Raw genomic sequence first — 576,716 nt, 5'->3', positions numbered from 1 at the left:
TCTTCTTTCCATGCTGCTCCCTGTCTTCTTCCCACAGTGCTTATCATTATAGAGTTTGAACTTTTCTGCAGAATTTCCACTTGCTTCCCTGGACAGGCTGGGTGAGAGCTGCTGGAAGTCCTGTCTCTGGGGCAGATAGGAAGGCATCTCAGCCAAATGCTGGCCTCAAGACATGACTTTCTGGGGCTTTCTGGTCTTGCTCCCATCTCCTTGATTAATTCTGACACATCTAAAACCTGCTCCAGGGCCAGAACCTCAGTTCTAGCTTAGCTGCGTGCAGATGGGGTGTTTATTGGAAGAAGTGTGCTGTTCGTACAATCCCAGCCTGCGGAAGGGGGAGGGCAGCAATGAAGGCTTGAAACACCCTCTACTCAGAACAATTCCCAGCCTCACTGGGCTCCCAGGCCTGTCCTGGAGGGACAGAGAGGAAAGAACCAGAGTGAGTCACGGACAACTCAGAGGTAAAGACTGGGGTATTAGCAGAACAGATATTTGGGAAGTGCCTGACATAAGGGTCAGGACACTCAGGAGGCTAGGTCCTGCTATCTAGGCCCTAGGCTCCCAGAGAGGCACTGGTGCCCACCCAGGGCATGGGGCTCTGGGTGCTACTAGCCTGAAGAAACCCCATGAGGTTGCAATAGTTAAAGTGAGGCCTACATGGGATGGAAGGTAGAATTGACATGCCCAGGTGGTGGCAGTATCCTTCAAGGTTCACTCTTTGTTTTTTGTTTTTTGTTTTCTTAAGACTAAATCTTTCCCTTTTTCTCAACCGATGACCCGCAGCTTCACCTGTCTCAGCTTGGCTTTTTGAACCATTGTCTTGTCACTGACATCCATCAGTATTTTTCCAAGCTGGCCTCCACACCACTACGGCCTCCACTTCCCCCTGTCATTCATTTCTGGATGTTGTCCTCTTCATATGACTTTAGTAGTCGCCCCCCTTCCCCTCAGCCCATGATGAGAGTCCAACATCCTTCTTCTGACAAGACACACCATGAGCAGGCCATAGCTTACTTCTCCCTAATCTCCAAAGCCTCTTCATTAACCTACCATTTCCTCATTCTTTTTTTTTTTTTAAACTTTTTTTTTTAACGTTATTTATTTTTGAGACAGAGAGAGAGCATGAACAGGGAGGGTCAGAGAGAGAGGGAGACACAGAATGGGAAGCAGGCTCCAGGCTCTGAGCCATCAGCCCAGAGCCCGATGCGGGGCTCGAACTCACGGACCGTGAGATTGTGACCTGAGCCGAAGTCGGACGCTCAACCGACGGAGCCACCCAGGCGCCCCCCATTTCCTCATTCTTGATGGGCAGAGGCTCAACCAGAGCTATGGATAGAGATAAAGGCCAGTCTGGCCCTCCAGGAGCTGAGTGTGCTAGGAGAGACACAGACCACACACTTCCTAATTAGAGTCTCCCAGAAGCAGACCCTGAAACAAGGATTTGAGTCAAGTAGTTTATTTGAGATGTGCTTCCAGGAAATACCAGTACTGGAACAGGAACATGGAACAGGGAATAGAGGGTGGCCAATGAATGCCCTAACAAGACATCTATCACTATGGGCAACTAGGATTTAATTCTACTGGGGATTCTCTGGGGGCCAACATAAGACACCCACTCAGTTATTTTACCAAAGAGTGAGGGAGCTAAGTATGTATTGGTTGAGAACTGTTTTCAGGGAGTGTTAATACCCCCATACTTCCTGCCTGCTACACAGAGAACAAAGCAACTGGTAACCAGATAAACCCTGGAGGAAAATAAGTGTGAGTGCTGTTGGTTTGCAGTTGAACCAGAATGCACCAAAATGGAAAGAGCAAGAAGGTAAGGGAAACAACAGCATCAATGGCACAGTACAATGTACTATAAAGTTTGTTTAAAGGAATCAGAGGTCAGGAATGGCTCTTGTAGGAGTTAAATTGAGGTAGATTTTGAAGGTTGGGTAAGGTTTGAAAACCAGAAACAAGGAGAGGCCTTCAAGGAAAGGGGAACAGCAAGAGTAAGTTTGTGGAAATGAAGCCATAGGAACAGTGGAGTCTTAGAAGAGCCACGGGCTGAGAAAATTTGTTAGGTGATGTACAAACTATGGAAGTTATGGGAAAGCCAGAGAATACATGAATGGAAACTGATGTGGTACTGTCTACAATAGGACCAAGGCAGGGTTTAGGAGAAATATGATGAGTAGAGGTACAGGTATGTTGAATTTGGGTTCTCTATGAGTCATCCAAGTGGAAATGTCTGGTTGGTGGTTGCACATATGGGCCTGAGCTGGAGTGAGGAGCCTGACCTAGAATTGGAAATTCAAGAATCACCTGCTTACAAATGGAAGTCAAAGCCATGGGATTGGGGAGACTATCATAAAAAGAAGGGAATAAAAGAAGGGTCAAACAGAATAAATATGAGGAAATTTGGGAAAATACATACACTTTGGAAATGGAAAAAAGGAAGAGATGCAAAGCAGAGAAAAATGAAGAATCGGCAGAACTTAAGCTAAAGGGGGAAGTACTTTAACAAGGAGTCGAGGAATAAAATGTTCTGCCAAAGACAAGGTGGACAAGGGCTATAGATGCAGCATTGGAGACCAAAGCAGAAGTGTTCTTGGGGTACAATAGGAGGGGAAGCCTGACAGTAAAGAGTCCTGAATAGGGTCATGGTCCACCAATCTTCCAAAACCCTCTGTTTTGTGATTAAGTTGAGAATTTGGGCATTAACTGAAGGGAAGCACAGATAATGGAAGGCATTTTTTTAAATATGGAAGGCGGTAGCATTTTATTATACATTAAATAGTATAATAAACATTTTAGCATTTATTATAATATCAATATAAATACTATTCTAATATATAACAATACATTTTAATATTATATAATATTTTATATTATATATATTTTATATATATTATATATTTTATATATATTATAATATTTTATATATGTATGTATATATACACATATGTATATATACATACATATATATAATGAGAGAAAGCCTGGACTGTGGCATCTATTAAATTTAGGCTTATGGCCTATCTATAAAACTTACTAGCTGTGTGACTTTGAAAAAATTACTTAACTTCTCTGAGGCTTTGATTTCTTATACATAAAAATGAGGATAATACTCATCTTAAAGATTGCTCTGGGAATTAAATGAGATAATGCTCATACAGTGTTCAGCAGAAAGCCTAAATTATCTTCAAAAACATTGTTTCTCTCTATTTGTTTCTTTTTCCACTATGTGAAAGACATTGGTTGGGTTGCCACCAAGATAAGAGGTTATATTATGGGTTTCATACCCATAGAGGTTTCTAAAACTCAGAAACTGAGAAGCTTGGGTTTTAATGCATAACTGGAAACAAGAGAGCAAACATAGCCCCTGAAAGTTAGGAAGTTGGAATTTATCAACCTTCATGATGCCAGGACCTTGGGATATATCCTTATTGCAAAAATAGAATAGAATAATATTCAACTACCTGCTTTCTGTCTATGATCTAGATGTGGAAAAAAATTAAGCTCTGAGAAAATTTAACTATTCAACTGCTCTCATGCAAGTTTGGGCTTCATGTTTGCATTCTTTGTAAGACCTTCATAAAAAGAAGGCATCCCTGGCATATCCCTAGGATGTCTGACAGAAGCAAATACAAAAATTCTGAAGAACAAATACTCAGATTTCACTAGATGCCTATAAAGAAACCTTCTGAAGAGAAAACTCAGAAGGAAAAAATCTGTCATGAGCAAGAGTTAATAAGCAAAACAAGTAGTTGGATTATACTCCTAAGAATTCAGATAATAGAATTATCAGATATGTAGTGTGAAATAAACTGTTTAATTTCAAAGACAAAAATTAAATATATGATGAAAGAACAAAATGCTCCCTAAAAAAGATGAGATGAATTTGAAACAGAACTAAGTAGAACTTCTAAAAATGAAAATATAATCATCAAAATGAAAAACACAGTGGATGGGCATATGAAACACAGCTGAAAAGAGGATCAGTAAACTGGAAGACATTTCTGAATTGCAGTACCCAAAAATTGCAGGACATAAAGCAACACAGATGGGAAATATAAATGAGAGTTGAAGAAATATGGAAGATAGAATAAGAAAATATAACATGTTTCTAATCAAAGTTTCTGAATGGGAGAACAGAGAGCTAAAAAGAGGCTATATTTGAAGATAATGGCTAAGAACTTTCCAAGTTCTTGATGAAAGAACTCATATTCAAGAAATAACCACTTCAGGGGCACCTGGGTGGCTCAGTCGGTTAAGCTTTTGACTTCGGCTCAGGTCATGATCTCACGGCTTGTGAGTTCAAGCCCCATATTGGGCTTTGTGTTGACATCTGGGAGCCTGGAGCCTGCTTCGGATTCTGTGTCTCCCTCTCTCTCTCTCTGACCCTCCCCCACTCACGCTCTGTCTCTCTATCTCAAAAATACATAAACATTAAAAAAAAGTTTTTTTAAAATAACCACTTCAAACAGGAGATATAAAAATAAATCCATTATCTAGACATAGCACAGTGAAATTGCAGAACCCAAAAGATAATAAGGAGATATTAAAAGTAGCCAGAGAAAAAAGACAGATTACTCACAAAGCATCAACATTTAAATAGTCAGCAGACTTTCATCAGGAACACCAGAAGTCATTTGACAAGTGGAGCATCTTCAAAGTAATAAAAACCCTACAATTCATTCAGTGTCAACTACAATTCCACACCCAGTTATGATATAATTTAAAAATGAAAATTAAATATTTTCATAAATGAAGAGGGAGTATACTATAGGAGAGTGCATTTTAAGAGGAAAGAAATTGTACCTAGAGGTTAGCAATGGGATGGGAGAAACTATAATGAGCGAAGCAACTGATCAACATGTAGGTAAATCTAAACAAGGATTGAATCTACAAAACAATAATTATTGTGATGGTTAACTTTGGGGTATTACATAAGTGGGAATGAAATATTGGAAAATAACATGTTAATAAGAGTTAGGGAGTGTTTGGTCTTTGTACTGTGTAGAAAAGAGTTGGGGCATCTGGGTGACCCAGTTAAACATCCGACTCTTGATTTTGGCTCAGGTCATGATCTCCTGGTTCATGAGTTTGAGCCCCACATCGGGCTCTGCACTGACAGTGCGGAGCCTGCTTGGGATTCTCTCTGTCCCTCCACTGTTCCCTGTGTCTATCTCTCTCAAAATAAATACATAAACTTAAAAAAACAGAAAAGAGTATATAGGTGGAGTAACTTTAGACATTGTCACATAGTAACGTAAAGAAAATGTGAGTCCTGTAAAACAGAAATAAATATGTATCTTCCAAATAAGATAAATGTGTATCTACCAAATTTGGGCTGTCAACCTTTAGGCTTCTCTCATAGAGGAAAGTAAAGAGTCTTTTTGTTTAAGGCATTTAAGTTGGATTTCTAGTAAGGACTGTCAAATCTAATATTAACTGAAATAATTATTCAATAATATTTCTTCACCAGCATACCATAAGATCCAATCTGGAAGGAACAATTTCTATTTGTCCCTTCCTATACTTCACAACTTGGTGCAGTGCTCGTACAAATTGGATTCGTGTAAAGAAGAGAGGGAAGTTAGAAGAAAAAGAAGGAACAAGAAGACAGGGAGGGGAAAAGGTGGTGGATCAGCATATCTGGATCACCATAATCAAAGAATGTTTATTAATGAAATCAGTGTCAGCCTGAAGAAGGATTTTAGTGTTCAAAATCCTGTCTTCCTCAATATTTTCATCAATAATTTGGATTAATAATGACTGGATACTAATTTGACAGGTGCTGCAACTACTAACAGGATTAACTAATGCATTAGGCGGTAGAATCAGGACCAAAATTCTTGACTGACTGTGCTGGGAAGAACAAAGCTCCTCTAACCAAAAAATGTTAGATGCTATTCCCTGGAACCCATGAATATGTCACCTTACATGGCAAAAAAGGATGTTGCAGGTGTCATTACATTAAATACCTAGAGAAGGAGAGACTGCTCTGGATTATCTGGGTGGGCGCGATGTAATCACAGGAATCCTTTGAAGAATTGGAGAAGGGGATGTGATGACAGAGGTAGAGTCAGAGAGAGGTTTGAAGATGGTATGTTGCTGGCTTTAAAGATGGGGGAAAGGATCATGAGCCAGGGAATGTGGGAAACCTCTAGAAGCTGGAAAAGACACGAAACATTATTTTCTCCTAGAGCCTCCGGTGTAATGCAGTCCTCCTACACTTTGATTTGAGTCCAGTGAAACCCATTTTAGACTTCTGACCCCCAGAATTATAAGATAAGAAATTGTTCTAAGCCACCAAGATTGTGATAATTTGTTATAGCAGGAATAGAAAACTAATCAATTCGCTAAAATTATAAGATAGTTTAACAAAATATTTAAAAATATAGACTTAATACAAACTTTTATATTGAGGTCAAAGAAAACAACCAAATTCAGACTGCCACGATACAGGAGACTACTTTATAATGTGTAAAGGGCTGGGGCACCCGTGTGGCTCAGTTGGTTGAGGGTCCGACTCTCGATTTCGACTCAGATCATGATTTCACGGGTTTGTGAGTTTGAGCCTCGAGTCAGGCTCCACACTGACAGTGCGGAGCCTGTTTAGGATTCTCTCTCTCTCCCTCTCTTTGCCACTCCCCCACTCTTTCTCTCTCAAAGTAAATAAATAAACTTAAAAAGCATTTATTAAGTAAAAAATTTTAAGGTAACACCGACAATAATAATAAATACTATTATATAAAAAGAGAATATACAGAAAAGTCAGAAAATGAATGTTTCTCCATGTGTGTTAGATGTGCCATTGGTTGGCCATCCATATGCTTTAATGGAAGAAGCAAAGGCATTGCTAAGTTTTACCTGGTGATTTGCAATTGGACTACATAATACAATGGGCAAAGCCTAAAAAGTTATTAGCAGGATGAACATTACTCATGACTTAAGCAAATTGCAATAACCTCACACACTTCATTGTTTATGACATTAATACACATCACCTAATATCATTGGCAAAATTACTCTTCCAAATTCTGTTTAAACAGATTTTGTTAAACCTGTGTGCAAAGAGATTGGTTTACAAGCTATGCTTCTAAGCAAGGTTTATGTAGTGAAATTCAAAATAAAATGTCCTTAACTCTTAAAAAAATACATATATACATAAATAAACTTAAAAAATAATCATTATAGGGGCGCCTGGGTGGCTCGGTCGGTTAAGCGTCCGACTTCGGCTCAGGTCATGATCTCACAGTCCGTGAGTTCAAGCCCCACGTCGGGCTCTGTGCTGACAGCTCAGAGCCTGGAGCCTGCTTCGGATTCTGTGTCTCCCTCTCTCTCTGCCCCTCCCCTGTTCATGCTCCGTCTCTCTCTGTCTCAAAAGTAAATAAATGTTAAAAAATAAATAAATAATAAATAATCATTATAATGCGTAAAGGGCCTACAAATTTTAATTGACTACAACCTCAGGAGGAAAGTTGAAAAAACACACAAAAAATGTGCAGTTTGGAATGTCATGTCATCATTGAGAACGGTCCTGCTGGCTCCACATCATCACTGATGCACAGTGATCAGTGGTGGGCTCATCACTTTAAAAAATAATGATGACAAACAGAAAGAACTACTGGATGGGGAGGATCTAGAGAACATGTTTTAAAAGACAAAAAAAAAAAAAAACTAGGTATGAAAATTTTATCAAAATAAGAGAAAAATCTAAGTTATATGATTTTCGTACAGTATGATATTTATTCTCTGTAGTTCCTAAGGGTAAGATTCAAACCACAGAGCTCCGAGAGGATCTTTTCTAATTCCAAACAAAAAAGAAATCTTTCACCCTCCAAGTGATCCTGAGATAGGATAGATTTCTTTCAGAGTATTCTGTGATTTCCGCTCCTGGATGTATCTGAACATAGCCTGGACATGTGGTTAAGGTAGCTTCCAGCCCTCGAAGATTGTGCCCCTTCAATGGGAAGTGACTTGGGTAGGAGTCATGGAAAGAACAAAGAGGACTCTACTTTCTCGCCCAGACCTTTGACCTCTATCCAAGCCACAACTGCAGAAAGAAGCCTGAATAGTTAGAATTTTGCCTCCATCTTGGAAAACCCAAAATCCTACTAATGAAGAATCTCAGTCCTCTCCCGGCAATTCATCCCCACTCCGCACTCAAAATTCTCCTCACGAAATAACAACACAACCAAATAAAATATTCAATTATATCAACAGTGTTTCTGACAATCAATAAAGCTTTCAAATGGAGAAAACATAGTATTTTCCAGGCTCTTTTGCTAGTTCTCAGGAAAAAAAAAAATGAAGCACCAAAATGATAAGTTCATTCATCATACAGCCTAGCTCTTCCTGATCATTTAGAAGGAAGTTTCCCATGTCCCCATCCCTTGAGCACTCTGCATCCATTCCCTAGGGAACCCCAGGACTGTGGGGCAGGACTGGGGGAAAACTCCTTTCCCAAGTGACCTTAAGGATGGCTCAGAGCTCTGCCTTCCTCTTGCCAAGCCTCAGCTTTAACATCTGCATGAAGAGGGATCAGATTAGGGGCACAGACTGATTAAAGGGCAGATAGTTCAAGCAGGATTAGGATCTATTTCAGGTTCCAGGGAGCAGGGGGGTTCAGGAGGGAGTGGGGGATAGAACAGAAAACATATCCTTACTGGAATGAACTTAGAGCCACAGATTAGTAGTTTTAGTGCTACACATGGCATCCCCCACTACTGCCAACTTTAAGGGAATTTCCATCTCCCCGTTGCCCCTCGGTTCACCCTCCACCCCTGCCCAGTCCCCAGGATGGGTGGGAAGGGAACTATGGAAATTCCCTTTTCAGGAACATGGGGGTGACCTAGAGAGCAAGGGCTGGTGGAAACAAAGGGAATATTAAAAACTGAGAAGGACCCCTTGGCTTCCTGCCCCCCACTTTCATCCTTAGCCAGGAAATCATCTGAGAAGAGAAGGGACTCACCAGACTCATCTGCAGGTGCTGTATTTTCCCAAGGCCTCCAGCCCACCCTCCTCCAATCCCCCAGCCAGCCCATCCCACTGGGGACTAAGAAGGCCCAGCCGACAGCTGGGTTGTGCAATCAGCAGCCCAGATGTGGCTGGGACTCTGGCTTGTAGCAGCTGCCTCTGTCATCACCCAGGGCCTATGGCCTTCATTTCACCCTCGAGCTGTATTCTAGCAACATTCCTGTCCCCATCCCAGACAGGCCGCACCCCAGCCACCATCCTCCTCCGGCAGAGAAGACTTGGCGGCCGAGAGTCACAGGCTCAGCTCAGCCATACTGTGCCGTGCTACCAGTGGGAGGCCTTGCCTTCCCTGGGCCTCAATAGATATTGTTGGTTTAAGCCCTAAGTCCTCTACTGAATTTCCTCCTCATTCCTCAACACTTTGAGTTTAGTGATGCATTTATTGGCTCCCTGCGGGAACTGGATAAAATATAAAACCGTTTTTATTGCCCTTGGGTATTCTAACCAGGGCAAGGTCACATCCCATTCTGCAGCTACCATGACCACTGTTCTCATGAAACTTTGGGTGTGGTCAATCATCAGGCAATGCCATTGATTCTTGGTTTCAGAATTGGCAGTCAATCAGACTTAAAACAATTTCAGCCTACTTTTTGCTTCACCCAGGACTGCCTGGCTTGGAGAAGATGCACCGTAGTTATTTGCTACATGGAAAGATAAAACAAAGATTCACAGGGAGAATTGCCCGTGGTCGTGCAGCAAACCAGTGACAAACACAGGGATAAAGCCCAGGTGTTAAGCCTTGTAATCGGAATCTTTCCCCCGTTCCATACTCTCTGGCTTCATCATGGTGATGACAGTAACAGTGGTAGTGATGATGAAGGTGGTGGTGGTGATGATGGTGGTGATGATGGCAGTCAAAATGACGATGTGGTGCTAATGACAATGATAATAATAAAATGACAATAATAAAAGATGGCTAAGGTGGTTACAGCAGCGACGGTGGTGATGCTGGTGGAAGTGTGGTGATGATGACCACAATGATGGTAATAATGCCTTGATGTGATCACGAAGACAGAGCCCCCTTCTCTCAAAGAATTCTCTTTAGGAATGCATGGCTTATTCCAATAATTTCGGCTCTACTCCTTAACTTTGGAATGATTCAGTATCTGAGACCTGACCCTAATATTTCTTCAGCAGCAGAAATCAAACCTCGAGAGGCAGCCATGAACATGTACTGCTCAGAACTCCTGTTTTGATGAGCATGTGAAAAGACAGCTCCAGCTGTTACCCTGCTGGATCTACCACAGTGTTTGTGCTGAGGCCATGCTTCCCAGGGGCTGCTGCAGCCAATGATGGAGCCCAGCAGGGGCACTAATGCTGGTCCATTCCTGGAGATGCAGGACTTTTCGTCCAGCTGACTGTCGTAAGGGACTCCCCACGAGACCCCTTGTTCTGGCTGAGACTTTGCTGTACCTGCACTACAGTCTCAGACCCTTCCTCCCGTGCTCCTACCTTCCTCCCATCCTTCACAGGGGGGAGATCTGCACTGCCATATGAAGGCTCATCTCACCTTCTCTAATCCCTTTCTTTTATTATTCACAGGCACCGCCCCAATAAATCTCTTTCATGCCCACTCCTGTCTTCCAAGCTTCACAGAAGACCCAAACTCCTAAACCTGAATGATCAAACTGGGTAATACTATTGTGGTACAGATAAAATAATAGATAAAGTACTTTTAAAATGAGATTCGTTTTCTTCTCTGACTTACAAACTGTCTCTAAGGACGATTCTGGGCTGGAATGTATTGTATGCTTTGAGTCAGGAATTAAAGTTCCCCTTTGGAAGATTAAATCCTTGCTAGGGACTTGAAATGGAGCAGAGAGATGGGAGGAAGGCAGGGGGGAAGCCCAGGACAAAGACCTTGAGACAGGATGAGCTTGCTATGTTCCTGGGACGGGGAGTTGCCCTCAGTGAGTGGAGTGGAGGAAAAGAGAAGCTAAAGCTGAACACGAGAAGGGGGAGAGGTGGGGAGCGGGAAACCAAGGAGAGGACCTGAGATTTGATGAGACAAGAAAAGAGGTGACACAGAAGATTCTCAATGGGGCAGGAAGTGGTGTTGTAGAGCAGCAGGGTAAGAGGCCACCTGAGGCTGCTGGGCTCATCCAACCAAGCACCGAAGAGAGCAGAGATTGAAGTGGTAGGTGTAGCATCCGTGCAAAAGACACATTGAGAAAGAACGAATCTGTCATGTCATCTCACTGGATTGGAGCGTTAGAGAGGAAGCGAGGGGTCCAAGGGGCTTCCAGTCTGGAGAGCAGAGACAGGTACCTCTAACAGGAACAAGCTGTTTGAACAGAGCGAGTATCATGAGTTGGTTTTGGTCCTGTTTTTTCCAGTCGTCATGTCTACCAGGGACTTGACAATGCGGGTCTGGAAGGCAAAGAAGCAAACGAGCTCTCCTCCAAGGGTGACGGAGGGTGTGCTATAGAGGCTGCAACAGAGCAAGTGGTTCTCGGGAAGCAGCCACGGTGGCGGCTGCGGGCAAGGCTGCAGCTGAGCCAGCGACAGAGGGCGAGTGAGCAGGGAGGCAGGAAGCTACAAAGGGCAGAGTCGCCTATAACCAGGGGAGTCCTGAAAGCTGGATCTGATACCCCATGTCCCTCCTTAGCCTCCCAGCCTGACGGCTGCCCATACTGGCCCTGAGGGGAAGTGGGCACAGGCGTCTGGGGGTTCCTCACAACCGCAGAGGGGCACGCCAGAACAGAGGGGTGACATTCTGGCAGAGCTTGGAACTGCGGAGCCTGCCACGGGGGCGGCCTCCCACAGGCTGCTCCTGTGGTCCAGTGGACACGTCGCTCTCCTGGGGTCAGCGCCGGGGCGGCAGCAGCCTCATGTGAGGTGGTGCTGCTGGCATCTGCTTCCCTGGAACAGGGACTAGGAAAACAGATGACCTCAGGCTGAAAGCTCTCAGGATCATTGCTCAGAAGAGGGCGGAAAAGACGAGGCTAAAAATACATACAGACCCAAATTCTCTACCTCTCCAGAAAAATTCCAGGCAGAATGTCCTACAAATGTGTCTGACGCAGGCCCCTGCCATCGGCTGTTCCCACACCAGCCTTTTCCTCACACTCTTCTCTGGCTTGCACACCTGCCCTCCACCCAGGCCTGGCTTCTGTCCATCCCTGTGCAGGCTGGGCTTATTCCTACCTCACGCCTCTGCCTCTGTCCTCCCCTCCACCTCGGGCACCACTTTCCTCTGCCCACCCTTGGAAGAGAGCTTACCCCCAAATTGTCTGGGACTCATTTCCCAGATCCCCTGGAACCTTCTCCAGGGAGCCTCCCAGGCCACTTCCCACTTCCTAGTTCCTGGACCAAGAATCTGAACCACACAACTCACTATCAGATGGCCTGCCTTTCCCTCCACTTCTGAAGATTAGACTGACCTCTTTATAGCCATAATAAAATCTTCCTAATAGAGGCAGGGAGAGGAGGGCTTCTGCATCTTTTCCTTCTATATCCAAAAGCACCCAGTCTAAAATTAAGCACATAGCAAGTGCTTAATAAATGTTTGTAATCAATCGAATAAGTAGAAAGGCTTTGTCCATTTGAATATACTTAGCTCTTAGTGATAGGAATAACAGGCTGGGGAGGAAACTTGGAGGGTATATAGAATAGGGGAGGGATGGGAGCTTTATCCCACTGTGTGTGTGTGTGCGCGCGCGCACACGTGTGCACGCGTGTGCACACGAGCATACACCAGCCCTTGTGTATGACATGCATGGGAGACTCTGTACTAAACTAAAGGAAAGAGCTAGAATGTTTGAGATTACTGAGTAACTTCTGGGGTTCTCAAGACAGCCCTGGACATCCTGAAGAGCCAGTGCCCCTATGTTTTATGCTGAACAACCTAATTTCTGCCCTGAGCTTCCTCACTTTGGCTGGAGACCCAGGAGCTCTGCTGGCAGGACTTGAGAGCAGAGGCTTTGGTTCATTTGCTGCTATGGTGACACTGCTTTTTTTCTTTGGTGCTGGGGGTGAGGATACATGGGTCTGTGTCTAATGGCTGGTCCATGTTTTACAACTGCCTTTCTCTTCGTACCCTCTCCTTCCTACTGCCTCTGTCCAACTGCCTCCTCCTAATCCGGGTATCTTTGAACCACAGAAGCCCTGAGCCTAGTATAAAATCTGACCCTCAGTAAGTGCCCCCAAAGATGCGGGTGGATGGAAGAAAGGAAGGGAGAGAAGGAGGGAGGACGGGAGAAGAAAATTCATTTTCAGATCTAAAACTTCTGGCAGAAGGATAGTAAAGTTTAAAAAAAAAGGAATAAAATATATCTACTTTCTGTAGCACAGCTACACAATCCGCACAGTGCCTCAAAAGGACATTGACTGATGGCAGTTTTAACAAAGTGACTGTAGATTACAGTCAAAACAGTAAGCATTATGATATGCATAGGAAGACCCAAGATTCAAACCCCCACAGTTCAGGTTGACACACAGAGGGGGGATGCCCGCTCCAGCTTCTCTCCAACCTAGAGAATGTCAGGGGGAGCAATCTGGGACCTTGATCTCATATCCCTTTTATCTGCCCCTTTCTAGAAGAGCTGCCCATCTGGTCAGGGCTGGACACTCCCCTCTGGCCAGGTTTCACAAAGGGTGGCCTTACTCAGGTACCACTCTCTTCTCTCCTTCACGTCCTGGGACTGTTTTCCTAGGCAGGCCCGGCCAGCCTCCTGCCTACTCTCATTTCCTATGCTATAACCTGGCTCCCGGGGGCAAAAGCAGTCATGTCCTTCACAGCTTGCCTGTGGCTGGGTACACAAGGCATTCCCAGCTTATAGAGGGCCAGGGGAGTGGACACAAAGTCTGCCACACAGGGCCAACACACCGAGACACAGACTTGGAAACAGGAAGTTCCTGCTGGACTTCCAGGCGAGGCTCCTTCCCAGCCTAGCATATCAGAGCAGCCCCGCCTGAGGAGACACTGGGCACTCGTACAGTGATTAGGAAGCCACTACTTTGTTTGCCTTTTGGATCTTATCCTTATGTTGAAGACTCCTTTGGCAGGAAGGAAGGGAGGTGAGCTGTAGAATCCAGTCTCCAAACCTCCCTGGAACCCCTAGCTAGGAGTCAGCACAAGAGCAACTCAGCAAAGACACTAAAGATATCATTCTCAAGGTCACACTTTCACCATGTTCTGGCTCCACAAAGTTCTGCCCACAGGCAGTGTGATAATGTGAAGAAAACAGGCTGGGAGAGAGGAGACTTGAGACTTCATCCTGGCTCAGCCACCAGGGGAATCCCTCCTCCTCCCTTGGTCTCCTCGAAGGAGGAATGAGAAGATGGGTCTAGAAGACCCCAGAGGCCCTCACAGCCTCTCATGTTAAGCATCTTCATGGGCGGAATTTGGTTTGATGCCTGTAGCCTTGTGTGCAGGAACTTAATGGCAGAGTGCTGAGGTTAGGAGAGAAAACTCGCATGTGGGAACCAACTAGAGACAAATGCTAGGCAGTTTGATTGAATGCCTGGGTGAGTGGATCAGACCGGCAGTGCCTGGCTTGCGGGCTGGAACTCTTGCAAAGGAGCTGTACATCCATATGCCCTACAAGCATCGACCGAAGGCTGAATAAATAATACAACTTGCACGTGTATGTGTGACTATTTTTCAAATCATCAATGCTGCTGTCATGAATGAAACACAGATTCACTAGAAAGTGGCCCTGCACGCAGACTGCCTTTCAGTTACTATTCCTCTTCTCAAACAGCAGACCTTATAACGGCAACTACTATTTACAGTGAAATAAAACCATAGCTGGGCTCTCCTTTAAAATACTCAAAGGAAGAAAGGTGGGGGCGGGGGAGGGGACAAAACCAGGGTGAATGTTAATAATTATTGAAACTGGATGAAGAGTACATGGGGAGCTATTACACTGTTGTCTCTACTTTTGTATGTTTGAAATTTTCCATAATAATTTGTTTAAAACAAAAAGTGTAAGGGTGCCTGGGTGGCTCAGTTGGTTGAGCGTCCAACTTCGGCTCCTCAGGTCATGATCTCGCAGTTTGTGAGTTCGAGCCCCGCATCAGGCTCTGTGCTGAGGGCTTGTAGCCTGGAGCCTGCTTTGGATTCTGTGTCTCCTTCTCTCTCTTCCCATCCCCCACTTGTGCTCTGTCTCTCTCTGTCTCTCAAAAATAAATAAATAAATGTAAAAAATTTTTTCAAATAAAAAAACTGTAAATGCTCTTATGTGCTCATTCATGGAATCTTTTGACATTAAAGAAGGCGTTCTTTGTGGACAGCTGTTACATTGTTAAGGTGGAGAAAGCAGTTATGAAATCATATGTAGGTATGACTTTTCTTTAAAAAATGTGTGTGTGTGTGTGTGTGTGTGTGTGTATGTGTCTGTTTTTTGAAAGCCTTCCTTTCAGACCCTCATGAAGATGTGATTGGCAGTTACCTCTCGGTTAAAGGAATGGAGTGATTTTTATTTATTTTTATTTTTTTATTTGTGTTTCCAATGAACCTACTCTCCTTTTGTTATCAGCCCCAAACTCCGTACTAAGTGCCTTTAGATTCGAAAAGTCTGGGAGGCGCCGGTTTAGACACTCGCGTGCCGGAAGAGCCAGGGTTTCAGGGGTGCGGGCCTCGGGAAGCGGTCGTGGCGGACCGCCTTGCCCTGGGTCCTAAGGATGGGCAGGATTTAGAAATCCTGAGGCGGGTGGGAGGGCGTTCCAGGCAACACAAAAATAAGTACTTCCTGTCTTGAAACAGTGGCCTTCCCAGAGTAGGGGTGAGACCGGAGGCCAGGGGCCTGAGGGGGGCATGGAGCAGGGATGGAGGGGATGGGTGGGGCATGGCCTTGAACGGCCGTGGGGTTCTGGGAAAAGAGGAGCCTGAATGTCTAGCTAAAAATTGTCCTGGGTATGTGTGTGAGTGTGCACGCGCGTATTAACTGTGGCATTCGGAACAAGGCATAATTGGAAAAACATGACCGATGCTGAGCCACACGCATTTGGGGACATGTGGCTCCGGTTCTGGGATTATTTGTCATTCCTCATTTCAGGAAAGCAGGAAGACAAACGATGAAGCGTCGAACTCAACGAAGACTCAGATGTCACGGAGGAGTCAACGTGGGGCCAGGACCACAGTCTATCAGCAACCACCTCTTGGGGCTGCTACCGCCCCAAGACCAGCCCCCACCCCGGGGCTGTCCGTGTGCTCAGTGCCAGCTGCCAGTCAGGACCCGGGGCCCTCAGCGATCCAAGCTTTCGCACGCTGGGAGAGGGAACACTGGCACCTTCCCAAGGGTTTGCCGGAAGGGAGCTGGAGGGGCAGCGGGATGGAGAGAAAGAGGCTGCATTTCAGGCAAACTGGAGACAATCCGGGAAACTCCCAGAAACCCCGGCACAAACTGCAGAGATTGCCTGGGTGATCCACAGAGGCCTACATGACCTCACGAAGGCCCAGAGGACACTGGCTTCCAAAAGCAGGGGATGTTGATGGCAGGCATCTCTGCACCCCCATGTCCTTACTGGCAATGACGCTGCAGCATCGGGGTGAGGGCAGGGGCTCAGGTCAGACCTCTAGGGGACCTGGAGACAGCGGAAGAAGACCTTACAGCATTGAAGGGCTAGGCTGGACAGGTAGACTCGTGCTGGTCTGGCTTGCAAGAACCCCACCATTCACACCCCCCTTGAGCAAGGGGACTTGCTAACTAGCACACCGGACTTGCTAACTGCTTCTCTAAGTTAACCTTCGCTCACTCAGGCCTAGGAAACTTAACGGGTAGAACTCTGGCATTTTAGGACTGGATGCAACGCTACCCAACCTTGCTCTGACCTTTGTGAGAACAATGAACATGATGCCTTGCTCTGAGTAGGGGCTCAATGACTATCAGGTCCATTTACTGTTCCCATCCCAACCCTTCACCTCAGGAGGTGGGCCCAGGTGGCCCCCTTCACCAAGAATGCAACAGCTTCCTCCTTGCTCTTACAGCCGAGTCACTTTCCTCCTTCACTCCACCAAAATAAGGTTGGGCTTTTTCAAAATGTTTACTAGGAAACCAAGAAACAAACAAAGCAAAACTGAAGGCAAGTGATGGAGGTTGAGGAACTATTACAGAATTCCAGAATTCATCAACAATCTTAGGTCAAAGAACCCAACCCAAATCCCCCAAGATTTTTTTTTCTGGAGAAGTGCTTCTTATTTCTTATTCTTATTCTATTATTCTAATCCTCATTCTTATGATATATTTTGCTAATGTTTTGGAACACATGCCATGTGCCAAGCACTTTCTGATGTGATCATGTATCATTTTATAAGGCGTAGAGAGGTTCAGTAATGCCATGGCCATTGCTCCTCTATGGCAGGGGTGGGAGCTGAAACCAGGCTGCCTGACCTCAGAATTTGTGTGGTGATCACTCTCTACCTTGCCTCTCTTTGGCCACATGTTCACATCCTAACTTTTAACCCAAGGCATCTAACATGAGGGAGCCAAGCCAAGGGGCGCACGTGAAGCTTAGAGCCTATTTCTGGCCAGGGGCTCCTCACACTGGCCATGAAAGTTTGCAACCTCTCAAGGAGACAAATGAATGGGACCGCCAAGCATTTCCTTAAGTTTGTTTCCTTATGGACTTCAGGTGCACAAAGTTATAGTGACACCAATTCTAGTTCATGGCACATTAGCATCATGGTTACTACGTGGCCCTCCTTTATTTGTTATTTATATCTTTGTTAATTTGTAAGAAACTGAACATCCACGGACCACCACCCACAACATTACAGATAACTTACAACTACCTATATTCCTCTCCCATCCTGTCCCCCAACCCTATTTTCTCAGAGTAACTCTGCTGAATGTTTACCATTCTCTTACTTTTTTAAAAAATGTAGTTTTATGTAGTTTTATCAGATGTATATGTATGTTTAAATACTTTCCGTGTTTTCAAACTTGGGGGATAATGGCTTAGCACTAGCAATTTTCTGAGATATCTTTTTTTTCACTCAAAATTATGCTACTGATTCATCCATGTTATGCAGGTCCTTTCTTTGTTTGCCTTTGATCCTGTCAATAAAAACAAATAGATTTACCAAGATTTTTTTTATTACCTTTGCTTCTAATATATCTTGCAGCATTGCTTGAATTAGTTCTTGTTTTAAAAGATACTTCAAAAAGTCTTTAATGTGGGCCTTTTGTGGCCAGTGACTCGAGGCCTTGTATCATGAAGAATATTATTATGCATTCACGTGACAATTAGGTTAGATATAAAAGTCTTTGTTCCAAGTTGTTCCTTCAAGATTTGAAACATATTCTTCAGTTGTCTTTTTGTATCTGGTGTTTCTGTTCAGAAGTCTGATGTTGGTATGACTCTTATTCCTTTGTAACTGGCCGCTTCTTTCTCTATAGAGACGTTTAAAATGTTCTTTTTGTCTGTGATAATATTAAAATTTGCTACAGTATATCTAGGAGTGAGTATATCTAGGAGTGATAATTCTTCTATTATCAATCCTTTTTATCTGAGATTATTTTTAACCCATGGAAATATATCTCTATTATTCATCAAATATATTCTTCTTCCTACATGTCTTTAACTTCTGCTGGATCTCTTATTATCTGCATGTAAGCACTTGTATGGCCATCCTCTGTATTCCCTAAATAGATTTTCTATCTCTTTATCCTTTCCCACAACTTTCTGGGAGACTTCCTCAATCTGATCTTCCAATTCACTGAGTTGTTCTTTAGCTGTATTCATCCCACTATTCAATCTATCCTGTTCTTTATCTCAACTATTATGTTTTTCTTATCTAACGTTTCCAGTTGCTGCTCTCTAAGATTTTTCTGTTGTTGTTTCATAGTACCTATTTTGTGCCTTATTTCCTTAAATGCTTTTAGTTTAAGTTTTTAATCTATTTTTCTAAAAATTCTGCTTCAGAGCAAATGTGTTATCCAATTGTGGTTTTCCTAGTGAGGTGGTAGCACTCCCTCAGGAATTTAGTTATTTTGACACATATGCTGTTGGGGCCTCAGCTACTCTCTGAGAATATGGTGAAAAGTGAAGGCCACACCCTAGTCATAAGGCAGACAGCCCCAGGCACCTGTTTGTCATCATACTACAAAGCAACTCCTCAGATCAGAAGGAGATGGTCTCTCTAGAGGTCATCCTCCAGCCTGAGGTGGGAGAGGGAAGACTGGAATGCAGATCTGAGTCAGTCCCAACATGTTTTCCCCAACTGCCCCCTGAAGAGGGGTCTGTGCACCTCCCTGACACTATCCCCATGGTCACTTACCCACATTCCTGAGCCATTACCTCCAAAATCTGTAACAAGAGGCACACATTGTTTGTCCAAATGTGATATAGGGGAAAGACAAAGACTAAATCTTTGTCATCATCAGCCACCCTCCATCTTGGCCTTTGTCACACCCAACACATCAGTTCAAATCAGCCTTCAGATTTCCTAGATAATTCTAGCTTTGGGTTTTGTGTGTGTGTGTGTGTGTGTGTGTTTGTGTGTGTGTGTGTGCAGTGTTGGGTATGGTTGGGGTTTTATTTACTAGATTCTGTATTTCTTTCTATAGATTTTCTAGGGCTGGTTCTTGGGAAGGGGGCCATAGTGTCCATGAATATTTGCACCTTGGTAGGAACAAGAAACACTAATTTTTGCCTATTTTTTGTGTAGACTCTCATCATTTTCTATATACACATCCTTGAAAAGCAGATTATCTCTGGTTTGTTAGTTTTCATATATATTTATATTATATAATTGTGGCAAGAATATATAACGTGAGTTCTACTTAATTTTTTAAGTATACACTATAGTATTGCTAACTATAAGCACTATATTATACAGAAAATCTCTAGAACTTATTCATCTTGCATAACAGAAATAGACAAGTGGGACTACGTCAAACTTAAAAGCACAAAGCAAAAGCCAACTGCAATCTTACTATCCTGAGATTTGTCCTGTTAACAGTTCAATGTGGATAGATCCTGCCATGACTTCCAAGAAGGTTGTAAGGATTGTATATGCCAGCTAGGTGTTTGAGATTCCTATTTCCTGAGATCTACTACTAATCCTGGATAATACTGATCTTTAAAAAGTTTGCCAAACTAATGGTGAAAAAAAATGTGAGTCCTTTAATTTGTAGTCCCAGATCTGCAGAATGGTTGGGCACCATTTCATATGTTAATTAGCTGTTGGCCCTTCTGTAAAATGTTCATTCTTACCATTTGCCCAGTCTGCTTTTAGTTGCTTTTTTTCTTATTGATTTGTAGACTTTCTTTTTTTTTTTTTTTAAGTTTATTTATTTTGAGAGAGAGAGAGTGTGTGAGCATGTGTCAGGGAGGGGCAGAGAGAGAGGCAGAGAGAGAGAATTCCAAGAGCCTAACACAAGGCTCAAACCCACGAACCATGAGATCATGACCTGAGCCAAAATCAAGAGCCAGGTGCTCAACTCCTTGAGCCACCCAGGCGCCCCAAGAATTTCTTTGTATATTATTAATATTAATCCTATATTATTAATATTAATACACACACTTTAAATATTTTCTCCTGTAAAGCAGCGGGAAGGTGATTTTCATTTAACTGTGTTTGTCTTTGAAAATACAGATATTTAAAATTTTTATGTAGTTGGATCTTTCAATATTAAGACTTCTGAGTTTTGTGTATTGCCTAGGAAGATCTTTCCCATTCCACAATTAGAAGATGAAAAAATAAAAACTCCAAAGGATCTAAATAAACATTTCTCCAGAGTATATATGCCAACTGGACAATAAACACACGAAAAGATGCTCAATATCATTAACCATGAGGGAAATGCAAATCAAAACCACAATGAGATTTCACATCATATCCACTAAAATGGCTATAATCAAAAAGACAAACAATAACAAGCAGAGAAATTTGAACCTTAATACAACTGCTGGTGGGAATACAAAATGTTGTAACCACTTTGGAAAACAGTCTGGCAGTTCCTCAAAATATGAAACATAGAATGACCAGATGATCCAGCAATTCCACTCCTAGGTAAATACATACCTAAGAGAAATGAAAACACACGTCCATTCAAAAACTTGTACAAAATGTTCATAATAGTGTCATTCTTAATAACCAAAAAGTGGAAACTACCAAATGTCCATCAACCAAAGAATGAATGAATGAATGAATGAATAAAATGGTATACCCTTACAATGAAATATTATTTTGCAATATAAAGGAATAGAGTACTGACACATTTTACAACATTGGTGAGTTTGCAAAACAAGCTAAGTAAAAGAAGCCACTACCAAAAGATTATAAAATACATGATTCCATTTATATAAAATGACCAGAATAGGCATATCCATAGAGACAGAAAGTATACAAGTGGTTGCCTAGGGCTGGAGAGGTGTTGTGATGGTTGTACGACTCTGAGAATATACTAAAAACCATTGAATTGTATGTACATTTTAAATGGGTGAATTGCATGATATGTGAATTATATCTCAATAAAGCTGTTATTTTTTTTTTTCATCTGCCCTAAGTGAATAGGAAATGTATTTGCTCTGACAATGTAAAGTCTAGGACAAAGACTAACATCAGGAGGACATGGTTTTTCTCCATTTTTATCCTTGACCTTCTGATGTATAAAATTCAATCTCAGGCTTTTTGTGGTCAGTACATGGCCATCACCAAATAGCCCAGGAGAATGGAGTGTTTTGACTGGCTGCACTAGGGTTGCGTGCTTGACTACTGTTACTAAGGAAGGAGCTCCAACCAGATAACACAGACTAAAAGTGGATGAATAAGTAGATCCTCACATGAAGCTTATAAGCTTTTTCAATGAGAAGAAAAGGCAACAGATACTGGAGAGGTGATAGATTTTCAGTATAGAGATAATCTAACCATCTGAAAATAATGATTTTTTTCCTCTTCATTTCCAATATTTATGCTATTCAATTTTTCTTTTCTTATTGCATAATCTAGGTTGTCCAAAACTATGTTAAAAAATTATAGCAATAGTATTACCTGACTTTAATGGGAATGCCTCTAGTATTTTGACATTCTGAACAAAATGATTTGGATAAAGTTTGACACTCTTTACCAAGAAAGAAAAATACCCTTCATTTAATTAAAAATGAATGTTGAATTTTATTAAATGTCTATGGCTATGATTATGCATTTTTTCTTTTACTTGTGTAATGAATTAGATGAATAAATTTCTTAACATTAGACAGTTTCTGTATGTCTATGAGTTGCTTTTATAACTGGAAGGGTCGATAAACAGAGAGATATCTTACAAAAAGTAAGAAGTAAGTTGTGGTATTTTTCTATGTCAGGGGACCTCCTAGTTAAGGGAGAAATTTTTACTGAGTCCCTGTGGAGGGCATATATGAGCCATGATTCAAGGATATAGAAAAATAATCTGGTAGCCTGCTCTGTTTTCAGGCCATTTTTAGGCTTTTGCCCTTCCTGGACCCAAAGCACTGACAGTGGTAGAACCATGGAAGAGACAGGCACTCAGAATAGCCCAATCCACCAACTACTCCTTCCACATGGGCCCTGTTAGGGATGGTCATGGGAGTAAACAGGGTGGGTAAACAGGATCAAGATCTGATAGACAGGAAGAGGTATTCAGAAGACAGATGAAGACACTGATGCAGAGAGCCAGTGACTTGCCTACTGTTACACAGATTTTGAGCTCAAGCAGTCTACCTCGCATATCTGAGCTCTTAGCTTCACCACTATATTTCCCTGGAGGCTGATCTCTACTGCTCATAACCAGGCTATAAATATGTTGGAATTGAAAGTTCAGGAAAATAAAGCACCTATTTCCTTGTTCCTGGATCTACATCTGAGACCTCTTCTGGATCACAGAGCCCTTTTCACCAGGGTTAGCTGCCTGGTCTCCTCTAATACGGCTGCCGAAAAGGTTCTCAAAGAATATTTGGTTTTCCCACACCACCCACATTTTTCTAAACAGGGAGAGTTTTTAGCAAAAGGAAAAATTTATGGAAATCCCAGCCGGACTCAGGCTGAGAAAGAATTGACCCCATCACAATGCTCATGCAACTAACAGTGCTTATGTTTAGAAACACCAGAATGGACATCAAAATGAATAGAATCCTCAGAGACCCTCGGGGCTTTGGTAATTCCTGAAAAGTCTGACTTACCTTAGATATGGTGAAGGGAAAGCAGAAAAATGTAGGACAAAATTCAGGAATAGCTAAAGACAGTGTTGGGGCTAGCCAGTTCTTCCTAACAGGGAAGAGTATTGATTTCATAGGTCCACATAAGGAAAAATGCCATTCATTCATGTTTTTGATGAATAATTCCCTAGCTCCTTCTGTGTGCAAGGCAGCTGACCAGCTGCTGGTGAACACAGTAGACATAGCCTGCTTCAATACAGCTTAGAGTCTAATGAAAAAGAAAGTCAACGAGAAAATAAATTTCAAATCCTACTACAAGGGAAAGGAAGAGTGTGCTATGGAAGAGGAGTAGAATGGGTACACACACAGAAGTGTCATGGGTGAGAAGAAGCCATCTTAGTGAAGAAGAAAGGAGGCCACCACATGGATGAAATCTTGGCAGTAGGAAAGGGCTTGACTTATTCAAGGACCTAGAAGACAAATGCAGTAGGAGCATCATGTTCTGGGGTAGACTCATGTGAGATGACATTGAACAAGTATCAGGGCCAAATCATGCAGATCCTCTTTGATCATGTTAAGGATGTTATATTACGGGTTGTATTCCAAGTAAGATGTGAAATGCATTAGGCAGGTCAATACAGAATTCGATTAAACTTCCTTTTTGTTTTAAATTGCTCTAACTTCTGTGTAAAATGGGTAGGAAAGGGCAGCAAAGGAAATAGAGAAACTAGTTAAAGGGAAATTTCCAGATGACAAATCACAGAAACTTGGGCCATACTGGTGTCAGTGGAAATGGAGAGAAGCAAGTGGACTAGAGATATATGTTGGAGGGAGAATCAAGAGAACTTAATGATAAAGATGATGTAGGAAATAAAGAAGCATGGAGAAGCCATAAATACTCCCTGGTCTCTAGACAGAGCAACTTGCTGGATAGTGATGCCATCTTAAGATAGGAAAGCCTGGGGGAGGGGTGAGTTTTGAAAAGGTAAATCAAGAACTCTAATTCAGAGCACGTAGAATTTAAATATCTACATTTCAAACTCTCTTTTCTTTTGGACCACACACTGGGCCTTACCCCTGGCAAACCCTAGTCTGATGGAAGTGGTGTGGGTGCTAGCAGCCAACCACCAAGGACTCTAACACAGGAGCACCCTGAAAGATCTCATCACCAACTCTTTGCCCAGCCCCACAACGACTGTTCTCCAACCACCCCATTGGGTCCAAGTACCCCTCCCCCATTTCTCCATCTGGACAGGAGGATGGAGTTGACCCTGGGAGTGACTCTCAGTCTCTACTGGGAAACTGGCTCCCAGCAACCTCCTCCCCCTGCGTCAATCCTCTTCCCCTAAATGCTTCCCAGCTTCCCATATGGTCTCCAGATACCCCGCACCCTCTCCCCTGGGTGCAATCATCATTCCTAGGGTCAGTTCAACCCCTTGGATCCCTCAATCTAGGGAGAGTCATGAGTCCAGCTGTCATCACCCACCTCCCTGGGAACTGAGAAGGGCAGAGAGCCAGGCCAGCAGGCAGAGCACATCTGTATCTTCTTGCTAGAGTCCAGCTCTGTTGGTTAATCTATGGAAGATCCCAGCTGAAAAGTCTACCAAAAAATGCAGAAATCACTAGTTTGAGCCTTTTGCCCACACACGCCCCCTCCCCATCATCATTTATGTCCTGTTCATCATCCCAGACCTAGCTCAAAAGTCGCCTCATCTGGGAAGACTTCCTAATTCCCAGGAAGATACAGTCACTCCCTCTCCCCTACTTCCTTGACCAGACCACAATGGCAGGCCTGACTGAACTGTCCTGTTATGCACAACATAATGTAAAAGTCTGATTCCTTGTCTCTCTTTTCAGTTATGTACATGCTATCTAATATGGTTCATATTGGTCACATGTGGCTATTCAATTTAAATTAATTACAATTAAATTGAATAAAAATTCAGTTCCTCAGCTATCCTAGCCACATTTTAGGTGCTCAAGAGCCACATGTGACCAGTGACTCCCAGATGAGACATCACAGAGAGCATTGCCGTCATCACAGAAAATTCTATTGAACAGTGCTGCATTAGACTAAGGACTCCCTGAGGACCAAACTATGTCTTACTCATCTTTGCACCCCTGCATAGTATCTAGAACATAGGAGATGCTAAATATATATGGATTGAGTGAGTGGGTGAGAGAAAAAATTCTGGACACCACATGTCAAGAGGAATATAGATGGCCTGTATGAAGTATGTTTCAAAAACAGGAACCAGGAACTATGTAGGGAAAAGACAGAGAAGACAATTCAGCAAGGGCACGTCAGCCTTTCCAAGTCCTGAGACTAGAATGCTGTTGCCAATGCCCTTCAATAGCACCATTATATTGGCGCACAACTGCATAGGACTGCTTGTTCCTATCAGCCTCTCCTCTGCAACACCTCTTTCCACCTCTCTACCAATTCATGAGCTCTACTATCTTTGCAATCCCCTGAGAAGGCTCTCCTGACCAACCTCCACTTGCCCCACTCTCCACAGTCTGCTGAGCACACTCAGCACTGTTTCAAAGAGCTCCATTTGGCCACTGAAGTCACTGCCTATTTTATGTTCCAGTGCATATGCCTCATATCGATGGCTATTCTCTGTATCAGGTTGATCATCAGACTCCCAAGTGTGTCAGACCTGGCCTGTAAGACCTGGGCTTTCTGGGGGGCAAGAACTGTATTTTAATGATCAAGACAGGTAGTAACTCCCTAAAGACTAGTGTTTGTTCTCTCATCAGGCAAAGGACTTATAAAGGACCTTGAGATCTGATCTTGTGGGAACAATTAATCCAGTGTTGTCCACACAGCAGACAAAAAGCAGGTACTTAATGGAGCTCAAGGTGACACTGTTTCTCTTATACAACCTCAAGTGAGCTTTATACAAAAGTTTCTCCTCAGGGCAAGTGGCTGGCCCCTGGGCAAAGTGAGGGACACCGGACTGAATCTTGAGGATTTGACGAAGCGGAATCTCTCCTCCTCCATTGCTCTGTGCTTTCCTATATCAGCTCCTATTTCAGCACCTTGAGCCCTATAGCCTTTTGTTTTCTGAGAATTCATGGGAGATTAACTGGACAGTCCTGTGGCTCTGGCTTGGCTCTTTAAGGGTTCCTCATTGACCTTAGAGCGATCCCTGTATTCACTACTTCACAGAAACACACTTGCCTCATAAAAGGCTCTCTGGCCCTGGGCCCATTTCTCTGTGGCCCCTGGGGTTGTCTGGAGTTTGTGCACAAGGAAAGTGGTGGTAAAGCTCTGCTCTATCCTTGGAGACAGTTCAACTTCTTCCCCTATACCTTTCTCAACAACAGGCCCATGGCCCAGATGGCAGCCCCATCAATGCCAAGGTTATGGATGGTCATATAGTATTTAGAATATCTTTATTCATTCACTTTGTCCTTCCACTGGGCTCTAAATATTAGCCCCTTTGACCCAAACACTATCCCTTAAAGAAAACAGCAGCTGTTCTCTGTGCCATAAAAGAGTGTCTGGTCCTCAGCAGCTCATCTTTGGAACCTAAAGGGTGGACATATACTGTGCCTCATGCACAATCCCTTCTCATTGGTTCTGTGTGACAATCCTCCTATTAGAGAGAAGGCTCTTACAGTCATGATTTTAGAGGTTCAGCACAGTCCAGGAAAGTGCACTATTGCTATGAGGAGTCTTGTTCGTGCACTGTTTTGTGTGAGGTATTAGGAAAGTGTTCTGATCCTCAAATCTGTATTTTCCCATTAGATGAATCTCTTTGGGTTGAGACTTGCCTTCCTCAAGCCTTTCTTTTTAAATAATGGTATCCCTGTCTCTCCTGAGGGGCTCCTGGGGTTGGGCCCACAGAAGCTCTGTGCATGCCGAATGATTCTATGACTGCTCCTCAAAAAGGCAGTGGGAGCAAGTGACCTTCCTAAAGCCATCCCCTGTGCTCATCTTTCCTCGGCTGACACATCTGAGAGCAGAGGCCGTCTTTCCCATGTTCAGGGCAAAGGAGGGGAAGAGCTGGAAGTCATCAGGGTGTTGTTTTTGCCAGTGGAGCCCTTGAAGTGGAGACAGGAGAAAAACAAACAAACTCATGTCATCTCCCCAGGGCCCTGGAAGAGGTCCCTTTCACAGCCAGGAATGTGACAGGGAGTGAAGTCAGCCAGGAGTCTGCCTGCATGCAGAGGGAGGGATGCAGCAGCACGGCTGAGGTTTGGAGGCAAAGAGCAGAGAGAAGGGGCCAGAGCTGGGGGCATCCACCACCACTGCATCCCCAGAGAAGGGCAAAGACCCACCACAGAATGCTGTACCCCAAGCCTGGGAGGGCTCCATGACACAGAAAGATGGCGCATCTCAGTGGAGTCACTTAGAGTCTTCTAGAGGAATCCAGCCAGTGTTCTCTAGAGGCTAGGTTTGTGGCATAGATGTGGCAATAGTCACACAGATAGGCCACTGATTGGCCAGGAAGATCATAATTAGGAAGAAAAAGAGGGTCAGAAGTAAGTATAGAGGGAGCAAAGATGGTCCCAAGGAGGAGACAAGGTGCTAGGGAGGGGAACCAGCCTCAGGCTGAGAAGCAGAGCCAAGAGAGATGAAGTGGCCAAGGGTCAAGGTTATGCTGAGTTTGCCTAGCACTCTGGCACACCGGAAGGCCTCCGCTAGGCCAAAGCTGGACACATGTGCCACACTGCTGTTCTTTCAAGAACCTTAACGAGGAGTTGCTGGCATGTCCCACCCTCACCTCTCTTCCATGGGGCAGGCCACCAGGGAGCCCTGGTCCCCAGTCTCCATTCTCAGCTCACCCTAACTCTTAGGAACCAGGGGAAAGGGAGTCAGAAGAAGACATGGGATCTCCTTACACATTCTCCTTCCTCCTCCAAAGTGTGCATTTAGGGTCGCTCATACAAGAGCCACCGCCTTGAGACTACAGGGCTTGGGCCCCACCTGCTCTCCTTTTCATTCTACATCTAAGGGGGTCTAAGGTATGTTCCACTCTGGGCTCCTGCTCTGGGTCCCAGCTCTGTGAGGAAACCAACCAGGCCAATTCTTCTAGAAGCTCACTGTGAATGATCAGGGACTCAATATGCCCATTTGCAAAATGGAGACAAATCCCGACCCCTCACCTCACTGGCAGTGGGGGGTTGACACAAAACCCTAGTTGCCAGAGCACCCAGGAAGCAAACTAAAGCATCTGAAGTATTCCAGGAGAAAGGCCCCTCTTTGGGGTCTTCTGTTAAAACTGCTGAATCTATCACAGCCTGATCTCAGCCTATCAGAGCTACCTGGTTCAACTTTCCTGTGTGCAGGTTGGGAAGGGCGAGGACCACATAGAAGAAAGGACAGTCTGCGCTCCAGGGAGAGCCACCGGCTCAGCACACACCCCCAGATGGGCCAGCGGAAGGAGGGGCATGAGGAGAGTGGGCTGGCCTTCTGGCAACCTTGATCTTGTACCTGCAGTCTGATAAATACCTTGTACCTGAGACTCAGGATCTGCTCAAACCCATCCCCCAAGTCTGAATCTCCACCTTGAGATCCTCTTAGCACTATTTTGAAGCCAAGACCTAGGCCTTGCTCTTGTGTCTCCTTCCAGAAGCCAGAGCCCCTTCCCTGCTCCCAGATTTCCAACCCCTTCCACCCACTGCTCCTCCAGACTGCCTAGGTTCTCACTAGAGATCAGGTGCGTTCAGGGTGGTATGACCGTAGACTCTGGGTTCTCACTAGAATGTAAACCCTGTTCAGGTAGGGATCTTGGTGTTTCTTGTTTACTGATGTATCCCATGTCCCTCAAGCAGTGCTGGCACAGGGAGACACCCAATATTTGTTGACTGAATGTGCAAAGCCTTAAACCCACTACAAAAGGATTGGTGAGAAAATGGAGCCCATGAGTTAATGGGAAAGAGACAAGGGAAGGCACTGTAGGATGGACATCTGCTGTCTCACCTCCTTTGTCCCTCACCCAGAGTGTGCCCCCTCCCTAAAATGAATCAGACCATCACTCAGAGGACCACTTTTCTCCACCAGCCCGAGTCCTGCAGCTCTCCATTGCCTGGTAGGCTCCTGCAGCCCCTCCTCTCCTGCTGGGTGCCAGTGTCACCACAGCCTTGGGGGTGGCCCCCCAATCCTTCAGGCTATAGGCTCCCTAGCCATATGGAGCTCACCAGTCTCCATCAGGTGGCTCCATCATCCCAGACTGGGGTGTGGATGCTCAGAGCTTACCCCTGTGCCAGAGGCCCACAGGGGTGAGGAGTCCCAGCTGGACACAGCTCTTAAAACCTAATGACTATTGTAGAGGGATTGAGTTTCTCTAGCCTCCCTCAAATGTGAATCCCCAGCTCCACTGCCCTGCCTCTTTTTCCCCATCCTTAGCACCTCTTTCCCCAGGGGCCAGACCTAAGGCCACTTCCTGCTGCCAGGACCCAGAGAACAGGGAGGCTGCTATCTCTTATCCCCAGACTCCAGACCCCAGGAAGGGCCAGAACCTTGTATTCCTCTGCTGCATTCCAGAGGGAGTGACAGGGAGGCCACCAAGGTGGTCTGGGCTCCCAGGAACAGCCTGGCTCCTTCCCCACCCACCACACTCAGCCCTTCCGTCACCTCTCAAGCTTTCTGGCTCTAAGTTGCCTTCAGGAATCTTGGCCCACATCTCCACACCCTCTCCTCCCACTTCCTCCAAGGCTTCCTCACCCTCTCCCTCCCTGTCAGGGCCCTGAGCCTGTTATCCTGTATCTGGTGCTCCCTTTCTCCTGCTTCCCATCCACACCCAGGCTGTCTTTTAGTAAGGGTTCTGCCCTAGCCTGATTCAAGGAGGGTATCCATTTCGCTTTATCAAGTGGAATTGCTGATATGTATTTGTCTAATAATATGAAAAGAGATTTTCTTCTTCTCTTGGCTGTAAGGTACATCCTACTACTTTGAAATTCCGAGTATGCCTAATCATCTTTTAAAATGCAAAACAATCTTTGGGGCACCTGGGTGGCTCAGTCAGTTATTACCCATCCAACTCCAGCTCAGGTCATGATCTCGCAGTTCGCAAGTTCGAGCCTCATGTCAGCTGTGCTGACAGCTCGGAGCCTGGAGCCTGCTTTGGATTCTGTGTCTCCCTCTTTCTCTGCCCCTCCCCGGCTTGCACTCTGTCTCTCTCTTTCAAAAATAAATAAGCATTTTAAAAAATTAAAATGTAAAACATTCTTCAGAAAAATGAGGGGTGCTTTCCTTGTGGAATGCTCTTATCTTGATGACCTGAATTTCAAGGGACTTTTATATATTCATATGTTCAAAAGTCACAGCTCTCCTGTTTGCTCATTATTGAATGTGCTGTAAATGAAGGCTTTGCAATCAAAGCAAAGTTTGCCCAAATCTGAGGAAAATAAAGTCTATGGGTCTCTCCCCTGACCCTCACCTGGGTCCCCACCTGCTCTCTGAGTCTCTCTAAGTGTGGATGGCACTTCTTTCATACTTACCTCATCTCTGGGGCCCACTGGGTCCTGAAACTCCATGTGTTGCGTTATGGCCTGTCTGTCTGGCTGTATCCGGGTCTCTGGTGGGACAGGTACAAAGAATGGCCTCAACTGGTTGAAAGAAGAGTCCCAAGCAGATGTTGGCTCCAGAACGGCCAGCCTAGCCCTGGATGCCCTCCACTCCCCTCCTCACCTGCATAGGATGACTGTGGACTCAAGAGAGGAAGCCCCAAAGCTCCTGGGGGGTGTGAAGGGCACAGTGGAGGAACCTAAAGTTCCTGTGGCAGGAACACTGGGTAGGGTGATCCCAGAGGTGGCCAGAGTCCCAACCACCTCACTTCTTGCCTCTGCTCTTTCCCTCCTCTTTCCCCAACTGCCCCAAAATATATCTATTATGGATTTGTTTGAATAATAATTTTTTTAAATGCAAACTCTTCTGCAAAGTCTAGGCCCTTCTTTCCCTTCCCCATATTAACCTTCTATCTCTACCCCCCTGACCTGTACAGAACTTTATTAAACTACACAAAGATGGGGCATCTCCACTGCTGTTTTTCACTATAGTGAAAAACCGCCTTTTATTTCTCTACCGTTCCTTCATTTGCCAAATACTGAGCAAGACCCTTCCATGTGCAAAGTGCCGGGCACTTCCTGCTTCTGTCTTCTTTCTCCATTTTAAAAGTTAGAGAGGGAGGGAGCCAAACCATAAGAGATTAAAAACTGAGAATAAACTGAGGGTTGATGGGGGATGGGAGGGAGGGGAAAGTGGGTGATGGGCACTGAGGAGGGCACCTGTTGGGATGAGCACTGGGTGTTGTATGGAAACCAGTTTGACAATAAATTTCATATTAAAAAAATAAAAATAAATTAAAAAATAAAAATGAAAGAATTAAAAAATAAAAAATAATATATGGTTATAAAGTAGAGTTAGGGATCCCAGCCAAAGATAAAGTCTGAGCAAGGATAAAGCTGGTCCATCCCAGGCCTGGAGCATGGAACTTGCGGTAGAGTGGAGACTAGATCCCCAGAAGCCTCTTTGAGTAGGAATTCCGGGGGACACCTGCCTCTCCACTGCCGCGGCCTTGCTAATGAAGCCACCGCCAACCAGCCTACCACCTCCCTGCCCCCAGTCCACTTCCACTTGGCAGCTGGGGAGATTTTTCAGAACACAGACCAGATCAACACCCTCCTTGATATATTGGAGAGAGCTCAAAAGACACTGTCCCAATCCTTCTTGTAACTGGCCAAAGCCTGCATGCCTTATTGGAGCAACAGGGATAGAACAAACCTCAGTTGGAGATGATACTCTAAGCACATTTAGACCAGATTTCCCACTAGCTTGGACAATACCTTTGTGGGATTGGGAAAAGATGTTCCTTCTTCTGGGAGGATGCAGCCCAATAGCAGGGCACAGGCTTTGATGAGTAGAGTCTGGCCTGGCTACATTTCAGCTCCAATTCAGCCCTTGGGCAAGTACCTTTTTATAGGATATGCCTTCATTAAGACCCTGGTACAGAAAGGAGCTAATTTTCAAGCTAGCTAAAGACACTAACCCATGTTCTGAAACTCTGCAACTTTCTTAAGACCCAGTTGGGGCTCAAGAAGTTGTGTCTTCTCTTCCCCCATATGGCCTTTGAAGCACCTCTCAGAGTTTTATTTCCTACTCTGGCTCTGCAGACATCTCAAGGTCTTCCACAGGCTCTGGGCACTTCCCCCCACCCTTAGCTCCTCCAAATCAATGATACACCTTCCCCTACTCTCTCCCCATTTCTGCCGACACCTGTCTTAGGTCAGAATCATGTTTGAGGAGGGGGCTTTGCCATGGGGACAAGGCATCCCCAGCACAGCATACTCCACTGGGTTCCCATCTATGCCTCTGTGTTTAGTGACTGCAGGTGGGTAGATGGAGGGGATCCCATTCGGCCAGGGGAAACATGGGTGTGCATTCCCAGAGCAGGGTCCTAGGAACAAGCCGAGAAGCTAGAACTGCATTCAACAGACCAGCAGGAGGGCCCACATAGAGTGATGAAACCACCACAGTATTTCCAGTCTTCAGCAAGGTCTGGATGACCGGTCAGGGAGCAGCTGCACTGCAGCTGGGACAGCTCTGGCCCACCCTGTCCTCCCCATGTCTGACCTTCACATGGCCCCAAAGATCACACTGTCCCCCAAGCCAGCAGTCTGTCGTCAGCATCTTATTTCACTGTATCCCCATCCTCTGGCTCACAGTGCACTGCACAGCTCATACTCCAGCATGACTGGGGCAGAGCTATGTCAGTGTGGGCTCCTCCCAACTCAGGTGGCAGATGATAAGCATTCCAAGCCCCATCAGGACTGAGCCTTTGGCCGCTTGGGGCCTTCTCCACACATGGCCACAGCAACCCAGTCTGGCTATACAAGGCTGTGGGTATTCTCGTTGTCCATGCCTCTCTCTCTACCTGCTGGGCTCTTTGCAGGGCAGAGGACCATGCTCTTGGAGCTCCTGGAGACTCAAATCTATGGCTTCTGGTGTAAGGTGATGTGAGATCTGTCTTCTCTTCCCTCCACCAGCCGACCAGCCTTTTGTGTGCCCTGAATGGTTTTTCTCTCATTCTGCCTTCAAAGAGGCAGCCGGTGCTGACAGTCAAGGTCCCTCATTCTTTTAACACTCTGATCCAGGCTCTAGTTCATCAATTATTACCAAAAAAGGAACTGAAGCCAGGGATTCTAATCTTCCAGCTCACAGAATTATTTTCTCAGAAAACCCCTCTTCCCTTAGGAGCTAGGTTTTGGTGTTGAGTTACAATGGGAAGAAAAAATCCAGGCCACGGGGCTTCCTCACCATAAAGATCTGGGCACAGATCTCTGGGCTTGAGACATCAACTTAATTGAAGTCAAAACCATCATGTTCCTCACCATGATCACCACCACCATCACTATGGTCATGACAACCATTGTCACCTTTGCCACCATCCAATAAACATTACCTCTCCTATCATCATCCACATCTTTGTCACCTTATCCATTGTTTTCACCATGATTATCATTGCCATCATGGACAGACATTGTTACCACCACCACCACCAGCACAGTCACCCCCAGCAGTCATTACTGTCATTCTTAACATCTCCACCACAAGCACTGCCACCATCATACTCACTTTCACAAACATCATCAACTTCTATATCACTACCCTCACCACTAGTTTTATCCTCAACACCACAATTACATGCTCACCATCACCATTACTATCACTAACAATCCCACAACCGTCAACACCATCACCAGTGTCAACACCCATGACCACCACCCAGCATCACTATTCATCCCATCATCACATTCCTCTTCACATGAATGAATCCTAGTGAATTAGTGAATGGAATCTAGTAGTGGATTCTATGAAATTCAGCTCTATTCAGAAAACCTTTACTGAACACAATCTATGGGTTCAACACACAATGAATTGTTGAGGTTGAATTAGTTGGCTTTTGCTGCATAATGATCAACCCCCTAAAATTAGTGGCTTAAAATAATAACCATTTAATTATCTAGCACATGATTCTTGGGTCAGGTGGAAAGTTACTCTAGTCTAGGCTGCCTGAGCTGACCTTCATTAGGTTTCCTTGTGTGTCTACAGTCGGCTGACAGGTCAGCTAATAACTGGATGAACAAGGATGGCCTCACTCATATCTGATGGGGTACCTCAGTTCTCCTTCTCGTGGCTCCTCATCCTCCAGCAGGCCAGCTCAGGCTCATTCACACAGTGGTCTCAGGGTTCTAAGTTCAGCAAGAGGGCAAGCCTCCATTCACAAGGGTGCTTGCCAAACCTCTACGAGTATCATGTTTGCTAATGGCCCAGTGTCTAAAGTAAGTCACCACCAGCTCAGCACAGATTCAAGAGGTGGGGACACAGACTTGACTTCCTGATGGGAAAATCTACAATGTCACATCGCAAGGGCATGGATTTAAGAAGAATTTATGGTCTTTTTATAATTTACCACATGGCTGAGCACAGAAAAAAAAGAGAAGACTTCTTCTTTAAAACTAACAGCAAACACTGCCTAAGAGGGCTCTAATTTAATGTGACTTTATATCCAGAGGAATGTCCTTGGAGTAGGCAAGAGTAACTGGAGTGACTGGAGTAACTTCCCACACAGAGCTCAGTCTATTCAACTTCCTTCTAACTGGCCTATTTCAACTTCCATGAAATCTTCAACATACCAGTTTGGCCTTTTCTATCCCAGATTTCCTTCTGCCCTGACTTTCCCTGATCTCTAAGGACCCTGGCTCTTTGCAGGGACCCCTTCCCATCCTCCTCTTCTAAGGACTCTCTTCATTTCCACTGGACACATGTGAATCTTCTCAGATGCTCTCAGACCCTCAGACACTTACTCCTCTTCAGCTGCCACCACAGTCAACTGACTCCTTCCATGCTTGCTCGGTCTTGCCATCTGAGGTTGACCAGCTACCTTGTTCCTTAGGCACTTTTAGACTTGGAAGAAGCATCAGTATGCACAAGGCAAGATCTGACTTTGTAAGCAGCTGCTGAAGGGGCTGAGTGATACAGTCAGGAAGTTCAGATTAGTCAGCTCTCTATGAGATGGATTTTGACAGAGAATATAGAAGAGAGCTTCAGATAAAATTATCTCCCCTTTCCCCTTCTGATGTGCACTGTTCTGAGGCACACTTTTTCTGCATAACATGTGGAGAGGTGTCCTGCCTGGCTGATGGGAAGCAAATACATCTTGATAAGCTGTGTCTTTCTGCAACTTGGTCAAGAAGAGTTGGCCAGTGCAATAATGTATCATCTTACATTGTTCTCTGTCCCTTACTGCTTCACTTTTACTTTGCCTTACCCTTGCTGTCTCAAATAAAGCATTAGCACTTAAGCCTTGCCTCAGGCTCTATTTTCTAGAAAACCCAAACAAAGATATCACTTTAAAGGAGTTCACTGCTAGGAATGTCTTCAGAGGAAGCCAAGGACATCAGGGGGCTATGCCTTTTAGCAACAGAAGGCTCTAGAATTGATAGAGGTTTGTGGTATTACTGAGAGTAGAGGTGGTAGGACATTCTTTCCCCTCAAAAAATCCAGTAGTCCATTTCCAGGATGCCAGGAAACATGAGGGTCCAAGAATACCCTGTTGTTCCAGCTCACTGGGTAAACAACCTCTTTTTTATTTTTAATTTTTTTTTCCTTTTGCTCTGTCACAGTGCTCAGACACAGATCCAAAGATTCTTAGTTGTGCAAGTATTAGAACTATTGTCTGATGCTGGTGCCTCTGCTTTATTTTTTTTTTTTTTAATTTCTTTATTTTGAGGAGGGGAGGGGCAGAGAGAGGGAGAGAAATGAATCCCAAGGAGACTCTGCCCCATCAGCACAGAGCCCAACCTGAGGCTAGAACCCACGAACCGCAAGATCATGACCTGAGCCAAAACTGAGAGCCAGGCGCTTAACTGACTGAGCTACCCGGGTGCCCCCAGTGTCTCTGCTTTATATCTGAGCCAATGAGCATGAAATTTCCCGAGTCAAAGGATCACCTAGAAGCTCCTTAATGACTCCCTTGTCAGGTTAGGGTTTCCCAAGGGCAAGAAATATGTGATCCTCATAAAATCTAGTCCAAGATGATTTAGATGTGTTATGAGAACACAGCCTCAGCCATGGGGCCGAGGCAAACACTGTCTGCTTCTCTCTCTCACGTCCACAAGGTTCCTTCCACAAGCTGTGCTCTTCTTCACAGGGTCCAGCTGTCAGTAGAGAACTCACCATTGTCCTCCCCTCAACTTTCTCTGCCAGAGATGGAGGCACATACATAGAAATTGTAGCCCCACTTGTCTTTCTGTATGTGTTCATGAAACTCGATGTCCAAACTTCCAACACAGCTGGGAGACAGGAAAATGCTCACAAGTAACCCCTCAAAGGAATTTATACAATTGGAAAACATTTTCATCTGTAGAAATTTAAGCCTCCCGCCCCACTCCAATTACTTTGAATTTGGGTTTCCCAAAAGTCCCAGCAAACAAGAGACAGGCCATACAATGCTCTAGTCTTAGTATTTCAGAACTGAGACTGAGTGCACGCATCCCTCTCCAGGCCTAGGAGGGGCAGGAGGGGCAGGAGATCACTTACCCCTAGCATCCAGCTTAGAAGTGCATCAATTCCAAACCTGTCTCCTGATTAGCCCTCCTACCTTTAAAGATACCCAAGCCTAAAAGAGAAGCAGAGAAAATGTTCCTGGTTGCCCATTTCTACCAGTGGCCCCTCCATTTTTTCAGGATGTCTCCTTGCACTCACCCAAGCCCTTCTGGCCACAGTTCAAGCTTGTTTCTACCTGCCAGTTCATGGTGAAACTTGGAGCCCTGCCACCATGCTTCATTTGTTGGCTCAGGCTTGCAGGGCACAAGGTTTAGCTGACTCCTTGGAGCTCAAGTTAACACTGAGTTGTACTTAACGCTGAAAAGTCAAGAGCACTGGACAGGTGAGGCAAGGTTCTGCCTTCTACCCTGCTTGGCATGTTGTCACCAGGCCCCGGCCCTCGGTGGCCAGTAATCTCAAGGGCAACTGCTAGGGTGTGGCTTGGGCTGCTGAGACCCATCCTCAGCACAGCACAGCACAGCGGCTGGGGCTATCCCTAAGGTCATGCGGCACCTCTGGAGGGGCAACCTTTGTTTTCTTGAGTCCACTGTGAGGAGACAGTCCATCTCCCAATGATATTAAGTCCTAAAATACAGTGCTCTGGCCATGGTGGGGCTCTGCAATGCCCCTTCATGTTGAAAACCCCTTGGATCTGATTGGCTTGGGATTGAGGGCAGGCATGAGGATTCTTTCACTTGAGGCCTCAGTTCCCTTTTCCAGACTAATGACTACCTTCAATATGCAGCAAGCAAGACATACAAAGACTGTCTTTGGAAGCAAGGCAGCAGGGGGATGGGGAAGGGAAGGACCATCTGATGAGCCTTTAGTTTGTATGTTATTTAAGATACTATTCAGAATGGCCCAGAGAGTGTGGGCAGCCCTGGCCATCCCAATTTAGTCTCAGGTGGACTGAGACAAAACTCATATCTTTTCCCTCTTTCTGGAAAGAATAAGGGAAGGAGAGAAGGAAGGCTCTGGCATCAGGCGTCCCAGTTCAGTGGCAGCCGTGGGGGTTCTCCGGGCACCACCCCAACTCTCACCCTGCCAGGTGGCTGCTTTATAGCTGTGAATAACATGATATCCATCTCCAAGCAGATTAAACGGTAAGAGAAACTGATGATCTCTTACTCTAAGAAGGTTCATCAGGACTCCTGCTCCATGTTTCTGCAATGCACTTGGTCTCCTGTCTCAGCTTCACCCCCAGAGCAGTATGCCCAGAGGAAGGCAAAGGACCTGTCTTCCTGGATCTCTCTCTTGCGGGGGGGTGGGGGGGGGATCATTTCCTGTGAGCCCCCAACAGTCTTCCATCGTATCTCATTCTTGCATCAGTGACAGGCAAGAGGAAAGGATTATCATGATAGCTACATTAGAGCAACGTCCTGGGACTCAGGTCCCATGAGCACTATAGGTTTTCTCAAAGTGGCTGCAGCAAAACCCCCCAGGAACATCTGCTCTGAGCCTCAGCCTGCACCAAGCAGTGTTGTGGGGAGACAAAGGAAGGGTCCCCACAACCCTGCCCAGGGGCTCACGGTACAAGGATGTAAGACAAGAATGTCATAGAGGAGTAACTACCTAGGCAAAGCCCCGACTTGTTCCTTCTCCTGCTTCAGTCATCATGCTCTCTGGAGCAGGACAACGAGGGCCCTTGGAGAAGGTGAGGCCTTGACCGGGCCTCCTAGAAGCCATTTCACTGGGGCCCAGAGCAGAGGCAGGACTGGGCTGGACACTCAGGGCACAATGTGGAACTGAGCAGGGAGACAGAAGACGTGGGGGACATAAGATTAGGAGGGAGCGGGGAGGCAAATCTGGAAGGAGGGGAGGCTGCAGTTTGGACTTGACCTCATAGCCAAAGAAATTTAGCGATGCTCATCTCAGCCCTGTGTCTGAGCAGGTATCTCCTCTCATCCAAATAATACATATCCATAAAAGATTTTCCCTGTGAGGACCTGGGGGAAGCCAAAGGCCAGTACAGGAGAAGGGAGCAGCTAGGAGGCTGGAGATGGCCTTGGCAGATGGCAAAGGAGCAAGACTTCACCCGTTTCCTCCATAGACCCCCAGGAAAGTCCTGGCAGGGGAGAGGCACCAGCACCCCTACACATTCCCTCAGGTCCAAACTCCAGTGGAGAGAGGAAAACTAGGGAGAGTGTGCCCCCCACTGGTCAGCAAAGACAGGACCCACTGCTAATGCAGGGCCCAGGCCGGCTCCCCCAGAGGCAGCCTCCAGGCCATTTGCCTTCCTGGCCCTGGGGAGGGGCCGTGGGCCTCTCCCTCTCTGGATCCTGATCTCTCACTGCTGCTGCCCAGGCTTTGCTCTCATGGTCAGAGAGCCCTTGGCAGAGGCCTCAGTGTGCATGCTCAAAAGGGGGTATCTCGAAGGCTCTCTCCCTCCCCTGATGTTAAGATTGGCAAGTTTCCAAGGATGGCAGGGTCAAGAAGTTGGTCCTCCAGAGGGCAGGAGTTAGGAAAGCTCTAAATAGTGTTCTGAGGAAGGGATCCCAGCTGGGTGGGAGGGAGCATAGTCCCAAGGACTTCCTAGCCCAGACAGCTCCAAACGTGGGGCAAACACTCAGGTCTCCTCCAGCCCAAGTGGGACCTGGGCTCCCTTCACAACTCTGCTAAGCCTCACATAGGAGAGACTGGCAGCCAAGGTTTTCCGGCCTCTGGATTTCCTTCACTCAGGTGTTCAGGCTTATAAGGGACCGTAGGAGCTGAATGAGTTAATTTCTTTCTCATTTACAGGAGAAATCATGCCTTTTATAAAGGTTTCCCCAGACATTCCTAGTCATAATGACATCCCCTACCACCTTCTTTTTCTTCCTTGCCTAAGCCCCTCCTGTTGTAGTTAAACCTCTGGGACAGAGTGATGAACTGGGCCAAAGGCCACAGAGGAAGAAAACATGGTTCCCATCTTTGAGGGCCCCCCGTCTGAGTGTTTCTGTCCTAAAGAGCCCCACAGCTTCTGGGAGAGACAGGCTATGCCTTCCTCAAAGGAAAAGGCCTGCAGCAGACAAATAATACAAAGTAGAGCAGAAATCATAAACACATTTTATTTCTAAATAATTTTAAAACCACTGGCATTGTAGCAAATTGGAATATATTTCCAGAATCGACTCAAAGAGTTTTTTTTTTTTTTTTACAGCAACATATGAAAAACGTCATTTAAATATCCACCAGCAGCTGCACCACATGTTGGGCTCTTAGGAAAACACTTTCTTTCCTTTCATGAAAGTCCCTTGATTAATGTTCCACTTTTCTTTGACACTTTTTCCATAGTTTGGAAAAAAAAAATCAAAGCCTGCACCATTATCTGGAAGAAAATTAAACTGATAAGATTTAATGTCTGCTATATTCTACAGTGGTAGGCAGAAAAATATCATTTAGGCCTGGGGCCAGATGCAAATGAACATTAAACGGAGGGTACATCCCTGCCTGAGGCTTTTGGGAGGGGTGAGGCTGGGGCAGATGGCGGAGCAGAAAGGGCCCCAACCGGACAGCAGTGGGGAGGGGCTGGTGGGAAGGTTTGCAGGGCCCTCTGGAGGGAAGGCAGAGCAGGACTGAGCAGAGGTGATTTTCCCCAACTGCAGAGTCCCAGCGAGGGGAGGGGGCAGCCACAGGAAGGCCAGCAATGCCCACCTGCTGTGGGGCCTCTGGAGAAGCAGAGATTTTGTGAATGGGGACACCTGAGAAGGCAGCAGTCTGTCCGGGTCAGAGGAGAGAGAAGGAGTGGGAAGGAGGGAGGGGAAAGCAGCGAGAGGAGAAACTGTGCCAATAGAAGGCTAGGCAGATGGAGTAAGGGGAAATCACAGCGTGTCTGGCACAGCAGCTGATGCCATAATTTAAAGGTCAACTCAGTGGAAAAGGAAGGGAAAAGGGGGAGGGGGTGGTGCTGAAATGGCAGCCCGACACTCCCCTTCCTGTGCAGCCCTACTTGGCCTTTTCTCTTGACCTGATGTCCTCTGCATTCTGGGGTCCCCCTCTCCCTCTCCACACCATCCCCCTCCCCTGGCATGGGCTCTGGAGGCTGCAGACCCAGCTCTGGCCCCCCTTTGATACCTCACCAGAGTAGAAGCGACTTAAGCTCCCAGAACATTAGTTTCTTCATTCATAAAATGGGGATGGTAACACCTAATCTCCCTGGCTTATTGTAAAAGTTAAATTGTATAAGGGCATAAATGCTGGAAAAACTCACTAAAAAGTTGCAAATTTTTCTGGGCTTCTCTAAAGGAAGTGGCTTGAATTTGCCTTTGAGGAAAAAAGTGTCCCTTTGTTCTGGGAAGACCACCATTTGGGTAAATAAAAACTAGTAGCCATCATTGGCCCTAAGGCACCCCCCTGTCCTTGGAGATAACTGGTCGCCCTTAGACTGAAGGGCTGGGAGGATGACATTGGCTCACTTCCTGCTTTCCTGATGTCTTTACCTAGTTGGTTTTGTAAATCGGTGTATCTTTTAGCAGAATCCACCTCCCCACCATCTCCAACTCAGCTGGCTGGGTTTCTTTTTAAGGAGGAATGTTACTGTTCTCTGCATGGATTTGGGCTGCCTGGTGCCTATAAATTATGGCAAGTTCTTGGGAAGCTATGGAGGTTTTTCTTGGAATGGTTTTTTGCCAGAGGGCTGGAGAGGAAACCCCATGGGCTACAGGAAAGACTTACAGGCGTGGGTTTCAGCTCAGGCTGGGGGAGCTGTCTAAAGTAACTGGACAGGCCCACAGACTTCCTACTGTGGTGCTATTAAATGATACAAAGCCCAAACTGGATCGATATGGAGTTATTCCAGGCAAGGGCCGGGAGACAAGCCCACACTGCCTGTTGTCTTTGGTGTGACAGAGTGCTGGGCAGTCTCGAGGCATTCTTGTGTTCCTGGGCCTGAAGATGCTGGGGCAGCTCCAGATGCTGAGCTAGAGTGCCCTAGTCACATGGAATTGGCCCAACAGCTGACTGGAGCCCCACTGGCCCCTCACTTCCCTTCCATTATCCCCAGCCGTTCAGTGATTCTGATTTAAAAGTTTTAGCTCAGCCTCTTCTTATATGGTAGAGGTTTTCCTGCTCGCCTACCAAGGCAATGGCTTTGAAAGGCTTCAACTAGAGAGTCGATGGATGTGGTCACAGTGGTGTGGCTGGTGATGGGGAAGATGGAGGGTCCTCCTTCAGAGACCCCATCACCGGAGCTGCAGGCAGGCAGCCAAGTTCCAAGCCAAGATACTATGGGAGTGAACCCTTCTCCTGGTCTCTCAGATGTGATAAAGTCCTCCTCTCCTTTGGACTGACAGTGACCAGGACATTTCAGCCTAGAGCAGATTTGCTCCTAGGCTGAGCTGTCCAGATAGATGGTGGAAGGGGCCCTGGCCTGATGGCAGGCAAGGATAGAATTGCTTCACTTCCTGGCTTTCCTCTGTCTTTCCCTGTCCAAGGTCCCTTCTCCTTCCTAGCAATGACTGCTGCTCTCTGCTAAAAGCTGGGGGCCGTTGAGCACGGAGATCTCAGGTTCACCCTGAAGACACGGGAGGGGAGGGTAAGAATGTTCAGGAAGAGATGCTCAAGGTGGGTCACTGCAGGGAGATGAGGATGGGCCTTGACCTAGACCTTGTCCCTGGTGCCCACCTTATGCCTGGCCGGCTGCAAGGAAACTCTAACTCAAGGGCCTTTGCCAGCCACAGGGCCGGCACAAGGAAGTCCCTGCAAAGGGAAGACACTCCCGTTGTCCACTTGAGGGCTGCAAAGAACCTTGGGGAGGGCGGCACACCTTCACAGTAACCACCAGGGGGCTCTAGGGGATGCTATGGGAGCTGCCGCTAGAGGAGAGGCTTCAGTGACCTCTGGCCTGGCCTGTAGCCCCAGAGCAGATGACAGAACTTAAAATCAACCAGCAGATGGTGAGCTCCCTGTCTCCACAGGTACGTGATGAAGGTTGATGGAGTTGTCCTCCAACAGGGGAATCTCTTTCTCATGCAAAGGGTTGACATGGGTCCACCCTTCTCCAAGATCCTGTTGATGTGGCCCGGGGCAAACCGACACTGTGTTCCCATTAGCTGACCTGCACACACAGTACTCTGCCACCAGCCATCCAGGGGACAGTGAAGGCTAAAACCAACCAAGACCCTGAAAGACAAACGCAAGTTTCATCCAGAGTCTCAATCTAGCCAAATGTAGTTGTTGGCAATTCCTTGCAGATAATTAAGGAGACAGCTCACATTTGCCTAAAATAACTAAAGAACCGAAGGAATAAAACCATTAGTTCCAGGGCCAAGGAGGCCTGTAGGTTATGATGTGTCAACTGGCCATTGCCCTGAGGGCAGGGGCAGCCTTTTCCCCTTTGGGAGAGAGGCTTCTCCAGGGCAGGGTCTCTGTCCCCGGCTGGACCCCACCCACCTCATTGGCCAGGAAATGCTCTGGCACCGTTTGAGAGCCCTGCTGGCTGGGGCTCCTGAGAGGGGTCACGGCTGTGAACACTGCACCCCTATGGTGGCCCAGGTGAAGGACAGCCCACACCAGCCCCCAGCTCTCAGCAGCATCTGGTCCTCTCTGTGCAGCCTGACCCTAGGGCCACGACAGAACGTTATCCCACCCAGGGTGTCTGGCACCCAGCGTGGCTACCAGCTCTTCTCTGGTCAGCATTTCCAAGAGCTAGATGCTTCCAGAACACAAGCCTCCTCTCCAACCTCTGTTTCCTTCCCAGAGCCGTCTCCCCAGCTCCCTGGGGTCCCCAATGCTAACTGAAGCTGCCTCTCTGTGCCACTCTCTGTTTGACTCCTTCCAGCTGCTTGGACCACGCCTCAGCCTGGGTTATACCGTGTGCCAGGCCTGCTCTGGGCACTGGGGACGAAGAAGTGGGCTGCTGTCCATGGACTTCTCATTCAGGCTGATGACAGCCTCAAGAATCCTCTTGGGGCTTTGCTTTCCAGAGACCTGTCCTAGGTCACAGACCCTGGCAGAGTCCAAAGACTATGGCTGAGTGCTGGCTGTTGGGGCAAGGAGGGACAGTGAAAAGCAAGCTTGTCTGGAACAGGGCTGTCAGACTGCTTAGAGTGTCGGCCAGGAAGCTGGGAAGCGGAGTGAGAAGGAAGAGGATGCACCAGCTGCCAGGCTGGGCTCTGGGCTGTCTCTCGAAGTCTAGTTGGGTTCAGAGAGGAGGCATTTTGATCAAACTCGTGCTGAACTAAGCGAGCCTCACATCTGGGCTCTAGCCCACAACCCAGCGCTCACTCACTCACGTACTCATGCACCCAATCCTCAGTTTCCTCCTCTGAAAAGTGTAAGGATGTCCCCTCCCCTTGTCCTCTTATAGGAATGTAGTGCGGGTCACAGGAGACCTAAAAGCCATTATGAGTGTAAAAGATGTTCTTCTCCAGCTCACACTTACATGCCTTCGGGACAGGGAGCTCACCACCTCTCAGGTGAAAGCTGAGTGCGTTGAGTGAGTGCCATCACTGAGCAGCTCACCCAAAGTGCACCGGGAAACCAGAGAAAGAAGGACTGATAGAGCTCATGGCTTCACTCGGAGACATGATTCCATTAAAATCAAGACCAGGAGTGGACAAAGGACAGACCCCAGAAAGCCAGAAGGTGATCCTCTCTGCCTTTGGAGACTTCCCTGAACAATGTTCTCAGACCTGCCCAAACACCTCCCTGGCCTTGACCTGCTTTACCCTGTCCAGTGGCATCTGCACATATGCTCAGCTCTGGGGCCCCATCACTCACTCTGAAACCACACATCTGAAAAGCTGAATGGATTCTGCGTGGTGAGCAATGGCTGTGCATCCTCCACCCCATCTCAGAAGACAAACCCCTGAGAGTTTGAGGAAGAGCCCTCTGGGAGCGCGGGCATTTGGGGCAGCCCAGGGGACTAGGATGAGAAGCAGGCGGCAAAGGCAGGCAGCTGGTTCAGACCCGTGGCAGGAAGTCCCAACCAAGATTCATCCTGGAAAAATGCAACTAATGCTGCACAGCTGGGGCCACTAATCAGAAACACAGGCCCAGAGGTGGCAGCAGGGACAGGCCCAGAGGGCAGGGCCGACAGCGAGGTGATAATTGGCAGCAAACTCTAGGTCCGTCTCCCCACCCTCTCCGGCTGGCTGCCGCTTGGAGACTACAGTCTGAAAGGGGCAGCTCTCCCCTGCCCTGTCCGCCTGGAGGGGGATGCACAACTCATTCGTGGCCCAAATATCAGCTTAAACAATAGCTGAAGCCTTGGCCTGGTCTCCAGAGGCTGGAGCCAGGAGTGTTGACCTTCACCTCTGGAGTCCCCTTCCCAGGTGAAAGCCCTTCCCAAACCCTTGGGGCCCGAGTCCCTTCTCCCCGCACAGACTGGCATCAGGAGAAGTTCTGAGATGAGCCTTTCAGCCCTCAGTGGGCTCCCTCTCCAACTGGACACAGGCTCTGTTCCCTGGGAAAGGTATGAATAGGGAGGACTCCGGGGGTGATGTTATATATGGGCAGAGAGGTGAAGGATTGGGCTGGGCCACAACCCCTGAGAGTGCCATGTCTTTTTTTTTCCTTTTAATTTTTATTTAAATTTGAGTTAGTTAACATACAGTGTAATATTGGTTTCAGGAACAGAACTCAGTGATGCACCACTTATATACAACACCCAGTGCTCATCACCAGAAGTGCCATCCTTAATCCCCGTCGCCCATCTAGCCCATCCCCTACCCACCTCTCTCCAACCACCCTCAGTTTATTCTCTATAGTTAAGACTCTCTTATGGTTTCTTTCCCTCTGAGAGTACCATTTCACTGAGCTCATGAAGCACTTATTAAGCTCCTGCTGTTAGCTGCATGCCAGCACTGGCTTCTAAGGTAAATGTTTGCATTCTGTGTCCTCAAGAGGCTCACAGTCTAATTGGAGAGAAACAAGGAAAGAGATGTCAGCAGAGGTCAGGGCAGTGACAGGACAGTCTCTGAGCACAGAGGGGTAGAGAGAGGCACTGCCCATGAATAGGATACAGGGGCTGCCCACTGGGATCCTCCAGAACCCACCCCTCCAGGGTGCTCTACTGGATCTCATCCCCCCTCTACCCCTTCCCCAAGCTTTCCTCTACCCTCAGCTATATTGGGCTCTAGGTGAGCCCCCAGGGCTACAGAGATGGCTGGCCATCCCTGGGAAGATGGAGAGCCTTCTGCGGGGGAGAAGAAACCAGGTCCTGCAGACCTCACACCTCACACCTCCCTCACTCCAGCCCAGACAAATCTTCTGCTGCAGCCCTGGGTCATGGAGCCCCTGGGGGGTTTGCCCAGGTGACAGCAGAGTCCCCCTATCCTCAGGATGAGCCTCAGGCCCTTCAACTTTTCTTAGGCTGTCACTAGCTTGCATTTGCTGGCAGCTCCTCCTGTGGGTAGGACCCTTTCTTTCACTACTCAAACCTTTTCAAGAGGCATCCTGAGGAGGCAGAAGTCCTCTGAGCCTCCTGAACACCCTGATGAAGGCAGAAGGCCGGCAGCAACCTGCCCCTCCCCAACCTTTTCACAAGCCCTACTCCCCTCCCCTGTCAACCCACGCTGTGCCTACAGAATTGACTCTGAAGTGTCAGACTTGGTGTCCAGCTTCCCCTCACAAGTTAAAGAAAGCATGGGAGGAGTGAGGCAGGGGTCTTTGGTGGAGGTTTGAGAAATGGAAGCAGGGATGGGAGGAAAGAAGGGGGATCCAGAGGCCATACTGTGAGGAAGGGGGGTTGGGCATGGCCTCCGGAAGCTGAATGGAAGAAGCAGGGGTCAGAGGTGTGGGAGTAGGAGAGGCTAGGAGGAACCCAACGGCAGTGGCTGGAGCTGGGAGCTGCCGTGTTGGAGGTTTCCTTACTGCCTGACTATTTGCCATGGAATTTCCCGGCCTAATAAAGAAGAATTTAAATAGACCACAAGTTGCTTAATGTTGACTGTATAAATAATCCAAATCCCCAGCTCCCTTTGTTCCACAGGCTATTTGTGTCAAGAAAGAAAGGGGGTGGGGAGGGAATCCAACAGAAGTCACCGCCCCAGATCGCAGGGTTTGGGGACTCTCTGTTCTCCTCCATCAGGGCCCCAGGGAACAGGGGTTGAGGCCTGGGAGGGGGAGATTTGGGTTTCCCGGCCAAGCCTTCTGTTTGTGAGCGTGCACACACAGGCACGTAATCCCCACACAGACACACACATACACGTACACGTGCACATGTACACACGCAGCACATTACCCCCATGCTCACTCATGAGTATACGTACACACATACGCATACGCCTGCCCACTCAGGCAGACTCTAGTCCACATGGGAAAATATGAGCACGTGTGCACACCCAGATACACACAGTGAGGTTCAGCCAGAGGCACCAGGTTCTGTCATGGGTCAGGTCCAGTCATTGCCCTGACCATTCTGCTGCTCAGCAACCCTAGGGCACATGGCTCAGAATAGGGGCCCTTGAGAATCCAGTTGGGTATGTGGCAGAGTAGCTTTGATCATACTGAGTCACCTCCAAAGAAGGTTCCTGTTGAAAACCAAGCATGAGCACCACGTTCAGAGTCCTCCAGACCCCACTGCTAGCCAGTGACTAAGGACTCCATCCCCTCTGCCCGCACATGTCCAGTCCTGCTATGTCCGCCTATGCTAAGACCTCAGAGGAGGTGGGGGAGACACAGACATCTTTCAAGGTCAAAACCTGCGCCAGCCTGGAAGTTTCTAAGCCCTTAGTGATAGGCATGTCAGTAGGAGAGCAACTGGTACCACTCATTCTGCAGTACCCAAGAGAAAGAAGAAGGAAGAGGGAGATAGGGAGGGGGGTGCAGTTAGGGCAGGGGAAGGCAGGGACGGAGAGACGCAACAGGGTACCATGGGACTAACTTTTGGCTGCTTCTGCCTGGGGTCCATTCTGACTTCTCCATCCCTGTGCAGACCAGACTTATATACTTTAGATTTCATTCTCGAAGGTGCTCCTGAGCACACTTGCACACACATCACATGGAGCAGGGAAGAACGGGGTCGTAGGGGCTATGGGGAGGTGGAGGGGGTGCCTGGCCTCACGCTTATTTTCAGGTTGGTAATCCCTGTCCTAGTCCTAATTCTGCCTGCTCCCCAAGCCCCAGATTTATCTTAGCCACAACTAAAGCATGCTCCCCACCCACCTGACTGCCCACAGGGGTGCAGCTCAGACTGGAACAGTAACTGCCATTCTGTGTCCAACCCGATTCTGCAAGGCCACATGTCCTAAGAAACCAGTGTCAGGGACTGGCTGAAGCCCAAGACCAGGATATAGGAACTTTGTGGGGGTGAGATCAGGGCTCCTACCCCAGGAACCACAATTTAGTCCCATGCTAAGAATTAGAGAGTGGAAAAACCACCCCAGATAACCCAGAATATATCAACAGGAAGGAATAAAGAATAGAAGAACCTCAAAAAATAAGGCTGTTGAGTACAGAGGAAGAAAAGCCCCCTGGGATAGAACTATCAGGAATGTTCATTCACAAATTCATCCATCCAGTCATCAAATACTCATTGAGTACCTACTACATGCGAGCACTGTGCTAGACCCTGTGTTTGTGGAATTACGTGTGTGTGTGCATGTGTGTGTGCATGGATCTGGATTTAGGAATGACTCCCCCCGCCCACCTCCGCCACACACACACCCACCACAAATAAACACAGACTAGAGCAAGATCCCAGAGCCACCCTCAGTCTCAGCCCCAATCCCAATCCCACCTTCCAGGACCAGCAGGGTTTGTAACTACTTCCCCTGAACCAGCATTGGCCCCTGACTTCACAGGAAAGTCATAGGAGTCCCTACACCTTTGCAGCCTCGACAGACTATTCTTAGGTCCATTAAGCCCTATAACCATTTTGCATAATACCCACTTGCCTTATTTCTATAAAGCCCCCAGCCCAGTGCTCCCCGATCCCCTTTTTGGGGGCTCCAGGAATGGAAAGGCAGGTTCTGCCAGTGTTTCCCTTTCTGGGATGGCTGGGAACTTGAGGTCTGAGGCTGCCAGCAGATGGTGTGCATCTTCCAGGCTGCCTGGGAGATGGACGGGAAGGGAAGCGGGGCTGTCCACACGCTCAGAATCTCTGGGCTGTCACCAGGTCCCCTTGATCCTCCTTCCAAGAAAGAAGGGGGAAAAAACATGTCTTTCCGGGCCCTAATCCTCTCCACATGGGCGGGCACCATGAAGAGCCAGGGCCCTGCTGCAGGCATGCAGGCTGGCAGGGGCAATTGTCACTCTACCCAAGGACCCCTCCCCCTGACCTGCAGCTCTGTGACTGCAGAAGCTTCTGCCTGCCCTGCCTTCCTTCCAGAGTCCCCACACTGCCCACCTCCTACCCTCGGCCTGGCTTGCGCCTGGCATCCCCTTGCATACTTCTGCCAAAGGGAAACTGAGGCAGCACCAGCTGACAGGCGCCTGGGTGGAAGAAGCCAGGCAAGAAGTGGTTTGCCCTAAGCTGAGGCAGCCCCCTGAACCTGAAGCCCTCCCAAGAGCATCACAGGCGAAGGCGCCTAGGAAAACTTCCCTGGTGAGTATGGGACCCTTACAAATCTATGTAGTGCATCAAGAGGGGCTCACTCGCTCACTTGCACCCCTGGACACTCAGAGCAGAACTCCAGGTGGCCCTCCTCTCAGTGGTGGATGACCCCTGGAGCTCCTTCCCTGAGGGGGCTCAGGTCTGGTGGAAACAAGAGCAGAAGAATGGAAGACCTCTCAGAATGGAGCCTTGAAGGTCAGTAGGGGAGTTAGGGGGTCCCTCTAAGGAAGGTCTGTGTAGGAAGACTCTCCTCTAAGCCAACTCTGAATCCTTCCCAGCTGGGAGCCAGTGAAAGACCAGTTTGCATGGCCAATGTTGCAGCTTTCTTGCTCCAGCAAGATAGATCTTCTGCCTTCGCCATAGGCTGCAGGCTCTGAGTCTTGGCTCTTGCCATTGATCTGGGTCACATGGGCCCTGGCCCCCCACGGCTGGGTGTTAGTGACCTCTGGAAGCCAGCATGACAAGCATAGGCATGCAAAAACAGCGGATATGAGCCATACCCACAGTTGCATCTCTTGGCAGCCCCACAGTGGGAAAAGGCCCACATCTCTCCACATCTCTGCTGTTCTAGCTCACTTGGGGCCTATCATGGATGCCCCACAAGCAGGACAACACAGCCTGGACCCTGAGGGCAGGGAGGAGCTGCCAGGAGACCAGAAGGCCAGGAGGGCCGGCGCTGCTTTGATCTCGGGTGTCAAAGGCCAGGAAATGCAAGGAGGAGTACTTGCTGCCTGGTGTCCCTAGCAGGCACAGGCCCAAACCACTCCTGCTCTCCTGTGGCTAGCCTGGGTCCTAGCTGACTGGCCAAGGGCCCCAGGCAGGGGGTGGAAAGGCCACCCCCCACCCCACCCCTCCACCCCCACCACCAGTCCCCAACCAATTCAATGGCAACTCTTTGAATAAGAGCTAATTCTGCTGATGTGGCATCTTCCTTTTATATCCCCCACGCTGTTTGTGTCTAGTTCCCCTCCAACCCCAACCCCACCCCCCACCCCGGCTGCCCCCCTGACTTTGATTGCCCCAGACATTTGCATGAAAACAGCAACTTTGTGCTCTGGGCTCCATCTGCTCCTGCTTATTTCTCACTTGGAGCTGCAATCCTTGGTCACACATGCCCCCTCCCCACACACTCACCCTCTTCTACGCAGCCTACCCCCAGTGTCAGGGACTGTGGGATTTCTGGTCCCTCAGGCAGGCTAGTGAGGCCTGAGACAGTGGCCTCCTATCCGGGCTCCCACTCACCTTCTGGGGGTCACAGACACAGTGGAACTGGAAAGCTCTGGAGCCTTAAGACCAGACTTCCCTCCTGGACAAGCCCCCACCCCCACCCACCCCATGCCTCTTTCAGTCCCAGAGGAATCTCCCCAACAACCCTGGGAAGAATTCAGGGAGTCCAGGAGGGCCTTCCAGACATCAGCAGCTTCTTGAGTGAGGAGGCTGGGTATATACATCCCAGGATCTCTCTCCTTGAAAGGCCTTGGCCCTCAGGCCCAGCATCCAGGAGTCACAAGCTTGACTAAACGCCATCTTGTGTTGCTTATAGGAATTAAAATGGACAGTACAAAGAAAACCATATTGTTAAATATATGAATAAAAATAGATAAGCCTCTCACAGGGTACTTATTACATGCCAGGCAGTAATGTAAGGATTTTACAAATATTACCCCATTTTTACAAATATGGCCTCACCTATCTTAGATAGATGCTGTTATATAGAGATATAATCCTCTCTATACAAGTGGGGAACTGAGGTACAGACAAGTTAAGGAACTTGTCGTGGCTCACACAGCTGGTAAGAGTGACAGAGCCTGCCCTCCTCCATATTCAAAAAACAGTCAGTGCCCAATCAACCCTCTGAATCTCTGCCCATGCTTTGCTCTAGAAGGTTCTTTTTGCTCTTCCTTCCTATCCTTCAAAGACCATTTCCAACTTCCTCAGGAAGCCTACGTGCTCTTGTGTCCATTTTGAAGATGAAGAAACTGAGACCCAGCAGTCACAGACTTTACGTTGAGATCTTACAGGGACTGGGATGCCTTCTAAAACTGAACTCCGGTTATCTAAAAGTGAGAAAACCTTTTTGTTGAGAGATTTTTCATTCCCAGTTGCCCCAAATCAGAAGCCCTCAGAGGCCAAGTGAGCAGGTCAGGAACTGGATTAACCAGTCAGTGTGCAGGGTAGGCAGCCAGGGCCCTCAGAGTAGGGGTCAGCACTGGTGGGCCCCAATTCCTTCCTCTGAAGACTATACCCCCCCTCCCCCAGCCAGACGTCAGTCCTACCCACCCCCCCAAGGTTTCTACTTTTGGCTTCTGCCAGCTTCTGCCCCCAGGCAGCACATTGGCCATGCCAGAGCCCACATCAAGCCAGCAAACCAGAACTTGAGGGCTCTCTCTGGGCCTGTGCTGTCAGATGGGGGAGACAAGCACAGCCACATGGGCGTCGGGGGAGGACAACAGACCCCGGACTGGAGTGGAGGGAACCCGGAGTCTACTTCCGTCTCTGTATTGGAGCAAGTCATTTCACCTTTCTGGGCCTCAGTTTTCCATTATGTAAAATAAAAAAGGAGGGCTCATCAACCCCTAAAATACTCTTCCAACCCATACTGGATGAAAAAAAGAGAACAACTGCAAACAGACCAACCCACCTGGAATGGAAGTGAGAGAACACACACACAAAGGCCACATGTGTGTGTTCACAAAGGGGGTGCAGGAGTTCCTGGAGTGAGGAGAGGTGGCTCTGGAGGGCTTCCTGGGGGAAGCGAGCTGTGCACCCATATCTTGTATGAGGGGACAGAAACCAGCTCCGCAATATGTAACTAGCCTGGCTGAGCAGAGCCTGGGGAGCAGGTGAGGGCCTGGTGCACCGAGAGAGGCAGGGGAGGGGGCCACCAGCCCCACAGGAAGCCCCAGCTTGTTGTTGGGTAACTGCTCCTCCTGTTTTCTGGGAACAAGCTATTTGGAGAAGAGGGGGAGGGAGACCTTAAAGGCTTCCAGATGGGGGGCCCTTCTGTCCAGGCCTGCTGCTGTGCCGCCACAAAGTCTGTACAGCGCTTTCTAAGAATCTCAGCAAATGTGAGCGGCGTGGTTCTGGGACCGCCTTCTAAGCTATTCCCCTGCCTCTGTGATTCCCACCATCCCAGAGCTAATGGGGGCCACATCCTATTCCTTACCATTACTCTCTCTTGCTAAAAGGCTGCAGAGACAGAGTTGGGTCTCATCTCTGTTGCTCTCTTCCGCCCCCACCCCAAGATGGTCTTTCAGTGTCTTGGAATCCTGGCAACCCCTCTACCCACTTTGTGGGGTCTGTTTGCCCTGAAAGCAGGGGGCCGGAGAAAAGAGGCATCTCCCCAAGTGTGGGAAGGCCACTGGAAGTTTGAGACAGAAGACAGAACAGAACAGCCCCAGGATGGTTGTGGAGAGGAGGGGCAGGGGCTGGGGTGAGGGGGAGCAGAAAGGCGCAGGGATTAGGGTCGCTGAGAGCAGTGCCCACCCGCCACTCCCCCGGCAGTCTCTCTTGTGTGTGCAGCCAGGACTTGCTGTGCGGTGGGCTCCCACTCTTCTCCTGTGGTACCCTGGGGTCATTCTTGTGCTCAGAGACCTCCCTCTTTCCTCTCTCTTCCCCTCTGACCATCTTGGCCTTGATTCTGACTCCTGGCCAATCCCCACCATCAATTACTCCCTGAGGTGGGGTGTTAGGGACATGCAGCCCCATCTTGGAGCAGCTGGCCTCATCTGGGCTGCTCAGGACAGAGCCTTGGAGGGATCACAGAAGGCTTGGGGCATAGACATTGGTGTTAGGGCTCAGTCCCGCAGAGTCCCTAACCCCCTCTGTACCTGTTTGGGATTTGTTCACTGGCCTTCTGGTAGTGGGATGGGGTGGGGTGGCACAGGGTGGAGAGGGGGGCTAAGCAGTAAAAGGAGACTTTGAGAGGAGGGCTCCACACCTGGGCCTCCAGGTCCTACCCCGGGAGAGGGAAGAAGGGAGCCCCCAGGCCTGGCTATGGCAATGGGCTGGAAAAATGCATCCCAATCCCGTCGGGACTCTGGATTTCAGAAGGAGCAGCAGGTTTCCCCCAAAGCTTACTGCTCCCCACACTGTTGCGACACAAGCCTGTGATGAGAAGGCATTTTTATGAATCAATCAGAAACATATGAAGTACACAACATAAGAATGAGGGACAGAAGAGCAGGGACCGGGAAGAGGGTAGACATGCAGAGCCAGAGGTATCCTATCAGGGCAGAGCAGCTCCCTGACTCGGTCTTCAGCTAGCCCTAGACCCAGCTGGGGCCACTGGGTCCCAACCATGGGCCTTTCCTTAGAAGACTGAATAGAGTCTAAGGTCAAGGAGGGCAAGGCTTGCTGGCCCTGCCGTGACCCTACCTTGCCCTGAGAGCCTACAGAGATCTGAGCCTTAGCTCTAGGGTCCTACCTTGAATAAAAAGGAACATGAGGGATGGGCTCAGTAGGCACCCACCATTGGACAGGGCCTGTCAAAAGTTGTCCAGAGAAGCCATCCCTGAATGAACGAGTGATGCTCTCAGGCACAATAGAGGATGGACTGATGTTGGGGGTGTGGGGCAGGGGAGCTCATAGGGAGTAGAAGAACCTGGCTGCTCCATAGGCCTCCTCCAGGCCTTGGCCCTTCCCAACAGATGATTCATGTTCAGATAGGGGCTGGTCATGGCTGGCACCACCTTGAGGCAGAAGGAACTAGAGGGGGCCCTGGTGTGTATGCTCCTAGCCTCTACCCCCAATCTGTCTTGCAAGACCTGCCTGGGCCATTCCACAGGTAGCACCTACTCCCCCAACCTCTCCCTATTCTGTAGAGGGGCCTCCTGGTGAGCCCCCACCAGATGGTCCTTCCCTCAAGGGCAGGCCTTTGCTCCCTCTGCTGCTCCCACCACTGTGGAACCTTCCTGAGAGGTGTCCTCTGGCCTCCTAGTGCTGGCCCTTTTCCAGTGCTCTCCCACTGTCCTCACCCGTGCAGCTCCTGGCCCCTCAGCCTCGAATCTGCTCACTGTCCCTCACTCAACATCTGACTCCTTGGCCTACTTCTAGCTAAATCCCTCCTAGGCCAAACCCCCACTGTGCCACTGCCTTCTACTGTGCCACAGACAGGTCCCTGTCCCTCCGTTGCCTCAGTTTCCCCTTCTCCAACAAGAGTTGGGACAGCAGAAACTCCCAGTCCCAGCAGGCCCCATGATTCTGTGAGTTCCATCGCAGGCAATTTGAGGGGCAAATGTATGCAGATGAATATGCAAATGGGCATCTCCAGGATTTATGGGTGGCCTTAATTCCAAGGGGAGGATGTTGGACAGGTGGGGGGGCATTTCAATGAGGCGGCCTCAGTCTGGCTGGGCCCACTAAATCCTGGCCAGTGTCAGCGCCGTAAAGCACTGTGATGAAGGGCAGGCGGCCCGCGGAGGCTACGGTGATTTACAGCCGCTGGAGCCTCCTCCCGCGGCCGGGCAGGCAAGCGCCACGGGACAGGGACGGGGCAGGATTTATGTTGCTCGCTTCCCCACCCCGGAGGCGGCGGCAGGCAGTCTGGAGAGCGGGAGATCGGAGCGCCCAGGAAGGTGACTTTCACCTTCAGAGGCGGCACTTGGCTGGCAGAGAAGGGATGGCCGAAGGGGGCAGGAGAGGAGAGCACGGAGGGGCATTTACAGCCTGACCCCTGCCTGGCCCCTAGCCACAGTGGTCTCCTCCAGGCGGCCTTCCTGCACTAACGCTGCCCCCTCACCCCAACCCACTGCCCCCGACTGCCACTTCCCCCTGGGGCCCAACTTTCCAGGGCATGGCAAGGTTCAGCCCTGAAAGACTGGAGGCAAGTGGGGTCTAGCGAGTTTCCTTGGCTGAACACAGCTCTCCTTAAGCCTAACCTCACTCACTCTCTTATGCTGGGAAGAGAAATGACAGTCCACTCTGATCTATTTTAGGTAGCCAAAAAAAAAAAGGAAGTTGATCTCCCTCAACTTCACCTTCCTGAAAGGTGCTTGCGTGTTCTCTCCTTTCTGATCCCCCCTTGTCTCCAGCACATAAATGCCCTGGGGTGGGGCACTTGGGGCTGCAGGCTCCCCTACACACAGAATTCAACTCCTGAGGTCGCTGGTAAGCTGAATTTTGAAAAGGTAACAGTGTTTCTCCAGTGACTCACCAGAATCTCTCAGAAATGACCGATGTGTCACTCAACCAGGGAGCCCTACTGTGTGCAGGTGCTAAGGCATGAGAGACAGAAGCCTCAGAAGCAAAATTCTCCTCGTTGTCAGGGCTGCCCAGCCCCTAGCTCTGAGGGCCTCTGCCTCCTGGCCTACCCCAGCTTCCCCATAAACTAACTTTATGTGTCCTGTTCTCATAATTAAAGGAACCAGGCCAAAAGTCCTCAGGTAAAGAAAGGCTCCTTTTGAGGATGTAAACACATAAATCAAAAGGCCTGGTTCCATTGCATTGTTCATCTATTGGGCTGACTGTTTTGAGCTGGGGCTGTCTCCCTCAAGTTCATTTTAGGTAAATGTGTCCCGGCCTACCGTCCGTTTGGGCCGAGCAAGCAGAGCAAGCCTTCCCTGACCAAAGGCTTCACCTCAGAAACCCAGCAACGTTTCAGACCATGCTGGAGTCCTACAATTTTGTCTCTAGCCCCTCAGGACTTCTCTGCTCTGGCCATATTTCCTGAGGCGCCCGAATATTTTGTGCCTCTCTTATCTCTCCCCAAACAAAGACCAGACCCAGTTATCGTAAATGCTGTTGTCTCAAGCACGTCTTTGTGATACTGAATTATTCCCAAGAACAAGAGTATGAATGCAAGCAGGGTTCTCTGAGTCCATACAGATGCCAAACTCCAAAGACATTTCTTCCAGTGGGATTTGACCTGAAGATTTGTGCTTAAGGTCTCAGAGACTCAAGGTGCTGGTGGTGGTGGGTAGGGAAGTCACCAGAATGAGTGAGAGGGCTGCAGGGAGGAGGTGAACACACACAAGTTCCCACTGACAAATACATTCACTCTTACTCTCACCTTCAGGGTCCTTTTGTGAGAATTTGTGGGACAAATGCTAATAACTGTGCAATTTGTGTGCTGCCAAAGCCTCCCTGTCTAGGGAACAACAGCATCAAAATGCAGTTCCCAGCACCCTGGCCCAGGCCTGAATCACCCCAGAAAAAGGGGCACTTTTACCTTAATTCATGCGAAGACACCATATAGACAAACAGCATCCATGGTGCCAGGCACTGTGAAAGTATGTTTACTTCATTTAATCTCAACAAAGGTAGATGTGATATCCCTGTTTTACAGGCGAAGAACTGGAAGATGGCAAGGGTCAAGTACTTTGCCAAGCTCACAGGGCTGATAAGCAACGGCAGTGAGATTGAAACAGCATGATGCATTCCCAAACCCAACTTCTTCCTTCTTGGTTCACTCCCTGCCTGCACCCTCAGCTCCAGCTCTGTCCCTTTACTCTGGCTGCTGCAACCCACCAGACCTCAGCCCTAATCGAAGATTAACAATACCAAGTGTTGGCAAATGGGCGGTTGGAGGGAACGTAAAATGGGACAAGTACTTTGGAAAACTATTTGTGAGTCCGTTCCCAAATTAAACATACACCAACTATATGATTCAGCCATTCCACTCCAAGACATATACCCAAGAGAAATGAAATAATATGTCTATATAAAGACGTGTGCATGAATGTGGCTGGGCAGAAAGGAAGGGAGGGGCATACAGGGGCAGGAGGGGGCTGGAGAGATAGGCCCACTCCTGGGCTGCCTTACTTCACTCCATTCCTCCTCAATCCAAGTCAAAAGCTCTTGGGGTCCTAAGCCAACATTGTCGGGGCCAATGTGAGTGAAGGGGGAAGCCACCTGAGGTCTGGGAAGTGCTCAGAGGGCCTGCTGGTGACTGTGCCCCAGCTCTGGGCCTTCTGTTGGGAGTGGAGCAGGGTCCCTGCCAGTGGGAAGGGCTGGGCTGGCATGAGGGGTGAGGATGGGAGAGAGGGTGGAGTGGCGCAGGCCTAAGTGGAGAGTAGCAAAACCAAGAATGAGGCAGACGGAGAAATTAAGGCCAACCGGGCTTAAAAGCTCACAAAGTGCCTATTAGCCAAAGGGCTGCAGTATGGCAGCTCTGTGGGAGCCCAAAATTCACCTGTGCCACTGAGATGAGATGCTTATTAAGGGCTCCAGCTGGGTAAGAAACCCAGGCTGGCTGGATTTGCCCCTTGGATGGGTAGCACCAACTTCTAGGCTGAAAGTTATAGGGAACTGATGCTGGGTGGGCAGGCAAGAGTCTGACTCCCTTCCCAACTAGGCTACGCCCCACCACCCCAACTTCTACCCCATGCTGGCTCTGAACCCGAAGACTGGAGAACACAGGAAGCCCCTTCCCCTGCTGGCAACGAAAGTCTGTAGGTCCCACTCTGGTAGCTGGGAGTGGGCAGAGCTGAAGTACCCTCAGGAGCCCCTGGAGGTGGCCCCCTCCTCACCCCCCCTCCTTCTGCCCATGCCCCTGGTTCCCTACTTCTATGTCTGCTCTCTGCTGGGATGGAAGCCTCACGTCTTCTGCCCCCCAGCACTCTGCCCTGGTTGCCCTTGGCAGCAGCCAGGGTGGAAGACCAGGCTGTCCATAGCCCCAAGGGAAAAGACAGTGCCACGGGCTAGTTCCACGCATCCTCAAAATGGCATTAGCTCAACTGGGGGAGATTGGAAGCAGGGAGGGCACACTGATTCCCTTCCCTGAGGCTGATGTTCACGATCAGTTTGGAGTTACATCTGTCACTTGAAGCATTAAAGTGCCTTCCAAAGTCAATCAGGATCACTTACCTTTCCCACCTACCATTTTGGACAACTTAGGTCAGCAAGGGGAGTCCAGTATCTCCTGGCTTGGCTGCCCTGCCAGGGGAGCACAGAGGAGCAGGACTCCTTGCTGTGGCCGGGACACTGCCCTGACCCCACCCCTGCCCACCCCAACTTGAAGCTAATCTCTCTCATTCTGTGCTAGGACTCCTATGCCACTCACCACACTTCCCACGTGAAAGTACACAGTTCTCAGGTCCAGTTTACGGGGTTTTGTCCCTTGTTTTCAAAAGCAATTTCTCTCTTTGTCCCAAATGTCACTTCCACTGCCCAGTTCAGGCCTGCACACCTTCTGATCAGAGCTCTCACAGTCCCCCCACTCCCCCGCCCAGCTGAGGTCGGCCTGCTTTCCCCCACCCCCCAACTCCTCCCTCCCACCAGTACAGCTGCTCAGGAGAACCATCCACCTACTATGTGTCTGGGACCACAGGAACTGGAGGCAAGGACAGGTCTGTCTTCCGGTGCAGAAGATGGATATGAACCAACTAGTGCAGCAGAGTTATCCTACAGTGCAGGGCATGCCCCAGGGGCAGTCTGGGTCCCAGAGTCATGGAGCACATCTGGGAGACTGCATTTATGGAGTACTGGAAGAGGACTAGAGCTCTGCTAGAAAACAGTGGTGTTCTCAGTAGTAAACAGCCTGTGCAAAGGCTCAGAGGCTGGTTATCAAGGTCTTCTGTGCCCTGATCACACTTACTTATTGTGCTGGTCAAGCTCTTATGTCTGTATGTGACAAAAAGACCACCTCAGACTGACTTAGACAACAAAAGGAATGTGTTGACTTTTAACCCAAACTCAACAGATTGAGCCAGAGAAGCTCGACCCAGCAGCTTAACGGACATCACCAGAGTTTCGGTTTCTCTCTGTGTCTTTCTTCTAATATTACCTTCACAAGGTGACCCTCCAGCACCTTCCAAATCTCCCTTTCTATGTAACAGTGACAGGCCTCCCGATGCCACCCTTCTCTATGCCAAAAACATACACACCTTCCCTTCCCTTTTCTTCCCTTTTCTTCCCTTCCCTTTCTTGCTGGGGCTTTACTCACTCAGAATTACAAATCTTTCCTTGAAGCTCATTGGCTAGGACTTGGTCAAATCTCCATCTCTGAACCAATCAGTGAGATGCAGAGAATATGATTCTCTCATCGGCTCAGGCCAAGTCATCGCTCCACCCACCCTTGACTGTATAGATGAAGCGTGGGCACAAAGAACCTGGTAGCCAGGAGTACCAAGATGGACACAGGGCTGGAGAAGGCACCTGTCCTATGCATGACTGTAGGCTGAGAGGGTCATCTGGGGTTTGCTTCAAACCAAGTAACAAGTCTTGAAAAGGGAGACTGGGAGAAAATGGTGGGCCCCCAACTTCTCCCTACTTTCCTTTCTCCTGATTTATCTATTCCATATTAGTTGAGCTGGAAAGAGAGTGTTAGCTCTCAGCAGTGCAATTTTCATCCCTATATCATCCCTATATGGAACAATCATGTGTGTGTGGGTGGGTGGAGGAGAGAGGGAAAGTGGGAGAGGGGGAGAAAGAGAGGAGAGGGAAGCAGAGCTAAAGGGAGAGAGGACTGTAGGTATATAGTCTCCAAATCTGCATTGCTGGTGTCATCTTTCTTTGGAATACAGGGAAGTGTGGGGATTGAAAACCCTTACTTCCAAATACGAAACAGTCATAGCCAAGAAAAAAAGTACACAGAAAATGTGACGCTGACCTTGAACCCAATGAATGTGGCTCTCTCTGGGAGGCTGAGGCACCTTCTGTGGTTCCATGGCCAATGTGCACCTGGAAAGGAATGGGGCTGTGACTTTGGGCACCTGTTTTGCCCGGGGCAAGGCCAGCCCTTCTCCCCCAAGGAAGCTACAGCCCCAGCCTCTGGCATTTCCTGGGACAGCCCGAGGTGGGTGGGATAGTCTGCAAGGGTCTCAAGCCTTCAGTTCCACAAATCATCCTGTTTTAATGCAAATGGCAATTGCCAAGAGTACAGCATGTTTTCCTGTGTCAGCAGCTCAGTGACTAATGTCCCAAGATAAATGGCTTTGCTTTGCCTTGTTTAGAGTGATTCTGTAATCTTTCCCTCCTTTCTGCTGAGGGGACTCCCCAGATCCTTCCCAAGTGCACTCCAGGGCTAAGGAAGCCTGGGCATCAGGGCCACCAGCTGTGCTGGGGTCATTCCATGTGCAGTGAGAGGCAGGAGCAGGTGAGAACCTGGGCTGAACAAGTCTGGAGCTGACTGGCCATCAGTCCTCAGCAAATGACTGGGGAAGAGCTGAGAACAAGCTCTACATTCAGGCCAGTGTGGAGCTCGGGTTGGAGGGAGGATCCAGAGCACCCAGGACTACGGGGGAGAAATTTGGGTCCTGGGATAGAGACACAGAAGAATGGGCAAGTAGGACAAGGGAGAGGTCCAATGCCATCTTGTGCCACGTGGGTATTCCTAAACAGCCAGAGATGGGGAACGGTTATTTTTATTAGTTTACTTTTTGACCAGTGAAGATTTAGGATTTGGGGAATCTTGGTCCTAGCACCTACTGTCTGTGGCATCTTGGGTGGTACTGTTCTCATTTTACAGATGAGGAAATGGAGGCTTACAGTAGCTAAGCAATTTGCCCAAAGTTCCACACGTAGCTCATGGCAGCCTTCAAACCTAAACCAGGACAGTCTAGCTTCAAAGTCAATGGTGTTGAATGAAGCAGCAATTGGGAGAATAGATCTCCCCAGGTACCTGGTGACTTCTGACCACCCACCTGAAACCCCAGCTCCTCACCCTTCCAGAAATGCATCCTTGCTTAACCATAGTGCAAATGTTGTGGTTTATATTTCCACCCTTCTGCCTTCTGAACACATTTCCCAGTCCCCTTGTGGATGGTGGACCATGTGATGTGCATGACTTTCAGGCCGGAGCATTTCACTGTCAGTGTCAAGCCCTCCAGAGCTCTCCCTTTGTCACAGCAGCAGGCACTATTCTGAATTGCTGCTCCATCAGCTGGGTCCCACATAAGGACATCATGGACAGGACCCCAACCAACTCACAGTGGACAATGGAACATGAGTGAGAAATTAGTCTTTACTGCTCCAAACCACTGGGATTTGAGGTGTGTTACTGCAATTAAACTTATCCCCTCCAGACTGATAGTCTCCCCTGTCTGGGAGGAGGGAGCAGATGAATTCTTGTAGATGTACACAGCCGTGTTCAGCAGAGAGGAAAGACAGGAAACCCATTTCCATCAGCCACACCATCCTGTTTCAGAGAGGCCAAGTGGGACAGAGAGAAATGAGCATCGGGGGGAAGCAAGGATTCCAAGAGCCCCGAGCCAGAGAGCTTTCAGACTGCAGGGTCACCTGGCCTCTCTGAGGTCAGGACGGCAGGGTCAGGGAAGTCTATTTCACACAACCCAGATCCAGATGGCTGGAGCCCGGAGCTGTCTAGGCCTCATGCAAGAGAAGGAGCTGAGGTGCCCCTGCACCAAGCATCACCAGGACCTCTCAAAGTAGTGGATGGGAACAGATTCCGTTGGGCATCTTTGAAGACAGGTCCAGGGCACTGGTGCCCAGTTACCTGAGTGCAGACTCCCTTCTCCAGGCAAACCTTGTGGGCGGTTGACAGGGTCCTTCGTGGGTATGAGCCCTGGAACACAGACTGCTGCAGCAGGGACCGGGCTGCAGCACAGGGGAAGCAGTCTCCTGGAAGTGGGTCTGAGCCCAGTGGAGAGTGTGGGCACTAACCCTTCCCTTGGGTTGTCTTCCCCTCCTTTGGCATAAGTTTGCCCATCTCCCATTTCTGAAAGACAGCTACAGGGGAAGCATGTAGACTATAAATTAGCCCCTTTGGATCTGGTGGTTCTGAAGCTGCATTTGAATTGGGAGAGACCCTGGAAGCTGATGCTTACAGGGGATACCTGTAGAAGAGGGAGGGGACGGTGTAGACTTTCCCATAAGCGGCAGCTGCCTGACTGGTGTGATAGAGGGGTGCTTCAGGCCATAAGTGACCTCCAAATATCTTTCCACCACTTCCCTCTTTCCCTGTGGTCAGGGCTAGCCTTTACTCACTCTTTACCTGACATCTCTTGCCTCCCAGTTCCTCAAAACTACCTCCCCGCCTCCCAAATATGCCTGAAAGATCTCATCAGCCTTCTTTCGCAATGTGCTGAGTTCCTTCCAGAAGACTTTGGAAGGGCTCTGCTGCTTTCTGGAGAGGTGGTGAATAGTGGAGCCCCTCTCCCCCAGCCATGACTGGCAATCTGGAAACTGCCTTGGAAGCAAACACTGATAATACAACTGCCTCTTATTGTATCCTCAGCAGAAATGTGCACAGTCAACAGCCCAGCCTTTGAGATGAGACGAATCTGGGTTTCTTCCTAACTCTGCCATGTGCCAGATGTGTGAACTCAAGCCAGGGCTTCAATTCTGTCAGCCTCAGTGTCTTCATCTGTGAAATGGTGATAACATTAGTCCCCACACTATGATAGCACTCATACAAGGGTACAACAGGCTGAAAGAAGACACAGCCCTTAGCACAGGATCTGTCTGACATGAAGCACATATATGTGCTTAATAAATGATATTTAGGACTAGTGTGCTCTCCTGGGTGGGCAAGAAGCAGAGAGGCTCTTACAAGTCTCAACAAGAAAGCAGTGAGTTTGCCCGACTCAAAAAGGCAGGAAGAGGGCTGGGGAACCGTGCAAGGGGCCCAGGCAACAATACCCTAGAAGCATGATCAGCAGCAGCACCCAAATACTCAGCACCCTGATGCCAGAGCCCACAGACAGAGAGGAGGCTCCAGAGCCCAGAAGTTCCCCCAACCAGCAGGTCTAGAGCCAGCCCAGCACTACCTCAGGCAAATGTCTGAACCCATTTGTTCAGTGTCCAGAACAGTTCAGAAACCATCTCTGGGAAAAAGCTCCTCATTAGCCTTACCTCTATCCACCTGTGTCACAGCGATTTTGTTTCTGCTATTGCATTGTTGTGTTGCCTTTTTTGAGCTTCAAACTGCTTGTGGGTATTTCGGAAGAAGCCCATGTTGGGCTTGCTATCCAGGCCAGTGAGATTGGGAGCAGGGGCAGTAAGAATGGCCAGGTCCCATTCAAGAGCCCAGAGAGAACTGAAAAGGCACAGGAGAAACCAAAAAGATGTGGCTTTAGGGATGCTTGAAGAGGATACGGTGCCTCCTTCCTCAATCTCCCCAGAGGGGAATTTTACCCAAAAGTGTTCCAACATACATCAGTCATTCAGCTGCAGTCTAATTTGTGTATAAATAATTAATATGGGACTCTCAGGTCAAGAGGCCAACCTCCCACCTCCATCTCAACATACAGAAATGTCAGATGTGTTTGTTAATTTAATATATATGTATATAAGCATGTTGTAGAGAATAAAGAAAGGAAGATATTCACAGGCATATAATGGAGAAGGAAAGCAAAGTGATAAGCAGAAACTGAAGGGCAGCTAAGAGTTGGAACAGAGATGAGTCACTGGTGATAGGGACACTGTGCCAGGACAGGTTCCTGTGTGAAGCCAGCGAGCCATGAGCTTACAGCTGGCCCACCAGGCAAGTCTGGATTGACTCTGCCCACGTCACGCAGGCGTCTGGACACACGCAGTTTATCTCAGGCCAGAAATAGACATGCAGCCCAAGAAAGAAACTAAGCCCATGTCCCTGTGTAGATATAAAGTTCAGAACTATTCCATCTACATGGAAAAACATGTAGACAAAGTTGTTCATATGATACCTTGTCCACAACTCCAAACCCCATGGAGCTGGAGCTAAGGCAACCACAAAATCACCCTGTAGGGAAGGGCATTTGACAGAACACCACCGTGAGAGATGAACTCTGAGAGTTCAACAAGATTATCCATCAATAGGATAGAAGTGGAATGTGTAACTGACAGGCACGGACAGAAAAAAATGAACAAAAAAACCTGATTCAACAGAAAGTAGGAATGGAGGGGAAGTAAAGAAGCAAAGTAAAGCATGGTAAATAGGAACAAAAATGATATTGCAGAAGTAATTTCAAATATATTGATACTCATGATAAATGAATTTGAATGGGTGAAACCTTTATTAAAAGACAAAATTTTGGGGCACCTGGGTGGCTCAGTTGGGTGAGCATCAGACTTCAGCTCAGGTCATGATCTTGTGGTTTGTGGGCTCGAGCCCCACATCAGGCTCTGTGCTGACAGTTCGGAGCCTGGAACCTGCTTCAGATTCTATGTCTCCCTCTCTGCCCCTCCCTCCTCTCTCTCTCTCTCTCTCAAAAAATGAATAAACATTTAAAAATATTAAAAGACAAAATTTTGTAATGCTTTTCCCTTTAATTCATATATATGCTACTTATGAGATAAATATCTAGAATTAAGACAGAGGGTTGGCAATAAAGATGTGCAACAGCACACACACACATACACACACACACACACACACACACAAATGCTAACCAAAAGGGGACTGGTGAAATATTAATTAGTAGAAGAAAACCTTGCATGGAAATGACAACCATTTCCCAGTCTTAAAAAGAAGTATCCATTAAAATGGTGTAATAATAATGCCTTCCATACAACTAACAATACAAACTCAAAACATGTAATTGGCAGTATTGAAAGGAGAAGGTAACAAATTCATAGTCAGAATGCACCACTCTCAGAAATGAATAGATCATGCAGTCAAAAATTGCTCCCATTATAAAATATTTCAATGTAAGTATTTGAACAATAAAATTATAGATTTGCTGTAATAGAACCATACAGTACTTTGCATCCAATAAGTAGAAAACACATATCATTCAAGCATACATGGGTCATTTGAAATACTTGATCTGAACTGCATGTTAAAGCTGGTCTCATCTAATCGCAAACACTCAAAACGAAACAGACCACATGTTCTGCCACACAATAAAAACCCCAAATAAATCATCAAAAGAGGATACCCCCAAAGCCCATATATTTGGAAACAAACAAGCAAAATAATCCCACTGCCAAATAATGTATAAGTTAAAGAGGAAATCATTAAAACAAATTTTGAACATGTTAGAACTAAAACCAAGGAAAGTTGAAAATAAGACTGAGGATTCACCTCAAGAAGCTGAGAATAGAATAATGGAGCAAATGAAGAAGAGGAAGAAGGAGAAGGAGAAGGAGAAGGAGAAGAAGAAGAAGAAGAAGAAGAAGAAGAAGAAGAAGAAGGAGGAAGAGGAGGAGGAGGAGGAAGAGGAGGAGGAAGAGGGGGAGGAGGAGAAGGAGAAGAAGAAGGAAGAGGAGGAGAAGGAGGAGGGGGAGGGGGAGAAGGAGAAGGAAAAAAGGAATAATAAAGATGAAAGCCAAAAATAATAAAATAAAAATAAATAACAAAAATAGAAAGGAACAATGAAATAAAAAGTGGTTGTTTGGGAGAAAGAAAACCCTCTAATATGGCTGAGAAAAAACATAATATGTTATACTAATATTATTATATTATTATAATACAATCAAGCAAACATAACTATTGATATAGTAGTGTTATTTGGGGGGGGGCTTCTGGTAGCTGCTTCTGTGTTAATCATGCCTTTCTATTTTTTATATTTCATGATACTTTGATAGCTGAGGCTCTGCTGTCCCAGAGACACTGCCCATCCCAGGGGGAGCCAGTTCCTAGAGATAGGAAGACTCACCTATAAGCACCTTTCAGGATCAAACCAACAATCCTGAGCCATACTCAACCATGTCCTTTAACCACCCCAGGGCCAACCACAGGACAATTAGGCACAGCCTTTTTGCCCCAGATTCTGCTGAAACTATTCAAACTAGCCACTCCAAAGCCTGCTTACTCTGCCCATTCCTTCTTATAGAAACCACAATGAAGTTTCTTGCCCATGCTTTCCTCTCACGCTCTCTGCCTCCTGACTGACCCTGGTGCTTCCCCACATGGCCCTGTGTGGTGTGGCATGCCCCTTCCTCTTGGGAACGTGAGTCACAAATTATCCTTTCAATGCTAGTCATGTCCTGATCTGTGCCCCTCCATACCAGAATAACAACAAAGCCTACATTTTAAAACAACTTCCCCATCACCATTCCAGAAGGAGAAAGAGGAAAAGACGCATCAGGTGGGAAATGTGAGAGATGAACATTATCTTTAATCTTATAGGTAGAAGGTCCCACGGATGACCAAATGAGAGAGGAACCACGCTTAAATATTGCCTGGTGAAGTTTTAGGATGTCGGAGATGAAATTTAAAATCTTTTAAGTATTTGAAGGGGAAAAGTTTACGTGTCAGGGCAAAGAGGATTGAATCAGAATCAATCTTCTCCTTTACAGCCCTAAATACACAAAGAAATATGATAATCATATAATAATATCTACAAAGCTCCAAGGGGGAAAAGACCACATTCAAGACAAGAAAGCTACGATTCATTTGTGAGGTCAAGTAAAAGACAGTTTTCAAACATTTAAGCATTCAGATGTATACTACACACCCAAACATGCGGAACAATTTGCTCCAAGTAATGTTCCAGCTAAGCAAGAAACAAATAGGAAAATTAGCAGAACTCAAGGTTATGAAAACTCAACATTAGCATTGTTGATGTCCAAATGAAATGTCCAAAACATCCAAACTAATGACTGAAAGAGAAGGTACATAAATGTCCAAAATACTTACTGCAAGAGAAAGTATACATACATGAAGAAATAAATTCATAATACCAATCTTAATTTTGTGTATCAAGAAAAAGGGGAGGGAGAAGTAGGGAGGAAATTTTAAAAGCATGAAACCATCATATACAGGGGAAATAAATATATATTTTCTTTTGAGGTTGGTAAAGCAATAGTACATACATGGGGTGTGTGTGTGCATGCACATGTCTGAAGGAACCAGGAGGAGGCTAGAAATGAAAAGTGTAACTTTCAAGAAACTTGCAAAGCCAACCTGAGAAAATGGCAAAAGGAAAAAGGAAAACAAGGAAGCATAAAGAGGAGAAAGTATTATCATATGAGACATGTGATTAAAAACCTTGACTCCAGAGCCTCAGGACTAAAATAACACTGAGAACTCCATTCTGGGGGTGCCCCCATCTCTCATGGCTGGGTCTACTTTCTCTTCTCCCATTTGCAGTAATCCACTCCCTCTGGTTTCCAGTCTACCTATAGGAAGATGGCCACGGAGCAGGCAGCAACCAAGTGTGTATCCCCTTAGACCCAAAGAGCAAGAAAGCTGAGTGAAAATCCTTATCCCATTCCCACTACCCAGGGAGGATTCTGATGGGCCCAGGGTGCATCAGATGCCTATCTCTGGAGCAAACAAGTGTGGCCAGGGACAGAGTCTTACAGAACTCCCCCAAAAGCGGCCCACCTTCCAGGAAAAGGATGGACAATCTACTAGGTGCCCATTACCTAAGGAAAAGCAAAAAGAAAGCAATATTCATATCAGACAATGCAGAATTCACAGCAAAAAAGCACCTCACTACCTTAAAGGGGGAAAAGGGTTATCCTATATTGGTAAATTGTAGAAACAAAGGAGAATGTAAGAACCATGAATCTGTGTGCACTGAATATTGCATTAAACGTACAAAGTCAAAAAGGTTAAAAATTAAGGAGTAACTGAACAAAACCACAGTGATAATGGAAGGATTAATATACCTTACTATTTCTGAGAGACGAAGTAGACAGAAATTTCATGAGAATACAGGAGAGTTCAAACCTATTATTAAAATTTTGATTTAATAGATCTATATCAAAATGTGTTCTCTAGAAACAGAAAATATGTATTCATTTTAAATGGCCAAAGAATAGTTACAAATTCAATCATATGTTAGGCCACAAAGAAAATCTCATTAAAAATATCAAAAGTAGAAATAGTACTATGCACAAATTCAAACCACAATGCAACAAAAGTAGAAGTTAATAACAAAAGAGAAACAAAGAAACAAAATGAAGCCACTCTGGAGAGTAGGGAAACTTGTCTTAATAGCCAGAGAGTCAAAGAGAAAATCAAAACCACAATTAATGATTGTTTATGAAACAATGAGGAGCTATAGCAAAGAGAAAACACAAAGCTCTAAAGAATAGAATGGCTCTTTATATAGTTTTGTTTTTCTCATTAAACAGAAGAAATCAAATGAAACAAGCCTTCAAGTCAAAAGCTTACAAGTAAAAAGCAAAAAAGTGAAGCTATGAAAAGCTAAAGAACTTGAAGATAATAAGAAGGTGATAATTTAAAAATAATAAAAACTATAGATCTGAGAAATTTAAGAGCTGGATCTTTGAAAAGACCATAATTAAGATAACAATAGTGACTGTTCATGGGGCATTCAACTAACGGCCAAGTATTGTGCTAACCACTTTAACATTCACACATTCATTTCAGGATGGCCCCATGTGATAGGAAGTACAGATATCTCCATTTCAAAGTCCAAAAAACTGAGGTCTTGGGAGTTAAATGTGTGCCCCAGATCTGTCCATGCCCAGAGCCAATGCTCTTAGTCATTGCACAATTTTTCTAGTGGGACAAATCAAGGAGAAGACATGGAGACTCACAATGCAATGGAGAAGAAAGGCATACAACCACTACAGAAGAGAATTTAAAATTAGGGGAAAATACTACACACAACCTGATATTACGGTAACTGTTTTTTCTCTCCCCTCTTTTTTTTTTTTTTTTTTATTGACAAGTTTATTTGACACAATTGGGATCATATGCCTCCTGCAGTTGGGTCTCCTTTCTTTTTCTCTTTCTATGTAGAAATAATTTCAAACTTAAAGGTTGCAAGAACAGTACAGAGAACTCTTTCCCCTAAGCCATTTCAGAATAATTTGCCCATGGGATGCTCCTGCACCCCCCAATACTTGAGTGCGTATTTCCTTAAATTAAGGGCATCCTCCCACATCATCTCAATCTCATCAAAACCTGGACAACAATATGGATTCACTTCTACCATCCAATCTACAGACCCCATTCAAGTTTTACCAACTGTCTCCACAATCTCCATAAATAAACAGGTTCAACCCAGAATCACATGTTGCATTTAGTTGTTATTTCTCTTCAATCTGGAATGATATCTCAGTCTTTTCTTTACTCTTGTTAAAAAGGAAACAATATGCCCAATACGGAGTCATTTGCACACAGCCACCCCCCCCACCCCCAACCCCCACCCCGCCATGACACCAAACTGAGACTTACAGTGTCAACTTACTCTGGGGAATGTGACATTTTAACAGTCAATGTGAAATTTCCCGATCAGCACTAGTGAGGCCATCTGCAGGACAAAGACCATATCATCCCTCTACCCACCACCCCAATCCCACCTCCAAAAATAGATGTCCTGGCTTGGAACAGCCCTTCCTTCTATTTTGCCAATAACTTCTTTGCCCTGCCCTCCTGACTATAAAATCCTTCCATTTTGTACATCTCCTCAGAGCATTTCTCTACTTGCTAGACGACATGCTACTCAATCCATGAATCACTTAATAAAGCCAATTAGCTCTTCAAATTTACTCATTGAATTCTTATTCTTTGACACTTCTTAACCTTGATACATTTGAAGATGCAGGCCAGCTATTTTGTTGAATGGCCCTCAGCTTGGATTTGTTTGGTATTTCCTCATGTTACATATTTTGAACAAGAACATCATACGCTATGGGTCACATGATTTCAATTTGACCTTGATTACTGAATTAAGGGAGTGTCTTCTACTGTTAAGTGACTCTTTTTCCAAAGCCCTTTGTAATCAATAATTACTTTATGGGAAAGTTTTCTGAGACTATGTAAGTAGTTTCTCAACTACCCTTGTAATATCCACTGATGTTTCTTGGCTGAAATCACTTATTACTACTATGAAGGTTGCCAAATGGTGATTTTCATATTCCATCATCCCTTCTATGTGAGTTGACATTCTACTTTTAAGGAAAGGTTTTTCTCTCCTCTCCACTAATATATTTACTTATTTATTTCATCACTGCGGACTCCCAGATTCCTATTTCATTTAATTGTAAAAATCTGTTACTATTCTCTTGTAGTTTGTCAAATTATCCCAGATTTGGCTAGTAGTGCCCCTTCAATCTGATCTCTATGTCCTCTTGACCTGTACTCATTATTCTTTGAGCGCTTTTTTACTTTCTGGAACAACAGGATGTTCTAGGCTCATCTTGTACTCTTTCTTCCCCAGTCCTGGAATCCTCCACTTCTTTAAAAGTCCTCAGTGGAGAAAGGTGCTTTAAAAACACAGATCTGGACAGTAGGTGAGTTCACTGCTATTAAGGTTTCTCAGAGCACAGAGGTGAAAAATACCCATCCGTATCTATCTGTCAATCATCTATCTATCTATCTATCTATCTATCTATCTATCTACTTACCTATCATCATCCATTTGTGGTAGGCAGCCCCAGGATTGCCCCTAAATTATCCTCACCTCCTGGTATTCAAATTCTTAGTAATCCTCTTCTCTCTAAAGTGAGGTGGACAGTGACTCACTTCTAACAGAATATGACAAAAGTTCCAGTTTCAGTTTAGGTTTATGTCACATTCCAGCTCAGGTTACAAGAAGACTGTGACTTCTCTCTGTCTTACCCACTCGGAAGGAAGCCAGCTGCCAGGCTGTGAGCTGCCCAATGGAGAGGTCCACATAGCAAGGGACTGAGGGCACTTCCAGCCAAGAGCCAGCGAGGAAGTGACCCTGCCAACAACCACATGAGTGAGACTGGAAGCGGGTCCTTCTCTAATAGAGCCTTCAGGCGAGACTACAACCCTAGCTGACAGCTTGATGGCAGTCTTGTGAGTCCTTGAGTCAGAGGCACTCAGCTGAGTTACTCCTAGATTCCTGATGCACAGAAATTATGAGATAATCAATATCTCTTGTTTTTTAAGGCACTAAGTTTGGGGTTACTTTATTACACAGCAATAGAAAACTAAGTACACACACACACACACACACACACACACACAAGACATGCATTTATTGCTAGATCTCTGCTTTATATTAAAAACCATGAGTTCACCCAGACCTCTAATTCCAATTCAACACCATAGGATCCACTCTACTTCTCGTCTTTTCCGTAACTGTAACACACTTCTCAGAGAGCGAGGATTTGGCTCTCATTATTCTTAATATGCTTACTTATTGGATTGCACCCCCGCCATGACAAGTTTCCTCTCCCTGCTACCACCACCCCCTGCAGGCTTCCTCCTCAGCCTGCTAGAAGCCTCACACCCCAAGTTAGAGCCATGGGCACTACCCACCCTGTGTGGACCCCTACCTTGTCCAGGCCCACCCAGTGACTCCTGGCATTTAAGAAGGGAGGAATGGAAAAGGGCAAGGAGGCTGGGAAGAAGGCAGTTTAGAATACCAGCACTGATTCCAAAAATATAGAAAAAGGACACTGAAATAAGCTTGAAACAAATTGAGAAACCCTTAGAGATGTACCCATCAAACGGTGTTAGGCCCAGAAGTATTTCAGACTCTCAGGAAATAGATCATTACTGCACTATATAAACTCTTCCAAGACCAGAGAACAATATAGGAAATACTTCAAGTCATTTTACAAATCTTGCAAAAACTCTGATATCAAACCTGAATAAAGAGATAAAAACTTGACATAAGTCAATAAACTGAATTCAGCAATACATTTCAAGAGTAATGCATGACCAAGCAGATTTAACTGCAGGAATGCAGTGGTGGGTCAAAATTAGGAAATCTTTTCACTTTAAATGAGTAGCTATAAGGACGTAGAGAGAGATCACAGCTGACATCAAATAGAGTTTTTAAAAATTTGGTCTTTTCCAAGACATATTAGGTAGAACTTTTTTGGTTGCAAGTAAAGAATCCAAGTCAAGTTTATTCACATAGGGCTATCTCATGGAAGTCAATAAATCAGAACTAAAAAAGAGTAAATGTTGGAAAGGAAAAAGCAAAACTTTTTCAATTCTTTTCGTTGAGAATAAATACTCTAAAAGCAATAACTTTCCCATAAATCAACAATATCCAGCTTGAAATGCCAATAGGGAAAAATTCCATTTACAATATCAATAAAGGTACCTAAAGTACCATGCAATCTAAATGGGATTGTTTTTAAAATTTGACAAAACAATTCTAAAATTGAGGTAAAAGACTTAATGGAAGCCAGGAAAAGCTTGAGATGTTGCCTCCTAGACACTAAAAACTTAACATCTGTCAAGTGCTTACACCATACTTAGCACTGAGCTAAGAGTTTCACATGCATTGTGGATCTCTGCTCCTTCCAAAAACTCAGTGAGGCACAATTACGTGCTCCTGTAAGATGTTAACAAAGTTTGCCATTGCTACAGAAGTACTAAATGTCAGGAGTCTGTACTTGAACCCTGGACTCATTACTTCAGAGCTTAAAGTGTAACCACTATGCTAATTAAATATATTACAAAGCTAGAGAAATTAAAACAACCTGGTGCTGACAGAGAATTCAATTGAACAAACAAATTTTTAAAAACATGTATGCCTAAGGACGCCTGGGTGGCTCAGTCAGTTAAGCATCCGACTTTGGCTCAGGTCATGATCTCACGATTCATGGGCTTGAGCCCTGCATCAGGCTCTGCACTGACAGTTCAGACCGTGGAGATGCTTCAGATTCTATGTCTCCCTCCCTCTCTGCTCCACTGCATCTTTCTCTCTCTGTCTCTGTCTCTCTCTCAACAATAAAAACATTAAAAAATTTTTAATATGTATACCTATATTATTCCCATCTAAGAATCAAATTACAGATTTACTTTTTCTTATACTTTATTTCTTCCATGTTTTATTATGATGAAGAGTATAAGGAAGAATTTATTTTATCACTTTTTTCAAAAAAAGAGCTATTGGTTATATTTATCAATTCTACTCTTTTTCTTTGTGTAACTCATTGCTTTCTTTATTACTCTTTCCCTCCTTATTTCCTTTCGTTTCTTTTTCTTTCTTTCTTTTTTTAGTTTCTTGCATTGAATGCTTAATTTTTTAGTGTAATAATGAGGCACTTCAAGCCCGTTTATTTTTCCAAATGAACTTTGCATTCTCTTTAAGTTGGGAAAACTTTCCATGAGATGTTTATCAGAATTTTATTAAAGGTATAAAATAATTTGTGGTACAATGACATTTTTATGTATTGAATCTTCCCAACAAGGAGCATGTCCTTCCATTTATTCAAGACTTTTCTTCTTTCAGTAACATTATATAGTTTTATTTCTATGGGTTCTGCACAGTTTTCAATAGTTCATTCCAGGGAAATCTTTTTTGTTTTCTTAACTAGCTATTGCTATTTTATAAGAAAGCTTTTGACTTCATTAACTGAGGTCATTTTGTGACCGGTTCCCTTATGAACTCTCTTCTCCTGTTCCCTAGGGTGTTCAAGGTAGAAAAAAATTATTATATGCAAATTTTGATAATTTCATTTCCTATTTCTTAGTTTCTTCTTTCAGTTTCCTGAATAATTGTATTAGCTAAAACTTCTAGAACAATATCAACTAATAATGGTTATGGTGAGATCTTTGTCTGGCTTACTAATGTAAATGCCTGTTTAATTTTTTAAATTACACTTTTTATTTTGAGGTAATTGTAGATTTACATGCAGTTGTAAGTCAAAAAGAGACCTCATTTATCCTTTACCAGGCTTCCTTCAAGGTCATATTTTGCAAAACTGTTGTTACAACCAGAATACTAACATTGATTCAATTCATCCATCTTATTTAGATTTTCCCAGTTCTACTTGTATTTTGTGTGTGTGTGTGTGTGTGTGTGTGTGTGTCTGTGTGTGTTTTAATTCTGTAGAATTTTATCATACATGTAAGTTCTTATATCTGCTTCCATAGTAAATAAATGTCAGTTCCACCATCACAGGGAACCTTTGTGTTGCTCTTTTATAGATGCTCCTGCTCCCACTCCCTAACCCCAACCCCCCACTAGTCTGCTAATCATACTAATTTTGTCATTTCAGGAAAGCTATATAAATGGAATCATACACGATGCAACCTTTTGAGATTGGCTTTTTTTCACCTTAATTTCACCATAATTCTCTGGCAATTCATACAAGTCATTGCATGTAATGTATCAATAGTTGGTTCTGTTTATTGTTGAGTGGTATTCCATGGTATTATATACCACTGTTGCTTTAACCATTCACCTGTTGAAGAACATCTGGTTTGGTTCCAATTTGGGGCTATGGTGAATAAAGAAGCCAATAATGTTGAACATCTTTTCAGGTGCTTGTCTGCCATCTTTATATTCTCTATGTGAAATACCTGTTCATGTCTTTTCTCCATTTTCCAACTGGACTTTTTTTTTTACTATTAAGTTTTGAGAGTTCTTTACATATTCTAGATACCAGTCATTTTCTCCCAGTCTGTGGTTTATATTACCCCCTTCATATGAACCCTCACAGGGAAAAAGCTTTTAACTTTGATGAAGTCCTATTTATCTTTTTTGCATGTGTGCGTTGATCATAGTTTGATGTCAACTTTAAGAACTCTTTGCCTAGATCCAGACCCCAAGATTCTCTATTTTTTCTCTAAAAGTTTTATAGTTTTTTGTTTTACATTTAGGTTCATGATAAAGCATTGGACAAAATCCAATACCCACTCATGATAAAAACGCTCAGCAAATTAGGAATAGAATTATGTCAACTTGATATAGAGCATCTATTAAAAAAACCTACAGATAACATCAGACTTAATGATAAAAAACTGAATGCTTTTTCCTACAATCAGGAACAGGCAAGAATATCTGCTGTCTTTTCTGTCTGCTTTTATTCAGCATAGTACTGGAAATCCTAGCCCCTGTAATTAGACAAGAAAAAGGAATATAGTTTAAAAATAAAACTATCAGGGGCACCTGGGTGGCTCAGTTGGTTGAGTGTCTGACTTTGGCTTAGGTCATGATCTCGCAGTTCATGAGTTTGAGCCCCGCATTGGGCTCTGTGCTGACAGCTAAGAGCCTGGAGCTTGCTTCAGATTCTGTGTCCCCCTCTCTCTCTGCCTCACCCTGCTTGTGTTCTGTCTCTGTCTTTCAAAAATGAATAAACACAATAAATAAATAAATAAATAAAACCTTGGCACAAAAACAGACACTCAGATCAATGGAACAGAATAGAGAACCCAGAAATGGACCCACAAACCTATGGCCAACTAATCTTTGACAAAGCAGGAAAGAATATCCAATGGAATAAAGACAGTCTCTTCAGCAAGTGGTGCTGGGAAAACTGGACAGTGACATGCAGAAGAATGATCCTGGACCATTTTCTTACACCACACACAAAAATAAACTCAAAATGGATGAAAGACCTAAATGTAAGACAGGAAGCAATCAAAACTCTCGAGGAGAAAGTAGGCAAAAACCTCTTTGATCTTGGCCGCAGAAACTTCTTACTCAACATGTCTCCAAAGGCAAGGGAAACAAAAGCAAAAATGAACTATTGGGACCTCATCAAAATAAAAAGCTTCTGCATAGCAAAGGAAACAATCAGCAAAACTAAACGGCAACCAATGGAAGGGAAGCAAGGATAGAATGGGAGAAGATATTTGCAAATGACATATCAGATAAAGGGTTAGTGTCTAAAATCTATAAAGAACTTATCAAACTCAACACCCAAAAAAATAAATAATCCAATGAAGAAATGGGCAACAGACATGAATAGACACTTCTCCAAAGACATCCAGATGGCAAACTGACACATGAAAAAATGTTCCACATCACTCATCATCAGGGAAATACAAATCAAAACTACAATGGGATACCACCTCACACCCGTCAGAATGGCTAACATTAACAACTCAGGCAACAATAGATGTTGGTGAGGATGCGGAGAGATAGGATCTCTTTTGCACTGCTGGTGGGAATGCAGCCACCCTGGAAAACAGTATGGAGGTTCCTCGAAAAATTAAAAATAGAACTACCCTACAACCCAGCAATGGCACTACTAGGCATTTATCCAAGGGATACAGGTGTGCTGTTTCAAAGGGATACATGCACCCCAATGTTTATAGCAGCACTATCAACAATAGCCTAAGTATGGAAAGAGCCCAAATGTCTATCGATGGATGAATGGCTAAAGAAGAGGTGGTATGTGTATATATATATACATATATATATATGTATATATATATGTGTATATACATATATACATATACATATACATACACACACACACACACACACACACACACACAATGGAGTGTTACTCAGCAATCAAAAAGAATGAAATTTTGCCATTTGCAACTACGGAGGACTTCAACATAGATGAACATAAGGGAAGGGAAGCAAAAATAATATAAAAACAGGGAAGGTGACAAAACAGAAGAGACTCAAATATGGAGAACAAACTGAGGGTTACAGGAGGGGTTGCAGGAGGGTGGATGGGCTAAATGGGTAAGGGGCATTAAGGAATCTACTCCTGAAATCATTGTTGCTCTATATGATAACTAATTTGGATGTAAATGTAAAAAATAAAATTTAAATTAAAAAAAAAGAAATAAAACTATCTTTGGGGCACCTGGATGGTTCAGTTGGTTAAGCATTAGACTTCAACTCATGTTCTCATGGTCCATGAGTTCAAGCCCTGCCTTGGGCTCTGTGCTGACAGCTCAGAGCCTGGAGCCTGCTTTGGATTCCGTGTCTCCCTCTTTCTCTACCCCTCCCCCACTCGCATTTTTTCTCTCTCTCTCTTCCTCTCTCTCTCTCTCTCTCAAAAATAAATAAACATTAAAAAAATTTAAAGAAATAAAACTATCTTTGCAGATGACATGAATGTTTATATAGAAAATCACATGGAATCTATAAAAAAAACCTGTAATATCTGAGTTTAGTAAGATTATAGGATACAGAGTTAACACAAATTAATTGCATGTCAATATACTAACAATGAACATATGGAAACTGAAATGTGAAACATGATACCACTTACAATAACCCCAAAGAAAATTAAATACTTAGATATACATATACCCATACATGTACAGGATCTATATGCTAAAATTTACAAAATGTGGACAACAGAAATCAAAGAAAATCTAAATAAATGTAAACACATACTATGTTTCTTGATTAGATGGCTCAACATAATAAGTATTTCAGCCCTATTAAAACTGATTTACAGATTTAATACAATTCCTGTCAAAATCCCAGCAAGATTTTTTTGTATATCTAGACAAGCTTATTCTGAAGTTTGTGTGGAAGGCAGGGGCCCTAGAATAGCTAAAACAATCTTGAGAAAGCAGAATGAAGTGTGAGAATCACTCACTCAGTTTTGGGCTAAACATCTTCAAGTAATTCTTTAAAAAAAAATGTGGATCACGGACTCTTACCCACAAAACCAAAAAAAAAAAAAAAAGGAAACACTGTTATCCTTTCTTTGGCAGTTAGTGTTGCAGGTGGTATGAAGTCATCCTGACTTGCAGGTAATCTAATTTTTCACTTCTTGATTCCTATATAATATTTTTTCTTATTAAATATAATTATTTCCATGATATGTCCAGATGAGATCTCTTTTTATTATTTTGCCTAAAAATAGTGAAACACTTCTGGACACATACTTGGATTCCCTTTTGACTTCTAAGAAGAAAAAAAAAATTGTTTTGACTGATCATTGCCTCTTCCAGTTATCCTGGTTTTCCTCCCACAGCAACACCTGTTAGTCTGTTCTTACCCTTGTACAAGTCAGGGATCTTAATTCCAAGCAACCCAAACTAACTCTGGCTGTGTTAGTAGTGAAAGAATTTATTAAACAGACATTGGGAATCTCACAAAAATATTTTAAAAAACAAACAAACAAAACAAAACAGCAACAACAAAAACAAGACCCAGGCTCAAAATGGGCAGCATAGAATGAGGCAGCAGAAATGAGAACGACAATCATGCTGCACCACAGAACATACCCAACAAGGACTCCAAGGTGCTACCACTAAACCCTGGAGCTGCTCACACCACTACCACTGTGGTACTGGACCCTGGACACTGCAGCTTGTGCTGAGGTTTCTGCTGTCCTGAACCCAGTGCCACCAGTCTCCATGCAAATTCTCCTTAGTCCTTTCATCTTTGTGCTACAAGCTTCCTGTTCGAAGTCCCAGATGCATGTGCCTGACTGGCTGACACACAGGTCACATGCTCATACCTCAGCAATCTCCCCAAGAAAATGGAATTCTGGCCTTTTCAGATTATATGTGTGAGACAGTTCTCCCACCAAGACACCTAGCGCGAGAAATTCTACAAGCATAGAAAGGAACTTCTGTTAGGATCTTGCTTCTTTGTCCTCTCTCATTCATTTTCATCTCTATATCCATTCATGCCTTCTGGGACAACCTCTCAAATTTGTTGTCCACATCATGATTCCAATTTTCCATAGTGTCAATTCTGCTCCTCACCTCCTTTAGTGTGGATTTTTTTTTTAAGTTTCTTTTCCATCCTTCCTTTGAACTTACAACTCCTGAGTAGATTGATTGCAAAAATAATTCCTCCAATAATTCTTGTCAATAATTCCTCCTAAACCTCCTTGTGCATGCATCCCCTCCCATTAAGAGGTATTATTTCCCTCCCCTTTAATCTGGGCTTGTCTTATAACCTGATTTAACCAATAGCATTGCAGCAGAAGGGATATTCTAGGACTTCCAATCCTCAGTCTTAATGTTTATTTATTTTTGAAAGAGAGAGAGACAGAGAGAGCATGAGCAGGGGAGGGGCAGAGAGAGAGGGAGACACAGAATCCCAAGCAGGCTCCAGGATCTGAGCCGTCAGCACAGAGCCCGAGGCAAGGCTCCAACTCATGGACTGTGAGATCATGAGCCGAAGTCTTAAGCCGATGCTTAACCAACAGAACCACCCAGGTGCCCCTCCAATACTCAATCTTAAGAGGGTTGGCAGCTTCCATTTTCTCACTTTAGGGATCCTGCTGCCATATAAATAAACTCAAACCATATGCAAGGGGGTGGGGAGAGGTCCCACAATTCTCTAGCCACCAGGTGCCAGATATGAAAAGTGAAGTTATCTTGAACATTCCAGCTCCAGCCACTTCCCCACTAAATGCTACCACCTCATGGGGCAGACCCCACCCCAGAATTGATCAACTCACTCTGCTCTAATTCCTTCCCACAGAATGGTGAAAAACAAAATGGTATGATTTAGGTCACTAGGTTTTAGCATAGTTCATTTGACACATTCCAACATCGTACCTAGTTCTCTTTAAGTATCACTTTAGCATCTTTTCATTTCTTCTTATTTCATCTTGGTCTTCTTTCTCCTTATGATTCTCTTTAGCTGTTCAGAGGCCACATTTTTTTTCTTGCAACTTAGTGAGGATTCCAAGCAATTTTCTAAAATTGAATTCGTGTTACTCTCTGCACATCTGAGTCATCAAGATAAAGTTTCCTTCTCATTTCCACAGTTCATCTTTTTTTAATAGATCAAGTTGAGTGGTTTCCCTTTTTATTCATTTTCAAAACAAAAGAGATGTATCAAGTTTCCATTGTAGCATCAAACAAAAGTATACATTTCCCATAGTGCCCCAGTGTTTAATTGGAATCAATTGAATCCCCTTCTCATATCTATAGGAGTAGGGCTTTTGAGGGCTCTGTATTTTACAGAGACGTCAGCCCAACTCCTAAGATCTGGTGCCCAGGCTTTCTTCTAATAAGCTACTGCCGTGCTTTGATAGAGATTTGCCCCACCCCTTACTTTGTGGCTTCCTAGAACTTTGAAACTATGATTCCCAGCATGCTTTGCTCCCTGGTCTAGGTCACCCTATATCGCTGTGCTGTTTTACAGCAGTTTGTGTCTCCAAATGAATTTAGAAATGTTAGTAGGAAGGCACTAACCCAGTACTGGGACAGTTTCATAGTTGTTTAATTAGTTTGGTATCAGAGTGTCTTAGGGCAACCAGAGGAGGAGAAAAGAAATGTTCTGCTTTATATTAAATGGAACATGAGTGTACCATTTGTTTCTGCTTTTGTGATACAGCTTTATCAGTATTGTGTTTAGTAAGAATTCCTTTTATAATCTGATAATATGTTGTTCATCAGCCTTGGTTTTCAGTGATGTTACACATATTCATCTCTCTCTAAGTTTTTCTAAGACTCATAGAGGGAAAGTCATATGGGCCACATCATGGGCTGCAAACCCGCCTCCATTAAAATCCTTAGCAGTCAAGAGCTAGTGTCTGACAGAGGTCCACATTACATCTGCTGGAGAAATTGCATGAGGGGAAGAAATTCTAGGAAGACATTGTGCACAAGGATTTTTAATCCCATTTTCTCAAAAGATGCAGGTAGACTGTGAAGGAAAGCATTAGGAAGGAAATGTCCTAGGTTAGGGAGAGGAGAAAGCTTGATGAAAAAGGTTTTTTAGCTACAGTCAGGATATTGTATCAAAAAATTATGAATCATCATAATAGACACTTTTCTAAAGAAGACATCCAGATGGCCAACAGGCACATGAAAAGATGCTCAACATCATTCCCTATCAGGGAAATACAAATCAAAACCACACTGAGATAACACCTCACACCGGTCAGAGTGGCTAAAATGAACAAATCAGGAGACTATAGATGCTGGAAAGGATGTGGAAAAACGGGAACCCTCTTGCACTGTTGGTGGGAATGTAAACTGGTGCAGCCATTCTGGAAAACAGTGTGGAGGTTCCTCAAAAAATTAAAAATAGATCTATCCTATGACCCAGCAGTAGCACTGCTAGGAATTTACCCAAGGGATACGGGAGTGCTGATGCATAGGGGCACTTGTACCCCAATGTTTATAGCAGCACTTTCAACAATAGCCAAATTATGGAAAGAGCCTAAATGTTCATCAACTGATGACTGGATAAGGAAGTTGTGGTTTATTTATACAATGGAATACTACTTGGCAATGAGAAAGAATGAAATATGGCCTTTTGTAGCAACGTGGATGGAACTGGAGAGTATTATGCTAAGTGAAATAAGTCAGGCAGAGAAAGACAGATAGCATGTGTTTTCACTCTTATGTGGATCCTGAGAAACTTAACAGGAGACCAGGAGGGAGGGGAAGGGGAGGGAAAGTTACAGAGAGGGAAGGGGGCAAACCATAAGAGACTCTTAAATACTGAGAACAAACTGATGGGCATTGAGGAGGGCACCTGTTGGGATGAACACTGGGTGTTGTATGGAAACCAACTTGACAATAAATTATATATATAAAAAAATTATGAATCATCATAGTGCCAAAGTTTAGCCTTGACCTATATCAGAGTAAAGATCTTGAATGCTACATTTTGAAAGTTGGAGTCAATATCAGTAGTTATATTTGGGCCAGTAAATTTCCAAACCATAGAATTTCCTGAATCTAAATGCAGAGAGAGTAGATAGAGGTAAGGAGCTGGCTAATATAAGGCACCAAAGAAAAATCTTCAGATTGAATCATGCAGTGTAGCTCTAAGCTCTCTCCTCCCACTATTCTAGTTATCTACTGCTACATAACAACCGCTCCAAAATTTAGTTGCTTAAGACAATGAGCATTTTATGGCTTATAATTCTTTAGGTGGACTGCCCCCAGCTAGATAGTTCCCCCATATCAGAATTAAAGATCATGGGTCTCCAGACTGAACTTCGATTTTGTTTTTAAATACATGCCAAGACCCATTGTCATGATTTTTAAAATACCAGGGGTAAATATCTAAAAGCTTTTAAAAAGCAAAAATAGGTCAAGCAAAGGGCTGAGACTAAGAATGGAGGTGGGCTTTTCAACAGCAACACTAGTAGCTAGAAATTTTTTTCACCCTACAGTTCCCCACCTATATTCAATCTAGTTTGTGAGTGAAGTAAAGGCATTTCAGACATGCAGAATCTCCTAACATTTATATCTGCTATACTATCCCTCAAGAAGCTATTGGAGGGTGTGCACCACCAAAGCAAGGGAGTAAATCAAGAAAGAGACAGACATGTCATGGAGTCAAAGCAACCAAGAATAAACGTAAGACAAGGGCAAAGGGCAAAGGCAATGCCAGAATGGTAGAGAGAGGAAGGGGCGGGATAAGGCTGTGCCACCACCAGAGAGAGAAGTGAGTCCAGATTGAGCAACGGATCTCAGAGTGCACGAAGACATGACCCCAGGGGAGAGAAAATGAAGATGGCCAATTATCTGGTGGGCTTGATCAATCAGAAAATTGCTTTGAGAGGTATTTTACAGAGCTATCAAATGGTGGGAAATTACTTAATCAGATGTTCAAAGAAAATAAAATGAATGAAAAGCTGAGGCAATTATTAACTCCAAAAAAAGCTCAGAGTTGTACAAGAAATGAGATACAATTAGACTATACCATTTGTGTCAACAGTGACCAAAATTTATACCCGTAATGATGAAAACTCTGAAAACGATTTTAACAAGAATCTAGGTATAATGATATTAGGAGAAGAGAGGATGTAGAAGAGTGTGTATAAGTGAGTTTATATTTTCATTTATCATAATAGAAAGTCAATAATGTCTGAAGTTAATGGATAAAGAGAAAGCAATGCATTCATTTTAGTTAGAAATATAGATATAAAGGCACCTGGGTGGCTCAGTCAGTTGAGCTTCTGACTCTTGATTTCTGCTCAGGTAATGATCCCAAGGTGGGATCAAGCCCTGCATTGGGCTCTGAGTTGAGCGTGGAGCCTGCTTAAGATCCTCTCTCTCCACTTCCCACCCCTGCTCGTGCTCCCTATAATTGAAAGAAAGAAAGAAAGAAAGAAAGAAAGAAAGAAAGAAAGAAAGAAAGAAAGAAATACAGATATAAATCCCAAAAGAAACACGAAAATAGTTTAAAAGGCTTCCTTCTGAGCAGTAGGATGGGAGCGGAGTACAGTCTTGGGAGGTCTCAACAGGGCTTCCTGCTATGCATCTAAATAACCTGCTCCTTACTCCATGCCCTCTTCCCTTTCCCAGCCAGGCACCCCCTATTATAGCTCCTTGCAACCCATTTCCACTCTGGCATAAATCCCCTTCCTTATTTACCGTCTCTCCCAACCCAGGTTCAGACACTGCCCAAACAGCCTTTACTTTTTACTCTCTGTTTGCCCTTGTAAGTCTTTGAGACAAGCATATTTTGTTGTCTACAGGTTCCAGGAGAAAATGCAGATGAGAGACTACGAGAAACTGAGGATCTGGGACTAGTAAGGTCAGAGGAAAGGTTTTTCAGCCTAAAGCTCAGAAAGCAAGTGGACAGTTACATTTGTGAAGCTGAAGAGAGTGTTATTCTAGCATGGATAACCATGCTTACCAATTTCTCCTCCTTCCCAAACTCATCCTTCAGGCCTCCCCTCCTCCATGAAGACCCCCTCAACTCCTAATCTGCAGGAACATCTCCTTTTTAGGACACTGGTACCTTCAGACTTGACTGAACACAGCCCGTCAAATCTCTAGGTGTTTGTCCAGTCAGCCTTGGAAAAGATAGCACCATGCTACCATGTCTCCTCTATTTATTTAGATCACAGCAGTGAGCAGTGAAGGCATTTACAAGCCTTCAGCAGAGACTGAATATATTGACTTGCTTGACTCAGCTTAGCAAATGCCCAGAGTCTGCTCACATGTCCTTCTCTTCCATACTGAACAATGAACTGGGACAGAGGTCAGTGCCTGGCTTTTCATATCTGTGTTTTTACGTAGGTGTCAGTAAATGTTTACTGAATGAATTAATTAATGAATTTAATGATTGTGTATTTTATAGGATGGTTCCTTCCCTCATTAGGTGATGTTAGCGTAGCAAAGCTGGGTTAAAGTATATTAAGGTAGTGATTCTCGAGGTGCTAGCACTGAGCCAGAGGCATCAGCATCACTTGTTAGAAATGCAAATTCCTGGACCTCACTCTGGACCTCCTAAATTAGCAGCACTGGGGGCAGGGCCCAGAAATCTGTGTTTGATAAACCCTACAGGTGATTCTGATGCAGGCCCAAGTTTGAGGAGCACTGCACTAATGGCTCCTCTCACGCCCGAGGCTATGCCTTGCCTTGCATTTTTCACACAGAGATCTTAGTGAGTGAGATGGAGTAAACCACAGCCAGAAGTAAGACTAGCAGAGGCTCAGTCTGGATTTTACTAATGGAGAACCCCACTGCCTGATACCAGGGCTTTAGGCAGATCATTTGTTCTAAAGAAATGTGATCTGATATTTTAAAGTCCTGTTAAGAATTGCCTCAGGCAGAAAGCCTGGGCTTCAGCTACAGTAAAATGTGTCCAGATTAGACAAGAGGAAAAGTGCTGGACCAGAGTAACCAAAGAAAGACCTAGAGTGTCACCCCTAAGATGCAGGAAATGGACAAGGTGACTTGCAGCATCCTTCCACAGCACACTGACAAGCAGGGCTCAGGTGCCTGTTTGGAACTGCCTGGCACCCTGAGCACTTTGCCCTTCTTCCCCCACCCCTTCCCTCTGTCCTCATCTTCCAAGGCAGAGCCAGAGCCAGCTCCAGGGGCAGATTTACGGCTCTTCTCCATGAATAATGCAGCAGCCCAGCTCTCCAGGAAGAAGCTTCTGGGGAGCCCGTAAATCATTGCAGACACTGTGCCAACCTGCTTAATCAGTTGTCCCCAGGGCACCTCAGCGAGGGAAGGAGGGCACCCTGGCCGCACTCAGTGCTCCATGAATAAGGAAGGTCCTAGGCTACAGCAGCTGACCCCTCCATGCTAGCCTCACAGCCCCTACATTGTGGCCCCATGGAGGACAGACTCCTCTAGAAGGAATAGTCGAAGGACATAGAGGGGAGAGGAGACATAGTCCTTGATCCAGAAGCTCCAGCACAAACATAAACACATACACACGCACGCACGCGCGCGCACGCGTGCTTCTGTTCCAGGACTCTGGGCCACAGCATGAAGGTTATGCAGGTCATGCATTCATTGCGTAAGGGCCCAACAGGAGGGATACACAGAAGGCCAGCCCAGCCATTGCCCACCGAGCCCTGCACTCTGGCTCAGGGCTGTGCTCTGAAACCTTCTTCTGATTGTTCAAAGGTGTGGTCTTTGCTCACAGCTGTGGTGCTGGACACGTATCTGGGTTCTCTCTTCCTTCCTAGCCCCACTTCCTCTAGTTCACGGCACTGATCTTGCCTCCTCCTAGAACCCCAGTCTCTCTCCAGGTGCATCCCCTACACCTTGCCCATAGCCTGAGGCCCTGTCCCCTACGACCAACCATTTCTTGGTGCCGATTTTTCAGTGCTATCTAGCTTGCATTCCCCATCTCTAAGCTACTAGGAAAGCCCATAGCTGGCATGTACGCATTACTGTGGTTCACAGATGCACAGAACTGCAACATGACTTTCCTGAGACAGCCTGAAGCAAGGTTATCCCCAAATTCCCTGATGCACAGGCCAGGGCAGGCCCTTGCTGTGAGTAATCAGACAGCACATGATCCTCAACCCATAGCAGAGTGTTTGAGTTTCCTCCAGTTTTTGTATTCCAAAAACTGCACGTTTCCCACCAAGACCCCTCAGGCAAGCCTTAACCATAGTCTAGCAGAAAGACCTTCTCAAATTAAGGATGATTCTCAACCCACTGGAACTCTGATTCATACATCTACTAATGATTCTTATTCTCCACTGGAAAGGAAGATATTGCTCATAATAAAAGGGTATGTTTGGGGAGGGGTATGCACAGGGGAGCAGGCATCTGAAAATAGGGTCAAGAATTTTAGAAATGTACGAAGTTCCCGAACCATGTCTCCTATCACATGACCCATCTGGTGTCTCCGGAAATCCCACATGGAAAATTGGACCAAAACAGGGAGACACAGCTTCCCCAGGGAGGCGGGAAGGCTGGAAGTCGGCGAACCGAGCCTCCCTGGGAATGGTGGTGCCCTTAGACTTGCGGTTTAATGAATGAGCCAGGTCACTAGCTCTGGGAAGAGCCCCTGAGGCCCAAGAGGTCATAAGGGCAGCCCGCCCTGGCCACAGCAGCCCACTTCCTGCCTTGGCCACCCTCCTTTCCCCAGCCATACCGCTAACTCCAAGTGTTACATGACTCAGCACCCAGAGCCACCGACCACTGAGTTCATCAGCACCCCTGGAGAGGCCGAGGCAACCAGAAGTCCCCAAGTTCACCAAAACCCACAGGCTCCACGTGAAATGATCTCCCTCTTCTGGTGGAGAAAATGCAGCTCCTGCCCTTAGGGGGTGCCTGTCCTGTCAACACACCATTGGCCACCACAGCCAGGCACTCAGCAGATACTCATTGCATAACAACAGCAGACCAAGACTCCACAAAGGAGCCAGGCCTGTGGTCCTTTCTCTGGCTATGAGTCAGACAATCATGTAGTCATTCAACACATGCAGCTGAGGCCTACTGTGTGCCAGGCACTGGTAGTGCATGGTATGCAAATCTAAATAATTAGGGCTAAAACAAACAAACAAACAAGTAAATAATTAGGGCTAATTAGGAGGGCATTGCTGGGCCCCAGTCCTCTTCCAAGGGCTGGAGATGTGTCAGCCCTTGTAAGCCTAAAGGCAGCCTTTCATATCATCCTTATTTTACTGGAAACTGGGGCACAGAGAGGTTAAGTGATTTGCCTAAGGCCACATAGCAAAGTGACAGGACGGGTTTTAAACCCAGACCACCTGGCTCCTGGTAACATCACTCTAGAACCTAAGGTAGGTGATGCTGAGAGCTCCAGGAAGCACCCTACCTCACTCCTCCACTACATAGCTCATGATCTATGAGAGAGCTGGGCAACGAACCAAATAATTGGAATACTGAGCCCCTCTAGCTAAAAATGCTAGCTCTAAACCTGCACCCAAATTGAGAGTCAAAGTGGGATTTTGCCAGGGCAGCAGGGCCTTCCCCAAAAGGGAGCAGTCTGAGGGAAATCTCAGAGGAGGAAGAGCTTAGCATTTCTGAAGAATGACAAGATACACTCTGCAACCGTAGTGCATGACCAGGTGAGCCATGAGGTTGGTGAGGCAGCCTGAGGCTGGGTCTGAGGAGCCTTCCATGCCAGGCTGGGGCATGTAGGCTGTGTCTCATGGGCACGAGGGAGCCACTGAAGGTTTCAAGCAGGGTGGTGACATAAGCCTCTGTTCAGCAAAAGGCCCTGGCACAGGGGTCAGGGAGCCATCTGTGGCCAGCCTGAGGCTAAGGACCTAGTGGCTGGTTCCCCCAGGGCCTGGCCTGGCCTCTGCCTGCCCTGGGCCTGGGGCGGGGCTGGGGGAGCCGGCCGGCTGTCTCCAGATGATTAAGGAGCTGGCAGCAGCTCTTTGGTCCAGGGAGGCTCCAGCCAGCAAAGCACAGTCTTCCCTCTTTCCCTTTTGGCACCGGGTGGGCCTATTGATGTTTATCAGCCCGTGTTTATTATTCTTAACGCTGTTCAGGATGTTCCTCCCAGCTGGGGAGGGTGAGGCAGGCCAGCAGGGAGAGCATGGGGCCGGGACCTTGGCCTCACTGCCACCCAGGGTGTGTGTCAGAGCTGGAAGACTCACAGCTCAGCCAACTTAGCTGCCTCATTGACAGATAAAGAAGTTGAGGCCAGAGACCAGGAGAGATTTGCCCAAGATCACAAGCAAATTAGATGCAGATTATCTGCAAAGAGAACTGAGCTTGAATTCAGACCTCTTAGTCCCTGCAGCCCCCAGATTGGGGTTTTGTTCAGCAAATGCTAGTCATGTGCTTGCTATCTGAAGGGGCTCTGGAAGAGTGAGTGGGAATTATGCAGGGCATGAAGGCTGAGATGGGGTTAGGAAGTTGGTAGGAAGAATGCTCTGAGCAGAGAAAACAGCTTGGGCAAGCTACAGATGATTCCAGAGCTGTGAGACCTGGAACGTGGGGGCAAAGGCTGGGGGTGGGCAATGACAGAAACCAACAGTACCGACTTCTCCCCAGGCTGGAGAGGTCCCCAGGAGGCCTCCTGCACACTGGCAGTATGGCCAGCTCCCTTCCTCTGCCCAGATAAAACTTAGGCTCATTCCTGCTGCCTCCAGTCCCATTAGAACCACACCTCTCTGTCTTCATTCCCCTACACATGCAGCTGATTTGGATTGGGGTCAGGAGGAAAGCTGGGAATTCAGCTCTCCCTGCACATTGAGAGACTTTGTGTCTCTCCAGAGACAGTTGATGGAGTGAGGGAGGGTGTTCGCTTGAAAGGAGAGCTGGCTCAGAGGGTCACAGGGGAAGCTTGCTGGAAGGGAGGTAATGTCGCCCCAGAACCTAAGGCAGGTGAGGCTAAGGGTTCCAGCCCAGGGCACCAGCCTCAATGGCCCCTCTTAGGCTGAATCTAACACCCCCTCCCTTCCCATCCACCTGCTACAGGGCTGCAAGGCATGGTGTTACTCCAGCCCCAGTGCTAATCAGGATCTCAAGAGAAAAGGGTATCCTTTTTTTTTAATGTTTATTTATTTTTGAGTGGGGAGGAGGGGCAGAGAGAGAGGGGAACAGAGGATCTGCAGCAGGCTCTGCACTGACAGCGGAGAATCTGATGCGAGGCTCAAACGCACCAACCATGAGATCATGACCTGAGCTGAAGTCAGACACTTAATCAACTGAGCCACCCAGGCGCCCCTGAGAAGAGGGCATCTTTTGTATCCTTCTGGCCCCTGTCCTTCCTCTTCTCCAAGGCCATCTCTGCCCTGAAACTTCCCAGAGTTTATCCCCCTCCAGAGAGCCCTCCCCAAGTGAGGACACTTGGGTGGTAAAGACTCAAGACTCAAGCCCAGGAGTTGCCGTGTGTTTATTCACACTTGTTTCCCTTGTTTGTGGCCGGTGGCTGGGTGTTTCCTCCCCAGCTGGCGAGTGCCCAGTGGCCCCACTAGGATGAATGGGCCTATAGTAAGTCCACACCAGGCTCTTCTCAGCCCTTTCTGAGCCTGCCAGACACGGGAACAGGATCAGGAAGGCATTTTGATGGCCTTTGCCTTAAATCTGTCCCAAGAACTTGATTCTAAGACCTGAGACCCAAATCCATTGTCTTCAAGGCTGAAGTCTTATTGTGCCCAACCACCAGGTGCTTGATGGGAGGCATAAGAGAAACAAGCAAAACTGGAAACCAGCAAGGCAGACAAGAAATGTGGGAAGGGCCTAGGAGGCTGTGGAGCCATTGGCCAGCCCAGGGGCCTCAGGACTTGAGGAAGAGGGCAGTGGCAAGATGAGAATGCTGAGTCAACTACCCAGCTACCCAGGGCAGTGGGTTCACCAATAACCTCTGGGGTTCCAGAGCCGCTCCTCCCACTAGTGCTGAAGACTGTGGACCAAATCTTTGCCTCCAAGGAATTCATCTGTATGGTGAAGGCATTGGTTGATCCAGAAGATTCCTACGAGGATTTCTAGACCTGACAGTTGGGATTCCTTTTTGCTTTAATGCTCATGCTCTGATTGCAGTGTTCATGGAAACACAATAGACGAATGCATTTCCAAACACAATAGCCCAAAACCAGGGCCCTGGAAACCCACAATAATAAATACTCATGCCCCTCATGTGGTGTCTGAAATGGCCAGTTAGCTCAGGGTAGAGGAGTGGAGTCTCCCTAATAGCCAAGGTAGCCAAGATCAAACAGCCAACCCATGTATGGAGCTTCTGTTAGTCATCTGTGCTCAAGGCCAGTTGTTAGTTAAGGCCCTTGGCTTTGCAGGCCAGAAGGCGGCAACGAAAATAGGGCACAGTTCAGAGTGGGGAAGCAGACTCAGCACACATTCCTGTGTGTGCCAAGGGCTGTCATAAAGGCAGGGTTGATTCACCACTCCATTCATCTCTTTGGCCATTCATCGTTCACTCCTTGAGCTCTCCCTGGCTGAAGTTGCATGACAGGGTTTGTGTGGACACAGAGGATTAGGTAAGACAGTCTCTGCCTAGGGGGTGCATGGCCAGGCTGGGGGCATGGATGGGTAGCAGCAGTTAAGGGCCACCAAGATTCAGGAGGCCGAGGTTGGTGTGTACCTGGCCGAGGTGGCCCTAGGGGAGCAGGATGCAGAAGGAGGAGCTGACCCTGGGCTGTGGTGAGTGAGTAGGTGTCAGGCAGGGGAACAAGACAGAAGTCAGACAACTTCAATGGTGCAGCCCCACCAGGCCTGGAAGCCACATGAAAGGGAGTGGACTTTAGCCAGAATATAGTAGGAGGCACAGAAGGGTTGGAAATGCAGCTTGCTCAGACCTGTGCCATCAGGTGAGGGATGGTGATGTCCTGAGCAGGTGCAGGAAGGGGGGGAAGCAGAGTAGTATCCTAAACACCCAGTTTTCTGGTCTGAGCAACAAGGGAGGTAGTGTTGAAAACACAGGAGGAGTTTGAGCGAAGATGGCAAGTTCAGCTTTCCCTGAATCACACACGCCTGTATTTTCTTTAAGCAGTGAAGATTTCATTGATAGTCTGTAAGTGATTTATTGTTCCTCCCTGTGTACATCCATTATCCTCTGGATTCTTAGTCCTACATACCCAGAGACAGAGAGAGGTGCGGAGACAGGAAGAAACCCCCAGAGTGTGTTCCAGAGAGAAGCAAACCTTTCCTTTTCTTTCCTTTTGCCCTAAGACCATGCCTCTCACAAACATGAGCCAGTTCCTCTGTCCACACAGTGCCTGCACCTACTCCCACCTTTTTCTGACAGCGGGCCTGGAAGCCTTTTGAAATGGAGGCCCCGTGAGAAACCATAACTTGCCAGAGGTCACACTTCAGGCAGTAAATGTTTCCTGATGCTCACAACGTGGTGGCCACCAAGGCATGCAGTTCTGCCTCCTTTTGTGGCTGTCAGAAGACACCTAACAGGGCCTGGGACATGGCAAAGACCTGCCTTGATCCATGGGACTGCGTGGCCAAGGGATACCTCTGGTGGATGCATCAAGGGTCTCCAGCCCAGATGAAAGGTTGAGAATATGAAAAAAAAAAAATGTCAGGTCTGAATTCCTGTGGAAGTGCCTCCTGACCTTCTCTAACGTGGTGTGGTTTGACTTTTCCGGAAACCAAGCCCCCCGACTAATGGTTATACTCTCTTTTCTAATAAATACGTGGCCCCGGGCCCGGCTCCCTTCTCTGCTTTGTCATGAGGGACCCGTTATTTATGACTTAGGGATGAGTCACAGGCTTTGGCAAGGAACTCACAGCTCTGGGCCCAGTGTATTTTTCCACTCAGTAGCAAGTGAAGGAGGATGGACGCTTGTAAATTCTCCTGTTGAAATGACTGTGTAGGTATCTTCACAGGGATGCTCTTCCTAGCTCAGCTGTAAATCTTCTCTCTGTTGGACATTTCTGGTAGTCTTTGGCTGCTGCCCAGGAGAGCGGGTGGGGGCTCTATGGACTCTGGACTCAGCCCCCACCCCCAGCTCCCAGGCCACACAAACAACTACATGCCTCACAAAAGTGCCACGTATTCTGTGGGGACTTTTCCAAGGCACCTTGGGCACAGCGAGTTGATGGAAATGAAGGTGTCAGAACAGTAAGTCCCAGAGAAGATAGGGTGGTGCATGAGACACATGGGCAGCATGGCATAGGGCTTCCAGGGCTCCCCATCACCCCCAGATCTCAGTGTGCATTCCTTAGCTGGGAACTCCTGACTTTCTGTGTGTGGGCTGACCCTCACCCATACCAGGTGTGGACTGCCCTGGACACTTTGCACTCACTCCTAGCCTCCTGCTTTGTTCCAGCTCTTCTCCCTCCCTCCAAACCCCCATCCTCAAAGCCCCTTCTCAAGCACTATGCTATTAGTAATCAGACTATGTTGTGGATGATTTTTTACTTCCTATTTACCCATCTTACTTGCCCAAATAGATTTTGAGCTCCTGAACAGAAGGTCTCATGTCTCTTTACATCACTTACATGATAGCCAAGCACTTGATTTGGGGGGCAGGTAGGAAAGGTGTCAAGAACTGTAAAAGGAGCTGAGGTTTGCACCCTTCTTGCAAGCTAGAAAGCTTACCTGCCACAATTTCCCAGATGCTGGCAGAAGACATGAGACTCCTGGGTCAGAGTCAAAGGACTTATTACTCACAGTGATAACAGTCTGGAGCATCAGCATTTGCACAGCCCAGGGAGCCCTAATTTCTACAGGGTTAGGCAAAGAGGGCCAGGTGATACCTGCACTCACTGTGGGTTGTATTACAGAAGACCTCTGAGCTTAGAGAGTCTGAATCTTTTATAATAGGCAATAAGTATGCCTCAAATTTGATCTAGAAATAGACATTCTCTTTACTGTTCTGGACACAGACAAAGCTGCGAATCAAGAACAAAGGGAGCCTGTGTCTGTGCTGGCAAGATGTGCAGAAAAATGAGATGCATGGAGCATTGTCTTACAACAGGGGCTCAATGGATTTTTTTTTTAATTCCTCTCATAATGACTGTATCTGGCATTGTCCAAAACTCTGTCATAGTGTACCAGCTTAGAGAACCCCAACTCCAAATTGCACATCAGAGCAGTCTTGGTGAGGTTGAGGGCAAGAGTGGGGGATGTACCTCATTTGTAAAAGCATTATTGCAGCAGGCCATAGTCTTCAGTGTCACCTCTACAGACTGAAGACTGCCTGTTACACACCTGTGTCTGCCTGTGCACAGGACAAGCCAGAGTTGATGGAGGCTTAGCGCTCCTGGAGGCAGTCCTCAGTCAAAGAAGGGGAGATGGTACATAGATACCTCAGCTTCCTTCCCCTTGCCTGGAATGACTCAGTGAGATTGTGCCCCAGTTTCCCACACCAATAGCTACTCAATAGCACTCCCTTTACTGGCTTCTTCCCTTCCCTTTCTCACTTTTGTACTCCTTCAGTGCTTTCTTAGATCGCTTCCCTATTTGCATTCAAATCTTTGTCTTAGTACTACTTCTAGGGGATCCCAGCCTTAGACACCTAATTGATATCATAATGCTGTATGTTTGAAAAATGAAATATGGCAGGGTGCCTGGGTGGCTCAGTCAGTTAAACATCCAACTTCAGCTCAGGTCATGATCTTGCAGTTTGTGAGTTCGAGCCCCATGTCCGGCTTGGGGCCGACAGCTCGGTGCCTAGAGCCTGCTTTGGATTCTGTGTCTCCCTCTCTCTCTGCCCCTCCCCTGCTCATGCTCTGTGTGTGTGCCTCTCTCTCAAAAATAAATAAATATTAAAAAAAACAAAAAAAATGAAAATGAAAAGTGAAAAAATGAAATATGTATTGTCCTCACAATACGAGGTATAGAAAATAGCTTACCACAATGTGCTTAAGTCATGGAGATATGCAAAAGATAGTAATGATTCTTTCCAAAAGAAGGGCAGATCAGTGGAGGACAGGGAGGGAAATAATGGGATTAAAGGGGCTAAGATATCCTAATGTAGACCCTGTGCCAGCTCCTGAGAACACAGCAGCTGAAACTGTCTCCACAAGTACAAAAGGGAGACATGTAAGGACCATTGACCAAGGGGACATTGGCCTGCAGTCTTCCCTTTTGTGGAACTCTCCCCTTATGTTCCAACTCAAAGTCTACCCCCTTCTTAGCCCAGACTCTTCCATTACAGGAATCTCAATCACACACAGACAGAGATGAGTATCTGAGAATAGCTATGAATGGGATCCCTGCAGCATTGACTTCACAATAAGCTTCAAAGTCATAAGTGAAAGAATAGCCAAGAAGGGGAATGAGGTGGGAGTCAAGAGCTTCAGAACCACTTGGGGAGCTTATCCAAACTACACACCTAGCAGGTTGGAGACATCCCAAGAGTGGGATGAATGTCTCCAATTCAGCTACATCCCTGCATAATTTACATTCTGCCCAGAACCACTCTGCCAGGTTTCCTCCTCAGCACCTACACTTGAAATTCTCCCCTCCAACCATTCAGCAAGCAAATAAAAGCATATTAGGAAATGACTAGAATTAATTAGCACTTATCATTTTGCTCACTATCATTATTATCTCTTGAATTCTTTATATTTTTCAAAGCTTTATCGCATTGACTATATGTCATCTGAGTTTCTTTCCATCCACCCCAGTAGATAATTAAGAAAATATCTTATCCTGATTTTACAGATAGTGAAACTTTGGATTAGAAAAAGAAGCTTGATGGAAATTCTCCTGCTTTACAGATGAAGAAACTGAGGCTCAGAAAGAGTGGCTTGCCTAAGATCACACAGCACATTAGTGTCACAGAGAGTAGGAGGAGCATCTTGTTATGATACTCTAGTGGCTATCACCAGTTGGATTTTAAAATCTGCCAGGTTCTGTATGCTGCGTACATTCAGCTCATGGTCTTCATTAATCTTCATTACAGCCCTTCCAGGTAGGTGCCATCATTATCCCCATTTAATGTATGAGGACATCAAGGCTCAGTGTAGTGAGTGCTCTGCCCCAGGAGGAGGGCCGATCCTGGCTGGGTGGGCATGGATGTGTGCGGGGTTAGGCTTCATGGCCTGCCAGCTCCCTCCAGGCATGAGCTCAATCAGATCTGACAGCCAGATGTCTGGGCTGTGACGTCAGGGCTTAGGGCAAGGGGCTGGGGGGCAGCCAAGCTCTGGTTGGTAGCCCCCACCCAGACAGCTCCCCATGTGCTGGGCCACATGAGAGCCAGAGTGAAAGAGTATGTCTATTCCTCCCTGCTGAAAACACCCTGCTGATGGGCCTGGGGCTGGTCTTTGTACTAAAACCAGCCCAGTATTTATGGGTTCCTGGTTGGAGTGGGCCCTTGAAGAGTGCTGGACTCAGTCCCTGCAGCTCCAGTTCCAGTGTAGACAGCAGCACCAGAAAGGGCCAGTGACTGCCCATCCCAGTAGCGCCCAGCTGAGCAGAGGACAGTGCCTCCCCTCCCCCATCAAAGCCTCCTCTGTTCAGCCACAACCATTTGACTATTGCTCCTTCTACAGATCTGCCCCATGGTCTCTTCCCAGGGAGACATCTTGCTCCCCTCCCAAGCATAGCCCATGGCTCAGAATGTACACCCAGGCTGACCTTACCACTTCACTTCAGGAACAGTTTGGTGTGAGTGCCAGGCAAAGTCTTGGGTCGCTGGCAATGAAACTCTGCTGTTGTGTCCCTTTCCCCCAGCCCTGACACTGTCCTTCAGCAGCGGCCCTTGAAGCCTTCTCAGTATCCAGATGTGTGGTGTCCTACAGCCTGGCTGATGTCCAGCCACACTGCAGCGGCATTAATGGACCGTGTAGGCATGGAGGCTTCTGCTGGAGAAGACTGGAGGTCAGTTTACTTAACTCAATTACAAACAAAAGCAATAATTAGCCTGGGTGAGGAAGGGAAGGGGAAAGGAATAAATTAAGCCCAGGCTGAAGAAACACCTGTGGAAAGGACTCCTCAGCCCAGGGGAACAGCGGCTGCAGTAAACAAACCACGAGTGACCTTGGCTCACAGACTATTAATTTGCTGATTGTTGATGGGTTTACACAGCCTAAAATGGGAGGAAAGCCATGGTCAGGCAGCAGCCCAGTCACCCTGTGTGGGAGCATTTAGTCACTGAATTAGCAAAGATGAACGAGCCCTGGTGTAGGGCTGTAGGCCTGAGAGGGGATGCTACCATATTGGGGGACAAGGGGGCAGCAATGGGGGCTGTGCCCTCTACAAACTCAGAGACAGACTGGGGGTGCGGTCACATTTGCACTCCGATAGCTACAATACTAAGCAGAACCAAACTAGTATATGTATTACTTAGGACTCTTGGTTGCAACTTGAACCAGATTAGGAAAAATGATGGATATTATTTACTCAGAGAATCCAACGAATTCATGGCAAGAGCAGGAATCCTTCAAGCTCCTCCAGATGTGTGTGTGTGCATGTGCCTCTCTCTCTTTATATATATATATACATACACATGTATATACATATACATATATACACATATGTGTGTGTATATGTGTGTGTGTGTGTATATATATATATATATATATATATATATCCATGCCATCCATGCCTTTTTATGTGTTAGCTTCCTTCTCTCACTGCACAATGGCTTCGATCACACAAAGAAGACATAGCCTCTAATAGCTTCTGAGTTTTACATCATACTACTTCTTTCTCAGTTTTTAGAAAACATATCAGGGAATGACTCTGAGTGGCCTGGATTGAGTGAGGTGGTTGGTCTTAAACCAATGAGCTAGAACTAGAAAGGTAAGGAGCTACGATTGACCCAGTTTGGGGAAGTCTCAACAGTGACCACAAAGGCAGGGCTGCCAAACACCAAGGTAGTCCCCTCCTTTCAACCACGTGATGATGGGGACAGCAGAGAAAGGAGAAAACTACATATATAAGGAGGGGTGAGAGATGTTAATAGCATAGCTGGACACTGCACTCTATTGACAGTAACAATACAGAACTATAATGGCAGCATGAGCAGCAGAAATCCAGAGCAAAGAATATGTGACTGAGTTGGGCAGACCAAATAAGGTAACCCACTAGTGAGTTTTAAAGGATGAGTATGTGTTCAACAAGTGAAGAAAGGGGGAAAGGCCCTTCAGGTTGGGAGAAGCAAGTGACAAAAGATACAGGAGCCTAAGAACATGTGGGTATGACAAGAAATGGTGTGTCTTGGGATGCCTGGGTGGCTCAGTCAGTGAAGCATCCAACTTCAGCTCAGGTCATGATTTCATGGCTCATGGGTTTGAGCCCCACGTCTAGCTCTGTGCTGACAGCTCAGAGCCTGGAGCCTGCTTCCAATTCTGTGTCTCCCCCTCTCCCTGCCCCTCCCCTGCTCACTTGTTCTCTCTCTCTCTCTCTCTCTCTCTCTCTCTCTCTCTCTCTCTCTCTCCCTCCCTCAAAAATAAATAAACATTAAAAAAAATTTTAAAGTCTGTGCTAAGAAATGGTGCGTCTGGGTGATGGAGTGAAAGGTAAGCTTGAAAAACCTTATGGTCCCATCATCCAAGTCCTTCACATTTTTTGAGCTAGGGTGACACGATCATTTGTTCATTCAACAAACACTTTCTGGATGCTTGTTATTTTCCAGGCCTTGTGCCTGATGCTGGATCCAGGGAGAAGGAAAGTATATGCCCTCAGAGAGCCCCTGGGCAGGTGAGAGAGGGATACAGAAATGGATCATTACAGTTCTGCTCTGACCAGACAGAGGCTGTGTCATAGAGGCCAGGGGTTAGAGTTACATCTCAGAGCTCCCAAAAGGCATGGGAGTGGGTGAGAAGGGGCTTCCCAGTGGGGTAGACACTTAGGCCATGTCCTGAGGGCTGAGTAGGTATCTGTCAAGTTGGGCAGATGGACAGAAAGTGATGGGTGAGAAACACAGGCCGAGAAACAGGATATGCACTTTTCAGAGCTCATGAAGCCACCTGAATGGCAAAGCATGAATAGGAAGAAGCAGAATAGGGAATGGAGTGGGGTGTGCTCTATAGACACTGGGGAGCCATGGAAGTTGTATAAGCAGGGGGCACACATTTTAGACAGTCTGGCTGCTCTGTACACCTGGGGAGGCAGCTGCACAGGGGACAGCTAGCAGGCGGCTGCAAGGCCAGGAGGGAAGTACAGATACCTGGACCGAGGCAGGGAGATGGTGAGGAAGGGATGGCTCTGAGGGAGCTTGATGGATGGACTGCATGGGAACTCATGGAGAACCTGGGGTGGGAGGGGTGGTACCACACACAGAAGCTAAGGCCCCACGGGGAAAAGGGAATTTGGGAAGAAAATAATGAGTTAGGTTTGGGGGCATATTGATTTTGAGGTGTTAGTGGGACCTCCAAAAAAAATTACCCAGTTGTGGGGTGGAAGTGTGGGTATAGAACCAGGAGGTACGTCTGTGCTAAGATGCAGAGTTGCGAATGCCTTACTTCAGAAAGGTGGGGTTTGAATCTGTGGGTGCATTAAGTCCCCCATGGAGAACACATAGAGAAGAGAGCAGGCCAGAAAAGGGAACACCAACATTTAAGGGGCAAAATATTAGCAAGGAGCAATCAGAGGTAGTTGTCCACCAACATCTGTTCTCTCCTTCTTACATGGCAATGGAATTTCTGCCTGGCTAGAGATCACAGTCCCCAGCTAGGTGTGGCCATATGCTACATTCTGGCCAGTGGGACACGAGCTGAAGTGACACTGCAGCTTTTGAGTCTTGCTTCTAAAGGAAAGTTGTGTGGCATTCCCCTTCCTCATCTCCCTTTTCCCACGTGTGACAGGATCAGGAGCAGCCATCCAGGACCAGGACACGGAAGTGGCATATGGAAGATAGCAGAACAAAGAGAAGGAGCCAGGCCTTCACACCATCAAACCAACCAGCCATGCACTCAGCCTTCCTGAGAGAGAAATGAATTTCCATCTTGCTTAAGCCACTGTATTTTGGGATCATTTGGCCCAGAGGGTAGCAGAAAGGCCAAGGAGGAGGATGGTCAGTGTAACTGGCTACCAGAGAGGTCAGAGGAACAAGGTCAGAGAAGGTCACTGATGACTGCAGAGAGCACAGACTCAGCAGGCTGGGGGCAGGCTGTGTCTGAGGGGAGCAGGCTGAGCTGAGAATGGAAGTTGCATAGAGAAGCAAGTGTAGACAGCTTCAAGAAGACAGGCTGAGGGTGGGAGCAGAGAGACAGGCTGTGGGCCAGATTACCAGCAGTGTGTAGACAGTGATAACAGGCGTGCAGTGCTAGTAGATATGGGGGAGTGACCAAAAGGATATAGGGAAGCCCTATAGTTGTGGGAATACTCTTGAGTCCCAGGCTATAGCATGGTGGCCAGAATGGGTATTGGAGGTGTAGTTACTGGACAGGGCCATCTCAGTCCACAGGCCCATAAAACACCCCATGATCATGAAGGAGACCAGGAGAATGGAAAGAATTGCAAAGGCAACATGGGGTGAGGTGGGAGGATCAATGACTTGGACTAGATAGGAGGCAGGTTTGGACAGGGATTGGAGTAAAGTGTTTCATGACAGGTTTGGGAAGGATAAGCAAAGTTTCCACAAAGTCTATCATCAGCGTGCATGGACAGATCCAGGGGCAGCCCACAACTGCTTCTCTCAGGTAGCTTTCATGGAGCCATAATTGTCTGCTGTTGGGGACACTGACTCTGTCCAAGCTGATGTCTGCTGGGCAAGAAGAACCAAGGACTAGGGGGCAGACTGGGGACCTGATGAGGGAAGGAGGAAGGCAGAAAGGAAAGCTAGGTCAAGAGAAAGAAGGAGGATCCCATCTCTTGATCCTGGGCTTTCCATCTCTGGAACAGGAAGAGTGGGGACTGGAAAGGTCTGGGTCAGGAGGAGCCAAGTAGACGACTGGGGACAAGCTGGGCCTGAGGCTCCCCTAGAGAGTAGCGGGGAGACAGAGGGTCGAGGGTTCTGGTTCTCATGTCGCCAGGGCTGAGGGGAGCATGGCTGGAATGCACTACAAGCCAGCGTCCATCCCCCGGGGCAGCCAGTGGGGAATCTCCAGCCCTGAAGTCATCGCCACCCGAGGAGCCTGGACCCCGCCATGGAAAAAGGGTCCCGCAGGGGCGCCTGGCGCCGGCCAGTAAGGATGAGCTCATAGCTGTTTGCCGCCTCTTCCCCTCTTTTCCAGGCATCTCAGATTTCTAGATGTCAGGAGCATCTGACAGACAGGAGCAGAGGACAAGAAGGGGGATGGGATACAGACCCAAGGTAGGATGTAGGGTGCCAGTGGTATTCCCCTCCACCCCAACACTGCTCCTTCTTCCCTTGCTTCATCCTAGGCCATATCGAGGGGTGTTACCTTCCCTACTCACTTCCCATTTTAAGGCACCAAGGAAGTTCCGAAAACAAGGCTCCTAAGAAAATGTATCTGTGTCACCTGGAGAGGTGGCACTGCTATCCTCTCCCATCAGCCCACACTACTTATCATATACTTGCTTTGGAAATGAGGGTCTTGAACCCAAAGGGAATAGCAGACAGAGTAGAGGAAGCATTCAGGTTGGCAGGAGCATGGTGAGGCTGGGGACATCTGGTAGGAGGCAAGGAGCTGCCACACAGCAGTCAGAGCACTGTGCTCAGAGTCTGAGCATAGGGCCAGCCCCAGCTCCCGCTCTACCACTTCTAGCTGTGTGACCCTGGGGAAGCCACTTTCTGTGTCCTTCAGTTTCCCCTATGTAAAATGGAAATGCCACCTGACCTCAGAGTGTTTTGAGGATCAACAGAAAGCACAGAACTTGACTTTGAAAGCTTACAGCTCTTTGCACTCAAGGGGAGCACATTACTGATGCAAATAAAGTGTACTTTACTTTATGACTGCTACATTATACAACCGCAGGGGCCACCATTCACATTGCAGCCTTTTAGAATGGAGCACTTCCATGATGTGAATGCTGCTCTTGGGAGTGGTGCAGACCTGCAGACTTAACCCTATAGCTGGGCAACTGGCTTCCCAGAAGTTTCCCTGCACAGAGAGTGGGGCTACCTTAGTCATCTGACCATTGGGTGGCTCCCTGGGAGCCAGGTCCCTGCAGAACAGTACTGCATAGGAGATTCTAATCTAAATGAGAACATGCTGCTTCCCAGGGGGAAGCCAGCCATTGCGTCTCACAAAGTCAGGAGAAGATCAGACAGACTGCAGTTAATGAGACAGTCAATGAGACTGCAGATGAGACAGTGACACCCAGGCCAGGTCTGGCACCGGGAAGACTGGATCAGACATCTCTGGAGGACTACCCAGAACCCCTGTGAGGTAATCAACTATAAAGACTGGATTTCCTGTCTATACAGGGGACATCAGACTGTCAGGGTTATTACCATTGTCAATCACAGCAATGGCCTTGGAGGTTGAACACTCAGGCGTGACCCCTCTTTAGGTTATTGTCTCCACTGTGGGAGCCTGAGGGATAGGGGGATGTGCACTCAGGGGCAGCCAATCCCATAGCTGCACAGCTCTCCCTAGCATCTAGAACTAGAGGCCTCTTGGTGGTAAGTGTCATTTCATTTGCAGGGAGAATTTTCTAAGGGAAGAGAGGGAAGGAAATGAGCAATGAGCTACCAGTTATTGAGTCCTTGATCTGTGCTAGGCACTTTACCTATGTGCTCAGCACATAGTAGGTGATCACTAAATAAGGTGCTGAATGAATGCATGAATGGGTGAATAGTAGGGGGAAAAAAACCAAAGTCAACTAACACCCTAACTAACTGCAGTGATTCTTCCCCCTACAGAGCGATATAATGTATTTCTTTCCTTCCTTCCTTCCTTCCTTCCTTCCTTCCTTCCTTCCTTCCTTCCTCCCTCCCTCCCTCTCTCCCTTCCCTCCTTCCTTTCCTTCTTTTGTTCTCTCTCTTTCTTTTTTTAATTTGAGAGAGAGAGAGAGAGAGAGAGAGAGAGCAAGTGGGGGGGAGGGACAGAGGGAGAAAGAGAATCTTGAGCAGGCTCCATGCTTAGCGCAGACCCTGGTGCAGGGCTCAAACCCACAACCCTGGGATCATGACCTGAGCCAAAATTAAGAGTCAGACACTCAACCGACTGAGCCACCCAAGGGCCCCTAATGCCTCTTCTAAGTAAACACCTTTGTGTGAAGCAAAGTGCCTTGAAGAACCATATGGTTTGCAAAGCCGGCCTCAAGGAAAAGCGATGGGAGGCTAAGGGAAATCATTTTCTCATCATAGGAAAACGAGAATTTGACAGTTTCCAGAGAGAGCACAAGGTACAGGAAAGGGTGCAGGGAATGGGGAGAGGGGTGGAGCTTGGCAGTACGGTAGCCAGGCTGGGCCTTCAGAGAAATATGGCCAAGAAGAATGAGCAGCAGAGGTGAGGGTGGACTTTTCAGAACAGCAAGGCCCAGAGATCACTCTTTAAGCTCCCACCTAGACTGCACTTACAGGGATCCAACTTCTAAGACATTCCCCCCAGAGTGTAAATAAAAGCTGCCACATACGTGTCCCTGGTACTTAGGAATATGAAGAAATTTGTGGGGGTGAGGTGTCCATCAAACAAAACTGAGGACCATCAAGGTGCTGAGAAAGGTATGGAGACGGGGACTGACACAAGAATAAGCCTTTGCTTATATGCTCTTGTTCACAGTTCTGTGTGAGTTCGGTGGTCAATACTTCTAGCCTTCAGAATTCTGGAAATGAAACAGGCTACCTCATCCATGGAGAATGCTCCACCCCTAAACAGAGTTCTTAGAAATGAGTCTCAAGCCCTAGGCTGGGGATTAAACCATACCAGACCCCTTCCAATCTTGACAGTCCATGATTATGTTAAAATGGTCAAAGAAATCCTTCCATTCATTGAGCCAACATCTGCCACCCTATCTCATACTGGAAAGCTTTGGCCTTCATTCACTTTCAAGTCCTTTAAAGATCTGAAAAGAGCTGTTATGAAGAGAATATTTGCTGCCCTCCAAAACTTCATCTCTCCTGATTTGGGCAAACATCTGGACCATACCTCCCAGCCTCCCTTGCAGTTATGTGCAACCACATAACTAGTTATGTCCAATGATACTTTATAGCAGAAGCAATGTGCACCATTTCCTGGCCTGACCCATAAACTTCTCCTATGCCCCCACTCCTAGTTCTTCCCCATCCTGCTGACCAGGATGTTTACACCCAGAGAATTGGAAGCCATGTGTTGTAGATGGCAGAGTTATCACCAATGGGTTTCCTGGTGCAAAGAGAATTAATGTACAAGAGAGTGATACGCATGAAGCATTCCCCAAGCTTATTTGGCTATGTAGCATTTTATCTGTGGTTTATGTTGCAAAATATCTCAGCATGGCTTTCAAATCCCTCCATGCCATGGCTCTAGCTGGCCTTTCCATCCTTATATTCTGCTGCTTCTGTCTATCAATCGTGTGCTCCAAACAAACTTTCCTAGAATCTGTTGGATTTCTGGGAAGCCAGAAATACCCAGGGATATGAGGAACAATGGCAAGCAGGTTTATGAACTTTGCCATAACTTGTCCTGCCTCTAGCTCTGGTATCTCCTGCCTCTAAATTGTTTTCTCCTTTCCATGAGCTCCTCCACACTGACCAAGTCTTTCTTTCATGACCATAGCAGCCTTCCATGGTACCTACATTGTCCCTACTCTTCCTGTACCCTATGAGCAAATGGTGCCTGTCACAGTCATTGAAGAGTATACAAATATTCCAGTTCTTCTCTTTCTAGGCACCTGAGAAGATTGCACTTCCTTGCCTCTTTGGAAAGTAGTCTTGTTTCAGCCAATAAAATGTAGGCAGAGACAATATGTGTCACTTCTGAGCAATGCACCTAGAATGTGAGTACAAAAGTCTGTTGTTGAAAGCTACAGAAATTTTGGAGTCCATAACCTAGCCCAAGCTGACCAGTACAGAAACAATGCATGATTCATCACATTCTCTCCTAACTGCCACAGTGACACTAAAAGCACACAGAACTGTTGGACCCTCCATCAGCACAGCCCATGGGTTACTATGAGAGCAGAACCACCTTTTAACATATAGTATGAGAATTAAACTTTCACTATATAAACTTCCAAAGATGTGGGGGCTATTTGTTACCCCAGCATAACCCAGCCTATTCAAACACTTGTCTTTAGATGCTCTACATATGTATCTGTCTTATGATTTTGATTGACATTCTCATATTTATAATATTCTGTTTGTCATTGCTAAATCCAGTATCATTGCTCCCATTGTCAATACCACCATCTTACTATCATGAAATCCACCATCTTGGCCATAGTCACTCCAGCATCCCCACCACTGTCAAATCCATCATCACCGCCAACATTCCCACCATTATCACCACTATCACTTCCACCTTCATTGCTCTAATTACCAATGCCATCCACATTACTATCACTTCCGCTTGTCTGATTCCCATTACTGCCATCAACCCCACTAATACCATGTTTCTCATCATGCCACTGTCACCACCATATCACCTCTACTATCATTGCTAATACCCCCTTCTCTAACATCTCCATCTTCACAGCCGCTATCACCTCTATCATCATGAATAGTCGCCTTCATCATCCCGCTAGAATTATTTGCACCATTACTTCCAATACCATCGTCAACATCACTTCCCCTATCGCTAGCCCCATCACTGCATCTATCACTTCTCTAGTCACTCCCTCTGTTATGCTTATTATAAATCCCCATTGTCATGCCTCTTCCTCATCTCTATCAGCGCCATCATCACACTGTCACCTCCAGCTTCACTGCTATCATCACTGTTGGTTTCTAGAAGATACTCACAGCTCTCCCCTCCCTCATTGCTCTACATTCAAGGAGGAGCACTGCAATAGTTACTCAGGTCTAAGAATATCTTATAGTGCACTGTGTTAGTTAAGGAGATAGAGTGCCAGACTGAACATCTAGCCCACATGGGTGCAGTATGAGGGCTAGGGCTTGCTCCCCCAGGGAGAAGGCCCAATCATCTCTCCTTATTTTTGGCTTGAACTTTTTCTCCCCATTCCTCTCTCATTCTTCCATGTGGCAGCCACATGGTCCTGGAAAGGCTTGAGAAATCAGAGTAAATGCAAGATGTTTCTGTGTTTCTTGCTCTCCCTTTTGTGGCTTTCTGGTGAATGTGGACACATCCAAGACTTGGGTTTGGACCTAGAGGCAGTAGATGGAACAGGTCTTTCAGCTGATTTTGGTTCTGAGCCATTTGGACTGACTTATTCGGTCAAGAAGTTCTCCACATAATCTAGCATGGCTCACTAGAGTTCTCATTTTTATATTCTATTTAAATCTTTATTTTTTTAATCAAAGTAATACATGTACATATTTTTGAAAGTAAAATGTTCTACAAGGTTTATAATGAAAACCATAAGACTTCTCCAATCCTGCTCACTTTTGAGTCCTCCTTTCCTGAGGCAAGCACTTTGAATTGTTTTAACTCTTTCCTCTAGGATTTATTTCCATATTTCTATATGACATGGTAATACTGATATTTCTTATATTTTTCAGTATTAGGTTTTATCTATTGACCATCTACTTATGGAAGATGAATATTCAGCTTTCTTACACCATCTCTCTTTCTCTCTCTAACACACACACACACACACACACACACACAATATTGCTATTTGTTACAGTATTATTCAGGATTTGCATTACTATCACTATATAACTATCACAATTAAACTACTTTTCCTTTCTTATACAGCTGTTTGTTTTCTCTTGGAAATAATAATTATCTTGATTTGCGATTTGCTTAATTTTCCATGTATCATTTGCTAATTTATCTCCAAGGTTTCTGTCAGTTTCATTTTCTTCTTGGAGACCTCCCTCCTGGAGTCCTACATCCTCATGGCTAACATGGACTGACCATTCTCTACATATTTTATATGACTGTCATCCTGACACTTTCCTTCATCATTTTCAAACTTCCCTTTGTCTCTATCCTGATCATGGGATCTTTTGTCTCCTTCTTCTCCCTTGGTTTACTGCCCAATTAAGGTGGATAACATTCCCCAAGATCCTCCTGGAAAATTCTGTGTAGGAGGTAAATTTGTAAGACCATTCGTGTCCAAAGGTATCTTTATTTTTATTGCTGTGCTCAATTACTAGTTTGTCTGGATATAGAGCTCTGTGGAAATCACTTCCCTCAGGATTTAGACACATCGTTCATTTTCTTCTACCTTACATGGTAGTTGTAGAGATCTGTGATACAATTCTAATTCACAATAATTTGTAAATAAACTTCTTTCCCCTCTCTGAAAACTTTTAAAGTTTTGGGTGACTTTGGGGTGAGTTGTTTTTGTTTTTAAATTCAGTTTGCCATATACTCATAGAAAAAAATTGATCTGTAAATTTATGTTCTGTAGTTCTAGGAAATTTTCCTCCTTTTTAAATTTCTCTCTAGGACCAAATTTTTAGATGCTGCTCTTAGACTGACCATCTAACTTTTTCTGTCAATTTCCATTTCTTTGGTCTACTTTTGGGGACTTTGTCCTGACTTTATGTTATATTCCAACTCTTCTTTTGATTTTTTTAATGGAATAAGGATGTTATATTTGTATGTCCAAGGACTTCCTTTCTTCTGCTCCTTTTTGAAAAAATCACCTCTAGTTCTCATTAAAAGAAGGCATAACCTTCTTTTATCATTTTAAAAATGTTAATCATAGTTTCTGTGCTTTTCTTCTTCACTGTTTTTTTTTATATATTCCCTTTTCCTCTTCGTTGGGTTTGGATGTCTGCCTTTCATGTTGAAGGCCCTCCTCAAATATCAAGTAATTCTTAGCTGTCCATTCATATTGATATGTGAAGCACTGCAGTTCTGATTGGAAGTGGTGGAAGGAGAAGAGAGAAAGTTGTTGACATGTGGGCCTTACCAAAGGGTAATTGAGTGGGACTTGCAGATTCACAGGGAGACCAAATATCAAAACCGGTAGGTCTTTTCTCTGGGGAAAATCAGTTACCCTGGGAGACTTTCCTCCAATATCTTGCCTATGTGGTGTTAACCTGGCTTACACTTTTCTGGGGACTGATGAGGAAGAGAGCTGAGAGCCTCATCTTTCAGGGAACAGGTTTACCTTTAATCCGTAATTTTAGAATGGCTCCTCTCTCCTCCCGTGGCTGTGCCTGGTGCTCCTACATCCAGAACTTTTCAGGCTCAACATCTCAGAGCATAAATCTTCTGTCTTCTACCAGCATGGAAGGGGATGATTACCTGGATGCATAGGGTAGAGGAATGAATCTGGAATGGGGAGGTTCTTACTGCTTTTTTTTTTTTTAACTTGTAACCAATCCTCCCATTTTCCACCCTCATTCTGAACCTCTGCCTTTGGAAGTAACTGATGCCTCCAATTCCCAGACTTTTCTGGGAATCTGTGGCTAAAAATGTTTTGCTACCTATTGGTTCTTGCCATCTACCCCCACAACCTTGTGGGCTTGAGTTTCAGTTTTCTGTGGTCTGCTAAGTCAGGTACCACACATCCATACACTTTCTGATTCCCAAATTCTTGATTTCTCTTGTCTGCTGCTATTCCCTCTCCCATTCTCTCTTTCCCTGTGGGTTTATGCCTTTCTTTTTTAAAAAAGCCCATTAATGCCATGTTAGTGGGGCTTCTGGAAATAGCCAAGATAAACATGTGTATTCAATCAGCAATGATTAAGAAGTCTAATGTTTTCTATTGCAGTTTAGGGCCAGTGTAACAGTTAATCATAAAGCATTCTTCCACCTTGCTTTGCCTGCCCCCTCTGTGCCTTTCTCCTTGAGTGGATAACTGTTGAAGGTAATCCTGATCACAGAGCACCATATCTCACCATGACTCCAAATCAAATGAAACAATCATCCCAAACCACACAAACATCATCACCTCTAACATAGGCTTTATAACCACCATCACCATCACTATTAGCCTCATCCCTGGCATTTTCCTCACATTTACTTCATTGTAGCCTATACTACCGTCTCCACCACTACACTCATAATCACCTTAACAACATTCTCCATTACCTACTCCATAGCATCCATCACCACTGTAATTTCTGACACCATCTCCACTCCCTCCGCCATCATCTCATCATGACTACCATCAACTCCACTGTCACCGCTGCCATAATTTTCCCCAAAACTTCTACCATCTTCTCCAACATTATCACCTGTAGAATATTTTTAACTATATATTGAATATATTCTTCCAGATGAATTGTAATAGTGATTTTCAGTAATGTGGGGGAAGGAGTGATTTCTACCTTAGAACACACAGCATCCTTCTTTTGACAAAGAGAGGGGTAGAAAAGAACCTAGTGGTTTCTCCAGCTTAAACCACCTACATGGGAAGAGGGAGGGGGAGAGGGAACATTCATAGAGCCCTTTCTAGGTAATAGGCATCCTACTAGGCACATTAGTTAGCATATTTTCTCCAGTAAGAATCATTGCTCCAGTTTTACAAGGAGGAAACTGAGATTCCCAGATGCTAAATAACATACTCAAGGCCACACAATTAATAAGTGGTGGAGCCAAGATTCCAACCCTGTGTGACTTCAAAGTCCATATTCTTTCCATTACACTATGCTGGCAAGAAATCTCAGGAGCTTGGTTTAAGCACAATGGGTTATGACTCTGAGCAAAGAGAGCCATAGTCATGGTCCCTGATCCCAGGGAGACCTGATCTGATGAAGCAGAAAGAAGTCTCTCTCTCAAAAAGACTATTATCTGATGAAGAAGTTTCAATCCCAGACTCACAAAGTCTATGCCCTGTCTGAAGGCCTCACTCAAACAGTTCTTCACAGTGCCCAAGGCTGCCACCTCTCCCTGACCTTGAGTTCCCAGAGGGAGAGGGAGGGAGTGTGGACATCCAGTCCTGGGAATGCCTGGGGTTGAGAGAGCTGAGTTATTTTGGGATTGTTTACATTTGGAATCTTCCTGATCTTTGGTCCCAGAAAAACACCCACATGTTGGAAACTCTTCGGAGTTATTCACTGTTGGGGTTTTTCTTCATCTCCTTCAGCTTTTTCTTCTTCTTGGATGGAAAAAAAATCTGCTAGTGATTAGTCACAACCTGTGAGGCTCAGCTTTTGACAGCCCCACTGAGAAGAGAGAGACAAAGAGGCTCAGAGAGAGGCCCATGGGCAGATGCTGCTGGGAAGGAAATGTGGTTCACAGCATTGACCTCCCGGGATGAGGGATGGTCCATTTGCCTCTCTCTGCCAAGGGACAATCACTCCCCAGACCATGATTGTTCCATTCCAAGCCTTCATCCCAATTTCACTGGGGAGCACAGGCCAGAGCATGCATTAGAAAGGGCCCAGGGGGTCAGGACCTGGGCAAGAAGGCTGAAAGAGAGGAAGAAGAAGCAGGTGCCAGGCACAAAGGATGCCCGCCTCTTAGGCTCCCTCTGGCCACATTCTCCAACACAACCCAGAATGCCCCATTTCAGATGGAAGTATAAACTGACAATTCCATACCTCCTTGGACAGCCATTTGATCTCTGACAGGTTTTAATACATCTTAGGGCTCCTGGAAATCCCAGGGTGTGAGAGGGCCTTCTGCTTTTTTGCAAGAAGGTCGGGTGGGGCTGAGCACTGTCCACAGAGGCCAGGACAAAGGGAGATTGTTTGAGCTGAAGAATTAAGGCCTGGAAGTCAGATCTGGATCCAATTTTAAAATCTAAGGATTGTGAAACATGATGGGGAGGGGGTAATAAAGGGAATTTGGGAAATCTCCCTTGGTGTAGGTCTTTTTAAAGAGGTTTCAAGGCAACAAAGGGAAAATCAATTAATACAATAAGCAATAATACGGCAAGATGGCTTAATGTCAGGGGAATGGCAGAGCCAACCCTAAGGTGTACGGGACCCCAGGAAATTTGTTTTTTGCCAGGCTTCTGTCTACATAAACAATTTGAGTCATTCAAAGTCAGCATGTCAGCACCATTCTGAAAGCCCAGTCTCGTGTGATCCCACATAAAAAATACTTCGCCAGCCAGGGGAGCAATCCACTTGCCAGACTGCCTGCCTGGAATTGAGTGTGGCTATGAGGCCTCAGGATGGCTACATAGGTATGAGTCTTATTGCCTCTTGGAGCATCTGGCCGACCTCACACATGGGATAAAAGGTTGGAGGGCACTTGAAAGAGGATAAAGAGGGAATGGGGCTCACATACATCTCAGTCCAAGCTCAAAGTGACCCACTCAGAGGGCACTGCCAGCCTTGGTCAGTTCTAAACACAGAAGGGGACCTCAAATACCTCAAGAAAAGGACTGCAAGGCATAGGGCCCTTCATGCCCAAGCCTTAGGACGGTATAGGGACTGAAGGCAGTAACCTCTCAGCAGGGCACCTCCTAACTCTACAGTAAGGAGTGCTAAGGGGCAGACAGCAACACCTGGTTTTTATTCTTAGCTTTGACTTTTACTGGCTGTGTGACCTTTACTGGCTCTGTTCCTCTCTGCACCTCTGGTTCCTCATTCAGTGTCACAATGCCTACCTCAAAGAGCTGTTGTGAAGAGTAACAGCCCAGTGCTCTGGTCCTTTCTCTGCCTGGGTGGACTTGCCCACGGGCAGTATGGTCCAGGTCTAGAATCTTGCCCCTTGCCTTCCAGGGTCTCCAGGCTGGGGGTGTGCTAGCCAATACCACTTCTCCTTGCCTCCAATGCTGGTCCTGGGGTCAGAGTTCTGCTTCTCTGGAGGGGTCTCTAAGGCCAGGCCCTCTGGGGGAGGGCAGAGGGCCAATCCAAAACAGGCAATTGAGGCCAGCAGGGTTCAAGAGACAAGCCTGACAGCAGGGGGAGGAAGGTCCACTCTGGGTCACCTAAGTGAGATTCTAGAGGATGTCATACCTTTAGAAATGCTGCCTTCTTGGACTGAAGGGGACAAAGAGGATGAAATAAGAGAAGGAAGTATGACAATGAAACCAAAGACTGAAGAGACAAAGCCATGAGCCAAGGAAAAGGACAGCATTCATCTTGGAAGAGGGAAGGAAACTGATTCTTGCCTGTGGGGGCAATTGGGCAAGAGGTTGAGGAAGTTGCTGGGCTGGGAGTCATCCTGACCTTGTCACAGAAAAAGGAGGTGGCAGCTAAGCCCTCAAAGAAAACTATTCAAGCCTCCCTCTTGATTCAGCCCTAGATGTGACTGAATCTTGGTGGCTTCCCAGTACAAGTCTACATTCTCATCCACGAAGCAGCCAGAAACTGGGGGCCAGGTGGAGAGTGAGGGCCAGGACTTGAATAAGCCAAGCATGCCCCCCCAACTCCCTTTTTATCTCCTGATTACCCACCGCCCCCACCCCAATACTGCATGTAGGGGCCTCCTGGAAAATTCTTTCTGATGTCATCTCTGCTCTTGACTGTGGAACTGGACTTAGATGCCCTAGGGTTCTCAGCACGGTCAAGCCAAGCTAGAACAGTCCCCAGAAGTAAAGGCAAAGGAAGCTCTTAGCAACGACCCAGCAAGGGCTCCATAGAAACCTGTCATGAAGACACTCCATGTGGTTGCCATCCCCAGCACTCTATCCTGGCAGGTGGCTAGCCTAGCCATCCGCCCCCTCTCTTCACATTGCAGGGCTCTCTAAATCAGCCTGGGAGGCAGCCCCCTGGCCCAACCTCCACCTCCATTTGGAAATACCTCATTCCTCTACCTATGGCTACTTAAAAAAAAAATGTACTCTGCCAAAGAATTTTGTTTTCTCACTTGGAAATTTAAATGAAAGTCTTACCAAGATATAAAAAATCAATTCCATTTATAGTGGACATTCAATAACTCCAGAATGAGAGCTGAAGCTGCAGGTGCAATGTCAGACCTGCCAATGCAGCCCAACCTGGTAACAAAATATGGGACAGGGACTGGCCCCACCCTAAGAGGAGAAAGAGTTAAGTGCCTTCTGGGTCCAGAAACCTAGAATTGAGGGAGAAGGGGTCTCCGGGGCCTTAGTGGGGAGAAGTGGGGGAAAGTACTAAGAAAGCAGAGTAGATGGGGATGCCTGGATGGCTCAGTCGGTTGAGCGTCTGACTTTGGCTCAGGTTCGTGATCTCACAGTTCATGAGTTCCAGCCTCATGTCAGGCTCTCACTGCTGTCAGCCTGTCAGCACAGAGCCTGCTTCTGATCCTCTGCGCCCCGCCCCCCTCTCTGCCCCTCCCCCACTGCCACGCTCCCTCTCAAAAAATAAATAAAACGTTTTTAAAAATTAAAAAAAGAAAGAAAGAAAGAAAGAAAACAAGCAAACAAGCAGGGCAGACTAAAGAACTGCACCTGAGGGGAAGATTGAGGCCCAAAGCATGGGGACCACAGTCCAGGAGGCTGGCCCCACTCAGGCCAACCAATGCCCTTCTGCTCTAGATATCATTACCATTTACCATAACAATATCCCTTTAGATCTTTCTCATAACTAACATCTCCAGGGAGGGATGTTGTGCATTATTTCTGTCATTCTACAGATGGAAAAGCTGAGGTAAAGCGACGACATTTGTATTCTTTCCTTGCTGATACCCTTCTTCATAGGCAGGAGCCCGATGAGGAAGCCAGGGAGCAGCATGGAGCCACTGATCCTGGCCCTGCATTTTGATAGAGCCCTGTTCCTGTTTCTCATCTCCCTGTGTGGGGTGAAGAGGAGACAAAGCTGCCCCAACCAGGTCATAGACGATAGCTCTCAACAGGACAGGAGGGGGCACTGGTCACCAGGAAGTAGCCTAACCTTCTTGACCAGGTGCCCTCACCCACACTCACCAGTCTAACTGCCTGGACCAGGGCCTCTGGCTGGGACGGGTTGTGCGAGAGAACCGGCCTCTCGAGAATCAACCCTCACTCTGTCAGAGAAAGATTTAGCCTCATCTCAAATACCTGTGCTCAAATGTGCCAACTCCATTCTGCTTAGGCCACTCTGTGATGGAACTGAGACTGGGCCCAGCCTCCACCATCAGACTGGGAGCTCCCTAAAGACAAATTCTGGATCTTTCTCCCCTCCACTTTTACATGTTTAGTCCCAAGACTATTTCTTGCTTATTCTTTGCTTGTTAATACCCTATCACCCCTGCAAAAAAATGCATTTGATGGTTGATACTTTCCCCTCCCAGATACCCACCTGTCTAACTTGGATTTCCCTTCATAGACTGACAGAGATCCATGCTATGTGTTTGCCATTCGACGAGTGGGTCTGAGTGTCCTCATTTCCCAGACGGAGAAAGCAAGTCTCAAAAGGTTGGGTGACTAGCCTGTCAGGACGCAGTCAGTCCTGGACCTCTGGCCTTCCAGCCTGCAGTCCTTTCCCCAGACAACCTCACCATAGCCTCCTGGTGTTCACCCCAAGTAAAATCCAGGAGCCGGCACAGGAACTGGGACAAAGAGGAGGAGGACACTGGGGCCGAGGCCTTGACCCCAAGTTCCTATTTATAATCCTTGTTCCGGAGACGGCCACTTAAACACACATTCCTGATAACTGAATAATCTTTGGCACCAAGCAAAAAATAGCCTGTGGCCCAGACCACAATTGCACAGCTGGAGCGGGGTGAGCAGGGGCGACACAGGGCCCCAATGGTGCGGGACAGGCTTCTGAGGGGGGAGAGGGGTGGCAGGCGGGGCTGGGGTTGGGACAAGTGAGTGGAACTGCAAATATAGCAGTTAAATATAGCCTTGCCGACCTGGACATGGTGCCAGCCTCCTCTACAGAGAACGTTTCCCAAATCGGCTTGGGTCTCCTTTTCCCAAAGGAAATGAGAGCTAGAGACTTGAAGGGAGGAGCAGGAGGGATCTTGTTGGCGATGGAGCCCAAGGCTCTGGAGCAGTTTCCAAACAAACTGCAAACCAAGAAAAGTAGCTCTGCTGGCATCTTCGGGAACTGCCAGTCTGATGGTAGAGGCATGGCTGTGCCCTGAGGCAGATAACAGAGGACATCTCATTCCCCAAACCAGCTGATCAAGACCCCATGCATCTTCCAATTCCAGGAGGACTGATGCTGAGGCCTCTTCTCCAAGAAAGCTCAGGCCAACGCAGAAATGTAAGTGAGAGACATGGAAAATTGTGGAGTCCAGAATCCTGAGGGATCTCTGAAGCAAGCAGGAGGGGCCTGACCCAGGCAAGGGCCCCAGAGAAAGCAGCCACGGCCCCTCCCTCCCTCACCTAGCCAGCCCCAGAATGAGCCAAGGTGCTGCTTGAGCTAACACTCTTGACAAACTTTGCTCTGCTCTTAACTGTTTCCTCTCAGGACCCTTCAGCTGCTCCTTTGGGGCACAAGCTCAGTTCTGAGTTCTAAATTTTGGAAAGTCTGTGTGCCCCTTCTTCAGTAATGACTAAGACACATGACTGCAGGCCTCAGGCTCTCCTGCTTACGTGGAGGCATCCCCTGTATTCTGAGGCCATTCTAGGCAGGGCTCACTCACAGTTGGGGAGAAGTGTCCTCACTTATCTGCTCACCATAAGCCATCTGAAGAAGTCTCACTCCAGCTTCTGCTGCCACTGTCCCTTGAGAACCCCCTCCATGCCCAGGTGTCTCCAAGCTCTCAAGGTTGCCACGCCTACGGAATGTCAAAGTACTGCTTTCTGTCCCATCCTCCCTGGGCGAGGGTCTGATTCATCATTTCTCATGAAGAAATGAAGAGAACAACATCCTCATCACCATTACTGTGCTTATGGGTCCTGAAGCATCACCGCCTGGGCCCAAACTTCCACAATGTCCAGTGGTTTCTCTCTATTGAGAGTATGATCCACACTTAGCACATTGTGCTTGCCCTTTCTTCAACAGCCTTCCAAGAGGAAGGTGTGGTCTTTTGAGAAGCAATGCCCCACTCCCCACTTGAGAAGGTGAGATGCCCAGGCCTCCCTCATTGTCCCTGACAGCCAGGGCCAGGTACTCAGCACAGCTCAGCAAGGAGCATGCCAAGAGCCACCCCTCAGCCTTCCCAGGCTATGGCTGTCAGTGGTTCTGCAATGTTGCAGGGGAAGGGGCCAGGCCACGCAGGTCCGGCGCCAACAACTCTGGGGTCCCAGCATAGTGACCCTGGCCCTTCATTCCACAAAGATGCCCCAAGAGCCACCATGTGCCAGGCGGTATGCCAGTTACTGAGAGCAGCAGAGGGAACAAGAGCCAGGAGTCGCCCTGGCAGCTGCTCACAACCAGGTGTGCCAAGAGCACTGATGGAGAGCAGCAGGAAGCCTAGCCAATGGCAGATAGGGATTGGGAAGGCCTCTGGAGGTCAGGGAGGAAGAGGAGGTGAAGGACTCTAGACAGTGAGCCTGTGTGTAAAAGGCCCTGAGGAGGGGAAAGGAGGCCACTTGAGGATGTGGAAGAAGGGCAATCTGGTGCTCAGAATGCAAGGGGAGAGAGAGGAGATTAGAAGGCAGGGTGAGATTAGAAGAGGGAGTGGGGGCCAGATCATGCCCTGGGGCCAGACTCTTTCTGAGAGCAACAAGAAGCCCCACAAGGGTTTTAAGCAGGGGCTGAGCTGATCTATTTATAGGTGAGAAGGATCCTTTGGGCACAGTATGGAGAGTAGGCCAGAAGGGCCTAGACAGAATGTGGGCAGACCAGTTAGGAAGCACTTGCAGATGTCCAGATGAGCAATGACGGTCACCTGAACTCAGGTAACAGAAGGAGGAGGTAGAGAGAGATAAGCAGTCCAGAGACGTATTTAAGAAATGGAAGCCATAAGGCATGGTGAATACTTGACGTGAGTAGGAGAGACAGAGAGAAGTAAAACATTCCCTCATTCAATCATTCATTCAACAGCAATGCCACGAGTTTCTAACACACGTGAAGTTCTTTGCTAGGCATTGGAGATACAGTAGTGAGCAAGACAATAAAGTCTCCTTGGAGATTTACATTCCAGTGACATGGGGACAATGTAAAATAAACACGTAAACAAATGCGAGATCATTTTAGGTAGTGATAAGTGCTATGAAGATAATAAAAAAAAAAAAAGGATAAATAATAAAGAGGGATTCAGGGAAAGGGCTTACCTTAGGTAGGGTGTTCTTTGAAGCCATTTCCAGAGGAGAGGATTGAAATGCCAAGGCTCAGAGTGGGGATGAGCTTGCAGTCTTTGAGCACAGAAGGAAGACTGAGGTGACCAGGGTGTAGTTTGAGAAGCTTGGGGAAAAGGAGATTAGAGGATTAGGCACATGCACATGTTCAATATGCACACACACACGCACATACACACACACACACACACACACATGCACAGGCACACACATGCCTCCCAGGATTGTGCAGAGTTGACTTGATACAGCACAGATTTGGGGAGAAGATAAAGAAAGGAAGAAAAGAAGGAAGAGAGAAGACAGAGAAGACATGAAAACCCATCACTGGGAGGTCATAAAACAAACACCGGCTCTCCACCGGAACCACCAACCAAATTTGCGTCACTGTGAAATTTTATGTAACTGGGATCATACTTTTAGTCTGTTTTATTTTTCACTATTATATTATAACTTTATAATCCAATGAAATGTGTTTACATAAGATATCAAAGACCTAAGGGTATATGCCATGGAGTTCCATACCAAAGAAAAGCTGAAGTAGCTGTGTTAATGTCAGACAAAAGAGATCTTAAGAAAAAGGCATTGCTATAGATAAGGTGATTCATTCACAATCATAACAGATTTAGTTCATCAGAAAGGCATAACTAGTTGAAATTCTATGCACCTAATAACAGAGCCTCAGAAATATGAATCCAAAAATTACCAGTACTTCAAAAAAAAAAACTGACAAATCCACAATCACAGTGGGAGATTTTAACACATTCTGTTAGTAATTGACACACTAAAAAGAAAAGAAAATATCAGGGCACAGAAATTTTGAAAAACAGGATTAACAAACTTTGCTTAATGCACATATGTAGGAAACAGGACTCAACAAGTGCAGAAGATACATTTTTTGTTTGAATACACTTCGAAGATTTCTATAAACAGACCTTATACTTGGTTCCAGGGTCAATCTCAACAAATGTAAAAGAATGAAATCATTGAACATGCTCCCTAATCCCAGTGCAATTAAACAAGAAAAGTGTAACAAAAAAAGATAACAGAAAAATCCCCTTATGTTTGGAAATCAGGAAACACATCTCTATATAACCCAAGTGTCAAAAATAAATCATCTGGAAACTAGGAAATATCTTAAACTCTCCAATAGTGAAAATATTATATAGAAAAGTTTGTGATGTAACCAAAACAGGAAGAGGGAAATTTACTGTATTAGATATATTTCAAAAGGCTGAAAAATAATGAGCTAAGTTAGAACAACACCAAAACAAACCCAGAAGATAATAAAAAGGAAATATCAAAAGTAAGAGCAGAGGGGCGTCTGGGTGGCTGGGTCCCTTAAGCCTCTGAGACTCTTGATTTCAGATCAGGCCATGATCTCACGTGGGGCTCCCTGCTGAGCTTGGAGCCTGCTTGGGATTCCCACCCCGACCCCCCTGCCCCTCCACCACTCATGTGTGTGTGCACCCTTTGTCTTCTCTCTCTAAAAATAAATAAATAAACATTAAAAAAAAGTGAGAGAAGAAAATGACGAAATAGAAAACAAACATATAATAGAGAGGTTCAACAGAGAAAAATTGAGTCCTTGAAAGAACTAATACAATTGACAAACCACTAATGAGAATGCCTGAGAGAAAGAGAGACAGAGAGACAAAATGAGAGAAGACCAGGCTAACCAACATCAGGATGAGAAAGTGGACGCCTCTGCAGACGCTACAAAGATTTGGAAGGACAAGAGACTGTGCTACAAAACAAAATGTATGAGAATAAAGTTGGATGCTGCTGTGGTGTCAAGCCAAATAAGAACCAAAATGACCTGTGGGGGCAGCAACCGCAGTGGTAGCCAGCCGCCTGTCTGCCCTCCCCCAGCCAGCTGTCCTCCTGGCCCCAGCCAGCCTGTTCCAGGTGGAAGCTTTTGCCTCTCTAGTCCTCAGAAGCTGAAGGGTCTCTGTGAACTTGACACAGACTTGAATCAACTCAATTTACCCAAGCCGGAGTATAAACCACACGCCCATTTGTTCTTCTGCAGCAGGGACTATCCCTTCCTAGTGCCTAGAATGCACCCTCCACTCCAGGATACCCTTTCCCAAGGTCAGGATGTGGAACGGAATAGCAGAGTAGTTAAGTACATAAGGTCAGGAGCCAGGCTGCCTGGGTTCAAATCCTAGCCCTATATTTTAACTTAAGCTCTCTGTGCTTAAATTTTCTCACTACAAATTTGGGATAATAGATTATTGTGAAGATTTGATGAACTAATACACGTAAAGAGGTTAAAACAGTGTCTGGCCTACATTAAACAGTCAATAAATATTCATCATAACAACTGCTACTACCTGAGAAGACAAAGTCTTACCCAGAAGATGCTTGGTGAATGTGGAACTCAAAAGGAGCTGTGGATTGGTTTGGAAGGAAATTTTGCTTTGCTCTAGGGAAGCCCAATAAAACATCTCAACTCTACAAGTGGACCCTCCTCTATTTTCTGAGCCTCTCTTCCCTGAACATGGCTGGAAAGCAGCAAGCTATTGTTTCCCTGATCTTTTTAATTCTGATCTCACCATTCCAACCCACCCGATCTCTTGTAAATGAGCTGAGCATCAATGAGTTAGGTCACAGTTGCTGTAGCTGTGAAATCAAAGGAGTTTCTTAATGCCCTGTACCTCAATTTCACATAAGTTTCACAAAATCATCTACATGGCTGGGTTGTTGTCCCTGTTATCTATTCCTGCGTAACACCACTTCAACCTTAATGGCTTAAAACAGGGGTCAGCAAACTATGGGCCCACTTTGTGGTTTTGTGCAGCTCACAGGCTTAGGATGGTCTCTTAGGTTTTTAAAGAGTTGCAAAATATATCAAAAGAATACTATTTCGTGACATGTTTAAATTATATGAAATTCAAACTTCAGTGTACATGAAGTTTTATTGGAACACAGCCACACCCGTCCATTTATGTGTTGCCTGTGACTCCTTTTGTGGGAAAACAGAGTTGAATAGTTGCAACAGAGACCTAAAGGCCCACAGAGCCCAAAATATTTACTATCTTGTCCTTTACAGAGGAAGTTTTCTAGTCTCTGGCTGAAAATATCAACTGTCATTTATTTCCCTCACAAATCTGCAATTTGAGCAGCACTCGGTAGGGATGGATTATCTCTGCTCCTTTCAGTGTCATATGAGGTGGCTCAAGACTGGGAGTGAGTCACCCAGGGGAGGAAACTGTCTGAAGCCCCGCTCACTCACCTGTCTGGTGGTGGGTGGCAGCTTACAGCTGGGACCTCTGCTGGAACCGTTGGTCAGGTCACCTATGCGTGACCTCTCCGTGTGGCTGTCTGGCTCCCTCACTGCATGGTTCCAAAAGCAATGTCCCAAAGGTGCCTTTTCTCTTGGGCAGAGGAACAGCGTTGCAGAGGGTCACTGGTTGTTTCAGGGGATGAAGAATGGGCCTGGAAGGGATGAGGGTTGTCACCCAGCCATGCTGAAGGCCCACACACAGTCACGCACATCTGAAGAGCCCTCACCATGGGCCACGTTCCATGCCAAAGCCTGGCCTCCAGATGCCAAGCTCCGGTCAGGGCCACATCTGCCATGGTTCCCATAGGACCCCCCAGACTGCAGCCATGTGCAAGAGTCCTGTCAGTTGTGAGCTCAGGCCTTCCAGTTATAGGGACACATGGCCTGGCAGATCGGCTGCTCCCCAATGCCAGGCCTCAGCAAGGTATTCAGAACTCAGAGTTGCAAATGTCAAGACATTGTATGTGTCTCCATTGGATGAGGGACTGGGCAACCTTTCATCATTTAGGGCTTTGCAAGATCACAGTCTCATCCACATCAGTTACACTGTAGATAAACTGCTTCCCAGTCACACTCAGCCCTAATTCTGGTCACATCAGTGTGACCTCAGACTGACCACAACCGTGGCCACAGACCAACCCTGACTCAGACTGATTCCAACCCTAGCCAAGACCAACCTCTGACACTGGCCACAAAGCTGACCCTGTCCAAAGACTAATCCTGACCCTAGCTACAAAATTGACCCTGACCCTGAACCACAGACTGACCTCTGACCTTGGAATAGGGTTAGAGGAATGCACCAAACCATAGCACAGCCTCATGGGCCCAAAGGTGCACCAGTCTAGCTACACTTGAGTGACAGCCATGTGGGCCAGGAGCAAGAGGATCCGTCCTGAGCAAACCCAGGGCTACCTGCAGCAAACGGGTCCTGAGTGACTGCTCCCAGGCAAGGTGACTCAGAAGCACCTTCCAGAACATTTGAAAGGGCCAAGTAGTTGCCAAATACACCAGCTTTGCTTGGCCTCTGGACCTTTGCCCTGGAGTTCCCACCACCAAACAGGTTTTCTACACTTTTGCTAACTCTAATCCTGCTACATCCAGTGCCACCTGCCCGAGGAGGCTGGTCCTAATGGTCCACTTAGGTTTTCAAAGGTCTTTGCCCCGCATGATCCTGATAGGAAGTGTCCTCTAAGAGGGTCACTGAAGAATTTTTCTTTCCAACTTTTTAACTCAACACTAGAGACAGCACCTTCCACTTGTTTCCCCCAACACAATTCAATAGAGACCACTCTGCCATTATTTAAACACAATTTCACTATCTTCTTGTGTACCTTGTTGCCAGGGAGAAGTCTGGTGCCAATCTGATCGGGGTTTCCTTTTGTAGGTAATCTGTTCTCTTTCTTCCAATGAGTCAGGAGGAAAAGGCTAAGGGGCAGAAGGGGCAAAGAGTTCATCCCGTGGGACAATGGGGGTGTGGACAATGGGGTGGAGCCTGTTTGAGGGTGCCTTGGTCATGCTACCCCCCCCCCCGCCTCAACTACTGCACCTGTGCTCCAAGAACCACCTGCTCCTTCTTCTCCCGTATTCCTGAGCCTTGACTCCTTAAGAACTAGGGTGCTCTCCATTCACAGCTTCTACTCTCAGAGCTCTGCATTTCCGCTCTGTCATGGCAGAGGGCCAGTCCTCATTCCTGCAGGGCTGGCCAGGGGACACTGCACACACATGTGAGTATCTGCTATGCATATTTGTCTCCAAGCATGTGTGTATGAATGTGTGTGACTGTGTGTTTGTACATGTGCACATTTATGTGTGTACATATATATAGACACGGATGAGTGAGTACGTGTGAGGTACCTAGATGTAAGTGTGCCTGTGTTCAGTACGTGTGTGGGTGTGCGTGGATTATGTGGATATTGTGAATGTGTTATATATGGGATGTATCTACATGTGTGTTTGAGAATATGTTGGTCTTCCATCCCCAACCAGCAGTGTGCTTCTTGGGGGAGGCACCCTGCAGTGCCCCTCACCTGTGTTTCCTGCAAAGTCCTTGGACTGGATATGGCAAATTCCCAGCAAAGCTTCAGGGCGTGGGTCCAGTGGGACTGCATCCCAGGCCTCCCGAGTCTGTGGCCAGTAGCCCTGATAGAGCCAGAAACCTGTCAGCAATTCAGTGCCTATGGGTGGCCTGGAAGGAATAAGGCTACCAGGAGCCTTTGGGGGTGGGCTTTTGCCTCAAAATTGTTACCCCAACACCAAGTCCAAGTTCACGGGACAGTTGTTGCCAGCATATAGCACCTGCCACTAATGCTGCTCTTCTCCCCCCAAATCCTGCTCCCAGGCCCCGAATCCCAAGCCTGTCAGCAGGAAAAGCACTAGCTCCTGCTTTCCCACTCCACCACTAACTCCCAGATCCACCTGCCGCACTCCACATTCCATACGCACCCTTACAGAGAACGGGAAGAAGGAGACTGTGTGTCTTCCATCCCCAGGAAGTTCACATTTTCCACAGCCAGGATTCTGAGCAGGCCCGAGGGGGAAAACCAAAGAGCACCCTGAGAAAAGATCCCGCGCTTCAAGGTAAAACTTCAACCTCCATCTCAGCTCTGTCTGCCACCCATGAACCAAATCTGAGGTTTCAGAAACCTCTCCAGGTTCTGCTGCACCCTATAGCTGGGAAAGATTATTAGAGAGTGAATCACTTCATCTGTCTCTCAAGGCCTATCAGGAGTTTAGGAGCCCAGCACACAGGTTCACACTCTGACACACACTACCCTTCTGACCAGGTGGAGAGAGAAGCAGAAAGTGAAGCGTCCTGAGAAGAACGTGAGGCGCCATGGGAGGGGCGTGAGGCATCCTGGGAGGGGCGTGAGGCATCCTGGGAGGGGCATGAGGCACCCTGGGAGGGGCGTGAGGCATCCTGGGAGGGGCGTGAGGCATTCTGAGAGGAGGCTGTGATTTGGTTACATCCCAGCTGAACTGCTTATTAGCTTTAGGACCTCCGGCAAAGTTTTCTTTAGTTCAGCCTCCTTATATATGGTGACAAGTTAAAATCCAAATTGGAACACTCATAAGAGTGACGCTATTAATAATTGTACCCAGACAACAGGTATGAATCCCAACCATTCCAGGCAAATGGGGACATGTGATCACCCTACGACCTGCGATCACCCTGTGTCACCTACAGTAGTGATAATGAGGAGCAGGAGGGAAGAATTCCAAAGGGAAGAGCCCCTGCTAGATTTGCAGGCATTCCATCTGGCCACCAGCCAGGGGCTGAAGGTGAAGGGAGGGAGAAGGCAGTGGGAGGTCCCACCGCCTGGCAGCCCTTGTGCTCGGGGCCTCTTGCCCTGTCCCCGCCCCACTCACCTCCACATGCCCCGATTCTCCGACTGGAAGGCTGCGCTGATGCCTTTAGCAGCAGCCCAGGTTTATCTCCAGGGGAGTGCTAGGTTCAAAGATCAGATAAATTTTCTGGCAGACGTGGGACTGGTGGCCGACTGCCAGAGGTAGGAATGGCCCTGCTGGCGCGGGGTCAGCTGGGTTATTTTGACTCCTCGACATGGGGTGAGGGGCCTTGGGAAGGAGAAGTCTATAGTGTACAGGGAGAGAGACTCCTGTCTCTGATGAGCTGGACTTGGCTTTGCCTTCCAGCTTGGAATAGGAGAGGGAGAAGGAGGAACTGGGGCAAGGAGCTGGAAAAGGAAGGGGGAGAGGGAGTTGGGAAAAAGAAACCTGGAGAAGGACCTATTTTAAAAGTCACTCATTTGGTTCCAGCTCTCCCCCACCACACCCCAAAGCTCAGGCATCGGGCCATAGGGTGTGGTGACAAGGTGTGTGTGGTCTGTGACAGGAAACCCTTAGGCATCCAGGGTGGCTGGGGAGAGGCCAGGTAGGGAGGGGCTGGGCAGAGCCAAGCATAGGTCACCACAGCCTGTCCCCTGTCTCATCACCCTGAGAGTCCCTAGACCAGTGTCTTCAAACTTTTGATAGTGACACACTTTTTATGTATGCTGCAACCTAGAACACATAAAGATTCCCCCAAAATATTTGCCCTTATTAAGTCAATGCATCCTATATTTTCAATTCCACTTTTCAATTCCATTTTAAAATGCTGATTGTAAGTCAGGGCATTGTTTTCACAATCTACTATGGGTCATGACCTATGATTCTGAAAACCACTGCTCCAAACTAGTACTTTTCAAACTTTAATGACCCTACTTGTAAATTACCTGGGAGCTTGCCAAATGCAGATTCTGATTCAATTCGTCTGCAACCTGAGACTCTGCATTTCTAATAAGCTCCCAGGTGATATAATGTTGATCCTAAGATCCGGAGTAAGAGGCCCTGGATCACAACTTCCTGATCAGCACCAATTCTAGCAAAGGGTTTGGGGATCATGTATGCAAGATGAAAGGGGAAGGGGAAGGGTACCCACACTAAGGGTTGCCCACCACTCAGCAGCCTCCAGGCAAAGCTGCAACTGAAATGTAGCAAAGACATGATGGCATAGGATAGCAATGAACTGCCCTCCAGGGGCCCAGGCTGTCTGTACTGCTCTGATAGAGGAGCCAAGGGAGAGTACAGCTGCCAGTCAGCATTACCTAGGCCTTACAGGAAGGAAGGAAGGAAGGAAGGAAGGAAGGAAGGAAGGAAGGAAGGAAGGAAAGAAAAGGGAGGGAGGGAGGGAGGAAGGAAGGAAGGGCTGGAGGGAGGGAGGAAGGAAGGAAGGAAGGAAGGAAGAAGGGAGTGGGGGGAAGAAAAGAAAAGAAATTGTAGGGGCGCCTGGGTGGCTCAGTCAGTTAAGCCTCCAACTTCGGCTCAGGTCATGATCTCATGGTTCATGAGTTTGAGTCCTGCATCAGACTGTGCTGACAGCTCAGAGCCTGGAGCCTGCTTCGGATTCTGAGTCTCTCTCTCTCTCTCTCTCTCTCTCAAAAATAAACATTAGAAAAAAATTCTTAAAAAAAAAAGAAATTGTAGGTTTGGGGACCTCACTCAGCAATCTAGCAGGCAAGGTTGACAATGTCAAATTGGGATTACTCATCAGAAATCCAGCAGTAACCAAGAAGAGCTGCCTTGTTAATGTTCTATTATCTGGGTGCAACAGTAATGCTGACCTTGCCCATAGATACTTAGGTTAAAAAAGCTATGCAGCAATTGATTAGGGCAGTGGGTCCCAAATAGAGCTCTGCAAAACACTATCTCAAGAAGATCAACGAAAAATGAGTTCCAAGGTCAAATGTTTTTGGGAAACACAGCATGTTATCTCCTCCAGCCCAACTTAGAGTATCCTTGTTTACAGTGGAAGGCAATGATAAGACCTGCAGTCAAGAGCCCTGTTTAATGTGCTTGAATTCATCCTTTCTCACACAACCATGGAACTCTTATTCTCTTTAACCTATTGGTATGGACTGAACTGTGTCCCTTCAAAATTCCTATGGTGAAGCCTCCAATATGACTGTATTTGGAGATAGGGCCTTTAAGTACATAATTAAGGCTAAATGAAGTCATGAGAGTAGGGCCCTGATCCGATAGGATGGATGTTTTTATAAGCAGAGGAAGAGACACCAGAGCTCTCTCTTTCTCTCCATGTGCTTTCCCAGAGGAAAGGCCATGTGAGGACACAGTGAGAAGGCAGCCATCTGCAAGCCAGGAAGAGAGGTCTCACCAAAAACCAACCCTGACATCACCTTGATCTTGGACTTCTAGCCTCCAGAACTGTGAGAACATTTTGTGTTGTTGTTAGTACTCTGTATGGCAGTCCAAACAGACTAATATATCTATAAGCATACCATGGAATTTGCTTCAGGAAATCAGGATTAGATTTGTACTTTTCATGCTGTTGATCTTCTAGGAGACTTATAAGTTCATGTAGACAAGAGAGGGACTGTGATCACCATTTTGAAGTTAGGAAATGAAAGTCCACAAGCATAAAGTGAGTGGCCCAAAGTCACATAGCTGGGCAGAACTGGGTACATGGAATTCAAACTCACTGTGACTGACTCAGAAAACAAGTCCCCCACTGTCCAGCAGCTGTAGTCTACTGAGCATGGTATGATATTCCCACTCACAATAGATCATGGGCTGTCTCCCTAAACACAGACAATGTAGTAAGAAAAATTGATGTTGATCAAAGGTTTCCTGGAAAAGATGATTTTATAAGGGGTCACACAGCAGTCATATTGGAAATAGCCAAAATCAAAACTAGTAAGACCAGTTCATGGCATGAAGTTAAGTACTAGGCTGAGGACCAAATATGATCCTGGCTGGCAATAGAGAGCCAATGTAGGTTCTTGAGCAGCAGGGCATGACATCGTCTGAGTCAGTCTAGGTGTGTGGGATGGCTGGGAAGGAACCTGGATGTGGGAGGCCCAGGGGCCAGACCAGCAGTAGAGTGATGCTGCAGAGGTGGAATATAGAAGGAGTAGGGAGTTAACTTCAACATTCTCCCTGCTGAATGTCTTGCCTAGCATGGGGATATAGGGTCCTGGGGGCTGGATGGATTTTCCAGGGTTTGCCATGTAGAGCTGGTTCTGGAAGCCAGCTCTTCCCAGCCTCCTGCAGGGGAAACTGACAATGAGAGGTAGAGGGTGGACGGAAAAACTATTTAAGGTACTAACCACACATGCACGTGTGCACACACACACATGCACACACACACACACACACACCATGGATGGCTGTTGGGCAGGGAGGCTCTCTTTCTGCTCCCCTTCTTTGTTCCCCACATGTAAGTGAACCCTAGCTCACTGCTTTCATTTCCATGTTTCCTCCCAGACTAACTGGTTCAGCCCAGAATTGTCACCACATGAGGGAGGGCACCTGGCTGGGGCACCAACCAGGGTACCAGCTGGCTGCCCAAAATATGGTCAATTGACCCTTCAGGACAATGACTCTGAGGTCTGGGGGGTTGTAGGACTCTTCGGTTGCCTTGGAGGACAGAGGAGTGCTGGGGGCCAGACATCCCACATTAGTCCCTCACCATCATTCCCATCGAAACTGGACCTGAACCGACTCAGCTCCACTTTTACCTGCTTTAATAAATTGGGGCCCTTAGGGCACCTGAGTGGCTCAGTAGGTTGAGCATCTGACCTCAGCCCAGGTCATGATCTCATGGTTCATGAGTTTGAGCCCTGCATCAGGCTCTGCATTGACAGTGTGGAACCTGCTTCAGATTCTCTATCTCCCTCTTTCTGCCCCTCCCCTGCTGCATGCGATCTCTCTCTCTCCCTCTGTCTCTCTCTCTCTCAAATAAAAAACATTAAAACAAACAAACAACCAGGGGCCCTCATACATTCATTCAATAGAAGGGATCTACATCTTAAAAGAACAAGGTGCTGAGCTGTGGCTGATGCCAGGCAGGGATCACAATGGTGACAGAGGAAACATGGGGAAGCTCTGCAACTCTACTTAATGCTCAAGCCAGTTCTAAGAACTAAGGATGGTTCTCCAATTTTACACTATGGAAACCGAGGCTGGAAGACATGAATTAGGTCTTCTGCCCCTGACCACACAGCCAGAGTCTCCCGTCTTCCCTGGGGCGGCAGCAATTCCAGCAGCAACTGGTTACCGAAGGGAGTCTTAAATAGAACCACCACTGCTCCACTCACGGAACATTCTAGAGAGGCAGCAGGACATGAAGACTGAGAACAAGAGAAGTAGGTGTTAGAATCCTGTCGCCACAGTGCCTTATAAGCTGTGCAAACTTGAGCAAGCTGTTCAACTGCTCTGGTTCTCATCTGTTAAATGGAGATAAATAGTACCTAGTTCACAAGGTAAATGTGAGATGAAGTACATACATATTTGCAAAGCTCTTACAACGGGGCCTGACTCCTCATAAGTGCTGTGTAAGTAAATATTAAATGAATTCACTCGTGTGATTCTGTGTGGTTGGTGCCCACAGTTAGTGCAAATCAGCAGGCTGGGTGGGGGATTTGCTACCAGGGCCAATCTGAGTTCAAGCCTGGGTCATTTTCCATGACTTGGATGTGACCCTCTTTCTGCCACTCATTGAGTGATGATTTGGGCTGGCAAATCTTGCAGGAAAACTGGCTGAGATCAAAGCCCAGTTCCCCACAGCCCCCTCTCTGAGCTATCTGCTCCTCATGCACCCTTCTGGGCCACAACACACATGCAGAAGGCGAACTCTCTGGGCCCAAACAATTCTCTCAAGGGGGGCTCTCAGGGTAGGGCCTCAGCATGGTGAGGCAGAAGAGGACTAGAGACCCACTCCCCTGGCCATGACAGGCAGGGGGCATTGTCCTCTTCTTCCCCCTCTACCACTCTGTCTCCTGTGCTGTGGCCACAACTCACTTCCCAGGCTCCCCTGCAGGGGCCCCTCCTGTGGCCCCAATCCTCCCTTGGCTGGTCCTCTCCTGGTCCTCGCTGTTCAAGGCCACAGGGAGGGGCTGGAATTGGGGCCCTGGCTACAGGCCTCAATGTCTTCCAGGTGTGGGGGAGGCCCAGCTGGATGGGCAGGTGTGGGGAGGGCCCGAGCAGCTGTGGGGTGTCTGGAAGGCATTTGGGCAGCTAATGAGCTCAGGATCTAATTAAAACACTGGAGGAGGAATCTGGGCCCAAGCCATGTGGCACAGGAAGTGCAGGCCGGGGGCCTGCCTGGGCCTGGGTTAAGCGGGACGAGTGCCTGGCTGAAGAGCAGAGGCCAAGGGGGGATCTCAACTGTAGCCCTGACCCCACCCTTCCTGGCCCCACCCCTTCCTCCAAAACCCAAGTTGCTTGGATTCTGAAGTGGCGGGGCACTTTGACACCACACCTCTGCACTCTGCAGAGACGATCAATCAACCCTGGGCTAAGGGCTGAGGTCTGCAGGGGTTAAGGGTGAAGACCAAGACTCTGCCCAGCTAAGTCCGAAGTGTTCCCGAGGACTGGAGATGAGGGAGTAGGACCCAGGTGAAGGGAAAGCCAGGGAAGATTCACCAGCCTGATACCCCACCCCACCCCAAAAAAGCGGGCATCCAAGTGGAGCTGAGCTGAAGACATCAGTCTCTGCCATTATTACCTCCTCACCACCAACATCACTGTCACTATCTCTATCAACCCTCCGCATGCTGCTCATCGACCCGCAATGCCCTTGACAGCCTCCCCAACCCATGTTGAACACCTACCTCATTGCTCCCCCCAGGTCCTCCCATTTCTGGTGGAGCAGATCCCAGCTTCCTTGTACACCGTCCGGACCTTAACGCTTGCCCTCACCATTTACGCCACCCCCGCTGGTGCCCTGAGGAGCTCAAGAGAGGGGTATGGTAGTGTGGGCAGTGTCCCCAGTGTCCACATGCTGGGGCTTCTGCTGGGGCACTCCCTAGATAGACATGGCTCTTGCTTCTCTGTACCCTAAATCTGGAATTCCCTTCAGTCCAGACCAAAGAACTTCCCATGAAAGAGATATTTCTAAAGAACTGGCTCAGGACCCCAGTGGTCTGGGTGAGGGTCTGCCCAGTCTTTTCCCACGAATAATCCCACCAACCCCCACGCCTAGGCTGACCTCTTCCTCCTTCACGTCCCTGCCCCTCCCACCATCCCTTCCCATCTGCTCCCAATAACTCCAGCTAACATCTCCCAGCATGCTTTTCACCTCTTAGTCCCTGCGGGAGGACTGAGGAGGCACGACACCCCCCCCCCCCATTCTGGTCCCAACTCATGGTGTTAACAAGGAACAGGTTTTCACCCCAGCTGTGGGCTGGGCTCTCAGACGGGAGTTTACTCCCTCCTGCCTTCTCCTTTATTCTTCAAATGGCCCAATTTCCCCAGCAGATGCTGGATGTTGAGAGGAGAGAGGCAGGTGGGGAAAGTGAAGGCTTCTTTCTGGAGTGGAGGTGACAGGGAGGGGAGGAGAAGGTGGGTACCTGGGGAAGCAAGGAGGACACATCGTCTGGAAGTAGCTGGGGAAGCGGCAGTCCAGAGGTGAGAGGGGAAGTCAAGCAGAGGTCCGGCCCAGTCCTTGGGGGCACTCTCAATGGAGGGCTGGATGCTGAGGTCCCCCTACCAACCCAAGCCTCCTCAGCCCTCAGTGTCACCTCCTCCCTCCCCCATCCTCCCCATTCCACAAGCCCTGGGGAGAAGTCTTTCCCCCTAAAGCCTTCCCAGGGAGCGCCCACACTCCAGTAGGACTGACCACAACACCCCTGCCCCCACTTGCCCAAGACAGCCTCGCAGGGCACAAGGACACTTGTTTGCACAGGTCTATCCATCTGCTACCCCGAAGGTAGCATCTGCCTCATTTATCTGTCCTCCTTACACAAGCTTCTGTGCTCAGCACCCAGCCCATAAATGCTGATTGACTGAGTGACTACATAAATGCAGTGGTGGCACTCACACAAACTGGCAACCTGGGAGACAGAGTGTGGAGCCCTGTTTTCTCTCTCCCCCTGCTTGGTTGTGCAGGTTTAGGCAACTTCCTTGCTGCCTCTGACCTCAGGGGGTTGGACTAGATGCACGGGGAGTAGGGGTGCTGCTGTCTCCCCAGCACAGTATGATCCAATAGGCTGTGGCTGAAAAGTGCACACAGGAACTACTTTGCAACCCCAATGGCCTCCCCCAAGTGTGGGGTCCAACCCTTCCCTGGGAATGCCCCTCACAGACTTCACTGGGGAGAGGGATGGTGGGCTGTCCAGGGGCAGAGCAGCGCTATGGACACAGCCCCTGACAGGCCAGGGTTTAATTTGCTCCTCAGAGGCCATGCAGAGGTTTCCCAGGATTCTGCATGGCAGAAGTACCATGAGAGGCTCCCCCAATATCTGGCTGCCCTTGCCAGGCCAAAGGAAGATGCAAGAGACAAGCCAGCATCCTACAGCCACGCTTTCAATGAGGAGGGGGTGGTTTCCAAACCAGAGCGCTGACCTCACACAGGTCCCAGGGCTCACCTTCTCTGCCATTTGTCTCTGCCCATGAGCACTCTAGCAACTCAGGATTTGAAGGGAACTGGAAAGACCTCTCCTCATATGCTCCTCTGGCTCCTCATATGCTCTCCTCCTGGCTCCCCACAGGTGTCATTGTAAACTAGGAGCCTTGAGAGGGCAATATGCACCCACCCCTAAGGAAGTAGAGCTCTGGTGGGCAGGCGGAGGCATTCTCAGAGCTCTGAAAGTCCAACCCCCTGGGCCACCTCCTCCAGGAAGCCTCCCCTCATAGGGAGCTCCTTGTGTTCTATGGTCATTCCTTGGCCCTCAAAATAAAAATGCAGGGCCCCTTATTCAAAAAGTATTAAGAATTTCAGGCAGCGACAGGAGAGCATTAAGGCAAAGGCAGGGCCCTTCTCGGCACAAGGCCCTGTGCACAGGTCACACATCCATAAAGCTGGCCCTGTGAGGAGGGGCCCATGCCTCCTCATCGAGGTGGAGGGCAAAGAGCTGAGGGGCTGGACTGGCACAAAGCCAAAGGGAATGGGAAGAGACCTGGAGGTGAACAGTGCGGGGCCCAGGCCTGGAGGAGGGACACACAGGGTCACCTCCAGGAACAATGGGGCATTCAGGAACAGCCGGTCTTCTCAGCAGGGCCCTGACGCCAGGCTCAGCCCTGCGATTCAGGCTCCACTCACTGAGTGAGCACTGGCAGGGGCTCAAGTAGGAGAAAGTTGAGGCTGCGGAGGTGGCCGTGGTAGAAACATCTATTTTTACCCATGTGGGTGGGGAGGCAGGTCAACGGTGGCTTTGAGTGAGTCCCAGAGCAGCCACCACAGGGGCCAGTGAGGGCCTGGGCTGGGACAGTCGTGAAGGAAGGGGGGCAGGCAGCCCATGGCAGCTGACGGCCACCCAGGCAGCCCACCCGAGGAGCACCAGGTCAGGCCTGTGTTGCACCTAGGAGCAAGATAGTCTCCCTAAAAGAAGCCGAGGAGGGCACTGCATCTATCCCCAGTTCTGCTCCCCCAACACTCACTCCAGGCCCTTGCCTCTGACACAACTGACCTAGAACAGAGCCGGAGACTCGTGGAGCCTATCCCACAATCCCCACACCAACCCCTAAATAAGGACCATCACCTGTTTCGCTTTAGGTCCCTGAGGATGCTCTGGCCCATCAAAGTTGGTAAGGGTTCAGGAAGAAAGACAGAGTCTTGGCTAACTTACCCTGATGGGGACACCTGCTCAGTTACCCTCCATTGGAAGTGGAGTGTGGGCTAGCCTTTAAATAAGGAGCCAGGTGATGTGGTTGCTGAAGCCAGTGGGTAAAGCATGATGGGGGAATTTCAGACTCTGCACCAGCCTGGCACCCTGCTTGGGTGGCCCCTACCCAGCCTGTAGGTGAGACCAGCCAGTCCCCACCCCCTGCCTCCGGCAGCCAGCATATGAGGCCCCCACCTGTCCTCCCCGCAAGGGAGATACTGTGTGCTGAGGTGTTTACGTTACATAAACCTAACCACGCTCGTCAAGACAATTTGTGGCTCCCCCTGAGTAATGAAAACTCAAACGCCTTCTTGTGCAGGGCCAGGCTGGGCTCCCAGCCACAAACCCTGGATCCACTTCTAACTCCTGGATTCCTCTGGGCCCCTGCCAGCATGAGAGAGGAGGAGGGACCCCCCCCCCGGCCCCGCCCCAGCCCCACTCTGCTCACCACTGCCTACACTGCTGGGCTACCTCAAGGAAGGCAAGCAACCAACCCCTTGGGCAGCCTGCTGAGACTGTGCCAGAGGAGGGCACAGGTCCCCTCCCTGCGGGAGACCCCACAGGATTTGGGGATGGCATGCACAGCCCTCAGGAGCCATGTACTCCCACTCTTGGCAGGCTCCCTCTTCATTTAAGGGCAGTCTGCTATCCAAAGGCCACTGGCCTCGCTCCACAGCCACTCTTCCTGATCCATCACCTCTTAGACATCATAGCAAACACTTAGTGTTCCTTCCTCCCTGTCACCCCTTCCAGGTGAGAAGGGTGGGGCCAGAAGTCCTGGGGCAGGAGCTACTCTGGAGGCTAGGGCAGGGGTGGAGAGGAGAGAACTGAAAAGAATGTCCACGCAAAGCTGCACTGCTTGTGTCCCACACAGTCCCAGAGAGGGAGTGCCATCTATATCATTGTCCTTAAGGATGGGGTCCTTGGAGGTGTGCAGTATACAACCTGTACAGCCTTCTCAGACAGCCCTGTCAGCTTCTAAGGAATAAGGGGCAGATCTGGGCTCCCCCAGGGGGCATTGCTCACTCTTTATAGGTCTTCTGAGCAGACCTGAGGCTGTCCCCTAACAAGTCCTGCCTGTTCCATGGGGCCCAGCAGATTCGGATCTAGCTCATAAACCACAGAGGTCTGAGTGCAGACAGCCGATGGGAGGAAAGAAGGCGCTGGCCCCAGCCACCAGCTGGGGCAGGAGGGGGAAAGGGGCCTGTAGACAAATGGTTTTTACACTTTGAGTTAATGAGGGTCAGGCAGGGGCACCCACTGGCAGGAGAGGATAAATGAGAGGAAAAGTTGGGGGAGGGGGCAGGAGGAGGGGGGAGAGTACTCCAAATAAGGGAGGTGAGCGGAACACTTACACAGTCATAAAAACCTCATAGAAACACACACGTACACAGAACAGGTCAGCCCCACGCGAGCTTCCAGAGCCCCGCTGTGTGCCAGGCCCGGTGCTGGAGGCTGTGAGGCAGCTGTCTCCAGGCCCTTTAGTAGCAAACCCCTATCAGTGAAAAGTCTGCACTCCCAACATATTTCTCTCTCCATAAATTACCTCTCGTCTGACTGCCACGGATTCATTTCTTAGGGCACACTCTGTGCTTAGAACAAAGTTGGGTACAGGTGATGGATGTAAATCCTAATTTCAACTAGTCCTTGTGATATCTCAGTTTGTGTCACTGACCTCTTGTCAGATCTGATTAGGTGCTTGTTTTTTCACTTCCTAGTGCAGCTTGTCAGATGAGCCCTTGCTGGGGTGAGAGACGGGCGCATCAGCCCTGCCAGGCATTTCTGCTTTGCCTTGTTAGCTTACCTTCACTCCGCTATTCTCTTCTGTTTGCGTTGTTAGTTTATCTTCCGTCGGAGTGTTTCATGGCAGGAATCTTTCTAAGCCATGTGTCCAATTTTGCAAGGGCTCTTTTAGTTAAATCTAGATCAGGTAACCTATAAATCCTCTTAACCAGACTCACACCAATAGCTAAGACACCAAACACTGATAAGTAAGAGTGGTGCTACCAAGACCCCATCCCTCAGGATACCTATTTACTTGGCATAAAACCTGTACCCATCTGTCTCATGTCATAAGAGGAGTCCAGGATCAATCTGAACAGTACATACTAGGAAAGAGTAGTGGCTTTGATTTTGTAAATATTTTTTTCTCATACCCCAGTGAAGTATTGTGAACCTCCTGAGGTCCATGGAGACCACCCCGGGGGGGAGGGGGCAAAACACAGAGGTGGAGAAGACATTTAAATATTTTTATTATTTTTTTAATGTTTATTTATTTTGAGAGAGAGAGCACATGGGGGAGGGGCAGAGAGAGAGAGGGAGGGAGAATCCCAAGCAGGCTCCACACTATCAGCACAGAGCCCGATGTAGGGCTCAAACTCATGAACTGTGAGATCACGACCTGAGCCAAAATCAAGAGTCGGGCACTTAACCAACTGAGCCACCCAGGTGCCCCAAGAAAACATTTTATATGCCCTTAAAGACTGAGCTTAAGGTAGGAGAAGAAAATGTGAAAGAAATATCTAAACAATGAACATCTACCATGTGCCACATCCTCCGTTCCTGTCCTCTGGACCTCACAGTAACCCTCCAAAAGGAGCTATGATGAGTCCACATTTAAAGGGGGAACAGAACTTCCCCAGGCCTCACAGATGGTGGGGAGAGAGGCCAGAGAGGTGGGAGTCAAGTTCAGGCTGACCCAAGTAACTACTACGATAGTAGGCAGGGGGTGGCAAGGGCCCTGAAGGAGACACGAGGCATGAAAGCAAGGTCTCTGAGCCTGCCCTGGTGAGAACTCAGAGGCAGCCTCACAAAGGAGAGAAAGGAGGTTTTTCACAACTGGTGATGTTCAGACAGGCTCCCTCATCCATACAGTACCTACACTCCCACCCCCCTGGGGGTCCTCACCTGACACCCCACTACCTCAGCACCTCACAGCTTTTCTGCAGCGCTTTCTGAAGAATCAGCAGCCTGCAGACTCTCAGGACTTTGCCATCAGGGCAGGTGATCCTGAGCTCTCCCCACCCCCCACCCCGTGTATTCATTTCCCTACCGCGCCCTCCCCTCCAACCCTACCCCAAGCCTTTGTGGGCAGGCTGGAAGTCCAGAATTTCCTTCTTCCATAAGCAGCACTGTTTGTGGACAGCTCTAGGGAAAACACAGTTTTCTTAGTAAATCCTCTCTCCTCAGTCATGCCAGTGATTCACCCTTTGCCAGGGTTGGCCAAGAGACCTAAAGGGCTCCTGCCCTAAGCAAGGAAGCAGGGACCCACTCGCTCGGCCCCGACCCTCTGACATCCTGAGGCCTCTTTCCCCACTTCGTATCTGAAGGACTGCTTAACACTTTGAAATCGCCTCCCAGAATGGCCAGTGGAAAAAAAACCTATTTTCGCTGGACAAGATTTTCCAAAAGAAAAGGAAACTGCCTAAAAGTCCACCAGTAGGGGCCTGGCTAAATAAACTACGGCTTATCCAAATGGTAGACTGTTATGGAGCCATAAAACCGTGTTGCCGCGGCACGCTCAGTGATGTGGATAGACAGTCAGTATAGTGGTTGCAAGCCACTGTGTACAATGAGATCATATTCTTTAAAAATACTAACATATATTTCATACTCACATGGAAAATTCTAGAGATACCTATGTGCCAACAGTGGTTCTTTCTGGGTAATGGGATTAGTGGCTCTTTTATACTCTTCCTGTTGCTAGCTGTTTTCTCAAATTTCTATAATGAACACATAATACTTTTGTAATAAGACAAAAACCAATAAAAGCTATTTTTAAAAATAAAATAAATAGTCACCCTTGCCCATCTGGAAATAGTGTGTTGCCCGAATCCCCAGCAGGGGCTAGAGTGGGTAGTGAGGAGTGTGAACACTGGAAGCATTTCCCCAAGTGGCCAACCATGGGAAAGAAGACAGCCAAGGAGGCTCTGTGCCACACTTAGCCTAGCCTAAAGTGGGTGAAGGCACCTACTTCATTCCTGGCAAGGGCGACACAGGGAGGGATAGGAATGAACTGGATGACACTTGCCAAGATGCTGCCTTCCCTGGTCTGGAAGAGTTGAAGATGAGCTGTGTAACAGATGACAGCCAACTCCCAGGCAGTGAACAGTATGACCAGACCAGCAAGCCAACTTCTTCCTGCCTCAGGGCCTTTGCACTTGCTGTACCTTCTGCCTGGAATGCTCTCACCCATGTTTGCATGGCTCACTCTCTCACTTCAGCCAGGTTTTACTCCTATGTCACATTTTCAGAGGGCTTCTCCCCAGACCCTATGGAAAAAGTCCACTCTCTATCCATCATCATTTTTATCTCCTCCCCCAGTTCATTTTTCCTCCTCATGCTCACTTCTTGCTACCTGAAATTGTTTATTGTCTGGCTCCCTGACCGGGAGCTTTTACAAGGGCAAGAATCCTGTGCTTAGAGCAGAGCCTGGGCACACCTCACAGCACCCACGCTACCTCTGCACACAACTGCCCCTTCTTGATTCCCATGCCTGCTCCACACGGAAGGGGCTCTGGGTCCCGCTGAAAGTCATGAGCTGTGAGATTGGCTGTTGGCAGCGGAGTGCCTAGGCCTGTGGTGGGGCAGGAGGCGGTGTGCAAAGAGTGAGCACTCTGAGTCGACATGGCTGGGTTTGCCTTGAATCAGCAGCTGTGTGGCCTCTCTGAGTCTCAGTTTTCTGGTCTCTAAAATGGGGTTCAAAATAGCTCCTTGTCACAGGTGAGGATTAAAGGTGACAACGTGCCTCGTACAGCACCTGACTTACAGTTGGCACTCAGTAGCCAAGGGCTCCCCCTCTGACCGGCCTCTGACTTCACCCTCACCCCTGAACTGAGCCAACTCCAGAGGCCAGGGAAGAGCTGAGGCTCCCCCTGCCCCCTGCCCCAAACTTCCCCACCCCCACTGGGAACAAGAGAGCAGAGCTGCCTGGTGGGGATGGGACTCATCCTGGGTGCAGCAGGCCCGAGAGCCTGGCCTGGTAGGAGGGGAGTCCCAGGCATCTGAGACAGCCTGACTGAACAGGGACGCAGCCTCCCCCACCCAGCGGCCCTTGGGGAAGGCAGGGACGCCCCCACCCCGCCCCAGCTCCTAAGGCTGGCACTGGCTGACGGGGGGCTGACAGAGCCAGCCTTCCCTCTCTCTGTCTCCCTTCCTCTCTCTCTCTCTCCGTGTCTCTCTGTCTCATCCCTGTCTCTCTCTCTCTCTCTCTCACACACACACACACACACACACACACACACACATACACACACTACACAACACACACCATACACAGACACCCACCACACACACATACCACACAGACCATACACACATCTCACACACACACACCACACACCGCACACACAAAAAACATACACACATACACACATCCCTGCCTGCCTGGCCCCCCTCCCTCCCCTCCTCTCTCCTATTCTCCATGGTGGAGGTGTTCCCTCAGGCCCATTTTTCTCATTCTTCTGGCAGCCTGAGCCGAACTGTGAAAATCCAGCTCTCCCGGGCCAGGCCCGGGTTATGTAAGAGGCCCCAGAAGCCCGGGGGAGGGGCAGATAGAGCCCCCATCTCCAGCGTGAGCAGGGACAACTCTCAGCTCCCACTTCAAGCCTCTCTGTTCAGGGTCACCAGGGCCATTCCTACCTACCCCCTCCCTCCCAGCCTCAGACTCCCTCACTGCCTACTCACAATGCCCCCATGCAAAATCCAATCTCTGCCAATTCACCCATCCTTTTTCAAAACCAGCATTCGGGAATGCCAGGGAATCAAACACACCCAACCCCCCACCCCTGCAATCCCCTGAGAGTAACCCAATTCCCCTACCTGCTGCTTGCCAGACGACCACCCCTAGGTCTGAGAGGGGATGCACTTCATTCCTGGTGTGGGGCAGACAGGAAGTCCCAAATCTCCCACAACCAGAAGGAAGGGTATTACCAAGGAGAGGCTGGTCGCATCTGCCCCCAGCAGGCTTCTCGAGGGACACTCACCCCCAGGTATCCATGCCAGCTAAGCCCCCTGATCGTACGGGTCTGAGGGAGGTGAGTCCAGCTTTAAGGAGCAGACCCTCACCAATGGAGCTCAGAAAAGGGTATATAAACCAAAACACCAGTGTGGAAGTGTCTGTTCCGTGGGTGGCACAGCTGGATCAGCACGGCTCCACACGCCCCCTTCCCGTGAACAGGCCTGCTGGAAGCCAAAACGGCATCAGAGGTTTGCCCACTAGTGAGGCAGAGGGTCAATTCAATGCTTCATACAGCCTTGGGGGATGGAACTCCTTGCCAGGGGTCACCTAGCCGGCCAAGTCTCTCTTCCCTGGACACAGTCAAGATGGGAGTCCGAGACTCACACGGTTCTCCCTAGATGGGTGAACACGTGCTCTGTTAAGGCTTGCCAGGCCCTGGGACCAGTCACCTCATCGGGGAGCCTTTGCCAGCCTGTGCTCGGGTCCTGCATGCAGTCACTTCCTAGTTCAGCTCTGAGGGCAGCTCTATTTCCGTCAGTTCTACGTTCTTGGATGGCACCTTGCTGCTGCCCCAAGGTTCAATTCGTGTGGGGGATCCAGGAATGACTGCAGCTCTTTCCTGGATCCTGGACAGCAGGGAAGGGAAACGAGGGTGTGGATCAAGAAGGGTCCCCTGCCCTGCCCCATTTTCCAGGCTCAGCCACGTACTTACTTGTCCCCTCATTTCAGTAGCTGGCAGAGAGTCATAATTGAATTTGCAGTAGGGCTGAGAATGAAAAAAGAAAACCCTTTACATGTCTGGGATTAATTTATCCCTGATGATGGCCACATTCACACGCTCCTTTCTGCTTAGGTTTCCAGAGCATTCTGGCTGACAATGTGAAACACACACACACATACACACAGAGAAAAAGCATGTGTGCCCTGAGTGCACGCTGGGAGCATGCGTGCGCCTGCATTCGTGACTGTGTCTGGAAGCATGGGGCTTCCTGGGTGGGTCTGACCATGACAGATGTAGCCGTCTGCATGAGGGGGTCTGTATGGGGCAGAGGGAGTCCTCTAGTGTGCACATCCGTAGGGACGCCCACTCTGGTCATTTGTGGGCAACTCTCCCGCAGCTCACCAGAAGCCAGAGTGGAATAACCAAGGCCGTGCTGTTTTGCTATGAAAGGAAAGCCCAGACGTGGTGGCCGAGACAGGATGGCACAATGGGTGCCACCAGGGGGTCAGGGGAGCCACATGGCTTTACCACCCCCTGTCCTCATGCAGAGAGCAGCAAGCCCAGTCCCCCCGGACAGAGAAATGGGGTCACCATCACCCCCACACTGGAGGCCCCCCCCCCGAGAGACAGGAGCCATCTCCCACCTGCCCTGTCTTCTTCTTTAGTGCTCTCCCTCCTCCCTGAGACCCAAGTCAGCACGGAGCTCCTTTTCAAAATAAATTGAGCGCTCACTATGTGTCAGACAATTTGCATCATCTTGGGTAGTCCCCACAACACCTTGCTAGGGAAAGACCACCATCATTCCATGTTGCAGATGAGAAAATAGAGGCCTAGGGATAAAGTGACTCGTGATCACACAGCTAAGTGGCAGAGGCAGGGCTTGAAGTGCTGTGTGCCTGCTGCTAAAAGCCACCCTCTGGTGATGGGGATTAAGGAGGGCACTTGTGGTGATGAGCACCAGGTGATGTATGGAGGTGTGGAATCACTACACCATATACCCGAAGCTAACATTACACTGGACGTTAACTAACTGGCATTTCAATAAAAACCTAAAAAATAAAAAAAAATAATAATAATAGTAAAAGCCACATTCTTGCAACATCTCTTTTGACATTCCTTCAAAAGGCTGGGAATCCTTCTAAGAATGAAGAAGCCTTTTGGTCCTTGAAGCTCTGTTCCCAGACGATGTCTTCCAGGTGAGTTTGGTTGTCCACAGTGGGAGTGCTCAGAGGGCAGGCCTCTCTGCATTCCCACATCCAGGGAGACCCAAGAGGGGTGCCCTCCTGGGGTTTCAGACAGTATTATCCTTCTGCCTTCCCTGTCTTGAAGGGTCTCTTGACACCTTCTTCCTGTTCTCTGGGTAGTGAGCCTGGATGGTAAAAGTGCTCCAGGAAAAGGAGAGGAAAATGTAGGTTACAAAGAGGTAAAATATACCAGCATTACCCATCATAAGTGTGGGTAGGATGATTTCTTTGTGGATTTTGCTCTTTTGTCTGTTCTTGGTCAAGTTCCTTTTGAAAAGATTCCAGAACATCTCTGCCAAAGCCAGCAGTAAAGGGAAGAGTTTCCTACATAGGCCTCAGCTGGCAGAGGGATGGAGTGGGCCCAGGAGACTGGGGATAGGGTCATAGGTAAGCTTCTGGAGGGCCCCACAGGGATCCCCTGTGTCTGCAGGAGGAAGGGGCAGCCAGGCTCTGGCCCCAGGCTGATGGTGGAAACATGCAAAACCGGCCAAGCTGGGGCAGCATCCAGCCCCTCTGCACAGGAGCTGAACCAGCCATGGCCCCCAACTCCACCCCACCCCCAAACACACTCAAGCTAGCCCTGCAGAGCCAAGGGAAAACATGGAACCGGGTGATCGATGGAGCCTACCATGAACTACTGTGTTATGAGGGAAATGTGACATGAGGCTTCCCCAACTGGATTTGGGGGGACCAGCTCAGGGGGCTTGTCTCTCTCTTCCTCCCATATTCTGTTTCTAATCGAATAAGTCTGGGAGCCAGTGCCGGTGGGGGGAAGGGGTGGTTAGAAGGGAGCCAGCTCTGGCCCCTGGTGGAATGACAAGCCAGCTGAGGAAATGCTCCAGCAGTTGCGTGAGGTTCTGGTCTCTTTCCTGTCCCCGTTGCCTGCCACAGTCATCTGTCTCTGTCTCTGTCCCTCACCATGAATCTGTGTCTCTCTACATCTGTCTCATCTGTTGTCTCTCTTTTACACACACACACAGACCATGAAAAACTGAGACCAAAACAAAGGCAGAGAAATGGTATGAAACCCACATTGGGCCAAGCCACAGGGAATAGGAGCTGCAGCTGGTTGTCCTGGAGGAAGGAACAACAGCAAATGGGGAAAGAAGGGAGAGGAAGTTCCCACCTGTCATGTCAGTATCTCAGCCACCATTTAAGGACAAGCACATCAGGCTGAACCCTGGCCCTTACCCTGTTCTCTTCAGCAAGCAGGAAACATTGCCTGGGCTGTCCCCGTGTCCCTGTCAGGGGATGCCCACCTGGCTCCTCTGGAAATCCCATAATCCTACATTTATGAAACACGTGGAGAGAGGATTGAGACAAGTTTGAGTTCCCTGGAGGTGGAGGCAAAATGGGGAGGGGTGTGTGGGCCCAGGGGCAGGCCAGGGCTGTGCTTCTAGCTCTTTCTGTCTGTCCAACCTCCCTGTCACCCTTCCTGGGCTGTCCACGTAGCCCTAGAAAGGGAAGAGAAAATGGTGTGTGTGAGCACACACACATATGTGTGCATCTGTGCACACAGAACATCTCTCTCTAAAACACTAACAGAGAAAGTAAAGGCAGGGAACCGAGTATCCTGGATACAAAGGGCTTATCAAGTTCTACTGAACCATTTTTTGTAATGTTTATTTTGAGAGAGAGACAGAGAGACAGAGACCAGGGGAGGAGCACAGAGAGACGGAGGCATAGAATCCGAAGCAGGCTCCAGGCTCTGAGCTGTCAACACAGAGCCCCACGTGGGGCTCGAACTCACAGACCGTGAGATCATGACCTGAGCCGAAGTTGGAAGCTTAACTGAGCCACCCAGATGCCCCTTTACTGAACCATTTTTTAACAGATGAGAGTTATTCTCCACCTTGCAGCAAGAGTGGGTCTCAAATGTTGAGAACTACCTGAATTTCATTTAGAACATAAAGATCCCTTTTGAAATGGCTCTGAGAGCCTGGCTATTTAAAGAGAACTTTCAGTGAAATAGTCAAGTCCCTTTAGTGAAGGAAGCAGACATCTCATTAAGGTCTGTGATGCGATTTCAGCCCTGGAGGCACAGACTGATGGTGGGAGAAGGCAGAGAGAATCATGTTTGCAGCGGTGGCTGCAGGTCAGAGGAAACACCCCGGAGGAAGGGCCAAGCAGAGACCTGAGGGATGGGCAAAGGCCAGGTCTGAAAATGGCTCAGCTCAGCAGAGCAGAGGGAAAGGCAACAACAGATGACACGAGAGAGGCAAGTGAGGAGTCGCCTCTGGAGGAGCCCTGCGCCACTGTGATTGACCTCCCTCCTGAGGATGGTAGAGAACCAGGCCAGGTTCAGTTTCACTGCTTGTGGACAGTGGGTCAGTGGAGAGGAGGTGGGCTGAAGAAATGATCCTCGGACTTCCATAATGTGGGCCCAGTGGTGGCCTCATTGCAAGTGGAGGTGGTGCCAATGGGAAGAGAAATAGCTTGATTCAGAGAGACTTGAGAGTCAGAATCTGGGATTCAGTGATGTCTTGGATAAGGGGTTAGGAGAAGTAAGACTCAAGGGTGCCTCCCACACGTCCAGCTCCAGTGACCAAGCATCTGGAGAGAACAACAGGGCAGCAATGGTTCTCATGGGGTGCAGAATGCAGTGCTGGGTGGGAGGTCTTGAGTTTGTGGAGCCTGTGAATGACCCTTGGGGAATTGCCCCTTGGGTAAGATGCTGGATAACATGGCTCCAGCACAGAGCGGGGGAGGGGGGGGGAGGGGGGGGGCGGAGGTAGAGGTAGGGATTCCAGGGTCAGTAGCCTCTGGAGCACAGTGGAAGCCATAGGAACATATGAGGCTGCAGAGGAGACGTACAGTGTAAAAAGAACAGGGGGCCAGGGCAAGAGCTTGGGGAACACTGTAGACCAACAGAGAAGGATGCCTAGAAAGAGAGGAGAAAAATCGGACAACTGTGATGTCACAGAAGCCAAAGACTGAGAGTGTATCACGAAGCAGAGCGATATTCGGTGCTGCCGGCTGCTGCCCAGACACGGGAAGGGTAAGTGGCCACAGACTGAACAGCCAGGGCTAGATGGGGCCCCAGTGTGAATTAGAAAAAGGTGCCCCTTCCTCAAGGTACTTTACTTCTATCGGCAAACTACTGTAACACACTGATTTTATTAGAACAAAACACTTTACTGCCATCTGTAGGAAAATTGTTATAATAAATAATAAATGTATGATGTCTCAGATGTGGTGCCTGTGCAGGGTAGCCCTAGTTATTGGCGATGCAGTAAAAATGGTGTTCAGGAAAGCACAATATTTGCCAGGGAGATTGTTGTGAGCTGTGGGTAGCACGCTACATCGTCAAAGATGGCTTAAACAATAAGGAATTTATGACCCCATGTAACAAGACGACTAGAAGTTAGGGCAGTTTCAGAATCGGTTCTTTCTCAACGGCTTCATGGAGAACCAGGTCCTTGCCATCCTGTGTGTGCTGGCTTTCTTCCTCAGGCTGGTCTCCTCATGATCACGAGGTGCCTGCCATAGCTCCGGTCATGACAAGATGAGAAGGCAGAAGATGAAGATGTATCTCCTTGTGTGTCCTTCGTTATTGGGGATAAAACTTTCCTAGAAACTTTCCCAGCTGCTTCCCATCCCCCATAACCACCACCACCACTTCCCTTCAAGTCTCACTGGTCATAAATGAGTCACATGCCTCCTCCTAAGCCAATCGCCAGCTAGGGGAATAGCATCAGTGTGATGGTTTGAGCTAATAAGACCCTTCCGGCTAGGGCTAGGGCGGGGCTCCTTTCTCAGCACTTGGCCGTGGAGAAAGCTGAACAGTATGAGGATTCTTTCAACAAGGAGGCAAAGAGAGGAGTGTGCCACAGGCATAAAGTCAGGCCACAGCGGGTGGAGTGCAAGGTGTGGACAGGGAGACACAAATGCAGAGGATGCTTTCTAGACCTTTGTGAAGGGAGAGGAGATACCATAACTGCAGGGACACGTGACTCTGTCCTAAACACGTCTGAAGTTTCTTGTCCAAAATTGACTTCATGAATGGTACCAACCCTCATAAAGCCAGAAAATTGAGATTTATCCCATTTGGAATTTATCTCCTATCATACCTCACCCCACTCCCAGTCCTAACCAGTCAATCCTCTGGGCCTATCAAGTCTAATTTTGTTATTTCTGGAATCCACTATCTCTACACCAAAGTTTCTCAACAGCAAAAGAAACGGCCGATTTGGACTCGATAGTGATTTGGGGTAGGGGGTGGGGGCTGTTCTATATGTTGAAGGATGTTTAGCAGCTACTGGATGCTGGCAGCACCCTCACCCCACCCCACTCTCCAGTCGTGACAATCAAAGACATCTCCAGGCACTGCCAAATATGCCTGGAGGGGTAAGACCACCCCTAGATGAGAACCACTGCTCTGTGCCTACATGGAAATTCGTATAGATCTTTGAGCTAGTTTCTGGCTATGGCTAGTCTTCACACACTCTGTTCCCTCTATTGTCTTTTCTACTTTCTGCCCTTGACCCTGTAACCCCTGCTCATCCATCAGTGCACTATAATTGCCTATCTATTTATCTTCTCCTACTCAATGGTGAGATGTGGGAGGACAGGAACCACCTTTATAAACCAATGTTTATCTTGATCAATGTTGCATTTCTAGAGCCTAGCCCTTTGCCTGGTGCACAGATGGCCACACATAGATACACACACACACACACACACACACACACACACACACACACACACATATTTCTTTAATGAATGAATGAAAGGCATGAATGAATTAATGAGTGATTGACTCCTGCCTGAACTTTCAGAGCCTCCCTAGCTGGATGTTGAAGACTACTTCCAGCCTGAACCTCTCCTGAAGAGAGAATTACTCAGTGTTTGACATATAGTTCACCCAGAAGGGTCCAGGACATCAGCCCTGTGCCAATCAGGTGGGACAAGGCAGAGCCTCAGTCTGGGTCCCAGAGTGAAGAGCAATGAAGAGCCAAGTGCCCTGGAAGGATCACTGTGGGGCCTCAGCGCCCGGGCCAGGGGAGCAGGCTCACAGCAGGAAACAGGAGAAGCCCTCCTCGGTAACAGAAAGGGAGGCAGCCAGGCCAGCCGCTGTGCTCCAGAGTTCCAGCCCCTCAGGCGAGAGAGGCAGAGGCCTCTATTTTGGAAACACAATGTTTTCAAGCGCTTTGCTTTTTCTCTAAGTGTGTTTCTGCTGCCCCCATAGATTAAGCCTGATTCCTGCAGGAGACGACAGACACGCAGCTTCAGACCACAAGAAAAAGGTGTGTTTGTGCAGACCCGATCTCTTAAGCAGAGTAAGGAAGCAGAGGGACGGAGTCACAAGAAATCCCAAATGTGTAAAAGATAAGGTCACAGCTAAAGGTCCAGGAGCCCTCCCTACCTGGAGAGTTTCTGACCCAACCCTTTCCATGGTGACCCACTTGTATAAAGTGCATCCTCTTCCAGGGCGTGGTCAAAGAAACTAGAAGGTACAGGTAACGGCCCACCTAAGCAGAGCACAACCTGGGAAAGGAGGAGGAGAAGCCTCAGTGAGGATGGGCAGGGGGTAAGGGGAAAGTCCTGGAGAACCAGAACAGCAAGCCTCAAAACTCACCCACCTCCGACCAGTCTTGTCAAAGGATAAAGCTCCACTCAGAATGCAGAGCCAGAGATGGCCCACACCCCACTCACACCCCACCCACCCAGACACATCCTCTACATGGTCACACCTCATTCAGCGACTATAGGGACACACATGCCAGCATGGCCCTGTGGTTCAAACTGTTTTATACTGAAATACATATGGGCTGATCCAAAAAGGGCTGGGTTGAGGGGAAGAAAGAAATGATGAAGGTGTGGGGGGGGGGGGTGATCCCAGGGCTCGATGTCACCAACGCTTGCAGCATGTGCCAGTCTGTCTGTCTGTCTCCCCTGGCAGGCCGGCCAGGCCTAGAGTTCTGGAGGAGCTCAGCTAAGCTGGGTGGATAAGGCAGCCAGTCCTGGGCCAGAGTCCTCAGCTGAAGGGCTTCACCAGCTTCATGGCAGCATAGTTCTGGAGGGAGGGAAGAAGCAGGGACATGTGACAACAGCTGCCAGAGGGGCCAGAGCTGGGAAAGGAGGCTCACCTACTCAACCACCTGCCTATACCTTACCCTCACCACCCCCCATGCCATACTCAGCTCAACACCCCACCTCCTGGCCCTCTGGCCAATCACACAAGCCCATCCCCCTCCAAAATTCTTGCACCCTCCAACCTGCGGCCGCAGCTACCCAAATTGCTGTCTTCTCCCCCACCAACCCAAGGCCCACTCCCATGTTCTAACCACCTGTCAAAAAGATTCTGATCATCCAGGGCCTGGTCAGGGCAGGCCTGCCCTGGCCACTTCCATCAGACAGGTGGCCTGAAGGCATGGCCATAATTCTCCCCATCCCCCTCCCATACACCCCCGACATGGGAACCCACACGGGCTCATTGGCCACCACACTTCTGTCCAGAAAACAGAGAAAGAGGGTTGGGGGTGGGGTGTACGGGGACGATCTACCATGCAGGTCAGCACCAGAGATGGGTCACCCCTGATTAAGCCCTGCCTGATGTAGGACTGACAGGAATCTCCCCTCCCCGCTTCTCCCCCCAAAAAACCATGAAAACACATACAACACAACACAAGACTCCTAATTGGGACAGTATGTTCCCCAGCGCCGGCCCGGGAAAGCCAACTCTGGAAACAAAGCCGCCGCTCCTTCCCCGCCAGATCGCCTCCTGCCTCCCTATGCTGGCCCTGCTCCCGGCTGGCTCTGGTGGGGGGGTGGGGGGTGGTGAGGGGGGTGGAGCTGGTAGGAATCAGAAAGGCTGCCCTCCATGTCCCCCTCCCAGGGCAATTTCCAAGAGCGTGGGAAGTTAGGCCAATTGGAGGAGAGCAGCGGTGGCTTTGGGCCCCTCTCTACCAGGCCCTCTGCCCCCAAGGCCTAAAGGCCAGGTGAGGGTCTGGGACCCACCAGCTGATTGAGCGACTTGGCTGGAGGAAAGCAGGATTTACCCAGGTGGTAGACCTACAGACAAAAACAGTGTGCAGCCTCAGGCCTAGGCTGCCCAGACCCCTCACCTAGGATCTGACCCTCACAGAGGGTCAGAGTTGGTATTTTAAAGAGGGCAATTCCCAGCAGGGCTCAAGGAGAGTGAGGCCATAGCTGGGGGACGAGACTGGGGAGGGGCTCTGACCAGGGCTACTGGCCAAAGTGCTTCTCTGCTCCTGCCCACAGGGCCTGGGGCTAAGTCTGCCCCAGAGACGAGGAAGGACCACAGGCTAACACTGACACTCTCCCTCTCCTGGCCAGGTAGTAGGCCTTCTTTCCCCAGGCCCCTGAAGTGCCACCCAAGTGCCTGGCAGGACAGGGCCCAGCTGGCCAGGGGCTGGAGCTAGTCACACAATGGGCAGTGATGACACTTTGGACTCGCCCCTGCTGGATTGACGTGCAACACCCTCAGAGAAGGCAAAAGAGCTCCCCTAAGCACAGTGCTGTCACAGCAGGACAGAGCAGTCCTAGCCCAGCCTCCTCCTCATGAAGAGAGACTTGCCAAAGCCAAAGTCACACAGGAAGTCACTGGCAGAGCCAAAATCTAGCCAACATCTGACTCTAGGCACAGAGCTCTGTCCTGCACAGCAGTGAGTCACAAACCTCAGTATGTCCAGGGCAGATTCCCCTCCACAGACCCAGGGCCAGTCCAGGCCTCTGCATTTCTAACCAGCTCCCTGGAGCTGTTGCTCCTCCTCAGACCACCTCCTTGAGGAGCAGGGGTCTGCACCAGCTCTCCTTTGCCTGAACTCCCCTGGCCTGAGCCTCAGGATAGAGGTACCTGAACAGTACCCTGTCCCTTGTTCATGGGCTTCATTGTGTCTCCCAGAGAGCCACAGAGCTCCCCAGCAGCACAGAGCTCATCTCCTTCTCCTTCATCCCCACAACACTCCCTCACCTCCTGGACACACACCCTGTGCTTAGTGAGCTCTTCACCTGAACTGGGTAGCATCGGATATACCCAAAACGAAAGGAAGTGAGCCTGAGGACAGGTGGGCAAGAGGAACCATGCCTCCCTGACTTGGCAACCTGGGCCTGCCCAAATAGGGGGAAAACACTGAGGCAGAGTCCTGGGCCTGACTCCTGATGCCAGGCCACCACATTCGCATGTGCCCTTCCATGGTCTGTGATTTTGTGATTTTGTCTTCCTTTGCTTCAAAAGGGCCCCCAAAACTGCACATGTTTCAGGGCCCTACAGCCTGGACCCTCCCCTAGACCACGGCCATATTTAGCCAATTGGCCATGACTCTTCCTGGAACACGTTTTAGCCTGGTGCTCCAGGTGAGCACAGCCAGCTTAGAGGGCCTGGCCTGCAGCCCGACACATCAGCCATTCTGGCTCTAGACCCTTCTTTGTCACTTATGGCCCAGAGAGTAGAGGGAGCCTGGACGTCCAGACCAGACAAAACCCCTGCTATTCCTCACAGTCCATGATATTAGGAACTGAAGCAGATGGCTTTGTGGTTTTAACTGTCTTCCTGGAGGAAGGTGTGTGCTGCTCACATAAGGCCTCGCCAACCACAGAGGGAGAGAGCTCTCCATTCTCCTTCTCCTCCTAGAGGATTCACAAAGCAAAGAGCACACAGACAAGTAATTCCCAGAGCAGACTGCCCACTGTGGGGACACTGCCCTTAGCTGGCAGCTTGGTGCTGACCAGGACTGAGGTGCATGGTGGCCGGCACTGTGGACTCGGAGCTGTCTACAGATTGCTGTGCAGACCTGAGCCAGTCCCTTCCCTTCACTGGCTGTCTGTTTCTTTGCATTAGAATCAGGGTGGCATGGGATTGATTATGCCATTCTCTCTACTTTTATATCAGTTTGAAATTTTCATATGAGAATTTTTTTTTAATTTAAAGAACATTAAAAATCAGGAATTAGCTAGGGGCACCTGGCTGGCTCAGTCGGTTTAGTGTCCTACTTTGGCTCGGGTCATGATCTTGCAGTTTGTGAGTTCGAGCCCCACTTCGGGCTCTGTGCTGGCAGCTCAGCGCCTGGAGCCTACTTTGGGTTCCATGTCTCCCTCTCTCTCTCTGCCCATCCCTCACTAGTACTCTGTCTCTTTCTCTCTCAAAAATAAATAAAAACATTTTTAAAAAATCAGGAATTAGCCTGAGAACACTTCAAGGTCTGACGTTCCAGAGACACAGTGGGATGGGGGGGCTGGAGCATCTTTGGGGCTCCCCTGATGAGCTGTGAGGTTGGGGAGCACAGACAGGGAACACAGCCCCTGATACTTCTCCCTGGAAGGGGCCCAGTGAAGCTGGGGGTACATCAGCCTCACAAGAGTGGCCCCTGCAGCTCTTTGCCAGGCATCAGCTGGCTTCTTACCAGTGCCACCAACGTTGCCCTGGTGAGGAGCTCCTGGGCCAGCCTCCTGCCAGCCCACACCTTCTCCCAAACCCAGCTCTCGGCAGGAGGCAGGACACACTCTATCAAGGTCCTCAGGTGGACACTAAGAGCCTCTCCCAGCCCTAGGGCCTCCCTTCCTCTGGACCTCAGCAGGTGCCATTCTTACAAACAGAGCGGCCTTCACCTTTGCCCTGCCATCCACATACCCACTTACACACACTCCTTCAACAAGGTTCCCCTGCCCACCCCTGCCCAAGGTGCCTCACCTTCTGCCAACATTGACTACAGATTCTACGGGCTTGCTTAGGACAGCTGTATCTCCCCATTGAGGGCAAAAACTCAGTTTCTCTCACTGGACTAAGAGAAGGACTTTGTCCCAAGGGTAGGACTTTGTCTCTACCAGATTGAGGACTCCTCAGAGTAGGGGCTATGTGTCCCTTATCAGGCCAGGGGCTCCTCCAAGGCAGTGTCTGGCCCTCCCCTGAGGCCTACTCACCGGGAAGGCATAGACGAAGATGCCCAGGAACAGCAGTAGGATGAAGAGAATGATGAAGAGAATAATGGCACACCGGAAGCGCCGCCATAGGATGAACTTCATAGTCTTGTACGGAGAGGTGAACCAGAGGAAGGAGGTATCAGGGCGCCTGGTAGGAAGACCCGAGAGGTCAGCAGAGCACCCCCCTACCAAGGCTGCCTTCTCCAAACCCTGCTCCCAGATCACCCTGGCCCTCCACCATTGGTCCCCAGAACCCACCCAGCCTCAGGGCCCCTAGCCCTCTGAGCCTTTGTCACAGCATGAGCCTCCCCATGCTCCCCTCCTCTTCTTGGTGCCGCCAAGCCCTATGCACCCTCAGAGACCCAGTTCTCAGCCACCAGCTCCCCTTCCTGACCCGGAACTTAATCACAGACTAGAGATTTGGGAGCCGGGCAGAGCCTCAAAGGGCTGCCGCATTAGGTGAGCTATAGCCCAGTGAGCCCCAGCTAAGCCAAACTACCTGCCTAGATGCACATGGCTGGTCCATGGTCAGGGAAGGATGGTGGGACATGAACCCAGAAAGCTGATTTTCTCTCACTCACAGCCAAGAACCTCAACACCTTCCCCTAGGTCATCGTCCAACTTAAAGAGCATGCAAGATGCTGTGTCTCAATACTGGCTGTTTTAACATCACAGTGCACACCACAGGGTATACCAGGTCTCTCTCGCTTTCCACCCAGATCCCAACATCCTAGGGCAGGGACACCTCCCACAGCTCTGCCGGCCCCATGGACTAGGGATAGCACTGAAATCAAGTGGTCCATCTGTGCCTAGTCTGACCTGAGCTGGGCTGTGGGGAGGGACCCAGCAAATGCAGCTGTCTCCACTGCCCCCACAGCCGTCCTCCTGCCCCTAATAACCGCTTTCAAGCCTTCCACATCCACTGGGTTGGTCTACATCCTTAGGGGCCTATGAAGTAGGGAAGGCAGGGATTCACAGATGAGAAAATTAAGATTGAAAGGCCATTTGAAAGCCACATTGACATCACAGGTGAGCCACAGAAGGCAGCTTGGTCAAGGTAAAAACCTTGATTGGGCTCCAGAGCCAATCAGAACAGGTGTGAGAATTTTGGCTTCACCACTTTCCTAGTGTAATGACCGCTATTTAACTTTGTCAACATGATTTCCTCATCTATAAGATGGGAATAGTAACAACCCAGCAGGGAAGGTTCCATTCTACGCCATATACATACCATGTGACCGCATGCTCGGCACACAACCAACAGCTACCCAACAGTCTCTGCTTCCTGAAAGAGCTGAGGAGCCTGGTGTGCCCTTGAATGATGCCTGTCATCTGCCCCTAACTTACCGTGTGGCTTGAGACAAGTCACGCCCCGCTCTGAGCCATGTGGGCCTTGTGACCTCTGCATGGCTATGCAGTGGTTGTCTCCTGGACCACACCTCCCAGCCCCCAAGCCATCAGGGGTAAGGAGTGGGCACTAACCTTGGGTCCTCAAGCTTAGGGTTCATGTTGGGTTCATCCCGGCCCTGGCCAGCAGGCCGCTCCTCATGCTCACTCTCTGCTACGATCTCCAAGGTCATTTCCAGTTTGCCCTGAGGAGACAGAAGGGACCTGGTCAGGGGCACAAAGGCTCTGCCCCATGGCTTGGAGAGGAACCTGGCCAGAACAGACATAAGAGCCACTGTATTATTTTAAAAAAGAAAGAAAGAAAGAAAGAAAGAAAGAAAGAAAGAAAGAAAGAAAGAAAGAAAGAAAGAAAGAAAGAAAGAAAGAAAGAAAGAGAGAGAGAGAGAGAGAGAGAAAGAAAGAAAGGAAGGAAGGAAGGAAGGAAGGAAGGAAGGAAGGAAGGAAGGAAGGAAGGAAGGAAGGAAGAAAGAGGGAGGAAGGAAGGAAGGAAGGAAGGAAGGAAGGAAGGAAGGAAGGAAGGAAGGAAGGAAGGAAGGAAGGAAGAAAAATGATATAGGGTTGATCTGATCACAAAAGTGCTACTGCTCCTTGCAGAACATTTAGAAACTACAGAAATGTATAAAGGAGAACATCACCCATACTTCCACTATGTGGAGATGAGCACCGTTCGTATTTTTATGCATCACAACTATTTTCCTCTGCAAGTATATGAAATACCTCACTGTGTATATAGAGTTCTAGAGCTTGCTTCTTTCACTTAGAAATATATTATGTTTCACTATATAATTATATATTCTTTAAAGTTTGCTTTTTAATGGCTATAAAAACATTCTATGGGATGGTTGACCACAATTTATTTAGTAAACCACTTATTTTGGTTCATTTAGGTTGTTTCCAACTCTTTGATGTTATAAATAATGCTGCAAGAAAACACCCCAGAGCCTACATTTTTAATTGTGTCTGTTTATTTCTTTAGGAGAGATTTTTAAAAGTGGGATGACAGAGTCCAAGGGCATAAATATTGTTAAATCCCTGGCTATATATTACCAAATTGTTTCCCTAAATGGTAAAACCATTAGCCCTCCCAGCAGAAGTACATGAGGGGTCTGTCTCTGCATCTTCACTAGCAATGAGCATTTAGATTTTTTAAATGTCTAATTTAATAGGCAAAAAAATGTTTTCACATTTAAAATTATTCCTTTAACTACTAGGGGGAAATGAACCTTTTTTTTAATGTTTAATGGCCATTTATACTTCTTTTGTGCATTATCTACGTATGCATGCCCTTTGCTCATTTTTCTTTTGAGGTGCTAATATTTCTTAATAAGTGTTCCAATTCCTTCTTCAACAAGAGTATTTTACTTCAAGGTCCACTTTAGAGGTTGGCTGGCTGCCTGTGGTTTCTCAGTAAGCTGTCAGGGATTCACTTCCTCTCCAGAGGAAGGACTGTTCTCCAGGGTGTCACAGCATCCCTGAGCAGACCTCTGGGCCAGGAGAGTAGTACAAGGATGGTCCCTGGTAGAATCCTGCTCAAATGGGAGAGGCACTCCCTTGGTTCTCCACAGGATGCCCAGGCCACAGGGGAACCCAGGACACAGATCCCCAGACACCAAAGAGCAGAGTATAAATTAAACGGGATCTGCGGGAGGTAAGGGTATCTTTCCATTTAAATAGGCTTCCTGGGATGCAAGCCTCAAGGAGAGGAAGGCTGGGAACTGGAAGAGAAGAGGGACAGTGCCTCGAAAGACAGAGAGAGGCAGAGCAACACGTATGTGCCCAGTGATATCTACAGAGGAAGCTACTTGGGCACCTGCCCTAAGCCGGAGGGAGCCGACTTACCGCCAGGATCTTCTTCTCGCCCTCTTCTGCCACACAGGGCCACCAGCCCTTCACAGTTTTCTGTTCAAAAAGGGACACAAACCACTCTGGGTGGAAGGTGCCATCCAGCTGGTCCAAGGAGCATTTCTCAGCTGTCTTGGCAGGTTTGGGCATGTGGTTGAGGTCCAGCTGCAAGGAGCCTGAAGCAGAGAGAGGTTCTTTGGCCAACGGTTTCTCAATCACTGCCAGCCTAGGGCTCCCCTGGGGCTGGGCAGTTTCAAGAAAAACTGCCACCTCCTTCATTTTGATCCATGGGCTTGGCCACGGGTCACATCCCACAAACTCTCCATTTCCCCACCCATTGCCTCTCATTCCACATACACAGCTTCCCATTCAACTACTCACATATCCATATGCTCATTAATCCACCCTTACTGGTTCACCCTTTACGGGGCTTCCCACATGCTCCATTTCAGCTTACGTTGTACAGATCCATTCATTCACCCATTGTCTCTATCCATCCATCCATCCATCCATCCATCCATCTTTTAAATTGCTTTTATTGTGGTAAAATATATACAAAGTTTGTCACTTTAGCCATTTTTCAATGTATAACGGAATGGTGTTAATCACATTCACAACATCGTGCAACCAATCACTACTTATTTCTAAAACTTTTTCGTTCTCCCAAACAGAAACTCCGTACCCATTAAGCAATATCTCCCCATACTCCCCTCCTCTCAGCCCCTGATATTCTCTAATCTCCTTTTTGTCTCTATGAATTTGCCTATTCTAGATACTTCATGTAAGTCGGATCATAAAATATTTGTCCTTTTGTGTCTGGCCTATTTCACATAGCAGGCTTTCCAGGTTCATCCATGTCGAAGTATGTTCTAGTACTTCATTCCTTTTTATAGCTCAACAGTGTTCCATGGTGTGGATGGACCACACTCAGTTTATCCATTCGTCTGTCAGTGGGACCCTTGGGTTGTTTCCACCTTTGGCTGTTGTGAATAGAGCTGCTCTGAACTTTGGCATACAAGTGCCTCAGTCTGGGTTTTCAATTTTGGGGGGGTATATAACTAGGAATAGAATGCTAGGTCATATGGTAATCTCTGTGTTTGGTTTTTTGAGGACCTGTCAAACTGTTTTCCACAGCAGCTGCACCATTGTACATTCACACCAGCATGTCTGAGCCTTTCCAATTTCTCCACATCCTCTCCAACACGTTGTTTTCCACTTTTCGTTTGTGTTTTTTTTTTTAATTTTTTTTTTCAACGTTTATTTATTTTTGGGACAGAGAGAGACAGAGCATGAACGGGGGAGGGGCAGAGAGAGAGGGAGACACAGAATCGGAAACAGGCTCCAGGCTCTGAGCCATCAGCCCAGAGCCCGACGCGGGGCTCGAACTCACGGACTGCGAGATCGTGACCTGGCTGAAGTCGGACACTTAACCGACTGTGCCACCCAGGCGCCCCTTGTTTGTGTTTTTTTTATAGCCGTCCTGGTAGATGTGAAGTGGTATCTCACTGTGGTTCATCCATCAGTTTTTTCACCTGCCAACTGATTTATCCAAGCTTCTTTATCCATCTTCCTATACTGTTTATCTATTATTTTAATCCATCAGCTCCCCGTATAGCTCCATCTGTTTGGTTACACCATATGAAAATGGTATTCAACCATCTTTGACCTTTAAAAGCAGCAATTTCATGTGGTTTCACCTAATCCAATCATAACAACACGGATGAAGTCAATCGGATTGGAGCATAAATTGCTGAAGCGATTGAGAGACAAATCTAAAAAATGTTTTCTGAGGCCAAATTAAAGAAATTCTTGAATACCATGCAAAACAGATTAGGACTTTTCAGTGTGGAATGTTCAGTTATTGTAAGTATCCACTGATTGGATCTATTGTTCTAGTTTTCTTTCTTTCCACTCATCCATTTATCCCTCCACCCACCCATTTGCTTTGATTTAACTATCTCCATCCCTCTATAGCTACCATTTGTTGAGCATTACATCTACCCATTAATCAGGCTATTATTCTATCCATTCACTTGTTCAATTCTGTACCAGCGTTCATATATCTATCAACCCACCCACATGTCTCTCCATCTTTCAAGCGTAGATGAATGTTCATTTCCCATTTTAAATATGGTCCTAATATAATATTAAGAAAAATCAGGATATTAAACCATACGTGTGTGTGTGTGTGTGTGTGTGTGTGTGTGTGTGTATGTATGCATACACGAAATTATCCCAGCATGATCCACATATAAGACTCTAAGGAATCACAGTATTATCTCTGGATGGCTAGATTATGGATCTTAGCTATTACTTTTTTTTCAAAGTAGTATTTTTAAAAAGCAAAATATGTAACTAGAAACACATTATGAAGGAGAAAAAAAGTGCTAGTTTTAATAGTTTTATTTTTATTTTTAAAAACAAAAGATGAGCCCATTTAGTTTTATTTGAACACCATTTTCTCATTCAGTAAAAATGCAGCTTTCTTTGTTTTTCTTTTTAAAACTAATTCTCTAAAGCCTCATCTCATAAAGGAAAGATTGATAGAATGATGCCAAAAGAATTTTTAAGTCTGTAAGCAAAAAAGACTCCATAAAAAAATTAAAAAGCAGCTGAAAAACTAGGAGAAATTATTTGGAATGTGTCCTTACTATATAAAAAGCTCTGAAAATCAAAAATGAAAGATTAACAAGTTGAACAATACCATGAAGAATAAAATCCCACCAGTAATATGGAAAATAAATACATTTTAAAGTTCTACCTTACAAGTAATGAAGAAATGCAAGTAAAAAATTAAAACAAGGTGTTAGATTGGCAATTAAAAAAAATTTTTTTTTGGTAGCAAAAGTTTGGAGAAAATGGCAACCTTATCCAAAAAGGACACAGGTGGGAGTAAAATATAAACATAAAAATGTAAAAATATTCTAGAGAGCATTTGAACAAAGTATTTCAAAAATCACAAAAGTGTATAAAGACCCTAACAATCTACTTCTTACAGTTCGGGAAAAATATGTACAAAGCCTTCAGAGATGTGTGCTGGCGGGTGTCACTCACACTGTTAGATCTAAAGATGAGCTGAGTACCCACCAAGAGAAAATAGGCAGAAGAGGGTCCACCAACAGGCAGGAATTAAGCACGATGATGCAGATATAAATGTAGGCAGAAAACTGCTAACAGAAAGGATGTTCTTGAAATATTAAGTTTTCCCCAAAAAACCAGGATATAAAGCATATGTGTGATAAAAACTCATTTTGCTCTTTCTATATGCCATGTATGATTACACATATGTATGTATAAATACACATATACATATATGTGTTTGCTTATATATGAAATAATATATGCCAAAATATTAGTGGAGGTTATTTCTGGGTAGAGAAATTTTAATACATAAGTAAAGGGAGACATTGTTGATCTACATTTTCTGTTTTTTCTACAGGAATTATGTATGGCAGGAGAATTAATAAAATAACAGAAGTCCCATCGATGCCCTGATTTCGACAGGCTGACTCTTTTACAGTGAAGTTTTGCAAAAGTCCCCCCATCCTCTGAGGGCAGGTGACCAGGCCGGGAGTGACAGGGGTGGGGTGGGGAGTGGAGAAAACAGCCCTCCTCCTCACCCCTGCTGGGGCTGCTCCTCAGAACGTCCCTGCAGGGGCTCAAGGGTTCAGCAAAGACCAACTCACCTTCCTGCAATCAAGGGCCACCCAAGAAGGGCTCCAGTGATCCATCCAAAGCTGCCCTGTTCCCAAGTGGCAGAGTGGAACAGGAACCCAGGACTGCCTTTCTCACAAGGCTCACTTCTTTTTTTTTTTTTTTTAACGTTTATTTATTTTTGAGACAGAGAGAGACAGAGCATGAACGGGGGAGGGTCAGAGAGAGGGGGAGACACAGAATCCGAAACAGGCTCCAGGCTCTGAGCTGTCAGCACAGAGCCCGACGCGGGGCTTGAACTGACGGACCGCGAGATCATGACCTGAGCCGAAGTCAGCCGCTTAACCGACTGAGCCACCCAGGCGCCCCTCACTTCTTTTTTTTAATTGAGTTAAAACTCACATAACATCAAATGTACCATTTTAATCATTTTTGTGTGTAAAACTCAGTGGCTTTAGGATATTCAGAGTTGTACCGCCACCAGCACTATCTAAGTCCAGAACATTGTCATCACTCCCAAAAGAAACCCCATCCCCATCGGCAGTCACCCTTAATCCCCTCCTCCCAATCCCTGGCAAGCACGAGGCTACTTGCTGTCTCTGGATTCGCCTACTGCAGACGATTCATATAAATGCAATCATACAATATTAGTCCTTTTGTGACTGGCTTCCTTTGCTTAGCATGTTTTCAGGGTTCATCCGTGTTATAGCATAGATCCGTATTTCATTTCTTTCTATGGCTGAATAATATCCAATTGTATGGCCAGACCACACTTTCCGGGTAACTCTTACGGTTGTGACAGGGCTGTTACTCACAGTCCCACCTGCTGGCCCGGTACAGCCATCCTCCTCGCCCCACATCTCACCCTGTCTTTACCACATCCTTCAGCCCAGCTCAGGTTTCTGCACTCTTCTCCCCCACCGGAATCCTGCCTGGGGGCTTGGAGGATGGAGCCGCGGTGGCTCATTCACTCATCACTCAGGCACAAGGGTGAAGACTGACTTGAGCCCCCCACTACTTGGGCCCAGTCTGCCCAGTCTAGACAGGGGTTGAGGTGGGGGCATCCTGTCAAGTGTGAGGCCAGACAGCCGGCGACAGCCAGCTTATGCTTGCGCTGCCTTCAAACCTGTGCTTTTCCTCTCTTCCTTACCTACTGACTCATACCATCCAACGTAGCCCAGCGTTCAAGGCCACCTCTGCAGACAGGCAGCTCTGACCACTCAGGCACTGCTCTGTGTCACAGACTTTACTCAGCACCAGGGAGCAGTGACCCTGAGCAACCTGAGGACAGAAAGTAGGACCACTCCTCCTGCCAGCCTCCCAAGAGTGGCAAGCACACACACACACACACACACACACACACACACACACACACACAACGGGGGTTCTGGGTCAACTCCCAATGTGCAGGATGGTGCTGACCAGAGACGGTGCTCACCTAGAAAGTCGTCAAAGGAGAACTTGTCATTGTCCCAGATCTGAAATACGACTCGTGCTGGGATTTTGCTCTCAGTCTTGTCCAGCCTCCAGAAAGCATCCTGGCCCCGAGGAGGAAGCAGGGAAGCAAGATTAGAGAGAAACAGTGGTCCCTTCCAGCCTGGAAGGCTTCCTAGAGGAGGCAGTGAATGGGACATCTCTTAGGGATTTGCCAGAACCAGATCTTGGTGGGAAGATTGCTAAGATCCCAGCCGACAGTATTCAAGGACCCAGGAAGGACCCATGCAGGCTGACTTCACATGAGGTGGCTCCTTTAAGTCTCCCAAGTCCACGGGCAGAGGCTTTGCTCCCATTTTACAGATGATGAAGTGCAGACTTGGAGAAGTTAAGAATTTGCCCAAGGTCTGACAGCTAATAATAATAATATTAATCTGCACTTCCTATGTGCCAGCCTTTTACCACTATGAGCTCATTTATCCTTCCAACGAGCTATATGGGACATGCTGCTGGCCTTACAGCTGTCAAAACCAGAGCAAGTAGCTTGCCTGCGTCACACCGCTAAGCATTGAGCCGGGATTCAAACCCAGGCAGTCAGGTTCCAGTCCTGCTCTTGCCTCTAAATCCTGCTTTGCCCATGTGCTCTTAGGGACAGGGTTGGCTGGCTGGGAACCTGGGGCCCCCCACCCAACCCTTGCTGTCACCAGAAGGATCCCCCTGACACACTGGTGGAAGGAGCTGACACCAGGGGACGGTAACCCCAGCTCCTCCCTCAGCACGGCCACCCACCCCATCTTTACCTCCAAGAGCTTGCCCTGGAGCAAATCAAAAGCCCCAGGTGCTGGCAAGTTCAACACCTTCCTGCTCTTCCCACTCCACCTCCCTCAGACCACTCAGCCTGGACCAGTGTTATCCTGGGTTTCGTCCCACAGAGGCCTTGCAGAGCAGCTGAGGGGTAAAGACGGGCATGCTGAGGCCTGAGTTCACCCCTGAATCCAGCCACGCTTAACCCAAAGGACTGTCACTGGGGCTTTCCTGCTCCCGCTTGTCCTCTGTCCTCTTGCTGGAACTTCTGCTGAGTGAGTGGCAAGGACAGGAAACATTGTGACGATCCTACAGGCAATGGACATAGGATCTTCAGACATCCTGAGTGCCGGGTCACAGTAGGGGCCTGGACAGAGTCCCGGGGGACACACTATGGGGAGTCGGGGAGCACTTACTGATACAGAGGCTTTGCCTGCCCCTGGGCGCCCTGTACACACAGGCTTGTACCAGCCAGGGCTCTGCCTGCTGTGTGGCCACCCCAGGTCACGTAGACCCATGGGGCTCCTGAACCAAAATCCATGCCCTGTGAGGAATGGTCACCTTGCAAAGCACACGACTGCAGCTTGGACTGCTGCCTGATTTGGCGAGGGGCTCAGGCCCCCAGCTGGCCCCTGTCTGGTGCCTCCCCTCTTCCGGGCCCCAGCCCTCCTGCAGGTGCCTCCCTTCTCTGGCGGGGCTTTTATGGCCAGCTCCGCAGGCCCGCCTGCACAGGCCGCCAGCATCCTCCATTCCTCCGGCCGGCCTGGTTTATGGGCTCAGTAATGAGCCAGAGGTTCAAACGGCCCCTGGTGGGAGCAGCTGGGCTGGGGCTCCAGCCTGGGGAATGGCCCCCCAGGTCCCAGGCGCTCATTACGCTCCCGGTCTGGGCCCTTTTACTAGCTGTTTATTTGCAGGGTGGGTGCCTGACGCGCAGGCAGGCCCCAGTGGGTGTGCTGGGCTCCAGGTGGGGAGCCAGGCCGGGGCAACCAGCGGTGGTTCAAAGCAGCCGGATGAAAGGAGACCTTGTGCTTTACGACAGTCTCGTCTGGTTAATGGGGTCCCCGGAGGGCCTGCCTGCCAGAGGCCCCGAACCCCTCGGCAGAGGGCTGGCTCTGCAGCAGAACTGGGGAGCCCAGAGGCTGTGCGGTACCTCCACACTGTCCCACCCCCAGACTCAGTCCTTTGGCCCAGGCCAGCTCATTGGTGCCTTGATATGGGCACAGCTCCACCTGCCTCCTGGGTCCCACAAAGGGACCAGCTAGCTCTTCCTGGGTCAAGCCAGTTCCTCCCTCACTCTCCTGGTTGACTTCAGAGCCCCCTGGAGTCTGTTTCTCAACCTCCTCTTCTGACCTCCTCCACCCCTACCTCCAGCTACCCTCTCTTGGAGTATGGTACCCCCCAGAATTCCATTCCTCTTGCTACCCTGGGGGCCTCTCCTGGACTCCCTGACCCCTCTTCCTTCTCTCTACCCCAGCAGCCCTGGTGGCCTTCTCGTTCTTCCAGGACTAGCCCAAGCCTATGGGTTGTGCCATGGTGGGTCAGCCCAATTCTCTCCTTCCTCGCCAGTGCCTGTAATACCGAGATGAAACTCCATCATTGCCAGAATGGAGCCACCTCAGGTTCGTAACCAGCAACTCCAGCTGGGCCCTCAGAACTTCCAGGTAACTATCTCAGCATCACAATGAGCTCTCTCTCCATCTCTCTCTCCCTGTCTCTCCCTCTCTCTCTCTCTGCTCCCTCCCTCTCTCAGCACAATGGCTACTTCAAGCCTTTTTCACCTATCTCAAGTCACCTGCCTCAGTGCCAGGAGATTATCTCTCCTCCTACTTTGTAGCAAAAATAGAACCTCTGCTTCCTGTGACTCCTTGCCCATATCTCCACCTGTCACAATGAAGGGGGTGGTCCCACCTCCCATTTAAACAGGCCACTCTGCATCTCTCAGCCTCAGTTTCCCATCCACACCTGGCCGCTTGTATGCCATGCTGAGCACTGGAGATGGCATGCAGGATGCCTGAGCCCTCCCTTCCCCTTTCCTGGCCCCCACTCTCCCTCTGCCCACAGCAAAGAGAGGCAGCGTGTGTTTGATTTGGAGCTCTTCCCCAACAAATGCAGCATTTGCTTTGTTATGGAAACAACTTGTGCTAGACAAACACACTGAGCAAAGGCAAACGAGATTAAACCTACAAACAGGCTAGGCTTTCCTTGACGGCACAGAACCCAAGGCTGTTGCTAAATTCTGCCTGCTGGCAGGCACTATGCAGCAATCCCTGGGTGAAAGCATTCATTTAACCTTGTTTAACCCCCTTTGCTTTTCTGCGATGGTTTCAGAATGTTCCGTGGACCGTTTTGGTTTCTCTAAAATGCAGATGATCCCGTGTGTCAGGCTGGGAAGGGGTCATGGGGAAAGGATGAAGTGAACAGAGCTAAAAAGACCTAAGCAGCACGTAAGAAGTACATTCTGTATTTCCCTCCCTTAAGTCACTCAAGCATTCAGGAAAGAAATTGGCATCACAGAAGCTTTGTGGCTTGAAGCCTTAAGCCACCTCAGGAAGGAAATCGGACCAGTGGAACCTCAACACCAGAGCGGCATTCATTTAGTTGAATAGAGAACACCTCAAGATGGATTGGTTCTAGGTGGGATGCAGGTGATCAGAAGCCCCAACAGGGGTGCCCCCTGCCTCCACTCAGCCCGTGCTCTGTGGATGCTCCCCAAGGGCAAGTGCAGTGCCACCAGAAAAGAGGCTGTGTGCCTCGGGATCTGCCTACTTTAGGAAAAATGAATTTGTTGCCCAGATAAGACCTAAATGGAGAGGTGCTGAGACACAGAACTTGAAGTCCCAGAACCCACCTCTGCCCTCTGGCTGATGCACCAGGTCCGCCAGGTGCCTTCAGCCTGCAGTGAGGTCAGGGAGGAGGGCAACGGCTTCCGGCCTAGAAGACCACAGCTGCTCCCAGTAACTTTCCAGCTTGGACAGTGATCACAGGCACCAGACACAGAAAGGTGGGGGACAAGGCAGCAGGAGGGACTTATGTAAGCAATCCCCAGTCCTATGGAGAACCCAATCCATAGGCAAAGCCCTGGACTAGCACCACGGCGGATGGGAACGATGCTCACCTTCTTAGAGACAGTGCAGACTTGCTCAGCTGGCAGGTAGTCAAAGGGGAAAATGAACCTCCAGTTAAAGTTGCCTTCACCTCCCAGGGAGCGATAATGCACATCTGTCTTTTGCTTGTGTTCTTCAAAGCCAACCATCCAACTAGACAATGTTTTAGAGAACATTTCTAATTAAGGCTTCCACCACACTCTGCATCCTCAACTTAGGCAGTTAAGAAGGTAAATGAACTTGGTAAAGGATAAAGCAAAAATAATTCCCAAGAAATCTCCATGAAGTACCAAATGTGCCATAAATTTTAAAGCCTTCCAACTTCTCTCTTGAGGGACATCCTCAAACTTTATACGTTCAACACAGAGATTTTTGCAAAAGAAGAAATATGGTAGGAAAACAACTCTGCAAGGGCAGAGACCACCCTCTTTCCACCACCCCAGAGGGAGCAGGGCAGCACCATGGGGCCAGGGACAGGCAGGAAGGGGCATGACTCCCCACCCTTTCACGTAAATATCGCTCATCTTCTCCCCCGTGATGCTGAGGTCGTCCAGGATCACGTCCTTTGTGTTCCAGATAATACAGCGCAGGAAAAACCTGTGGAGAAGAATGGCTCAAGTCCACACGGGGTTCCCACCAAAGGGTGTGCAGTCCTTGACTGAGAAGCCAAGAAGCCAGCTCACCCAACAAGACCCCGATGCTTGCCTCCACCTGGGCACTTGGCCAAACACACACAAGAGCGGTACCCCGTGGCCCAAGTGGCCCCCCACCCGGCCTAAGAGTGACCTCCAGGTCCCACCCACAGCTGGCTGCAACCATTCTGCCACTCTGCTCAGCTCCAAGCCGATGGCTGGGGTAAGTCACCTTCTGGCTCTCCGTGGGGTGATGTTGAAGGGAGGTCCAGGCCTCCCCAGGGCCTTTGGAAATAGGTCGATCCACATCTGCAGCTTCCCCTACGGAGACATAACTCTGTTCTCTCCCCACCTTTTTCACTCCACCAAACCTACCAACCACCTGCTCTGTGCCAGATAGGCGGGGCACAGAACAGAGAACATCCAGGCCCTGCCATGGAGAGGCTCACCAGCACCCCGAAGAGGAGGTGCCCTACATGGAACTACAAGGCCGACTGCAGCAGTGAGCCCCCTGCAGCACAGGCTGCTGACGTGGACCTGTGCCTTAGGGATCGGGGGTCAGGGCAGGCTTCTCAGAGACGATGATGTTTGGGTTGAGTCTCAGCATGCCAGATGGAAAAGGGGTGAGGGGCATTTCCAGCTGAGAGAATGACACACACAAAGTCATGGAGGGTCAGAGATCACAGTTTAGTCAGAGGGGGTCCAGAGGATTTCCGCTACAGGAAACCACGCTACCTGCCACCCCTCGGCTCCTTTCCTCTCTGCAAGCTGGGTATTACTTCTGTCCCCATCTCATAGAGAAAGAGAAGGATTGAAGTAACTTCTCCAGGGTACATAGCTAGAGAATGAAAGCTCACATTTCAACACCTGCTGTGCCATTCTGGGGTGTCGGCAGCCCCATACCAAGGAAGAGAGCTCAGTTCCAAACAGCAGAGATGACGTCCCCTGCATGTCTACGAAGGCACCTTCATTGCTACCTTGGCTTGTCTCTGCCCGTAATCTTTTCTCTCCTCCTCCTCCTCCAAAACCTAGCCCCGACCTCACTTCCTCCAGGAAGCCTCCCAGTCTCAGCCCTGGGCCTGCTGCCCCTCTGCTCACCCTCCCTCTGCACGGAGGATGCCCTTGGCCCTCCTGGTGACTGCTCTCAGTGACAGCTCTGCCATTCTGTCATAGGGTGCCAGTATCCCTGTCTGAATTCCCCACTGCAGCCCAACCCAAGGCCAGCCACCTGGATGTCACTGACCAATGGTAGGGGAGCGCATCCTGGGGCCAGGCTGAAACAGAGAGGCTTTTGAATGCCTCATGGAAAGTCAGAGGTCTATCCATGGGGATAAAGGAGGTGACTCAGGTTCTTCCCCAGGTCCTGAGGGCTGTAGATATCTGGGGGCAGGCGGGGGCAGGTCTAAGAGCTCCCCTCATGGGCTAACAGCAGTCACCACCCAGACTGTGGAAAAACACGTAAAGGAGGAACTGGCCAAATATTGAGCTTCCCCATTGGTGCCTCTGGCATATCCATGCTGTCCTTGGGACAGGGCTGGCTGGGGGGCAGGGCTCAGGGGCCCAAGGTTCACTGTCCTACCTGCTCAATGTCTGGCTGCAGGGGGCTGTAGAGGGGCCGGGACTCCACATGCTCAGGGACCAGGCCCTGCTGCTGGAGGACATACAAGGCCAGACGCTCTTCCACTGGGCCCAGGTGTGGGTTCGGGACCTTGCCAGCCTCTGCTCCAGAGAGAAGACAAAAAAGTTGCCGGAGCTGAGCGAGCAAGGGCTGGTGGGGCTGCCTGGAGGCCTCGGGAAGCCCCTGACCATCCCCCTCCCCCTCCCCTCCAGCCAAGACATACTTCTGATCCACAGGTCTCACTCTCTGTAAGGGAAGCCTTGCTGTCCACTGGCTCCAGGCTTAAAATCCAGATTCCTCATCGCCATCATTTCTACCAAGCTTCTTCTGTAAAGCTCTTCCTCTTTTCCACCAATACAAACCCTCCCTGCCCACCAAAGCTCACCCCTTCCAGGAAGCCGTCCCCGACTGCTCCAAATTCTGAGCCTCAGCAACCTATACTTCCAGATTGGGCATCTAAGTGCTTTTAGTACTACCATTCTCTACTTCACACAATCTGTTCTATTACCAGTAGTAGCTAAAATAATTGCAGTAATAGTGAACTGGAACAGGAATCAGGCACTGTTCTTCAGAGATATTAAGTTATTAAGTTCTATCCTTACAATAACCCTATAAGGTAAATGCTATTAGGCCCATTTTACAGATGACAGAAATGAAACACAGAGCAGTTACACAGCTGGTCAGCAGGACAGCTGAGATGCCACCCTCATTTAGGAAGGTGCATGACTGGATGTGAACACCCTTCCCTATCCCCTCGTGCTTCCCAGGTACAGCTCCTCCCTGCCAGGCAGTGGGTTGAGCGCTGGTGCTGTGGATGAGATGAGGACACAGGGGTGGTTCTGACCCAAACAAGCCTGGCCAATCAGCCAGCAACATGAACTTGGAGCCCCCATGACAGAAGTTTTGACTGGAGGTAGGTGGATCCACATTTGTCCAAACACACATGTACACACATAGGTGTGTGCACCATGGTGTGCCCATGTTCACCAGCACAGATTCTCATGCACACACCACACACACACACACACACACACACACACACACACACACACCCCTATCAAGCCTGCTCTGCCCACTTCAATAGATGCCACAAAGGAAGCGGCACAGCACTGCAGAAGGAACACTGGGCCAGGAATCCGGTTCTGCCCCTAACTGTCTGGGTGACTTTGGGCAGGTCGTTAGCCATTCTTGGGCTCAGTGGCCTCATCTACAAAAATAGGCAGATGTCCGACCACACCATCAAGAGCTTTCTGGCTTTCCTTTCTTATGAATTTATGACCATGAGCCCTGGTCCCTGTGCTAAAGCTGCTCACAGACTAGCAGAAGGAAATGAGACCACCCCGAAAACAGATGCACATTCTATGGGAAAGGAGAATGGGGGTTGGGTTAAGGGCTAATGGAGAGGAGCTGGCTCAGCCACGACCTAAAAGAGTCAGAAAAACAGAACGAGAAGGAGGAGGGGGTTGGGATGAAGGAATCAAAGCCGCCTTTCCCCTTTTATAACCTCAGCACCAGCTCTGACATCAAATGTCCCTGAAACCAGCAGGAAGTGAGGGGCCCCCTGGGCCTGTAAACACCTCCGGGGAGTCTGAGCTGCTCCTGGTGGGCAGCATAGGCCTGTGGACATCCCAGACACACAGGGAGCATGTGGTGGAGTTCTCAGGTGTGAGCACGAGGCAGATCCAGGGGCGAGGGTGGAGGCTTCAGGCTCTCTGGCCGCCCTTTGCCTGCTATGAGTGTTGGGGATGGAAGGAGGGATGGGTGGGGCGGGGCTCGGAAGATACCACGAAGGCCAAGCTGGCAACCTAGTGCAATTCACGTAGAAAACCGTTTCACAGAAGTAGTCTGCACCCCAAACTCCAATTACAGTCTGAGCAGCCAAAGCCAGAAGCAAACGAATCCTAACCACGACCTGGCCCCTGGCCCCGCCCTGATCCCTGACGTAGAGGGAGAGCCCACCGTGGTTCTGGGGTCACGTGGCAGCTCACCTATTTCCTCAATGGCGTATTCTTTATCCTGAAACACCACGCGGTCTGTGTGGTACACAGGAGCCTTGACTCTGCGCTGCTGGCAGAAGAGGTGGAGGAGCTGGGAGGGGCGGAGCTGGTCCCTCCACTGGTTAGGTCCAGAGCTGAGGCCCAAACACAAGGCAAAGAAGAGACACTCCAGGGCACCGCCGAGGGCAGAGTGATGTGCACTGCCCTGCGTACCACATGCACAGCATCACCCACCCTTCACTTTGACATGGGCGCCCTCACTCGCTGTGTCTGGGGCGCCCACTTTACACACAGAGAAACCGAGGTCCAGAGACGACGGGACTTACTTAAATACTTACTGAGTTGGGGGCGGGGGGCGGCGTGTGGGTGGCTCAGTCGGGTAAGCATCCAACTCTTGGTTTCAGCTCAAGGCATGATTTCACGGTTTTGGGGTTTGAGCCCCATGTCAGGCTCCACACTGACAGCACAGAGCCTGCTTGGGATTCTCTCTCTCTCTCTCTCTCTCTCTCTCTCTCCCCTTCCCCTTCTCTCTCTCTCTCAAAGTAATTAAATAAACTTTAAAAAATAAATACTGAGTTGGAATCTAAATGTTTCTCATTTCCAGATTTAGAGAATCAGACCCCAACGAGACCCAAATTGGCAAGAAGTGGACAGGGGCTGTCCATACATGAGTTCACCTGACATTAACCCCCTCAGGCTCAACTGGCACCCATGTGCCCCACTGTCTGTCTCCCTTCACCTTTCTCTTCTTCTTTTTTTTTTAGTTTTTTTCATGTTTATTTATTTTTGAGAGAGACACAACATGAGTGGGGGAGAGGGGGGCAGAGAGAGAGAGAGGGAGAAACAGAATTCAAAGCAGGCTCCAGGCTCTGAGCTTTCAGCACACAGCCTGATGCAGGGCTTGAACCCATGAACTGTGAGATCACAACCTGAGCCAAAACCAGACGTTTAACCGACTAAGCCACCCATGTGCCCCTGCCTTTCCCTTCTTGATTCTTCCCTCTACAAGGCTCGGTAATGTCTTAAGGAGAAGTGGATTACAACAATATGATGAAGAGCCAGGTTCTTAGAGTCAGACAAACAGGTTCAAATCCTAACCCCACCATTTGCAAGCCATAATATTTCTGGGCCTCAGTTTCCTTATCTGTACAATAGAGATAAGACCCTAATTGGATTGAGCAAGAGAACACCTATAAAGTGCTAAGCACAGGGCTGGCACACAGTAAGTGCTCCACATTTGGGGGCAGGACTGTTGGCAGGGAAGCAACCAGCTCCCATACACCTACACACAGTAGGTCTGTGGGAGTCCACAGCGAGCTCCAAACTTGGACAGCAGCCTATTCTCCAGGTCGATGACTGTCTCCCCAATCTTTTCATCTTTGGAGAGGAGGTCATAGTCATAGAGAGTGATCTTCAGGTCCTTCTCCAGAGGCAGAGTGCAGGTCAGCTCGAACATCCTGCAGGGAGCCCAGGACAGATGTCAGAATGCTGTAGGCTCCCTGATATTGTTGGACACAGCGGGTACTCAAGGGAGGGAGAGCAGGACAAGAGCAGGGGCTTGAAAGCCTTCCTTGGCCCCTTTCTCCCCTCCCAAGAGTGGTCCTGGGGTCCACCCTCCTGGGTCTCCTATATATCTTAAATTATTACCCCCAATGCTCTACTGATGCTGGGCTTTTCAGGGAGAGAGACAGAGAGAGAGAGAGAGAAAGAGAGAGAGAGAGTGTGTGTGTGTGTGTGTGTGTGTGCACATGCACACGTGTATCAGATGCTCCCAAATCATCTGGGCTGAGCATATGGTATGTACCTGCCTGATAAACCACAAAATGAACCAATGAATTGGAACAGAAAGTTAAAACTGAAGCTTCTACCAGGACAACCGGAAGCAAGAGGTGTGAAAGTGCCAGTGCTCTGGAATTTACCAAGGGGATGGCCCAGAATCCACTTTGGGGACACTTAGGGCTTCACACCTGCTTGCAGGGTGGGAAGAAGGAGGATCTGTAAAGAGACTTCTTGGGAGAGAGTTCCTGCTATGCTCTGAGATCCCCATCCCTCACCCTGGTCAAATGTAGATGTAAAGCCCCTTTCCCCCTGAAATAGTTCCCTGCAGGCGGGAGGCAGAAGCCTGGCACCCGACTCCTACTCAAGGAAGAAAAGCAGCTGGCAGCTGAGAGGAGGAGGAGAGAGAGGCTATACACTGCTCCCATCCTGGCTGGGCCACCATGATGCCCAAACGGAGCCACCCTGAATCCTACCCCACGGGACCTGGAGCTCCAGCAGTGAGATTCCAGGCCCATCTGAAAAGGGCCACCAGTAAAAGGACATAGCATCTGCCACATCGTGGGAGCTTCAGTGGGTGGGTTCAGAGGAGACTTTTGGAAAGCACTCACAAGAAAATAAATCAGCTTTAACATCTGCCACCCAGAGAGTGCCCAGAAAACAGGGGCAGTGAGCACATGGGGCTCTCCTCTTGCAGAGGCTCCCCTAGTCCTGTCCCTGCACGAACCAGAACCTCGGCAGCTAGTCTGGGATTGGCAGGAGACGTTAGACAGGACAGGGCGAGAGGCAAAGCCCCCTCCTTCCCTTCACACACACACCTACATGCTGCATGCATCTGTACCCAAAGTAGTACAGCTATACCCAGGTGGGAGAGGGGACAACTACCCTAGAGCCAGTCAGGTTCCTGATGGCACACGGAGGGACATTCTGGTTACCACCTTGACACTGTGGGTTTAGAACAAAGCGACTGTGTACAAGTAAGCAGAAGAGTCACCTGCCTGCCCTGTTTCCACTCAGGAAATGAGGAAGGTAACCCCCATGAATAAATGTTTACAGGATATTGGCAGACAAAAACAAAGCTGTGTTTTCATTCAATTCCGTGAGTTGTGCTTGTTCACCACGTGAGTTATACAAAGAGTTTCTGCACTCACTCTCCCACCTCGCCCTGGGCCCTGACACTCACCCCCGCACCACTTGTGGAACCGGCCACATCTTCTGCCCGGTCACCATTAGCCTGTGGTTCACGCAGGCCACTGGACCTCACCAAATAGAGCTCCTCCCACCTCCTTCCCTGTAGCCCCTCCCTCCCAGTCCAGCTTGCTGCTGGCTCATGACTGGCAGGACCGATTCACCTTCAAAACCAGCAATTCTCCAGGCTGACTAGGCCCTCGCTGCAGAGCTCAGTGACCATAGCTAAATCTATAGATACGCGTTTATGAATTCAATGCGTCATCTGACAACATCAAAACAACACATCTTCTCCTACCGATGCCAGAGAACTAGCCACCAACTTCCCTCTGTAACTCTTTCTCCAGCCTAAACAAGCTCACATCCAAACAGCAAGAAATTCAGGATGCCTGGGAGCTACTCCCATGCAGTGGGCGCGCATCCTTCCTTTCCCTGTTCTTAGATTTCAAGAAGCATTTTACTACCTTGCTCTATCTATCCGCTAGAGACGAACATGCAACAAAGAAGAGAACAATTAGTAAATGCAACATGGGATCCTGGATTAGATCCTAGAACAATAAAAAGACATTATGGGAAAACTGGCCAAATCTTAATAAAGTCTAGAGTTTAGTAAACAGGAATGCACCACTATCGATTTGTTTTAAAGTTTTGACAAATAAGGCAGGGTTAGGTTTAATGGTGAGGGAAATTGAGTATAAAGGGTATGCAAAAATTGTACTATCTTTGCAACTTTTCTGTAAATCTAAACTTACTCGAAAGTAAAAACTAATCTAAGAAAAAGAATAATTAGCCAGTGCGCTCTGAGTTTCCATTCAGATTTCTGATCTTTGAGGTAACTGTTTATGTGGTCAACTAGGAGCTTCTGCCAGGACTCATGTCTTCAGCACATAGTGAAAAGCTAGCTGAGGTTACATCCCTGTAGACACACAAGATCATCAGAGCACAGCTTTGCTGCAGGACCTGGGGACTTCCCAGAGGCGGCCACATCTCCACGCTGAGGTGGAGGGGGGAGGTGGGGAGGGGGGAGGCGGGAAGGGGGGCAGGGAGAAGGGGTGGCGGGGCAGGCGTTATCCAGATTGGTACCTCCACCCCAGCACCAAAGCTGCCCCCAACTTACTTTCCAAACACAGGCTCCAGAGTACAAGGAATGTAGTTATCCTGGTCACTCACTGATTTCTTCCCTATGGAGATCTTGATGTAAGGATCACACTGAAGGAAGAGACAGAAAGACTTCAGTGAATTCACTTTCCCAGCACATCTCTAAGGCCTCTTCAGTCCTCTGCCTCCCGATGGGGTTAGGAGGCCAGCCATCAAGAAGCTGCCATCCTGCCATCATGCCAGGCCAAGGGCCCCGTCCTGTGCACCGCCACACCGGTTGGCCCTGACATGGACTTCTAGTCACGGACCGGCAGTGGCAATGGGGTACCTGAGTCCTCCACACTCCCAAACCACTGCCCCATTGGGAGACGGTGGGTGAGGGCAAGGCTCATATCCTCAGAAACACAACGGCTGGTATTACACATGTGACTGAGCTAGCTGGGGTCCTCTCTGTGACCTCTGCTTCAACAGATCGAAGGGAAAGAGATGGCCAGACTTGATCAGCCCAGCCCAGCCAGCCTGGCCTTCCCCATGCCTCCTGCAAGCACTAGCTCCCGGGAGCAGCTGCGGCCACAGAATGCCCAGGGTCAGAGGTGGCATAAAGAAAGCTTGAAGTGTATGAACTGAACACTGGCCACGGTCACATCTTGGAGGCCGCTGGTGGTGCCTGGGCTGGAGATGGCTCTATTCTGTCTGCGCTTTGACTTCCCAGCAGGGCAAGGGCAGCTGTGACTTCTCACCTTGAAAGGCAGGGCTCCAGGGATAGGACACCAGACCTCCACCCACAGCCTCAAGGACATACGCTAGGCCTGCACCCATCTAAGGGGATGAGAGAGCACCTCCGAACTCCAATCATCCCTGCCTGGTCCACTTCTTTCCTCTTTCTCTCTTCCCAAGTTTTCTCTACCCCTCCCCCACCACCTCCCCAGAGCTCCAGACTCCTTCCTGACCGCCCTCAGGCCCAGGAGCAGAGCGAGGGGATGAGATACTTGCCTCAGACACAACATTTGAGTGAGTGCCAAAAACACTCAGTAATCAAGATAAACACATTTTGATGCAATATTCAAAAAGCTAAAATCAATGCCAACAGGCCATGATGAACAAAATACTAAATTTTAAATAAAGACAGGATCGGTATTACTGATTTTTCCTTTTGCCTCAGGCTCCACCCTGGCTAGGCACTGCACAGTTACTGAGCCCTTTCTCTCCTCCCCATACCCCCACCACCTGAAGCCCCACAGACTCCAATCCCAGCCACACCTTCCACGTGGCCTCCTCCTGTGCCTCAGCCTCGTGCTGAACAGACACTAAGCATTCTTCTAACAAACTCTTGCCGAGTTTTTTGGCCCGTGCTAAAATACTTTCTTCTTCCTCCCAGCCTATCAAAACCCCATTGATCCTTAAGAATCCTATTCCTTCCATGAAGCCTTCCTCATTATTCCCAAGTCTTATGCTGCCTGGCCTTTTCGGACCTCCTGGAGCACTTGGCCCTCGACAGAACTCCATCCCGTCACCTCTCAGCGCTGTGTGTGCTCGGCTGGTTTCCACAGCTTACTGTGAACTCCCCAGGACAGAGTTGTTTCAAGATTCCGCAGTCCATTTGTACCCCTGCCTGCCGTTCGGGAAGAGGTGAGAGTCCCAGGAATGTTACCTTCCCATTGGGGTCCTTGGGCTGCAGGCCGAATGCTTGGATGATGTAGATGCGGACCAGGCACTCCTGAGGCCCCTGGGCAGCCAGCTGGTGGAACTGTCTTGGGGGCATGGGAATGGCAGGGTCCTCTGGGAGGGGATAGATTTTGAAGAGGCCCTGAAAAGAATGAGGGGCCAACTCATTCATCATCACTGTCACCAACATAAACACCATCATGACCATTAATTACCCTCATCTCTGTCAGAGTTGTCTCACCAGGGACCACCAAGCCCACCGCCATCCCTAAAGGGATGCATCAACAGCATCAACCGTGTCAACAGCATCAACAGCATCACCCGCACTGTGACCACCTGTCACCTACACAGTCACCAACATCAACACCACAGTCATTACTGTAGTTACTACGGTATTGCTGCTCCTGCCCCCTTCACTTACTTCACAGTCTTAGGCCTCCCAGTTTGGGACAAGTCCTCAAGGACTTACCTTGAACTCCCCAATTACAGATGGGTCTTCGGTCTCCTCCTGAGTCTTGCCCCGGTAGAGCTTGAAGGTGTTACAAAAGTCAGACAGGCCCTCGAAGGCTTCCACATTCTCCAGTTGTGTGTCATAGACCTGCCACATGTGGGGACAAGAGGAGGAGACAAAGGAAAGAGAAAAAAGAGGGTCAGCAAAGAAAGAGGAAACATGACAGTATTCAAGTGAAGAAGCATGAGAAGGCACGGAGAAGAAAATGAAGGAAAAAGGCCATTTGCAAATTCAGGAAGCAAAGGCAGGCAGGAGAGGTGAAGGTCAGAGGCCAAGAACAAAGAGGGCAGAGAAGGAAAGCACAAAGGCAGAGGTTAAAGAATGCAAATAGTGGAGAGTAAAGAGAGAAAGGTGAGGGACAGAAGTGACAGGAGAAGGGAGGAAGAGGGGAAGGCTCTGTTCAGCACCACTAGGGAACAGTTTTCTGTTTAATCCAATGTTCTAGGTATCTAGGAGTCATCATGTACATAGAGTGGTGTGTTTTTTTAAGAGAATAAAATCAAACAAATAAATGAAAAGCTAACTTGAATGTTATCTGAAGATCGCAACAGAACTCTAGAAAGTTTACAGGTCTGCATTTTAAGCCACAAAGGCTCACTGTCCAGGATGCCCGGATGGCAGTGGTACCAGATACCTGGCCAAGGATGACTTTTGAACACTACTTTAAATTTGTGAACCTGATTTATCGATTTCATTCCCCTTGAATTCCCACTCACTTTTACATGCTAGTGTTTTGGAATTGCTTAGGTTTAAATGAAGCAAGAGTTTCCTATTATAGATGATTAAATGTACCTAACAGTTAAGGCTATTAAAAACTTAATATACAGGGGTGCCTGGGTGGCTTAAGCGATTAAGCATCCGACTCTTGATTTCAGCTCAGGTCGTGATCTTGCAGTCATTGAGATCAAGCCCCGCGCAGGACTCCGTGCTGAATGCGGAGCCTGCTTGGGATTCTCGCTCTCCCTTTCTCTCTCTCTGCCCCTCCCCTGCTCGCTCTCAAAATAAATATACAAATATTCAAAACAGAAAACCTTAACATACATGCTAAGTTGGTTATACCTGAAACTGATAGACAAGACACTTCAGGTAAATTCCTTTCTCATATTGCTGAGTTTTATTTCTCATTTAGGCCTGGACCGAGTTCTGTTCCTTCCAAGAAATCTTTAATGATGCAAGTGGAGGCGGATTCATTGTTAAAAATTAGTCATATGAGTAAATATAAAGTAAATATTATTATCGCCTTACGTTTTGATTCTCAAAAATAACAACCAGTTATTTGGTTAATATTTGACATGTGTCGTTTTGAGTGTGCTCTTGACCCATTTACATAGTTTATTTCTTTCAAAGGACAGTTCTTTAATTTGTCGATTCTACCATATCCTCTGTTCCAGTTCCTTATTTCTGCTTTTATTTTTATTATTTTGTTCTTCCTACTATTCTCAGGGTGTTTTTTTTTTTCTTTCTGTTCTTTGTAACTTGATCGGTTGAAGCTTTCTTTACTTGGCTCCCTCTGTCCTGATAAGGAAAATGCTTAATGCTATGAAATTGCCTCTGCTCACTACTGCCTTGGCATTTATCCATTTGTTTTGATTATAACATTATCATATTCATTTTCTTGGCATGCCATAATTACAGTTTTCTTTTTATTATTTGATCCAAGAGCTAGATGGTTTTTTTTCATTCTTTTGTTTTAATTAAGCTTTTAAGGCTATAAATTTCCTCTGAATGCTGCTTTAGCTATAACCAGCAAGTTCTAATAGGTAGCATTTTATCATCATTTCCTAGATAATCTGCCAGGGTGGGTTTATATTTTCTCTTCTACCAAGAACTGTTAAAACAGAGGTGTGTGTGTGTGTGTGTGTGTGTGTGTGTGTGTGTGTGTGTTTTAATTGTCTAGATAGAAGAGAACTTTTGGGCTTTTGATTTTGTTATTATAAAATTCTCATTTGGGGCACCTTGGTGGCTCATGAGGTGTCCAACTCTTGGTTTTGGCTCAGGTCATGATCTCACGGTTCATGAGTTTGAACCCCACATTGGGCTCTGCACTGACAGCACAGAGCCTGCTTGGGATTCTCTCTGTCTCTCTCTCTTTCTCTCTCTCTCTCTCTCTCTCTCTCTGCCCCTCCCCCGCTTGTTCTGTCTCTCCCTCAAAATAAATACATAAACTTAAAAAAAATAAGTTCTCATTTTGTGGCATTATAATCAAAAACATTGTCAGTGGTACGCCACTTTTTGAACTTTATTAAAGTTTTCTTCATGGCCTGTTACACGGTCAATCTTTGTAACTGTGCCAAAGGCATAGTCCCTATTTTCAGGCTACGGGGTTCAATCAGGTGAACGACTAGGCCGGTTCTCTATATCCTCTTATGTTTGGGCCCCCTTGACCTGACATGAACCAAGAGGAGAGAAAAATAAATCTCTCCCTACCTACTATTTCTTCCTTTGTCTCCTGTAACTTCTGTTTTGTAAATATTGATATTGTGTTATTTAGCACATACGCATTTTCATAGCTGTCACCTCTTGCAATGGCGCCATTTAATGTTATTCTTTGTCTCGTTCATTTGGGGGACCTGAATCTGCTCTCATCTAATAGTAAAACTGTGACTTCTGCTTTTTTTTCATTTGCATTTGCCAGGCACACATTTTCACAATCTTTTATTTTCAACCTTCATGAATCTCTTGAGATCGGATTTAAATTTTGTAATTAATGATTGATATGATATGCACTGATATGATAGATATGTTTGATCTGGGTTTATATTTATATTTATGTAGTCATATAATATGTTTATGTTACATTTCCCAATTTCATCAATTTTTTAAAAATCTTTGCCTGCATGGTCTAGTGTGTGTGTGTGTGTGTGTGTGTGTGTGTGTGTGTGTGTGTTTCTGACATCTAGGATGGGCTGCGCTTATATTCTAATATTATTATAGATTTACATATACTAGTAATTCTCTAAGTATTTATGTCTTTAGGGGCAGTATTTATGAGTTCCCTACTATAGCAATAGTAAAATAATGGAATTTTATCTCCCTCCCCCTCCCTCTCCCTCACTCAGATTCAGGCAGTATTGTCTTCCTTAGTATTTACTCTGTACTATTTGCTTATAATTTGCTTATGCTCCTGTTATTTTATTTGCCAGTTTTAAATACAATCTGTCAACTCTATTTATTCTACAACATGACAATCCATGTCCTTACTCTGTATGCCATCATCTCTCCTCCTTCTGTGCCTAAGTTTTGTCAGTTTTGTCACTTCCATAACTTCACCATACATATTTATATTCTGTCCTGTTACCCTAATACTGCCATTTATTTTCAGTATAGGTCAAAGGTAAAATATGATCACAACCTGTCCCTTCGTTCTGGCTTTCCCCATTATCTCCCAACAGAGTTCATTCCCTAGAATTTCCTCAAGATGGGGGCATGAGACCCATATCCCCAGTTTCTGAATATGCCACTTGGGTGTCTGTAGCCGTTGTGCCTGAAGTGCAGCTTGGCTGAATGTAAATCCTGGGCCACCCTTTCTTTCCTTGATGATTTTACACATGGTGTTTTACTGTCATTGACTATTAAATGTTGTTGTGGAGAAACTGAAGCCACCTTGATTTATTTCCTACTTTAAAATGACTTAATTTAAAGTCATTTAAAGAGAGAAAAGAAGAGAAAAAGGTATGACTACCACAAAAATTCTTTATCTCCAAAGTCCAATAACATATACCAGGATACATCTCAGGGTTGACCGATCTGGGTTGATTTTTCCTGACACACAGTGGACCTTAAGAGTATGTATATTCAGGTATTCCTTCACTCCAGTGACATTCTATACACTCTTAAGTGTCTTTTGTTTTAGTTCACTGTTTTGGTTGTCTTTCTCCGAGACTCCAATTATGCAAGTGTTGGATCTCTTTTCCCTGACTTCTATATCTGTTATTTTCTCTTTATTGTTTTATAGTTCTGTTTTTTATTTCCATATCCTTTTGCTGACTTCCATCATTTTTGTCCTCTGCCCCTTCCTGTGTGCCTATGCCCCTTCCAAACTGCTGTGTTCTCCTTTCCTGAATCCTACCAGTTCACATATCAGGTCTCCTCCTCGCACCATCCCTTGAGTTCTTTCATCTCTGCTTTGGATTCTGACTGTCCTACTTCTGAAAAGTTCACAGCAAAATATTTCATTTCATCTGCTCCCTGGAAAAATTTGCCGGGTGGGTATATACCCTCTTCTCTAAGTTTTGATTTGTATTTTCTCTTTTTCATAGTATTTTTTAATTAATGCCCTGAGAGTTCTTTTATTATTACTCATCATGAAAGGTGTTGGATTTTTCTAGCCTGATTATTTCTTTTGCTCCTCTCAAAGAGGCAGACTGCTTCCCGCAAATATGGCTCATCTGTGTGATTCTTGGGTTGCTCCAACTTCTCTGCTTCTCTGAACCAGACCAGGTCTAAGGAGCATTTATCTTCAGCCTGAACCTTACTCCAAAGTTCCCATATCCATTACTGCGAACAAAGGGGGTTAACTTTTATATTCCATAGTGAAATCTCTGCTTCAGGAACTATATTTTTTAACTACTTATTATGAAAGTTTTTAAGGACACACAAAAGTAAAGATAACAGATAATAAGCACCCATGTGCCTATAACCTGTCTTAATTAATTCTCAACATTCTTTTATTGGGAAGGATGGGGCTTTCTGAGACCTGCTACCACTATGACCTTTCATCGTTTTCTCTTCATCTACTGCCTACTGGCTTCTACCCAATCTTGGTTGCCTTTGGACAGCCCTTACATGTATTTTGGAGTCTGCGGGTTTTATTTGTTTCCAACTTTTACTGAAAATGGAGTTTGTGGGTTTGAATGATTTCCAGAAGAAAAGGGGGAAAATGCTGACTTATGCAGCCATGTTCATACTGGAAGTCTCAATAAAATACTTTTTAAATTTCCAAGTGGTTGGTCTTTTTGCTTAAACTTTTGTTATTAACTTCTCATTTTATTGCATTTTAATCTGTCTTGTATGATTTCTGCTTTTGGTAATTTATTGCTAAACTAATATGTGATCAGGTTTTGTAAATATTCTCTGAGCATTAGGAAAAAAGTATTCTCTATTTTTTTATTATTTTTCATTCCTTATTTTAAAGCTAGTTTTTATGTAGCTTAAAAAATATTTTACCTTGTTATTCAGACCTCTTATTTACTTATTTATTTACTTGTTGCTTCATCTGCCTGGGAGAGAGATGCATTAAAATTCCCACTGCAACTTTAATTTCTCTCATTTCATATATATATTCCTACCATTTTTGCTTTAAATATGTCTAAGCTCTACTGTCCTGTACATAAATGTTTGGGTGTTTTCTCACTAAGATGTGTATTTTTTATTTATATAAAACACCCATTTTGTTTCCTTTGCTTTTTACTTTAAATTCTGTTTCTCTTTTATCTGCACTTACCTTATTTTGTTTGTCATAACATTTATTTTTTAGCCAATCTAAGTTGTACTGTTTTAGACATACCTCCTAAGGACAGTCTAATGAGTTTTGAATTTGATATAGTCTGAAAGTCCTTATCGCTTAATAGAGGAGTTTAATCCATTTTCATTTATTAGGAAAACAAATATGTTTTATTCTTTTTCTGTTGTGTTTTTCTACGATTTCTGGTTTTTGTGCTTTCTTGTTTGTATCTTTTGTTTTCTATCTTTTGCTACTGAGATTATGGGTTGTATTTTCCCCCATGCTAGTAATTTCTAAAATATGGGTTTTTTTTTTTCTCTACCCATTGTGTTCTCCATTCTCTCCAGAATGCTACAGGCTATTTTTCAAAAACTCATGGTGGTGGTGGTGGTGGTGGTGGTGGTGGTGGTGGTGGTAGTGGTGGTGGTTTTTTCTATTTACTTATCCTTAAAGGACAAGTTTTCCTTCCAGGTCTGGTTCCAACCATCCCCCCCACCCCACCCGAAACAGGTTGAATGCCTATTGTTTTGGATGGTCCATGTTCACTTGGACACTGTCAGAGATCTCCTCGGAGAGGTCAGGCTGGAGGGCTGAGTGCCAATTCTATGTCCAGCATCTGAGGGAGCAGCAAAGGGGCCAGGGCCATGGGCCACACTGGCAGGAGTCCTCATTCTTGGTTTCTCTCATTTTCTGGCAAGGCCACAGTACCACATGCCAGACCCAATGTGCCGGACCTTCTTCCTGGTACACAAATAGTTCAGTCTCTTTGCCCAACCTCACACACCCAACTGCAAGTCAACGAAGAATTTGCTGCCTCAGGAAGACTATGTCTTCAGAGCCACTGCCACTGCCTGAGGCTTCATCTCTGCACATCCAGGCTTCCCGGCACCATTCACTCAGAGGCCCCCAATCTATCAGAGACAATTCTTGCCACCTTGTGGAATCATCCTCCAGAGTGGCCACCAAAGGCTTTTAGCCAGCAGAACTACCTGGAAGCCCAGACCACCCACCACTCGAACTGGCCTCAAATCCTGTTCATCTGGTCCCCTTCCGGGTGCTCCTCAGGGCACCTCCCTGCATCTAACAGTCCTTGCATACCTTCTCTAAGGAGGCTTGCCAGACAGAGCATAGCAAAATACAGAACACCCACTCAAATTTGAATTTCAAATAAATAACAAATAATTTTGTTAGATAAGTATGTCTCATGTAATATTTGAGGCATAAGACATATTTATCTAACCATTATACAAGATACTTACAATAAATTATTATTCATTATTTTTCTGCAATTCAGGTGTAACTGAGCATCCTGAATTTATTTGGCAACCCTCTCCAGGACCCTCTACAATTCCTTTGGGGTGTAACTTTGAGTCACCTCTGGTTATCTTTTTTGAAAGCAGTCTACTTTTAAAAAGCATAATTGTATTTGTGGAATTTCCTCAAAATACCAGAATTTGACTGACTCATCCCTGGCTGTTTTTGTTTGGTTGGATTGTTTTGGGGGCTTTTCTTTGCTTTTTTTTTTTCACAGAAATGAAGTTTACCATATTTTTATATTTGCTAAGCAATTTCTGTTCCAATTGTAGGGGTGAAGGAATCAGAGCTCCATTCTCAAGCTGACTTTCCTCTTATTTTAATACAATTTTTTTATTATAGAAATGTTCAAATAACTTTAAAAAACAGAATAGTATAACAAATCCCTAAGTATCCATCCTCAAGTTTTAACAATTTTAAATATTTTGCAATTTCAACAATTTTTAATATTTTGAAAATCTACCGGAGGGCCACTCACATCATCTATCTTCCCCTTTCTTTTCCTTTCCTTCCTTTCCTTCCTTCCTCTCTTTCTTTTTTTTTTTTTTTTTTTTTCTTTAGCATTGTAAAACAAATCCCAGGCCAGGCATGATTTCATCCATAAATACTTCAGTATTTTTCAACATTCTTCCAAAAGTACTTTCTTCATTGTTCCAGCCCACACTGACTTCTTGCTCTAAATCAGGGGGTGACCTCTGTCACCTCAATTAGCTCATCAGGATTCATTAGCCCTCATGCACCAAATGAGGAGATCCTTTGGATACATGTGTTCAAAGGAGGTGACACACATGCATATGTATTGTCTTCCTGTGCCCCTCCCCCCCTCCACTGCGTATGCCCAGGGGCTGTTAGACTGAAGAGCACACTGTGGAAAGGCCTCACCTTTAGAGTATCAAAGCCCTTCTCCAAGTACTGGCCACACTTTTCCCTCTCCCCTGTGGAGGCAAAGAATTTGCTCCACCAGTCGATGAACTCCTCCTCCTGAGTGGGGAGAAAGAAAGAGATCACTTCAGACACAGAACTTGCCAAGCATGGTCCTTCTGGACCAGACACCTAGCAAGGCTGATGGGCTGGTGTGCACTTCCAAGCTCTCCTGCTGGGTTGAGTTCAGGGGAGCAGAGAGCCGCAACTCCCCACCTCTCCGGGGACAGACTGCACAGATCAGACCACAGCACCTGCGCGGCATTCAGAGGCAGAGGCTCCAGCCCTGCTCTGCCCCCCATTCACTGTGTAATTCTGTTAAGCTCCCCGGCCTCCCTTCTCCTCTCTGTGATGTGGACGTTATCATCACGGTGCCCCCTCCATTCCAGGGACAGACCGAGGCTGAAATCAGAAGGTACATACAGTAACTCTTTGGAGGAAAATGTCAACAATGTGTCATTTATGAATAAAATGACCCAGGGATGTAGACCCAGGGAAAACTCAGACCTCAAAGAGTTGTCCTGCCTCCCCAACCCCAGAAAAAGAAAAAGCATCGGAAATCAGAACTTAGCCCTCCCAAGGTCAAATCAAGACAGAGTCCCTAAAAGCCAACAAATGCTTACTAAGTACCTATTATTCAAATGGAACACTATCTAAAAGAAAAGAAGTTTGTGACAACCCACTCTCTGCCCTGTCCTTCTCTGCTTACTCATATTTGTAGGAAAAGATGGACAGGTCTGTTGTGGCACACACTGGTCTCCTCACCTGCACATGGTGGGTCTACAGGTCCTCTCAGCTCTGTGTCTAGAATGCTCCTCCAGCCGTGTCCTACCTGTGTGTCCTATCACCCAGGGAGTCAGCAAGCTTCCTGAAGCTGGGATGGTCACTCTTCCTCAGGTCTCTCTCCAAACCCTGCCTGGAGCTGGGCGCTCAGTCTGTGCCCGTCAATACCATTAAAACTCACCCAGTTCAGTGGGCAGGGCCAAGGATGAGGTGTTAGGAGAGCGTATCTGGAGCTTGCTTTTCCTCCTCTGTATGAGGGAATATGCTAAATCTCCCAAAAGTCTGCTCTGATTCTATAAAGTCAACTGAATGTCTATCACTGAGTTTCTGGAAATGGCCGTGGCTCCCCTTAATGCTCAGTCCTTTGAGTTCTGGCTTATTAAGGGTGAGAACAGGCTGGAACCAGGCCAAGGGTACCTGAACAGGCACCATGGGGAGAGGATAGGATGAAGTTCTCAAAGTCTCCACCCATCCTGACAGTGTGGCCCTAATACCACTGTGTGGCCAAAATGTGATCCCCAGACACACAGAACAGAGAGTAGGTATCAGAGCAAGGCTGAGTCTACAGAGTCACTGTTAGACCCACTTACCAGGAGGGGCTTCTGCAGCCAGGAGAGAGGAAAAGCCATTCAGATGGGTTAAGGTACAGTGTAGCAGAGCTTTCTGGCTTGTAACCACTCTAGAAAAAGCCAGCATAGAACAAGGCCAACCCTAGCCCTGATATTTTAAGTTCAATTTAAAGAAAGATATGCCATGGGTGAATAAACATATGCAGACATATATATCAAGCTCATAACACAGAAAAATATATTTATACAGACATGCCCAAGAGACATGTATATACTGCAATGAACATACACCCCCACAAAAATACACACACTAACACACAGGCATATATATGTGCATACAGGTAGAAAGAGTTAGACTGGAAGTCAGTTTAGCTGTCTGATTCCTCCTAAGTCTTTATTTTCTTCCCCAGCACGGATACTTAAAGATTTGAGTGTATGATTCAGGGTCAGAGTCAGGCACAAATAGGCAACCGACCAGTGTGTTCTGTACAATGAAATAACAGAAGCACTAACAGAAGGACAGTAGTTGTGGGAAAGTTGTTACATTTCCCGCGGTCTTGAAAAACCAAGTAAATTAAAAAAAAAAAAAATAGTATGGAGACAGAGAATCTGAACAATACCATTAACAATGTCAATTAAGAAGACAACATTATGGGATCTAAAAATAGAAAATATACCTTCTTTTCCGGCACCACTGGAGCACTTAGAAAAAATTAAAAGCCACAAGCAAAGCTCAATAAAGTCTCTTTGACCATAATGCATAAAACTGAAAACTAATGAGAAATTTAAGAATTAAAAATCTGAACCTTTTAAAAATTTAGAGCCACACTCTTACAACCTTCCTGGGTCAAAGAGAAAACCAAACCTAAAATCATAGATACTTAGAAAATACCAATAGTGAGAGGGTTATGCCCCCAAATTTGTGGATTATAGCTAAGTCTGTCTCAAATTCAGTCTCAAATGCTCTTGCATTTATAGAAAGAGAATGAAAATAACTCATCTGATAGCTCAAGAAATTAGAAAATGAAAAATAGGAAGACCAAAATTTGAAAATGATAGGTAGAAATTAATATATTAAAAAAGGACAATATTATAATTTATAATTAAATCTCAGAGCAAACTTTCAAAAGGCCAATAAAATAAACATTTATCAAATCTAATGTTTAGAAGTAGGTACACCATTAGGAATGAGAAAGATCAAATAAAATGATATTATGGGGAGAATGAAAATATTAAAAGATTTACCATAACCAGTGACAAAATGAAAAATGCAGATGAAGCAGAAAATCTTCTAGAAGAATATAAATTCCTGAAATTGATTCAAAAGTAATAGAATACATGAAGAGATCAGTAACTCTAAAAGCTCTCAAAGAACTACCCTAAAAGAGATATCAGGTCAAGTTGGTTCCTTTGGGATAAAGTTCTATCAGTCTTCCAAAGAATAAATCAGGGACACCTGGGTGGCTCAAGTCAGTTAAGTGTCAGACTTCAGCTCAGGTCATGATCTCAAGGTTCATAAGTTTGAGCCCCACGTGAGGCTCTGTGCTGACAGCTCAGAGCCTGGAGCCTGCTTCGGATTCTGTGTCTCCCTCTTTCTCTGCCCCTCCCCCTGCCCCGCACTCTATCTGTCTCTCTATCTCTCTCTCTCAAAAATAAATAAACATTAAAAAAATGTTTTTTAAACAAAGAATAAATCATGGTTTACACACACACACACACACACACACACACACACACACACACACATTAATCCCATTCCTGAACAGTCATTAAGATATTAATAGATTACAGGATGTGAGGGCGATCTGGCTGCAACACCTGTCACCCCACTGATCACCAGGGTTGATTCGGCTGATCTGGCTGGCTAGGCGGGTGTCCCCTTCCTCCCTCACTGCTCTATGTGTGTCCCTCCTGAAGCTGTGCGCTCCGCTCGGTCGAAGATGACAACCTTCCCTGATAGAGGAGGACCGTTCTTCGATCAAGGGTATACGAGTTGCTGTGCTCCCCTGCTAGAACCTCCAAACAAGCTCTCAAGATAATAATAGATCACAGCAGTAGATCTGCCATGGTCAAGCTGGATTATTCCAGGATGCAGGAGTGGTTCAATGTCACTGAATAACAAGGAGAGAAAACCCACAGGATCATCTATAACAGAAATTCGCAAACTATTGCCCACTCACCAGCCACCTGCTTTTGTAATTTAAATACTGTCTGTGGTCGCTTTTTAGTTACAACAGCTGAGTTGAGTAGTTGAGACAGACACCTTAAGTCCCCTAAACCTAAAATATTTACTCAATGGGTCTTTAGGAAAAAGTTTGCCAATCCCTGATCTATAACGTGCAAATATGAAATGGGGAGAAAGGAATGAGAAAACTTTTCAGTTATTCCTAAAGGAAACTCTCAGTTCATTCACCCTCATTCACTCGTTTTCATTCAATTAAGAAGAAAAGGAAGCTTTCTATCTTAAAGCAATGGCCAAAAATAGTGCCAGAAATTCTCCCTTCTGGGCTTCTGTAAATAGGGCTGCCTCTGCCGATAATTCTCATTGATGTGGGTGTAAAAAATCACTTGAGGGGCACCTGGGCGGCTCAGTCAGTTAAGTGTCCGACTTCAGCTCAGGTCGTGATCTTGCGATTCATGAGTTCAAGCCCCACGTTGGGCTCTGCACTGACAGCTTGGAGCTTAGAGCCTGCTTCAGATTCTGTGTCTCCCCCGTCTCTCTCTCCTTCCCCTGCTTGTGCTTCTCTCCCTCCCTCCTTCTCTCTGTCTCTGTCTCTCTCTCTCTCAAAGATAAATAAAACATTTAAAAATTTTTTTAAAAAGTTGAAAATCAGGGTGGTTTGGGAACCAGGAACTTGGGAGCCAGACTAGCAGAGTTCAAATCCTGCCATCCCTACCTGTGTGACCTTGGATAACTACTTAACCTCTTTGTGCCTTAATAATCTATAAAATGAACAAATAATAGTACCAATTTGGTAGAGTTATGGCAAGCAATAAATGAGTCAATTGGTATAAGGACCTTAGAACAGTGCCTAGCATGTAAGTGCAATGTCTGTGTTTATTGCTATCGCTGATCATGGTATTGTTGTTTCTTTGGTGCAGACCGGGTTAGCTTCTTGGCCAAGTACTGGCTATCTCACAAACTGCCAGCAGGCACATAGCTAAGCACAGTCTTTCCAGAAGGCAATTTGGCTGCAGGTCTCTACAGCCTTAAAAGTGTGCATACACTTTGACCCAACAAGCTGTTCTAGAAATCTATATACACAATGGAACACTATGTGGCAATGAGACAGAATGAAATATGGCCTTTTGTGGCAACATGGATGGAACTGGAGAGTGTTATACTAAGTCAAATAAGTCATACAGAGGAAGACAGATATCGATATGTTTTAATTCTTATGTGGATCCTGAGAAACTTAACAGAAGACCATGGGGGAGGGGAAGGAAAAAAAAAGTTAGGGAGGGAGCCAAACCATAAGAGACTCCTAAAAACTGAGAACAATCTGAGGGTTGATGGGGAGTGGGAGGGAGGGGAGGATGGGTGATGGGTATTGAGGAGGGCACCTTCTGGGATGAGCACTGGGTGTTGTATGGAAACCAATTTGACAATAAATTTCATATTAAACTAACTAAATAAATAAATAAATAATAAACTTTTAAAAAAGAACAAAGAAAGTAATCATAGGCATAAAGATCTAACTTCATTTATAATAGTGAAAAATTGAAAACAACTTAAGCATCCATCAATAAGGAACTGTTTGGGTAAACTGAACATCCACATGATTAGATGTTATGCGACATAAAAAATTATGCTGTTGAAATAGCTTTATTGATATGGAAAGCTATTCACAACTGATGAGATTGATACAAGGTTAAAAAATGAATAACATGATTTCATTTTAATAAAAGGACCAGAGCCTAAATGTTCATAGCAGTTACCTCTGAATGATAACATTATGGATATTTTGTTTATTCCTTTTATTTTTGTGCATCACTCAGAATTTTCTAATTCTTCACTGTGTGCATGTATTCCTTACACAACTTTAAAAATTAAATATTTTTAAAGTAAAGAGCAATAGCAGGATGCTTTAAAAAAATCACCAAGAAAATGAAAATATAATTCACAGAACAGGGGGAAATATTTACCAATTATCTATCTGATAAGAGATGTGTCACCAAAATACATAGAGAACTCGCACAATTCAATAATAAAAAGACAAATAACCCAATAAAAAAGGAGCCGTGCATTTAAACAGACATTCCTCCAAAGTTGATAAGCACATAATAAGCACGGGAGAAGGTGTTCATCATTAGCCAAAAGGGAAATGCAAATCAAAACCCCCATGAGAAAACACTTCACACCCACTAGGATGGCAATCATAAAAGAGTCAGAACAAGTGTTGGTGAAGATGTGGATAAATTGGAACACTGCTGATGAGAACATAAAATGGTACAGTCACTTTGGAAAACAATCCGGCAGTTCTTCAAAAGGTTAAACAGAGAGCTATCCTACGACCCAGCAGTTGGACTTCTAGTTATATATCTAACAGAAAGGAAAACTTACATCCCCACCAAACTTGTACAGGAATGTCTGTGGCAGCGTTATTCGTAACAGGCAAACAGCAGAATCCAGATGCCCATCAATTGATGAATGGATAAAGAAAATGAGATCTATCCATACAACGGCATATTATTTGACAATAAAAAGCAGTGACGAATTGATGCACAGCATGGATGAACCTCAAAAACATGATGCTGAGTGAAAGAAGTTAAACAAAAAGACCATACATTGTATGATTCTATTTACATGAAATGTCCAGAATAGGCAAATCTGAGGCAAAAAGTAGATGAGTTGTTGCCTGGGGCTGCAAGTGGCTGGGAGGAAATGGCAGATGACTGCTCTTGGGTACAGGGTCTCTTTGGAGAGATAAAAAAAAGTTCTAAAATTGATTATGGTGATGGCTGCACAACTCCGCGAATATACTAAAAAACATTGAATTGTACACTAAATAGGAACTTTTATTACGTGGATTATCTCAATAAAACCATTCAAATAAAAAAGAACAAATGACCAAATACGAGCTTATAACCTTTAAAATGACAGCAAAAGTGGCAATCTCAAGCATGTACTCTAAGGAGATAAGAGTTAAATTTTTTTTCAGAAGAACAATCAAACGATCACCAAAAAAAGACCTAAATCTTCGCACACCCACTTTTCCTCGAGAAGCTCTCTCAGCTGCAATTCCGTCATCCCTCAAAGTTCCAGGCAGTGTCCAGTGGCTGAGTTTCCCCAGCAGACCCATGGCTGGTGAGGAACACAGCCCAGGGCGCCTTCCTAACTCCCGGTTGCACCAGCTGTCCTGCCGCTCAGTGGCTCTTGTCTCCCCTTCTCTTCCTGCATCCCACAGGCTAACCTCTTCTAACTCTACCCCCTTGGCAGAAATTGTATGTGCAGCAGAATCACAATTTGTGCATTAACTTGTTTATTTTTTGCCTCTACAATCCTGTTTGCCCCTTTGATCTTCCCTGTGTCTACTCCCTTGCCCCTCTCTGGGGCACTATCATACTTCCAGCCTGCCCAACCTGCCGTTAACCCTACTGCGCATCTGCCCCAATGTGGCTGAGGGAAAGAGCAAACCAGGGGCTCCGAGTTCATGTCACTGCTTCAAGTGGGTCTCAGGGCTGTCCATCCGCCCACCTCAGTTTCCCACTCCTGGAACTCTCCTGTCCCCTAACACCACCATCCGGTACTTTCTGCTTTGTCCTCAGACCCCGGGCACCTCCTCCCTCTGCTCACTCTTGGCCAGTGACCCTCCTTCCCTTGGAAAGCAGAAGCAATCAGAAAAGAACTGCCACGAGCCCTCACCAGCATCTGTACCATATTCTGCCTTCCATCCTGTCACCATGCTCTGTTTGCACCCCAACACAAGGCCAACTCCTGCACTCATGCCCTGGGTCCTGTGCCCTCTGCCTGCTCAAGGACACCACTCCACGATCCTCCTCACCCTCGCCCAGGCCATCCCACTCGCATCTCTACTGGGCCATTCCATCAGCATTCAAACATGTGACACTAGTTCCCTGTCATTCAAAGAAAACTCTCTGACTTTCTCCTTTGGCTCCCAGCTCATTTCTTTCTCCCTTTTACAGAAAAACTTACAGAAAGAGTAATCTACACTTGTGTCTAGTTCCTGCTTCTCCATTGTCTCTGCTCAACCAAAACTTGTCAAGGTCACCAGTGACTTCAGTGATCAATCCAGCAGCAGTATTTGATACAGGCAGCCACTCCTCTGCCCTTGAAACATCCCCCTTGCCTGGCAGAGGACCAGGGTGGTGTCCTCCCCTGTCACCGGCCAAGCCTTCTCAATCTCTGCTGATTCTTCCTGGTCACTCACCCTTTGGTCATCTGAGTGCCCTGGGGCTCTGTGCTTAGATCTCTTCTCCTCTCCATCCACTCTCACTCCCCGGGGTTCCCCTTGAGACTTACATCTTTAAATGGCAAAGATGCTAATGAATCCCACGCGGAGCTCTCTGCAGCCTGGATGACTTCTCTGAACTCCAGCCCCCCCGTTTCACCTGTCCCACTGACATCTAATAAGTGTCTCAAATGCACCACATCCAGAAGCCAATTCCTGACCATCCTCCACCCACCTGCTCCTTCTAGTCTTCCTCGGATAAGTCAGTGACACACCTTCCTTCCAGATGCTCAAGCCAAAATCCCTGCAATCACCTTTTGAGTCCTTTCCTCATGTCGCATGTTCAGTCTAACAGCAAACCCGTTGGTGCCACCTTCAGTACATATTCAGAATCAGACGCTTCTCCCAAATAACTACCACCCTGTTCTCTGTTATCTGAAATATTACACCAGTCTCCCAACTGGCCTCCCTGCTTTCACCCTTGCCCTCAAATCTATCCTCAACACAACAGCGCGCTACCCCCCCCCCACCCCCGCCCCATGCCGGAACACATCAGCCCTCAGTGCAATCCCTTCAGTGATTCACCAACTCAACTCAGGACAAAGCTAAGCCTCCTGGGATGCAGTCCCCTCACCTCCCTGACCTCATGCCCTTTGTTTTTCCTCCTCATTCATGCTCGTCCAGCCACAGTGGCCTGCTTGGCCCCTGAGCACTTCCAACACCTTCATGCTCTTGCCAGGAGCTCTATTCCTCCTGTAGATCCATGGGTCACTTCTTCACCTCCTTCAAGTCTTGACTCAAATGCAATCTGCTTTATCCACCACCACCATATTTTAAATGACCACCTCTTCCCCCAGCAAATCTTATCCCCTCTTCCTTGCTTTTTCTCCCCAGCAACCATCACCATCTGACATTACATATATTTTACTTAGGTATTAGTTTGTTGTGTCTCCTTCCCCATGAGGGCAGAGATCTTTAGCTTTTTTAACACTATATCCCCAGTACTTAGAACACTGCTTGGCACATATTTTGAGTTCAGTAAATATTTGACGAATATGTGAATGCCTGAACAGCGGGAATGAAGGAGGATCTTTGGCTTTTAAATTTCCAAAGGAAGATAACATTGTTATTAAAAAAAAAATAGGTTTAAGAGGATGTTTTGTCCAGCCAGTTTTCCCATACTCTGCAGAGGAGATGAAAGTGTAGAGGAGGAGTGGAAGAAAGAACTAGAGATTTGTGATAGTTTCGATAAGGCATCCCCACACCTGGACCCCAGGTTAGCTCTGAAGTTTATATGGAAGAGACCCCTCCTTAACTTCAGGGATCTGGTAAAGGGAGGCCCAGAAGTTTCCAGAAGCATTGGAACATGAGGCACTTGGCGGAGATGGCTGCATGGGCGTCATGGGAGAGAGAGGCACGGAGCCCTCAGCATTTCCTGTAGACCCCAGAGTGTCACGAAACAGCTACCAAATTGTAACGTGTCCCCCAGAAGGGCTTGAAAATTGGTCGAGAGAGAGAGCCAGGGGATCTGAAAGGGTCTTGTGCCCAAGAGAATAAGCTATTGTCTGTGTGGTCCATGCACCCAGAAATCAGTGGGCCTATAGATACAGGGCAGACACATACTGGTGACCAGGGGACCCTGTCTATGGAGGCCATGACATTATGGAAGCTCAACCCAGAATGTAGCTGCCTCCAAGGGTAAGGACAAGGAGGAAAAACCCAAAACTGACTCAGCTTAAACCTGAACTATTGAAGGACACCAGGGCTTTTCTGCCATCAGGAAAAATATGGGCTTAAAAAGGAGATTACATTGAATTACAGAAAAACAAAGTTATGTTTTTAAACACACTCACAGACGTGACTTGAAAATACCATTCCTGCTATTTCACTAATTTGTCTTCTGATAGAGTTATTTCAAGTCCACTTCTTCCTTCTCTTCCAGCCTTTACCCTGATGTGTCAAAGCCAACCAACCCTCTGATGTCAGTGGAATCCCATAATCCAAAACTCCAAAAGAGTAACCGCCATATGTTCTCAGATTCCAAGTGTGCTCTTGACCTCATTTTGCAACAGCTAAGCATCCCGTCTTGGAACATGGCAAACAGGAGAAACAAATGCAAAAGGCTTGATTGCTAAGTGTCATCTCAGGCTTTTGCAAGCAGTCTGGCCGTTAAAACTTTATATCCCCATGCCCAAGGTTCAAGGCCCCTCATCATTCAGCCAGCCAAGCAAGTAAGTCTGATCAAGGCACGGACTGGCAGTCTCTCCAATTTCAGCTAATAGCCAGCATTCAGTTCCTGAGCCACCAGAGCTTTGTAACAAAGACATGCTTCTCTGGGCTTGATCCAGTGTAATGGGTACCCTAATCCCTCTGAAGACCCAAATCAGCACAGCACATTCTGAACATTTAACCTCCCATTTTCATTCAGTGGGCCGAACACATTTCATGAATATAGACAGCAAAATTGACAACAATAATTCTAAGCCTGCCTTTCTGTGAAGTGAGGAAAACTGAACGGGGGAGGGGGAGGTCTCACTGGTGTTCTCTCCCAGGATGACCAGTTGAGTCAAACAGAAAAATTCCTGGTCAAATCCATTTATCACCAAAGTTGTAATGTTAACCTTTGCTTGGGTCACTATATGGAACTACCCATACCCACCTCTAAAACAGAAGTCTTTTTTTTTTTTAATAGTTTTAAGCAGGCCTTCATTGCCTATGGTTGACCCCTAGACTGGGTTGAAAGTGATTTCTCTCTTAGCATAGATCATTATCATCAAGATGGTAATAATGGAACCCAACACTGGGGTTACTGCGAGGCTGTGAGTCAAAGTCTGCAAAGAGACTTTATGACCTATAAAGTTTACCATGAAAAACATCCTTGTTGATACAGCCAACATCCCCAATACCACTGCCCCAAAACTCAACATCTGCATCACTAGAATAATGATACGATGCCTCTAATTCTTTAATTAATGTCCTAAGTTTTGAGCAACTGAGACTATTTTCTCATGCACACACAAATACAAACACAGACGTAACACACAACCACTTATGTACATATAGACAGACAAACCCCCAGACATGCAAGCACCCTGATTTCAAACCTGCCACACCCCATACATACTAAACCTCTCATGCCCCCCCAAACCACACAAACATATGCCCACAGCCAGCTACCATGTTGATTCAGCAGAACTCTACATACTCATCACAAAATCACTTAATTATTTCCACAAGTGGAACACTAGGCTTTCAACCTCTTGTTCACACTCCCTGTAGTCCTGCCTCTGTGTCTGTCGTAGAGATCATTATTCCACTTATTCTCACTTCAAGCTGGACCAGCAGAGGTGGGAGGGAAGGGAAGACTTTTAACCAAAATGCTGAATTGTTTCCAAAAGGCCCAGTGAGTAAGTGTGCCTGAAATCTAGCAAAGTCAAGCAGATGGTGAGCAGAGAAGGGTCAGGGCCTGATAATTTGACTATTGGCCTGTTCCAGATGGGAGACACAAGTGGAATGGAAAACCTCTGGGGAATTCTAGCTTACTAGCCCTCTCCCGACCCTGGAGTCTACGGTAGATAAGATACATGAGCTCATGACTTGGTCCTCCAGGGACAGTATGACCACATATACCCATGCAGGAAGCCTAGAGGAATGGGGATCTATCCAGCAGGGTGAATAAAAGAAGGTCCCATCAGAGTCCTCTAACCTCTGAAGAAAGCAATGAGACATCACTAATTCAGGATTTGTGATGATTCCAATAGGGCCTGGGCAAAAGCTTTCCCTATCTTCTTCATTCTGCTTATGTAGATGGTTTTGCTTAGCAAGAGTTCCAACAATCTACTTAAGAGAAAAACTATTTTTGAAGGCTTTCCCAGGACTGCTGAAGCATTCATCAAACTACAGACACTAATCTTAGCTATCTTAAATTCAATTTTAAAAGTATTTTGGGGGAGCCTACTATGTGCCAAAGTCAACCTACTTTCTAGTTACTGTGTGCATTTTCATACACAAAATCACATTACTTTTCAAATATTTCCTATTTTGAACTTGCTGCTACTTCAGTCTGGTTTCCCCAGCCCTCGGTCAATGTAAGAGAGGTGTTAAAGACCCTGGATTGGTTAATAAGCTTCAGTGAGTATACTTGGGGGATTTTTACTCAGCCATGATCACTGTACCAAGTTCTAAGCACTGTCCTGACCCAGACTAGGGGGCAGGAGGGGACAGGGACAGGACAGTCAGGGGTAGGAAAGCATATAATTAGACCTCATAGAGAACTTCTTGTCCTGCAGATTTCCACAGAAAGCTGAGCATTTTTTCTCTGAGAAGCGATGAACCCCTTTTCTCTGGATGGGAAAACAGGTCCCCCATGGACCAGGGGAAAGACCTTTTGGGAAAAGAGGAGTATGGTGGGGTGGAGGCAGAGACAAGGAGGGCTGGTTGAAGGGGCTGGGGCCTCCTCCTGCCTGATGAGGCCCTGGAGTTTGCCAGACAAGTTTCACCCCGGGCTGTCCCCCCTGCAGTGTGCATCGAGGGAGGAGGGGCGCACCCCCGAGGAGACCACAGGAATGCCAAGCAGGGGAAAGGCGCCCGGAGCCAAGGGCTCCGGCAACGAGGATCCAATATCGGCGGGTGACTCCAGCCCCCGTAACAGGAGAGACCGTAAAGTATGTGCTCTGCTTCCCAACCAGCAAACACAGCAAATAACCAATTACTCCAAATAGCTAACAGATTTCGGCTCTGATTTCCCTCCCCTTGCCTCCCCTGTGCCTTCACTTGTCATTTGATGGGCGATTTGTATTTGCTCTGAGAAAATGAGAGAAGGAATGACTCACAAAGGAAGGTCCAGATTACACGCAGTGACAGGCATCAAACCTCCCTCATCAGAACTAATGGGAGTGGGGGGAGGCCAGGCTGCACTGGCAACACATCTGAACCGGAGATATTTTTAAAGAAGTACAGTTTTGTACTTTCGAGCACATACAGTAATTCTTGCTAAACCAATATTGCCAAATACGTGTCCTCAGGAAACCTACTTTAAAGAGAGGAGAAGTATCTTCCTAATTAGCACATCTGCTAGATACCAAAGTATAGGTAAAACCATTCGTGTTATTAAAGTTAAAATACTCCCCCTCGAACTCTCAAGTTCAAAGGTGCAACCGTGAGGTTCTGAGACAAACTGCCTCGGATGCCTTCTGGAAATGCTTCCTCACTTGGGAGCCACACCCTGTAATTGATTCCTTTGCTCAGAAAACCTTTGCTTCAAAGTCTTTGGATAAATTGTTGTCAGTATTCATGAGCTGCAATGAGGCATTCCCCCAAAACTTGGAATTAAGGGAAATAGGGCTGCCCTCGGAGAATTAGACCGTGAAATCAATGCATAGTGGTTCAGAGCAAGGACAGGCAAAATCACCTCAAAGCAGAAGAGTGGCTCTTACACTAAGCCTTAACCCTAAATGGGTAGGCTGTATTAATACAACCCGAGAAAGAAAGTGAAAACAAGGAATTGGCCAGGCCTGGAAGTACAAGAGAACGAAGGGTTGGCTGTTGACAGTTGTTCACATCAGCACCCTCAGGGGATGGTCCCGACCTTTGGAGATAGATGGATCTGTCCATCTTGGTCAGCTGCTGCTAAATTGCAAGTCACAGAACCCATCTCTCCTCATTCTAATTCTTTACTCATCTCCAATCACAATTTGGCTTCCCAACTGCTGAACCTATAAGATACCACAGGCTGGACCACAATCCAAGGTCATGTCCCATGGGCAGAAGTATTTCTCACTATAAACTCATAAACTGGCAACCTCAGTTTGAGGCTTGAATAATAAGTATCCAGCCCAAAGAAAATGGGCTCATCAGGTGTCTGAACCACAAGGTTGAGGATCCACTCACAAGACTGTTGACACCTCCCTAAAGAACACCCCTGTCTTGTGGGCCTGGCGGGAGAGGGTCAGCTCTCCTTTACTTCAGAAACTCCTTACGGTAGGAGGTAGGAGCCGACAGGCAAGGACCTTGGCCCTGACCTAGCTAGTTAACACCTCGCTGCCACAACAAACATAGAAAACAAGCCCTTCAGTCCCATGGAAAAGCCTCTGATCCTGCTTTCCTTCTTGCTTCTCCTATCCTGCTGGATTCCTAATTGGCAAGGTAAAGATACAGCAACCTTAGACTGTTCTCTTCTCCCTTTTATAAAAGTTTGAAATTAGAAATGGGGCCCATGCACTAATGGACAGAACCATCTGGGCTCCCAGTGAAGCAAGGACTTCTCTCTGTCAGGACAGATAGAAAGAAGAGGATAAGGTTCAAAGGAAGGGGAGCAACATGAGGACTAAGGCAAGGGTTATCTTAATGAATTGAGTAAAAAGACAGAAGGAAACCAAAGACTACCTTATGTTCATAGAAAGTCTCAAGAGGATACAAGAAGTTAGAGCATGCAGTCCTGAAGGAAATATAACCTGCATGGAGACAAATAGGACTGTCAAAAATAAAACTATAATAAAGACATTGATTTCTAGCAAAATGACAACAAGAAGGCCAGAGAAACTCACTAAGTAAGAACACCTAAATTAACAGATAAGAAATCTTTAAAATCCTTTTTAAATGCATGCTAGAGCTGATGGGAATGTAAAGAAAATCCATGGGGGCAAATGAGGAAGCAAAACCACAGAGAAATAAGGAGCCAAAATGCAAACTAACTGTGGGGCTCAAAAAGCCCAAGCTGAACATTTAGTTTTAGTGACTCTGGGTTTGTCACATTTTCAGGCATCTGGTAAAGTAAATGCATACCCTCTGCAAAAGAATGTTAACTTTCATCCAGGCCTCAAAGAACTCTCAGATAAAGTTCCAAGGAACATGAGTTCACAATCAAAAATAGTACAACATGTAAGGAATAAGGCACCATGAGCAAGAGTCAGCTAGAAACACCAACTGCATATCAGACCTAATGTTACAGATACAGAAAACAGAATTGTCAGAAATAGGACTTTAAAAAAAAACAACACTGTTTACAAAAACAAAAGACATTAAAAATTGTGGCAAAAGAATAAGAGACTCAAAAATAAACAAGCCAGTTGCAGGGGGTGGCAGGGGGAAGAACTTCTTGAGATAAAATGTAATACTTAAAATTAGAAACTCAATAGATACGGTTAAAATAAGGCTTTAAAATTTTTTTTTAATGTTATGTATTCTTGAGAGAGAGACAGAGCATGAGCGGGGGAGGGGCAGAGACAGAGAGGGAGACATAGAATCTGAAACAGGCTCCAGGCTCTGAGCTGTCAGCACAGAGCCTGATGCTGGGCTCGAACTCAGGAATGGTAAGATCATGACCTGAGCTGAAGTCAAGACACTTAACCAACTGAGCCACCCAGGTGCCCCTAAACATGAGCCTTTAAAAGTAGCTAAAGACTTAGTGAACTTGAAGATCTATCTTCAGAAATTAGCCAGAGGGCAACACAAGAAAAAAGTGATATGAAAGAAAGTTGAACTAACATGGAGAACAGAGAAGGTCCATTGTAGATCTAATCAGAGTTCCAGAAGGAAATGATAGAGAAAATGGGAAATACGTAACATTTAAAGAGATAGTGATTGAAAACTATATAGAACTAATTAAAACAAAACAAAACAAAAAACATTTCTCAGATTTAGATTTAGGAAGAAAACAGAAAAATGGAAGCAAAAAGATAATAGTATCTTCAAAGTGCTGACAGAAAATAAGTGTCAGTAAAACCAGTATTTCCAAAATAAGGATGAAATAAAAATATTTTCAAGCAATAATTTAAAAGTGAGAACATTTACAATGAACTAATCCTAATTATAAGAATTTCTATAAGCTCTACTTTAGGTAGAAAGATGATCCCAAAAGGAAGAAGACTGACCTACAAAACAAAGTAGTAAATATGGGTATAACTAAAATGAAATAGGTTACTTTTAAAACTGATATTGTTTTGGGGCACCTGGGTGGCTCAGTCAGTTAAGCATCCAACATCAGCTCAGGTCATGATCTCGTGGTTTGTGAGTTCAAGCCCCGTCTATGCTGACAGCTAACAGCCTGGAACCTGCTTCGAATTCTGTGTCTCCCAATCTCTCTCTGCCCCTCCCCTGCTCACGCACTCTCTCTCTCAAAAATAAATATTTTTAAAAATAATAAAATAAAAATAAAAATGGTATTATTTTTAAAATGTAATTTACAGTTAGAACTAAAATATTGAACAGAAGTTTGTAAATTTGTGTGTGACTGGAATTAAAGCATTCTAAGTTCCTTGTAATATTCTGGCAGAAGCTATAAATATTAATTAGACTTAGAATTTGCTACGTTGACTATGCATGATAAAGTTTCTATACTAATCACGAAAGGAATAGAAACAGTGTATTGTTTTGAAACTGAAAAGGGAAGAAAGAATGTGGGGTGGGGAAGTAATCTTTCAATCCAAAAAAGAAAAAAAAAAATGAGGGGGAAAACGGGCAGGATGAATAAAGACAAAAAATAAGATGGCAGAAATAAATCCAAATATATCAATAAACACAATTAATAATTGGACTCAACTCACCAGTTAAGAAAACATATTGCCAGAACACACGAAAGAAAAAACAGAATCCATCTATTTCCTGTTTACCAAAGAGACAGCTAAAAGATAACGTCACAGAAGAGTTGAAAGTAAAACAATAGAAAAAGGTATACTAGGAAAATACTGGCCAAAAGGAAGCTGGTGTGGCCTATATTAACATGAAAAAAACACTCTCATTAGGAGATATTTTAAAAGGCAAAGGGCCAGAGGTTCACTAGGTATTATTAAAAGATTCAATTTGTGGTGCCTGGGTGGCTCAGTTGGTTAAGCGTCCGACTTCGGCTCAGGTCATGATCTCACTGTTTGTGAGTTTGAGCCCTGCATGGGGCTCTGTGCTGACAGCTCAGAGCCTGGAGCCTGCTTTGGATTCTGTCTCCTTCTCTCTCTGCCCCTCCCCACGTGTGCTCTGTTTCTCTGTCTCTCAAAAATAAATAAATGTAAAAAAAAAAAAAAATTTTTTTTAAGATTCAATTTTCTAGTAAGATATAAGAATTCTACCTGTTTGTGGCTAATAACACAGCATCAAATATATAAAGGAAAAGTAGGCAGGATCATAAGGAGAAAATGAGAAATATCAAATCAAAGCAGGCTGTTCAATTATACCTCTCTCAGAAATTAATGAATGACACATATAAAACTCAGAATAAAAATAGATTTAAATAACACAATTAACAATGGTGCCTGGGTGACTCAGTCGGTTAAGCGTTTGACTGGGTTTCAGCTCTGGTAATGATCTCACGGTTTCATGAGTTTGGGCCCCACGTCGGGCTCTGTGCTGGCAACACGGAGCTTGCTTGTGATCCTCTCTCTCTCCCTCTCTCTCTGTCCCTCCCCAACTCACACTGTCTCTGCCTCCCTCAAATAAAGAAATAAACTTAAAAAAAAAAAAACCACACAATTAACAAGTCTGATCCAAATGGACATGTTATATGTAAAACACATTTATAGAATAGACATTCTTTCCACACACACACAGGACAATTACCAAAAAATGATCTTGTAATAGACCACAAAGTAAGTATCAAGAAACATAACATACAGACCCCATTCTCTGAACCATAGCACAGGTAAACTGAAACCAGCAACAAAGAGATAACTTAAAACATAAGCTAGGAACTTCTACTTTTAAGCAATGCAGGTGTCAAAAATAAATATAGCGAAAATCAGTAAACACTGAACTGGAAAACTAGAAAATAACAACAACAACAACAACAAAAAACAGTCATCAAAACCTGTGGGATGCATAAAACAGTACTTAGAGGGAATTTTATAGTCTCAAATGTTTATATTAGAAAAGAAGAAAGTTTAAAAATCGATGAACTAGACATAGCACTTAAGAGGTTAAGAATAAAATAACCCTCTCCCAAAAATAAAAGGAAGGAAATGATAAAGAAATTAATAAACTAGAAAACAAGGAAACAATAGAATATCAACAGAGCTAAAAATTGGTTCTTTGAAAAGATTTTTTAAAAATCTGACAAATTCTGGCAAGAATAATAAAATAAAACCTTAGGAATTAAAAGGAACATAAATAAAAGAAGGAAAAAATTGAAAAAGTAAAAGGTTATTGTGAGAAATGGTATGTCGATAATTTTTAGGAGGAAATGGATAAATTCCTATAAAATATAAATCACCAAAAGTGACTCACATAGAAAAAGAAAACCTCAAAGGTCCTATAAACATTTCTTCACATTCTATCAGCAATTTAAAATATCCCCAGGAAAAATACTTAGTCTAGACAGCTTTAGAAATGCATCTACCAAACATTTAGGCAACAGATAATGTCAGTCTTTGTCAAGAAACTAGAAAAAGAGCATGTATGCCCCCAAGTCATTTTTTAAGATTAGTATTATGTAGCTGCCAAAACCTGAAAAAAACAGTATCAGAAAAAGAAACTTCAAGCCATTATCACTCACAATAATTAATGCAAGAAAATTTCCTAAATATTTGCAAACTGAACCAGCAATGCACAAACAAAATAATAACGCTAATGATAATGATAATAATAATAATAATGTATTGTGACCAGGATAGATTGTTTCAGAAATGCAAAGTTGTTTCAGCAATTAAAAAAAAATCCTATTAATGTAATTCACCACATTAATAGATTAAAGGAACACCACATTTACAGATCAAACAAATTATATAAACACCTCAACAGATACATAAAGAACATGCAATAATGTTTCACATCATTCATGATAAAAACTCTTAGCTAACTGGTAATCATTCACCTGAAACACCAGTGGTGTAACATAAAAATATTCACTTTTAAATTAGAGCAGATAAGAATACTCTCTATTATCAGTTACATAGAATATTGAATTGAATGTCCTCACCAGTGCAATAAGGAAATAATAAAGAGAAAAAGAAATTGAAAGTACACAGAAGAATAAAAACTGTGATTAATCACACATTATATGACCAACTACACAGAAAACCCAGAAAAATTATCCAATCAGTGGGATTAATAAGAGAATTTAGCAAAGTTTCTGAATATAATGTCAGCATATGAGAATAAATTTCATTTATATACAAGCAAAAAATTATTAGATAATATACCTTTAAAATCCAAGTAAAAATACAATCAAGCATACAATTACTAGAACTAAAATCTAATAAAAGTTGTACCACACTTTTTTGGGAAAAAAATATAAAATTTATAGAAAAACATTAAAGAATACCTAAATAAATGGAGAGAGATCATATCCATGTTTAAAAGACATTATAAAAATGCTTTCCCCAAATTGATCCAAAAATTCACTCAATCACAAATCACAACAGAAGCCGACAAGCTGATTGTAAAATTGACATGGAAAAAAATAATAATAAAATAAAATAAAGAAAATTGAGATGGAAAAAGCAAAGGACAAGAATAGCAACGACACTCTTAAAAATGAGTGAGGTAGAATATTTCCTTTACCAGGTATGAAGCCTTGTTATAAAGCTATAGTAAATAAGACAGTGGAGTATTAGTGCAGGGAAAGACCAATGGAACAGAATAGATAGCCACAAACCAACCCACACTTTTATGGAAACCTGATATATGACACAATTGTCATTACAGATCAAGAAAGGATAGGTCATTCTGTGATGACACGAATTCACCGGTTATCTACATGGGAAAAAATAAAAAGAAATCCAATCTCTACTTCACACTTTGCACATAACACAAATCAATGCCAGATGGAATAAGGACTTAAGTATGAAATAAGCAAGATTTCAGAATTTTAGAATTGTGAGGACAAAATGCAGACTAATATCCCCTTTTGAAAAGAAAATTTAACCAAGGCAGAGAGGGAAGGAAGGAGGGAGCAAGGGAAAGATGAAGTAATAGCCCAAGAGATCCAAAATATAAATGACAGGAATTTCAGAGGAAGAGGGCTTAAAAATGACTAGAAATTAAGGAAACTAACCGAATAGCAGAATTTTTGAAGAGCTGATTCTTTGGATGAAAAACAACCATAAAAGTAAAAAAGATAAGTAACATAAATCACAAAATTAGGAATGAAGATGAAAACGGGACAGATACAGAAATGTTTTTTCTTTTATTGTAGTAATAAATACAAAGCCACGGTAATGTAATAAGCAATATCTGGGGACATCAAGCTACCAAACTGACAGAAGTAGAGAGTGATCAAAAACTCCCCTTCCCAAAAAGGTCCTGGGCCCAGTTTTATAAAGAAGTGCAGGGTAGTAGATGCATCTTACAATTATATAAGGTATGCATTCCTGAAAATCTAGAATGCAAAATTCACGTAACAGCACCATTTTCAAGAAGAAATAAGTATCCTACCTATCAGCTATACCATAAATACAATTTGCTTGGCTGCCACCTTTTAAATTACATGACTGTTAGTCATTTTTCACGTTTAGGTTGATTCATATTACTAGACATTTTGTACATAAAACAAGACTATTAAATGTTTACATCATGAAATTGCCAACATGCATAATTCAGATTCATAGAGTGGCTTTAGTGTATTTTCAAACCTTTAAGAAACAGTAATTCCCATGCCATAGAAACTGTTCAAGAGCACAGAAAATGAGAACACCTCAAAAAAGTATTTATGAAACTTATAATTCTGATGTCAAAACCTAACAAAGACCACTTAAAAGTAACACTTATTGGGGCGCCTGGGTGGCTCAGTCGGTTAAGCGTCCCATGTCGGCTCAGGTCATGATCTCACGGTCCGTGAGTTCGAGCCCCGCGACGGGCTCTGTGCTGACAGCTCAGAGCCTGGAGCCTGTTTCACATTCTGTGTCTCCCTTTCTCTCTGACCCTCCCCCGTTCATGCTCTGTCTCTCTCTGTCTCAAGAATAAATAAACGTTAAAAAAAAATTAAAAGTAACACTTATTAATAGACATACAAAAATACTAAATAAGTAAGAGCAAATCTAACTCATAATATAGACTAGAAGTTCTTTCAAACTTGCCCTTACCGAGGATCAACAAACACTATGCTTTCCCCCTGCTAACAGTGTAAGGTGCAAAGCCAGCTCAGAGCCTGCAGCTAACCTAGTATGCCCACTACAGCACCCACCGGGGCGCTGCGTGCTTAAGAGTCACTGTGCTGGTTCCCAAACCTGTTTATGCCGTTGTACTAACAGGGTAATTAGATCAGTAAGTCAATATTACAAAAACATATAAAAATTGAATTTAAGGGGCATGTGGGTGGTTCAGTCAGTTAGGTGTCCAGCTTCAGCTCAGGTCATGATCTCAAGGTTTGTGGGTTCAAACCCCACATTGGGCTCTGTGCCGACAGCTCAGAGCTTGGAGCCTGCTTCAGATTCTGTGTCTCCCTCTCTCTCTGCCCCTCCCTGCTCACACTCTGTCTCTTTCTCTCTCTCTCTCAAAAACAAATATTTAAAAAAAAAATCCTTTTTAAGAAAAGCCATCTATTCTAGAATATGAGTTTAATGATTTTTTAACTCATGAAAATTAAGTATGAGTGAGATTCTTTTTGAAGTTTTTATTCAAATTCCAGTTAGTAAATATACAGTAAAATATTAGTTTCAGGTGCACAATACAGTGATTCAATCAGTGAATTTAATTAAATAGGTGGTGGGGGGTAAGGAGTACACCTGTTGTGATGAGCACTCAATGTCGTATGAAAGTGTTGAATCATTAGTGGGATTTTTTTAAGGGAAGGTATGGGAAGGAGGAATCTTAAATTTTTAGAAGGACTCCACAGTCTGGTTTTTCTGCAGGTATCATTAAAATCTCACCAAACTTTAATAAACCTACAGGAAAAATCATAGATAATGCATTTTGAATGTGGCTTATACCAGGAGGATGACAGGACGACACTCTAATAGCAGATCCAGATGGAAGGAGGCCTTGGCACATGTCAAATGATTAGCATGGGAAGATACACAGATAGGGTCAGAAATAAAATGTTTATGGTGTGTATGCATGAATTTTAATCAGTCCCATTCAATCACCTTTTTCAATTAGCCAACCAACTACCTGTCGTGATTGCATCGGATCAGAGAACTTCAATTATAGGAAATTATAATACCATGACCAACTGACCGATTCAGATTTATCCCAGGAATGCACGAAAATTATACATCATATTACTGGAACAATATGCAACAAAATAATCATCTTGATAAATGCCAAACAGCAGTGGATAAAGTTAAACTCCTATACCTAATTTTTAAACTATTAACAAACTAATAGTAAAGGGCACAACCTTGGCAAAATCAAGAATATCTATCTTAAATTGCCAATCATTATCATGACTAATGGAAAAATGGTAGAAGCTTTTCATTAGAATCAGTAACTACATATGTTTGCTCACTAGCATCGCAATTATCAAATGTTATTCTGGAAACAGGAAGAAGGTATACTTATTAGAGAGATAGTGACATATTTATTCCTGTTTGAAGAAAACAATCTTACCTGCCTGGAAAATCCAACAGAATCAACGAACAACTCTCAGGATTGATAAAGGAGCTCACTAAAGAGCATGTTTCAAAGTATACATGCAAAATATTGTTTCCCTACATTCCAATAATAAATAGCTAGACCCAATCATTTTTTTTAAAAAGATATTCCCTGTAGGGAATAAACAAAGGCTATAAAATGCCAAGGATTAAATGTAACACAAAATGGGCTAAAACTATCTAAACAAAAATAACTCCTCTAAGAAACAAAATATAATACACAAGTGGAAATTAAAACTAAAATTAAATGGGGTGACTGGGTGGCTCAGTCGGTTGAACATCCAACTTTGGTTCGTCATGATCTCTCACTTCGTGGGTTCAAGCCCCTCGTGGGGCTCTGTGCTGACAGCTCAGAGTCTGCAGCCTGCTTTGGATTCTATGTCTCCCTCTCCCTCTGCCCCTCCCCTGCTCGCTCTCTCTTGCTCTCTCTCTCTTAAAAATAAATAAATGTTAAAAAAATTTTTAATTAAAAAAATTAAATGTCCAATGATATGGGAGTGGTAAAACTTTATGGATGGCTATATAATGGGATTACATGAGCCATGTTTTTAAAGAATATAAAGATATGGAAAAACATTCATGATATACTTTTAAGTAAAAGAAAGTGCAGATTACAATATGATTCCAAATTTGTTTTTAGACAAAAGTATGCACACATGCATAAAAGATATCTAAAAACGTGAGCACATCAAAATCTTTTTTTGTAATTTTTTTGAAGTTTATTTATTTATTTTGAGAGAGAAAGAGAGTGGGGGGGCAGAGAGAGAGAGAATTCCAGCAGGTTCCGCACTGTCAGTGTGAAGCCCCGTGAGGGGCTCGAACTCCCGAACCGTGAGATTATGACCTGAGCCAAAACCAAGAACTGGACGCTTAACCAACTGAGCTACCCAGGTGCCCCATGAGCACATCAAAATCTTAACTGTGATTATCTCCAACTGGTAGGAATACAGGTGGTTTTCACTTTCTGCTTTGCACTCTTGTTTTCTATATTTTCTACAATGGGTACATCAGAAAAAATTTAAAAAATATATTGCCTCTTCCTAGAAATCCATAAGACGCCTACTACAGGAATCCCTCCCCCTGAGAGCATGAACAGAATTTAACGATGGGCGGGTTCCATCTCTTAGGGCTCCCCAGCAGCTCAGGAGCTGCTCTGGCCCTCAGCATGGGACTTCATGAGTGCAGGGTGAAGGCTAAACGCCCAAGTCATCTTCCTGGAGGGACCCATGACCCCCCAAGATGACACCAAGGAAATCAGCCCAGCTGTAGACTGTGGGCCCCAGCATACTTCTTAGAATCTGCTCAAGACAACCAGGGTTCCTCAGTCACACTTTCATGCCTCTGGGAGGGGCAGAGAAAATCAACCTGCCATTGCCCACAGAAGCTTCTCGTGTCCTGTTTTCCGGAAGTCAGGATCTAATTTGGAGACTTCCCTGTTTCCACTGGCCCATGTGATCCCAACCAACCCTCTAGCCCTCATGCAGGTAAACAGGATTAAGGTAAATCCCAAGATGCACTAAGAGATAACTCAGGGATGTCTGTTTCTGAGAACCTTCCCTGAGCTTGCCCCCCACCCTCCACCACTACACAAGGCAGGTAACTGTTTTCTGCTGGGTCTCAGGAAATACAGTCGACACTTGACCAACATGGGCTTGAACTATATGGGTCCACCAACACACAGATTTTTTTCAATGAATACAGTACATATAGTACTGTAAATGTATTTTCTCTCCCTTATGATTTTTCTAACATCATTTTCTTTTCTCTAGCTTAGTTTATTGTAAGATATATGTACAATAATATACAGTATATAATACATTTAACATACAAAATATGTTATGTTATGACTATGTTATCAGTAAGGCTTCTGGTCAACAGTAGGCTATTAGTTCAGGTTTTTGAGGGGTTAAAAGTTACCGAATTTTCTACTGTGTGGGGGCTGGTGTCCCTAACCCCCACATTGTGCAAGGGTCAAATGTACTTCCTTTCTTCCCTTCCCACTCTCCTTCCTCTGTTCCCTTCCTTAACTCCCTACCCCTGCCCCCAGCCCCCCAGGGAAATCAAAGAGCCCACAAATAGGTAAACAATACATACATGAGGACTGGATGGAGAGGATGCCATGTTAGTGGGGGCAGAGCCCGACAGACCATCTGCAAGCTACAAATTAAACACTCTGGTTAGCAACAGGGTTAGAGAAACCACCTCAGGGAAGACTGGACAGCCCCCAAGGACGTAGAGCTCTCCAACCAGGGAGGCTGCAAAAGTTGTGGAAGGAACATGTGTTTTGGAGTTGGATAAGACTGGGTCCAAATCCTGGCCCCATTGCTTTATCAGCTGCATGACCCTGGTCAAGCCCCCTGACCTCTCTGAGTCGGCATCTCCATCCAGAGAATGGGCACAAAGCCCAGCTCATAGGGCAGCAACGAGTATGGAGGAGATGCAGGCCGCACACACCCAGCACAGGTGAGGCACTCGGAAGGGGCTCAGCCAATGCCTGTCTCTTGCCCGCATTCTCACTACCCTTGGCACCACTGACTCAATGCCTTCCCTGCCTTTCAAACTTCCCCATCTCATACGTACTCCAAGCTCCCCATCATCCCTGGTGGTTTCTTCTAACAGCTGAACTACACCAACCCCTGCTTGGGCATGGTTCCTAAGCTAGTACCTGTTTCTGAGTCTTTTCTATTCAAGGACAAGAACCAGGGCATCATACGGCTTCCCCGAAGCCTATATAAGGGGGGGCTTTATGAGTCTTATAGTCCAACATGCCATTGTTATATTAAAGAGAACTTTCTGCATCCTCTTCTGGCTTTGGATCCTTGTCTGGAATCTTCTGGTACTGTGACTCAATACTTTATTGTGTGAATCCGTGCGTTACAGGGCCCAGAGGGCCTCAGGGGTCAGGACTAGAGACAAGTGACCACTACAATGGTCCCAGAGAAGGTGATGGGGCTCTGGGTGGATGAGTATTAGTCTAGGTAGACAAAGATAGGAGATGCTTTTCAAGCAGAGAGGATAACAAGTGCAAAGGAGCACGGGCGCCTGGGTGGCTCAGTTGGTTAAGCATCTGACTCTTGATTCCGGCTTAGGTCATGATCTCTCAGTTCATGAGTTCGAGCCCTGCATTGGACTCTGCACTGACAACACAGAGCCTGCTTGGGATTCTCTCTTTACCTCTCTCTCTGCCCTATCCCCACTTGCACTAGCTCTCTCTATCTATCTCAAAATAAATAAATAAACTTTTTTTTTTCAAGTGCAAAGGGATAAATGAATAAAATACAGCACATTCAAGAAAGCAAATGGCTCAGCTTTGGAAGGCAGGCACTGGGCAGTGGGCAAATAAGGCTGAGGGGCTCAGGAGACCAGCAGGGACGCAGACACCCACGGTTAAGCCCTCTCTGCCTTTGAGCCCTGAATAGGGGGCTCTGAGAGACGCCACAGGAGGCTGAGCTCCAGGCAGCCCTCCCCTCCTTGGCAGAAAAAGCCTGGGAGACACATTCACCTGGGGGTCAGAAAGGGCTCAGGAAGGACAGGATGAAGACAGCTGAGACCTGGAGGGGAGTCTTGGAACCACAGACCCGTCCCTGCTTTGTGAAGAAGGCATCACCAAGGGGACCCTAGCCTCCCCTAAACTAGTCTCATGGCTGTTCAGAGCCAGAAGCACAGGCAGGAGGGCAGAATGGCCGGTGGGCACCAGGCCAGGCCGCTGGATGGTGCTGGGGTGCTGGCCACATGTTGGTGGATGCGGTGTGACCCCTGGCATAGACTGGATGAACTCCACACAACCCGCCCCCCACCCCGGCCGCCTCTGCCCCTCCTGCTCTCATCCTGAGCCTCACAGAAGCCTTATTGTTATTTTTAATACAGTTTGTTTTTAGAAAGGTGAGAGGGAAACCGGCAGTTCACCAGAGCAAGAGGGAGAAAAAATAAAGCTAAACATAGTGCTCCAAAGATCTGGTCCAGCTTCCGAAATTACACGTTCTCCTTTGGGACGTGGGCATAATTTGCCGCTCCAGTTCTGGGAGCACGTTGCCACCTTCACAGCATCCCAGAGACTATAACTGGAGCGGCAGGCTCAAAATGAGCCCAAGCTAGGAAGCCAGGGAGCGGCCAGCCTCAGCACCCCACCCCACAGCATGGGGAGCAGGTCTTCAAACCTTCTGATGCCTTCTCCACACCAGCCTCCAATACCTGCCCACCTCACACACACACACACACACACACACACACACACACACACACACACACTCACACACATGCAGTCCCACTGCCAAGCCTCTGCTCCCACTCCTCTGCCCACCAGGAAAGTCCTCCTCTCCCCTCTGCTGTTCTAACTCCACCAGCCTTCACAGTCTTTGTCTCATCTGGCCACCCCCTCCCCAGAAGCTTTCCTGATCACTTAGCCCATGCCGACCCACAGGGCCAAGAGAGTCCACAATCTTCGTCCCTTGCTGATAAAGCATCTCACTGGAGACCAGCTACACACGTCTCATCTCTCCCAACTAGTGTGAAAGTTTCAAGGTGTTCTTTCTTTATGCCTCTTCAACCTGCGCGTAGTCCCCATACCCACGCCCAGAAATTCTCCTTCTCTGGAGACACAGAGGAGCCCCCCTACCCAGGGTGGGCTCTCAGAATGATGGGCAAGAGTCACCCCTGACCGGGCGACTCCAGGGGCATCTCAGTGCCTGCAAGGTGGGTGATGTGTGGGGTAGGCAGGGGCACCACCTCTACTCTGAGCTTCAAGACCCTCTGTAGGTGATGGGGGGGTGCTCTGGGTGTGTCCCGCACAGCCTTTCTCACCCCCTCTTCTTAATCAGAACCCCAAGAACCATCTTCATGAAAAAGCAGGTTAGCAAACAGAGACCCCAATTTTGTTTTCAGGAGAGAAATGGGATCTGATTCAGAATCAGAGACAAAAAGAGAAGCCCAGGGGGAAAGGAAAGGATGGGAAGGATATGTTGGTAGCTGTTCATTCAGACTGTGCCTTGGTTGGAGATGATGCCTGTTTGCTCATAATTATCCTATATTTTCCAAATTTTATGTAATTAACATGTATTTGTAACCAGAGAAAATTAAGAGATCCTTTTTAATTTTTTTTTAACATTTTATTTTTGAGAGACAGAGTGTGAGTGGGGGAGGGGCAGAGAGTGCCGGAGACAGAATCGGAAGCAGGCTCCAGGCTCTGAGCTGTCAGCACAGAGCCCGACGTGGGGCTCGAACTCAAAAACCGTGAGATCACGACCTGAGCCAAAGTCGGAGGCTTAACCGACTGAGCCACCCAACTGCCCCAATATATAAAAGCAGAGCACTAAATGGAATGAAATAACCTCTGTGCCCCCTCTTTGAGGATATACCCAGCCCTGCCCTCAGAATGTTAAAAGTCAGGGCCATGATTCCTGCAAAACCACTCCTGAGTCTAGACACACTCTCAGGAGCTTGCACACACAGCTGCTCCCAGCCTTCCCCACCTCTCACACACACTCATGTGTACACACCACACACACATGCACACACACTACCCCATCCCCAGGCTATGGATCTAAAACCTACACAAAGGATAGGCACACAAACCAAGAATAAACCGTGGAACTAATTCACAGGAGCCTATCTCCTCCTCGCCTGGATCACCAGAGAGGAGTTCAAGAGGCCAGGCACATGCTCACATGGGACCCTCCTCACCCCGAGATGGTGCTGACCTAGGAGCCCTACGAGGCCGAGTGGACAGACCTGCTTATGTATACATTTTGGACCATCTCTAGAATTGGCCACTCCTGACAGAAACCAAACATTTCTAGAACCCTGAAAAACTCTCCGCCGTGAGTTTCAGCCCAATGACAACATCAGAACGAGTGTGAGATGACATTTCTAATGTGTGGCAGACTCATACCAGGAAATGAGCCAATGATGGTAAGCAGGTTCATCATGTACAACTAAGGAAGGGGATGGAAGGGACCAAGGCAGAAGCCGGATCTCACAAGAGTGGATTTGAAACTGGGGAGGAGGCCTCAGCTGGGTCCAAAGTCAGGACCTAGTGAGCTCCGCAGTGGGGACCATGTCACCATGAGCACGAAACAGTCTGCTGAGAAACATGGGTTGGACAAAGAGGAGCCAGGAAAAATCCAAATTCTGCCAGACTTCTTGTCCCTCCAGCCCCCAGAGGGCAGAGACTTCTACTCATCTGGGGAAGGGGAGAAGGGATGTGAGCCCAGCCAGAATTATCTGGCACACCATTTGGAACTCGTATCCATTGCCTCCTGGATATGCCTCAGCATGCCTTGTCCTCTCAAGTGCCAAGGGGTATGCAGGAAGGACGGAGGGAGCAAAAGATTTCCTGATCAACCAAGTATGATCAATGGATCTCAGAGAAAAACACAATACAAAATTGGTTTTCCCCAAGTCCCCCATCAGACACCATCAGACCCGGGCTTCCTGGAGACCAGGACTGGTCTCCCTGCTGGCCTCAAGGTTCCTTGAGAGTAGGACAATGTCTTCTCAATCAGACAGGGAGCTCAATGAGGGCAAGGTCCATGCCTCCTCCATCAAAGCAAGCAGGTCTCACTTCTTCCTTCTCCCGGCCCACCTCTGAGGCCCTGACAGCCCAGGCCCTCCTCGTGTGGACACGCCTCCAGGAGCCCAGATTCCAGCTTCCCACCCTTTGCCTGGCCAGCAGCTCTAGCCAGAGTGGCCACGTGCTCCCACAAAGAGCGCAGACCCTGCACTGGCTCAGACCCCAGCCCCGGTTCACTCGTGTCAACGCCGGGAGGACGTCCAGACTGGGCCTCCTCACCGTCTGCCTCTGGCTGTGCTTGTAGCCAGCAGGACTCAAAATAGTCCCTCCCCATCTGAGTCTGTAGACATTTTGAGGGCAGCACACACAGAACGGAAATCCTGCTGGGCAAGCCCTGCACTTCCCTGCACAGACTCAGACAGCCCACTGAGGGGGCGGAAAACAGGAGCCAGGATTGGGTAGCCTGGAGTTTGGGGCTAATTATCTGCCTAATTCAGCTACAAACACCCACCCAGGCCAGAAGGCACTAGTACTAAACGTAGTTGAATCTTGGATAGGGCCATCCAAAATTTCCACTTGGGTTTTCCCAGTCTAGAGAAGCTCCTTCTTAGACCCATTCAGAGAGTAGGCAGGCCATCCATCCATCCATCCACCCACACATCCACCCATCCAGGTAGCCTTCACGGAACACCTCCTTTAAGCCAGTCCTGTGCTGGGCATTGATGTCACACAAGAAATGCGCCCCAGTGACTGCCCTGAACCTGGTCTGGGGAAGGTGCTGACACTTGCAGAGACAATCAGGACCTAAAGAAAAGGCAGGGACCAAGATGCAGACAAGACTTGCAGGCAGAGGCGGTGGGGAGGGAGCCAGGGATGAATCCTGGAAGGAAGTGACCACACCTAAGCTGAGTCTTAAAGGATGACCAGGAGAAGAACAGAAGGTATCCCCAGTGGAGAGGATGGTAGGAAGAACCCTAGAGAGTCACAGAGGTGGGAGAAACAGAGATCACGGTACCGGTGAGGATTCTTAGCATCAGAGAAACCATAGAGCAAGACCTCGTCTCAGCTCAGCAGCAGCTAGTCCCAGGCTCACAGCAGAGATATTCCCGTGGAAGTGGCAAAGGTAAAAGGTGCGCGAGTGAAAAAGAAGCAGAAATCAGCCCCACGTGTCAGAGGGAAGACCCGTGACAGGGCAGCTTGGAGGATCCTGAGCCCACCTTAGCACCCCACCCAGTGTGTTCTCTTGCTCCCAAGGCCAGTATTTGTTTGGTGGTTTAAAGAAATGAGACCATCCCAAAAAGGGATGCCATCTCTGGGTGAATAAACAGGCCAAGAGCCCGAGGACACAAGTACTGTCTACACAGGCTGGAGGCTCTGCCTCTGGGCAGCTGGGAAGCTCTGGGAAGCCAGCCCCAGATGCCAGGGGAGTGACCAGCATCATGCAAAGCCGGGAGAGGGGTGACAACCTGGAACAGATGCAGGTCAAGGCTGGTGCTCACGGTGAGGCCTTTCTTCATCTCCACTGTGGGAAGGACTGGGTGACCTTGGCCCTACAGGAACTAGAGCAGCCCAGGGCCCAAGGTGGGGAGAAGGCCTCTTGCTCAGTAAGAGATGCCACAGACCTCCTGCCATTCTGTTTGGCACTGGAGTCTGGGTCACCAGCTGGCCCCTAAGTTGCTGAGTACCTGGCAAAAGGATGCCTCTTACCTGCCCACGGGGTTGGATTCCCTTGGAATAAGATTCCCCTCCTGCCCCTTTCTCTCTCTTTTCCTAGAGTTGGGAGGAGGGGGATGGGGCAAGAGGGACCATTGGCTTGAACACAGACCCTTCTTCTTCAGCTGCCTCCAAGGTGCCACCAAGCATGAGCCCATAGATGAATCTACCCATAAGGAGGGTTGTGGCTGAGGTAAGACAATGGGGCTGGAGCACCCCTAAAACTGCCTGGTCACTCCCTCCCCTGTCTTCCTTCTCTCTTATTTGCTGCCCCCACCATGATTTCCTGAGTAATCTGCAGGGAGAGCCCTCAACACAGCCCTCTAGGTAGAGGGACCATTTTTTTTTTCATGCTTTGTGGAAAATGATTGGGTCTTACCCAGGAGATCACACACACAGACTTCCCCAACCCCTCCACCCCACTCCTGACCAGAATGAAAAGTTCGCATCTGGGTTCCTCCACCTATACAGTGTCTAGCCACCAGGGAGAGAGATGTCCAATAGAGGCTATGTGATAAGGAAGGGAGGGGGAAGGGCAGCCAAGGCCAATGGAGCTAGCATCTCTCCCAGGGGGCCCAGTTCTCATCTTACCTGGATGGGGATGAGGGGCTCCTTATCATCAATGTCAATGAGCACGTCTTCCCCAGGACTGAGTAAACTCACGTCATCTGTAGGGAAGATCAGTGTCCAGGCCCGGAAGGGGCTGGCTCTCTCAGGGGGCTCGCCCCTCTCCAGCCACAAGACTCAGCCAGGATACTGAGCCAAAAGGCCCTCAGTCTTCCACACTTCTCAATCTGTGTCTTTCTCCTCCTCCCACCCAATTCTTCCCTCTCCTGTCTCTGTCTCTCCCACCTTCCCTCACATTCTCTGTCTTCCCAGTTCTCTCTCTCCCTCATCATCCCATGGAATCCATGCCTTTCTCTCTCCCTCAACTCTTCCCCTACCTCCTCCCTTTGCAGCCCTGGCCTCTCAGTAGCCCAGACCTAGGAGATGCCCCGAGGAAAGCAAGATGTCCACCCTTCTGGTCAGCTGAGCAGAAATGACTTCTCACTCACATCCTGCTAAGAGGAGGGCCTCAGGACACATCTCACCTGGGAAGCCCCACCTGCCCCAGCCCCTCTGCCCTGCCCTCTCCATCAACAGCCTCACCCCTACCTGGGCCGCCCTGTGGGGACGGACTCTCTTCAGAGTACTGGTCACACATGAAGCTCTCCAGGGAGCGGACGGTACACTGGCCCACCACAGGCCGGCGGCCAAACTGGCGGTTATCAATGACCTTGATCACGATGGGGGGACAGTAGAGCTCCTCCCTGGGCAGCATCTGGGCAGAGCAGGAGGGAAGCGCTGGACAATGGCCTGAACCCACCTCTGGGAGGTTTCGGAGGAGGGGGGGGCTCTCCTTCACAGGACAAGCTCAAAGAGCAGAGAATGACCATAAACCCACTCATAACCCCCAACAGCCATAAATCCAAAGTGGTGGTTGGCCAAGCCCAGGAGCTGGCCAGGGGACCAGAAGCCACACACCTTTTCTGTCTGCCTCCTGAATGCTGTATGCAGAGGCTGACTTTCCCCCACAGCCTTACCTTCCAAACACATCTAGCTCAGCCCAAAGTTACAACAAGTCTACTTTCCCTGAACCTTCACTGGCTGGGGAGGGGAAGAGGGGAGAAGTTGGCCCAGGACTCAACATTTCTTGCAGACAGTCCCCCCCAAGTGGATACTCAAGAGTTGGCTTACAGACCCAGATTCTTCCCCCTCCCAACCCCAGCCCCAAAAGCACTTTGAACACAACTTGAAATAATTTATATGCTCTCCTTCGGTGGCGGCTTTGGCTCAGCCAAGAGGAGGCTCCTGTTGACAGCCACTGGGCCTGGAATTTCTACAGTGCTTTCATCTTGTAAACCATTTTCCTTTCCTCAGGCTTGCCTTACTCCGGCCACTAGGCCCAGGCAGCCCGGGGAGCTGCAGAGGACTGGGGGCCTGAGGGCCATGGGGGTGAGCCCACAGCACGGCTGGGGGAGGACCCAGTCAGGGAGGGTTTGGAGGAACCATGGAAGGTCAGTCCTGGCAGGCCCCTGGGGGGAGCTCCAGCGGGCTGAGACCCGCCCTGAAAGGGAACAGTGGGTCCCTCTGTGCACTCGGGATCTGGGCAGGAAGGAGCGAGCTGACCCCATCTGTGCTGCTCAGAGGCTTCCACTCTTCCAGTGAGGAGAGTGTGAGCTCTGCTTCCCCATTTTCACAGACGAATGAGGTGGGAAAGATGCCATGACCTACCCAGGATCCCACAGGGAGTCAGAGCAGACACCCGAGCTGCCCAGGGCCCTGAGGAAAAGTCTAGGCATCGGGACTCAGGAAGGAGATAATAGGGAGGCCAGGCTTACCACTTCCATGAAGAGGGTACAGATGTCAAAGTTGGGGTTCTTCCGAAGGTTCTTGATGACACAGGACTGCACGGTCTGGCCTCCACACTCCACCACAAGGCTGGGAGAGGAGATACTGGCCAGCTGGTAACTCTTCATGTTCCGCAGGCCCCATGCCAGGATCTGGGGACACAGAGCGAGGAGAGCAGCTGGAAAAGGCCCAGGAGAAGCTGGGGGCAGGAAGGGAAAGGGCCAGGCTGCCTCCCCACCCCCCACCCCAGAGCCAGGCTCACCTCTATGGCGGTACGCTGGAGCACTGGCTTGATGTTCTGGGGAACCATGTAGATGTTGGCCTCCCTCTGAGGCGGTGGGTACGGCAGGTCTGTGTCCTCCGACTGCAGGGGACGGCAGGTAGAACAGAGACAACAGTGGGAAGAAGGCCAGGGCAGAGAGATAAAAAAAGGGAAGGACAGTCGGGGCCGAAAGAAGGACATGCACGGACAGACAGAAACAGAGAGGCAAAGGCACACAAGTAGGCCAACGGGCAGGCAAAAATGAGAACACTGAGTCAGTTTTTGCCAGACGCCATATTCTCCAGGATCACAATTTGAGCAGCCTGGCCCAGGATTCAGGTGACCTTGTTTCAAATGAACCCCAGGCCACCCCTCCTCCATAATGCAGGCTCTGATGCATCAGTGAGCTGCTCAGGGTCTCCCCATCCCTGACACACACGACCATGCATGCACACACGCACACATGCATACACACACACACACACACACACACACACACACACACACTGCCCACTTTCATCCTGGCACGTCCACGCCAGCCCCTCTTAATCCCAGAGAGGACCACATATCCTCCTGCTAGCCTGGTTGTCTTGCCTCCAGGCTCAGACCCTCCCGACATACCATCCACCCTGGTGTCCCATCTCTGTCTCCATCCCCCACACCACACCCTCCAGACACCTGCCAGCTCCACACCCCCACCTCTCGCCTCCAGCCACCATCAGGACAGAACACTTGCTCTGTGAGCCAGAAAGACAATTCACAAACAGGAGAAGGGGACAGAAGTGGCCATCATCCACAGGCACTGAAGGGAGCTGCTGGGGAGGCTCCTTCACCACTATAGACCAGAGATGAAAACAGCATGTGTCAACTCTGCCTATTAAGGGTTTGCCAGAGAGACTTGGGCAAGAATCCTCAGTGATCACGAAGAAATACAGGAGGAAGCAGCTGGGGCCAGGCAGGCACGCATATACCGCTGTGGATTAAACAACTACCAAGTCTCACAATGGTTAGGAACACAGGTTCTACTCCACCAACTACCGAGCTAGCTAAGTTATTTCATCTCTCTCTGTGGCTCAATTTTTTCATCTATAAAATGGCTATTAAAGTTGCCAACCTCTAAAGATTAGTGTGAGGCCTGAAGAAGTTAACACAACCCTTAGAAGAATGGGTTCAGGCGAACCCTCAACAGGTCTACTAGCCCACGTGGCACCTTTGTGACAATTAAAGAAAGATGTCCCTTTCTTAAGACTCTTTACTTCCATGTCAGAAAATCGTCATATTTTCCTGGTTTATTAGAACAAGACACTTTACTGCCACCTACTGGAAAATTGTTATAATAAATACAAACACATGATAATCTGCCCTGGAAACTGTCTCTCTTTAGACACAGTGCCCTTGTGCAGTGCACAACCTACACGTCCATACAAGAAGGCCTTGACACTCAGGAGATGTTAACCATAAATAAAAGGACTATGCCGGATACTTTAGAGCTTGCCTTGTGTAATCTCATTTAACAAACAATAGAATCACTAGATTAATCCGCTAAGACTCTTGCTTTGGGCTCCTTCTCAAAGGATGGTGCATCCACGTACAAATGCCCTAACGTAGATGGTGGGAGCAGCTGGAGCACTGAAACACATTGGCTTCCTCCTGCCACAACCAACCCCAGCTGTCACTCTTGCCTGGTGACACACTGATGACACTACACTTCCCTGACCTGCAGCAGTAAGAAGGTCATTTCTAGAATCAGACAGACCTCAGTTCTGGTTCCAGCCCTGCTGCTTTCTAGCTGTTTGACCTTGGGCAAATTACTCAACGTCTGTGACTCATTACTCTCATATGAAGATCTGGGATAACAATACCCTTACGAGCTTGCTCCAACAATTCAATAAGAGAACAAACATAAAGTGTCTGGCACCCAGGAGCTGCTTAGTAAACTGCAGTGCCTGTAAGGATTACATTATTGTGGTCGGTACCATTGTGTTTACCATTAGTGTTCTCGATCTCCCAGGGTGACTCGAGGAGAACCAAGCCACCAGAAGCATCTCTCAGAATGACACTGGCTTCCTATGTATCCCTATGTCATGGGGCATAAAGTGAAGGAATTCACAGTCTTGCTCCAAACCTTCAGTGCAGGTGGCGTGACGTAGGAAGCACCTACATTTGTAGACTGGCTGAGAGATGAATGCTGTCGGGAGGAGGGGTGATGTGTGCTTCACCCTGGAGGCAGGGCCCTTTAAAAGAAGGGTTTTTCCTGAAGGCCTGCTCATGGTCTGTTCGTGGCCTGCTGAAGGCTGATGCCCACTCCAGTGTGGGAGGGGGGCGCCCAGGGGTAAAAACCCAAGGACAAAAGGAGCAAAAAGAAGGGATCAGGGAGGCAGAAAAGAGCAAACCTTTCTCACGTGCTTGTAACATTCTCCTGAATCACCAGGAAAACTCATTAATATATTTCCCTGCCCAGAGCATTCCTCTCCAGGCCCCCAAACTCTGGGCAGTGTCCCTCCGATTCCTGTTTATCCTTCATTTCCATATGCCCTCTTTCCTCCCGGCTCTGTTGAGCTCTGTGGTGATGCTCCTCTCTACAGGCTGAGACCAGGATCCCCATTTTCAGGAACCTGTTTACGAGGAGGACAGGAAACAAGAACCTCCAGGAGGCTAGGCTCCAGTACCGTTTGGAGGAGGCCCTGGAGGAAGAAGGCAGGTGCACACAGCTGTGGAGCGCCAGGCCCGGCGGAAGCAGGAGGGAGAAACAAGCAGAGACAGTGGTTAGAGGTGTGTCCGCGGGCAGCTCCTTCGGCATGGCGTGAGGCCACCGTTCTCATCCCAATGCTATCCCCGTCCACCTCACTGTCCCCGGGGGTCCAGGGACATCTTTGCTCCCTGCCATTTGTCACCAGGATCCCTGCCTCTGCAGCCCATCCTCCACCCCCCGCCCGGCCTGCATGCCGCCACCACGGTCTTCTGCCCCCTCCGCCCTGTGCACACTTCACTGCCCATCCCCGCCCTGTGGAGTTATCCCTGTACATGTACACCTAAAGGCTCTCTTGTTCCCCGACCCTGTCCCATCCTGTCCCCCACAATTCTTCACACTATCTGCTGGATCCTTCCCTTCCCCATTTAAAGATGGTCTCCCAGATCCAGCCCCAGTAGCTCTCTGCATCTTCAGGCAGCCTCCCTCCCTCTCCTCTCTCTCTCTGGAAAGTTCTGCCTCCATCCACTCCCTCTCAAGTTCGATTCCACGAGGCCCTCTGCCCAGTGCACTCAGCTCTGCCCCCTGCACCCCTGCCTTGGAAACTTCTCTGTCCAAAGTCAACAACAACCTGCTTGTAGCTCAGCCCAAAAGGCCACTGGCAGGCTCCTGTCCTTCCCACTCCCTCAGCAGCATCCTGCCAGCTGACCTCAGCCTTCTTCCTGAAGCCATCCCTCTGGTGCCTTTACACTGCCCCTTCACCTTCTCCACCCTCACCCTCTGCTGGCTGAGTCTCCTCCTGTGCCCAGCCCTCTCCTGGGCTTTCTGCCCCCGGGCATCTCCCCTAAGCCCAGGACCCATATCCCCAACCTCTTAGAGCTCAGTTCACCTGTGCACCCTACTGGCCCCTAATGCTGAACTGGTCACAAACTGGATTCTCTAACTTTCCCCTCAAAACCTGCTCTCTCAGAAACCAGTCCCACCATCCACTTTGACAACCAACCAAAAAGCCCCATGCCACCTTGGCTGTCTTCCCCCACATCACGGTGCCCAACTGACCGCCTGGGGCCTTGGGGATTCTGTCTCCCAAACTTCTCGCATACTCATCCACCTGTCTCCTTCCCTTGGTTTGCACCCTCACCCTCTCTTGCCTGGATTCACTAGCATCCCCCTAAGTGGTCTCCTTGCATCTGGTTTTGCAAATCCCTCCCAAGAGCCAATGCATGCTGTACTCTGCAGCCAGCGGGAACTTTCTAAGAATGGCATTCTGTTTAAAACCCGTCCAATATTCCCCAGCCACTCAGGATGAAGCCCATACTCCTCGGCATGGCCTCCAAGACCCTCATCTTCTAGTTCCTTCTGACTTCCTTGGTCTTGCCTCCCACTAGATAACCTTCCCTTCCGGGGTCCCGGACAGTGATGAGCCACTTCCCCGTACATGCTCAACCCGGCCCTTCTGAACACTAGCAGGTTGCAGGAGGCAGCACGCTCTCTTTACCTTTGAGGCTTGGAGTTGCTGGTCCCTCTGTCTGAAATGCTCTTCTGCCCACTTCATGTGGCTACATCCTACTCAGACTTCAGATCTCCATTTAAATCTTCCCTGGTGTCTTGAGCTCAAGGTAAGCTTCCACAGCAACGTGACTCACTCCCATTGAAAGACCACCACCCTGTGCCATCTCTGTGTTAAACCAGCAATTCTACACACAGGGACCACAGCTGAAATCTCCATCCCATAACTGCAGGACTATGAATGGGTAATTGAGAGGAGGGAGGGCGGGCAGAGGGGCGAATGGGTGGGTGGGTGGTTGGATAAAGAAAGGACTCTGGCACACTCTCCCCTCCTTCCCAGCACTCCTATCTGCACCAGCCTGCTTCATGGGTCCTCACCAACCCCCTCCCCAGTGCCTGCGTGTGGCTCCCTCTGAACGGCTTCCCATACCACCCACCTTCCTGAATCTAACACATCTTTCAGGGCCTCGTTCAAGTTCTCCGTCCTCCAGAAAATCTCCCAACCACTCCGGAAACTTCTTACCACCCTACTCTCTGACTTCTTTTACCTCTAAGTGACAGTGTGGCCCGGTTTCCCAAGGCCCTGGCTGGTCTCTGACACCTCACTGTGAGAGAGTCCTATGGCCCTGGCCAGACGGTCAACTCCTGAGCCTACGTTTCCCAACCTTCTCCTGGTCCGGCTGACTTGAGGGGTTCGACACCTCCTTCCAGGAAAGTGATTCTCAATGTGGCTGGGCTTCAGTGATCCTTACCACATCTGGGGAAGCATATCAGCACTGCCAGGCAGGGATAGATGTAGACTTAAAGTGTTACCAGGACATCCTAATTCACTGTCCTAGGTGAGACAGGGACTCTGAGGACCACAGACCTCAAGGGCAGGCATTCAAAGCCTAATTAGACAAAGCCACATCTGACCAATCCCTTCCTTGCTTACCCTCCCCACCCACCCTGAATGCAGGGCAGCCCCAGGACTGCCCCACGGATGGGTGTGCAGGGAGGGTGTTTACCGAGCTGCCTCAGATCAAGAGGACAAGGACCCAAGGATAGGTGAGGCTCACTCCCCCATCAGAGCAAAATCTACCCTTAAGCCCCCTTCAGTCTATCTGTCCAGCAGGCCAGCTCAGGACAGAGAGCTGAGGACAAGCCATGAGGGGGACTTCGTCTCCCAGGTCCTAGGGCCACCACACTAGACAGACATTCATTTCCAGGGCGGGGTTGAGGGAGGGGTTGAGCTCCCCCAGCCACCTAGGTTGTCCTGTTACCAGTAGCCCATAGACCGCCCCCCCACCTGACCCAGCAGGGTACAGTCAGAGGACCCTCTGGACATTCAGATCCCAGTTCCTCGCGGAGGGGAGCCCCAGGCGGGGGCAGTCAGGCATGCTGGGAGGGCTCCATTGTCTGCCTGCCCCACCCAGCTCGTTAGGAACAACATGTTGCTCTAATTACACTTCCCAGGAAAAACAGTGTTTTAAATTAAGGCCTTGGGGGAGGGAAAGGGGGATGGGGACCACTGGGTTTATTTTCCTGATTGCAAAACACCAAAATTTTCCTTCTAGTGGATTTGGGGGTGCGGGAGAGTACCTCATATACATCTCAGATTAAAAGCCATACCCGGGATTTGGAAGGGGATACAGTGACATCTGGTTGGCCCCCTGAGCCTTCAGTGAAAACATCCACAGAGCATGCAGTCCCTTCTCCCAGGGCATCCCCTGCCACAGAGCAGGACAGAAGAAGCAGAACCAAGCGTTCTGAACCACGCCCCCTTCAATGGTCAAGTCTGCAAGCCCCAGCTCACCCCAGGTGGGATCTCTCTCTCTCTGCACATGCTACACATCCTTGGGGCCCCTGGTTGCTAAGGAAACCGCCACCTCTTCTGCTGCCCGTGCGTGCACGTGTGTATTCTTGCGCGTGTACACACTCGTACACACTCACACGTGCATGTGCACGCTCTCCAGTTCTCAGGAAATCTAAAATTGCAGTTTCTTTGAACTCATTCCCCTTGGCAGCATGGACCGCCTTTGTTCTCCAGACGAAAAGGAAAAGAAACGAGACAGAGGGCTCAGAAGAGGCGGGGAAAAGGAGGGAGACAGGGAGCCAGAGGCCAAGGAGCAAACAGAGGAAGAGGGAAACAGGAAGGGAGAGCAGGAAGAGGGGAAAGTGGGCAAGGCTCAGGAAGAGGGAGGATTCTTACTCTACTCTGGCAGAGAGACAGGGGAGCTGGGGAAGGAAGTCCTCCCCTCACCCAAGCTCTCTGCAAGGACCCAGGTCTCCCAGACATCACCACAGCCTCAAAGACACAAGACAAGAGACCCACTTCCCCACCAGAGCCCCCCAGAGAGGGCTGCTCCAGATGGGCATAAAGCCTGGGGGAGGGGAAATCATGTCAGCCAACAAACCGGCCCCAGGCAGGGCCAGGCCCCCAGTTTAAGACACCGCCACCTAGCCCCCTTCCCCAATCCCTTCTGCCAATCCTTGCTTCTGATGCTAGCTCAGCATCACCTCCTCCAGGAAGCCATCCCCACTGTCCTCCATCTGCTCTGGGAGCCATCGGCATAGCACGGACACATGTCGTTCCCAGACACTCCCACACAGGCATGGGATGCACTGGCCAGAAGCACTCCCCACCAGAAAGGCCATCCTTAAACCATCCTTCAGAGTCACAAAAGCTTTCGAGGGCTCCCGTGGCCAGTGGCCCAGAATCTAAGCTGCCAGTGGGCCTTTTCACAACCCTCAGGGAAAGCAGGAACACTCTTCACAGGGATCAGGCCGGGAGCCTGGAGGGTGCTGAATAGGGGGATACAGGCAGAAGCTCGGCCACCGCAAAGACGAAAAGCCTGCTAAAGCGTCAGGCTTCCTGTAGGACAGCAGCAGCAGCCGAACTCACCTGGCTACCCCATCCCTGGGGACCCTTAAAACGAAATAGGACCCAAGACCTTGGCATGAGGCTTAGCCTATAAGTGCAGGCAAAGTGGCTGAGCTATGGAGCCCCCACGTTGGGGTAGGGGCCCCTGAGAATGAGGGGATCCACGAGATCATCTTCAGGAATTGTTCCCTGGACCAGCTGATACTCCAGTCATCCTACTGGGCCTCAGACCCTTTGAACCTGCCGACTCAGCCCAGTCCTGTGCCGAGCAGACCCCCAAGATTTGCTCTCCTCTGGCCCTGCTGACCCACACCCCGCCTCAGTCTGTGGCCTGGCTGGCTCTGCAGCAGGACACTTGGCTCTCTTCGGGGTCTGGCCCAAAAGCGGCAAATTTTGATTTGCTTCCTGACAGTGAGACCACAGCCAGATCCCTGCTCTCGGAATCTGAGCCTTCACTGTTACATATTACAAATCCAGTTATTAAGGACTTTAACTTTTTTTTAATAACTCATCCCTGGGCTGGGTCTTCTTCAGAGCAGGCTGTGGGTTTTGGCCACAAAGTGCTCTCAATCAAGAGAAAGGGCTCCGTGCTGCTTCCCTGGACAGGACTCTGCTCCCCTTTCCAAATCGGCAGTCTTTCGCAACTCCAGCCAGAAGCAGGAGGCTGCCTGTCAGGCCTAATTACGGCCAGCTCACTTGGCGGACCCCACCTTGGTCTGGGAGCAAAAGGAAGTGAGGTAAGGGGCGCGGGGCCTGCGGATCCCACATCCTGACCCTGCACTTCAAGTCCAAATTGCACTGAAAATGTCAAATGGTGTCCGCTCCCAGCCTGGGGATTCCCTGATGGCAGGAAGTGGCTGCCCTTTACCCAGTCCGTCTGACCAGGGCTCTCCTTCCTGTCTTCCTGCCCAGGCCTCTGCCCCTACTCACCCCTAGGACCCGCTCACAGATGTGTAGGAGGCTGTAAGGGAACGTGCTCCTCATCCCTCATGGCAAAGGATAGAGCCTTGCTTCCTCTGGAGGCAAACCTCCATCTTCTTCCAGAACCTAGGAATCCCCAACCCCACCAGCCCCTAAAGCAGCCAGGTCCTAAACTGGTGCTTGGCCCCTTGGGCCAAAGGCACGTTTCCTGTCTTCCTGCAACAATGTCTGGCTAATGCTACCTTCACCAGAAAGGCTTCCTTGACGACTCTGGCCCCTTATGAACATTTTATTCTTGAAAACACGCCATCTGGTACTCAGCCAGATGAGACTCTGTATTTCTGCCAGGAGGTCTGGGTGAATCCAGCCTCCAACAGGGCAGCAAGCCTCCTGGGGCCAAAATCATACCAGGACACAACCCAGGCAGCTGTGGATCCACAGTGTGGGGAAGAAAACCCAGTCAGATCTCTGAATGGCAGACGCCCACTGGGGCACCAGGAACCCAGAAGGCTCTGGGGTACTTGTCCAGGGGCAGTCCTTCTCCTTCCCTCTGTCCCTGCCCACCTACTCCCAGCTACAGGCCACAGCTGTGAGGGTTCAGCTCACCTCTTCCAGGATTCCTGATGTATCCTGCACCTGGGCCACACCATGGGATAGTCCGCATCCAGAAGATTGGGGGGGGGGGGGGGGGGGAGGGAGGGTAAAAGTTTACCATTAGTGATGAGGAGCACTAGCCTGGGGCAGAGATCCTCAAACCAGATGTCATCCTAAGAGAAGCCAACAGAACCCACTTCCCATCAAGGGTAAGGGTGATATGCTTCCAGCCATGCCCTCCACATGGTCCCTGAGAAAGAAGGGGTGATGGGTGTCGATGCAGAGACTGGTGCGAGAGGCCAAAGCATAAACCTCCAGCTCAGGCATCTCTAGAAGGGACAGGAGAAAGGAAAATAACAGATGGTGGGAAGGGTCCCAGACCCTGTGCAGCAGCCCCAGGAAGCAGACAGGCTGGACACCCTGGAGCTGCTGTTTCTACTGGAGCATGTGGACTTGGAGAGGCAAGAAGAAACAGCCCAGATCCCCAGGGACTGGCAGGCCTGAGGGCGGGAGCTTGGACTGGACAGGAGAGGGAGAAGGAAAAAGACTAGAGGGGTGGGGGGCAGAAGCAGAGGGTAGAGTTGGGGGCAGGGGGCAAAGGACAGCCTGCAGGGTAAGAACTGTCTGCAAATCGCACAGGCTACCTCATAAGCAGAAAGGCATCCAAACGGGGCCTGCTTCTCAAAGCCGCAGCTGAGCCTGGCGGAGAATAGTACTTCCTGAATCGCATAAGCAGGGGTACCAGTAAAGGGTCTGCATTTTCTACCACGACCCCCAGAAGAAGAAGGGGGAGCAGGAATGAACTCGCCACCACTAGCAGAGGGAGGAAAACTGCATCATGGTGGAAATGAGGAGTTGGGGAAGAGTCTAAATCACAGCTTCAGGAACTCAAGCGTGCATCGGAATCCCTTGGGGGCTTATTCACACACAGGTTCCTGCGCTGCACCCTCAGGGTTCCCTTTAGTAGGTTTGAAGTGGGACCCAAGAATCGGCATTTCTTACATTATGCCTGGTGAGACTGCGGTGAACACCACTGGGCTGAGCCGACAGTTTTCAGCCCTGGCTGCACATTAAAATCCCCTGGACAGCATGGAAGGATACCGGTGCCTGGGCCACTCCCCCAAGAGATTGTATTCTGTTTGGTCTGGGGTGCAGCCTGAGCATTGCTGATTTCTAAAGCTGCCCAAGGGAGTCTTTGTTTGTTTGTTTGTTTAATGTTTATTTATTTTGAGAGACAGAATGAGCATGAGTGGGGGAGGGGCAGAGGGAGAGAGGGAGAGAGAATCCCAAGCAGGCTCCGTGCTGTCAGCACAGAGCCTGACGCAGGATTTAAACCCAGGAACTGCTAGATCATGACACAAGCTGAAATCAGGAGTCAGATGCTCAACCAACTGAGCCACCCACACCCCCCAGAAGGGGGTTTTGCTTCCCCATCAGGAAATCGAACCCTGGTCTCCCACGTGATAGACAGGGATACTCAACACTCTACTAATGAAGATGTTTATTTTTGAGAGAGAGAGAGCACGTGCTCAAGTGGTGGCGGGCAGAGAAGGAGGGAGACAAAGGATCTGAAGCAGGTTGTCTGCCAATGTCAGTGCACCGCCTGATGCAGGGCTCGATGCAGGGCTCAAACTCACAAACCGTGAGATCATGACCTGAGCCAAAGTCGGATGCTTAACTGACTGGGCCACCCAGGCACCGTATCTAAAGCTGCCCAAGGGATCCTAATATGCCTACTGCTGAGAGCCACTGGGCTGGGTGACCGTGAGGTCATTTCATTCAGAGAGTCTGTGATTCTTGGACTTCTCAGGGAAGAAGGGCAAGAAAGGCCAGAGCTGGGCAGGGACCCCACCCCCTGCCCACCTTGCCCCTGTGGTCCCACCAGGGCCTTCCCCTGCTTGAAGGCAGGACCGTAATCGTGTATGCCTGATAGCACTTCCTGACCCAGCAGGGACTGCAAACCAGGAGGCTGGCAGTCAGTTAAAGAAGAAAAGGTAAGGGGCATCTGGGTGGCTCGGTCGGTTAAGCATCCGATTTCGGCTCAGGTCATGATCTCGCGTTCTGTGGGTTCAAGCCCCGTGTTGGGCTCTGTGCTGACAGTTGGAGCCTGGAGCCTGCTCTGGATTCTGTCTCCCTCTCTCTCTGCCCCTCTCCTGCTCATGCTCACTCTCTCTCTCTCAAAAATAAACATTCAAAAAAAATTAAAAAATAAAATAAAAAAGAAGAAGAAGAAGAAAGGGTAAAAGCAAGACTTACCTCAAAACCAGGAATATGGTGGATGGCCGGCTAGGGTACAGAAAAAAGAGAGCTTTTAGTCAGGTGCCTTTCACCCAAGGCCCCATCACCCCCTCCTTTCTGCCCTGGCCAGGCAGACACATTTCCAACTGCAAAATGACACTCGTGGAATAGGTCAGTGATAAGGCAGCACAGGGGTTTGCAGACTTATTTGGAGGACTAGGGACTCCTCAGAGGAAGCTGGAAGTGATGGGCGACTGCACGGGGAAGCCAGACGCCTCACCCAGAGTAGCCCGATTTCTCTCTGGCTGACACAGGGAGGTTCACATTGCAGTCAGAGCAAGTTTAGAGATATGGCTCTAAACCAAATGCCCTATTTCACAGCAGGGAAGTGGCCGGCCCTGGGTCACACAGCGAGGCCCTGGACGAGGCAGCACTAGAACAGAAGTCCTGCCCGGACCCTTCCATGGAGATGCCCCCATCACAATTAAGCTTCCCCAAACCAGATCACAGAGGTCCTACTCCCAGAAACCACATCGACTTATGACCCAGGGAAAAATATATCCAATGGCCAGAAGATTCAAACATTCGAACACAGTCCAGGTTCCAACATTCTCCCCAATAGTTAGATCATGTCATGCTTTGGGGTTTGGAAAAGATGGGCAAAACCCATCCTCAGCAGGTGGCCTGACAGCAGGTGGCTGTTGGGTGTTCCCCGCTGAGTTCAGGCCCCTGGTCGGGGAAGAAGGATGTATTGCAGCCCCCTCTCCTCCACTGGGGCATCCTCTCCCTGTGCCCCCCAACATTCCCCCACTAGGTACTCCCTGCCTGGGCCTCCTGGATCCAGGCACGAACCAGCCTCACCTTCTCTCTCTGGATGAGCTCAAAAGAGGCCAGCAGCTCACCCGCTGGCTGGCTGCCCCTAATCAACGGGAACCAGGCCAGCCGGGGCATCCGTTCCAGACTTGGCTGACAGATGCAGCGTCCCATGAACTCGTCGGCACCCTAAACCCGGCATGGAGAAAGAAGAGTCAGCATCTCCCAGTCCGGGGCTCTGGGTGGCCTCAGAGCAATCACCAGACCTACATCTGGCCTCCTGAACTAGAAAGGGACTCAGGAGTCAGGGCAGCCCCCTGGTGCAGAATGGTGAGCTCTGCCCTCCTTAAAAGAATGTGGGGACAGTATGCAAGTGGCCTCCTGCCACTGTTGCTAGATTTGAATTCCCATCACGGTCGAATATCCCTCTGTCTAACTAGCCTTCACCTTGATTTCATTTAATCAAGCTCTGAGCCCATTAGAGACCAGGGTGGCACTAGCATTTCTCCAATGCCCTCAGCAGAGTAGGGATTCGACATTTCCAAGGGCTTTTGCCTCTCCTTTAAGTTCCCCATTTCCAGCTGGGGAAACTGTGATCACTCATCAAGTTAAATGAGTCTTATTAAAATGATGTTTTCATCTTATCATCCCTCTGCTCAGGCACCTTCCATGGCTCCCACTCCCTACAGAATAGAGCCCACATCTCCTCCCGGCATGGAAGGCTCCTCATGGAGTCTGCTTGCCTCTGCTGCCCTGCCTCGTTCTCTCTGCACATCCCCCACTCCAGTCTGCTGGCCTCTGCTGCCCTCTCAGCCCCTGGCCTTCACATGGGCCATCTCCCCTGGCCGTACTGCCCTCTGCCCTTCTAAGCCGTCACCCACAGCCCTGCCCAAGCTTGGCCCTCTGGCGTGGTCCTCTGTGACCTCACTGGCCTGTGATTCTGGCCTTGTGATCAGCTTCCCCAAGGGGACAGTGGCAGGACCTGGGTCTTGGCCAGATGGTGTGGCAGCTCTCACAAGCCCTAGTGCCTTGCCCAAGGCCCTCATCTGGAAAGACCCAGAGTGGAATTGGAAGCCACTGCCTACAGTCACACCACTGCTGGGGACGTCCCGAAGAGCCATACCAGAGTGGCCACCAGCTCCTGCATGGACGCCCACACAGCAGGTGATAGCCCAGCACCAACCTCTCAGCATGAACAGCAGCCAAATGCTGGGAGTGGTCCTGGAGGCCCCTCTGGCCCTGGTGTTGCCCGTTAGTTTCTGGGTCATGGAGAGGTTGTGGGGAGGGGATCCGGGGCAGCCAGGCCAGCAGGAGCTCGAGGCAATGGGTATTCACCAACAGGTACGGAGTTATTTGACTATGTTAACAATGCACACAGCCTCTGCTCTCCCCCAGGACCCTGGAGCCCCACACCCAGAAGCCATGGCTCTTCTCCCCCGGTGAGATCCCTCCCAGGCACTGGCCTGCAGGGGAGAGGCAGGGTCAGAGTAACATTGTAAAAGAGGAGGTGGGATGCTATTGGAAGAAAGTGTCTGTGTGCTGCCGGCCTCCTGGCCAGCCCTGCTCTAGCACTTGCACCTGCTCCTCTGCCTAGTCCTCCTGCCCAGCACATCCCGGTCCTCCTCCCTCCCTCCTCTCCCTGCCCCAAAGGTGCCAGGCCCTGTGCTCTTTCCCAAACAGTCCCAAACAGACTCTTCCTCCAATTGCTCATTCCCCTCCCTGAGCCAAGGGAAGTGCTCGCAGGTGGGCTTCCCCAGCCCAGGCCCGAGTTGCCCACTGCGAGTGGGCCCCCTCCACCTGGTGGGACACCTTAAACAGCATCACCTTGCCCCACCCCTGCTGACCACACCCTCCCAGAGCATCTGACATCCAGCCATGGCAACTCTTTCTGGAAACATCTTCCGAACCCTTCCCCTTCCCTTTTATCCGCGGCCACCCCACCAACCCAGGCCGGACCTCTCTGCTACGCACGCTGTCAGCCAGCCCAGTCTCTCCCTTTTCTCTTTTTTTTAAAATGTTGCTCGGCCCCGTCACTCCCTGCCTACCCTGGCCTCATACTCCTTTCTCCTTCCTCCCAGCCTGCCCTCTGCTCTCCTCAGTCTCCCCCTGCCCCACACCGTGCTGCAATGCCCCTGTGCCTTGCCCCAACACCCCAATCACATTTCCTTCAGGGCCTAGGTCTGCCCCACGGCCTTCCCTCACATTCCAGCCCAGGGCTGCCTCTCCCTCCCGGGAACCTTCTAGAGCTGCACTGCCCAGTACCTGTGGCTACTTAAATTTGAAGCTTAATTAATTAAAACTGAAAGTTAAAATTCAGTTTCTCAGTTGCACTAGTCACTTTCACTGCTCGATCACCATGGGCGTCGAGGGGCTCGCATTCTGAATGGACAGCCGTAGAACATTCCCAGCATCGCAGGAGGTTCTGTTGGACAGCTCTGGAGGGCCCTGCCTGTGCTACTGGAGGATTCCTTGCTCTGTGGGTGATTCTCGGCTCCCACCTAGACTGGGAACCCCAAGTGCAGAGCCACTCAGCCTAGCACACAAATGCCTGATAAACGTTTGTGGAGTCAATGCAGCTCTCAGATGGGGACAAGGAACTGGCCTGGGATCTTTCAAGCAGGTTAGAGGCAGAGAAAGCCTGACCCCCAGCCAAACACCCTTTCCAGTTCCATCCCCTGTGTCTGCCACCGGCACAGCACATGTGTGAGCAATCCAATTTTAATTACTCTAGAATAGTTTTAACTGCCCTGTAGGCTGTGGGGTCAGGGAAGAGGCCACCTGGCTGGGTAGCCCTCACAGTGGTGTCTCCCCCTGACTCCTGCAGGGCGTGGGCAGTGAGGCGACGAGGGAGGAAGGCAAGCAGACTCACGTAGGTGTCATGGTCATACAGCTCCACCACAATGCTGGGCGGTTGCTCGGCGATGCTGGCTGGCTCACCAAAGATCTCAATCTCATAGAAGATGAGTGTCTGGTCCCAGGTGGGGTTCAGAGTGTTCTTTGCCACCACGGTCTTCTGGCTCTGGTGCAGGAAGGAGACGATGGCGTAGGGATCTGTGTGGGCCGGGCACAGGGAAGGGAGGCAGGACACAGCAGAGACCGTGAGAGTTGCCCGCTCAGGAGTCACGTGGACCACAAAGCTGGAGCAGAGTCATGGCCGCCGTGCTGCAGCAAAAACCTACAGGTGGGAGCCCGCTTCCCCAGGGCCCCTCACCTAGGTCTCTGTAAGGCCAGCTGGTGGGCCACAATGGGGAAATAGAGACAAGGTCCAGGAGAGCAGGCCAGAGATCCAAAGAACTCCCCTACTGGACTCCTCCCTGGGCTGGCTGCCGGAGGCCAGGCCCAGCTAGAGGAAGCAAGTGCCCAGATGTTGCATTCATTCCTTCATCCAGCAAGCATTTATTGAATGGCTTCTACATGCCAGGCCAGGAACTAGGTGCTAGGGGCTGAGAATACATACAATTGAAGCAAAAACATAATCCATGCAAGCAACCATAAAACCACAATCCTGGTCAGCACTTTGAAGAGTACATATAAGGTGCGGGGGCATGTGTGAGACAGTGTGAGAGAAGGGCCTATCTTCCTCAAGAAAGGGAGAGCAGACCAGAGATGTCGGTGCCATCAGACCGGGGTGCCTAGGCCTGCATTTCAGCAAGCCCCCTCTGGCGGCCACACAGCCTGGAGGGAGCAGGGACATCAGTTATGAGGTCTCTGTGAGCATGGGTGATAGTGATGCTTAGATGGGCAAGGACACCAGAGGGAAGCACATGGGCTCATAAGCTGTTTAGCAGTAGGTGGGGTTCAGAGGAGCCCTGAGATCCCTGCAGCTCCCTGCTGCCCCAGACTATTTTGCAGTCTTCCAGCCCCAGGCATGCTGGCTGGGGGCCCGTGTGCTGGCAATTCCCCCAGCCTGCTTCCAAAGGGAAGTTGGTGTTACTAGAAAAGATCCTACGGCAGTGGCTCTAAAATGTGAGCATACAGCAGAATTACCCGGAAGGCTTCCCCAGACTGCTGGGCCCCACCCCCAGAGATGTATTCCTCAGGTCTGGGGTGGGGCCTGAGAATTTGCATTTCTAACAAGTTCCCAGGAGTACTGATGTGGTCTTCCAGGGCCACACTTTGGAAACCAGTGAAGGAGAAAGTCCTACGGAACTGAATGCATGTAATTTGGGACAGGGGCAGAGGGCCCAGAGGTGGGGCTCCTCCAACTTCTCCAATTAGGATGTCAGACTTGGTGCAGGGTCCAGTTTGCTGCCATTTTGTAAGACCCAGAGTACCAGGCATTTGCACAGGAAAGTCTGGAGATGCAGGAAGCTGGCAGTTGGATGCTAGATGTCTGGGAGGGCTGAGCCCAAACGCTCTCACACATGCCTTATACCCTTGGCACCTGCTCCAGCCTGCAGCATCCTGCATCCTCTGAGCCTCACAGTTTAGCCCCAGCGGTGCTCTAACCCCCCATGTGACCTCAAGAGACCCTCAGCACTAGAGGTCCGGTGCTGGGAGGTCCAGCTATAATGCTGGGGCTGAGATGGGGAGAAAGCACTTCCTCACAAAGGGAAGGGAAGCAGGATAGGTTCCTTGGCCATAAGGAGTCCAAGTGGCATACTATGGCCATTGTGCAGGAGGTGACAGAGAGTGACTGTAGAAGAGATGAAAGACTGGGATGGAGAGTGGGAGGGCTCCCATCAAGAGATGAGGAGAGTAGGATCCAAGATTCTGGCTGTTGGCTGATGGGCTAGTTTTAAGGGTGGGGGAGATCCAACTTAGGAGGCAGAAGCCATGGGCACTCATTGGCTGAATAATGCTGGGTTGGGCTAACAGGAGGGAGCCACCCACACGGAACCAGACTTTAAGCACAAAATCACAGTGCAGTCAAGCCTGGAGGGCTTCCCGAAGGAAACTGGTTTTGAACTTGATCCTGTGGGTAGAAGAGGGCAATGCAAGGCCCTTGACAGGGGAAGGGACAGAGGAGACATGCCCACCCATCCTGCCACCGCTACCTGGTGGAAGCCTCCCTGGCTTGGGGCTCCCCCTTCCGTGCACCGGCCCTGGCAGGGTGGGCCCCAAGCACTTCCCCTCCTGCCCCTGGCAGGGCCCAGCGGCGTCTGTGCATTTAATGAAACCGTCTGGCTGTGATACCATCAGTTCCAAGCTCGGCAGAGAACCTCTCCCTGGTTCCAGTAAGGGAAAGAGGGCACGTTCTGATAAATAAAACCATATTAGAGAGCCGGCGAAAAAGCCCCTTTTGTTCCCACCCCCCGTGCTTCCCAACGCTTTATTTTTATAAGCGCGAGGGCCCCAGACCGACCGCGTTTACACAAAGATCACAATTGCACATTGTAGCGGCTGTGCACGCTGTGTTGGTGTTGCCAGCACCCCCCACGCTGCCCCCCCCCCCCAGCAGGCCGACTCCTTCCAGCAGCCCCAGCAGCGCAAGCAATGAGCTCAGCTCTGGGGGAACAGGGAGGGGGTGGCTTTCAAACAAAAATCACCCAGACCCACACACGCGCCCCACCCGCCCATGGGAGGAAAAAACACACAACAAAGGCATTGTAAAGAGCAGGCCTGGAGGCCTGGGGCCTCAGACACTGGGCTACTGTGTGCTGGGGCCTGGCTTCTCCCCCCACAGGGCCCAGCCCCTCCAAGAAAAAGAAACAAGGCAGGCGGGGGTGTTGCTGAAGCAAGGTGGTCAGATGAGGGAAGGCCAGACAACCGCACAGACACATCCCTCTTCCAGGAAAGCCAAGAGGAAGGAGAAGCAGATCCCCAAGGGGAGGTGGAAGGGAAGATAAGGGGCTGGTTCTTCTCTGTCGACCCCAGCCTAGCCCTCTCCCCAGGGCCACTCCCATAAAAGAGGGGCGGCATTGGCCCCCAGTCCTCACCCCCCAACCCACACGGAGCTGAAATGGAAAGTGGCTGGATCCGAGCTCTCTAAGCACCATTAACTGTCCCAGGAAGCTCCAGCCATGAACACACATGGTTCTACTGGGCACCATCACCTAGAGAGGCCCCAGGCAGGTGGTTCTTTTGCTGGGCCTAGAGCCCTGCACCTGAGCTCTGCTGCTCAGACCTTCCTAGAGCCTTCCTAAACCTTTACAGTACACTAAGCTTTCCTCATAGGCCCTGCCACCTTCCCAGCTCAGATCACCAGAATGGGGGACAGGGCAGGTGGCATCATCCTACTTGTCCCCATGAAGACTAGGTTACTAGCCCATGCTCAAATGTGACGAGGGCTAGACCCCCTGACTCCTAGTCTAGTGCTCCTTCCACCATGCCATGCTTTTAGGAAAAGAACCCTTAAGAGAGAGGGGAGTAGATCACAAATAAAGCAGTGCAAATGAAAACTATAGTATAGCAATATTTTCCCTATTAAGTTAGAAAAATTGTTCAGAATTATAAAACCCAGTGCTAGCAAATATTTGATGAAATAGGTACTCTCCTTTACTGCTGGAAGCAATTCAGGAAAGCAACTGGGCATTATGCCCTAAAACACATAAAACTGTTTATATTTTGTTTCCTATATTCCTGGGAATCATCCAAATTAACCAAAAAGCTATATGTATAGAGATGTTCATTCCAGCATTATTTGCAATCCATCATTCATACAATATACAATTTCTGACTGCCCAGCACGTGGTAGGTAAGCACAGCACTAGGAAAACGAACATAAATGAGATGCAATCTAGGCTCTTAGGATCATGACTATGGTTGGAAATGGTGACCACACAACAGAATCCAAGGTGATGTGCAACTTAATAGGGGAATGTATAAGGTGCTGCTGGTGGGGGACAGCCCATGTAGCCTGGTGGCATCAGGTCAGTCTTCTCAAAGGAGGTCTCCCACCACGAGTCTCAAGAAGGAAGAGTAACCACGGCAGACCAAGGAAGAGGGGGCATTCTAGACATCCAGCGTGGCATACGCAAAGACACCAAAGAGCATGGGCATTTGGGAAACAACAGGAGCTGGTCTGGCTGAGGAGGGGAAGCCCAGGGCAGTGGGGATAAAAGAGGGAGGAGGAAGCGAGGCAGCTCACAAAGGTCCCAGATCCAAGCTGAGCAATTTGGACTGAATCCTGTAGATCAGGGTTTCCCAAAATGTGTTCTTCGTAAATGCGAGTTCCCTGGGGAGCTAATGAGTGCTTAAACAAGTCAAACAGGCTCCTTTCCTGCAGCCATTTCAGGGCCTCTCAATGCCACTGTGCATCATAAATCTTCAAGTGTGTAGTGTTTCCCAGTCTCCCTTGCTCAGGGACCCTTTTTAAGTGGAGCATTTCACAAGCCTCCAATGCACTTTGGAAAACAGCTCCGTAAGCTCAACGGGAGAATTCCCCTAGCCGGAGCCAACCTGACAGAAAGCTGTGCTTCAGGAGGAGGTGGGCCGTGACTGGGGTCCAGACACAGTAGGCCCCAAAGCAAGAGCTCTCCAGCCCCACCCAAGACAGAGTCTGGATCTGGGTGAAAACTAAGCACCGGTCCCCACGGAGGTGAACTCAGCTGTGGGGCAGCCATGGATCTTCAGACCTCATTGCGGCCTGCCCTGGAGCAGCACCTCTCAGGACCACCTGCCTGCCACACATCTTTGATCTACCAGGAGCCATGAGGCCAACAAGGAGGGCACAGGACCTTCTGCTTTCTTAAGAAACCCCACTCTGGTAAATTAATAACTTGGCATCTGGTCTACCTACCCTCCCTGATTTGCTTGATTAAAACCAAGTCAGGCCGCCTCAGCCCAGTGACCAGTGAGATCCTCAAAGAGGAGTGTCTGATTCCCCCATGCTAAGGACCATCTTCTGATACGTGGTGACCTCACAACAGAGCTGCCCACGGGGTGTCTGTCTTGGCGGGAGATCTGTAAGCAGAGCTTATGGCTCGCTCAAACCCCAGCCGAGGTGCCCAGCTGGAGGAGAGAGCAAATCAGAATTCCCTGGGGAACAGTTTGGCAAATGAGACAGCTTCTGTCCTGATTCCTTTTGAGAAACACCATTCTACACTGAAGAGCAGTTCCGTTCAGGCTGCAGAGTAAGGAAGCGATGCTGCCCGCTAGATACAGCGTTGAGGACATGTGATTTCTAAGTCCTCCAGAGTCATATCTTTCCCAGTCAAACTGAATTCAGTGCACAGTATAGATGCTCACCAAGCAGGGGCGATCCCAACCCAATCAAAGCGAAGTCACTTGAGTTAAGCATCATTTTACATTTTTTAATGCCTAATTGCTACACAGGTCACACACGCTCACAACCACAAGCCACACACGTCCTTCTAGTGCCTGGAGAATCAATGCTGGCTATATATTCAAACCCCACCAGAGGTGGAATCCTCATGCAGCCTGGGCAGAACATCACAAGCCTCCCTTTCCTGCCTGGGTTTAATATTATTCAACAAGTATTTCCTGGGCAGTTCCTGTGTGCCCCCCAAACCCCTCGGCCAGGGAGAGAAGAAAGCAGACACAGCGCCCCCCCCCCCTGCTTTGGGCAGCCCCAAGGCCCACCCCTCAGGGCACAAGCAGAGAGTACAGCTCAGGGCCATGGGAGCCCGGCAGTGCAGGAAAGGCCTAGAGCACCACAGGTCACAGTCGATGGAGTACTTCTGGAGGAGAGCCCTCTCTGCCCCAGACACATGGCAGGCAGGCTGAGGGTGATACCGGTGACAGACACTGCGCTAGACCCTCCCCTGGCCCCAGACATTCTGGATTCACACATGAGTTTCCTCCACGAAATGCCAGCCGGTGGCCACGCACAGCCTCCGGCCGCCAGCCGCCCCAGGGTCAGTGCCAGGGGAGAAATTGCTTTGGTTTAGGGTTTGGGAGTGAAAATAAACACTCTGGGTTTTATAGGTTCACCCATGTTGGCTGCTGTTTTCCTTTCCAGCAGCTGGTCAATCAGGCCTTTCATTCAGAAGCCAGCGGCCTCTGAGGAAGCCCTGGGCAGTGCCCTCAAAGCTCAAGGGATGTTTATTTGGGGGAGGGGGTGGGACTGGGATGGAAAGTGTGACATCTCCCACAGACCAGCACCAGGCTGACCTGCCTATGGTCCCCAGGGTGCATGCTGCCTCCTAGTGGGTTCCTTAGGAGGGGCTCCCTCCCTGCAGGGGCCTCGGCCAGCCTAACCCACAGAGGACGAGGGCTCCCCCTCCTTGCCACATGCCCACACAAGCCTGCCGCCTGCACCCCCATCTCTCATGCCCCCCTCAAGGAGGAAGAAGCAAGACTGTAGATTAGTCCACCTCTTTTCTCTGGGCTACATTCCAATTGTCAGCAAGCATCCTGGCAGGTTCCCAACAAGGGGCCATCACATATCTGCCCCTAGCCCACCAGTCCCTGCGTGTTAGTTTTGCATGTGCTTTTCAGAGGGCACCCTCAGGACCCCGGGCCCAAAGCACAGAAGAGAAATTGCCCCATCCACCGTGTGCCTGGCTGCACAGGGCTGGAAAACAGGTCACCGAGAGGACAAAATGCGAGGGAACACAGCTGCTAGGGGTGAGGGATGAGAGTGGGCCCCCATGGGGGGAGGAGCAGGGCCAGGAGGAGGACAGGCAGGTGGCTATAGGCTGCAGTGCCTTTCTAGGAACAGAGAGTCACTCTCATAGAAGAACTCAGTTCTACTCAATTAAGCGGTAAGCTTTTGGAGGGTGGTAAGTCACTTGTCAGCTATTTTCACTCAAGCAATTTAGTTAAGCATCTGAGTCTCAGTTTTCCTCATCTATAAAATGGAGATATGAAATACCCGCTTCAGAGGAGAGTTGTAAGGGTTACATGAAATAATGCCAGTAAAATGCCTAGGCTTGTCGTGAGCACTCAGTAAGTATTCACTCTTTAGCTACCAATGCTGCAGGTTCAAAGGCAAAGATAAAGCCCCTTCCTAGAGGTGTTCACAATCATAGTGACAAAGACAGATGTCAGCTGATCTATGCAATGGTCAGGGCTCTGAGAAATGTGTTGGTGGGGAGCTGGCCAAGTGTTGAGGAAGGAACAACCAGCTCAGCTCAGGGAAAAGTCAGAGCATCTGGGCTGCGTCTTAAAGAATGAGTAGGTGTTTGCAGGGTTCAAGATAGAGGGAATACATCTAGACAGAGAGAACACTGAGTACAAAGGTCAGGAACGTGGAAAAGCTCAACAAATGTTGACAAAAGCTGGCGAGGCCAGAACTAGTGGTTAAAGGTAAAATAGGGAAAGGTTAAAGGCAAGGTCCACAGGGGTCAGGTCAACAAAGGAGCTGTCTGCCAGGCTAAGAGCTGGGGATTTCTCTCTCAGTGTCTAGAGTTGAAATCAGAGCAGTGACATGACCAGATCTGTCTGAGGCAGTGTGGAAAGTGGCAGGGAGACCATGAGTTGACCAGCGTGTCCAGAGAAGAAGGGGCGAGGCCAGTCCTCAGGAACATCTCCAAGAGAAATTCAGAAGCCAGAATCAACAGGACCGGATGACTGATGGTTTCCAAACTGATGGATAATAGACACATGCTGATGTGATGCCAGGACCAAGATAGGCAACAAAGGGGCCCCTGGATCAGGGGAGGAGGCACACGGAGTTCAGTTTGGACAGGATGAACTGAGGAGCTGCTGAGGCATCCAGGGGGAGATACTTAAGATGTGACTGGACATCAGGGGCACCTATCAACTAAAAGCCTAGAAGCTTCCCTGACATGAGTGGCCCATGAAGCCAGGGAAGGTGAGGGGACCCCAGTACCCAGAGAAGAGGACACAGACCATCAGGACCATCAGACTGAGAGGGCCATGAAGCTGAGGAGGAGCAGGTAGAGTAGTAAGAGGCTGCAGAAGACCTAGGAGAAAGAAGTATCCCTGGGGGTCAAGGCCAGAGGAACTTCCAGAAGGAAATGATGGTCAATAAATCCAAACCCTGCAGAAGGGTCAAGCAGGCCACCTGACAACCAGAAAGCCATAGTGACCCTGGCAGCCACCTCCACAAATCCAACAAACACAGCTAAAGCCCCCACCCATAGACGAAGCCCCGGGGCCATGTTTCCTATGGTCCAAAGGTCTGATGGCTCAGCTCCCAACCCTCAATCCCTGGTCCCTGGCTCCCCTCCCACCTACCAGAAAAAGAGTCCTTGTCCATCGAGGGCAGGTCCCGGGCCTGGTACATGTAGCAGCGTAGGTGGTAGCGGTTCCCATCTGCACCAAGGAAAAACCAGAGATGCCAAGTGAGGGGCTAGGAGTGGCTAAGAGGGGGAGCTGGGGCGAGGGTAGAGTCTACCCCTAGGAGGGGTCACAGATGAAAGGTCTGAGCAATAGAAATGACACACGTCACACTATGCGGGAGTGAGCCCCCCACAGGATCAGAACAGACTACAGCTCAAAGGTAGACACCTAAGTGCCATGTTCTTGGGCCTAGCGAGAAGTGGTGAGGGGGGATGGAGGAGAAGGAGGAGGAAAGGCCAAATAAATGATGGGGGCAGCCAGAATGCACAGGGCCTTGAATGCCTGATTCCAAGCTTTGAGTTGATGCACACGCCACACGTAGATAGATGTGTGCATGTGCTCACAGATGCCTGCACACACACCCCCCCCAAAAGATACTGACCCACCACAGAGCACATAGACTCGATTCTCCCTAGCCCCCCATATACACTGGACCATATAACCCCATACAAACAAGCACAAGGTTACACATCCATCCATATCACCCCTGTAGACACCCCCAAGCATCACTTACAATCAAAGATGCAGGAAATCGTGGGTCTGTTCACACCAAAGCTCAAGGTGGACACGGACATGGAATCTTCACTCTTGTCGTCCACCACGCCGCCCTGGAGACACAGAGCTGGTCATGGCTGATTCTGACCCCAGAGCCTGGGAGTGGCAGGGAGACTGGCCCGGGTCAGGAGACCTCTAGCCACTCTTCGGATGCTGAGAGCTGGGCCATCAGCCTCTAATTTTACTCTAGGGTAGCACATCCTCCTACAGCATCCCCAGACTCCAATGTCAAGTCCACAGGGAAATTGTTCTCTCTCTCTCTCTCTCTCTCTCTCTCTCTCTCTTCAATGGAGACTAGACTCAGAATGGAATTTTGAGTTATTCCAACCCAAAAGGTTAGAGTCTGATAGAAGGAAGGACTCCAAGGGAGAGAATCCAGTGGGGATTTCCCCAATGGGATGAGTTAAGAGAAGCCAAAGTCTGGAGGGCCTGGTCCACCATCTCTGTCCACCCCCTACATATTTGGACACCAGGTCCTGGCTCTGGGAGAGGCTATACCGCATCATCACCACCTCTCAACCAGCTCCCCCTGAGCCGAGGGTGAAAGAGAGTGCAGGTTGAGGCCAGGACAGGCACAGGAGCAGGAGGCTGACTCAGAAGCCAGTCTGCAGTTTACTGTACATAAAGTTAGTCAGTCAGCCCCTCACTTTGTCCTTGTTAGCACTGGGCTCTAACCACTGGGCCACGCACCAGCTTCCTTGGACCAGATGCCCACCTCCCTGATGCATCCAGGGCCACCTCTGCCACCCTGCAGCCTCTCACTGGGGTCCTGAATGGTTTGGGGAACTCGGAGACCAAGCAGGACCTCCCCCTCAGTGACAGAGAGATACAGTGGCCTGCTTCCTGTGATCACAACTTCAACACAAGCTCTAGAACCAGACTGCTGGAGCTCCAATTCTGGTCCTGTCACTTATCGGCTGTTTGACTTTGGGCAGCTTGCTTAATCTCTCTGAACCAGTCTCTCCGTAAATTTGGAATAATTCTACAGTATCTAGCTCAGAGAGCTGCTGTCATTGTTAAGGAAATACATTACATATTGTTCTTAGCACAGCTCCTGGCACATAATAAATGCTCAACCGATGTTTGCCATTAATGATCTTATGAGAGAAATGAGGCACAGGTGGGACAAAGGCAGAAATGAGGCACAGGTGGGACAAAGGCAGGGTAGGTCATAAACTATAAAGTTTGCAATTATACTCGGGGGTGGTTCATATACCTCATATTTGTTCAAAATTATTCCAGGAGCTGGAAAAGTGGACATTTCAGGAGCCACAGCCCTGGGTAGAAATCAAAAGCAATCAATCAAGCAATCAATCTCTCAACACACACACACACACACACACACTCGCACGCACGCACACACACACACACACACACACACACACACAGGAGAGCAGGATAACAGGGAGGGGTGTCATACTACAGACAGGGAAAGACCCAAAGGCCACCATGCCTGAATCCTTCCCTCCTGAGCAGGTGTGGACCCCAGGCATCCTGGGCTCCCAACAGAAAAGGCATTTGGCCTGGCCACGTTACACTGGCCTCCCGCCAGGGCATGTACCAAGTCCAGCAACTAGTGGCTCCCAGTTTCAGGATCTGCAAGGCCGCACACAGGGCTGGACCTGGGCGGAGGGGGGGGCCGGCAGGCCACCCCGGGCGTGAGGTGTGGGATGCCAAGGAAAGCAGTTCAGAACAGGGCTTGGCCAGCCCCCCGTGCAATAGCCATAGTCCGTGCCACCCAGGGCACCTTGGTGGGGCGAGAGGGGGTTCAGCTGGAGGCAGGGTGGAAGGCCCAGACCCCTGTAGCCCCTCCACCTCAGCCTGCAATACACTGTGCCCCCCACGGGTAGGATGCTAAGGTGAGTGAAGGGAGGGAGGCTGGCTCTGACCCCGCCCCCCCCCAGCCCTATAATTTCTTCACTCCCTCTCAGTACCTACAGGGACCTCCGTGCTCGCGGATCGCTGCCAGTGCACATCCCCACTCACCTCACGCCTCCTCCAGATGGCTCCCCTAGCCTCCCCTCAGCATCACTCCCACCAAGAGGCCTCTGTCTGGGGCTTTGGCAGCAATTTCTGGGTCTCTGTCCAAGGGCAGTCTGCCCTCCTGTGATCAGAAAAGGTGTCCCCCTCCCTGGGATTTCCACGTGGGCGGGCGCCAGGTAGCTCAGGCCTAGCTCAGTGTTTGGCCCACAGCAGGCCCTGGCCCTGAGAAATAATGTCCTTCAGAGGGAGGAACCAGTGTCCCCTTGGGGCATACCCCTCACACTGCCTGGGCTTCTCCACCTGTCCTGCCTCCAGAGTGGGGATCCACAGGGTCCTCGGCCACCCCCAACCCTTTAACCTACCTCCCAAGTGCAGACCTGCCTCTTCCTTCCCTTCCCCCCCAGCTCAAAACGACAGATAGGGATTGCTGAGAAGAAGCTGGGAGAATGAGGAGCCAGGCTGAGGGACACCCAGTAAGTTCAGTCCCTCCCAGCAGAGTGCTGGCCCTGCAGCCACCCTGGTTCCCAGCCTGGGCAGAATTCTACCCATCCCACTGGCCAACGTCTTTACATCCTCTGGCCCACTGACCTTCCCAGGGTGCTCTGCACGCATCCTCTTCAGGCCCTGGGAGCAGAGAGAGGCCAACTTTCCCCCAGCCAGCCCAGACGTGGCCTCTGAATTGAGTCTCCAGCAGTCTGGACGCTCCCAGACGCCCCCATCCCTGATGATTTCCACGCTCAAACCAGCTGAGACCCTCTGGGGGCCCCTTCCTTGTCCCAGGCCTCTTGCACATAAGTCTTTCTGCCCCTTTCTTTTCCTTCTTTTTCCTTGGGTGGCCAGCCTCATCCTCAAGGTCACCCTGCCAGGATGAGTCAAGCACCCCTCCCATGTGCTTCCATGGCACCCTGGATCTAGCACCCCCCATCTACCCATCTCCTCCCACTGAGACCTCTGTGAGGATTCTGTCATACGCCCGGCACACCTCACACACAGCAGGTGCTCAAGACAGACCTGGAGAGCGAGTGAGTAAGTGAACACATGAATGTGGACACCTCAGGAGACAGAGCATGAGCTCTGGAGAGAGCTTAAGAAGAAGGCCGGCCTGTCACCCGGGCTCAGTCTATATGCACATTAACAGATAATCCAATGTCACACTTCCTTCACTCCGAAGTATTTTTTGGTTTTCACGCGTGGGCATACAGGGCTCACGCTCCAGGAATTTCTCTCAAAGCAAACAATGAAGCCTCAAGAAAACCCGATGTGGGAGCTTCTGGGAAGCACCACCTTCCCGTCAGTCCTTCCCTCTGCCTGTCTTGTGCATTGCTGGATGTTCAGCAGCATCCCTGGCCTGTACCCATGAGACCAACACAGCTTCCTGACCCCTCAGTTGTGACGACCAAAAATATCTTCAGACATTGTCGAATGTCCCCTGAGGGATGGGGTGGGGGTAGAAATCGCCCCCAGCTGGGAACCACTGGTGGAAAGGGAATGCAGTGGAACATCCACAGCCCATGGAAGGTTCCTAGCACACAAGCAGCACTCAGCAAATGGTGCGAGTGAGGTCAGTTTAAATCTTTCAACTCTCCAGTCTCGTGCTAAACAATACCTTCCTGCTTTAATCTGTTTTCTTTCAATTTGGAATCCATCGTCTTCTCTCTGCCATAGGACCTTTGCACGGGCTGTTCTCTCGATCTTGAATGTCCTCCCATGTGAGCTAACTTGAGCTCTTCCCTCAGCTCAGTCATCACTGAGGCCTGGATACTGCTGTGGTGGACATGTCTTCAGCCTCTCCTCACTTCTCTCCTGTATCCGTCTCTCCGTGTGTCCAGGCAAGGCACACACGCTCCTTTATCCCCAGCACCCAGCCTGGCATCAGGCACTTAATAGTCACCCAGTGAAGATTTGTCACATAAAATGAATCATCGGCATTCCCTGTCCTAAGCCACGTGGGCAGCATTTAGGCCCTAGGTTCCAGGGGAAGGGTCTGGAAAGCGTACATCAGCTAGCACCCTGCTTCCCTCGGAAGGCTCAGAGTAAGATGCCACCACAGAAAGAGCAAACGATAGGGACTCACCCCCCCCGAGGACGGAGCCATCTCTGGGGTGGAACAGAATGGAGTGAACCCTTGGAAGGCCCCATTCAGGAAAGCTTCCTGGAGGAGGGGAAAGAGAAGAGGTGCTGACTCAAGGGGAGCAGCAGTATGCTGGATGTGTGCCCCCCGCCACCCCCACCCCAGAGCTTAGAGGAAGCCTCAGCTAAAGGGCGAAGCTGGGGCCGGGCAAGGAAGGAGAGAAAGGCTGGCTGACTCCTGCTCCTGCTCAGAGCCCTGGGTGGAGAGAGCCAGGCTGCAGTGGCGGCTGTCACTCCGCTTTCTGTCCACCCACCCTTCACCCCCACTCCATGCACTCGCTCTTCCCCAGCCTCCAGGGCTGGGCCCTGGGCATTGGGTTTCCCACAGCCACATTCCTGCCTCCATAGCTCATGCCGATGCGACTCCCAGACTGTGGTCTGTGGCCACGCACTCCATCTTGGGGCTAGCTGTGTAAGGGATCCTACTGCTCGCCCAGGGGACTGGGTAGCATCCAACCCGCTGCTGCCCGGCTGGCGGCCACGGATCTCTGGAGGAGCCCAAGCTTAGGACCGTGAGGAGCTGCCCCCGGGGGTCGCCAGAGGCAGCGGCCAAACCCACTTTACCTGCTGAGGACTCCTGCCCTAGGACCCTAGTGCGGCCACCACACCAGGAGGAGGCGGACAGGTTCTGGGAAAATAAGCAGCCTATGAAGGGGACCCCTCAGCCCACCTAAATTGGATATGAGATCAAGCGCCAGACCGCTAGTGTGTCTGGAATTCCTCCTGCGCTGCTGCTTGTCTGTCACACACACACCTCCTCCCTTTGCCAGTGGTTCGATGCCTCATCCATACAGGGCCTAGACATCCAGCTCAGGAGCTCTAACACGGGGGCAGGACGGAGGGGCAAGAGCAGTGGTAGATGCAGCGGAAAGGCTGAGCAGAGGGCCTCTGGGGCTGAGCAGGCAGAGGGCGGAGCCACCGCAGCCACACCATGGCAGTCAGGAAGCAAACAACAGAGCCTCGGTGGTACCTCAAGGGGGCTACAAGGGTACCCTCTACCCCATCAGAGTCAAGCAGGTGGGTTTCGGGGACCAGCTGCTCTCCTGGCTTCATGAGGAGGACCCAATCCCAATGCCTGATGGACCCAAAGAGCACAGGGACAGAGCTGTCAGGAAGGCTGCTACGATCGGATCGGGGCCCTTATCTCTTATGTAAACAGGATCAGGGGACCCCCCCCAGAGCAGCAAGTGCTGGAGATGGCCTGCATAGATCATAAGAGCAGATTCTTAAATCTTCAGGTGTATTGCAAGCCAGCCGTTAAACACAGCCATTTGTAACCATTACACCACATGCATTTATAACTACAGACATTTTTTTAGAAACAAAGATGATACTCAAACTCATCACTTCCTGATGATTTTATGACCTTTGACTACTGTCCTGCTCCTGAGGTTACTTGCGCCCAGTGTATCTGTGGGCTGGAAATACTATCTAACCATCTGCTACTGCTCATCTCTTCCCGTCTCCACTCTCAGTGATGCCACATTGCTAGCTTGAAATCGGCCACAGCGGGGGTATGTACACCACGGAAACCAGCAAGTACTACAAACCAGGCTGAGTTTGTTTTTTGGATGTTTTTTCTGGAGAGCCAGCTGTTTAACACTGACCAGCACGCGCTACGGTGAAGTGCCAGGATCTCTTCTCCACTACTGGCTTTGCTAGGACATCCAAATAACAAACAGCAGCATAGGAGCAGTATGCTATAAACGCTGCATGACCCCACCATTATCCACAAAATTTTTCGTAACACTCATGTGAGGAAACGCCGCTAGGACAATTATGACTTGCCTTCGCTGTACCTCAACTTGCCTATCCGTAAAATGGGAGTGATGATAAAACCTATCTCTTAGGACTGCTGGGAGGGTTAAAGGAGATGATGCACCAACAGGGCGGGGAGGCAATGCCTGCTCTAGAACAGGTGGCAAACGTTGTTCGGAAAGGGCCAGAGAGTAAATACACCTCTGCAGGACATATGGTCTCAACAGCCACACACCATGCATACACAAATGAGCACGGCCGTGTGCCAGTAAACCCCATCTATACAAGCCGGCAGAGGCCACACTTGGCTCGTAGGCTATCGTTTGCCAACGCCTGTTCTGTAAGGAGAGATGCTTATTTTTGCTGTGTTGTTCTTACCCCCATCTAGAAAGTGAAAAAGCTGGGGCCCAGAGAGGGTCAGGTCTTCCCTAGGATTGTACAGCAAATTAACTGGCAGAGCCAGGGCATCTCCCGGCAGCCTCTCGGGGCTCTTCCCAGTTTCTGCTTCCCCATCAGAACTCGGCACCAGAGCAGGGCTCAGGGACAGGACAGGGCTGAGCGCCAAGTCAGGGCCTTGGGGAGCCCAGGGCCCACGTCACTGCCCTGGCTGCCCAGCCTCAGCTTCCAGGGAAACCCCACACAGGCTAGCAGGCCAGGCCAAAGGAGGGGAACGCTTTAAAAGAGGGAACTCGGGAACACAGACCTCCCTTCCTAATCAGGGCTGATTGCAACCTTAAGTAGAATAGCAGGCAAGGGTGCACCCCCGTTTAATTTACAGCTGGAGCCGAGGCTTGGAAGCAGCTGCAAAAATCCTTGCAAAACTACTGGCCGGCCCCTGGGGAGTTTGGGAATGGAATCAGGAAACCTGGAGAATCCACGATGCCACGTGTGGGCTGGCGCAAGCGTCTGCGTGTATGTGTGTGTGCGCGCGTATACGTCCCTCTAGGCTTTCCGTGTCTCCCAACGTGGAGGCTGCAGAGAACGCTCAAGCAGGTTTTACCCAATGCCAGGGTGCCTCCGTAATCAGGGCCATAATCAGGTTCCAGTCTGTCTGGGATGGCCCTCCCTTATCCTCTTTCCCAGCATGATTACACATAGTATAGGCAATAAATTATAAGGTCACCCTAGCAATTGTGGCTGCAGACCCCAGCACATGGACCGTGACACGCATGGGGCACCAGACACATCTGCCCAGCTGTGACACTCACACCCCTCAGCACCCATGCATGCCTGTGTGCTGGCATTTTGTCTCAGGTACCCAAACATGCAATTGGACCCTCAAGACTTCAGCATCCACATCTGGAGTGAGACTGATCCAAGGGTCCACCCATTTAAAGGAATTACCCAAATGGTCCTTCTGTGTGGGGCAGCAGAAGGCTCTTGAGCGGCTGGCCAGCCTTCCGTTAGCTCCCGCTAGCACAAAGCCAGGTAGAGAACAGGTGCTCAGCTACCATACTCAAAACATAGAATCCAGGGAAACCTGCAGCCACCTCCCCCGCCTGTGTAGACCAGTGGGGATTTTGATTACTTAATGAGGCAAACCCCTCTCACCTCCCAGACGCTGCCCCTGGTCAAAGCGCCCGCTCTGGGAACCGGGCCTGCATGCTCTGCGTATGGCATGGGCTTCATCCAGGTACAGAGACGGCCCCTCCCCTCCCCACTCACATCTGACCTCCTTCTCAGCCAGCTCAAAACCCACATTGCTCCTCTCTGGCACCAGCCTTTCCCCAAGCTCGCCCACCCCCACCCCCAGCACTTCCAAGTCCCAGCTGCTCTTCTCTGCCCCTAGGCTTGTTCTGGGAATGCCTGTCTCTGTAGATCCTCTCCACTTCAGGTCAAGACTCAGGCTTCTGACAACCAACTGGAGGCTTTCAGGGCTGACGGCAGTTTTGCCAACTCCCCTCTAACTGCCCCAGGGAAGCCAAGCCACATGGCTACACAACAGCCAAGAGCTCTAGCCAGCAGCCCAGGACCCTCCCTAGGACCCCACTCAAGGGCCCTCTCTAGGGGGAGGACATTACGCCTTAATAGGAATGGAGATACACACTTGGGGAGAGAGGACAGAAGAGCCCGTTGTCTGGCCTTGATTCTAGAACTGACTCACGCTGGGCCACTAGGCAAACCCCTTCTCAGGTGTTTCTTCTGGAGTAATATGAGGGGCTCAGAGTTGTTCTAGAACAGCACTACTGTCCAACAGAACTTTCTGCAACGATGAAACTGTTCTAGAGCTACACTGTCCAAAATGGTAGCCACGAGCCGGGTGGGGCTATTGAGCACTTGACATGTGGTTGGTGTGACTGGAGAACTAAATTGTCTTATTTTAATTACTTTAAATGTAAATTTAAATACTCACATGTGGCTAGTGGCTACTGTATTAGACAGTGCAGTTCTGGAACCTCAGTCTCCCCAACTGGAAAATGGGTATAATAATAGAATCCAGTCTTCTGGAGTTACTGTGAGGATAAAATGAGACAATGTATATAAAGCTTTCAGCCTGATCTTTAGCACACGGCAAAATGGGTTTTAGCAATTCTTATCCTCTTTGGGGTCCTAAATTCCCTTGAGAATTGGAGGAAACCGTGAACCTTATGTCAGAATTTACACACCACAGACACACATGTGCACATACATGCACATCACACACATGTACACACATACGTGCACATACATATCACACACAAGCACATTGCGCACATATTGTTATGTGCACACACATCATCCATGTGCTTACACATCACATCCGCACACCCACAACCATGCATCCAATTTCAAAGGGACCCAAAGCCAGGTGGAGAGTGCCTTTCGAACATGAAAGCTCCTTCCAGCTCTAAAAATCTCCAAGGCTGTGAGCACATGTTGCCGAGTCCCCATCTCCTTCCCTCCTGCCCAGGCTCAGGCATTTCAGAAAACCCTTCCTAACCCTCGGGGCCAAGCACAGAGGCAGGGCTCTGGAAAAATCCTTGCACATGGAGGGCAGGCCCAGGGCAAGGGCGACAGGATGAATTCCGTGAGCTCATCCCAGCAGCCGTCACCAGAGTTCCCAGAGAGGCTGGTGGCGTCGGGAAGGGGTGCCTGGGTGGGAGCCGGCGGTGGCGGCAGCAAGGGGTGTGGGGTGAGGAGAGGGAGGCTGGATGGAACGCGTTATAATAGCAGCTTTGTGCTCTGCTTCCCAGCTCCCTGGGAACGCCAGGAAGATTATGAAACCGGTGTCTTTGGGAATGCCAGGATATTAGCTGGAAAAAGAATAATACGAAAATAAAATAATGCTCGGGATGGAGACAGCAGACGATTAGCAGACGGAGCCAGGGCCTCCCGCTCCATGGAGGGAGCCAGGCTTGGCCCCAGCAGAAGGTTTCAGGGAAAGGCTGCCCGTGCTAATGAGCAGACAGGGCCTGCCTTCCAGCAAGATGTCTTCAGGAGGGAAACTGGCAGGCAAGGCTCGGCCTTCTGGTGGACCTGTGGGCCAGGAGAAGGATGGTAGGAGGCAAGGGGGCGCCACAGGCCTGGTGCTCGGGCCCAGACAGCCAGAAATGTCAGATTACCAGGGAGTCCACCTGGCCACCACCCACAGCTCTTCCCTGGACTCCTTCAAGGTCTGCCTCCCAATGTCCTTCCCTAAGAAGCCTCCCTCCCTAGACACCACCATTCTGGAATGACTCTCATTCTGCCCTCCAGCACGTCAAAGATGCAGATCCTATGGGGTTTATTTGTACTCACATGTGAATGCCTCTCTTCCTAATCAGACAAGAGTCCCCCGTAAGCCAGGCCTCCACCATCAGATCAGGGGATCATTAGAAGTAAAAATCACTTTTCTCCCACCAAAGAGCAAGGAGAACATGTCATCATACCCTGTCTCCCTCTCTAGGACCCTGGCCACACACCTTCCCCAAATAATGGATACACTCCGCCTCTCTCTGAAAGGCATCTAAAGGGGCACCTGGGTGGCTCAGTCGGCTAAGCATCTGACTCTTGATTTTGGCTCAGGTCATGATCTCGCTATTCGTGAATTGGAGCCCCACCTGGAGTCCTGTGTCCACCCCACTACCAGTGCAGAGCCTGCCTGAGAGTCTCTCTCTCCCTCTCTTTCTCTGCCCCTCCCCACTCTCTCTCCCTCTCTCTCTCTCTCTCTCTCTCTCAAAATAAATAAATTTTTAAAAAACATGAAGGAAAAAAAAAGCCATCCAAGTAGGGAAGGAGGGCGATGTGACCACCCCCCTCATCTTCCTCAGGCACGATGTACTTCACATCTTCACTACTCAGAGATGGTCCTTGGACCCACAGCACTGGCATCACCCAGAGTCCTCTTAGAAATGTAGACTCTAGGTTCACCCAGACATGTAATCAAGAGTGTGCAACAAAGCTGCCATATTGCTCCTACATTGACTAAGGCTGAGAAGCACTAAAGACGTGCCATGTGGTTTTTCCTTACAACGACTCTAGGATGCAGTGACTTTCACAGGTGAGGTAACAGAGTCGCTAAGGGGATAAGTAACCTGTCCACAGCTAGGAAGCAGAGAAGGCAGAATCCAAACCAAACCTGCTCCCCTGAGAAGCCTCACCTATCCCACCATGCTCTCACCAGGCGAATCAGCAGACAAAAGTAACCAGCAGGTAAGGGCAGCACCCAGGACAGTAGCTGGGTCCTGGCACCCAGAGATCCCTACCATCTGCTCCCATGATGCAGGGTGGACTTTAGCTCCCATGCCTTGCTGGAGCATCAGTATGTCCCAGGACAAAAGACAGCAGGTTCAGGGCAGGAGCACATAAAAGTGGCCATGGAGGAGTGTGTGTGTGTGTGTGTGTGTGTGTGTGTGTGTGTGTGTGAGAGAGAGAGAGTGTTTGTGTGCATGTATGAGTATGCGTGCGCATGTGTGTGTGTGCATGTGTGAGTGTGTGTTGTGTGCTGATGGAGGTTCGATTCACTAAAGTAGAGTAGTCTAGATAGTTACCATCAAATGGGCCTGTGGCCCTGTCCAAATGCTGGCCACACCTAAAGACTTTCCAAAACTGTGTCCTCCAACTCCAGGTCTGTGGGATCCAGCCTCTCCAACCACTGTCTGCCTCTGGTTCTCTATGTCAGCCAAGTTCCCCCAGGATTCAGAGGACTTCACTATGTTGGTTTCTTCTGCATATCACAGGCAGGTCACATCTGCTTCACAATCAACCACCTCCCCATGTCTGTTGCCTTGACATTTGATTTCAATGCTCCCTCACATTTTCTCCCACATAAAGAATAAACGGATTGGTTTCTCCATGTCTGGGAAGTACCCCCCTTCATTCTCCCAGTCACCAAGCCATGAAAGCTTGGCAGTGGGTCCCCAGCCTTGTTCCTCTTCTTCCCCCAGATCCTGGCCAGCCCCGGAACCCATCCACACTTCCGTCCATGTGTCTCTGGCTACCTCTGGCCTTGCGTTCTCTCTCCCACGGCCCTGGCCTTCCTGCCCTAAGCGGCCCGGCAAGCGGCTGCCAGGTCCGCCTTCTTCACACAGCACTTAACCGTGTGTGTCAGACTTGCCAGGGCCAGCCATGAACTCATCGCAGCCCCAGGCCCACCACACCCGCCCCATGGCCCAGCAATGGGAGAGGCCCTACCACGCACCCAGCAGAGACTCTGGGCCCATCTGACCCTCTCCAAACTCTGCCACTATACTGCCCTCTACTGCCTCCCCTAGCTCCCACCCCAGATGGTCGCCTCATCCCAGATCACTAATCAAGGTTCCTGATGGTCTCTACTCTTCCACCCCCAATCATCCTCCGTGACTACTTGATTAATGGCCCTGAAGCCCAGCTCTGACCAGAGCACTCCTCTGCTCAACAATCCACACTGGTTCCCTACTGCTCATTGAACAGCGTCCTGTGGCCATCATCAAAAGCTCTTTGCCCAGCACCGTTTGGGTTTTTTTTTTTCCTTTCCAGGTGCTCTTCTCCCCATCCTGGTGGTGCTGTCGACTACAGAAAAGGGGCATGACCGAAGTGGCCAATCAGGACATTCCATTCTTCACCTTCAGGCTGGCATGGGCACATGACCAAGACAGCTAGTTAGTCACCCACGAGACTGTCACAGCATTATGGTGAAAATAGCACTCTCCTCTCTGGGGCTTCCAACTGTGAGGAAAACAGAGGATGCCAGGTGGGCTGTGCTATTTTACCTACCAGGACTTTGCCGGCTATAAAGTTGGTGTCAGTCTTTTTTTGGGGGCACCATCTTTGTTACCACACAGAGTGAGGCAGTGTGAGAATGAGGCCAAGACAGAGGCAGATGTCAGAAACAGAGTCCTGCCAGGCTTAATGCCTGTTTGGCCTCTTGGGCTCTCCCATCAATCTGAGCCCTTAAACTCCTCTTCTCTCTTTAACCCATTTCATTGAGTTTCTGTTCACCTTAGGGTGCCCGCCCAGCCTTCTCAGACATGGCCCTGACTCAGTTCTGCCACAGAGGCCTTTATCCTCCCACCCCTCAGCTGGAGCCACAAGACCACCCCCAGGCCCTGCCTTGCGCCCACGCCAGGCCCTTTCTGACAGGACAAAGAGAGTCAATGGACACCAGCCCTGCCCTACAAGCCCTCCAGCTGTGGCTGCTCCAGCTGGGGCAGCAGTTTCCTCCCACCCAGGCTGAGCACGAGCCCAGCAGCCCAGAGCTCTGCCGTCTCCTTTCAGCCTCCCCACAACTTGGCCCCAAGACATCATCAGATATCCAGCATTATCCGGCCCCCAGAGGGTTTCCTCTCCCATACTGCCACCTGGCCCACCATCAAGGCCCAAGAGGGCTGTAACCCCTCTCGGGACACTGCCAACTTCACCTCCTCTCCCTGATTCCATCCCATCAGATCCTGGGCCTGTCCTCTGTACTCTCTGGTTCAAGGCAAAGACCCACTGCTCCTCACTCAGACCAAATCCTCATGTACATGCGCACATGCACACACACACACACACACACACACACACGCACACACACACAACTGGTGCACATGTCAGTTATAGAAGCTGGTGGGAACTGCTCCCTGAGTCACAGCCCAAAGCCCCAGGGGATGGGCAGTCCTGGCTAGATTTCAGAAGAAGGGTCTCTGACTCTGTATCTCCTCCCACCTCCAGAAATCCCCAGGCCAAAACAGAGCGGAGAATGGCCCTACTCAGACTAGCCAGGAAGGGTCTGCTCATCTTTTGGGGGAACACATCAACCAGACCCCAGGTAACCTTGAGCTGCCCCAATGTGACCTGCTCCAGAAAGTGTGCTCTAAGGCAGAAAGCCAGCCTGCGGACTCAGTTTCTGAGGTACATCTCTCCCCCAGAATTCCCAGGGATGCCGTGACACGGCTTCTGTCCAGCCAAGGAGCACTTGTGTCCAACCAAGGACATTCAGGGGTTATTAGACCTCTCTGGCTACTCCCTGGGGTGAGGCCAAAGCCTCCGAGACCCACCCTGCAGCAGCCAGCCTCTTCAAGAAGAGCCAGGTCCCTCGGCTCTAGCCATAGGTCAGACCGAGACCCTCTCTGCCTGCTCCCAACTTGACTACACAAAGCAGCAGTGGATGTCCCAGTGCCAAGAAGGGAGCCATTTTATTTTAGGAGCACACCCAGACTGCCATCTACTTTCCCCACAGGCAACCCTAAAGGAACTGTGTAGCCAAGGTGACCAGCCGCTGTTCCATCTGAAGTGCTATCCCGCGGGCTCCTACTTCAGCCCTGAACAGCCCTGGAAAGCAAGTTGCACCCCGCTGACCCACCACAGGCCCAGGGACAACGTACCAGAGCTCCCTCGAGGGCAAACACGGCCGCAGGCCCTGTCTTCTCCAGGGGCTCCATGCGGCGGCGCCAGCGGCGGCGGCGGAAGGCATCCGTCTTGCGGTACTCCAGGTGGAACTTCCAGCCAAAGAGCGAGGCGTACTCCCAGCCCTCGCCCTCCGCCTCTGCCTGCCTGTGCTGCATGGGAGAGAACAGGGCAGGCTCAGGCACTGCTTGGAGGCTTGCAAGGAGTCCTTGGGCTGGACTCCTGCTGTGCCTCTCTGGCTTGCCCTCCAGGAGTCCCCACCCGCTTCACACCAGCACCCTCCAGGTGGGAAAACCTGGGAGGGCTACCTGGAGGAGGGGGGCTCTGAGCAGCTTCTGCAATGACAAGAAGGAGCCCGAGTCAGAAAATCAGGAGGGGAAGAGGCTTCCCGGGTTGTGGGGACCCAAGGAGCCAGAAAGGGAAGGTCGACTAAAGCAGGGCTGAAAACACTCGGCTTTGGGTTTGTTTGTTTACTCAGATTAAGAATGGATTTCATGGATCCAAGGTTTTCTTGTCATTTCCTTTTTCTTCTTCACCTCCCAGCTTATAAAAATAGAAGAGGGTAAATGAAGATTCTGTTTCCCGACTCCAGGCTCTTTTTCCTTAGGCTAGACCTAGGTCAGCTGTGGAGGTACCCCGCCCCCACATTTCCTCGAGGGGACCCTTTCCCAGACCTGGAGAGAGACCTGGAAGTCCCTTCCTATTCAGCTGGTGACCTGAGAGACTGTCCTCGGGTACGCCTCAGTCTCAGGCTATGAACTAAGCAGTAAGTGCCTGTCCTAGAGGGAAGCTGGACTGGGCAAGCCACGCTGCCTGACACGGTTCACCTCTGTCCCCTGGGTGCTCCTGCAGGGAGAGCTGAGTCTGTCTGGTTCATGGCACCAAAAATGGTTTGTTGCCTCAAAACCTTGCTTCTCCCTGGACCCAGTGACATACTTGTCTAGATTCTCTGTGCCCAAAGAGAAAGGAAGAAATTTGGGTGATGCCAAAGGCTACTTTTGGACTGGGGGAGGCCTGGTTCTTGGACCAAAATTCAACTGCGTGCTTGGGAAGGAAGAACACAGAGCAAGAGGCCCCAGGGAAGACAGGCACTGAGGCTGTGCAGCACCTGGGCATCTGCAGGACTCTAGGAGCAGGTGCATGTGCTGTGTGCACTCATGTGTCCACTCTACGCCTCTGTGCTGTGGGTATACGGGCATGCCTGTGGGCATGTGTACTTGCACTGTGTACACATCCCCTGGTAAATGCTGAGGGAGCCCACCGAGGCCACTCTCCCAGCTGGCAAACTCACACGATACATACGTCCTCACCTACCAGCTCCAGCGGACCCCTTCTCCAGGGAACTGCCCATGCTGAAGGAAGCAAGCCCCATGGGGAGGGTGCGTCCCTCAGCCCAGCCCCAGCAGCCCCAGCCGATGACACAGCTAAGAGGGTACAAACCCCAGCCCCCTTGCCTCCAGGTGAGAATGATTTTCTGCTGCTCCAAGGGGCACCCCTCCCCAAGCCACAGCTCAGACCAAATTTGACTTGGCCTAAGACCACATCTTTGCTCCCAGCACTCCTGAGAGCACTGCTTCCGTAAACTACCTGCAGCCAAAGCCGTGCTCAGACCCTGCCTCTAGGACACGCAGCCACAGCCAGAGTCTGGCTATGTCTTTGTACCTCCAGGTCTTGTGCAGTTCCAAGTGCATCTCCTTGCGTAGTCATGGGCATCTGGCTGTGAGCATCTGGACAAGCATGGGAAGATCTGCGTGTGCACTGTGCACATGCTGAGTGTGATCTGTGAGCATCTCGAGGGAGCTCATGTGCCTTATACGTGTCCTGAGCACACACGCGTGTGTCTGTGCACACATGTGCCCAGCTGGCCTCCCCCAGCCAGGGCTTCATCCCACCCACCACCTAGTGGGCTCACCCTCTTCAGTGCCTCCATCTGGCTGAGGTCCCTCCTGCGCAGGCGGACCCAGCGCCGTCGACGGTGCGTGTAGTACATCTTCTCAGCAGGAACCCAGTGCTTTGGCTTCCGATCCGGGGGGATGGGGATACTGTACTCCCAGCCTGGGGGAAGGGCACCTGTCAGTCATTGCCCGGCCATTCCCCATCTTTCCAGAGGCTCTCTCTCCCTCTGGAGCACACTCACAGGCTCATGACTGACCACCGACTCTTAATTTATAGCTACAAGTATGGGCTGATCTAAGAAGTCCCCTGGATGAAGCAGCCCATTGAAGGCCGGTGCCCCGGGGCAAAAGGCCCTGCACTCAGCTGTCCCACCAGCACACCTCTTGATCTTGCTGGGGTGGGTCCCATCGGGCCCCATGTGCTGCCCACCTTGCTCATCAACGGCCCGATTGAGGTCCGTGGACCACTCTTCATCTTCCCACTTCCAGCCCAGGGGGCACTCAATGTCATCCTTGGGAAGCACCTTCTCCCCATTCTAGGACAGGCAAGTGTGAGAAGAGACAGGTATCAGCAGGGAAGCAGAAAAAATGCAACTTAACAACATATATCCCTGAAGCCCCAGGTGCCACTCCAGATCAGCATCCTACCCACACTGGTTCTCACACTGTTTCTCTGGAAACCAGAGCATGAAGCTGGGGACTTGGGAACGGGAGAGAAAATGTCCCATCTCCTCTGAGCCACAGGACCCTCCTGAGCCCAAATATCCAGGACCCCAGGAAAGCAAATGCCACCTGCCCCTGGAGCACCCACTTACCACATCCGTGTAGTTGTCACTCATGTAGATCCACTGGCCACCAGGGAGCCGGGTCTGGTTCTCAAACACCTCCTCCACAAAACTCAGGTGGCCCGCGTCAATGTCATGGAGCAGGCTGGAGGAGGGGAAGGGTCAGAACCTCCCCACCTATCCCCACCTCCAGCAGAGTACCCCAAGGCCTTGGCCAAGCTTCCTGCATCAGCCTCACCCCACCAACAACAGGGTAAAGAGAAGAGGGAAAGGAGGGGCAGAGGGTCAAGGGGAGAGAGAAAAGGGGACACAGGGACACCTAGAGACACTCATAGACAAAAGAATATACCACCACCCAAGATAAAGAAAAAGACATCAACGAGAGAGAGGGCTGAAGACACCAAAAGCCTGGTGGGTGTTGAAGCTCAATAGATAGATAGATAGTTGTTGAAATGGAAAATGTCATCAAGCTGTATGCTTAAGAATTGCATGCTTGAGATAATATATATTATACTTCAATTTTTTTAAAAAAAGCAAAAAAGAAAGAAAGAAAGAAAGAAAGAAAGAAAGAAAGAAAGAAAGAAATCCAGTTGTTGAACGTCAAACAGGAAAAGAGAAAGGAGAAAGAGAGAAAGGACGGTGATACAGATAGACCGCCTTGTTCTGAGAGCCACTTAAGAGAGAGAGGAGGGGCCTCAGGCATGGGAAGGGTTAACACAGAGAGGAAGAAACAGGCTGTGACCTCTTGGAGAAGAAGGTTGCAACCAATGGATGCAAATTCAAATGGAGGCCAACTTTAGTTTAATAATAAAGGACTTTCTTGGGTCGCCTGGGTGGCTCAGTCGGGTAAGCGTCCGACTTTGGCTCAGGTCATGATTTTGCGGTCTGTAGGTTTGAGCCCCACATCGGGTTCCATGCTGACAGCTCAGAGCCTGGAGCCTGCTTCATATTCTGTGTCTCCCTTTCTCTCTGCCCTCCCCCCAGCTCTCTCTTTCTCTCTCACTCTCTCTCTCTCTCTCTCAAAATCAAATACACATTAAAAAATAATAATAATAAACAATAAAGGACTTTCCAATTGTTAGAGCCCTTCCAGAAAAGAACGGCGCCTCGCCAGCACCTGGTCCTGGAAGAGTTCAAGTGGAAGTTCCCATTGCCAGCATAGGGGTGGTAGAGCAATTAATAGCACTGTAGCCTTTCAGAGGAAGGACCAGAGCAGAGGGGTCCCCCAGCCTCCCTGCCCGTGACTCACGTCTTCTCTGGACACACGAACCAGTCTCCAGCCCAGGTCCAGCCGGCCGAGGGGCGGAAGCTATCTTTGGGTAGCTTAATCTTTCCCGTGACATCAGAAAACTTGGGGTAGGTGAGGCCTGTTGTGCCCCAGTTCCCAACCAGGGCCAGTTTGGTCTGGTTCTCATACTGGAGAGCAAGCAATAAAGAGAAGTGAGGGGGTCCAGCACAGCTTGGGGCACGGAGGGCAGGCAGGGCAGGCCAGCAGCACTCACCGTTTCAGCAAAGACGGACAGCTTTCCCTCAGCAAACTGGTTGAACTCCTTCTCATCCACAGAAAGCCCAAACCAGAGCTTCACCCGTATCTGCACTGGCATCCGGGCTCCAGGAACGCCCTCCATTGGATACTAGGTACCAGAGAAGGACAGAAACCCATGATTCCCTTTAGGATCAGGATGTCTCAACTGAGACAGGGATTGGGGGTAAGGGGGGAGGGGTCCTCCAGGACTGGATATATTGGCCTGACACCCACTAGACATATGTCCTGTTGGAGGAATTACCAGAATTTCACAGAAAGAGAAGATATAAATTTTTTTTAAAAATTCTTAATGTTTATCTATTTTTGAGAGAGACAGACAAAGCACGAGTCAGGGGAGGGGCAGAGAGAGAGGGAGACACAGACCCCGAAGCAGGCTCCAGGCTCTGAGCTGTCAGCACACAGCCCTACACGGGGCTCAAACCCACAGACCGCAAAATCATGACCTGAGCCGAAGTTGGACCCTCAACCGACTGAGCCACCAGGTGCCCCAGGAATGTATAATTAAGAAGGCTTCTCCCCACCTGCCAAGATTCCTCCCCGCCAAAGAAGACTGTATCATCCGCACCTAGGCGATCTCTGCTAAAATTAGCCATGCCTAGATAGACCAGGGTCCCCCATTCTCCCCTCTCCCACCACATCCCATTTCTGTTTCTTCTAGAGTAGCACTGCCCAATGGAACATATAACATTTCCGTCGCAATGAAAATGGTTTATACCCACATGGTCTAGTCTGGTAGCACTAGCCCCTTGTGGCTGGTGACTGAACACTTGAAACGTAGCTGCTGTGGCCGAGGAACCGAATTTTTGGTTTTATTTCATTTTAATTAACTTAAATAGCACCTTATGGCCACCATATTGGAGAGTGCAGTCCTACTACGTATCTCTAAAGGAGATAACAACGATCCAGGTCTGGGAGGGGAAGAGGTTAAAGCTTCCTCCTTAATTTTCAGTTTGTTTGGGATGGGGGGGTTGTGTTTTTGTTATTTTTGTCTTGGCTCGATGTCAGTGTATCATCTGATAGCCCTATCCTTTCAAGCGCTTATCAGCATGTTAACCACTAGGCACTGGTCCTCAATTGCTTATTATCCTGAAACTTTCAGAAGCTCTGCCAAAATGGAATAACCACAACGACCCAGCATAAAACATTTATTCTCCACAACTACTTCCCTGTTTGATTGAAATCAACGGTCAGATATGGCCTGAGGAACAGAAGTTCTCACTCTTAGAACAACACCCTGTCTCTTATAGGAAGTAGCACATTAAGTACCTAGGTTTCGTGAGCATGAGCCTGGAGGGGTATCTCCTCCTCTGCAATGGGGTGGGGGCTGAATGAGAGGAGAAGGGAGTTTTGATGGGTTCAGAAGAGGAAAGGGGGGGCCGAGGTAAGAGGTCCTCAACAGGTAGAGGAGGCCTACACCCCAGGAAGGAGAGCCCAGGCCATGGAAAGGGATCAGAAAGGGGCGCAGGGCATGCCACGACAATGATGGTCTCACCCTTCACCCGGTCTCTCTGCTTTTGGTTCATCCGTGGTAAAGCCTGGAGGAGGGCCTGACCCCACATGTCACCCCCTGGAAACCTCCCATGACTGTTGGCTTCAGCTGTCCCCTCCCTGGGGTGGTTAGTGGCCTTTTTCCCTCCAAACCACGAGCCCCAGGGAGATGGCAGGAATGCCTGACCCTCCCTTCCCCCTTCCAACCCCAGTCTCTCCCCTGCCCTCCCCTAGACGGGGCCAGCCTGCCGGACCCAAAATAGCAACAGCAAATAAAGAAATGTCTAGTTTGGGGCTCCTCTCCCTCTCTACTGGTGCTCATTTTTTCCAACTTTGGTTTAAGTTAAGAAACACCAATGTTTTCTTGGTCTCTGCTTGCTGCCAACATTTTTGTAGAGCTTGCTCAGGAGCTACTGGCGGGGCTCATAAACTCAGTGGGGAAGACTTCGAGAAACAATTCTATATCTTTTTTTTTTTCCTTCCTTTCTTTTTTTTTTTTTTTTTTTGCTTGGAATCAGGGAAAAATTTTCGGTTTGTGTTTCCCCAAAGACGCAGGGCCGAGAGGTCAGAGCCTGAAGCTCATCCTGTTCAAGTACATCCCCACCTGCACTCTAGCCAGACAACCTTTCCTGGTTAGCCCCGCTCCGATGCGGCAGCTCCTTCACTTCCTTTCCCTTCTGTCCTGCTAGGGGAGAAGCTGGCTTAGGAGGGATGTAAAGCAGGATGCTAGGAGGTTAGGACAGCACAGGGAACATGCCCCAGGTGGCACGTATGCAGGTGAGAGGGGGCAGCCCACTGCCTGACACCTGCCCACTCTCTCTAGGCAAAGCTGGCCTCCCCAGTGACCCCAAGTCCAGGTATCTGCTCATCTCTGCCTTTATGTCGGCCTGCAGTCGTGCTGGTGGAGCCTCCTCTCCCCAGGGAGCAAGGGAGCTCCACAGGGGAGAAAGGGGAGAAGAGCGGAGAGAAACGGACATTCATGGATCACCTCGTTCCAGCAGGACCTATGGCCTGCGTCACCTAACTGAATCCTGAAAACCTGTGAAGTGGGCAGCCTCCTGCTCATTTTACAGGTCAGAAGACCCGCCAACAGTTCAGGGAGGTTAGGCAACACAGGATTCCAGCCAACCCCGTAACCTGTCCACACACACTGTGCCGTTGAAGCCTGTCCTCTCTATCGACCCCAGGGGGTGACAGGAATGACTGGCCAATACGTGAATGGGTTGACCAACAGCCACTGAGAGGTTTGAGGCTAAGGCTAACCAACAATGAGTGGCTGGAAGAGGCGAGGCAGGTGCTGGTCCTAGTGTGGATAGAAGGAGGGGTGGGGGAAAGAAGGCTGAGAGCAAGGGGCTGGGGCAGATGGGCCAGGCTGGGAAGAAGGCCAGATGGCTTATAATTCCAACAGAACCATCTGGAGTGAGCAGTGAGTGGCAAGGGGCAGGCCTGCCTTCCAGGGCTACTCTTCCTCCGGCAGGACAGCCTCAGTGACAGCCCTTCTAACAGGGACTCTCCCCTCAGACCCGGGCAGTCACGGCACAGGAAGGGATTTCCCTGAATTGTGTCCTGGCCACCAGGCCACAGTATATCCCAACCAAAGCAGCCTCGGCTCTCTGTTCCCACATTAACCTAGAGAGGAGGATGGGGTCCTCAGGCACCTGCTCACATCCCTGTCACTCAGCCCAAGGCTGGCCAGTCAAGAAGACGGACAGGGTGCAAGGATGGGGGTTGGAGGAGGAGGAAGGGGAGGAGAGGTGCAGGCAGGACAACATGAAGGGTACTGGATTACTCGCCCCAGCTCCCTGAGGGGCCAGAGCCTTAGGCACACTCGATGCCCAAACACCAGCCTTCCCACAGGGAAGAACTTGAATCTGAGCATGATCCCAGCTGGAGTCAAAGCACTCGGGCAGAGCATTGAGGTCTCTACCAAGGCTCTTACAGGTTGGGGTGGGGGCTGAGAGCTGAACCCCTCTCCCAGAGATCTGGCTGGGGAGATCGAGAACAGCCTTGGGAGTCAGCCCCTCCCAGACAGCCAGGGGGCGGAGGGGCACAGACCCTGTCTCACTCATTCCTAGCACCTCCGATTCCAGCTCCCACCTGCCAACTTTCTAGACCAGGTGTGTGGGGTCTAGGGACTTGGTAGGGGAGAGACAACAGAAAATGGTTTTACACAAAGCCCTCGGCCCCTTCTGAGACTCAAGCCTAAAGACTCAGATGGAGAACAGGAGGGGACATGGAACAGGGAGGGGACAACCTGGGAGAAAATACGGTCACGACTTGAGAAAAAAGAACCCACTTTCAGAAATATCGTCTGCAGCTTCCCACAATTCTTGCCACAGTAGTTGGGACCCCGCCGGGAGAAGAGGATCTCGTGGGCGGGCACCCGCTGGTACGCCACTCGCTTGTCTCCCTGCAGCATCCAGATGATGATGTCAGGCAGGCTGTTCTGGGGCTGGAGAGAGGACGGCAGTCAGGGTGGGGAAGACCCACGCCCCACAGTCCACCCTGAGACACCCAAGCCTCTCCTCCCAGCTTCCAGCTCTCCCACCACCCACCCTCAAGAGTGGCCCACCCCTTGACCTCCCAGGGCCAGCTGGGCACCTCTGTCTTCAGCAGCTATGAGCCCCCAGGGACAGGGCATGAGGCTGCGTCCGCTCACATCAGAAGCCTGCCAAAAATTCACTGAGCTGAGTCCACATTTTCCGGGAAGAGACACTCCTGCCTGGAGCCGAGAGCTTATGTTCTTAGATCTCCCTCCCCTGGGTAGATAGATGCTTCTTGGCGGGGGCAGAGATTGGAGGATTTGATTTGACTCGAGAAATGACATCATACTTAAGATGCTACCCTTCTTCCTCACCCCCGAGAATAGCAGCAAATCCATAGATGTGCCCCTTCCCCGAGGACACTCCCACCCTCCTCTCTCTAATAGCAGGGACTTGTGGGGTCTGGTCCTTTTCTGGGCTTAGTGACATTGGGCTCTGAAAATGGTGACTAGCCCGGAACAAAACTGCAAGGCCCTGAGCCCCTCGGAGCCACTAACTATGAGTGAGAACCACTGGGCACAGCCCATCTGCTTCCAAGGTTGGTGAGCAAAGTGTGCTCAGTGAGGTGGCGCTGGGCCTCTAACCAGGGCCACGGCTGACAGCTGATGCTCCTAGAGCCTCGCTGGGCATTTCCCAGCTGCACTCCCTCCCTGCAGCAGAGATAGGCAGCCCCACTTGCCAGGTGAGGAAATTCAAGCTCAAAGAGGGTAGGAGCCAACCAGGTTCCTCTGACTCCAAATAATGGTTCCTAACCACTCTCCCAGCGTGGTGCCAACAGAGCGGCAGCTGCAGTGCTCCTGGGAACTTGCTAGAAATGCAAATTCTCAGGCTCCACCCCAGACATGCAGGATCAGACAGGGTTTACAACCTGTTTTAACAAGCCCTTCAGAGGATTCTGATGCACACTCAAACCTGAGAAAGACTCTCTCTGGGTTCCCTTGCAGTCAATAGTACACACTTGACCTTAACCCCTCCCAGCCATATCACAATCGGTGCTGAGAGTTCCAGGGTCAATCTGGGCCAAGATTATGGAAGGCAGCCTTTGTCCAGCCCAAGAGATTGGTCTGTGGCCACTGCATGGGGACAGCCTGTGGCTGGGCAATACAGTGTTTGCCCAGGTAGCTGGCCACATGCCCAAGGCCTTGCTCAGGGACGAGTCCAAGGCTCACTCTCAGGGACCAACTCTTTGGGCTGCCTTCTGCGCAGCCTCCTACCTCCTGGACCCCCTCTCCCCTTCCACAACTCGCCTCTCCAGAAGCCCCTCTCAGGCCCCGCCCTTTCTTACATTCCTTCTGGGGAGGTCCCTCCTCATCACCCCCACCCCCTCCATAGGGGGACCACACACCTCTGGTCGGAATGGGCAACAGCTAGTCTACCCGTAACATCTGAGCAGAACTTTGTCCTCATTCTGGACAAATCTGTAGGATGCTTGCTTGCCCTAGGAACTGGGTGGGTACATCTGACCTGGGGCGGGGAAGGGGGTGCTATGCAGGTGGGGACAAACTGCAGCCACCACTCTCTGATTCAATATAACAAAGTTCAGAGTTACTATAAATGCAGCCTCCTCAGGCCTGGGGCTCGGAGGCATTTGGGAGAGCAGGAAATGCAGGGCCACCAGAGAGGCAGGTTCAAGGCCAGGTGCAGAAAGGTACTAGTTGGCAGGAAGGAGTCAGGTCCCCGGGGAAGCAGGCCCCAGCACTGAACCTGGAGCCAGGCATCCTGGGTTCCGGTCCCAGCTCTGTCTCTGGCACACTTTGGTGACATTTATTGAGCACATTGGGGGCACCGTGCGAACACTACCGCACAACAGGCTCTGAGCTAGGCCCCGTAACGCCCAGGATCCAATTGCAACCTCTCTCCTCCTGCTGGGGACATTGAGGATCAGAAAAATTGAGTCACCGGACCAAACCCACCCAGAAATGGAGCCAGAGCTGGATCACAGTCCAGACAAGTGCCCACATCCCTCCCGGTTCTGATGCTCTCAGGGAGGAAGAAAGACGCCTTCCAGGGATTGACTACCTCATCTGCCAGGGCCCGGACACGCAGCAGCCAGTCTTCCGCCTGCTCCAGGGCAGCAGGGAGCTCGCTGCGGCCAAGTTTCAGTGCCAGGGCCGCCTCAGTGATCTGGCCTAGGTGACGGGTACGCAGCCTGTACAGGTACTGGTCCAGGTGGGTGGCAGAGGGTATCTCTTGGACATCGCCTAGGGGCTGGCTGTGAGGGAGAGACAGATGAGATGAACCCGGCAGTCGTCCAGGCCCAGGTACACATGCTGTACACACACATGCACACGGACACCCCCCCCCCCCCGCCAAAATAGGCCCCACACCCTCCGCCTGCCTGTTGGGTACTCCGTGTGCCCCAAGTGCCTTCTCCAGCCTGACCCACATGCACAGTCATCTCCATGTGACCGGCTCCATCGTCACCTCCTCCAGGAAGCCTTCCCTAACTACACTGGTCTGTGTGCCTCCTGTTCTGAAGTCCCTCCGCCCGTTATTCCAGAGCTGCCTGTTTGGAACTTAGGAGTTCTTTTGTATGTATGTGAGTTCTGTTGCATGTGTGTCTCCTCTGCCCAACTGACTGCAAGCCCTCAGAGGGCCCAGCAGGTCCCTCGGTGCCCTGCACCTTCCTAGAGCAGAGGCCGGAGTGCTAAGTTGCCCTTGGCTGAAATGAATCCATTCTGTTGTATGCACACTTTCTTCAGGAAGGAAATTTATGGACCCCTGACAAGCCACTGCAGACACTGTGGGGAGGCCGGCAGCCAGCAATACAGATGTGTCGACCTGGGGCAGCCCCATGACACCCCTCCCAGAAGCCTTTGGAGAGGAGGTGCGGGGTACATACAGCCCCAGAAATACAACCCTAGGCCCCAAGTGGGGGTTGGGTTTAAACTCAATCCTATTTGGAGGCAAAGAACTCTGACCCTCCCCATCCCTCTGGGCTCCCTGGAAGTCTTTCTTCACGTGGCCCTTCCCGACCATACTAAGCCTCTGGGGTCAGTCCATACACACACAAGGGTCATGCAGGGAGCATGGGGTGGGGGCCTCTGTGCTCTCCCTCAGCAGGCAGGAGCCCTCTGGATTACCCCTGCTTGGGGGTCTGGGGGCTGCTCCACCCCTGCCCCACCCCCACTGAGCCCTTGACTCCCAAGCAGGACATCAGTCAAACCCGCTCCACCAGTCCTGCCCCCAGCACTTGCAGCCCCCCCTCCCACCTCACACTCCCCTCCCCGCAGCGTCTCGACTCCGGCTCCCGGCTGATTTATTTTTCTGCCAATTTCCCCGAGCTATGCAGAACCAATTACCGCCGGAGCGCAGCGGCACTGCGGCCGCCAGATACACCACTCTGGCAGGCCCTCGGCGCACTACATTTTTCCTGTTATTTTTTTTAATTGAATTTTTAGGGTGGGGGGAGCGGTACGCAAACTCCATCTCGGGGAAACTTAAGCCCCGGGGCCTGTCTCAGGTCACGTACTGCACACCCTGTAGTAATATAATATTTACTGCCCCGAGGGTGCCGCGGATGGGGCTGCCCCAGGCCAGGAGAGGGGCGGCCTCCATCCCCAGCCCACTCGATTGGGGTGGAGGGGCATGCCGGGTGGGTAAAGGGGGGCCTGGGCCAGAGTCCTGGCTGGGGCCTGCCTGGGAAGGAGGCCTGAGTGGGCCTGAGGGTGGGGGCAGGCAGATCTGGAGTTGGATATGGAGAGCTGAGCCAACGAGGCTGATTTACGCTCCCAGCCTAGGTCGGGAGCTGGGAGGGACTGCCATACAGACCACCAGAGGGAGATTTTCACGGAGGCCACCAGTCCAGCCAAGACTCCCTCAGAAACAGCCAGGACCCATGACTGCCACCAGCAAGATATCCTGGACCTTTCCCACCCCAGGAAAGCCCAAGGCAAGAGGTACCAAAGGACAGGGAGACTGGAAAATGAAGGTCAGATGATATTGGGGTGCCCCCAACCTCAAACAGGGACTGTTGCCCTGCCAAACCTGGCTGATTCGGAAATGGTGGGCAGGCCCAGGGCAGGGCTCAGTGCAGGCTGAGAACAGAGCTGGACCGCTCAAAGTCACCGCCGTCCCCTGCAGTGAATGGGTGTCTTTGTCAAGAATAGCCATCTGGAAGGGACAGTGTCCAGCCTGAAAGATGAGCTGGTCCAGGGGTCATTCACTTCATTCCTCATGAGCTGGTCCTGATTGGGGGGGGGGGGGGGGGGGCTGGGTTTGGAGACCCCGGCTTGCCCACAGGGAACACCCAGAACAGAGAGGCTAACAGGCTAGGTCCACTGAGCAGCCTCAGAGGCAGAAGTACTTCCTGGAGGAAACTAGTCAGGCCAAGAAGAGCCAGATGGCATTCTGGCCGGAGGAACAGCATGTGCACAAGTCGAAGGCTCAGGGCAGGAGGGAGCACATGTGGGGTGGTGAGAGGCTCCAAAGGGCCGGAAGGTAGGACTTCTGAGGTCCATGAGGCAGAGAGGGAGTGGGGACAGAGAGGCCCCTCCACCAGGATGAGAGCTGGGACTTTTCCTGAAGGCAGTTGGGAGCCACTGAGGGCTGAAGCCAAGGTGGCACGACAGTTTTAGGAAGACTCCCGAGAGGGAACTGGATGTGCTGACAGAACATCCAGGTAGAGATATGTAGCAAGCAGATGGGTCCGTAGGTCTGAGGACGAGAGGAGAAGGCTGGGCTGGAAGAACAGAGGGGGCATCACTGGCAGGGGCAGACCAGCTACCAGGGAAAAGGGTGGATGGGAAACGAAGGACACTGATTTCGGAGGCAGGACGGGGCTGGCTGAAGGAACGGTGAGCAGCCAGGGGTCGGCTCTGGTGCACTGGCTTGGGGCCCCAACGCTTGTCAGCATAGAGTCAGAGGTGAAGGCAGCCCTCTTGCTGCTGTCCCAGGGCTATCGGTGGCCTCGAGCGGTGCCTGAAGGAATTGGTTCTGATGCTTAGTATTCCTCCCTGGAGAGCCATTTGTGCATTCCAAGAAGATGGGAACCTTCCCCCCAACTCCTGACCTGGGATCAGTGTCCCTAGGGGGCCCCCAGGCACCTTCTATCCCCAGGAGAGGGACTCAAAGGGGACCAGGCTTGGGCAGAAGTATGAGAACAGAGTCCTGAGAGGGCCAGTGAGGGCAGCCCAGGACTTGGGTCCCACCTGTCTCTGATGTTTCAGGCACCTGAGACCCGCCAAGGTCCACATGACCCATGATTCAGGAGCAGTGCTGCGGGTAGAGCCCAGAGCCCTGGCCCACCCTCCACACCCGGGCTCTCAGGCTCCGAGCCCCTCCCTGTGCTGACTGTGCCCCATGTGCCCCTCCAGCCTCACTCTGTCCTCCAAACTCCAGACCACAGCTGTCGTCAGGTACCTCCCACCCAACACGGCCAGTCCTAAGCTCCTCGTCTTCCCCTAAAGCTGCTCTTCTCCCACTGATCCCCTCTAAGAATAGCCCTATGTCTACCCAGCTGCTCTGGCCAGAGCTGGGGAATCATTTGAGACCTTCCTTGAGCCCCCATATCTAATCAGGCCCAGCCACTTACTAGAGGTATGAATCCTAGCACAAAAAGCGTTCATGACGAGGCTGTTGTCATTATGATGCCTCCTCAGGAGTCCACACTGCCCTGTGTCTCTCTCTGTCCCCATCCCTCCCCATGTCCCTGGCTTGGGTAACATCTTCGTCCAATGTCCGCTCACCACCCCACCAACCCCCTGGCTCACACTATAGCCAGGGCGAGCATCTGAACCACGAGGACCCCCGTGGCCCCACCTAAAGCCTCTCAGAGCCAAGCTCACTTTGGTGGACCCCTGGGTCTGTCCCATTTGGGTTTCAGCTTCCCCTACCAATCCAGGAAGGAAGCAGGCATTTCAGGCTTCCGCACCCTTACCTGGACAGTCCCCTCTCCAAAGGCTGGCTCCCACTCCTCCTTCAGAACTCACATTGGGGACATCCCCTACTCCACGAAGCTTCCCTGAATTCAACTTGAGCTTGATGTACCTGCTCTGAGCTCCTATGGCACACGCCTCTAACTCCCCAACGTATGTCATTTGCTCACTTTTGCATCTGTCACCTCAGGAAGGCTGAAGCTGCAGGCTTCAGAAAGATTCAGGGAATGGGTGAATGATCTGCCTGAAATTCCACCACTGTGGGGCAGGGGAGTTTCTCTGGGGTAATGTTTTGTTGGATAAAGATGCACTTCCCAACTGGGGCACAAAGGACGAGAAGGCCCTGTGTCAGGCGGCCACGGTTACCCATTTCTGAATGCGAAGGCACTTCTCAGACATTCAGCAGAAGGGGAATGGTAAGATTGAGAGGGGCACAGAATACAGTTTCATACATTTACGCTTAACCCCGCAGACAGTAGAAAAACAACTGTTTATCATTAAGTCCATTTAACAGCTGAGAAAATGGAGGTCCAGAGAAATGAAGCTGCCCAAAGCCACAATGCCGGTTAAAGGGACAAGAAGCTAGGTCTTCTGACATTTTTTCTTAATAGTAATTATAGCTACCATTTATCAAATACTTCCTAAAAGACCAAGCATTTTGCTTACATGCTATCATAAGCAGTTATTCTTAATATGTGGTTGAAGATGAGGAAAGGGAGGCTCAGAGCAGGTGGGTGGTGAGCCCCAAATCACCCAGCAGTGGAGGGGAGGCCGAGATGCTTCCCCTTCTGCTGGGCCTCTAAACACCCGCACTTTCCATCACCCCCAGAGCCCTCTTTTCCTGAAGCTGATGATCAGCCGTGTCAATAGAAGGTTAAATAGAAACCGGGGTCCCCGACATGGCCTTGGGGAGGAGGGGCACTGTCACCCCCACCAGCCAGCTCCTCCTGGAGATTCCATCAGGGAAATAGGAGGTCGGGGATCAGAGACACAATGCTCCCCATTCAGGTGAGCCGGGCCGCCCCAGGCCCGCAGCTGCCGCTGCTGCCGGGAGATTTATGACCTGCTCTAAATGTCACCTTTTCAACTCCCCACGCTGGCTCCACCACCTTTGGACTCAGCACGGGCTGGACTGCTGGCCAAGCGTGGCTGGGGAGACGTGCCGCCACTCACTGCCACACACGAACACTCCTAGGGAAAGGGCCTGGCTGAGCCAGGAGCGGGCGGGGGGCGGGGGGGGGTGGCGCGTGGGTGCCAGGCACCCCCTACCTGCAGTCGGAGATGAGCTCATCCATCAGCTGAGCCAACAGGGAGTCCACGTCCTCGAGGCTGCACTGAGCCTTCAGGGCCAAGTGGACTTGCTCCAGGCCAGCTTCCTGCGGAACAGGCAGGCGAGGGTTGGGAGCAGCACTGCAGGGCGGCAGGTACGCACCAGACCCCCAACCCCCAGGCCCCGTCACCGAAATCTGAGTCCGTCACCCTGAACCAAAGGAGAGAACAGGTAGAGCAGAGAAGGCGGAGCCCAGACCCAACAAACCAGAGTCTGTCTCGCCTCGAGAACCTTCCGGGGCTCCCCACACCAAACAGATCCAAATTCCCAGCCTGGGACCCCAGCCGCCGGCCTGGTCACGGGACTTGAGGCCATGCGCAGGCTCCCACAGAACTCCGCTGCATTTGGCTCCTCACCGGGCCCCCTCAAGCTGGTCTGATAACTCACAGCCGAGGGACCTGCTGAGTCCACACCAGTCCCCACCTGGAAGGGCCCATCCCTTCCCAATCTGCCCGCCCTTTCTTCAGGAACACTCAGACAACCTCCAATAGCAGGGAGTTCCCTCTCCAAACTCACGGCCCAGTCCCTCCCAGGTCACATCCGTCTCCTCCTGGGGTTCCTCTGCAGCCATCTCCACGGGCCTCAGCCCTGAGTTGTGAGACAGAGACCTCTCACAGAATACCTGTCAGATCAAGGGCTCACCCCTGAGTCCTCTCAGGTCCTGTCCCCACCTGTCAGCCTCCCTGAGCACATGCCATTCTGAGGACAGGCCTTGGGAAGGACACCCAGTCCAGGCCCTCAGGGAGCATCTTGTGGGAGAACAGCTGACCCCCAAGGAGTCTGGACCTGTAGAACATGGACACCAAGCCCTGAAGAACTTGGGCGCTGGCTGGTCTCCTCCTTCCCCGAGAGCTGCCAGTCTCAGGAAGGCTGGCCACCATGCCTTCACATAGGCCTGTATCCCCTCCCTGCCCCTTCAAGACCCCAATTGCCCCCCACACCGCTCCCCCATCCTCCTCACTGTGCTCACCTCCACACCCACAGACATGCCCAAGCCTCTGCAACCCCCTCCCTCCACCCCGCTGACCCGGGCTTGCTCCAGCAGCGTGGCCGCACCTGCTTCCCCGAGGTTCCCATGGGCCACCCTCCTTGTGGATGAGCCTCCATGCACGCACAGAAACAGCCTGTGGCCACCACCAGGATCACCAGCTGCACGCCCTTGACCTCTACACCTGTGTCCACTTTGATGTCCTCCACTCTCTGGCCAAATGCCAGGCCCTCAGCTCTCAGCATCCACAGGGAGACCCCCAGAGGGCCCCCTGGTCACATCCAAAGCAGGACTCACTGCCTGACATCATACACACTGCTTCTCCCTGCCTTTCCAAGTCCCCAGCCACCAAGTCCTTCTAGCCCAAGTCCTGCAGCTTTGCTCCTGAGGTCCCTCCTGCCTGGCGCCTCGTCACCGTTCCCGGACTACCTCAATGGCATCCTAACAGGGCTCCTGCCTCCCATCTCCTCGTGGCCTCTGCAATGCCCCCCTGTGAGTCAAAGGCAGTTGGTGAATGAATGAATGAATGAATGGGTGCAAGGCTCCATCCTGTTGCTTCAGCGTGGCTCCACTCAGCTCCTTCTCTGCATCGTCTCCTACCTCAGTCTGGGATCCTCAGATCATTCTCACTCCCTCTCCCTGATCCACAGGCCCCCACAAGGACAGAGGGCATGCACAAGGGTGTGTGCAGGTGTGAGGCAATTTCTACTCACCAGCCGGTCAGCGATCCTGAGCAGCTGGTTCTGAGCCTCGACTCGGTGGCTGATGTCCTCCCAGTAAGATGACAGCACCACCACGGGCTTCACGTTGCCCCAGGGCAAGTAGTAGTAGTGGCACCCTGGAAGGATGCAAAGGGCCTGGTACTGAGCCAGGAGCACAGGGGTGGGTAGGAAAGAGACCCAGGGTGGGACACATTCAGGCACCTGTTCCTTCCCCCTGAGAACTCCCTTGGACATACACATGTGGTTCATATTCCCCAAGGTTCAAACAAGGGGTCTGAGCTCCCTTCGTGTGCGGAACAAACAGCAGCTGCTCTCATTAGGGCTCTTTAGCTCATCCAAACAAAGGGGTTGTTAGAAGGACCCTGGGAAACCCACGCTCTCCAAAACCTCAACACCAAGCCTGCATGAAATTGACTACTGCCATAGGTCAGCATCAACGCCGACCACAGCCAGTTTTAGGAGCCCCATCTGTGGCCCAGGCAACAGGGACCCACCTGGAGGTGAGCGGGGAGTGGGGGGTAGCACAGGGAGACAGAGCTGGGAGTCACCCCAAATAGGTTTGCATGGGCCAGGGCCTTTGCGTGGGCCTCCGGCAGCTTTCCGTGAGAAACAGTATTGAGGGTTCAGCCCCTGCTCTGTGGTCTGGGTCCCAGCCGGGCGCACAGCCTCTGGCCTCACCGTCAAAGACTGCCCGGCTGTACTGGGTGGTGGAGGCCAGCGGCAGGCAGGTCGTGTCGAACTTGTTACCGTAGTTCCCGATGCTGACCTCAAACTGGATGGCATCATCAACATCCTGGAGCATGGAGGCCGAGTAGAAGGCAGCAAACAGGGAATACTTGCGCCTCCGGAGGTACTTCTGGGAACAGAAAGGGCAGCCGAAGGGTCATGAGGAGCAGGAAGGAAGACACTGGGGTGGGGAGGGATCACGTGTCTGGCAGGCCCTGGCCGTGACTGGCGCCCAATAAATCCTGGCTGGACAGATGGGCGGTGAATGGTCCAGCTAAGCAACAGTGCCCAGATTTGGTTACTAACTGAGCAAACTCATTCCAGGCCTGTGTATTTGGCCCCGTTCCTCTAATAAGGTCTGATCCTCCAAGGTCATGCTGCTCCTCAATCCAAACCGGCAGCAGTGGCCTTGCCACCACGGGGATGCCTGGTCGCCTGCATCTGCCACTCGAAAGGGGCCAAAGGGTCTAAACCACCATGCCTCTGCCCAAAGCTCCCAGCCCATGCCACTCAGAGTCTCCACCACACCATCCAGCCCTGCATTATATACAAGCTGCCATGTGTTTGGGACGAATGTCCCCTCTGGGCATCAGGCACAGGACTGAGGACATGGCAGGCATTCAATCACACATCCCAAGATGACTTTGCAATCCCCTTCATGGAAGGCAGAGAGAAGATGGTTACACAACTGGGTTTTTGAATCGTGTAAATAGAGGGGCGCCTGGGTGGCTCAGTCAGTTGAGCATCTGACTCTTGACTTTGGCTCAGGTCATGATCTCAGGGTTCATGAGACTGAGCCCCGCGTCAGGCTCCACACTGGCAGAGCTTGGGATTCTCTTTCTCCCTCTCTCTCTGCCCTCCCCTGTTCGCACTCTCTCTCTCTCTCTCTCTCTCTCTCTCTCTCTCTCCCCTTCAAAATGAATTTAAAAATTTAAAAACTAAGTACATAGTAATAATAGCTAACGCTTATTGACTGCTCACTGCATGCAGGTTTGAATTAATTTAATTCTCCCAACAATCTTATGAGGTTAAGTATAATCACTACCCCAACTTCACTGATATGGAAACTGATACAGAAGGATTCAAACCAGCGCTTTCTGACTACAGAGTCTGAAAGCTTAAAACACCACACAGACCCTATACAGCTGCCTCCTGGACACAAGGCTCAGCTATACCGCTTGCTGCTCTGGTACATATAAGCCTCAGTTTCCTCATCTGTAAAATGGAGATACTAACAGCAGCCACTTCACAGGTGCTGGGAGGACTCAGTGCCATCAAATGTCACTAGCGTAGCGTTTGACATACGGTGAGTGATTAATAAGCGTTAGCTATCTTTACATTATTGTTATAAAACACACTTCTCATTTTGCATCGAGCTCTAGACTTTTAAAATATTTTCATTTATTTTCTTTGAGCCTCTCAATATCCCTCAGGAAGGTAGGATAGCTGTGGGGTTACTCCCATTTCACTGCTTAGGTACTGAGGCCCAGAGGGGTGAAGGAACAGACTGTGGGTACAGCTGAGCCCTCCTTCACCATGACAATAGAAGCCAGCCCCATTTGGTCGCCACCTCCTTCGCTTCTTCCAGAGCCACACCCCTCACCTCCACCCGAAGGATGTCATCCGCAGGGAGGTCCTCCACCTTCTGCTCGCTGTGCTCCACCAGCTTGGTCTCCAGGGAGAGCAGAACCCGACCTCGGTAGGCCACACCTTCCCCCTAAGAGGGGAGGTTGGGTCACCAGAAGCAGAGAAGGGAGCGGTGGAGGGGAGGAGAGGAAGGAAAGGGGCCTGATCTGGCCCGGGCTCATCTCCCAGACAACCAAGAAGGCCCTGGGCTACCCCCATCACTCTGCAGATAAGGAAACGGTGGCCCAGAGAGTTCAGGGGACATGACAAGCCGCCCAGATGGTCAGTACCAGACTCCAACCCAGCCAGGGAAGGATGAAACCTGAGACAGATAAGGCCTGGGTCCCTCAGGGGGACCAGGAAAAAGGCGGCGGCGGGGGGCAGGGGGGTGGCTGTTAGGCCGGCGCTGAAGGGAAAGCAAAAGGCAGGGGAGTAAGAAGGAAGTAGAAGCCAGGAGGGGGCCAGGTGGAAAGAGGGTTCTCTGAGGGGACGCTGTCTGGCCCTGGGCTCCCATCGGGCTCTTGGAGTCCGGACTGGAGCAGACGCTGCCTAGGCTGGGAGAGCCCCGCATGCAGGCCTGGGGATGTGGGTTTGTGGGGGTGCTGGCTCACCTTGCCCATGTTCAGTTCTGCGTAGGGGTCCGGGAAGCCAGTGAACTCCCTGGGGCTGCCATAGAGGTTGACATAGCAGGGCCCAAAGGTGGGGAGGAAGCCCAGATGGTCGTCCACTGGGAGACATAGGTGAGGATCAGAAGAGCCAGCCCGGTGTGGCTTTCTAGTGCTCAGCCCAGCCAACCTCAGGCCTGAGCCCATCCCTGGCCCTGAGTTCCCTGAACATGCAGAGGATGCAACCCCCATAAGTGTATAAAGAATCATGACACTGACCATTGTCTCCCATAGGCCCTTTAATTCTCACCACTATGCTGAGATGTGGAGATGGTTATTACTTTTATTATCTCATTTTACAGATGAGGAAACTGAGGCTCAGAGATGCAAAGGAACACATCACTACAAAGTGGCACAGCCCAAAATGGTCTAACTTCAAATCCCATGCACTTTGGTCTAACCCCAAAGCCAGCACGCAAAGCTGGGGCCCAGGGCCCTCCGCTGCCCTGCCCCTCTCAGGCCACACCCCAGCCTGCATCCCCACTCCCTCTTTCACAGGAGCGTGGGGACACACAAAGGAGGCCCAAGAGTCTGGTGACCAGAGAAGCCATCACCCAGGAAGCCGGGGGTGGGGGGGAACCTGGCTAGATGTCCCAATCCACAGGGCACTCCTCTGGCACGTGTCCCCCATACCCACCACGTCATTATGAAGTCGAGACAGATCACCCAACAGCTCTGACTCACTCCAGCATTCTGTCTCCCTCCCCACATTGTACAAAGAACCACCTTTCAGTGGAACAGGTTGGAGGACAGTGCAAAGGAGAATCCCACCAGTGATGAGGGAAATCTTTTCTCTACATCACTGTCTCCTCAGAGGCTCTCTGTTGTTATGGCATGATTTTCCAGTCAACGGTCAAGTTTCCCAGGACAGGATGTCACTGGACAATATTCTGAGAACCCGGAAAAGCCAAGGTGTCTCTTCCAGAAGAAGGGGGGAGAGGCTGTTTCCAGAATGCCAACAATGGGAAGTGGGCCTGCGAGCAGGAGCCATCTGGGATGATCCAATCCTTATGAGCAAGGATGGGGCAAGGAAGGTACAAAATAAATGGCCTCAGCAGGAAAATGCTTGAGCCGGACCTAAGGACAGGAGCTGTGAAGCCCAAGTCCCACTGAGTGCCAAGACCCTGGGGTAAAGTGGGGTGGGCAGGGACAGAGCTTGAGCGCAGGAGCATGCCTCCCCACAGAGCCAGCTGCCGTGCGCCTGTCACCATTCTCCCTCCAGTCCCCAGCACAGACAGGGCTCTGGCATTGGGGACAGAGGTGGAGGCCCAGGCTAAGGAAACTAACATGAGCTTTACTAATTATTCGTACTAATCATCTCCATTATGATTTACCCTGTAAACTCCAACTTCAAGAGTTTTCCACTTACCCTGGCCTCCTCCTGGTCCCCAAGATGCCTTGCCCAGGGCCCTGCCCCACCCCCTCCCTGCCTGCAAGAGTGGACTCATTTGAGCCTGAGCCGGAGCCTAGCAGATTCAGGAAGGGGTTGCATGGGGAATTGTCTTTAAAGCATTCCAAGCGATTTTCATATTCAACCGCGGTACAGAAGTAACAGCCAAAGGTAAGCTCAGGGACCGTGGTGGTGTACCTCAGTCCCATCTCAAGCAAATCAAATAATCCCCAGCAACCAGCACCCTCTGGCCTCCAGCTAAAAACCCGCAGCCCACCCCCTTGCCATCCCCAGGAAAGCACATACGGTCCATGGCTGGAGAAGGCTTGACCACACCTGCAGGCTCCTCTGAAGCGTAAAGAAATGGAAAAGGGGTTAAGATGGACATGACTGGGAGGATTGGTTACATGAACAGGCATGTGGATGGAGAGTTGGCAGACAGACAGATGGAAAGACGGCTCCTGTGTGGGAAATAGATGTGGCCCAAGGCCCCAACCCCCTCCCACCTGTGAATTTATCACAAATTAAGTCATTACTGCACCACCACCCCCAGCCAGACACAGCCCCCAGCAGCAAGATGAGCCTCCAGGTCCCTCCCCACCGGTGTCTGCCTACCTATGTCTGAGTGTTCTGTGTTTGCCAGTTGAAAATGGGACCCGAAACTTGACTCAATACATTCAAGTAACAACACAGAAAAGAAATTGTGCTTTTTTTTCCCCTGTATTATAGCCAAATAAGTGAGAGAAACAAAGCACAGGCACAAAGAAAGGTGGGGGGAACATGAAAGGCAGTGAGGCATACCCAGCACTCCACCTAACAGGCAGGTTAACAATTGGGACCAAGGTCCCTGAGCAATGGCATTTCAAGGTACGACATCTCCATCTAGTGGCCATTTTCAGTATTGCCAGCAAGAGCACCATGTTGCATTTTCACAACTGCAGGCACTGGCGTCTTGCTTCCGGCACCCACCACTCCAAGTGAAGCATAGTGCCAGACCCTGCCCATCAGCTGAAGGTTCTACACCCTGGGACATGCCCCTACATTCTGGTAAGGGGTCTCCATAAATGAGAGAAGCAAGGAAGGAGATGTTCTAGCACCCTTCTGGGCTCTTAGAATCTGTCCCTCACTTCTGAGGTAGATATAAGACACCCCCAAGGGAGTGGGCACCCTTCAGTCTCCTTCCATGGTCCTCTCTGATTTTAGCCTCTTCCTGCCCTCTGACCCTCCCTGTTTCCTCCTCCAACTAGCTAAGCATAACCAGGTCTGGGGGCATGACCAAGCCTGTGATATGGTGGTAAAATCTTTGATTATTTTCATTTGTTGGTCATCTTTGCCTACTTGTCTCCTCCTAAAATATATATCTATGCCTATTTTCCCACAGCTTCATGGCTATAGTTAAGAGCCAAGAGTTGAGCAAAATATCCTGAAGCAAGACTGAATAGAAGCAGAGAGAGAAACAGCGAAGACAAGAGAGAAGGGGAGCATGGAAGTCCAGAGACGAGGACAAGGCTGACCCACTGGTGCAGAAGGCAGCAGGAGGGTGAGCCCCTGGGACCCAGTCCCGCAGCTCTCTGCAGCCAGGCCTCAGCTAGGAATGCCGGCTGGCAGAAGTGAGGACTGCAGAAACCATAATTCACGGCCATTTCCATATCCACAGGAATAGGTCTTCCTCCATGGAGGAGCCAGGCCTCTGGTCTTAGGGGAGCTTTTAGCAACAGGGAGAGGACCCACATGGGTACAGCTGCAGCCCCGAGGAGAGCCGCGGCCAGGACCCACCGGAAGGAAACAGATTCCATTTTAAGCTCTTTTCAAATGATTACAAACAGACCCGGCCAGTTATCTCAGGCTAATGAGGCCGAGGTCATAGTTCTGACTGCCATGTGCTTCTTGCAGGGGCAAACTCCACTTCACATCCACAGACTGACTCTGAATCCTGGCTGTAAACCGGTGCCCCACCTAGACACCGAGGTCCCCCTATCCCCACCAGCCATCTGACCAACACATGCCTCTGGTGTCCAGGAGGACCAAGCGGTGGCTGCTGAGAAGCCTATTTCCCAATGGCACCTTTCATTAATTCCTTCATCTCTTCGTTCGTTCGTTCGTTCATTCAACAAACCTAATCAGGCACAGTGCTGGGCACCTAGTAAGACATGGTCCTGCTGACAATTTAGACCAACGATTCTTAATTTGGGGGCAGAATCCTAGGTCTCCAGGTGCCAAGGAGACCTATCCCAGGTTCTCTCCTCTGCGTCTGCAGGCAACTCATAAAGTCAAGGGCAGAGTGACCAGCGAAGCTACCTAAGACAAGGCTTCTATTTAGTCCTCATCACCCTTCTGCCAAAATCCAAGGGTTTTGCCGTGTTTTCCCTAAGCCCAGGGAACCGTGGCTGTAGAAGCCCCAAACACAGATGAATACTCCCAGTTTGGCGGCCTGAGCCACGCAGCCCACCTCCCTCACCTGGGGGAAGACCAAGGACAGGCCCTCCCGGCCTGGTGAGCCACACAGCACAGCTGTGCCCTGGGACACCCACGTCTTCTTCTGGAGAAGGCGAGGCCATTACCTGCCACCAGCCCCGCCAGCTCCTTCTCTCAGCAATCTCCCACGCCCACAGTTTGGCTGCCTGACACCAGCCCGTGCCAGACAGGAGGAGAAGCCGAGAACTGCTGGGAAATCATCATCTGTGCTCCAGAGACCAAAGGAAAAAAACAAAAACAAAAACAAAAAACTCTATGGATTTCTTAGCTGTGGAAAAAACTGTAGGACCCAAGTGCCGTCGATGTAGGATGATTTTCGTACGTATAAAATCATAAAAGAGTCTGTGTCGGTTTCACGGGCCTCATGTGCCCGTTACCTTTCGAAAGAGCTGCAGCTTCTTAAAGAAAAAAAAGAAGAAGAAGAAGAAGAAGAAGAAGAAGAAGAAGAAGAAGAACTGCAGCTTCTAAGGAAATCACTCCTTTTTAGAAAACAAAATTTTTACTAAATGCTTTGGAGCACAGGGTCCAAGGAATACTTAAGTGTGCCCAGGCAAACTTGTGGGCAGCAGTGCTTAAGAGGCTAGTGTTAGGTCCTGTCCTCACTGGAAATAAAAACGAAAACATGAAAACAAAAACTCCTGGTTGTGCCAGATAATCTGGTGAACCACGAGGGCAGAGGAATATGGAGAAACAACGCGTTTTTACAGTTTGGTTTAGTCGGGGTATTGAGAGCAGTGAGAAAACAGCGTGGAGCACCGCCCAGATGTGATAGAACCCCCTAAAGGGAAGAAAGAACACAAGCAGCTGAAAGGAAAACTGGAGTGACACGTTCTGAGATGTCCTCAGGACAAATGGGAGAAGCTGGGCAGGGAGCAAGGCAAATGCGAACTTTCAGGGTCTCAGTGACGCACCTCTGCCAGAAGGGACATTGGAGCAGTTGTGAAGAACAGCTCTATTTTGAGCAGTAAGTTAAACTCTTGTATTGTTTCAGAGATCAAGCTATTTAATAACGCATTTAAAACTGGTTAGCTAGTTGCAAGAAGAGTCTCATTTGCTCCCAAAACAATCTGCGGGAGAGGACTGAACCCACCTTGGAATGCCTCCCTGACCCATTCAGGGTTGCCCATGACCTGAGCGCCATCTAGTGGCCAAGTAAACCTCTTTCTCACATTCCCTTTAAAACCTTCATAGTGACCCTGAAAAAGATCAAGGCCAACATCACCAACAGAAAGGAAGACTGACTGAGGGGAGAGGGATCTAAACTCTCCCTCGGGCAGCTAATAGCAGGCCCAGGTGTAGCCTCATGAAATAGTAGCCATCAGGAAACAGTCAGAAGGTCATTTTGTGCTTCTACGAGGGTCTGCCCCTGGATTCTAAAGCCAGAGACAGCACCAATCAGAAAACTGGAGAAGATTCCTTCCATACCAGGAGTTTCGATCTGGAAGGGGTCCAGAATGCCCTCCCTTCCACCCCACCCTCATGATGCACTGACCCTCAAGTCTTTCTACCTGCACATCCAAAATAGCCATTCTCAAAAATTATCTGAACAGCATCAGAGAAGTGGGATGATTGTTTCCACAGTCAGTGGGGGTAGGAGGCTGGAGCAGGAAGGGCCCTCACAGCAGTGTCTTATGGATGGCAGTTTTTATGTGTTCCACCGATTAAAAGTACCAATGATGAAATCAGAATGCCAGAGAGCAATTGGATATTAAAGCTACCTGAGGACACCTGGAATTTCACTGCACAATTCTTTAGTTTCACGTGTGCTTGAATTTTCTATAATTAAAAGGTGGGGTTTTTTTTAATGTTTCAGAGAATGTAGAAGAAGGGGATTGCTCAACTTTAAGAGCACCAGATGGAATCTTCCAGAAACTAGACACATTAACCTGTGCTCCAAGTAAGGATTCGTCAAGGTGAATGGACAGAGAACAATGCACCCTGTCTGTAGAAAGGCACCAGCACTGACCAGGTCTTGCCAGAGAGTGAATAAAGGAGACAGGAAGAATCACAGAGTGCTGACCAAGGTAGAGAAGCAGCATCTGTAAGATTCCAGACAGCATTCACCTGAAGGTCTCCAGAAATGATTTGGAATTCTCAACAGAGTGCAAGAAGACATAGGTGTTGTGAAGCAAAACAAAACTTTTGGGAGAGAACCGACCAAAAAGAAAATGAAAAATATAAAAGGAATGACAGAGGGGAACGGAGGCGGGACAAGAAACTCAAAATGCGATGGCCAATTTTAAACTACATGGAAAGCAGTAAGGAGAACTGGTACAGGGGAGAAAGATCAGATTAGTGATGCAGAAAGCCAATAATAATGATACTACACAGCAAAGTTACTTTACTTTAGGTTTTCATGCATACCAGACACTCTAAGAATGTTACATTTATAATCTCACTGGATCTTTACAACAGCCTTATGAGGCCGGGCCTGGCAAGAGGGGAGGAGTGACTCACTCAGCTACAAAGAAGCAGAATTGGGACCCAAGCTGCCTGGTTCCAGAGTTCCTGCTCTTATCCCCTACCCCACCCTGCTTTCAGCTGCTCCTGTTCCAATGTTAGAATAAATTCCTCTTCAACTCAGATTTAAGAATTCACCACGACTCAGATAAAATTCACTGAAAAGAGTCCCGCACTGGGCTAGATCAAAGTAACTTAACTGTAAGAAAAAAAGATGCGTTCCTACAAGCAGCATCTAGTTAGAAAAATCAAATCAGGCTGCTCTCAGAAAGTGCACCTGAATAAATGCAAAATAGACTAAATATTTAAATGTAAAAAAAAATTAAAAATAGAGTTAAATATAACCTTGGGGTTTGCTGAAGGCCTTCCTAAGCTTGACATATGGGACAAAAACCGTATCATTATGTAGATAAGAGATTTTGAAAATAAGCGCAAGAAGTTAATTAGAAAGCTTTAAAAGGAAACAACAAAATAAGCTGAAGAGAGTTAAAGAGTAAAAAGATGAGAGAAGACAAAATTTAAAAAGAAAAAATTAGAAAATTAAGAAAAAATATTAGAATTGATAAATAAATCCAAAAGTTGATTCTTTGAAACAAAGTTCGGGGGTAGGGAACTTGTAACAAAGCTAAGCAAGAAAAAAAGAAAGAAAACTCAAACACATAACATTAGAAATAAGAAAAGGGAAAACACCCTTGGTAGAGAGAATTGTTTAAATTATAAAAGATTGCTCTATACAACACTATGTAAATAAATTAGAAGAGTTCGACATAGTGAACACTTTTCTATGGAAAAAAATTATCAAAATTGACTATAGTAAAAGTAAGAAGCTAAAAATAACAATGGTCACAGGAGAAACTGAGAAGTTTTTAAAGAGCTAGTACTATACCCACTCAAAAAGGGCACCTAGCCCATCTGGTTTTATGGGTGAATTCTTTCAAACCCTCAAAAGACTATATTCTTATGTTATATAAACTTCTCCAGATGTTAGAAAAGACTTTAAATCTTTCCAATTAATTTTATAGAGCCAGCATAACCCAGATACCAAAACCTAAGAAATAACAAGCAGACATACCAATTAAAGATAATAGAAAATCAAGAAACAGGCCCAAGAACACATTTAAGAATTTGGTAGTGGATAAAGGTGGCATTCCAAAATATAGGGAAAAGATTATTTAATATACAGTGTTGGTATTACCAAAGAACAACTGTGAAATAAGTAATGTTAGATCCTTGCCTTATTTGCTAAGGAAAAGGTTAACAGATTTAGCTACATAAGAATTTTAAATATCTACACATCAAATTCTATTACATGGTAAAATAAAACAGACAAGAATTATTTACCACATATACAACAGGGGAAAAGTTAACATCCATATATATACAGAACTCTTACAAAACAGTGAGAAAAAAACAAACATACTATCAGAAATATGAACCAAGACAATAAATAGGCAATTTATAATAGAATAAAATACATAATAAATACATAAGTAATATGTAAATATAAAACAACTATTAAAATATTTTTAAAGTTGCATTCATCAACTTAACCATCTATTGATGAAATGAAGATTAAGACAACGATGAAATTCAACCATCAAATTAACAAAGTTCTTTTTTAACATTATTTTATCCTGTGTTGGCAAAAGTAGAGCAAAATAAGCCTATGTGAGTGATTAGAGGGTACATTAGTTCGGTCTTTTGAAGGGCAATTTTGATATATACAAATAGCTTTAAAATGTACAAATCCTGGAACACCTGGGTGGCTCAGCTGGTTAAGGGTCCAACTCTTGATTTTGGCTCAGGTCATGATCTCACAGTTCGTGTGATTGAGCCCTGTGTTGGGCTCTGTGCTGACAGCATGGAGCCTGCTTGGGATTCTCATTCTCTCTCTCTCTCTCTCTCTCTCTCTCTCTCTCTCTCTCTTTCTCTCTTTCTCTCTCTCTCTGTCTCCCTCCCTCTCTATCCCTCCCCTGCTCACACACACACACTCTCTCTCTCAAATAATAAATAAATAAGCTTTTCAAAAAATTTACAAATCCTTTGATACAGCAATTCCACTTCTAGGTATTCATCCAAAAAAAATCATGAATTGTATAAAAGATTCATCTACAAAAATGTTCAATATAAAATTAGTTTTTTATAATGTAGAAAAATTAGAAAACCTGAATATTCATCATTAACTAGTTAATGTGAATTAAGATACATTCACACAGTGGAAAATGGGTATTCATTTAAAATGCTATTGTACAATATTTAATAACATGAATAAACATGTATGTTATATTGCCAAGTGACAAAAAAGCAGTTTTCAAAATAGTTGTTTCAAAACAGTTTTTAATGCACACACACCTGGGTATACATACAGACACATTCATGTACATATGCATACATACACACAAAAAACTCCCAGAATATTAATAATTAGCTCTTATCTGGGGGGTAAGCATATGGGTAATTTTACGGGCAAATTTTATATTCTTCTTCATTAATTATTTTTTAAATTTTACAAAATGATCATGGCCTACTTTTTCACTGACCAATGAAAGCTATTTCGAAATAGAAACTCCTAGAACACAGTTGGCCAACACAGAACCTGATGCACAGAATGGCCGCAGCCACCCATGTTATCGGCAGGAGGGAATTATCCTCTCTATACCATTCACTGATGTATCCCACCCGCCGAGGTGTAGAGAATCCTAAGTGTCTGTAAGGCCATCTTTCTCATTGGCCACAGCCCTTCTTCATGACAAATGGGCTGCAAAGTCCTCATAATTAATATTCCCTTTTCTGCACTCTCAAAACTACAGGTATAAGACAGGTAGGGGTAGATCAGGGGAGAGTGTGGAGGACCAGAGGACAGAACAAGGGAGGGAAACTTACCTTCTATTTCTCCTCCAGGGGCAGAGATTTTCGACATACTCAGGTAGGTGGTGGCCACGATGTCATTGTGGGTGAGGCGGTCCCTAGAATAAGAGGGCAGAGAGGGCCTGAACACAGGAGGGGGACTGCACGCCACAGCCCACCCAGGAAGGAGAGGGTTATACATCTTTATGGGTCTCAGTCCTCATACTGGGTATGTTACTGAGGCCTGGTAATCCTAGGGAAGAAGAGACTGGAAAGGAAGTGTTGCTCAAGACTCCTCTGAGGGAACTAGTCCATCTGGCCAACCACCAGCATCCCATCAGCCAACCAACACTGGGCTGCCAGCCTGGATGTCTGGGGAGACATCTGCAGGTTGAAAGGAAAGAGGCCAGAGGCAGGAGGGAGGGCAGGAGAGCAGGAGGCTGCTCTGGGAACCAGACCCCCAGACCCAGGTTGAGCAAGGTTCTAGAAGCTCAGGAAATATCCAGGCCAGGAGAAAATGGGGCATCCCAAGAAGAAGCTATCTCCAAGGCCACAGTCTTAAATTAGTTTATATTAGCTTATATTAAATTAGCTTATATTAGCTAATGCAGGATTACTTTTTGTATCTGACTTTATATGTGACGAGGCACTTTCAACCTCCTTTATCTCAAAGGATCCTCTCAGCAGCCTTGAAGAACTAGTACTTTTATTATCCTCTCCATTGCACAGATGAGAAAATTGAGGCTCAGAGGTGGAAGGTCCTTGCCCAAGGTCAGCCTGGGAGGGAGGGGCAGAGCCAGAACTCAAACCCTGGTGTCCTGACTCCTGATCCAGTGCTCCTGCCATGGTACATGCACAGGGGCCTGTCCCTGTCCTGCTTCCTCGGAGGAAGGCTTCTCCCTTCCCTAACCAGCATGGGGGACTACAGGCAGGAGTTTGAGCAAACTGACTATAATGAATCCATTAGCCAACAACGTCCCATGCAGACCCTCCCTCTGGGTCCCACCCCTGCCCCCTTGACAATAACATAGAGAATAGCTGGCATTTATCAAGCACCTACTGAAAGTCAAACATTGTGCTAACATCGTCATACGAATTAGCTCGAACCCTCGCTCAGTAGCTCAAACCCTCACTCAGCCCCATGAGGCAAGTACTCATGAGGATCTCAGTGAGGAAACTGAGGTTGCCAACATGGCAAAACTAGGATTTGAGCCAGATACACCTGACATGGGAAGCAGAGCTTTGATTGCAGTCACCCACTGCTTCCTTGTCAGGCTAGACCAAGAGTCCTCAATCCAGTGATTTTGACCCCCAGGGACATTTAGCAAGGTCTGGAGATAGTTTTGAATGGGGACAGGGAGCAAGAGAGAGATGCCATGGTTGCCACCAAACACCTTACAATGCATAGGACAGTCTTGTCCAGTACGGAATTTTTTGGCCCAAAACGCCATAGTGCTAAGTTGAGAAATGCTGGACTGGGCAAGACCTATCTCCTTCCTGAAATTTCCCGGGATCCATGTTCCTTGGAGCCCTGTAGGCTCTCTCTCCCTCCTATGGGTACCTAGGCCATAGACAGCTTCAGAAAATGACACACCCAAGCCCCATTGTGAAAGACCCGCTTGGGCAAGGCTATTATTCTATTTCTCTTTTCAGTGCTATACCCATCAGATACCTGATCTCTACTGCTCCTTTCCTTCCTCTTTGCACTTCCCAGATTGGTGATTAAGCTTTGATTTTAAAGTTTTCCACCCGGGTGGGGACTAACCAACAAGAATGGATTGTCAGCAGAGATCTTCATCATTTTTCCTGATGAAGGATGGTAATAAGCCCTGGGAAGTAAGAACTTCCTGACACATCTTACAGTGAGATCATCAACAGCAGATAACTGGTAACTGCCTTCATGACCGGCCCCTGGAAAAGACCAGCACTTAGAGAGGAGAATGAAATTTCTGACCTCTGGTCTTATCTGAACTGTGTGAGAATGGAGACAGATTCCGTTTTTATGGGGTAGAAGGAACTTCTTGAATTTTTGTTCTTTAACAAAAAAGAAAACATGAAAGGATTGAACAGAAGATTAAGTTACAAGGAAAAGGCCATGTGGACCATATCATATTTCCAGGGCTCAGGTGATAACAAAAGTTTATCTGAGTTTTCTGGGAAGAAAGCACTTTTCTGGACAGGAACTTGCAGCAGCAGAACACTTTCTGGCCAAGAGTTGGGTTTTGGGGCTTGGGGTTGCTTTTGGAAAATACAGCAAGTCTGAAAATAGACTCACAATAAAAATGCCGCTTCAACCCAAACCAGAGATGCAACCACCGGATTCCGTAATGTGTTTGGATTGTACAGTATGCTGATGCCTTCGACACAGCTCACACGGACCCCGGCAAGGCCCACCCACCACACACAACACAACCACACCCATGTGCACATGCACACAAGAGTCCACAGGCACAGACACACACAGATGCGTACAGCCAATCAGCCCCCATCACCACAACACACTCAGGTGCGCACACACATCGTGAGCGGAGATACAGAGGTGGTTCTGGGGACATGGAGCACATCTCTCCCCAAGACCACTTGCCCATGGAACATACCTGCGGTCAGGGCCCTAGAGGCCTCTCCCTCCTGGCCCTCCTGGCTGCTGCTTTCCTCTCTAATTCCCACAAGCTGTTTTCTCTAGGCCTAGGGAACTGGCGCACACTTTAATGGTTCTGTGGCCTGGGGGTTTTCCCTGGTCTCTCATTACCCTCCTGGCTGGGGGTACCATGGCCTGAGACCAAAGGAGAACACGCTGGGAACCGCACGGCCAAGACTTTTTGGGGGCAGAAAGAGGACAACTCTTTTTGGAAAGCCTCATGTCTGGAAGGTCCCGGAGCTCATGCATGTGGACCCCTAATAGCCCTCCAGGTGTGACAGAGATCACCTTAACACAGTGGGAAGCAGAGAGCCCAGTGGTTAAGAACACAGGCTTTGGGAGCAGCAGGCTTGGGTTCGATCCCAGCCTCAGCTGCTTCCCAGCTGTCACTTTAGATAGATCACCCCCTCATCTATAAAGTAACCAGGAATCGAGCTGAGGATCACATGATGTCACGCATGTAAAATACTTGCTGGGCACAGGACCTGGCACACAGTAAGTGCTCATTCCACATTAACAGCCCACAGCGGGCGTGGGGCGGGGGGGAGGTAGGCGGGTCACAGCCCATCCTCCCAGAAGCCCTACTCTTTCCACCTTCCTTGCCTTTGCTTATGATCCTCTTTGCACTGGAATGCCTTCACCCTGGACTTACCAAAATCCTACCTCCTCCAGAAAGTCTTCCTGACAACCCCCTGCCCTAGGGGACCTCAGGCTTCTGGAGATCTCTCTGCTCTACCTGGCTGCCCTCTGTACCTTGGAGTAGGGCTGTGAGTAAGCTTCCCAAGAACAGCCCATGACCTCTCCTTCTCTGGCCTCCCAGCAGAGGAAACTCCCCTACCTGAAAAAGACTCTCCCACTATGTGTTCTCAACTGAGGAAAACTGAAGGACCCAGTGAACCCTGACAATAGTCACCCCAAAGACTCCAAGACTCAGCACTCACCAGTCTATGACGCGAATCCTCATTTTTTCACACATAGAGGGAAACTGAGGAGGGAAGAGAGACATGGTGGAGTGGGATCCTTTTAAAGAACGGGAAGTCCAGGGGAGCCTGGCTAGTTCAGTCAGTAGAGCATGCAACTCTTGATCTCGGGGTTGTGAGTTCAAGCCCCATGTTGGGTATAGAGATTACTTAAAAATAAAATATTTTTTATAAAAGGGGGTGGGCATCTGGGTGGCTCAGTCAGTTAAGCATCTGACTCTTGATTTCCACTCAGGTCATGATCTCACAGTTGTGAGATCAAGCCCCGTGTAGGGCTCTGTGCTGGGCATGGAACCTGCTTAGGATTCTCACTCTCCCTCTCCTTCTGCCCCTCCCCTGCTTTCACTCTCTCTCTGTCTCTCAAAAATAAATAAATAAACATATAAGAAGAAGGAGGAGGAGGAGGAGAAGCAGAAGAAGAAGAAATAGAAGAAGCAGAAGCAGAAGCAGAAGAAGAAGAAGAAGAAGCAGAAGCAGGAAGAGGAGGAGAAGGAGAAGTCCAGGATATAAGCAGGATGCTGGGGAAGCCAGGAGCCCAGGGTCTGCTGGGATGGGCCCGAGGAAGCAAGGCTTACCATGGCAGGCAGGGTGATGCTCTGGTTCCACTGAGGGTTGGCTGTCTTCTCCAGGATCTTGCTGCAGAGCTAGAAGACAAAGAGGACAGGTGGATGGAGCTCCAAGGGTACTATGATCTCCTTGGGAGACCACCTCACCAGCCAGGGCTGCTCTCTACCATGTTGGCCACCCTTCAGGCTGGGCAGAAGATCCTAGGGACCTTAAAGGCTCAGACACAAGGAATTTGCAGAGACAAAGCTCAATGGTAAATCAGATCCAGAGCTGGAGAGTATGGGGTGGGGTAGCAAGAGAGTGCGTGGATGGGGTGGGAGTGGGGTGACAGATTGCCTGAATTCCACGGCCCTTCTACCCTTATCTCCTACCTTTGACTGGAAATCCTCCTGCCCCAACTCCCATATGTCCATGACCTTAGTGTGGGGGCCCTGAGTCTAGACTGGCTTTCCCAGGGGTCCTACAGCTAAACACACTAACCTCTACCAGTCAGCCCAGACCACCTGCCCCTTTGGAACACCATGAGCCCTAAGAGATTGAAGATGGGGGAAGGAAGTGGAGGCGAAGGGGAAAGGGGAGCTAGAGGGCCAGGGCTTGAGGGCCAGGCACCAGCATCTGAGAATGAGAGAAGAATGCAGCAAACACAAAAACCCCATAAGCCACAGTCTGCCTCAGATCAGCGCTGCTCTTAAGACTGGGCTTTCCACAATCAAGAAAACTGGCAGAGGTGGAATCCGGATCCAAACCAGTGACTTGTGTGCTCTACATGTGCTAAGAATGCCCTGGGAGGTGCCACACCCCATAGCCAGCTCCGGAGAATCACGTCCCTGCACAGGGACAGCAGGTAATCTATTTCAGATACATAGATCCTGGTAGGTTTACATGTCCTACAGGCTTTCTCAGAGCGTTTACTGTGGGCCCTGCACTGTGCTAAGCATTTATGTGCATTATCTCATTTAATGAACATCTGATCAGGGGCTTCCATTCTTCCATTAAATGAGGGTACAGCTTCCATGAAGGTCAGGACTTTGTCTCCACCCCTGATCCACCCAAAGTCAGCCCCTGTCCCCACCCTCCCCGCCTCCCTGTGAGAATAGCCCAGGCAAAGCTTGGAGGCAAGGATGGGTGCCAGGATTTGCTCCTTGTGTCAGCAAAGAAAGGAGTAAGGAAAGAAAAGAGACTGACAATTTCACGGGCAGAGGGTGAATGAAAGTTCAAAGGGTTGAACACATGGAAAGATACTCAACCTCCCTCATAAGAAAAGAAACACAAATAAAACCAAGACACCATTTGTCACCCATCAGATTCATAAAACTCTAAAATCCGACTGCCCTCTGGTGGCAAGGCTATGGGGAGACTCCTTTCTCATATTGTGCTGGCGGAAGAAAAAAATACCTCAACCCTCTAGAGGGCAACTGGCCACTATCCATCCAAATTGCAAGTGTAAAAACACTTTAACCTACCAGTTCTACCTCTAGACATTCATCGTACAGACATACTTGCATACGTGCAGAATGACATATGTAATGAAGTGATTCACTGCACACAGCTTGAAGTATCAAGGGTACGGAATAACCCACGTGTCCACCAACAGAGGGCGGGTTACCTAAACAGCAGTCCGTCCGCACAACGGGCTGCTGTGCAGCTCTGAAGAATGAGGACTGCTCTGTGATACGAAACAATTTCCAAGTTATATTATTAACTGAGAAAAGGTAAGTGCTGAGGATGTAATGCACTACATGATGACTATAGAAAACATGGCCGTATGGTATGTTTGGAAGTTGTTATGACAGTAGCTCCTAAGAGTTCTCATCACAAGGAAAAAACACTTTTTCTGTCTTTTTTTTTTTTTTGTATTTTGTATCTATATGAGAGATGGATGTTAACTAAACTTAGGATAATCACTTTGCAGTTTGTAACTCAAGTCATCATGCTGTACATTTTAAGTTTATACCGTGCTGTATGTCAATATCTTAGTAAAAGTTGGAGGGGGAGAAAAATTAAAAAGCAAAGTGCAGAGCAGTGAGTATAACATACAACCATCTGTGTTAAGAGAATAGCACGTAAGGATTTGTGGTCTGATTTGTTTGCACACGCATAACGAAACCAGAATGATGCAAAAGCATCTAACTGCAATGCTTCCCTCTGCCAGGGAGAGAGTGATGGGTGGATGGGTGTGGGGCAAGAGGAAGAGATTTCATGATGGCTGCTACATAGAGGATGATAGATAGGTAGATAGATAGATAGATAGATAGATAGATAGAGTCTCCACAATAAATATATTACCTAACCCAAATATTTGATAACCAAAATTTTTAAATAAAAGGAAAAGAAAGGACTCTAACCGGACACAGCTGAGAGATCCTGTCGATACCGTGCCTCAGCTCCCTGGTGTAAGAAGGCACAGGAGCGATGTGTGTGCTCCCCACACTCCCAGGAGCAATGCCCCCAGGGCCTGCTTCAGCTTTGGCCCCAAGTTGCTGAAGACACCCTCCACAGCAGGTGTTTCCACCTGGCCACCCTGGGCTGTGGGTCTGGGAGCCTGAACATAGCAGGTCTCCCCACCACACCCAGGCTGGCACTGCCTCTGGCCCTGGAAGACCCCAACAGCCTTCCTACACTCCCCACACACTCAGCCGAGCCAGCACTGAGCTTCCTCCCCCTCTTTCTTCCCCTCTTCCTCTTCCTCTTCCTTTGTCTCTAAGCCTTTTTTCTGTTTTACCCTCCTTCACTTCCTGATAGAGTGTAATTCATATGACCGTTCTGGAGGGCTATTTGGCCATCTGTATCAAATACTGAAAAATAAGCATGCCCTCTGCCCAGTTCTAGAAACTTCTCTATAGAAAAAGCAATCTGAGTATGAAGAAAGATTCCTGCACACTGATTTGTCACAGAGATGTTCATAAAAGATGAAACTAGCAACTACAACAAAAAAGTTATCCCAAAATAGGTTAAATGTTATGTCATAATCATCTAATGGAATATTATACAGTCTTCAAAAATTTATTTCAAAGGCTGTTTAATAGCCTAAGAAAATACTAGACTATAAAAATAGTTTACCAAGCTGAGTAGATAGAATTGATTCTTGTTGTTGATGGTAGTTACACATTCTATAAATCACCGAGAACATTGAATTTGTGAATATTAAACCACTGTTCTGGGGGAAATACAGGGTTAGGCTCCTATCAGCCTCTGTCACAACAGTTTTCTCAACTAATCAATACATAACCTTGTGTTATGTGTGTTTCTGTTTAAGGATTCTTACTTAATATATACTGTTGTGGGGCACCTGGGTGGCCCAATTGGTTAAGTGTCGAACATTGGCTCAGGTCATGATCTCGCAGTCCATGGGTTCGTGCGCTTAGTCAGGCTCTATGCTGACAGCTCAGAGCCTAGAGCCTGCTTCAAACTCTGTGTCTCCCGCTCTCTCTGCCTCTCCCCTGCTCACGCTCTGTCTCTCTCTCTCAAAAGTAAATAAAAGTTAAAAAAATTCATATATGGGAATGCAAGCTGGTGTAGCCACTCTGGAAAACAGTATAGAGGTTCCTCAAAAAACTAAAAATAGAACTACCCTACGACCCAGCAATTGCACTACTAGGTATTTATCCACGGGATACAGGTGCACTGTTTTGAAGGGACACATGCACCCCCATGTTTATAGCAGCACTATCAACAATAGCCAAAGTATGGAAATGTCCATCAATGGATGAATGGATAAAGAAGATGTGATATATATATATACATATATATATATAGATAGATAGATATAGATATATATAGATATACATAGATATATAGATAGATATATAGATAGATAGATATAGATATATATATACACAATGGGGTATTACTCAGCAATCAAAAAGAATGAAATCTTGCCATTTGCAACTACGTGGATGAAACTGGAGGGTATCATGCTAAGTGAAATTAGTCAGAGAAAGACATATCATATGACTTCACTTATATGAGGACTTTAAGAGACAAAACAGATGAACATAAGGAAAGGGAAACAAAAATAATATAAAAACAGGGAGGGGGACAAAACAGAAGAGACTCATAAATATGGAGAACAAACTGAGGGTTACTGGAGGGGTTGTGGGAGGGGGGATGGGCTAAATGGGTAAGGGGCATTAAGGAATCTACTCCTGAAATCACTGTTTCACTATATGTTAACTAATTTGGATGTAAATTTAAAAAAATTTTTTTAAAAAAGAGAAGTTGAAAAGAACATTTGTAACTTACTATAACCTAAAATTGTTTAATAGTTTCTCTGATATTATACAGCTTTTATATAGGAATTAGATAAGAACATAGCAATAAAATTGCTGGTAATATATAATATGAAGCAAATATCTAATAAACACTAAAAAAAGAAAAATATCACCTAATAATTTATGGGTGGTCTACCAAAGAATTTTACAAAATAGGGGCACCTGGGTGGCTCAGTCGGTTGGGCATCCGACTTCAGCTCAGGTCACGATCTCGTGGTTTGTGAGTTCGAGCCCCGCATCAGGCTCTGTGCACAGAGCCTGGAGCCTGCTTCGGATCCTGTGTCTCCCCGTCTCTCTGCCCCTCCCATGCTCATGCTCTGTCTCTCTCTGTCTCTCCATAATCAACATTAAAAAAAAGAATTTTACAAAATAGTGAGCTATCTGACACCAAAATTACACAGTCAGATGTGTTGTTTATTGATTTAATCAGAAAGCCATCCTGACATTTGTCAATAAAAAGCATGAATGGTCATTTAAAAAAAAATTCATATACACTGTTGATTCATTAACACTGAACTCACAAAAAAAAAATTGAACTCGCAGTCAGCATCACTGTAACTCATGCCTGAATGCAGCTTATCTAACATATCTTTACTCTATAAGGTACACCCAGCCTTTTTACACAGAGGAACACTTGAGCACTACACTACAGCACTACACTAGGGGAGCATTTTAAACAGTCAACTCACCAATAAAGCGCACAAAAATGTGAAAAACACAACACCAGGCAGACCAAGAAAAGGACACTTAATTACAGGATGAGAACTGAGACAAAAAGGCAGGGTCACATTGTTCCAAATCAGCTGGCAACGTGGGCCTCAGTCATACTGCACAGACCACAAATGATCATGAAGCAGCATGACTATAAATTTTAGGATTACAAAGAGGGGTACCTGGGTAGCTCAGTCGGTTAAACATCCACCTCTTGGTTCCAGCTCAGGTCATGATCTCACGGTTTGTGAGTTCGAGCCCCACGTCGGGCTCCACGCTGACAGGTCGGAGCCTGCCTGGGATTCTCTCTCTCCCTCTCTCTCTGCCCCTCCTCTGCTCTCTCTCTCAAAATAAATAAATTAAAAAAAATTTTTTTAGCGAGTAGGTGAATTTGCAAATATCCCCAAATAATGAAAATCAACTCTGAATCCAATTTTTTTCCAGTGGGGGAGTGGAGGTTTGGGAGTGAAAGCACTAGAGAGAAAAACACACTACAAGGAAATACCCACAAATGTTAACAGTGGTTATCTCCAGAGTGATGTGGGGTACAGAAATACGGTTAATTCTTTTCATTTTCTTTTATTTTCTCTGATTTTTTTTCAATTTTTTTATAATTGGTAGGTTTTTTTCTTGAGTTCAGAAAAAAAATTCCTTGAAACTCTCCCACCCTGCCCCCCAAGTACCTTTCCTTTCCTTCTCACATACTGCCAAGAATGTGTGTGTGTGTGTGTGTGTGTGTGTGTGTGTGTGTGTGTGTGTGTAAAATCAGGTATGGTTCACATCTTGAATAATAGTGCCGCCAAGTGTCCATAAGTGGAAGTGCAATGAGACCCAGACTGGGGTGAGTGGGCACACAGAGGGCAAAACTCCAGGACTCCAGATTAAGATGTAGTGAGAAAAAGTGACATACTGGCAGGCTAAGAGAGAGGGACAGAAAGAATGAGACAGGCAGTTCAGATAGCTGGAGGAGAGAGAGGGTGAGACAGAGGCCTGGGGACTGCCAGGGGTGTCCAACAGGATGAAGCTTTCAAAAGGGAGGGTCTCGAATGCCTCCGCCACAATAAGCCTCTTCCTTCTGGGGGCTTCTTGCAGAAGCCCAGTCACCAATCAGCTTTATATATAGCCCTTTGCTTTGGCCAGGTCCCCTACCTCCATCACATCCCACGAACATGTGCACCTACCTAGAAAAACCCAGGGCCAGCCAAGGGCATCTCAGGACAGAAGACCTTGGGAGGTCAAGGTGCCTGTGTGGACCCAGGAACAGCCAGGAGCCCCAGAACTCTGAAACTCAGCTCCAAAAAAAGCCATTAAATTTGAAGGCAGGTCAGTCTCGGTTCTCACCACCATCAAAGCACCCTACCATTTGGAGGAAAGTGGAATAAAAACAATCTTGAGATGTGACCTTCCTCATCTGTCAAATTCGGAAATTAATCCCAGTCTTTGGAAGAAATGTCCCACAGGCCTATCCAGCCACACCTTTCCCCTTCCTTCTTGCCTTCATTTATTCTGTTACAGTCCTTCCTGTGGCCAGGTACAGGGCATCAGACCCCGATCCCAAACCCACACTAACACAGCACTTGGGTGAGGACCCACAGTGAGCATTTACACCTCTGCGTGAAAGAGTTTAAAATCGGAGTTACCTCCCCCAAATACATTTTCATTGAGACCCTGAGTTAGGCTCAGGATGGAGGAGCCAGCTTGAAGGGGCCCCCAATGGCCAACTTGAGGACAGTTCATACAGCCAACACATACATGACTGATTTTAACACATTGAATTAATAAAAAGTATTGAGGTCTATAAGTAATGCTCAAAAGGGCCAAGGAGGAGGAAAGCTCTTCTTTCCAGAAAAACACTAGCTTGTAAAGAGAGAAGGAATGATAATGAGAAAATCACCACTTTGCAACCCCAAGTAAATGACTTATTCCGGCAAGGAGGTCAATGGCTGCATGGACCATTAGGTAAGAAGCTGCTGGGAAACAAGATACACAGTGCCAAGACATCGCCCACAGTTACTTGCAAAGTACAAAAGGGAGCATGTCATTTGACAAGAGGGTGTTCTGGAGACACTCTCTCAAGCAAATGATCAGACAATCATCACCAGTGGTGGGACAACCTCACCTCTCTTCCTGTTATGATGCAGTACGATGTACACAACATCACGTGTGACACATTCTTGCCGAAATACTGAATCTGAATCTAGTCTGGCCTCAACACCTAATTTCCAGTTTGTAGGAAATACAGGGCCAGAGGAACAAGTTAAACAACACCAGAAGGAAACAATCAGACAGATCCAGAACATGGACAAACGGCCTGGACTCTTCAAAAAAGTCAATATCATGGGGTAAGAAAAACTATGTTTGTCGGGGTGGGGGCGGGGGGATGGTTAGGGGAAGGGAGGCAGGAGGGGCTGTTACAGAAGAGACTAAAATAAAGAGGCCCAAGGACCAAATGCAGAGCGTAAATTACAGTTAGATCTTCAATCAGCACACTAAGCCAGCTCTAAAGGAAATTTGGGGGGATGATCAGAGTAAATTTATATGAGCCAGGATGGGATAATATTAGGGAATGATTGTTGATCTCATAGGTCTGATAATATTACTGTAGCTACAAAGAATTTTGTTACAAAGAATTTTCTTTTTCTCAGGAGATGCATGCTGAAGCCTTTAGGAGTACAGCCTGCAACTAGGTTTCAAATGATTGCCCAGGGGGAAAAAAAGTATCTATATACAGAAAGTAAATGTGACAAAATGTTAGCAAGTGCTTCATCTAAGTGGAAGTCATACCAGTGCATGGGTGTTCACTGAATAACTCTTCTAACTTGATATTTTAAAATATTCAAAGTAGGGGCGCCTAGGTGGCGCAGTCGGTTAAGCATCCGACTTCAGCCAGGTCACGAACTCGCGGTCCAGGAGTTCGAGCCCCGCGTCAGGCTCTGGGCTGATGGCTCAGAGCCTGGAGCCTGTTTCCCATTCTGTGTCTCCCTCTCTCTCTGCCCCTCCCCCGTTCATGCTCTGTCTCTCTCTGTCCCAAAAAAAATAAATAAACATTGAAAAAAAAATTAAAAAAAAAATAAAATATTCAAAGTAAAGAATCAGAAAAATGTCTATCATCAACACACAGGAAAATCACTGGAAAGATGGGCACCAAAAATGAACTTTGTGTGGTGCATTATGGGTCATTTTATTTACTTTTTTCTGTAATTTTCAAAATGCATTAGTAAACACATATGTCAGTAATAAAAAGAGAAAAGAAACAAAAGGTGGGGAGTGGATCTGGGCATCAGATAATAGGACACCTCCCTCTCCCTCCACCCCATCCCCATCCCAGGGCCTCCTTTTGTCCGTGGGATGGGCTGGCAGACCCTGCTCCTTTTCAAAATGAATCTAAGAAGAGATTACAAGAAAGGAAAATGGCAAAGTGCTGTGTGAATGGGAACCCACACCACCCTCACCTTTTGGTGTATATTATTTTTTAAAACTTCTCTGCAATTGTCCTGTGACACCCGTGGGTTGTCTCCCCCACTCCCCACCTCTGCCTAGGGAGGGAAGGGTAAGCCCACTGCCTCGCACCCACCCTCCTGCCACCCAGCTCAGACTCTCAGCCCTTCTTTTCTGCCTTGTTCCAATTTTCCCGCTAACATCCGAGCCATGTGACTCAACTCTCCCAACCCTGGTTCTACGGCAGGTGGCACTATCCACAAGGTTGGCACGACCTCAGAGGGCCATGACCCCACCCTTGCCAAACCCCTGTGGTTGGGACACAGAGGCTCCCTGCCAGGGCTTCTGAGAACGGGGGCAGTCTGCACCCACCTGATATGTCATTTTCCTACCATTTCCACCACAGTCTCTGCTTTGAGGTTATGGACTAAATACGATTGGGATCAGGCTCTTACCCACAAGTGGGAGAAACAGATGCTAACAACTACTGTAATGAAATGGAAAACCTGCTAAAAGAGGGCCCAGGGCACCCTAGAGCCCCGATGACTTAGCGCATCAGGCCTGGGACCTTAGGGAAGCTGAACATTAAAAGATGCTGGACTTGGGGCGGGGAGTGAAGGAAGGGCACAGCCATGTGCAAAGCCTAGAAGTGTGACCCTGAAGGGAAGGAAGAGGCAGGACAGATGAGAGGACACAAGGCCGCTGTGTGAGCAATGTAGTTTGTATGCACAGGAGGATGCAGGAAGGGAGCCCCTGGGGCTGAAATCCTGCGCAAGGCCACGCTCCAGCAGGGGCTGCAGAGCTGCATGTTCCCGGCAGGGGGCGCCATTCTCCCACTTGCACAGATACCATAGCAGCTGACTTAAGCCATGGAGACCAGGTGAGAAAGTTCAGATGCACAGCACCTGATCAGCCGGATTATACGTTTGAACTTCATTGCACACACAGGGCTGTTTTAGACTAATTATTCTGGTGGCTTTCTCTGGGGAGAACCCAGAGAAGAGAATGAAACCCAAAGCTGTTGTGTGGTCCTGGGAAGACGACAGTGGGCACAGGGGAAGGAAGGGCCTTGGGACACGTTTGAAATCAAAAGCTAGGGTGGCATGTTTAGCATAAGGAGGTTTAAAACGAAGGAAGAATCAAGGCCCACGTCTTCTCCCTTTGACGTCGGTACCTGCTTATGATGGAGGCTCCTGATAGAGGGCATATTGGGCAGAAGAGGACTCTTCTTCAGGGCCCAAGGGGCAGCAGATAGAGCTGTGCAGAGGCCTGTGGAGGTCTGGGGCTGAAGTGGGGGTCAGAGTTAAACAGAGCTGTGGGAGTCTTCTGTGGAGGGGTGAGGCTGAAGCCTGGGAGTGGCCCAGCTGCCAGGGAGAGCCCGCAGGATGGGCAGAGGAGGCCGCAAGAGTGCCCGCCTGCCTGGGGTGGGCTGGAGGGAGGGAGCCCGCAGCAACAGCCCTGCCGCTGGGCAGGAAGGTGGGCTGCGAGGAAGAAAGGTGCCAGTCATCCCTAGGGCCCCTACCAAAGTGGACTTTCTCCACTCAACTCCTGCCATGACTTTTTAAAAATAATCACTATGTGGGGCGCCTGGGTGGCTCGGTCGGTTAAGCGTCCGACTTCGGCTCAGGTCATGATCTCGCGGTCCGTGAGTTCGAGCCCCGCGTCGGGCTCTGTGCTGACCGCTCAGAGCCTGGAGCCTGTTTCAGATTCTGTGTCTCCCTCTCTCTCTGCCCCTCCCCTGTTCATGCTCTGTCTCTCTCTGTCTCAAAAATAAATAAATGTTAAAAAAAATTAAAAAAAATAATAATAATCACTATGTTTTTATTGCTTTTTAAGTTTCCCTACCTTTATGACTTCACATCTGGTTTCCATTCTATTGTTTCATTTTCTCCCAAATACTCCTCTATCTACCCACTGCCTGTCTGTCCTCGCCGTGTCTATCACCTATGTCTCCATCTCAGATACCCCAAGCAGACCCGCCCACGTGTGTGTGCCGGGCAGCCCCAGAAAGCCAGGCCGTGATGAGTGCCTCACCGTGCATCCTCCAATCAGTCGCCCCATGCACACCTTCTATGGGCAGCACCAAGGGCAGTGTGCCCCCTCACCTTGTCCTTTACTCTGCTCAGCACCCATCCGCAGACACACCCAGCCGTCACCCTCCGGAGAGACTCCTCCTGCTTCCTTGCTTCTTACCATTTTCCCTGCAAAGCTGACTTCCATGAAGGGATCCACCAAGTTCTTCTTGTTACTGTCAAAGCCAAAGATCTGCTTCACATTGTCCATCACGGCATCATCCACTAGGGAGAACACTCTGGTCACTGCCCGCCTGCTGTCCGACCACCAAAACCCCAGCATTCCACCTTACTGTCTCCAGACAGTCTTGGGACTCCCTGAGGGAGTGGCACCCCCTCAGCCCGGGGACTCCCGGAGCAGCAGCTCCTGAGGGCACACACTGCTTCTTCATCCTGCCCAAACAGCGTGTTCACTGGCCCCTGCTCTCAAGGGCTTTCTGTATAGACCCAAAAGATAACGGAGTGAGGACTGACTGATTGATTGATTGATTAGCAATCCACATCACTAAGGGCAATTAACAATCCAGAAAAAGACTGGAAGTTGTTATAATAATATCCCATAACTGGTGGCCTGTTTCACATTTTCCTTTATGTCTCTTAGCACAGTGATTTACCTGACCTTAACCAATAAGTCACTTCTGCTTTTTTAAAAAAACAATTTTTAGTCTATGCTACTCCAAATCAATAGTTTACTGAGTTAGTTATATTATTTGCAAATGTATACACAGATAAATAGGTATGTGCACATGTATACTTATGGCATGTATAGATGTCAGTGTGTATATGAATGAGGGGAAAGGCAGGTACAGATTACATACCAGCTGCTGTCTACATGAATACAACAGATAACAATTAGCAAGTACTCATGTCCTATGTACCCACTTACTTTGTTTTATTTACATTTAAACAAGACTGCAGAGAATTAAATATAAAGCACATTCACCTTGAACAAAGCCAACATTTCTATTTCCCCAGCCCCCTGCGGGAGCTCACCAATCTCACTTCTGCCTAGTTTCAACCAATCAATGCGGAATGTTTTGAAGCATGCATTTTAATGCCCATTTAAAACCCATTACTTGCTCAAAGGCTTTCTCCTTGATTTTGGTACAATTCAGTTTGTACAGAAAGAATGCATTTCTCTTTTTAAGTCATTAGTTAAAGTTTAAGCAAAACTTCAAATAATTAGCTTTATCCAAAACTTATAAACAGGGATCTCAGTTGCAAATGCTCTCAGTGACTCTTCTATGGACAGGAATTGGCTTGATTATGCTAACACATGCTTCAAAACAGTGAGCCGCTTTGAAAACGACCCGTGTGTGAGCCCTACTCCAAACCTAATCAATACAAAACACTGGAGGTGGGGCCCAGGTGTCTGTACACCTTTAAAGGTCCCAGGAGACTCTAACGTGCGGCCCGGATTGAAACCTATGGCTCTGAAATATTCAGCATAATTCCTCCAGCAGTTCCTGAGCACACAGGGTGGGCCCAGTGCAGGGCCAGTCACTGTGAGCAACCAGGCAGTGGCCACCCTGTCACTCTTTCTTGGAAAGATGAGGACACTTCCCCAGTTGGCCAGGGACTGAGGGGTTCCCCAGGCTGTGGGACTCTCCATGCCGAAACCAGTCCCACGCAAACGGCATGATGGGTCACCAAGTGGATGGATGCTTTTCATCTGTGGAGACACTGAGCCCTTCCAACATCTCAAAGACTGCTTCCCCAGCCCAAGGTCCCCCACTTACAATCTCTCAACCCAGGGAGGACACCAGACTCACTCTGTGGTAAGTCCTCAGCTCTGAAGACCTTCAGGCAGAAGTGGGCTCCTCGAAGGGCCACGCCAGTTGGCCTGAGCAGATTGTTTTCGATGTCCTCCTTGTCTTCAGAGGGGTCCTTTCTCTCCAGCTACAATGCAACCAAATACGCACTTGAGCACAGTATTTTCTCTCCTTCAACCAACACCCCTTAAATGGTGCGATTTGAACAAAGGTAGATCTCGCCCTGCTGCTTACTAACATGTGATCTCAGGCAGGTTCCTCCCTTGAGACTCTGCTTCCTCACCTGGACTGTGGAAACAGTAACACCGACCTTGCAGACTGCTAGGAAAATCAACTTCAGTAACGTGTAAATGCATGCGGCACACGGCGGGTATTCAAGAACTTCAGTCTCACTCCACCCATTAACAACAGTGCAGACGTGACAGGTCTAAGCTTCGTTCGTTCAGTCAACAAGTATTCAGTGAGTGGCTACTAGGTTGCGCTGAAGGGGGAGGGATGCAGCAGTGAACAAGGTAGTCAGAGGTCCCGCCTCCATGGAGCTCACCATCTCACAGGGAAAAAGCACCTTTAAGTAAGATCCTGCTCTTCCATTCCACTGACTGGAATACAGACATGATGACGGGAACTGAAGCAACCCTCTTGAACCATGAGATGGAAGCTTCATGATGAAGACAGCGGGGCAAAGACCAGGAGCCTGGGTCTCTGGTCACCGTGGAAGCACCAAGCCAATTCTGGACCGCCTACCCAGGCATTCATGACAGAAAGAAATTCACTTCTATCCTCCTTAACACCTATTATTTAGGGTGTCTTTGTTACAGCATCTGAACCTATATCTTAATTCACACAGGGGCCCAGGGGAGGCGTGAGGGGAGTGTGACCTCGGTCACTCTGGTCTTGGGATGGGAAAGAGAAGCATGCACTGAGGTTGTCACGCCAACAAAACTGACCAACCCCTTGCATGTGGATTGACTGAGGGATGAGAAATGAAATCAGGCCTCTGGCTTTTGGTGGAACTGAGTGGATGACAGCCATTTCCTAAGATGTCACCTCACATAGGATGGGAGCAGTTGTGAGGAGCGTGCAGCAGATAATCCTGGGTTTTTATATGTTAAGTTAGAGGGGCCTCAGGGACATGTTAATGTGGCTTTCTTACAAAGCAACTGAAACTGGGGCGCCTGGGTGGCTCAGTCGGTTAAGCATCTGACTCTTGATTTTGGCTCAGGTCATGATCTCACGGTTCATGAGAAAGAGCCCTGCATTGGGCTCTGCACTGTCAGTGCTTGGGATTCTCTCTCTCCCTCTCTCTGCTCCTCCCCTGCTTGTGCTCACTCTCGCCCTCTCTCAAAATAAACAAATAAACTTAAAAAAATAAAATAAAAGCAACTGAAACCGAGTGTCTGAAGTTCGGAAGATCCAAGCTGGAGATGAGCAACTTAGGAGTCTCAGGTGGAAAGAGATGGGCTCCTGGAAAGTGAGAGTCAAAGAGACAGCAAAGAGGCAGGCAAACGAATTTTACTGAGCCACTGAATTTGAAGGATCCATATTTTTATAAACTTTTTTAATGTTTATTTTTGAGAGAGAGAGCGCAAGCAGGGGAGGGGCAGAAAGAGAGGGAGACACAGAATCGGAAGCAGGCTCTGGGCTCTGAAATGTCAGCACAGAGCCCCACATAGGGCTCGAATCCAGGAACCATGGAATCATGACCTGAGCCGAAGCCAGACATTTAACTGACTGAGCTACTCAGGCGCCCCAAAGATCCATATTTTTAAAGGGGGGGAAGCATCAGGAGAATCACCGATGCTAAAGGAGAAGAGAGTTTGAAATAAGCCATGGGCTCTAGAATCAAACTCTGTGGAGGAACAGAGAGGATTAATAGCAGAGAAGAGCCCCTGGAGGTTGGCAACAGTGACCCTCCAGCACGTGGTTTCAGGGAAAGAAGGTGGCGGGAATCCTAGTGATGAGGAGGAGGAATGAGCAGTTGGGAGAGGAGTAGAGAACAACACAGCGTACTCCCTGAAGAAGTTGGCGATTCCTGGAAGCGAGCTGCAAGCACTTTGGAGAAGAGGGATGGGGAGCAATGAGTGAAAGTGAGGGTGTTCGAAGGTAGGGACATCTTGGGCCTGGTACAGACCAAAGGGCAGAAGAGGAGACACCAGGAGGAGCACATAGAACAAGATGGCAGAGGACGCAAGAACATGGCAAAGGAGGCGGGAAGATGGGGAAGGGAGGGAAGACAAATGAAGTCAGGAATGAGGAACCAGGGAGCTTCCAGGAGCTCACATCCTTCACCGCTGTGCAACCCTGCCTCTCCAAGGAGGCGGAGGTTGGGGCTTAGGAAAGACAGCAAAGTTTGGAAACAGCCACTGTGGAGAATGGAATGAGTAAACCACAGCCAAGTAAAAGAAGAGGCTGATAGCCCCCAGGTTCATCTAGCCAGCACCTCCAGGTGACCTCTGCCACCCAAACTGACCAAGGAGTGGTACAGACAATAGGGGATGGCTGAGTCATGAGGTGAGGCAGAACCCCCTATTGTGGGGCCAGTAAGCACATGGTGAGAACTGTGATGGAGGTGGGTGGGGTCCATCCAGCCTGGAGGAGGGGAAAGCATGGCAAGAGGACACTGATGGACTGGGAAATCCAAGAGGAGTCAGAGGGGGCTGTAATGCCGGGGAGGAAGGACTGTCATTCAGCAGGGGTGAGGGAGGAGAAAGGCAGAAAGAGAGCAGCAGAGAGAGGGATTTCAGAGCTCAGGGTCTTAAAGGAAATAAAATCAGATATTGGTGGCTCATCAGCGAGGACACGTCACACCTCGGGACAACGGCAAAGATGAGAATCCGCAAGCAGAGATGTCCTTGGACCAGCTCTGTCTGTGCCAGGGGTGAGTAACAGCCCAGAAGAGGGGGACTCAATCAGCGAGACAGCGTTTGAAGGAGGAGGCAGCACCAAAGTTGGGAAAGCTGCTGGCCGGGAAGCTGCAGTGGGAAGTGAAAGGTGGCTGTTCCTGACATTCCAGAACCCATGCAGAGTTGGAGCAGAAAGTGGGGGCTTCTGTCTGAGTTTCAAAAGAAGTGGCTTCATCAGGAAAAAGCAAGGTTACAATTAATAGGAAGAGGAGGAAGAAATGTTTTAGGAAAAGGTAGCAGACTCAGAGATGCCACAAGAAGAGCAAGATTGTACAATGTCTGGAGAGAGGTGCTACCGAAGGACAGGGCTGGACTGTGGGGTGAGAGGCAGGGACGGGTGCCTTTGGGAGGGCGGGGCTTGTCCACCTGAGCTCCATCAGCCCCCTGCACGGCACAGAACCCTGGGTTCCCCATCCCCTAGCCCTCCCCACTGTGGTCTCCTGAGCCTTTGTCATCAGCCAACCCCTATTCCTGACGTCCTCGTGGAACCTGCCCTCCGCCTCCATGATTAGTGGCTTTCCCTGGGCGACTCCACCTCCCACCGCTCTCGTCCCTAGAGATCCGCTTTCGCCACTCTCGCCTCTCCCTCTCCTGGCTGTCACAGGCTGGGAAGAGAAGGTCACACCTTGCACGTGCACCCACCACCACTCCACCATCTCTTTTATCTGCAAGTCCACACCACCACATGTGCCCCTCTCTCCCCTGGTTCCCACGGATACCGGCCACCAAGCTGAGGACGCGTGGTCACCTTTCCTTGATGACTCTAGTCCCTGCCTCATCGCTTGCCTATATGCCTTCCAATTCTCCCAGCAGATAACCAACATCCATGTGGACAAGTCAGTCACCAGCACAGCTCCCTTCCTCCACCAGCAGCACCTTAATCTCCCCTCCCCTTCAGCTGCTGGAGGCATGGCCATATCTCAACTTCCAGCCACTCAGGGCCCTTCTTCTAGCAAAACTGCGACCACTGAAACCTTTCTCTGAAGACAGCTTTCAACCCGTCTGCCTCCTCCAAACTCTCAGTCACAGTGTGAGGCAACCAACGCAGCCTGGCACACTGCAGGTGCTCAAAAATTGTGCGTTCCCTTCTCTCTGCCCGCCCCCCTCATCAGCTCTAAGCCTTGCACCCACCCCTGCATCCTCCCTGCCCGGCACCACCAGCCATGTCCCGATGCCCTGGCTCCCTCGGCCCAGTGCTTCCACTGCTCCTGCCTTGCCCACGCCATCTACCTTCCTCCCTCCTGCTTCCTGGCCACTGACTATTATGGGGCCCCACCACAAAGCTGCCAACCCAGAGTGGGCGCTCTTGTGTCTGCTCAGAAACCCTTCTGTTTACCTGGAATTAACCCCTCATTCCTCTCCCACAACTACTGCAAACTTTCTCTCTTCTGGCCAAACATGCAAAGATGCTGTTACCTCCCCAATTCCGCATGCCTCTCTTGTTCTTCCCACTCTCAACCTGTAACTTGACTTACTGGCGTGTAAAGAGGATAATGGTATATGCTCAGCCGATAAAATTCAAGGTGGAGTAGATACAGAGAATGATCTCACTTTTGCAAAAAAAGAAAAATATGCAATAGATGGGTGGTTGCCAGGGGGGCGGGGAGGCGGGGAACTGGACGAAGCATGTCAAATGGTACAACCTTGCAGTTATCAGATAAGTAAGTCACGAGGATGTAATGCACAGCATGGAGACTCTAGTTAATAATACTCTATTGTATATTTGAAAGTTACTGAGAGAATAGATCTTAAAATTTCTCATCATAAGAAAAAATATTTTTGTAACTATGTAAGGTGATGGGTGTTAACTTACTTATCATGATAATCAGTTCACAATGTATACAAATAATAAATTTTTTGTCATATGCCTGAAACAAATACAATGTTATGTCAATACCTCAATTTTTTAAAGTAATAAAAAAATAGAAAAATACACATGTAGATTCTTCTGGAAGGATATGCAACAAGATGTGAATCACAGCTGTCTCTGAGGGGTAGAATTATGAGTGATTCATTTTTTATTTATACTTCTCCACATGTTCTACAGTTCTCATAATTACCATGCATTCTTTTAAATCAGAAAAACCGGGCACCTGGGTGGCTCAGTCGGTGAAGCGTCCGACCTCCACTCAGGTCATGATCTTGAGGTACACGAGTTTGAGTCTTGCATCGGGCTCTGCACTGGGATTCTCTCCCACTCCCCCTCTCTCTCCGCCCCTTCCCCACTTGCGCTCTCTTTCTCTCTCTCTCTCTCATCCCTTCTCTAGTTGCACACACACACTCTCTTTCTCTCTCAAAAGAAATAAACTTTAATAAAGTAAATAAATAAATCAGAAACATCAAGTTGTGTTTCTGTTTGTTTGTTTGGTGCCTCTCCTGCCAGATGAGGGGCTGTGAGGACAACCCAGGCAACGTACTCACCGGCGCTTCGTCTCCGGGGCCCAGTACACAAAGGCTGGCTTTCAGGTAACCTCTGGCCCCAGCAGAGAAATCATCAGGGTCCGAGAGTAGCAGCCACTTCCTGAGATAGGCGTGTCCTAAGAGAGATGACGTCTGTTGGCGATGGCAGAATTAGAAGGGTCCAAGTCTGCAACCACATCTGGGAGCCCGGGGCCAACTACATTTGGGGGAGAGGAGGGATTTATTCATGCAGACCTAGGGGCCACACGTCGAACGTTCATGTGGGTCCAAGTCAGAAATGTCAACAGGAACAACTATAAGAGGCTACCAAAGCCAGACCCCCGGCCACTTTACCTCCCTCTCAGGAAGTGACCAGACCAGAACAGAAACCAGGGTGTGGAGAAATACTAGACTTGTTATCAAAATGGCCCACCCCTGTCGAAGGTGACACCAGCAACCCTTGCTTGGGGGCTTCCAGATTTAGCATCCCTGACTGGGCCAACCAAGACCCACATGGGGGCTTGTATCTCCCTGATGGCCTGTTTTACTTGGATGATGGAAGCCTGACTTCTCTCCATTCCTGCAGCTGTCATCTCCAGGATCAGAGTCTACATCTAGATTCTAAAACCCCGAAGGAAGAAAAGTGATTGTCCCAACTGGCTGTCCCCAACAGCCTCCAAAACCAAAATGCAAGGATATGGCCAAGGTGATGAGGATATGACTCACGGGGCTCTCTGTAGATGGTACCCACATCCATCTGAAATCAAACCAAGAAACACAAATCAAACTCTTGCCTCTGGAGTGTTAAATGAAGTGTGGTGCATTACGCCGTCACATTAAAAATCATGCTTTGAAAATCAGCGACATGGGGGTGCCTGGGTGGCTCAGTCAGTTAAGCGGCCGACTTCGGCTCAGGTCATGATATCACAGTCCGTGGGTTTCAGCCCCGCGTCGGGCTCTGTGCTGACAGCTCAGAGCCTGGAGCCTGTTTCAGATTCTGTGTCTCCCTCTCTCTGACCCTCCCCCGTTCATGCTCTGTCTCTCTCTGTCTCAAAAATAAATAAATGTTAAAAAAAAATTAAAAAAAAAAAAAAAGAAAATCGGCGACATGGGGAAATGTTCATAAGCTGACATTACATGGGGAAAAAAAGCAGAATACATTTTGATCAAAGCTTGGTAAAGCGTATCTATGCATAGGAAGAAAGAGCAAAAGAAACACAGCAAAATGGTAACTGTGCTCTCTGAGTGGTAGCTTCAGGTGGTAGATTGATTTTACTTTTTTATTTTGTCTTTCTTATATTTTATGATTTTTTATAAAAGTTCATAGATCAGCAGGACACTGATGGCTGGGGAGGCTATGCCTGGGGGCAGCCAGAGGTATGAGAACTCTGTCCTTTCCACTCAATTTTGCTATGAACCTAAAACTGCCCTAAAAAAAATTTTTTTTATCATGGATTACTTTTATAATTAGAAAAAAGAAAATAATTTTTTTACTTTAACCTCTGGGTTCTCAGAACAAGAATATACTTCAAAGATTAGAGACTCAATACATAAAACCCCATTTATTACAGAAGGACTCAGGATAGATCCCAGTCTTTTAAAACTGCCTCTCCAGGAAAACTGACTTAGTTTTCTATCTTGTGATTATTTCCCAGAGAAGGAGCCATATTTTACTTGGATAGCATGGAGAGGTTAAAATAAGCCTGTACCCCTTCCTTCCATTTGATAAATGCCTGAAGATTCAAAACTGCGAAAATCAGTAAGGACCCATCAAAACGCCATTCGCGAAGGTCTCCATTGCTAGTTGCTTTTGCTTTATGAGACCTGCTGATGCCTTCCTGCGAGCTGAATCATACTGTCAGTTCTTGGTTCTTTGCAGTGCACTCTTGGCTTCTGTGTGATCTGGAGCAAACGGAGGTGCAGGCTCCCCCCTCTCCCGTGTCGCACCCTGATCCCCTGGACTCCACATCTGGACCCAACTCCAAACCCAGAGCAAGGGCCTGGTCGGAATTAGGAGGGCCACCTAACAGCCAATTCCATGCTGTCTTCCCAGATGTAAGGACCAATACGAATCAGAAGAAGCTGAATTCCCCCTGTTGGACGTAAGGGAAGAGATTTCCCTCTCTTCCCTTTTTGTCAGGACATTAGAACATCATTTTGTTTTGTTTTTTTAACTATATTGGGGCAACCTGGGTGGCTCAGTCAGTAAAGTACCCGACTTTGGCTCAGGTCATGATCTCGCAGCTCATGAGTTCGAGCCCCGCATCGGGCTCTGTGCTGACGGCTCAGAGCCTAGAGCCTGCTTCAGATTCTGTGTCTCCCTCTCTCTCTGCCTCTCCCCAGCTCATGCTCTGTCTCTCTCTTCTTCAAAAATAAATAAATATTTTTAAAAAAATGTTAACTACATTTCTCCAACACAGACCAATAAGAACAGGACCCTTAAAGCACAAGCCTCTGCACATTATGTACAGAGTTTCTACTAACATGAATTAGCAAGAAGTAACCAATTTCAAGGAAAATAAATAATTACCCGGAATTCCCCAATGAGAGCATCTGTCCTGAGAGAACGGGAGTCTACCACCTGGGGGGAAAGATAAATTAAAACTCTCATTTACAAGTAAATATTGGCCCAGGAAGGACCAACACAACATCTCTTCCCTCCCAAGCAGTTAACAGCCAACACTTAGGTAGCACTTGCTCTGTTCCAGAGATTGTTCTAAGAGATGTTTAACACTCACATGAACCCCATGAGTAGGGAGTATTATTGCCCCCTTTTGACAAATGAAAAAACAGAGGCACAGAGACATTATAGGACTTGTACAGAAGCACAGAACCCCAAAACACACAGGCAGAACCAGAATACAGACAGTTTGGCTCCCGAGCCCACACGTTCAGCAACTAAACTACACTGCCTTCCAGAAGAAAGACCAAAAAAAAAAAAAAAAAAGCTAAGGCCCAAAAAAGAAAATCCTGGCCAGAAGCAGGCACATGGACAAACAAAATAAAATGAAAATAAGTGTCCACTGCAGGAATGATTTCAGGGCCCTGACCTACAGCGTCTGGGGGGTTCCTGAGCAGTGGGGGCTCCCCACCCCACTGCTGCCTCCATCTGAGCTTCCGAAGGCATTTCTGTGACCGGCAGAACTTCATGGTCTTGAACATCACCCATCCCCTGGGCTTCACGGCTTCTTTCTCGCAAATGCTGACACTCATGCCGACAGGCATACACGCCCATGCACGCTGAAACGCACATGTGCACACATGCACAGGGACATGCATGTGAGTGTACATGTAACAGAGAACACTGTTGCCTGAGACATACCGTGATGAAGATGGGCTCGTCAAACAGCTCCGAGGGAGAGTCAAACACATTGAAGAAAAGAGTCTGTGGTCCAGGGCAAAAGGGAAACAAATGAGTAACTGCTGACCACACGGCTAGACAGCGAGGGGTTCTCCACCACCCCTTGGACCACCACCCACAGCCTTGACGTCTGGTCCATACAGAAGTGTGGACTGAGCTCAGCCCAGCAACGAGCTCCGGGGATTGACAAGTTCTGGGGTATTCCACCCCTGACCTCACGGAGGCTGTCATCTCAGGGACAGGGTGGGTGGCTAGCCCTACAGCATGACAGAGATGTGGAGCATCGAGAGCCCAGTGCAGGAATAAGAGCTACAACCCTCCCTCCAGGTCCACAGATAACCTACTCAGAACCCAGCACATCTCTCCACACAAAGTTAGCACCATATACAAAAACAAGTGGTTGCCAGGTATCTGCTGTGCGCTCCCAGTTCAGAAGGGCCACCAAGGTCCTAGCCCTGCTAACCAGTGCCTCCCACCTCATTGAAGAGTGGGCCGTTTCCCTTTTGGATCCGTGTCCTCTTGGTCTGCCCGGCAGCAGTGACCTTGACCACAGGCTTGATGTTCACCCCTGGCAGCTGGCGCCCCTCGATCACTTGCACCCTGATCTGAAAGCCAGGAGAAAGTATGGGCAGCAGGAAGGGGGAAAGCAGTCAGGCCCCAAGGGAGTCAGAAATCACTGCTGGCTTCTCAGAGGGGTGTGAAGAAGGAATTAGGGGGAACCTGGGTGACTCGGTCGGTTCAGTGTCTGGCTCTTGCTTTTAGCTCAGGTCATGGTCTTGTGGCTGGTGGGATTAGCCAGTGCAAGGCCTGCTTGGGATATTCTCTCTCCCTCTCTTTCTGCCCCTCCCCCACTCACAATCTCTCCCTCTCTCTCTCTCTCTCTCTCCCCCTCTCTGTCTCCTCTCTCACTCAAAATAAAGAAATAAAGTTTAATAAATAAATAAATAAATAAATAAATAAATAAATAAGAATTAGGAAGAGCATTATAAGAACAATCGTATTTTCCTACCAAGGTCCCTTGTATCTATCAAATCCTATAGTTCCACACACGAGCTGCCAGGATGCCCCAGGGAACCTCCCAGAATTAAATTCCAGGGCTGGGCCAAGGACCCAGACCCCAGATCGTTTCATGCCGCCATTGGCACAAGCCCTCCCGCAGACACCTCGACACCAGCACATCTGAGTGGTTTGAACATTCTTCACTGACAATTCCCTCAGAGGCCAAGCTTACATAGTGGAGTAACCCCACTGTATCCTTTATAGGATGCAATGCTTTCTCATGTTCTGAGAAATAAATTAAGAGTTTTCTCCACTGAACTTTGAGTAATATAAGGTTTCAGGAATATCTGTGCTTCCACATTTAGGCAAGATATTTTAAAACATGAACTTTTAAAATATTAGAACAATTTTCAAGGAAAAATAAGATGTTTACTGGTTTTAAGTTTTAGGCAGCAGTTACTTATTGACAGATCAATCAATACTTTCTTTTTAAAAGCCATACTATAGGGGTGCCTGGGTGGGTTAGTCCATTAAGCGTCTGACTTCGGCTCAGATCATGATCTCAAGTTGGTGCGTTCGAGCCCCACGTTGGGCTCTGTGCTGACAGCTTGGAGCCTGGAGCCTACTTCAGATTCTGTGTCTTCCTCTCTCTCTCTGCCCCTCCCCTGCTCTCTCTCTCAATCTCTCTCTCTCAAAAATAAATAAACATTTAAAAAAAGTTAAAAAGCCATACTATAGAAGAATATATTATTAATAACAGTGGGAACGTAGAACCATGATTTTTATTCTCTTCATTTTCCTGTATTTTCTAAATTTTCTACAAAAAAAAAACCATACATCAATTTTCTAAAAAGAAAAAAAAAGCAGTAGGTACATGTCTTGGGAATAATAATAATGTTAGAATTTTGTCTCTCAGGCATAGATAGTGGTTACAGCCAGGACTTTCACCTAAATTACCACGATTTAGAACTAATATATTATTACAATTTGTTGCACTTAGTAAAGAGCTAAGTTTCCTGTTTTTAATTTGAAAAGTAATTCTAAGACTTAGTTCAATGTCACTAAATGTCACTATATCAAAATGGAAACATTTGTAGAAAAGAAAAAGCATAAGCAAAGGACCAAAATTAAAATGCAAATAAAATGGGATGAACTTGGGGATTAAAATATGTCAAAGGATTAATATTAACAGTTTTATTGTGTGAAGAGCTTGAACAAATTCAGATTCCACATGACTTTTCTGAAGAATCCATGGCTCTAAGGAAGGGAATGGATCGAGAGAGAAAAGAAGAGAGCTAGACAGAGCTTCCTAGGTTTGGGGATCTTGTTAAAATGCAGATTCTGATTCAGCAGGGCTGGGGGGGGGGGGTGGGGGTCTGCATTTCTAACCAGCTCCCAGGTGTTGCTCGTGCTGCTGGTCCAAGGACCATACCCTGAGTAGCAAAAGCTAGCTAGTTGGAAATCACAGAACAAATGTAAAGATACGCTACATCTCTGCAGCGACACTCCTGCCTCAGTTTTTTAAAGAGCAAAACCAGGGCTGTGTTCTGAAGCTCCAGCACATGAACTGCTCATTCAGCGTCTCTCGGGGGCCCGGGGAACCACAGACTCCCGCCTGGGAGAGCCCTTAGGACCCTGCCCAGCCTGGACAGAGGAGGCTGTGGTCGGACAGTCAGCCCATTACCTGGAAGTCCTGTGGTTTGTCTGACAGCAGCTTTCTGGACGTGGGAGCGCTTCTCTTCCTTTTGATCCCGGGGTGGTAGGGGGGTGGATGGGAAGGTGGCTTCCTCGGGGTGGCGGGAGCCCCAGGGCCTGGGGCCCCACTCTGATCCACTAATGGCTCTGCCTCATCTCCTGTGAGCCCCTGGTCTTCAGTGTCCTCCTCTCCTCCTGTGTCTGGGAGGAGAGGGTGATAATAAGGGCTGGTCCCTCTGGCCCTGGGCTTGGGACGCCCCCTGGCCAATGGAGGAGCCAAAGGGCATGGGCGCTGAGACCCACCACCCACCTCCCCTCCCCATCAGTGAGCCAGGATGGATGAGGGAGAAAGAAGAGGAGCTTCCAATAGCTGAAACTTGAGGGCAGTCAGTCCAGTTAGTCAACAGGGAGGAAACAGAATGGCCCTAGCCCTCCCCGCCATGTCCTGCAGGATCAGCCCCTCTGGCCGGCTGGTCCCACTCTCCAGAGCTGACAGATGGAGGCAATGAGACAGTTATGGGTGGTAGGATCAGGATCAGGATAGCCTGGCCCGTGTCTCACCCGTGGGGGCCAGCCACTTCTTTCCAGAGTATCTTGTGTCCACGGTGCTGTCACTGAGCAGGGACCAAGTCTCAGCCCGGCTCTGTCCCCCACCTGGCACGCGGGCAGGGCACAGCCCCAGGAGGGGAGGAGGGAGCTGGGTGAGGGCAGCCAACCTAGGGCACCCCCATCCAAACCTGTTCTCCCTGCCTGCCTGAGCCTGGCACAATAGCTCAGAAACAGTTCCCATGCCTGTTGGGGACTGTCCCTTCTCACTACCTTCCAGGCAGGACTAGGAATATGTCACCTTTGGGAGTTTTCCCTGAGTGGCCCGAACCTAACTCTGTCAGATCCATCTCCAAGGCGGTCCCAGAACACTCGGGGCCCTTCACTCTCCCTACTCTCTGTGCCCCAGAGCACCCCTTCTTTCTGCCCACCGCCTCCCCTCCGTGGCAGCCTATGCCCCAATCCAGATTGACCTCCCTATCCCCAAGCTCCAACACTGTGGCTGGGCAGGACAGGCTAGGGCACACCCCCACCAGGCGCCGCTCAGGTTTTAATGTGGTGCCTCTCTCTAGCTCCCTGCACCATGAGAGAAATTGTAGGCTCTTTCCCATGACCATGTCCCCACCTGGAACTTCTGTGGAGCTTCCTGCACATTCAAGCAGGCTGGGCCACATGGAGGCCTTACCAGCCCCACACCGGCAAGCCAACCACCCTGGGCCGAATCCTCCCTTGACTGAGCCAGCAGAAGCAGGTGAAGAGAACTGAGGCAACCCTGCAACTTGTTAACTCAATCTGCTCATTTCGCAAGTGATAAACTGTAGGCCCAGAGAGGGAGAGTGGCCAGCCCAAAGTCACACAGCTACTTGGTGCCAAAGGCAAGAAAGGAACTCATGTACCCTGAATTTGGCCCAGGGCTCTTTCAAGGAAAACCCAGCTCTTTTGTCACATGCCATCACCAAAGGCCTATTAAGTGCCAGACCCAGGCAGCATTCACTGCTGGGGAGCGGGCGGGGCCTCTGGTATCATCTGGGACTGACCCCATCCTAGCACAGGCATGCCTTCTGAAGCCCCCACCCATCCGAGAGCTGAACAGTACAGAGCACCAGCCCAGACATGGCCCCTCCCCAAGAGGGCTCCCTCACGCTAATCCTAGTGGCACTTTTTCTGCACGGCGGAAGGCAGCTCTCAGGACTTCCCACCCACTGGTGTCTTCTCGCCTCTGGACTGGGCAGCCTCCAACCTGGGGAAGGCGGCAGAGGCTGCCTGAAGCCTCATTATGCCCCCCACCCCCAGGCTTAAGCAGTGCTACTGGGCTTCTTCCCAGGGGCCCTGCCAGGGTGGGCTCCTCACCAGCCAGCATATCCAGGTCCGGCAGAGTCGGGGAGGGTTCCAGAGATGCAGACGGTGGGAACAGGGGCACAGCTCCAGGGAGTGGCGTGTAGGACACCTGCAAGACCAGCGAGGCCTGGAAGAGACGGGAGTGGAAGGGCAGCAGGTCATTACTTGGCCTTGGACCACCACCTCCAGCATCCTTCCTATTCCTTTTACCCCTCCACCTAGGAAAAAGGCTCTAACAGGGGTCAGGTTTGCAGGAGGCTGTGGCAAAGCCTCCCCCAGGGGCCCATCAGCATGGTCAAGTGGTCAAAAGCACAGAATCTGGAATCAGGTCCTACCACTCAGAAGCTGTGCGGACTTGGTCAAGATCTGTAACCTCACCATGCCTCACCTTCCTCATCTGTAAAATGATAGTACTAACAGCAATAGTACCTTCCTCGTAGGGTCACGTGGGGATTAAGTTAGCCGATAAAGCACATCATAAGCTTCTATAAACGAATCCACAATTCAACCTCTCCTGCAGAATTTTTCTTTCTTTTTTCTTTTAATGTTTATGTTTTTATTTTGAGAGAGAAAGAGAGGCCGTGTGCACGCAAGCAGGGGAGGGGCCGAGAGAGAGGGAGAGAGAGAATCCCAAGCAGGCTATGGGTTGTCAGCACAGAGCCCGAAGCAGGGCTCAATCCCATGAAATGTGAAATCATGACCTGAGCTGAAATCAAGAGTCAGACACTTAATGCACTGAGCCACCCAGGCGCCCCTCCTGCAGGATTTTTCATCTCTCAGCCTAGGGCTATCTTCAGGAAAAAGCCCCCTTGGCCACTCTGCTTAGCTGAGCCTCCCCCCTGCCCCCACTGTTTCTCCACAGGCGGCTCAGGCAGCAGCTAACTCTAGAGGGTCTTGGGGTGCTGCTCACCTTTCTGAGCCCTCTTTCCTCCCAGGTGCACCCCTGTCCCCCACCTCAACCCCAGCTATTCCAGCTCTGACCAGCCAAGAGGAGAGGGACTACTCACCATACTCTCATGGACCAGGAAAGCCTGCCCTGTTTTTCACCCCATGGAACAACTCCCCAAGACCTCACACTATTCAAACAGCCCCAGAACCTGAAAAAAGGTACAGCCTCAGTAGACTCTCCAGCCTTACAGCTCCTAGGCCAGTGGGGGCCTGGCCCAGCCTTCCCTGGTACCATAGGTTCAGCAAGCCTCCTGGGGCAGCCTTTTTATTGATCAAAATAATAAATGCTCTATTTAAGAAAGTTTAGGGAATACAAAAGCCTTAAAGAAAAAAAATAATGCAAGGGAAAACAAATTGCCATTAAGTCCACCTTTATTCACATTTTGATACAATTCTCTTCCATCTTTTTAAACAAATAGTGTATAGCCCTGCTGTATATAAAAATGCTTTGGGAAAAAAATGGTTTGGGGATGCCTGGGTGGATCAGTTGGTTAAGTGTCCAACTCTTTTTTTCAGCTTTTGATTTCAGCTCAGGCTATGATCCCAGCGTCATGGGATCGAGCCCTGAGTCGGGATGCTGAGCGTGGAGCCTGCTTAAGATTCTTTCTCTCTCTCTCTCTCTCTCTCTTTCTCTCTCTCTCTCTCTCTCTCTCTCTCTCTCTGCCTCTGCCCCTCTCCCCTGTTTGCTCTCTCTCTCTGTCTCTAAAATAAAAAAAAAAATTAGGGGATCCTGGGTGGCTCAGTCGGTTGAGCGTCCGACTTCAGTTCAGGTCATGATCCCGAGGTTTGTGGGTTCGGGCCCCATGTTAGGTTCTGTGCTGCCAGCTCAGAGCCTGGAGCCTACTTCAGATTCTGTGTCTCCTTTTCTCTCTGCCCTCCCCACTCGTATTTTGTCTGTGTCTGTGTCTCTCAAAAATAAATAAACATTAAAAAAAATTTAATAAAAAAAATTTAAACGCTTTTCTTTTATTATGCTAGACAGTAAGCATTTCCCAGGTGTTGACAAAACCTTTTTTTTTTTAATTTTTTTCAACGTTTATTTATTTTTGAGACAGAGAGAGACAGAGCATGAACGGGGGAGGGTCAGAGAGAGGGAGACACAGAATCTGAAACAGGCTCCAGGCTCTGAGCTGGCAGCACAGAGCCCGATGCGGGGCTCGAACTCACAGACCGTGATATCATGACCTGAGCCGAAGTCGGCCGCTTAACCCACTGAGCCACCCAGGCGCCCCAAACCCTTTTTTTTTTAATGTTTATTTTTGAGAGAGAGGGAGAGACAAAGCGTGAGCAGGAAAGGGACAGAGAGAGAGGGAGACACAGAATTCAAAGCAGGCTCCAGGCTCTGAGATGTCAGCACAGAGCCTGATGTGGGGCTTGAACTCACAAACCGTGAGATCGTGACCTGAGCCGAAGTCAGACGCTTAACCAACTGAGCCACCCAGGCGTCCCTTGACAAATCCGTTATAAACATAATTGTTAATAATGCATCATATCCTCTGAACAGCTCAGCATAATTCACTAGACATCTTTACTGATTCCAGAAACTCCTGGCGGGGGAATCCTGCTCCTGAGACAGAAAGGGCTGAAGGTCCTTCATTTCTCTAGGTCTGGGGCTTGAATCTCCCAGACTGGGGCCTTGGCAGGGGCAGCCAGGCTGAGGGAGGGCAGGACCAGTGGAAGGGTGGGGCTCTGAACATCAAGGAAGGAAGCCAGTGTAGCCCAGCATCCCCAGAGACCCAGGGCAAGGCCAGGGAAGGCAATGAGACCCTTCATGTGCTGAAACCAAGGGACTGCCCTCACGGCGGTCCAAGCTTGTGAAACACCACCAGGTGTCGCCACTTGAGCAGGCAGCGAGCCGTGTGTCCTAAGCTCCGGCAACCCAGAGGAAAGAAGAGCTTCTGGAGCCCCACCTCGGTGCTCAGACCCGCTCACAGTCACCCCAGAACTCTTGGAGATTTCAGTCAGCATCTCAGGGGTGGACCTGGGCATCTGTATTTTTAACAACCTGGGGTTTTTCCCCCACTTCATCAAAAGGCAAGTTGGGCTTTTTGGAAAAGTAACTAATTCTAGTAGTAGGCCAGGGAAAGTAGATGACCCTGGAAACTTTTTGTGCCAGAAAACAAGGAAATACTCAAAGAATGATAGGAACATGTCAAAAGGACACAGAACTCTAGTTTCATGGACTCCCACTGGCCAAATCTGGGACAATTTAAATATGAAAATAAATATAGTAGCAGATTAAACCATTGAATAAAATAGGAATAGGTTAACCTACACAGAAATAGAAGAAAGCTTTTCCTTACAGTGAAATACAAACTGATGTATGCAGACAAAAATAATTGATTTAGAATATCACCATTTGGCAACCATCCAAGCAATAATTAATCCAACCAAGGAAATAACAATGGATGTGAAAACTGCCGGGTAAAAATCGGATAAGGATCAGAGTATTTAGAGTCACAAGGTACCCATTCCCCCCTGCCCCCCACAATTCCTAACTATGAGAAAAGGGAATGGATTGGTGATTAATGGAGAAAGCCAGTAAATGTGATGTTAATCAAATGATCAAAGTTAAAAGCTCAGTAATGGGGATACAAGGAGGGCAGCAGAGCATCATAGTATTCTCTTCCTGCCAAAGACGCTCAGCCTAAATCTAATCACAAGAAAACATCAGACAGACCCACACTGGGAGACGTTGTACAGGATAACCGACCTCTACTCCTAAAAGCGTCAAGGTCACAGGTTGTAGAAGTCGAAGAAAGACTGAAGAATTCTCCCAAATGGAAGAAGAATAAAGACAAAACAACTAACACAACATATAATCCTTAAGTGGATCTCTTCGTTACAAAGCACTGTTGAAAACACATGAACTCGAATGGGGGTCTGTGGCAGTGCTGTTATCAACATTAATTTCTTCAGTTTCTTCAGGCTGTGTGTTCTGTAGGAAAAGTCCTTAATCAGAGAAAACACACACTAAATTCAGGGTGACAGGCCAGGAGGTTGGAGACTTAGTCTCAAAGGTTTAGAATAATATACTCTTTGTATTATTCTTGCAACCTTTCTCTAAAACTTAAATTATTTTAAAATAAAAGGTTAGGGGTGCCTGGCCCCTCGTGCGCTCTCTCTGTCTCTCAAAATAAAAAATAAGAACTTTTTAAAAAAATAGTAAACTAAAACAAAAGGTTAAAAACCTGAGAAATGTGCTTCCGCTATAACCATAGGAATCTCATTCAGAGAGACAAATAAGCCCCCTACCCATTCATGCTGAATCCCACTTTAGGCCCAGCCACAGGCCAAGTGCAAAATGAAAATATGGTCCCTTGTTTTTTGTTTTTTATTGTATTTATTTATTTTTTGAGAGAGAGAGAGAGAGAGAGCAGGGGAGGGGCAGAGAGAAAGGGAGAGCATCTCAAGCAGGCTCAACACCATCAGCATAGAGCCCGACACAGGGCTCAAACTTACAGACCGTAAGATCATGACCCAAGCCGAAATCAAGAGTCGGATGCTTAACCGATTGAGCCACCCAGGCACCCCAAGTATGGTCCCTTGTTAAAAATTTATTAGGAATTTCAAGATGGCAACAGCAGAGAATTAAAGCAAGTGCAGGGCCTAACTGCTCATGAGGCTGGCCCGGTGTGGGGTAATGGCTTGGCTCAGCCTGTGTTGGGCACTTTTCTGAAAGGTGGAGGGCGCCCTACCTGATGTATCTGGCCTGACCCATTCATTCATTACTCTGCTTAATCATCCCCTGCATAAATATATAGGGAGCACCCGCTAAGGGCCAAACACGTCAAGATATTAGACTACTTCCACGAACAAAGCAAAGGCTCTTGCCTCCATGGATGGAGCTGACATCTTGGCAGAGGAGACAGACATTACATAGTCAGTGAAATAGATGTGTAAATTATAAAGTATGTTGGAAAGAAAAGGAAACCAGAGCGAGCAGGATTGGGGGAGCAGGAGGAGCTGCAGGTCACAGTATTAAATCTACCCCACTGTGGTGAAGACAGAGGAGCAAAACCTTGGAAGGGGCACAGCTTGGCTGCCTTTCAGCCCCAGCTCTACTAATACTTGGTGACTCGGGTCCCCCAGCCCTAGGAGCAGATCCCCTTGGAGAACACCCCTTCTTACGTCTCAGACCCTGCCCCCCTTGGAGAATACCCCTTCTTACGTCTCAAACCCTGCCCCCCTTACCAGGCCCTCCCTGCACCCTTGGAGACTTTGCACACCATCTCTGGGTCAGAGAGGAGGTGGACCCGCAGGAGCATAGCTGCTGCTCTCCATGACCTGGGTGCCAACACCTTAGCAAGGGGGCAGCCCTGCAGGAGAAGCAGGAAGGAGCAGCAGCCCCAAAATTTGAAGACCATCCAGGCAGCATCAGGCACCTCCACACTGAGAGCCCCACACCAACCTCCAGAAGAAGTGGCAATATCCTGGTGGATGAATGAGACTCCAGTCACTCATTCAGGCACTTGAATGAGACTTCCAGCACAGAACCAGCTCCATCTTTTATTTACCCATCAAGGAACTACAGGGGCATCCCTGGCAGCTTCAGATGACCTGGAGCCCAGGACCTAGAACAGACTCTGGGGAACCACAGCTGCAGGTGATTAATACTGGAGGCCTTTAGCTCTACTGGGGATCCACAGGGGCATGTCTATGGATTCCACCCATGGTCAGGACCTCCCACCTTCACCATGATGTCATACCTCACTGCCTGTCCCCTTCTGCAGATATAACCAGAGCTGAGATTTTCCTCCTGTAGGATGTATGTGAGCTCTGTGCTCTCGCAAACCAAATGACCTTGGCCTAGAGTCCTTCCGGGGCTGTCCACATCAAGGTACCCCACCTGATAGCCCTGTTCAAGTCTCTGGCCCTGGACCGTCACAAGACCGTCATCCCGTCACAAGACCATCATCAGCCAGTCATGTGTCCACCAGAACACGCTGCCCTGGAGGAGCAGGTAATCTCAGTCACCCATGTCTGCCATCTTGGGGTCCACGGTCAATAATATCGCAGAACTCTAGAGGGTCCTGTCTGGTCACCAGGCTAGGAGGGCCTAGGAAACCAAAGACAAAGGCAGAGGACAACCTCATCGGATCCTCCTCCAGGTTATGCGGCCCAGCTCTGGGGTCCTTCGCCCACCCCACCAAGCTCAGTCCATTGCTTACTGCCTGCTTCCTAAGCCCCGGCTCTCTTCACACTGATTAGCGCGACCAAACCCTAGACCAGCCCACTCCCACCTCCCCCGACACACACTGCATGAGTGGATAGGAAATCCCCATATGTGTCACGGTCTTATTTATTACCTTTCCCTGAGAAAACACCTAAGAAGCTGGGGGGGGGGGGGTGGCGGGGGTAAGATGTGGCCGTGACTGAGGCAGGAATGGTTGGCAGCATCTTCAAACTGCTTAAAAGAAACTCAGGGACCCACCAGAGCTGTGCATCCACTCGCCACCAGTTCCTGCTCCCAACACACACAGTGCCCTCCTGGCTCCCAACCCACCACACCACTGGGGTTCATGTTTCCTTGTCACCCAGCAGGTTTCATTTTCGGATCTGCCTCTGGTTGTGAAGACCGAAGCCTGGAAGGCTCAGTCGGTTAAGCATCAGACTCTTGGTTTCGCTCAGGTCATGATCTCGTGGTTCGTGAGTTCAAGCCCCACATCAGGCTCTGTGCTGATGGTGTGGAGCCTGCTTGGGATTCTGTCTCTCTCCCTCTCTCTCTCTGCCCCTCGTTCTCTCTCTCTCTCTCTCTCCCTCCGTCTCTCTCAAAATACATAAACTTAAAAAAAAAAAAAAAGACTGAGGTAATACCCACAGTTTTCATGCTGTGTCCACACGCTCATTAGCAAGCTGCTCTCAAAGGAAATTTGTGAGTACGTTGCTTCTTTCCTCCATGTGTGTCCAGAACCACCATAGGCCTGGAGGCTCCCCCAGGACAGGGATAGTGTTTTCCCCTTCAGTCTAGAACCTGTCTGAGGACAGATGTGGTATCTTCGCATGGCACGCAGTGCAGTGTGCCACATCTGAAGGGATTTGGGTAAATGTAGTCTATAGGCCAGCCTGCAGCAGGATTTCACAACCTGTCCCAGCCTTCCTCCTCCTCTCAGTCTTTCCAAGGTTTTCCAAGGATCCCGCACCCTGTCTTCACTCCTATCACTCCCTCAGCAGGTTGCTTTGACAATCTGAGCTAAATTCAATTGGGTACGCCTGACATGCTCTGCCCATTAGGCCCAGCCCAGAAATCTGCCTCAGTAAATAGCTAGTAGAATCCTGAGCTTCTGACAGGGTCCCTGTCCCTTCTGAGTACAACCTCAGTTCTCTGTGCCTCCTGCTCCATTTGCAACCATCCCCAGGTCCCAAAGTGGGAAGCCCCAGCTCAGACGGTCTTGGGGCCTGGGGCCCCTGCCTGGGCTGCCCTGTGACTTAGCACTATCACAGGCACTAGAAAATGGACTCGGATAGTCTCCACTGGCCAGAGCTGCCTCCTGGCCCCAACTCCCCTAGCCTGTGCTCAAGTGGGGGCTAAACCACGCAGGGCTTAGACCTCCTCTCTCATCCATCACCTTCTGGCTTTCACACCCCACTCTTGAAGACATGGTCTATGAAGAATTGGCAATCTCTGCAGTCAGACAGGAGTCCCAACCCAGAAAGGAGAAGGCAGTAGGTTCCCAGCTGGTGAGCATGAAGCGCAAACAGTGCAGAAACAAAGAACCAGAGGAGAAGAGGTGAGACATCCAGGGATGGTCACCAACCTGGCTCAGCCCCATGGACAGGGTCCAGGTATGAAAAGCTGTGTCTCAGGGGCTGGATGGGCCTCTGAGCCTGGAGAGGCACAAATGCAGGAGAACTTTCAGGAAACACCAGTCATGGATGCACAGAGAGCAAGAGTGGAGAGGTGTTTTAGCAGCACATCCAGGAAGCTAAAAACCCTGGTTGGAGGTACCAGGGGCTGTGATTTAATGATTTAAAAGAAATACATATTTGGTCATTCAGGTGACCAAAATATACTTCTCAGATATATTTGGTCTTCATCCACAGTTCCTGAAAACACTTCAGAGCCATAAAGATAAAATGGGTGTCTTATTATTAATGAAGGTGACTTTTGGACCCCACTCATGGGTGGGAGCTGGTTGCCAGGAGGACCAACCATGTGATTAGAGAGTTGGAACTTTCAGTCCCATCCCTCCCAACCTCTGGGAAGGGAAGAGGAGTTGGCAGTTGAATCAGTCAATGGCCAATGACTTAGTCAATCATGATAACAATGAAGCCTCCATTAAAAACTCAAGTTTTTTGGTCTCTTTTTTCAGAGAGATCCTATGTTTAGGGAACCAGAATGCTTCCATATGCCACTGAACAGGGCCCCATGCTTCACAAGGACAGAAAGTTCCTTTGTTCAGGACCTCGCCCTATGTATCTCTTTATCCAGCTATTGATTCATATCCTTTATCAAATCTTTTAATAAACTCGTAAATGTTAGTAAGTGTTTTTCTGAGTTCTGTAAGCTGCTCTAGCAAATTAATCAAACCTAAGGAGAAGGTCACTGGAACTTCCAATCTGTAGCTTGTTGGTCAGAAGCACAGGAGACAGCCTGGGGCTTGTGACTGGCATCTAAAGCAGAAGGTGGAGGCACACTACTTGTAGGACTGAATCCTTAATTTGTGGAATCTGATACTGTCTCTGGGTAGATGGTATCAGAATTGAGTTGATGTTGGGGGGGGGCACCCCCTGTTGAGATTGGGTCTAAAAGAAGTTTTAGAGGAACTCTAAAAGAGGGGCTCAATACACAACAAAGTGCAGCCCAGCCCTGAGGTTTGTTGGAGAAGCTCCAAGCAGATCCTTGACTCAAAGTATCTCCTTCACCAGCTACGTACAGTTCATCCATTAGTGTTCTACACCTGTAGAGAAAGCCGTGGTCCTCCTCAGAATCCAGAAGTGCTTGGAGTCCTTCTTGTCTATGTGGATGTGATACTGTGATTTCTAATTACAAATATATGTGTGTATATATGTATATTTGGTCATTGTCCCTGATTCTGGCACAGAGGTCCTTTTGGGAACTCCTTGGCATTTCCTAAGTGATAAGAACCATAAATGTGTCTTTTGTTGTGCTAATGGAAATCACCTAAGGATTGGATCTGGTCGCTATTGGAGCCAACCTTGCAATTAGAAGGTTGTAGAACTTTCAGCCCCACCACCTCCACGGCTGGTGAATGAGTTCAGTTGCCAATGAAGTCTCCATAAAAACCCAAAGGACAGGGATTGGAGAGCTTCCAGGTTGGATAATAACCAGTAATCTAGTAAATAAAATATTTCTCTGAGTTCTGTAAGCCACTCTACCAAATTAATCAAACCCAAGGAGGGGGTCATAAGAACATTCCGCCTAGAGACTGGACTTGAGATTGGCATCGGAAGGGGAAGGGAAGGTCTTGCAGGACTAAGCCCTTAACCCAGTGCTGTCTCTGGATAGACAGTGTCAGAACTGAGTTGAACTGTAGGACACCCAGCTGGTGTCAGAGAATTGCTTGGTGGTGTGGGGGGAAAACCCACATACACACATTGGAAATTGGTGCTAGAACCCTTAGATTGCACGACTAGACTGGAGAATTCAGATGGAGGACAAGGGGGGATCAAGAGGTGATGGAGACAGGCTCAGTGATACTGAAGGAGATTATCAGAGGACACGCCCACCAGTTGACCCATGAGCTAAACCTAGACAATTAGAGGCTCCTCACCCCCTCTACCATCCTTGGAATGTAAGTTCTGCTTGCCGTCCTTGCTCCCAAAGACTGCTCCAGGCATAGTCTTGAGCTAGTGACATGGCATTGAGACTATCTGGATGGTATCCATGACTGAACCCAGTTATGATCTCTATACAAACTTTTGAGATTTGGTGGATGGGTGCAGATATCTACTTATCTTGCTGTTGCCCCAGACAAGCCTCATAGGTAAGTTCCCTGCTTACTAAACCGGCTGCCTACCAGTCTGGAGTGCCCTGCCTCTTTCTTTGCTCTCTCCCTGCCTTCCTTGAAAGGGAGCTGGTTTCAGATTTCACCTGGAAAGCTCTTAAAGAGGTTACAAACTTACGAGTGATCACTGCACTAAACCCAAACGTTCTGCCCATAAGCACTATCTGAGAAAGGGATGGATTCTCCTGGGAAGTAACATCTCTCATCAGGGAAGCATCCAGCCAACATTGGCCTAAGTAAGATGCCTCGGGAAGAAATTCCAGCATCAGAAGCACAGTGGACCAGGAATCCATTCAAGTCTCTTCCACTCCTGAGAGTTTAAAAGATGTGCCACCCTGTAATTTGTCCCTTTTTGGACATGGATTCACTATGTGACTTCAGTCAGTAACTCTCTTTCCCCAGCTCTCAGTACCCAGTAGTAGTTCCAATCAGAGTTCTGCCCAGATTGGCCATTTCCTGACTCACCAAGCCAGCCAAGAGCCTCCCCCCTTCACACACACACACAAGGTAGTCCCACTGTGTCTAAGAGAACTCAGCCCAGAATCCCCAGGGCCTCACTGGGAGGAAGTATTTCCAAACGGATAGTCCCCCAGTGCATCCTGGGAGGTGGAGCTGACCCAGAGGGAAGGTCAGGAATTCTACTGACCAGGAAGAAAGAACCCTGCAGCATATATTTAGCTCCCTAAAAATAACGGGAAGCCAGAGATGAGAGCTGGAAATTGTCTGCTAGGACTGGGAAAGCACTGGAAAGGCTGGGGGAGGGGCAGGAAGGACAATGGAGGAAAGGAAGAGGGTCTGACAGGTCCCGGTGGGCAGGGGAGGGAAATGTCTGTCCCCCTTCCCTTGTGATCTGTGACCCAGATGACTCAGATATTCCAGATCCAGAGATGGGGGCTGGGTGGTGAGGGAGGGCTGCCAAGGAGATTGGGGGAGCCATAACCAAGGCTGCCCAGGAAGCTTGGGGAGACATCAGGTTTCTAGTGGAAAACCAGTCCCAGGAGGTGACTGTGCCTCCCTCCAGAGCAGGAGGGGACCCAGGGGACAGGCAAAGCTGGTGTGAAACAAGGCTGACTTGAGCCCAGCAGGTGTGGCCAGGATTCCCTCCCGTCCCCTTCCCACCTCTTCCATGCCAGTTCCTTTCCCCAGCACCCTAAGCTCTAGCCAGGGAGGGCCTGGCCTGGTTGCTGATAGCTGGACTATGAAACACCACTTGGGTCAGAAAGGTAAGTTCTCAGACCAGACACTAGCCTGATGCAAAGACCCAGTGCGCACTTACCCCTGTGGGCTGCTTCTTGGTGTCCAGCAGGGGAGCATTGAAGCTCGCAGACAGACTGGGGGTGGCAAGGACCTCCCGGAGTGGGATGTTGGCTTCCCCCAAGAACCTAAATGGAGAGAAAAGTAGAATGTAAAGAATTAGCCTAATGTGCCTGACTCTTCTCCCAACAGACCACCCCCACCCCCACCCCACCCCTGACCCTACCACCTTACCCCACAAACACCCTGCAGGCAAAGCTGATCTGCCTAGAACACCACAGTCCCTTAGGACCCCTTAATGCTCCCTAGCACCCTGCCCCCAGCCACCCCATGTACCATCCGAGGAGGGCCAGGCCCCTCTCCCTGCACACAGATGAGAGACACCTTCTCCCGAGGTCAACTTTGACCCCTTTCTGCCTCTCCCCAGAGGCCTCGCCCCATCACCCCTGTCTGCCTGGACACTCCCATATAAGGGCTGTCTTGCCCATCACACCTCAACAATCCACCAGACCCGTGTCTCCTGAAAGCCATCACACCTGCGTTGCTCTGAAGGTGCAGTAGCCCCTCTAACCTCCATCTACACTGGCCATCTATATCGCTTTCCCAGGCCTCGGCCAGCAATGATCATAAATGAAAAACAGTCTTTCCTGTCTTCAGAGACAGGGAGAAAAACAAATTGGGCCAGGGTGGACATGTCCCACTCCCAAGAGAGGCCCAGGACTGTCACACCACATACACCTAAGGCAGCACCTCTGACTGAGGGGTGGGAGTCCCATAAATGTATGGGCTCTTGGAAAGAGTAGATGATTGAGTGACAATCAGTTAAGGGATCCTTCAAAGAGTGCCAAGGAAAATGTGTGTGTTCCCTAAGCTAAGAAATGGGCAAACTGCATTCTGCATCTCTGTAGCGGTGGCCGGAAATCAGGAACAGCAAGTGGCCCGTGTCTATCAGAACTGTCGCCTGATGTCGCATCAGACTTCTGTGTGCTTCCTGCATATTGCTGTCAGGGTGTGAACAACGAAAAGCCACAGGAGTGCTCTCATCATTTGCTTCTTAATTTTTTTTCCCTGATGAATAAACAGCACACCTATTATTTGGGGCCTTCCTTCTTTTCTAGTGTCTGTAACAACTGATTAGAATATAGGTTTTTATGAATACAGGTTTTATGAAGCTTTATTGAGATAAAATTTCTATCTTGACCTAAATAGCTGATTTTTAAAACTGGTTGCTCACACAGGAAGCCATCAAAATCCTAAAGGAGAACACAGGCAGCAACCTCTTTGACTTTGGCCACAGCAACTTCTTACTAGACACGTCTCCAAAGGCAAGGGAAACGAGCAAACATGAACTATTGGGACTTCAAGATAAAAAGCTTCTGCACAGCAAGGGAAATAATCAACAAAACTAAAAGGCAGCCTATGGAATGAAAGAAGCTATTTGCAAACAACATATCTGATAAAGGGTTAGTATCCAAAATCTATAAAGAACTTACCAAACTCAACACCCAAAATACAAATAACCCAGTTAGGAAATGGGCAGAAGATATGAATAAACATTTTCCCAAAGAAGACATCCAGATGGCTAACAGACACATGAAAAGATGCTCAGCATCACTCAGCATCAGGGAAACACAAATCAAAACCACGATGAGATGCCACCTCACACCTGTCAGAATGGCTAAAATTAACAACACAAGAAACATCAAATGTTGGCAAAGACGCAGAGAAAGGGGAACCCTCTTGCACTGCTGGTGGGAATGCAAACCGGTGCAGCCACTCTAGAGAACAGTATGGAGGCTGCTATGATCCAGTAGAACTACCCTATGATCCAGTAATTGCACTATTAGGTATCTACCCATAATACAGATTTACCCAAAAATACAGATTCAGAGAGGTACCTACGCCCCAACATTTATAGCAGCATTATCAACAATAGCCAAACTATGGAGAGAGCCCAAATGTCCATCCACTGTTGAATGGATAAAGAAGATGTGATATATATATTACATAATATATATTATATACATCACATACATATACTATATATATAATATATTATATATATACACACATACATATATATATACATATATATAATGGAATATTACTCAGCCATCAAAAATCATGAAATTTTGCCATTTGCAATGACAAAAGGAGCTAGAATGTGTTATGCTAAGCAAAATAAAGTCAATCAGAGAAAACAAATACCATATGATTTCACTCATATGTGGAATTTAAGAAACAAAGCAGATGCACATATGGGAAAGGGGGCTATGGGAAAGAAAAGAGAGGGAAACAAACCACTAGAGACTCTTAACAATAGAGAACAAATTGACGGGTGATGGAGGGACGTGGGTGAGAGATGGGCTAGATGGGTGATGGGTACTAAGAAGGGCACTTGTGATGAGCACTGGGTGTTGTATGTAAGTGACGAATCGCTGAATTCTACTGCTGAAACCAATATTCCACTGTATATTAATTAAAATTTAAATTTACAAAATAAAATAAAATATTCATAAAAAGACAAAAAACTGCTCACAATGAGATACTACCTCACATTCATTAGGATGGCCACTGTCGAAAAAAAAAAAGCAAACAACAAAGGTAGGTGAGGATGCAGAGAAACTGGAATCCTTGTGTCTTGTTGGTGGGAATGAAAAAAAGGGAAAGGAAAAATGGATCAAACCACAGAATCCAGCAAGTCCATTTCTGGGTTATCTATTCAAAGAATTGAAATCAGGAAGTCAAAGAGATATTTGTATACCCATGTTCATAACAGCATTATTCACAATCGCCAAAAAATGAAAGCAACCCAAGTACCTATCAACAGATGAATAAACAGATGAATGAATAAATAAAATGCAATAAAAATTAAAATAAAATTAATTAATTAAAAGCATGCATACAATTAAATATTATTAAGCCTTAAAAAAGGAAAGGAATTCTGGGGGCGCCTGGGTGGCTCAGTCGGTTAAGTGTCCAACTTCGGCTCAGGTCTGATCTCACCATTCGTGAATTCGAGCCCCACATCGGGCTCTCAGCTCAGAGCCTGGAGCCTGCTTCGGATTCTGTGTCTTCCTCTCTCTCTGACCCTCCCCCACTCCCACTCTGTGTCTGTCTCTCTCAAAAATACATAAACATTAAAAAAATTACAAACAAAAAAGGAAAGAAATTCTGGCACCTGCGACAACATGGATGAACCTTGGAGACATTATACTAAGTGAAATAAGCCAGATACAAAAAGATATATACGGTATGATTCCATTTACATGAAGTTCCTAGAATAAGCAAGTTTTTGAAGAAAGAAAATAAAATAGAGGTTACCAGGAGGGTAGAGGGAATGGGGAGTTATTATTTAGTGGGTACAGCTTCAGTTTGGGGTGATGAAAAAGTTCTGGACACAGATGGTGGTGATGGTCGCACAACAGTGTGAATGTGCTTAATGCCACTGAGCTGTGCACTTAAAATAGTTAAAATGGTAAGTTTTGTTATGTATATTTTACCACGATAAAAGTAATTAATTACTAATTAATTAACTGCCACTTACATAAGTTTCTAGACAATAAAATCACTTGAGCTCCATTATTCTTGGGACCAGTGGACTGTCGGTCACCTTACAGGTTCCTTCGCCAGCAAGGCAATAACCTGATTTGTGCGGAATTTTGTAATATTTTTCTGACATTTCTTTAAAGAAAGGGCTAAAGAGAGAGACGTTCACTACTATTCATTCCTCGTGAGGCCAGGAGTCACATTTTCTAGAATTTGGACTGGTGTGTGTTATATTCTTTTGCAGCATGGAGCAGGCTTGTACCACAGCGTAAGCAGGGGCTCCTGGAGTGTCTCCATCCTATAGGGCCAGCATGGGGAAGGCACTGGTCACCAGTGTGTTGACTGAAGTGTCCTCAGTGTCACCAGGTAGAACCCAAGACCTGCTCTTTACTGCTCGCCTGCTTGTACCCTATGACCTTTGTCCCACATTTTTCTATAAGCTCTTCTTTCCAGCTTGTCTCTTAACTCAGGAAAAAGACCCCACTGGCATAGCATCCCATGATGGAAACCAAAACTACCCCTCAAACAATAATGACCGCCCTGATGAAGAGTTCCAGTAGCCCAGACTACCCAGACCAGGTCGAGTTTAACTCTCCACTTACACTGCGCGGATGAACCATGGAGTGAGCCATGGAGTGACTAACAGTTACCTTTACCTCATTATAATACTAAAATCTCTGCCTGAGGAGGAGCACAAACCTCATTTACATAACATACAATGTAAGTACAGGCATATTTCCTTAAGGTGCATAACTGTCCTCATGCCCTGTCTAAAGATTTTAAATAGAAGGAACCCATTGACCCCTTGCTAGGGAAGTCATGGCTTTGGAAGTTATTCCCCATGATCTTTATTTGCTGCAAAGAAAGTTTCCTTTGTGCAACAACTCTACCAGCTGCAATTTCTATATGTGACTCACTGAGGAGCAAACTCATGTTAGTTAGTTGGGTTACATCTGGACCCAGACAATGTCAAAAAAGACAAGACAGTCGGTGTAAAAGACCTGTGAATCCATGGCATCAGAGTCACACTTCCCCCCGGGGAAGCAGAGCAGACAGACTGGCTTCAGCAGGTGGATGGCAGAGCCTGCCCTAGAACTCAGGTCCCCACATCCCTGAGGGGTCACCTGGGAAAGGGAAAGGCAGAGCGGACAGTGGGAGCGGAGGGGGTGGCAGGCTTGGTGGTGCAGACATGCTGCTGGAAGGGAGCCCTGGAGCCTGCTGCAAGAGCAAGGCCTGGCCTCCAAGGTCTCCCTTTCTGGCACCAGGCCAGCCAAACCTCCGCCCCACGGAGAATTCCCGGAAGTGGGGCAGGAACAATGGGAGGAAATGCAGAGGGAAGTGCCGGCCCCACCCCTGCCAGCCCAGGCACCTCCGGAGGCAGGGAGACCTGGGCCAGGAGGGACTGCTTGTTATTTCCTCCCTTAATATCTTTCTGGACCTTGAAATGCCCCCACCTCCCACCCCTGTCATAGGCCTTGGAACCAGTCCTTTGGAGGAACTGGGTGGCTTCACAAGCCCCCACTCCTCTAGGAGGAGAGGCTGGAGGCAGCACAGCCAGCTGCCTGTCCCCACCCCTAAGGAGCAGGCTGCCCCAGAGTGGGCAGCACAGAACTGCTCTGGGAGGCCAGCCTGGGGAGGTCGGACTTCCTGGGGAGGTAGGCTGGGTCTCAGGCTTGATCATAGGAAAGCCTTATGGCCACTCTTCATTCATTCTTCCATAGAGTTGGAGGAGAGGTGGCTTTATTCAGGAGGCCTAGGGGAAGAGGGCCCAGACCCTCAGGGAGACCCACCACATCCAGAGGTCAAGACTGAGGCACAGACTCTAGGGCCCAGAGGCCTACACGAAACCAGCGATGCCAGGTGCTCAGGAGCACTGGCACTGGCACTGATACCAACCAGTGGCCACTTGTGGCAGACAGGATTCAGCAGAGGTCATATGAGGCAAGGAGGGGCCTGGGGGTCCTGCACCAGCTGCCTGAGAGCCAGCTCTGAGTGTGTGCAGAAACTGGCAGATGGGAAGGAATACCCACCCCCCCACGTCCCCATCTCCCCCCGCCCCCCCGCCCCCTGCAGCCTACTAATAGAAACAGGTCTCTGTTTTCCTCCCCAGACCTGGCCATCCCTCTTGGCAGTGCTATGTTCTGGAGCCATTGGAATGTGGGGGCAGGAGAAATGCGAGGGCTGAAATCACTGCTGCCATCCCACAGACTGAAAGAGAAGTCAGGAATTGGCACGGGGGAGGAGGGAGAGGTCCAGGCAGTTTACACATTGACAGGGCACACATTTTTCCTCCAAGGAAAAGGAACTAGTTCCCAGACTCATCACCCAGTGAGGCTACTATCCTATCAGAGATGGGAGAAGAACTACAGGGTAATGGCCTCCAAATCTGAGCCCTAAGTGGGAGGCTATAAATTAAAGTGGCCAAGTGAGTTTATTCTAATGAAACACAGAGAAATCTAAATAATTTCATTTAAAAACCTCAGGCCTTTTTCTGTGGACGCTAAATTTAGGGGCACATTTTGATGAGGCACAGGATATTTGCAGGGTCTAAACGTGTCTCTTAAAAGACTTCGGGAGGAGGGTGGCACCTGGGTGGATTAGTCAGTTGAATATCTGACTCTTTGAGACAGGGTTGTGGGATCAAGATCCACATTGGGCTCCATGCTAAGTGTGGACCTGCTTGAGATTCTCTCTCTCTCCTTCTGCCCCTCTCCCCTGCTCGCTTGCTCACTCTCTCTAAAATAAAATAAAGAGGGGTGCCTGGGTGGCTCAGTCGGTTGGGCGGCCGACTTCGGCTGGGGTCATGATTTCGCGGTCCGTGGGTTCGAGCCCCGTGTCGGGCTCTGTGCTGACAGCTCGGAGCCTGGAGCCTGTTTCGGATTCTGTGTCTCCCTCTCTCTGACCCTCCCCTGTTCATGCTCTGTCTCTCTCTGTCTCAAAAATAAATAAACGTTAAAAAAAATTAAAATAAAATAAAGAAAAAATATATTTAAAAAAATGAGACTTCAAAGGGGGGAAAAGAGCAGTAAATATGCAATGGAAAAATCAGACACCACCTTGACAAGTGATCAAAATGAACATCTCCAATGAGGGACATCTTGTGCTTCTAGAACCTGAGACAGATCAACACACCCACAAAGTACTCTGGCCAGAAATTAGTAACAAATCTAACCATGAGAAAAACATGAGACAAACTTCAAATGAAGAACATTCAATTAACAAAAAACTGGTGTATTATATTATTCAAAAATGTAAGTTGTTGTAAAAGACGAAGGCTGTGGGAAATGTTCCAGATTAAAGAAGGCTGGTGACCCTAGAGGAGAAAGCAGGAAAAGACCTCTCTGACCTCAGCCGTAGCAATTTCTTACTTGACACATCCCCAAAGGCAAGGGAATTAAAAGCAAAAATGAACTATTGGAACCTCATGAAGATAAAAAGCTTCTGCACTACAAAGGAAACAATCAACAAAACTAAAAGGCAACTGACGGAATGGGAAAAGATATTTGCAAATGACATATCGGACAAAGGGCTAGTATCCAAAATCTATAAAGAGCTCACCAAACTCCACACACAAAAAACAAATAATCCAGTGAAGAAATGGGCAGGAAACATGAATAGACACTTCTCTAAAGAAGACATCCGGATGGCCAACAGGCAGATGAAAAGATGCTCAACATCGCCCCTCATCAGGGAAATACAAATCAAAACCACACTCAGATATCACCTCACGCCAGTCAGAGTGGCCAAAATGAACAAATCAGGAGACTATAGATGCTGGAGAGAATGTGGAGAAACGGGAACCCTCTTGCACTGTTGGTGGGAATGCAAACTGGTGCAGCCACTCTGGAAAACAGTGTGGAGGTTCCTCAAAAATTTAAAAATAGACCTACCCTATGACCCAGCAATAGCACTGCTAGGAATTTACCCAAGGGATACAGGAGTACTGATGCATAGGGGCACTTGTGCCCCAATGTTTATAGCAGCACTCTCAACAATAGCCAAATTATGGAAAGAACCTAAATGTCCATCAACTGATAAATGGATAAAGAAATTGTGGTTTATATACACAATGGAGTACTACGTGGCAATGAGAAAGAATGAAATATGGCCCTTTGTGGCAACATGGATGGAACTGGAGAGTGTGATGCTAAGTGAAATAAGCCACACAGAGAAAGACAGATACCATATGGTTTCACTCTTATGTGGATCCTGAGAAACTTAACAGAAACCCACGGGGGAGGGGAAGGAAAAAAAAAAAAAGAGGTTAGAGTGGAAGAGAGCCAAAGCATAAGAGACTCTTAAAAACTGAGAACAAACTGAGGGTTGATGGGGGGTGGGAGGGAGGAGAGGGTGGGTGATGGGTATTGAGGAGGGCACCTTTGGGGATGAGCACTGGGTGTTGTATGGAAACCAATTTGACAATAAACTTCATATATTGAAAAATAAATACATAAAATAAAAATATATAATATAATAAAATAAAATCTTTAAAAAAATTAAAAAATAAAAATAAATAAATTAAATACATTTAAAAAAAAAAGAAGGCTGGTGAAATACAACAACTAAATTCAATATGAGAGTCTAGACTGGATCCCATACTGAGAAAGAGGGGGAGGGGGACTTGCTATAAAAGGCATTATTTGGTCAATTGATAGGACAGAAGATGAACGGTGAATTAGATGAAGTATGGCAGCCGTGTTAAGTTTACTGAAGTTGGTAACTACAGTGTGATTATGTAAAAGAATATCCCTATTCTTAATCCCTATTTTTAAATTCTTAAAAATATATTTTACACATTTCTTAGGAAATATACCCTGAAGTATTTAGGGATAGAGGACCATGATGAATGTAACTTACCCTCAAATGAGAGACAGAGAAAAAGGAAGGAAGAAAACGAGAAAGAGGGAGAGGAGAGAGACTATTATAAAGCAAATGGAGTAGAATGTTAATCAGTGATATTGATATTTTTTTAAGTTTATTTATTTTGAGAGAGAGTGTGTGTGCACAAGCAGGGGAGGGGCAGAGAGAGAGGGAGAGAGAGAATCCAAAGCAGGCTCCTCGATGTCAGCTCAGAGCCTGATACGGGGCTCAATCCCATGAATGGTGAGATCATGACCTAAGCCGAAATTAAGAGTGGGACACTTAACTGAGCCACCCAGGCCCCCTTCTTTGTTCTATTTTTGCAACTTTTTTGTAAGTTCAAAATTGTTTCTTAAAAAAACTCCAGAAGTGTTTCCATATGTCAGTTTCTCATTTTTTTATCTTTTAAACTAAGAAAAGGACATGTCAACTAAAAATACATACATGACAACTCAAATCCGCTCATCACTGACTCAGCTGCACCTTCCTCTCACCAGATTCAATGAATCAGGCGTGACAGGGAAGTCAGACTCCCTGTTCTGGCAGGATGCACACAAACACGCACACACGAACACACTCCGGGGAGATTGAAGATCCCTGTGAGGAGACAGCCGTGATCTGTGCCCCCTCCAGCCCTCAGCCATTCGTGTCTGGCAATGAGGAGCAGGAAATGAGGGACAGCCGGACATTCCCACCCCTGGCCTCTGGCAGCCTTCCCCCCGGTATCTGATTCCCCAGGGACTGCCCAAAGGTGACTAAATAGTTTTCCACTTCAATCCAGAAAAAAACAAAAAAACAACAAAAAAAGAAAAACTATTCTGAAACTCAGGGATGTCCTGGAATTCCTTGGAATATAAGGGAACGGTCAACACTTCCGAGTATGCTGAAAACAATGAGGTGGTGAACTGTAAATATTCCTGCCTCCCAAATAAATATTCCAGAAAGGGGGAGGCCTGCAAACAGCCTGCTGAAACCCAGAGGCTGAACTTAGGCTTACTTTCCCCAACTTCTAGCAACAGCAAACCGCCACTCTGCCTCTTTAAATGTCTTAGTGCACACGCACACATCTGGGTGAGTGTCTGTTCCTAGGTGGGAATGACATTTGTCAGCAGGGAGAAAATACCCTCCACACATAACACAGATGGAGAGTTAATATTCCCGATAGGACCCCAAACACACAAACTGCTATGAATTAGTAAGAAAAAAGCAAGCAATTCAAAATATAACGATAGGAAATTGACAGAAGAAGAAGTACAAATGGACAATAAAATACATGAAAAGATGCCCAACTTCACAAGTAGTCAAGAAAATAGTTTAGGGGCACCTGGCTGGTTCAGTCAATAGAAAGCATGTGACTCTTGATCTTGATATAGGGCTTGTGAGTTCGACTCCCCCAATGGGTATAGAGATTATTTTAAAATAAAATCTTAAACACACACACACACACACACACACACACACAGAGTTTATAAGATACTTTTCTCCCCCTACCATGGCACTAAGCAAAAATAGAAATTGACAGGCACCTTTTTTTACACTGTTGGTAGACATAATTAGAACACTTTTTTGAAAAGTAATTTGGCAGAATTTATGAAAATGTTATATGTTCATATCCTTTGATCCAGTAATCCCACTTTTAAGGATCTATTTTAAAGAAAAAAATAATCTAAGGACATAAAGCAATTTGGATAAAGATATCCACTGAAGGGGCAGGAAAGAAATGAGAAAGAAACCAAATCCCAGCCAGTAAGGATACGGTGGGATAAATTATGGGGTGCCCACCCTGTGAAATACCACACAACCATTTAAAATGGGGCTGGTCAATACATACTGACCTGGGAAAGGGTCCATAATGAATTGACAAAAAGCAGGGTGTAGACCAGTATGTATGGCATGATTTCATTTTTGTTTAAGAACATGCATACACACGTATGTAAACTGATGTTTGCACAGGCTTAGGAAAAGCGGAGGAAGACATGCGCCAAATTGTCAACAACAGACACACTGGAGGGAAGGGAAGCAGCAGATGGGGGGGAAGTCTGGGAAAACTTGCACCTCTTCCTTTATAGCTTTTTAAGAATGGAGGTTACTTTTGCTTATAAAAAAAACACTTGAAATTTTTATATTCTTGTGAGTTTTCATAAATTAAGGAATGTGTGTGCACGTATGTGTGAGGCATGTTGGTGCACACTCTGTGTCCACGAGGAGCGTGTGGGTGGTACGTTCAGTCGGTGTGGTCTGTGTATGTGTGTTTGCACGGACCCAACAGTCCCCTCACGCTACGCACCTTCCAATGTGCCAAGCACGCAGTAGGGCATCTGACACCCACACACTATCTCATTCAAGCTTCGCGACAACCACGCAGTGTAGGTACTATTGTGGCCATTATCCTGATGAGGAAGCAGGTTCAGAGAAATCCAGGTCGCAGACAGTGTCAGGATGAGGCTCACTACTGACAGGGGGTCCCTGAGAGAAGGCTTTGAGCCTCATTGTCATGCCACCACCCCTCCCCTGCTCGGCTCTGTGGACACAGCTGGGGACCTGAGACCCCCTGCTCCCTCAGGGAAGAAATCCCTCCACCACATCAACGCACTCCCTGTAGGGGCCACAGGCACCATCCGGCCAGACCCCCTCCCCCAGCAGCCACGCCATCCCCTGTGCATTCTTGTGCTGGGCTCCTCTTGTTAAGGACTGAGACTTTTGTTCAGCTCCTCCCCGGAAATGCCCACATTCCCCAATACGTTAGCCCATTGTCCCAGGAGGCCCAGGACACCCCCCCACACACAAACCCTGAGGGCACCAAGGCCTACTCTGGGCTCAGAGGCTGCCCTGAAAGCAATAGTCACAGAGGTCAGGTAGACCACTATTCCCAAAATATCTCCTCAAAGCCTATAGTGGCGCCTGCTGCTCACCATTAACATTCTTTTGCTGGTCTACAGAGTCTGGCAGGGGCGCCTGGGTGGCTCAGGCAGTTAAGCCTGCGACTTCAGCTCAGGGTGTGATCTCTCAGTTCACGAGTTCAAGCCTACGTCGGGCTCTGTGCTGACAGCTCAGAGCCTGGAGCCTGCTTCAGATTCTGTGTCGCCCTCTCTCTCTCTGCCCCTCCCCTGCTTGGGCTCTGTCTCTCTTTCTCTCTCAAAAATAAATAAACATTAAAAAAAATTTTTTTAAACAGAGTCTGGCATAGACAGCACCATTCCCCAGGCTCCTAAGAGGAGCAAAACATTAAGCCATGGGCTGCCACCAACACTTTAGTATGAATTAGTCTTTTTTCAAATCATCACTGGCTGAGAGCAGGCTTTGATGGGAAAGGGTTGAGCCAGTGAGAACGGAAGGAACTGGGGCAGCAGGAGAGCAGCACAAGAAAGACACGGAAAAGAGGATGTGCCAAAAGGAACTGCCATGTATGGAGCAGCCTCTTCATAGCACTTCCCTCAGATGAGCTTGTGCGTTTGATTTGACACCCCTCGAAGAGGAAGAAACAGAGAGGCTCAGGGAGCTTTGCTGAGACTAGACCCCTGTTCTTCTGCTGGACCACAATGTCAAACCCTGTGTAAGGGTGGGAAGAGGAGCAACCAAAAGAGGAAGGAGGAGAAGGAGCAGGCATTCAAGAAAGTTCCCAAATTGCCTCGTGGGCCCCCAGCCAGATATGGACACCATGACTGATGACCCAGATCACGGGCAGGGGAGGGCAGGCAACGCTCTGCGTGGGGCTGAGTGGGGCTCAATGCCCCACTTTACGGAGTCACCGGGTCCCTAAGAGGTACCAAGTAGACCACACTATTGCATAGAAAATGCTATCCTAAACACTAAACGAAGGCTTTTTCATACGCAGTTAAGTGCCTCTGAACTAGTCCTTGGTGTAGAGTTAGGGGTCCTTCTATGCTGCTTGATTAAAGGGAGGCAGGGTGCATAGTCACCCTGAGAAAGAGTTGCCAGACCAAATACAGGATTCCCTGTTAAGCTGACATTTCAGATAAACAGTGAACAATTTTTTATTATAAGTAGATCCCATGCAGGGCGCCTAGGTGGCTCAGCCAGTTAAGCGTCTGACTCTTGATTTCAGCTCAGGTCATGATCTCACGGTTGTGGGATCGAGTCCCACATCGGGCTTGGTGCTGAGCATGGAGCCAGCTTAGGATGTTCTCTCTCCCTCCCTCTCCCCCTCCCCCACTCACATGCTCCTTCTCTCTGTCTCTCTCTCAAATAAATAAATAAATAAATAAATAAATAAATAAATAAATAAATCCCATGCGATATTTGGGACAAACTTAACTGGGTGTCCCGAATGTTTCTTTGTTGAATCCGGCCACCCTACCCCAGGGCTGGCTAGGCCTAAAACCAATGAGCTACTGTGGTCAAAGTGGAGAACGTTTTGACCCTGGTATTTTTTTTGACAGGCAGGTGTTCTGACCCCATGGAGACTTTTGCTTCCATGTGCATGTTTACCAAATGTTTAAATCAAAGATATACCTACATTAATTCATTTCCACTGAAAAGACATTCTCTGGAACAAATTAAATTAAGTCCATTGAATTTGTTGATGTACTTTCTATACAGTGCAATTAACTATTTCCTTTTCCTTCAATCTTTATTTCTATTTGACTGAAATTAGTGTCAATGGTAACAACTATTTTCTGTTTAAATTTCCCAAACTCAGATTTGGCTCAAAGACTTTTTTTTTCAATTCTTTGGTTCACATCAAGCTCTATCGAATATAGCTCCTTTCTATTTTGAGTTTTCTCTTACAGAATTACTTCTATTATGGCCCATTTTCCCAGGTCCATATTCTGAAGAATCCCCAGAATACCAACAGGATTCTTCATTCCCTTTTACATTCCCTTCGCGATTCTACCCATGTGTGGTTCTAGCCATAAGTATTTTGTGGTGACTATTTCCACCAATAATTACACACATACACTATTACAAGAATGACAGTTTATATTTCTTTCCTAGCTAATCCATGAAAAAATTGAGAGTAGTTTAGGGGCGCCTGGGTAGCTCAGTCAGGCATCCGACTTTGGCTCAGGTCATGGTCTCACGCCTCATGGGTTCGAGCCCCACGTCGGGCTCTGTGGTGACAGCTCAGAGCCTGGAACCTACTTTGGATTCTGTGTCTCCCTCTCTCTCTGCCCCTCCCTGCTCACACTCTGTCTCTCTCTCTCTTTCTGTCTCTCTCTCTCTCTGAAAAATAGATAAACATTAAAAAAAATTTTTTTTTTAATTCAGAGTACTTCCTTACAGAAGTGACAGTTCAACCTTGAGTGCACACTGGCCTCCCCTGAGCAGTTACAAGAACCGCTGAGGCCTGCACCCCACTCCAGAATTTGCTGTAGAGCCCAGACACTGATCTCTTTTACAGCTCCCACATCATGCTAATATGCAACCAGGGCAGGAACACTTTTGTAAAACTCTAGAGCTACACTGTCCAACACTGTAGCCACTATGAGCCCCACACCAATGGTGGGGGGGTGGGGGCTCTCTGCTGCAGCACAGAATGGGTTTTGGATCCTGTCTCCCTCTCTCTCTGCCCCTCCCCCACTCACACACACACACACACACACACACACACACACACACTCTCTCTCTCTCTCTCTCTCTCTCTCTCTCTCTCTCTCTAAGAAATAAATAAATAGAGGCACCTGGGTGGCTCAGTCAGTTGAGCATCCGACTTTGGCTCAGGTCATGATCTCACAGTTTGTGGGTTCAAGCCTCGCATCAGGCTCTGTGCTGATAGCTCAGAGCCTGGAGCCTGCTTTGGATTTTGTGTCTCCCTCTCTCTCTGCCCGTCCCCCATTTGTGCTCTGTGTCTCTGCCTCTCAAAAATGAATAAATGTTAAAAAACAAACTTTTTAAAATAAATAAACATTAAATTTAAATTGATTAAAAGTAAATAAAGTTTAAGGTTCAGTTCCTCAGTTATACCAGCCAACACAGAACATTTCCATCATCCCAGAAAGTTCTGTCAGGCAGCACCGGTCTGGACTGAGATGAATGGCTCTCACCCTGGGCTGCACAGTAGAAATACCTAATACCTGGGACTTTGTAACGACACCCACAAGGCACAGATATAGATAAAAGCTGTAGGTGATGCTATTGTGTTGATCAGATTAGGAACCTCTCGGCCTAACATCCCAGTGGTCAGAGCAGCCAGTCAGGGATCAGGGTCAACACCTCTGCAGCGTCCCTCTGAGAAGCCCAGAGCAAACAAGAAGTTGTTCAGTGCAGCCTGAGACAGGAGTCCAGGACCTCCAGCTGGGCTTTCAAGAGCGTCTCCTATCCATAGGAGTGGATAGGAGTGGATAGGAGTGGATAGGAGTCTCCTATCCATAGGAGTGGAGTTTCTCTTTCTCTGCATTTCAAACCTGGTTTTATCAACACAAAGTTGGCCCGGCCCCGTAGTTGGCTTTGGGGTCCCTCGGGCTCAAGGTGGGCGGGTGTTGAGTAGCCAAGAGGCTCCCAGCCTCCATTCCTGTCCTGAGGCATGGAGGCTCCCTGAGCTCCCACTCCAGGCCAGCAGACTAGTCAAGGCCACCCCAAACTGCCAACAGCCATGAGGGGAAACACAGCAGTACCAAATGCCCCTCCAACAGCTTCACCCTTAGGCACCTCACAGTCCGGCGAACTGCTATGGAGGCTGCATACCCCATTGGCTGCTATAAGGAAGCCAGAATTCTACTATTTCCACACATGACCATGTGGTTTGGGCAATCTCTGAAATTCTTCAGATGTGTACGAATATAAGTTTAAAGTTAAATTTAGTTTAATTCAAATTTAATTTTTAATTGCTACAGCTACAAAATTAAGACACGTTTGGAAAACTCAAAACCTACATGCAAGTATAAGAAGTTTCTAGCAAATTGGGAAGTTTTGAGAATTAGCAATTCTGCAAATTGATATTTGAGGAACTGATTTCTAGCCCTGGCCCTGCAGTAAACTCGTTCAGGGAGCCGGCTTCCCCCTAGGAGCTAGAAGACACACAGAGGGGCCAACGAGAAGGCCCCAGGGTGCTGTAGAGCCGGGCTGCCATGTGGGGCACTGGCCTCGTGCCACCCAACCTGGCCCTTGAATTGATAAAAAATATCTTCACATCCCCTGCTCTCAGGTCTCCTTCATGATCGCAGAAATCTCCCTACAGGGCCTGTAAAATGCTGAATATGATCACAAAAATGAAACATGCATTTCCTCCCGCGTGTCTTGCAGTAACCAGACCGTCCCACCTTTGCCTTACTAAGCTCTCTCAACTCCAGCATCATGAGGGAATGGAACTCTCCAGAAGGGTCCAGCACTGGCCGGGGCCTTCTAGGAACCTCTGATTCAGTGACTACGAGCATGCTGCAGATCTGCCTTCAAGAATAGCTCTGCCAGGGGCGCCTGGGTGGCTCAGTCAGTTGAGTGTCCAACTTCAGACTGTGATCATCAGACTGTAATCTCACAATTTGGGAGTTTGAGCCCCACGTCAGGCTCATGCTGTCAACATGGAGCCCGCTTCAGATCCTCTGTCCCCCTTTCTCTCCCCCGATTGTGTGCTCTCTCTCTCAAAAATAAGCATTTTTTTAATTTAAAAAAAGAATAGTTCTGCCATCACCAGCCTCTAAGAAAAGCACCCCATCTCTCAAAGCCACAGTCTCCCCCTGTAATGACTATCATTGTAACAGTAGTACCCAACTGATTAAAAAAAGATCTTGTATTATAAAGACTCAGCACAGGGCCAGACACTCAGCTCAGCCCTTGGTAAACATCAGCTGTTGTGCTTTTGCTATTATTATCCTCAGCCTAGTATCTGAGAATTCCTCCCAATCTGGTCCCGCGGCTCCCTCCTCACTGGACTGCATGTGTCATGTGACTGAGTCCCACCTGTGAGGCCTTGGCCCGACTGTCTGCCATACCCAAATGCTGGAATGCCCTCCCTTCTTCACCCCCCAAAGCCTTAGAGTCAGTCTGTGAGGCCCTCTTCCAGAAAGCCTTCCAGGACTGTCCTGTGCTCAGCGTTAACTCCCTCTGACACTTGCAGATCCACCATTCACACTTATTAGAGGCTGCATTTTCTCCACAGAATGTCTGTGTTGGGGTACATTAGCATGAACTGATTCCAGCCCCTGCCCCCCCCATGCAGATGGGGTAGAGGTCCCAATGAAAGTGCACCCACCCTCCCCGCACATACCATGCCCCGCACCCATGACCAGCAGAGCCACAGAGAGACTGTGGCAGTTGGGTTTTCTTCCAAGCTTCTTAAGATTTCAAACGTTCCAGGTGTTTTGCAGCCTGAGACCCTCGTTGGCCTTCCCTAGGCCTCTCAATCCTCCCTCCTTCCCTCTCTCTCCTCTCCCACCCCAGGGTAACACAACCAGGCCTCCCAGGCCTTAGACACTGGCTGACCCAGTTCCCAGACAAAGGCACCCCTGTGAGCAGATCACAAAACAGCAAGACGATGCTTCAGTAAATGGCACCAAGAGCAGGAACCCACTGCTGTCAGCACCTAACACAGCTGTACCCTGCCATGCCCGGCAGGGATGCTGAACCCTACCTTCACAGTCAAGGCTAAGGGGCCTCACAGGCTGCATCTCTCAGACCACCTGACCCCGCAGTGAGCAGAGCCATCAGTCTGCATGCTCAGTTGGTCTTGCCCGCCCCCCCTACACTACCACCAGCATATATAAGGCCTGGAGCTCAATAACAGGAGAAAGGACCCATTGCCCGCCTGTAAAGAGCCTGCTTTTGCCTCCACAACTTTGCTCCTCTACTGCCCCTGCCTGGAAACCCTCCACACCACATACATGAAACAAGAGAAAAGCCTGCCAAAGGGAGGTATGCAGTCACTACAAACCTTTACTATCTTTTGGCGTCTAAACCACAAAGCTCACCTCACGTCCCTCCTCTTCCGTGAAGCCTTCCTTGAGAACTCCCTGCTAGCTGCAGCTTCACTTTGCCAGTCCGTCTGCTGGGGTGTGTGCCAGTGCCCTCACCAGCCTGGACTGGGCGGGGAGAGGTGGCCGCACCCAGGCACCCCTAGGCTAGAGCAGGACACTGGGAGCCTTTTCCTCTCTGCTCCCTGGGGCACAGGCTGTCTGCACAAACATGTACACATCTGATTCGAGCCCATCTCCCTTCCCTGGAGCCTGCACAGCTCTCAGATTTTCCCCTGGCTGAGTTCTTGAGACTACAAGCAGGCCCCTCCCGACAGCTACCATTGGCCCAAGCCCACAAAAGGCAGGTCTTCAATAAATGCTAAATTGAAACACTAGCTGCAGATTCTGGAGTCTATGTCCACAACAAACCTACCTGTGCCTTCAGGGCACAGAGTCACCCTTGCCCACCTCACCTGTTCCTTCCCATTGTCTCATGGTCTTTGACCACCACATGAAGTTCAGAGCTCTGGTCCAAAGGGATGCCCTTGAGGTCCCACTCAAAGCCCTGGAAGAAAAAGAGGACAAAAACATCTTAACTGGTAGCCCCCTAAGAGAAGAGACTGTGTCTGGTTCACCCTGGTCCCCCCCACCACGACACTGAGCAGCCATCCATGAAAAATGCTGGTGGGTGGGTAGATGAATTAGTAAATGAATGAATACACGAACAGCAGGGTTCCAGAGCTTCAGAAGAGGCAGTGAAAACCACAGGCAGCAGAAGAGAGAAGGAGGTCAGGCTCCCATGGCCCCTTTCCCCCAACTCAATTCCACCAATCACCAGGAAGTCAAGCCAGGAGCACAGCTGGGGAAAATCAAGTGACCCTGCAGGGTCCTCAGAGACCAAGATCAATGTGCTCATGTGGAAACCGGGCCCCTCATGGGCAGCATGAATTAGTACCACACGGAGAACGCCCATCCGGAGGACCTGGGACTCTCTTCAGAGCAAAGGTACCCCTGTGCATCCCAACCCCATCCACAGAAGGCATCCAGAGCTTCCAAAGGACCACCAGGGGGCCATGTGCAGGGAGATGGTAGAGGTCCTGGTTTATCAGGGAGGACTGTGGGGAGGAGCTGGTGTTAGGGAGACGAGGCAGGCCAGAGAGCCCCTAAACTATCTGGCTGGTAGTTCTGTGTGGATGGCTAGAGCTGAGAGGAATAGAAACAAAAGACATTGCACTCCTCCCCGTGCCACACCCACATCAGAGGAGATGGTTCTATCTCCCTGGCAGGCCATGCCATCAACCCTCCTCCCAGGAGGCAAGCCGATTTAGATGACACACTGGACCAGCAGCCCCTCCCCTCCTCGACAATACCACTGAGAAAGTCACCTCCTGCACAAGTCCCTGGATTGTCACTGCAGAGATGGTGGCAGTGGAGCAAAAAAGAGGGAGAATGGAAACCTTATATACCTCATTCCATACGGGGTTCACACTGTTCTTGATGACTTTGGTTCTCTTCTTCACCCCTATGAGAGACACAAAGGGACAGTGGAGAGACAAATCTTTTTAATGCCTGGCTGGATATCATGTCTCCTTCTACATTGACTCTGTTGAGATGTCTTGTTTTGGTTGACATCTAGGAAGAAAACCCAACCAGATATATAGTTGTAAAAGAAAGTGTATTTTAATAAACTTTCAGATCATTGTGGATATCCTTCTTTGACACTACCCCCAAAATTCAACAAGTAGTATTTCTTGAAACAAGGTAGATGAACATTTTGTAGTCTATTACATTGAAATCCATTGTTCTGTCTTGTACTTTGAATGAATATCTTACCCATGCGTGATTCTGTAATATCTTGCCTTGGTTATTTGAAAGGTTTCTGCTCACTGAGTTATGTAGACCTTCCAAATATTGACACATTTTAGTATACAATACCAGAAAAATCACATTCATTAATATTACCATCAATCTCATCAAGAAGCTGAAAGATACAGGTTTTCTAAGATTCCAATTCTGGTTTGAAAGCTCAAATTTTATGATTGGCAACAAATAATAAATGTCTGCTTGAGGTGGAAAGTTCGCTCATTCATTTTCTTTTTTTTTTAATTTTTTAAACATTTATTTATTTTTGAGAGACCGAGCATGAGCGGGGGAGGGGCAGAGAGAGAGGGAGATACAGAATTGGAAGCAGGCTCCAGGCTCTGAGCTGTCAGCACAGAGCCCGACACGGGCTCAAACTCAAGAGCCGTGAGATCATGACCTGAGCCGAAGTTGGACGCTTAACCTACTGAGCCACCCAGGAGCCCCTCACTCACTCATTTTTAAGAAAATGTCTGTCGGGGAGCCTGGGTGGTTCAGTCAGTTAAGCATCTGACTTCAGCTCAGGTCATGATCTCGCCGGGTTTGTGAGTTCAAGCTCCGCATCGGGCTTTGTGCTAACAGCTCAGAGCCTGGAGTCTCCTTCAGATTCTGTGTCTCCCCCTCTCTCTGCCCCTCCCATGCTCATGCTCTGTCTCTCTCTGTCTCTCAATAATAAATAAACGTTTAAAAATTTAAAAAAAGAAGAAAGAAAATGTCTATCAAGTGCCCAAGTCTGAAAAATCAGTTTGCCAGTCATTCTTTCAAGTAAAAAAACAGTATTACGTTAAGAAAAAGAAACTGGCTAATTCAGCTTACAACTTAAGCAGCCATACATGTGCTTTTTCTTGTAACAACTATTTTTCAGCATGTAGCAGATGTGTTCTATGCATACTTCTGTTTCAACACCCAAAATATTACAAACACATGTACTTAGGGATCTAGTTTAATAAAATTAATAATTGTACTGCTTTTTCAAGGACATTCTTCAACAAAACTGGCTTTATTTTTAACTGCAAATACATAAGGGTGAGGAATACAATGCCAAGTACAATGTGGCACCAAGGCCTTCACTAGTATTAAGGCACCAGCAGTTTTACCTTCCGTTGTACCATTAGTGCAAATATCAACACGGTTGAAAAGGCACATATCATCTTTGGGTCATTCTGAAAATAGTTTTAACCTTGCTGACCTGCTCAAAGAATCGTGGGTATTCCTCCAGGAGTCCCTGTAACACACTTGAAGAAACTCTTAAGAAATTCATTGAACATTTCAGCCTCTGTTTCCTCATCTATAAGGTCATAATAATACCTCTTCATGGGGTTTTGTGAAAACTAAAAAGATAGTATGAGTGAGGTTCCTGGCACACAGCATACTCATTACATACGAGGTTCATTTCACTTCCTCTTCCCCCATGCCCCACTCAGATGCATCGAGTGGACTCCTACTGATTCTTCAATACCCAGCTCAGTTGTCAATCTCCCTTGTCTCTCCCAGACAGAGATGGTTGCAAGCTGTGATCACATATCAGAACACATATATGTGTTTCTATGTCTCTCCCCAACTGGACTGTGAGGGGACACCATGCCTTACTCATGTAGTAACCCTAGTGTATAGCAAGGCAATGGAGTAATGAAGTGCTGAATAAATGGGTCTTTTCTTTCCCAAGTTGGCTCCAAGTTCACTTCATCACCAGGGGATAGAACTACTGTCCTCAAGGAATGCCATAAGACTGCATTAAGAGTAGGAGAGTATGTCAGTGGACAAAGGGGATGAGAGGAGTCACAATGAGAAGGAGAAGATCTGGGAGGGGCAAGAGTTATCTTCTCAAACCTGCCCTGGCTGAACCATTCTTGAAGGCCATGTTGGTATGTCTCCATCAGTGAGACACAGCTTTGGAGTCATTCAAATAATAGCTACTGCTGCGTGGCCTTAGCTAGAACTTATTACCTCTCTAGGCCTTAGCTCCCTTGGTGGTAAATTGATAATAAGAAGAATGTTCACTTCAGGGGTACCTGGGTGGCTCAGGGGATTAAGCATCTGACTCTTGATCTAGACTCAGGTCATGATCTCACAGTTTGTGGGTTTGAGTCCCATCATCAGAGCCTGTTGTGATTCTGTCTCTCCTTCTCTCTGCCCCTCACTTGCTTGTGCTTTCTCTCTGTCTCTCAAAATAAATTTTTTTGGGGGGGCGCCTGGGTGGCTCAGTTGGTTGGGCATCCGACTTCGGCTCAGGTCATTATCTCGCGGTCCGTGAGTTCGAGCCCCGCGTCGGGCTCTGTGCTGACAGCTCGGAGCCTGGAGCCTGTTTCGGATTCTGTGTCTCCCTCTCTCTCTGACCCTCCCCCATTCATGCTGTCTCTCCCTGTCTCAAAAATAAATAAACGTTAAAAAAAATTTTTTTTTAAATAAATAAATTTTTTTAAAAAAAGAAGAATAAGAATGCTCACTTCATAGAGTTTTGAGGAGATAAGAGATTCTATCTAAGTGTCTATTTCCCTTCCACTATCAACTCCCCATGACCTGCAAGAGTAACGTGGAAAAATCCCATCTGCAGCCACTCTTGAGTCATCCACTTGGAAACATTTCCTGGTGCTCCTGGTGCTCCTGGTATTAATTGAACAGTGTCCATGTGCCAAGCCCTGTGCAAAGTGTCTTTCAAGCATTTCCCACTTCCTGCCTTCCCTAAAGATGAGGCGAACAAAGGCTCTCAGTGAAATTTCACTAAGTATGGTTAGAAGGACCAACGCTAAGACTCTCTGAGTGACATTAAGGGAGGGTCACTGAAGGGCACTACAGCCCCTAAGAGGTGCAGGAAAGAAGAAACCTTAAGCCAGTACAATCACACGACTTATAGATGGCAAGGAAAGGGAAGGCATGCTGCTAATTAGGAAACAGTTAAGAAAACAGTCCCTTCCTTATCATATATTTAGACCTGTCCTGTCCTTGATAATTAATTTTGGCCTTGAGAGATGTGGCTCTACATGCGTAATTTAACAGATTTAATAGTTAAAGATACAGGAGAGCCCACAGGTCACGTTGAGGTTGGGGACAGGGGACCACGTCCTCTCCCTGGATTGCTCTGCAGAATTGGAGGCCAGCAGGCCTCCATAAGAATCATGTTGTAGCTCCAGGGTATTCCTCCAGACCGAATGACTCAGCGAGAAGGAATAAATGTACAATGGGAGGACTCTTCTGTTCCCCATGAAAAATCTTCACTTGTTTCCCCAGGCCTACCTACCCCAACTTTTACCCAAACCAGAGCCTCCCATTGCCATAGGATAGAGTTTTCAAACTGCTCATTGGGACCCATTAGTAGGCCATGAGATCAACTGAGTGAGTTGGCCAGTATGTCTTTTTAATGACAGAATAGACTAGAAAAGAAAATATCAGAGTACATCTTTCACTGGGTTATATATTCACATACATATTTATATGTGCGTATTATGCCTTTTTAAAATGTTTATTTATTTTCGAGACAGAGGGACGGGGGTGGGGAGGTGGTAGAGAGAGAGGAAGATACAGAATCCAAAGCAGGCTCCAGGCTCTGAGCTGTCAGCACAGAGCCCGACAAGGGGCTCAAACCCACAAACCATGAGATCATGACCTGAGCTGAAGTTGGATGCTTAACCAACTGAGCCACGTACACACCCCTGTCTTGATATAAAATATATTTCTTGTTGTGGATAACAATCCAAAAATTTTGAAAATAATGCCTTAAATGAAGGTCATCAGAGAACTGAAGAACAAAGAAATCACCATCTTGGGTCTTGAGTGCCGAGAGCCAAGGTGTGTGACAGGAATGAGGTAGGACACCATCCTGGTCCTGGGGTTAACTCTGGTAAAGACCATGGCTGTGGGAGGGAAGCTGAGGGGCCTCAGAGACAGAAACAGAACAGAGGTAAGAAGACCACCTATCTTGCCCCATCCAGTACCTGGGGCCACCTGGCTAAGCAATCTCCCTTGGTGGGAGCCTCCAACATCTCCTGACAGCCAACCATCAGGCATATCCATGGCCTCACATGAGAAGCCACATCACTACCCTTCTGCTCACCACCTGGTGAGGTCTACCTGTCAGTGGCCAGGGAGCTGTCTCTCCAGCAGTCTGGGCTCCAGGTCTCACTCGTATCTGTAGGCCCATCTTGTGGGGACAGGCTCCTTTCAGTGATCAGGATGCTTGTTAGCCCCAGGGACTTGGACACCCACAGGGGTTATGGGGTGGAAGGGAGCTCCCTGACATCTGGCAGAATCAGGTGACAATCTCCCAGTAGTCCCCACAACACGACTGTAAGGTCATGGCACATTTGGGAAGCAGACAGAATGCTTGTTTTCGTGACACTGATGACAATGGAATCTTTAGGGCTATTGGGATCATACAGAAGACAAACTCTAAAGCAGGGGTTTTCACTGAGGGTACACTCAGTCTGTAATTTGGGAGGTTTTTATGACTGTTGAAGGAGGGTTTAAAGAAAAGCTGAGAGATACTGATCCATTTCCCAATGCACCTCAAAGACATCAAGGCCCACATGTCCATTGACAGATGAATGGATTAACAAAATGTGGGATATACAAACAATGGAATATGATTCAGCCTTAAAAAGTAAGGAAATTCTGGGACGTCTAGGTGGCTCAGTCAGTTGAGCATCCAACTTCGGCTCAGGTCATGATCTCATGGTTCATGAGTTAGAGCCCCGCATCGGGCTCTGTGCTGGCAGCTTGGAGCCTGGAGTCTACTTAGGATTTTGTGCCTCCTTCTCTCTCTCCTCCTCCCCCCCTCACACTCTGTCTCTCTCTCCTTCAAAAATAAATACACATTTTTTTTTAAATTTATTTAAAAAGGAAGGAAATTCTGAGGAACCCTTTTGCGCTGCTGGTGGGAATGCAAATTGGTGCAGCCACTCTGGAAAACAGTATGGAGGTTCCTCAAAAAATTAAAAAATAGAACTACCCTACAACCCAGAAATTGCACTACTAGGTATTTATCCAAAGGATACAGGAGTCCTGATTTGAAGGGGCACATGCACCCCAATGTTTATAGCAGCGCTATCGACAAGAGCCAAAGTATGGAAAGAGCCCAAATGTCCATCAATTGATGAATGGATAAAGAATACAATGGGGGGCACCTGGAGGGCTCAGCCGGTTAAGCGTCTGACTCTTGGTTTCGGCTCAGGTTCATGGATTCGAGCCCCGCATCAGGCTCTGCACTCACAGCACAGAGCCTTCCTAGGTTTCTCTCTCTCCCTCTCTCTCTGCCCCTCCTCTGCTCCCTCTGTCTCTCAAAATAAATAAACTTTTAAAAAAATTTAAGAAATACAATGGAATATTACCCAGCAATAAAAAAAGAATGAAATCTTGCCATTTGCAACACTGTAGATGAAACTAGAGTGTATTATGCTAAGCAAAACAAGTCAGTCAGGGAAACACAAATATCATATGATTTCACTCATATGTGGAATTTAAGATACAAAACAGATGAACATAGGGAAGGGAAGCAAAAATAATATAAAAACAGAGAGGGAGGCAAACCATAAGAGACTCTTAAATAGAACAAACTGAGGGTTGCTGGTGGGGTGTTGGATGGGGTGATGGGCTAAATGCGCAAGGGGCATTAAGGAGGACACTTGTTGGGATGAGCACTGGGTGTTATATGTAAGTGATGAATCACTAAATTCTATTCCTGAAATCATTATTACAATATATGTTAACTAACTTAGATTTAAATTTTTAAAAAAAGGAAGGAAATTCTGACAGCACTACCACTTGGATGAACCACAAGGACATTATACCAAGTGAAAACAGCCAGTTACCAGGGACGTGAGGAGTTCTTATTTAATGGGTTGAGGACCATTAAAGAGTTCTGGGGATGGATGGTGGAGATGTTTGCACAACAATATAAAAGTACTTAATACCACTGAAGTGCACTGAAGTGCACACTGAAAGATGATTAAGATGATAACTTTTATGCTATGTGTATTTTGCCATATCTTTTCAAAAAGTCCAGGTGTGAGACAGTGAGGACACAAAGGCTATGGGTCTCGGGCACACTGACCAGCTACTAGGTGGGGAAGAGAGAAGCAGGGAGAGCAGAACATGTCTCAGGTTCTGACAAGGATGCATGGGTGGCTGGTGGTGCCATTCACTTAGGGAGGGAGCAGAGAGAGGGGTGGAGTTAAGACGGCGGAGAAGTAGGGGGACCAGGATTTTCCTCGTCCCTCAAACACAGCTGGGTTGACATCAGGTCACTGGGAACACCCAGAAAATCAATCTGCGGAGTGGCAGAAGGATCTCCACAGTTGGAGGGAGACAGCTTGGCAGGACTGGGGTGCATGTATGTGAATTGGGGGAGAGAAAACAGCATAGGCCCGGAGGGAGGGAACCCCTTCTGTGCGGAGACAAAAGAGAGAGAAAGAGAGAGGGCTTCCCTATCGAGTTTGCCCAAAAGGAAAACCTCTCCAGACCATGCACTGGGGAAAGAGAATTCCAGAGAGCGCCAGTTTCTGTTTTGCAAACAGCCTTAGGAGCTGAAACTCAGAGGTTCCTAAAGTGAGCGACTTTCTCCGGAGTGGAGCCGGGAGCCGTATGTGCGCACTCCTGGGGCAGAAGGAGCCCACCCTGGGGGCGCTGTAGCCATCTCAGGGGTACGTACGCTGGGAGGGAATAGTCCTCTTCCTCGAGTACTTTGGGAAGAGGGTTTATTGCCTCCTCAAGGACGAAAGGCTCTGCAGGCGCCAGCCAAAGGCCTTTTATCAGCAGGGCTGGGTGGCGCTACACCAGAACAGGGTTGGGGGGTGGGGGAAGGGTCCTTTGACACATCAGGTTTTGAATCCCAGCTGAGCCCCTAGGAGGCACAGGAGACTGGAGCAGGGCAAGCCTACTGCCCCTGAGCAGCGTGGTTTGAGACACCCAGTCTGGGGTAGAGAGACTGGGGTGTCACCATTTTTCTCCCCAACACCAACACAGTGGGGCTTCAGGGAGCAGCACAGCAGCCCCCAGTGGAAGCAGGATCTGCTTACACCAATCCCCGTCCCTCCATGCCTGCTAATTACTTCTCTACCAGGGCGGGACTGACACTGACCCACCCAGCCAGCCTCCCCTCCAGACCAGAAGAGCCACTGGTCCCAGGGACCAACAGACAATTGGTTTTTGTTTGTTTGTTGTTGTTTTTGTTTGTCTGTTTTTCTTTTCTTCTCTTTTCTTTTTCTCTCTATCCTCTTTTTCTTTTGGAATCGGATTCATAGTTTCTGATTTGTTTTTGGTCAATTCCTACTGTGTGTGTATGTGTGTGTGTGTGTGTGTGTGTGTGTGTGTGTGTGTGTTGTTTGATCAGGCATTTTTACTCTATTCTTTTTACACATTTTCTTTCTCTTATTTATTTTCCTTTCTCTTTCTCTGGATTTAACCTTATAGTTTTTTTTAATGTTTATTTTTTGAGAGAGAGCACAAGCAGGGGAGGGGAAGACAGGGGGACAGAGGATCTGAAGCAGGCTCTGCACTGATAGCAGTGAGCCCAACGTGGGGCTCAGACTCACAAACCACAAGATCATGACCTAAGCCAAAGTTGGGCACTCAACGAACTGAGCCACCCAGGTGCCCCATAGCCTTATAGTTTTTTGATTCTCTGTTTGGTCTTCTTTTCTCCCCTTTCATTTTTCTCTCTTTATGGGATCAGGGTCCCGCCTTGCTTTTTCCTTTTTTTCCAGGGTTAGTTCAACAAACAAATCACAGCACACCTGGTGGAAGGTCCAAACAATCCACCACTACAAGCAAGGAAGAGCTTTGCAGAGGACAGACCAGTGGAATAGAGCAGCCAAAATGCAACAACAGAGTGCATGCAACATACACCAAAAACACTTCCTGAAGTCGCAGCCCTGGACAGTGTATGACCCCTTCTTAATATAATAGTACTCGCAGGTACAGGGCACATAGCAAGCTATTAAAATATGCAAAGGACAGAAGTTAGCCAAAATGACAAAACAGAAGAATTCTCCCCAAAAGAAAATTTAGGAAAAAATCACAGCCAGAGTTTTAAACAATATATCTAAACAAGAACTTAGAATAACAATCATAAAACTAACAGTGGGGCTTGAAAAAAGCATAAAAGACAACAGAGAATCTATTGCTACAGGAATCAAAGACCTAAGAACTAGTCATGAAGAATTAAGAAATTCTATAAATGAGTTGCAAAATAAACTAGATACGGTGACAGCTAGGATGGAAGAAGCAGAGGAGAGAATAGGTGAAATAGAAGATAAAATTATGGAAAATGATGAAGCTGAAAAAAAGAGGGAAAGGAAATTACTAGATCATGAGGGGACAATTAGAGAGCTAAGTGATTCCATGAAATGAAACAATACCCATATCATAGTAGTTCCAGAAGAAGAGGGAGAAAAAGGGCAGAAGGTTTATTTGAACAAATTATAGCTGAGAACTTCCTTAATCTGGAGAAGGAAACAGACATCCAAGTCCTAGAGGCACAGAGAACTCCCCTCAAAATCAACAAAAACAGGTCAACACCATGACATATCATAGTGAAACTGGCAAAATACAAAGATAGAGAATTCTGAAAGCAGCTAGGACAAATGGGCCTTAACCTAAAAGGGAGGCATAAAAGGGTAGTAGCAGACCTATCTACTGAAACTTGGCAGGCCAGAAAGGAGTGGCAGGAAATATTCCATGTGCTGAATAGGAAAAACATGCAGCCAAGAATCCTTTATCCAGCAAGGCTGTCATTCAGAATAGGAGAGATAAAGGCTTTCCCAAACAAAAACTAAAGAAGTTCATGACCACTAAACCAACCCTGCAAGAGATCCGAAGGGGGACTCTGTGAGTACAAAGTAGCAAAGACAACAAAGGACCAGAGACATCACCACAAGCATGAAACCTACAGATAACACAATGACACTAAATCTGTATCTTTCAATAAGCACTCTGAATGTAAATGGACTAAATGTCCCAATCAAAAGACATAGGGTATCAGAATGGATAAAAAAAAAAAAACAAGATCCATCTATATGCTGCCTACAAGGCACTCATTTTAGACCTGATGACACCTGCAGATTAAAAGTGAGTGGATGGAGGGGTTCCTGGATGGTCAGTTGGTTAGGCATTCAACTCTTGGTTTCAGCTCGGGTCATGATCTCATGGTTTGTAGGTTTGAGCCCCACATTGGGCTATATGCTGATGGTGCAGAGCCTGCTTGGGATTCTCTCTCTCTCTCCCTCTCTCTCTCTCTCTCTCTCTCTCTCTCTCCCTGCCCCTCCCACATCTCTCTTTCTCAAAATAAATAAAAAATAAAACCTTTTAAAAAATAAATAAATAAAAGTGAAGGGATGGAAAACCACCTATCATGATACTGGGCATCAAAAGAAAACCAGAGTAGCCATACTTATATCAGACAAACTAGTTTAAAACAAAGACTGTAACAAGAAGTGAAGAAGGGCATTATATCATAATTAAGGGGTCTATCCACCAAGAAGAGCTAACAATTGTAAATATTTATGCCCCAACATGGAGGAACCCAAATATATAAATCAATTAATCACAAACATAAACAAACTTACTGATAATAATACCATAATTGTAGGTGACTTTAATATTCCACTTTCAGCAAAGGACAGATCATCTAGGCAGAAAATCAATAAGGAAACAATGGGGGTGCCTGGGTGGCTCAGTCAGTTAAGCATCTGGCTCTTAATGTCAGCTCAGGTCACGATCTCCCGGTTCATGGGTTCAAGCCCCATATCAGGTTCTGCCACTGACAGTGCAGAGCCTGCTTGGAATTCTTTCTCTCTCCCTCTCTCTCTCTGTTCCTCCCCCAATTGTGTGCTCCCTCTCTCTCTCCCTCTCTCCCTCTCTCTCTCTCTCTCTCCCTCCCTCTCTCTCTCTCTCTCTCTCTCTCTCACACACACACTCTCTCTCTCTCTCTCTCTCTCTCAAAATAAATAAATAAACTTAAAAAAATAAGGAAACAATGACTCTGACTGACACATTGGGCCAGATGGACTTTTGTGTCCATTGGAATATATTCAGATATATTCAGAACTTTTCATCTAAAAGCAGCAGAATACACATTCTTCTCAAGTGCACATGGAACATTCTTCAAAAGAGATCACATACTAGGTCACAAAACAGCCCTCAACAAGTACAAAAGGATTGAGATCTTACCATTCATATTTTCAGATCACAATGCTATGAAGCTGGAAATCAACCACAAGAAAAAAATTGGAAAGCCCCCAAATCCATGGAGGTTAAAGAACATCCTATTAAAGAATGAATGGGTCAACCAGAAACTTAAAGAAGAAATTTAAAAATACATGGAAGCAAATGAAAATGAAAACACAAGTCCAAACCCTTTGGGATGTAGCAAAGGCAGTCCTAACAGGAAAATATACCGCAATTCAGGCCCATCTCAAGAAGCAAAAAAGGTCCCAAATACACAACCTAACCTTACACCTAAAAGAGCTAGAGAAACAGCAGCAAAGAAAGCCCAAAGCCAGCAGAAGAAGGGAAATAACAAAGATTAGAGCAGAAATAAATGATACAGAATCCAAAAAACAGTAAAAGAGTTCAATGAATCTAAGAGCTGGTCTTTTGAAAGAATAAAAAAAAATTGATAAACCCCTAACCAAACTTCTCAAAAAGAGAAAAGACCCAAATAGATAAAATAATGAATGAAAGAGGAGAGATCACAACCAACACCACAGAAATACAAACAATTATTAGAGATACTATGAAAAATGATATGCCAACAAACTGGACAACCTGGAAGAAATGGACAAATTCCTAGACACCCACACACTACCAAAACTCAAATGGGAAGAAATAGAAAATTTGAACAGACCCATAACAAGCGAGGAAATTGAATCGGTTATGAAAAATCTCCCAACAAATAAGAGTCCTGGGCCAGATGGCTTCCCAGGGGGATTCTACCAGACATTTAAAGCAAAGTTAATACTTTGCACCTGGGTGGCTCAGTCAGTTAAGCATCTGACTTCAGCTCAGGTCATGAGTTCACAGTTTGTGAGTTCGAGTCCTGCATCAGGTGAGCTGGAGCCCCACTTTTCTCCCTCTTTCTCTCTTTTTCTCTCTCTGCCCCGCTGGGATTGGGATTCTCTCTGTCTCTCTCTGTCTCTCTCTCTGTCTCTCTCTCTCTCTGCCCCTTGCTCACTTGCACCCTCTCTCTCAAAAAATAAATAAAATAAAGCAGAGTTAATACCTATTCTTCTCAAACTGTTCCAAAAAATAGAAAAAGAAGGAAAGCTTCCAGATTCATTCTATGAAGCCAGCATTACCTTGATTCCAAAATCAGACAAAGACCCCACTAAAAAAGGAGAATTACAAGCCAATATCCCTGATGAACCTGGATGCAAAAATTCTCAACAAGATACTAGCAAATCAAATTCAATGGTACATTTAAAGAATTATTCACGATGGCCAAGTGGAATTCATTCCTGGGCTGCAGGACTCATTCAATATTCGCAAATCAATCAATGTGATACATCACATTAATAGAACAAAGGATAAAAACCTTATGATCCTGTCAATAGGTGCAGAAAAAGTATTTGACAAAATGCAGCATCCTTTCTTAATAAAAACCCTCAAGAAAATCGAGATGGAAGGAACATACTTTAACACTATAAAAGCCATCTATGAAAGGCTCACAGCTAATAGCATCTTCAATGAGAAAAAAATGAGAGCTTTCTCCCCTGAGATCAGGAACACAACAGGGATGTCCACTGTCACCACTGTTGTTTAACATAGTGTTAACAACAAAACAAAATAAAAGGCATCCAAATTGGCAAGGAAGAAGTCAAACTTTCACTCTTCACAGATGACATGATACTCCGTTGGAAAACCCAAGACTCCACCAAAAACCTGCTAGAGCTGACACATGAATTCAGCAAGGCCACGGGATATGAAATCAACATAGAGAAATTGGTTGCATTCCTATACACCAATAATGAAGCAACAGAAAGAGATATCAAGGAATTAATCCCATTTACAATTGCACCAAAAACCATCAAATACCTAGGAATAAACCTAACCAAAGAAGTAAAAGATGTGTACGTTGAAAACTATAGAAAGCTTAAGAATGAAATTGAAGAAGACACAAAAAAATGGAAAAACATTCCATGCTCGTGGATTGTAAGAACACATTTGTTAAAATGTCAATACCACCCAAAGCAATCTACACATTCAATGCAATCCCTATCAAAATAGCACCACCATTCTTCATGGAGCTAGAACTAACAATCCTGAATTTTGTATGGAACCACAAAAGACCCAAAGTAGCCAAAGTAATGTTGAAAAAGAAAACCAAAGCTGGAGGCATCACAACCTCAGACTTTAATCTATATTATAAAGCTGTAATCACCAAGACAGTCTGGTATTGGCACAAAAACAGACACATATAGGGGCACCCGAGTGGCTCAGTCAGTTAAGCATCTGACTTCGGCTCAGGTCATGATCTCGTGGTCCATGAGTTCGAGCTCTGCATTGGGCTCTGTGCTGACAGCTCGGAGCTCGGGGCGGGCTTAGGATTCTGTGTCTCCCTCTCTCTCTGCCCCTCCCCCACTCATGCTCTGTCTCTCAAAAATAAATAAAGCTTAAAATTAAAAAAAACAAAAACAAAAACAGACACATATATCAATGGAATAGAATCAAAAACCCAGAAATGGACCCACAGATGTATGGCCAACTAATCTTCAACAAAGCAGGAAAGAGTATCCAATGGAAAAAAGACAGTCTCTTTAGCAAATGATGCTGGGAGAACTGGACAGCGACATGCAGAAAAATGAACATGGACCACTTTCTTACACCACACACAAAAATAAATTCAAAATGGATGAAAGACCTAAGTGTGAGGCAGGAAACCATCAAAACCCTAGAGGAGAAAACAGGCAGCTGTGACGTCAGCTGCAGCAACTTCTTACTTGACATGACCCCAGAGGCAAGGGAAATAAAACCAAAAATGAACTATTGGGACCTCATCAAGATAAAAAGTTCTGCACAGCAAAGGAAACAATCAACAAAACTAAAAGGCAACTGACAGGGGGACACCTAGGTGGCTCAGTCGGTTGGGCAGCCAACTTTGGCTCAGGTTATGATCTAGCAGTTTGTGGGTTTGAGACCCACATTGGGCTCTGTGCTGACAGCTCAGAACCTGGAGCCTGCTTCAGATTCTGTGTCTCCCTCTTTCTGCCCCTTCCCCACTCGTGCTCTCTTTCTCTCTCAAAAATAAATAAACATTAAAAAAAATTTAATAAACAAATAAATAAATAAATAAAAGGCAACTGACGGAATAGGAGAAGATATTTGCAAATGACATATCTGATAAAGAGTCAGTATCCAAAATCTATAAAGAATTTACCAAACTCAACATCTGAAAAACAAATAATCCAGTGAAGAAATGGGCAGAAGACATGAATAGACACTTCTTCAAAGAAGACATCCAGATGACAAACAGACACATAAAAAAAATGCTCAACATTGCTCAACATCAGGGAAATACAAATCAAAACCACAATGAGATACCACCTCACACTGGGCAGAATGGCTAAAATTAACAACTCAGGAAATAACAGATGCTGGTGAGGATGTGGAGAAAGGGGATCTCTTTTGCATTGTTGGTGGGAATGCACACTGGTGCAGCCACTCTGGAGAACAGTGTGGAGATTCCTCAAAAAATTAAAACTAGAACTACCCTATGGCCCAGTAATTTCACTACCAGGAATTTACCCAAAGGATACAAAAATTCTGATTTGATTGGAGCAAATACACCCCAATGTTTATAGTAGTGCTATCACAACAATAGCCAAATCACAGAAACAGCCCAAATGTCCATCAACTGATGAATGGATAAGAAGATGTGGTATAGGGGCACCTGGGTGGCTCAGTTGGTTAAGCATCTGACTTCAGCTCAGGTCATGATCTCGCAGTTCATGGGTTCGATCCCCTGTTCATGCTCTCTCTCTCAAAAATAAATAAACATTAAAAAAGGGAAAAAAAGGGGCGCCTGGGTGGCGCAGTCGGTTAAGCGTCCGACTTCAGCCAGGTCACGATCTCGCGGTCCGTGAGTTCGAGGCCCCGCGTCAGGCTCTGGGCTGATGGCTCGGAGCCTGGAGCCTGTTTCCGATTCTGTGTCTCCCTCTCTCTCTGCCCCTCCCCCATTCATGCTCTGTCTCTCTCTGTCCCAAAAATAAATAAAAACGTTGAAAAAAAATTTTTAAAAAAGGAAAAAAAAAAGATGTGTTATATAAATATACAATGGAATATTACTTGGTGATCAAAAAGAATGAAATCTTGCCATTTGCAACAACATGGATAGGACTGGAAGGTATTATGCTAAGCAAAATAAGTCAGTCAAAGAAAGATACATATCATATGGTTTCACTCATATGTGAAATTTGAGAAACTTAACAGATGAACATAGGGGAAGGAAAGGAAAAATAATATAAAAACGGAGAGGGAGGCAAGCCATAAGAGACTCTTAAATACAGAGAACTGAGGGTTGATAGGAGTGGAGGAAGGGATTAAACAAGTGATGGACATTAAGGAGGGCATTTTTCGGGATGAGCACTGGGTGTCATATGTAAGACATGAATTACTGGGTTCTACTCCTGAAACCAAGACTACACTGTATGTTAACTAACCTGAGAAGAAAAAAATAAACTTTAAAAATTTTAAAAAAAGAAAGAGAGCAGAGAAGAGTGGAAATGGGGTGTTCTGGACTCCCAGAGAGAGAGAGACAGGCTGTCTCTGCCCATGAGTCAGGTGACAAGACTTACTGTAAGAAGCTTCCTGGCAGCTTAAGATTGTGCAAGCGGCCTTGATTATTCAACAAGTATGTATCGAGAACTTGTTCTGTTTTGGGTACTCGGTTGCCACTTCATTAGACTATCCATCGTACAAAGAGCATGATAAAGATTCAAAGTATCAGGACAAAACCAGAAGGCAATGGCAACTGAAAGGAGAAAAGATAGCCCTGGCTTCCGCTGAAGGAAGATCTGCTTTACTTGTCAGCACAGATACCCTCTTACAAAAAGGAGGGGTAGACTCTGATAACTGATACTTGCCCGCCATCTGTGCCCCAACCTAAACCTATACACCTCAGGAACTGGGCAGCTGTCATTGCCCCCCATTTCCAGAAAAGTCCTACTCTTCTCACCCTCAAGAACCCACCCTAATATCCATCTTCCTAAATCCTCACTGAAACCACCCTTTCCAGGAAACAGCCAGGAAGGGGGGACGGTAGGTAGATATACCGGCTGTGATAGAATGTACTCTGAGAGGGGTACTCTTTAAACCCAACGGGCCAATTAGAACTGGGGACTATACCTGAAATATCTATGACAAAATGTTAACATCCTTAATATATGAAGAGCACTTGCAACTAATTAAGAAAAAGACAACCCCCACAAAAAACTGGGCAAATTAAAAAGCAATTCAGTAAGAGGGGCACCTGGGTGGCTCAGTCAGTTAAGTGTCTGACTCTTGATTTCAGCTCAGGTCGTGATCTCATAAATTCGTGGGATTGAGCCCTGAATCTGGCTCTGTGCTGACATCGCAGAGCCTGTGAGACTCTCTCTCTCTCCCTCTCTCTCTGTCCCTCCCACCATCCTTCCCTCTCTCTCCCTCTCTCTCCCTCTCTCTCTGTCTCTCAAAAATAAACTTAAACTTCTTAAAAAAGCAATTCAGTGAGACATAAATGCAAGTAAGTAATAGGTAATAACATTGAAATATCACAAATACTATTTGAACCTAAGAAATGGTTCAAGATGATTGTTAAAACATGATAATGTTTTGTGTTAGCAGGATTATAGGGAAAAAAGTTTCATACTCAGCTAATGAGAGTGTAAAACTGGTATAGATGTTCAGGAAAGCAATTTGGGAAATTCAGCAAAGCCTTACACGCATCTCTCTAACCTCTGACACAGACAACAGCAATGCCACTTCCAGTGTTTACCCAAAGGGAATAATTAAATATGTTAATAAAGATTTAATCAATTGGGGTACCTGGGTGGCTCAGTTGGTTAAGCGACTGACTTTGGCTCAGGTCATGATCCCATGGTTCGTGGGTTCAAGCCCCACATCAGGCTCTCTGCTGTCAGTGCAGAGCCTGCTTCGGATTCTCTCTCTCTCTTTCTCTCTCTCTCTCTCTCTCTCTCTGCCCCTCCCTGTGCTCTCTCTCTCAACAATAAACATTAAAAAAAATTTTTTAATGAAACAAAATAAAATAAAATCAAGCTTCACGGAAGCATTAGCACAGCCATTTAAAAAAAGATTTAATCACTAGGATATTTCCCACAGTGACAGTATAACTTAAGCAATGGATATAAATATAAAAAATTTGATATAACCGAAATATACATCAATAGGGGGTTGATGAACTGAATTAGCGTGCATCCATGTAATAAAATACTATGCAGACATTTTAAAAAGACATGTAAAGGATTATCTACTGACAGAAAGATGCCCATGGTTCATTGTCAAGTGAAAATGTAAACATTCAAACATTTGAAAAAAGATATCTGGGATGGGACTATCTCTAGAGAGGAAGGCAAGGGATCTGGGAATTGTGATGGAGGGGTGAGACTGGCAAGGTTCTGTTCCTTGTCCTGGTGATACACATGGATAGTCCCTTCCCCATTTATTCATTAAAGCTGGGTGTCTCAACCTTGTCACTATTAACATTTGAGGCTGGATAACTCTTTCTTATGGGTATTGTGGACCAGTCCTATACACTGTAGGATATTTAATAGCATCTCTGGTCCTTTCCCACTAGATGCTCCAACCCCCCTCCCCAACTCGGTGGTAACAACCCAAAATGTCTCCAGACATTGCCAAATGTGTCCTGAGGAACAAAATCACCCCCAGCTGAGAACCAGTACATTAAAGCATACATTTACATTGTATGTACTTTACATGGGTGTTAAATTTCACACCTAAAAATTGCTTTTTTGAAAAAGAGGAAAAAAGAATCTTGGATAACTGATAACAAGTTAATTCAAAGTACCTGGATTTGGGGCCATTCATTACTTTTGCCTCATATATTCCTGCAATATATCCTTTTTAAGCTTTTTATTTATTTATTTTATTTTGAGAGACAGTGCACACGCGCTCAAATTGGGGAGGGGCGGAGAGAGAGGGAGAGGGAGAGAGAGAGAGAGAGAGAGAGAGAGAGAGAGAGAGAGAGAGAGAGAGAGAATCCCAAGCAGGCTCTGCACCAACCTGGAGATCACGACCTAAGCCAAAATCAAGAGTCAGACACTTAACTGACTGAGCCACCCAGGCACTCCTATAATAAATCCTTTTTTTACACTGAGTATGCATTATGTTCACAAAAAGAAAATAGAAGGTTATTTCAATGCTTTAAAGCCACTTTATAATGTTTAAAAAGCCAGATTCAGACAGCCCTGCAGCCCACATTCCCTATACAGCTGAGGCACACCAGCCCCTAAGAAGTCTTTCCACCTTCAGAAGTTTCTATAAGATCCCCCAGCCTCCTGCCCAGAGCCTAGAGACCAGCCCCCACCTCTGTGCTCCCCCACCCCCACAGGAGACAGAAGGATGGGAAGGAGGAGAAAGGGAGAGGGGCCCACTAGAGAGACATAGGAAGGAAGAGAAGCCCTGACAGGATGAAAGAAAGGGAAGGAACAGTAATGCCTGGGTGAAGCAGGGTAGAAATTCACCAAGCAGGTCACAGGAGAGCACACCCTCAAGGAAATAACATGTCTGAGCTCCAAGGGAAGAGGGATCTGGTTTTGCTTTTGGCTGTGTCCCCAGCACCTTGATTAGCACCAGCACATACTAGGTGCTCAATAAATATTTGTTCGGTGAACTAAGTGCATGAATGAAGAGGCATAAATAATCACATTAGCCAGTGGAAAATGGGCAGAACAGAAGAGAGGCACAGATCATCAAATGCTGTAGGAAATGAAGCCGTTCATTCATGCAGATAATCTGTCAAACCTATCTGCCACAGCCCAGGTACCCATGGTAGTTTTAGTTAACTAATTAGTTAATTAGTACAGAACAAAGGAATGATAAGTATTCATTAATAACCTCCACCCTGAACCCATGAGAGAGGGAGAACCCATGAGAGAGGACCCAGAAAGTGGCCTCAGAGTCCAGCCTCCCAGAGCTCATGGTCTATTTCGGGAGGTAGGTCCTGAAATTACATCCGAGCCTGGAATGCCCTGGGAACAACTGCGGGGAAAGTGGGGCCGGCCAGGCCCATGCATTTGGGGCTGCAAGTGGGAGCCAAGCAACCAGTGCAGGCTGGTTTCTCTGCAAGCAGGCCACAGTGCCCTCTGTGCCATGAGGGGATCAGGCTCTAGGCTTCTCACCCCACTAACTGCACATCTGAAACATTGGAGAATTTTTAGAAACACCTATATCTGGGCCCCTCCTCCAGAGATTCAAGCGAAGAGGGGATAAGGAGGTTGGTAGCGGTCTTTTTTAAAGCTCTCCACGTGTTCTGTTGTGCAGCCAGGGTAGAGCACCCCAGCCTAAATGATCTGTAAATTCTGGGTCTGATTCTAATGGCCTCTCCCCCTAAGTGTCAACTCAGCCATGGACTGCAGTATGAATAGCCTCTGGGGTGGGAGTGGGGGAGGGAATGACATTAATTTCACATTTCACCACATCTCACATCAATTTCTCTTAAAGTGTGCTTCCAAAATGTTCTGCATCAAGTAGATGTTAAGCGCTGAGTCTCAGGCCTCTTGGACCTTGCTGGATCAGAATCCAGAGGATTCTCAGGCACAGCAAGTATGAGGACCACTGGCCCAGACTGCATGAGGCTTCAGGCACATCTGAAGGATGGTCAGAGCCTGGGCCAGAAAGCACACGAACACTACAGAGAACTGCTTTGTGCTCAGCACTGGGCATCCTGATAAATAGGACAGGCTGCTGCTCTCAAGCAGTCACAGCATTCTAAGCATGGATCTGAGTGCTGGGCACAGGCTGGCTGGGGTGAGCACTCTAGCAGACCTAGTAAGGTGCTGTACACACAGAGAGAAGAGACTCGTGAATGCCAGCGGAAGCCTGGGTGCCTTCTTGGAGAAGGTGGCATTGCAGCAGAGCTTTGAAAAACAATAGGCTTTGAACAGATGGAGATGTTACATTCTATTATATTTCCATTTTGCTAGGAGTTTATCAATGCAAATAAATAGTAAAGCAACACAAGGGGTCGGGGGGGGTTGTGAATACTGAGAGGATAGCCGCTGAATGGGGTACCTGGGCCAGGGCAACAGCCAACAGGGGCCTCAACAGATGTGGTCACCTTCCTGACCCAAGGGCACTGCCCACTCCAAGCACTCCCTGCCATGACCACTGACCTGGACACATGGCTTCCCCAGGTTTCCATTTCCTTATCTGCAGAACGGAGAGATTGGGAGTTACCACAAGACTGTTCCAGAACCAGGGGGAAAGAGCTGTGAACAGATCCCAAAGCATCCAGGAGGCCTAAGCTTCTTTAGGCCCCTGGTCTCAAGACCCTTACAGAACTTCTTTTCCAGCCAGAGGTGGACCCACAATTTCTATAAGGGAATGGCTTAGGCAGATGAGCTAGCGACCTTGTCGTGAAGTTGCATTTCATAGTAGGCATCCAGTAATGTCACCAGCTCATGAAAAGAGCAAAGCTTTCCAAAATGTGTTTACTTACATTTTTCAAAAGAGGGATAAAACGTAAACTGTCCCATAACAAAGAATAAATGTGAGTATTTCTCACTTTGCCACATTGTGTCTGCCATCTATGGTCATTATTAGTTTGAGGAGCTTGAAGTCCGGATGGAGATCCTGGGTCAGAGCTAAAGAGCCCCCTGGTGCCCTCACTGCTTTCAAATCTCAGGAAAACACCGGCCACTTTTCCCTCTACTTTTGGTAAGAGAGAAACCCTCTCTCCTCTCCTCATTTATCTTTCTTTGCAGAACTGGGGTCCTGACTCACAGCCATTGTTCCTTCTCTTCATTTTAACATATCCTTCCTTTTCTCCTTCCCCCTCTTGAGACACCTCCTCCCATGAGAATGTCTACCTTAAAGGGGATGGGTTAAGGGTACATGGTGAGAAGGGGGGTTAGGAGTCCTTTGTTGCTCCAGAGAGAGAGAGAGACCCTCTCTTGTCTAAACACCTCATGTAGATGCTTAGGCTCTTCGAATTCTGAAAAACATCCTTGACACCGCTCAAAATTCTGGCGTCAAGGCCATATCGCTCCTATTTTGTTCCTTTTCTTCCCAATTGAGGCATGGCGGATTCAATACGGCCAGTGTTCAATAAAGACGGGCGAATGAATGAATGAATGAAATAAAGACACAACTTCAAAAGCACACCATCTACACGCCCAGTTTGTAAGCGAGCCGGATTCCTCTCTCTGTTCTGCACCCATCTTTCTTTTCTCGCCCTTAGCCTCACTGCCCGGTAAAGGGTTCTCGCATCATACCTCCGGGAACGGGTCTTAGAAAAGCGGCAACTATTACCTACTATAGCACTTTCCGTTTTCCAAAACTGCAGAGCACTCTGGTATTTATTATGCTCTGGTTCATCCTCCTCGCCCTCCCTGCAGGGCTGAGATTTCTGTCCCCGTGCCCTGGGCTAGGGTTAGTGCCGGAGCCGTGGCCGCAGACGCGGCCGCGCGCGGAGGGTCGGGCGGCGCGGGCGCGCGGGTGCCGCGGCCAAGGGGCTCTCACCTCGGAAAGTCAGGCTGGCGACCGGGTCGCTGCGCCGGTCCTTCTTCACACTGGGGAGGTTGCTGGCCCTCACCAGCAGGCAGCACAGCATGGTTGGGCCGCCCCGGGCGCGCAGAGGCACGCGGGCAGGACGGGAGCGGGAGCAGGGGGCCCGGGCACCAGCGAGCGAGAGCCCGGCACCGCGGCACCCGCGCCAGAGGGGAGCAGTCGCCTTCGCTGCGCTTCCGCGAAGAAGTCCGCGCGCCCGGCCGAGGCCGCGGGGAGGACACAGGATACCCGCTGGGCGGACCGTCCCACCCCCGCCCGGCCCTAGCCCCCGCCCAGGCCCGCCCCGCGGGTGGCGGGCGGGGCGGGGCTGGGGTCAGATGGGCGCCGGTGGCTGCGCTGGTCCCCCTCGGCTGATACCCGCCCCGGGCCGGGAACGGAAGCGGCGCTGACGCGGAGCGCACAGCTGAGCCAGGCGCCGGCGACTCGAGCCCGGCGCTCTGCCCGCCGGGGCCGGAGCGCACCAGTGCCGACCTCGCGGGAGGCCGCGGCTCTGCACCCCGCTGCGCCCAGCCAGGCTCCGCACGCCTAGGACGCCGGGAGACTGGGGAACGAGCGAAGGCGGGAGGAGGGGACATCCGGCCGCAAGAACGCGAGAGTCTGCGGAAAACTACCAGTTGCAGCGAGTGTGCGGAGCGGCGGGGCGACACGCTCCAACCCGAGCCCCCGGCTTCGCGCCGCCCGACCAATTACCCGCCCGCGGTGCCCAGGCGGCCGTTCTGGAAACACTCCCGGACCGGCCCGAGCCCTCGCGAACCCGCCCCTCAGCTTCTCCAAGCAGTCTGGGGTCGCTCGTCTCCGTGCGCTGAGGTATTTAAATTATATTGCGTTCCCTGAAGCACACCGATCCACACGCTGCCCACTCGGTCCCCCTGCCACCGCCTCGACAGCAACCTCCAGGCCCCCTCGCCCCCTACAGGGGGGAGGAATTGAGTTTAGCCCGAGCCTTGAGTGCTTGTCGGGTCCTTTGCAGCTGGTGGACTTCTCGACCACGGGAGCCCTGGCTTCTCATCTCTACACCCCTACACCGCAGCACCTAGCACGGGGCAGGACACTGCCCCTCCTCCACCTCCTCACTGGTCCTTAGCCTGAATTCAGTGACTAGTCATCATTCTCCCGCAAAACCTCTCAACTCGCTTTCCCCTCTCTTACTTAGAGGCTCCAGCATTTTTCATGTGGGTAAACCATAACCTGGTGAAATCCAACTCTGCTTACTCCACCCTGCACCGAAGATGTTGGAGAATCGCAGATCTAACCTGCCCCCACCACTTGATAACCGTGACTCCTGACTCAGGTGCACCCTGACTGCTACCCAGCAAGCAATCTTTCCACAGTCTCTTCAGAGAGGACTGTCATACTTCTCTCTCCCCAAACCTACAACACGCCAAGCCACCCTCACTCTGTTTGCTTCCTATTTACTGAGTACAGAACTTCCCCCAGGCTCCCAGGCTCCTAACCCCCATCAGCATCTGTGCCCAAATCCTTTGCCTTCTCTCCCATTTTTAATTGTTTTTCATTTTATTTATTTTTAGAGAGAGAGAGAGCGCGCGCGTGCGTGCTTGGGGGAGAAGCACAGAAGGAGACAGAAAGAGAATCCCAAGCAGGCTCCATGCTCAGCGCAGAGCCCGATGTGGAGCTCAAACTCACCAACTGTGAGATCATGACCTGAGCCCAAACCAAGAGTCGGAAGCTCAATGACTGAGCCACCCAGGTGCGCCAACCTTCTCTCCCATTTTTTTATGAATGAAACATCTATACTCCTAAGACCGGCTGGACACTTGGGCACTGGATCCCACCCCTTCAGTGACAAGTCTGAGTCTGTCTTCTCCCCAACCTTAAAGGTTGCACCTTTTCTAGCTGGCTGGGGACTTCCTCCGGACTCTCCCACTCTCCCTGGGTGACCCCACTACCTTCATAATGAGGTGGACACTTGCTTCCTCTCCAACATTCAGACCTCCTTCATCCCTCTTAGCAGAACGCAGCTGTTCAGGTATGACCCCCCAGGCCCAGCTCCAGGTAGATCCTGATCTATCTGAGCCCATCTCCTGGCAACGGCTCTTGCTTTAGCACCAGACATACGTCCTGAGTTGTTCTCCAGAAGGGATGGGCTTTTACTCTGGAAACGGACAAGCCCAACTCCCTCCCCTGATTTTTAAGAATAAGGAAGTATGAGGATCCCATTGGCCTACCATCTCTAGGATGCAGCAGACACCTGTGGCAGCAGACCGGAGAGAAAAATGGTCTGCCTGGGTCTGAGGTGACTCTGGAGCTGTACGCTGTATATGCACAGAACCCACCATGTCTCTGGATCCTACTGGGGCCTAGTACTCGATGGGAGTTCCCTCCAAGGGGGCATGTATTGCGAAGGAAGGTCACCCTAAGACTGTTAATTATTAAAGCCTACTTGAGGCAAGATCTCACTTACTTGAAGCTTAAATCTTCCTTGCTGACACCCATGACTTTGGTAGCATCTATGTGCCCACAGTATCCAAATGCCTCCACTGAGGCATTTTCTCTACTACCCTCTCCTGCCTGGGCCACTGCAGGGGCCTCCCAGCTGGTCACCTCTAGTCCATTATCTACACTGGGGCCAGGTGATCTTACGACAGATATGATCAGGCCTCAAAGGCCTCCCTTGCTCTTGGGATGAAGCCCAGATCCCTCACCTCCACCCACTGAGAAAGGCCACTCCACCCCTCACTCTCTGAGTCCCAGCTCCTATGGCTTCTCAGGTTTGGGAACATGCTGAGCTCTCTTCCAACTTGGAGCCCTGCCGTCTCCTCTGCTTGTGAACGCCTTCCCCTCTCTCTTTACAGGGCAACCCCCATGCATTCTCAGGCCTCAGCTTACATACTGCGCCCCAGGGGAAGCCGTCTCTGACATCCTGGCCTAGGATGGGTCCCTCTGGCAAACAACTGGACAGCCACACTTTTATTCTTGGCATTCATTGCAATTATAAGGAGTAACTGTGTAATTACCTGCTCGAGGTCTAGCTGGATGGTGGGGTCAAGGAGGGGAGAGACCAAGGACATCTCAATCAGCCAGGTATTCCCAGTGCACAGTGAGGGCCGGCCTGCGGTTGGCGTAGTGGCCAGTGGACTTGGTTCCCCAGTGTCCTTTCCGCCCCATGATGAGATTAAGCCAGTGGTTCTCAAAGAGGGCAGTACTGCCCCCTGAGGGAGTTTTGGATATGATGATTTGGGATATTTTTTACTGTCCCAGTGATTCCAGGCTGTGTTCCTTTCCCCCAGCTCTCCACACCCCGCCACCTCCTCCTGCTTGAATCCATCAGAGGTAGCACAGGAAATCTGTAGGGGGGCATATCTGATATTTCCAGAGGAATATTCCAAAGGACTCGTACATACAAACATTGGCTTGTGTCCCAGCAACAGGGGCTCCACACATCTGTTCTGTAAACCAGAAAAGCAGCAGCTGGTGGCCTGAGCCCCGGACACTTCCTGAGGCCCCTTTCCCATTCCAACTTCCAGCTTCCCAGCCTGGCTGCTGTTCGCTGCTTCCTGATGAGATAACTGACTGTTCCTTTGGAGACATCTCCTTTGGAGACCTTTGCAGCCTTGTCCTAAAGGGGGCTTCCTCCCAAAGGGACTTGTATCAGGAATGCAGTTCTCATGGACAGCCAGCTGGGCCCTCAACTTGTCGCCTTTCTATATGTTCTCCCCTTCTTCTACAGAAATGTTGCACAGTTTTACCTGGACACATGGCCACCCAAATAGAAACTAGATACGGCCTCACAACTAGATATGGCCACGAAACCAAGTGATGGCTAGCAGGGTATGAGCAGAATGTACAGAACTGTCTGATTGTATCCTTATAGGGAAGAGGCACGCCTGCCTGTGCTGTGATACAGGTTGTGATGGTGAAGTCACCAACCATGTTGTCAAGGGGACCCCCGGGAATAGCAGAGCAACAAGACAGGAGGATCTGGTGCTAGACAGCCCTGTGGGTCAGAACCTTACTGGCCAGAACTGCCTAAACATCAACTAGGAGGTAAGTGAGAGAGACTATCGTGTTCACACCACCATTAGTTAGGGCTCACTAATAGCCAGGTTTGCACCCCACCTGAAGCTCAGGTACGGGACAGCTCCTCAGCACCCCAGACTACCCCAGTACCTCTGTGAAGGTGGTAGGGCCAGCATAGGAGCCACTGAGAGGTAGCAAGGCGGTGAGGGGACCTGTTTTGAAGCTGAGTCTGCATAGCAAGCCCGGACTTTACTTAAGATGTCACGTTAACTACAACAACATTTCAGGGCTGATAGAGATGAGGAGGAAGGGACTAGAGTTCTCCTCGATTTGCCCCATTGCCCCATCGGTGTATTCACAGATAGGTGCTGACTGATAATCCCAAGAGAGAGGAGACTGGCTGTCTGTTATCCCAAGAGCCCAGGACTAAGGTCTCCAAGATTGAATGAAACACCGTGCTTCACACACTGTCATTGGTGTCCCCTGGGGGTGCATTCGGCCTACAGACCTATTGTCTTTGAGCAACACAATGTTTTATAACAAAATAATACCTTAATTAAACATCAGGAGGTTTCTCCTACAAATCTGAGTTTATAGCTTCTCTTGAAAAACCAGAGAAGCTGGCACACGGGCCCAAATTCTCTGCCTGACAGTGCCTATCTGGCACCTGTGCAGTGAGCCGTGCACTCTCAGCTCACTCCACTTGCCACCACTTACCCAACGCGCATGTGCTTTTCCTTCTGACCTCATCTTAGTTACACCACCTCCCAGGCTCCCCTAGGCATGTGAGTTTTTGGTCCCTGCCCTCTTCTGTCACCTATTAGGGGTCCTACCTCCCTGTCAATCGAAGAAGAGGTACTTCCAACTGAGATTCTTCTTGTTGTTGGAGTTGGGCCGACTGGTATCTTCTGGCTCAGGTCTCTCTTTTTACCAAGGCCTGACGTGGGGTGACCAAGAAGCAAACACACCTTGCCCCTCTGCTCAATGATACCAACCTTGAGATGAAGACTCTGCCTGTGAATTTACAGGATTCCTTCAGGGCACAAGTGTCAAGGTCCAAGAACTTCCAAGAGTATGGACAGTCCAAGGCATCCTTCTGCCCTCTCCCCTCACATTCACTGAAGGATACGTGCTCCATTGATAGCCCAATCCAAAGCTGGGACTGAAAGGGCACCTGTGTATCCACCAAGGGTGTAGAATGTACAGGCAGCAGTGACTCTGGCCATGGCCATGATCATGTGACTTCCTGGGCAGAACCATCTTGTAGTGGGAACAATCAGATGGTCCTGGGCCTCCATCCCAGTCCACCCTTTTCTAGCTGTGTGACCCGAGGCATGTGACTTGATCTTTGAGAGTCTGCTTCCACTTCTGTGAAATCAAGAGAATGATACTTCACAGAGCTGTTGGGAGGATTGAAACTGAACGATAGCCCTTCCGGCACAATGGCTGGCGCACAGTAGGTTACAGTAGATGTTAGCACTCTACTGGCTAACATTTCATTCTAACGAAGCAATTTGGAAAGAGATTAGCATACAGATAGCTGAGATTGAGCATGACTTTGACCTGGGGAGAGGCTTGAAGGGTCACCAGAGGAATATTTGTCCCAAGAAAGACCTACCACCACGGTGATGGCCGCGGCCAGACATCAGGCAGGTGGACAAATGCCTTCAGCTCAGAAGGGGCTGCTCCAGAGTGGGCAGCCAGAGGAGATAGGACCAGGGTCCCTTGAGGCAGAGGGGATGGCCACTCACCACTGAGCCCCTTGTGCCCAGTGTGATGCAGCTGATGATAGGAATGACCAGGCAAAAAAGATAGTGACAGTCTTCTTGGATGTGTGAAGTGATTTCCTTGTACATGTACAATGCATGTTAACTATAATAATTATTATAATAAATATATATATAATCATATATAATATTAGTAATAATAGCTAGTATGCATTGAGTGCCAAGAGACTGTGTCAAAGAGACTGGACTCCAGGGTGTGAGCAGACCTGGGTTCAAATCCTGCCCCTCCACCTTTTACTGCTTGTCCCTTGAAAATCAAAGGTAATTATGACCCAAAGGAAATCGTGAAACAGTGAAAGATGGAGCTCTGGAGCCAGATTGCATGAGCTCGATTCCCAACTCCACTACTTACCAGTGTATAACGTAACCACTTTGTGCCAGTTTTCTCATCTGTAAAATGGGGGTGACAGTTGCTATTATATATGGTTGCTAGGAGGGTTAAGTGTTTACATACAAGTGCCTGGTACAAATTATAGCTGGAACATGATGTAGCTCACGGTTAATGAGTTTTATTTAGAACAGTGCCTAGCACCTACTAAACTCGGTATCAGTTAAATACGTCTCTTTCAAAGATTATTTTTTTGAGAGTGACAGAGTGCAAGCAGGGGAGAGAGAAAGAGAGAGACAAAGGATCTGAAGTGGGCTCTGTGCCAACAGCAGAGAGCCCAATGCTGGGCCTGAACTCAAGAACCAAGATCATGATCTGAGCCAAAGTCAAATGCTTTGACTGAGTCAAAAGCTGAGCCACCCAGGCGTCCCTAAATATGTCTCTTTCAAAGGATTGTTATGGGGTTTTAAAGAAACAGCAGCTGAAAATGGTACATTGTTTGTACTTAAATGAATGCCCATTCTCTCTCCTTGTGATGAATGTACATTTTCAAAACCAGAATCCTCCATCTATTAGTCATTTGTCTTATATTGTGTGCCCTGCAGCCTTGCACTGCCCCCTACTTTGACTCAGCCCCATGCCAGGTACCCCAAGCACCCCCCCCCCACCCCACCCGTGCTGGCTCAGGCTCATGGTGCCTGGGTGTGGGCAGCACATGGTATGCTTATTCATGAGCCATGGATGCTGAGAACAACAGAGGGCGGTGAAGAGGGGGGTGGGGGTGAGGATAGGAGGTGCTTTAGCCCCTGTATGACCTTGGCCAGGCCCTTGCACTTCTCTGGGCCTATTTGTTCATCTCTAAAGAGGAAAAATATCCCTGCCTTTTGGCCTCACAAAGCTGCTGTGAGCATGACATGAATTTATGTGTGCACAGAGGAGGTGTCATTATGGGATATTATAATCAGGTAGCCAAAGGAGGAGCTTTATGGGCCCAACACCTAAAGGGTCTGGCTAACTGGTGAGGGACTACTCCCCAGAAGGGTGTTTGGCTCTGAGTAGTGATAGTGTGTCCCTGAGACTGGGGCCTTCTGTGTAATCATTCGCCAACTTGGCTCTGGCTGGGAGAAGGAGGGTGAACAGGCCTAAATGCGGCAGGGAGGCCAAATTTGGACTTGGGTTAAGAGCAGGGACAGTGCAGGAGGTGGAATGTGTCCAGGGCTGGGGGAGGGAGGGACTGCATTCCCGGTGACTGGGAGTGTGGGCTCACCAGCCCCCTCTGGGGGCACTCACTGTCAGCGCAGACAGCCTACTTCCTTTCTCCCAGGGAAGGGGAGACCGACCACCCAGGGGAGCCAGGCAGCAGGCAAAGGGCAAGGCTGCAGACTGACATCACGCAGGTGGGGGGAGGGGCGAGTCAGGGACACCAAGGGAGGATGACGGATGCAGGATGGGGAAGATGGCCCCACAGACAGCCCTTGGGGTTGAAATAATGACAGGAGAGGAGCCACACCAGCAGTACTCCTGTGGGTAAAGCACTTCAGGGGTTAGAAAGTGCTTCCCCATACATTATTCATTCTTTCCTTTCTTCTACTAGGGTTCAGGGCCTGGCATGGGTAGGGGAACCATGAATTATGAGACAAGTATGTGTGTGTGTGTGTGTGTGTGTGTGTGTGTGTGTGTGTGTGTGTATTAGGGGTGGGGGAGGGTGGGAGAGGTTGTGATCAGGGAAGAAAAATCTGGTTCAGGCTGAATGGACACCAGAGGAGACAAGACCCCTGAGAACACAGGCAGGGCTCCATGGTGGCCCCCCTTGAGGTTCTTTTATGCATTGGACAGCTCTAGAGGGTGCCATTTGCAAAGCTTGTTCAGCCCTTGGCCTAGGGCACTGTGATGGGGGCTAGGGCACTGGAGCAAGAGGCAGCTATTCAAGCACAGGGTTTCCCCCTCCCTCCAAGATGACAGTACCCTCCTTCCCCTCAGCTAGGGGGATATTCACGGTGGGTATGATGCTCCCTGCAGCTGAGCAACTAGGAGCCCTGGGCCCTTCGTGAGGCTGCTGGCCTGGCCTGACATGCCCAGTGCTGAGGATGCAGAGGAAGTGTGGAGGCCCCCCATTTGTGCCTTTGTCTTTCCCCTGGAAACACCTGGATAAATTTCATTTCCGGAGAAAACTGTGGGAAACTGGTGGAGAACAGGTCAAAACAACACGTTAGCAAAAAAACATCTGTAGTGTCACCTCCCACTCCCCTTCTATCCCTCCTCTTGGCTCAGGCTGCTTCCCAGGTCACAGGCTCATTCAGTGACTCCTCCTTGAGAAGCCCCAAATTTCACATCCAGGAGTGTGTGTGCACATGCACCTGTTCTGACATGTCTTTGTGTGCTGTGGTGGACACACGCCTTCTTTCTCTGAACCTCTACCCCTTGGAACATCACAGATGTCATATGCAGTCCTGGGTGTACATGTGTCTCGGAACACATATGTACATAGGCATCGGGCGTCTGGGAACAAACAGGTATATCCAGGAACTCACGAAACTGAAAAGGGAGGTCTGTTGGATGTTATGATTTCTGAGGGCCTGAGATGAAGCCAGGTCTCTGGAGAGAAGGGAAGTGATAAGTAATAGAGACTGAGAACAAACCCACTGGGTTGGGGCTGGGGGCTGGACTCTCATACCCTTGGCTCTGGTCCTCCCCGCCCCCCCCCCCCCCATTGGCTCTAAACCTAAAAACCCAGCGGGGTAGACCACAGCTCTGGCTTGACTGTGAAGGCAGTCCCAGGAAGCAGATTGGGCCTGGTCCTCACTTCCTGGAGAAAAAGTTCAGTCATGACCATGGGAAGACTTTACTGTGGGAGGTCCCAATCTGATAGGGGAGTAGGCTCCTCTGTTCAAGGATGATGAAGATACCACTCCCCAGATACCACTCCCCAACAAGCTCCAGTCTGGTGGGAGGAGAGGGGAGAAGGGAGAAAGTTCCTAGAGGCTGGTGCTGGTGTCAGCCCTGCCAGCTGCTAAATTTCCCCCATCCTGTGCGGAAAGCCAGAGTAGGATCCCTGGACAGGAGAGCGCCGCCTCTGCCCCCAGTGGCCGCCTGCCTGCCAGCTCAGCCTGTGATAGAGAGCTGAGGCCTCGGAGAGCAGCCAGGCCCAGGCCCCGGGGAAGACAGCAGGGCTATAAATAGGCCTGGGACCCAGCCTTCGGTGGAGAGGAGGAGATCCCCGCAGTACAGTGCGGGAAGACCTCTGCTAAGAGACCCAAAAGAGTGAGAGGAGAGGTGCTGACCCCAACTTCCAACTTCCAGGCCCACTTTAGCCCCAACCTGGGTTCAGCTTCCAGGATCCAGAGAAGCGCTGCTCAATCACCTCACTCATTGCCTCAGTTTCCCTCTGGGTCACCCCTTTCTGAGGATGTGTGTCTTTCCAACACTCAAAGTCAGTCTGGCTGGGGCGTGGAGTCTCTTCTCTCCCATCCCCGTGCCCTCTGGGTGGAGGTCTGAGGTGTCCCGTCTCTGACCAACCCCCCCTCCCCCATCCCTCCGCCCGGCGGGGATGCAGGCCCCTCCTACCTGCAAACACCGCTGAGCAGTAGGCATCGCTGATATCGGTGTCTGGGGTGTGGACGTTCTCGGCGTAGAGGATGAAGACTCTCAACATGACTGGCGCGAGAAAGGGCCCCGTGCGCCCAGGGCGCGGAGAGGGCTGGAGAAGGTCGTGGAGGATCTAGGCGCAGCTCGTGGGTCTTCTCGCTGGAGAAGGCTGGAGGAGGGAGGCCGTTTGGGATCGCTGGCTGCCGGCTCAGATCTTCTGCTCTTAAAGAGGAACAGGCCAGCCCCGGGCTGCTCCAGTGGGCTACACGCGGTCCTCGCACCCTCTGCGCTTACCAGCTTGTCAGCAGGCGCTCTGAGAACTGGGGCTTCTGCTCATCTTCCACCCCCGCCGCCCTACCCGGCTCGGCCGAGCTGTAATTCAATGCTCCGGCCGCAGACTCTCCCAATGACAAGGCATTTTGCACCTGGCTGGGGAAGAGCGGACTGGGCGGCGGCCGCGATGGCGGAGGGCTGGCCCAGGGCTCAGGACGCCCAGCGCAGTCCAGATCTCGCTCCAAATGGGAGAAAGGCTCTGCCCCTCCCCCGACCTTCCACCCCCGGCCTCGCTCCTCGCCAAGTCTGTCGCCTCCTCCCGACGCGGGGATTTGAGCACTCCCGGTCGGTCGGCGTCAGCGGGCCGCTCTGAGGACCAGTTGGGGAGCAGGCGCAGGGACTGCGCTTTCCCGAGAAGCCAGGAGCTGAGGAATTTCATTGACCGACCTGGTCTAGCTGCCTTAAAAACTCTTGCTTACCGCCCCCTCCCCCCCCGCCCCCCACTTTCTGGCTATAAAAGCAACATCTGGTACCTTTAACACAAAAAAAAAGAAAGAAATCTCTGAGTCTGAAAAAAATAGTATTAACATTTGGAGATTTACCAATCCAGGCTTTTCCCTCTTGAGTGTGTGTGTGTGTGTGTGTGTGTGTGTGTGTGTGTAAAGTAGAGCATTTATTATATTTCTGAGATCAATGTATATGCAGTTCTGTGCACTGCTTTTTCAGGTAACATTTTCTTGCATCATTATTCATTTTTCATAGACAATTTTTTCAATAGCTACATACTTTTGTATCATATGAATGGACTAGATTTACAAAACTTTCCCATTGTTATACATCACTATCGTAACAGTGAGAAATACTTTTTTTTTTTTTGTATAAAAACTAGGATATAACCCCATCTTGAGCCCCTTGTGCTAGTTCCTTAGATTGGATTTTCAGCTTTGGAATGATAAGGTTGCAGGACATACTTTTTTTTTAGGTCCTAGTACCTATTGCTAAACTGCTTTCTGGGAGCTGTGTGGATCCACATTCCCAGCAGTTGGGTGACTCACCTTCTAAAGAGGGCCACTCTGATGGGTGTGCACCTGTCAGCAAAACTTCTCTCCCAGCAACCCATGGGGGTAGCACACACACCAGGGCAGGAACGGATTGCTGGGGCTTTTTGCCCCACGGGTGGTAAGAGTGGGAGCAACCCTCCCTGAAAGGTCTGTAATTTTAGGATCAGGACAGCAAACATTTCCTGCAGCAACCTGTGTCTCTTCTTTTCTTTGCCTCTAGCACACTATGTGGTTGGGGAGGAGGGGGAAATGGGGGTTGAAATTCAATCATTCATTTAACAGGCGTATATCAAGTCTTACATGCCAGGACTGTCCTGGGTGATGGGGACACAATGATGAGCAGAAGTGGCATGGTGCCTGTTATGGGCTGAATTGTCCTCCCCGCCCCCCTCCCCCCCCCCTGCCAAATCCATAAATTGAAAATCTATATGTTAATCCATATGCCCTAACCCCCCAGTTAGGAATGTGACTGTGTTCAGAGATAGGGCCTTTACAGAGGTGATTAAGTTAAAACAAGTCTGTGTGCTCTAATCCAATCCAACAAGTGTTCTTTTTTTTTTTTTAATGTTTATTTTTGAGAGAGTGAGAGAGTGAGAGAGAGCATGAGCAGGAGAGGGACAGAGAGAGAAGGAGACCCAGAATATGAAGCAGGCTGAGCTGTCAGCAGAGCCCAACGTGGGGCTCCAACTCACGAACCACGAGATCATGACCTTAGCCGAAATCAGATGCTTAACTGACTGAGCCACCCAGGCGCCCCCAGCAAGTGTTCTTATAAGAGGAAATTTGGAATGGAGACACCAGGGATGCATGCACACAGAGGAAAGACCATGTGAGGATACAGTGAGAAGGTGGCTCTCAAAGCCAAGGAAAAAGGTTTCAGAAGAAATCAAATTTGCCAACCAATAACTGGATTTTGGATTTCTAGCTCCCAGAACTGTGAGAAAATAAATTGCTATTAAGTCACCCAGTCTGCTGTATATTGTTATGGTAGTTTGAGGAAACTAATATAGTCTCTGATTTCAAGGAGTATACACTTCAGTGGAGGAAACTGACACTTAATGAAATAGTCAAGCCAATCATATACCAGTGCAAATCTGTAAAAGCAAAAAAGGACAGAAAATGGCAGCCCTCGTGTATCCTAGGAACAATGAGAGGTATCTGAGATGAGATGTGAAGGCCAGTTAGGAGTTCATTGGGCAAGACTGAGGTTGCGGCAGAGAAAAAGGGTGTTCTAGAGAGCAGTAAGAGAATGCTCTGGGTCAAGGCTCTGGGGAGAGCCTGGGAAAGACCACTGTGACTGGAGAGCAGGCTGGGCGTAGGGGGTGTGGAGGTGTGGAGGTGTGGAGGAGGTGAGTCTGAGAGAACCACACAGGACCTGAGGTAGTCCAGAGGAATGACAGGATCTAATTTACTTTTCAAATGCTCCCTCTGGTTGCTTTTTGAAGAATGAAGTGCAAGGCGCCAGACTGAAGGCAAAGAGATCAGTTAGAAGCTCCAGCAGAGGGATGGTGACCCAAGGTACTGAGATTGGGTTGGAAGGAAGTAGAGCAAAGCTGGGAGGAAGTGGGAGGGACGTTCTGCAGAGCAAGTGTATGAGTAGATCAGGTTTCTTGCTGCTAACCTTGGCCATTATATGTTGCTGGACAAAAAAACTTTGGCTTGGATGAAGTAATTGACTCATTCATTCATTCACTTAGCCAACATTTATAGGGTGCCTGTATGTGGCAGGAATTGGCCAGATTCAAGTTTTAGAGAAGGGTACCAGGTAGGGGGTAAACTTTAATTTCATTGGGAAGAAGGCAAGAGGCCCTGTTGATACAAGGAAAGCCCAAATTAAGATCTATTTTTAAAGAAGTACAGTTTGGCTCTGTTCAGATGTATAAAGTAACACGAACCTGCTCTAAGGCAGAACTAAAATTGGATCTCAGAAGCACCTAGCTGCTTGCAAATGTGGTGTGACTAAAGTGATTTGACCAGAACCAGTTTTCTTTATCGGTTAAACACCCATCCCCTTGCAACTTCTCTATGTTATTTATTCATGCAGCAGGTTCTCTTCAAACTTTTTAAGTAAACTCTCCCCACAACATGGAGCTCACACTCATGACCCAGAGATCAAGAGTTGCATGCTCTACTGACCAAGCCAGCCAGGCTCCACTCTCTTCAAACCTGTTATCCACAGGACATTCTGTACAGAAATAAATGGTTAGTAAGAATGCACCTCAACTTTATTCCTCAATGTGTAGGATATGTTTGGGGTGTCTTCTGTATTTCAAAGAACTACATTCTTTGAGACCACCCCCTGGCAAAGGGAAAGAGACCCAATTCAAGATTCAACACTGAACCAATCTGCTGCTCTCTTTCCAAGAATTTGGAATTGAGACTGAGGGATGCTAGCCTCTATGTGTGGCTGGAGCTGAACTGAATAAAACTGGAGGCTCAGAGGAACCACATACATGGAAAAGTGGAGAAATTTGGAAAAAAAAAGAGACACCTTGATCTTGGACTTCTGGCCTCCAGAATTGTGAAAGAATAAATTTGTTGTTGTAACTACCACAGTTGTGACAATTGGTTAAGAGCAGCCACAGGAAACTAATACACCAAGCCTCTGACAATGCAATCAGACCATTGTTGAAAAGAGCAGGCATTCAGAACGTTTTTACTGCTTATTGTTTTGGGGCAGAAAAGGAAGGTCAACTCTCCAACCTCACTGCGAAATCAAGGAGCAAGTTTTATATTATTTCCCAGTAGAAAAAAGAAAGAAAAAAAGCAGCAGATTTTTAGCGAAAGAGGTAATTTGGAAAACGTACATGATTTCTATGTTCTCTGCCATACATATCTTGGCAAAGCTTCCTGAGAACCACAAACCTTGGTCACACTTCAGTCATCTTATGTTTCCCCTGAGAAGAAAAACTCATGGTAGTTTCAGAGGGCTTCAATTTCCCATGAAAGGGGCCTTTCTGAGAATCTACCATAATAAACACTTAGTAAACACTTGATAAATAGAAACTATTATTATCCGTTCAGGAATGGCTGCTGGTACAAGGGAAAGGAGTGTTCAGAATGGATGGTCAGATTCCTCTGGTCTGAAATTCCTCCCTGAAAGCCCTCCCTTTAAGCAGCGAGTGGAGAGCAGCTTGTCTGCTGAAGTGCATAGAACACAGCTCTGGGCCCATGTAAGTGGGTCCACTGGTGTGCACAGCCCTCCTTTTAACTTTATTTCAGAGGGTGAGGAGTCTCTAGATTGGAAGAAAGAAAGCCTAAACACACACACACACACACACACACACACACACACACACACACACACGGAGAGAGGGAGGGAAGGAGTAAGGGAGAGTGAGACAGAGTTTCTGAGGAAAAAGATGGGGTATGGGACAGACTAGGAATTAAACTTTTTTTAAAAGGTTTTAGTTGTTATTAAATTTTTAAAGTTTATTTATTTATTGAGAGAGAGCAAGTGGGGTAAGGGCAGAGAGAGAGGGACAGAGAGAGAATCCCACGCTGATAGCATGAGCTTAACTGACTGAGCCACCCAGGCTCCCCTAAACTTTTTCTGAAGTGAGGTAATCTCACCTTGTAAAAGAGGCTACAACATCCCACTACGTACCAATATTAGCAAATGTGAAGAAACCTACTGCAGGCCCCAGCAGGGGGGAGACTCAGGTCTTGGTTCCCTGCTAAGATGCAGAATAAGGGCACCAGCAGAGCTGATGCAGATGAGGGGGAGCAAGTGTGAGGGGGTCCCTGCTGTGTGTCTGGGGGAAGAGATTGGCCAGGGAGCTTTCTGACGCTCCATACCCTAAAATTCCTGTTGAATCATGGGAAGATATCACCACAAGGCCTAAAGAACATTTCCAGGAGTTAAGAGGGCAACAAACTGGTAGCATTTTCAGTGTTTCCTCCTTGGCTGAAGGGTAGGACTTTAGAGAAAGAAAGGATACCATGAGAAGTGAGTATCTGACATGTCGATGTTTCAAGTGTGGTCAATCTGAAGGTCCCCTGTATCAGAATCTTCTTGTAAAAAGTGGAGATACCTGGGTCCCTCTGCACTCCTACATCTATTGAGTCAAAATCTCTGCAAATGGCCCAGGATTCTGACTTTTAAAAGCTCCCCAGTTATTATTTTGCAGACCAAAGACCAGGAACCACTGACCTGGGTAGTATCAAAGAAAAGGCTTTGGCTCTTTGGATCACAACCTAATATACCAGATGAATGCATTCTTGAATCCAGATGGAGTACGTTTCACAAGCACTGAAAAGATTATGTTTGGAGACTGGCTTTAAGTGGAAAAAAGAGAGCATTGGGAAGAAGAGGGAGAAGGTGAGGGAGATAATATTCAGCTAAAAACTGTAAAACCAGTAGGACAGGAAAAGAACAATGGCAGCAGTGTAAAAGGATGACTCTGGAGTCAGACTACCTGGATTCAAATCTTAGCTCTCTTTACGTACTAGTTGATGGGTCTTCAGCAAGTTACCTTACTTCCTGAGGCTTGGTTTCCTTATCTATAAGAATATCTGCCTCATTGGATAAATGCTTGTGATGGTTAACTTTATGTGTCAGTTTGACTGGGCTGGGGGATGCCCAGATAGCTGGTAAAACATTATTATTATTATTGTTGTTATTATTATTATTATTATTATTATTATTATTATTTAGCATTTGAATCAGTAGACTGAGTAAAGATCATCCCCACCATCTTGGGGGGACATCATCCAATCCATTGAGGGCCTGAATAGACCGAATAGACCAAAAAAAGGCAAAGCAATTTGCACAAGACATTCATCTTCTCCTGTCCTCAGGCATCGCCCTCCTGGTTCTCTGGCCTTTGGACTTGGTCTGGGACTTACACTATTGACTCCTTTAGTTCTCAGGCCTTTGGGTTGGGACAGTTACTACACCATTGGCTTTTCTGAGCGAGCCTCCAGCTTACAGACAGTAGATGATGGGACTTCTCAGCCTCCATAATCATAAGAGCCAATTCCTCATAATAAATCTCTTTATATATTAATATTGGCTCTTTCTCTGGAGAATTCTAATACAGTGCTGTGCATATATTATATGTGCCTGGTGCATAGTGAGCATTCAATAAATATTAGTTGTTATTATTATTGGAATGTGTAACTAGTATTTCATAGGATTAAAACTTTTTTTCTAATATAATGTATTGTCAAATTGGCTTACATACAACACCCAGTGCTCATCCCAGCAAGTACCTCCTCAATGCCCAACATAGGATTAAAACTTCAGAAATGTGGGGCACCTGGCTAACTTGGTCAGTAGAGCACATGACTCTTAATCTCAGGGTTATAAATTCGAACCCTGCATTGGGTGTAGAGATTACATAAACTTTTTAAAAAATATAACAAAACTTCAGATATGAAGCCACCATATTTATGATCTCTGATATCTATAAAAATGTTGTAAGCTGCCCTAGTCCATTCAGGCTGCTATAACAAAATACTATAAACTGGATGGCTTATAAACAACAGAAATTTATTTCTCACAGCCCTGGAGGCTGGAAGTAGAGATGAGGGCAGCAGAGTACTCTCTTTCAGGTTGCAGACTTCTCATTGTATATCTTCACATGGAGGAAGAGGGCTAGGAATCTCCCTGGGGCCTCTTTTTTAGGCACTAATCCCATTCACAAGGGTTTCACACCCATGATTTAACTACCTCCCAAAAGGTCCCACCTACTAATCCCTATTACCTTTAGGGGTTAGGATTTCAACATATGAATTTGGGGGAACACAAACATTCAGACCATAGCAGAAACAGTTGAAGTTGTAACAGTAGAGGTATGTACATAAACCCAACAGAGTGATATAAGATACTCTTTGTTCAAAGAAGCATAAATACCAGGTGAGAGAGTCCTGCAGATCAAGAAGACACACCCCCTGCATGGAAATCCTCAGCAAGACACAAGCAAGAAAGGCTCTAGATGGAAGTAAAGGAAAGGGGAGATTAATGGAAATGATGACTCTTGTGTAGGTACAAACTGAGGTGGTAAGGAGAAATCTCCACTTGGAACATTTAGGGAAGTTACACTAACTCAAAGATATGTATCTGGTAATGTTCTGACTTCTGTTAGGGACAATTCCATCTCTCAGATGAACTGAAAAAGAAGGGACCTGCTACAAGAAACCTAATCCTGACCAACAAGAAAAGAACTGATTGGAGAAGCAGATGCAGAAGGTATGCTTGATGATTGAGGCTGACCAGGGCGATGGCCGGTTTTCAAGGCCCAAACCCTGTCAATTCTGTAGGGCTCTGCCTTTCTACAACATGCTGTATTAATCAAGCTCCCCCAAACCCAGGGCACTCACTTAATTCTTTGACCCTGGCAAATAGTCACCATTACCAAGAGCTTTCTTGGTAAGCAAGAGCTGAGGAAGACCTCTTGAGGTTTTTCACATATTTGGCTTGAGAAAAACAGGACTGAGCCAAAGGTCCTGGGAGACAACAGGACAAAGCATGCCACGGTATTTCCTACCCAATCACAATACTTCATAGTTGCTCTTCTCTCCTGCCCATTGTCCAGTGACTGGTCCAGAAATCAGATACTATTGACACCCCTAACATCTGAGAACACTATCGACTCCAAGATGATCCCCATCAAGCCTAGGCTCTGAGGTCAATCTCTACTCATATTCAAGCCTCTTAGTGATTTTGGGTATTTGTCAGAGCATCCTTAGTTTGTTACACCCAGCATATAAGATAATGGTGGGGGAAAAGATTTGGGAAAAAAAAATTATCATATAACATGGTTGCTATAGTCTCCACCTTTGTATTTGATAACAAGACCTATGTTGATCATTACAGTTGAACGTTTCCACTACTCATTCAATTTTCCTCTTAACCTCTGCCAGCATGAAGGCTGGTCAAATTTGAGTCTTTCCTGGTCTTGTCATTACCAGATTGCTGCAGTTTTCCTTTGAGCAGGACTATTGGGCCAGAGTCATAAGGGGGCACACCCATGGATCTGCTAGGTTCCAAACAAAGTCCTTCTTGCTCTCACTGTGTAGTAGCAACTCAATTTCCCTCTGGTAAACAAGACCAATCATTCTATCAGGTACAATAAATTCTTTTCCTTCCCGTGGTCTAGTGGCATGAGTAAACCCAAAAGGTGAAAGGGTGGCCTCAGCTTCCAATTCATTAGAATCATGCCCTATGTCTTGTGTATGCATTCTTTTTTTGGATACTTGGACTTCCAAAAAGATGGAGGCCAAGGTTATGGAGAAATAACAATCCTGGATTTTACTGGTAGGTAGAAATCCTTCAAGTGGGTTAGTTGGTTTAATAGTGAGGGGCAGCACTCCCACTTCTACTCCTTAGTTCCCAAACCCATACATTTCAACCATGGGTGAGATGGTTCTACATACCGGCTTCTGTCTAAGGTATATAAAGCATTTGTAGGACAACACCCACACATCCCAAGGTGTTATCTCCAACTTGTGTCATAACTAGTCTTTAGGTCATTCTAACTATCAAGCCAGCTGCTTCTGGGTGGTAGAGCACATGGTAAAACTTGTAAAGTGTGTAGGCATGAACCCATGGTCCATATGTTCATTTACCAAAAAGTGTATCTCCTTGTCAAAGTTATGTTGGGTGTTATTCCATGATGATAAAGTCTACCCATAAGTCCACAAACAGTGGTACTGCTAGAACCCCTGAGTTTAGGGAAGACAAATCCATACCTGAAACATGTGTATATTCCTAGTGAGGACAAAGCACTGTTCCCTCCATGGTGGGAGGAGTTGAATATAGTCAATCAGCTACCGAATGGTTAGCAGGTACCCAAGGGGAATGTGTCATGTCAGGGACTTCTCACCCTTACCTGCCCTGTGATACCAGATGAGGAACTCCTTCAAAGCTGTCTTAGAGGCTTTCTGGTTCTAATCATACGTTCATAACTTTCTTTTTCCCTAAATATGTTCACTGGGGCCGTAAGAACCAAATGATTCTACAGTCTTAATAAATTACTATTGTTGTCACTTAAGTGCCACAGATACTTGGTCTTCCAATGCCTGCCCTCTACCTGCACTTTGTACTTTCCCTGATGCCACTGGTGATAATTTGAATAACTGTGGTGACAGTGCACACCATAGATCACTGTGTCCTATTCACCCGTGGCAAAAAGGTTACCCATATACTCCTTGAATATATGATCAATGCAACCCCAGAATCCAATTTTTTAAAACTATTAATTTTGAAATAGTTATAGATCCAAAGGAAGTTGCAAAGAAATGTACAGGGAAGTCCTGTGTACCTTTCCCCTAATTCTCCCATGTTAATAAACAACTATAGAACTATAACAAAATCAACAAATGGCATTGGTACAACCCATAAAGCTTTTAAAGTTTCACCAGTTATAACTGCATTTATATATGTATATGCACTATGCAGTTTTGTTATGTGTAGCCTTGCATAAACACCATGATTGCAATACTCAGTCATGCTATCACAAGATTCCTTCCTGTTAATAACCCCTTTATAGTCTCTCCTATTCTCAATCTGTCAATAACTAATCTGTTCTCCATCTTTGTAATTTTTATTTAATGAATGTTACATAAATGGAACCATGTGGTACACATATCTTGAGATTGGCTTTTTTCATTTAGCATAATTTCTTCAAGGTTCATGCAAGTTATTGTGTGTATCAATAGTTTATTGTTGAATGGTATTTCATAGTATGGATGTACCACAGTTTGTTTAACCATTCACCCATTGAAGGAAATTTGGGTGGTTTCCAGTTTGGGACTATTATAAAGTTGTTGTGAATACTCATGTACAAGTTCTTGTGTAAAAATAAGTCTTCGTGTCTCTGGGATAAATGCCCAAGAGTGCAAGTGCTGTGTCATATGGTAAGTCCATTTTTAGTTTTGAAAGAATCTGTCAGTTTTCCAGAGTTGCTGTGTCATTTTACATTCCCATGAATATTTCAGTTTCTTTGAGCCCTTGCATTTGGTATTATCACTATTTTTCATTTTAGCCATTCTGATAGTTGTGTAATAATAAATATCTCATTGTGATTTTAATTTACATTTCTCCAGCAGCTAATGATGTTAATCATCTTTTCATGTGTTTGTAATCTAGATGTCCCCTTTAGTATAAAGTCTTGTCTTCTGCTTTTCTAACTGGATTTTTAAGGTTTTTGAGACTTCTTTATATATTCTAAGTATTAGGCCTTTTTTGGATATGTGATTTGTAAATATTTTCTGCTAGTCTAGAATCCCATCCTTTTAAGCTTTGGCAGAACAAGTTTTCACTTTGATAAAATGCATTTTATCCATTTTTTTCCTCTTGTGGATTCCACTTTGTGTCAAGCCCAAGAACTTCTTGCCAAGTGCTAGATTTTAGATTGTTCCTTCCTTATGCTCCTTTCTAAATGTTTTATTTTACATTTTATGTAAGTTTTACATTTAAATCCACAATCCCTTTTGAATTTTTAATATAAGGTGTGAAGTTTACATTGAGGGTCATTTTTTCTGCTTATGAATGTGTTGATGGTGCTCTGAAAAGGCTACTCCTCCTGCATTGAATTGCCTTTGCTTCTTTGTAAACAATTAATTGGGTGTATTTGTGTGGATCTATTTCCAGGTTTGTTCCATTCATCTCTGTGTCTTCCTCCCTGCTAGTACCATACTTTCTTGATCACTACATGTTATTAACTCAGTCCTAACGTTGGAAACTGATTCCTCTCGCTTCATTCTTCTTTTACAAAGTTGTTTTGGCTATTCTAGGGCTTTTCCTATCCAATGTAAACTTTAGGAAAAGCTTGTCTAGGTCTACAAAAACTGCTGAAATTTTGACAGGACTGCATAAAATCTATAGAACAAATTAGTGGAGAATTAGTATCTTTTTTTAATTAAATTTTTTGAGAGAAAGAGCGAGTGTGAGTGGGGGAGGGGCAGAGGGAGAGGAAGAGAGAAAATCTTAAGCAGGCTCCATGCCCAGTGCAGAGCCCAGAGCCCTATGCAGGGCTGGATCTCACAACTGGTGTGTTGGAAATCAAGAGTTGGACATTAACCGACTGAGCCACCTAGGCATCCCAGAGAATTAATATCTTTACTATGTTGAATTTTTCAATCTATGAACATAATAAATCCACTTATTTAGGTCTCCCTTAATTTCTTTCATCATTTTATAATTTTCATTACCCAAATCCTATACATGTTTTGGCACATTAATACCTAAGTAATATTCTTTGCAGCAATTGTAAATGGTATTGCATTTAAAAATTGTTTGGCTTTTGAATATTCATTGTCAGTATATAGAAAACATAACTAACTTAAAAAAATTTTTTAATGTTTATTTATTTTTGAGAGAGAGACAGAGTGCGAGTAGGGGAGGGAAAGAGAGAGAGGAAGACACAGAATCTGAAGCAGGCTCCAGGCTCTGAGCTGTCAGTACAGAGCCCCCACAAGGGGCTCAAACTTGGGAACAGCGAGATCATAACCTGAGCCAAAGTCAGATGCTTAATCGGCTGAGCCACCCAGGTGCCCCAAAATATAATTAACTCTTATGTTGATCTTAGATCTTAAACTCATTTGTTAGTTCTAGGAGCCTTTTTATTATAGATTTCTTGGAGTTTTCTAAGTAGACAATCATGTCAACTCCACAGAACAGTTTTATTTCTCCTTTCCAATCTGTGTGCCTTCTTTTTCTCTCGGAGGCTGGAAAGAATTTGCAGTACTATGTTGAACAGCAGTGGTGAGAATGGGCATCCTCAGAGGGGAAAGCATTTGGCCTTTCAACATTAAGTATGATGCTAGCTATAGTTTTTTGTTTTGTTTTGTTTTTTGTAAATCCTCGTTATGAGATTGAGGAAGTTGCCCTCTATTTTAATGTACACACATTTACCATGATTAAGTATTGAATCAATTGATATCATACAGTTTTTTCCTTCTTTAGGCCTGTTGATATGGCGGATGACACTGATTAATTTTCCAATACGGAACCAGCCTTGCATATCTGGAATAATCACTCAGAAAATGAATTGGGAAATATTCACTCTTCAATTTTCTGGAAGAGATTGTGTTTTTGTTACAAATTCAATTTTAGAATTATTCAGATACTCCACTTCATCTTGGCTTAGTTTAAATGGCTTGTGATTTTCAAGAAATTTGTCTATTTATCAAAACTGTTGAATTTGAGCACTGTTGTTCATAGTATTCTTTTAATGGTTGCAGGATCTGTGGTGATATTCATTCCTGGTATTAGTTTGTCTTATTTTGTTAATCTTGTTAGAGGTTTATCAATATTTTGTTTTTGAGAAACTAATTATGTATAATTTCCCCCTCATTTCCCTCTTTTCAACTTCATTGATTTCTGTTATTTCATTGATTGCTTTGGGTTTATTTTGCTCTGTTTCTTGAGCTATGAACTTATTTTGATCTTTCTTTAGAATGTAAGCACTCACTGCTATAAATTTCCCCAGGAATTTATTAGCTGTATTCTAAAAATTTTAATGTTTTCATTTTCATTCATTTCTGCACATTTTTTGAGACTTCTTTTACTCGTGGATTATTTATAAATGTGTTTACTTTCCAAGTGTTTTGTGATTTTCTCGTTATCATTCTATTATTGATTTCCAGCTCGATTCCATTATCGTCATAGAATGTATTCTGTATGATTGAAATTCTTTTAAATGTGTCAATATTTTATACCCCAGATTATAGCCTATGTTCATGTATGTTCCAGTGTGTACTTGAAAAGAATGTGCATTCTACTATTGCTCGATATTCTGTAAATGTCAGCTTGATCCTGTTGATTCAATAGTGTTTAGTTCTTCTATATCCTTGCTGTTTTCCTTTGGCAGCTCTATCAGTTGGTGACAGAAGTTGTCTGTTAGACAACTGGGAGTTAGAAGCTCCCAGTTATAACTGAATTTGTCTATTTCTCCTTTTAGCTCTATCAGTTTTTGCTTCATGTATTTTGAATCTTTGTGGTTTGATGCATATACATTTAAAATTGCTGTATCTTCTTGGTGGATTGATCCTTTTATCATCATGTATTGTTCCTTATTGTCTCTAGTAATATACTTTGCTTTGAAGTCTAATTTACCTGATATTAATATAGTCAGTCCTTTTTTTTTTTGTTTTTTAAATTAATGTTAGCTCAGTTTTAAAGGTCAGTACCAATTATTCTAACAGGGTCCCAATAAGAAATAGATGGCACACTGATAGGTAACCTGAGGGACATTTAATAAAGGACTATTTATAAAGGTATGGACAAGCTGTAGGAGAACCACAACTGGTACTTCAGCACACAAGGACTAGAAACACCAGTTATTAGTTACTAGAACGAGACGGAGAGTCCTATAAGGAATGTGACCTGGATGTAAACATTAACCTTTGGTTGAAGAACAAAGCCAGAATGAGGTGATCCTTCAGGGAACCAGGAGAAATACCTTGACCTCACTTCCTCTGTTCAATCTCCTGCTCTGCTCAATTGTTCAAATCCAGTTAGAAGTGAGGAGCATGGGGTCCACACGGGTTAGCCTCTTGGGGCAGAGAGCAGGATGGAAAAGAGTGGAGAGTGAATCTGGTTTGGCAAACAGAAAATATCTAACAGTTTCTAACCTAAAGGACTCTGAGCTGATTAACTTTTCTCTTGGATTACACCTCTAGGTTTTTAAGATCTAAATTTTAGGGAGAGAACTATAGTAACTAAAATCATCTAAAAATGGAACTGGCCATAGTGGAAGCACCCAGAACCTGGAAATACTCCTTCAGTGGATAGCCAGTGGTGGGAATGTCATGAAGAAACTACAAACATTTAAGGACTGGCCTTGGGAACCTCAGCACCAAGCTCCTGCTGCTGAGAAAGCCACAACAAAGTAGACTAAAACCCTAGTTAGTGTGGAAGTCCTAAGAAATCAGATGGGAGTGCAGAGGAAACAGATTAGGGCTGTCCCTGGGGCACGACAGAGGCACTGTGTGAGGATGTTTGGGGCATGGTGGATGAACAAGGGCACGAGCCTACTGGACACTGGCCACAAATGAGTAAGAAAAGCAGCAGTATCACATTATACAAAAAATGGAAATTAAACGGTTCTGTTCCATCAGCACTGAAGTAGATGGCATGTATAAATGGGACTTCACTTAAACAGGGGATTTCATCTCAAAAACCTCTGCAAATTTTCTGACCATGGATTAAAGTTTAAATTCCCTAACTCAACACCAAAAGCCATATAAATTCAAGAGAAACCCTGACAAAATAGACTTAAAAACATTAAAGAAAGAGATTAGCTCTTAAGGACAGGAAATCTCAAGGTAGAGTGGCTTCTGTGTTCATTGATCTAGTAACATAAGGATGCCATCCTGGGCCCAGGTATGTCCTGTTTCTCTGCTTCACTGGCCATGGCATATATTTCTCCTAAAGCCTGGAGACCCATATGGTGGCAGGATGGCAGCCAGTGCTTAGGGCTACCAAATATTAGAAATAGGGCTGCTTCTGTGTTTCTACAAAGGAGGACTCTCCTTTCTCAAGAGTGCTGGGCAAATTTCTCCTGGCTCAAACTAGAAAATCACCCTGGCAAGGTAGCTAGGCTTATTCTTGAGAGGAAAACCTGGCTAGGTATCACTTAACAAGACTCAACAGCTCAGAGCAAAATATGGGGCCATTTCTGTAACTGTACCTCAGTGCCAAAGTTAGAACCTCACCTTTGCAACCTCCCTGAAGTCCCTTGATCCTATCCTTCCTTGGCCGGGGCAGCTCAACATGAAGGGTTGCCTCAAGGAGGTGGTAGCCAACAGGTCTAAAGAGTTGGGAGGACTGAAAATGAAGAAGTCCCAGACTCCAGCGCCATCACAGTGCAGGTAACACTTGAGTGCAGCTTCCAGCTAGTCCCTGTGGGTAACTGTATGAGACTAGGCATCATTTCTCTGATCCTTAATATAGACTAAGATCAACTTAGGGGCTTACACAAACCTGGGGCCACAGGGCCATGGGACCATGTTCACTGCCTTATGAGAGGTAGTGCCTTAAGTCACATTTCCACCCAAGCCTCTGGCCAGTATTTACAAAAAGGCACAAGCAAACCCCAAGTGCCCTTCCTGGCCACCCAGAAGCCTTCCCTGGTAAGTCAGGATGGGCTCAGAAGGTTCCACTGCTCTATAGTGCTGTACTAAAGGCAGATCAATAGATACAGTCTATTCCATAAAAGCAAATAAAGGATACAGTCTGTAAGAACTTAAAAATAGCAGAACTGACTACATCTTTTTATCATTGCCATTTGCTACCGGCAATTCTAAATAGTATTAGTGATAAAATATCCCGCCCTACTGGAGACTGGAGACCACTTCTACCAGTGAGCTACCAGGGTTTTCTTACCTTATCCATTAATGCTTTTGCAGGTAACTGAAACAAAGTATTCCACACTCATTCAAGGAAAACCATCTTTCCTCCCTCTCTGATCCCCAAGTCCTGCCAATTCAGCTACATTGCTGTTTATTTATGAACTTCTCTTCCCTGTGACCCCAAGAGGCCTGACATGATGAGCAGAATGCTGGGGGTGGGGATTGGGTGGTGGGGGAGGTAGAATGAACATGGGTCTGGAGTAAGATTCACTGGCTTCCAGTCCCAGTGCTATCACTTACTAGCTGTGTGGTCCTGACCAAGTGACCATCTCTTTGAGCTTGCTTCCTCATAAATAAAATGCAAATTACCACAGCATCTATTTCCTAGAATTATTTTGAGGATTGAGAATGCTACAAAATCATGAAGGACACTGTCCAGCACATGAATAGGATTCATATTTTCACCTACTCCTAGGTTATGAGAAAAAACTACCAGCCACACTGTACTGTGTACTTTTTTTCAACCCTGACTCCAGTTCCAATGTCTAGTTTGAGAAATGAGCTCACCTTACATAAGTGAAAATTCTTTACTTCACACAAGTTTTTTACATACCTACAGTAACTGGAGCTGTTTCCTCACAGGTTATATATATAACTTTTTGGTAAGAAACTTCAGTTTAATAAAAGCAAATCCTTCATCTCCAAGGTTTAGGGCCCAAGTAGAATGCAAAGATGCTGGCAGAGAGAGGATGTGCTAACCAATTAATTCCAGTTCATGCCTAACACTTCAATTTAATTGGAATGTATAGTCTACTGACATTTAATAAATTTACTGATATGGTTGGGCATAAGTCTACCATCTTTCTGTAAGTTTCCTATTTGTCTCTTCAATCCTTTATTCTCCCTTTCCTGTCTTTTTTGGGTTAGACTATTTCTTAGTAATCCATTTTAGCTCCTCTTTTGACTTTTTAACCATATCAATTTGCATTGAAAAAGATTTTTTTATTTTAAGTAGGCTCCACACCCAGTGTGGGGCTTGATCTCACCACCCTGAGATCAAGAGTTGCATGTTCCACCGACTAAGCCAGTCAGGCACCCCTCAATTTGCATTTTTAAATGGTAGAGATCCTTGACTAATAACAGTCTATCTTATTATACCACTTTAGAAATAATGTAAACTTGTAACAGTGTAATTCCATCTTAGTCTCTAATCCCCTCCTTTAATTGTTACCATTTCTTTTACTTCTCCATATGTTAACCCCTGAGATCTATACCACTCAGTGAGTATTTAGCACAGGTAATGTTGTCAAGTTACTTTCTATGTTCATGTTCTCATGTAAGCCTTGAACAAGAACATGGTTTATATACATACATGCACTACATATACACTTAAGTTCACCACCTACCTCATAAGCCTGTAATGTTTTGCTGATGGTTTATAGATGTCAAAGTAGTAGGGACTCCATCATAGCACCTTACTCCTCTTTTTTTATGAACTCTGTGGCAAAGAAGTTGTTACCCTTTTCCCCACCTTTCATTTTAAATTTTTAGGTCTTCTTATAAAAACTACCCCTTATAAAAAAAAAATCCTAAAGTTTTATCAGAAGGTGAATTTCCCTTAGCTCATGGAGCTTACTGTAATTTATCTCGTTTTGTGACCTATAGTTCAGCATCTGGCAAATTTCCTTCTCCTAGGTTTATAGAGGATTTAGATATTTCCTAGCTCTCCTCTCCCTTCAACCTCTATTGTTGTTGTTTTCATTGGTTCCCCTTATAGATTAACAATCATTATAAAGACATAGCTATTAAAAACTGATTATCCCATAGATATGAATCTGCTTACATATATAAAAAACATATTGCAAAATGAACAGCAAGGAAGTTATTTATATTAGGGAGGAAGGCAATAAGATAGAATGAGAGAAGCTACAATTCTTTGACTATACCTTGTTTTAGAAGTTTGGTTTTAGGGGCGCTTGGGTGGTTTAACTGATTGAGTGCCCGACTCTTCAGTTCAGGTCATGATCTCACGGTTTGTGGGATCAGGCCCTGCAGCAGGGTCTGTTCTGGGGTTCTTCCCTCTCTTGCTCATTCTCCATTAAAAAAAAATCGTGACTTCAGAACCATGAAATGCTTCATGTAACATAAAATTAAATTTTAAAATGTAACCCCTAAATATAAAAAATAAAATAAAGAAATGAAACTCAATGGTAATCTACAAGGTAGCAGAGCTACTAAGAACTATCCAGGTGACTAGAAAGCTCTGCAATTTAAATATATATTCTTCTTAGGATATGCCCTAAGGACAAAAACAAAACTGAAAAAGTATTTTAAACTTTTTAATAATCACATTGTTGGTTGTGGTCTCAGTATTGTTTTTCTGATGTATGATACAGATAAGCAATTTTGATAGTTTAATTCCATCAATCGGAGGTCCTTGCAACTTACAATACCTGACATTAAGACAAATAAATCTAGATTTAAGATGGAAGAGATGGGGCACCTGGGTGGTTCAGTCAGTTGAGCATCTGACTCTTGATTTTGGTTCAGGTCATCTCAAGGCTATGGGATTGAGCCCTGCATCAGGCTCTGCACTGAGCGTGGAGCCTGCTTAAGATTCCCTCCACCCTTATGCTCCTCTCCCTCGCTCTCTCACTAAAATTAAAAAAAAAAAGGAAGAAAGAAAAGGCATTCTATCACTCCCATGGGGGAAGAAATCACTGCAGTTAGGGTGTTAGATGTCTTTGAGTTTTCCCATTATCCATCCATCCATCCATCCATCCATCCATCCAACGATCGCTATACATCCATTCAGGCCTGCATCAGGCTCTGTGCTGGGCATGGAGCCTGCATGAAGATTCTCTCTCCCTCTGACCCTCCCCTGCTTATGTGTGTGCTCTCTCAAAAAAGGAAAAAAAAAAAAAAAAAAAAAGATAAATAGAAACCTGAAAGTCCTGTATTTGAGCCAGAAGAGTATAATGATGAATTTTATCATAAAAACAAAACACATATTTCCAAGCTCTGTCCACTGAAAAGCAACAACCACAACAGAAGCAATAAGCATCCTAAGGAGCCACTATTCCTTAAAGAAATGGCTAACTTCAGGTCTGGGGCAGAAAGTGTACAAGGTGAGCCTGCAATGTATCTATACATGGAGAACAAGGAATCTTTGAAAGTTAGTAGTGTCCTGTTAAAAGGAATGAGGAGTCCTATCAAAAAGGCCCAAACTACGACCATTTGACCATCAATAAGACTACTACTGCAAAGGTATGCAACATCCAGTATGTTAAAATTCAGTTCAATACTTAAATAAAAGAACTTACCATAGTTGGTGGGTGCCAGCAACTCATCTTAAAAAAATGATTAAGGAAAAGCATCAGTATTTACCATGCTTGAAATCATGACCTGAGCTGAGATCAAGAGTTGGATGCTTAACCAACTGAGCCACCCACCCGTCATGCCTTTCCTTATTTTGAGAGAGAGATAGAAGAGGAGGGGCACAGAGAGAGGGAAAGAATACCGAGCCGACACAGGGCTCGAACCTATGAACCATGAGATTATGACCTGAGCCGAAATCAAGAGGTGGAGGCTTACCAGAATGAGCCACCTAGGCACCCCCTGCATCATGCCTTTCTTAAACAAACGACACCACTAAGTAACTAAAAAGCAGATGAGACAAGTTTCTTTTTTCAGAAGAGTATTCCAGCTTATACAAGGAATATACATTAAAATATCACCATTTTGCAACCCTCAATGAATAAAATATACATCTAAACTTTAAGCATCAACTGCTACTAAAATCCTAAAGAAAACAATCAGATACTTCGTGCCTCCTGATCAGGAAGATCACATCACCACCAGAAGCAGTCTTGACAAAAAGAAGAAGAACCAAATTCTGATGTTTCCATATTCAACCACAAATTCAAAGGATATCATAGGATAGAGGAATATACTAAAATTGCACTACAAGGCTGCAATCAACAAAATCTAAACTGTGAGGAACACTTCAGCAGTGTTTCTCAAATTATGTGAGGGATCAGCTTAATTTTTCTTTCCTTCCCCCACCCCCCATTTCCAATCCATCAGATTATCATTCTTTATAATACCAAATAAATTAATAAATTAAGAAATGCAGAAACATACAAACCCCATTTTAAAATTATTAGAGGTGCCTGGGTAGCTCCGTTGGTTGAGTATCTGACTTCTGCTCATGATCTCACAGTTCCTGAGTTCAAGCCCTGCTTCAGGCTCTACGCTGACAGCTAGGAGCCTAGAGCCTGCTTCGGAATCTGTGTCTCCCTGTCTCCCTGTCTCCCTCCCTCCCTCCCTATCTCTGCGCTCCTCCCCCGCTTGGGCTCACTTGCTCTCAAAAATAAACAAACATACATTAAAGAAAAAAGACCTATCAAAACAGTCACAAGGTATGGACTTTATTTGGACCTTGATTCAAACACAGTATATAATAAAATAAAAATCATTTATGAAACATTAGAAAATTTGAACTGGATTTAAATAAGGGATATCATTAATGATGTTATTGGTTACATGAAAATAATCCTTATTTTTAAAAAGCACATAATGAAATATGTATGGGTAAACTGACATGCTGAGATTTACTTTAAAATAGAGGTACGAGTGGAGATACATATATTCAGCTTTGAGTTCATAATTATTGAAACTACATAATTAGTATATATGCGTAAATTATCCTATTTTCTTCAATATGCCTGGTATTTTCCACAACCAAATCATATTAAAACAAAAATTTTAAATCTTAAAAACTTGGCTCTCATTTTTTTTTCAAGAATTCAAAAGGAACAGTTTTGGAGAGGCAGAAAATTTCCACAGCATTCTGTGCCAGAAAGGGTAATAAAACCTAGAAATTTTTATTAGAAGTGGTGTTGAATGCAATCGTTTATTGCTTTGGTGTCTAGATGATGAAATGACAGAAATTTTAAAAAGTACACTGCAATCAATTATATCCCCCAACCAACTAGTAAGCAAAAACTGCTACATATATGATGAAGTATAGTGTGAATAAAGGATGGAGGTATTGCAAGGTTTTCTGAAAAAAGTATACAACAATTCTAAAATTATATGCAAAGAGTCTTTATTTTTAGAAAAACACAAAACTCTTTTGTATTTGGAACCCTAAAAATTGCCAGTCTTAAGAACAATAAGCAGCAGACAGGAACATGATTTACTAAGTATAGCATGGTTTATATATGGTTTACTAACCATCAACACCTGTCACTAGGATGAAACAAAAATCATCCCTATCACTTTTATGCTTTAGGAGTTCCTTTTATTCTAATTTAGAATCCCAATTTCCATGTAACTAATTTGACAGAAGAGTTTCACACTTAAAATTTTAAGATTAAATTCCAAAGTTGAGGGGTGTCTGGGTGGCTCAGCTGGTTAGGCGTCTGATTTCGGCTCAGGTCATAATCTTGTGGCTTCCATGACTTCAAGTCCCGAGTTGGGCTCTGTGATGACAGCTCAGAGCCTGGAGCCTGCTTTGGAGTCTGTGTTTCACTCTCTCTTCTGCCCCTCCCCTGCTCATGCTCTCTCTCAAAAAATAAATAAAAACGCTAATAAAGAAATTTTTTTAATTCCAAAGTTGAATCAGACAAGATTAAAGCTCTTACTATCTCTGGTTTTAAAAGCTTCAGAGCGGCCTAAGGAAAAGATTCTGACTATACTGCTTTAGCTCACTGGCACCTTATTCTCCAACCTTTTAATAGCTCTTCTCCATCTTACTACCTCACTCACCAATCAGGTTTTAATTACAATAGACAGATGGCATTCATAAGCTATCCCTCTCCCCACCCCATTCATTAGTCTATGGCATGTAGTAACAGTTTGTCATTTTGCTCAAGCTGTGGCTAAGCCTGAACTGAGTGTGCAGTGAATTTAGTGGGCAACAAAAAGTTGCTGCTTTTTGTTCCTCATTCTCGCTCACTGTGAGGTAATGTGCTGTGATGGGAGTAAGAGATCTAAAATAGTAGTAGTTTTCAGGCGCCTGAGTGGCTTAGTCATTGAGCGTCTGAGTCTTGATTTCGGCTCAGGTCATGATCACAGGGTCGGTGGACTGAGCCCTGCAATGGGCTCTACACTGAGTGTGGAGTCTGCTTAAGATCCAGTCTCTTTTCTCTCCCTCTCCCCTACTCTGGTGCTCTCTCAAATTAAAAAAAATTAAAAAAAACAAAAAAACCCAAAAAAGTAGTAGTTTTTCATTTCCTTCCATTCATTCTCTCTTATTAACTGGTGTACTCTAATCTTGGAAAAGTTACGAAATCTGGTATTAAAGCAATTCAAAGTCAGTGGGCCTATGTTTGAAGCATGCCTAATCTAAAAATTTACAGTACAGGGCTATGTCCAGCACCTAATAATCCACTGAATTATTTTTTTGCACCTTTGCAACTCTTACAAACATATTAAATACAAATTCAAATCGTTTAAAAAGCAACTGTATTATGGTCCACAGAAGTACAGGCTGCTTGGTCTTTGTAGTTTCAAGCTAATACTAAATGACTTGCTAGAAGCTATCTTAAATAGGCCCTGGCAGAAACAGATGTTACTTCAAGCAGAAAAAAGTATCTTCCTAACACATTAAAAGCTGCAATTTTACTTAAACTTACCTGGGTCAAACTTGCTGTAATGTTATTTTATCCAGAAAAAATGGGAGTTTTAAGAAATCTTTGACCTATATATGAATGTTTGAAGCAAAGTGAAACCCTGCTATGCTATGACTTCCAGTAATACATGAAGAATCCCCAAACATCCTAAGTCACAGCGGTCTCCTGTCTGAAATCAGAGGCAACCAAGTCTTTAATAAAATCAGCCACAAACACAAGATGATATTTTAAATATACAGTAGGAACATTTATTTTAACACTTCTAAAAGATATTTCTCCATGCCTGATGATTTGATATAAAAATCAAACCCATCATACTTTCCCCATCAGTCTCTCCACATCAAGGGCAATCAGAAATTTGTACAACATGAATATTTGCTTCTGAAACAAAAATTACAAATTAATGATAACAAAAATACACAAATCAACTGGACCCTAAACGAATTTCTAATGAAGTCCTTCCCCTTTCCCCCAATCACCTAGAGCTTCTTTCTTCAGCCTCATTCTGCTCCTTTTCCTTTCTTTGCTTGGCCATGAACTTCTGTTAAAAGCAATTTGCAATATAAAATGTTTATTAGATGTAGCTTTGCTCTGTATACAAACGTATCTAATATATTTCACTGAATTTACAATTTAAAAGAGCCTGATCCTACAAAATAAAGATTAGAAACACATTGCCTTACATTAACATTCTTTCCTTCCATTCACCAGTCATCTGATATTTATGATATACCAGGCATTATGCTTGGTGCTTGGGGATTCAGTGGTCAACAAGATAGGTAAGGCCCTTTATTTCATGGAGCTTACATTCTAGTGGGGGAAGAGAAATAATAAAAGAATAAATAAACAAGACAATTTTGGGTGCTGGTAAGCACTATAAAGGAAAGAAATATAATAAGGTAAGTGATCGAGGTTGACTCTTTTTGGAAGTGGGAGGGAGTTTTGTACTTCAGCTAGGTCTTTCTTAAGCACAGCCCTTTCTGGGAAGTTGATACTGGAATTCAGATTTAGCTAAATGATGGGGAAGAGGTGGCTATACAAGTGGCATTGGGAGACAGCAAAGGAACAGTGATACAGAGGTACAAAAGCAGCAAAGGGGCCTTTCATGTATGAAAAGGAAAGCCAAGAGAGCTAGGAAAACTGAAAGGTAGTGAGCAATAACAGTGAGATCAGAGAAACAGGAATCAGATCTTCATAGCCCCACAAGAAGAAGTCTGGATATTATTCCAAATGTAATACAATGCCAGTGGAAATTTTAAATAGAAAAGTGACATGATAAAGTTAAGAGCACAGGTAGTATAGCGTAACAGTTAAGGGTTTGAGGCCAGAATAGAACAGAGCTAGCTTCAAATCCTAGGTCTGCCATGAACTAGCTATGTGAACTTGGGACTAGATACTTGGGTTTAGATACTCTTTAAGCCTGTTTTCTTGATCTTTATAACTGGAACAATAAAAAATTTAAAAAAAAAATTTAAAAGTACATTTTGAATGACACCATTCACCTCCTAGAATTGACAAGGGGAGTAAATATGCTTCCAGCAAATAACAACTCAATAAATGTTAGAGCAGTGTTGATGCCACAGATTCAAGGATATATAAAACAACTCTCAAAGATTCCGGAGGAATCAGAAACACTGCTTCAACTATGGTTAATGATGATTCTCTAAAGTAGTGCTTCCTAAAGATGAGTACAATTTTAAACAGGGGAGAGGGGTTGTGATTAAATCCATTTAGGGAATGTGTTAAATAAAGTTTAGCAGATTCTGACTAGACAATTCACAAAATTTAAAAAGCTATGTGTCCATGATTCTGCAAGAGGCCATCAGAATACATGGTTTCCCACACTTTAATGGAGCGTCACATGGGACTAATGACCTGCAGAATCTACTCTGGGGAATGCTGCCAGAGGAAAAGGAATAAAGACTTGGAGTTCCTGGCAAGGTACACTGAAGACTGTACTTTTGAACTGAAGAGGAATGAACAGGTACAAACCTTCAAAAGTTCTCCCAAAGGGAAAGAATGTACATTTTGGGTGGACACTTAAGTAGTTTGATTATAATATTACCCCCTGAAGAATTTCATGAGATGTTAAGAAAAAAAAGAGTTACCTCTGTATTTTGCTTATGACGTGTACTCTTGCAGTGATTTGTCATTGCTTTTTCACCTGAGTAGAAGAGGGAACAAATTGGACAGAAGAATCCAGCCTTCGGTACAAGAAAGTCCAAATCTAGAGGATGGAAGAAAGAGGGGGGAAGAGAGTGGAGGAAAATTAATAATTTATCTATAGCTGTGTTAATTTATCTAAACACAACAAACATGCTAATCACAATATATATTTACATATAAACATAATATATACGGCCATGTACCTAGGGATCAAGAGCAACTAAGCTTTTAATCACAAAACCAATGTCTCTATCTTTGAATGGATTCTATAATATTCCAGAGCCTCCAGGATACCATGACATTCCTTCAGAATAGCAATTTACTGGAAAATAATCTAAAAGCCTTTGAAATAAACCTTTTTGGAATCCTATTAAAATGAATCAAGAAAAAAAGAGGCAGAACGATGGGTAACTGCTTGAGGAATATGCTGGGTAAACAAATATGGTGCTCCTTAGCTCATTTTAGCTGGCCACAAAACAGTTTGCCAGCCAAGCTTTTCAGCATGTTCTATTTAACTGAAATTTCTACCTGGGCAAGTATAACTCAATTCTTTCCATAGCAGCAAATGAAGTACAGGAATACAAGAAAAGACATTTCCCAGAATGCAAAAAAACCTTGCTAGGCCTAATAAACTGTCTTCAGAAATGCCAATGTGAATTTCTACTCTAAATAATCATCTAAGCAAGGTTACTGCATTAGTTACCTAAACAACAGAACGCCTACTACGGTACTGAACTTTTATTTCATATGGAGGAGGAAAAATGTCATGTTTATTTTTACCTTCGGGAACATCAGGTACCACTGATTTCCCTAAAGAATCCTCAATCTTCTTACGTTTTCGTTCTGGTTCTGAATCCTTCAATGCAGATTCTTCATCAACTAAAATCATTACATTTTCAAGGAAAAAGTTATTCAAAATAGACTTACAGCCTATAAACCTAACATCAGATAGTCCCTGCCTTCAAAGATTAACTTATGGTTCATCTAAGTAAACCTTCCTTGGTTAATCCCACTTGACCACTCTTCCAAGATTCTTCAATGTTAGGAATAAATGGACAAAAGCTAAGAGCATATTTTGTTTATATATTGCTCTCAAAAGAACTTAAATGGTAATGGAAGAAGCCCAAGTTCTATAATTACTGTCAAGAGTTAACTAGAGTATGTTAAAGGGCTGGGTTGGGCTGGGTTGGGCTGGGAAAGAGTGTGGATTAAGGAGGAAAAGACATGGGCAGAAAATAATTCTGATGCCCTGTACTGAGGCTCTTCCAATCAGGAAAAACTGAGCCTAAACTGACAGACAAGACCCTTGTCAGACAGAATCATAAGTGAAATTACAAATGTTAAAGCCCCGCAAAGTAGTATGTGAGAAACATTCAATGTTAGCAGACTCTGCATAATATGATCTTGGGGGAAAACAAAAATGGGAACTGGTTCCAAGCAATCCTGGTTACTCTCAGTAGCTGTAATACCTTACTGTTACTGTGGTAGTTGACAAATCTCTTTCACATATACACCATCTACTTAGCATTTATCTTGTGTGAGATAGGCAGGTCAAATCATCATTATCCCTATGTCTTCAGAGACGGAGAAAGCAAAACCAAGACACAAGAAACTATAGGCATGCCCAAGGTCGCAAGGCTTGGACAGAGGCTAGAACCAAAGCTTGTGACTTCAAGTTCAGTGTCTCTCCATGCAACTGGGCCACTCTTCAACAAATATGAGGGGATGGACAGGAACTATGAAATCATTATTCCTGGTGTCTTACAAATCATCAAGTCCTAAAGAGTCAATTAAAAAAGGCTCTCCCTTTTCTTGACTTGATTAAAATAGCCTGTAGTCTCTTCCTACAAAAGTTTATTCCCTCACCAGAGTAATAATAAACTTTCTCAAACATACTTGCTCCGGCTACATTTATCTTGTAATATTAAAAATATATGTTACATATAATTATTTAAATAGATTAGAACAATTATTTTAGGTTTAAAATTATTTAGAAAATTACTTTTGCTTCTGCTAGGTCCTTTTGTCAAATGTATTGTCCATTAACAGAAATAAATTGTTATATAAACAGTATATAAGTCATCTTTATTCTTCAGCTGAGATGAGGCAGTTCTAGACAAGCTGGTAGTTGCAAACAGAAATCCTGGGAGAAAAACACTCTCATGAAATCATGCTAGGAGCTATTTGTCAGATTACCAAACTACTAACTATAGCTTTGTATCAAGGAGAAGTTATGGAGAAGAACACACAAAGAAGGAAGAGTACCCACTTAGCCATGGGAGAGAGCTTCAAGAAAGACATGAACAATAGTAAGGAATAATGCAGAAAGGTCAAATAAAACCAAATTAGGAAGAAAAGAAAACAATAAATCAAGCTGGGGGGGTTCTCTGTCAACATCAATTTCAGGAAGGTGAATTAGAAAGAAGTCAAAATACATTCAGTTTAATGAGAAGAAGTGAAAACAGGTGATTCCTTCCAGATACTTCGCACTGAAAGCGAAGAGAAGGGGTGGGAACCAGAAGGATTCCCAAGTTAAGGGCATGTTTTTTTTTTTTAATGGGAAAGACTTGGCCATATTTTATATGTGAGGTGCAACGGTAGATCAAATACAAGTTGGTAGACAGGGGAGATACTCTATTTGCTCTGGTAAATGGAAATGAAAGCAAGGTTATCCAGGGAGGAATGAGCTGGGTAATGCAGTAGATGATACAGAGTGGGGAAAAGACCTCTATTACATCTGGTTAGGAAATGAGGAAGAAAGGAGGCCTAGAACAGACTGTGAAGCAGCACTAAGGGCACAGCTTAGATCAGATTCAATGAACTTGGACTGGATCACAGTTAGTAGTTTTTCCTTAAAGAAGACAGGACAGAAAAGCAAGAGGGCAAGGAGGGTACATCAATGAGAATGGTACAAAGAATACCTTGTAGTGCTGTTTAAAGTCATCCTAGTAGTTGATTTTTTGCTTTAACTCTCTGAATCAGTTAACTTGAGACATGGAACTGTGTGTTTTTCTTACCCTTTTTATAATTTTGCTCTGAATATAATAGACACAGTGACAAATATTTGTTGAGTGACTAGAGTATTCACTCTCACTAGACACTGGTCCTTATTTGTTTCAACATAAATTTTATCAATGTTTAGACACCTTGTTTAATCCATTGGCTAGCTGCTTGGCAGCCTCCACAAAGCAAGGGATCTGGGCCCACAAATAAGAATTAAGCAATGATTTCTACTTGAGGCTGCAACATGGTCAGAATAATCTTTTGTGTATCATTTCCACAAAATTGTCATGTTTTATCGTCACATTCTATCATAAAAGGACTGCCTCCTATTCTGTTATCCCATTCTATTATATTCCATTATCTTCAAGTTACAAAGACAAAAATCTTTATCCAGGTAAGTCTGCCTTCTCTGCCTCACCACCCCCCCACTCTATTTCACTGCTTTTCTACTGTTCTTCTTAGATGGTAGACCTTTGGAATTTCAATGACCACCTTGTGTCGTGTTACTTTCTACACTCCTCCCCACTTCCATCAATCCTGCTTTACCTTCACTAATTTGGAAGGCCTCTTCACCTTTCACTGGTTCTGTCGCAACAGCTCTTTCCGATGGTGGTGTTTTCCCAATTCTAACTCTCTTGGTTGGTGTTTTAGCTTTAAAGAGAAAGTCTAATTTATTGCTATAGTAATAGCATGCCATTCTTAGTTCAGAAATTATTTTGATCTCCCTAAAGTGAGCTAAACCTATTACTCTATACCATCAAAATATTACTTGACAGTGAAATGGTACCTTTACAAATTTTTCTAAATCCTAAATCTAAGGAAAAACTGGGAAGCAGTCTGGTATAATAACATCCTTCTATTCATCAAAAGCTGTGTTTTCCAGTAACACAAATATACCATTTTCATTCCAATTCTAATTTGGGCACTCTAGTTTGCTTTCCAGCTTTGTCATCTTTTCTTGAGGTATGATAACTTGGGACAAAGTCTGCTTTATAGTTAAAAGAAATCTGTGAACTTGCACACATTTCTTTGGACAGTATCACTGGCCATATAACTGCTTGTTGACTTCTTATATTAACACAGGAAAAATTATTAGTAATGCTGCAACATCTATTTTAAAAATTGTAAATGAAATCCCCTCATAAAGCAGAAAAACTACCACTTCTAAATATCTACCTGCTAAATGTCTTTCAATCATGGTTTTCAGATCTTCTTCCATAACATTTTCATTTATTGGACCAACGTGGGACAAGGCTTCAAGCTTCATCTTCTTTGTGTCCACAGCTCTCTTCTTTCTATCCCCCCTTTTATCTGTGGGATGGTCATTTTTGCTTTGTGCTAATTCAACTTTTAAATCATTGTCTCCATCTTCCTCCTCTCCAACTTCATCAACAGTAACAAAATTAAGCTCTTCTTTAAGGTTGTTAAAATCTGCCAGGGAGTCTTCATCCTCTTCAGTTACTTCATCCAAAGTCACTAAATGCAAATCACTACTGTCATCCTGTATCTCATCTACAGTAACTAAGGTAGAAGGGTCTTCAGGCATTTGGGAAGAAATGAACCCAATGGGATCCCTTCCAGTATTTCCCTCATCTCCTTTAGTATTTAAAGTGGTAAAACTTAAGTCTGCCGATTCATTTAAAGGTAGCTCCTCAACTTCACCAATTTCATCCACAGTTACCAAGCGTTCCTGTTTGAGGAGATCTTGCTCTTCAGCCACTGACAGTACAGTAACATCTTTAGGTTCACTATGGGAAATGCAATCATCTTGATCAATTAACTCATCTAATGTAAGAAGTGAATTTGAATTTTTTACCATTTCTTCCATATTTATTTCTTCTTCATCAATTACTTCATCCACAGTGACTAGAGCTTGTGCTAGATGTGCAGCTCCATCTTCCTCTTCCCCAATCTCATCCAATGTTACAAAAGATAATTCCCCCTCAACAACACGAGGGGCAGAAGTTTTCCCCTTCTTCTTCTTTAAGTTAAGTTCAGAGGAAGGGGTATTTTTCAGAGCTTCTTTTCTTTTTCCCTTTAGTGGGTTCTGCTTGGCCTGAAAAGGATTTACTTCTTCTATAACCTCATCTACTGTGACAAATTCATCCAAATTAAATGGAAATGATGATTCCTGTTGAAAAGATTAAAAAAAAAATCACAGAACTGTGAACAGAACCAGATACCAACAACTGGTCAAGGTTCCAAATAATCTCAGTAAATGTGCATGAAGGATCATCTGTGAGAATTTCAGGGCAAAGAAATTTCCTATAGGCTGAGAGAAGCTAGTTTTTAAAGCCCCACAAATGAATCAGCTCTAATTCATAATAAACAACACCAAAGGTAAAATCTTAACAAGATCAACCTACTTTCACCTGTACTTAATTTCAATAAGATTACAATTATTTCCTAAGTGATATACGAGTTTTGAAATATGAAACACAAAAATACTACACTTAAAAGCACTTACCAATTACAACAATGTAAAGAATTTACTGTTCCCTGTTAAATGTTACCTAACAAGTGTTCTAGGAGACTTATTGGACTATTAAAAGTACCTCAAATGTAGCCGGAAAGTAAATAGCTAAGTAGATTGCTCCATTAACCAATTAAGATATACAGCATTAATATGAAGTTTATTCTTACTAAGTAAGACTTAATGTCAAATACAACTGCATTTGGGGAAAAAAAAAACCAAAAAAACAGTATGTGGGACGCCTGGGTGGTTCAGCCGATTAGGCGTTCAACTCTTGATTTCAGCTCAAGTCATGATCTTATGATTGTGAGATCAAGCCCCATGTTGGCTCCACACTGAGCATGGAGCCTGCTTGGGATCCTGTCCGTCTCTCCCTCTGACCCTCCTTCACTTGCACACACTTTCTCTCTCTCAAAATTTAATTCTAAAAGAGACAGAGAGAGAGAGAAAAAACAGTATCTGTAATTTGAAAAATGGTGTTAATACTAAAGAAAATAATCCCCAACAGGCCTCCTACAAACTTAGTATGCTATCAACAATCAATTACTAGTATATATAATGACATTAGAACATACACTCAGTAAGGGGGTGGGGGAGGGAACGGACATGTAAGCATTTGTAATACCCACTTATTAATTCAACAGAAATAACTGTTATCCTTACTTCTGCTTCTTAAACTACTACCATTTCTCCTTGCCCTGAATAAAATAGGCCCCAAATCATCCCTTACCAGGGGAAAAAAATAAAATGACTAAAAAAATATTTTATGCATGGTAGGAAACCTAAAATATCAAACAACAACAACAAAAAAAAGAAGACATTTATTTGGCAGTAGAACTTAGTACCAGGAAAGTAAATCTTAAGAGCCCATCCAGTTAGGTTAAATTGAGCATCTCAAAAGGAAGACCTGTTTGCAAGTTCCACAGAATGGCAAGGACCCCAGTCAAACACCGGTCTTCTTTACACATGTGCTTTTATTCTGTTTATAACCTATTGCCATCAATATAAGATTGGAGGGATTTTCCTATTTTAATTCCCTTCCTACCCCTGCCTAATTTTTTGCCCTGCACCATGAACACAAACCATTTAGCCTAGCTCAAGATCAAAAAACAAACTGGTGGTAGGGTCAAAAAAAAGGTATCTCATTCCTGTCCCTTGCTCTGTATCAAATTGACTATTACAGGAGAGACACAAGTTACACCACAGGTGAACTCTTCTGTTGAAGGACAGAACAGAAGGCTTAATGTTAGTGACTTGTTTCTTACCTCTTTAGATTTGGAACTTCTACCAGTGGTGCCTTTAGGATTCTTAGTGTTTTGCCCAGCCAAAGTCTGAAACATTAAGTAAAAAAATATAGAAAAACAGAATTTACAACTATGTTATTAATGTCCTTAAAAAAAAAAAAAAAAAAAAAGAATCCAAACACCAAACAATATCCAAACACATTTAATTATGCGAACAGTTAACAGGTATAGCACACTAAGTCAACAATCATTTAACAGTACAGGCATCATCTCTGTAAGCTGTAGTTAAATTGTTTTATTGATCTTTTCTTCCCTATAGCCACAATGTCTAAGTTGGGCAATCAGTAAGCTGATAAAGGAAGCTTCACTTTAAGAAAGAAAATCGTTTCCCATTCAGAAGCAGAGTGCTAAGTCACCTCAGGACATTCACTGCAGAATTTTTTTTAAACCAGTTATATTTCTGAACACATTTTATCCAAATAACGTTTTTCAAACCTGTTAATAAATTACTAACTTGAGCTTATTATTTAAATGTCTATTGGCTTAACTCGATGGAATCATTAAGAGAAACTGAGTTTGGGAGTGGAGTGAGGAGATGAAAGTACAAAACAAGATTACATCTCCTACTCCAAAGCTACCACAGCAGAGCTATTTCAAAGATACACTGAGCCATTCTTCCTACCCTCCTCACCTTATTGTTGCTGTCATCCCGTTTCATGATGGAAGGTCTAGCCTCTGTTTCCTGAGATTGTTTTGTAATATCCCTGTAATCCAGTTTAGAATCCTTGCCTTGCAGGGCTGAGATCCTTCCACTGCCTCCTCTGGTAACACCGCAATGAGTGGGTCTGAATTTATTGCTGTTTTCAGCCAAGCCTGACCTGGCACTTGGAGGTTTAAGGAGACCCAATTCCTTGGCTGAAAGTTTCTTTTCAGCATTTATTTGATCTCTGAGTACAGATTTTAGAAAACTTTTCTGGTTTTCAGATTTTGAAGCTGTAGCTTTTGCCTTTGGAGAGGAGACCATACCAGCCTTGATGCTTGATTTAGTGCTAGATGTATTTGATACAGCCAACATACTAGTTTTACTAGTTTCATCAGGCTTGTTGGCCTGACCCATTCCTTTATTTGGGTATGCCTTGATCACAGCATTTTCTGCAGGCTTTTCTTTCACTGCTGCCATAATCTTTTCCAACTTCTCTGCAACCATCCTAGCATCATTCCTTTCAGCCTTTTCTGTTCCTATCTGCAGATCCATTCTGGTTTCCTTACTATTAATTTCATTCTTCTCCTTTTCATCCATGTTACTTTTCTCAGGAATTCCCTTTTTGTTCACTGCTTTCTCATCCCCAATGGCAATTCCAGGTACTAAGGCCACAACACAAGGAGATGGTACTATTTCTGAAACAGTTTCGTGTTTATCCACTTCAGCTACAGCTTCTATCATAGACTGTGTAATCCCAGAAAAGAAATCTTCTGCTTCAGCTGGAGATTCTTCTAGAATTCCTTTAATGTTCCTTTCTTCTATAAATGCACTGTCGGATGTAGATAATTCTGTTTCAGGGTTAATAATTTCTGCCTCTTCCTTCTCAAAGTCACTGGTATACACCTGCTGATTTAAAACACACTCCTCTACATTTTCAGTAAATAATTCAATACTGATTGGAGTGGATGCTACAAGAGGAATTTCCACTTTGACCTCTTCTCCTTGAGTTTCAACTTCCAACGTTTCAATAGCAAAGTCAGAGTCACATAGTGCTTTTTCAGGTTCTTCCACACAAGGTTCTTCCAGCTGTACAGAAGTTTCTGTTTCAATGTTGGGAACAGTTTCTTCTTCAACCTCACTAGGTTTAACAGAGGGACTATCAGCTGCTGTTTGCACCTCACTTTCATCAACTGGACTGTTTTTCAAGTCAGGGCTACAAGTATTTAAAAACAAACAAAAAAAAGAACACAAACAAAAACACAAACAAAAATCAAACTATGATGAGAATTCAACCATTATAAATAATCCTGTTGATGCCAATTGTTAAGACTTCCTGATGCGTTAGTAATAAGCACTGGGAAATCCAGCCAATAGGCATTAAAATGGTAACGATGTTTTGACATAAATATGTAAACAATATAAAATTTTTAAAAAGATCATCCATTGCATTGAAGATTTCTTCTTAGTTCAAAGGAAATAATGACAAAACTATGATCACTGATAAAATTCTTCTAACCAATTTTTTTCCTTCTGGGTCACGTTTGCACTAGACATGAGAAGGCTGAATGTGAGACATCTCAAATTATTAAGATCTTCCCAAGAGTGCTAACTAAAATAATAAAATATATGTATAGTTCTACAATGAAACTAATAATCCATGCATTGAAATTTAAAATTTTAAGTGAATCTTACCTAAAATGAACAGAAAAAGAAACTGGTAGGGAGAAGGCTATACTCTTAACCATGTCAACTCTTTTTTTTTTTTTTTTGGATGTGAGACAGATTTGTTTTTCCCAAGAACTGTATTTATTACTAATAGTAATACGTAAAAGAAATCTTTCTTTGGAAGTATCTTTTAAATACTCTATTGGATTCAAAGTTAGAGGTAAAACTAATAGAATCACCTTAACATAAAGTATGTGCCTTTGGCTACCTGAGTGAGAAAGTATATATTAAAAGAAATCTTTCCAGTTACAGAAGAATAATTTAGAATTCTGAAGTCTTAAGTAAAATTGTTCAGAAGAAATGGAGAAAATGCATGGCAAGTATATATAATTGATCTTTTTTCACTGTGGTCTTCCTAAATCCAAAGTAAACAAAAGTGTATGTGATTCTGTAATTCAACTTCTTTCACTAAGACAGAGACAGAATAACTTTTTATATTAATGTTCCATAGATCAGAGGTTATCTTGAAGAATGACAAGGAAAATCTGAGTTTCCGAAGCAATGCTATCAAAACAAATCAAATGTAACAAATACATCCACTTAATTACATTAGAAGCAGTACATTAGAGGAAGACATCAGAATGCCATTTCAATACCTCATAGTAAAGAATATTGGTTTTTTTCCTCCTAGTTTTCAAGGAAGGAGGGGATGAGACATCCGCTCGATATGATTCTCAGAGGATGGCTATATATCTTTTAGTTAATGCAAGATGAGGCATATCAGTGTCCTGAGATGTTAACATTTCAAAACTTTGGAAAAAGTAAGTGCTACCGTATCAGGGTCTAATCATTTGAGACAATAAACTGGTCTTCCCCTCCAAAGATGGTTAAGTTTAAACTTCCAAAGGAAAAAAATGTTCTAAGAGATTGGAGAAACATCTCTTGATGAAAAGTTATAAAGGCAGAATTTGAGAAATTTAAGTTCAAAAGTCAGTAACGACAGACTTTAATCCGTATGTATTCTATTCATTTATAGAACCTTCCTTTATATGCTGAAAGGGTTTAAAACTTTTTATTTGAAATAATTCACATCCCTTATATTCAAAAATACCAATGGCTGATTTTAAGGGTTCCAAATCCTTCGAACTAGTCAAAATAAAACTTGTGGCCAAGTACAAATATGACAAAGATAAGAAAAACTTGTGACATTTAGTTATAGAAGTTATGTAAATAATTTCTTCTCAAAATGTAAGCTTTCATTTTTAAATTTACAAGACTCATTTTCAATAAAGAAGATTAAATTCAAACTCCTGCCTCATTATAGAACTAAACCATTAACACTAAAGGCTTTATAAATTAGAGCTATACAAAAACACCAAATCTACTGAGCTAAAGGAAAACAATGGAGACGTTGATTCCTGGCTCTAGGACATAGTAAGTCCTTCCACTTTACCATATTTAAGGTTTGTCAAAAAAAAAGCTATTATCTTTTATACAAATCACTATGCAGTTCCATACTTCAGAGAGCATGGACCTACTTAGAAAAATGGCTTAATACGACGTTTGTTTATATGCATTTGTCTTTTAAAATTATAGTGCTTTCTTCATAGATTTCATTTACCAAAAACTAACATCTAGTTTTCTGGCTAATATGGGAAAAAGCCTCCGTGTTCATCAAGTTAGCCTGGAGAGTCAATTTGAGATGTCAAATAAATGAATTATTAACACCGAAGTATTAAAAAAAAAAAAAGAAGTCTTTTAAAGATCAAAGGAATACACAGTCAAGTTTTGGGAAATGGCACAAAAAAGAAATAGGAAAGACATCCAGGATATAGGTATCTAATTTCCAACCCTGTCCCACTTCCACCTCCCCATAAATACCAGGGTTTCAAAACTCAAAAAAAGCTGGACATGAGAACAAAGGTTAATACCATACCCTACACTTTGCGAGAAACTTTAGACTACAATTTAACAATACTGAAGATTAGTATTTACATTTCAGAGGGCCACTGGGAAGTTCCCAACATTATTAACGAGTTGGTGAAAACTGCACCTTGCATCCTTAATCACATGGTAAGTAAATAATGTTTACATGGGAGGGAATGAGAACAGGCAAAATGTAGAATATTATTAATACACCCATAGATTTCCTTTAAAAATAGGAAATACATTTAAATACATTAAACTAATTATAAACAAAATAATCACATCAAGATGAATTAGCACTCAAAAGTGCCTCAAAAACAAAAACAACACAAGCACCAGTATTTTCCCAGGATCACTTTACTCCGATAAAGAAATGTGAAGTATTCAGGCCCCATCCCACGTCTTTTTCTCTAATATATGTAAGTCAGAAAAAACTGCAAAATGGAAATTAAGTTATTAGCACTAGAATTTTAAAAGTGAATTTTATAAGATTAAACAACTATCTGTAAATTCATTAAGAAGTATCTTTGGGGTGCCTGGGTAGCTCAGCTGGTTGAGCGTCTGACTCTATTTCAGCTCAGGTTATGATCTCATGGTTGGTGGGTTTGAGCCCCACACCAGGCTCTGGCTGACAAAGAGACCACATGGGATTCTCTCTCTATCCCCCTCTCTCTGCCCCTCCCCTGCTCACACGCACACAGGCTCACTCTCTCTTTCTCTCAAAAATAAACAAAAAAAAGAAAGGATAGGGGCGCCTGGGTGGTTCAGTGGGTTGAGCATCCGACTTCGGCTCAGGTCATGATCTTACAGTCTGTGTGCATTCGAGCCCTGTGTCCGGCTCTGTGCTGACAGCTCAGAGCCTGAAGCGTTCTTCCGATTCTGTGTCTCCCTCCCTCTCTGCCCCTCTACTGTTTTACACTCTGCCTCTCAATCTCTCTCTCTCTCTCAAAAATAAAATAAACATTAAAAAAATTAAAAAAAAAAAAAAAGATCTTAGATTTTAAAAGGTGAGTCAAATAATGAGAGGAAAAAATGACCAGAACACAGACAATAGCTGTTTGTGCAGACCTGAAACTATTCAAATGAAATACATAAGATGAATTTTTGGAAGAGCCTACTCACTTAATCAGCCGGAGTTAGTGTGGCCAAACTGCAGGTCTACCTATATTACCTGTGGCATTACCACTCAATAAGCCCTTTGTGGGCTTCTATATTCAACAGTGCTGTTGGCATTACGTCTTAGACATGTGAACATAATTGGTATTAATAATGTACAATTTAAAAAAGTCTGTATTGACACGTACAGCAAACCTAATTGCTTAAAGTTACCAACATATTCTGAAGTACTCTTAATTACCTTTATCATTTAAAAGCCTCATGTAAGAATTACTAAGACAAACTGAAGCAACTAGTGGCTCATTCAGGTGAGCATCCCACTTCAGCTCAGGTCATGATCTTAAAATTAGTGCATCAAATAAAACAAAATATCCATATTTAAACACTTTCAAAATGCTCTTTCAAACTGATAAGCTCTTACTATAAAGACTCTAACAAGGGCAAATCACTTAGTATTAAAAAGGGAAAAGAATTCTAAATCAGTGATTCTCAATGAAAAGCAGTAAAACGAAGGTAATTAATTGGTTGAGGCAAAAGTGGTTATAAGGGTGAGAAAGTTACTAAGAAGAGGGTGTATTATATATAGTCTAAATAAGACTGGGAGTCACTAGTTTGTGTAAACACATAAGAACAAGTTTTCATCTTTTACCCAAGTTTTCAAACATTATTTTGTTTTATAATAAATATCCTTCCCTCAGTTGTTTTCAAAAAGTATCAAAATACATACTGAATACTTTCTTTTTTGGTTTTAAGTCAATGAAATTTTATTACTGTGTTTAACTTTTCTGGGATAGAAAAATCTAACAAGAATACTGATAACAGAAATTGAGTTGTTCAAGAGTCCTCGCGAAACATTTCATAAAGAAGTCATTTGTGTATTTAATTCAAACTGAGTTTACATATTTGGTTTTTCTAAAGTATCAGTAAATACCTTACAGAGACTAAAAAACAAAACAATGCTCCCTCAAACAGTCAGAAAAAAACCAAAAAACAAAAAACAAACCAAAGACACACAAACTGCCCCACACTTCATATATATAACACAAAATGGACATGGAAGATACAAACTTTTTGCTACAAGTGAACAATAATAAAATAATAATAAAAGGCAGAAACAAAATTCAGTAATTAAATACTATGCAAAAATGACAGCAAACTTAAAGCAACATACCTTTCTTTTCCTAGTTCTGGGTCTTTGTCAGCTTGAGCCTGTAACACAATTCCACATTTCATTAGAAGCTATTCTACCGGATTTTAAATATTTAACCCATCAGTGCAATGTTTTCAGTTCTTAAAATCTAAGCTAAAGAAGCAAGACCACATCTTAAAAATAAAACAGTTTTCAGTGTCCACTTTAAATTTCAGATTCTCGAATTTTCTTCTCATTAAAAAGCCCTAAGGTAGGTTATAGAGAATAAGTGACACACAGAAATCAATCACAGAAAGTCTCAATGTTGATACAAACAAGAAACTTTAACTTTAAAAGCTTAGAATTACTGCCTTTTTTAAAAGAATAAAAACCATCAACATCTTCATTGTACAATTATTATTTAAAAAAACTACTTATAAGAAAGACTACTGAGGATGGCTGGAAGGGTGTTGGGTGGGGCGAAGGGCTAAATGGGCAATGGGCATTAAGGAGGGCATTTGTTGAGGGGTGCCTGGGTGGCTCAGTCGAGTGAGTGTCCAACTTCAGCTCAGGTCATGATCTCACTGTTCATGGGTTTGAGCCCTGCATCGGGCTCTGCACTGACAGCTCAGAGCCTGGAACCTGCTTCAGATTCTCTGTCTCCCTCTCTCTCTGTCCCTCCCCTGCTGGTGCTCTCTCTCTCTCTCTCAAAAATAAGTACTAAATAATAATAATAATAATAATAATAATAATAATAATAAAGGAGGGCACGTGTTGGGATGCACGCTGTGTTGCTATAAGTGGTGAATCACTAAATTCTATTCCTGAAATCATTATTACCCTACATGTTAACTAACTTGGATTTAAATAATAGTAAAAACAATCTTAAAAAAAAAAAAGGCTTTCTATTCAAAACACCTAGAAGTGCTGAGCAAAATTTAACAATAATCCTTTTAAACATGTATCTAAACCACTAAAAAATAATGTCCTAGGGCCCAAAATAGAAATTAAAATTCAATGTGTATGGGGGCACCTGGGTGGCTCAGGTCATACATGATCTCATGGTTTGTGAGTTTGAGCCTCGCACTGGGATCTCTGCTGTCTGGGCAAAGCCCACTTCAGATCCTGTCCTCCTCTCTCTCTGTCCCTTGCCTCCACCTCCCACATATGCGCGCGCTCTCTCTCTCTCAAAAATAAAGGAAGTTTATAAACAGATAGATAACATTCGACGCCTATGTAACCAACACTGGTCCAGGCACTGGACACATCAGTGAACAAAACAGCAAAAACTGTCTGCTCTTTAGAGCTTATACATACTAGCTATATGCTTTTTCTGTGGGAATCATGTGTATTCTGAGTGGGGAATTATCTTTCTCTGTATTTTGTCAGATTAAAAAGTGAAAATTATACTTTAAAGAAATTGAACAATGTGCCTAGAGAGGATTCCTGGTGTGGGTGATGGGAGTCCCAGGCCTTCGTTACTGGGGCATCTTGCTGGGCAGTCTACAGTGTAATGATACATAAAGATGAGAGTTGATAAGCGCCAATCACAGTATTTACAATCAATCTTCCCATTCACAGGAGAAACTTACGGGGGGGGAGGGGAGCTGTATGATAGTAGAGGAAATCTATACCAGATACCCTTATTAGCTAGCTTGCTTCTTTATTCATAAATGAGAAAAACAAATGCACAACAGAAAGCAAGATAAGCATACAAAACAGACTGAAGATATTTCAGAGAACTGCAATCAGTTCCAACTGAAATCCACAAAATCAGTTACAGGTGTTACTTCCAGAAAGAACACTAAAGAGGAAGACTTTCTTCGGGAAAAGGAACACACCAATCTTTATAAATTCACTGAGTGCTCTAAGCAGGATATATGAAGTCCCAAACCAAGATAAAACCTTCTTCACTGTGCTAGCTAGCCATACTGATCCTCCTTGGAGTTCATGAATCATCAACTCTGTCCTTAAGGACTTAGCACTTGCTCTTCTTCTTTAAAAACCCCCCTTCCTTTTTATTTGTAGAGCTTGCTCTCTTACTTTGTTCAGGTCTCAAATAACTATTCCTCAGAGGGGCTATCCTTGACAACCCTAAAATACACATTCGCCCCCATCTATTACTCTCTCTACCTTTTTATCTTGATTGGTCTCCATAGCACTTCATAGCATTTTTTACCACTTGACGTGTGTGTGTGTGTGCGTGCGTGAGTGAGTGAGTGAGTGAGAGAGAGAGAGAGAGAGAGACAGACAGACACATACACACATACAGAGATTTACAGATTTATAGTCTGTCTTCTCTATTAAAATATAAGCTCCTTGAGGACTTGGGACATCAACTCCTCTGTTTATTCATGTATTCCAACACCTAAAATAATGCTGGCATATAGATAAGGCATTAGATAAATATCTGCTTAATGAATAAATGAATAAAAGCTGAAAGCCTTCAAAAGAAAAAAATGCATGAGATACGATTAGAATCAGCTTTCTCCTTAACAATACAGGTTAAGGGGCACCTGGCTGGCTCAGTCAGTAGAGCATGTGACTCTTGATCTTGGGGTTGTGAGTTCAAGTCCCATGCTAATTGTAGAGAATACTTAAAAAAAAAAAAAAAAAAAAACCAGTACAGGTGAAGAGCACAGAATTCTCCATCTAGAAAACCTATCAATGAAATATGTAAAAGCAAAATAAAGTCAATTTCAAATATGCAGGGATTCAGAGTGTTTACTGTCCACACACAATTTCTGCGGAAAATTATTTGATGATGTAATCTAGCAAACAGAAAAGCAATCCAAGAGAGGAGGAGATACAGAATCCAAGAAATAACAGAAGTAACTCAGAAGAGCAATAAAAATAAAGTAAACATATACAGTTGCTTTACAAAACAAATGGCCATAAATTTAGAAAAGTCAGAAGAATCGCTCTAACAAGAGTAGATTCTATTCAACAAATAGTAATTAAGTTATATAACCTGAAGAACATGAAGACAATCATCCTTTTTCCTCTCAATAACAACCCCTACCCCAAACTACAGGAAATAATCCAAATACTGAAGAAAACAAAAAGACAGCATCATTTTGAAAAACGAATGGGAATATAAGAAAGTCACCTCCAACTGTACAAGATACTGTATTTCCTTCTTTACACAACCACCCTGATACTACTGAATTCTGTAGTTAGTATCTTTTTTTTTTTATTTTTTTTTTAATGTTTATTTTTGAGACAGAGGGAGACAAAGCGTGAGTGGGGGAGGGGCATAGAGAGAGGGAGACACAGAATCTGAAACAGGCTCCGGGCTCTGAGCTGTCAGCACAGAGCCCGATGCGGGGCTCGAACCCACAAACTGTGAGACCATGACCTGAGCCGAAGTCGGACGCTTAACCAACTGAGCCACCCAAGCACCCCTGTAGTATCTTCTTAATCAAGATATCAAAAATACAGATATTAGTTTTTAGTACTTAGAATTAAGCCTTCATGCTTCATATGCAGGGGTAACTATAGTTACATAACTAAAGGTTGTAACGAACACCTGTGTAAGTAACATTACAGGTAACAAAAATGAAAGGGGGAGGGTGTTGAAGAGGGTAATACAAGGATGCTAATTACTTAATTAACTCATTATAAACACAGTAAATTAAAACCTGTCATTTAAAACATTTGGGGACATGATTTATTTTCATTTCCTAGCCTAGCTTTCATTACTTCTCATAGAGACTATTACAATACCTTGAAATTAGTCTACCTGCTTTAACCATCAATTTACCATTTTTTGAATCAATATAATGGACACTATGTGACATGCTCAAGACTACGAGGCTGTCTTATCAGTGGTGGAGCTAAGTCTTTGTTCTTATGTTCTTCAATTTAATAAGCCATAACAATAAGGTTCTGAATAAAAGCTTGGGAAGTAAAGTATCAATTCAGGCAGAGGTTTTTGATAATTTTCACTTCATTTTCTTTAGGTCTAAAGATGTGGGACTGTATTTTTAGAAAAATAATTTCTATATCATCAATGTTTACTATAATTCTGAACAATGTCATAACAAAAATATCAAAAACACAAAATTTTAAAAATACAATATTCTGTTGAGATGCTAAAAACTTTTAAAATTGTTTCTGAAATTATCAGCTTAAACAAGTCACTCATATTTGTCTGAAATCAGTACCTACCACATGATACATTTACTTATAGATGCTCTATTTAATTTGGCTTTAGATGGTGGAATTGTATTTTTTCTTGAGCTAGCATATGATTTTTGGCACATTAATAAACAAAAAAAAAAACCATGCAGACACCAAATATAGACCCTATTATTTACCTCCTATTATGGAGATACAATGAAACTATTACAGAAAACGTGTTAATTCTTTCGAAGGTGGTTTACTTATCATTTTCATACATGTATTATTACTGTGAAAGCCAATAATCTGTAACTCTTATGTCTTATACAAGAGTTTAAAATAAATTAAAGAAAGAAATAAACAAATTTCTATCAGCAAAAGGCCAAAATGGACCAAAAGTAGACTCTGCATTCTGGAGATAATTATGACCATGTTACATATATAGAATCATTCTACACATATGTCTGTAATAAGTATCAGAATGAATATGTTACATTTTTCAAAATTACTTCACATGACTGTAATTTAAACAAATTTATACTGCGCCATAAACCATAACAATTGGAGTAGTGATTGCAGCACAAATTCTTAAAAGAATGTCTAGACTTAGTACCAATTTGACTACTCTTCAAGAATAATTCTTAAAAAATTTCCTTCAGAGTACCTCTTTCTAGTTTTGGAAGAATGACCTTTACAGTTTTTTTTCATTTTCTAAAAGCACAGAAGTTTATACAAAATAATCTTACCTCTGATGAATCCATCTTTGGAGATAATGTGCAGGTCAATACATGGTCACCTATGTTCTGTGGATTTTGTTTCAGAAAGCTATACATTGACTGAGCAGATTCAGGGCTATCTAACTGAAGAATTGCCTTTGGAGAAGATAAAAAAAAAATATTAAGTAGCTCCTAAAAACAAAACAAAACAAAACAAAACAAAACAAAACAAAACAAAACAGACCTAAAGTACAACTGCCATATGATTCAGGAATTCCACCCAAAATAATTGTAAGCAGGGACTCTAATGGACATCTGTATGCCCATGTTCATATCAGTGTTATTCACAATAGTCAAAAGGTGGAAGCAACCTAGTATCTATCAACGGATGAGTAGATAAATAAAAATGTGATATATGCAAACAATGGATTATTATTCAGCTTTATTTATTTTTATTTACTTATTTTGAGAGACAGAGAGAGAGAGAGAGAGAGAGAGGCAGGCAGAGAGGCAGAGAGAGAGGGAGAGGGAAATTCCAAGCAGTCTCTGCACCATCAGCCTGGAGCTGGATGCAGTGCTCACACCCACAGAACCGTGAGATCATGACTGAGCTGAAACCAAGAGAGTCAGAAGCTTAACCAACTAAACCATCCAAGTGCCCCTATTATTCAGCTTTAAAAAGGAAGGTAATTCTGACATGTTACAATATATTCTGAAGACTTTAGACTAAGTGAAATAAGCCAATCGCAAAAGATCAAATATTGTATGATTCCACTTATGTGAGGTAGCTGGAGTAGTCAAATTCATAGAGATAGAAAGTAAAATGGTAGAATGGTGGTTGTCAGCGGCTAGGAAGAGGGGGAAGGAGGAATTACTGTTTAATGGACAGAGGGTTTCAGTTTGGGAAGATAAAAAAAGTTCTGGAGATGGATAGTGGTAATGGTTGTTTAACAACATGAATATACTTAATGCCACTGAATGGAAACTTAAACAGGGTTAAAACAAAAAGTCCAACAAAAACACTTTCTAATTTTTATAAAGAATGGATATATTTTTCTTCCAGACTTCAAATGTGATTTCAAAGGTGAGGTAAATCTTCATTTCAAAGGAAACAAGAGAAAACAATCCTTAAAATGTTGCAAAATCAAGGCAAAATGGCAAAGTATGATAGGTATTTTTAAGAAATTTAAAGAATACCTACCAAAAAATTAAACTTATCAAAATTCCTTATGCCATCTGTCATCTCCCTTCCCTATGTCACACTATTTCTAAAGTATTTAACAATCTAACATGCTCTATGTATCAGAAGCATGTCAAAATTAGTCATCTACTTTTGATGAATTAGGTGCTTTTTCAGAAGCAAACATTCTCAACTCTGATATGAAATGCTACTTTTCTAGGTAATACATGCTTCACCAAAATCTAGTTTTAGGGGTACCTGGATGGCTCAGTCAGTTAAGTATCTAACTTCAGCTCAGGTCATGATCTCACAGTTCAAAAGTTTGAGTCCTGCATCAGGCTCTGCACTGACAACTCTGAGCCTGGAGCCTGCTTCAGATTCTCTATCTCCCTTTCTCTCTCTGCCCCCTCCTTCTCTTAGGCGCAGGCGCGCACTCTCTCTCTCTCTTGCAAAAATAAACATTTTTCTATTAAAAATCTAATTTTAAGTATCTGAATTAAATATTAAACACAGAGGGCACAGCAAATGTAAAGAGGTTAACAATTTCTTTTAAGGAAGGAAGCCAAACCATGAAGTAAAGGGCTGATCATTTTATACTTCTTCCCATATAACTAAACAAAGAGACCAAACAACTCTCTATGTGTTTTATGGCTGGAAGGGACTTTAGGAACTATCTGGCAACACCTTTTTTCAACTTAGATGAGAACTAAAAGTGTAAGCCAACTCAGCCAAGGTCACAAAAGTAATTAAGCTTAGATGAACTCAAATCTGACAGCTCAGAGCCTGGAACCTGCTTTGGATTTTGTGTCTCCCTCTCTCTCTGCCTCTCCCTCTCTCTCAAAAATAAATAAACATTAAAGAACAAAAACAGAAACAAAAAGCTAGGAGTTCTGAGGAGAAAGTGATCATCTCTTGCTTCTTATCACAGCATAGGAAAAAATATGCTGATCTATCATAGTACTGCTAAGAAATTAAATAATGTTTATAGGCGCTTCAGTTCAGAAGATGAATTATAAGTTGCAAACCCATGTGGCACATGGGTGGCTCAGTTGGTTAAGTATCTGACTCTTAATTTCAGCCTAGGTCATGATCTCACAGTTCATGAGTTTGAGCCCTGTGTTGGGCTCTGCAGTGACAGTGTGGAGCCTGCTCAGGATTCTCTTTCCCCACTCTCTCTCTCTCTCTCTCTGCTCCTCCCCTGGTCACACTCCAAATCTCTCAAAACAAACAAACAAACAAACAAACAAACAAACAGCAAATCCTTAAGAGTACAGGGTTTAGTCATATATTCTCTACAGAACACACAGCTAAAACAGAAGGAACCTCCTTACCTTGTTTTTGTTACTCATGAATACGTGGTGATCTACTTTTCCAAACTGAAGTCCAACACAAAGTACACACTGAAGTCCATCTTCTGGTAAGTTATCAAGATGTACAAATCGACTGTAAATTTTATCTACATTTGCCTGTAGTTTTTTAAGAGAGAACACAGAAAAAGAAAAAGTATGAATTATTAAACTGTAAAACACAGATTAACAGTAAATTTAATTTTTCTGAGGTCAGATGATGTTCTCTCCCAAAGGTAAGAAAATGACTATGTGAGTGAAGACAGTGAGATCTTAGTTTTAGATTTCAGTCATCAATGAAACAATATACTGAAACACGAAGTATAATCTTTCTTTTATCAACATAATATTTACCCAACACTTAATATACCTAACCCACTTAATATGGCTCCAGTATCTGGAAAGTATTTCACATTACGGACTACCATGACCCTTTACTTTTTATTTGAACCAAGATAAAACCCATTGTATACTTCCATCACCTCAATATTTTAAAATAAGTACTAAGGTTTTATTTATTACAGGTGAATAACCAATATTTCTACCAATTAAACAAGTATAATAAGGTATTTAAAAGCAAATATTACCTCTGGGTCATTTTCTTTAATCAAGGTTGTAAATATAGCTTCCTAGAAAAGGCAAAATAGAGGGAAAGTATAAGTCTTCCTCATTCATATATTTAGTCAAGATTTATAATAAAATAACCTATATGAATAAACATTAAGAATTATTTCATAAAATAAGAAGTCAGCAAAAGTTTTTAAAAAAATTTTCCTTCTAAAATTTTTTCTAAATTTTTTCCTTCTAAAAATTTTTCCTTCTTCCTAAGCAAATTAGTCAAGTCCCACCTTAATACATTTCAATTCTTCCTATTCCCATAAGTACATCAAAGGTTAATAAGGTGGTGTCAGGGAGGACATTCAACTTCACATACAACGAATAAGAGAATTACTTTAGCAGACAGTAAGAGAATTCAAATTACAAAGTGAAAAGTGTATAAGCAAAGTAGGGGATAAGGAAGAACAGAAATATAGGCTAGTAGGGGTACCTGGGTGGCTCAGTTGGTTAAGTGTCGGATTTTGGCTAAGGTCATGATCTCATAGTGGTGGGATCAAGCCCCGCTTCTGGCTCCATCATGGGCGTGAAATCTGATTGGGATTCTTTTGCCCTTTGCCCCCACCCCACATGCAACTCACACACTTTCTCTCAAAAAGAAAAAATGCCAAAAAAAAAAAAAAAAAAAAAAAAAAAAAGGAAAGAAAGAAAAAAAAAAAAGAAATTTAGGCTAGTAAAAACAAATAGTGAAGAGTATTAAATGCACAGTTATTTGGTGCTGTTGAATTATAAAGAAGGCTAAGACTGGTATAAGACAAAAATGTCAAAGCTGGGAAAGGAAAGCTAATGGAACTTTATCTTCAGAGCCTCTGGTTCTTAACTTTGTTTTTTCTTTTCAAAAGAATACTGACACATATAAAACAATACCACCAATTACATCAGAGTGATTTTCAACAGAAGGCTCTCTCAAATTATATGCCATTTCCACTTTCCTCCCGGGATTCTAATAACTGTGTTTCCTAATAGATAACTGATATTATCTCTTAGCAGTTGATAATAAATGTTTATAAGCCACAGAGAAACAGTGAAGGGTTTCTACATCAGTTGAATTTGGACAGATTTGAATTTTATGTCAGTCTCATGACTTTGTGGTTTTAAGACACAAAACTAAAGTTAGAAGACATAAAGAACTACTTTTGTTGGGTCTGTTGTTTTTCCTTATTTATCAAGAAAGAGAGAGAGTGACAGAGAGGGGGAGAGAGAGAGAATCCCAAGCAGGCTCCGCACTGCTAACACAGAGCCAAACTCGGGACGTGAACTCCCAAACCATGAGATCATGACTTGAGCCAAAACCAAGAGTCGGTCACTCAACCAACTGAGCCACTCAAGCACCCCTGGAGTTTTTTGTTTTTTTATTTTTTTTAAGTTTATTTATTTTGAGAGACAGCACAAGTGGGGAGCGGCAGAAGGAGGAAGAGAGAGAAAATCCCAAGCAGGTTCCATGCTGGTAGCACAGAGCCCAATGCAGGGCCCGAACGCACAAACCATGACCTGAGCCGCAATCACAATCAAACGATCAACCAACTGAGCCACTGAGGCACCCCTAGTTGGAGTTTTTAAGAAACAAAGCAATGATGGATGGGATGAAGAGAGAATAAACCCCAGAAATATTTATGACTTAAAATATACAAAACAGATTACGCGAAACCAGAGAAAACTCAAAAATAACATCTGGGATTCTAGTCTGGAGGGCTGATAACAGCAGTAACACGAGAACAGAGAGCTGTCAAGGCACCTGGGTGGCTCTTGGTTGGGCATCCTGTTCTTGATTTCAGCTCAGGTCACGATCTCATGGCTCCTGAGATCAAGCCCTAAGCGGGCTCTTCACTGACAGCATGGAGCCTGCTTGGGGTTCTCTCTCCCTCTCTCTCTCTGCCCTGACCCCACCCATGCTTACACGTGCTCTCTCTCTCAAAATAAACGAACATAAAAAAAAGAATATTGTCTACAGATAGTTTTCAACTCTTTTTCGATTCAAAAATATATGAGGGGTTGGATTCCCTCAATATGGAAGTAACTCTCAAACAATGGAATGGGAGATTATGAAGGAAAAGGAAGCTTTCTCAATGGCTCAAAAAAAACATTAACCTGAAGAAGCAAGCCAGGAAACACTTAACAGACTACAATAAATCCAATTTAAAAATTTTATAATTTTGTAGAAAGACTGATGGGAAGTCTATTATTTACCTCATCTTTTATATTCATGTTTTCAGGAACCATACTTATTGAGAGCTGATTTCCATCCATTGATATTGGAAAACAGGTATAAAATTTTACCATAGAATCTGCACATTTTCTATTTACTTCCATAAATACCTGTTAAAATAGAAATTACAAGAACAAAAAAATAAACTTCTTATTTAAGTTACTTCTTCTTGAAACGATTTAATAATACTTAAGAGTCAAATAAATTGAATAACTTAGTAAATGTTTTAAAGAAAAAAAAAGGCATTCCTTAAAAGCGAGGCCAACAGACTCACAATATTACAACCATAAGGAATGGATGACTGCATTTATAAGGCAATAGTAAAGAGAGAAATAAGAGTGGACATTCTAGTAAATGACATTAAGGAAAATCTTATTTATCTTATTCATTACTGTATCCTTAGTACCTAGAGTAGTATCTGGCATATAGCAGACATTTAATAAATATTTGTTAAGTAAATAAATTTAATGGTTGGTAAAATATGAGAAATATGAGAATTGAAAGAACCAAATTACCATGTTATTTTTGATTTTGCAGTTTTCCTAATTGTGAAATTCGTAGTTTCACACATTTTGGTTTTAATTTTCATCCCTGGCTAAATGAACAGGCTGAACATTCTTCTACATGTCTTGGAGTTAATGAGATAGAAATCTTCCATATATTTGTTCACAGCTGTAATTCTTTTTTTTTTTTTTAATGTTTATTTATTCTTGAGAGAGAGAGAGAGAGAGAGTGTGAGTGGGGGAGGGGCAGAGAGAGAGGGAGACAGAGAATCTGAAGCAGGCTCCAGGCTCTGAGCTGTCAGCACAGAGCCCCACGCGGGGCTCGAACTCACGAACTGTGAGATCATGGCCTAAGCCAAAGTCAGATGCTTAACTGAGCCACCCAGGCGCCCCTATAATTCTTTTTTTAAAGAATTATCTCTTTGGGTCATTTGCCATTTTATTTATTGAACTTTTAATATTTTACAGCATAATGTGGGTATGAATCTTTGTTTCCCTATTACAATAATTAGAATATTTTTAGTTTTTAATTTACATCTTGTTTTATGTTCATTTTAAACCACAAATGTTTGAAATGTTTATATGACTGAAACTGGTATTTTTCTACATAATATCTAGAAAAGTATTAAATCTCCCAATAGTTAATAACTCTAGTCAACTCTAATCAAAATTGGGCAGATAAAAGTCTAGATTTTCTGTATTTGATTTTATATTTAAAGTATCTACTCATACTCTGGTATATGATGCAAAGTGTGAATCTGAATTATTCATTTCCAGATTCCCACAATTTCCCCCAATTTTAATGTACTCACATTAAAAAATTCTTTTATTAAAAAATCATTCCTGGGACGCCTGGGTGGCTCAATCAGTTAAGCATCCGACTCTTGATTTCAGCTCAGATCATGATCTCATGGATGTGAGATCGAGTCCCACACTGGGCTCTGTGTTGGGCGTGGAGACTGCTTCAAATTCTTGGGGCGCCTGGGTGGCTCAGTCGGTTAAGCGGCCGACTTCGGCTCAGGTCACGATCTCACACTCCGTGAGTTCGAGCCCCACGTCGGGCTCTGTGCTGACCGCTCAGAGCCTAGAGCCTGTTTCAGATTCTGTGTCTCCCTCTCTCTCTGACCCTCTCCCCTCCCCCCCCCCGTTCATGCTCTGTCTCTCTCTGTCTCAAAAATAAATAAACGTTAAAAAAAAAAATTAAAAAAAAAAAAATTCTCTATACCTGTCCCTCTTCCCCTCCCTCGCTCACACATACTCTCTCTCTCAAAAAAAAAACTCTCCTTCCTTTTATTCTTGTTTCTAAATAAAAAGTTTTATTGAAATATAATTTATACATTATAAAGTTCACCTGTTTATAAGTGCAGAATTCATTGGTTTTCAGTAATTTATAAAGGTGTGCAGACATTCAAATAATCTACTTTTAATATAATGTGAAATTGCATGTAACTTGCATTCACTCTCCTCTTCCGTTTTCTTAAGCAAACTGGCTCCAACTACCATCAAACATACATAACCTTCCAAAGATGTCTAGTGATCACAAACTCCTTTCTAATGTAAGAACACCACTTCTAATCACCTGAGTGGTGTTTCCATTAAACTTTCCTAAAATCTCACCTCTTGTAAAGTATATTCCACAAGTTATTAACAATACATTTTGTCTTGAAATTACAAAAGTAGTATGTACTAATTCCTGAAAACTTGAAACACAAATATAACCTAGGTTATTCTAAGTATTGATGACATTTTTGTCTGAGAATGGTTACTTCCCATTTGAGTACAATTGATAAAATACCAGGAATACTAGTAAAAAAGTGCTATGCAAGTTTGTAAGTCATTATAAAACTGCATTAACATATCGAAGATAAAATATTTTATTTAGACTAAAATTTTAGGCAAAATTTTGACACATTTATTAAGCCATCCTCCCCATCATAAAAACTATGTCAGATTACAATAACACTAAAAAACGGGATATGTTTTATATTTTAAAAATCCCTTAGGTTGAGATGGCTTAATTATTTTGAGGTGCTGCCTTTAAACCCCTTTTCATTTTGTGAGCTTATTTTCAAAATGTGCTTCAGACAACATGAACAGCTATTATCAACGCTTACCTTTTTATGAGATGATAAAATCAAAATATCCTTTAAACCACCAAATGGTTTTACTAGGTTGTAAACTTCTTCTATAGAATATCCTTTATTAGGCAAATTAGAAATAAGTACCACACACATTTCCTCTGTTTCCTTCAAAACAAATTTAAGAGTTGACATTCAAATTTCTTTAACTGCTTCTATATTTACTTAAGTTTATGCTGCAGATCATTTGTTATGGTATTTAAACTGACTGCATTTAATACTAAATCTTATCATTTAAGAAGGCTGGTCCGAACCTCAAAAACAAAACAAAATGCAAATTTCCTCTCTTTAAGTACATAGCATAATTTCATTCATACCATGTGTCATCGAGTCAAAGCCTTTAGTTTTCTTTTTCAACCACTGTTTAAAAATACAAGTTTAAGGGGAGCCTGGCTGGCTTAGTCAGTGGAGCATGCAACTCTTGATCTTGGGGTTGTTAAGTTTGAGCCCCACACTGGGTATAGAGATTACTTTAAAAAAATTAAGTCTTGGGGGGGCGCCTGGGTGGCTCAGTTGGTTAAGCATCCGACTTCGGCTCAGCTCATGATCTCACAGTCCATGAGTTCGAGCCCCGCGTCGGACTCTGTGCCGACAGCTCAGAGCCTGGAGCCTGCTTCAGATTCTGTGTCCCCCTCTCTTTGCCCCTCCCCTGCTCATGCTCTGTCTCTCTTTCTCTCAAAAATAAATAAAAACATTAAAAAAGAAAAAAAAAACTATTTAAAAAAAATTAAATCTTGGGAGGCACCTGAGTGGCTCAGTGGGTTGAGCATCTGACTCTTGGTTTTGGCTGAGGTCATGATCTCAGAGTTCATGAGTTTGCACCCCACATTGGGCTCCGAACTGAGTATCAAACTCTGCTTGGGATTCTTTCTCCCTTCCCCACCCCTGCTCACACACACTCTCTCTCAAAATAAACTTTAAAAAATACGTAAACAAAAGCTTTAAAAAAAGCTAAAAATAATTAAAAAATAAAAATACAAGTGGGGCACCTGGGTGGCTCAGTTGATTGAGCATCCGACTTCGGCTCAGGTCATGATCTCATGGGTTCATGAGTTCCAACCCACATTGGGTTCGTTGCCTTCAGTGCACAGCCCACTTAGGATCCTCTGCCCTCCCCCCTCTCTGCCACTCCCTGCTCACGCTCTCTCTCTCAAAAATAAACATTAAAAAAAATAACAAAAATAAAAATACAACTTTAAAACACCAGTTTGTCTCTGACAACACCTCCATGCTCTGCCATTCCTGTGCCATGTTTTGCTAACATCTCCAACCTCCAAGTCAGAGCATATCCTTTTATCTCGCCAAATAAAATGATCTTTTAGGCAATATTAAAAAGCTTACCTCGTCTCTTAGGAACCTTTCCCTATAGCCCAATTCCCATTACAAAGTAAATAAATATTTTCATTTCTGCCTTCTCGTCTCTCGGATCTATTTTATTCTTCAAATGACTCTCATCAATGCCAATTTTTCCTTTAGTGAATGTTGAGAAAATCCCCAAAGGTATACTATAGTAAATTGGACAATCTGTAACTTTTCTTTTGAAAAATAAAAGGAGGGGGGGTGTCAGGAAGTTATACTTTTTATAAGTAAGTTGAGAATGATTTTTAACTAGCACATCAATTGTGTTCATAAATGTTCTTTTTGAAGTCTTTAAGTCAATCTATTTGTGCTTTAAAATATCCTTCCTGAAACATGGGTGCCTGTGTGGCTCAGTTGGTTGAGCATCTTGACTCCTGATTTCCCAGGGTAGTGGGATTGGGCCCTGTGTCCAGCTCTGCCTAGAATGCTTTCTCTCTCTGCCCCTCTCCCCACCTTGTGTTCCCTCTCAAACAAAGAAAAACAACAACAACAACAACAAAAAAAACAACTTCCTGAAACAACAGTAAGATACATACTACTTAGTTACTACTTGGAAGAATGAATCTACCAGTCAAAAATAAACTTAATGCTTAGTACCTGAATGATCTCAAGACCTTAACCAGTAAACTCTACATTAACAGGATTTTAATACACTCATAATGACAAATGTTAACCACAGGAAAACAATAAAGCAAACTTTATGCCCTCAAATAAAATCTCAAATTCCACTCGCTATTCTGAAAACACACAGAACTGGTATTCTAAATATTAACTTATCTCCTATTTGCTTCTAAAAAAACAGACTTCAAAAAATTCTACTGGTTCTAATTACACCACTGGTTTTTCTACTCAAAAGCCCATTTTGGCCTAACTTTTTTTTCTCAGTGAAAGGTAAACCTCAAAAACATGTACCTTTATTAATAACCTGTACCTAAATTTTTATGACTTATTTTGCAACTCAAACCCTATCTAAAAAGTCACAAATGATAGATTTTTCACCATGCCAAATCGTGCACATTTTTTACTGGGTTTACAATAAGAAAAACATATTGTGTCAAAATTTCCTAAGCTTTTAAATAATAAGTAAAATATAAAAACTGACCTTGTTGACTTGTTCATTTTCTGTGGCCTCCACAGCAGCTTCTTAAGATAGAAAATAAAGAATTCATGCAGATATATTTTATCAAGCTCTCACTTTTTCCACATTGGATTAAATAGTAACTGCACAACTGACAAAATACTAGAAAATTTAAGGAAGCAGCTACAGAATGAACAATGGTTTTTAAATTAATATGTTTCATTTTATTCCCTCTAAGAGCAAAACTTCAGAATAATCAAGAGACAGGGTGTAGATCTGAATCACAATATTTTAAATTTCACTTAGGTATGAACCTAGTATTTAAAAAAATATATTAACTATATCTGACACAAAATTAAATACCCTATTTTCTTCAAATTTAATCTTCCATCTTTAAACATAAGAGAACAAAATAAAATTTTTATTGACCTACCTGAAACCGTTTCTTTAGCACTATTTTCAGTGGCTTTGACTTCCACACTGGTCTTTATTTCAGAGTTTTCTGCATGAAATAGTCTGCTTTAATAGTCTAGAAAAGCATACTAATATAATTAAACTAATGAATCTAAACAGGAGCTTAAATTGTCACGTAAGTTTCCTTAGGCTGACCTGATTTAGGTCAGAGCTAAGACAGGTTTTTCTTTGAAAAACAACAAAACAATCCCTTTCAAGATTTTAAAGCAATAATTTCAAAATACACTCTAAACGTACACCTAGAAGATGTAAAGAAAGCACTAAAAGAAAGCATTTCAAGCTTACCTGGTACGATGACAGGTTTGTTGGTGTCTTTGTTTTTGACAATGCCAGCCTTTTTGACTTCTAGAGACTTCTTTCCACTAGATTTTGCTTTTAAAAGTAGAAGTGAACTATTATTCTAGGGACCTGTTCAATCACTTAGCATGTTTCATACTAACACGTAGAAGTAATTTAGTCCAACATTATAAAAGCAGTTCTTTCCCATGTATTTATTATTCCCACTTATATCTGTTTACCAGTAAGATTAAAAGCAAATTTAAAATGAGATACAGTTCTTACTGATGGTCAGTAATGAGCCACAGATTTATCCCCCCAGTGGTAGAAGCACATCATGATCACACATAAAAAAATCGTATTTCGTAATTTGTACAAAGGTTCTTTAACATTAGTCTATATGGGGTGCCTGGGTAGTTTAGTCGGTTAAGTGTCCAACTTCAGCTCAGGACATGATCTCGCAGTTCATGAGTTTGAGACCCCACATCTCTCTGTGCTGACAGCTCAGAGCCTGAAGCCTGCTTTGGATTCTGTGTCTCCCTCTCCCCCCTTGCCCACTCACACTGTCTCTCTCTCTCAAAAATAAGTAAAAAACCACTTTTTTAAAATAAAATAAAATAATTCTATATATTAATAAACAGGTCATATTAGTTTCAACATGTTACATTCCTTTCTTTATGGAGGAAACACATTCTTTTTACAGGGTAAGAAAAATCTTTTCTGGAGTAACAAATAGAAAAATATATAAGGCAGGGAAGGTAATATGAAGTGACAGCTCTAAAAACTGAGAAAATAAAGATTAAACAATTTGTAGGGGGAAGTGACAGAGCAACCTGTAATCACAGAGCTGTTAAAAATGCTTCCAATAGGGGCGCCTGGGTGGCTCAGTCGGTTGAGCATCCGACTTCAGCTCAGGTCACGATCTCAAGGTCCGCGAGTTCGAGCCCCGCGTCAGGCTCTGGGCTGATGGCTCAGAGCCTGGAGCCTGCTTCCGATTCTGTGTCTCCCTCTCTCTCTGCCCCTCCCCCGTTCATGCTGTGTCTCTCTCTGTCTCAAAAATAAATACTCTCTCTGTCTCAAAAATAAATAAACGTTAAAAAACAAAAAATTAAAAAAAAAAAAAATGCTTCCAATACAGAGGCACCTGGGTGGTTCAATCGGTTGAGCATCAGGCGTGGGTTCAAGCCCTGCATTGGGCTCTGTGCTGATGGTGCAGAGACTGCTTGGGATTCCCTCTCTCCCCCCTCTCTTCCCCTCCTGTCTGCACGCACGCTCTCTCTCTCTCTCGCTCTCAAAATAGACAAATAAACTTAAAAAAAAAAGTTTCTTACACAAAAATGTATCTGCAATGGCACACACTGCCAAGGATCAATATACCAAAAACTCAAAGTCGCATTACATGTCAGGTTTTAAATATTAAATAAGTATCTACTAAACTTTTCAAGATGTTATTAGATACTACAAATTATAGGAGTATAAAGCTTGCTTTTGATATTATGTTTGTTATATTCTCTAAGGCAAGAAGAACTTAATAAAACCTCTCCTTCCCAATAGTCTTACCTGTTTTGACTGAAGCTTTATTACCTTTAGCAGCTACTGTTACCACAGATTTTACAGAACCAGCTGATTTCCCTAAATAACAAAAGTTATAGTCAAAATTGATTTAATTGGTATCAACGATCCCCAAAGAACTTCATAAAGAATATGAGTGATAGAACATTTTATCCCAAACCCATAATGGTATCATCTTTGGGACACAGGTCATTTTCTAAATCTAGCAAGGATGATTAATTCCTTCAGGAGAAAAAAAAAAAAAAAAAAAATCAATAAAATTAGAATTCATCTCTCCAGTGAGGTACTTAAAAATAGCATTCAGGCAAGTTAAATAAATCTCTCAACGTGTGGATCAACTAACTGCCAAGGATACAGAAACAATCCCAAGTGCCTGCGTAGCTCAGCTGGTTAAGTGTCTGACTCTTGGTTTCAGCTTAGGTCATAATCTCAAGGTTCATGGGATAGAGTCCCACATCAGGGTCTGTTCTGACAGCAGGAAGTCTATTTGGAATTCATTCATTCTCTCTTTCTCTCTATCCCTCTGCCTCTTCCCCTCACCCCAACCTTGCACCCACTCTCTCTCACAAAATAAACAAATATTAAAAAAAAAAAAAAAATCCCATAATGCTTTTAATGGTTCCACAAGCAGTTATAATTAGGGTCTCCCAGCTCAAGCTTACTTGGATTCCAGTTGATTGAAAAGCATTGAAGAATACCTACAATCATGGCTAGGCTACATTAAGATTGCTATAACTCATACCTAGTGCGCTCTATGTGAACATGACTATTTACATTATTCTGACCTTTTATACATACACATTACTGTTGCTTTTCTTCAAGGATGATGTGTAAAGACTGTGATCATCAAAGCGGCACTGAAAAGATCACCGGAGAACAAATCCCTTTCCATTCAGAGAGCAACAGGAGGTTTAGCTCTGAAAACTAGGATCCATTAACTACCAAGGTTGCATTATGAGGAAAAAGCCCAGAATCAGAAGTCAGTAGATTAAGGGGCATCTGGATGGTTCACTCAGTTAAGCATCTGACTTCAGCTCAGGTCATGATCTCACAGTTCATGAGTCGAGCCCTGTATCAGGCTCTGTGCTGATAGCTCAGAGCCTGGACCCTGCTTTGGATTCTGTCTCCCTCGCTCTCTGTCCCTCCCCTGCTCACATTCTGTCTCTATCAAAAATAAATAAACGTTAGAAAAAAAAAAAAGTCATGGGGCGCCTGGGTGGCTCAGTCGGTTGAGCATCCGACTTCAGCTCAGGTCATGTCTTGCGGTCTGTGAGTTCGAGCTGCAGGTCGGGCTCTGTGCTGACAGCTCAGAGCCTAGACGCTGCTTCAGATTCTGTGTCTCCCTCTCTCTCTGCGCCCCCCTGCTCATGCTCTGTCTCTCTGTCAAAAATAAACATTAAAAAAAAAAAAATTTTTTTTTTTTTAGGAAAAAAAAAAAGTCAGTAGATCAAGTTGACTTCCAAATTAAATTGTGAAGTCTTAGGGGGCCTGGGTGGCTCAGCAGGATAAGTGTCCGACTCTTCGTTTTGGCTCAGGTCATGATCTCGTGTTTCATGAGTTTCAGGCCGGTGGCAGGCTCCAGCTGCTTGTGTGGAGCCTGCTTAGGATTCTTTCTCTCTCTTTCTCTCTCCCTCCCTCCCTCCCTCTCTCTCTCTGACCCCCGCCAAATAAATAAATGAACTTAAAAAAACTGTTAAGTCTTAGGGCATGAATCAATTTCTGTGCACATCTGCCCATTTATAAACAAGGGTGGCAAATGCCATGATTACTTTACAGAACCCTTGTGAGAACATGATCGTGCTTTTGAGAAGTTACCATACAAATAAAACAATTATAGGTATGCACAAAAATCAACTGAAATAGTTTACAAATTCACCCTTTATATCCAAATACAGACCCTAACCATTGCTCAAAAAGATTAATACCAATACTTATAAAGTATCACCTAACTAGTCATTTCTTAGTCAATCTCAAATTCTGACACACTGAGCCCCAAAGAACCCTTACGTATTTCTTTCACTATCCCTATATTATAACAGGTCAATCCACTTTATTACTTCTGGCTGGGTTATCAAAACTTAAGGGAGAAAAAATGTAGAATTAATTTCCAACAGTTAAGGAGTGGCTAAGCAGCTTTAACACCCATTCCCCCCAAGTCTCCACCAAAACTCCCATAAACTCACTCTCAAAGCAATATCGAACTGTTGAGTAAATAAATGCATCCTTAAAACAAGACTTCCAGCTTCCTGACCCACTCAGATTATTGCTTTGAAGAAACTATTCTATGAAAATTCTGGCTCTGCCACTAACAATGGTATTTCCCAACTGCAACCTGCTTCCTTTCTACCATTATAGAGAAGATAATTTAATACACTGATCTCTATCCATTTAAAAAGATGACCCTAAACTAACCAACATTTAATAGAAAGGAGAACTAGAGAGGATAATAATAGAAGAGAAAAAAATAATTAAAACCCACTATAGTCCATAAAAACTGAAAACATAATTTGCTGTTATCAGAGTTATTTTACAAAAGAAAGTAAACCAGAGAGAAGACTTCAATAAAAAAGAGGGGAATTATCTCTAATATTCATCATGAGAAAGTTTCCCAATTATCTTATTTTACTAATTACTACAAAGAAGGAGCATATCTACTAAATCTCCTTCTCAGAATTTCTAGATGACTATAAATTAAAAAAAATTAGTATACACCCAGCAAATATTATGTCATATGAAATCCAAGATAAGTAATTTAAAGTTAACTAATATGTCTAGAATTCTAGTAAAAAACATACCTGAAGATTTATTTACTTTGGTTCCAGATGTCTTAACTTGTCCAGTTTTGGCTAGTAAGAAAAATATATCAAAGACACATTACAAATAATATCACATAGATTTAGGAAAGACCTAACCTGGCAATGACTGAAAAAACACTGTAAGAAACATCCTTATACTCATCTTTGTATACTTGTGGAACTATATAGATAAATTGTGAGATATGGAGGTGATGAGAAAAAAGGCAAAGATTTCAATTTTAACTATATTAAATTGCCCTCCATGAAGTCTGTACCAACTGATATTCCCATCAATAGCCCATGACAGTGGAGCTTCCATTACCACACATAGTAGATAAGTTATTAATCACTCAAAACTGAAATGGAAACTGGTATGGTTTAATTTTTATTTTTTTAAATAGAAGTCAAGTTGTGTTAATTTTCACATGTTGAATTCAACACTATATTTTTCTCTGTGATCTGCTATTCATAATATTCGCCAACTTATCTTTTGGGTTGTTGAGGTTTTTCTCATTATTTGTTAAGAGATCTTTATATATTAAGAAAATTCATCTGGGGGCGCCTGGGTGGCTCAATCGGTTAAGCATCAGACTTCAGCTCAGGTCATAATCTCATGGTTCAGGAGTTTGGGCCCTGACATCAGGCTCTCTGCTGTCAGCACGGAACCTGCTTCAGATCATCTGTCTCCCGCTCTCTCTGCCCCTCTCCTGCTTATACTCGCAAGCACATGCTCTCTCTCTCTCAAAAATGAATAAATAAACATTAAAAAAAAGAAGAAGAAAATTCATCTGTATCATACAGGTAACAATTTTTTAGAAGTTATGCAAAATACTTAGGTAAAAATACTTTTTATGTAATCAAATGTTTTCCTGATAGGGAAGGAAGTCCTCACTCTGAAATTAAAAAAAAAACAAACCAAAAAAACTCCACATTTTCTTTCAATATTTTAATTACCACCTTATGTATCACACTTAATCTTTGATCCATCTACATTTTCCATTAAAGTACTTTACTTTTACAAAGTGGCTAGTTAACTTAATGAATAACTAATGAATAATTCCTTGCTAATTAAAAATATTATCATAATGATTTACTGATGCTCCATCTGATCTGGGGACTATTTCTAGATTCTTTCTGTACTACTGACCTTTTGTCTATTTGTGCAACTACATGAAACTATTTTGAAATTTTACCTTTGTAAGGTATTTTATCTGTAACTTTTAACAATGATTTTCTTTTCAGTTTTTCTTTCCTTTGTAATATATATTAATACATTAGTGCTAGTCTGTCCTAATCACTCTTCCTTTGCAGAATTTTCTCGTCCACTCTGTATTATTTATATATAAACAATTAGTTCATCAGGTTTAAAAATCTTAATGGCTGGGCACACCTGGATCACTCAGTTAAGCATCCAACTCAATTTCAGCTCAGGTCGTGATCTCACAGTTTGTGAGATCAAGACCAGCATCAGGCTGGGAGCACTGAGAGCACAGAGAGCACAGAGCCTGCTTGGTATTCTCTCTCCCCTCCCCTCTCCCCCCCAACAACATAGTAAACTTTAAAAGAAAATAAAAATCTTAATGGTTGTGTGACACCTATACTTGAATTTAAAAAAATCTTACTGGCGTTTTTACTGGGTTTGTAACATTTATTTTCTTTTAGGTTTATTTGTTTTGAGAGGGGGAGAGAGCACAAGTGGGGGAGGGCCAGGGAGACAGAGAATCTCAAGCAGGCTCCACACTGTCAGCGTAGAGTCCAATGTAGGGCTCAAACCCACGAATCATGGGATCATGACCTGAGCAGAAATCAAAAGTAGGACACTCAACAGACTGAGCCATCCAGGCGCCCCATAACATTTATGTTCTAATATAAGAAAACAGGCACATTATAATGCTGAAAGGCTTTCTACCAAAGAATAAACGGTTTTCTCACTTAATCATTATTTTATACCATTCAGTAGTATTTTAAAATTTTCCTTTTGTATCTTTTGTACTTTTTATTATTGTAAATGGAACGTTTTATTAGATTACATGTAAGTGGTTATTCTTTCCACATAATAAAACAATTGAAACCTTATAATAAGGTGGCTAATTAGTGAGAGACAGAGCATGAGCAGAGGAGAGGCAGAAAGAGAGGGAGAGAATCCCAAGCCAACTCCATGCTCAGCTCACAGCCCGACATCAGGCTCGATCTTGAGAACCAGGAGATCATGACTAGAGCCAAAATCAAGAGTTGGACACTTCACTAACTGAGCCACCCAGATGCCCCCTTTTTATTTTTTGCTTTTTAGATTTAACAGCATTTCAGTAGACTCTCTTAGGTTTTCCATAATACATGCATATTTGCAAATAATAATGTTGTAACATACTCTCAAATTTTTACGCCTCTTGACTTTGCACTGGCTAGTGACTATTAGGGTTAAAACAGTATTTATGTTAACTGATAGAACTGATGATGAGTATCCCTTCCTTTGTTCCCTTAATGGAGATATTTCTACTAGCCTCACTATTAAACATATGCTGCCTTTTGACTTGATGTATGTGTATGTTCATATGAATATGAGCAAAAGTATATACACACAAAACACTATCATATTAAGAAAGCAGTTGCCTACTTTAAGAATTTTTTTGTTTTTTGGTTTTTTTTTAAACGTTTTATTTATTTTTGAGACAGGGAGAGACAGAGCATGAACGGGGGAGGGTCAGAAAGAGGGAGACACAGAATCTGAAACAGGCTCCAGGTTCTGAGCAGTCAGCACAGAGCCCGACGCGGGGCTCGAACTCACGGACAGTGAGATCGTGACCTGAGCCCAAGTCGGATGCCTAACCGACTGAGCCACCCAGGCGCCCCAAAATTTTTTTGTTTTTTGATGCCTAGGAGTGGATGTTGAATTCTACTAATATCGATCTCAGCATTTATCTTTCTCTATTTAATTTGGTGAGCTATTTCAACAGATCTCTTAATTTTGAAACACTTTTAAATTTCTGATGCGGTACCTTCTTGGGCATAGCATATTATTCACTTAATGTGCTCACAGCCTCTATATGCTAAAATTTTATTTAAAATTTTCATCAATACTCTTAAATGAAATTGTTCTGTAGTTTTAATTTATTATGATAGCTTTATCACACCATTTAAAAACATTTAATTTTGAGGGGCGCCTGGGTGGCTCAGTCGGTTAAGCATCTGACTTCGGCTCAGGCCATGATTTCATGGTTTGTGGGTTCGAGTCCCACGTTGGGCTCTGTACTGACAGCCTGGGGCCTGGAGCCTGCTTCAGATTCTGTGTCTCCCTTTCTCTGCCCCTCCCCTGCTTGAACTCTCTCTCTCTCTCTCAAAAATAAATAAAACATTAAAAAAAGAAATTAAAAAAAACATTTAACTTTTTATTTGAAGACAACTGTAAATTCACAAGCAGTTGTAAGAAATAATACAGAAAGATCCCATACACCCTTCACCCAGTTTCCCCTGATGGTAATATCTGGCATAACTATACGCCAAATCACAAACAGTAAACGGACATTAATACAATTATCAACATTTTCCCAGTTCTACACATTCATTAATGTGTATTTAGTGCTATGAAATTCTGTCATATACATGTAGATTACTGTGACCATGAGTTAGGATACAGAAAGCTCCATCACAAGGATCTTTCTTACTACCCACTTATAGAAATAGCCACCTGCCTCACTCCTCAATCTGACAACCACAAATCTATTCTCTATGAGACCCATTTTTTTCATCATTCAGTGTAATTCCCCTGCAATCCATCCGAGTGCTGCACGTATCAATAGTTTGTTCCTTTTTATTGCTGAGTAGTATTCCATGCTACAGATACCTCACAATTTAACCATTCACCCACTGAAGGACTTTTGACTTATTTCCAGTTTTTGGCTATTACAAATAAAGATGCTTCTGACAAAATTCAGCTTCCGTTCTTGACTAAAACCCTCAACAAAGTAGGGACAGATGAAACATACCTCAACATCATAAAGGCCATATACAAAGATCCACAAGTAATGTCATCCTCAATGGAGAAAAACTGAGAAACTTTCCCCTACAGTCAGGAACAAGACAAGGATGTCCATGCTCACCCCTGCTATTTAACATAGTACTGGAAGTTTTAGCCTCAGCGATCAAGACAACCAAAAGAAATAAAAGGCATCCAAACCCACAAGGAAGAAGTCAAACTTTCACTATTTGCAGCTGACATGATACTCTAGAAAACCTGAAAGACTCCACCAAAAATTGCTAGAAATAATACATGAACTCAGCAAAGTTGCAAGATACAAAATCAATGTGCAGAAATCTGTTGTGTTTCTATACACCAATAACGAAGCAACAGGAAAGGCAATCAAGGAATCGACCCCATTTGCAACTGTACCAAAAATAGCAAGATACTTAGTAATAAACCTAACTAAAGAGGTAAAAGATCTATACTTTGAAAACTATAGAATACTTATGAGAGAAACTGAAGGGGACACAAAGAAATGGAAAAGCATTCCATGCATGCTCATGGACTGGAAGAACAAACATTGTTAAAATGTCTATACTACGGAAAGCAATCTACACATTTATTGCAATCCCTATACAATACCACCACCAGTATTTTTTGCAGAACTAGAACAAACAATCCTAAAATTTGTATGGAACCACAAAAGACCCCAAATAGCCAAAGCAATTCTGCAAAAGAGAAACAAAACTGGAAGCATCATGATTCCAGATTTCAAGCTATATTATAAAGCTGTAATCATCAAGACAGTATGGTACTTGCACAAAAACAAACACAGATCAATGTAACAGAATGGAAAACCCAGAAATGGACGCACAACTATATGGTTAACTCATTTTTGACAAAGCCGGGAAGAATATCCAGTGGGAAAAAAAAGTCTCAGGGGCACCTGGGTGGCTCAGTCGGTTAAACGTCTGACTTAGGCTCAGCTCTTGATCTCACGGTTGTTGAGTTCAAGCCCCACATCAGGCTCTGTACTGACAGCTCAGAGCCTGGAGCCTGCTTCAGATTCTGTGTCTCCCTCTCTCTCTGCCCCTCCCCTGATCACAGTCTATCTCTCTTTCATCTCTCTCAAAAAAATAAACATTAAAAAATTAAAAACAAAACAAAACAAAATCCAGTCTCTTCAACAAATGGTGTTGGAAAAAATGGACAGCAACGTGCAGAGGAATGAAACTGGACCACTTTCTTATACCATACACAAAAATAAATTCAAAATGGATGAAAGACCTGTGAGACAGAGAACCATCAAAATCCTAGAGGAGAAAACAGGTAGCAACCTCTTTGAACTTGGCCAGAGCAAATTCTTACGAGTCATATTGCCGAAGGCAAGGGAAACAAAAGCAAACATGAACTACTGGGACTTCATCAAGATAAAAGGCTTCTGCACAGGGAAGGAAACAATCAAAACTAAAAGGCAGCCTACGGAATGGGAGAAGATATTTACAAATGACCTATCTGATAAAGGGTTAGTATCCAAAATCTATAAAGAACTTATAAACTCGACACTCAAAAAGCAATACACAGTTAAGAAATGGGCAGAAGACATTAGAATAGACACTTTCCCAGAGAAGACATCCAGATGGCTAATAGACACATGAAAAGATGCTCAACATCACTCATCACCAGCGAAAACACAAATCAAAACCTAACAATGAGATACCACCTCACACCTGTCAGAATGGCTAAAAGTAACAACACAAGAAACAAATGTTGGCAAAGATGTGGAGAAAGGGGAACCCTTTTACACAGTTGGTGGGAATGCAAACTGGTGCAGCCACTCTGGAGAACAGTATGGAGGTTCCTCAAGAAACTAAAAATAGAACTACCCTATGACCCAGCAATTTTACTATTAGGTATTTACCCAAAGGATACAAAAATACAGATTCAAAGGAGCACATGCACCCCAACATTTATAGCAGCATTATCAACAATACCCAAACTATGAAGAGAGCACAAATGTCCATCCACTGATGAAAAGATAAAGATGTGGCGTGTGTGTGTACACGTATGTACACACACACTGGAATAATACTCAGCCATCAAAAAGAATGAAATCTTGCCATTTGCAATGACCTGGATGGAGCAAGAATCAGAGAAAGACAAATAACATATAATTTCATTCATATGTGGAATTTAAGAATCAAAACAGATGAACATATGGGAAGGAGGTCAAAAACAGAAGAGAGGGAAACAAGCCACAAGAGACTCTAAATGCTAGAGAGCAAATTAAGGGGTGATGGAGCATGGTGGGTAGATGGGCTAGAAGGGTGATGGATACTAAGGAGGGTACCTGTTGTGAGAAGTACTGGGTGTTGTATGGTAAGTGATAAATCACTGAATTCTACTCCTAAAACCAATATTGCACTGTATGTTAATTAAACGCAGTTTATGAGTTTCAGCCCCGCATCTGGCTCTGTGCTGACAGCTTGGAGCCTGGAGCCTACTTTGGATTCTGTGTCTCCCTCTCTCGTTGCCCCTCCCCTGCTCACGCTCTCTCACTCTCTCTCAAAAATAAATAAACATTAAAAAAAAATTTTTTTTAAAAGATGCTAAAAATATTCACGCACAGGGTTTTGTGTGAAGAGGTCTTTTGTAAATGTAATTCATCCATGTGGTATAAATGCCCAAAGAGCATAACCACTGGGTGCTATCGTAAGCATATGCTTAGTTTTGTTAAGAACCTGCAATACTTGGGCACCTAACTGGTTCAGTCAGCAGGGAGTGCGGCTCTTGATCTTGGGGTCATGAGTACAATCCCCATGTTGAGTACAGAGATTACTTAAATTCATTAACTTAAAAAAAACTGCAATACTCTTTTCTGTACCATTTTAAATTCCCAGTAGCAACTTACAACTTTCTCTACATCCTTAATAGCATCTGGTGTTACGATTTTGTCTAACCCTTCTGATAGGCATATAGTGTCTCTGTCAGCACTGATGTCCATATTAGCCTGCTTTTTCTTGTTTCCCTTCTCTCCGTCTCCAGTTTTAAAGATAGTTTTCCTTTCCTCTGAATGCCACAGGATAGCTGAAATCAAACTAGATTTACTGCTTCCTTAAAGGTTTGTGGAACTCCGATGTGGGAACTATTTGAATCGAGTGCTTTTATTGGGGAAATAAAGGATTGAAAGTCACTCTTTTTTTTTTTTTTTTTTAATTTTAATTCCAGTGTAGTTAACATCAAGTGTTGTATTAGTTTCAGGAATACAATATAGAAGTTCCATATAATATTCACACCTGGGTGGCTCAGTTGGTTAGGTGTCTGACTTCAGCTCAGATCATGATCTCATGATTCGTGGGTTCAAGCCCCGTGTGGGGCTGTATTCACAGCTCAGGGCCTGGAGCCTGCTTCGGATTCTGTGACCCTACCTCTCTGCCCCTCCCCACTTGTGCTGTCTGTCTGTCTCTCTCTCTCTCAAAAATAAACATTAAAAAAGAAGAAAACAGGCTTAGGAAAAAAAAGGAGTTCCATATATTATTCACTGTTCACCAAGATAAGTGTACTCTTAATCCTTTTCACCTATTTCACCCCTCCCCCCACACACCTCTCCTCTGGTAACCATCTGCTTATTCTCTATAGTTAAGAGTTTGTTTTTTGGTTTGCCTCTTTTTTTCATTTGTTTATGTTTTATTTCCTAAAAGAAAAGTCATTTTCATCTAGGGATTGAAAAGCATAAAGAATAAGATACATTTACTAAAAACAAACAAACAACTAAACCAATAAAATCTTACACAAAAAACATCATTAAATCAAGGATGACAAACTAGAAAATTATGGCTATGTTTTCCCATGGGTTCAGCCGCAACAATATAAACTCAATTTCAGTGTCCCTGTATTCTTCCTCCTACAAATATTCCCTTACTCAGCCAAGTAAAAGAGATAGACTTAACAAACTACTAATACCACATCACTCAATGTATCCAGTATTACTAGAAGGGAATTGGGAGCTTCTAACTGCCTAGGTGAGTCAGAGAAGGTATCACAAAGAAGTTATATCTGAGATGGGCCTTAAAAAATAAATTAGAATTTCCTCCACCTCCACCCTAAAAAAGGAGTCGTAATTAACTTTCTATCTTTAGTACCTTGCACAAGGCCTGGCACCTACTTAAGCAGGTATATAACAAGTGCTTAGTAAGTAAAGTGGAATTCAGACAAGTCCAAACAAATGGACAGCATACAGGTGACAAGACACTGAAAAAGTCATCTGGGACAAGCGTAAAAGGTCATTTATTCAACGCTGAAGAATTTGGGCTTTCCCCCGTGGGTCACTAGAAGTGGAATGATCAGATCTGCCTTCAAGAGACTTCTGGGCATCAGTGTGAATAATGAAGTAGAGAGTGGAATATAAATACCAGTCAGGAGGCTACCTTCAAAATTCAAATGTGAAGCAATTAAAACAGTTACAGGTGTGATGCAGCAATAGTGAAAGACATAGTTTGAGGTAGATTTGCGAGAGAACTAGTTTGAATCAGCCACGGATTGGATGAAAAGAGGAAGAATGGTATTTAAGTTTGAACAGGGTTGGGTAGAAGAAAAAAGGACAGGGATAGGATTACTAACAGTTTCCACACTGGAGGATTAGTGGTGACTGTTAGATGACACAAGAAAATGAGAGGAGTAAACTTAAGGGGATAGAGAGGTTTCTGTACATATGCAAAATGTCACTGGTCCTTAAACCTATATGAGAAGAAAAAAAACCAGGAAGACAAGTATGACATAAGAGGAACAGACATTTAGGGAAACAATTAAGGGACGATAAAAGAGCAATCAAAGGAAATGAAAAACAAGTTTTTATTCTCAGAGAGGCAGTTTAATATAGGTGAGAAACTTTGAAATCATACAGTTTTAGATCTGAATCCTAACTCTTCCATGTAACTCTGAATAAGTCATTTAAACTTAAATTATTTACTCTCTTCATCTGTTTTCTCATGTATAAAATGAGAAGGGTGATTTGAAAGATTAAGTGAGATAACATAAATTGCCTGGTATTAATTATCATAACCAATGGTAAGTTTCTTTTTCTTGTTTTCTGTCTTCTGGCACAGATTATGCCCCTTGGAAGATTCTTCTAATTCACAAATAATTACCAAATTCTAAACAGTAAATTCTAACTCCAAATCAAACTAACCCTGGATCACCTATCACAGCTCTTCTCACTTTATAAAGCACGTTATTTAGTATTTACTATCTGTCACTTCAACTAATATGTAAGCTACTTGGAAATAGAGATCTTGCCTATTTGGTTCACTGACATATCCTAACACTTTAAAAAGTGCCTCCTATTACAAGCATATAGTAGGTGCTCGGTATTCTTCTTTTTAATTAGTGATGGGTAACAGTTCTGAAGTTTATCATTCTGATCAAATTACACTTTGCTTCCTGACTTCTCTTCATCCTGATTTGTGCTTGTAATCAAAGTTCTCTTTAAAACTCCCATTATTAACTTGTCACTGTCCAATCTGACATTGCTGATCTCAAAAAAGGTACCATACACCCTCACCTTTCTCACCTGACATTTTCTCAGTCCTAGTTACAGGCTCCTGTCTTTCTGTAGTTATATTAGAAGGGAGGAAATACTTGGTTTGTAGCACTTCTCCCTCTACTCATTGCTTTTATGTGTTAGGACCACTCCTAAAATTTAGACCTCAATCTTGACAAATAATTTCTCAGGTATCCCACTTTTAACACCATGTGACTGGCTGACCTAGACAATATGTCCGATAGTCTTTGACAGATGAAATTTATCAACGTTGAAATGTGAGTTCATGGTTTTCCTCAAATTCAAAGAGACCACTGCATCTAAATTTTCCTATTATAATCAATATTGCCACATCTTCTGGTAAAAACCACCTAGCCTAAAACCTTGAACATTTTAAATTATTTTAATTTTAAATTTTATCCACTAAAAAATTCTATATAATAAAAATTCAGATTTTACCACCCCACACCATTTTAATTAACATTATTACATCCAGTCCCTATTACCTTAAAGGGAATCCCAACTGTGTTTTCTCAACAGGATTTTTCAATCTTTCCATTTATCCAATCTATGTAACAATCTAGTGGTTTATTCTCTATGGCAATTTCCCAGAGTCTATACTAATTATTACTAGGTCTTACACAGAAAAAACGGGGAGTACCTTACCCAAGCTTCATCAACAGTGGGTTAAACAAAGCTAAACAGGTTTCTTTCCTGCCCTGCAGGATTTAATAATGGGAACGTAGTCTATGAAATTTTTTTAAAGGGGGGAAAAAAAAAGAAAAAGCTATAATACAAACTTGACCCAAAGTATCTTCCAGGACTTAGTCTCTAACAAACCATATTCTGAGAAATGCTATTAACAGGGTCAAACTTAAAAACTTCCCAACGTGACTTTTCAAGGCTTTCTATAACAAAGTGATTCCCCAATTGTTACTTTTGTTTTATCATCTCCCTAATTGAAGTAATCTTCTGCACCTCTCTATCCCTCCTTCCCCATACATATTACATATGAATTTCTGAATAGAAATCCAGAATACACTGTACACTGGCTTTTCTAAGAGATAACACACAAAAGAATTTAACTTTCTAAATATATTTTATGTCTATTTATTTTAGTTTTTCTGTCTCATCCTTCACAATCAAGCTATCTATTCTTAGTAAAGTCAAGAGTGTTTGTTTTGGCAATAACTTCTTTCCAAACCTAAACAGACTGAGAAAATGCAGTTTATTGAAACTATATGCAAAATTCACTTAGCTAGATACATAATAAATATCTGCAATGTTTTCCTGAGTACAAAGAAACAACTTCAACACAGAAGTGTAGTGACATCAATTTGTTTGGTCTGTTTTGTTTACTTTTGCACTCTCAGCAAACTTTCAAAATCAAGCAATCTTAACGTATTTTTATGTTTTGTCTTATTGGTAGGAGATGGAAGGAGGTACTATGGTAGGTATTTTACATACACTACCTCACTGAATCTTTATGTACTAAATATTAACCACTAGCTTAATACAGAGACCAATATGGATCCCTTTCACTAAAGCACAATAAACAATGTTTTTCTACTATCATCTTGCAAGAAGTTTTTAGTAAACTGACAAAATATACTCATTTGGAGGAGTATTAAAAGTAACTTACCAGCAGCACCTGAAGTCACAGTATCAACAGCTTTGGAAGCATCTAGATCTTTTCTATTGAAAAGAAAAAAATTAGGCAAAGATTGAAATTTTAAGTTCTAAAACTTTTAAAGATGCAAAACTTAGATCTAAAAAAGTTCAGGGATGCCTGGATGGCTCAGCAGGTAGAACACGAGACTCCTAATCTCAGGGATGTGAGTTCAAGCCCCACACTGGTCACAGAACTTATTTACTTACATACCTATATACGTAAATATTTTAAAATTTAAAGTTTAATGTATTCATTTTGAACAATGTCCCATTTAAACTGGAGTCAGGGTAATAAAATATATTAAAAATGCAGTTGTATAAAAATTTAAAAATTTTAATTCATATGCCCATTCATTCTAGCATTATAAAGTCATGGAATTACTTACTTTAAAGTAGATGCAGCTGTTTTCTTTGAATCTGATGCTTTTTTCTTCACCTCTTTGTTCTATGAAAAAGATTTTGAAAAAGAAAAAATTAGTTTTTTCCCCCAAATACAAAAGGCAATTTAGAAAGTACACAAGAGTACAAGAAATTTAACAAAAAACATTATTATGAAATTCTGATCAATTTAACATATATTTATTGAATTCTCACTAATTGCCAAGCACAATTTTAGGCACTGGAGAGTAGTGAATAAAACAAAGACCCTGCTCTCAAACGAGTTTAACTTCAAAGGGTAAGGAAAGAAAGACCATAAGGAAATTAAAAATATGTATATATCTGTTAGCAACAAGTGCTATGGAGAAAAATAACAGAAGAGGGAAACAGAAGCTCTTGTTGAGGAATGAGAAGCTGTGCAACTTTCAATAAGTTATGCAAGTCGCACTGAAAAGGTGATATATGAGCAAACACCTAAAGGAGATAAGACAGCAAGCGAATCCTTGTATTGAAAGCATTCCAGACAGAAGGAACAGCAACTGTAAAAGACTTTTGAGATCCATGCCTATTAGCTTAAGGAGTATAAAGGATGCTTGGGGTTGGAAGTAGAGGATAATTTTAGTTATATGCAGGTTGGGTTTCCTGAATGTATCCACCATGTCTTTCGTCTTCACCATTTTAAACTCTTTAATATTCACGAATAGACTTTAAGTTCCAAGAAGGGTGAAAGCACATCTGTCTTGGGGTGCCTGGGTGGCTCAGTCGGCTAAGCGCCTGACTCTTGATTTTGGCTTAGGCAATGATCTCAGAGTTCCTGAGTTTGAACCCAGCATGGGGCTCCATGCTAACAACATGGAGGCTGCTTGGATTCTGTCTCTCCCTCTCTCTCTTTCCCTTCCCTGCTCATGCTCTCTCTTAAAGTAAACATTTTTTTTTTTTTAAAAAGAAAGCACCTCTGTCTTGTCACCACTACATCTTCTGCAGATACCACAATGCCTGACACATAACAGATTTTTAAGAAATAGTTTTTCAATTAAAATGAAATCAAATTCTCATCTGAATTCTGATTGTATCTTTGGTTTTATCTCCTTGTTACTCATTAGAATTTTCTATAATGCTCAAACGACTGATCACTGTTTCCCAGCATTGCTTTTCATTTCCGTGCAATCTTCTTGGATCTTAGCTGACTGCTTGCTCTAGGTTTTAGAAGTCACGTCTCCATGAATTTTGCCAAAACATACTAAATTAAAAATTTTTAAGTCTTGTTGTTTTTGTTTTGTTTTTGCAGAGTTGAGCTGCAGCACTATTTCGTAGTTGCAATGGAAAATCTGATACTTTTTTCTAGATCAAGTGCTCCTGCTTCTTTAAAGAAAATTCTAGGAGTATGGACCACAATGGTCCATTTCTCTGGGGAAAAAAAACAATGCTTGCTTTCATCAGATTCTTGGTAGTGGCGGTGGAGAAAGTAGCTCAAAAATGTTTTAAGAATCAGTATTAAAGATTACACTGACTTATAACTAAAGGTAATTAAGTTTGTTAGAGTTGTGCAGACTCATTTTAATCCTTCAGGCTTAAATATAGGGATGTGGGAAATTTTCATCTTTTCTGTATCATTTATTGATTCAAAGTAGCAAAATGGAGAGAATATTCTTTGAATCACAGCCAGAATCAAAGGCAGTCTTTAAATTTTTTTTTCATGTTTATTTATTTCTGAGACAGAGAGAGACAGAGCATGAGAGGGGGAGGGGCAGAGAGAGAGGGAGACCCAGAATCGGAAGCAGGCTCCAGGCTCCAAGCTGTCAGCACAGAGCCCGAGGCGGGGCTCGAACTCACAAACCGTGAGATCATGACCTGAACCGAAGTCGGTCACTCAACCGACTAAGCCACCCAGGCGGCCCAGAATCAAAGGCAGTCTTAACCTGAAACGTCAAATGTGGACAGAAAACTTGTCTTGGTTTGACTATTCACGGCAAAAGTAAGATCTGGACCAAGAAAGCAATAGCACTGCCCTTCTTTTTCCTAGTTTGGGCTCCCAGCCTGTTTTTGGCTTGCTCTGGCAAGAAAGTTTGATTCTCCCCCTGTGGTAAAAGGCCAAGAAGGTTATCTATACACTTCCAATCTGAAAAAGCCATAGCTGGAATCCTGCATGGGATTTTCCTCCAGTCAATCCCTAGGAATGATGCTAGATTAGGACAGAAGAGTCATGAGTTAGCTTTGTAAGGCTCCTTCAATTCAGCACCACCCAAACTATATTTAGTTGAAGAAAAACAATATTTTTGACATGTAGAGTGCATATTTTCTAGTTTCTAGTGCTGCTAGTTTCCCCTATTCATTACTATGAAAATCAGAATGGTAAATATGGTTGGGCTTTTCCTGGACCTCTGTTGTTACCTTACCAAACTTATCAAAAAGCTATCCAAGAGAATTATTTTAATCTTACTGAAATATCCTAATAACCTAGATGTATCCTTATTCGCCCATTTCCCCAGATTAAATTTTTCAGTATTAAATAAGACTGATCTCCCCAGTTTTCACAACTGAATGATCAGTCAGGTCTCGTTTGAGAGTAAGAGCCATTTCTCCTTCCTATTCTCAAGTTTGCATATGTACCCAAAACCATTACTATTATTATAGTAGCCTGATTGACTAAATAAGTATTTTAACTGGACCTCATTGATTTTTTTCTCTTCTTCCCTTTAATCAATCTGCTAAGCTTTCTTTCTTTCCCTTCTTCAGTCATTTGCCTAGTTCATTCTGCAGATCACTCCCAAATGAATCTAATCCATTTTGTGTCACAGCCCTGTTCAAAACCTGGAATAACATTTAACTGTCTTCAGGATAAAGTTTATGTTCTTAAATTATACATGCAATTCTTGCTTCTCACTCCACCTCTGCAACTAGAGGAAGTTATATGTCACTGTTCTGGTAAATCAATTGTCGATAAAAGTTGCTCAGGAACTTATTCTTTCAAAAAAAAAAAATCAAAACCCATATTGCTTTTGATTTTTATCCCTTTCTTTCTGCTTGGAAGATAAAAATGGTGTCAGAAGGTATGGCAACCATCTTCATCAACGGAGGATGAAAAGTACATGCTAAAGGTGGTGGATCAGAAAAACAAAAAAGCTGGGTTCCTGATGACACGGAGCTCCTGTACCAACCGTGTACCACCTACCTTCAGACTTTCTGTTATGAGATAAATAAACCTCTCATTTATTTCATAAACTACTGGTGAAATTTTCTGTTAGCGGAAAATATAAGAAATTCTAAGTAATAAAATTCATTATTCAAGATAGGACAATGGAAATAAAGAGATGGCATGTCACAGATGTAAACCAGGATCATGGGTTACTTAGTAAGTAATCAGAAAACATAAAATTAAAAAATATAGATGCTTTATCAAAAAGCAATTTAACTAGTATTTATGATATATACAAATAAATGTAAGAAATAAACTTAACACCCCCTCCAAAATGTACATTATGGAAACTTTACAAAAGAACATTAGGAAAAGAAACTAAATGAGGTCTAAATAAACAGAGACAAGCCATCTTTCTAAACAGAAAGAGTTAGTATTATAAAAATTTCAATACACAATACAGTATCAGTTAAACTCCCAAAAAGAGTTTTCAGAGAACTTAAACTGATTCTAAAACCAATACGCAGGAGTAAATGTTCAAGATTAACTAAATTTAAATAAGGAACAAAGAAAAAAGATTCTATCAGAAAGACAGGCAATTATATAAAATTATAATAACTGTAATAATAACTGAAATCATGTATTATTGGAACAGAAATAAACAGACTGAGCTAACAATAGTCTGAAACAGATCTATATATGCAGGGCAATTTATACACATAAAGATAGCTTTTGAAATCAATGAAGAACCAATTAGGTACAAATGGTGTTCGGCTAATTGGCTCTCCAGTTTGGAAATAATGTTGATCCCAATAACACATTATACCACAATTTATACATTAAAATAATAATGGAAGCATATCTTCTTGGTATTGGTATAGAGAAGGTCTTCTAAAACAAGAGGAAAGCAAAAAAGCAAAAGCCATTAAGAGGGAAAAAAATCAACGTTGAGTACACTGAAACTAAAAACTTCATATATGGATATACATATAAACAACACAGAGGAAGTAAATACATAGTACAAAATTAGTATCTAAAATCATTAACACCCCCAAATGAAATTTTTAAAGTTTATTTATTTTAAGAGACAGAGAAAAAGATGGCGTGCAAGGAGGAGGGGCAGAGAGAGAGGGAGAGAGAAAGGAACCTAAGAAGGTGCCTCGCTGTCAGTGCAGAGCCCAACACAGGGCTCGAACTCACAAACCATGAGATCATAAACTGAGCCGAAATCAAGGCAGACACTTAACCAACTGAGCCACCAAGGCGTCCCCAAACAAAACTTTTTAATAGTTTTTTAAAAAGTCTTTTAAAAAATACAACCTAAAAGACAGATGGGAACAGATATTCATAGCTCATTAAAATAGTAATTAATAGCTAATAATTATAATAGCTATAATTAATCTACATATACTAACATGGTTAGAGCTCCAAATCACTGATTGAAAAGTGCTACAAGACCCCTATAAAGTAGGCATTCTTCAGCAAATATAATAATTACATGAAAAGAATACTCATGAACAAAGCAAAGCTTACTGAATATTTCTAAGTACTTTCACAGACATTACCAATGGTTAAACTAAAGCATAAAAAATGTCTAGAAAGACTAAACTCATAAATATTAATACTTCTAAGGAAACACAAGTCCCAAAAGACTATATACACTCTATAATTGTTTATTTAAAGTTCAAAATAGGCAAAACTCAACTATAGTATTAGAAATCAAGTTAAGGATTACTTTTAGGCAGAAAGGACGGTGTAAGAATTCAGAAGATGTATGCAAGGGGCTTCCAGGATGTAGTCAATGTTAGTTTGTGACCTAGGTAGAGGTTTCACAGATGTTTGCTAACTTTGTTAAGTATTTTCTCCTGCTCTACTGCTTGCCATTTAATACTGTTTATAGTGCTATTTATATAAAGTTGTTAATTTCAATATATTTTAATCTATACACATACAATCTGCTGAGTGAACATTTATGTTTTATGCATTTTATGTATGTATCATACTTTATTTTTACTGAGAGAGAGAGAGAGAGAGAGAGAGAGAGAGACACTCCACGTACAAGCAGGGGAGGAAGAGGCAGAGAGAGACAGAGACAGAAAATCCCAAGCAGGGTCTAGGCTCAGTGCACAGCCCGATGCAGGGCTTGATCCCACAATCCGGGTGTTATGACCTGAGCCATGCTTAACCAACTGAACCACCCAGGCGCCCCTGTTCGTATCATCAAATTAATCAACAACAATGAAACATGTGTGATCTAAATCCAGTTTACCTGTGATTTTTTCTTTCCTGGAACACATATTTTCACATTTTTCCCTTTTATCAGAAGAGGTGTTGTTTCAATATACTTCATGACTGCTGTAACTGCCTCTTTAAATTCCATTTCCAAGTAAGCCTAAATAAAATGTATTATACTGTTAGTCAAAAATCTAACTCAAAATTCTCTGTATGACTTGGTACTTTTTGTGGAACATAAAACTATGAAATTACCTCAATTCCTGGTTCCTTTTACCTCTTTTTGTTTTGCTCAAGTGTCATTTGATCTCTATGGTGTTTTCGCACATGAAATGGGACATTTAACCTTATAGAATTTCTACACTATTACCAAGAAAGGACGGGGAAAACAGGGGTCCGTGGCAGGCTTGTGGAACCATGAGACATAGGAGGCATGGCTGAGTAACCAGAGAAGGCAAGATCTGGTCTAGCGGCTTTAAGTCTGACATTTTTAAGTTTCTTGCAACAATGAACACTACCAACTATGTTCTCCTGTTTCGTCTCACAATTTTTTTTAAAATTTTTTGTAGTGTTTATTTATTTTTGAGAAAGAGAGATAAAGTGCAAGCAGGGGAAGAGAGAGAGGGAGACACAGAATCTGAACCAGGCTCCAGGCTCTGAGCTGTCAACACAGAGCCTGATGCAGGGCTCAAACCCATGAACCCACAAACCCACAAACCGTGAGATCATAACCTGAGTCGAAGTCGGACGCCTATCCAACTGAGCCACCCAGGCGCCCCTTGTCTCACGATTTTATGTTCTACTTAGTCTGGGGTTGTTCATAATTTTAATGAACTTTACTGTGTGAGGCATAGGAATACAATACACATGTAAAAAGTATGGTACACCAAAGTCATTTTTTGCTATAATCTTACCAGTGTGTAAAGCAATGGAAAGCGAACTATAACCCGTCACCTGTTTTCACAAGTAGTTTTTCTGAACAAACCCATGCCCATTCATTTGTATATTATTTATGGCTACTTTTGTATTACAATGGCAGTGTTGAGTATCTTCAATCTTACAGCAAAGCCTAAAATATTTACTATCAGGCCCTTTACAGAAAAAGTTAACCAATCCCTGTTCTAAAGGATATAAAACAGTATGCTGGGACCTTGTTCACTGGAATCTAATCATTTACATTAACTCTCAATTATTAATTATATATGTAGTAAAAGCTACTAAAAGATCCAACATCAGTCTTTATCAAGTAATAACTTTGTATGCATTTTGAGAACAGAGACTCACTTCTTTTCTATAAGGAACGACGAGGACATCATTAACTTTTCCAAATGGTTGAAACATTTTCCTAATCTCTTCTTCAGTACAGCCATCCTCTGGTAATTCAGATATAAGAAGAACTGAACCATAATGCGAAGACTGGTCTTTCCGAAGCTATATTTGAATGAAAGAAAATTTTTAAAAAACTGAATTAAGCTGTGAAGTACAATAATAATTCCCAATATAATTTCTGCTACCATTAACCTTAGTCCTTTAAGCAGACTTTTCTAAATATTTTAGCACAATTAAAAAAAATTTTAAATGCTGAAGTAGTAAAAACTGTTTTATATTTTACCACTCAACCCTAACAGTGGTCAGAGTTTATACATACACGATCACAAATGCTCTTTTCTGTTTAGGAGCATTTTATAATAAACAAGACCTATGGAATAATCTAAAACTACCGAAGAATAGTTTTCTATATGAATCTACAAGGCCTATCACTAATGAAGCTGAAATTACAGCTTTGTTAACTCTGTGTTTAAATAATTGAAATGATATCGGGGCGCCTGGGTAGCTCAGTCAGTTAAGCATTCAGCTGTCTGCTGTTAGCACAGAGCCCACTTTGGATCCTCTGTCGTCCCCCCCTGCCCCCCACCTCGCACTCTATCTCTCAAAAATAAACAAAAAAACTAAGATTTCTAAAAAATAATAATAATAATTGAAATGATATGTAGGGGCACCTGGGTGGCTCAGTCAGTTAAGTATCCGACTTCAGCTCCGGTTATGATCTCACAGTTTGTGGGTTCAAGCCCTGTGTTGGGCTCTATGCTGACAGGTCAGAGCCTGGAGCCTGCTTTGGATTCTGTGTCTCCCTCTCTCTCTGCCCCTCCCCAGCTCATGCTCTGTCTCTGTCTCTCAAAAATAAATTTTAAAACGTTAAAGAAATGATACCTAGGTAAGTATAACATTTAAAAAGATTCATATAAAATATGTATAAAATCTGAATACCCTGCAATATGAAATTTATCACCTATGTCAAAAACTGTCTCCCTCTCTCTCTCCCTCTCTCAAAAATAAACAAACATTGAAAAAGTTCCACTGCCACCATCTACAAGTCCTGGGAAAAAATGAAAAGAACATTAAACATTAATTTAGCCTATTCCCCATATTAAAAATTTCTTCCCAACACTCTTCAAAATTGTGTAATTACAGGTAGATCATTTTAAGTGTATCCTTCTAAATATAAGCTCTTTGAAGGCAAGGAATTAGAACTGTTGAAAATATTTAGACAAGAGTAATATGCACCTAAATACCTGAAGATTTGTTAATACTACAACACACTAAACATCTGATAATTTGGCCTAAAATTAGCAATTACCCTGTTTTCCAGATGATTCATATACTATTTACTATAATAGTAATTAACATATGTAATAAAATAATACCTCAGGATTATAACTAACAGTCAAAATACAGTCAAAATACACCAATAAATCAGTACCAGAAAATAAGCTGTTCTACACTGGACAAGAGTATTTGACTTCTGCACTATACTTCAAAAAAGTAAAAAAATTGATTAAAAATGATCAATTCTCAGTAGAGACTTGTACAGCTTACAAAAACTCATTTATATTGCTGGTGATTACATTCACCTTACCCACCAAAGAGCAAAACTCATCACAACAACCTGTTTGTGTAGCTAGCCAAAAACCACCAAACCACCGAAATGTTCTCACTTTTGTTACATCAAATGCCAAACCTCCAGGATTTATTTGTAAGCTATGAGATTTTGAATTATTGGGCTTTTACTAAATTCATAAAACCAACCAATAAAATATTCCATACCAACATACTTCAACAAGTCACAATTTCAAACTTTTAAAATATGAAAATAAAAAACTCAAGCAACTTTTTCTGTCATAATAAGACACGTATATACACAACTGCACTAACAATTCAAGAACTACTGACCTTACGCTGGAGAGAAACAGCTTTATCAGACACTTGTTTACATTCTGGTAATGTGTCATCTTCAATATTCTTGACTTTGTAACGAGTAGAATGTCCCCCTAAATTTGAATCACTCTTTGTAGAGTTTGTAGATTTTACTGATGGCTTTGATCCACTGCCAGTTTTAGGCTTTTGTGCTGGTGAGTGTCCTTTATCAACTGCTTCAAGATGCTTCTGTTTACTGAATTCTGACCCATGCCCGGATCGTTGTACTACATCTTCTAATGCTTTTTTTCTATCTAGTAAAAAGGACATAAATGAAACTTCAACTGAAAAGAACTTAAGGTGGAAACTATCTCATCACATTAGTAAAGAAAAAGGAAGAACTCAAATGCCCAAATACTTATCACATAGAGCCACTGTCAGACCAAACAGGAAGCAAATACACACAAAAAAATTCTGAGTTTTCAATTCTTCACTCATGAGCTTGAGTGGTCCTCAAACTTCTGATTTCAGAATCCCCCTTCACTCTTAAAAACTGAGGACTCCAAAGAGTTTCTGTGTTAAATTTATCAGTATTTACCATATAAGAAATTGAAATCAAAATTTTAAAATATTTACTAATTCATTTAACAATAATAATCTCCTGTGTTAGCATAAATAACATTTTTATGAAAAACCACCTTAATTCTCAAACAAAAAATTAGGTGGAGGAGTAGCACCACTGTGTATTTTCCCAAAGATATTCATGTTGCACTTAAAACCTGAATTATCATATCTGCTTCTGCATCCAGTCTGATAGATACATTATTTTGGTTGAAATGTATAAAGAAAATCCAGCTTCACAGACATGTAGTTGGAAAAGGGAAGACGCTGGAGACCTCTAAAAAGATCTCAGAGGAAACATATTGAGATATTTCTAGAAAGGTCACTAAACCAATATTAAGACACAGATTGAAAATATGAAAAATACCAAAAAAATTTTAAATTAACTCATGGCCAAACTAAGATGTTTGCCTAGCCATGGTTTTTAAATTTGATTCTGGGTAGACAGATAAACTCTCCCAAATTTCTTCTGATAGTTAATAAAAGAAGATCAGACTAGGTTGGGATGTGGGTCAATTTCACATAGAAATTCTAAACACAGAAATGAAATATTCCATTTTATTAGAAGGGCTAAGGCAAATAGCGCAAAATGTCAACTTTGGTTAAATCTTGACAGTAGCATACACGTCACCATTTCAAACGTATTAAAAATATAGAAATAAAAAATTCAAAAAAAACCAACTGAAAAATTCAGTCAAAGTAAGTAGATCTATTATTCACATCCATAAGTGTACCTGATGATTTCACTGATCTCCGTGATGTCCTTTCAGGGCTAACTGATCGATAGCATTTTGGACTACCTCTAAATGGATTTCTCATTCGATATGGTGAACGGGATCTGGATCTGTATCTAGAAATGAAACGATGGCAAATTCTTGGACTTCGACTTCTCGGTCTGTATATATAGCGTATTGGGCTTCGAGATCGACGGAATCTGTGACTTGAGCTTGATCTCCTAGAATGTCTAGGACTGGGGGAATGAGAACGTCTTCTTGGAGTTTCATTTTCTTTTCTATTGCCTTCATTTCTACAAAGAATGGGTGAGGGGGGATCAAAAGATTCAGCAATTTAATGTAAATTTAGGTTATATTAAATAACAAAAGTCACTTTTTTTTAATGTTTATTTTTATTTAGAGAGAGAAAGCGCCAGTGGGGAGAGGGCAATGAGAGAGGGAGAGAGAGAATTCCAAGGAGGCTCCGTGCTGTCAGCGCAGAGCCCAGTGCAGGGCTCAAACCCACAGTGAGATCATGACCTGAGCCAAAACCAAGAGTCGGATGCTTAACCAACTGAGCCATCCAGGCATCCCCCGAAGTCCCTTCTTAACAACAGATTATTAACAATACCAAACTCTGATACCATATATTTATTTAAAACAAAAAACCTATGTTATGGTGCAATTCAGCCTTGTAGATAAATAAGAAACAAACAAATGTTTATCCCTCTAATTGCTTGGATCCCAGTTTTGCTAATATACAGACAATACCCTTCATCAATTTCCTGAGCTTTTCCTATATCACAATATAGACAATTATGTATTGAAAGTATTAAGTTATATAAAGAATTTAAGAAACGACTTACATGAACAAATGCTTTCCAACAATTTTTCCTGAGAGATTATACCAGCTACAAATATTAAAGTCTTTGACTGCTGTACTTGTATATACATACATTAAATAGGTACCTCCTAGGGAATATAAAGCTTAATGAAACCATTCCTAGCCTTCAAGGCATTTATAACATAAGATCCCCGAAACATAAAATAATAACAAACGCATAAAGTATCTTCAGGAAAGACTAAAAAAAATAAAAACCAGAAGTTCACAGAGGTGAGCTATCATACTTAAGCTGGGTAATTAAAGATTCATAGAGATTGCTGCATTTGTCTGATGTTTCAAAGTGAAAACAATCAAAACAGGAACTCAAAAAGAATACCTTTAAAAAAAAATACCTGTTTACTTTTAAGAGAAAAATTAAGTCTCAACAACACCACTATTCAAAAAAGAATTACCTTCTTGATGGGAGGATCTCAGGATTCCAATCAGGATACCTATTTTGAGAATAAACAGTATTAATGAACAGTTGAAATGAGACTATAAGTTTCAATTAATCTTTCCCTGCAATGTATCAGGACTATTCAAAACCTAAGTTTACATAATTTATTAGTAGATTAATATACGAAAATTTTCTTGGCAGTAAAATATTTGAGTGTCTAATTCAAGAAATAATCAAAGCATTACTCTAGTAGGCATTTCAAGGAAAAGAAACACATTCTCAATTTTGAAGACTTCAAAGTTTACTTAAGTAAAATAGGGAATACACATAAAAGTGTGTAAAGAGGTACAGAATAGGTACATGACACAAGTTTAGGTAGAGGTTAAAAGACAAAGACAGTTCATGCACTTTGCAGAACTCCAGGGGACACAATTCTATAGAATACAACATGTATGGAGCCCTTTACACTGTACCTAGTGGTTCTCGAAAAGACACATCTGGTGGGAAGAATCGGGAGAATTTGCAGAAAAGGCTGTTTTCCAGGTAGCCCTTTAAGGTCTACCAATAGGCATGGATCAAGGTAGGTTTCATTAAGTGGCGATACATAAAAGAATTTAGAGGCAAAATAAGTATTCTATTCCAGGAACTGGTCTGGCTGCAGCATGGAAATGATGAAAAGCAATTATGAGGGGAAAAACCTGCAACGGTGGCTCAGAATTACAAACGGTGAAGTTCCTAAAGGTAAGGAGGGTGCACATTAAGTAAAAGGCAATAGGGGACCAATAAACATTTCTGAAATCCAAAAGAACACAAGAATTTTTCACAACGACTAGAAATAAATATCTGGAATTATGGGGAAAGATGAGGACTAAGATACTGAAAAATCAGGCATGCAGAAGTCACATATAGCACAAAGACTGTGTGAGACTAACAGAGAATACAGTTTATAGGAAAAAAGGGGCTGAGGACACCAACACTCAAGAGTAACGCAAAGACAAACCAATAAAAGAGATTAAGAAACCACAGAAAAAAAAGTAGAAGGAACAGTAACATCATAGAAGTCTAAGAAAAAGACATCTTCATCCGCAACTTTTCTAGAGAATCTGAACTTGGAAGGTTAATTGGAAATTTTGGAAAAAATTTTAAATTGGAAATTAAACCATTAAGCCAATTAATATTCAAAAACACAATTTCAATAACCAAGAGGAGCGCCAGGTAAGGAAATGGAAGCAGCCGACTCTTACAGCAAGTCACCTGGCAGGAAAATAAAGTCAGGTCAAAACCACAGTAAGGTAAAATGGCTTTTATTTGTTACTATTTGTCTCAGACAATGTTAGCAGGTTAACTCAACAGCAATTCTCAACTTCCTTTTCACTTGCCTGCCTCTACTACAAAGGCTAAAAAAAGCTAAATATTTGCTTTCCTAGCCTCCTTAGAACATAGCCAGTGATTGAGGTTCAAACGAATGAGACATAGGTGCAAAACCACTGGCAAAATTCTTCCTGCTTCTTGCCCCCTTCTTCCTGCTTTGAGAAACATGATGCCTAAAGCATCTTGTAACTATAAGGTGACAACTATGAAGACAAAAAAAAAGTTAACTTTAATCCAGCATATCCATCACCCAGCATCAACAATTGTCAAAACATGAATAACTGTTTCATTTACACTTACCCTTTACTTTATTACCATCTAAGAAGGTAAATTTCTGGTCTATGATATAACATTTAACAATAAGACCTCTAGGGCACCTGAGTGGCTCAGTTGGTTAAGCATCTGACTCAGTTTCGGCTCAGGTCATGATCTCACAGTTCACAGGTTCGAGCCCCACATCCGGCTCTGTGCCAATAGCACAGAGCTGCTTGGGATCCTCTCTCTGTCCCTCCCCTGCCTGCACACGCGCTCTTTCACTCAATCTCTCAAAATAAATAAATAAACTTTACAAATAAACAAATCAATCAATAAAAGCAAGACCTCTGGAAGCGCTTAGCTAGCTCAGTCAGTAGAACATGTGACTCTTGATCTCAGGGCTGTGAGTTCGAGCCCCATGTTGGTTATGGAGATTACTTAAAAATAAAATCTTAAAAAAAAAAAAAGGCAAGCCCTCTGGAATCAAACAATACTAGGTCTTAAGTATACATGCTGACATTTAATGACCATGCATCTGAAACCCAGTTACTTAATGTGAGTAAGCTTTAGCTTTCTCACATGTACAATGCTAGAAATATAGCTGCTTGTCAACACAGAGGTTATTAAGTTCCTTGAGCTCTCCAGTTTATGGATTCACAAGATCTTGAGGGCCACTGTTCAAGAGTTAGTAGTAATGTTTTGGATCCTCATTAGGCTGACTGCTAAAATACATGTTCTTGTCTCTGCTGCCAGGGCAGGAAGATAAAACATATATACTATTCTTCAAGTAGAGTTTGGACTATCTATATATTGTCTAACTAGTTTAAAATGTGTTTCAGAAGCATGGTACTCCTCACAAAGGCAGTACAGCATAATTCCTAAGAACAAGAACCTAAGAGACATTACCTATGTCCCAATGTGATTAGTGTACACATCACCAATAGTTTTTGTGACAAAAAGTTCAATCTCAATTTAATTATAAGGAAACAAACAGAAAATACAAAATGTACTTTTGGAACATTCTACAAGACAACTTTCCTGGATGTTTCAAAAGAAGTCAACGCTGTGAAAGCATTCCTCTCAAAAAAATAAATGAATGAAATGAAATGAAACGAAATGAAACGAAATGAAACAAAACAGGCAGAGTAGGCTGTTCTAGCTTAAGAGACTGTAATGCATGAATCTTGACTGAATCTCAGATTGGGAGTGTGGTTGGGGGATAGGCAGGGATTCATTGTGGTTATAACAGATAACCATTGTAGAAAAATTTCCTTACTCTTAGAGGAGACAGATGTTGAATTGAGGAGTGATGTTACCATAACGTTTGTAATTTATTTTCAAATAGTTCAAAAAAGTTTATATAAAAATAAAATAAATGTGGCAAATGATAATAATTGGTGAATAAAGATGAATACATGAATGTTTACTATCCTTTCAACTTTTGCAGCTTAGAAACTTTTCAGAATAATATGCTGAGTGTAAAAGGGGGGGGAAGGAGGAAAGATCCATGGCTAGACAGACTAGTTGTGCCGATGATTTGCTGTGAGATAGCAGGGAAAACGACTCTCTGTGCCTCAGTTTCCTTCATGGTAAAAATCACAAATAATCATTATATATACATTTCAAAAGGTTACTGTGAAGATTAAATTGTGTAAAGGACTTAGAATTAGGTCCAGCATACAATAATAAGAATATAGCTATTATTCTTCATTATTAATACTAAAATTCTGATGTAATGTATCTTTTCTCAGGTTAACCAACTACTCTTGTGGTATATTCCAGGAAGATCCAACAAAGACAAAGAGAGGAAAGAGGTAATAAACCTTAAGAACTAAGAACCTAAATATACATCAGCAGAGGAATGTCTATATAGATTAAGGTACAGAAACAAAAGGAACACAATGTAACTTAAAAAAACAAAGAATATAGTAGCATATATTTTCCCATGGAATGATCCCAAGCACCTAATCAAATCCATTTTTTTGGTCATTATTTTTTTGCCGTGTAGAAAAAGTCAAGAAGGTATTTTTCAAGAGCACATAACCTGAAAAAGGTAAAAATGTAGGCTGGAGTAATTAAGTGGCAGGCACAGAAAGCACTTTAAAATCAGGTCCTAAGTACAAGAAACAACAACAACAACAACAAAAAAAAACCAGAAGGCTTTAATAGGCATACATGTCATTTCCTCTAGTAAACTGATGGCAGTATACGTAGCTAGAATCCCCTATTAGCATTAATGCCTACCTATAACAAATAACTCACTCCCACTTAAATCCCTCACCTTCATAAGAATTAGACATCCTACTGATCTGAGAAAATTTATGGTTTAAGAGCGATCTTCCATTTACAGTGCTAGCTAAGCCTATCTAATTCAGATGACAAATTATCTCCATAAGTTAACTTATGCTTGCACAGCATCTATATAGGGAAGCAACTCCTATCTCTACTCATATACAGTCTATATGATTCAGGTAGGGCTTATTATCACACTCAACAGCAGGAGCAAGGACATGACACCAACACAGGTAGAGTACCCAATTCTTACAACCATTATACCTGATTTCAAGATGGACAACTAATTCAAAGTAGACTAAAAGAGTCAAACCAAGGGCTTATGAGGCAAGATGTTTTTTTGAGGGTTATTGTGTGTTTCTATTTTGGTTTTAACTCCTGGAATTATTAACTATACAGTTCCCTTAAGTCTGAAACTATGGGGGTCATTTTGCTTTGTAGAGGAAGTGTACCTGGGATCTCACAAGGCCAAAGCAGAAGAGAACAGCCAAAGAACAAAAACATTTGACTGCTTTGATTTTTGTTTCAGTATCCAAATTCAGCTGTTTCTGAAACTAGAACCACTTCTTAAATTTCCCAGTTGTATACGCTAATACATTTCCTTACTTTAGAAACTACTTTGAGGGGCACCTCAGGAGCTCAGTCGGTTAAGTGTCCAACTCTTGATTTTGGCTCAGGTCATGATCTCATGGTTTGTGAGGTTCGCGAGATTGAGCCCCACATTGTCAGGCTCTGCCCTAACAGGGCAGAGCCTACTTGGGATTCTCTTCCCCCCCTTCTCTGCCCCTCCCCAACGTGCATGTGCTCTCTTTCAAAATAAATAAACTTAAGAAAAAAAAACTACTTTGAGTTGTTTATCATTTATGACCAGAAGAGTCCTGAATAATCTCAAAAAAATTTGGTGATGTTTTCATAAAGAACAAAACCAAATCCCAAACCAGCTGCACAAAAATCATTTCACCCAAAATGTTACTCTCATGTTTAGTATGTCAGTTTTAGTGACCAGTAACTTGACACACAACTATATTAGCACGTTTAATGACGGTAGGAGAAATACAATTTGATTTTGTTACTCCAGGGTTATAAGAGGTTCCTGTTAAAGTCTACCTACTGGGATTACATTAGGAGGGATTCAGAAGAAAAGATCATATTTAATTCTCTCCTTTTGGGAAAAGATTAAATATACTTTATAAAGTATTTCAAACAGGCAATAATTTTCTAAAAATATTTTTCTCTAAAGTACCACACAAATGGTATTAAACAGTCACACTTGAACATGAACTATTTTGTAAATTTGCTACCTATAAAAAAGAAAAACTTGTTCTTACTGTTGACGTAGCTGGCGGCAGCTCTCAATATGAGTAGATGTATTTTGATGCTGAATCCAATCCTATTGTAAAAGGAGAAAAGTGCTGAAATTAGAATATTCCTCACACTGACTAATGAAATTAGGCTTTTAAAAATGACACAGGATACTTCTCTTTTTTCAAAAATTAACAAATCTAATTATAAATAACATTTGACTACTCATTAGTATTTCACAAAAATAAAAGGCCTCTAAATAAAGGCACTCAATACCAGACCTCATTGATGCCATTTTGAAACATTTTAGTATAGAACACATTTAAAAAATCATACCCGTGGACACTCATTTTGAAATCAAATATATACTTAAACTTGGGGAAAAAAAGCATTGGTCAGAAATAATTCATCTCAAATATAAAAATACTCCAGAGAACACCAAAAACTCTATAATAAAACAGTATCTGAAATGGCATCTTCAAAACAGTGTACACAACTTGTATCTCTAAATTCAAGCTAACAACATCAACAACAAAAACTCCTACCTCTTAGGCCAGTACCATTCCAAACAAGGTACCCACTATATTGACAAAGGATAAGATTAGTAAAAATATGAAAAACTGCTGATTAAATCTAATTTATTTTCAGGACTTAAGGGAAAATAACACTATTTCAAGGACACAATATCCCTTACATATAGAGCTTTACAATGAACAAAATTCTCTCTTAATACATTACTTAATTTACAAATCTGCCCTAAAATTACATTCTATACCCATAAATAGTTCCTGGAAGATACATCCGATTAAAAAAAAAAACAAAAGACAATACACTTTTCAAAGACACAGTCCCCCAAGTGAAAGTTAAAAGCAACATTATTACCGAATGATTTATTGTTTCTCTAGCGTTTGGACAAGCAAAAAACTTAGTAAACAGTTTTATATTTTAAAATGTTTCTTGAGGAAAATGTTATTCATATCCATTTCAAAAACATTTTAGTATGTCATTGCTACAAACTAGACGTTTCCACAGTTAAAACCACAGTTGGCGCTAATTTTGGAATCTGCCTTGTCAAAAACTGTATGAACACAAGTGCATGCTATCTGCAATACGTAGCAACAGATTATGAAAAACCCTAAACTATTTCATTAAGCCATGGAACTCATTGTGGATTGCAAAAAAGAAATGTCTGCATATCCTGCTCAATGCTACAAAACAGAAACCACAAGAGTCTCTAGTACTGTCTTTGACATTAACTGGACATTGTTTACATCAAACAGACACACTGGCAAGTAGTGGGTTGGGCATGATTTATTCAGACCACAAAGTGTTTTGTTTGAATAAGTTGCCATCATTTAACAATCCAGAGATTTTATCCCCAAATCCAGACTTACAGCTTTTCTTGAAAAAATACTAAATATGTATTCTGTACAGCAACTATCAGCTAATGCTGATGGCTGCCCTATTTAAGGCACACTCTCCAGTTTTACATATACATTCATATATATGTGTATCGATACATATACATATGCACATACATATACGTATATATGTGTGTGTATATATACACATATATACGTATATGTATATACACACTCTCTCCCTCTCTCTCTTCTAACAGGCTCACTTCACTCACTGACATTACTTGCTTTAAGCTCAGTAAATATACCTATGCCACCCAAATTTCTAGACTCTCTAGTAAGGGTATCCAGATTAGATTAAGGGTCCAAAGCAGTACTACCTCTCCAGAGAAAAAGTGGGATCATTTACTAAGCAGGAAATATCGCAAGCACTGTAGACTTGAGTGGGTCCAGAATCAAACTTTGAAAATACCTACCCACGTAAGAGCTCACTCTATCCTCCAACTACCTCAAAAATCTTTTATGTCAATTAGTATTTTCTCAAACTGAATTATTTCAGTCTGGAAGACAGCGTCTAAACCAAGGATAGCCCAAAAGACGTAACTTCTAAACCAAGGACAGCTCCTCCTCTAACATCTGAAAACCAATTTAGAAAAATACATTTCACATTCCACTGTTGCCTTTTTCAGGCTATAGTTTTAAAGATTCAGCATGGGGAACATATTTGTCAAACGTTACTTTGCAAGAAAAAAATTGCAATTGGTAATTTACATTTATTGGCTACATTATTTACAAGGTCATTTACAAGGCAGGAAGATATATCACACAGAAACGAGAGGTAGTTTATACCATCTAAGTCCACGTTCACAAATCCCTATCATTTGATCATCCAGTAGTGAAGAATTCATTAGTTAGATCCATTATGCTGTTCTGTTAAAAATGTATGTGTTTTTTGTTTTGTTTTAAATGGTAATCTCTGTGAACTCTAAAGCATCACTAAATGATTTCTTTTCCTAAGTTTTACTTTTATCATATTCACCCAGACTTTCACCATCTTACACTTGAGGAACTAGGGAAGCCTCATATTCAGTGCCCTACCTTATGTCTTCTCATTCCTGTATACCCTACATACATCTGCCAGATTTATCTCTCTAAAATACACTTGAACATGTCACTTTTCATATCAAGAACCTTAAATAGCTTCTCAGTGCCTCTCACCTCAAGTCTAAACACCTTAAGCTAAGTTTTTGAAGGCTCTTGGTACTTACTGTTGTTGCTGATGTCTGAAATGTCATCCATCTTCCCCTAGGTATATTTGAAGCCTACTCATCATTCAAGACCCATATTTAATCTACTCCATGAAGTCTTCCCTCCCCGATACTTCTAGTCCAGACAGACTCAATGCAGTTAGTCACTGTCACTCAATCTCCTCCAACTAGACTACAGAAGTCTTTTGATGTCAGAAAGTACATTTATACTTTTTTTCTTTTGTTTTCTCTTTATCTATATAAGAGATGGTAACTAAACTTACTATAAGAAATATGGAACATATCATGAATTTGCATGTCATCCTTGCACAGGAGCAATGCTAATCTCTGTATCATTCCAATTTTAGTGTATGTGTTGCCCAACTGAGCACTATTTATACTTCTTTTTAATTATATGCTGTTAAATACACAAAAGGTATTGATAAATTTTTCACACTGGCCTGAATGGATATAAGCCTAAATTCCATACAGAAATATTAAATCTCTCACCCCTACAGCATACCCAAACAAGTCAAATACAATCACCGAACCATTTGTTGACCTCTAATTTTTTAAATTCCTTAGATATGTTATTTTTCTCTTCAATGAGACTGTTTAAACTGCTTAAGACCAACATCTTCATTTTATATGGTTCTCATTTCTGCCCAGCATCTAATGGAGTCATGTACAAAACTGATAATCAGTAAATACCTACTGAATAAACATACACCTTTTCCATTCTACAAAATAAATATTAAAACTTTAAGGGGCACCTGGGTAGCTCAGTCGGTTGAGTGTCTGACTTTGGCTCAAGTCATGACCTTATGGCTCATGAGTTCGAGCCCCATGTCAGGCTCTGTGCTGACAGCTCAGAGCCTGAAGCCTACTTTGGATTCTGTGTCTCCTTCTTTCTCTGCCCCTCCCCTGCTCACACTCCCTCAAAAATAAACATTAAAAAAAATTAAAACCTTAAGTTCTTTATTTTAAAGATACCTTTCTTGGATTCATCATGACTAATTAAAAGTTCAAATGGAATACAGAAAGCCTATTTATTACTCAATTCAGGGCTTAGGACTGCTTAAAAACTGTAAGAACGATGAATTATTCTGAAATTTTTTAAGACTTGGCTATCTCCCTTGATAGGGAAGGCAACTATTATTTATTTAGAACTCAGCAAATCTGACTAAAATGCAGGAAAATGCTGCTTTCCTTTGCTGGAGTTAACAAAATCATCAGCTGAAATCTGGTAAATGGGTATTACAAAGACAGTAAAAGGGCAGCACTGGAAGGAGAAAAAAATAAGACAATTAACACCTATAGGTTTTTAAGCCTATTCATAGTATACTACCAATTATATGTCCTTGAATCAAACTTTATTCTTGTGGGAAGTACAACTCCTTCCTGACCATTTGTAATATAAATCTATAAATCACATTAGTAAACAGAAGGAACACTGATTTCCAAACATGTATCAGTAAATAAAACATACTGGGAAATTCCTATACAAATCCAACAATTACAGTTGACCCTTGAACAGACACAGGTTTAAAGTGCACAGGTCCACATGGATTTTTACAGTACAGATATATTTTCTCTTATGGTTTTCTTAATACCATTTATTCTCTAGCAGTATTACTTATTATTTTAAGAATACAGTATATAATACATCTAACACACAAAACGTATTAACCAACTATTTGTTTGTCAGTAAGGCTTCTAGTCAACAGTAGGCTGTAGTTTAGGGAGTCAAAAGTTATACCTGGACTTTCAACTGCACAGGAGTTGGCATCTCCAAACCCCAAGCTGTTCAAGAGTCAACTGTACTATCAAACAATACATTCTACATTACTCTTCAGCACCTCTATAAAATACTTCCTTCTAACTATACTTCCCATGAAGGTACCTAAGGCCTTTTTAAAGATTTTTTTCTCTCTAAATGTCTACCATTTTACACTATTCTCTAGCTCACAGCTGGTCCCCAAATAAATACTCTTTTTTTCCCCAAACAATTCCTCTTGACTCAATTTTGCTATGGATTAAGTCATTTTAGAAAGCTCCTCATGAAACATTAGAAATCCTTGTCTAGCTAGAGTCAGAAAATATTTAAATCAGCATTAACTGTCTTTTAGCCCAAGACAGGTAGACACATGCAAGGCTACAATATACTATCTCTTAAAAGTATGCAGTACAAGTTTTTTATTCCATTTTTAAAATATTTTTATAGTAACAGATTCTATTTAGACAAAGTTCACTCATGTGGAATTGTTTTATAAGTATACAATTTATGTTATATAAATTTTATGTTGAATGGATTTTCTAGGAGAACTAATCAAAAGTTCAAAGTAAATGACAAACTATGTGGTATGCCCAGACACAGGAATACAGAAGGTCTAAAACTCAATTCAGTACTTAGGCCAGGGCTACTTAGATTACAACTAAGCGGTGATGTTGCAATCAATTATTTCTGCCATTTCCTCAATGCCTAGTTAACACCAGCATAAATACGAAAATTCAGAGGAAATTTGGGCGCTGAGTATCATTATACAGTGATCTTTAAAAACACTCACCTTCAAATGACTACATTCTACGTTACACAGAGAACACAAATGTGGAAATATTCTTGGAGACGCTGCATAATAATCATTCATCATAGAGGGAGTTGGAAGTCTCTTCATCTTCTGGGCATCAGCATGTGAAAACTTTGGTAACCATGATGCTTTCACAATCCCAAAGGGAGACTGAATGGGAATGTCAGCCTCTGACTGGTAATTCTTTTTACTTCCTCCTGATCCATGTACATTAGATGAATTAATCACAGGTTCATGTGGGATCCGCTCTTGTTGGCTTACAGCTGAAATTAATTCTGACGAAAAAGGTTGCTGGCTCATTGATGGAGGAATAAGAGACTGATTCATTGTCTGGTTAACTGTTTGGCTAATGGATTGACTGACGGATTTTACAGGTTCAAGGACTGACTGTCCTGAAATGTGTAAGCCTGACATCTTAGTTCCACTCTCAACTGGGAAAAAGGACTGATTATTAGAGGACTCACTGGGGAAGTCCATCTGTCGAAACACATCTTCAACAGGAAACATAGAATTACATATCACATTTGGAGTGGGAACAGATGCAGAAATGCTCTGCTGTGACCGAAATTCATTCTTGACCTCATCTGTTGGAATTTCAGGATCATAAATACGTACTTCAAGTGGATCTTCTGTGTAGCCATATTTGCTTGCATGCCCATAATCAATCACATTACTCGAAACTGCCTCATTACCAAGCGTTTCTTTACTTCTGCTCTGAGAAGGTAAATTAGGTAATCGGCGCCCCATTTTACGCATCCTTATATCCCTCAAGATTAATGGCATATTTTCAGGAGTTAGCTGTTCATCAGGATAGCGACTGAGTTCTTCTAAGTCTTCATTAGATAATCCAAAACTTGCTAAGATACTTGAGGCACTCTCTTTTGTATAGCGGCTCTGTACTTGAGGACTCTGTTCTGTAACCTGTGTTATAGAACTCTGTTTCACTCCCACTGATGCAGATATATGAGGCTCATCATCCCACCGGCTACCATGAGGCTTCCCCTTCTTTTGTTGTGCTTCGTGAAAATCCAATTTTTCTTTGGTCAATCTTGGATCAGTTCGATGCTGAGTTACCTGAACATTCATTCTCTGTGGTCCCATGTTCTGATAAGATTCATGGCCAGCAAATCTGTGTGGAATTCCACGAGCTCTCCCTGCTGGGTAAAATCTTGGAAGACCCATGGATCCAGGCCTCATAAATGGTCCTGGAGGCCTCATCCCAGAAGGGTTAGGTGCTCGTGGCCTCTGAAGTGGAAAGTTTCCTCGAGGATTAAACCTGGGTCTCGACATGGCTATTTTCAAGAAAGCCTGATTTAATAAAGTATAAGGTGGTGTTGAACTATGTGAGGCAACGGCATTCAGCTGCTGAAGCGCCAATTGAGTCTTAATCTGAGCAAAGTGCAAAGGAGATGGGCCCAACAGAAGTGGGTTTGCAATGCCCAGGTTCAAGGAATTCACAAGTGGTGCGAAATTTTCCAAGAATAACACAAAGCTGAAAGTTAAAACACAAATATTAGATCATTTTAACTCAAACTACTTCATGAAGTGGGTTCTACAGCCAGTGTAAAACATTTTGAAACAAAGCCATGAAACCATTCTCCATTTCATATACTTTTAGAGTGTTTATGAGAATTGTTAACTTTCCCAAAAAGATTCTCTTCTTTTCTTTCCCGAATCCAGAACATAAACCCCAAAACTCAAGCCAGAGTTCATGTACAAAGTGTTGCACTGGGTGCTGTCCTAGGTGCTGAGCAGTAATTACAACTCCTTTTAAATAATCTTGAAAAATATTGGGGATTTATTTCACACTTTGTTACTGGAAAAAAAAAGATAAAGGCATTAAAATACTGGAAATACACATACACTTTATATGTATGTTATGTAGAAACCAGGAAAACAGAAACTGTAAGCCTAAAATTTTACAAGACCCATTTCTCTAAGACACAGTCTTCCCTGGAATAACATCTTACAAATTTCATATAGCAATTAGACTATGCTTAAGTTCTGTCGTTAAATAGGTGTTTCTTTTAAGATGAAAACTTGTCACCAATAACTCGACTAGAGTCTGACAAGAGTGCAGTAGCGTGGAATTGATTATAACATACAACATAACAGGTAGCACGACCACGTTATATTTCTCTCAGATTCCCTCCACAACGTGAGGTATAGAGGCAAATATATACAGATAATAGCAATGGCTAACTTTATACTGTTCGTGTGCCAGTAACTATTCGAAGTGCTTCACATGGATTGATTCATTTAATTCTCACAACAGCCCCTTGAAATATGTAGTTTCACAGACAATGATACTAAAGCACAGAGAAGTTAAGTAACTTGCACAGGTAATAAGCAACCAGCCTCAGATTTGCACTCAAGGTGCATATGAGCCCCATAATGCATGCTCCTAACCAATAAGAGATGTGAGCAAGAATATCTTGCAGTTCCCAGGCACTCTATTAAACTGATTGCTGTCCAGCCATCAGAGCACAGCACAACGCATTCCAAGCTGATTCTCATAGAAACACTTTAGCTATCATTCAGGACCAAGGTCAGCAGCCACCGAGCTTGACTTTCCTCTGCCAGTTTAAAAAAAAACAAAACAGATTGTCTGTTTTCCATTAGGTCCCTACTTTTATACCTGATAGAAATGCAAGGTGGGAAACATGAGGTCTCCAGGCATCTACACCTACAATGAAAATCCACACTATAGATCCTATTTGAAGATCACCACTTTCTAGGGACACCTGGGTGGCTCACTTGGTTATTAAGCCTCTGACAGCTCAGGTCATGATCTCGCAGTTTGTGAGTTCCAGCCCCGCGTCGGGCTCTGTGCTGACAGCTCAGAGCCTGGAGCCTGCTTTGGATTCTGTGTATCCCTCTCTCTCTCAAAAATAAATTTAAAAAACCTTTTAAAATTAATAAAATAAAAGATGTTATGAAGATCATCACTTTCTGGTTCAAGCTACAACTTCATCGATAATTCCACTATACCCTTTTATTTATACATAATGTTAGTGAAATGTTAATTAAGCTAAGAAATGGGCTTTATCCGGTTAACACACTCCCTTCCAACCATCTCTTCCAATCAAAACAAACAAAACAACTCTGCCCGAGACCTGACTTACTTGATTTTACTCATCCTTCAAGGTCAGCCTCCATTAAACCTTTCTTGATCACCAAGGCCCAGAGTGAGTATTCCAACAAACTCTTGTTTGTTGCTTGTACCATTTGGGACTCCTCCATTTTACTATGCTTTTGCGTTTGTCTGTGTTGTCTTTTTCAACTATCAACCATTAATTAAAAGTATATATTTATTGAGGCACCTGAGTGGCTCTGTCAGTTACGCATCTGACTTCACTCAGGTCATGATCTTGCAGTTTGTGAGTTGGAGCCCTGCATCGGCACTCTGCTGTCAGTACAGAGCCAGCTTCAAGCCTGTCTTCCTCTCTCTGCCCTTCCTCTGCCTTGCAAATGCTCACGCACGTTCTCTCTCTCTCAAATAAACATTAAAAAACTTTTTAAAGCATGTTTATTTTCCAAGCATATAACCCTACTCCTACTTAAAATACCATCAACTATTTGTTAAGCTGTTTGAATGATCACATCCAAAGTCCTCATTATTAACATAGATTAATTTTCAAATTAGGATGAAACACAACACTACAACAAAAATTACACAGGCTTCTAATTCAACAGATACAAGCAGCAGACAGAAGTTTACTAAAACAATGATACCCAATTCTCTGTGAATAATGTTCATTTATAACAAACTCCAGGTCTTTTTAAACAAATCATATTAAACTGTGTCTACTTTCTACAAAATAGAAATATTTCCAAGAACAATGTTCTCTTACGTAAGCAGTTTGTCATCTAGTTACTCAAACTCTTTCAGCACCATTTTCCTTATTAACCAGTTAAGACTCCTCTCACAACTTTAGGAACACAAATTATCCCAAATATTGTTTCTCCCCCATAAGAAAACCAAAAAGGAACACATTTCAATCAGTCATCTAATTATCTCATGATTTAGAGGTATCTATTAAAAACTTACCTATTTCCTAAGTGCCTAGCACTGCCTTACATTGATACATGTATACATTTACAGAATGCAAGACAGCAGACCTTCACAAACTGTATTCTGCAGAAATTACTATCCCGTAAGATTGTAGGACTTCGCAAACAAGTTCCAAACAAAGTCCCTGGTCAAGAAAGTCCGAAATGCATGCACTAGTTATTCTTCCTAGAGGGACATGATGCCTACTATATATTGAATTAAAAGGCTCTGAGATGCCCTGTTGTTTATCAAAAACCTTTTTTCATTTTGTGCTTCCTCAACTTGAGTTTTCTTCATGCATATACCCAGAGGTGATATTTGAAATATTTAGTAATTGCTAACAAGCAATGAGTAACAAGTACAGTAAACTGTGACTTATAGTATGCAGCCAGGTTCCTGTGCCCCTCCCCTTCCTCCACCCTCCTTAAGCTTTTAGTTGCTGTAGCACAAAGCAGCGGGGGGGGGGGGGGGGGGGTTGAGAGGGGCGCAGTCCTCAGGGAAGAACTAAAAGAGTGGGGGAAATGGAGTTCCACCCTTGGGATAGCAGCTACTTACTGGTAGAATTATTTCCGTGTTTAAACAACTGGCATATCTGCATCAGTGTAGTAGTCATGAATATCAGTCCGGAAACATTCAATATTCAATATTCACAAAACAATGTGCAATATACACGAAGATAAAAATAAAAAGGCCTTTTCCTAATTTAAATTTAAATTCTCAGTAAGCAGAGGTTTGGCTTGTTTCCATTTAGGAGCCTTAAAACACACACACACACACACACACACACACACACACACACACACACACTAGACCTCCTATACACAGTTAATCCCAATGTGAAATCTAATATAAGATATAGTAATAAATTAACAGCCCTGGTTCTCCCAAAGAGACTGTTCTCCCTTCTCTCTTGATAAGACAAATGAGGGTCTTGTTTAGTCATAGTTATTTATTTTGCATTCTGATTCCTGGAGTTGCTGATGGCTTGAGGTAAGAAAGTTTCTCTCCTGTATGCATATCCCAGAAAATCCGTCATTATAAGCAAATGTCACTCTTTCAATAGGTCTCTTCAACTAACCTCCTTCCTAAGAACAAATTTAATCCTTCTGAACTGGAAGCCAATACTTCTTTTATCCCAAGACTCCTTCTGAATTTCAGACCTGGTCTAAATCTAGTGTGTTTTCATCTTAGTTTGCATTTAGTAACATTTTCAGACAGTAATCCACTAATGTAAAATCATCAAACACCTTAGGCTACCATTAACCAACTGAGCCACCCAGGTGCCCCACATATCTTCAATAGTTAAAAAAAATTTTTAAGTAACCTTTTATTTTCTCTGTAAATGAAATTTAAGGAGTATATTTGTATTTCATTTGTTTAATTTTTTATAAATATAAGTGCATTTTTAATCATTTAGGAAAGTTATTGTTTAATCTTCTCTTAAAACTATCATTCACATTCACTGCAAATAAAATGTTATGACCAAAAAGGCTCTTGTATTTATAGTTTAAGCTTTCTACTTATAAGGTATTATAAACTTCCTTTTGGCAATTATAGAATTCTCAGGCCTCATTTCTTCAACTCTAATTTAAGGACAGGCAAGCTCTACCAATCAGCATCCTTTTCTTTGCTGCTTAACTTTCTCCCCTTCATTTTGTTTAAACTTCAGCCCTACCAATGATGCCTCAAGGTACAACTACTTAAGGCAAATGCTAACAACAAAATGAAGCACAGGAATTTACCATCTTCAACAGATTCAGGAGGATAAAATTCCAAAATCAACTATCAAACCATTTGAGATATCTTAAAAAAAAAAAAAAAAGCTAGGTACTCCTAAAAAACTTAGAGAAACTGTCTTCTTAGCAATAAATACATCAGAGTAACTCCAAATCCAACTGTTACTCATCCACTTGACCAATACTTTGACAATGCTGGTCTAGGTAAGGAAGTAGCAAGGCTATTAAGCCAAAAACGATCCCTTTCTTCATAAAGCTAACACTCAGTTTTTAAGATGGAGTTAACGTTTCCTAAGAATTAGAGAAACCAAAATGATAAAATATAGTTAGGGGCGCCTAGGTGGCTCAGGTCATGATTTCATGGATTTAAGCCCCGCGTCAGGCTCTGTGCTGACCAGCTCAGAGCCTGGAGCCTGCTTTGGATTCTGTGTCTCCCTCTCTCTCTCTGCCCTTCCCCCACGTGCTCTAAGATAAACATTAAAACATTTTTTTAAAAAACATTAAAAAATACAGTTAAAAATCTGGAAGTTTCCCTTTTCACACCTCTGCAGTTAAAAGGGTTTGCAGAGACTGGAAACTGGTGGAATAAACTATGGTATATTCATATTTTGCAGCTGTAAAAAGGAATGATATTAAACATCCTTGGTAGGGCAAACCCTACAGATATGAACTAGTAGATACAAAACCCTTCAAGATGTTTTCTTTTTTTTTTTTAAATATTTTTGAGAGAGACAGAGACAGAGACAGAGACAGAGAGAGAGAGAGAGAGAGAGAGAGACGGGGGTGGGGGGAGAGGCAGAGAGAGGGAGACAGAATCTGAGGTAGGTTCCAGACTCCCAGCTGCAGGGCTCAAACTCACAAACCGCGAGATCATGACCTGAGCTGAAGTCTGACACTTAACCCACTGAGCCACCCACACACCCGTTTTCATTTTTTAAATTGGTATATGGACAAAACATAAAATGTTAAAAGTAAAACACTTGTATAATAGTATTACATATATAAATATGTAGTATAACCATCTCATCTGTCTGAAGTCAAACTGGTCTCTAACCCAAAAACAGGAAATGTAAGAGAATCCCTGTTCTCCAAATCTGCTATTAAAAGTAAAGAAACTCAAGTGGTTTCACCAACAATGGGATTCACTGATTTGACAGTACTTTGTAAGTTTTGGGACTACCATAGAATTTATACAAAGTAACAAGTGATACCCCAAAAGTCAGAACAAATGCCTGACATAGTAAATATAACCTCTATTAACCATAACTATTAGAGAATATGCCATTTTCTGGATAACTGAACTCTAGCCATAAACAGGTTTGTTCACCTACTGTAATTTATGGATAGTCAATTTATGAAATCATTAAACTAACTTAGAAGAACTTGCGTTAAGATCTGAGTTCTTAGGGGCGCCTGGGTGGCGCAGTCGGTTAAGCGTCTGACTTCAGCCAGGTCACGATCTCGCGGTCCGTGAGTTCGAGCCCCGCGTCGGGCTCTGGGCTGATGGCTCAGAGCCTGGAGCCTGTTTCCGATTCTGTGTCTCCCTCTCTCTCTGCCCCTCCCCCGTTCATGCTCTGTCTTCCTCTGTCCCAAAAATAAATAAACGTTGAAAAAAAATTAAAAAAAAAAAAAAAAAAAAGATCTGAGTTCTTGGGGTGCCCAGGTGGCTCAGGTGGTTAAGTGACTTTGGCTCAAGTCATGATCTTGCAATTTGTGAGTTTAAGCCCCGCGTTGGACTCTGTGCTGACAGCTCAGAGCCTGGAGCCTGTTTCTGATTCTGTGTCTCCCTCTCCTCCTTGTGCTCTGTCTCTCTCAAAAATGAATAAACATTAAAAAAAATTTTTTTAAAAGATCTGAGTTCTTAATTATTAACACTCCTTTGAAAAAATTGCAATTAAATATAAATTCTTTAAAGTAAGTTTTATTCCTGATTATATAAGTAACATGCTTTTTATAGAAAACAAAAAGTAGCAAATTAAATCCTTACCAATAAGACCGTCATGTAGAATGAATTCGTATTTTGATATAATTTCTTTCAAGTTTGTGTATGTAAATACAAGCATGGATAAGAAGGGGAGGAAAATACACCAAACTTTACTGTATGAAACTAGAACTATACTATTTTCAATTAACTTTTATTTTCCTATATTTAATATTTTTTCAAAACCAGGATATTTATTGGTCACAAAACATTCTGAACTCCCGAAAAAATTCTATTGTGACAAGTAGCAGGTAACTCTTTTCTATGCCCTTTTAAGAACTGAAACCTGCCACTCTGACACAACAAATATTCAACTAAATGTCAAACATAAAAATTCTTTTAGAAACATTTGAGCCTAAATGTCCATCAACTGATGAATGGATAAAGAAATTGTGGTTTATATACACAATGGAATACTACGTGGCAATGAGAAAAAATGAAATATGGCCTTTTGTAGCAACGTGGATGGAACTGGAGAGTGTGATGCTAAGTGAAATACGTCATACAGAGAAACACAGATACCATGTTTTCACTCTTATGTGGATCCTGAGAAACTTAACAGAAGACCAGGGGGGAGGAGAAGGAAAAAAAAAAAGGTTAGAGAGGGAGGGAGCCAAAACATAAGAGACTCTTAAAAACTGAGAACAAACTGAGGGTTGATGGGGGGTGGGGGGGAGGGTGGGTGATGGACACTGAGGAGGGCACCTGTTGGGATGAGCACTGGATGTTGTATGGAAACCAATTTGACAATAAATTTCATATTAAAAAAAAAAGAAAAGAAACATTTAATAGGAACTGAGTTCTCGAGGCAGGCATGAAGAAATGGCTTGATGGATTAAAAAGATATTGCCACTAGATCCCATAAGGTCTGAGATGTCCACTACCAAGGACAATCAAGAACTACCTATTATTCTAATGTAATCTTTCATAAGAAAGGGAATCCTTTATTTTCTTTATGGATACCGGTAAAGAAATCAGAAATCCAGAAATCTAAAAGCATCATCAAAAATTAGTCAGGGGCACCTGGGTGGCTGGTTAAGAGTCTGACTTTTGATTTTGGCTCAGGTCATGATATCGAGGTTCATGAAATTGAGCTCCACATCTGGCTCTGGGCTGATAGTGCAGAGCCTGCTTGGGATTCTCTCTCTCCCCTTCTCTCTGCGCCTCTTAAAATAAACGTTTAAAAAAAAATTAGTCAGCCACATCATAATGATTACACTAGATTCATAATGAAAAATGCACATCAAACCCCAAACTTGAACTTTATACTACTTCAGTTTACAAAACACTTTTAATATTCATTATCTCACTGGAGCCTCACAAAAACCCTGTGAGCAAGGGGATACCAGTTTTTACAGATTAAGTAAAGCCTCAGAACTAAGTTGCAAGATCATAACTAGAACCTATAATTCCTCTCAGTATCTTTCCATGTAAAATGTAAATTTTATAGCTTTGCTTTTTCTAACTATACAAAAGTAGTAAGTGTTCATTATCACCCCCCAATAAAGAAAAATCACCCTCATTACATTCAGAAAAAAGTTTTCTACAATCTCTTTTTGTTCGTTTTAGTATTCTATAATCTTTACATAAAGTTTATATAAACTACCATTATTTTCCTAGATATATATACCCACACACCTCATTTGGTATTATTTTGTTAGTGATGGTCTCACAACATATAAATCCACTTTCACACCTGAGAATACAGGTATTACAGTGGTCAGTTAACACAACAGGGAGTACGTGTCATTCTATGCTTTCCTCAGTTTAAATGTCAATCAGCTAATCTCTTCTGGCATACATACAGATCCACTCAGCCTCTTTTCTACCATTTTCTGTCCCTTCCTGTCTCACAAAAGATATGCAAGTCATAACTCCAAAGGTGCCACAAGTGTGAATAGAGAGTATCCCTTGATATTAAAATGCCACAATGAGGTACCTCAAGGAAACTGTCAAAGAAACAGAATGAGTAGACAATTAGAAACATTATTTGGTATCATGGAGGGCATCACAAACTTCACTGCCACTTGAAAGGAGTGATAAACCTCATGATTCCATATTTGAAAAAAAACGGAAGCTCAACTTGCTAACGTACAATGCTAGGAACAGATCACCACAAGAACCAAGTATTAATCACCTCATATAGCAATGATTCAATAGTTACTATTTCCAGGAAAACGACTTTTTGCTAAACAGGATGAATATAATTAGATATACTTTTTGAAGCACTGCATACATAAATGGGTGAAGACAACACTGCATTCAGAGTAAATGATGCCTCCCTGACATGTGCATTGGTGGGCCTGCTTACCTTGCTAGCTAGCATCAACAAATGTAATTCATAAGCCCAAGAGAAACCTCCTGACCCAAGCTGGAATCAAGAAATCTTTCCTGGAATTGTTTTTAGAACTAGAATGAGGGGCACCTGGGTGGCTCAGTCAATTGAAAGTCTGACTCTTGATTTCAGCTCAGATCATGATCCTAGGGTGGTGGGATGGAACCCTGCATCAGGCTCTGTGCGGAGTGTGGAGCCTGCTTAAGATTCTCTCTCCCTCTGCCCCTCTCCCCCACTCTCGCTAAAAATAAATAAATAAATAAATAAATAAATAAATAAATAAATAAATGTAAAATAAAATAAATAAAATAAAATAAAATAAAATAAAATAAAATAAAATAAAATAAAATAAAATAAAATAAAACTAGAAATGAGGAAAGTAGTGGATGTTGATAAATTTCAAATGCTACTACGGGGGCGCCTGGGTGGCTCAGTCGGTTAAGCGTCCGACTTCGGCTCAGGTCACGATCTCGCGGTCTGTGAGTTAGAGCCCGCGTCAGGCTCTGTGCTGACCGCTCAGAGCCAGGAGCCTGTTTCAGATTCTGTGTCTCCCTCTCTCTCTGACCCTCCCCCATTCATGCTCTATCTCTCTCTGTCTCAAAAATAAATAAACGTTAAAAAAAATTAAAAACAAAAAACAAATGCTACTACGGGCACCTGGGTGACTCATTGGGCTAAGCATCCAGCTCTTGATTTCAGCTCAGGTCATGATCTCACAGTTGTGAGACTGAGTGCAATGCCTGCCTGTGATTTTCTCTCTCTCCCTCCCTCTCTCTTCCCCTCCCCTTGCACGCGCTCTTTCTCTCTCCCTCTCTCAAAATAAATGAATAAACATTTTTTTAACTCAAATGCATATATTACGGCCTTAGTGAGAAAGCACAAGCACTGAAACAAAATAAAGCCCATATAACAGAAGCCAGCAGGACCAAGAGGTAAATACAATATTGAAGACATTCACTACCCAGATGCAATTGTTCTGAGGCATAACCTGCCCTCCCTGCCACTACGCTGTTCGTTTTCTTGAAGTATACTAGCCAAAGGGTACATCTCTGTCTAATAGGGTTTCCAAAATCTTCAATTAAGCATACCTAAACTATTTGGTCAAATGCCTAAGCATGTTAACAGTCAACATTTAAAAAAAAAATTAAAACAAGGATGGAAGAAGGGAAAAAATCTAAAACTGAAAGCGAACTAATACATTTTTCAAATGAATACCGTAAGCCACTGTGGAATAAAAATTAACTCAAGTAATTTATGAACCCACTATTATATATATCGTCGGTTTGGGAGTAGCTAAGAGAAAGGGAAGAACTACAAACAAATTCTTACTCTTTTTAGTAGTTTGTTTTGGGATTTTTCTTTGGTAGTGACATCAGTGAAGTAATTCTTCAATTACTTTAGATATATCATAGGATGAAACAAAAAAGTAAATGTTTTGATAGTGCTGAGAACCAGGGCTTTCACTGTGCAAGACAAGATACATAAATATGAAATGAGGAAAAACAAGAAAAAAACTGGACAATAAATTATAAACCACTGAAAAAAACAAGAATCCATAACTCCATACCAATCAATGCAAATGTAGAGGGACTGCTGACTTGAAAATTCATTTTATAACTATATTGGTAAAGATTGGTTCAGACAAGAATCACCTACGCATGTTAAATCCAGAGGGAAATTCTGCTAAGTAGGACATTTACATATTCTTAAAATGCATCTTCACAAATTAATTAGTTCAAGGCGGGGAGGAGTCAAACATTTTGACTGAATATATGATCAAACAATATTATCATCCATGGCAGACAGATGGACATCATGTACCTCCAGATTTGATACCATGGGGACACAGCATCACTTAGGCGATTTTTCTGGCCAGGGACACATAATCTCAATCTAATCAAGAGGAAACATCAGACAAATCCAAAATGAGAAATGTTCTATTAAAAAGAAAAAAAAGGGGCGCCTGGGTGGCTCAGTTGGTTGAGTGTCCAACTTCAGCTCAGGTCATGATCTTGCGGTGAGTTCAAGCCCAGCTGTCAGCTCTGTGTTGACAGCTCAGAGCCTGGAGCCTGCTTTGGATTCCGTGTCTCCCTCTCTCTCTGCCCCTCCCCCGCTCATGCTCGGTCTCTCTGTCATAAACATTAAAAAAAAATTTTTTTTTTAAAGTAAAAAGGACAGAAAAAGAGACCAAGCAAGCTATATTTTTCAGAAACGTCAACTTCACAGTATACAAAGAAAGGCTATGGAAATGTTCCAGAGTAAAATTACTAAAGGACATGACAATTAAATGCAATCATCTGATTCTAGACTGGTCCTGTATTGGAGAGGGGGGAAAAAAACTGCTATCAAGAACACTATTGGGCCAACTGACAAAATCAGAAGATGGTAGACTAAAGAATTTTATCAATGTTAAATTGAGGTTGATTACTATGACTAATAGTTCAAAAGAAACAGTAGAGGAAATAGCAATAGCAAAAGAAAACAACCTGTTCTTAGGAAATAAACTAAGGTAAAGGAGTACAATATATGCAACTTACTCCCAAACAGTTCAGGAAAAAAAATCACCTGTGTGTATGTGTACAATAGAAGGGAAAGAGCGTTGGTGGTATAGTGGTAAGCATAGCTGCCTTTCAACAGAAGGGAAAGAAGGGACAGGGAAGTAAGGAGAGACAGGAATTTCTGTCAGATTTAATTCATTCAATAAGTTAATGACCCAACCTTTTAAGTCTAACACCAGACTATCTAAGGACTATCTCCTTAATCATATACCAAGAAAAAAAACCATAAGCAAGTAAGGCAACAGGCAGAAAACAAGCAAAACATGTAACACGATAAAAGAGCATCAGCCCTAAACACATTTTTGTTTTTCTTTTTCTGCATCATGCTCACTCCCTATTGACTATTAGTCAGCCTATTATGCAATTCATAATAATCTCATCTTTGGGGACATTTCAACTAATCTGAAGATATCCACCCTGCTAGGAGGGGTTCCAGTGAATTACTTCATACAAAATTGGTTAACTCCCATAAGTAAAATTTAACACTAATGTAACATAGTGTTTTTTAAAAACTTAAACTCAATGTATTAATTCTGGTCCTGTTGAGTGCTAAAAATGTGACCCTCAGCAATCTGGTTAACTCAAGCCTCAGTTTCATCATGTGAAAAATAGGAATAAAAACAATACCACTTCAGAATGGTGATGTGACAATTAATTTATACCTCCTGGCGAAATTACACCTTCTGACTCACAGTAGGTACTCAAAAAATGTTAAGATAGCAAACGAAATGCTTTACTTAAGAAATCGGTAGATTGCTTGGGGCGCCTGGGTGGCTCAGTCGGTTGAGGATCTGACTTTGGCTCAGGTCATGATCTCATGGTCTGTGAGTTCAAGCCCCACATCCAGTTCTGCTCTGACAGCTCAGAGCTAGGTGCCTGCTTCAGATTCTATGTCTCACTCTCTCTCTGCTCTTCCCCCACTCACGCTCTCTCCCTCTTTCAAAAATAAACATTAAAAAAATTAAAACAAAAAAAAAGAAATAGGTAAATCCCTGTTTCTTTTATTAAGACTTGGGTAACTTATGAAAATTTCAATATAGTAGTTGAAATAGAAACTATACACTGTGTATATAGTGTATGTATATGTATATATACACCACGAGTATGGTGTATGAAATAATTGGGGAAATCTGAATACTACCTGACATTAAGAAATTGTTACTTTAGGAGCAATAAATATGCTTTTCTCTAAGCATTTTAAAGAAAAACTTTGAACTATAAACTGATGAATGACATGGAATTTGCTTAAAAATAATAGGGTGGAGGGGTGCCTGGATGGTTCAGTAGGTTAAGTGCCCAATTTCGGCTCAGGTCACGATCTCATGGTTCCTGAGTTTGAGCCCCACATCAAGCTCTGTGGTGGTGGCTCGGAGCCTGGAGCCTGTTTCAGTTTCTGTGTCTCCCTCTCTCTCTGCCCCTCCCCGACTCATGCTCAGTCGGTCTCTCTCTCTCTCTCAAAAATAAATAAACATTAAAAAAATTTTTTTAATTTTTAAAAAAAAAACAGTAATAGGGTGGAAGGTAGAGACATGATTGAGCATTAGCTTGCAATTATTGAAGATGGGTACACGGGTGAATCATTACATAATACTCTCTCTTATACATGTTTGAAATTTTCCACAATAAAAAGTTTTCTAAACAAAGGGAAGAAATTCAAAGGAAAATGAAGTTGGCAACATTCACTCAACAACAAGACAATAAGGATATTAGCTGAAAGTTTAATAAAATGAAGACTGTGGAAATCAGGTAGGAAAAAAAATGTAAAAACTTAAAAGACTCGAACAATAATTATTTTGATATTTAAGGAGTTCAAGAGTTGAAAATAACCCAAAATGTATGTGCCCAAGGTAATCATGAATATCAAAACATGTGTACCTTAAAACTCTCCTGTACTCCCTGAACTTTCTTCTCATTACAAAACTCTTGGTTCTTGACCCTCACTGATCATTATTATAGCTATGTTTTATTTCTACACCTCACCTTCTTCCTTTCCATTACTGTCGTATCTTTCATATACCTATTGTCCATTTTCATTCTCAGCCACAAATTTCAGACTACAGTAAACAAAGTTGAAGTAATAAAAAAGTAAAGTTGAATACAAACAGGGGCTTATTGGCTTTGACCACAAACAATTACTTTCAACGTGCAGGAGGTCGAAACCACCACATGTCAACATTCAGTAGCTGCTCTTTCCTTGCAAAACAGTCCAAACAGCCCAACTATGTCACTGGGTACTCATACTGGAAGCACTAATTCTTAGTATCTAAAGCATGTTATGAAGAATTTGGACAGATTTATTCAAACTTTGACTGGTACACATTAAGTCAAGTCATGTTAGAAAGAACACAATTTGGACTCCAAAGGCTCAGGATCTTACCCAGGCTCTAGCAAGTACCAGCTGAGTTCATTCACTCAACACATGAGTACTGAATACATACCAGTCACTGGGACAGATACAAAGATAAACAATCAACAATATAAGTGGTTACAAGAGAGGCATATATAAAATTTATAGATACACCAAATATTTTAATGAAAGATTAGCTGATTTTTCAGCTCCAAAATTCTATCAATTTAATCTGAATTCTTTTAAGCCTCTTTTTAACTAAAAGGGAATATCCCCAGGAAACAATCTTCAAACAAAAGATGCTTCCTTAAGACTGAAAAACTTGTAATAAAAGTAACAGCTAACGATCTCACTCAATTCTCACAACAATCCCAAGCAGGAAGTAGTATTATCACCATTTTACAGATAAGAAAACAAAAGTAAGACTAAAATAACTTATCCAAAATCTTACACATACAGTAAGAAAAAAACAGGGATTTGAATCCAGATCTGATTCCAAAGCCTATTCTCTTTTCACTAAATTATGTCTCTCATTTTCTTTCACTACATAAAAAAAAAATTTCCAGAGATCACCTCTGAAAAGCTCCCAAGAGAAAATCTTTAGGACAGCCCTGAAATACAAACTGATCACCGACTATAATAAGCTTTTTTTTTTAAACAAGAGTATCCGCTATACACACTCTCCAAGACACAAAAAGAAGAGATTACAAGACTAAAATATAACCAATATTCAAGGTAACATATATGTAACACTAATAAAAACATTCTGAAACTAGTTAATAGGAACCAATGAGATTTTGTGATTTTCTTCCAAATGTTTTACCTTTTTCTGAACTAGATTCCAATAACCAAGCAGGGAACGGCCCAGCATATTTTTACCGTATTAACATGTTGGAGTCCACATCACTTAAAAGTGCATATTACAGAGTATGGGGATACAAAATAAAATGTATATGAAATGTTGTCATATTGAAAGAAAATGCAACATTAAAAAAGTCTAGAATGCCTAATAAAATTAAAGCTATGCTGGAATAATGTAAAGTGTGCATTTATTTTTCTGTGTAAGTTTCATTAACCTTTTTTTATAAATTAATTTTTCCAGTTTTTCAATTCTAACTGCAAATTTGAGTCAGCAAATATCCCTGACATATAAGTCAACCCTTTACAACAGATGGATAAAAACGAATAAATTTTTTCGTGCACGATTCTAAAGCCGGTTAGAAAAAGAATTTGAATCAACTTAAGTTGCCAGATCCTGGTAACAAGTTTTGCTTCAGAAATCCTTCAGATTAAAATAGGGTTTTACCCTCCCCGCCCCCAACTTCACCCTAGAGTAAATGTTTAAGATTAAGAAAAATTAGCTTGAGGCAGCCGTCACTGTCTAGTTCAATTAAAGATTTTGTACTAACAAAAGTCTCCCTGGTTCGCAATTATCTCAAACAAAAAAAGATCTGTTCAAAACGTCCTCAAGGATCCAACTGTGTGGTATACATTCTCTCCCCACCTTTAACAGAAGGGGACTGAGCCTAGGAATCACACACAAGTAAACCACTAAAGATCCGTATTCGCGATTCCTTTGAGAAATTTGTAAATATCAGAATCATTTATGGTTCCCCGTATCCCGCACAGAGGTGACATTTTCTTTGCCTTCATACCCGCGAAAGGCGGAAACAGCAACCAGCAAAAGCCGCTGGATCTAACATTCTCCCTTCATCCCAACTCCCCCTTCCCCAGCCCCAAACACAAACATGTTCTCTCCACGCTCCTTGCATAACGTCGCTCGCCACAGGGCTCAGCTCAAGCTCCACCGCCTCTCTTCAAGGCCCGACGGGAAAGGTTACTCCCTCGTCGGTGCTCCCGCACCACCGCTTCCTCTGGCTGTCAGGCCCGGCGCGGCCTCGGCAGGCCCTGCGCAGATGGGGAAGGGGCCGCCACGGCGCTGCCAAAGGGCTGTTCTTGTTCCTCGGCCCAATGCAACGGAGTCGGGCGGCTCTTCCAGAAGCAATGTCCTAGCACGGGTGCCCGACCCGGCCCTCCGGGGCAGCAAAGTGAACGGACGCGGTAGCGGGGCAGCCAAGCTTTCCTTCTCATCCCGGGGGTCCCCCAACCTCCTCCCGCCCCCGCCGCCGGCCCGCCGCCATTTTGTGCGCAGCCGCTGCGACACAAATACAATAGTCGGCCCGGATCTCACAGGAAAGGCTCAGGACCCCCACGCTATGGGTTCCCGCCTTCCAGCCCCCTATTCCCCACAAGGCAGCGGTCCTACCTATGCCTACCCGACTAACAGCCGGATCCCATTTGCGCCCCACACAGTTTAGCACTCAGCCTCCAGTCTCGACGCCGAAGAAGCTACCGCCTCCAGAGAGCTGCACGCATGCGCGTCTATCGAGCCTTTGCGAGCCCTCATCTGCTCCCGGCGCCTGCGTACCGCTGGCACCGCGCTCGCCGGGAGGCAAAAGAAAGGAGCCAGCGGAGCTTGGTTCCGGAAGGGGGCGCTCTCGCGTGTGGCGTTCCAGGAGTCCACCGTGTTCTCAAGCACCCAGTGTATCGTTGCCTCTAACCGCTCTGTGCTTGTCCCATCCAAATCTTGCGCAACCTTTAAGATCTGTGTTGTCTCGCCTCCGTGAAGTCTTCCCTGGCCATTTTTGGCTTCAGTAATATTCATTTCGCACTGGATATCATAGTGCTTTGTATGGTTAAGATTTTCCTGCCTTTATGTTCCTGCCTTAAATCTATTTTTGCATCCCTAGCAATGATGTGATGGGTATCACAGCCACTGAAAATATCAGGAAATAGGAACTGATTTGAAGCTTATTAAGCTGAAAGCTTAACGCTCGAAAAATCCTTTCATGTGTCATTCCACAATAAAAATAACCTACCTGTGTGTTAGATATTTTTAACCTTCGTTTAACTGATGAAAAAACTTGGGGTTGAGAGAACTTGAGTAACTTAATTTACTCTACTACACCAACATAAAAGCTCAATGGTTGGGCAAAATCTGGTAAAACTCAGAAGTCTCACCTAGGATACCACACAAATCACACCACCTGCCCCACGTCTCATGCGTCAGTTTTACCTAGCAGCCAGCAGATGCGTTTCTTTTATTAACATTAAAATAAGCATAGAGAGGGGCCTAAGCGGCTCATTCGGTTAAGTGTCCGACTTTGGCTCACAATCTTGTGGTTGCTGCGTTCCAGCCCCACGTGGGGCTCTGAGCTGACAGCTCAGAGCTTGGAGACTGCTTTAGATTCTGGGTCTCCCTCACTCTCTGCCCCGCCGCGACCATGCTCGCGCGCGCGCGCCCGCGCGTGCACGCTCGCGTTCTCTCTCTCTCTCTCTCTCTCTCTCTCTCTCTCTCTCTCTCTCTCTCTCTCTCTCTCTCAAAAATAAGCATTAAAAATTTTTTAATAAATAAAAATAAAATAAGCACAGAAAAAAATGAAAGAAAAGTCTTTTTTACAAACTATATTTAACCACATTTTTATTTCAAACTAAATATCCTGGTAGAGGAAACAAACCAAAAAAAAAAAAAAAAAAAGCCAACACGCCAACTCCAAATAACTAATATTGAGTCTTGAAGTGTTTCCTTCCATACATTTCTGTATATTCATACAAACATACACAAACATATTATTTGCATGTAACGGGAAATGTTCTTTTTCTTTTTTGCCAAAAACTTACACATTAGCCTGCTATTTCCTTTTCTGATTACTGACATTTCTCCAAATAAACAATATAGATCCTCTTTCTTAAAAAGATAATATTCACAGTATGGCTCCATTATTCAACGTGTTGTTGACACTGAAGTTGTTTTCAATCTTTTGGATACTATAAACATTGCTGTATATAAACAGCCTTACCCACTGATATTTTTATTTTTATAGGCTAGAATCCCAATAGTTACACTGCTACATTAAAGATTTATATATATCTATATCTAGATGTTTTATGATATATAATTTGATTATAATTTCTTCCCCCCCCCACAATCATTTTGGCAATTTAATTCTCCTAGAAAAACATCCATTTTATCTGGGTTTCCAAATTCATTTCCCTAGAATTGGGCAAAATAATCTTGTAAATTCCTTTTTCTTTTATGTTGTCCCCTTACATTTTTTACTTATTTCTACAGCACTTACACCTAACATACCATATAATTTATTTCTTATTGCTTCTTATCTCTGTCCACTAGAACATAAGCTCCATGATGTTCGATATTTTGCCTGTTTTCTTCACTGCTTTATCTCCAATGCCTATAATAATACTTGACACACAGTAGAAAAATTAGTGTATACTTTTATTACAAAATGAATGAGTAAAAATGTGTGTGTATGTGTGTGTGTGTTCATGTGTGTATGAAGTTATTGACCTCCTTTCATATCTACCGGCCATGTGAGTTTCCTCCTTTAAAAAAAATCCTTCAGGGGCGCCTGCGTGGCTCAGTCAGTTAAGTGTCCTACTTCAGCTCAGGTCATGATCTTGTGGTCTGTGAACTGGAGCCCCATGTTGGGCTCTGTGCTGACAGCTCAGAGCCTGGAGCCTGCTTCAGATTCTGTGTCTCCTTCTCTCTCTGCCCCTCCCCTGTTCATGCTCTGTTTCTCTCTCTCTCTCTCAAAAATAAGTAAACTTTAAAAAAAATCCTTCTAATATTCTTTGCTTATATTTCTAATGAGCTGATTGTCTCTTTTGTATTAGGAGGTAATTCTTAGTATAGAAGGAACATTAACCCTTTGTCAAATAGGTATATATTTTCTTTCTGAGTATCTTTTGCCATTGTAAATTTTAAATGTAATCAAATCTATCTTTTCTCTTATGACTTCTGAGTATTCTTTCTGTCTAAGAAACCTCACTCTACTCCCCAGAAGCATACACACCCAGGAATTATACAAAAATTCTCCTAAACTTGCTAAATTTTTGTTTACAATTTCATAATTTTATTTTTTGCAGTTAGATATATTTTATCTAACATTTATTCTTTTTCTGATATGAAGTAAAGATCTAACTTTATTTTCTTCCAAATATATTAAATCATGAAGTTTCCAGATATTTTAAAAAATGATACTTTCTTCCCCCTTCACTGAAATGGCTCTTCCCTTTAAAAAACAAACAACAAAGGAGTAAGTTCCCATATATAAAATGGATTCATGGACCTTCTAGTCTGTCTTACTTATCTGTATACCTATATTCCAGGACCATTTTTAACATTCATTAACTGAGGTTATTATTTGAGGTCCTCCTCTGTTCCAGGAACTCTTCTGGCACCAAAGAGTCAGTGACAAACCAGAAGGCAACACTAACTCATGCCCTCATGGCATATACAGCCTAGATGGGGGAGACAGACAATAAACAAGAATATATATGGTATGTCAGATTGGTACTTGCTTTGGAGAAAACCAAGGAAGATCAGGACAGAGGGAATAAGGAAGTAACAGAAGCTGTGATTTAAATAGGATGGTCAAGAAAGCATGACCCAGGGGTGGCTGGCTAGCTCAGTCAATAGAACATCCAACATTGATCTCAGGTTCATGAGTTCGAGCCCCACGTTGGGTAGGTATAGAGATTACTTCTAAAATAAATAAGCAAACAAACTTCTTTTAAAAAAAAAAAAAAAGCATGGGGCCACTGGGTGGCTCAGTCAGTTAAGCACCCAACTCTTGATTTTGGCTCAGGTCATCATGATCTCATGGCTTGTGAGTTCAAGCTCCATGTTGGCTCCATGCTGTCAGCATGGAGTCTGCTTGGGATTCTCTCTCTTCCCCTCCTCCACTTGTGTACAAGCGCGCGCTCTCTCTCTCTCTCCCTCTCTGTCAAAATAAATAAATACACTTAAAAAAAAAAAAGGCATGACTAAGAAGGCAGCATGTGAGCAGAAAACTGACTGAAGTGTATAAATAAGCACTAGAGAAATCTGGGAGGAAGAGCAGCCTAGGAAAGGTGAACATAAAATACAAAAATTCTTGTGGTGAAGGCCATCTTGGCATACATGAGAAACTGCAAGAAAGCCAAAGAAGTTGCAATAGCATGAGTAAGAGGGGACACAGGAGATGAGGTGGAGGGGAACCAGGCTATTTTAGTCTGCTGTGGTTGCCATTACCAAAATATCACTGGCTGGGTGGCTTAAACAACAGATTTATTTTCTCACATATTTGATGGCTAGAAGTCCAAGATCAGGGTATAGACAAGTTTGGTTTCTCCTTAGGCTTCTTTCCTTGGTTTGCAGTTGGCCAATTTCTTTCTGTGTCTTCACATGGGCTTCTTCTATGCATATACATCTCTAGTGTCTCTAACCTCTTCTTATAAGGACACCAGTAATATTGGATTAGGGCCCACTCACATGACTTCATTTAACTGTAATTACCCTTTAAGGTCCTATCTCCAACTACTGTCATATTCTCTGAGGCATACTGGGGTTAAGACTTCAACATATGAATTTGGGAGGACACAATTCAGTCCATGACAAAGACCATCTCAAGGCCTTTGGTTTTTACTGTGAAGAGATGGGAAGCTTTTGAACAAAGGCATGACAAACTGACTTTCATTACATTGAATACTTACTCTGTGCCACTACTCTTAATACTGGAGGATACAGTAGTCAAGAAAAATCAGGTACCTGCTTTCACAGCGTTTTAGTGGAAAGAAATAATAAACAAAGAATATATAATGTGATAACATAAAGTAAGGGAAATAAAGCAAGTAAGGGAAAAATGATAAAGCAGTGGCTGGATAATGCTTTAGATATGGTCACCAGGGAAGTCCTCTCTGGTAAAGTGACAGCAGAGATATAAGGGAAGAGTGAGGGAAAGTCATTCAGATATCTGGAAGAAGAGGTTTCCAACAGGACACATCAAGTGCAAAGGCCCTGTGACAGGAGCACATTGGGTATGTTTGAGGAATAACTAGAAGGCCAGCACAGCTGAGGTGGAATGATACAGAGGAAGGACAAGATGAGGATAGAGAAGTATAAGGGATCAGATCATGCAAATCTTGATAAGCCACTTATGGCTATACAGAACACTGAATACATATTGGATTAGGAATCACAAAAGTTTCCTTTCTAGCCCTGCTCTGATACTAACCTCACTGGATTTTGGCTTCCTTACCATAAAGGGGTAAGGGAAGATTAGCTTGCCCATAAGATGTGAATCTGGAAATCTCCTGTAAACTAAAAGATGTTCATGAATATTTTTGGCATTCCTAAGAAAAAAATTTTTTTTTAATTTTAGAATCTACTATACCCACACTACTCCATGCTTTTATACCTTTTAGCTACCTTGGACCACTTGCAGAAATGCACATTCCCATCTAAAAATGTCAGCATTCCTGACAGAAAAAAAGTCGTTTTACTCCACATCCTCTTCTGACCATCGCTCTTGTCCACAATCCTCCACCCCTTTTGTTACCCACACTGCTTTCTGATTGGCCATACAAGTACTGAGCAGCACTAGCCACTGTGCGCCTCCCGCCTGCTCAGCACAGTCACAGCTCAATGCCTGAAAGGATTAGAAAAAAGAATAGTCATCCCAAGGTTTTTCCTGTGATTTGTTAACATGCATGGGACTTTGTCTAAATGACATAAAGAATCTCATCACCATCTCATCTCAAGTGCAAGTGTTGTAAAAAATGGGATTTGGGGGCAATAATTGCCCTCTATATGTCTTTACTTTATTTATGTATGTATGTATGTATGTATGTATGTATGTGTGTATGTGTGTATGTATTTATATTTATTTTAGAAAGAGAGAGAGAACACATGAGTTGAGGAGAGGTACAGATGGAGAGAGAGACAGAGACAGAGAGAGAATCTTAAGCAGGCTCCATACTCAGCACAGAGCCCAACATGGGGCTCAATCCGATGACCCTGGGATCATGACCTCAGCCAAAATCAAGAGTTGGACACCCAACCAACTGAGCCACCCAGGGCACCTCTACGCTCCATATATCTTTAGAATCAAAATCTAATGATTGAGATAGACACAGAACCATGATGAAAGTCTGAGAAACCCCAGAGCCATATCATGCCCTGCTAAAGAACGTAAACATCAACAAAAGTTGGGTCTTACTGATATTTGAATTTTGCCTCGTTTTGCCAGACTATAAAGTGTGTTTTAAATGTTTACTTTTGAGAGACAGAGAGAGCATGAGCAGGGGAGGGGCAGAGAGACAGGGACAGAGGATCCAAAGTGTGCTCTTCACCGACAGCAGCAAGCCCCATGTGGGGCTCAAACCCATGAACCACATGACCTGAGCCGAACTTGGACACTCAACCGACTAAGCCACCCAGGTGTCCCAGTCTGCCTCTTCTTATTAAGGTGTTTCTAAGGGTTCCTGGGTGGTTCAGTCAGTTGAAAGTCCAACTTTGGCTCAGGTCATGATCTTGCAGTTTGTGAGTTTGAGCCCCGTGTTAGGCTCTGCACTGACAGCACTTCAGATTCTGTCTCCCTCTCTCTCTGCCCATCCCCTGCTCTCTATCTCTCAAAAATAAATAAACTTAAAAAAAAAGTGATTCCTAAATATATCCACCGGTTCTTTGATATGATTCACTTCACAAGGTAGAGCCTAATTCCGCACTCACTGAATGCCCAGGTCAGACTTATCATATTGTTTCTAATAAATAAAATGTGGTGGAAGGGATGCTATGTGACTTCTAAGGGTAGGCCATAAAGAGGATACCTTCCACCCGACTTTCCCTTCTCTCTTTTGGATTACTTACAGCAGGAAAAGCCAGATTCCATGTCATAAGAACATGCAAACAGCCTGCTGAGACGCCCAAAAGGGAAGGGATTTTAAATACTAACAGAAGCAGACAGCTTAGCTTAACAGAGAGATCAGGAAAAGAGACTGTCAAAGAGAGCTCTGCTAAAACACTGTCATCCCAGAGTAACTTGTGCCTATCCACGGCTGTATTCTCTGAGGAGCAAGAACAGAGGTTGCGCATTGAAGGGGCAATAGGCTTCACTAAAATAGTTTGTTTAAGTTATTAGACAAACAACCAACCAAACAACAAGAAAAATAAGTCCCAAGAGAGAGATAATCAGGATCTAGATTTGCTACATGGTACCTAAAATGTCCAGTTTTCAACAACAAAAATTTACAAGACATACAAAGAAACAAGAATGTGTGACTCCTACACAATAAGATAGGACAACAGAAACTGCCTGTGACAAGGTTCAGATATAGGATTTAACATACAAAGACTTAATATAATTATTAGAAATGTATTGGTAGAGATGCGCGTGGGAGGCTCAGTTAAGTGTCCAACTTCCGCTCAAGTCTTGATCTCATGGTTTGTGGTTTCGAGCCCTGCGTTGGGCTCTACTGACAGCTCAGAGCCTGGAGACTGCTTCAGATTCTGTGTCCCCCTCTCTCTGCCCCTCCCTTGCTCTCTCTCTCTCTCTCTCTCTCTTTCTCAAAGATAAATCAACATTTTAAAAAGTAATAAAAAATAAAATCTGAAAAAAAAAAAAGAAATATATTAGAAGAACTAGAGGGAGCCATGCTAAAAGAAGTAAATAAAATGTATGACATGTTGCAGCAAATAGAGAATGTCAATAAAGATAGACGAATAACTTTTTCAAAGAACCACATGGACATTATGGAGGTAAAAAGTACAATAACTAAAATAACAAGTTCACTAGAAGGGTTCAAGAATAGATCTGAACTGGCAGAAGAAACAGCTAAAACAGGTACCAATGTAGATCTTTCATAAAAAACAGCAGTGTAACACAATTTTCAGAAAGGGGGGGGACACTCTTCACTTTATACCATTTTGGCTTAAGAAATATTTCATAGGAATGCTCTACTTTCAGACAGTGGGGGAAACTTGTAATGGACGTTTCCGTGGCACCAGCACTATAGGTTTTGGAGTCACTGTAAGATACACAGAATTACATCCATAATTAATATGAGGGACAACATTTCAAGCAGTAATTTCTCATACATGGAAAATAAAATTAAGAAAGGACCATCAAACAAAAGCTTCAGACAAGGCAAGTCCGAGGAGAGCATATGAGAACAGCTGCTGATTCAAGTGAGGGGTTCTGGCATAACCAATGAGAAGGCTGCCAAATACTATTCCAAAACCAGAACCAGAAACTGCTACTCCTATTGTTGCACCACCTGCACCAATAAATTTGCTAATAGTATCAATGTCTCTCTGATTGCACTGGCGTGAAACTCCCACTGGATTAGCTAAAACACCATTCTGTGCTGCCATTAAATACTGTAGAGCCCTCTTCTCTCAAGATAACACTGATGCAGAAATTGGTCTGGATGCAATTCTGGATCCAGCTTGGATTAGAGGAGAGGTGCAGGCAAGCTTGGCACAGATGAACATACTATACTCTTTGCAGGCAACACAACTAGAAGACTTGGGTGACAGGCAACTTAAGTTCCTCTCCCACTTCTTCTCTTCCTGGAAGGCGGTGGCAGTGGCTATTTCAGAGGTCAAAGGAGTGTGGTTCCGGGCACCTGGGTGGCTCAGTTGGTTAAGCGGCCGACTTCGGCTCAGGTCATGATCTCACGGTCCGTGAGTTCGAGCCCCGCGTCGGGCTCTGTGCTGACAGCTCAGAGCCTGGAGCCTGTTTCAGATTCTGTGTCTCCCTCTCTCTGACCCTCCCCTGTTCATGCTCTGTCTCTCCCTGTCTCAAAAATAAATAAAAACGTTAAAAAAATACTAAAAAAAAAAAGGAGTGTGGTTCTCTTTCATTTTTGAAGGATAGTTTGACCATATACAGAATTCTTGGTTGATACTTTTTTCCTTTAGCACTTTGTATTCTTTTAAAGTTTTTTTATTTTTTATTTTTTATTTTTAGGGGTACCTGGGTGAGTCAGTCGGTTAAGTGGCCGACTCTTGAATTTTGGCTCAGGTCATGATCTCACAGTTCAAGAGTCTGAGCCCCATGTTGAGCTCTATGCTCACAGTGCAGAGCCTGCCCTGGATTCTCTCTCCTCTTTGTCTACCCCTCTCCTGCTCTCTCGCTCTCTCTCTCTCTCTCTCAAAAATAAATAAGAAATGTTTTTTAAAAAGGCTTTTTTAGTTTTTTTAAGTAATCTCTATACCCAACATGGGGCTCGAACGCACAACCCCAAGATCAAGAATCACATGCTCTACTGACTGAGCCAGCCAGGTACCACATGTTTTAGCACTTTAAATATGTCATTCTATTGCCTTCTGGCCAACACAATTTGCAAAGAGAAATTGGTTGTCATTGTTACTGGGGCTCTCTTGTACAAGATAAGTCCATTCTCTCTTGTTTTCAAGATTCTTTGTCTTCCAACAGGTTGACTATACTATATCTGTATGTGGATCTCTTTGAATTTATCCTGCTAGGATAAATTGAACTTTTAGTTCATTGAACTTTTTGGATGTGTAGTTTCACATCTTTCACCAAATTTAGAAAGTCTTTGTATATTATTTCCTCAGAAAGTCTTTCTTCCCTGTTTTTCTCTCTCCTTTCTCTCTCTCTCTCTCTCTCTCTCTCTCTCTCTCTCTCGGACTCCTATTACACATACTCTGGTATGTGTGATGGTGTCCCACATATCTCTTAGGCTCTGTTCATTTTTCTTCATTCTTTTTCCTTTGTGCTCCTCTGACTAGATACTCTCAATTAAATATTTTCAAGGGTGTTGATTCTTTCTTCTGCCTGCTCAAATATGTTACTGAATACCTTGTTTTATTTTCTTCCTAGTCACCCCATTAGCAAGGGTGGGATTCCCAACCTAGGATTATTGACATGGCTGAACACATGACACCCAACACTGAGAAAATGAGATTGCTAGCAATTTGTTGTCACATATACTTACCACCTGGGGGAAGAGAACATCACACATCACACAGAGCCCTGTGAGAGTCATACTCAGAAACAGAATGAACAATCACATGTCGGAGGTAGGCTTTGTCATTTCAATAGAGTGGGTTGATACTTGGCTCCTGCAGTAAGCTGTGATTGTCTTATATGAAGACTTTCATGGACTTGCAGGGAATGGAAACCTGTTACTCAGGAACAATCAGGAACTGCACATGGTCCCCATGATAAAAAAGTTTGTTTGGCTGGGGATATGGAGTTTCTTTTTATTTTATTTTATTTGTTTTGTTTTGTTTTGTTTTTAATTCCTTTAGTTTTTTTTTTCTTTTGGTTTATTTATTTTGAGAGAGAGAGAGAGAGAGAGATTGAGAGAGAGAAACGTGGGTGAGGGAGGAGCAGAGAGAGAGGGAGAGAGAGAATCCCAAGCAGGCTCTATGCTATCAGCACAGAGCCTGATATGGGGCTGGAACGCATGAACTGTGAGATCATGACCTGAGCTGAAATCAAGAGTCATTTGCTTAACTGACTGAGCCACCTAGGTGCCCCTGAAATTTCTTTCTAGAGTGATGGAAGTCTTTCTAATGTTGATTGTGGTGATAGCTGTGTAGAACTCTATGAATATACTAAGAACCACCAAATGGTCACTTTCAATGGATGATATCCATTGAATTCATATGTGAATCATGTCTCAGTAAAGCTTTTACATTAAAGGTTCCTTCTATAACTTATGAGAGTTTATTTTAAAGCTGCACAGAAAACAAACAAACAAACAAACAAAAGGACAGAGCCTCCAGCTCTGCTACTGGAAAGCCAGGTCTCAAAGAGCAATAGAATATGAACTTCTCATCATTCATGACCCAGCAACAGCAGCTCTGCTGACTTTGTCATCTCCTCATGCCCTCTGACCCAGGCAACTGTTGTTCCCTACTTAAATAAGTCTACCATACAGATGACTCAGTATTTCTAGGTTTCTGCTTCCCCTCTGACCTTAGCTTCTGCTTCTCTTCTTTCTGTAAATCTCAGATTCAGATTTGTTTGGGTCCCTTTGTCCCCTTTTTGCAGCGTTCTCATACTAGTCCATTCATAAGTCACTGGTCTGACTAATAGAACATACATTTTGGCTAAGCCACTTATCCCTAATTTAATTAGCTCTGGAAGAGGCAGTAGGTAATATGATACATTGCTAGTGTGAATCCAAAATAGTACAGCCATTCTAGAAAATGGCTTGGCCCTTTCTTATAAAGTTAAACAAGCATTTTCTATATAACCCTAGAATCCCACTCCTGAGAATCTACCCTAAAGTGATAAAAGCTTATATCAACACGAAAACCTATACACAGATGTCCATAGCAGGTTTATTTATAATAGCCCCAAACAGGAAACAACCAAATGTCCTTCAAAGGATAAATGGATAAACAAATTTTGGTACATCCATACAATGAACATTACTCAGCAATAAAAAGGAACACATTACTGATACATACAACAACTTGGATAAATCTTAAAACATGCTGGGTGAAAGAATCTAACCTCAAGAAGTTACCTTCTATGTGATTCCATTTATATAACATTCTCAAAACCATAAGACAGCAGTGATGGAGAGCAGATCAGTAGTTGCCAGGAGTTACAGTTGGAGTGGAAGTGTGACTGTAAAAGGCTAGCACAAGGGAGCATTTTGGAATGATAAAACTGTTCTTTTTCTGATTATGGTGGTAGTTATACACATCTGTACATAAGTTAAAATACAAAGAACTGTACACCAAAAGAAAGAAAATTAAAGTTTCTGTATGATAAGCTTAAAAATAAAAACTAACGAACTTAGAATATTCTTACAGAATGAATGTTTGTGTCCCCCGCCTCAACCCCCATTCACAAGTTGAAACCCTAACCCCTAATGTGGTGGTATTAGGAGGTGTGGCCTCTGGGGGTGATTAGGTCATGAGGATGGAGGCCTTGTGAATGGGATTTAGTGCTCTTATAAAGGAGACCCCAGAGAGCTCTCTCGCTCTCTTTCTGTCATGTGAGGACACAAGAAGACAGCTGTCTGCAACTCAGGAAGAGGGTTCTCACCAGACCTGATCATGCTGGCACCCTGATCTTGGACTTCCAGGCTCCAGAACTATGAAACATAAGTGTTTGTTGTTTATAAGCCACTCATTCTCTGATATTCTCATAAAATAGCAGACAGATATTAACAAGCAAGTTATAGAAGAGAAAATGCAAATAGTCAAATTTATTAGTAATCAAAGGAATACAAATTAAAACAGTAAGAAGATATTGTTCACTTACCAGATTGGCAAAAATGAAAGACTGATAGTATCTAGTGGGGGTGAATATGTGGGGAATTTAGTAGACTCATATGTTAGTGAATATGTAAACTGTAGAGCCTTTTTTAGAGGGCATTCTGATGGCATCTTAAAAAAAATGCATATATCCTTTAAGCCAGATAGTATATTTATATAATTCCAGTACTTATCATAGTACCTGGTATATAGAAAATCAATTACCATGTGAAAATTGAGATTATCAGGTAAGATTTCCTGGAAGAAATGGGGGCACCTGACAGAGTCAGTTGTTTAAGCGTCTGACTTTGGCTCAGGTCATGATTTCATGGCTTTGTGAGTTCGAACCCTGTGTTGGGCTCTGTACACTGTGCAGACCCCATTTGGGATTCTCTCTCCCTCTTTCTCTGCCCTTCCCCTGTTCACGCTCTATCTCAAAATAAATAAATAAATAAACAAACAATAAAAATAAATTGGAAAAAAAAAAAGATTTCCTGGAAGAAATGAAGGTTTGAGCTGACCCTTCAAGGATGGCTAGGATTTGAATCAGTAAAGAGGAAAAAAAAAAAAAAAGGATATTCTAGGAGAAAGAAAAGCCGAGACACAGTGACTCAAGAGGCAGAATGAATATGTTAAATTGGCATCAGCCAGGTTTCAATGCAAGAGAAGAGTAGGAAGGTGGAGAGAAAGAAATGGAAATGCTTTCACACGGTGAGGTCCACCTAATCTTTTGGAGCTCAAATTAGATTCCACCTCCCCTAAGAAACCTCCCCTATCCCCAGAATTAATTGCTTGACCTATTGCACTTCCAAAGCTCCAGAGGGAAACCTCATTATCACTGATTCTCAAACTTCATCCTGCATCAGAATCACATGATAGGTAGGTTTTTAAAACACAGATTTCTGACTCCACCCCCTACAGTTTCTGATTCAATAGGTCAAAAATTGTGGGGACCACAATTTGAGAGCTACTACTCTGCCAAATTGGCCTCTTTTGAATTGCTAAAATACCATTATAGTGAACAGCCATTATTTTTGCCTTCCCAGTACCTGTTCTGGCTTTTTTCAGTAACCAAGCCCTTTTCTAGAGAACTATTTCTAAGTAGCTTAGGGGTGCTTGCTTCCCCCTTAGACACAGGACCCAGACCTGACCAAAGTATTCTATTCCTGTGGTCACAGTAATTGATTCAGGAATGAGAATATGGCCAAGCAGGATCTTCTCTGGGGTTTTTCTGCAGAGTTATCAGAGAAGATGCTCTCTTTCTGCTAAGGTTGCTAACCTGATAAGATGTAAGTCTCAGGTTTCTGGTGGCCTTTGTGACTACCAAATGGAGAAAAGCTGTTAAAGAGAGAAGGAAGATGTGGATGACATCACCTGAACCCTTATATCTAGCCATGCTCAGTTAAACTACTATAACTTGGAACACTGTATCTGTGCCTATCAAACCTAAAGCTTGAGAGGCTTTTAGAAATACAGTATCTTATATATGAACACAAGACCTAAATTGGGCCAATCAGACTAAAGGGAAAAGACATTTCATTTTAGTGGACAGCCTCTCCTTGCCTCCATTCCAAGACATCACCAAGAAAGTCTCTATCCTCTGTAGTTACTGGCAGCTCCCTTGCCACCACAGGAAGCCAGTCTTAGGATAGAGCCTCTGTTGAGAATGGCAGGATGAAGAGAAGAATAAACCTGGGTCTATACTGACATAAGTGAGCCACTGCTGACATTTATCAGTTACCACCTATCACTGGACTTTGGGTTATATAAGACAATAAATTTATTTGCTTGGTCTAGTGTTTTTTTTATTTTTAATTTTTTAAAAGTCTATTTATTTTGAGAGAGAAAGAGACAGTAGGGGGGGGAGGGTGGGCAGAGGGAGAGAAAGAGAATCCCAAGCAGGCTCCACACTGTCAGTGCAGAGCCCATTGCGGGGCTTGAATTCCAGAACTGCAAAATCATGACCTCAGCCAAAACCAAGAATCAGATGCTTAACCAACTGAGCCACCCAGATACCCCCAAGCCAGTGTTTTTGTATCAAAATCAAAAACTATCCTCAGTCATGTAAGCTAAGTCATATAATTGGCTACTTCTGACATTGAATTCTTGCAAGAAAGAATAAGCTTCAGTCAAAATGGCCCATCTGAAAACAAATAAGAAACACTCTAGAGCCTTGCAAAGAGATATCTGTATTGCCCAGAGACAGTAATCCCAAAATGGGTGTAGGTCAGATAATCACTAACCTTACTAGGTTACAAAAACCAAAAGTTCTGCCTCAAGCTAATGTAAAGGAGTCACAATGGGAGAGCTCATCAGGGTCCTGGAAGATCCAAAGAATTGGGACAGCCCGAAGGACCAATGTCTTCTTGCTTCCTTTTGCCTCACAGCAACCCACTCTAGGTGGGACAAAGGTGAATACCATATAATAATGAGCCAGTCTGAAATGCACACTGGGGACAAGGGGAAGAAAAGTTGTGCCTCCCCACCTTGAAAATGCCCCAAGACAGAGGCCATGATTGAAGCAGTTAAATTTGAGTGAAGGAGCTTAACAGACAAAGAGACCTATTCCTGGGGCACCTGGGGGCTCAGTCATTTAAGTGTTAGACTCTTGATATCAGCTCAGGTCATGATCTCGAGGTCCTACGATCAAGCCCCGCATCAGGCTCTGCACTGAGTATGGAGCCTGCTTGGGATTCTCTCTCTCCCTCTCTCTCTCTGTCCTTCCCTTGCATGCACATGCACACACACACATACACACATGCGCGCGCGTGCTCTTTCTCTCTCTCAAAATAAATAAATAAACTTAAAAAAAAAAAGAGAGACCTATTCCTAAGGAACAGAAATGAGCATGTACATTCAATATTGATGTGAACACAGTCTTTCTGGAAGGCAATTTAACTCAACAGAAACCTTTTAAAAAATGTTTCTACTCTGGGGGTGTCTGGCTGGCTCAGTCAGTTAAGTGTGTGACCTTTGATCTCACCTCTGGTCTTGAGTTCAAGCCCTACATTGGGCTCTGTGCTAGACAAGAAGCCTAGCTTAAAAAAAAAAAAAAAGTCTATACTCTGGATCTAACAATTCTTTTTTTTTTTTTATTAAAAAAAAACTTTTTTTTTCAACGTTTATTTATTTTGGGGACAGAGAGAGACAGAGCATGAATGGGGGAGGGGCAGAGAGAGAGGGAGACACAGAATCAGAAACAGGCTCCAGGCTCCGAGCCATCAGCCCAGAGCCCGACGCGGGGCTCGAACTCACGGACCGCGAGATCGTGACCTGGCTGAAGTCGGACGCTTAACCGACTGCGCCACCCAGGCACCCCTGGATCTAACAATTCTATATCTAGGAATCGATTCTAAAGAAATGAAGACTTAACTACAGATAGATTCAAATGGCCACCACTGAAAACAATTTGAATGTCCAATTGCCAAAGTTATGTCTTTCATTTAAGTGTCTTCTATACTCCAGCCATTTTGCTACACAATGGAGATAAAACAGTACATGTCAAATTAAGGGCCAAAAGTGAATGTTCAGAAACTTTTATATCAACTTAACACAGCACTTTTAGGTCTTAAAGCTAATAAAAATGCATGGCTTATATTTTGTATCTCTGCGTTTTTATTTTATTTTTTCCAGTAACTTATTTTTATTGTATTTAACAAAAATATTGTTCTGTGACAGATTGGGCATTAGTTAATTATTTAACTAATTAATTTTTGAGAGAGAGAGCATAAACAGGGGAGGGGCAAAGAGAGAAAGAGAATCTTAAGTGGGCTCTGTGAGATCATGACCTGAGCCAAAATCAAGAGTTGGATGCTCAACCAACTAATCCACTAAAGTGCCCCCAGATTGGAAATTTAAAAAATTGGTCCTTCACCACAGATACTTTGAGAAGCCTTGGTATAGAGAATTTATAAGATGGAGGCCTAATTGGGTATAGGAAACCAGTTCATTTGGCCAAAAATTACAGTACAGACTAAGGTGCTGGCAATGGAAATGGAAAAAACTTAACATATTTAGGAGGCAAAATTGGTACAATTTGGTAATATGTAGGTATGAGGAAGAAGTGAAGGATGTGTCAACAGTGATTCCTAAGTTGATGGCTTATTCAGTGGGACAGATAATCTTGCCTTTCACTGGAAGACTGCCAGGTTTGGGGGACGGGAGATTCATTAGTTCTGCATAGCTTGGATTTGTAGAGTTTGGAGTGTCTTTGACAAAGCAGAAATGCTAAATAGGCAATGAGATATACCTAGGCTAGGTCTCAAAAGAGGCTTATGAGAATGTAAATTTAGAAGTCACTGGCATGTTTCTAATAATTGAAGCTGTGAGCCATTGATGAGATTACCTGGGGAGATAATACTGAGAAGATGGTCTAGGCCAAGTGTCGAGAACAGGCAATATTTAATGACTCTGAAGAAAAGGATGAGCTTGCAGAAATAACTGAGGACTTTGGGGCACCTGGGTGGCTCGGTTGGTTAGGCGATCAACCAACTCAGGTCATGATCTCGTAGTTTGTGAGTTCAAGCCCCATGTCGGGCTCTGTGCTGACAGCTCAGAGCCTGGAGCCTGCTTCGGATTCTGTGTCTCCCCTTCTCTCTGCGCCCTCTCCTGCTCACACTCTGTGTCTCTTTGCCTCTCAATAATAAATAAACGTTAAAAAAAATTATAAAAAAAAAGAAATAACTGAGGACAAACCACACAATTGCTTTATATCCACATAATGAAATATTGCTCGACAATTTAATTTTTTAGATTGCAGTATTAACTAAAAAAGTTTAAAGTATCTATCGTATGTTCCCATTTTTAAAAAGAAAAATATAAATATATGCAATCATATATCCAAAAGTAGATGTCATTAAAAGCCTTGTGTTAATAGTGGGATATATTGAGAGTTTTTTTCCTGCTCATTTTCATTTCTACTTTTTTTTTTTATAATGACCACAGTTTTTTCCTTGTGCCAAAGCAAATTTTTAATAATTTATGTGCACATGAGGGTACAGTTTTCAGATTTAAAACTCTGACTGAAACATAGAATGTATATTGATTTTTTTTCTTTTGCTTAGAAATACCTTTATTTTGTAAAGCCACAGATCATTCTGCAAAGTGGTTATCCCCCCCGCACAAACACACACACACACACACACACACACACACACACACACACTTACAAAAAAAGATATTGACATCTCTTAGGGAAAAAAGGTAAAAAAATGTTTCTTATTAAGTCAGGGCTACACAAAGATTATATCAAGACCCCTCAAGTTTTCACTAAAGATTGCCAAAGTCACATAAGGATTCTCTGAAAATACAATCCTTGGGCATACTGAATTTGTATTTTTTTCTGGGCTGGCACCCCCCCCACCCACCCGGCACCTATCACAACTATATACTAGCACCAAGAAATGAAACAATTTACAAAAAAAAAAAAAAATCACAAAATCAGAAAGTGTCAAAAACATTATTAAGGAATTTTAAAATACTTTCTTTTTTTGTAATGTTTATTTATTTACTTTTTTTGAGAGAGAGAAAAAGAACACAAGTGGGGGAGGAACAGAGAGAGAGGGAGACACAGAATCTGAGCAAGCTCAGGCTCCGAACTTTTTCTTGGCATTACATTGGAGGTCCTACCTAATGAGTTAAGACCCAAAAAATGGCATAAAGATTAAAAAGAAATAGAATTATCACTTTTTGAAGATGATATGACTATGTACACAGAAAACTCCAAGGAACCTGCAGATAAATAACTAGAATTAATAGGATGATTTAACAGAGTAACAGTATAAGATCAAATTACAAAATCAAATGCGTGTCTATACAGAAAACAAAAAAGTCAAAAAATGTAATTTAAAAAATAACTATTGGGGCACCTGAATGGCTCAGTCAGTTAAGCGTCTGACTGTTGACATAAGCTCAGGTCATGATCTCACAGTCATGAGATTGAATCCCACATCAGGCTCTAAGCTAAGCATGAAACCTGCTTGGGATTCTCTCTCTCCCTCTCTCTCTCTCTCTCTTAAAATAAATAAGCACCTTATAAAATTTTAAAATAAATAAATATATAAATAATAACCATAGTAGTGCTAAAAATTAAGGTACTAAGTAAAACTTTAAAATGCTATGCAAGATTCCATGTGGAGAAAATTATAAAACATTATGGAGAGATATTAAAGAACATCCAAATAAACATGAGCTATATATGTTTATAGATAGTTACATTCAATACCGTATGTATAGCAATTCTCCCCTAAAGACATGTATAAAGTCAAGGGAATTTCAGTCAAAACCTGAACTGCACATTTTTTTGCAATCTAGTAAGCCAACTCTGAAGTCTATATGGAAGAATGAGGAGCTGAGAAGAGTTAAGACTCTCCTATGGAAGAAGAATAAGAAGGGGAGACTTGCCCCACCAAGATCAGGAAGCATTAAAAGTTGTAATATGTAAAAAGAAGTGTGGCATTATGCAGAATAAACAAAAAACTAAAAGAACAAAAAAAAAAGAGTTCAAAAAAGAAAGACCAAAGCACTTATAGAAAGCATAGAAATATAGAGATAGAAATTATATATATGCATGTATATATATTTATATAAAACGGAAGTGGCATGAGATCAGCACGGAAAAGGATGTCTTTCCACATAGAAAAAAAAGTGGATTCCAACTTCTCAACATACTCCCAAATCCATTCCAGGTACATTAGAAACTTGAAAGTGAGGGGCACCTGGGTGGCTCAGTCGGTTAAGCGGCTGACTTTGGCTCGGGTCATGATCTCGCGGTCCGTGAGTTCGAGTCCCGCGTCAGGCTCTTGCTGACAGCTCAGAGCCTGGAGCCTGTTTCAGATTCTGTGTCTCCCTCTCTCTCTGACCCTCCCCCGTTCATGCTCTGTCTCTCTCTGTCTCAAAAATAAATAAACGTTAAAAAAAAATTAAAAAAAAAAAAGAAACTTGAAAGTGAAAAGCAAAGTTTTTAAACTTTTACAAAAAACATAGGTAAATACTTGTATGCCCTCAGGCTAGAAAAGAATTCCTTACACAACAGTCAAACACAAACCATACAGGGAAATATTAATGAACTCCACTATTTAGAATTAAAACTGTTTACCAAAAGATATCAATATTTTTTTTAATTTTTTTAATGCTTATTTATTTTTTAGACAGAGAGAGACAGAGTATGAACGGGGGAGGGTCAGAGAGAAAGGGTGACAGAATCCAAAGCAGGCTCCAGACTCTGAGTTGTCAGCACAGAGCCCGACGTGGGGCTCGAACTCACAGACCATGAGATTATGACCTGAGCCAAAGTTGGACGCTTAACCGACTGAGCCACCTAGGCACCCCAAGATATCAATATTTTTTTTAAAAGTTATAAATTAAGTCACAAAGTAGAAGAATACCATGCAAGAAATTAGCAAAGAATGAAGTGTTTATAATGAAGTGTTAAACGACACAATAGAAAAATGAGCAAAAGATATTCACAGATGGAGAAGTACAAATAGCCAATAGAAATCTGCTCAATCTCATTAATAATCAAGGAAATAATAATGAAACCTCAAGGAGATTCATTCCTTTCAGTCAACAAATACATATTAAAGTCTAGTGTGCACAAGTTACCACTCTAAAGACTAGGGATGCAACCATGAACAAGATATACGAAGTCCCTATCCTTTCCGGTGGGGAAAGGCAGTGGTAATAAGTGCTCTGGAGAAAAACGAAGCAGTGAAGCAGGGTAGGGAGTGGGAGAGAGGCATGTCATATTTTATAACAGCTGGACTGGGGCGTCTGGCTGGTTCAGTTAGTAGAGCAGGTGACTATTGATCTCAGGGTTGCAAGTTCAAGCCCCACGATGGATGTAGAGATTACTTAAAAATGAAATAAATATAAATAAATATAAATAAGTAAAAGGGATATACGAGGAAAGCTTTACAATTCAGTAAAGGCCTGAAGGAGGTGAAAGCACCACCATGCAGGTGTCAGGAGGAAGAACGTTCCCAGCAGACTAACAAGTTAGTGCAAGGTCCTGAAAAACCCTAAGGAGGCCAGAGTGACTGGAGCAGAGACCAGTTTGTACACACCAGGCAAAACCTCAAGAGCCAAATGTTGGTGGGAATATGGAATAACATTAACTCTTGGATACCTCTAATGGGAAGGCACATGGATAATAATCATCTTGGAAAACTGTATATAGCTTTCCAGCACTACCCTCCTCCCAACTATGCAGCCTAGAAAAGCTCTGGAACATGTGTACCAGGAAATAAGCACAAAAGGTTCATAGAAGCACTGATTTTTTAAAAGCAAAATCAAACGTCTTCTTGATTTTAATACCATTTTTCATCGACAGAAGAAAGGCAAAATAAATGGTATATTCACATAATATGTCACATATAACATATGGCAGTTAAAATGAGTGAACTCCAGCTAAACATATCTACACAGATGAATGTCAGGAATATAATGTTGACTAAAACAAGCAAGGTGCAGAACACCCATAATATGACTCTGTTCCTGTAAAGTTTTCAAACATGCAAATCTAGGCAATACATTGTTTATGAATACGTCTGCAAATGGGAAAATATTTTTTTAATGTAAGAGATTAAGAAATCAAAAAGTCATAAAGGGGGGAGTTCAGGGAATGGCATGGGATCACTAAGGGTATGTGGGGCTTCAAAAGTATTATTAATTTCTATTTCTAACATTTTTTTTTTGAGAGACAGAGCATGAGTGGGAGAGGAGCAGAGAGAGAGGAAGCCACAGAATCTGAAGCAGGCTCCAGGTTCTGACCTCTCAGCACAGAGCCCAACGCGGGGCTCAAACTCACAAATGTAAGGTCATGACCTGAGCTGAAGTCATATGCTTAACCGACTGAGCCACCCAGATGCCTCTAATTTCTATTTCTTAGACTGGGTTGTAAGTACACGGCATTAATTTTATATTTATGATTTTATCATATAAATATACAAATATGTATTTATCATACAAATACATACAATACCTTTTGGATGCTTGAAGTATTTTACTTAAAAAGTTTTGTTTTCTAAAGAGTGAATGTACATGTGTCAATTTCCTTGGCAGATAGGTTTAATATGATCCTGAAATGGTTAAATAAGTAAAGCACAGTATCCTTTAAAAAAAAAAAAAGCTTCTGGATTATTGAAAAGATCTTTCTTCTATTCAGATAGCAAATATCTAAAACATAAGAATCTAGGGGGTGCCTGGGTGGCTCAGTCGGTTAAGTGTCCGACTCTTGGTTTTGGCTCAGGTCATGATCTCAAGGTTTGTGGGGTTAGAGCCCTGCATTGGGCTCTGTGAGGACAGCATGGAGCCTGCTTGGGATTCTCTCTCTTTCTCTCTCTCTCTCTGCCCCTCGTCTGTTCACACTATCTCTCACTCAAAATAAACTTAAAAAATATGTTTTTTAATTAAAACATAAAAATCTATCCTGCCTGAATCTGTCCTTTTTCTTGTTTTGCTTTCTGGGAATATAACAACACTATATCCTTTAATAAAAATCCAATATATAAATAAACAAAATCCCTGTCATCTTCTCCTCAGTGACTAATCTAAGGGTGGGAAATAGGAAAACATGATTGATAGAAAAATAAAAGTTTATTAAATATCATCTCCACCAAAAGCAACTAAATTTGATTTGGGAGTTTAACAAGAAAAATCCTCAAACAGTTCACTCATCTGCTTAACAAATTAAAACAAGGTAGTTCTATAAATTAATAGAAAAAAACCTGAAACTTGAATTCCATAAAAATTTGGGTTTTTTTTAAATTTTTTAATGTTTATTTATTTTTGACAGAGAGAGACAGAGCATGAGCGGGAGAGGGGTAGAGAGAGGAGAAACAGAATCCGAAGCAGGCTCCAGTATCTGAGCTGTCAGCACAGAGCCTGACGCAGGGCTCAAACTCACAGACTGTGAGATCATGACCTGAGCCGAAGTCAGACGTTCAACCAACTGAGCCACCCAGGCGCCCCAAAATTTAACATTTTTATATGCCAAACATGGTTCTAAGAGCTTTTATACATATCAATTCATTTAGTCCTGAGAATAATTCAACAAAGTGGACAATGTTATTGTCTCCATTTCACAGAAAAAGGAACAAAGGCCCAGAGTTAAATAATTTGCTGAATGTCCCATAGTTAATAACTAGTGGCTTCTATGTGAACTCAAGCAGTAGGGCTCCATAACCCATTCCCTTAATCACTACATTATATTGCTTTCCTTATTATACCATGCGTTGGTGGAAGGAGACAGAAGGACAGAGGTCAGAAAAAAGAAAAAAAAAAAGAAGGCAGAAAGCTAAGAAAGAAATATTGATGTTTGTTAAATATCTGACCTATCTGTCTGAGAAATATCTAACTCATTTACCAATATTGCTTTTTCTTCTTTTTTAGCTTTTTTTCTATTATGAATAAAATTGTAAGATATTTAAAGTATACATAGTGATGATGTGATATGCATATAAATTGTGAAAGGATTTCTTCCATCTGGTTATCTGTCACTGTGTGTGTGTGTGTGTGTGTGTGTGTGTGTGTGTGTATTTTTATTTTTTATTTTTATGCATTTATTTTTAAATGTTTATTTTGAAAGAGAAAGCGTTTGCACTCACAAGTGGGGGAGGGGGAGAGACAGAGGGAGAGAGAGAATGAATCCCAAGCAGACTCTGTACTATTATCACATAGCTCTATGCGGGGCTTGATCTCACAAATCATGAGATCATGACCTGAGCCAAAATCAAGAGTGGGAAGTTTAACTGACTGAGCCACCCTGGGGTCCCTACATGTATTTTTTTTTAGATTAACACAACAAAGGTTTATTTTTGGCTTGTGCTGCATGTTCAGTGCAGCTTGGTAAAGGGGTTCTGTCCCAAATAGTTACACAGTATCCCTAGCTGAGAGTCCATATTCTTATAATACTGACATCTCAACATGTGGCTTTATATATACCTGTGATGCATGGACACAAACACACACACTAGATACACACATATACATACATTTTTTGATGAAAGCATTTAGGTTCTACTCTCTTAGCAAATTTCAATTATACAATACAGTGTTATCAACTATAGTCACCATGCATTAGATCCTCAGACCTTATTCATCTTATAAACAAGTGTTGCAAAAACTTGCCAAAACAAGTATTTTGTTCATTCTATTAGCTTTGAAATATAGACATTCTTAAAACTTTTTTTCCCTTGTTTTTATCAAGGAACATCTGATCTGAAATTGCCTCTTCCAAATCTGCCTTTAAAAAGGGGTGGAGAGGGGTGGTAGTGGCAACATTTTAGAGCTCTTTTGCCATCTTGTGGTCTTTTGCAGTATTGCTGTTGAAAACTTCAAACTTCTCTAGGTTGGGCTCCAAAAAAAAAGTCAGTGCTAATCTTGGGGCTGATATTCTGCCTGCTTTGGATCATTTTGACCACCTTCTATGGGCTCCTAAATTTATCTACATTTTCAAAAATATTTTATTTGTAAGCAAAAAATATTTTATTTGTATCCAAATGGGGCTCGAACTCACAATCCACAGATTGAGTCACATGCTCTTCAACTGAGCCAGCCAGGCACCCCATCTACATCTTTTAAAAAGTGTGGCAACCAAAATTTGGCACAATCCAGTCTATTTATGAAGTATTAGACCAAGACTGGCTGTGCTTCAAACCTTTCTAAGGAAAGCTGTCCTACTGAGCCCCTGGGGGGGGGGGGGAAGTCTGTGTGATTTTTCACAGTTGAAAAGTCTCAAGACAGTTCTTCATGCTGAATTCATTCTGGTTTTCCTTAGTCTAATCAAGTAACACATTGCATCAAATCAGAATTCTTAAATTAGTCACTATCCTATTTCTTCACCTCAGGGCTGGTCTCCCCCCTCAAAAATACTTCTTCTTTCCCTTTTCTGGGAGGGAGGAGGGACAGGCTGGCCCTGGGGAAATAAGGCAAGTACAGGTGCCAGGGGAATGCTTCTGGGTGAGGCTCACAGAGGAAGACTGAGGAGCCCTGTAGGCACATGACCATTTCCTGGCAGCTCCCTGGTATTGGCAACTGAGAGCCCAACTTAAACACCAGAAAACTTGAGTGCCCCGATCTTACCTGCTTTCCGGCCTTACTTATGGTGAAACTAATCTTTGAAAAGTCCTTAAAGTCTTTAAGCAAATACAGTATACACACTTCTGTGTAACCAATCCTAAAGCCCTCTAATTCTTCACTCAGCTTTGTTAGGACCTTATATCATTTCTTCTTTTTTCTGTCTTATGTTGCTCCCAACACTTCTGCCCCACCCACTTCTGTCTGAAAGTCTATAGGGGTGGTTCTTTGCTTGACTCAACAACTCAGGAACTACTGACATTTCATGGTTGAGGACCAGATGTATTAAAAATCCTGCAATGTGTGTGACATCCTCTTAAAACAAATAGTCCTGCACAACAATAAAGAAAACCACTACTGTTCACTTGTCTGGCCTCCTGCATTATGCACAATTCTTTATAAATGGTCAATACAACCCTTACAATTATTTGGATACTATTTCCATAGACTGTTACAGGACGGAATGCATACTCACAAAGTGGGAAAAGTGGCAATGGCAGTCCCCTGCCCCTGTTCAATAATATATATTTTTCTGCTTTTTACCTGTATGAATTAGTTGATTTTGAGTCACTTAAGTGAGTATATGATGAAATTCCACTGTATGTATTCCTCTACCCATTTTTAAACATGCTGTTCTGTACCTTGTTTTTGACTTAATAATAATTCTTTGAGATTATTTTATATTAGTACAAAGAGCTCTACCTCATTATTTTTAATGACTGCACAATACTTCATTTCATGGAGATATCCTAGAATTTACTTAACCAGTCTTTGTGGAAAGACTTAAGCCAAAGAATATCATAATGAAATGTATGTTTTTGGAAAGGTCATTCTGGCTGATAATTGCCAGGTATTCACTGTGGAGAAGGGCTTGAAGGTTTCCAATAGTTTATGTGAGGATACCAGCGAGAGGATACTAACTACCACAGTATTTCTAGTGAGGAGTAATTTCTTGTTATTGTTGCTATCTAATAATTCCTCAGCAGAGCTAAATCTGGGGAGGAAGGAAGGAAAAAATGAAGAAGGAAGGAAGGAAGGAAGGAAGGAAGGAAGGAAGGAAGGAAGGAAGGAAGGAAGGAAGGAGGAAAGGAGGAATGGAGGGAGAGAGGGAGGAAGGAAGCAGAAAGGAAGGAAGGAGGGAGGGAGGGAAAGAAGGAAGAAAGGAAATAAGGAAGCTAGGTTTACTTTGCATTTCCCTACTCACTAAACAGGTTAAGCACCTTTTTGTATGTTTACTGTCTATTTGGGTAGCTGCTTTTATGAAGTTCTGTTTGTCTCTTGTCCACTGTTCTTTCTTTCCTTCTTTTTTTACTGTTTATTTATTTTTGAGAGGGAGAGGGAGAGAGAAAGTGTGAGCGGGGGAGGGGCACAGAGGGAGACAGAGGATCCTAAGCAGGCTCTTTGCTGACGGCAGAGAGCCCAACGCAGGGCTTGAACTAGAGAACCCTGAGATCATGACCTGAGCCCAAGTCAAACGCTTAACAGGACTGAGAGACCTAGGTGCCTCTTATCCATTTTTCTTTTGGGTTGTTTGCCTTTTTTTATTGACTTGTAAGCATTCTTTCTCTATTCTGTATGTTAATTGTTTAGTATTATTCATTAGATTTTTCTAAATATTAATATCTTTCTCACTGCAGCTTGTCTTTTTATACTGTCTTTAATGGTGCCTTTTGACCAATAGAATACTTTGACTTTAACATAGTCCAATTTATCTTTCTCTTTACAATTAGTGTTATTTGCATCCTATTAAAAAAAAGTCTTTTACTGTACAAAGGTTATGAAGATATCCCTATATTATCATCCAGGAACTTCATTGTTTTGTTGTTGACATTTAAAACTACAACCCACCTGGAACATTTTTTTTTAATAGTGTGAGCTTGGGTCAAGTTTTGGTTTGGTTTTTAATTTGCATCTTTATTTCTTTCTTTAAAAAAAATAATATCTGATTGTTTCAGCACCATTTGCTGAAAAACTTAGTCCTTTTTCCCTTTTCTTTAGAGTCAACTTTCTCGTGTATCGAGTGTCCAGATATATGGGAATCTGTTTCTGGGCTCTCTATTCAATTCTATTGATTAATTTTTCTATCTTTCCATTAATATTACACTTTCATAATAACTGCAGTTTTATATAAGTCTTGACAGCCAACACGGCTAGTCCTCCCTCTATTGAAGATTGTTTGGGTTACTTTTGGCCCTTTGCATTTCCATGCACATTTTATTTTTAAATTAATTAATTACTTAAATTTTTTTTAAATTTTTTGAGAGACAGCATGTGCTCACAGGTGGGGAGGGGCAGAGAGAGACAGAGAGGGAGAGAGAATCTTAAGCAGGCTCCACACCAGGTGGAGGTCGAGACTGGGGGCTCGATCTCATAACCTCAAGATCATGCCCTGAGATGAAATCAAGAGCCTGATACTCAACCAACTGAACCACCCAGCTTGGAATCAGTTTGTCAAGTTCTCAAAAAAAAAAAAAAAATTGGGGGGGTTGGGATTGCATTGCCTCAATAAATCAGTTTGATAAGAAAATGAAATCTTTACAATATTGAGACTTCCAATTTATAAACATGGTATATCCCTCAATTTACTCAGAAGTTCTTTAATTTTAGGGTACCTGGATGGCTCAGTAGGTAGTGGATGCAACTCTTAATCTCAGGGTTGTGAGTTCATGCCCCACATTGGATGTGGAGCTCACTTAAAAAAATTTTTTAAAGTAGTTCTTTACTTCCTCACAATAATATTTTATGGCTTTTTGCATTCCTATAGTATATATACACTACGTTAGATGCATTTACTATTCCTGATGCTTTTAAAAATACTATATTTTTTCAAAATTTGTTTGTTGCTGCAATATATAAAAGCAATTGATTTTTGTATACTGGCCTTGCTAAACTTTAGTAATTCCCTAGATGCTTTCGTATTTTCTACATACACAATCATTTGATTGATGATAGTTTTATTTCTTCCTTCCCCATCCTTTGTATAGTTCACTGTTTTTTTTTTTTCTTATTTACTGTACAAGCTGGGATCACAAGTACAATGCTGAACACATGGGTGATAGTGGACACTATTGTTTTATTCCCAATCGCAAAAGGAAATCTTTCATCTTTCAATGTTAAGTACAATGTTTGTTGCAGGGGTTTGTTTGTTTTTGTATATTTCTTTTACTGGATCAAAAAAAGTACTATTTCTTAGTAACTAAGAATTTTTGCATCAGCAAATTTTCAGTGTCATCAAATACACTTTCTATCAACATGGTCAGATGATTTTTCTCATTTACTTTGCTCGTGTAATAAATCACTAATTGATTTATGAATGTTAAATCAACTTAATGTTCCTTGATGTTAACTGGAATGCCAATTTGTGATTTGTTTTACATATTTTACATATTCCCAGATCTGGTTTGCTAATATTTTATTTGGTATTATACAGCCATATTCCAATGTTTCCATCTTGTTCCTATGTTTTGCATGTATGTAATTTTCCCTTCTCAAAATATTTTGACAAGTTTTGGTATCAAGGTCATGCTGGCCTCATAATATTAGTTGGAATATATTCCTGTTTTTTTTCTATTTGGGGGGAAGGTTTGTAAAATACTGGTATTATTCTTTCCTTAAATGCTTGGAAGAATACCTTAGTGAAGCCATCTGGGCATAAAGCCCCTTTACAGAATTTAAAAAAAATTTTTTTAATTGTGGTAAAATACACATAACATAAACTTTACCATAGTAACCATTCTTAAGAGTACAGTTCAGTGGTACTCAATGCATTCACATTGTGTGCAACCATCACCACCATTCATCTCTGTAACTCTTTTCATCTTGTAGAACTGAAACTCTTTACCTATTAAATAATAATTCCCCTCCTCCCCTCCCCCTAGCCTTTGGCAACCACCCATTATACTTTCTGTTTTTGTGATTCTGACTACTCTAAGTACCTCATAGAAGTGGAATCAAACAGTATTTGTCACTTTGTAATTGGCCTATTTCACTCAGTATAAAATCCTCAAGGTTTATCCATGTTACTGCATATGCAGAATTTCTTTCCTTTTTCAGGCTGAGTTATATTCCATTGTATGTATACATCACATTTTGCTTATCCCTTCATCTGTCAATGGACACTTGGGTTGTTTCCACGGTTTAGCTACTATGAATAATGCTGCTATGAACATGGGTTTACAAATATTTCTTCAAGATCTTGCTCTCAATTCATTTAGGTATATACCCAGAAGTAGAATTGGTCAGTCATATGGTAATTAAAAATATTTTTTTGTGGGACATCTGGGTGGCTCAGTCAATTAAGCGTCTGACTTTGGCTCAGGTCATGATCTCAGGATTTGTGACTTCGAGCCCCATATCAAGCTCACTGCTGTCATCTCAGAGCCCACTTCGAATCCTCTGTCCCTTTCTCTCCACCCCTCTCCCACTTGCTCTGTCTCAAAAATAAATAAACATTAAAAAAATTTTTTTTAACTCTCATATTGTTTTCCACAGCAGTCATACCATTTTACATTCCTACCAACTGTGCACAAGGGTTCCAATTTCTCCATATTCTCATCACTATTTGTTGTTATCTGTTGTTGTTGTTTTTTTTATCATAGGCATCCTAATGGGCGTGAAGTAGAATCTCCATGCAGTTTTGACTTATATGTCCCTAATGATTAGTGACACTGAGCATCTTTTCATGTGCTTATTGGTAGCTCATATATATTCTTTGAAGAAATATCTAAGTCCTTTGCCCATTTTTGAATTGGGTTGTTTGATTTTGAGTATTGAGTTTTAGTTTGTATATATGCTGGATATTAATTCCTTATCAGACATAAGATTTGCATATATTTTCTCCCATTCTGTAGGTTGCCTTTTTACTCTGTTGATAGTGTCTTTGGATGCACAAAATTTTTTAATTTTTATGAAATCCAATTTGTCTATCTTCCCCTCGTTACCTGTGCTTTTGGTGTCATATCCAGGAAATCATTGCTAAATCCAATGTCTTAAAGCTTTGCCATCTGTTTTCTTCTAAAGGTTTTATTGCTCTAGGTCTTACATTTAGGTCCTTGATCCATTTTGAGTTAATTTTTGTATATGGTGTTAAGTAAGGGCCCAACTTCATTCTTGGGTTGTTGAATGAACTTCATTCATTGTGGGTATCCAGTTTTCCCAGAACCATTTGTTGAAGAGATTGTCCTTGCCCCATTGAATGATCTTGGCAAACTTGTCAAATATCATTTGACCATATATGTGAGCGTTTACTTCTGGGCCCTCTATTATATTCCATTGGTCTGCATGTTTGTGTTTATGCCAATTTCGCACCATTTTGATTACTGTAGCTTTGCAGTAAATTTTGAAATCAGGAAGTGTGAAACCTCCAGCTTCTTATTCTTTTTAAGGATGATTTTGGCTCTGGGGTCCCTTGAGATTTCATATAAATTTGAGGATGGGTTTTTCTATTTCTGCAAAAAACATAATTGACATTTTGATAGGGATCACATTAATATATAGATCATTTTGGATAATATGACATTTTTTAAATAATAAGTCTTCCAATCCATGAACATGAAAAATGTATTTATTTATGTGTCTTCTTTAATTTCTTTCAGTACTATTTTGTAGTTTTCATTATACAAGTCTTTCATTTCCTCGGTTAGGTTAATTCCTAAGTACTTTATTGTTTTTGATGCTATTGTAAATAGAATTGTTTTTATAATTTCCTTTTCAGATCATTTGTTGTTTATATATAGAAATGTGGTTGATTTTTGTGTTGACTCTGTGTATTTTTGTACAGAAAAATTTCAAATTTGACTTTTCATAATTGTAGATTCATATGTAGTTGTAAGAAATAGTACCGAGAGGTCCTCTGTGTCCCTTAGATAGTTTTTCCTAATGGTAACTAACATCTTACAGAAACTATAGTACAATAACCCAACCAGGATATTGACATTGATATAATATAGATACAGATCATTTTCACCACAACAAGGATCCCTCTTATTATAGTTTTATACCCACATCCATTTCTGTCTTGCACTCACCTCCTTCCGTAACCTGGGACAATCACTAATTTGTTCAACATTTCTGTATTTTGTCAGTCCAAGAATGTTATATAAATGGAATCATATGGTATGTTTCCTTTTGGGATTGGCTTTTTTCATTTAGCATAAATGTCTGGACATCCACCTAGATTGTTACATGTACCAATAATCCAGTCCTTTTTATTGCTAAATAGTGTTCACAGTTTAACATTTTTAAAAAGTAATCTCTACATCCAGCATGGGGCTTGAACTCACAACCCTGAGATCAAGAGTCATGTGCTCTACCAACTGAGCCAGTCAGGCACCCCTGTAGTATTACATACTATACTTTAAACGTTCACCCTTTGAAGGACATGTAGGCCAATTCCAGTCTTTGGTTATTACAAATACAGCTTTTTGGAACATTGGTGTACAGGTTTTTGTGCGAACAAAAGCTTTCAATTCTTTAGGATAAATAAATGCCAGAGTGCTGTTGGATTGTATGGTAATTGCATGGTTAATTTTATAAGGAACTGCCAAATTGTTTTCCAGAATGACTATGCCATTTTACATTCCTACCAGCAAAGTATGAGTGACCAGCAAAGTATGAGTGACTCAGCATCCTTGTCAGTATGTTGGGTTTTCACTATCAGAATTTTAGCCATTCTACGGGGCGCCTGGGTGGCTCAGTTGGTTAAGTGGCCGACTTCCGTCAGGTCGTGATTTCGCGCTCCGTGAGTTTGAGCCCCGGTCGGGTTCTGTGCTGACAGCTCAGAGCCTGGAGCCTGTTTCAGATCCTGTGTCTCCCTCTCTCTGACCCTCCCCGGTTCACGCTCTGTCTCTCTGTCTCAAAAATAAATAAACATAAAAAAAAAAAAGAATTTTAGCCATTCTAATAATTATATATTGATAACTCACTGTGGTTTTAATTTGCACTTCCTTAATGGCTAATGATGTTGAACATTTTTTTCATGTACTTACTTGCCATCTGTACTATCCTCTTTGTTGAAATGCCTCTTTGCCCATTTCCTAATTTGATTGGTTTTTATTTAACTATCAACTATTTGTTAACTGTTGTTTAACTCATACTTTTGCCAGTGGGTATACAATTGCTCTAGGACCATTTGTTGAAATAGGCATCTTTTCTCCATTGAATTGCTTTTGCATCTTTGTAAAAACATCAGTTGGGCATATTTGTGTAGGTCTCTATCTGGGTTGTCTATTCTGTGTTATTAATCTATGTGTCTAGGGGTGCTTGGTTGGCTCAGTCGGTTGAGCGTCCGACTTGGGCTCGGTCATTGATCTCACGGTTGGTGGGTTCGAGCCCCACTTCGGGCTCTGTGCTGACAGCTCAGAGCCTGGAGCCTGTTTCAGATTCTGTGTCTCCCTCTCCCTCTGCTCCTCCCCTCTCTCAAAAATAAATAAACACTAAAATTAAAAAAAAAAATCTATGTCCCTATCCTTCTACTAAACCAACAGTCTGGATTACTATAGCCATATATAGTAAGTCTTAAAATTAGATGGCCTGACTTCTCCCATTTTATTCTTCATCAAAATTGTTGAGGTTCTTCTAGTTACTTTGTTTTTTCATATAAACTTTAGAGTAATGTTGTCTATATCTACAAAAAATTACTAAGATTTTGGTAGGAATTGCATTAAAACTATCTCAATTTGGGGGGAATCCATATCTTCACTATGTAGAGTCTTCTAATCCACACTATCTCTCTACAAAGAAGTATTTATTTATTATTTATTTAATGTTTTGTTTATTTTTGAGACAGAGAGCGCGAGCAGGGGAGGGGCAGAGAGAGATGGGGACAGCTGATCGCGATTGGGCTCTGCACTGACAGCAAAGAGCCAATGCAGGGCTCCAACTCCAACTCATGAGCTGTGAGATCATGACCCAAGCTGAAGTAGTTGGCTCAACCAATTGAGCCACCCAGCCACCCCTCTACAAGGAAGTATTTAGATCATCCTTGATTTTTTTCATCAGTGTTGTATAGTTTTTAGCATACAAGTCCTATACTTTTTTTTGGTTATAATTACACCTAAGGTTCGATATTTTTGGAGCAGCTTTAAATGGTAATGTTTTAAATTTTGGTGTTCGCTAATAGCATTTAGAAATACAATTAATTTGTGTATGTTTTTCTTGTATTCTGCAACCTTGCCAAACTCATGTATTAATTCCGTTGATTCCTTGAGATTTTCTATGAAGACAATTATGTCATATGCAAACAGGGACTGTTTTATTCCTTCTCCTTTGCTGATTTGTATGCCTTTTATTTTCTACTATAATGTCCAGCACTGTTCTTGTTCCCAATCTCAAAGAGAAAGCATTCAATCTTTCACCATTAAGTATGATTTTATCTGTAGGCCTTTGTAGATGATGCTCTAATTTTTGAGTTTTTATCATGAATGGATGTTAAATTTTGTCAAATGCTTTTTCTACATTGATTAACAAGACCATGTAATTTTTCTTCTTTACCTTGTTAATATGATGAATTAGGCTGATTAACTTTCAGTTAAACCAGCCTTACATCCTTAGGACAAACCCCATTTGATTATGGTATTTAATTCTTTTTATATCTTGCTTAATTCTATTTTCTAATATGTTGTTAAGGATTTTGTATCTATATTTATGAGAGATATTGGTCTGTACTTTTTTGGTATTTGTCCAGTTTCAGTATCAGAGCAATATTAGCTTCATAAAATGAATTGGAGGGGAAATAAAATACGTGTTGATCTCAATTGATGCAGAAAAAGTGCTTAACAAAATTCAACATCCTTTCCTGATTAAAACACTCAACAAATAAATGGATTGGAAGAATTAAAATTGTTAAAATGGCAGTAATACCCAAAGTGATCTACCCATTCAGTACACAAACAACAAGAGGAAAACATATAGATTGAACTTTGTCAAAATTAAAAACTTTTGTGCATCAAAAGGACAGTATCAACACAGTAAAAAGGCAACCCACAGAATGGGAGAAAATATTTGCAAATCGTGTATCTGATAAGGTAATAATATCCAGAATACATAAAGAGCTCCTACAACTCAAAACCGAAACAAAACACCCAATTAAAGTAATGGGTAAAAGACTTAAATAGACATTTCTTCAAAGAAGAATACAGATGAGCAATAAACACATGAAAAGATGTTCAGTATCACTAATAATTAGGGAAACACAAACCAAATAAGATACACTTCATATGCATTTGGATGGCCATTATTAAAAAAAAAAAAAACCTGAAAATAACAGGTGTTGGTGAGGACGTGGAAAAATTAAAACCTGTGTTCGTTGCTAGTGCGAGTGATGCAGTCACTGGAAAATCATATGGCAATTCCTCAAGAAGTAAACAGAACTACCATATGATCTAGCAAACCCACTTGTACTTCCCAAAAGTACTGAAAGCAGAGACTTGAACAGGTATTTGTAACCATAGCAGCAGTGTTCACAATAGCCAAAAGGTAAAAACAACCCACTTACCCTCAGGTGAAGGGATAAACAAAATGTGGGATATACATACAATGGAATTTTATTCAGCCTTTAAAACTATGAAATCCTGGGGCACCTGGGTGGTTCAGTCTATTGAGTGTCCGGCTCTTGATTTGGGCCCAGGTTCTGCTCCCAAAGATGTCTGATGAAGCCCCGCCTCAGGTTCCACGCTAAATGTGGAGCCTGCTAAAGATTCTTTCTCGCTCTCTGTCTCTCTCTCTCTGTCTTTCACCCCCACTCTCGCTCTGTCTCTAAAATAAATAAATAAATATACATGTATATTAAAGAGTATGAAATACTTTTTTCAATGTTTATTTCTTTTTGATAGAGAGAAAGTGGGGGAGGGGCAGAAAGAGAGGGGGACAGAGGATCTGAAGCGGGCTCTGCACTGACAGCAGAGTCCAATGCAGCGCTTCAACTCATGAACTGTGAGTTCATGACCTGAGCCGAAGTTGGAGGCTCAACTGACTGAGCCATCCAGGTGCCCCCAAAAGTATGAGATTGATATATGCTACAACATGGTGATTCTTGAAGACATTACGCCAAGTGAAATAAGCCAGACACAAAAGGACAAAAATTGTATGATTTCACTTATAAGAAGAACTTAGAATAGTCAAGTCATAGAGAAAGAAAAGTCAGAAGAGTGGTTATTTGGGGCTAAATATGGGGAGTGAGGAATGGGTAGTTATTGCTTAATGAGTACTGAATTTCGGTTGGAGATGATGGAAAAGTTCTGGGGATGGATGGAGGTGATGGTTGCACAATAATGTGAATGTGCTTAACGCCACTGAACTGTACATTTAAAAATGTTTAAAATGGTAAATTTCACATTATGTACATTCTACTACAAAAAAAAATTGAACACACAATTTCACATACAAAGTCACATACTCAGATTTTTTTTTTACTCTAGTGGATTACTTACATTAAGTAACCAGATGAACCAGCTCTGACTCTTCTGGAATCGCCTGAAGTATCTGTCTCGCCCATCTCCTCTACAATCAGTAGTTGTCATTCAAGGCAGGCAGCTGACTGTAGCTACCACAGAGACCACAAAGCTGGGATAAAGCCCTGCAGTTCCCCACAGTATGTACTTTATCCAGACTCCCTAAGCAATGAAAAGAAAGCAGGAAGAGACTACAAGAGTTTGAAAACTTTTATACATTTCCACATCTAAATCCAACATAGACATACTTGAAGTTATTAAAGCAGTGGCTCTCAAACTTTAGCGTGCACCTGAATCACCCGAAGGCTATGTTAAAACACAGGTTGCTGCCCATCATACTCCCCAAGTTTCTCATTGTGTAGGTCTGGGAGGGGGCCCCAAAATTTGCATTTGCAGCAAGTTCCCAGGCAATGCTGGGAACCGCTGAAACAGGGACCACACTGGGAAACCACTGAAGAGTGTATTCAGAAACATAATTCTATCTGACCCCAGAGAAGGATCAAAGGGAGTAAGGAGAAAGGTGAAGAGTGGAGAGTTGCCACCCCCCGTCCCTGGCAACCCCCCATGTTGTCATTTCTTAAAAAAATATATTTTTTCTAAACATTCAGCAAAATTAAAACTTAAATACCCAAATAGATGCTGAACTTTATGAATGAAAAAGGTATATATCAATAGTGACAGTTGATTGCTACCAATTATTCAAGATTTAGAAAAACATTTTCCATTGTCTTCTTTTTCTCTATTTTCCTTGAGCTGGTTTGGGAACTTTAGAAAAAAAAAATGATGTGTATGTGGTCAAAAGCTTTACTAGAGAGACTTTAAGGTCTACAATTCTATGAAAAGGCAGCAAACAGCAAGCAATTGAGAAGGCAGAGCCCTAGCTGCATCCGAGCCAGGGTGAGGATAGCACTGCCAGGGAGAGGGGAGTACCAGGCAGCTTCTCAGAGGCAGCAGCCATCTGGTCCCAAACTAAAGAATTTCAATGAGGCAACAAAGAAACTCAGGAGTTATTACAAAACACAGTACAGCCTATGATTCCTCACCTGAACACAATTACTTGTCCCAACGGAGTCTGGGTGGACCCTCTGATCCTATCCAAGCTTATGGGTGTTATTTTTTAATGGTTTGCCCTGAAGCTTTCACAAGGAATTCTCACTGAAGATTCTACAGGGGTTAAGAGAAGGGTGAAGGGGAAAATCTTGTTGCATGATGCTGGGCTGGCTAATATGTACTTACAGTGCTGAAATAAATAGGCAAGAAGTTTTCATTTTTACTTCCTAAACCTGCCACCATGAAACAAAGCACCATGAAAATATGTTTAGGGCCTAAGTTACGGAAAAGTGGTAACAGTGTAAAATTAATTAGAACAATGTGATCACCATATTTTCATAGGTGAATATAGGTCACCAATATGTCCAATGTTAACCCGAACTATTCACCATTCCAGGAGCACTATCTACAACTAAGCTAATATATTTTAAAACTACTTTCAGTAAATTTTGACAGATTTTTCTAATGTACATAAATGAGTCACTTATACTGGCCTTTTCATGGGTGACAAATCCAAAAGTTCTTCAACTCATTAAACTTTTCAGACACCACAGGTATTGCTGTGTGATATAATCTATATATGTATTTTCATGAGCTTAAATTGAAAATGCCATAAATAATTTAAAATTGAAATACAACCTGCTTTTAAGTTCTCAGTCATATCTTCAATATGCTGTGAAATAGTATTTCCAATAATATTTACATTTATTTACTTTTTTTTTCTGTTTGAGGTACATACTTTCTGTTCTACTCAAAAGGCATTGCTTTAGGAACTTACCATCTGTATAAGGTATTGATATCTAGGAATGTTTTATTTTTACCAAATAAATAATTACATATCATAATGGCATCGCTTACTTAATTCCCATCAAAAACAAACCCTATTATATCTTTTCTGAATCTTGTAATGATGCTTACTATGTGGGGTTGGTTTTAAAATGGCATCTTAATTTGCATTCTTTTGACATAGACACACTGTTTGTATATTAAAACACGGGAATATTTAGACACGCACATTGTGTGCTCTTTCCCTTTTTTAAATAATGTTTATCTATTTATTTTTGAAAGAGAGAGAGAGAGTGCAAGGTGGGGGGCAGAGAGAGAGAGCCAGAGAATCCCAAGTGGGCTCTGCACTGTCAGCAAAGAGCCCTATGCGGGGCTCGAACTCACTGTGAGATCGTGACCTGAGCCAAAATCCAGAGTTGGATGCCTAACTGACTGAGCCACCCAGGCACCCTTTCCTTTTTTCTTTTTTTTTTTTTTTAAATATGAAAAGGCCTTTTTCTTTCCCCACTTTTGAAAGACAAGTGTTTTTAAAATAAACAGTCTTTCCTTCTTAAAGCTACAGTGGACAAACAGCAGCAGAAGTACAAAGGATAAATGAGGACCAATACTTCACCTAGATATTGGGGGCAAGAGGGAATGGTGGGGATGGTCTAAGTGGAGAGCACATGCCTCTCTAAAAGGGCCAGGTGCTCTCCAGCTCCAGCATATTGCAGCCATGTACTAATGTAATTAATCTCAGTGTTCTCAAAGCTTCCAAGTCTTTAAACACTGGAAATGCAGATTGTGCTTGTGTGTATGTGAAGCTGCTTTATTTCAAAGTGTTGGCAACTAATTTAAAAACATATAAAACACTGTGAGGGCCCAACAACTGTTCAAAGCCCATTAATTTGGGACACCTTTCCCTCCATCCACCCTCCCCTAACCCATTGTGAGATTGAAGTCCTATCGACATCAATCTATATTCTTAGTAAAACTAGTAAAGCAAACAGTAGTCTTTTCACCAAAAAAGGCCACCCCTCTTTGGCTGGAGCTTCACAGTCTTCTACCAAACCTTGGTTAACTGCCCAGAACTCCCAGTTGCATCTAAAAAGCCTAAGCTTTTTGTTTTTGCTGTTTTAATGTCCTTACCTCCTAACTTTTTGTCATCCAAACTGCCTTTGTTGTAAGAAAACTGAGCCCAAAATGGAGCTGTAAACTTGTAAACTATGCCCATAGAGATAAACAAACAAACAAATAAATAATTTGTCATCTGGGATGAGAAATTCTTATTTTTTTAAATTTATTTATTTAAATTCAAGTTACTTAACATGCAGTATAGTATTGGTTCCAGGAGTAGAACCCAGTGATTGGGATGAGAAATTCTTGTTCTGTTTCTGTAGCCTGTTTGTGTCAAAACTCTTAAATATATGGTTCATATCCTATCTCTTTACTTGAGAAGCAATTAGCCATTCCATCTGTCTTCTTGAAAAGTGAAAAAACCTATAGAACAAAAATGCCCAAACAACTATGTCATTTAAAATAAAGAATGGAGGGGCGCCTGAGTGGCTCCATTGGTCAAGCATCCAACTCTTGATTTCATCTCAGGTCATGATCTCACAGTTTGTGAGATTGAGCCCCAAGTCGGGCTCTGTGCTGACAGTAAGGAGCCTGCTTGGGAGTCTCTGTCTCCCTCTCTCTCTCTTCCTCCCCCATTCACACTCTTACATACTCTCTCTCAAAAATAAATAAATAAATATTTAAAAAATAAAGAATGGATGAAAAATTCTTTTAATTTTTTCTTTTTTGAGAGAGAAAGAGAGAGAGCGCAAGCAGGGGAGGAGCAGAGAGAGAGAGGGAGGGAGAGAGAATCCCAAGCAGGCTCTCCCTACTGTCAGTGTGGAGCTAGAACTCACAAACCATGAGATCATAAACTGAGCTGAAACCAAGAGTTGGAGGCCTAACTAACTCTGCATGAAAAATATTTTAAGGAGGTAAAGCTTTTATGTGTCATATTCTCCGATCATTCAATAAAATTTCACATAATGAAAGGATTTCAAAATTCATAAATACTTGGACATTAACACACTACTAAATAATCTTTGGATCAACGAAATCAAAACCAAAATTACAAACCATTTAAAAGGTGATGAAAAGGAGAAAATTTTAGACCAATGAGCTACCACTCTAGGAGCTAAAATAGTCCTCAGAGTAAATTTTAAAGCCTTAAATGCCTTCATCATTAAATAGGGCTTTAAAAAATGTAAAGGAATTATTATTCAAAGGAAGGAAAAGGATAAAAAGGAAAAAAACAGTACGAAGCAGGAATTAATACAGATGAACTTAAGGGTCACTTTAAAAAATAATAGCAAGGATATATAAATACAAAAGCTTGTTCTCTGAAGGACAATAAAACAAAACTCTGAAGAAAAAAAACCTCTGATTTTGGCAGAGTGGAAGAGGAAGAGGGTTGAATAAAAATGCATAGGATCAGAAATAAGAAAAGAGATACCAAAGAGCTTTAGTAACCTGCAAGAGAATGTTACATGCAACTCCACAGCAACAAATGTAAAAGCCAAAAGAAAATGAATGACATGTTAGCGAGGTATAAATTATAAAAATTGACTACAGAAGTAATAGAAAATCTGAATAGATGAATGACCATAAAAGAGAAAAACTCATGTGTGTTGTAATTATATGCTAGGTATATATGAGCATGAAGAAAAGAATAGCAAACAATAAAATTGCTACACACACACACATTGCTAATATTGTATACATTATATTGCTAATGTAAGATGACACTGCTCAGATGTGCAACATAAGGGGAAAGAGTAACCAAAATGTGACTATTAAAAAATGTCAGTATGATCTCATATATGTAAAATTAAACATATACATGTGTATACACAGAAAGAGATGTATGAAAGGATGATACGCAGAATTTTCATGGTGGTTACATTAAGATAAAGGGATGAGATGAAGGGATATCCCTATCTACAGATGTACGTTTCATTCCCATCTTCCTTGGCCCTGGTGTCAGCAAATACCGAGCGTGGAGGGTGAGGGGAGGAGAGTATTGATGAACTGGTTTTCTTTTCAAAGTCATCTCCATTCTTTTAAGGAAGTGCTGCTCAAACGTGAACACACACCAGAATCAGCCAATGCACTTGGTAAAACAGATTACTGGGCCCCACCCCTTAGAGTTTCTGAATTAGTAGGTCTGAGGTGAGGCTCACGAATTTGCATTTTTAATCAGTTCCCAGGGGATACTGATACTGCTGCCTCAGGGACCATATTTTGGGAATCACCATCCTAAGAAAACTTTATCAATATTCTAAAAGATTGTTAAAATTGCTTTGGTCTCCTATTCTTTTTTGCTGTTTTAATTTTTATATTACCATTTTATTGAAATGTTGAGAATTCTTAAATATTGTCTTTTCAAGTTTCTGAAATGTAGCTTAAAGTGTTCATTGTAATAATAGCAATTACTATCTGACAGTACAGATTAGACAATGTGTTCAATAATTCACTACATTACCTCATTTAGTCCTCATAAATCCCTGTGAGGTAGGTACTATTATTAGACCAATTTTACAGATGAGGGAACTGAATTTAGAGGAGTGTGCACTCTTAGTACACTCTATTGCAATAAAACTAATGGTTAAAAAAACCAACAAAACAAAACTACAGCAATATTTGCTAGCAAACTAGCAATATTTGTAATGAGATAAAGCATGATGACACCTTCATTCAATGATTATGAGGTATCACCTAGAGGTGCCCAAATTTTGGACCAAACAATGCTAATATTTATACAATTTGCAGTTCTGGCCATCATAAGGAGTTCATAGATGGCAAAGGGTAAATAACATTTGTATACTCATTGCTAAACAGACCTGGGTGACATGGAAATAAGAGAATTTTTTTAAAATTTCTAAGCAGTTTTGAAAAAATGGGATCCATATTTGTTAGAATATGGGCTAAGCTGCTACAACAATGGCCCCGAAATAAGACAGCTCAAATAAAATCAGAGTATGTTTCATTCCCAATTCGTTGTCATAGGCTATTAGCTTTGATCTGCGATGCTAAGCTCCCAGTTCCTTCTGTCTTGTCACTCACATTGTCTTCGTCTGCATAGTTGAAGTTAGCACACCACACAAGTCTGCCTTCCAGTCCATGTGCAGAAAGATAGAGAAGGAGGGGACAGCAAACTCAATCCTTTGAAAGCATGCTTTCTCAACAAGGGCAATATCACCTCTAAGGGGGCAAATGCTGATTCTTGAGGGATAGAAGGGCAAAACAATGTTAGTCTTTTTATGGATAAAGTACATATATTCATATAAAGTGCACAAGCAGATATACAATATATGAAAAGTTTATGGCAGAAATTGGAGGGGGGTGGGTGGAAGACCTTAAAAGGCTCCTCAAGGCAGTGATAATAAAAGAAGATTGAGAAAATCTGTGTTAAAGGCAAGCACAAAAAGGTGCACACATCTCTTCTGCTCCCAAGAACTTAGTCACAAAGATAAACCTAGTTGCTAGGGAATCTAGGAAATAGATTCTAGCTGGGTGGCTACTGGCCCAGAGTAAACTCAATTTCTTCCTATTTGAGCCTCTCCATCAGGCAGCTTGAGTGTTCTCACGACATGACAGTTGATTTCTCTCAGAGAATCCAAGAAACTACAGTGGAAGTAGCAATGTCTTTTACAACCAAATCTTGGAATCCACACACTGCCATGTCTACTACATATACATAGCTATACAGATCAATCCTGATGTAATGTGGGAGGAACCTACATAAGGGTGTGAATACCACGAGGCTAGATCTGGGGATCATCTAGGAGATTGGCTTTTTATTTGGAAGTATAAACAGAAGCTTTCATGTTTGTATAACTGAAAAAATCATTTTGGTTAAATTCTACTTTTCCTTCAAGGCCCTGATGAAATGATAACTTCCTAGCCAGACTTCATTGCTTCCTCCTTTGTGTTTCTAAATCACATCATTCTCATCTCTGGTGCAGTACCTATTACACTGTATAATGACTCACTATGTACAAGGCTGTCTCTCCAATGAGAACACAAAACTGCGGTTTACTTATTTTGATGCCTTCCAAATTCACAACAGTGTTGAACTTAAAAAATATATATATATTTCAGCCACTGTCAGTTCCTGGTGGGGAAACCAGCCTGGGACCAATGTAAGAAGCCTTCTAAATTATCTATTTAGCTCATCATTGATTTGCCTTATACACCTAAACAACATGTGTAAAACAAACCCAGAATACAAATTTATTCATTTCCATGAGAGGTTTAACTTCTCTGTTGACCAGAATTTTCATATAGATAACTTTACAGGAGCAGGCAAATTAAAATCTAAAATCTAGAGATCTAGATGAGTTTTATAGGAGAAAATGTGTGCTTCAATGGAAAGCAATCTTTGTTTAGATCACACCTTTCCAGATTATCCGATTCCAGCCTTGCATTGCGGTTGAACTATCATACTTTATTAGTTTGTACTGAAGGAAAGCTAGAGGGATGTAAAATAACTCTTGCTTCTACTAGGCATGTAAATTCTGTCTGGGGGAGGTTCAAGTGACTCCTCTCTACTATGAAAGAGGCTAGCTCTGCTTTCATTTACACATTCATTTCCATTCTCCCCGATCTGTAAATATGTTTGTTCTCTGGCTTCTACCTTTGAACTGGTTGTAACATCTTACTGGTTCCCTCATTTAATTAATGAGTTCAATAAAATAACATTTATTTTATATTTGTGTGAGAATCGTGATTTTACCTATTCTTTAAAAATGTCCTTCAACGGCCCATATATACAGGCCAGGAGGGATTGGTTGGGTGATCTTAACCAAACTAAAAAGGCACACACTGGAATTATACAAACCTGGCTTCAAATCCTGACTCTGAAGAGCTAGAGGCCACTGCACTTTGCACCCTGAGAGACGTGCCATTCACACTGCAGTTTCTGTGAATGGTGCCTCCCTGCAAAGCACTTGGCACAGGTCTGCATGGCATACATGGCAGTGCCCCTTCCACCGCAAGAGCAATTTGTGTGCATGGTGTGTGTCTTAGCAGAGAGCCTGTGCTTTGTCTTTGCCTTGGTGACAGATGAGATGTTTTATGAACCAACAATACACGTATTTGTGCTTAACTGTCATAATTAAGCAAACAGCATGGGAGTAAAAACGAATAAGGGAAAGAGATAAGAATGGCTTTTAAATGTTAATAGCTTTGGTCAGCACTGTCCAACAGAAAGTGTTTTTGTTTTTTTTTTTAACGTTTATTTATTTTTGAGACAGAGGGAGACAGAGCATGAACGGGCGAGGGTCAGAGAGAGAGGGAGACACAGAATCTGAAACAGGCTCCAGGCTCTGAGCGGTCAGCACAGAGCCCGACGCGGGGCTCGAACTCACCAACGCGAGATCATGACCTGAGCTGAAGTTGGACGCTTAACCGACTGACCCACCCAGGTGCCCCCAGAAAGTTTTTTAGTGATGGAAATGTTCTTGATCTGTGTTGTCCAATAGAATGGTCACCACCTACACGTGGTTATTGAGCATTTGAAATGTTATTAGTGTGACTGAGGAACTGAAGTTTTAATTTTAATTTAATTTTAATTAACATATTTAATATATGTAGCTAGTGGCTACCATATTGGACAAAACTAGTATTGATACCAGTAGAAAGACATACTTCTAGACTCAGAAAAATGAGAGATGTAGGTTTCTCAAGCTTTTTTGGTGCAAAGACCCACATATTTAAAAGGCACTGACAAGATTTCATTTTTTATGGCTGAGTAATATTCCCTTATATATATATATATATATATATATATATATATATATATATATATACCACATCTTTTTTTAAAGTTTATTTATTTATTTTGAGAGGGAGAGAGCATGCAGATGGGGCACAGAGAGAGAATGAGAGAGTGTGAAAGAGAATCCCAAGAAGGCTTTGCACCATCAGCACAGAGCCCAATGAGGGGCTCAAACCCACAAACTGCTAGATCATGACCGGAGCCGAAATCAAGAGTTGGATGCTCAACAAACTGAGCCACCCAGGTGCCCCTACCACATCTTCTTTATCCATTCATCTATCAGTGGACACCTCGGTTGCTTCTATATCTTGGCTACTGTAAATAATGCTGCAATAGGGGAAATGGGTGAAATAGATAAAGGGGATTAAGAGTTACAAACTTCCAGTTATAGAATAAATAAGTCACAGAGATGAAAAATACATCAAAGGGAATATAGTCAATAATACTGTAATGACATTGTATGGTAACATATGGTGACTATAGGTATCATGGTGAACATGGAATAATGTGTAGAATTGGCAAATCAACATGTTGTACACCTGAAACTAATATAATATTGTGCCAATTATATTTCAATAATAAAAAAATTGCAACACACACAAAAGTAATAAAAAAATAAAAAATAAAAACCATTGGGACTCCAAAGAACTTTTATTTCTGTGGGTTATATCTACCAATAATTATTATCCTAAGAAAAATAGAAATTTAGAGATATTTATTAGTCCTTACCCCATTAGTCCTACTGGGGTCCTAATAGAAATATTTATTAGTCTTAAACCCATTATTTTTATGGAAAAATAGCTATATTTTCCAAAACAAAAGAATTCTCATAGCAGGCCTAAAACCGCTATCCTTTGAAAGGCCTGTTTGCAAGGTTAACCCTTAGCTGGTATCTGGGAATCTTGATTTCAGGAAGATTCCCACCATTCCATAACTGATAAGAGTTGTTTAATATGACTGAACATAGTCTGCACAAACAATGCAGTTTATGCTGAACAGCTGCTTTCCTTCTGATAGTCTGGAATTTTGGTACTGCTATGCAGACGGTGCCTATGTAAGCAGTCTCCAATAAAAACCTTGAGCATGGAGTCTCTAACGAGCTCCCTTGTGAGACAAAACTTCACACATGTCACAATGCCATAATGAAGGAATTAAGCACATCCTGCTTGACTCCTCTCAAAGAGGATTCTGGGAAGTTTCTGCCTTATTTCCTCTGCACTTCACGCCATGTTCTTTTTCTTTTTGCTGATTTTGCTTTAAAGCCTTTCATGGAAATAAATCATAGCTGTGAGCATGACCATATGCTGAGTCCAATGAGTCTTCCTAGTGAATCACTGAACCTGGAGGTGATCTTGGGGACTCTTTACACAGTCCCCTTCATTGGCCCTGCTCCCAGAATATCAAAACCCAGGATTATATCCCACACTGCAGAGGACTGGAGACTTCTCCCTGAAGAAACTGAAAAATGAAGAGAAAAAAAGGACTGCAAAGGGTAGAAACAATGAAAAAAAGCAAAGGAAATTCCAAAAGTAAAACTACAATTAATATCTTTAAAACAATAAGAAGGGGCGCCTGGGTGGCTCGTCGGTTAAGCGTCCGACTTCGGCTCAGGTCATGATCTCACGGTCCGTGAGTTTGAGCCCCGCGTCGGGCTCTGTGCTGACCGCTCAGAGCCTGGAGCCTGTTTCGGATTCTGTGTCTCCCTCTCTCTCTGCCCCTCCCCTGTTCATGCTCTGTCTCAAAAATAAATAAACGTTAAAAAAATTTTTTTAAAAAAAACAATAAGAAAACATATTGCATTTATGAAGAGTAGGAAGCTATAAAAAGAAGAAATCAGAGAATAAGGAAGAAAATCCAATAAAATGGAATTCTGAAAAAAATGGCTAGAAGATAGAGTTGAAAACCTGCCCAGAGCAGTTAGGGGTAAAAAAAGAGAGAAAGAGATGAAAAACAAAAGAAAGAAGGAGACTGAAGGATCAATCCAAAATCCAACCAAAAAAAAAAGAGAACAGAATAAATGGAAAGAAAGAAATTAGTAAAGTAAATTTCACCACACCACACAAAAAAGAGGCCTCAGGTTGAAAGAGCTCACCAAGTGCAGACCACAGTGAATGAAAAAAGGAATCATCCCAACGTCACCAAATCATCAGATTTCAGGATACCAGAAAGAAGATTCTAAAAAGCTTTCTTTTGGAAAGGAAAAACAACATAAAGGGATACACAACATAATGATATCAGATTCCTTCACAGTAATACTGACAACAGACACTTTAAAATTAAATCTTAACCATTCTGAGGAAATTCATACTCAGCCAAACTGCAATTCAACACCTCAGCCATGAAGAAAAACACTTTAAGATATGCAAAGACGTTGAAAATGCACCTTTTCTCAGAAAGTAAATGGACTAAGTGCTCAAGTAAAATGACTGAGTCAACCAAACCAGGACCTAGGTAAGAGGATCCAAACCAGGAGAGAGGGGAAACAGGACTACAGCTATACACTAAACCTAGAGAACTTTATCTTCTAGTCTTTCTATTCAGAATTCCATTTTAGCTATCATATTTCCAATTTCATAGAACACTTTCTTGTTCTCTAATTGTTTCTTTCCATAGCATCCAAATCCTATTTTATGGGTACAATCCCCTTTTTTTATCTCTTTAAAAATACTAATCTTTAGGTTGGTTGCAAACCTAGAAACAGAGCAGATGTATGTGAAGAACGAGACCTATGAGAAAGAAGTCTTAAGGGAAAAAAATGAAGTTGATAGATTCTTGCATTTGCTTGAGCACTTAACAGCATTTGAGTACTTGGGAAAAACCACAGATTGATAGAAAATTAGGTAAATGAAAAAAGCTATCTTACCTTACCCTTGGCTCAAAGGCTAATTATATTTACCTAATCACAATAATATAAAACCTATTGATTTAACTAATTACTGAGATAAAATCTGAATTGAGAGGATGGAGGAAGTAGAAGTAAATAGAGAGTATAGGAGTTAAATCCTTACCATAATGTATCAATTCTCATTTTATAAAAAAATTAAATGATATCTAAATCATTTAAGTCAAGAAGTAGTTATAAAGTATACTTACACTTTAAGACTTGAAGAGGTAAATACTAGAAGAAAAAATTAAGAGCTGAAAGTAGTTGCCCCAAAGGAGAAAAACAAGGACTTAGGAGGAATGAACGTGTGTCTCATATTTTTGTGGCAAATTTTTAAGAATTACTTTATTTTGTTCAATGATATATATGTATTGCTTTGATTTTAAAGTGAAATTTAAAAAACAATTCGATGATAATTAAACCGGAAGCTTTTACAGTTCCATATGCCAAGTTCAAGTACACTACGTTGTTTCCTCTTCGCTCAGCAAGAGCACCTTGTGCTCAACACCCAACCAATAAGAAAACTCTTAATTGATTTGAATAAAGTACTTCTTTCTTTATACTCTTTTTTTTTTTAACATTTATTTATTTTTGAGACAGAGAGAGACAGAGGATGAATGGGGGAGGGACAGAGAGAGAGGGAGACACAGAATCGGAAGCAGGCTCCAGGCTCTGAGCCATCAGCCCAGAGCCTGATGCGGGGCTCGGACTCACAGACCGCAAGATCGTGACCTGAGCTGAAGTCGGATGCTTAACCTACTGAGCCACCCAGGCGCCCCTCTTTATACTCTCTTTATGTTCTAGGCACTTTTTTGAAAAAACCCTTTTTTGAGGATGCTATGTACTGGTATGAAAAAATCTCCATGATACACTGTCAAGTGAAAAAAGCAAAGAAAAAAAAAATGACCACTATATCCAAGAGGGGAAAAATGTAGATCTGTTATGGCTTGGATATGCATAAAATATCTCTAGAATGATAAGCAGTAAACTAGTATTAATGCTTATCCAGGGTAGGTGAATTGGAGAAATGAGAATTGAGTTGATAAGGAACAGGGGAAAGAGGGAGACTTTCCATTGTACACCTTTTTTTTACATTTTGATCTTCAACCTTATAAAACCATTGCCTACTCAAAAAAATTTTTTTTTACTTTCAAGTCATACCTCTTTTTATTGGTACAAAATTACAATTTTATCACACATTGAACTTGCACACGTTTACACGCCAACTTGAAAGTTAATTACCAGGCTTTTAATCATCACAACAATAAATCTATTAACCTATGTTAAGATTACAAAGGCCAAATAAGATAGAAAGAGTAAACCTGTGGATAAGCAGGGACATATGGATAATCCCCATTCAACTCTAGGGAATTGATGATTATTTCAAAGACAGAATGGTTTCAATGCCTAGGTATGTAAATATAGTCTTTGCTTTCTTCCTTCTTTAAACCTAGCTCAAGGGTTTTTAAATTTTACAGTGCAGGAGATTTTCTCCCAAACTGACAAGGCTGAATATTCAATCAAACATAATTTTTACTACACATCAGAATCTTATACTTCTTTATTTTTTTAATGTTTATTTTTGAGCGAGAAAGAGAGCACAAGCAGGGAAGGGGCAGAGAGAAAGGGAGATAGAATCAGAAGCAGGCTCTGGCTCTGAGCTATCAGCACACAGCCCGACGGGGGCCCAAAGTCACTGACTGCAAGATCATGACCTGGGCAGAAGTCATATGCTTAATGGACTGAGCCACCCAGCCACCCCAGAATCTTCTTATATTTCTTTTAACCAAAAGGGGAAAATATTCATACTTTTTAATATTCTTTTTTACCCTATCATATTATGACCATCTTTTGATTTTGTCAGATTTCTTCTACAACATGATTAGTAATGGCTGCATAAGTTAACATTATATTAATATATTAATTAATACATTATATATTAATTATTCCATTGTATCGATGTTCTCTGACTTAAATTATTTTACCATTTCCCTATTTTGGGACATTGAGTGTTTCCAAAGTTTCACCATCATAAGCTAAATCACAACAAACATCCCAGTAACTAACCTTATGTACATATCCATTATTATTTCCTTAGAATAAATTCCGAGAGGTAGGATTCCTGGGTCAAAATGTAGCTAAAAATTCAAGAATTGTAACAACTACGGGCAAAATGCCCTCCAAAAACCTATGTGACTGTTAATGGGAAATTATATTTATAAGGTACTTAAGGGAAAAGACAGAGGATACTTAACTGATTCAATCTGTGAGTCTTCAGGTACCCCCCAATGAAGCCCCAAATCTCAAACTGTAAAATGTTGCACAGGTAACATGTGAAAAAATAAAACAAAAAAAGAGGGTGATGAACCTTGATATTAAAACCACAGCTTTCACATGTGTGCTGCAAGAAATGTAAAGGCTTCAGAGAAAGAGGAAAAAGAACTCTTAGCAATGACACATCACTGAAAAATGGCAGACGCAAGTTCTCAAAGCTTTCCAATTTAAAGTCATTTTAAAAGGCCATCATATTAACTGTTAGTAGTTATAATAGTCAAAATTATTAAAGCACTTTATCAGTACATCCATATCTTGAAGGAGAAAATGCCATAATAGTTTGTTGGTGTTGACATTTCAATGGAGAAAAGTTAACATTTTAATACAACCTATAAGCCCCCACTCCCTGAAGTTGTATATTCAACACCATAATTTAATACCATTCAAAATTTGGAACCTGAACATGTAGTTGTGGGTCAAAGTAGGTCTAAGTAAATTGAGAAAAAATAATCTTTCCAAATCGATGACTCAAAACACTATATGTGGGTTTTCCTTTCACTTTTCTATATTTTGCAAAATTTCCTTAATAAAAGAAAGTATATAAACATAAATTAAGGAAGCCCAAACTTATTATTTAGGAAACAAAAGTGTCAGTGTTGCATTCAAACTATCACCCTGACATCAAGAAGTATTTTTGGATGAGATAGATCATATTATACAATTCTAGAAATCATAAGAACAAAATGTAACTTTCTTAAAAAAGAGCAACCCCAACAAATTCTATAAACCATACTATTCTCATAGATCAGAACTGAATAAGTTTTGTTCACCACAACAAAACATCCCCAGATGCAAAAGGTAAAGAATTACTGCATGTGATAGCTCGCTCACTTCCCCTCTCTAAAATAAAATAAAATAAAATAAAATAAAATAAAATAAAATAAAATAAAATAAAATAAAATAAAATATACTTAAAGTTAAAATAAGAAGTCCCTAAGAATCCTGATGACTAGGGACAGCAAAACACTACCCAAGTCTTTAAAGCATATGCAAAAACAGATATACAGAAAAGATGAATTAAGGATGCCTTTTGATCTTACAAGACAATTCACAGTATCATTCACAATCTTAAAGGATACTTTAAAGTACTTACACTTTTCCTAATTACTAAATAAAATAGAGGTATTTTTATTTTCCAACCCCCTAAAAAGAACAATAATTACAGTATTCTCCAATCTCCAATATGCCCTCATTTTAAAAAACCCCATAATCCTTGGAAGACAGCAGACTAAATTCCAGCACTTTTTTATCAAGCCAGGAATTCCTTTTTCCTAATCCTTACGGAATAAGAAATAGACACGCCTTTTCAACTCAAACTAACCAACCGGGTCTTGGGAAAGAGCAAAGCAAGCTGAAACAATGTCACCAGAACTTGGACTTAGAAAAAAGTGCCAAGAAGCATGACAACACTGGACGTTCCGTTCTGCAAAATGTCAATCATTTTCCACTCCCGACTCCCATCAACTCGCACAAACGCCGCAAAGATTGGGAGAGGGCAGTATAGTACTAGTACTGGGTTGTCAGAACAATTCATCTAAAAACTAAGCGTCCGTTCAACCTGCTCCAGCGAGAGGACCGGAGGCCGACCCAGGCCACAGGGAGAAAAGAGCTGATACTGGTACGAAGAGCAGCCCCACCCGCACCCCCCACCAAGGCTGGAACGTGAACAGTGTCCTAACAGGTATGCAGCGCGCCTCTCTGGAGACTCTTGGAACGTACAAATCGCTGCAATAAACAGCCGGCGGGGCGGGCGTCCTCTCGCCCTCCTGGGGCGGCGCGACAGCCTCTCGGCTCGGGGACAGCCCGGAGTCCGCAGGCCAAGCGAGGCTCCGGAGCGTGGCCGATTCCCCTCTGCTATCAAAGTGGGCTGGGGGCGGGACCGCACTCGCTATTTACACCATTCCAAAGTCTGGAACCTGGGTATGCAGTTGTGGGTGAAAGCAAACCTAAGCAAACTGAAAAACCAAAATCCCTCAAAACAGATGACTCAAAAAAAAAAAATTGATGACTCAAAACACTATGTATGGTTTCTTTTATTTTTCTGTACTTTGAGAAATTCCTTTCATTAAGTAATCTATTACTCTAAAATAAAAAAGCTCAAACTTACTATTTAGGAAACAAAAGTGTCAGTGTTGCATTCAAATGACTACTACCCTGATATCAAAAACTATTTTTGGACGGAGATACAGAATATTATGCAATTCTACAACGTAATTTTTTTTTTTTAAGAGCAACCTTTTAAAAGAGCCGGAGCTCGTCCGCGCGGTTTCTCTGATTGAGAAGCGAACACCACATGCTATTGGAAGACTCCTCACCACCGCCCGGTGCCCTGCAGCGTAAAGGACCATTTACTAAAGAGTGGTTTCCCAAGCCTCGCCCGCACAGCGCCGCGTCCACAGAGCCTGTCCAGACACGGGGGGATTGCTGCTGGGACCGCGAAGCCGAGCGACAAGTGCCGGTGAGGCGTCCCACGGCTATTCGCAGACCCGCTGGCGCCTCCGCACACACAACTTGAACAGTGCTGAAGACCGGCCTACTGGGGAGTGACAGTTACGGGGGAGCGGGAGGCCCGGGGCGGCGGGATAGGAAGGGAAGCGGAATCTGGACCCGCACCCCGCGACACGAGGATGCCTCGGCGAAGACCCCGCTGGCCCGCCCGCCCTTGCCAGCCCACCCAGTGCCTGTAGCCCCGGAGGACGGACTAGGGCAGGGAGCCCAGGGGGCAAAGGAAGCGCTCACCGCTTCAGATGGTCCGAAGCCCGCCGAGCTGCGGGAGTCGCGGAGACTAAACTCGGCGCCACGGCCCCGGCTGCAGCTCGGGTTGCGGCCCCGGCGGGAACCGGGTCCCGGGGCATCGCCAGTTGCTCCCACAGCACCCGCGCGGCTCCCGGCGCTGGGCGCACGCCTCCCCTTTGGCCCCAGGGCACGGGGCACCACGCGGAAAGCCCCACCCGCTCCGGAGGACCGCCAATGGGCGCGGAGCGCGGGAAGCTGGGGGCGGAGCCGGAGCGGCCAGGCGGCCCCGCGACGCAGCGGGCTCAGAGGTCCTCGCCCACCGTGGAGAGCTGTATGGGCTTAAGAGTCACCTGCCTTGGAAACGTGTGTGTCAGGTGAGTGTGGAGGGACCAGGGGACGCACATTCCCCAAATAAAAGATCTGTGAGAGTCTGAGATGTTGAGGACACGCTTGTGATTTTGCGGGGTCTCTTTCTTCCCGTTTTAGACTTCGTCTGCTGTTTGCAGAACACTAGCCACACTGGGGAAGCGCGGAATGAGTAACAGCCTCTGCTTTCAAGGATATCCCAATCAGTCAGGCGGAGGAGCAGATGGGTAAACAGGTGACTAGGAGAGTCCTCACGAGACGCGTTCCAAAATCAAAAGTCATGTTTTGCAGCGGGGGGATGTAGGGTGGTGGTGGGGATTTCTGCCAGGAGAGAACCAAAAGGCTTGCTACTCTATAATACTTGTGGTCATATACATCTTTTTCGTCTTCTTGTTTTCTTAATGACAGCCATGTAATACGCACAACAGCTAAACGTTTCAATTACACCAAAAATACATGATATGCATTGAAAAGAAAGTTTCCATTATCCACTGCTCCCTCCTCCTTCCCCCAATTTTCTCTCCTTTTAGAGTATCACAGTTAACGGATTTGTCGTATGTCCTTTCAGAGACACTCAGTGCAATAAATATATATATATATATATATATATATATATATATATATATATATACATATATATAACATATATGTAATATTACCTATTACAATATTACATATATGTATAAAACTCTTCTCCAAGTATTTTTTTATTCAAAAAAAATTTTAATGTTTATTTGAGACACAGAGACAGAGTGTGAGTGGGGGAGGGGCAGAGGGAGGGGGAGCCACAGAATCTGAAGTAGGCTCCAGGCTTTGAGCTGTCAGCACAGAGACTAACACTAGGCTCAAACCCACGAACCATGAAATCATGACCTGAGCTGAAGTCGGATGCTCAACTGAATGAGCCACCCAGGTGCTCCTCTTCCCCCAGTCTTTTCCTTCTCTTCTCTCTCTCCCTCTGTCTGTCTGTCTGTCTCTCTCTCACACACACACACACACATAAACACACAAACACACACACAGTACTCTACACAGTTTTGCCACCTTGCTTTTCTTCATGTAACACTATACTTTGGACATCATTTTTGATGATTGCATAGTATTTCATCAAATGATTGAATGCTGCAGTCAGTAGTTATATTCTTATTTGTAGCCACTTGGCATGTGAACAAATAAATGTCTGTCTAGACTAAATACATAGGTGTTGAATGATGAATCCCGAGGTAGGGACTTTAAAAATTCTGATAAGTGTTGCCAAATTGCTCTCCATGTAGTTTGTGTCAGTTTATGCTCCCACAGCAATTTATCAGGGTGCCCATTTCATCACATATCTCTATACATTATGTTATCAAACATAAGTTTTTAAAATTGCCATTCTGTGAACTGTCTGTTCATATCCTTTGCCCATTTTTCTTTTTTTTCTTTATTGTTTTTTTTTTTTTTTTAAGTAGGCTCTATTCCCCAATGTGGGGCTTGAACTCACAACCCTGAGATCAAGAGTCTCATGCTCTACCAGCTGAGCCAGCCAGGCACCCCTTTGCCCATTTTCCTATTCAATTGTTGGTCTTTTTTTTTCTTTATTGTTGGAGATGATAGATAGGTAGATAGATAGATAGATAGACAGATAGAAAAAGAGATATTTATCTATCCCTTTCTCTATATAAATAAAATTAGTCCATTGTGAATAAATTGTTTATCTTTCCCTCATCTTGTCTTTTGGCTTTGTTTTTTGCAATGAATTATTTTTTTATTTTCATGTAGTCACATTAATTGATTTTTATTTATGTTTCTAGTTCTTTTTAATCTTAGAAAGGCTGTCACTACCCCCCAAATTAAGAAAAATTCTCCCATGTTTCCTTCTAGTATGTTTGATATCTATATGATTAATCCATAATGCAGATAAGCTACAATAAAAATAATATGTTACAATAAAGAAATAATTCAGAACAAAAGATATTATCAGATAATTGTCCAAAGAAGATAACCAAAAGGTGAATAAGCACATGAAAAGATGTTTCTAGTGTCAGTAGCCATCAACAAAATGAAAATCAACACTGCGATGAGGTACAACTTCACACCAACCAGAATGGCTGTAATCAAAAAGACAGATAATAACAAATGTTGGTATCTTAGTCCATTTGAGTTGCTATAACAAAAATATCTTAGCCTGGATGGCTTAAACAACATTTATTTCTCACAGTTCTTAAGGCTGGAAAGTCCAGACTCCAGGCACTGTGCAGATTTTATGTCTGATGAAGACCAGTTTCCTGGTTCAAAAATGTCTGTCTTTTCACCACATGACAGAAAGGGTGAGGTAACTCTCTGGGGTCTCTTTTAAAAGGCATTAATACCATGTGTGAAGGCTCCACCTGTGTGACCTAATCATCTCCCAAAGGTCCCATCTCTAAATAGCATCACTTTGGGGATTAGGTTTCAACATATGAATTTTGGGGAGATGTAAACATTTTACTCTGCAGCAGTTGGCAAGTGTTATGAACTGAATTTTGCCCCCCCAAATTCATATGTGGAAGCCCCTAACCTACCCCACTGTGAGTGTATTTGGTGGTAAGGTCTTTAGAGAGGTAATTAATGTGAAATGAGGTCATAAGGTTGGGGCCCTAATCTAATATGACTAGTATCCTTAAAAAAAAAAGAAGAGACATCAGAGACATATATAGATAGATACACATAGAAAAGACCATATGAGCACATAACAATAATGTGACTATCTGTAAGCCAAGAAGAGAAATGTCAGGAGAAACCAAACCTGTTGACATCTTGATCTGGAACTTCCAGCCTCCAGAACTATGAGAAAATACATTTCTGTTGTTTAAACCGCCCAGTCTGTGGTATTTTGTTTTGGCAGCCCTTGAAAACTAATGCAGCAAGAATGTGAAGAAATTGGAACCCTCATGCAATACTGGTGGGACCAGTAAAATGTAAAATGATGCAGCCACTTTGGAAAACAGTCTGGTAGTTCCTCAGTTAAACGTAGAATTACCATATGACCCAGCAATTGCACTCCTACATATACATGTATGTCCAAAACATATGTCCACATAAAAACTTGTATATGAATGTTTTTAGCAAAATTATTCGTAATAGACAAAAAGTGGAGACAACCCACATGCCCATCTACTGGTGAATGGATAAAGAATTGTGATATAGCTATATAATGGAACTTTATTTGGCAATACAAAGGAATAAAGGACTGATAATGTACAAGATAGATGAACCTTAAAACATTATGCTAAGTAAAAAAAGCCAGTCACTAAGGATTATATATTATATGATTCCATTTATAGGTTTTTTTTTTAACGTTTATTTATTTTTGAGACAGAGAGAGACAGAGCATGAACAGGGGAGGGTCAGAGAGAGGGAGACACAGAATCCGAAACAGGCTCCAGGCTCTGAGCTGTCAGCACAGAGCCCGACGCAGGGCTCGAACTCACAGACCGCGAGATCATGACCTGAGCCGAAGTCAGCCGCTTAACCGACTGAGCCACCCAGGTGCCCCTATAAGTTTTTTTTTTAATGTTTATTTATTTTTGAGAGAGAGAGAGTGCGAGTGGAGAGGGCCAGAGAGAGAAGGAGCCACAGAATCTGAAGCAAGCTCCAGGCTCTGAGCTGTCAGCACAGACAGCCCCTACATGGGGCTTGAACTCATGGACCACGAGATCATTTCCTGAGCTGAAGTTGGATGCTTAACCGACTGAGCCACCCAGGCACCCCTATATGATTCCATTTATGTGAAATGTCCAGAATAGGCAAATCTATGTAGCAAATGTAAGTGTTTTAAGTTTGTGACAGGCTTAAATGTATGCTTTTTTTTCCCCCTCATTTGGTCTAAAAATATTGATCCCCATCCACAGACTAAGACAGAATGAATGGATCCTGGCTAAGTCTCTGACATGGCAAAATCCCGTGGAAGTGATGTTCAGGTACATCCTACATAATGGCTGGGAGGAATGGAAAGAAAAATTAGCGGTGCCTGGCTGGCTCAGTCAGTAGAGCATGTGACTCTTGGTCTCGGGGTTGTGAGTTCAAACTCTGTGTTGGGTGTACAGACTACTTAACAAAAATAAAATCTTAAGAAAAAAAAACACAGATTACTGGCTGCCTAGGTCTGGGGTGGGATAGAGGGATTATAGGGTGAAGGCTGGGGATACAGGGTTTCTTTGGGGGGTAATGAAATGTTCTAAAATTTATTGTGGAGATGATTGCATAGCCCTGTGAATATACTGAAATTCACTGAATTCTACACGTTCAATGGATGGTATGTGAATGGATGTATAGTATGTGAATTGTATCACAATAAGCGTGTTAAAACAAAATCAGTATGCAAACTTCACTGGACAAGATGTCAAAGTTATATGACCAAATATTTCATACATGAAAAACCTCAAAAAAGTATATTTTGGGGAATTTATTAGCCTTGCTGTGAGATTAATTGAAAAGTAAACAAGGAGAATGTTGGTAGAGCTAAGCAAAATGGCCAAACTCATAAGTTGATAAAATTATTTATTAGGACAACTATTAATGAACATACTGAGGCAAGCACAGAATCTATGAGATTATTCATGTTTGCCCCATAATCTATTTATTTGGGAGAATATTCCCTCAGAACAATCCAAGTGAGAAAAATGAAATATTTATGGCACCACTATTTATAAGGCAAAACTAAACTGGAAATACCTCAAATGCCTGATAATTTGAAGGGTGTTTATTAAAGTAGGAAACATGGGCTGCATTAGTAAGTAGGAAAGTACAAACAAAATAATGAGAAAAGGAGAATTCAAATGAGTTTTTAAACGCTGATGAGTGTACATAAATAAATGTACGTTGTTGAGTATGATGAGGAGGAAATGTATTAAATGGCACCAGGATTCCTTTTAGAAAGAAATTTCATTTGGAAAAATAACTTGATAAGCTGTTTCGGGTATAAAGTGAGACTCAAAAAAAAAAAAAAAAAAGGCATGGATGTAATTAAAAGCCTTAGCAACACAAGAAAGTTGCTCTGCATGTAAACACTGGAGGAATTTATATTTGCTCTTGGGAGAGAGGAAGAGAGTGGTGACAGGAGATGGACCATGCAAGGAAAGGTGGGTGGGAGAGAGGAGTTAGGAGGACAAGTCTGGTTGCTGCACAGAGTGAAGGGCTAGTGGGAAATCTCTGGTGATAGGGTGGGAAAATGGACTTTAAAGAGTAGGAGTACCAGGGGCACCTGGGTGGCTCAGTCAGTTAAGCATCCGGCTTCAGCTCATGTCACGATCTCACAGTTTGTGAGTTCGAGCCCTGCGTGGGGCTCTGTGCTGACAGTCTGGAGCTTGCTTTAGATTCTGTGTGTGTGTGTCTCTCTCTGCCCTTCCCCCACTTGGGCATGCACTCTCTTTTTCTCAAAAATAAACAAACAAACATGTAAAGAACAGGCATGTCTAATATGTAAGTTTTAACTTGTTTTCTCAAATCTTAAAATCTCACTTAAGTTGTCTGTGATTTTGTAGAAACTGAAGAAGAGGCTGAATATGAAGCAGTTGGAATAGTGAAAAGACAGCAGCCATTGATACATGGACTCACGGCCAGAGAAGACAAGAAAATGAGCCCCTCAGAAATTATCGGTAATTTTGGGAAGGATGGATGTTTAGGCTAATCTCCTTGAGATTACAAAGGGAAGGGAAGCTCTGGCTGACAGTTGCCTTACATAAAGGATGGGAAAGTAACACGAAGTAAATGTAGGTGTTTTAAGTTTGTGACAGGCTTAAATGTATGATTTTTTTTTTTTTGCTTCTTATTTGTTCTAAAAATATTGATTCCCATCCACAGACTAAAACAGAATGAATGGATCCTGGCTAAGCCCCTGCCATGGCAAAATCCAGTGGAATTGATGTTCAGGTACACCCTGAATAATGGCTGGGGGGAATGGAAATTAATGTATAAGATGGAAAATTTTACACCTATTCTCTTAGCAGCAGGGCCTGAGGTAGTTAGGCTGTCCAGTTATAGAAAAATTGTTCTATGTGTTCTACATTAAAGTGTTACTGGAGCAAAAAATATGATCACATGGACAAGATGGCTGGGCTGTGCGAAAAGTTCAAAAGAACTAACGCATAAGTGACTGTCAGTGAGCATGTTGAAGTTCTTCATTGCCCAACTCCAGAATTCATGACTTCCACTGACTTCGCCAGAGGAGGGTTACTAACCAGCCCTAATTTACAGATAGCAGGTCTGTGGCACAAGGCCTAGAAGTGATTTTCCCAAGGTTATAGAGCAAGCCAGAGGGTGAGCCGAAAATAGAACTGTACCTCATACTCCCATGCAGGCTATATGATAACTTGTGTACTGTCAGCAGAGTTGAGGAATGAATGTCCTGGAGAGGTTAACATAGTTTTATGGCTAAGGGAGCCTTGCTCAACAATTGCAAATGCTACTTGACAACAGCAAATGACCCACATAATCCTATAAACAGCAACAACCTAGACACTTAAGCAAAAGTTTCAGGAAAAAAATTACTGTTTGACAATTGAGAAATTTAAAAAATACACAGCTCCACAATCATGAAGCCACTACTTGTGTAATGCATACACTCTAGAGATCCTCACTGTCTTCCTCTAAGACTTAAATTCCAGCTGACAACTCTCAGCAGTGTAATATCAGCAAGCTTGTACAGGACCTAGCAGAACTATCTAAACATTTTCAGAAGTGTAGGATTTTCTGGATTTCTAGAAGTGTAGGATTTTTGGCCTCAGTGATAATGTTCTGTAAGTTGCCTTACTGAATTAACAGAACTAGAAAGTACAATGGGATAGTCAGATAGTTAGAGCCCCAGGGCTTAGCCACTAAATTTATGTCCCTTGGGTGCCCGGGCTCTGGAGGGATTGCTCAGCTAGGTACTATTCTGTGCCTGAGCCTCTATGCTCATATTTTTAGGAAAACCAAAAAAGCGAGTACCACTATTAGGTAACTGTTCTTCAGAGTAGATTTTTATATTTCACTGATCTAGTCAACAAAAAGCTTTAAAGATTTATGTTTTCAGGGGTGTTGTTAATCCCATTCCCATTTTCCAGAAAGGGCTCTTGATGATTTGCTGTGTGAAGTGGATTAATACTGTCGGGCCAGCTCTAAGAATATCACACACAATCACAGAGTCTGGACTTCTAGACTCCAAATTCTCTTCCCTGCATAAAGGAGGCTGCACTGTTACTGCTTTAGCTCAGTGCTTCAGTCATGCCTTCCATGAGACCCTGACCAAAAAAGATAAAATCTAAATGTACAGTGGAAGAAAGAAAGTGATACGTCCAGCAACTATTTCTCAGAGAGCTGTCACTTAACTGGTAAGAGTGGTGGAAGGCAAGCCCCTTTCCATAGCATAACATCATATCTGAAACCATCTTACAGAAGCCCCATAAAAGGCAGGAATGATAGAGCTGCCTGGATAAAACGTACATCAAAGTATCCACTGATAAAATCAGGGTAATTAGAAATGTTACCTTTTGCAGGCAATATTTTATTAATATGTATATATTTTTTTTAATGTTTATTTATTTTAGAGAGAAAGAGAGAGCAAGCAAGTGCACAAGTGGGAGAGGAGCAGAAAGAGAGGGAGACAGAATCCAAAGCAGGCTCCATGCTAACAGCACAGAGCCTGATGTGGGGCTCGAACCCATGAACCATGAGATCCTGACCTGAGCCAAAGTTGGATACTTAACTGACTGAGCTACCCAGGCTCCCCAGTATTTTATTACTATACTAATAAGCCAATTATTTGAAGTGAAGGAATAATCCAACATCCAAATTTACATGAAATTTTTTTGCTCTCTCCATCTCTTTTAGCATAAGTATTTTGGCTGCTACCAGTTTTGTTTTGTTTTGTTTTTTTCCCTTTAAAGCAGCTCAGTGACATAGGTTAGGATTTTCTGGGTTAAATACACATAAACACAAAGTTTAAATACATTTGGTGTGGGAAGTGGATCTAGCATTATCCAGAATACCTTTTGAGCATTTTTGGCCATTCTGTCTAAAGTCTGGCTACCCACGGGATGTGTCTCTGCTCACTGAAGGGATAGTCTGTGTTTCACACAGAAGGAAGAGAAATCTGAAAAGCTCCATGGAGTCAACAGTGCATCTGGGTTGCCCCTTTGCTCACTTCTACTCCTCCCTTCTCAGTTTGATCCAAGTTCTATGGTACAGTTCTGTTTATTATAAACCTTCATTTAGCAATTTCTGTATGCACGGTTCCAACATTTGGACTATTTTCATTGATTCATGTATTCATCCATTTATTCACCAAGATTTTTGTCACTCCAGGGGACATAAGCATCCCCTACCTTTAATAAGGCTGTAGTTGAATGAAGGAGATAACTACCATGACAAACGCAATGTAAGAATATATGAAATAAGTACTAGAGGTAAGCTTTGGGGTCAGAAAGGCTTAAGTTCAAGGCTTTCAGCTCTGCTATTTATGAACCAAGTGACCTTGGTTGAGTTATTGAACCTCATTGAGTTTCAGTATCACCCTCCAGGAGAATGAATGTGACAGTTCTCTTTCTAGACGACCCTCAAGGACCCTGTATTCATGCGCTTGTATAATTCCCCTGCCTTGAATGTGGGCTGGACCTAGTGACTTACTTCTAACAAAGAGAACACTGTAAAAGTAATGGGATGTCACTTCCATGATGAGGATTCAAAAGACTGACCTCTCTCCTGAATTTTCTCTATGACCGTCTTAGCTTATGTGCTTAAATGGAGCAAGCTGCCATGTTAGAGAGTCCCACGTGGCAAAGAACTGAGAGAGGCCTCCAGCCAACAGCCAGAGAGGAACTGAATCCTGCCAGCAAGCATGTAAGTCAGCCTGGAATCAAATCCTTTCCCAGTAGAGACTGGCGATGACCACAGCCCTATCTGATCCTTGACTGCAGCCTGTGTAGCAGCGGAGCCGGCTAAGCCAGCCTGGACTCCTGACCTTACAGAAACTAAGAGATAATAAGTATTGTTGAAAAACACTAAATTTGGGGGCTAATTTGTCACATAGCAACCAATAACTAGTACAATGGGATAACAATTCCTTCCAGAATTACAGTGAGAATCAGAACATATGTGAGGATTAGAATAATGACAGTAATGGTAATGACAACAACAACAGGGGATCCCAGCTAAGCTTAAATTAAGGTTCAGAACCTGGCAGAAATGCTACTATTGTGAATAAGTTATATTTAGTGCTTGAACCCCCTGAAGAGTACAAGAAAGATGAAAGTACAAAAAACAAGGTATCACATTTCTCAATCAGGCCCAGACTATGTCTGACTCTGATAGAAGGGGACTTGTTGAGCAAAGCTAAAGTAGCAGGTTTGTGAGAGTTAGTGAACAAGAAAAGGTGTGTGGGGGCCCAGGTGACAAAGTTTCACCAAGAACTGGGAAGAGGGTTACTCTCCCACTTCTGCTTAGATTGGAGCATGGCTACAACTATAAAGTGAAGCCAAGAGATAGTGCAGTTGTTCAACTCAAGAGTTCCTGCCTTGGGAGTATGGAGCGTAGGACCCTCGATGGGGAGGAAGGGTTCTCATGGGGGGATATTGGCCACCATGAAGGAGACAAGGCCCTCCTGCTTCTCCAGAGATTGGCACATAGCTATTTCTATGGTTGTGGTTGATAAACAGTAAAAAAGACTATGAGAAGGGAAGTTGAGTACCTATGTCTCTGTAAGCCGGTACAGTTGGGGTATAGGTGCCTTTAAGGACATGCAGAGTTCTGACAGGCAAAGAAAGGAAAATAGACATTCCGAACTGAGGGAACAGCACAAGTAAAGATTCAGAGCGGTGAGCATAAATCATTTCCTTAGGGAAAAGTAAGTTGTCCTGTGTGATCAGAGAAAGGAGTAAAAACAGTTAACATCTCCTATTCTGATTCTTTTTTAAAAAATTTATTTATTGTTTAATTTACATCCAAGTTAGCATATAGTGCGACAATGATTTCAAGGGTAGATTCCTTAATGCCCCTTACCCATTTAGCCCACCGCCCCTCCCACAACCCTTCCAGTAACCCTCTGTTTGTTCTCTATATTTAAGAGTCTCATGTTTTGTCCCCCTCCCTGTTCTTATATTATTTTTGCTTCCCTTCCCTTATGTTCATATGTTTAGTGTCTTAAGTTCCTCATATGAGTGAAGTCATATGATATTTGTCTTTCTCTGACTAATTTCACTTAGCATAATATCCTCCGGTTCCATGAACGTAGTTGCAAATGGCAAGATTTCATTCCTTTTGATTGCTGAGTAATACTCCATTGTATGCATATACCACATCTTTTTTATCCATTCATCCATCGATGGATATTTGGGCTCTTTCCATGCTTTGGCTATTGTTGATAGCACTGCTATAAACATTGGGGTGCATGTGCCCCTTCGAAACAGCATACCTGTACCCCTTTGATAAATACCTAGTGGTGCAATTTCTGGGTTGTAGGGTAGTTACATTTTTAATTTTTTGAGGAAACTCCATACTGTTTTCCAGAGTGGCTGCTCCAGTTTGCATTCCCACCAACAGTGCAAAAGAGATCCTCTTCCTCTGCATCCTCGCCAACATCTGTTGTTGCTTGAGTTGTTAATGTTAGCCATTCTGACAGGTGTGAGGTGGTATCTCATTGTGGTTTGGATTTGTATTTCCCTGATGATGAGTGATGTTGAGCATTTTTTCATATATCTGTTCACCATCTGGATGTCTTCTTTGGAGAAGTGTGTATTCATGTCTTTTGCACATTTTTTCACTGGATTATTTGTTTATTGGGTGTTGAGTTTGCTAAGTTCTTTATAGATTTTGGATACTAACCCTTTATCTGATATGTCATTTGCAAATGTCTTCGCCCATTCTGTCGGTTGCCTTTTAGTTTTGCTGATTGTTTCCTTCACTGTGCAGAAGCTTTTTATTTTGATGAGGTCCCAATAGTTCATTTTTGCTTTTGTTTCCCTTGCCTCCAGAGATGTGTTGAGTAAGAACTTGCTGCAGCTGAGGCCAAAGAGGTTTTTGCCTGCTTTCTCCTCGAGGATTTTGAAGGCTTCCTATCTTGCATTTAGGTCTTTCATCCATTTTGAGTTTATTTTTGTGTATGGTGTGAGAAAGTGGTCCAGGTTAATTTTTCTGCATGTTGTTGTCCAGTTTTCCCAGCACCACTAGTTGAAGAGACTGTCTTTATTCCATGGTGTATATTCTTTCCTGCTTTGTCAAAGATTAGTTGGCCATACGTTTGTGGGTCCATTTCTAGGTTCTCTATTCTGTTCCTTTGATCTGAGTGTCTGTTTTTATGCCAGTACCATACTGTCTTGATGATTACAGCTGTGTAATACGTCTTGAAGTCCGGGAGCGTGATGCCTCCAGCTTCGGTTTTCCTTTTGAAGATTGCTTTGGCTATTCAGGGTCTTTTCTGGTTCCATACAAATTTTAGAATTGTTTGTTCTAGCTCTATGAAGAATTCTGGTGTTATTTTGATAGGGATTGCTCTCCTATTCTGATTCTTATTTAGTTTCTACACCAGTAATTCTCAGACTTTGGGTATCAGTTTCCCTTTACCATCTTAAAAATTAGTGGTGACCTGAAAGAGCTTTTGTTTATGTTGATAATATCATTTGAATGTTTATGGTTTAGAAATTCAAACAGGTAACTTTTTAAAAGATTTAGTCTGAAATCATCTAAAATAATAATAAACAAATTAACAAAAATAGCATATTTTTATGAAAATTAATTATATTTCTCACAACACAATGGAAATAAGGGAGAAGCATGGCACCCTTTCACATTTTTGAAAATCTTTTTTAACGTCTGGTTTGATAGAAGGCAGCTGGATTTTTGTATTCTGCATCAATCCCTTGCAATATCACATATCAAGTCACCTCTATAAAACAGCATTCTATGCTTGTGAGTGGATGACAGCAAAGATGACAAATCAGGTTTTCATTCATGAAAATAGTTTTGATCTCCCAAGCCCCCTGAAAGAATTCCAGGGAGGGGCACCTGGGTGGCTCAGTCAGTTAAGCATCAGACTTCACCTCACATAATGATCTCGCAGTTCATGAGTTCAATCCCTGTGTCAGGCTCTGTGCTGACAGCTCGGAACCAGGGGCCTGCTCTGGATTCTGTGTCTCCCTCTCTCTGCCCCTTCCCTGCTCATGGTCTCTCTCTCTCTCTCTCTTTCTGTCTCTCTCTTTCAAAAATAAACATTAAAAAAAAAAAAAAGGGTTCCAGGGACCCACAGAAGTCCCTGGGCCACAGTTTGAAAATCACTGCCCTACAGCAGGAGCAGTGGATATTCCTGAGAGAGAAAGCCAGAATTTACAAATGTAGTAATTGTTGATGAGAATAGTATTCATAATATTAATAGCTAGCATTTGTGGGGTATTTACTATACGTTATTCTAAGCACTCACAAGAACAAAGAAGCGGTCATAATTATATTTTCCAGATGAGGAAACTAAGGACAAAGAAGTTAAGTTAACTTGCCCAAATTTCCTTTGGTAAATGGTGGTAAGTGGTGGTGAGGCTGGGCTACAAAGACAGGCACGCTGGCTCCAGAGCCTGTACTCACCACTGTACTGTCCTGCCTCTCTGAGGGACAAAGGCCTGCAGTATAAATGACAAAAGGTTGAGTCATCCCACTCATCCACCCCTTCTCCCTCCTCTCCCTGCCATTTTAGATTTCAATGCTCTTTTCTCTTTCCCTGCATGTTTAGGGAACTCATATTTCTTTTCACTCTGCAGTAAGTCCTTGTACATTGCCCGTTGTCCATTATTCCCACCACTCCACAGAAGCTACTCTCTCTAAAGGCACCAACGACATTATAATTACCAGATTCAGTGGCCGCTTTTCAGCCCTCATCCTCCTTGCTCTTTCAGATATGGGATATTATTGGCCATTTTCTTTTCATATCAAAATTCTCTCCTCTATTGGTTTTTCTGACACCAGACACTTCTATTTCTCTTACCACCTCTCCAGTAATTGCTTTTCAGACATTACTCTTCCTTGGCCTGTCCCTTAACTATCTTCATTCCTTAGCGTTTGGTCCTAGGCCCTTCTTTCTTCTCATTCTATAACTTCTCCAACTGCCACATCATTTACCTCCATGGCTTTAATTATGAAATCTCCTGTGGTCTCCAACCCAGGGAATTACCACCACCATCCTCTGTGAGCCAGACGCTTGGGAGTCATTCCAGACTTCTGCTACCTCACGCCTAGGATCTGCCCCAAGGTTTACTGGATCTACGTCTGAAACATTTCTGAAGTGTCCCTGACCCTAACTCAGACTGTCCTTTTCTCCTACCTGGATTATTACATAAGCCTCATTTGTAGCTCACTTTCTTCTCATTCTGGCTGCTGACAGTTCCTCCACAGCAGCAGGAGCTGCTACTCTGCCTGATGTAGGCACTGTCATTACATCATATCCTGTATTATTGGTGCAGCCTGGACTTGTGCAGCACTGAGGCTTTGTACACACTACTATTGAAATATGCCTTCTACATCCTATGTGTGACTAGGTTACTCCACAGCCTGAAACCACTTTCCTGATTCCCTGTTGCCTTCAGGATAAAGCCCAAACCCCAACACACTGCTCTAGTTATTATGGCTTTGTAACAAACTACTCTAAATATAGCAGGGTAAAACACTAACCATTTTGTTAGACTTGTGGATTCTGTGGGTCAGAGATTCGCATAGGGCGTAGGAAGAACGGTTTGTCTCTCTCCTTTGTCCAGGGCCTTACCTAGGGGTGTCTCCATAGCTGGTGACTGGGACCATCTGAAGGCTCTTTGCCTCACAGGCTGTGTGGAGAAGATTCAGATTGCTGACTAGAGCACGTATGTGTGGCCTCTCCTTCCAGCTTGGTTTCCTCATAGCTTGGTGGCCTGATGTCTTACATGACATTTCAGAGTTCCAAGTCCAAGTGCTCCAGCAAACAAAGTGGAAAGCTACGTGGCCATTTATGTCAACCTCTGGGTTCACACAGTGTCACTTTACATTCTGTTGGTCACAGGCAAATTTGTCCAGATTCAAGGGGAGGGGACATAGACTTTACCTCTCAATTGAAAGAGTATCAGTTCACACTGTAGATGAGTATATGAGTTTGGAGATACTTTGGACATCTATGGAAAATACAATCTGCCACACAAACTATACTAAACCCTGCCCACAAGCCCACCCTCCCCACCTGTCATCTCTCCTTGACCTCCTTGCTCCAGTGACACAAACTTCTGGCTGCTGTCTTCTGTACCTATTGCTTCCTCTACCTGCACACTCCTATACCTCCTTTAAGAGTTACCTCAAGGGTCAGTTACTGAAGGCAGACTTAGGGAGGCGTATATAAAAAAGGAATAGTCCTATAAGCTTTCAAGCAAGAAAAAACAAACTAAAACAAAACAGGTGGCTTTAAAGAGTTAAATCCCATTTTGGAAATGGCAAAAGAATAGAGATAAGGATCCCTCAAACAAAATAGAATCCAGGAATAGATACAAGAATACAATGGAATGTAATATTTGACATATGAGTGGGAGGGAAAAGAGAGATGCCCAAACACTCATCTAAGAGTCAGCTTTGTCTAGTAGGCATTGGAAAAGTAGGCATTTGTCAGACATCCCTCTTATTTCCCCTTGAATTATCTACTCTGTGTATGCTCCTCCCAGCTCTTCCCTTCTCTGCCTGGGGGGACATATCCCCCACAGATTCTGCTCCTTCAGGGTCCACATCACAATCGCACAAGGCTGCCGAAGTGTATTTCACTCTACTGAAGGATTGGGGAAAATGACAGGAAATCATGATGTAGGAAGGGGAACTTAAGAGTTGTATGCAAAATACGTTTTTTTCCCAGAAAAGCCCTATGATGTTTATGTCACATGTGAACAATGTCTATTTGACAATGTATTTATTGAGTATCCTCTCTGTATCAGTGACAGTTCTAAGTTCTGGAGATAGAATGGTGTAGAAGATGGTGTTATGGCTCCACCCTTATACCTTGGGCCTTATAGTGCACACCATCCTACTTCTAATTGTCAGGACCTGCATCTTTTTGCCTATTGACTTTCTTTAGAAGCCAGAACATGGTATGACCATGGGTGAGTGGGTCCATCAGGCCAGGAGTACCTACGAATTAACATACCTTCAAACAGCCCTTATTTAGTGACTAACAGGAGTTGGTATATTAATATCTCAGCAACCACACCCCTCAGGGTGTATTCGAGATTCAGGGCTCCTCTGCAGGGTTAAGCTCCAGTTACACACAGTGATGACTTGGCGATAATACATCCTTTATTGTCTGCCTTCTCTGCTTCACTTCTCCACATCCAGTCTTGTGAGTTTGAACATCATCTATATATTTTCAACGCCCATAATAATATCTCTAGCTGGACCTCTTTCCTGGAATCCACACTCATAAATCTATCTACCTGTCTCCACTTGGATGAGTAACAGACATCTCAAACTTAACATGTGCAAAGCCAAAATCCTAGTCTTCTCCCCAGACTTTCTCCTCCCGTCTCTGTAAATGGGCAACTTCATCCCTCCAATCTCCCACACCGAGATTGAGGTCACCTTTGACTCCTCTTGATCACCTCTCACATCTAATCCAGCAGCAAATCCTGTCAGTTCTGCCGTGAAAATATATCCAGAATCCAGTTACTTCTCACCACCTTCAGTGCTGCCATCTGGGTCCAGGCCCCCATCATCCCCATCTTACTGGTCTTCCTCTCATGCCCCCGCTTCCCCTACAGTTTATTTCTGCCCAGCAATGGAAGAAATCCTTTTAAAATGAAGTCGGGTTATTTCACTCAGACTAGAAGCCAAAGTTCTTACAATGGCCTTCAAGATGCTACATGGTGTACATTCCCACTTAACTCATTGGTGCTTCTCTCCCTCTTGATTTCTTCATTCCAGCCATATGGGCCTTTCTTGCTTTTCCTTAAATATGCCAAGCACATTTCCATTTCAGGACCTTTGCACTTGCTATTCTCTCTACTTAGAATGCTTCCTATATTATCCTTCACCTCAGACATTTGCTCAAGTGTCACCTTCCAAGGGATGTCCTCCCTGCCCAGGGCCTCTGGCCCGAGGGACAAATAGCGCTTTGAAATCCAGCCTCGGTACATGACACATGGTATGCACTCAATAAGTTATTTGTGGATAAATGAATGAATGGACAAAAGAAGGAACATTTAAACGAGGCACGCGTGACTCCTGATTCAGTATAAATTCTTAAATAGGAACAGCATTTCTTAACTTATGCATCTGGAGCACTCTCACACTGGTGTCAGAGTCTCGCATTATTATGCAGAGCGCTGTTAGTTCCTCTGCCCTTTCTTGGCTCACAGATTGTACTCATTTTGGCTTGCTGAGAAAAAGAAGCCCAGTGGCTCTTTATGGTCTTTCCTCAGTTGCACAAAGACTTGGCCAAGGCTCTGAAGATTACTATAATGCTCTTAGTGACTGGATTACATTCTTAGCCCAGAACCACATCTTCCTTGGTTTCTACAAGGGAGCAAGAAATGGAGTTGTATTATCCTTCTTAAGATACAGATTATTCTAACCCATGCTATCGGGGCAACTAGTTAACCATCCGGGGGAAAAAAAAATTGGTTGAATTTCCTATCTCAGTTCCTAAATCAAATAGATAAATTCCAGATTGTTTTTGCACTTGAATGTAAAAAAACTGAAACTGGTACTAAAAGAAAATACAGTGAATATATAAATGAGAGAGACATTTCTAAACATAAAACAAAAGTCATAAATCATAAAGGAGAATAGATAAGTTTGACCTACACAAGAATTTAAAAAGCTTCTACATTGTCATTTAGAAGTAACTACAGGTGGGGTAAATTATAAAGAAAAATGAAAAGTGATTAACACAAAATTCTATATAATGGTAACCTTTAGGGAGAAAATTAACCAGGATTTTACTTCTATAAATTATTCATTTATTAAAAAAATTTTTTTTAACTTGAGAGAGAGAGGGAGAGGAAAAAGAATCTTAAGCAGGCTCCATGCTCAGTGCAGACTGGCATGGGGCTCAATCCCACATCTCTGGGATCATAACCTGAGCCAAAATCAAGAGTTGGACACTCAACTGACTGAGCCACCCAGGTGCCCCTTACTTCTATAAGTTATCCTATGGAATGAATAATACAAATTTCTAAAGATACATTTGCAAGAGTGTTAATACCAGTATTTGTATATTGTAAATAAAACAGAAGTTCATTAATAGGGATCTGGTAAATAAATTAGGACATACATACAAACAATGGAATTCTACACATACATTGAAAATGATGTTAGCCTATGGGGCAACTAGGTGGCTCAGTCAGTTAAGCATCTAACTTCGGCTCAGGTCATGATCTCATGGTTCATGAGTTCAAGCCCCACGTGGGCCTCTGTGCTGATAGCTCAGAGCCTGCAGCCTGCTTCGGATTCTGTGTCTCTCTCTCTCTGCCCCTCCTTGCTCAAACTCTGTTTCTCTGTCTCTCAAAAATAAGTAAACATTTAAAAAAATGATGTTAGCCTAGATATATTAACATGAAAAGATACCCACAATATTTTTTCAAATGAAAAAAGAGGTTAGAGAACATCATGTGTACAAGGTCCTGCCTGTGCATATGTGTGTGTGTGGCTAAATAAAGAGAGGGGTATATCTGGAAGGAACTATTAATAGTGGTTATCTCTGGATAATGTTATTTGTGGACACACTGCCTTCCTCTTCATGTTTTTATGAATCATTGGATGTTTATTAATACAACCTATAATTTTGACCATAAAATAGTTTTTAGTTTTTAAAAAGTGAAAAAATATTAAAACAGTGTTTTCATTAATTAAAAATAAACATATCCCATCCCTGTTGACGGATTTTCATATAGCACTAAAATTGTGACATTCCCTTCCCTTTTCTCCCTCTGTACCTCAAGCCCATGTTGACCCCCACCCCTATCATAAGTTTGGACCCCTGAGTTGTATCTTATTCCTTTTGGTAGAAGTACATAATCTCCTGTCCCATTTCTAGAGCCGTTCTAGAAACCCTGGTTGACTGGACTCTTGGCATACCGCTCAACTTTTACATCAGTAAGAATAATTAAGTGAAAGAAACAGACTATTCTAAAACATAAAGAATAGCAAAGAAGGGAGTCTAACCCTCTTCGATATTAAGAAGTACAACAGAGCAACTGTAATCAAAATGACTTGTATAAATTGGTATACTTGTATACTTGTATAAATTGGACTATGACGAATGGCACAGAAGTATGTCAGGATTTAGTATATGACAAAAAGAGACACCACTGAAATAAGTGAATGAGGATGACTTTTTAAAAAAATTTTTTAATGTTTTTATTTATTTTTGAGACAGAGAGAAAGCACGAGTTAGGGAAGGGCAGGCAGAACAAGACGGAGACAGGAACAGAAGCAGATCCATGCTAACAGCAGAGAGCCTGATGTGGTGCTCAGACTCACAAGGTGACCTGATCATGACCTGAGCTGAAGTCAGACGCTTAGCTGACTGAGCCACCCAGGTGCCCCAAATGAGGATGACTTATTAAATGTTACTGTAATAAGTGGTTTATAGCCCAAAGTAACCTACAGATGAATGAAAGAGGGAAATATTAAAAAGTAATAAAATATATTTAAAAGTAATGAGATAAAACAGAATTTAGTATCAGATCACAGAAGGAAAATTCTTCTAAGCATGAATGCATTGGATGAATCTAGTCAGCAAATCAACTCTATGAAAATTAAAATTTTGTAGTCAATCCAAAATTATATCACTAATTTGCTACACTTGAAATACATATGTAGCAAATATGACTAATAAGGACTTAATATATACACAACTCCTATAATTGATATGAAAACCTAATACCTCTATAGATATGTATTTGAAAACTATACACAGTGAAAAAGATGGATGACAGTATTTTATGATGTTAAGGTAAGAAAGCCCTTCCCAAGGAGTACATGAAACCCAGAATACCTAAAGGGAAACACTGATAGATTGTTTCAAAAAACATAAAGTTTTTTAAAATTTCAAATAGCAGAATGAATAAAGTTAAAAGAAAAATGTGAAGAAAGTATTTGCAACAAACATCAAAGGATTAATATTCATGAGATATAAACAGCTCCTAAAGATCAATAAGCTATCATAAGGAGAAAATGAACAAAGATGTGAAGACAATTCTCAGAAAAAATTCAAATAGCTATATATACATATACATATGTGGATTATATGTGGATTTTTTTGATAAATACAGTAAAGTACTGTAAATATATTTTCTCTTATGTTTTCTTTTTTTAATGTTTTATTTATTTTTTGAGGGGGGAGGGGCAGAAAGAGGGGGACAGAGGATCCGAAGCAGGCTCCACACTGACAGGCTGACAGCAGCAAGCCTGATGTGGGACTTGACCTCAACTGTGAGATCATGACCCGAGTCGAAGTCAGATGCTCAACCGACTGAGCCATCCAAGTGCCCCTCTTACGATTTTTTAATAACATTCTTATTGTAAGAATACAGTATATAATACATATAATGTACAAAATATGTGTTAAACAACTATTACTGGTAAGGTTTCCAGTCAACAATAGGCTATCAGTAGTTAAGTTTTGGGGGGAGTTACAAGTTAAATAAGGATTTTGACTGCATGGGGGGTGGATCCCCCTAACCCCCAGCATTATTCAAGGGTCAACTGTATATATGTGTGTGTGTGTGGGTGTGTGTGTATTTTCATAACCTCACTAGTAATTAAGGATATGCAAAGTTAAATAAGATAATGTTTTAAAATATTTTAAAAGTTTAAAAACATTGTGATGTTATTGTATAAGAGTAAGGCCCAAACTCTGGTAGCTAGTCTCCAAAGAGGGCCTCCGACAACAACAAAATTCTTCCCTTCCCTCTATGTGTATGCTGCTCTCCGCATCAAGAGGTGAAGTTTATTGTCCCTCTTATTGAATACAGGCTGCCCCTGTGACTGCTTTTACCAATAGATGGAAGTGGATATGTTGTTCTGGGACTTCTGAATCCAGGCCTGAGAGAACTGGTTACCTCCTCTCCCTTTTTCTTGGAATACTGCTTCTTAGAACCCAGTTACTATGGTGGGAGAAGCCCAAGCCACATGGAGAAATCATGTGAATTAGAGCCAAGACACTCCAGTTGACAGCTGCAACTGAGCCTGCATCAACTACTATTGATGTAAATGAATCTTCCGACCCCAAAAGATTTTGATCTTTGAACAAGACCTAATGAACAAGGCCTAATTAGCATTTTAATCTAATCAATCAGTTCACAAATTTCTCTTTGCTAGGGAAGGGATGGAGGAGTTGGAAGGGCTGGGGAAATATTTGTAACTCCCAGTGCACCAATAGCTGGGGTGGGGAATTTATTTTGCTCATATGGTGCATCTCTGATAAGCCCCACCCATAAAATTGCATCCCTGATGAGCCCAGTCTATAATTGGGCTTTAAGGCAGTCACTATGCACTATGGCTCCTATCTAGATGTGGAGCCTGTAATCTGTTTCATACTTGGCCCCTTGTTCTTTACTCTGAAGTGACCTGGCCATGTATCATGCCTTGACCTACCTATAAAATAAGCCACATCTTCCCACAAGTTGTGACAAGGAGTACAACCTACTTGGAGGCCACTTTCCTCTCTATGAATAGGAGAGAACTAGTAAGGAACAAATTAAAACAGTTAGTTTACTTTCTACCAATTAGATGCTGCCAGCACTTGGAAAGGGAAGTCAAGATGTAGTCATCCACCAAAGGATAAATAGTGGTCCCTCAGTAGGTTCCACTGCCCATACATGGACTTGAATTCTCCCTGCTTCTGGACTAAGTAAGAATGATCAAGGAGCCTGTGGATATCTGTTGTCTTCCCAATATCCCTTTTTCCACTGGAGAACATCCCTTCCCTGTCCCTAGTAGTTCCGGTAGTATTATCAAGTAGTGCCGTACCAACATCGTTGGGTAGAGGTGGAAAAGTGCCCTAGGCCTAGATAGTTGTAATGCTTCCTCTTACTGTCCACAGTAGTCAAATGAATGGGCATATGACACAGTTACAGACAATCAGAGTCACTACATGAGATATGCTAGAATATGGTTGGAGAGTAAGGCTCTTTTTCTAGAATTGAACGTTGTTGAGAATCATAAAGTCAAAAGATACACATGTCCTTGTTTCCTACCACAGAGGAGAGCAGAGCTGAGAGAGGGAATAATAAGGCCTAATGACATTGTTTAAACACCTATATCAAGCTATGCTTGAAGATAATACCAATCCTAGGGCTTTTCGGTTAATTGAACCAACAAATTCCCTTTCTTAATGCTTAAGGGAATTGGAGTTGGGTTTCTGTTAGTTATACCTAAAGAGTCTTGGGTAGCAAGGGGCACTATCCTTGATCCTTCCCTGACATTTGTATCTTGAATTATGAAAGGGAGGACACTAATTATTCACCCTTATCTATCACGAATGTATTAATTTGTGGGGCACTTGGGTGGCTCAGTCGGTTGGGCATCGGACTTCGGCTCAGGTCATGATCTCGCAGTTTGTGAGTTCGAGCCCCATGTCGGGCTCTGTGCTGACAGCTCAGAGCCTGGAGCCTGCTTTGAATTCTGTGTCTCCCTCTCTCTCTCCCTCTCCCCCATTCACACTCTGTTTCTTTATTTCTCTCTCAAAAATAAATAAACATTAAAAAAAATTTTTTAAGAATATATTCATTCTTCAGAGCCCTTGATCATCAATTCTGGGGGGGGGAGGGGTGGTAAGGAGGCAGGGCAATTCTCTTCATTTTTCACATGTAGCATCTGATAGAAAGATGAAGGTCCTTCTAACAGCTCAGTAGCTGTCCAATTAAAAATGCATATTGAGTAGCTATATAATAAAATACAAGATAATCACCATCATCAAGTGAGGGACCTCATGGAGACAAGATTTATATACATGCAATACCTAGATAGCTATCACAGGCTTGACACATTTTATAGGACAAAATAAAATGCACAAATAGCATGTACCATAAAAATTTGAGAAATTTCAGGGTTTCCTGGTCAGATGATAGAAAACCTCAAAAAAGAACCTGGAAAGTATCAGTATGCCAAAATGGTTAGGAAATTTGGCTCCTTAGGGCAAAGGGGCAAGTGGAAACTCTGGAGACCGACATTTTATTCCATTCCTTTTTGTATGTCGTCTCTCTCTTCCATAAAATCTGAAACCTGTTGCTCTTATTTATATTTTGGTGGTTGTTTTTTTGTCACTCCCTGTGTGTCCCTCAAAGACAGGAACCATGTCATGTTTACCAGTGAATCCCTGGCACAAATCTCAGGAACTAGTATAGAGCAGATGGTCAGATGCATGTTGAATGGAGGGATGAATGGATGGGGCAGCAGCACCAAGATCCAAGCCATTGGAGACTCACAGACCATTCCTCTTCTTCCTCCCTACCCTTCCTGTCTAACTTTCCTCTCTGCCATATAGGTGCAGTTAAAACATATGTCATTTGCCAGGATACAAGATGCAAATTAGTAAGTGCTGGGGAAGTAACAAATTAGAGTCACTGTCCTACATATTTCCCTAGACCTTGAGGACCTGGCTCTGCCAAGGGCTCCCTGCCCAGGGACATAAGCTGCTCTCTTGCCAGCTTGCTGTGCTGACAGCTCTAATTGCTAAATGAACAGTCTGTGTTTCTAGTGAGAGAGGTTCTCAAAGAGTGTTGGCTCTTGAAGCCCTGAGAAGGGAAAACAATATTGTGCAATCAAAAACTACCACCTCAGCAGGAGAGGTCAGGACTGGATTTTCCATTACAGGAGGGGTAAATTTGGAACCTGAAGGCATTCTTGGAATTTTGGTTCCCAAAGTGCAGTGGAACCCGTCTGATCATTGGAAACGTGGATGAGCTTTGCTTTCAGAACGCAAGCTACTATAAAAATAATGGTTTGCAAAACAAATTGTGTAGTGGTGGTAGAGTTTCTGGGTTCTACAAACATCACAGCATGAATCTTTAAAGTCCTTCCATAAATATATATTTTGGGGATAGATGCATATCGGGTAGAGAAATCAAGAATTCTGAAATTTGACCCTTAAAGAAGTGGCAGTTTCATTGAGGAATAAACCAGGCAGTCACAATGACATAATTAAGAGTGCTAGGCAAAAAATGATAAGGATCACATAACAGCACTCAGGAAGAAGAAAGAAATCATTGCTCCCAATGGTCTTAAGATAGATGAATTTGCAAATGAATATTTAGGTTATTGAAATCAGGAAACACCTGAGAAACTGCTGGAGAACTTCAGAAACTATTTTATCAATCAGGTCTAATCAGATTTAATGTGAAGAGTCTATGTTAAAGGCTTTTGGCCAAAGGTTTCTGGTCAACACTGAGAGTTGATAACATTTTCACCCACATAAGTCTTGATTTCTCATTAGTATAATCAATAATTTATTACATAGCTGTATTTTAGTTTCTAATTGGTCTATTTATAAAAGCTAATGATTTCGTTTTTTAATTTTTTTTTAAGTTATTTTGAAAGGAGCATGAGCAGGGGAGGGGCAGAGAGAGAGAGAGAGAGAATCCCAGGCAGGTTCCATGTTGTCAGTGCAGAGCCCCTAAACATTTTTCTTAATAAAAATAAAAATAAAAAAAGCTAAAAGGTGCCTGGGTGGCTCAGTTGGTTAGGCATCCAACTCTTGATTTTGACTCAGGTTATGATCTCGGCAGGTTATGATCTCATGGTTCATGGGTTGGAGCCTCCCACTGGACTCTGTGTTGACAGCATGGAGCCTGCTTGGGATTCTCTCTCTCCCCTCTCTCTCTGCCTTTACCCCCCTCATTCTCTCCGTCAAAATAAATAAACTTCAAAAAAAAATTTTTAAAGAAAGATATTTAAACAAACAGAAAATAAGAAAGAATTAGAAAGAATGGTACACCAAACAGCCATATACTCATTACTTGGATCCAAAACTGGGTAACATTTTGTCATATTGACTTTATCTTTGTGTATATACGTGTGTATTACTAAATCATTTCAAAGTTTATGTCGGTTATGATAGTTCATCCTTACATATTTTATGTTGTAGCTGTAAAAAGTTAAGAATATTCTTCTTATTAACCATAATACTACCATTAGACCAACAAAATGAACAATAATTCCCTTGTGATAATATCCAGCACACATTTATATTTTCCTATCTGTTCCAAATATATTTTATAGCTGTTTTAGCTTGTTACTTAAAAGATCACTGAAATCACAATTACCATTAAATAACTACTGTTGGTATCACTTATATTTTTAATTGCCTAATATCCCTTCCTATCATGTGTTAGGTTATAATCTAACACAAAGAAATTTTGGGTATCTCAGCCCTTTTTACAAGCCCTGGCTAGACCCTTTTCCCCTTTTTTGCCTTTGTTTTTCACTTTCTTTCAGCTGGCTCCCAACTTTTTAGTTTTACCTGCTTTTTGCTACCCTTCCAACCTGACACCACTGGCCTCTGCAGTCTTGGCCTCAGTTGTCTCCTGGATAGTTTTTGGACCCTCCTCTGGATCTCTTTCCTTCAGTTGTTACACCCTATTTGACCAAACCGGTGCCAACATTGGGCAAGCTATGCCTTGGACATCTACTGGGGTCCTCATCTAGGGAAATGGGACATTTTTGCATTTAGCATTTAGGGATTCTAAAGACCTGGAAATTTATCTTGCCCTCTCTTTGCTGTGGCCGAACACACTTCCACGGCTTCATTTCTGCTCCTGTTTCTCCATCTGGCATCTTCAGATTGATGCTTCATTGAACTACAGGTTTGGTGTCGTTCTCCAGACCTCAACTAAAAGAAGAGTTTTTCTGCATTTCAGCTGTACATTCATAGAGTCTTCCTTTTTAGGGTAGGTGGAGAAGGGCCAGTTCAGGATGCCCAGGTGCCCAAGGAAGCTAATGATTTGATGCTCCATTAAATCAATGCTTAAAGAGTATTTGTTTAGGGGTGCCTGGGTGGCTCAATCGGTTAAGCATCTGACTCTTGACTTCAGCTCAGGTTGTGATCTCACAGTTCATGGGTTCAAGCCCCACCCTGGCTCTGTGCTGACAGCGTGCAGCCTGCTTGGGATTCTCTCTCTCTCTCTCTCTCTCTCTCCCTCTCTCTCTCTCTGCCCCTCCCATGATGGTGCACTCTCTTTCTCTCTCTCTCTCTCTCTCTTTCTCTCTCAAAATAAATAAACTTAAAGAATATTTGTTCAGGGGCGCCTGGGTGGCTCAGTTGGTTGAGCGGCCGACTTCGGCTCAGGTCACGATCTCGCAGTCTGTGAGTTCGAGCCCCGCATCAGGCTCTGTGCTGACAGCTCGGAGCCTGGAGCCTGTTTCGGATTCTGTGTCTCCCTCTCTCTGACCCTCCCCCGTTCATGCTCTGTCTCTCCCTGTCTCAAAAATAAATAAACGTTAAAAAAAATTTTAAAAAAAAAGAATATTTGTTCAATGTTTCTTTAAAGGAAAAGTTACACACTATGTGGAGAGGCGTGGAGAAAGACAGTAGGTGATCACATACCACTTGCATACTTGACTCAGGAAAACAAAGACTTGCAGTTAACTAGACCCAACTCTTCTTTAAGTGTTGGAAAGAAGAAAGGAAGCAATGTTCCTGAGATTGAAATGGAGGGAAGGGCACTGACCCCGAGGACCACTTCATTCTAGCTGTTCTTGGGAGCAAAATGCCCAGAGCCAGCTTCTTTTAGTCCCAGCTGCCCACACTGAGTTCCTTGGCTTCTCCAGACTGAGGGCCGACAACCAAAGCATCCCTTGAAGGACTTGTGCCTGCCACCCACCAGCATGGCTTGGGCCCCCTGGAGCTTCAGCTTCTCTGCCACTTCAATGCCAGATATTTCAGATGTATACCACCTACAGAGAGGCTGAGGAGCTGCCCTATTATCACCCCCCCTCTCCCTGGTACAAGTGTTCACATGAACATGTGCCCAGCCTGAGTTCTTGCCAAGCAGCTGCATTCCCCTTCTAGCCTGAAGCTCTTCTCATTAACCACAACATCAGTTCCCCAGTAAGACCCCACTGACCTTTGTAAAGAACTCCTACCATGATTACCACAGCCTCAACATAGATCATCACCATATCTGGAGGCATTGGATAGTACAAATGCTCATTTACTCCTTTCATGTTCTGAAAGCACCACAACTGATTCATTGAGAAGGCAAGGTGATTTGTTAGGTCCATGGAAGTTGCTTTATAATACAGAGGCTGTAGTCTTTGTTTATCTCCACTCTAACTTTATCTGAGCCAGTCTGGAATCTTATAGTCTCTTATAACAAAGTTATACAGGCAACTCTATTCCAGAGGGACATCAGGTCTGGTACCTTAACCCTGTGCCCCTTTCTCATGGAAGGTGACCCCAGTGAAGGTCAAATACCATCCCAGGGAATGGGAATTCCAGCCTAAAATCAGCTTTCGGGCACTGTTGCTTAGGGACTCCACATCTGAGGGTGGAGCACCTATCCCATCACAGCCTGTAGCAGCTGCCACATGCAGGAAAGTTTTGTTCATACCAGGCAGGCTGCCTCTTTTAGTGTTTTGAGCTTTCAATCTCATAACTCCAGACAGCCAAAACTGCCAGGTAAACACTCTTTCCTGAAGTTCAAGGAGCATGTGCTCAGGCTTTTGCCTTGTCACCATGCTTTTTGACTAGGTTTAACTAGCCCTGAATATGGTCTACAAAGTACAGAATCAAAATTGACATCCTGTTCATTGCCACTACATGTGACTTCCACCCTGAAGTCAGGAGATGCCTGGGAATCCTGAGGATTTGATGCATCCTCCCAGTGCTTACTCATGTGTTTCTGACCCAAGCTCTTACCTGTCGTTTTCCATATTAGCCCCTGTCTGTACCTTCATAGCCAATGTGTTCATCAGTCAGGACCCACTTGTTAGGGCCCATTTGCTTGTCACCCTTACTCAAGGCTCACTCTAGTCTCTCTGTCACTCCTTGTTATTGGAAGACTTCCATTCCTTCACCCATGTTCACTCATTCCACATTGGCTCTACAACCTGGCCCCTACTATCCAGGGGCCATTGCCCCTAGGATGAACTTCCTGGTGTATGATCTCTGCTTTTGCCTCTGATTCTGGTCTCTGCTTTCTGGCTCCAGGCCACATAAACATGGGAAAGAGGTGCTCTGCCCACATACTATGCCTGGAACCCACCGAAGCCTAATCTGACTAATCTGGCTTTAGTCCTTATCTGGCCCCCCTTCTGACAGGAGAGGTTTAGACACCCAGAGTCCCAGACTTGCAGCTGGAGGACAAATACCAAAGCCATGTCCAAGGACGGGTGCCAACACTGAGGAACTCAGCCAATCCAGTCATCATGCAAGGAGCCAGAGACAAGTAATAAGATCCTGAGACAAGGTCAGGGAGCTGGGGAACATGAGAGTAAAGACCAGCAGGGAGAATGCTACAAATAGAAACTCCATCAACAGGGTCCCACATTCACACCTTAGGGTTTTCTAATTACATGTCTTTAAAGATATGCCTGCACATGTTTTACAAAATCATTTGGTTTTATCTGGCTTATTATTTTTTTACTAAATTTTCTTAATGTTTATTTACTTTTGAGAGAGGGAGAGATAGAGTGTGAGCAGGGGAAGAGCAGAGAGAGAGGGAGACACAGAGTCTGAAGCAGGCTCCAGGCTCTGAACTGTCAGCACAGAGCCTGATGCAGGGCTCAAACTCAGGAATGGCGAGATCATGACCTGAGCTGAAGTTGGATGCCACCCAGGTGCCCCTATCTGGCTTACAAAAAAAAAAAAAAAAAAACAAGCTCTTAATAAAAATCACCAGTCTCCTCCTTGGCCCTTGCAGCAACATTTTCCAACATTTTTACTGATTTTGTATGTATGTGTGTATGTACTTATTTCTTTTATATTATTCTCATATGTTAAAAATTTGGGGCTCGGCGCCTGGAGCCTGTTTCCAATTCTGTGTCTCCCTCTCTCTCTGCCCCTCCCCCGTTCATGCTCTGTCTCTCTCTGTCCCAAAATAAATAAAAAACGTTGAAAAAAAATAAATAAAAAATTTGGTTATATGTTTATTCTTAGAATTTTTTAAGTTTTAGACCATTTTGCCTATCACTTTTCTGCTTTGAAATATGGGGAATTAGTTTGATTATGCTACTGCCTACAGTATTAAAAAATGTACAAAGGACTTGTGTAGACAAGAGTCTGAAAAGATGCTCAACATCACCAGTAATTAAGACAATGCAAACCAAAACCACAAGATACCACTTCACACTCATTAGAATAGATATTACATATATATCTATATTATATCTATACTATAGATATTATATTATAGAATCTATTATAGAATAGATATTACATATATATCTATATTACATAATCTATATTACATATATATCTATATCCATATGTAATATAGATATATATGTAATATCTATTCTAATGAGTGTATATATATATATATATATATGACTTAAGAAAATAACAAGTGTTGGTGAGGATGCGGAGAAATTGGAATCCTTGTGTACTGTTGGTAAAATAGTACAGCTGCTGTGGAAAACATGGAAGTTCCTCAAAAAATTAAATGTAGAACTACAATATGATCCAACAGTTTTGCTTCTAGCTATATACCCAAAAGAATCGAAAGCAGGGACTAGAACTGATACTTGTACACCAATGTTCATAGCAGCATTATTCACAAAAGTCAAATTTCATTGATGGATTAACAGATACACAAAAGATTTAATGTATATGCAACAAAATACTAGTCAGCTTTAAAAGTGAGTGAAATTCTGATATATGCTACAACATGGATGAACCTAAAGACATCATGGCTAATGAAATAAGCCAGACCTAAAAGCACAAATATTATGATTCTGCTTATGTGAGGTACTTATGATAGTCAAATTCACAGACACACAAAGTAGAATGGTGATTTCCAGAGAACAGAAGAGGGGGACATGGGGAGTTATTATTTACTGGGTACAGAATTTCAGTTTGGGATGACGAAAACATTCTGGAGATGGATAGTGGTGATGTCTGCACAACAATGAATGTGCTTATGAATTGTAATGAACTGTATACTTAAAAATGGTGAAAATGGTAAATTTCATGTTATGTGTTTTTTACCACGATAAAAGTAAAAGAGATACCCTTCAAGGATGAAGATTTATCACCATGACAAAAATGGAATGTGCAGGAAGGACTGGTGGACTCCTTTTGTTTTCCTCTCTCCAACTGACACCATCCCCTATAACTTTATGATTGATTATTGCCTACTCTCTCTCACTTTGGATGCCTATTTATTCTGCATGCCATTATCAGATATCCACCTGGCTACCTCCCTCCTTCATTGTCTTTTGACCTCCATAATTTCTGATAGGAAGTCTGCTGTAATTCTTATCCTCCCCACCTCTATGCAAAGTACCTTTTTTCTCTGTCTACTTTTAAGATTTTCTCTTTATCGTTGGTGATACCCAGTCATAAAGTTATGAGCAGTGTCAGTGGTAGGGAGGGAAACAACAGGAGTCTACCAACACTTCCTCAGATCCCATTGCTATCCTGTAGTATATCTTCATCCTTGAAGAGTATTTCTGATTATGCAAGAACACCATATGGACTTGAGGACCCTGTTTTCCAAAGCTTTGAGATCATGTAGGTACCACTGTCACGAAACACCTGAGGGTCACCTTAGGAAAAGAAGCAGTGGAGGGTGGGGAAGTTATTTTGGAGTCAGATTTTTTTCCTAAAGAAGGTAAGTATTTCTTGTAGGATCCACTTACATTATTTACCCAAATCAAATTTAAACCAGAGCAGATGATCCTAAAATTGTCCATACCTACAAACACAAGTTGGAAATACATGAAGCAGTATGATAGTGTTGTGCAATGTAGTGGCCCTGCTTACCAGCCTCCATCCCACTCCTCACATTATTCACATTCCTGTGCAATGCTATTTCCTCAAACAGCTCTTAAACTGACCATTCTACCTAAAATAGCCATTTCTTCAACCATTCTTTAACCTTTGCTTTATTTTTCTTTGTAGCACTTAATCACAACATGGCATTCTATTATTTATTGGTTACTTGTTTATTGTCAATCTCCTCCGCTAGAGAATAAGCACCATGGTGCATTTTCATTGTCCTATTCATACCATATACCACAGCCTAGATCAGAGCCTGAACATTATAGCATATGCTCAATAATATTTGTTGAATGAATTTATTTATGTATTAACTTTATTACATTATTTATATTAAATGTACGTTTAACACATTTAACTATTATGCTATTTAATCTTACTTAAATTTCCTTTTCATTTTTATCATTTATTACTCATTGTGTAATCACTTACTAAGCCTCTACTTTGTGTTACGTATATAGTTAGCATGAGAGGTGGGAAGAGACAAAGATGTATAAAGAAATCCCCGCTTCCCGAAGGATAAAATTCAGTCCTTAGCAAGCAAAAATGGGACGTCCTAATTTAAGTGGAAAAAACGGTTTTATTTTTTTAAAAGCACTCCAGAAGTTAGGTTTGTTTCTAGAAATGTGAGAGAGTCTCTTTGCTCCCTTCCAGCCCTTTCAAAGAGTCCAACTCCCCAACTTCCCGACGGCAAAGCGCGGCGCCAGTTTCTAACACAACCTAGCTCAAAGCTCCTCCCTTGGTAATGAACAGTTGGGGAAATCCCACTGAGGCCCGCCCCTTGCCCCTCCTTGCTAGATTGAATGGCTCAGCCCGGTGGGAGGGGCCGCTGGTTAAGCCAATAGAAGGAAGCGCGAACAAGAGCCTGTGTAAACAAACCCAGCTGTGCTGAGGCTTGGGCTCCTCCCCCACGTGGGGGCCGGACGCACCCTTGGCCCAATGCCTATCCAGGACTAACGTAGCATCCTTTCAGCCAATCAGAGCCGGTGTCTCCCGAAAGGAGGCGCTCCACCCTGAGAGAAAGAACGAAGGGAGCAAAAAGACAGATGTTCATACCAATCGGAAGCTGGAACTTCTGAGAGAGTGGGCGGGAACTGCTTCACATTTAGACCAATAAGCACCACACATGCCCTTCTAGGTGAATGAGCGGCATCATCTTCCGTCCAATAGGCGAATGGGGCGGTGCCCAGCAACCAATGGCTTGGGTTCGGGGGCGGAGTAAATAGCCAGTGTGCTGTAAGAGATAACCTGGCGAGTGGCAGCGGCGCTTTTCCCGTGCTGTGGCTCGCTTACGCTTTGGTACTGGAGGCCAGGACTGTTTTGGCGACGGCGACCTCTGCGGCGACGGCTGAGGCTCTCGGAGGAGTGACGGAGTACGGTCTGGAGGAAGGGCTTCTGGTCAGCCCAGGTGGGCTCGGTAAGCGCCGTTCTCCTGGCTCTGGGGGCGCCCTGCGCCTCCCTTTCCGCAGCCGTCCGGGCTGCGAGGGGCGACACGCGCCCGTCCGAGCTCCTGTGGGGAGGGTAAGACGGCCGGTCCCACGTCGCGGCCATACGCAAGGAAGGGGCGTCCGCGGGGGTTACCCTCTGCCCCTTGCGGTCGTTAGAGGGTCCTTAGTCCCTTTCTCCCCGCACAGGCACGCTATTCCTCCCCCGCCCCTCAACTTCCCTGAGCCTCCTCAGCCTCCTTCGGACTGAAGCGAGTCCCCTCACTACCCCAGCGCAACACCGCGGGGGAAAGTGACCAGTGCTGCATCCCCTGGTCCCCTCCCCAGGCGGGTACGGGGAGGAGTTGCACATTTTCACCCCTCCCCCATTCGCGGGCCTGGGTGCGTTATCTGTGTTTCTTCCACTCCCTCCACCTCCCGCTTTACCCCAGCTTTCGTTCTTAATACCTTATTTGAGTTAGGAACCTTGGCCGCTTGTCTCTTGCCTTCCGTTCTGCGAGTGAGCCTTTACCCCTTCCACCACCTGAATTTCGTCTACATCTCTAATGGAAACTAACATTTTCCACTTGCTCCTTCCAAGCAGCTGGAAGGTGAATGCAAGAGATGCAGGATACATAGTACAGGGAGCTTTGCAAGATTGGGAATTTTAATCAGTTTTGTTAACGGTAAACTGTTCTTGCCTTCCTTAAAATGGCATTCGATCATAATATCCTCTCTGGAATCTTTGTCCCAGGACAGTCCTGATGATAGTTTCTGGAAATGCAGGCGAGAAGGGTTTACTGGCCACAAGAAATTGAAAATGTCTTATTATTATTTTAAGTAGGCAGTTTGCATTATACTTTGGCTTAACTGGAGTGGCAGAGAGTTTGCAGTGTAAGGGCCTGTCCATCCTCATTTATCATAAAATATACAACATGTTTTAGCTGTGTGGCTCAGTGGGATTGATCACAACCAGACTATGGATAATATGGCATTGAATCTGTTTAAAAACAATATTCTCTATTCCCCAGTCACAGAGGATTTGTATTTACATTCATAGTATATCAGTTTGTGTTTTAATGATATTGGTTCTAGCCATATGTTTCAAGATAATAGTGCAAACTGCGTTGTGCCTAAATAAAATTATGCCAAGAAATTTATGGGGAAAAAGTAACTTGTCACTTTAGAGTTTTGAAAATATCAATTTACATATTGGACAGTAAGAGTTTTGTTTTGAGGAGATTGAAGTATTGGAATAAGCGTGATGGGCCCCTTAGGCTATGTGTGTATGAGAGAGAGTCTTCACATAAATTGGAATTATTTTTCTTAGTTCAGAGGTGAAATGTAAGCAGTTAGTTTAATATGTACATTGTTTTTTGCAAGTTTTTGAAAAATTCTTATTGTTTTCCTTATTTGTAACATATATGTATATATATAACAAATAAGGAAAACTATATATATATATATATATATATATATATATATATCTCCTTGTATTTTACTGTGGTAAGACTGTACCTTGTATACAGAGAAATAAGTCATAGAGTGATTTAAAGGGAATCTTCACTCTGAGGAGGCAGCATTGTGTTGTCTAATAGACCATATGTTTGAGCCCTGTTAATAAATCACATGAAAAGGGGAAGATTTTAAAGCTTTTCGAACAAATGCCCAGGTATTGAGAACAATAAAAAGTATTAATTACAGAATTATTAGCAGCATTCATCAAAGAAAAGTCCTGAAAAACTGCAGATTGATGGGTTGGTTACTATTATGCATTGGTATAGGCTGCGACTGAAAACCGAAGTTATATTTTGCAGTCTTTTCAGGTGTATTTGTGCTTAGTAAATACTCGTTTGCAACTTTAAAGGCTTATAACTATGCTTTCTTCCTAGAGATTTTGTCTTTAAAGAGCTCACAGTTTAATGGAAGAGACACCTGTAAACCAAGAATTAAATGCAGAGGGAGAGGTTCTGCAGTGCAGGGTATATGTAGGACACAGAGGAGCACTGTGATCCGGTGTTCTGGCCTCATCGCCTGCTCTAGACTTTCTGATGTGCCTTTCCTAAACCAACCTGTTTATCTTACACACTTGGGTCTCTGTCTGTAGGTGCTGTTCTCGCTCCTTGAAAGCCTCTTCCACACTTCATACGCCTAGTGAGGTTCTATTGCAAAATCTCTTGAAGCCTGACACTGGCCTGCACTCCATCCAAATAATTGTTTGCTGTATCTTTCAGTTATTTTATTATAAATAAATACCTTTGATTTTCACTATTTGCAGTAATTTTGGTGTATAAAGCCACCTAGAACGCTAAATTGGCAAATACTGAACCACTGCTCCTAGGGAAAATATGTACATATATACATCTTACATGGATTATAATCTTAGATCCTAAATACAGTTAAATTATATTTTCTGTATTTTACAAGAGAGGAAATGAGGTTCAGAAGTATTAAGTGACTTGCCTGAGGCCACCCTCTAACAGGTGCCAGAGTTAGAATTCAAACCCTGTCTGGTTGGACTCAGAGCCAGAACCTCTTGCAGTACACTGCACTGCCCCCTACCATCTGTGTCCTTTAGTCATCTCTGCGACACATGGAAATACAAATGCAGAGCACTCCCTAGTTCCACCTTAGCTGGGAGTGTGTTTGAGGGCTGACTCAAAACTTTTGCACTTTGTGCATGTCTGTGGATGGCCAGGAAAGCACTGTGAGTATTGATTTCGTGGTTACAAAGAAATTTTAGCAAGTGGGATAATTCAAAAATACAGGATCCATAAAAAATGAGGATCAACTCCACTTGTAAATGACCTCTGGAGTATGTTTCTTTTTTTTTTTTTTAATTTAATTTTTTATTTTTTAAAATTTACATCCAAATTAGTTAGCATATAGTGCAACAATGATTTCAGGAGTAGATTCCTTAATGCCCCTTACCCATTTAGCCCATCCCCCCCCACAACCCTTCCAGTAACCCTCAATTTGTTCTCCGTATTTATGAGTCTCTTCTGTTTTGCCCCCCTCCCTGTTTTTCTATTATTTTTGTTTCCCTTCCCTTATGTTCCTCTGTTTTCTCTCTTAAAGTCCTCATATGAGTGAAGTCATATGATTTTTGTCTTTCTCTAATTTCACTTAGCATAATACCCTCCAGTTCCATCCACATAGCTGCAAATGGCAAGATTTCCTTCTTTTTGATTGCCGAGTAATACTCCATTGTATATATATACCACATCTTCTTTATCCATTCATCCATCAATGGACATCTGGGCTCTTTCCATACTTTGGCTATTGTTGATAGTGCTGCTATAAACATGGCGGTGCATGTGTCTCTTTGAAACAGCACACCTGTATCCCGTGGATAAATACCTAGTAGTGCAATTGCTGGGTCGTAGGGTAGTTCTATTTTTAGTTTTTTGAGGAACCTCCATACTGTTTTCCAGAGTGGCTGTACCAGCTTGCATTCCCATGGAGTCTGTTTCTTGATAACCCTTCTTGCAGTCCACTGTAGAATGTTCCTTTTCTCTGATAATTTGTTCACTTATTCATTTATTCAACAAATATTTATTAAGCACTTACTATAAGCTAGGCTTTTTTTATACTTTGGTGAACAAAGAGATTAAGCTCTTGCCCTTACTGATATTATATTTGAGTAAAAGAGATAGACACCTAACAGCTCAGGGAAGAGGTCCAGGTTGGAATGACAAATTAACTTGACCACCTCACATCCCCCAGCATATTGACTTACAGAACATTTCTGTTCTACTCTGTGCATAAACTCTTCCTTTTAAGTCTCTCTCTGTAGGGGCACCTGGGTGGCTCAGTCAGTTAAGCATCCAATTTCAGCTCAGGTCACAATCACACAGTTCGTGAGTTTGAGCCCTGCATTGGGCTCTGTGCTGACAGCTCAGAGCCTGGAGCCTGCTTCAGATTCTGTGTCTCCCTCTCTTTCCGCCTCTCTGCCACTCGCAGTCTGTCTCTGTCTCTCTCTCAAAAATAAATAAACCTTAACAAAAAAAAAGCCTTAAGTCTCCCTCCATTAACCTGTGTCAACTTGTACTTGTCATTAGTTGATTTTGAGGCCATTTACCCATGTAACTGGCAGGATTTTCTAGAAGGTTCAGGCTGATTTGGTCTTTGATTTCTGGCTCTGCCAACTACCAACTGAGTGACTTTGGTCAAGTTGTAGAACTCTTAAGCCTGTTTCCTAATTTCAGAAGTGGTGATATGATGTGTTAGGCCCTTGTCAGTTAAAAGGAAGAAGCACATACATAGAGAGAATCCTAAGCAGGCCCCGCGTTGTCAGCAGAAGGCCTGATGTGGGGCTTGAACTCATGAACCGTGAGATCATTACCTGAGCTGGTCAAGAGTTGAACGCTTAACCAGCTGAGCCGCCCAGGTACCCCCACATGTTACCTTTGATGATGAGGGTTTACTATAAATTTAAATGGGAAGTCATCTCAGCAGCCATATTGTCCCTTGGCCCTACTGCTTTCAAAGCTTTAAAAAATAATAACTGAGCAGTATTTAGAATAGGATTTGAGCTCTGGAGACCTTCCTTCTTTTACTTTTCTCACCCAACATTTGTATTTTCCAAGAGAGAAACTGATTGTATTGGTTTGTCACCTAAAATAGAGGACCCCTATTGGGTAGAATTTTTTTTTAATTTTTTTAATGTTTGTTTATTTTTGAGACAGAGAGAGATAGAGCATGAGCATAGGAGGGGCAGAGAAAGAGGGAGACACAGAATCTGAAGCAGGCTCCAGGCTCTGATCTGTCAGCACAGAGCCTGACTCAGGGCTCGAACTCACAAACCGCGAGATCATGACCTGAGCCAAAGTCGGACTCTTAACCGACTGAGCCACCCAGGCACCCCTGGGCAGAATTTTGAGCCAAGCCATGTCCTAGGTGATCTCTCTCTCAGGTTCAACCTGTAGATTGTCCTTAGTTAGGGCTCTGAGTGCTAGTCCAGGTGCTTGTGGCCCAAGAAGTAGGATGTTTTCATGTATTATCTGTTGCACAGACCTCAGCATATATAAAAAGAACCCCTTGGAGACAGTTTTTTCAGAAGACAGTTGAGAATATAGCAGTCCTTAGAGCTTTGTAGACATCTGTCTAATTCAAATACCTATCTAACGTGATCATTGATAATGTCTAATAAAGAACCTAACAAAGTAAACACATGTCGAATATTTCATAAATCTTCCTTTTGGTATTGCATTTAATATTATTATAGTGTGGTTTTTGTTCATATGGCTGTCTTCCTTACTAGGCTGTCAGCTTCTTGAACGTGGGGTCCACATCTTTATCTTACATAGTAATAGGTGCACAAATATTTGACTTGAGGAATTCCCCACTTTTCCTGAAAGGATGGGAGGATATGAAGGCTTCCAAAGAAGGTATTGTTCAAACTGATTCTTAAAGGGTGAGTAGGAATGTTTTCCAGATGAATAAAACTGTATGACCAGCAGGGACCAGCAGGTGCAAAGGCCTAGAGATATAAACAAACAAAGATCACCTAAGGAAAAAACTGAATGGGCTTGGCTAGAAGACATGTCACAACTGAGTTTACTATGACCACTGTTGCTCAGTAATGGATGCAAGTTTTAGGGAGAGAGCATAATATTCTCGGGCTGTTGGCAGGGTATCACTAACAGCTTAGAAATATAAGAATTGAATTCTGGGAAACTGTTATACCATAGTGACTTTATTTACTTCCATCATGAAGTTCATATGTGCCCCATACTGTTCAAAGTGATGAAAATATAAACAAACTGATTCTCAAGAAGCTCACCATCTATCAAGGAGACAGATGGGTGAACTGATTTATCACATGTTAAGTGAGATAATAGAGATATAAATAAAAGCTGTCTAAACCAGCAGAAAGGAGTAGTTAGTAATATAGAGAGCACTGGGGAAGATTTCTCAAGTGAGATAATATTTGAGCAAGGCTTTGGTGGGTGAAGAGGAAGGAGTTCACTAGACTGAACATAGAAACTTTTTAAAGAATTAATATTTTTGTGGTAGAAAAGATTTAAGAGCTATCCATGTTTGTCATATCTGTTGTGGGTGTACAGTTAATAACTATATTCAAGCAGTTTCTCTAAACACAAGATGTGAATAGTTATGCCATAGTAGAAGAATTTTTTGTTAAACTGGATTAAACAAAGGTTTCTGTGATGCAGGACTTCTCTAGGGCCTTTATTACATTAATGTCCTCTGTAAATTATGGATCTCCAAAAGGGGTATATTGTATTTAACCATGGCCTTTCCTTTCCACCCCCTCTGCAGCATATCTAATCATCTTTTGGAACAGAATTATATGAGACATATTTTGAGGAATGATGAATTAAAATGTACTTTAACAAACCAAGATTTATCAGTCGTCTCCATGTGCATTGCAAAACAACCTGTATAATTTTATAGGAAAGAAGGAGAGATATTGAGGAGAAAGAATACATCCTAGTCAACTTATTGTCATCTTGGTCAGTAAGTCCCAAACTTAAAAAAAATGTTTTATATTCACATGTTTTATACCTCATGTTTCCATGAGGTATGTGGAGACCAGACTAGAGCAGGGCAAAGACAAAGGGTGTCTTGAAAGTAAGAATCTTCCAATGTGAGAGGATGTTACTTTTATCAGGCATTCATTTTGGGCCATATTAGATGTATATTTTGCCAGTTAGGTAATTTATTTATATGCATACTAACTCTGGAGTTTTGGGAGTTGTATGCTAATGTTCTCCCTTCAATAAGATCTGATTATATGAGCTTTAGGGGCTGAGGCCTTATACTGTGTAATTTTAATTCATCTGTCAAATTCTGATTATGTAATTAACTCCAAGTTACTGTTAAAATTAAGGAAGTGGCAATAATGTTTCTGATAGTGTACTGAATTTGCAGTCAGAAGATCTGGGTTTGAAATTTGTCTCTGCCAGGTTTCTATTTGAATGACCTTGAGCACAACTGCCTAACCATCTGTTGCCTCCTTTTCTGTTTTGATAGAATGAAAATACATAGGGTTAGTGTAAGAATTAAATAATGCACATAAGCGTACTTTAGAAACTCTGAAGCACTGTACAAATATAAGACAGACTAACAAAGTATCCAGCTTAATTTGAATTAACATTTTTTTAGTTTTTAATTTTATATTACAGAAATAGTACATTAATTCTGAAAAATTAGAAAGCATTGATGGGCAAAAATGGAGAAGGGGGAAGCTATAGAGCACTCATACTAAGATCCACCATACTGGGGCACCTGGGTGGCTCAGTCAGTTAAGCGTCTGACTTTGGCTCAGGACATGATCTTGAGGTCTGTGAGTTCGAGCCCCGTGTTGGGCTCTGTGCTGACAGCTCAGAGCTTGGAGCCTGTTTCGGATTCTGTGTCTCCCTCTCTCTCTGACCCTCGCCCATTCATGCTCTGTCTCTCTCTGTCTCAAAAATAACTAAACGTTAAAAGAAATTTTAAGAACATCCACCATACTACAGCAGTGGTTCACATTTTGATGGGTTTATTTTATACCTTTTGTGCACATTCATCATTTTTTTATAGAAATGTGTGTTTTAGTCATTTTATTTTTATGAGATGAATCCCTAAGAGTACAATTGCTTGATTCACAGAATTGTTACATCTTTTGCTACATAACGCTATATATAATGAGAACTAGAAAAGGGGCTAACTTCTCAGTCTGGTAAATGTGTGACTTTGTAATCATCTAATATCTTGAACCATTTCATAAACTTCCTCAAAGGTACATTCAAAAATGAATTTGGGGTGTGTGTGTGTGTGTGTGTGTGTGTGTGGTTATGCTTGGCATTATTGTTTGTAATAGCATAATAGAAATGACTCCAGTGTTTGTCAGTAGGGAACTAGTTAAGTAACTCTGGTACATGCAAACCCTGGAATATTATACAGTCATAGAAAAGTATGGGGAAGACTATGTACTGATGGAAAAGAGCTCTAAGATATATTGTGATTTTTAAAAAAGGGTCACAGCATGCAACCATGTATTTAGAATGCTGTTTTTTGTGCTGAGAGAGAAAGAAGGGTAGAGTAAGAATATGCATTCATATTTGCTTATAATTGCAAAAAGAAATCTGAAACGATGTATAAGATACCAATGGAAGAAATACAAATGGAAATGGGATTTTGGCATATGCCTTTATGTATATTTAAAACATTTTTTTGAATCATGTTTGTGTTACCTTTTCAAAAAAATGAGTAGAGGGACACTTGGGTGGCTCAGTCAGTTAAGCATCCAACTTCAGCTCAGGTCATGATCTCATGGTTCATGGGTTCAAGCCCCCGCATCAGGCCCTGTGCTGACAGCTCAGACCCTGGAGCTTGCTTTGGATTCTGTGTCTCCTTCTCTCTGCCCTTCCCCACTCACGCTCTTTCTCTCAAAAGTAAACATTAAAAAAATTGAGTAGAATGAGTGAATGAAATGGAGTTATGAGAAAGAAGAGTCTGAGGATATCAGGTGAATACATAACAATAGTAGCAAAGATTGGAAGAGTGGCCCCAAGAACGGTTTGGCAGGGTTGTTTTTTCTCCTTTTACTCAATTTTGTATATTTAAAAAATATGTGGAGCACAATAAAACAACTGAAATCAATGTTTCCAGGTGGTCACCCCATGGCTTAAGTAGCTGCTTTCTTTTTCATGTTCACTTGTAGTGTTTTTTAATGCATACATATGATTTTCAATTGTAATCATACTTTTCTTATTTTTTAGCTTACCTAATTATGTTTTTTCTGTGTTGCTACTAGAGAACCTTCAAAAATAATGAAGGTAGGGGCAGCTTTGTCCAGTGCACATCCCAGAAGTGGGCTGCTAAACCTCATGGGGCAGGAATTCAAGCCCCATAGTCTACGTGTGACACACATACATGAGGAAAAATAAGAAAGAGATTTAAATATTTATAAACAAAAATATTCCTCCCTAATATAAAAGAAGCCGCATTCTTTTTTATAATAATTAGGAAACAAAATATGAAGAAAAATGATCTGTAATTTTGCTACCCAAATGTTTTTATGCATTGCATAGAAACATTTTTTACGGTAGAATCATTGTGTGTGTGTGTGTGTGTGTGTGTGTGTGTGTGTGTGTATTTCTGACAACTATAGGGATGCTCATGTAGTTTTTTTCCTTTGCTTGTTAATATGAAAAAATACATTTTTATATTTCTTAATTTTAGACTATCCTTGCATTTCTGGACTGAACCCTATTTGATCAGGGTTTGGTTTTGCTTTGTTTTGTTTTTTAATTACTTGCTTGATTTTATTTACTCATGTTTTATTTTAAAGTGTATGGTTATAGCATGGAAATCGATCTGTGGTTTTCTTTTGTGCTATTTTTGTTCTGTTTAATATGTTGAGCTACCTGTAAACTAATCATTAGAAGGCTTTCTTCATTTGTGCTCTGAAACAGTTCCATGGAAATTATCTGCTTTTTGAAAGTAGATGCTTTGTGAACTACAGACTAGTCTTGCCCCCTTCTTTAAAATGCAATATTAGGGGAAGTGAAGTTTTAACATAGTGATTTTAGTATAAACAGAAACAGAACAGTATGTAATTGCTTTTGTTTGATAGTGGTGTTCTTGGTGTCTTTTTATTACCACAGCTAATACTGAAATATTACACTCACCATCTGAGGGTTTACAGGGACCTTTGTTTTAGTATCGAGCAGATGTGACTGTTTAGTTCTGCAGCCTTGCAGATATACAAAATGTGCCTCCCAGGGCTCTGCTTTATGCTCACTGAAAGCAGTAAGTAATGCAGTGAAACTTTGCCTCGCTAGAATCTTTTAATGAATGGGGAGTTCTGGTTTAATTGTGTTAACTTGGAAGTATAAAGATGAAAAATCCTAAACTTTAATTCCCTGTTGAATACAGTTCTAAGATGTAGCAAATAATTCCACTTCTCTTCTCTAGTAAGCTTGATATATTCAGACCTAGATGATGTTTTATTACATAATTCTTGAAGTGTCTGAGGCTTACATTATGAAAATTCTTTTTTGGAACTTTAGATATAAGAAGATGTAAAAGTGGCATTGTGTGAAATCAAGCTGGATGGGAACTGATGCTTATTAAGTATACATTTTCAACTAAATCTCAGATTGCAGTGTGGTTTTTTATTTAGCTCCCAAAAATAAAATACATTGGGTTGAGGGTAGGAGTTGTGAGGAGATTATGTCTTTTAATTGGATGTCTTCATTTCATATCAAGATAGAATATATAGTACCCCTGGCTTTGGACCAACAGAGGAATCACTTTTTTTTTTTTTTTTTTTTTTTTTTTTTTTTACTTGCTGTACCGGCAGTGGTTCTCACAACTTGAGTCTGCTTCAGAATTACCTGGAGGGCTTATTTCAACACAGATCACTGGGTCCCATCCAGGGTTTCTGATTCAGCAGGTCTGAGGTGGGGCCTGAGAATTTGCATTTCTAGCAAGTTCCCAAGTATTACTGACGCTGTTGGGCCTGGGACTAAATTTTGGGAACCACTGCTGTATGCTAACTAAATACTAGAATTCTAGCTCTAGAAGAAAGCTGAATTTGGTTTGGGAGTATAAGAAGTACATAGGTTATGGAGCAAATCCTGAAAGATTCACCCCTCTTGCTGCCAGCATGGTGTTGAATTCAGGTAATCGGCCATACACAGGGACATAAAATAATTCTTGTTTCATGACTGAAGCCCTAGACAAACATCAAATGAGAGATGTTTCATTTGCAAAGCTTAGAGAATAAGGGATTCTGGTCAAATAGGATTTAGTGATTAACCCCATGAGAATAAGAATTATTTATGTGTCATTTTTGTGTCCCTCATCATTTACTATTTAGCCTTACTTACTTGTTAATTTTTTTTAACTGGGACAGAACTTTGATTGCTTATTGAAAGTTTTGTGTGTTTTTAAAGATGTTAGCTATGTTTATTCTTACTATTACTATACTATTACTATATTACTATTTTTTAAAGATAGTAACAAGACAATAAGAGAATTTTTTTCCCCAAAAAAGAAATTATTGGAATGAGTTGTTATCTTATTGGAATGTTGGAGAATATAGCCTGCTGCATAAAACATCAAGCATGCCGTGGATTTTCAGTTGTTTTCGTTATTTGTCATTATGTTGTTTGATGTAATATTATTAATTTTTGTAATCCCCCTAAGGAAAAATGAAAGTCAAAATCATAGACCTGGAGCGACAGCTGGACAGAGAAGACAGCTATGAAGGAATAGGTAGATACACACACACACACACACACACACACACACACACATATACACACACATACATGTATAAATACATATTCATACACACATATATTTTTTAAATTATTTTTTTCAGCAAAGACAGATGTACCTGTGCTGAACTTAGGCATCACTGAATCTTTGAGTTGAAGAGAAAGAAACTCTGGAAGCCACACCTTTTCACAGAGTTTTGCTTCAGCAGGCTTTTCTCGCTTGTCTACTACCTAATTTCTGTTGTTCTACTGCTAACAGCCTCAGTTTGCAAGTTGACCAGCTGGTCCAGCATTGACTATGGAGGAATAACTGGTATTACAAACAGTGGGTTCGGCAGACTCCCTATTTGTTCCCCTTACTCCCTCAGAAAAGAAGTGGGGTGAGGAAAAGAAAGGTAGACCTAGATCCTATAGACTAGACCAGTGGTTCTGAAGCTGGTCAGAGACACCAGAGACATCAGAGACCACCCACAAGTTTTCTAAAATTCAGTGTAAATGTGGCTCACCCCTAGACCTTCTCCTGCGATGGAGCCTGAGGGACTACATTTTTAATAATTTCCTGAAGTGATTTTTTTGTTGCCAGCTGAACTCTATGCCTCTGACCAGAACAGTGTTGGTCTCCAGTAAATTTCCATCCGACTGTGGTGAAATAAGAAAAATTAGGACCACATAGTGTTTGTCATAAAGTTAAATTTATTCAATTTAAAGAATTGTCTTTTGCATTGAATTAAGGCCTTCCTGTGTTCTTTGGTGTTGAAAATATCCTTTTATAAAATGATGCTAAGGATATTTTTACCATCCTTAGTTAAAAAAAATTGCAATTCTATGTCATCTTCAAAATATTTTTTAAAATTTACTGGCCTATGAGATCCTGAAGACTAAGCACCTCTGATCTAATCATTCTTGGAAATTGTTTTTAAGATACTTTGGAATACAAATCCATAGAGGATCAAAAACTTTTGGCTAGATGAGTTTCAGAATTCAGAATTTTTCAAATTTTAGAGAGATGCTTTCTCTGTGTGTTACGTAATGCCCCTGTGATCTATTGCAGCACCCTTAGTCACACACATTAGTATTTCTGAGCAAAACAGGAGTATTCACACTAAGTGGGATAAATGTAGGCTATGTATAGCTTCACATCAGTTCAAGTCTTAATGTCATCTGAGTTTTGACATAAAGCATATGGAAATTTTTTAGCTTCTAGAACTTTTTGGATTTTGGAATTGTGCATAAGGAATTATATACGTGTTTGGGAGTCTGCTTTCTCATCCTAAAAGGGCTGGCAAGCTTCAGATTCAGTGGAGCTTTGTATGTTTATGGTAGAGAACATAATTTATTACACCAGCATTACTTTGTTCATATTTTCCTTCCAAAGACCTAGTCCTTTTGTTAAATAGCATTTTCTTCAGCCTGGTTTCCCTACTCCCATTAGCAATATTTGAGGAAAATCAGAGTTTAATATCATAAGCATTCTGGAGCTAAAGTGGGAAGTGCAAGAGTATTAAGGAAGTAGCTAAGAGCGTGAACCTTGGGAATAGGAAGACCTGAACTTAAGCCCCGATTCTGGCCCTGACTATATTATCCCTTAGGCAAGGTGTTTAATTTCTGAATGGTGGGGAATTTATCTGAAAAGCAGGGATGATATCAGCACCTATCTCATAGGATTGTTGTGAACATTAAGAGAGAACATTAGTGAAGTACTTAGAACAGCTGTTATTTTATTCTTGTCTTTTCCCCTTGTATTTGGATGGATTACTTGTTTCCTCCTTGTAACTTGATTGTCCTGTGGTGCCCTTTTATTCCCTTAGACGTCTGGGAAAACTTGTTCAAGTACTTTCCCAATTCACGACTAATTTCTACTCTGCCTTTACAATATAGATGTCAAATTCTGTCTCTTCAGTGGTTTCCACACCAAAAAATCCATCAGCTCCTGAGCTTTTTTTAAATGTTTATTTATTTTTGATTGGGGGGGGGGGGGGAGAGAGCCAGGGAGGGGCAGAGAGAGAGAGGGAAACATGAATCTGAAGCAGGCTTCAAGAACTGTCCTTCTACCACAAATTAATTTTCAAGGAGTTTCTCTACCCAAAATGGTACCTTTCCTGAAAAGACTTCTAGTGAATACAGTTTTCTCAACCTCATTATGTATGTATTTAGAGTGGTTGTCTCCTTTCTTCCCACTTTGTTGTAGCAGACAATTTTTTTTCCAAAAATATATCAGATAAAATGAGCATGTGGTCCCTTTTGGTGATATTTGTTGAGAATCCATGGTATGAATTTCTTCCAATTTAGATAATTGCATGATGGCAAGCTTTTATGCCTAGCCTACAGCTCTTGAGAAGACTATTATAACCACCTGCTGTTATTAAATGCTAAAATAGTAAACAAGAGCATATAAAAATATTTCCTAGAATAGAAGTAGGGATTTTTTTTCCCCCTCAAGAGTAATTTAACCTGTTAAAAACAGATTCCTGAGTTATGTTGTCACTGGCTGTGGGCAATATCTGTTAATACTCAATGAAGAATGCTCAACCACAGATCATAGCCCCTAAGCACATGGGTCTCCTTCCTAGGAAATGAGATTTAGAATACAGCATTCTGAAAATGACAGTCAATAAATTATTTATTGAGGACCTGATGGGCACACAGAGGCACGCTAGAAGCTGTAAAGACTTGATTCTTGCCCTCAAAAATGTCTAAGGGTATAAATAGACTGTTCCCCAAACAAATGAATAATGCTTTCGTGAGTATATGTATAATCAAATGTAAAATGGGGGTGGAAATAGGGGAGACTTTAGGCAGAGATTATATTCAGGTTTCTACAGTGTCATTTCTGATACTATGCACAGATTGTATTCAGGTTTCCATACTGGTATTTTGATATTACTGTGCATTTAAAAGACAAGTTAAAGCATCGTCAGATTAGTCTAAGACATTTAGAGGCCTTTATAATAGCATATATCTATCCGGAGCTGGCTGGATATGGAGAATTCAGCGTCCCTACAATGACCACCATTTGATGTTATCCTGGGAGGACAATTGATGGCCTTTACCTGGGGAAGTGGAACTTGAAGGCAGACCTCTGGGGTTCAGAGAACTTACCACTGACTGTAGGCAAGTCTGTTGGTTCTACCTTAGAAGTGACTTTAAATGCTTTATGGAATGCATTTTATGTCTGTTCTAGACATTTCCAATTGGATAATATCACAGGCATCCTTGAGGTATTATTTCAAAAAAATTGTGGGTTGTTAATAGGTGTTAGATTAAAATTGTAATAAATTAATAATAAAGGCAATTATTTAATTAAGGAAATGTTTGGTAGTAAAGTTAAATAGGATTTCTCAGAGCAATGAATTTACTTGGCTGTATTTTTGGTTTGTTTGTTTGTTTGTTTTTTGCAAACAGCATTCACCAGTTTGGGAACTGCTGATGTAGGAATTAGGGTAATTAGGATTTGGATTATTCCACATAGAATTTGCCACTTTATTGGAGGAATTGTTCTTAGTCTTTAGTCTTTCTATACTCGGAATCACCTATGGGAGTTGACAAACAAAAATACAAATGTCGGGCGTTGGTTTGAGCCTAACAAATTATAATATCTAAAAGGTATGATGTGGAAAAGCTTCCCAGTGATTCTAATGTACTCTAGAGATTGTGAACTACTGATTAAGAATATGCCTTCTGGACACTTGCTAACTGCATTCTTAATCCTATTTGAGTATGCTAATAAGCTTTTGAAAGCAGCTCATCAGCTTCTAATTGCAGGTAAGTTCACTTCTCTGTGCGCTTAACAAGCACATTGACATTCTATTTGCAAGCCCTTTTCTTGCATCAAAGGAAAAATAACTAATGGACCATTTGTGTATTGAGGTCAATATAGGAAAGCTTAGCAAGGTGATTACTTATTTATTTTTTGTTAAAGTCCATGTAGCTTCTCCAAGAACAAATGAAATGGAAATAGAGGGGACAAGATCATTCTAATTAGAGGTTGACTTGGAACCTGTTTTTTAATCTCCATGTACATATTCTACATGTTTTTCCCACCTCATTCCCCAAAAAAGCTGAACTATTCATCCTGCCTTCTTTCCACCTTGATCTTTAACCAAATGATAGAGAAAACCTGATGGGTTTATTTACTTATTAAAAGAAGGGGCTCTTCGGTGATTCAGTCGGTTAAGTGTTCGACTTCGGTCGGCTCAGGTCATGATCTCGCAGTTTGTGAGTTGGAGCTCCACATCTGGCTGTCTGCTGTCAGCACAGAGACTGACTTGGATCCTCTGTCCCCCTTTTTCTCTGCCCTTCACCCACTCATGCACACACACTCTCTCTCTCTGTCTCTGAAATAAACAAATATTTAAAAAGAAGACTGTAGAACAAGGCAACAAATTATTTTAGCGTAAAGTATAACATGGTATACAAAAATATGTTCTACATGAATTTAAAATGCTTTATGAAATATTTCTTTTATTGCTTATGTAGATTTAAGATAAAACACATGCACAACACACACACACACACCACCTGCAAAAAATTTAGAAGGCGTTTGGTAGTTTATCCAGCAGCTGTCCAGGTAGGGAGACTTGTATTTAGGGGGATTTAGGGGAGCAAATTTTGCCACCCCAAGATATGCCTCTATGGAATATTGATTGTTTCAAACTGTTTTATTTTTTAAGAAACTGCAGACCCAGAAGAACCTCTAAAAACTAAGTAGAGACATTTACTAGTATAAGGGAAATCTCCATTTGTAAGAATGCCTCCCTCAGTACCAGGAGAAAGGGAACGACTGAAGGCATGGGCTTAAATCTTAAGGCAGACTTCAATCTGTGTAACAACCTTACCTGTGTTTACTGAGCTTTTCTTGTAACCTTCCATAACTGACTTTCCACTCTCAATATTTCTTTTGTCTTTAGCTGGAGGTGGTATTTAAGGTGATGGCTTTAGCCATTTCAGTGAGTTACTGAATTTTCCTGGGTCCTTCCCATGTCTACAAGAGGTATACGTGTTAAACTTCCAATTTTCTCCTACAAATCTGTCTCGTGTCAATTTGATTCTTAGACCAGCTATAAGAATCTTGAAAAGTAGAGAAAACTTTTTTCCTCCGCAACAAGTACATAAGCATCCCTGCCACCAAGGGAAGTAAAATATCCTGCGACGTAGTAAGGATGTTTCATGTGGCTTTGTGATGGATAAAATCTCTCTCCTGTTGCTCTTTTTTCCTCAGTTCTGACTATATGTTCATCATGCAGCTGTCTGTTACTAATTAAGAATCCCTGGCATTTAGATTTTGAATTAGGGAATGTATTGGCTATTCAAAGTATCCCTTCCTGCCTTCCCATGGCCTACACTATCAGTCATTTCTTCTTTCTCCTCTTTTGTAGCCTCTTCTTCATTAGACCATTTCTATGAACATTTAAACAAGCTCTAGACTCTCCGGTCATTAAAAAGTTTCCAGGGACCTCTCACGTCTCTAGTTTCTGTCCATTCCTGTCCCTTTCCTTGGCAGCTAGACTCCTTGAAGGAGTTATCTTATACTTCTTGTCATGTGCAACTCACATCCCCTCCATTTGACTTTCCTCCTCATTTCTGTTCATGGAAACTGCTCTCAGTAAGGTCATCAGAGACCTCCATGGTCCTGAGTTCTGTGGATACTCCTCAGCCTTTCTCTTGACCTTTTAGCAGACTTCAACACACTCACCTTACTGGATTTATTAGTTTTCTATGACGGCTGTAACAGATTACCGCAAACAGGTAGCTTAAACCAACATAAATTTATTCTCTTGCAGTCCTGAAGGCC

At 44.6% G+C, this 576,716-nt stretch overlaps 2 protein-coding genes, 2 long non-coding RNA genes, 1 other non-coding gene and 1 pseudogene across 40 annotated transcripts; 1 reads left to right on the top strand and 5 right to left on the bottom strand.

Moving 5' to 3' along the window:
• Positions 1–58,987: 58,987 nt before the first annotated feature.
• LOC128311228 (uncharacterized) lies at positions 58,988–121,348 on the bottom strand. 2 transcript variants are annotated; one of them, XR_008289403.1, is made up of 5 exons: positions 121,118–121,348; positions 119,669–119,762; positions 118,287–118,489; positions 115,028–115,157; positions 58,988–59,750 (listed from the first exon to the last, which is right to left on the bottom strand). It is a non-coding gene; the product is annotated as an uncharacterized LOC128311228 (long non-coding RNA). The 2 variants fall into 2 exon arrangements; XR_008289402.1 differs by having other exon boundaries at positions 119,669–121,348.
• A 22,763-nt stretch (positions 121,349–144,111) lies between these two features.
• Positions 144,112–369,074, bottom strand: DYSF (dysferlin). 24 transcript variants are annotated; one of them, XM_053200742.1, is made up of 58 exons: positions 368,520–369,074; positions 337,736–337,791; positions 336,743–336,834; positions 319,034–319,139; positions 307,853–307,967; positions 306,518–306,610; positions 305,946–306,157; positions 303,739–303,867; positions 303,224–303,286; positions 302,432–302,482; positions 300,628–300,658; positions 299,923–300,038; positions 294,599–294,725; positions 292,948–293,051; positions 282,343–282,411; positions 281,729–281,772; positions 278,186–278,268; positions 270,674–270,715; positions 268,924–269,039; positions 268,290–268,403; positions 266,639–266,816; positions 265,952–266,076; positions 264,190–264,296; positions 259,064–259,256; positions 256,798–256,953; positions 252,970–253,101; positions 252,717–252,883; positions 251,498–251,612; positions 251,113–251,218; positions 250,700–250,842; positions 248,766–248,939; positions 235,112–235,205; positions 234,493–234,570; positions 226,316–226,497; positions 223,495–223,635; positions 222,652–222,681; positions 220,408–220,437; positions 214,489–214,530; positions 211,820–211,921; positions 211,548–211,709; positions 210,322–210,487; positions 209,758–209,834; positions 203,040–203,102; positions 178,629–178,727; positions 170,948–171,076; positions 170,465–170,620; positions 168,833–168,924; positions 166,038–166,208; positions 164,743–164,885; positions 162,716–162,855; positions 161,369–161,457; positions 161,006–161,101; positions 160,516–160,657; positions 156,601–156,700; positions 151,506–151,684; positions 149,742–149,851; positions 148,260–148,407; positions 144,112–144,393 (listed from the first exon to the last, which is right to left on the bottom strand). In XM_053200742.1, the coding sequence occupies exons 1-58, from the start codon at positions 368,605–368,607 to the stop codon at positions 144,355–144,357; spliced, it is 6,447 nt and encodes a 2,148-aa protein (XP_053056717.1). In that variant the 5' UTR covers positions 368,608–369,074; the 3' UTR covers positions 144,112–144,354. The 24 variants fall into 24 exon arrangements, 23 of the variants coding, with proteins under 23 accessions (XP_053056717.1, XP_026928013.2, XP_053056721.1 ...); XM_027072212.2 differs by lacking the exon at positions 368,520–369,074 and adding an exon at positions 358,815–359,121; XM_053200746.1 differs by lacking the exon at positions 306,518–306,610.
• Positions 369,075–391,033: 21,959 nt separating this feature from the next.
• ZNF638 (zinc finger protein 638) lies at positions 391,034–528,139 on the bottom strand. 11 transcript variants are annotated; one of them, XM_027072235.2, is made up of 28 exons: positions 527,985–528,139; positions 459,737–461,249; positions 454,588–454,649; positions 449,358–449,396; positions 448,083–448,375; positions 446,764–447,041; positions 444,817–444,963; positions 443,570–443,692; positions 438,173–438,231; positions 437,758–437,810; positions 426,619–426,669; positions 423,812–423,883; positions 422,261–422,347; positions 421,935–422,003; positions 421,526–421,566; positions 419,041–419,172; positions 416,405–416,533; positions 414,190–414,231; positions 413,588–413,722; positions 411,107–411,232; positions 406,281–406,318; positions 400,391–401,615; positions 399,721–399,786; positions 397,159–398,113; positions 396,529–396,648; positions 393,760–393,858; positions 392,922–393,040; positions 391,034–391,354 (listed from the first exon to the last, which is right to left on the bottom strand). In XM_027072235.2, exons 1-28 carry the CDS (start codon positions 528,098–528,100, stop codon positions 391,289–391,291), a joined length of 6,255 nt encoding a protein of 2,084 aa, XP_026928036.1. In that variant the 5' UTR covers positions 528,101–528,139; the 3' UTR covers positions 391,034–391,288. The 11 variants fall into 11 exon arrangements, with proteins under 11 accessions (XP_026928036.1, XP_026928037.1, XP_026928038.1 ...); XM_027072236.2 differs by having other exon boundaries at positions 421,526–421,563; XM_027072237.2 differs by having other exon boundaries at positions 396,529–396,633; positions 527,985–528,138.
• Positions 457,458–457,561, bottom strand: LOC113603323 (U6 spliceosomal RNA). Its single transcript, XR_003424903.1, has one exon. It is a non-coding gene; the product is annotated as a U6 spliceosomal RNA (small nuclear RNA).
• LOC128311226 (ATP synthase F(0) complex subunit C3, mitochondrial-like) lies at positions 481,892–491,603 on the bottom strand (annotated as a pseudogene).
• An 86-nt stretch (positions 528,140–528,225) lies between the features above and the next one.
• LOC106967786 (uncharacterized) lies at positions 528,226–553,456 on the top strand. 2 transcript variants are annotated; one of them, XR_008289399.1, is made up of 7 exons: positions 528,226–528,355; positions 528,468–528,582; positions 533,852–533,965; positions 534,171–534,239; positions 535,412–535,678; positions 537,074–537,185; positions 548,303–553,456. It is a non-coding gene; the product is annotated as an uncharacterized LOC106967786 (long non-coding RNA). The 2 variants fall into 2 exon arrangements; XR_003424727.2 differs by lacking the exon at positions 548,303–553,456 and having other exon boundaries at positions 537,074–539,964.
• The last annotated feature ends 23,260 nt before the right edge of the window (positions 553,457–576,716 follow it).

Source organism: Acinonyx jubatus, chromosome A3 (assembly GCF_027475565.1).
Source record: "Acinonyx jubatus isolate Ajub_Pintada_27869175 chromosome A3, VMU_Ajub_asm_v1.0, whole genome shotgun sequence".
In the NCBI taxonomy this organism is placed as follows: Eukaryota; Metazoa; Chordata; class Mammalia; order Carnivora; family Felidae; genus Acinonyx; species Acinonyx jubatus.
Note: the sequence above shows the minus strand (reverse complement) of the source record. Positions and strands in the feature narration are given on the sequence as shown.

Excerpts from the sequence above, each read along its gene's own strand:
- DYSF (XM_027072212.2), bottom strand. The coding sequence starts at position 358,905 with ATGCTGTGCTGCCTGCTGGTGAGGGCCAGCAACCTCCCCAGTGTGAAG. Across the intron at positions 300,039-300,627 it reads TACCATCTACAGAGAGCCCC|GACACGCCTATCTCAGGAAG; the intron begins GTGAGTCATATC and ends CATCTCTCTTAG. Across the intron at positions 253,102-256,797 it reads TGCAGACGATATTTCTGAAA|TATCCAATGGAGGGCGTTCC; the intron begins GTGGGTTCTTTT and ends TCTGGTACCTAG.
- ZNF638 (XM_027072235.2), bottom strand. The coding sequence starts at position 528,100 with ATGCCCCGGGACCCGGTTCCCGCCGGGGCCGCAACCCGAGCTGCAGCC. Across the intron at positions 414,232-416,404 it reads ACATGAATATAAAAGATGAG|GAAGCTATATTTACAACCTT; the intron begins GTAAATAATAGA and ends TGCCTTTTCTAG. Across the intron at positions 396,649-397,158 it reads GATTGAAAGACATTTAGCAG|ACTTTCTCTTTAAAGCTAAA; the intron begins GTAGATATTTAG and ends GCAATAAATTAG.